The 547,310-nt window shown below is 45.6% G+C and overlaps 1 protein-coding gene across 1 annotated transcript; it reads left to right on the top strand.

Moving 5' to 3' along the window:
- Window positions 1-123,124: 123,124 nt before the first annotated feature.
- Window positions 123,125-528,879, top strand: SAE1 (SUMO1 activating enzyme subunit 1). The gene is made up of 9 exons (XM_069207582.1): window positions 123,125-123,358; window positions 145,339-145,450; window positions 178,606-178,779; window positions 194,785-194,927; window positions 229,017-229,116; window positions 293,495-293,600; window positions 456,596-456,740; window positions 481,280-481,349; window positions 526,640-528,879. The coding sequence occupies exons 1-9, from the start codon at window positions 123,273-123,275 to the stop codon at window positions 526,730-526,732; spliced, it is 1,029 nt and encodes a 342-aa protein (XP_069063683.1). The 5' UTR covers window positions 123,125-123,272; the 3' UTR covers window positions 526,733-528,879.
- Window positions 528,880-547,310: the final 18,431 nt, after the last annotated feature.

Genomic DNA, 547,310 nt, shown 5'->3' with positions numbered 1-547,310 from the left:
TTTGTGATCCCAGAAAATTTCATGGAATTATAACAGCAGCCCTGCCTAGTTTCCCAGTTCCATACTGATGTGCAGCTCTAGCCCGGGATTTTTATTGGAATTCTGGGACTTGTAGTCTTCTGTATTCCATTATAAAACATTACTTCAAGTCATGTAATTCACAGGAAAAAACCTGGACTGAAGCAGCACATCACATATGGACCTTGGGAACTTAGCAGCTATGTAATGCTAAGATAACTCTGGTGGATAATGCAGTTCCAGGAGAGTTCTGTGTTTTGTCAAGTCCCAGGTTTGACTCGTAAAGTAGCGTATGTAGCTTCTTCCCCAGCTCTGGAGCTTGCAACTAGATTACATCAAACACAGGAGCAGGTGCTGAGCATGTCTTTAATTCTCCAACATCCAGCCACACACTGCAATTTACATCATTCTTCCAAGGACAACACCCTGACACTTCCCCACTAACCACATGGTTCCTGTTCAGAGACCTCCCAGGGTTTTTGTGCCCAAAGCATCAATATGCTACATCTACCCCTTTGTTAAATAAAAAGGTGTCAGGTATCATTTGAGATCACTTCTCCTTAATCAGTCTGCGAGGAGCTCGCACTTGTATGCCAGCTCAGATGATTGAGGTTGAGCAGGTAGCTTGCTTCCTCGCTCCCTCGCTGCTGCCAGCTGCCACCAGTCTCCTGCTTGGATTGTGCTCGTTTTCCTTAGCTTCGGTATATTTCCTTTTTCCTTTCCCTCCCCGGAGCTGCTGCGTCCCCACGGCCCTGCCCCCTCCTGCCTCGAGTCTCATTTCTTCCCGCCTGGAACCCCCCGCCCTGCCATTGGCTCCCGCCACCCCTCCTCCCAGCTGACACACCCTCCCTCCTCCCCTCTTATGCCGGCCGCAGCGCGGCGAGGACAGCGACCTCTGACCCTGCTTTTAAGCAGGTAGGTTGCTTTCTCGCTCCCTCGCTGCTGCCAGCTGCCACCAGTCTCCTGCTTTGATTTAGCTTGTTTTCCTTATCTTTGGTATATTTCATTTTACCTTTCCCTCCCCGTAGCCGCTTTTTTCCCCCGGCCCCACCCCCTCCCTCCTCGAGTCTCATTTCTTCCCGCCTAAAACCCAGCTGCCCTGCCCTGCCATTGGCTCCCGCCACCCCTCCTCCCAGCTAACACACCCTCCCTCCTCCCCATCTTATGCCGGCCGCAGCGCAGACGCAAAGAGGGCGCACCAGTCCGCGCCAAGACCGCACCCAGCGCCAGACCCCCTGGCCAACACGCCCGCACTACCTTTCACCATTACACCGCCGACAAACTCCACGCCTTAAACCCAGGTCGTTCCTCCATTTGCTGCCAGTCCACACCAGCGCGCACCAGAGGACCTGCAATGCCTGCAACTTCACCTGCAAGCTAATCCCCAAGCACCATACCAAAACAACAGACTGCCGCCTCGGATGCATCCTGCTGAACACCCGCTCCGTCCACAAACATGCAATTGAACTCTGGGACTTACTGACCACACACTCGCCGGCCATCGCATTCCTCACCGAAACATGGATGAACGCTGCCTTGGAACCTGACATAGCAATAGCTATACCAGATAATTACAAAATCACCAGAAGAGACCGCAACAACAAATCAGGAGGAGGAATCGCCATAGTCCACAGAAACACCATAAGAGTCTCCACCAACTCCGACGACATCATCAAGTCTGCAGAGCACCTCCAATTCACATTCTACGTAAATCCCAACAACACACTCCGAGGAATACTGGTCTACAGACTCCCTGGCCCGGGACCACAGTTCTGCGACAACATCGCCAACACCATCAGCTCCCAAGCCCTCGCCTCAACAGACTACATCCTCCTAGGTGACCTGAACTTCCACCTGGAGAATAACAACGATACCAACACCACCAACCTAATCGACAACCTCGGCCTCAAGCAACTCGTCCCTTCACCGACCCACTTCGCAGGCCACACACTTGATCCCATCTTCTCAACCAGCAACCACGTCTCCTTCAGCCACACCACCAAACTCTACTGGACAGACCACCGATGCATCCATTTCTCCTACCAGAAACCAGTCACTCACCACCACCACACACAACCCCCCCGACGCAACTGGAGCAAAATATCCACGGACCAACTGATTTCCACTCTTGCCCAGACCCCCCCGGGACCTCAGACACCAACACAGCCGCCACCAACCTGCACCACTGGATAGAAGACTGCGCCAACACCCTCGCACCACTCAAAAAACACCCAAACACCCCACACATAATCAAGGCCAGCTGGTTCACCCCAGATCTACAGGAATCCAAACAACGATGCAGCAGAATGGAAAAAAGCTGGCGCCGTGACCCTACCATCTCCAATTGCATCGCCTTCAAGGAGGCCCTACTCAGACATCACCAAATGATCCGCACCGCCAAAAGGACCCACTTAAAAAACCTCATCGACACCAATGCTCACAACAGCAAAAAACCCTTTGGCATCATCAAAGAGCTATCCACCCCCAGGGCCTGCTCCAACGAACCCCCGCCATCACAGGAGCTCTGCAACTCGCTCGCATCCCACTTCCGTTGAAAGCTAGAAGAAATCTACAACAGCTTCAACTCCCAGTCCCACCAGCTAACTACCAACACCCTCGAACCCTATGCTCCAAGCAACACCCACCTCCTCCACACCTAGACCCCTGTCAACACAGAAGACACCGCGAGCACCATCGCCACCATCCACTCCGGATCACCATCGGACCCCTGCCCACACCACATCTTCAACAAAGCTAACACCATCATCGCCCCCATCTCTGCCACACCATCAACAGTTCCTTCAAATCAGCCACCTTCCCAGAGAGATGGAAGCATGCAGAAATCTAAAGAAACCAAAGGCAGACCCCGACGACCCCAAGAACTACCGACCAATCTCCCTCCTCCCCTTCCCAGCCAAGGTCATCAAAAAAATCGTGAACAATCAACTATCCCGGTTCCTAGAAGACAACAAGGCACTCAACACCTCCCAATCCGGATTCCGCAAAAACCACAGCACCGAGACCGCACCCATTGCTGCCACAGATGACATCAGGACCATGCTCGACAATGGAGAAACAGCAGCACTCATCCTCCTGGACCTCTCCGCAGCTATCGACACGGTATGTCATCACACTATCCGCACACGCCTCCACAACGCTGGAATCCGCGACAAAGCACTGGACTGAATCTCATCTTTTCTCACGGACAGGACCCAGAGAGTCTGCCTCCCGCCGTTACTATCAGAAACCTCCAAAATCACCTATGGCGTCCCTCAAGGATCTTTGCTCAGCCCCACACTTTTCAACATGTACATGGCCCCCCTCGGCAACATCGCACGAACACACCACATCAACATAGTCTCCTACGCTGACGACACTCAGCTCATCATCTCCCTCACGAAAGACCTGACTAATGCAAAGGACAACCTCCACAACGGACTCCACGCCATCGCCAGCTGGATGGAATCAAGCCACCTCAGGTTAAACACAGACAAGACAGAATTACTCATCTTCGGCACCAACCCCTCAGCTTGGAGTGACTCCTGGTGGCCCACCTCCCTAGGATCCGCACCCACGCACGCAACTTGGGCTTCATCTTGGATTCCACACTCAGCATGACTCAACAGGTCAATGCCATCTCCTCTTACTGCTACAACACCCTCCGCCTGCTCCGAAAAATCTTCAAATGGATTCCCACCAAAACCAGGAAAACCGTCACCCACGCCTTGGTCAGTAGCCGATTGGATTACGAAAACGCCCTATATACAGGAATAACAAACAAACTCCAAACAAAGCTGCAAAGAATCCAGAACGCATCTACCCACCTCATTCTGGACATCCGACGCTGCAACCACATCTTACCCCACTTCAGAGACCTACACCGGCTACCAGTATCAAAGAGGATCGACTTCAAAATCCTCATCCACGCATACAAGGCCCTCCACAACACGGTCCCGCCTACCTCAATGACAGGCTCACCTTTCACACCCCCACCCGCAACCTTTGCTCCGCCAACCGCGACCTCGCCTACGTTCCTCGCGTCCGTCGCATGACCGCCAGAGGAAGATCATTCTCTCACCTTGCCGCAAAGACCTGGAACTCCCTACCGCTCCACCTCCGCCTGACCCAAGACCTATCATTCAGGAAACACCTAAAGACTTGGCTTTTCGACCAGTAGCTCTCCCCCCTCCCACCCCCAGCGCCTTGAGACCTTACTGGGTGAGTAGTGCGCTCTAAAAATCCCTGATTGATTGACCTGTATCAGGCAGCGATGGCACAGGCTCAGGAGTTGGACCTGCAGATGTGGTTGCCTCCACCGTAGTTGTAGGATCTGGTGAGCATTGAGGTAGGTGTTTAAAATGTGATGTGTCTAGAGTGATGGACTTTCCAGGACAATTTGCTGTCACCATGTGTCCCTTGCACCCCACCACCTGTAAAAAATCAGTGACAAAATGGGTGTCCATCCTTTGTTTCTGTCTCTGCTTTACTAGTATCCAGTCTCCTTTGTCGAAGAGTATTTCCTGGGCTTGTATTCGCTAATCAGCATACACTTTCATTTAGCTTTTATGAGTAGCGTCAGTGTCACGTTTGTCAGCATTCACTGATTGATCTGATGTCCATTGAGGTAGTTTTGTACTGATGGCTCTCCCAAACAACAAGGTAGCTAGCCTCTCACCCGTTGTGGAGTGAGGAGTTGATCGATCAGCCTGGAGTGCCTGGCTGACATAGCTTGGCTTAAATCAGTTCCTTCCATGGACGCTCATTGAATTACCCTCTTGAGGATGCCCATAAATCTTTCAACTACACAATTGGTTTGGACCAGAGGGGTGCACTCTTTTGGTTTTTGACGTTGAGTCGTACTAGAAACTCTTTGAACTCTTTGCTGTGGAAGGGTGAGCTATTATAGGATTTGAAGATCTTGGGGATACCCCAAGTTTCAAAGATGTCATCAAGCTTTTCTATGATTTTATCATGAGTTGTCATGGACAGTGTTTCCACCAAAGGAAAACAGGAATATTCATCTATGATTACCATGAGATAATGTCCATCTCCTCTTGGTCTGACAAATTTGACTGCAACTCTCTCCCAGGCATGGGTAGTAAGGTCAGACATAGTTAATGGGTGCTTCATCACCTTGGAGGACAGGCAATTGCAGATATGGCATGCTTTCAATTCCCGTTCTATTCGCACATCTCTTCAACGGAACCACACTCTGGGCCTGATTAAGACCTTAGCGGGTGGGATACTCCGGCACAAACTTGATGGATATCCCCCTGCCGTTTTACAAGTTCCCTAGGATATAATGGAATTTGTAATACAGCTGACAGGATATCCATCACGTTTGTGGCGGAGTATCCAATCCGTCAAGGTTGTAATCAGGCCCTTTGTCTTTCAATGCTCTTTTGATGGCTGCAATGCCACAATGTCCTTAATGGGCCAACTCGATGACCCGTTGCCTGAGGCTCTCAGGCATGACGATTCTCAAGCTTCTCAGTATTATAACTTCTTGTGTGACTTACTCATCCTGTGCTGCTATTGAAATTTTAGAATTTAGTGTCATCAGCCAAATGCAGTGCACATCGTATCCATGATTGTGTTTCAATGAGTTCTTTAACAATGGTCATGTTGTGATCAGTGTTGGTGGCAGGAATTATTTAATCCACAGACAGAGCCACTGGTGTGCTGGACTTAACAATAACATTGAGATATTCTCAGACCATCCTTAATGTTGAACTAGGGTGATGTGGCAGCGCTCGTGAAAAGTAATAAGCTGGGTTTTGATCCTTCCCCGTTTTGTGTTGCATCTCATAGTTGTATTCATGCATCCTCAACCCCGACCTTTCGATGCAAGGAAGAAGCTTAGCCCTTGGGTTTACAAAATAGTGAGCAATGCCTTGTGGTCTGTGATGACAGCATGTCGTTTCTCACAGAGGAATAAGTGAAAATGTTTGCAGACCCACTGCCAGACTCTCCTCCTGGTGAGATTAGGCACATTCTGTTTTAGGCAGGCTTCGACTGGCATACGCCAAAATGTGTCTCTAAGCATTTGGATAGCTGTTGTGTTGAGCGAGGACTGCCCTCAGCTACACCAGGCTTGCATCTACAGTATGCAGCTTGGGGTTGAAGTAAGCCATTTCAGTTGCATTCTTAATTGCATGTTTTATTTCTTTGAAACTGATTGCAACCAGGAGACAACTGAAAAGGAACATTCGGCCTTGGAAAGTTTCTCAATGGGGAACTGTACTGATATCTGGGTTTTGACCAATCTCCTCTAGGGCTTGTTTAAGGTATATAAGAGACCAAAGATTGACAGTGAAGTGATTCTGAGACCTCTGGCATGGTCGGGACGCCGATGCCTGTCATCCTCCACATGAGGGTAGATCTCTTTCTCTTCACAGTCGATCTGGGGTCAACGACTGTGTGTTGGTGGGAGAAAGATGAAGCAAATGTGCCCCATTTTGATGAATTTTTCATTCCTATTATCTGCTTTGCATTGTGTATATTTATTTATATATATATATATATATATCTGTATTTGTATATATATTTGCTGTTTATAGATTGAAGATTCTTTGTACATTTTTTCATTTCATAATTGCGCACATTTTAAACGTGCACTTTTAGTTGTACTGACCTTCCTTTACAAACCTTGCAGAGTGATTTAATAAATGTATTTCCTAGACTAAGAGTTGCATACCAAAGATTCTTTTTAGTGTGTGTGTATTTCAGGTCGGTCAGCAGTGAAGCAAAACAGGAGCTCACTATAGCAAAATTGCAAATGTTTCTTGAGCAGTAACTGGCCGTGTCTAGAAAGGATTGCAGCATGATAATATCTTAGCAGCCAAAGATACTCCAAAACTCAGGACCTCATTATGACTTACCGCCGAAGCCATGGCAGGCAAAAGATCGCCAGTAGTAGAGGTCTTTTGCCTGCCATATTATGAGTTTTCTGCTAGTCCAGAGGGCAAAAACAGCATTTCCGCCTGCTGTCCCAGCGAAAGACTCACTACAACATTGATGCCGTCTCATAATCGAGCCGTCACAATGATGTGGTGCGTCGGGTGCGATAGCACCCATTGCACATTTCACTGCCTATAATTCGGCCATGACAATTGGCTTGTTATCTCAGGCTGAGCACAGAGGTTGTAGTTGAGAGATATTAACTCCATATCAGCCACTGTGGCAAAACTGAGCAAAAATGCATTAGACGAGGTTCCTTGTAGAACATGAGTGGTGGCATACTGACATAATTCTGTGTTGCATTACTGCTTTGAATGTCCCTTGGCTTTATAGCAGTTTAGGAACTGTTCAGGTGTATACCTTCACGTCTGAAGGAGTAAGGTGTGGCACAGGCTAGATATTGCTGAATTTTCCCACTGACATATTAATCAATGCCCCACTGTCAATAATGAAGTATATGGGGTGAACATTTACCTTTCAAGTAATTGTGGGACAGTGTCCGAAAGACATTCAGTGCTCTGTTTGGCGAGTTATTTTTGAACTTTGGTCTGCTTCACAGGCAGCTAACCTCACATGTGCACACTGTCTTTTGATGAACATCATCAGCACGCACCCATCAACTTCGCTGGTACTCAATAACGATGTTGAAGAATCTTTGCACAACAAACTTGACGATTGATTTTGCTTCGTCTCTACATGTAATATCTGATGTCACTTTTTGGTTTTGTGGGTGTGGTGATAGTGCTTTTAGTAAGTTCTTGTGCCATTTTTTTTCCAATGTGATGCACTGGATTTTTCCTAGCTCAAAACATAGTTATGAAGTGGTTCTCTTTCCTACAACCCCTACAAATTTGTCCTAGCGTGGGACATTTGCTTACCTGGGGAAACGACAATCCATATCTGAAGCATAATTTTGTTATCTTCAACAATGTCAGCTTACGTGCATCTGTTTGTGCTTGTGCTTGCTTTTCATGGTCATTCATTGTGTGCTGTCCCTGCTTCAATGTCAACAGCTTGTTGTTCTGCTCGTTCCTTTGCTCTCGTGTCCATCTGCATTTTTTCTAGACTGAGGCCCTCCTTACGAGTTTGGAAGTCAGTGGACTGCCGTGGTGGAAATGGCGGTTGCACCGCCGCATGACTGGCGGTATAGACTGCCATTTTACGAGTACTGGGAAGGCACCTGCAGAACACAGTCAAGCTTCCATCCGGACTGCCAGTGTGGGCACACCGCTGTTGCCGGTGGAAGGCCCCTTCAGTCCGGCCGTCAGACAGTTTCCACCCACCGTATTATGAGGTTGCACACCGCCAGGACTTCCGTGGCGGTCTAACCGCTGCGAAAACCATGGCGGAAACAAACAACATAAAAGGAAGCACTCATCCTCTAGAACACAGGCACGTTCGTAGGCGCCATGGCACGTGAATTGCAAGTCTTTCCAATGCTCCTGCTGGCCATTGACACCCAGGACCAGCTACGCCGACATAGACACCAGCCGTAAGTACCCCATCCTAGCACACACAGGAGGGAAGGACATGTGTACACACACACACACACACACACACGCACAAATGCACAGTCATCATACATACATGCGCAAGGAAAGCCAGGACAAGCTATGTAGCATCGACACCAACGGTGACGTTGTAGAGAAATATTATTTGAAATATCAAAAGTTCAATAAAATAACCATATACAAGATGCCACAAGGGCCAGTGTCTCATAGTTAAAATGTCCCGGGCACACTGGGCATGTGAGGACTGCCCAACTTGACTCCTGACTGCAATGTGCAGACCTCCACAGGGCAGGGGCGTCAATGGGCATGCAGGCACATCAGGGATGGGGGAGTGGGGGGGGTGATCAGGGTTTTGATGGGGGGTCCTTCCTCTTCTTATTATGCTTCCCCCCTTTACTGTCTTGCTGTTGGGGGGATGCCTTGGCCTTGCCCCTCTTTCCTACCTTCTTAGGTGTGACGGCGGTTGAGGCCACCACAGCAGGGGACCCAGATGGAGTGCCACCAGGGCTGGAGGTGTGGGGGGCAGGTGTACCTGTTGTGGCAGCACTGCCGACTGCTGACTGCGGGGCATGGCTCAGCCCAGAGAAGGACAGGGAGGTGGAAGGCAGGGGTCTGGGAAGGGTAGCAGGGCGATGGTGGGAACAGGGATTGGACCAGGAGAGTAGAACAGGGAAGACTCATGCAGGAATCTCTTTTTAGGGGCAGCGGGTAGGTCATGGATTAGGTGTTTGGGAGTGGAGGGAGAGAGGATGGTTGATAGGTGTGTATGTGGGTTTGGTTTGGGTGCTGGTGCATGGGTGTGTGTTGGGTGAATGAGTGTGGGCATAAACATATACTGGGAGGAGGAGCGGAGAAGACACAGGGAGATGGCAGGGGGGATGTGTGAGTGAATGTTGGGGTGGTGTGTGCAGGTGGGATGGATGTGCTGCACGTGGTTGTGTTGACTGTTGTGGTGCGTGAGGTTGTGGTGTATGGGGTGCATGCATGGGGGTCAGCTGTTGTGGTGACGGTGACACAAAAGGTGGAATGTTGTGAAGTGGCTCACTTGCTGGCGGTGGTCTTGGCATCATTGGAGGCTTTATGTCTGGTTGGACGTCCTCGCTTGCCTCAGCTACAGGGTAAGGGTCACTGGTATCCTGCTTGTCCTGTGGCAGGGCCTCCATTCCACTGGTTACGGCTGACGTGGAGGGGTCACATGTGATCCGGAGTATGGTAGGGACCCTGCTGTTGGGAGATGGACTGATGCTGGATGGTGGCAAGTTCCGTCAGAACCCTTACTATGGTAGCCATGGTGGCATTGTGGTTCTGCCACTGCTGCATGGCCTCCTGATGGTTCTCCCTCTGTAGTCTCTGGGTCTTCTATAGTGTAGTGAGAATCTGGGCCATGGTGTCCTGGGTTTGGTGGTATGCACCCAGGACCTGGTTGAGGGCCTCCTGGCCAGTTTGATGTTGTTGCTGCCCTCTCCCTTGGACCACAGATCCCCTCCCACTAGCCCTGGCCCCCAGTGCCTGTGCCGCTGGCACAGTGTACCCACTCCCAGTAGCACGAAGGCCTTCATTGTCTGTGGTGGCTGCCCTTGACTTAGGCCCCTGTAGTGTGGGGCACACATCTAATTGAATGGTCCCTGAGGCACAGGTTTGGGGACGCGGTGCTAGGTGTGGTGTAGGAGCCACACGGGAGGGTGAGTCCAGGGTGTCTAGGTTGGGGCTGCTGGAGTTGGACTGGCTAGTCACCCCAGATGGCCCAGGCATTTTGTCGTCCTCCAGACATCCACTGGGGCCTTCATCCTTGGGAGGGTTGTCTGACCCTGGCATCCTCTGCTGGTTGGTAGCAGCAGGGTTCCCTGTGGATGGAAAGGGTGAAGGTTATTACGTGGACATTCCATTGTAGTATAATGGTGTGCCTCTTGCAGTGGGTGGATTTGTTACCCAGGGATGGCAATGACATTTTCAGCAGTGCTGACACTGCATGGTGAATGGCCTTTGGGCCATGCTTGCCATGTCAATTGTAGTTGTGGGTTTGCTGTTTTACATTGCTGTAATTGGCATTGGTAGTGAGGTTGTGTTGGCTAGCAGTCTGGGTGGGCTGTGGGATGCATGTCCATGCAGGTCACCATTGTCAGTGTGACTCGGATCCGACATGCCTAGTGATGAATTGTCTGAGTGGTAGTTGAGGAGATAGTGAAGGTTTAGCATGCATTGTGTGGAGTGGGTGTGTGGATGGTGGGAGAGGGGTGGTGTGGCATGCAGAGTAGGTAGGTGGGGTGATAGTGGGGGGTGCATTCTTGTGGTTTGTGATATGATGGGGCATGGTAGGTGCTTGGGAGGCATGCAGGACTGGTGTGGTTAGTGCTCAGGGAGGTGTAGGTTCCTTACCAGTAGCAATCCCTCCAATGATTCCTGTCAGGTCCTCTGGATGCTTGATTTCCAAGACCTTCTCCTCCCAGGTTGTCAGGTCAAGGGGAGGAGGTGGGAGTCCAATGCCAGTCTTGTTGAGGGCGATGTTGAGCCTGGACGCCATGGAACGTACCTTCCCCCTGAGGTCGTTCCACCTCTTTCTGATGTCCTCCCTTGTGCGTGGGTAGCTGCTGACTGTGTTCACCCTGTCGACGATCCTCTGCCATAGCTCGGTTTTCCTGGCCATTGATGTTTGCTGTACTTGTGCTTCCATCAGTTGTGGCTCAACTCTGACGATCTCGTCCACCATGACCCGCAATTTGTTGTCGGTGAAACGTGGGTGCTTGTGGGTTGACATGTTGTGGGGCTGCGTGCAATGTGTTGATTCTTGCTCTATGTGCAGTGCTTCGTGGGTCGTATATCTCTAGCTGTGTTTCATCAGCTTGGTGTCTCGTAATATTGCGGACACTGTACTGCCAAAATTGGCGGGATGGTGGCGGGATTTTGCATGGCGGTCTTGCCCAGAGACTGCCAAACTCGTAATGACTCTTTTAACATGCACCTTCTAAAAGAATCTGAAAAGCAGCCATCAGTGATTCTGAGGAACATGGCTTCTACATCGGTCACAGAACTTGCAATGTTTAGTAAGTGCGTGAAGCGTTTCAACAAGCTCATCCATTATTTCACCAGTCTATTTTTGTGCTTTGTTGAAGATATACCTTTCATAATCAACATTCGTCATTGGATTAAACTTGGCTTCCAATGCTTCTTTCACGTTTTTGTGCGATGTTGCTTCAGTCTGTGAACCTTTCTCTAGCACTTCTTTTACTCCATCACCTGCAAGATCTTTCAACTATTTAATGATTTTCTTGTCATCTTCATCCGTTAGCACATCTATGAAGTCATCAACTGTTTCAATGTACGCAGTCTATCTATCACCAATGTTCTGTTTCTTGGATTTGTCGAACGGTGGTGGTGGTGTCAAGAACACAGCCACATTGTATTTTACGCTCCCATCTGCAGTCATTGTGTGAGCAAATGACATTCAACTGTGCCGGGTGACTCCGGACAACCTTGCAAGCGTCCGCTACATGTAGAGACCTGTTTGCAGAATTCTTTGGTCGCCCCTGAATGTGAGTATGCTCTTTGTTTCGCGTACCTTGTTGGCGTTAGCGTTGTTTTCTTGCTCCATCTGAATAGTTGCTGTATGTACAGGCAGCAGCACAGCATCTCTGCTGACAACTTCACCAGTGATATTGGTGGGCATTTTGAATACACTCTTCTGCAGGGCTTTTGATTGCTTCCGCAGCTGTGTATGGGCTAGAGCAGGGCTTTGACTTCTCTTGTATCAGCTGCAAACTGCTTTTCATCAATTCTGGGTACACAGGGCATACACAAGCATTTTGCCGTACTGTTGCAAACTCCCAGGGGGAGCAGTCTTCTTTTCCATGGACTTGTTATCCCCCTACTCGTCGCCAGTTGTAACGTTTTCCCCAGCCTTGGAGCATTCAAACAGATTATGCCACACACAGGAGCTGTGGTTGAGCATGTCTTTATTTTCAACATCAGTTCCCACACTTCTCTTGACGCCATATTTCCCACAACCACACCCTGACACCTCCCTGCATAGCACATGGTTCCTATTCACAATCTACCCAGAACCACAATGCTCCTAGTGGACATAGCATCAATATGCTACATCATAGAGTGCTGATGTGCCTGCTCGAAAGCACATTGTGTATCATACAGAACAGATATTTGTATTTAATATAGTTAGGTAAGTAGGTTACTGTTTTCGACACAGAGCCTTTTGTTCATTCCAGTTCATAAATTGAAATCCTAATTAGCATAGTGAGCTTTGAAATGGCATCAAAGGCGCTGCATACAAACTGCAAGTCGATAAGTCTTTTTTTTTCACTTCTTTTTCAAAACGCAAAAGATAACACTTCATCAATATATTTCTCACAGTAACACATGACTGTACAAATCAGCATAAACTCCTTTAAAAAGTAATAATAATACTCATCGGGCCCGATTCACAAAAGTAAATTAGACTTTTGAGTACATTTGTACTTTTCAGTAAGCTTACTAATTTTCTGTGTACGCAGACTGCACTTTTGTAGTAACATACTTTTGTAGTCATTTACACAGGACACAAGTCACAGGTGGACGCCATCCTCTCACTGCCAAGAAGTTGGGCCCAGTAAAATATGTTGAAATTGTCCCATTGTAATTTTCTGACATTGGGACACATTCAGCCGTGCCTGCAAGTTGTCTGCTTTAGTTCAGAGCAGCAATATGCAGGTGAGAGAGCGTAGCTTTTATAATCAATATTAACATGAAATGATTATGAACTAATATGTAATAATGCCACATAGTAAATGTATTAATATATTTTGCTAAAACGTGCGCTTGAAATGTGCCCACGGGGAGTGGCCGCCAATATACACGGGGACTAATGAAACTGACTAATAATTATGAAATGTTTTATTAAAATGTGATTTTGCATTAATATTGAAAACCTATATGCCAAAGTTTTGCTAATAAAACATTTGACCTTAGTTAGCATGAGTCGAGGCCTAGCTGCCTGACTCTCATATTAAATGTGGTTTTCTAATGTACAGTGTGCTGACTTGCTGAAGGACATGAACTCTTGTTTTTCTCCAAACTAGAAGCTGCATGTAACTGTAGTAGATCCGTTCTCATGAAATTCAACTTGCTTGTAGAAACATTTTAGCTGAATGCAACACTGTAGACCACTAGCAGGTACAAGGTCGCCTGAACCGATACAGACAATGGAGTCACTGACTGAAGATGTGCAAAGGCCCACGAGAGTATGAAATCATACCGGACATTCCACCCGCTAAAGACGTCAATCATAAGGACCAATCAAATACGTGAGAACTGTTATGGGGTGACAAATTCGATGAGCTAATTTGAAGACAATTGGATTAAGATAGTGGGGTGCAACCCCTTGTCCAACCAAATTTTAGGGGAATGTACAACGAAAATGGGATAAAAACCCTTGAAACCAGACAGTAAATTATACTGGAGACTAGAGAACAGGAGAGAGAGAGTTAGGGAGATGCTGAAGCGATTTGCTATGATCCAGACACTTTGTCACTCTGCATTGAGACTTTGCTGTTTGGTTCTTAAAACCATTCTTGCCTTTATATTGCCCGTTTACACTTCACCTCCTTATGAGGGAAGTGCCCCCTTTTACCTGATTGCTGAGTTCCTGGCTGATGGCGAATCAACTGATGTCCTGAGGATGAAGACCGAACCTGAGTGCTGACCCAATACGGAGGGTAACTATATGACAATGATATTGTGATTGTCTGTTTTCTTTTCCTTTCTAGGTACCAACTGCTTCTTCTGACAGAGACCATAGCTAGATGTTTTTCCAAATTGGTGTTACTAAATTGTTTTGCATGAAGCCCAACATGCCAATGCTAATTCGAGGTTAGGACAGGGATTCACTAAACTGACGCAAATAGACAAATGACTGAATCTATGCTTTGTTGAATAATGTGCTAATGTTACTCTGCTAAGAATAACCTATGCTAACTCCGTGTTATGTTCTACTATTTGTGATTCTTGCTTTGATGAAATCTTATCAGAGTTGCCATATTGTGACTATGCTATTGTGTTTCTTGGTTTTGAGACAAATAAACTTGCTAGTAGAATTGTAATCAATAGGGAATAAACTTCATATAATACCAATAAACTGGTGTGGTTATTCATGACTGCAAGGTCATGGTGGTTTCTGAGTTTTATTAAATGTCTTTGACTAATTTGAATTGTCGTATTACTTTGAACTTTGATGACATTATTGACTTATTGATTGCCATGTTGATTAGCTATCTCGTCCTAAGGTGTCTTCAATCAGGGTCAAAAGATTCATTGACCTAAAACGAGTCCCAAAGTGAGTAAATTAGTCGCGTTAACACAAGCATAAGGGGTCTTTATTAATTTCACCTCCAGCTGGGCTCAAGACAAAAGCATGATTTAGAGAGCCATCAGCCCTCCTTTTTTCGAGTAGATATCCTGGCTAGGAGCTGTTAGAAGCCTCATACCTAGATGCTAGAGCAATGGGGAGGAAACTAAAGACAGAGTCAGAATATATGTTTTCCTGAAGTAAGGGACAGGCAGTTTGATGGTCTTGCAAGTAGATTATTAGAAATAATTATGAGTAGTATACAGGGAAGGTGGTAATATGTCTCTGTGTGTGACTCTTCTTTCTTCTTTTTCAGGCAAGGGCATCAATTGGTGAGACAGCAAGCGAAGTACCTCAAAAGGAAACAGGAGAAGCACAGGTAAGTGGCTATTATACTTTCTTCTATTTTGTTCCTCCACCAAACATCTGGTTCTTTTTGTGCATGTGCTTCCAGACCATACAGCTGTATACTACATGGATATCAGGTTTAAACAGGGATACGTCTTCTTTGTGGGTGTTACTGAAATAAGCACCTTTTTGTTAATGTTACAGACTTTTATGTTTAAAGATAGTGAGAGTAGAGGGTGACAGAAGAGTGTAAGTGGACCCAACAGAGAAAGAACACCTCCCCAAACCTTATGTTTTTGCTTTCTATGAATACTTGTGCCCAGCCCTCCCTGACTTACAATTAGGCAACCAAGCACGCACCTGACAAAGCCACTTTCCTCCTGGTACGTGGCTGGGTTCTCAGAGTCCTCGGTTGGCCTCACTTGGGGTGGTCCCTGTTTGTCTGGTAACAGACCATCCTTCTGAGTCCCTTGGGCCAAAGGGAAAGCTGCAGGTCCTTGTTGTGCGGGTGCTTATTCCACATTCGTCCTGTTGGTGTCTTTCATCCGCTGTTCCTTTGATATGCTGTGACCTTCCTTCTTCAGCGTTCCTTTCACCATGTAAGCTGCGCACTCTTCCGGATCATTCTCGCCCCTTTCTTCTTGTACACCTGGGTTATGGGCATAGAGATCCCAATGATACTCCGCCTCTCCTGCCCCTTTGCTCTCTTCCATAAAGGGCCCATTGTCTTTCTCCTGGGGAATAAAACAGGCGGTATCCTGGTTGTCGTGAGGCGGAGGAGACACTGGTGTTCTTCCTGACACACACCGCCTCACCACAGACAGCTTGTTATTACTTCACAAGTACTTAAGAGTAACTATGATCTGGAAGCAAGCTTTTGACTATGTTCAATCCCTGTAAACATATCAGATTCATTAGTCTGTATGAGTATGTACACAAATAACACTTTAAATACCATAACTGTTTTCTTTTGTAGCACTACTCATCCCAGTGTAGGGTGTCGGACAGTTTTACATCAGTGGTTCTTAACCTTTTGACTTCTGAGGACCCCCAGTATATTACTACTGGAAGCAAGGAACCCCCAAGCAATTCGTACTATGTGATCTTCATAACAATAATGTTAGAAAGGTGGTCATCTTGCCAGTATCCCGTTTCCATTTCTTTCACCTGCAGCCTGTCGGTAAGGCAGTTTCAGCCTTTGTCTCTCCACACCATTCTGAAATCCTCTATTTGAATGTTTCTCACCTCACCAATTTCATCTTCTGCACCTTTTTTTCACTCTCTTCTTCTGCATATACTTCCTTCCATCTCATTGACTTCACCAACATCAGCCCCACACACAACAGAACACATCCGTTCAAATATAAACCTCTTTGTCTCTGTCAATACTTCAGCGGCTTTGTACTCCTTCACAATCTTTTACATATAATCACAATTACAAGTGGCACATACTACCACTGTTCTGTGCATTCTGCAGAGAGAGGCTTAGGATTGGATGTTTGAGTAGTCTAAACACCTCAATGACAGAGGGCACCATGAGAAACTTGCACTGCCTTCAGCCTTAACTCTAAACCTTTCAAATCACCCACCCACAATCTCAGCTCACAGAGACACCTACCATTAAGGCATGTCATAGCCTGCACAATACAAGATTAATATGTAGTATCTGAAAAACGACATCAAAATAAAATGCTGTAAACATCAAGTAAATTAAGTAAAACTTAAGAAATTTAAACATGAGCTTTCTCACTGTCATGTCATTACTTCATTTTGATGAATTTCTGCTGACGTCTGACCCTAGTTTCGCCAGATTTCAAACTTACTTTTTATTATGACAGGATGAGACCATGGGCCATGTGTACAAAAAATTTGAGATTTCCGAAATGTCATTTTTACCAAATTGCGATTAGGAAATTGCAGGTCCTCATGTAAAAAAACGTTCTGCGAATCGGGCTGTTTGTGACTGCAAAAATGCTTTTGTACATATGGTCTGAGCCCACAGAGGAGGACAGGGAGTCACTTCAGGATACAGTTCTGTGAATTACAAAAGTACCTGCCGACTTGGGCCCTGAGCAGCTGTGCTGGTGTTTCTCTGGCTCAAAACAGTAAGAGGCACAGCTGTAAAGTATGTGGGCAAGGCATGACTGGTCCTAGGAGAGAGAACAAGTGGTTCTTTGCCTTCCTGGCTAAAAGACAGCTGCACAACCTTCAACCAGTGAAATAGGGCCCCACAGCTCGCTTCATACCTCACTTTCGGAACATCAAACTAGGGCAGAACACCCTGCGGTTTTCATAAAGCTGCCTGATGACGGCCTTAAGGTTTTCAGTCCCACCTCCCCTGCAGTGTCATTCACAGCCTTTGTGTGACGTGAATGTGCACAGGGATGCCTCAGACGATTAAAGCTTACCCTTCTAACCCCTGGGGATAGTACTGTGGAACCCTGTGGGTCTGCAACCCACAGGTTAACAACCAAAGTTTTACATTACATTATAGATTGACAATAAACCATACAAGTGTCGTAGTTGGATTCTTGCTCTAGGCAAGGCTGCTGGTTTAGGGATGACAGCTCTTTTCTTTGTAGGCGACTAGGCCAATACTACAACAAGTTGCATCTGTCAGCCAACCCTCCTGGCTCACAAGCAGTACCTCACCAAAAATTCAAATAGTAAAAGAACGATTTGTGGCAGCCTTTACACATGGGCTCAAGAGTGCAACATTACAGGGGAGTCGTGGTTAAACGGAGATTACCCTTTTCTCACATGAGCAACAAGTTTCACTCACACACAGGCAATGAAGGAGATGCAGTAAAGTTTTCAATAGGTTTTATTACCAAGTCTCCAATCTACTGTACATTGCATGGGCTGCAATGATTAGGATAATGAACAATGCAAGAAACAGAATTGTAAAAACAAGAGCCATGAATATAAAGACCTCCGTCATCTTGCAATAACATGAGATGTGAAATAGGCTCTGACACCCTAGCATGATGAACCTAATATGTAACCTAAAGAGAGCTAGGTGTGTTAAACCTAATCTGCCAGTACCATGTCCATGAGAAGAGCCCCCAACCCTCGTTACCTTGGAATGAGGTCTCTAGATCAGACTCCGTGGGGACACGAAGGCTGGGTCTGCATCAAGGCGACGTGTAGCATAGATAGCATTGATGGCATTTGGTAGGAATCCCTCTGATATCCCTGTCTGCATGATATGTATTGATACAGATCTTGTAGGACCCCTGATACAAGTATGTTCCCAAACAATAGATAAGAAGGCATGCTTGGGGCAGTACTTATTTAAACAATTCCCTGAAAAGGTACATTATGTTACTGTTGCATGTACGTGGGAAAGTACATGATGTGTATACCTACGTATCTCATTTGTCTTTGACGCTGATAGTGACTCCTTCACAGAGTGGCACCGATAATGTGAAATCAAACATCTTCCTAACTATAAACATAGCAGCCATTTTGAAAGAAATAATGAAATAAATGTGCTAAAATGGAGCAGGGTAAGTAGGTTAAAAGTCACTAGGTGACGAGGCACAGACCTGCAAGCCAGAAGGCTAAGCTAAACTCCTAATTCCCATCGAAACTAAATAGGATCCACTACACCCTCCCCATTTCCGGAACAAGTATGATGCCACACTGTTGATGCCTGAGAAAATGAAGGAATCCAATGTAAAATGCTCTTGACTAAAACAAGCTAAAATCATATTAAGACATAGCTAAAATGTAATTAAAAACTTGCTAAAATAGCTAAAGCATACAAAGAGACAAAGGCCCTCTTTACAACCCTGGCGGTCGGTGATAATGCGGCAGTAACACCGCCAACAGGCTGGCGGTGAAAAAAATGGAATCATGACCACGGTGGAAACCACCAACACAGACAGCCACTTTAACACACCGACCCCCATGGCGGTAGCAACAAACACCGTGGTGGTAACCCCCAACAGCCAGGCGGAAGACAATGTACTGCCCACAGCATTACAACACGCCTATCTGCCAGCTTTTCCGGGGCAGTACCAACGCCATCAAAAGCACGGCGGAAACAGTACTCTGAAGGGAAATGACTCTCCTCTTGACACTCAAGGAAGAACTACGATGCCATAGAGCCTGAGATGCACTTTTTCCCAATGCTGGTGTACCTTCTCACACACCAGGAACATGAACACCGGCGCAGACGACAACGGTGAGTACTGTACCTAGCACACAAGGGGGGGGGAGGAAAACAAGAGTGACACACACACTCAACACCCCCACCCCCAACACCATACACACAAGCAGATGCAACAACATTACATATACACCCCGTAACCCTCAGGAATAACGCAAGGACAAAAGGAATTGAGTAAAGTGGGTGTAATAGTACAGTTTTAGATATATACACCCTTAAACAATAAACAGTATGTACAATATATACAATATATACAAAATGAGGGACAATGCCCACTCCAAAATGTCTGTGGCCCACGGGGCCATAACACATAGGCCAAGGCCACACTTGCCTCCTGCCTCAATACGGAGAGAACACTGCAGGGGCATTAGGAAAAAAACACACATGCACCTCCCTTGGGACGGGGAATGGGGGGGCACCTCAGCCGGAAGATGGTACAACGCCACTGGCCTGGAGGGGGCTCCATGCCCTCTGCTTGGTCCTGGGGAGTGCAAGGCCACAGTCTCTCAAGTGGGTGGTTTGCCCCCATTGCTTGGTCCTGGGGAGCGCAAAGCCACAGTCTCTCTAGTGGGTGGTTTGCCTACTGCTTGGTCCTGGGGAGCGCAAGGCCACAGTCTCTCTAGTGGGTGGTTTGCCCACTGCTTGGTCCTGGGGAGTGCAAGGCAGCAGTCTCTCAAGTGGGTGGTTTGCCCACTGCTTGGTCCTAGGGAGTGCAAAGCCGCAGTCTCTAAAGTTGGTGGTTTCCCACTGCTTGGTCCTGGGAAGTGCAAGGCCACAGTATCTCAAATGGGTGGTTTGCCCACTGCTTGCTCCTGGGGAGTGCAAAGCCACAGTCTCTCAAGTGGGTGGTTTGCCCACTGCTTTGTCCTGGGGAGTGCAAGGCCACAGTCTCTCAAGTGGGTGGTTTGCGCACTGCTTGGTCCTGGGGAGTGCAAGGCCACAGTCTCTCAAGTGGGTGGTTTGCCCACTGCTTGGTCCTGGGGAGTGCAAAGCCACAGTCTCTCTAGTGGATGGTTTGCCCACTGCTTGGTCCTGGGGAGTGCAAAGCCACAGTCTCTCTAGTGGGTAGTGTGCCCACTGCTTGGTCCTGGGGAGTGCAAGGCCACAGTTTCTCAAGTGGATGCCTTCTTCCACTGGTTCTGGAGGGGGCTTTGTGCCCAGTGTGCTTCATCCTGCCAAGGAGGGGGTGAGTGGATGCCTTCTTCCACTGGTTCTGGAGGGGGCTTTGTGCCCAGTGTGCTTCATCCTGGATTGGGCAAGGTCACAGTCTCTCACCTGGCTGTCACACTGACAGGTGTTGCAGGGGCCAGGACGTACTGCAGCCCATGTAGTCACTACTACACACTGCTCGCCGGTGGTGATGGCTGCTCAGTGGATGGCAGTTGCGCTGCAGTTGGCGGTGCTGTCAGTGGTGGTGGTATCCTCCAGGCCTTCACCTGCAGCCTCGGACGGCTGCCCACTGGGGCTGCTGCTGCTGGCAGTGGTGCTGCTGGCGGCGGGGCAGGTGGCGGTGCTGTCAGTGGTGGTGGTATCCTCCAGGCCTTCACCTGCAGCCTCGGACGGCTGACCACTGGGGCTGCTGCTGCTGGCAGTGGTGCTGCTGGTGGTGGTGCTGCCCGGGTGCAGGTGGCGGTGCTGTCACTGGTGGTGGTATCCTCCAGGCCTTCACCTGCAGCCTCTGACAGCTGCCCATTGGGGCTGCTGCTGCTGGCAGTGGTGCTGCTGGCGGTGGAGCAGGTGGCGGTGCTGGCCGCAGTGGTGGTGGCGGTGCTGGCCGCGGTGGTAGGAGTGGGGCTGGCCGTGCTGGTGATAGCCTCCAGGCCTTCATCTGCAGCCTCGGACGGCTGAAGTGCCATGGCTGGTGTTGTGTGTCCATTCCTGCCCTTGACAGATGGTGGTGCCTCCTTGATTCTGCCAGCTGGTGTCTTTTTCTTGCCCTTGCTGGCTGGTGATGCCTTCTTCCCCTTGCTGGCTGGTGTCCCCTTCTTGCCCTTGCTAGGTGGCGAACGCTTCTTGGCCATGGCAGGTGGTGCTGGCACACTGGCTGGGCTGACGGGTGCCTCCTTGGAGCGTCTCACACCTACAGTAGCTGCAGAAACCACAGTGGCCATGGGCTGGGTGGCTGAGGTGCAGGGCTGGGTTCTGGCCACCCTTGCCCAAAGTGAAGGACGGGGGGTGGAGAATAGGTCAACGTTGGCGAGGAAAAGCTTCTTAGGGACACTGGGGCGGGAAGACAGTGAAGGTTTGGGTGTGGAGGAAGAGGGAGTGGTTGTAGGAGGTGTCAGTCTGCTGTGTTTGGGTGAAGGTGCATGGGCTGGATGCTGTTGTGAGGTGTATGGCTGTTGGGTGTCTGAGCGCTTGCGTTTATGTACTTTGGGAGGAGGTGGCACAGACACAGTGGGAGAGGACACAGGGGATGTGTGCATGGGTGTGGGGGTGTCACAACGCCCTTTCCTCTGGATCTGCATGCTGCTGAACAAGGGGGCCCACCTCCCGGCACTACCAACTCAGAAAAGCTACTTGAGTGCTGAGTCTTGGAGTTGCCAGGTGAGGGGATGGGGAATTCGGATGTGGACTGCAAGGAAGGAGTTCTGAAAAACAAGATGGTTAAAACAACACATATATAACTAACTAGAATAACATTTATCAACCCCCTAAATGAAACGTGTGTGGATCAGCAAAGATTAAACCTTTATGTGCTGATCATAACTACAAGGTTTTAATTCTGTAAAGATGCGATAATGCTAGGAAAACATGATATCACACTACCTAAAAAATGATAGACACAAGACTTTGATTGCACCAATAACAATTCACTCGATATCAACACTGAGCGAATAATGAAGAACTTGATTGCACCAATAACGATTCACTCGATATCAACACTGAGCGAATAATGTGGCTTCCAAAAATAAGAGCTACCAGGCACAAGATTCTGTAAACTCAGCCGTCCCTCACTCAAGTACGTAATGGTTTGTTCCTGCCTTCAAATATAGTTTTCCTTCAGATTTTATCAAAATATACAACGCGTTCTCCCTTACATGCAACAATGTCTAGAGTGAACAACAGAAAACGATTAGAGTTACAATGTTCAAAGATTAAACATTAATCTTTTACACTCCTTACTGCCACAATACCTGAACTCACAACTGTATCCTATGCTTTATACAATTCCATGTCTGGGCATAAAGCAAAGACACAATTGTATCCAATTCTAATTGCTGCTCTTGCAAACAGAATTCTGAAATCTGGATACACAAAACCTCCATAAATACCCTTACCCTTACGAGTATGACCTACTCATTATCTCTTGCACCTGCAAGAAAAGAAGCGCTGAGGAGTTCTGAACAAGGACGACTCAGATCCTTTTCTCCTGAAGTCTTCAGAATAGGGAGCACGCTTGACAGGGTGTGGCTGCTATTTATAGAGCTGCCACACCCCCAGATGGCCGCCGCTCATGAGAGGGTGGGGCTATTGATAGGGCTGCCACACCCCAAGATGGCCACCGCTCATGAGATACTGGAGTTTGTAATTCCTCAGAGAGCAGGACAATAATGAGTACAGCGTGTCCACCAATGGCCGGACCCTGCAGCTACATGAGTCTTGCCACAAGGGCGATGTCGAGGACGAGTCCTAGGGCATGAGGGGACAAATAAAGGCATCAAAAAGGCACTGCAAACACGTGACGTAATGGTGGAGGCGGGCCCTAGACTGCGCAATGACCTCATCCTGACAGGGTGTGGTGACTGCCAGTTAGGGGCGTGTAGTGATATGCGTGCTGGTGATAGAGGTAGTGGATGAGGATGTAGTGCATGCAGGTGTGAGTGGAGACGCTACTGGGAAGGAGGTGGACGAGGAGGAGGAGGGAGACACAGTGGAGGCAGTGGATGTTGGTGTGTCTGCATGTGGATGGTGCTTGTGTGAGTGCCTGTGAGATTAAGTGTGTTGCTTGTGTTTGCCTGAGCCACTTCTGTGTGTTGATTTGGGTGATTGCTGGTCTGAGGGTGTGCTTGGGATAGGCTGGGGTTGAGGGGATTGGGACTGGGTAGTGGAAGTTGGAGGGGGAGGCTGGAGACAGGGACAACGGCTGTCATCAGTGAGTTGGCCAGAGCCTGGAATGGTCTCTGTTGGGCCGCCATGCCAGAGTGAATGCCTTCCAGGTATGCATTTGTTTGTTGCAAATGCCCTGCTACACCATAGATGGCATTCAGTATGGTTGACTGCCCAACAGAGAGGGATCTCAGGAGGTCAATAGCCTCCTCACTGAGGGCAGCAGGGCTGACTGGGGCAGGGCCTGAGGTGCCTGGGGCGAAGGAGATTCCCACCCTCCTGGGTGAGTGGGCACGGGAAACACGCTGAGTGGCTGTTGGGAGGGGGGTGCTGGTACGGGGTGGCGGCTGTACCTGTAGTTGGGGTGGGCACAGAGGTGTCCGCCACGGCCAGGGAGCTTCCATCAGAGGAGGAGTCTCTATCGGTAGTATCCCCTCCTGTCTCAGTCGTGGTGCTCCCCTCGCCCTCCATCCCACTGGTGCTCTCACCATCGGTGGACTCTGCCTCCAGGCCCCTGTGGGATGCAGCTCCCTCTGTCACCGGTGCCTCTGCTCCACCGCCAGATGATGCTAATGCACACAAGGACAAGGTGACCTAACAAAATGGTGGGGGAGAGACAGAGGATACACTTGGTCAATGCCAGAAACAAAACTACTGTTGGCGTACACAACTCACAGAGAACAGCCCTATGCTCTAGGCCATGCACTACCAGTTACAATGCTAGTCACCAGGCCATGGGGTACAATGCCTAATGCCATTAGCTGCACACCTGAAACCCACAGGACCCTGCCCAGTAGTAGATGCCCACTAACATTATTGGGGTTGGAGTGCATCTGAGCTTGCCCATCATTGAACCTACCCTGCCATGTCTGTCCTGGCCTAGGGGCACCCACAGCCCACATCCCCCACCCAAGGAAACCCTTAACACATGCAAAGTCATGAATCTGAATCTGTACTCACCCCCTTGTGGCTGCTGTGATGCCTTGAAGTGCCCATCCAACTCCGGATAGGCCACCGCCAGGATGCGGAACATCAGGGGGGTCAAAGTACAACGGGCACCCCTTCCTCGTTGGGAGGCCAGCCTCAGCTAGGCCTCCGCCGTCTTCCTTGTCCAGCGGCGCAGGTCCTCCCACCGTTTGCGGCAGTGGGTGCTCCGCCTGTCAAAGACCCCCAGGGTCCGCACCTCCTTGGCGATGGCACGCCAAATACCCTTTTTCTGATGTGCGCTGACCAGCAAAAATAAATACAGCAGAAAAGGCATTAGTCATACCGTCCTGAGTGTTATACTCATGGCCCACCTTATCCCCCATCCCCTTACACACATACATTGACCACCATACATGCAACACTCTGCCCAGGACCCCTCAGACCCCCCCCACACGAGGCTTACACAAACAGCAATCCATACAATCATGCTCCAAGCATCATGCTCACAGTGTACTCACCTGTTTGTCTGGAGGACCATAGAGTAAAGGGTACACGGGTAGGACTCCATCCACCAGTCTCTCCAACTCCTCCAAAGTGAAGGCAGGGGCCCTTTCCCCGGACACTTGAGCCATTTTCGCTTCCAGACACAGGTCACAGCAGCACTTGCAGTGTGGGTCCTCTCCCGTTGAAGGTTAGGTAGCAAGTGAGTGAACAGATAGATAATGGTGGTCATGTCTACAGCAGTGCGTACCGTCACAGCCGGCATACATCGCCATTGGCTCCCGGAATCCATAGGCCCCAATGATAGCCAATGCGGTGTCGCACGGCGATCGTTGAGCGCCGACCGCAACAGCGCACAACGCCAGCGGAATTACCTAATTTCCACTTGTACCTCTTCACAGGTCAGGCAGCCGTCATTTCAGGGGGGCACGGGCAATGGCACCTAACTGCGTCACAGCAGACATTGGCACATCAACTGACTTACAAGTTCACATACTGTTTCTATAAAGCAAAAGTTGCAAATTAATCTGAGAAAGTTTTTGAATATGACCTTCTGCTCACCGTTTTTCACCCTAGAGTTGAACCACTGAGGATGAATAGGAGATGGAGACATCCCCCCGTGTACAGACCCCCGGGGGACCTGGCGTCAATGGCGGGCAGGCACATCATCCTAACCTACAGACTTGATAGGGCCACAATCCAAGAGATGTGTGCCCAATTGGAGCCAGGCCTGATTTCAGCTATCCACCACCTCATAGGTATCCCCCTGTAGCGCAAGTCCTGTCAGTGCTCCATTTCCTGGCAAGTGGTTCCTTCCAAGCGACAGTGGTCATGGCATCAGGGACGTCTCAGCCCATGTTCTCAAACGTGCTGACCAGAATGTTGTCTGCCCTGATAAAACACATGCGCAGCTACAGTGTATTCCCCCAGGTGGAGAATTTGGCCACAGTGAAGGCTGACTTCTATGCATTGGGACATATCCCCAACATCATTGGTGCCATTGATGGTACACATATTGCATTTGTCACCCCCCGCCCCCTCCCCGGAGAAATGAACAAGTGTTCAGAAATAGAAAAACCTTTCTCTCTCTGAATGTGCAGATGGTGGACCAGTACATCTCCCATGTCAATGCAAAGTATCCTGGCTCTGTGCATGATGCCTTTATCTTGAGGAATAGCAGCATCCCATATGTGATGTCTCAACTCCAGAGGCACAGGGTGTGGCTAATAGGTGAGCCCATGGTCCCCACCCAGTTGATGTAGGTATACAGGTGTGGGTTTGGCCCTAAGGGTGAGTGTGTGGCTAACAGGTATCCCTCGATATTTGCAGGTGACTCTGGTTACCCCAGCCTCTCATGGCTTCTGACCCCAGTGAGGAATGCCAGGACAAGGGCAGAGGAACGTTACAATAAGGCACATGGGCGAACAAGGAAGATCAATGAACGAACCTTTGGCCTCCTGAAGGCCAGATTCCGGTGTCTCCATCTGACAGGTGAATCCCTGTACTACTCACCCAAGAAGGTATGCCAGATCATCGTTGCATGTTGCATGTTGCACAACCTGGCCTTGAGACGCCAGGTGCCTTTTCTGCAGGAAGATGAGCCTGGGGCTGGTCGTGTGGCAGCGGTGGAGCCTGTTGACAGTGACGAAGAGGAGGCAGAGGAAGAGGATGTGGACAACAGAACTACGCTAATTCAACAGTACTTCAAGTGACACACAGGTAAGACACTGTAACTTCACCTTTCATTGCAGTTTGTTGTTTGACATTGAACATGGCAGCCTGATTTCCCTATTTCTATGGCCACTTACTTTACCCTTTGGCAGTTCCATTTTCATATTTCTGTGCCCCACTCTGGCTCCTGGTGTGTTTACTGCTGCCCACTATAGGTCATACCTATGTAAATATTACAGTACATTTGAATTTCAATGTTTACCGTTTGTTAAACTAATACATATGTGTCAGGAAGACCAGATCCCCGGGGCCTGTGCACATTCCCAACATGTCCACCACTAGACGGCTCCAAAGCTCCGATAGATATATCATAGAGCCTGAGAGAGTCCAAGTGGGGGAAAAGGGGATAAGGTAGGGAACAGCTGGGAAGGCGACATGTGGGGAGCAAGAGGTTAAACAACACAATATCAAGATATAATCACATTGACTTTCAATGGACTATGGTTCTAAGAGTTCTTAAACTGTAATCATGGATAACCTAAGAAATGACTATAAATAGACCTCAAGAAATTTAGGGGCCTGGAAAAAAATCAAGAATGGGTTAATACAATGTTTCATATGAGCTTTTCATAAAATACCACATACTGTCTAGAATACAAGAACCTTCTTGAATAATGTTTCAGAATAAACATTGTATTTTTACCTGAGGACACAGGCTATCTGAACATTCCCTGAAAACAACAGGAACTGTACTAGGAACTTAATATGCACAAAGAATGTCGCACTTTGAATTAAGTATTTTCAAAAGAAATCCAAAAGCTCGGGATAAATGTGTGCACCTCAACAAACACGACACACCAAAGTTTTCAATGCCATGAAATGATCGCGCACACTGACGATCTAAGAGCCAAGGGTTGAATCGCGCACACTGTTGCCAATTTGAACAAAAATATGCAAATGCCATGAAATGATCGCGCACACTGTTGCTCATCTGAATGCCAAGGTTTACATGACAGGAATGAATCACGCACACTGCCGATTCGAGCAAGAATATGCAAATGCCATGAAATGATTGCACACACTGTTGCCGATCTGAATGCCAAGGTTTACATGCTAGGAATGAATCGCGCACACTGCTGATTCAAACAAGAAAATGCAAATGCCATGAAATGATCGCGCACACTGAAAGTTTCACAACTAGGCCCAAAACTCGAAAGTCTTTGAGAACGGGGGGCGGGGGCCCAGCCCAACCTCCGCCTTACCGCCCTGCTCAAGGATCACCAATATAATGAGGGCAGGCCTGGAACATCAAGGTAGGCCTCCGGAACAGGAGCTCAGGAAGTCGCTGCTGCTCTGCACCGGGACCTCTGAATAGTGAGCTGGGCTGGCTCCCTTATATAGAGTCTGGCCCAGCCCACAAACCACATATAGAGTCTGGTCCAGCCCACAAACCACACCCAGTCATGCTGCAGGGAAAGCTTCTAGAAGGTCCTAGAAAGGGACCACACCCTAACACACTCAGTAAGCCTGCAGTAATACCTTGCAAATGAACAGTTATTGCAAAATTCATTAATAATGTTTTTCAAGGTTAAACTCTGCAATGCAAAAGGTTAACATACTGCATATATACACAATGCATAAATTATGCTCTTGCATAAAGACTGGGTTTTTGCATTTTTGTCGCCCGTAGAACGTGCACTGTCCTGATGTTGACAATATGTCAAACAATTGACAGACTCCATCCTTGAATTTGTTCCAACGGTGTTTATTTAGGTGCTAATAAGTGGAGGAGGTATTGTAATGGGCTGGGTTGCTTATGGAGGAAAGTCCAGGGTAGAGTCCAGTCAATTTGTATCACATGTGCATTGTTTAAGGGGGCATAGGAAGTGGAGCAATGGCAGTTCAAGGTGGACAGGGTGACAGAGTGGGACAGAAGGGTGACATTCAGGAGAGTCTTATTTCCTGGCAGGGGTCTTGGCAAGTTCTCTGGCTTCTGCCTCGATCGCAGGGACCGTTTCCAAGGTGGTTCTCCTTCTGCAGGGGGTAAGGTGCTGGTGGCCTGTTGCTCCTGTGGCGGAGCCTCCTGTCCACTAGAGTCGGCGGAGGTGGAGGGCTGTTCTTCGGTGTGTCTAATGTCAGGGGCCTGTTGGTGTGGCACTGTCTCCCTCATGGTGTTGGCCATGCCTGCCAGCACCCCTGCAATGGTGACCAGAGTGGTGTGGCTGTCCCTCAGGTCCTCCCTGATCCCCAGGGACTGTCCCTCCTGCAGCTGCTGGGTCTCCTGCAGCTTGGCCAGTATCTGGCCCATGGTCTCCTGGGAATTCAGTTATGCTCCCAGGATGTTGGTGAGTGCCTTGTGGAGAGTCGTTTCCCTGGGCCTGTCCTCCCCCTGTTGCACAGCAGTCCTCCCAGCTTCCCTCTTATCCTATGCCTCTGTCCCCTGAACAGTGTGCCCACTGACACTGACCCCAGGTCCCTGATTGTCCTGTGTTTGTGGGGTTGCCTTGGTTCCCTGTAGTCGTGGACACACTGCTGATTGACAAGTCCTGGGGACAGAAGGATGGGCCCACTGGGTGGGTGCTGTGGTGGTATTTCCTGAGGTGGGAGGCTCTGTGGTGGGTTGGGACTGTGCCTGGGTAACCGACTGTCCAGAGGTCCCTGATGGGCCAGGTTGGTCATCGGGATCCAGGCGTGCAGAGCTGCTGTCATCACTGTGGGCCTCTTCTGGGGGGACTAGATGTGGCTAGCACCTCCTCTCCGGTGACGTTGACTGGGGGATGTGGGGATGTAAATGCAATGTTATTGTTTCTGCGTGTGCCATCTTGTACATGGGTATGTTTCCCTCTATGGTTGGTATTAGCAAGGCAGCTTTGGCTTGTGTGAGTTGTGATTTGTTTGGCTAAGTGATTGTCACTAGTGTGCATGCTGTGGTGATGGGTATCCATGCAGGTCTGTGATGGGGGTCCATGCATTGGTGTTGCATGCAGGGCTTGGTATTGGGATGGGTGGGTTGTGATGGTGGAGTATATGTGAGGTGGTGGGGTGATGGGGGTGAGGGTAGGGGTTGTTGTTTGTAATGGCATGCAGGTAGGGTGGGGGATAATGTAGTAAAGATTTGACTGCCCAGAGTCCAGTCCTCCTGCTCAGGATGCATGATCGCCAAGACTTGCTCCTCCCATGTTGTTAGTTGTTGGGGAGGAGTTGGTGGTCCACCGCCAGTCCTCTGTACAGCTATCTGGTGTCTTGCAACCACGGAACGTACCTTCCCCCGTAGGTTGTTCCAACTCTTTCTGATGTCAGCGCTTGTTCTTGGGTGCTGTCCCATGGCATTGACCCTGTCCACGACTCTCCGCCATAGCTACATCTTCCTTGCAATAGATGTCTGCTGCACCTGTGATTCGAATAGCAGTGGCTCTACCCTGATGATTTCCTCCACCATGACCCTTAGCTCCTACTCTGAGAACCTGGGGTGTCTTTGTGGTGCCATGGTGTAGTGTGAGTGGTGTGTGTGAGGGTGTGTGGGGTGATGTGTTAGGGTGTGTGCTGTGAGGTGTATGGATGGTGTATGGGTGATGGTGTTTTGTGGCTCAGATTCAGTGGGTGCTCCTGGCTTGTCTCTCTCTCACTTGCCAAAACCTTTGGGTCGTAAAGGGTTGTGGGTAGTGTGTGTTTGTGTTTTATATTGGTGTGGGTGTGGTGTGTGTATGTGTGTCAGGTGTGTGTAATTTGATTTGTCCAATGTGGTGTAGTTTTGTATGTGTGTGTGTATTTTGAGCGCGGCGGTGTGTACCACCAATGGTTTACCGCGGTTGAAGGACTGCCGCGGTGGTTCGTGGGTCATGTTGCTGTGGGTGTATTTCTGTTGGCGTAACGGTGTGGGTTTTGGTACCGCCATTTTATCACTGACCTTTGGGCTGGCGGACTTGTGTGTGTGTCTGTATAGTGGTGGGTTTCTATATGTGTGTCATAATACGGGTAGCAGTATACCACTGCGGTCGCGGTATGTTGGTGGCAGTCAGCATTGCGGCAGGCAGCACTTACCGCCATTGTTGTAATGAGGGCCAAAATGTCGACCTACGACAAGCACAGCAGGCCAAAGTTAAAGGCAATGTTGGCAACTTTAGAAGAAGTCAATGGTCACATTTATTTAACAGTAGTCATGATTTTGAATGTCTTCGAAGCCATCAAAAGGAAGGGCATTCTGAAAAGAAAGTACATTGTCAGATGTTAGATGGATGACAGGATTGGCAGACGGATCCACAGAGCAGTAGTGACCAGCAGCCTCAGGCGCAGGATCATCCGCGAATGCAGAACCATCAAAAGTGCCCAAAGGAGCCAGATATCCCACCGAGGGTAGCTCGCAAGTGGCCTCGCGAATCAGCCACAGTCTCATGGGGCACGACTGTGAATGAACCCTCATCGGGAGCATCAGCAGTTCTTTGTCCATTAGAGGCACTGGTGGAATTTATGCTACTCTTATCTCTTTTGTGGGGAGGAATCAAACATGTCTGCAACATGTTACAATCTTAGAGACTGAAATTGCATAGGCAATTCCTGGTCTCATACTGCAACAGCTTTGTTCATTCAGGACCACATAACTTCCATTCAAAAGTATATGAAATGCGGGACAAGTCAAAGGGACGGGAGTACCCTTCACAAAACAGGCCAGGTTTGCGACCCCCCTCATTGAAAAGGCCATGAAGGGACAGCTGTTTTCAAATTATTGAATGACTTACAGTAGTCTCACATTCACTTCTGCTGAGAAAGACCTCTGTTTCACCCTTTTCAGACATTTATATTCAAAGGGCAACTCCCACTCTTCTTTAACATAGCTATCACCTAGCCATTCGTATCTGCCCACAGAAAGATGTTTCAAGGATTTTGAATAACAAAAGGTAGAAATGGCAGATTTATAATGCCATGCACGAGCCACACTGTCAATGGACTTTCTGCAGCTGTGAAAGGCAACTTTTCTAACTTTTCTATGTGAAACATGGTGAAACTTGCTTCCCCTTCAGCCATTATCTGTTGTTCCCTTGATAAATTAAAAGCAGCAAACAGGTCACTACTGTTAATGTATGTCCATGGAACGCAGCCATTTTTCAAAATCTGTAGTGTCTAACCCAACTGCATTATGTAACGCAGCTGACTTTGTCCATGGTGTAAAAAGGACATGTCATTCTGAATGATATCTATCGCAGACCACACTATGTTATTAAGAAGTATATCCTGTTGGACAGTGTTCATGCCATTATTGACAACAGCTAAAGCCTTTTCCAAATTTTCCTTATCTACCTGCCTTAAACGCACAGCTGCTTCCTTTTGAGAAAGCTTCCAGATCTCATTGTATATGGCGAAGATTAATCTTTTAGAGCATGGCTTTCTTGGACCTAACAAGAAGTCCTGCAAGTTTACATCTTCAGAAAGAGTATTAAGATGTTCTTTAACTGCCGCTACAGTGTTAGTCTGTAACCACTGTTGGCACAGTTTACCCACACCGTATGTAGTAACTATATATACGATTGTTGACCCGAGACAAAGCAAGGGTCCGGCCGGCTAATTTTGAAACCCCCTGAGGAATTAACAAAACGTGTCTGACACCAATTTGTGTCTATTGGCCACAATTACCACCCGCTGGGACTGGAGAGTGAAACATTATAGGTACCTGCCTGAACCTGTGCATCTAATTCTTCCTTGGTGATGTTTAGGAAGGACTGCCATTTGGTGTGCTTTTTCCAGTGTGTGGATACTGAGCGCATTCATTTCTTTTATTTTTGCTGACCCTAGACAGGATGTCTGTTGAATTGTGTTATTTAAAAAGATCTTTTGAACAGGAATAAGGCATGCTCTAAATAAAGCTTCTCTATCCTGAATTTGCCAACTTGTGTTCCCCATACATTATTTACATCAATCAATCAATCAATCAGGGATTTGTAAAGCGCACTACTCACCCGGAAGGTCTCAAGGCGCTGGGGGGGGGAGCTATTGGTCGAAAAGCCAGGTCTTAAGGTGTTTCCTGAAAGATAGAAGGTCATCGGTCAGGCGGAGGTGGAGTGGTAGGGAGTTCCAGGTCTTTGCAGCGAGGTGTTCTTCCAATATTCGTATCCTTCAACTGCAAGTCTGGAAACAAAGGAATCTAAATAAATTAACTTTGTGTTTGTTAGCAAAATGTTCCTCATTTTAAAAGGTGGTAACTTGAAATAGTATGATTCTGCGTTCTTAATGTCATGCCCAGAAAAATATGTGAGTTTATCTGTTTTGGGCACCCCACAGGCGGAGTTGAACAGTGTTCCCCCCGTATGTAACTACTGATCTGTGTCTAGATGCTTGGTGCAGGCAGTAATGTCCCCAATTATTATAACAGAACATTGCCCCATAATTCTTTGTCTTAGTGTACACATCATCACTCTCAAATACTGTATAACCCTTCAATTCAGCTAGCATGGAATCAATTCTTTGAACATCTCAGTCATCAGAAACAACACCAGGTGTAAATACATCACTCAATGAAATCTTGAAAACATGTGGAATTTAAATGACCTCAGTTGGCCGTATATGTCAAATGGAACTTTATCCCACACCATCTCATCAAAATTTGGTACTGCTGAAAAGTTCACAAGGGACAAGTCTCTTCTGACCTTATATGAGGAAAGATATGGAGTTAGAACTTCACCCACAGGTTCAACAGAAGATCGTTCAGGAAGATAATGACGATTTATAAGGAGAAAGAAAACAGTCACAAAACCAATCCATAATAGAAATGCAAGCAATGTGAGAAATATACACAGATAATTCCATGGATAAATTAAATTGTTATTTTTAAGCCATATGTACAGCTTACGTGTCTTTGAAATAGTTTCAATTGCAGGTGCAAATGAAGTTGAAGAAAAGTCATCAAGGTCGATGAAATAACCAGAAGCAGTCTCCGCAAACACAGGAGCCGGTGCATTACTGGTGGATGGATTCACTTTGCGTGGAGGCTCATGGCAGACCATGTCATCAGTTTGTGTTGAGTTGGAGTAGAAGACAGCCACATCTTGTACAGGTGTTGTCGTTGAAGTGGTAATAGGGATCAGCAAAAGCTTGTTTTCTGCCCTCCCCTTGCTTGAGGAGGCATTCGTAACGTCCTTGTACATGCTGTTGTAGTCCTGTTGGTTAGTAAGAGTTGACCCGGAGCTACCCAAGGGACCTCTGGGTCTACTTTGCAGGATCGGCCCCATGGTGTAATTTGACTTTGTCAATTAAGACAAATCTATTTGCTTTGGAACCATGCAACGGTGATAGGATGACTGTTTCGGTACCTTGTATTCCCTGGACTTGGACTGGTGCTCTGTAGGATGGGCCAAATTCCTTCTTCACAGCAATCTTCTCACGAACCAGACCCCCAACTCTAGGAATCCAGCCAGTAGAAGTCATTTCCAAATCCTTTATTCTAAGGTGGCAGCACTGGTTGATGATTTATCATCACAAAATTGCTGAAGCTCCTGTAAAGCAGTGAGATGTTCACTTATGTCAAAAGACGTATCTGCTGCCACCAAACCAGGGCCATCTAGATCTGGGACATACATAGGTGTCCCAAAGAGAACCTCATAAGGAGTGCGTCCTCCCAATGACCGTCTTGGCAGATTATTCAGTGCTCTATGTACCCCATATAGGTGATGAAGCCAACTGTTGCCAAAACCTAGTACTCTAGCTGTTAAGTACTGCTTTAGATCTCGATTCCTCCTCTCCAAAACCAAATTTCCTTAGGGTTGGTAGGGTGAGGAGTAATGGAGTTCAACACCCATTGTCCTCATGGTGTCCCTGAATGCCTTAGCGGCAAAGGCAGGGCCTTGGCCCGAATGGAATGCTGCAACCACATATGTACCGATAAAGGTCAGCAAGTCTTTTCTTTTATAACAATTAGAGCGTCAGCTGACCGCTGTGGCCATACCCACAGGAATCTAGAACAAGAACCTACAGCGACTACGATGTATTTGTATGCACCATCAGGTAGTAAGGGACCACAATGGTCCATGTACACACATTGTAGTGGCCTATTGGACACGAAGAGGGATGTCTGCGGTTGGAGTTTGATGTTTGAGCCCTTTATCAGCTGGCAAATGTCACAACAAAGGACATATTGCTTGGTCTGTTTGTATAGACTTGGTTTGGCTGATTTGGTCACTCCATCGGCCAAAATGTTGCCAGTAACATGTACACCTACACGTTGGTGGCCCAATGTATGGACTACGTGAGCACCCTGTAGCTTATCCTTAAGATCAGCCACCCTCCCCCACAGAGTTCTGTGTTTTATGGTGTTATCCTTTGAGTCTCTGAACCAGTTTAATTGTCAATGATTAAGATAATCATTGTAGGACTGGGCAAAGTAATACGAATCACAGACAATCAGAGTGGGCTGTCGTGGATCCGTATGTTCCAGCGCTAGGTTAATGGCTTTAAGTTCAGCCAGCTGACCTGTGCAGTCCCCCAGGTCTGCGTGTAGGTATTGTGAGGGTGGAATATACCATTTGTCATCACTCACCTCACAGCTGCACAAGTGGCTGAGTATTGATGTTTATTACCTTCAGCTAATTGTGCTGAACAGTCAGTGTAAATGACAATGTGATATCTGTGAAGCAGCAAGATGTCTAGAGGTGCGGGTACTCCTGTTCACATTGGAAAATTCTTGTGTTGGAAGTTTTGGATAAAAAATGTATTCAACATCAGTGGCAGTCAGGGAGGTTGCCTATTGAATCCAGCGTGGATGTAATGCTTTAGCATTAGGAACACTAGCTTTGATGACAGCCTCTAAGGCTGGCACCGGGGTAACGACAATAACGAGCTTCCCTTGGGCACGTGGCATCTCTTTAACGACAGCCATCTGTAGTGCAGTTTGATTTTTTTTCTGTGGGTGCAAAGCGTTGTTCTGCATTGGAATATAAATGTGATTTATATGCTATGGGCACCGTGTCCTCTTCGTTAAAGGTGAAGTGAGTGAACCCAATGGCACCAGCAATTACTCTGATGTCCAAATTTGTTTTGTTGTCACAGGTGTGTAAGTGTTTTGCTTCTAGCATGTTGTTGTGCTTTCCTACATATCTCCTATCGGAGCTTACAGAACCTCTCTGGAATGCACTTCTGAGTTCAAAGAAGACCTTTATTGTTGTTAATTCTTCCCTACCCACAAGTTCCTGAGAGACGAAATTAGTAGATTTCAAGCACACGTTTAAAAGAGTAGTCGCAGCAATGAAAGCAAAATATATCACAGTACTTCTCAGTTGCAATGTACACAGCAAATATATAATATAATTGCAAAGCAAAGCATAAAAAAAGTCAAAATTCATCACCGTATGGGCAAGTAGGGCCTATATTCAGCTTCATCTTTCTGGGGTCTGCAAGTTGATGACTCCGGTCAACTGCGAGAAAGAGATTATCTACCCAAACGGGAGACTGGCAACTGACGTCTAGCTCCAGCCTGAAGTCAAGCAGATTCAAATCTAACTCACTGGAGCTCAGAGTCATCCTTAAAAGCAAACTCAGTGTGAGATCTGAACGACCTTGGAGAATGGCCAGTTCTCTTGAGCCATTCAGCTCTCAGACTGGATTGCGAGGTAAACACAAAATCTACGTGCTCTTATCAGCTAAGGTCTGGTGTGAAGAAAACAGCTTGGTTCATCTTGTGGAAAAACATAGCTTGGAAAAAACACAGACATCTCTGCAATGTCTCAACTACAATGTCTAACTCCACGTTGAAGCCAATAGGCAGCTAACCTAAACATCAAATGTAATGTCTAATGTCATGTCAAAGCCAATAGGCAGCTAACCTAAATATCAAATGTAATGTCTAATATCATGTCAAAGCCAATAGGCAGCTAAACTGAATACAGAATGTAATGGCTAATGCCGTGTAAAAGCCAATAGGCATCTGAACTGAATACAGAATGTAATGGCTAACTCCATGTTAAAGCCAATAGGCAGAACTTGCTACTGGTGAACATTGAGCAACTAATATGCGGAGTGGTGAAACACAAAGTCATTGGTCAAACACAATTAATAGCATCACACATGTCCTGTTGCAATCCTCTAAGGATGCATGTATGCTCTATTGTCCAGTGTCTGCTAGAAAAATCAGGGTGTATTAAGTCACAAAGTGGCTTGATGCTTTGTGCATAGTCAAGAATGTATGTTCTGCCAAAATTGAAGCAACCAAGTGAAGACTGTAGTTTCTTAATAGTATTTGGAAGCTGAAGTTAAGCACACTTTTCTAAAAACGGCGGGGCCAGGCTCTTGTGATAGCTCATATCCCAGGAACAATACACTGAGAAATGCTATTTTAGTTTTCCTAAAATTACATTTGTAGCCAAGGGCTGCGAATCCCAGAATGATCCAATCGACCCTGGCAAGATGAAAGGTGAGGTCTTCAACTGTGAGATGGATGTCATCCACATAAGACAACGCCTCAGGATCAATATCATGCAATATTGATGTTACATGGCTGAGAACAGCCCTGGGCTGTTATAGCGGTGGGGAAAAAGACAGAAGCGTTTTTGTGAGCCAAATGAGAATGCACTCAGTTCCCGGCTTACGCACTATGTTATTAATCAGTGCTGTGATGTGTGAATTTTGTATTGCGTATGTGCTAGTATGACTGTTCAGTGTCTGTAATCTATGACTATTCTATACGAATGGTTGGGTTTTGCAACGGGGAATAACGGGTTATTCATTGCTGCGACACAGAGCTCAATTACTCCCTGGTACTCGAGCTGAGTGAGGATCTCCTTCACTGGAGCTTTGGCTTCATGTTTAACAGGATATTGGGGCTGAAGCTGAGGTGTAGACCTAATCGGTATTACATGGTAAAGAGAATCAACCTACATGGTTGCAGTATAGCGCAGATGCCTGTGCTAAAGCCCAGTTGACAGCGAAGGTCTGTTTTACCACTTCTGGAACAAGATCAGAGAAAGAAGGTAAAATGACATTTTTCCCATGTGGGAACTTACAAATGTGCTCAGGTGGCCAGTCCCTTTCGGCCAGTAGGATATCACAACTAAGTTCATCCCAGAAAATCACACTAATAGTGTGCTGTATGTCTCCCTCAATTTGGATGTTAAAATCATAAAACCTGTTGGGTGGGAGAACGCGCCTAATCCACAGTCTCGACTGCAATAAAGTCGCTGTTAGAAATGAGGTCTCTAGTTGGCAGTCGGTTCACACCCTGTCCAAGTAGGGACCCTCACTCTAGTCAGGGTAAGGGAGATACCCAGCTCCGATAACCCCTGCTCACCCCCTTGGTAGCTTGGCACGAGCAGTCAGGCTTATCGCAGAAACAATATGTAAAGCATTTGCACATAACACACAGTAATAAGTGAAAACACTACAAAAGGACACCACACCCGTTTTAGAACAATAGCCAATATTTACCTGTTTAAAACAAGACCAAAATGAGATAAATCCAACATACTATGCTAAAGATATGAATTTTGTAAGATTTATCTTAAAAATACAGTTCCTTGAAGTGGATAGTTCTGCCTGGGGCTATCACAGCGTCGTGATTAACAAAAGCAACAGTTGAGGCTGGCTGCAGCATTGCGGGCCAGCTACAGTGTTGGGAAGACCTGCAAACAGTACCTTTGGATTTGCAGGGCGTCGTGATCCTCGCGGTGAACTCCGGAGAGCGGCATCACTGGAGTCGCGGTATCAGTTCCGGAGTCAGTGTGGGGGTCGTCAGACCCTTGAAGTCACACGTGTTGCGGATCGAACTCCGGGCTGAAGAAGTCAGGGGCACTGGCGTGGATGGCATCGGGGCTGCAGTGTGAAGCGGGACGATGCGACGTGCAGTGCCCACAGGTCATGGTGCAGGCAGCGGCTCTGTGACGGCATCCAGCGGTGTCGGTGAGACCAGGGCTGCGGTGTGAAGTTTCGGTGCGATGTCACCAGGTCACCGTGCAGGCAGCATCGTCATCATTGCTGAAGCACTATCATCAGTAGGCTCAAGTTGGCGGTGTGGCTCAGGACGGGCTCCGTGTGGCATCCACGGGTCGTGGTGCAGACAGGGACGTCTGTTGGTGAGGCTGTAGTTGATGGTGCTGGTGTCGGTGGACCGGTACTGCGGTGTGGGATGGGACAGTGCTTTATGCTTCTCACGAGTGGTGTCCTGAGGCCACGGTGCAGGTAGCAGCGCCGGTGTCAGCAGGAGTGGTGGCGTCAGGGATGCACAGGTTGCGGTGTGAGCAGGAGATGCCGGAGTGTGGGGCCCACAGGTCGCAGTGCGAGCAGCGGCTTAATGAAGTCATCCTGTAATGGCATCGGTGAGACCAGGGTCGCGCTGCAAAGCAGAGCAGTGCGGCTCCATGCAGCAGTGGCAGGTAGCGGTGCAGGCCAGCAGATTCGTTGACGGCGTTGCAGTGTTTTTTCTTCTTTTACAGCACCGAACACACAGTTCCCAGTGCTGGATGTCGAGGAAACTGAAGTCTTTGGTGTCCCTGAGGCTTCCAACAGGAAGCAAGCCCTTGGAGAATTTTCTCAAGTAGAATCCACAGCAGAGTTCACCCTTTGCTCTCTTTTAAGGTAGAAGCATCAACTGCAGGCCAATCCAGCAAAGCAACACAGCAAAGGGACAGTACTCCTCCTCCAGCTCTTCAGCACTTCTCCTTGGCAGAGGTTCCTCTTGATTCCTGAAAGATTCTAAAAGTCTGGGGTTTTGGGTCCAATATTTATACCCCTCTCTGCCTTTGAAGTTGGCAAACTTCAAAGCAAAGTCGCAAGTGTTTGTAAGATCCTTCCTTGTCCAGGCCAGACCCCAGACACACACCAGGGGATTGGAGACTGAATTGTGCATCAGTATATGTCTCACCTTTAACATACACTGCACCTTGCTCATGGGGATACCTAGGGCCTACCTTAGGGGTGCCTTACATGTAGTAAAAGGGAAGGTTTAGGTCTGGCCAGTAGGTACACTTGCCAGGTTGAATTGACAGTTAAAAACTGCACACACAAACACTGCAGTGGCAGGTCTGAGACATATTCACAAGGCTACTTATGTGGGTGGCACAATCAGTGCTGCAGGCACACTAGTAGCATTTGATTTACAGGCCCTGGGCACCAGTAGTGCACTTTACTAGGGACGTACTGGTAAATCAAATATGCCATTCATGGATAACCCAATCAACAGTGCTATTTGTATAGGGAGCACTTGCACTTTAGCACTGATTAGTAGTGGTGAAATGCCTGGGACAATAAACCTGCAAAAACAGAGTCCAGTATACCATAAAAACAGGAGGTCAGAAGGCAAAAAGACACGCCAAAAAGATGCCAGGTCTAACAGTCGCTAATTGCTGTTGCATCCAGATGATCTTTCAGACTCTGGCGACATATTGTGACTTCTGCCGTGCTGTCCAGCAGTGTCACTGCCCACGTCTTGTTCTTCAGCAATGTTCTCAAGTTTACTGGCATTTTTAATTAACAGTACTGCCACCTTTTTCTCCTTAAAGTGTGGCTTTTATTGTGGGGACTTGTCTTCTTTTTTGTCTGAAGACCGTGGTGAATCTTTCTTCTGTTTCACGTATTCAGGACATTGATCACCCGGCCTACTCTCGCGCTACTTCAATCCGGTGCTTCCTGAAAGGAACGAGAGGGACGTGAATCAGTATATCTCTGTCAGGAGCTTTTATATTCTCTCTTTTTCTGAGTCTATGGCCCTCATTACGGCTTTGGTGGTCTTTTAACAAGATCGTTGAAGCCCCAGGCGCCTAAAGACCGCCAGTGCTGGCGGTCTAAAGGCGGCTGCATTATGACTGCTGTCAAATTTCTGCCTGAAATCGGGCAGAAATCCGACAGCAGTCGTGCTGGCGGTTGGTGGTTGCACTGCCGACACCGCCACGCCAAAATAACACCACATGCTGCATTACGACCCAAAATACAGTGTGCAGTGGAAGCGTCGGGACCCGTCCCCTCCCAGACGACCTCCTCCACAGGCGACATAAGTGATCGTCTGACAGGGGAGGGGATGGGGGTGTATGTGTGCGTGTGCGTGTGCGAGTGCGTGTGTGAATGTGGGAGGAGGTGGATGCGTGTATGTTGGTGAATGTGGATGGCTAGGGTGAGTGCGTGTGTGCGGTATGGAAGGGGAGAGTGAATGGGTCTATGCGGTGTGGAGGAGGTGTGAATGGATGCATGTGGGTGAGAGGGGTGTGTGTGAATGTGGGTATGCACTGGAGGGGGGAGTGAATGCATCTGTGTCAGCGGTGTGTATGTATGTCAGTGTGAATGGATGTGTATATCACGTTTGCGTGGGTGAGTGGGGGTGTGTTTGGTTTTGTGTATAAGTGTGTGAGTGCATGTGTGCAGGTATGTGGAAGTGTGTGTGAGTGTATCCTGTTGCCAGGAGGCAAGACCCCAGCTTTTTCTGGCAGTGCAACCGCCAGCAAAATGCTGGCAGTCATCCACGTCGTAATACAGCTAGCGGTATTACGGCATCAGCCGTGCTGGAGGTGCTCACCTCCAGCCCGGCAGACAGCATAAAAGCAGCGGCACAGGAGTATCAGCGGTTTGGCTTCAGCCACCAAACTCGTCATTTGGCGGTTTTCACCACAGAAACCGCAAATGCGGCCCTGGTGGTCTTTGGACCGACATGGTCGTAATGAAGGCCTATATCTCCTTTTGGAGTTCTCCGGGTGTGGAGAGTCCACTCTCTGACTTCATCTGTCTTTAATTTGCTTTTATTTATCCCGTATTTATACTGGTATAGGTATCGGAAATTATTTTCGGTAGCTGTTTCTCCTGTTCCAGGTTTGGAATCTCTCAGAGCTCCTGACGTATAGCCAACGCTACTGTTTCCCTTTAATGTTACTAAGTATTATTGAGTAGACTGGTGCAGCCCCGTGTTTGTTCTGAATTTGTTTTAACTCTTCCGGTAAATTGGTAAGTGTCAAGGTACCATGTGTGGTAGTATACAGGCCTAAAAAAATCATAAAATGTTACTGGACCTACAGGTCTAGTAACTTAATCTACTCGACCTAACTGTAATGTACTTGACCTTCAAATTGTGTGATCCTAGGCAAATAGTTTACAGAGTCGCCTTTTTCTTTATTTTCACAAACGACTGCACCTTCAAATATGTGAGCTCAGCATTTCTGCAGTACAAAACGCTCACTTTTAATAAATATATTACTAAACCATGATGTGGTAGTATATTGTCATCTACACACAGTAAATGTATAAGAAATGTCCAAAAAGCTTTCCACTAACATGCAGCTTTACTGATAAAACTATATAGTGTATTAACAGTCTGTGAAAATTGGGTTTCAGAAAATATAACCTTTGCTAGGATTTGTTTTCATCCTATTAAAATGTGTTTTTCATCACACAGAAATACAAAAAATGGGCTTTCACAACTACTGAAATATATTTTGAAATGTTTGTATAGTTGACTTAGTCATTTAAATGTTGTGTTTTAAGAAAAGCCTGACACCCTTTATCCTTTCATTTTACACTTAAAACAGCAGGTCACACAGTTCACCTTACAAAGTCCTGGAACTCTGCAGTTAGTAGGAAATTTAATTGTAAGATAAACTGACTTTTGACCTCTGTCTGTGAACACAGAGCAAATGTGACATAAGAACAAGATTTAAAGGGATCTTTTAATGCCCTTCCACTTTCTGACTGAACAGAATACCTGTTCTTTGTCAACCCGCCAGAAGGGACGAGTAAGTCCTAAAAAAAAGCTCGACCTGATCAATTATGACTCGCCATAGGGAGTGGTCGAGCAGATCTTTCGAGCCCTGATATATATTGCTGCGAAGACTATACCCCATGTGACGCAGTCATCCACTGAGGGAAACATCCCGAATGGCAAGCACATTGTGAGAATTCTGTTTTTCCTGTGGTCCCGTATGGGGAAACACAGCTTCCAGCTGATTACTTTTTTGGGCTATCCAGAATGGGATTTTCTGTCATTCCGTGGACACTTTGCCCATGATAGAATGTACTGTTTGTGGATTAATCCCGGTAGTAGCCAATTGGTATCCAACAGGTGCTGTTGATGCTCAGATGCAGTGGTGTTGTGTTCAGAGTTCGCATTCCGAACTTAACAAGTTGTCTGTATAGTGTTACTAGCTCATTGTAAGGATTGCGCAGATCAGCTGCCTGCATATTTTGTACAAAGGGGTGTTGCGTATATATGGCAAACATAGGCCATGTTTGGCCGTTATTACCTAAGGGACCTAGGGCCAGATGTAGCAAACTGTTTGCTACTCGCAAACGGCGAAAATCGCCGTTTGCGACTCGCAAATGCGTGTTTGCTATGCAGAAATGCATTTTGCGAGTTGGAACCGACTCGCAAAATGCATTTCCGAGTCGCAAATAGGAAGGGGTGTTCCCTTCCTATTTGCGAGTCGCAGTGGTATGCAACTCCATTTGCGACCGCATACGCGGTCGCAAATGGAGTCGCAGTTACCATCCACTTGAAGTGGATGGTAACCCACTCGCAAACGGGAAGGGGTCCCCATGGGACGCCTTCCCCTTTGTGACTAGACCCAAAATTATTTTTTCAGAGCAGGCAGTGGTCCAAGGGACCACTACCTGCCCTGAAAAAATCTGAAACAAAAGGTTTCGTTTTTTTTTCCTAAGTGCAGCTCGTTTTCCTTTAAGGAAAACGGGCTACACTTGGAAAAAAAAAAACTGCTTTAGTTAAAAGCAGTCACGGACATGGAGGTCTGCTGTTCCCAGCAGGCCTCCATCCCCGTGAGTGCCCAGAGTCGCTATGGGGGCGCAAATTGCGACCCACCTCATTAATATTAATGAGGTGGGTCTTTGCGACCCCATAGCGACTCGCAGAAGGTGTCTGAGACACCTTTCTGCATAGCAAATTGCGACTTGCAATTGGCGAGTCACACGGACTTGCAAATTGCAAGTCGCAATTTCCTACATTCCTACATCTGGCCCCTAATCTCACAGGTTGTATTACGTGTGACGGGTCAGCATTAAACCAGTTGTGATGTTCTTTATAAGTGATCATAATTTCAAGATACTGGTATACGTGGTACTGTTGTACCTTTGCAACTCTGTATGTGTGGAATGTGAATGATCTAGGGTCTTCCTCAGTAAAGGTGACCCACGAGTAAAATGTTATTGTTTGGTAAGCTTCACTAGCTTCTGCAATGAATGTGACATCCTTGCCGTCTTCTGTTAAGCCATGCACTACTAGGTGTAGAGTTAATGCTTGTCTGGCATTCTCAGGAATGTCTGTGGTGTTAGCCATATTGTGAAATGGATAAAGAGATGGAACATCAAATGGGGAGAAAGTCCTTTTAAGAGTTCGAGCTCGAAATACCTACAGCCTAGTTAGGTGCTCCCTGTTCAGCTGAGGAGGATCTTCCCCAGGACCACGGACATCTTAGAATAATGGTACTTAGGGTACCTGTTGTGTGTGAGACAGAGATACTCAGGGCACCCGTAAATTAGTTCCTAAACACCATTGTTGGTGGCGCCATGTCGTGGTTGGACTCTTGCTCTAGACAAGACTGCGGGTTTAGGTATGACAGCACTTTTGTTTGTAGGCGACTAGTCCAATCCTACAACAAGTTGCGACTGTCGGCCCACCCCTCCTGGCTCCCAAGCAGTACCTCACTAAAAACCCAAATAGTAAAAGCTGATTTGTGGCAGCTTTTATGCATGGTCTCAAGAGTGCGACATCTTAGGGGAGTCGTGGTTAAAAGGAGATTACCCTTTTCTCACATGAGCAACAAGCATCAGTCACACACAGGCAATGAAGTAGATGCAGTAAGGTTTTCAATAGGTTTTATTAACAAGACTGCAATCTACTGTAAATTGCATGAGCTGCAATGATTAGGATAATAAACAATGCAAGAAACAGAATTGTAAACACAAGAGTCATGAATATAAAAACCCCCACCATCTTTCAATAACAGGAGATGTGAAATAGGCCCTAATATCCTAGCATGATGAACCTAATCTCTAACCTAAAGAGAGCTAGGTGTGTTAAACCTAATCTGCCAGTACCATATCCATGAGAAGAGCCCCCCAACCCTTGTTACCTTGGAATGAGGTCTCTAGGTCATACTCCGTGGGTCACGAAGGCTGGGTCTGCATCAAGGTGATGTGTAGCATAGATAGCGTTGATGGCATCTGGTAGGAATCCCTCTAATAACCCTGTCTTGTGAGATGTATTTATACAGATCATGTAGGACCTCTGACGCAGGTATGTTCCCAAACAATAGATAAGAAGGCATGCTTTGGGCGGCAATTATATAAACAATTTCCTTAAAAGGTACATTATGTTACTGTCACACGTAAGTGGAAAAGTGCATGATGTGAATGCCTACGTATCTAATTTATCTTTGACACTGATAATGATACCTTCACAGAGTAGCACTGATAATGTGAAATCAAAACATCTTCCTAACTATAAACTTAGCAGCCATCTTGGAAGAAATTATTAAATAAATGTGCTAAAACCGAGCAGGCTAAGTAGGTTAAGAGTCAGTAGGTAATGGGGACATAGGCCTGCAAGCCAGAAGGCTAAGCTAAACTCCTGGTTCCCATTAAAACAAAATAGGATCCACTACACATGTGTATAAATCAATGTACAGGATGTCTTACTTAAGGCAATGAAGATTACAAGGTGCAGGAGTTGCACATCATCCTTCATAGCTCACTGTGTTAGATTATAAGGACTGTAATTTATGAAATTCTCACTTACCGTGGTGTAACGTAAAATGATGGGACTCGACTGCAGAATGTGTAGAGGGGGCCCCTAGGTCTCTCATATCTCCCAGATACTCAGTGACCTTGAGCGGAAATAGGCCCTTCTAAATGATCTGGGGGGCCCTAAAGGGTTGCCCCCCCTGCGCTGCAGAGGCCTTTTTTACAGCCCTGCTCATTTACCTATCTACATAAAATAAAAACTCTCATCTACATGTTACAGAATGTATGTTGCAGGAGCCAAATTAACCCTATGCTACTTTGAGTTTAAACTGTGACTAGATAAAATAGAGATCTCTCCAGCAAATACATTAACCACAATAGGTATTTTACCTTAATTTTTATTATTCCCTGAGATTACTAGGCACACAAATATCATGTTTCTCCTTGTTGCAAGTTTCTTTGTGGCAGAGTTTTTTTTGTTAACAATAAATGTATAAGTTGACTGTCAGAGTACTTGCCTTGGCTCCCTTGTCATTGCCACACCTTTACCCCCAATTTATGTATTCCCGGAATAACTATTTTCCAATTTCAACATTGCTGTAAGGCTCTTTCATATGGTAGTACCAACAATGAGTGTGAAGTCATTGGAGCCGCGCTGGGATAGGTCAGCTTGTAAGAAGGGTCGCGCACGGATTGGCAGCCGTCCGTGAGAGGCAATTGGTTGGGAAGGTAGGCGAAGAGTGTTCTGGAAATTAAAGTCACTTCCTGATTAGATTCTAAACGAAATAAAAGACGCAAAAATGAAGTTTTTTAAGGCTTTAAAGAGTGCTTTGAGGGGAGATGTGTACATTACAGCGAGTGTGGGGGAGCCTACACCGCCAGAGGATACTCCGGCTTATGCCTTAATGGAAGAGAAGGGAGTCGCGCCATGTCTTTGGCTAAAGCAATGGTGCAAATTGACAGAGGAAGATGGGTATTTGGCGTTTCCAGAGAATGGAACCTTTAACATAGGTGTTTTAGAAACTTTGCGGAAAGCGTTAAATGAGCAAAACCCACCTCCTAGACCAGCTCAGTTTGAGGCGCTAGCGATTTGGGAATTAATGGCCATACGACAGAGGCAACAAAAATTTGAGAGGAGAATGAGCAAAGCAGAAAAGACTCTAGCAGAAGCTAGATGGGATAGTGAGACCAGGATGTGGAGAAGGGAAATAATAGACGGAGTTAGGATGTTTCCGGCAATAACTCAAGAGGCCGAAACACAGGGAAGAAAGGCCACTTGCAAAACAGACAAGAGCTCTAGTAGGCAAAAGGAGACTCAGAAGTCCTGGGTAGATACAGAGAATTCAGATGATGATGAGTTTCTTAATCAGTTGTTACATGATCGACTGCCACCATATGCCATAAATGACAATAGACCAAGCACTAGTGCAGGTCCTGTAAATTCGGCACAAAATCAGGGGACCTCGAATGCAGTACAGGCAAATAATGGTACCACATCAGCTCAGATACAGACTGGTGCTAGTGTATCCACTGCACCCGAGACGCAGATACAGTTGCAGCCACCACCAGTTCAGAGAATCTACCCTGATGTCCCAGTATTAGAGACGACTACTAATTTGATGGTGCCGCCTGATCCAGTATACACGGGATCAAAGTTAGTGCAGTTTGAAGCAACTCCCCATTTGCTGCCGCAGCCACAGATGCTTCCGAATTACACTTCGGTCACAGGACCGCAGTCAGTTACAGCACCTGTAATGAATCCGGCTATGGGAGTCAATGCTCCACCGGGATTGGGAAATGGACAGGCACCAGCCGCTATATCTTTGCCGATTACCGTTGGTCCGCCAGTACCGCTGTATGCGCAGGCAAAGTCTAGTGTATGTGACCAAGGGGTAACGACTCAAGAGGTGATAAGAGGAGGATTCACAGGAAGCTCCCAGGGGATGACACCGGGAGAACAGACAGCAGAGAGATCTAGATTCTTTTTGGATTTCAGTCCGATTGGGGTTCCTTTAGAAACCATGAGACAAGCAGGTTTGGGTCTACTGACTCCACAGGTACTGAGTGCAACTACGTCACAAACACCGATGGTGCAAGCTGGAAATATCTAGTTGCAAGGTTTGACTGTGCAACAGTTGAAGGAATGGTTAGAGAAGCTTAACACTCCACAGACTACTCCTGCAACAGCAGAGCGGTCAGAGAGAGAGGAATACCTGAATTTTGTGAGGTTGGGTGTGGAAGCAGCTGGGTTAGTTGAAGGAAGCATGGGAGTGAACAGATTAGAATCATACACAGAAGCAGAACTGAGGCATCTGTGCCCGGAAATAACCAAAGAGGTGAGTAAGGTGCACCAGAGGTTAGCGAACTTGGCAGACAAATATGGCATACACTTAGATAATACTAAGCATCTGAAGAGGCGTTATAGGTTAGACTTCGAGCCTAAAGATTTTAATCACATGAGATCTACTGGAATGGAGGCACATCTTAAAGAGATATTAGAAAGTGCTCAAGTTTGGGGAGCATTAGAGAAGTGGGAAGGCAGATGGGCGAAGAAGAGAGATAAGAGGAAAAGTGACTGTTTGGAACAGCAGCAGACGGGAACTATAAAGATGTTACCAATGAGAGAAACAGCTGGAGGGGTTCTAGTTCATGTACCGTGGTCTAGAGGTGACATTTTGTCATTCACAAATGACTACCCCAGGTTGAGGGAAAAGACAATAGAATGGTATCAGCAGACAGACAGGGTTGTGAAGCTTGCGAAATGTCTTTGGGAAGACTTGAATACGCTGTTTGAGATTATAGTTCCAGCTGACTTATGGCTTGAGTGCAAGAGGAGTGTTTTACTGGCCAACCACAGAACCGGCAAGGGATAGGACTACCGAAGCACTGTCTCCGGAAGTAATGAAGTATTACTGTAAGGTGATTGACTTTTTGAAGCAGAAAGTGTCGCAGAAAGTTACTGATTGGCAGAAAATTGAAAGAACTGCACAAGAAGGCAAAGAGTCAATACATGCCTACTATGAGAGGTTGTTAAAGGTGTTCAAGCATTACAGTGGCACAGAGGTCATAGAACCAAAAGACATGAATCACCTTATGTTCAGGTTTGTTGAAGGATTGAGGCCAGAGATTAGCCAGATGATTAAAAATCATTTGATCTGTTGGCAAGCAAAGCCGATTGATGAGGTGTTGCAGTATACGAAATACTGTAGTGATAAGATTGAATTGAAACAGAGAAAGCTGAAAGAGAAGGTGATGCAATTTAAGGCAGCTCAAGCGGGGATGCAGGGAAATGGAGTGCAGCAGATGGTGCAGCAACCACAAGGGAACAGGATGTTTTAAATGCAACCGAGAGGCAGAGGTCGAGGAGGCTTTGTGAACCGTGGTCCAGATTTGAATACTGTTGTGGTTCAAAATGATATGCAAGGGATGAAAAAGATGTCACATTGCCATGCGTGCGGGGGCGTGGGGCATTGGAAGCGGGAATGTCCGATGATAGTGCAGGATGGTGTTGTTCAACAAAGCACTGATGTTGGTGCCTTTCAAAATGCGAGGGGTCCAAGAATGAGGGGTGCAAATCCGAACTTTCAGCATAACATGGTTCAGATGCAGGGTCTCCAGCCAATGCAACAAATGCAGATGCCACGTGTACAACCAGTGCAGGTGCAGCAAGTACAACAGCAGATTCCCATGGTACCTAGACAGCAAATGCAGTTGCCTTTAGCTCCGATGGGACAGCAACAGGTGATGCTTCCTCAACAGGTCACAGACCAAACAATGAGTCAAAATAATGCAGTACAACAGTTCCGATTGCGTGGTGAGAATGGAATAAACGATGAATGGTTGGATGATTGTTCAGATAGTGAGGAGTGCAGGCTTGCAGCGTCCCTAGAAGTAGATCAGAGGGGACCTTATGTGCAATAGAAGGTGATGGGTCACAAGGTGTCATTCCTGGTTGATACGGGAGCTACACACTCTACAGTCAGAAATGCAGAGGTTCCGAAATTGCCGCTTTCAGGGCATACTATAAAGGTGGTAGGAGTAGCAAATCAGCTCCTGACAAATCTGATTACAGATCCAGTCCAGATTGAGATTGGTACCTTTCAGGGATTGCACAGGTTTGTAGTCTGTGATTCGAGTCCCGTGTCCCTACTGGGAAGAGACTTATTGTGCAAGACGAGGTGTTCAATCATCTGTTCCAATGAAGGAATTGAGGTGCAAACAAAAAGTGTTGATGAAGGAGACTATGGTCAGATCTCAGAGCCAAAAACAGAGACCAGAGATGAGGAGTACCCTTTGATAAGCTTTTTCCCAACGTTCACAGTGACCGATTTGCCAACAGAATTACAGGGAACAGTGACAGAGAAGGTGTGGGATTTGACAGGAAAGGAGGTAGGATTGATAAAAGGAGTAGAACCAGTTAAAGTGGATGTGAAACCAAATGCCGTGTTTCCCCAGGAACCGCAGTACCACATGGCACAAGATGTCCTTATACAGGTGACGCAGATAATTGCGGACCTTGTGAAGCAAAGGGTCCTAAAACAAGTGATGAGCAGTCCATGTAATTCACCCATAATGGGTCTGAGAAAGCCTTGTGGGAAAGTTCGAATTGTCCAAGATCTGAGGAAAATTAATGAGATAGTGGTAAAATGTTGCCCTATAATGCCAAATCCAGCCGTGATCATGTTTCATGTTCCATGTGATGCTGTGTGGTTCACAGTCGTGGACTTGTCTCAAGCGTTCTTTTTGGTGCCTCTTCATGAGGACAGCCAATTTCTCTTCAGTTTCAAATTCTTGGACAAGGTTTACAGCTGGTGTTGAATTCCTCAAGGGTTCTCAGAATCGCCTTCCATCTTCAATCAGATATTGAAGAAGGATTTGGAATCATTAAAACTGCCTTTTAATTCGACTCTAGTGCAGTACATTGATGACTTGTTGACTGCATCTAAAACGAAACATGACTGCAGTTACGATACTATTGCCCTACTGATTCACTTGGGAAAGAACGGACATAAAGTATCCCCAAAGAAGCTGCAGTACTGCCAGAAGGAGGTGAAGTACTTAAGTCATCTGATTGAGAAGGGGTCAAGGAGAATATCTAAAGAAAGAGTGACAGCCATACGACAGATGAATCCCCGACATCCACAAGAGACGTTAGGATATTTTGGGGAATGGTGGGCTACTGTCGCCAGTGGATTTCAAACTTCTCAATTATCTCTAAGCCATTGGTGAGGTTGACTGTCAAGGAGGTTAAGGATGGCCCGGATACCATTACTATGTCCGAGAAAGAGATGAGGGCATTCATTGAGCTGAGGGAGTGTATGTGCAGGGCTCCAGCTTTAGGTATGCCTGACTACACAAAGCATTTTGTCCTGTTTTGTCATGAACGTGATGCTTGTTCTTTGTCTGTCCTGACACAGGTCCATGGAGGTGCAAACCGCCCAGTAGCATATTTTTCAGCTACTTTTGACACAGTTGCAGCAGCCTTACCGGGTTGTCTGCGTGCAGTTGCAGCAGTTGGTCAAAGCCTTACTCAGTGTGAAGGCATAGTGATGAGACATCCCTTAACAGTAATGGTCCCACACTCAGTCGAGATACTACTCACCCAAACAAGGACGCAGCATATGACAAATGCCCGTTTAACAAAATACGAGACGATTATATTAGGGTCACCTAATGTGTCATTGAAACGCTGTACTGTGTTAAACCCGGAAACTTTGCTTCCTAATGAGAATACAGATGTTGATGATGCTGAGGAAGTAGAACATGATTGTCTTGAGGTAACAGAACTGTGCACCAAACTGAGACCTGACATTAAAGACACTCAATTGGAAGAAAATGATTACATTATCTTTGTTGATGGTTCTTGTCTGAGGGATTCAGTGGGAGTACTGAGAGCCGGATATGCTGTGTGTACAGTCACTGGTATCTTAGAAGCATCTTGGCTTGAAAGAGTGTACTCTCCTCAAGTGGCTGAATTGGTTGCTCTTACTAGGGCATGCCATGCCGCTGACCAATTGAAAGTCACTATCTATACTGACAGCAGATATGGATTTGGAATTGTCCATGACTTTGGCCAGCTATGGTCACAGAGGGGTTTCATGACCTCTTCTGGTTCTCCAGTGAAAAATGGCGAAAGGATTAAGGAATTGTTGCACGCGATTCAGTTACCTCTTGAAATTGCTGTGGTGAAGTGCAGCGTTCATGTGAAATCACAAGACTTTGGACCTCATTACAACATTGGCAGTAAAAGCCGCTTACCACCATGCAGAAGACCGCCAACACACCGCCGCGGCTGCGGAATTCTGCCACAGCTATTATAACCCACAGCACGGAATACGCCAATATTCAGACACCCACACAAGTCCGCCATACCAAAGTTCAGTGATAAACTGGCAAAAACAAAACCTCCACCGTCACGGCAACAGAAATACGCCCACACTATCACGACACACAAATCCATGCGGCGCTCTTTCAACCACGGTATTCCATTGGCGGTACACACCGACGCGCTCAAAATACACACACTCTTACAAAACACAGCCACATTCGACAAGTCGAAATACACACACCTGATACACATACACACACCACTCCCACACACCCATTACTATATAAAACACACACCCACATCAACCACAAACCCCTACGACAAAAAATTCAGAAAGAAGGCCAGAGAGAGACACCACCAGCAAGTACAACAGCATCCACAGGCACACAACACCATCACCCACAGAACTTCCACACACCTCACACAACACCCCACTGCATATCAGCACACTTATCACCACACACTCCACCCCACACATCACCTACACCACCCCATGGCACGGCAAAGACACCCCAGGTTCTCGGAGGAGGAGCTCAGGGTCATGGTGGAGGAAATATTCCGGGTAGAGCCACAGCTATTCGGATCACAGGTGCAGCACACCTCAATAGCAAGGAAGATGGAGCTATGGCGAAGAACAGTGGACAGGGTCAACGCAGTGGGACAGCACCCAAGAAATCGAGAGGACATCAGGAAGAGGTGGAACGACCTACGGGGGAAGGTGCATTTCGTGGTCTCAAGACACCACCAGGCGGTTCAGCGGACTGGCGGCAGACCCCCACCTACTCCCCCACAACTAACAACATGGGAGGAGCAGGTCTGAGTGATTCTGCATCCTGAGGGCCTCGCAGGAGTAGGTGGAGGAATGGACTCTGGTAAGACAAATCTTAATCATTACATCCCCCACCCTACCTGCATGCCAGCACATACCCCCACCCTCACCCCCAGCACCCCAACTCCTCACATATGTCCCAACATCACAAACCACCCATCCCAACACCAAGCGCTGCATGCAACAACAAAGCATGGACACCCATCACTAAAGCCTGCCCACTGCACATACCCATACAACCCCCTAAACCATCATCACACAAGGTCCCACACAGGAATGCAAGCACTGGGGTACACGGTCACCCACCCATTGCACACCATGCCACACACAGATGTAATAACCATCCTTTTATACCCCTGCAGGACCCCTACCCAACGTCACCGTGCAGGAGGATCCACACATGTCCACACCACCAACAGAAGAGGCCCACAGTGATGACAGAGGCTCTGTCCAACTGGATCAAGATGACCAGCCTGGCCCATCGGGGACCTCTGGACAGTCGGTTCCCCTCACCCAGTCACAGGCCACCACAGACCTTCCCCCCTCTGGAAACACCAGCACAGCACCCACCCAGCGGGCCCACACCTCCGTCCCCAGGACACGTCAATCAGCTGTGTGTCCACCACTACAGGGAACCCAGGCTAACCCACCACCCCAACAACAACAGGGACCTGTGGGCAGTGGCAGTGGGCACACGGTCCAGGGGACTGTCAGGATACTTCAATTCGATTTCCTCAGAAGCAGAAGATAACTCCTCAGTCCCGACCCGAGCTACTCACAACGAATATTAATCCTTCGTGCTGAGTACCCCGGAGGGGGAAAGGGGAATGGGATGGTAGAGAGACTGCCACAGAGATGATGAACGCCAGTACTCAGTCTGCCTCTTCACATCTAAGATTGGATACAGCACCTGCAAGAGTCACAGTCGCAATTACTAGGGACATACAACATCAGTTTTTTCACTTTCTACTCTGAACACTTAATTCTCTTTAATTCTATTATTTCTTCACTCACCCTGAGTTCTCTGTAGCCTTGCTTCTCTCTATAAATGATAGCTCTTCTTAAAAAAATGCTTATTACTGATTCTGGAAGAAACTTCTCAACCTTTGTTAGAGATTGGTTTTATGTTGCTATATATATATTTAGTTGGTGATAATGCGTTCTTCAAATCAGCTGATGTTATGTAATTTCTCCTGTCTTATTGTGACTTCTGTCAATACTTGTATTTGTAAATGCTTGTTTATTAAAGTTTGTTTCTCCTTTCTTACTTTGACATTTGTTGATAACTTGTATTTGTAAATGCTTGTTTATTACAGTTAGTTTCTCCTTCCTTACTTCGACATCTGTCGATAACTTGTAGCTGTAAATGCTTGTTTATTTAAGTTTGTTTCTCTTTTAAACTCTATTTTGGTTTATTACCATTGAATTTGCAAATGCTTATTTGTTAACAGTTCTTTTCTCCTTTAAACTTGGCCTTCGTTTATCACCTTGACATTTGTAAATACTTTCTCTTTTAAAGTTCGTTTTTTCTTTGACTTTAATATCTTAAACAAGAACCTTGTAAACATAAGGTTAATTCATACATTAACTCTGTAGCCTTGCCGACTCCCACGGGAACGGTCTACTATCAAACTCTTCGAATAAACCTCGACAATATTTATCTGTTTTCTGTAATATAATCTTCAAATGTAATTTTACCTCACAGGAGTTTCTGTTCTGAAGCGCGCTCTCTCACCACACAGCTGATTCCTGTCAGACCTCAGTTGAAGTGCAAGGCTTCCAGCTGGAGAGCTCGTAACCTAGCAACCAACCGATTGCAAGACTAGAACTGTAACTAACCTTCAGGACTCACAGCGGCCATCTTGGATCTTCTCTTCTTGATTCTTCCTTTGAAATAAGCGCAAGATTACTCTGCAAACCTTCTTCCAGTTTGGGCTTTGCTGTCTCCACTGAGGATATCTCTTTGCTTTTCTCATGCACTTCTTTGATTTGACTTGGCAAGTTTGTGTGGTCATGACAGGGACAGAGGCCCAGGAACACAGGGGAACTGGGAGGGCTGCTGTGCGACAGGGGGCGGACAGGCCATGGGAACCCACTCTCCACGAGGCCCTCTCCTCCATCATGGGAACATACCACCACTCCCAGGAGACGATGGCAAAGGTACTGGCCAAGTTTCAGGAGACCCACAGCCTGCAGGAGGAACAGTATAAGGGCTTCAGAGAGGAACTCAGAACCATCAGATCCACCCTGGGCACCATCGTAGGGGTGCTGAAGGAAGTACTCATCACCAGGAGGGACACTGTGGCACTACAAGGGGCCCCTGGCACTAGCATGGACGATGAACTGCCCACCACCTCCGCTGGCGCTAGTGGGCAGGACGCCCCGCCACAGGACCACCACACCAGCACCCCACCCCCTGCAGGAGGAGAACCACCCTGCAAACGGTCCCTGAGATCCAGGAACAAGACAGAGCACGATGCCAAGACCCCGCCAAGAAATGAGACCACCCTGATTGTCATCCCACTGTCCCACTTTGTCACTCTGTCCATACTTGAACTGCCCCAGCTCCACTTCCTATGCCCATATGGGCAATGCACCTGTGAGACTAATAGACTGGACTCTGCCATGGACAGTCCTCCGCCATCACCCTCACCATTTCACTACCCCCTCCAATATTGAGCACTTAAATAAACACACTTAAAGCACAAAACAATCTGGAGTCTGTCTGTGATTTCAAAGTAGTGTATCAGCAATTACAGTGGCAAAATGCTCTTTCAATTGTAATGTCAACATATCTATGTCACACAGCTCTAGTCCATGAGGAATCTAAGCAGATGTCCCACAGTGGGACCCACATCTGTGAAATCGTAAGGGAAAGTGACAACTCAGTGACCATACACTGGGTGAAAACGACAGACAGTAGAGAGGTAGTAGTGTCAAAGTACATGTAGTAGGCAGGTCTGTACTCTTACCTGTGTCTCACTGGAAATATTGCTGGATCACTGAGTCCCTGTTGTTCATGTCTTCTTCCTCTGCTTCCTCATCTTCACTGTCCACAGACTCCACAGCTGCCACAACACCGCCATCTGGACCATCCTCCTGCAGAAAAGGCACCTGTTGTTGCAAATCCAAGTTGTGAAGCATACAGCAGGCCATGATGATCTGGCACACCTTCTTTGGTGAGTAGAATAGGGATCCACCTGTCATATGGGGGCACCGGAACCTGGCCTTCAGGAGGCCGAAGGTCCGCTCGATCACCCTCCTAGTTCACCCATGGGCCTCATTGTAGCGTTCCTCTGCCCTTGGGATTCCTCACTGGGGTCAGTAGCCATGACAGGTTGGGGTAACCAGAGTCACCTGCAAATGGCGAGGGACAACTGTTAGACACGCACTAACCTGGAGGGATATCCCCAGACAACCATTCCCACTGACTTGCTTCCAGGTGCCTCTGGAGTTGACCCATCACATAAGGGATGCTGCTATTCTGCAGGATGTAGGCGTCATGCACTGAGCCAGGGAACATGGCATTCACATGGGAGACGTACTGGTCTGCCAAACATACCATCTGTACATTCATAGAATGATAACTCTTCCGGTTTCTGTACACCTGTTCACTCCTGTGGGGGGGGAACCAAAGCCACACGGGTCCCGTCAATGGCACCTATGATGCTGGGGATGTGTCCCAGGGCATAGAAATCACCTTTCACTGTAGGCAAATCCTCCACCTAAGGAAAAACGATGTAACTCCGCATGTGTTTCAGAAGGGCAGATAACACTCTGGACAATACATTGGAAAACATAGGCTGGGACATCCCTGATGCTATGGCCACTGTTGTTTGAAAAGACCCACTTGCAAGGAAATGGAGCACAGACTGCACCTGCACTTGAGGGGGAATTCCTGTGGGATGGCGGATTGCAGACATCAGGTCTGGCTCCAACTGGGTACACAGTTCCTGGATTGTGGCACGGTCAAGCCTGTTTGTGATAATCACATGTCGCTCCTCCATTGTCAACAGGTCCACCAACGGTCGGTACACCGGAGGATGCCGCCATCTCCTCACATGTCCCAGCGGACGGTGCCTATGAAGGACAACAGCGAGCACAGAGTCAAACAACTCAGAAGTACGTACCCACAGTTTACACAGAACACCATTCATACACAAAAGATGGACTGTATGTGTGTGGAGTGTAGGCGTAGGTATGTGTGACGCAGTTGAAAATGAAGCCATGTGGGCCCCTGAAATGGCGGCTGCCTGACCTGTAAAGTGGGACAATGGGATGTGAGGTAACTGCGCTGGCGTTGAACACCGTCGCGGTAGGCGGTCAAAGACCGCAGCGCAATGCTGCATTGGTTAACATTGGACCCTGTGGGTCCCAGGAGCCAATGACGATGTACCCCGGCGGTGAGGGTACGCACCGCCATGGACGTGACCGCCATTTTCTATCTGTTCAATCACTCTATACCTGATCTTCGACAGGAGAGGACCTACACTGCAAGTGCTGCTGTGACCTCGGTCTGGAAGAGACAATGGCTCGAGTGTCTGGGGAAAGGGCCCCTGTCTTCACATCGGAGGAGTTGGAGAAGCTCGTGGATGGGGTCCTCCCCCAGTACACGCTACTCTGCGGTCCTCCAGACAAACAGGTAAGTACACAGGGAGCATGTTGTATGGGCTGTGCCTGTGTGGAGAGGGCTGGATGTAAGAAGGAAGGGGGGAGAGTGCTGCGTGCATGAAAGACGGTGAATGCGTGTGCCACATGGCAAGGGTAGGGATGGGGGCCAATCACTTTGACGGTGCAGTTGGTAATAACCTCTCTTTTTCCCCTGTATATTTCATGTAGGTCAGGGCCTACCAGAAAAAAGATATTTGGCGTGCCATCGCCAAGGACGTCCGGACCATGGGGGTCTACTACAGACAGAGCACCCATTGCCGGAAAAGATGGGAGGACATTCGCCGCTGGAGCAAGAAGACAGCGGAGGGTCAGCTGGGGATGGCCTCCCAACGTGGGAGGGGTGCCCGTCGCACCATGAGCCCCCTGATGTTCAGGATCCTGGCGGTGGCCTACCCGGAGTTGGATGGGCGTTTGAGGGCATCACAGCAGCCAAAAGGGGGTGAGTACACTCTCATTCTGCTGACTTTGCGCGCAGTGGAGGTGTCCGGGTGAGGAAGGTGGACTGTGGGTTTCCCTAGGCCAGGGCGAGTTCCGTAGGCAAGGCCCCTCCGTAAGTCAGGCCATGTGGCACCCCACCCCACCTCTGTAGAGTGCCAAGTACACCTAGTCATGCCCCTGTGTCATCTATGTGTGCAGATGTCGTCCATAGCCTTGTAGGCCATTTCCCAGGAATTGAACAGTGGAGCCCAAGAGCGCGGCGTAGTGCAGGGGGCTTCTGTGTCTGTCGTGTCTGCCAACGGTAGCGGTAATGCATGCTCTCAACATGTCTTTCTTCTGTCGTCCCCCCCCCTTTTTGTGGCCTCCCTGTTCTTGTGTGCATTAGCATCATCAGGCGGAGGAGCAGTGGCACCGGAGCACGAGGGAGCTGCATCCCACATGGCCCTGGAGGGCGAGACTACGGACTCAGAGTTCACCAGTGGGACGGAGGGCTAGGGGAGCTCCACGGCAGGGACAGGAGCTGACACCAGCGACACGGACTCGTCCTCTGATGGGAGCTTCCTTGTGGTGGCGGCAACATATGTGCCCCCCTCATCTACAGGTACAGCCGCCACCCCCCTACCAGCACCGCCCTCCCAGCAGCCCCTCAGCCTTTGCCCTGTGCCCGCTCACCCAGGAGGGTGGGCATCACCTTCGCCCCAGGCACCTCAGGCCCTGCCCCAGTCACCCCTGCTGACCTCGTCAGGTCCCTCACTGTTGGGCAGTCTACCATTTTGAATGCCATCCAGGGTGTAGAGAGGCAGTTGCAACAAACAAATGCATTCCTGGAGGGCATTCATTCTGGTCAGGCGGCCCTTCAGCGAGCTTTTTAGACTCTGGCCTCAGCACTGATGGCAGCCTTTGTCCCCGTCTCTAGCCTCCCCCCTCCAACTTCCTCCACCCAGACCCAATCCCCTCTACCTCAGCCTATCCCAAGCACACCTACAGACCAGCATGCACACACCTCAACACACAAGGGAAGCTCTGGCAAACATAAGCACCACACATCCCACAGGCACTCATGCAAGCATCATGCAGACACACCAACACCCACTGCCTCCACTGTGTCCCCCTCCTCCTCGTCTCCCTACACCCTCCCAGTCTCGTCTACAATCACACCTGCATGCACTACCTCTACAGCCACTATGTCCCTCTCCAGCACACCCACCACCACACCCCGCTCACGTGCAGTCACCATCCCCACTACCATTCACACGTCCCCTGTGTCCTCGCCCAGTGTGTCTGTGACGCCCCCTACCAAGATACACAAACGCAGGCACACACCCACCCAACAGCCATCCACCTCACGACAGCCTCCAGCGCATGCACCTTCACCCAAAGTCACCAAAAGTACACCTCCTACAACCACCACCTCTTCCTCCACTCCCAAACCCCCTCCAGCTACCCGTCTCAGTGTGTCCAAAAAACTTTTCCTGTCCACCCTTGACCTCTTTCCCACACCTCCCCCACCCCGTCCGTCTCCTAGGTCCTGAACTAGCACCTCAGCCACAACATCTCCGGGACCAGTGGTGCCTGTAGTCACCGGAATCTGGAGTGCACCGGCCACCAGGGCAGCCAGTGTGGCAAGGAGCCACAGCACAGAAAGTCCCTCACCTGTGAAGCATCAGAAGTTGGCCAGTGCCCGGCGGGAGAGGGGGAAGTCAGCTGTGACACCTTCCAAAGTGGGGAAAGGCCACAAGAAACCCGGCAAGTCTGGGAAGAGCAGCACAGTGGAGAAGACCACCATCATCCCAGCTGCCAAGGAGGCCAGCACCAGCCCTGCTGCCCAGGAGGCCACTGCCAGCACCAGCCCAGCTGCCCAGGAGGCCACCACCAGCACCAGCCCAGCTGCCCAGGAGGCCACCGCCAGCACCAGCCCAGCTGCCCAGGAGGCCACCGCCAGCACTAGCTCCGCTGGGCCATGAAGGACCGGCAGCACTTGCCCCGCTGGGCCATGAAGGACCGCCAGCAAAAGCCCCGCTGGGCCATGAAGGACCGCCAGCAAAAACCCCGCTGGGCCATGAAGGACCACCAGCTGCTGATACCCTGCAATGGAGACCGCCATCTCAAGCACCGCTGAACATGGCACCGCCGTCTCAAGCACCGCTGAACAGGGCACCGCCATCTCAAGCACCGCTGAACAGGGCACCGCCATCTCAAGCACCGCTGAACAGGGCATCGCTGTCTCACCGCCATCTCAAGCACCGCTGAACAGGGCACCGCCAACTCAAGCACCGCTGAACAGGGCCCTGCCGTCTCAAGCACTGCTGAACAGGGCACCGCCATCTCAAGCACCGCTGAACAGGGCACCGCCTTCTCAAGCAACGCAGGCCCATGAGCAGCAAGGGCACTGATGCAACTGAGTCCGTCACGGGGTGAATGATGCACTCTGGGCACCATGCCCCCTCCAGAACCAGTTGAGACTGTCATCCACTACCTCTGTCCTTAGAAGGATGAAGCACTCTGGGCACCATGCCCCCTCCAGAACCAGTGGAGAGATACATCCACTACCTCTGTCCTTAGCAGGATGAAGCACTCTGGGCACCAGGCCCCCTCCAGAACCAGTGGAGACTGTCATCCACTACCTCTGTCCTTAGCAGGATGAAGCACTCTGGGCACCAGGCCCCCTCCAGAACCAGTGGAGACTGTCATCCACTACCTCTGTCCTTAGCAGGATGAAACACTATGGGCACCATGCCCCCCTCCAGAACCAGTGGAGACTGTCATCCACTACCTCTGTCCTTAGCAGGATGAAGCACTCTGGGCACCATGCACCCTCCAGAACCAATGGAGATTGTAATCCACTACCTCTGTCCTTAGCAGGATGAAGCACTCTGGGCACAAGGTGTTAGGGTTTGTACACAGCAAAGAGCATGTCCCCTCTCACTGCACTAGTGGGTTCTGTAATAGCTCCCTTTTAAACTTACTATTGAAAGCCTTTCTTGTTATCTCACCTTCCCCCCCCCTAGGCTTCTGTGTATGTTGTTTAATGTGCTGTTTTGTTTACACATTGGGCCTTGCTTTTACTAAGGCTTCTTTAAAACACTCCTCTCTAGGCCATGTGTTAATCCAACTCATTTGCATAATAACTGAAACTCTGCACACCTTTCAAGAACATGTGCAGCATGTGAGGACCACACCCAGCTCTTCAAACCACACCCAGCTCTGCACACCTTCCAAGAACATGTGCAGCATGTGAGGACCACACCCAGCCCTTCAAACCACACCCAGCTCTTCGAACCACACCCAGCCCTGTCTATAAAAGGCATCCCCCGAGCCTCACCCAGTGCTTGTGCTCGTCTACCTCCCGCTTACCTGAGAACAGATCCCTCGGCGCTGGCACTCCTGCTCTTTACAGACTTTCATTGCCTTCAATGGGCGCAGCTGCTGGCTCTTCCTTCTTCCGGTTTCCGGTTCCTCCTTGCTTCAGCCTCTCTCCTATGAGTAACCTACAAAAGAGAAAGAAGACAAGGTTAGACTGATCAGTATCTCTTGCCAGCAACAAGTAAGTGCAAAACTTCTTATTACCTGAGGGAGCTTTGACGGCAATTTCTGGATTCGTGTATAGACAGTTTGAGGCGAAGTGCCTTCCACGAGCATTGTGATTCAGGCTCTTTGTTGCAGGAGTATTTTGCGGAACTTTGTGAAGTGGACATTGTTTTTTTTTATGGATCTTTTGGGAATCGAACAGTGGAAACCATTGACAGCAAGGCAAACAGTAAATCAAGGACTTGCACAAATTACATGCTGTATTTTGATGTAAAAGTACAGTATTTGTTTTATAAAAGATTCTGGAAATATGGGAACAGTGAGTCAGCTATTGGGAATTTAGGCTTTAGTTATATTATGTTGAATGTTTGATATTGGTAATTCTGATAACGGTATTTGTTTAATGTTTTAGAAGCTTTACAGTAATAGAAAACACATCCCAGAGCAGTAACACATTCCAAACCTGGAAACTAGAGACCAGGATCCAAGAGGTACTTTTAGAAGAGAATTTCTAATAAATAAAGGGATAGTCAGGAACCCATTTAGGAATAGGTTTCACTTATCTGTTCTTTGTTTATGTTTCATTAGGCACCAGTTTCTACAGAAGTCAGAAAGGGCCGCAGATTTGTGCAGCACTTCAACAGTGGAAACGCAAGAACGGTGTTGTCTCTCTTTTTTTTATTTTATCCACTTCCCCCTTCCCTTGAGCTTCTGTTCTTAATGCACTGTTTTAAAAACTAGTGTGCTGGAACAAGCAGTTTCAGGGTGGGGTCGGATTGTCTTCAACCTCCATCAGAACTGAACAAGAACTCAGGTGAGCTGGGCTTTGACACAAGGCCCCCTCCAGAACCAGTGGAGACTGTTATCCATTTGAGAGACTGTGGCTTTGCACTCCCCAGGACTGAACAGTGGGCAACCCACCCACTTGTGAGACTTGAGAGACTATGGCTTTGCACTCCCCAGGATTGAACAGTGGGCAAACCACCCACTGTAGAGACTTGTGAGACTGTGGCTTTGCACTCCCCAGGATATGGCAGTGGGCAACCCACCCACTGTAGAGACTTGAGAGACTGTGGCTTTGCACTCCCCAGGATGTAACAGTGGGCATGTGGCCCCCTTGTGGATTTGGCGTTGTGCACTCAAGCGGCTGAGGTGCCCCCCTTTCCCTCCCCCTGAGGTGCCTGTTTAGTTGCTTTCTGATGCCCCTGCAGTGTTCTCTCCGTCATGGTCGGGTATCTTGTGTGGGCCTCGCCCATACCGTGTGGTCCCAGTGTCCCACGGACTTTCTTAGAGCACTACCTGGACTACTATGCTTGGTCTATATTTTGTACATGGTGTATATATATATATATATATATTTCTGCCTACTTGCTTTTAATATATTACAATGATTGCGCTCATTTTCTATTGTCTTTGCATTCTTCCGGGGGGGTTCGGGGGGTGTAACTGTGATGTATTGATTTGCATTAGTGTGTGTGTTGTAATGGGGTGAGAGTGGGGGTGTTGCGTGTGTGTGTCCCTGTTTTTTCCCTCCTCCCTCCCCTGTGTCATAGGTGCAGTACTCACTGTGGTCTTTGCTGACGGCGTTCGTGCTCCTGGTAGAGGAGCAGGAAGACTATTGCAGGGAGAATTTGGAGTTCCGGATCCATGGTGTCCTCGTTCCTCGTGGGGTGTGTAGAGGTGAGCGTTTTCCTTTCGAGATTCCTGTTTCCGCCGTGTTTTTATCCGCGGTGAATCTCCCCCGGAAAAGGTGGCGGATTGGCCTGTCATAAAAGTGTGGGCGGTACATTGTCTCCCGCCTGTTGGCGGTGACCGCAGCCCTGTTTGTCGGAGTCTTAAATTGGCTGTCTTTGTTGGCGGTTTCCGCCACAGTCGTAATTGCAATTTTTTTACCGCCGGCCTGTTGGCGGTCTTACCGCTGCTTTAACACCGACCGCCAGGGTTGTAATGACCACCTTTGTGTCTATGGGAAACGGATGTGCAGATCAAGTCGCAAGGTTTTGTGCATTGAACTGTATATTGTTTAAAGATCAGTGGGAATTGTTACCTGAAACCGAAAATGAGACATGCACAGGTTACGCATTGAGGGTGGTTGACACAATGGAAGAACTAAGATTGTTGCAGTGACGTGCCAGCAGAGAAGAGAAACGCTCTTGGCTTAAAATGCAGTGTGTACAAAGACCTGATGATTTGTGGGTTTCAGATAAGGGGAAAATGGTTTTGCCAAACAGTCTTTTGTCACATTTTGCAAGGTTTTACCATGGTCAAGCACATATTGGGAGAGAGGCCATGATCAGGTTGTTCAAAATCGATTGTTTTAATCCAAAATTCAGACAAGCTGCAGAAGTAATCTGTCACAGGTGCATCATCTGTCAGCAGATGAATGCGGGGAAAGGGACTGTGGTGAATTTGAGCCACATTGGGAGAGCAGGAGGTCCTTTTAGTAGAATGCAATTGGATTTTATTGAGATGCCTGTGTGTGGAGGTCTGAGATACGTGTTGGTGATTGTGTGCATCTTTAGTCACTGGATTGAAGCTTACACTACACGTAGGAATGACAGTCTCACAGTAGCGAAGTTGCTGCTTAGGGTGTTGATACCACGTTTCGGGTTCCCGATCTCTTTAGAATCAGATAGAGGAAGTCACTTCAACAATGTGGTGGTTAAGCTCTTGTGTGTAGCATTGAATATTGAGCAGAAGTTGCATTGTAGTTACCGTCCTGAAGCCTCAGGACTAGTGGAACAGATGAATAGTACCATGAAGTCGAGAATGCCGAAAATGTGCGCAGCTACGAATATGAAATGGCCAGATGCATTGCCCTTAGTGCTGATGTCAATGAGAAAAACGCTCAATAAGAAAACAGGACTGTCTCCTCATGAAATACTTATGGGTCGAGCTATGAGACTGCCCGCAGTGCCTGCAAATGCTCTTGTGAATATCACGGATGATATGGTGTTGGACTACTGCAAGGGTCTGGCTGACGTGGTCCGCTCTTTCTCTCACTAGGTGGAAGCAGCAACACTGCCACCGATTAATGAGCCAGCTCACAATCTGAAAGATGGTGACTGGGTTGTTGTCAAGAAACACGTGAGGAAGTCGTGTTTGGTGCCACGTTGGAAGGGGCCGTGTCAAGTGATACTGACAACCACTAATGCTGTGAAATGTGTGGGAATTCCAAACTGGATTCATGCCAGTCACACAAAGAAGGTGACGTGTCCAACTGATGAGGAACTTGAGTTGTCGAAAATAACAGCTACAGAAAAGGAAGTCTCAGGGCCGGAGAGTAATCAAAGGGGAACTGAGACTGGAGGAGAGCCTGTTGAGGACGGCTTGGTCACTCAAACAGCAAACAAAATCCAGAAGAGTGACGGTGAGCCTATCTCAACTGAGGCACCAGGAGCACCGACCCAAAGAGAGGTTCTCCCAGAAGCAGACGGATATGGGTTTGAAGTTGAACCCCTGACAGACCCAGAAGGTGGAGGAGTTGAGGCGAAGGAAGTCAAAGTGTTCAGACTCTTCCTGAGCCACTTGCAGAGCCAGCAAAAGAAAACACCATAGCACAAGAGGAGGGCAGTGAACAGCAACCTGAAAAGCCAAACAGTAAAAGGACACTGATGGGAGATAAGTGGCCAGAGTAGCAAACTGCAAAAGGTAAAGTGGTCATCAATGAAATAATAGAGGAAGAGGTCGATACCACAAGGAAGGAAGATCTGAGTGAAGGAGAATTGCAGGGTGACCGCAAATTGAAAAGAAAGAGAATAGCAAACAGAAGATACGCAGGTCCTGAATGGGCTTATGCAACGTCAGCTGAGTGGCAGCAAGAGTTCTTGGCATTCTCTTTTGATCGCGAAGTTCCAGGTCAATATTATGGTACTTGAAGTTGATTACAAATAAAAAGAGACTGTGTTAAGCTGAAATTGAATAAAGGGAAACTTGAGAAAAGAGACTAATGCAAAAAATTTACCAGATGTGACACTGTTAACCTGAATTGACTTTGAAAGCTGATTGTGACAAGCTGCTAACCCGATTTGACAAAGACCCTGGAGTGAATGAGAAAGCTGTAAATACTTTCTGAAGAAAGACTTTGCTTAGCTTTGCGGAGGAAAAGAGAATTATTAACCATCCTCAAATTAGTTGTTTACTTATAGTACTTTACTTTCTGATTCTTTACAGATCATGCCTAGGTCAGGAGATGAGGTTGAGGGAAATAAGCGTTGTAAATATTTGGGTGTTGCTTTGGGTGTTGTATGCATGATATTCATTATAGCTATATTTGTGGAAATGTGTTTGGTGGATGAGAATGAAGCTAACAATGCTACAGTTTCTGAGACTGCAACACTAACACCGTGGGATAGGTTTGAGAAGGATACAAAGTATTTGCACGTAGAAACTAATACAAAAGGGGAGCTGTCTACTAACGTTTTCTATCGCTTGCTGAGTGAGTATGTTGACACCATGGATGCGAAGGCTTGTTATGTGTGTACACAAATTCCTCTTTCAGTCCAAGAGGAAGTTACCTATCACAGCTTGCCATTAACATACGGGATTAGTTGTAGTCTGCTACTAATGCGTTTTTATAATCAAGAAATGCAATATTTTTACTCAAACTATGATTTAGTGTTCTCTTATGTGCCTATCATAGAAGATTTGATTAGTGTAGCTAAATATTATGCCATAAAGCTGGTTAAGGGTTTGTTCAAGCCTAGAATGACAATTAGTACATAATATGCGCACTGCAATAATTTGACATGCTTGCTTACACCTGGAGTAAAGAGCTTTCTAGATCACACTGAAGATAGAAGGAGGGTTTTAAAGGGAAAATTAGAAAAGGGCTTGCAGCAACGAGCATTCCTTAGTAATAGCAATAATGGGGTTAGGGAACAAGGGAAGCTAGCTTTAGATGCGAAACATGTAGGTAAGCTTTGCATTACACGACCAAAGTCATATTATGACAATGTGTTTGTGGGAACGAGTGAGTGTAAGAATGTGTTTTTGTTTCAGAATAAATGGACTTTTATGCTAAATGGAATGGATCAAGCGATCCCAGGGGTCTATTATATTTGTGGACTTTGGGCCATATGTACAAACACTTTTTTCCATAGACACAGAATGGGTAAAAACCTTTGCTACATCTGGCCCTTAGTGCTTATTACCGTCTTCCAAAGGGATGGTATGGGACATGTTATTTGGGAATAGTTTTCCCAAAGATCTATCAACTAGATGACTTAAAGAAATCTCCGAAAGTGACAGAATTACTTTGTGCTAGACAAAAGAGAGAAACTGCTGCTGGTGTAGTGGGAGACATATTTGGAGCAATAATTCCTTCAGTGGGAGTTGTTTTGAACTCCATAAAGATTCGAAAGTTGTCTACTATTGTGGATAACATGCAGACAAACTTCACAGGGGCTATACTCCTGATGGATACTGAACTTGCTGCGGAGAGGGCTATGACTCTTCAAAATAGGCTTGCTTTAGACATTCTTTTAGCGAAAAGTGACGGAGTCTGTAAGATGCTTAATGAGCGTCACTGTTGTGCCTACATACCGGATAATAGTAATGAGATTTGAAGTATGCGTACTAAACTAACAAGAGATAGTGAAGACTTGAAGATACTGAAGGAACCAGGAGTCTGGGAAAAGGTTGGAGAGGGATTTGTGCATGTGGGAAGCTGGTTAAGTGGTCTTTGGAATGGGTTTTTAGGACAATTAATACAGGGAATAGTAATTGTTTTGACCTGCTTATTTGGACTATGGTTATTGAGTAAATGTAGTAAAAGAGTTAAAACAAAATGGGCAAAACATAAAGCGAGGAGGGAAGAAAAGAAAAGGGAGAAAATGTTCAGAGCAAAATATGAAAAGGCGAAGCAAAAAGAGGAAATTGAAATGAGGGAAATGAACAAATGAAAGAATTGTTAAAGACTGGATTTTTGTGATGACAAGTGTCAACAGAGGAGGGATTGTTGGAGTGTAGTTTTATATTCAAAATTAACATGAAATTTTTGCAAATTAATGTGTGATGATGCCGCATAGAAAATTTATTAATATGCTTTTACTAAACGTGTGTTTGAAATGTGCCCAAGGGGAGTGGCCACCAATGTATACGATGATAAATAATTTTTTTAACTAATAATGAATTGTTAACGTACTAATGTATGATTCTGTATTAGCATTAAGAGTTATATGTTAAGGTTTTGCTCAAGTAATCACTAGGCCTTAGTTAGCAAGAGTCAGGGCCTAGCTGCCTGGCCTCATATTAAATGTGTTTTTCTAATGTGCAATGTGCTGACCTGCTGAAGGCCATGTAGCAATACTTTTCCAGAGGCTAGAAGATGTATTTAACCATAGTAAATTCTTTCTCATGAAACTCAACTTGCTCAAGGAGACATTCTTGCCAAATGCAACAGTGTAAACTTGCAACAGGTACAAGGTCACCTGAACTGGTATAGACAATGGGACTACAGACTAGGACCGCAAGAATAAAAAGTTTGTACCTGACATTCTACCCGTTAGAGACGTCAATCACAGGAGCCAGTGAACTACGTGAGAACTGTTCTAAAGTGACAATCCTAGTGAGGTGACGAGTAAATTATTGGATGGAGATAATGATGCACCAAAATGTACCCAATTGGAAATCAGGGGACTGTACAACAAGATTGATATAACCCTTTGATACAAGGAGAAATCAGCCATTACATGCTATTCTTTGCGATTATCTAGCCACTTTATCGCTCTGTCTTAAAGACTTTGCTGTTTGACTCTCCAAACCATCCTTACCTTTGTCCTGCCTGACTCGTACTTTTCCTCCTTATGAGGGAAGTGTCCCTTATTACCTATCTCGCTGAACTTTGTTGCATTTCCTGGCCGATGGCAAATCAACTGATGTCCTGAGTACGAAGACTGTCTCTGTATGCTGACCCTTTACGGAGGGTAACTATATGATAATGAAATTGTAATTGTTTGTTTGCCTTTTCTTTCTAGGTACCAACTGCTCTTTTGATAGAGACCATAGTTAGATGTTTTCTAAATTTGTGTTGCTAAATTGTTTTGCATGAAGCCCAACATGCTAATGCCAATTCGAAGTTAGTTAAGGAGTTCACTGAACGGACGCAAATAGACAAATGACTGAATCTATGCTTTGTTGAATAATGCGCTAATGATACTCTACATTAATTCATGTTGACGTTGTGCTTTGTTCTAATGTTTATGATCTTTGCTTTGATGAAATCTTATTTGAGTTGCCATATTGTGACATTGTTGATGTGTTTTCTGGTATTGAGACTAATAAACTTACTAGTAGAAGTGTAATCAATAGAGAATAAATATCATAATCTTACTAAACCTTGTGTGGTTATTCGTGACTAAAAGGTCATGGTGTGTTCTGATTCTTATTGATGACCTTAACTACTTTGATTGATTTGCTTTTGTGATTATTGATGAGGTTATTGATCTATTGATTGAGATGTTGATTAGTTATCTCGTCTTAAGGTGTCTTCAATCAGGGTCAAAAGATTCATTGGCCTAAAACGAGTCCCAGAGTGAATAAATTATCTAGATTGGGACGCGTTAACAGTTCGTCTTGTTCTTTGCCCTTCTTGCTCCTACCCACTACAGCAATGCTGCAGAATTTGTGATGTGCTTTATTATATCACAAAAATACAGGGTAGCTTTCCTGTTATAATTCTCTTATGTCTGGCAGGCTGATGTAATTTAGCCTTATGCTATGTATAAGATGAAAGATCAGGTGTGCTTACATAGAACTGTCTCTTTCAGGATGAGCTTACAGTAAACAGGCAAGCCCACAGGTCACTGTTACTAAGTTTGTCTCTAGTTAATGTACCTACCGCATAACTTACGATGTTCCTAATTCAATTCTAACTACCCCAATGTTCCACACAGGTGAAAGTTTAAGGTGGCGTTGTTATGATTTATACATGTGCATGCTATGCACAGGTCTCTGCAGCAGTAGACATTTAACACTAACAGCTAAATGATCAGTTCACCACTCTGTTCAGTATTTTACTTTGTATATTTAATCATTTTAGGCATTTAAAATCCCCCCACAGGTTTACATATATTTTTTCTTTACTGATGTCGACAATTTGATTCTTGAATGCAAAAGTGTTCTTCCTGTATTCTTTTAATAATACTCTTTCTTATGACATTGTAAGGTGTGGGGTTAAAGCAGGAGTGGTACCCACAGAGCATGCACGGGCAACTTACATATATATGACAAGCAAGTTCTGGCTGTTCATGTACTTACAAGCCCTGGCTACACTTTTAGCAGCCTCTTCAAACTAATACACAAGAGAGTAACTTTGAGAGTGTGTAGTTTATGTTAGTGTACAGTTCTTTGAAGGAGTTCTCTCTTAATTAAAAACTCATATTAGAAGATGTCAGAGTCTATATTGAAAATTGTGTGAACGGGTTTACATGACAACTGTAACTTGTATTGAGGCCAGTAAGCATACTACCAGTGACTTAAAGTGACTACAAAACATGTTTCCTTAAATAAGTATGAACCATGAAACCGAAATGAAGGAACATTTCTTTCTTTTATGATGAAGTAAGAACATCAAGGAGGGAGGTCGGATGACAGACATATACTCCTCAGTAATGTTTATGCTCCCGATACTAACCAAACTCCTTTTCTACATACACTTACCATGATACTCTCCCACTAAACGGCCTTTCCTGTCTCCCGGGGGAGATTTTAACTGTGTATTAGACACGCACTTAGACCGACCCTGCCGCATAATGCCACCACCTCCAACGGCCTCTCCCTGACAAATTAGTTGTGCCATTGGCACCTAATGGACATAGGGCGACACCGTAATGACACTTTAAGGGTTTATTCCTTTTACTCAGCCCCACATGAACTCCATATCCGACTTAATAGATTGGTTTGCACATCTGACCTGATTCCTGTGATCATACATACCGACTATCTAGGTCAGACGGATTCAGACCACAACCCTCAATATCTTTGTCTGAATTGGGACGCAAGCCTTCCTCCCCCTGCTCCTACATGGACTCTCCAACCCATAGCACTTGAGGATCCCGTGTTCCCTAGCTCTATAGGCCAAATGATTACAGATTATTTTGAAATAAATAAAGACTCAGCCGCTTCACGCTCCATAGAGTGGGAAGCCTTCAAGGCAATTCTCTGTGACCACTGCCTGGGACTCACCTGGAGTAAACAACTAGATAGAGAGGTCCTCACAGTGGAAAATCAGTTGTTACAATACGAAACTGCAGTGATTGTTGACCCAACCACTCTACTGTGGTTAACTGCGAAATGCCAAGAACATTCTGAATTCGAAAGGCTGCAATGTCTAAACTACACAGCCCACTTCACTAATGCACAAATGCAAAAGCAGACAGAGCAGGATCCCTTCTTGCATGTAATTCGCAGAGAGCTCCCCCAGCATCCCATTACGACACTACACTCAACCACTGGCTCCTTACTCTACATGCAGCACGAGATACATGAGGAATTCCATTTGCATTACAGCACTGTATCGTTCTACTGCAACCTCTTCTACAACTGCCATTGACTTGTTCCTCTTAGTCACCCCACTCCCTCATATCACACCTGACCAGAGGATGGAACTAGAGAAGCACATCATGTTATTTGAGATTCAAGATGCAATTTTCTCCTTAGCTAGTGGTAAAACCCCTGGTCCAGATGGCCTACTGGCCACATTTGATAAAGCCTATATCCTATAACTTGTGCCCCAACTCCACAAAGTAAAGGAGGAAGCACTCACAGCAGCTCAGTTCCCTGACACACTCGGGGACACTACATCAATAACACTTCTCAATCCACAATGACCCGACCAGCTTACACTCATATTGACCATTGGTGCTTCTAAACGCAGACTATAAAATATTAGCTAAAATCATAAGGAACCGGCTGGCTCACTTAGTTCCTCTGTTGGTTCACGTTTATCAGAAGGGTTTTGTACCAGCCCAACCAAATCCCTCAATATAAGTCGCTGAAATATGTGCCACTCCACTGGCCTCAGGCAGGATGCCTTGTCCTTGATTTGGAGTAGGCGTTTGATTCCCTAGAATGGCCCTTCCCCTTTGCATCCTATCACGTTACAAACTGGGACCCCATTTCATCCATCTGATAAAACTACTATACACGTCCCCGATGGTCTGAACAAGAATTAGCCCTACCTCTCCAGTTCAGTTTGCATAGAAAGGGGCACGAGACAGGGCTGCCTTTCTCTCCCCTCCTCTTTGCTCCTGCTGTGGAGCCCCTAGCAGTTGCACTACACCTGCAGAGTCACAATTGGGGTATACCTCTGGGCAGTGATACCCATGCAGTATCTCTCTACGCGGATGATCTCATTGTTTACTTGAAGGACGTATCTCATTTCCCTACGTCCACTGTAACCATCTTCACTATGTTCGTGAACAAATCAGGATTACAAGTGAACTGGACCAAGTCTTGCATCTTCCCACTGTCCTCCACCATGCCAGACCCTGGACCACCCTGCTCTCCCCACACTACCCTGGCAGCCAATCATGTTTAGGTATTTCGGTATCCAAGTATATCACACAGAAACAGATCTATTTGATGGTAACCTGTTGCACAGAATTGCCTCTCTTAAATCCAGATGACGTTCTGGAAAATTGCCCCTGTTCGTAATGGGGAGGATAGCGCTTGTTAAGATAGTTATCTTACCCCGTCTTTTATATTACTTCACTAATCTTCCAGTTAACATTCCTGCTTCCTTTTTTATGGATCAAATCTGTTTATTGATATTTTGGTTTAAAGAAAGAAAAAGTACACAGCTATATGCCTATAACCTTACCGGCTGGCAGCGTTAATAGCACATCCTTAATGTGTAATCTGATGAAGGTTTCTTTAGTGGGTCTAGTTATAACCATTGTCATGTGTGCATTTTAGATACAAAACAGTCAACAAGAACAACTGGTGAAAATTGAGCAACTCCTCCCTACAGTTATTTCAAGAATCTCCCCAAATCCTACCCCCACAAGGATGTAAGCTATTGTGTCCAGTCCCCCTCACAACCCAGAAGGTAGGCAGGTAGCTCTAGCTGTAATCGAGGGCATCACTTGTCCCTCAGCAGACGCAGGGTCTTAAAGTATGCAGGGCAAGTGATTTCATTGAATTCAGTAGCCAAGATTTGTATAAAGGGTTCCCATAATGTGGAAACTTTTGCTGCTAGCTGTTCTGCTGCCAGAGAAAGTTTCTCCATCCCCAGAATGAACAATAATTTGTGCAGCCACAATGTGTGGCTTGGAATCATGTCCGTGCCCCATAGGGCTAATATCGTCTGGTGGGCTGCATTGAGGGCAAGGGCAATCTGCCGTCCTCTTGATGATCGGAGAGGGAAGGTGAGAGGGTTGGGTAGGCCAAGGATGGTGTATGCTGGGAGTCCGGGAATCTCTGTGTGGAATACTGTGTCGATTTCATCTAGGATGCTACTCCAGTATCTTTTCAGCTTGTGACAGTGCCATAACAGGTATATGAGTACGCCCGTGCTTCCGCACCCTCTCCAGCAAAGTTCAGATTTAGTGGGATTCCATGAATGGATTCTCGCAGGGGTGTAGTACCAACATGTTGCTTTTTTATAGGCTGTTTCAGCCCCTGCCATGTTGTGAGCTGTGTGATGTGCCCTGTAGTATATTTCTTCCCATTCCTCTTCTGTTAGATCCCTCTCCACTCCAGCCTCCCATCTTTTTTATCCCCTGGTTTTAGGTATTGAGGTGGTGGTTGTAAGGTGTTTATAGAGCTCGGAAATCAGCTGCTTATCATCTTTTTTAATCATTAGCCACTCCTCGAATGCTTTGAGTGGTCTCGCTATTAGGGGCTTAACCGTTGATTGAAGCACCCAGTGTCTAACATGGTAGTATTTCATTCTATCTGCCTCCATGAGCCCATAAGCACCTTTTAGGCGGTCAAAGGGTATGATGCCGTCTGGGTCAAATAGGCTCCCCACTCTCTTGCATTCCCCGTCATGCCATCGTTGAAAGCCCTCTGTCTTCAGGCCGGGGCCAAAGTCTGGGTTAACGCAAATCGGTGTCATGGGGGAGGGAAAGGATGTCAAACCATTCCTAGTCGCCACTGAGTCCCAGACCCGGCAAGTTGTGCTAGTGATAGGGGAGGCGTACAGCCCTACAGCTCTGTGTTGGTGCTGCAGCCAGGACTCCTTCCATATATGTGACCCTGCAACTGCTTGGTCCATGAAACACCAGTGTTTCTCGGTGAGTGAGCGGCTTCATTCCAGCAGGAACCGCAGTTGGGCCGCTTGGTAGTATTTCAAAAGGCAAGGGACCGCCAGCCCCCCTTCTGTCTTAGAAAGATACAAGGTTTGGCGCGAGATGCGTGCAGGTTTCCGGTCCCATATGAATTTGAGTATCGCCGACTGTAGTGTAGGTAGGGTTTTAGGTGGTGGGGCAAGGGGGATTGTTTAAAATAAGTAGAGAATGAGTAGTAGGATTGTCATTTTTATTGCTGCTATCTGCCTAACCATGAGAGTTTGTGTTTACTCCAGACCTCTAAGTCCTTCAATACGGCATTGGAGAGGGCAGCATAGTTTCTGTGAGCTGTTTTTGTGGTCGTATTTGCTATCTCAGTGCCAAGGTACTGGACATGCAATGAAGTCCAAACGTAGGAGAGTTTTGAGCGTAATTCCACTTCGTGGGTGGGGGGGACTGAAAGATTCAGAATTTGCGATTTTTGTGCAGTCACTTTGAAGCCCGATGTGGATCCGAATTCATGTATTGCATTGTATTGTATTGCAATTGTATTTATTTAGCGCTTACTACCACTGACGAGGTGTCAAAGCGCTTTTTGGCGAGTAGCACGCTACTCCGGAACCCAAAAGGAATTATTGGTGGATTAGTATAGGGAATTATGAGTACAGTTTTAGTATTATTATGAGCTAATTTGAGCCGCAGATATGTGAGTTTGTTAGCTGTATTGAAGGAGTAATGGAGGGGTGGAGGAGGGAAGAATCCAGGAGTGTTAATTGGGAGTTTATGGAAATAGGATTTAGGCTTGGGATGAGTAAAGGAGGGATGGAGGAGGGAAGTGTCTGTGGAAAGGGTTAGGGAGATCATAAGAGCAGGAGGGGTCTTGGATGAGTTAAAGGTGAGATAAATGAGGGAGAATTTAGTAGGGCTGTTTGGGAGATCATGGTAGTAAAGTGACGTTTGAGTGAGTTAGGCGTGGAAGAGGAGGGAAGAGCTTAGGCAGGGTTATTTAGGAGAAGAAAGTAGTAGAATGGATTTGGGATGAGTCAGAGTGGGAATGGAGGATAGATTGATAGAGACATGACATATGGTGATGGGTAGACAAAGTGTGATATAAAATGAGAGCAGGGATTCATAAGTATCTAATATAACGGCTTATCTAGGACCTATGCAATGACCTATGAACATGTTAAGCATAGAATAACACACACACATATATATATATATATATATATATATATATATATATATATATATATGCGCACACACACATACACACTTGAATACACACACATATATGTACATACAAATACATTAGTTAAACAGGTTTAAAGAGTATGTGTGTAGTATTGTTATGGCATAGTAGTGATACATATTTTCTGAAGAACTATATAGAACTAGAATTTACACATAATCAGATCAGGTAAAAAATATTTATTAACATAGACATATGCAGTCCATAGCTGTTTGAATATGGTGGCCTTGATAAAAAAGAATTCTAAATAATGAAGAGTGTTCCCTGTTCTGCATGTTGGCTGCAATGGTGACTAAATTATGTCGTATGGAAGTGTAAGCCAGACTGGACTTCGGCAGGTGAAGGAGGTAACGGGCATCCTGGACTGCAGGTTTGAAAGGATGCGGGTATTTTGTAATGCAGTAGTGCACAAACATTTTGCACATGGTAGTGCAACAGGCCCACGTAGTTGGTCTGCGGGCTTTTTTTGAGAACGTCAAAATGTTTTCTTACCTGTAGAAGCAGTCCTGCAACCTGAAAAATCTTCTGGACTCACAGGCTGTGCATTATTCTGCCGTTTAGTGGTTGGGTACAGAAAGTTGTGTTCTAGTCTTTTCCTTTTTTTTGCGGCATCGACCACCATTGGTGCTTAGTATGTCCTCTGTGTGACGTCAGACGGGGCCCCGGACATTAATGTGCGTGGCTTCCATCTTCAGATTCTCCCCCCCCCTCTTTTCCTCCTTTTGTTCTTCCTGTTCCCTTTTTCTTCTCCCTCCACCTGTTTGCTTCTTATCCCGTTTTAGGGGAGGGCGTGGATCGCACGTGAATCCAGAAAACTCCCCAAGCTGCAAAACTACTTCCGCAGGCAAGAAACCATTTTGTTTTGCAGCATGAATACTTTTCTGGATTTACATGCTGTGCATTAGATTATACAGAGGTATCCGCTCCTCTGGGCTGGCTGTGGTGAAATATGGATGTGTTACCAAATGGGTGGCGTAGTACCTTCTGTACTTTTTGTGCTTCCTTATTCTTTTAAATGTCCACACAGTAATGTTTTGCAAAGGAGTGTGGCGATGCCCAGGTTGAGGTCTCCTCCATAGGTACGTTTGCCAGGTACATCATTGTGGCGCCTTTCTTTCTGGTTGTGTGCACTCTGGGTAGTTAGCTGTTCCCCCACTTTTGCGTTATCAGATTCAGATGGTTTCAACAATCCATCTGGCAGTAGTTGCTTTAGATACTGATGATCGCTTGTCTGTTTTGGCAAACGACACAAAAAGCTGGTTTCTCCTGTAAATACTACATTAGGGCCCTTCAAACGTTCAAAGTGTTTTCTGCTTGTGTTCTTGGCTCCTGGAAGAACTGAGGGTTAGTTCTGAGGACCACCTTGTCCTTATGTATCTGTTAGTAAGTTTCCTGTACCGTCAGAGCTTGCAGTTCGCTGACTCTGCGTAGCAATATATTTGCTATTAGGAAGGCTGTCGTTAGGAAGAATTACTTTAGATCTGATTTGTGCATAGGTTCAAATGGTTCTACCATCTATTGCCTTAACACCGCAAGTATGCCCCTATTGCTGCCAGATGCACCCATATTGAAGCAGAGGTGAGGCCACTGTCTAGCAAGTGGGTGAGGTATAGTAGCACTGTGTTCTGATGTGTCCTTGAGTCCATATTATTGTTGTGTGTGCACACCAACGGATTTATATCTTCCACTTGTGTGTAGCATTTCCATGTGCTTGGTTTCCTTGCTTCCCTCAGGATTTTCATTGCCCTTGATGGGAGTTGTAGGTTTGTAGGAGGCTGGCCCTCTATGTAGTGCACAAACCCAGGTACACTGTGTAGGAAAGTTCCACCACTGGCATGGTTACACCCCACCACACTTTTTGCCTAGTGTTGATACCAACTTTGAAAGCATGCTGGGATCCTGCCAGTGCTCCCCCAAAAACTGCAACCCTGTTTTCACAATTGGCACAACCCTGTTACACAGTCAAGTCCCCTTAAAAGGTCACCAAGGGCCTTGCAGCCAGGGAAGGCCCCCAAGGGCCGCAGCACGCACTATGCCACTCCAGGGGTCCCCCACCCAGCACACGCACACTGTCCCATAGCCCGTGTGTACTGATGGTGAGAAAAAGACAAAGGCCCTCATTGTCTTTTGAAAAGACCGCCGAGGCTGCGGGAGCCAGAGTACCGCCAGTGCTGGCGGTATTTCTGGCTCCCTATTATGACTTTGCCGCTGAGCCAGTGAACAGTAACAGTGTTACCGTCCTCTGGCCCAGCGGAAAAGTCACATCAGCATTGCCGCCAGCTCGTAATAGAGCCGGCGGCAATGCTGATGTGCAGCGGGTGCAGTAGCACCCGTAGTGCATTTCACTGCCCTAAATTCGGGCAGTGAAATGCGTGACGGGGCTATGCCTGGGGGCCCCTGCACAGCACATGCCAAGTGCATGGGCAGTGCAGGGGCCCCCAGGGGCACCCCAAGGCCCCCTTACTGCCAGCCTTTCCATGTCAATGTTTACCGCCATAACCAGGCTGGCGGTCGGGGAATCATAATCCCCAGGGCAGCAGCGCTTGCACCGCTGCCCTGGGGCGGTATAGTGGAGGGGCCGGCAGTATGGCCGTGGTTATTGCACCACGGTCATAATAGCTGGCGGAACACCGCCAGCCTGTTGGCGGTGTTACCGCCAGCTTACCGCCGGCCGCCAGGGTCATAATGAGGCTCAAAGTCTCTCAGGGTGCCATGCCCACAAACCACCGCCCGCGGAACAGGCAAGCCACCCCCCAGGAGGCCCCACAGCCCCAAGGAAGGGTGCACCACACCACAGATGAGGGCATAGCCGCACAAGCACCACTCGTGTAGAGCATCAGTTAGTGCCGGTAGTGAGACCATAGGTTCTGACAGCGTGAGGATCACATCGTCTGCATAGAGGCTAATGAGGTGGTAATTGCCCCCAAATGTAATGCCAGTCACAAGGGGATTGGCCCGTAGTCTCTGTGCCAGGGGCTCCATATAAAGAGCAAATAGAAGCAAGGAGAGTGGGCAGCCCTGTCTCATTCCTCACTGAATCGGGAATGGCGAAGACAATGTGCCATTGACCCGGATAGCTGCATTGGGTTCTTTATATACGCATTTTATCCATTTCAGGAGTGTCGGTCCAACATCGAAGCGCTCCAACTCCTGAAAGAGGTAGGGCCAGTGCACTCTGTCAAACGCCTTCTCCTCATCAATAGTGAGGAATAGGGACTCTCTGTGCGACCTATGTGTTTTGTCTGTAAGGTGTAGGGGTCACTTTGGTTTATCCCCGTATTGTTGGTGTGGTATGAAACCCACTTGGTCAGGGTCCACTAACCCGGGCTTGTAGGGGTTGAGGCGTTGTTCCAAGATGCCAGTGGACAGCTTGGCATCTATGTTTAAGAGTGAGATGGGCCGGTAGCAGCCACACTCCTCCGGATCCTTGCCTGGCTTGGGAATTACAGTGATAGTCACGTCCAGCATACTGGGGGTGAGGGCGTTGGTCTCTGAGAAGGAATTAAAGAGCCTAGTGAGTATTGGGGCCAGCTCAGAGGAGAATGTTTTGTAAAAAAGGGGGGTATAGCCATCAGGGCCTGGTGATTTCCCTGTCTTGAGGCAGGAAATGGCTGATATCTTTTCCTCTGTCCGGATTGGTTTGTTGAGAAGAGTTGCGTTTCTCTGTGAAAGTGGGGTGAATGTGCAATTATTGAGGTATGTGGAGGGATCTGTGATGATGGAGGTGTCTGCTGTGTATAGCGCTTGGTAAAATTCGAAGAACAACTCTGCGATTTGTGAATCTGTACGCGCTTCTCCCTGAGAGGAGGAGCGTACCATCTTGATGGTGTTGGCATGGAGTTGTGCTCTTAGTTTGTGGACAAGAATCTTTCCAAAGCGGTTACCCCCAACATAATATTTATATTTGAGCCACTCAATGGCATAATCGGCTCAATTCCAATCTAATCATCTCAGTTGGAGGCAGGCTTTCTCCAGTTCTCTCCAGACTCTTGGGGCTCCTGTGTGTTTGTGGGAACGTTCCAGTTCCGCTCCCTTCTGCTCTAGCAGCGCCCTCTGTTCTTTCCGGGCTTTGTTTTCCATTGCAGAGAGAGAGATCAACTCTCCGCGCACCACTGTTTTGAGAGCTTCCCATAGTGTCTTTAAGGAGGTGTGCCCATCATCTTTTCGGCTAAGGTAGTCTGTGATTGTGTCAACATCAGGACAGTGCGCGCTCTACGGGCGACGTAATGCATAAAGCCAATTCTTATGTAATGTAATAATTCATGCATTAAGTGTTAATGCAGTATGTTAACCTTTTGCATTGCAGAGATTCATAGTGAAAGGTCATTACTGCTGTTTGCAATGTCTTGCTCATTTTCAAGACTTTGCTGCAGGATTACAGGGTGTGGTTAGGGTGTGGTCCCTATTCTAAGCCTTTCTAGAATCCTTTCCTTCAGCCTGGCTTGGTGTGGCACATGGGCGGGCCTGGGTCTATTTAACCCCTTCGCTGCCAGGCCTTTTCCCCCTCCTGTGCCAGGCCTTTTTTTGCCTATTTGGAATAGTTCTTGTTTAGGCCCTCATAACTTTTTGTCCACATAAGATACCCACACCAAATTTGCGTACCTTTTTCCCAACATCCTAGGGATTCTAGAGGTACCCAGACTTTGTGGGTTCCCCTGAAGGAGGTCAAGAAATTAGCCAAAATACAGTGAAAGTTTCGTTTTTAAAAAAAAAATGCGAAAAAGGGGCTGCAGAAGAAGGCTTGTGGTTTTTTCCCTGAAAATGGCATCATCAAAGGGTTTGTGGTGCTAAAATCACCAGCTTCCCAGCTTTCAGGAACAGGCAGACCTGAATCAGAAAACCCAATTTCTCAACACAATTTTGGCATTTTACTGGGACATACCCCATTTTTACGATTTTTTGTGCTTTCAGCCTCCTTCCAGTCAGTGACAGAAATGGGCATGAAACCAATGCTGGATCCCAGACATCTAAACATTTCTGAAAAGTAGACACAATTCTGAATTCAGCAAGGGGTAATTTGTGTAGATCCTACAAGGGTTTCCTACAGAAAATAACAACTGAAAAAAACAAATATTGAAATTGAGGTAAAAAAACAGCAATTTTTCTCTCTGTTTTACTCTGTAACTTTTTCCTACAATGTCAGATTTTTGGAAGCAATATACCGTTACGTCTGCTGGACTCTTCTGGTTGCGGGGATATATAGGGCTTGTAGGTTCATCAAGAACCCTAGGTACCCAGAGCCAATAAATGAGCTGCACCTTGCAGTGGGTTTTCATTCTATACCGGGTATACAGCAATTCATTTTCTGAAATATAAAGAGTGAAAAATAGCTATCAAGAAAACCTTTGTATTTCCAAAATGGGCACAAGATAAGGTGTTGAGGAGCAGTGGTTATTTGCACATCTCTGAATTCCGGGGTGCCCATACTAGCTTGTGAATTACAGGGCATTTCTCAAATAGACGTCTTTTTTACACACTCTCTTATATTTTGAAGGAAAAAATGTAGAGAAAGACAAGGAGCAATAGCACTTGTTTTGCTATTCTATGTTCCCCCAAGTCTCCCGATAAAAATGGTACCTCACTTGTGTGGGTAGGCCTAGCGCCTGCGACAGGAAATGCCCCAAAACACAACGTGGACACATCCCATTTTTCTACAGAAAACAGAGGTGTTTTTTGCAAAGTGCCTATCTGTAGATTTTGCCCTCTAGCTCAGCCGACACGTAGGGAAACCTACCAAACCTGTGCATTTTTGAAAATTAGAGACCTAAGGGAATTCAAGATGGGGTGACTTGTGGGGCTCTGATCAGGTTCTGTAACCCAGAATCCTTTGCAAACCTCAAAATTTGGCTAAAAAAACACATTTTCCTCACATTTCGGTGACAGAAAGTTCTGGAATCTGAGAGGAGCCACAAATTTCCTTCCACCCAGCGTTCCCCCAAGTCTCCCGATAAAAATGATACCTCACTTGTGTGGGTAGGCCTAGCGCCCGTGACAGGAAATGCCCCAAAACCCAACGTGGACACATCCCATTTTTCTACAGAAAACAGAGGTGTTTTTTGCAAAGTGCCTACCTGTAGATTTTGGCCTCTAGCTCAGCTGGCACCTAAGGAAACCTATCAAACCTGTGCATTTTTTAAAACTAGAGACCTAGGGGAATCCAAGATGGGGTGACTTGTGGGGCTCTGACCAGGTACTGTTACCAAGAATCCTCTGCAAACCTCAAAATTTGGCTAAAGAAACACGTTTTCCTCATATTTCGGTGACAGAAAGTTCTGGAATCTGAGAGGAGCCACAAATTTCCTTCCACCCAGCGTTTGCCCAAGTCTCCCGATAAAAATGATACCTCACTTGTGGGTGTGGGCCAGGTTCGTGCAACAGAAAAAGGCCACAAACTTGTAGAGATTATGAGGAAAGCACAGCGAGTTGATAAGCACATATTCTTCTTTTCTACATCTTTAGGCTGACTCTGCTTTGGGGACCCACACAAATGAGGTGTCATTTTACTTGGGAGACTGAGGGGAACACTGGTGAGTAGGAATGTTGTGCTGGAGCGGTGATCGTACAAACAAAAGTCAGGAAAATATGCTTTTTTAAGCAAATTTTGAGGTTTGCAGAGGAGTCTGTGTAAGAAAATGTTGGGGTATCCACGCAAGCCACACCTCCCTGGACTCCTTGGGGTGTCTAGTTTAAACAAATGTCTGGGTTTGGTAGGTTTCCCTAGATGAAAGCCGCATACAGGACCAAAAACATAGGTGCCCCCTCCCCCCCAAACACAGGTAGTTTTGTAATATATAATTTTGATGTGTCCACATACGTCTGTGATGTGCCAAACACTAAAATTGTGAAAAGAAACGCACTTAGGTTATGTGAAAAAGACCCCTCACCCACCAACCAAGTTGGTGGCATGCTTCATCATCGGTGTCACACCTGAGACACCTAGCGTGTCACAAGTGTGCTGCGACGCCTGATTACAGCGGAGCAGGTTTTTTAATTTTTACCACACATACTGGTTGGATTTGGCGCAAGTGATGGTTCAGTAGATCAAATTTTATTAACAAGAGATATCACAAAAGTGAAATGCACTGGTAATAACTGAAAGGCCAAAAAACTGAACCAAGGACCGCACAGCTCGTGAGCTGTAAAGCCACAGCAAGTCCATTCACACACCTTTCATACATGACATGCACAAGACCATTCACGCCGCCAGCCACGGCCCCAGCACATTACAACACTTGCATCGACAGCATCGACAGACAGCGCCAGTCAAGGGCCCATCGCTTTCATACACCCACATGCCTGATACAGCAATCACACCAGCTGATGAGTGTGTGGACTAGCGTTTGGCTGACACCACTAGCCAAGCGCCACCCCACCCATACTGCCAGCCAAGCGCCACCCCACGCACACCGCCAGCCAAGTGCCACCCCACGCACATCGCCAGCCAAGTGCCACCCCAAGCACACCACCAGCCAAGCGCCACACCACCCATCCCGCCAGCCAAGCGCCACCCCAAGCACACCGCCAGCCAAGCGCCACCCCAAGCACACCGCCAGCCAAGCGCCACCCCAAGCACACCACCAGCCAAGCGCCACCCCACGCACACTGCCAGCCAAGCGCCACCCCACGCACACCGCCATCACTTTTTTTTTGTTTATAAACAACAAAGAAACCACTAACTAATTATAAAATAAGTACAAAACTACAAACACAAAAGCTCTAACTAAATACATGACAGTAATGCCAACCGTGAAACGGGGCATATGAAAATATAAAACAGTCAGTTTAGGCTCACCGTATTTCCCCCCAAAAAATCCTAGTGTGGTAACTTCTAAAACAGCCGGGCACACACAGCCCAGGCTTTGAAGGGCATTCGGGGCAGTACATCCGGCTTTCCTTCCGGATTGCTCTCCGGGCACATACTCTACATTTCTTTGTGGGCAAGTCTTTTTTGGGAGGAATGTGGAAAGTGGCGATCTTTCAATCTAGCCACTTCCTCCACCACTTCTACTCTAGGAACTCTTGCCCGTTCCACCACAATAAGGCTCTCTATCACTGACTCCTGAAATTTAACAAATGTCATCCTTGACTCAGGTGAACAATCCTTGAACACAATAAAAGCATTAAAAGTTGCCAAATTAAATAAATGTAGGGCCAACTTTTTATACCACACGTAAGACTTACAAAGAGCAGTGTAAGGTTCCAACCTCTGATCTACTCTATCAACACCACCCATGTGCCTATTGTAGTCCAAAATGCATGCAGGTTTGCGCACTTCCGCAACCTGACCCCAAACAGTCACAGGGGAAGTACTCTCATCATGGATGGTAGATAGCATGTACACATCCCTCCTGTCTGAAAATTTCAGAGCTAGCAGCTCATTATTCAGCAAGGCACTGCACTGTCCCCTCTCAAGTTTTTTACAGACAAGCTCCCTTGGATAGCCTTTCCGGTTAAAACGGATTGTGCCACAAGCAACAGTGTCCACTCTAAACAACTCCTTGAACAACTGCACTCCAGTGTAGAAATTATCTACGTACAAATGGTGGCCTTTGTTAAACAGTTGTCTACCAAGTTCCCACACACTTTTTTCGCTAACTCCAAAAGTGGCTGGGCAACCAGGAGGGTCAATACTGGAATCCCTACCAGTGTAGACCCGGAAATTATACACATATCCTGTACTGCTTTCTGACAGCATATACAATTTAATCCCATACCGTGCCCTCTTACTAGGAATGTACTGCTTAAAAACGAAACGCCCCTTGAAAAGGACCAAAGACTCGTCCACATTTATCTCTTTGCCTGGAACATAGACCCCTGAAAACCGATCTACAAAATGATCAAGGACAGGCCTAATCTTAAAAAGACGGTCACAATCAGGGAGATCTCGTGGCAAGGCTAAAGCATTGTCTACAAAATACAGCATACGAAGAAGAAGCAAATAGCGATTACGTGTCATAGTTGCAGGAAATATAGCCATTGCCATCAAGGGACTAGTAGACCAATAAGAAGCCAGTGACGGCTTCCTGATCAACCCCATCAAAAAAGTCAAACCTAAAAACATTTTCATCTCTTCCAGATATGTGGGAACCCACTGAGTAGCTCTAGACTGAGGCCTAAGTCTGGCAGCGTTGTCCCTTAAATATTGCTCTGCATACAAATTAGTCTGTTCTACAATCTCTTCCAAAAACACATCGTCCATAAACAAGTGAAAGAAATGGACAGGCAAAAAGTTTTCTGTATTGACTCTACACCCTGGGAGACCAGTAAATGCAGGTAACTGTGGCTGCTCCATGTTTGGGGCAATCCAGGTGTCAGGTCTTCTAATGGGAAACCCTTCAGCCCCAGGCTGCTGCACTCTTGGCACATCAATGTCCTCCTCTAACACAGACCCTTCATCTGCACTGAGAGTAGCTTCCTCATCAGAAGAACACTCTCGGACAGAAAACTCACTGCCAGAATCTCTCACTTCCTCCTCTGCCTCAGATGCAGAGTCAGTCTTGTAATCGTGGTCTGAAGACGACTCAAAGAGCATGCCAACAACCTGCTGAACAGTCACTCTGCGGCTAGCCATGATCCTCACTAACAACAAATTGATTGCCAACAACAACTAGCACTAAAATAAGTAATAAACAAAGTGTAGCTTTATCACAAAGAGTTATGTACTAAAAAACGATACCACTCACTTGCCTGAAAAAGCTACTCACCAGCAACTACTCTGCACAGACACAGCAATCACCAATGATATCCCACTAAAACGAAAAAAGAAAAAAAGAAAATTAGACATATGACAACACAAAGATCATTGTGCTCAAATCTAAGGACAATTTCACACACAATACTGCATTAGTACACCACCTACAAACATGTCATTCATGCATGTCAACAATACTCCTTTGGAGTAAATTTCTTTCACTTACCTAAAACATGCAACTATGCAAACCGCAGGACAACTACTGCCAAAACCGCGAGGATCCACAGCAAAGGAAACAAAAGCTTTGAACTAGAACAAAAAGAAGAAATAAACTGTTAAAATCACAAACACAGTACTTCGCCAGTTGACAAACACCCCGCCACCAAGAACTTAGAAATTGTCCCTGGTGCCTAAGTGGCTTCTGCCCCACTAGGAGGGAGATGGGCCTAAAAAAATAGGCTGATCTGCCCCCAATTGGGGCAGAAATGGCCAACAGCTCTGTACCCTGTTTGGGGGGGCGGCCCTTGCCAATGGGGCAAATGGGGGTGCCCCCAGCACAAAAATAAAAAGGGAACCAAAAAAAAAAATCTCTGACATCTTGGTGCCTTATGGGCCTAACAAAAATAGGCTGATCTGCCTCCAAGGTGGGCAGAAATGGCCATCACTAATGTGCCACCTTTTGGGGGGGGCGACCCTTGCCAAAGGTGCTGCCCCCCCCACACAAAACACACACACGATCCCTGGTGCCTAAGTGGATTCTGCCCCCCTTGGGGGCAGATGGGTGTAAAACAAATTGGCCGATCTTCCCCCAAGGGGGGTTGAAATGGCCAACAGCTCTGTGCCCCCTTTAGGGGTCGGCCCTTGCCAAAGGGGGCACCCCCAGCACAAAACAAACAAGCATTTGCAATGCAACGGGTCTTGCGTTTGCTCATGTTAGAGCTGATCGCGTTGTAAACTCCTAACTCGACTTTTCACCTATCAGGCAAAAGTGCATTTATGTACATAACCCGAAAAAGTGAAATTAACTATGTAAAGCGCTCAACTTCTGCCAAGCGAGATCGCGCTCGTAAATTAGGGAAAAAGAAGTCCACGAGCCTGATGGAAAACTGCGAGCCTCGCATGTTTTCTGTACTTGGTCACTGCGCTCGAGGAGGGCTAGCCACTGGAAAAGGCATGACGTATGCGTGCCTTCGACTAATGAAAGCAAGCAGATTTTATTGGCAAGCCCACGAACCAATAAAAAACACTGACGTGACGTCGACAGGGCTCCGAGCCCTTTTCTAAACACTAAAGCGTCTCGCTGCGATACGCATGCGCGAGCGCATGCAACACAGGCTCGACCCTAAAAAAGGGGAAAAAAAAATCCCTGGCGTATTAGTGGTTTCTGCCCTCCTTGGGGGCAGATAAGCCTACAAAAATAGGCCCATCTGCCCCCAAGGGGGGCAGAGATAGCCAATATGAAATTTCCCCACTTTGGGGGGGCGACCCTTGCCCAAGGGGTGCCCCCAAACACACAAAACACACACACACACCACACAATCCCTGGCGCCTAGTGGGTTTCGACCCCCCAGGGGCCAGATCATCCAAAAACATGGCCGATCTAGCCCCAGTGGGGGCCGAAACATCTAAACAATTATTGCCCCCAGGGCAACGACCCTTGCCTAAGGGGTCGCTGCCCGAAAACATAAAGAAAAGAAAATCCCTGGTGTCTCGTGGTTTTCGCCCCCACCCGTGGGCAGATCGGCCGAAAAATCGGCTGATCTGCCCCCAGGGGAAGCCGAAATAGGATAAAAAAAAAAATAGCCCCAAATGGGAGCGACCCTTGCCCAAGGGGTCGCTCCCAAAATACATTACAAAAATCAAATCCCTGGTGTCTAGTGGTTCCCCCCCCCCCCCCTGGGGGGCAGATCGGCAGGAAAATCGGCCAATCTGCTCTCAGGGGCGGCTGAAATAAAAAAAAAAAATAGCCCTCCATGGGAGCGATCCTTGCCCAAGGGGTCGCTCCCTAAATACATATTTAAAATCAAATCCCTGGTGTCTACTGGTATTCGCCCCCCCCGGGGGCAGATCGGCCGAAAAATCAGCCGATCAGCCCCCAGAGGGGTGCGAAATAGGAAATAAAATAGCCCCCAAAACTAAAGATAAAAACAAATCCCTGGTGCCTAGTGAGGATTCCTGTTCCACGATCGCGGGCCCTGCTTGCGATCGTGGATCAGGAATCCACTGAAAACAGACACAGGGGGAAAGGAAAAACACTTTCCTTTCCCCTCGTGTCTGTTTTCCCCCCAAACCCCCAAAAAGGGAAGGACTCACCTCTTCTGAGTCCTCTTCCCTCGACATGCTGGAAGCAAATGGCTTCCAGCGCGTCCCGGCAATACTTGATTATGTCGTGCGCTGTGAGCGCGCTGACGTCATCAGATTGACGAGGGGGGGGGGGTCGGGGTGGAAGGGGAAGGGATTCCTCTTCCATCCACGACCGGGGTGTGTGGGTAGGGGTCCCACGGGGGGAACACTAGCGCTCCCGTGGTCCGGGTGCAGAACGAGGTGATCTTGTCCAAGGTACCCGGGAACCAGTGCCTTGGACGAGATCACCTCATCCAAGGCACCCTACGGGTTAAGGGACCCAGCCCAGCTCCACGTGCTCACTATTCAGAGGTCCCAGTGCAGAGCAGCAGCATTTTCCTGAGCTCCTGTTCCGGAGGCCCACCTAGGATTTCCAGGCCCTGTCCTCATTTCCTTGGTGATCTTCAAGTAGAGCGGTAAGGCGGAGATCGGGTTTCAGAAATACTTGAGTTTTGGGCCTTTTGGTTAAATCGCATGTGCAATGTTTTTTCTTGACATATAACTCTTGAAGTTCAGATCGGCAGTGTGCGCGATCGTACCTTGGCATTTAGACCATGATGGTTGAATCGGCAGCAGTGTGCAAGATTCATTCTTGGCACAGATCGGCAGAGTGCGCGATCTTTTCATGTCATTTAACTCTTGCAGTACAGATCGGCAGAGTGCGCGATCATTTCATGACATTAGAATCTTGATGTATGAATTAGCAACAGAGTGTTATTCAATGTTCTTGATATTCTTGAAACCCAGACTCAACAGAGTGTTATTCAATTATAATAGTATTCTTGAAACCCAGATTCAACAGAGTGTTATTCAATGTTCATGGTATTCTTGAAACCCAGATTCAACAGAGTGTTATTCAATGTTCATGGTATTCTTAAAACCCACATTCAACAGAGTGTTATTCAATTATAATAGTATTCTTGAAACCCAGATTCAACAGAGTGTTATTCAATGTTCATGGTATTCTTGAAACCCAGATTCAACAGAGTGTTATTCAATTATAATAGTATTCTTAAAACCCAGATTCAACAGAGTGTTATTCAATGATCATAGTATTCTTGAAACCCAGATTCAACAGAGTGTTATTCAATTATAATAGTATTCTTGGATTCCAGATTCAGCCGAGTGTTATTCAATGTTCCGAACATAAGAGGTTATTCTAAAAACGATCATATAGAAGTTTGCATAATCCTTCTTTATTTTCCAAGTACCCAGAGCTAAGAGGTCATGTTATAGAGAAGCTCTTGATCATTCATGTTATCAGTATATAAATATTAGGAACAAAGTTTATGAAAGTCAATGTGCATAATCTTGTTTTTGTGTTCTTAACTCTTGCTTCCACAGGTCTCCTTCCCTGCTGTTCCCAACCTAAAACCCCCTCCCCCGCTTGGCCATTCTTGAACTCTGTGCTATAATAGCAAGTAGAGTTTGGAGTTGCCAGGAGGTGGACATATTGGGAACAGGCGCAAACCCCAAGGATCCGGACTCTCTGACAGATTGTGCGTCTCTAAGAGTCCCCCGTACCCTGTGTCTGTAGGATCGTGTCCCGTAACCTCCATCCGGGGCCCCAGGTGCGATTCATATCGATTTGGGTTATAGGGGCATAATCTGACAAAGCGCGTGGCTCTATTATAGTCACCTGGACGCGGGCTTGGAACGCTGAAGAGGCTAGGAAGTAGTCTATGCGCGTATAGATTTTTGTGGCTGCTGAGTAAAAGGTACAGTCTCGGAGGTTTGGGTGTACATTACTCCATATATCCACTAAGTCACAGTCTGTGAGCCAGTGAAGTCCTGTTGGGGAGAGAGCGCCCGTCTCCCCATGTCGGTGCCCTGACCGGTCTAGGTTGTTGTCCATAACGAGGATGAAGTCCCCTCCTACGAGTATTGCTGCGTCAGGGGTGGTCAACGTTGGAGAGAGAGCCTGTGTCATGAATGCTTCTTGATGTGTGTTAGGCGCATAAATATAAGCTGTTGTGAAATGGAATGATTCTATCCGCACCCTGTAGGCTAAATATCTACCTTTTATCTCATGAACTTTGGTGACAAATTCCCCAGGGAACGTTTTAGAAACCAAAATCGCTACCCCCCGTGTTTCATGGAAGCTGAGAACCAGCATTGTTGAGGGAACCATTTCGAGCGCATTCGATAGGTGTCTTTGGATAGCAAATGTGTGTCTTGTAGTAGGCATATGTGGCTCTCTGACTGCTCGAGGAAGGAAAGGATTGCTAGCCTGCTTTGAGGGATTGTTGAGGCCTCGGACGTTGAGGCTCAAGCACTTAAGTGTCAAGTGTGTGAGTGTTAGGGGGAAGCTATGACATCTGTGTGTTCTGGGTAGCCAGGATCTGGGGGTAATATTGTATTGAGTGCCTATCTGGGAGTCTGCAGGTAGTTGTGTCTTATGGCATCTCATGCGGGAGGAGAACACTATTATTAAGAGGGTGGCACAACAGGTGCTTCGAGCAAAGGTCAGGGGTGTCTCGTGAGGTCTGGGTAAGCATTCCAGAGGCTCCGCTGCCCAGGCCCCATGTCAGTGCCTTTTGGGCCGGGCCCTCGGTGCAGCCCATGGATCCCTCCTGCCAGTGGTCGACAGCAGTTGATGGCTATGTGTTGGCGCCAGCAACGATGCTGTTCAGGACAGATTGTCTCTCTTGTGCTCTCTCTGCTGATGATGGTCGCGGCTGTCTCAGTCTCCATTCCTTTCATCTCCATCCGGTGCGGCTCTCAGGGGGCTCCCCAAACTGGCCCCTCACCCTGGTACCGTCCTCCTCCATGTTTAAAAATTGTCGGGCCTCATGAAGTGATTTCACTTGTCGTGTCTGGTCACCCCACCGATATATGAGTCGGAAGGGGTGTTCCCAGGTGTAAGATGTGGAGTGAGACCGGAGGTAGTCTGTGATGGGCTTAAACTCCCTACGCCTCTGTAGTGTAAGCAGAGAGAGGTCCCGGTATAACAGCAAGGTGTGACCCCTGAATTGGATCTGTGGTTGGTACAGCACTTTTTGGAGGATGTCTTCTTTGGTCAGGAAGTTGTGGATACATGCTAGAATGTCTGGAGGACGTGGCCCAATCACCCTTGGTCGGCCTACTCTATGGATCCAGTCCAGTAAGATCTCTTCTTTACTCTCTGGACCCAGGAGCGAGCGAAACGGGGCTGTAGTGTACTCTGTGATATCGTCACCTCCAGCCCCATTAGGAGCTCCTCTAATTCGTATGTTGTGGCGGCGGGAGTGATTTTCCAGGTCCTCAGTCATGATCTACAGTTGCTCCTGCTGTTCCGGCAAGCAAAGGATATCTTGTTGTATTTGTTCGACTTCTTCTCCTCTGATTACCTCGTTGTCTTCTATGCCTGACACTCGCTCCACCAACTAGGTAAGATTGGCATGCAGCTTGGAGGAGGCCATTGTCTGCTTCTGCTTGCAGGAGGTCTCTGCGCAAGCTCTCTGGGGGAGGCAGCCCCACTACACCGCGCCCCACGGGCTGGACACCACCGCGGCCTGGTCGCTGCCGCCGATCGACCGCTCTCTGTCGCACCTTACTCCGGGTCACCTCGTTCGTGGTCAAAAAGTATGCTCAGGAGGGGCGCGCTCTGGTCCCGGTCCGCACCACTCCCCTCCGTCTGTGGCGCATGTCTGCTGCAGGGTTCTCTGGTGGTCCTTATTCAGGATCTCCTTCCCAGCTGGTATGACTCAGGGGCTGGGGGCTGAGGTCCCGGTGCCTGCGTCGCAGCAGTCAGGCCCAGACCAGGGCTCCACGTCCCGCTCCCCTTGCAGCCCGATCCGTGCTGCCGATCAAGTGTCCTGGTTCAGGGCCCGCTCACCTCACACTGGTGCTGCAGGGCCTGTGTGCCCTCGCTCCTCCGTCCGGGCACTCCAGTGCCCCTCCTCCTCACGTCGACCGTCCGTCCGGGTACGCCCAGGACCAGGCCCTCGCTGCCCAGCGCAGCCTGCGTTTCCCGGGCATCCTCACCGGCCGGCCTGAATCAGCTCCTCTGCTGGCACCGCTCCAGAGCTGTATTGCTCTCTCCTGGCACCCCCCTATGTGATAGTGCTCTGATGCGCCTGGGGGCGGCCGGGGAGGGGGTCTCTGGGCTGCTATGCCGCTTGTTTGGCCTGGGCGGCGGCGCACTCAGCAAAGCGTCCGTTCACGCCGCCATCTTGGCCATGCCTCCTGCTTCCTTTTTTAGATCCCCTGAACGTGAAATCCGCGGATTTATCTAGGACACCTCTCACTTCAGGGTAGCCCTCTCAAAACTTTATAGACCAATGAATCACGGCAGTCTGGCACTCCTGCACTTCGAACACTTCTACCTGGCAGCACAGTTGCAGAGTTGCAGTGGGTAGCATGTTGGCTATCCTCTAGCTATCTTTCTGACAACGCTACAACGACCTGCGTTTGGGCACACTTCCAACTTCTGCGACTATTTCATCCTTGTGCCAAACCTTCCGTTCCACAACCCTTATGATTATGCGTCGCATATCGCTGCTACCACCGATGTTTGAATCTCACCAAAACCCCTATGCACCAGCCATTCCCCACCTTGGAACGAAATAGGGCGTGCACTCTACCACGGCTGCAGAATTAACATCCTGGCATGCGGTGGGAATTCACCCTATAGGTGACCTCTATGTCGACGGCACGCTCCTTCAATACACCACTTGCCTACCCCTGGCACTTTTTTATTTTACTGTTCCCTTAAGAATACATTATAGCAAACATCAGGAGACCTAATTAACGAATTCCCAAGGCACCTTACCATGCAACACCTGCACGTCTTTGGCAACGGTCACCTCATGATCCACAGGTTAGCGGATTCCTTGCAGCAACAGACCGCCAACCCGCTCACAGCCCTCTGGAATTGCAGGGAGGTGGATAGGGGAAACCCTTCACAGATGAAAAATGGTCAGCGCTCTTAGAACATATCCCTCGCAATGCGCGATTCCACTTAATACAATTCTATGTCATGCAAAGAGCCTATCTCAAGCCTGACAAAATTAATAGATACTACAACCGAAATGATGCTGCATGTCCACGCTGCCATCTGACGGGTGCAGACCTACTTCATATATTGTGGAGGTGTCCATGTCTACGTCACTTCTTGAGCTCTCTAATACGCTGGTTATCGCATTGCAGAAACTCGCCGTACCGCAGACCTGGGAAGCCTGTTTGTTAGGACTTTTCCGCAGAGACAAAAGACACAGCGCTCCATCCTGTTTCCTTGTCTTGAGCCTGCTCTAGGCCAAAAGTCTTATTACTCTTAGATGGTGTTCACCCGACCTACCAACCTATGCGGCGTGGATATAAATATAATCACTAGATATTTGGGCAGAGGCGACGTCTCTCCGGCGCCAAGACAATTTGCGAGCGTAAACATCCACTTGCAGCTCAGTGGGACTTAGTCCTAACTGACCTCCACACACACATCTCCACCCCTTCCGATCGCCAAATCACATCACATTCAGGCAACACTATTGGTATGACAGACCCCCCCATTAATTAGTATGTCAGACACGCCACACAGGCCTCACTGGACGTTTTCCCTGCTCCACCATCTGATATGATTTTCATCACATTGCTGAAATAATACTGTTGAGTCCTCTCCTCGGTTTTGACAAATCTGCCTCTGGATCTAGTGCCTATGACCCTCTCCCTCCCCCTTCTTCTCACCTTTCCTCTCCTTGGGTTACCGTGTCCCCTCCCCCCCCCCCCCCCCCCGTTTCCCCCCCCTCCTCTTCCCTTGTCCCCATCAGTCCCAGCCCATAGCAGCTTTCTATTCAATGTTATTGTTAACGCCAGGTTTTTTTAAAGGTTGTTTATATTACCTTACACCTACACTGGGACAGTGCAAATGCAACAGTGGAAATATGGACTCTACTGCTACTATTATGTGATGTATAAGTTATTCACCTGAGTGACTACTTTGTTTATTATCTCTCCCTGTTTATACAATTCATATACGTTTTCACCTTGTCACGTTTCGGAGATTGTATAGTACACTATATATGTTCAAACAAATTATAAAACCAATAAAATAAATGTAAAACAATTAAACATCAAGGATCTGGTAGTCTATTACAACACTGAGAAAAGAAAAGAATCCATCACATAGTGTAAAATGACAGGCCTTTCACCAATCACAGAACACCATAAATACAGGAATTGCTTAGTTTCCCAAAAAACAATCGAGATTACAGACACTGAATGTAATCAACACAAAATCGGAAAGTTGGTGTTCAAAAATTGCATACCAAAGTTGTGGTGTACTTTATCAAATGCCCTGTAATCTGGCACATGTTGGGAAAACCACATAAAATGTGAATAAACGTATAATCCAGGAAACATCTTGCATACGTCATAAAATGCTTACTACCCCATTAGTACAACAATATATGACAAATCATCATACAGAAAGTGAAATGTCACGGAGCTCTCTGAAGCATGTTATGACAAGGAGCCATGACATGGAGACAGCTGAAGCAACGATGGTACTTAAACTGTGAACAGTGGAGTATGGCCTCCATTTATTATCCGAGAATTATAATATATAACTCTTGAAGGACTTTTTCCTTAACCAGTATGAGTTTGGGATGAAGGTGGTGTTATCAACCACGAAAGTGTACAAAATTATCTGGAAAGGCTGGTAATAGTGTATTCGACAGTAAATATCATACAAGCTTTGTATAAGGCGTATGATAATTCCAATATCAAAAAAGTGTCATAATTATGAGGCACCCGGGCCTTAATGGATGCCTCCAATCAAAGGGGCAAGAAATAACAACTGCCAGGGCTTTGCTAATACGAGGTAATTGGAGAACAAAGCAATCACATACATACATTGCACTCTAATTTACGAGTTACTGTGATAATTTTCTCCAAGTCATTAGGAATTGATACAAAATACTTAATAAGCAACAAACAAGTGTCATAACTATGATGAACATGGGCTATGATGGACCAAAAATCGGAGGTTTTTGTGAACAGAACGTACCGGGAGTAAAAATAGTAAACAGCAATGCCTTAATGATAATGAAAACCATAAGTACCAGAATACCACATCCTTAAGTAACGGGAAAACCGGTGTATATCACATGTTCTAAGGAAATTGACCTTATCCCATATATGACTGTAAAAACTACTGACAACCGCCAATCAGCATACGAATGAAAATTAAACTTTGGTGGAACTAAACATTGTGTGGTTTTCAAAGGAAAAGGACTACATTTCACATGAGTCCAAGGAAAGATGTGATCAAAATAACTGCAGCCAACAGCAAGCGTTCATGTTGAATATTTTGAAGGAGATGAAAAATACACACTGGGTGAAAATCACAATGCACAGCACCAACGAATGTGAGAAGACCGTGTATTGCGGTGAGCACAGCAGGAACTGGTGAATGAAACGTGGTTCCCTGCTTTGGTACCACTGAGAAATAGCAGTACGACCAGTTAGATGACATTTGCTGAATTGCGGTACTAATAACTAGGGTTAACTAAAGAGGAACCAGTGTGTAAATCCACATGAGAAAAAGTAAGAAGTCAACAGTATGAGCAAATAAGCACTCTGCAGTCACACGGTTAAATCTAGGTGAACTGATTGGTATATATCTCTCGTTTTTTAGATTCCTCAAACACCTTAAATACATATGTCTCTCAGCAGGTGAGTGTAGGAAAGTACTCTCTTTCTTGGTATGGTTACCCCCTTTTTCTGCCTAACATCAGTGTATGTGACTGTGTTCTCTGGGATCCTGCTAACCAGGACCCCAGTAATTATGGTTTCTCTCCCAAAACTCTGTATCTCATCCACATTTGGCACACTGGTGCCCAACTGTAAGTCTCTAATATATGATACCTAGATACCCATGGCATTGGAGTTCCAGGGGATCCCTATGGGCTGCAGCATATATTTTGCCACCCATAGGGAGCCCAAGCAAAGGGTTCTGCAGGACAGCCATTGGAGCCTGTGTGAAAAGGTGCACGCACCCTTTCACTGCCACTTATCACTGCCCCAGGTCATTTATAAGTCATCCCTATGGCAGGCCTTCTAGCCCAAAGGGCAGGGTGCAAAGTACCTGTGTTTGAAGGTGCCCCTGAACTAGCAGAGGTGTCCCCATGAACTCTAGGCCCATTTGCCCAGACTTCGTGAGTGCGAACACAATTTTATGCATGTACTGGACATAGGTCAATACCTATGTCCAGCTACATAATGGTAACTCCGAACATGGGCATGTTTGGTATCAAACATGTTGGAATCATACCCCAATGCTTTTGCAAGCGTTGGTTGTATGATTCCATGAACTCTGGGGGCTCCTTAGAAGACCACTAATATTGCTATTACAGCCTTCTGCGGTTTTTCAGGCAGCTGCTGCCACCGCAGACAGGCTTCTGCCCTCCTGTTGCTTGAGCAGCTCAAGCCCAGGAAGGCAAAACAAAGGATTTCCTTTGGGAGAGGGGTGTTACACCCTCTTCCTTTGGAAATAGGTGTTACAGGCTTGGGATGGGTAGCCTCCCCAAGCTACTGGCTACACTTTGAAGGGCATATTTGGTGCCCTCCTTGCATAATCCAGTCTACACTGGTTCAGGGACCCCCAGTTCCTGCTCTGGCATGAAACTGGACAAAGGAAAGGGGAGTGACCAGTTCCCTGTCCATCACCACCCCAGGGGTGGTACTCAGAGCTCCTCCAGAGGGTCCTTGGGTTTTGCCATCTTGGATTCAAGCTTGGCAGGGAACTCTGGGAGCATCTGAGTGGCCAGTGCAGGCAGGTGACGTCAGAGCCCCCTCCTGATAGGTGGTCACCCAGCTAGGTGACTAATCCCCCCTCCAGGGCTATTTAGGGTCTCTCTTTTGGGTGGTTCCTCTGCTTCGGTTTGCAAGGCTCCAGCACGATTCCTCTGCAACCTCCACTTCGACTTGTGACGGAAGACACTGCATCTGGACACTCCAGGACCCGACAAGCTGCAACAAAGAAGCAAGACACCTCCTGCAACATTGTATCCACGTCTCTTTCCAGCAACCGAAACATTTACCCAGTCGTGCATCCTCTGAGGACAGCCCGTCTTCAGCCTGCACCAGAAAGAAGAAGGAATCCCCCTTGGGGAGAAGGAGTCACTCCCCTGCATCTGCAGGCACCAACTGCAATGATGACCAGCTGCATGGATCCCCTCTCCTGAACTGAGTGGATCCTGCATCACTGGTGGTGGACTGAAGTGGTCCCAACTGTCCTCTCTTCCAGCTGTCCAACTTGGGTGGAGGTTAGCCCTTGCCTGCCCACGGAGGACAGTACCCCCTTGCACCTCGTCCTTTGCAGTTGCCAAGGCTTGTTGTCATCTTTTCCACGGGATCTTCAGGCATCTTGAAGCTCCCACCCCCAGCACTCTATCTTGTGATGCACAGCTCACTGAGTGGTTCCCCGGCGGCGTGGGATCCCTTTTCATAGTGGTGTGTGGGCTCCTTCTACGAGCTTCGTGTCCCCATCCTGTGGGACTCCTGTGGGTGGTGTCTGTGCTTCTGTGGGCTCTCTGTGTTGTTGAGGGCCCCCTCTGACCCCCCTCCTGAGTAGAGTTCACCTGGTCCTTCCTGGTCCCAGGCAGCTCCACTTTCCACTAACCATGAGTTTTGCTTCTGCCAAGGCTTCTTGGTGGAATCCGAAGACGCAAACCCGACTGCAGTCCTCCTTCTGGCGTGGGACATCACCTGCATTCTCCAGGAACTCAACTTCGTCTTCTTGGGTGCAGTGCTGGCTCTCCTTCATCACCGTCAAGCATCTCTTGCACCTTCAGTCTGGTGGTTAGGGGCTCCTGCCCTTCCTGGACTCTGCTGTGCTTGTCAGACTTGGTCCCCTTCTTCCACAGGTCCTCTTGTCCAGGAATCCACTGTTGGTGTCTTGCAGTCTCTTCTGGGCTTTGCATTATTCTTCTTTTCTTCCAAGTGGGTGTTCTGGGGAAGTTACAGTGATTTACCCCGCTTTCCTGGTCGCTGGGGGTGTTGTGGTACTTACCTGTGGGCTTTTCTAGTACTCCCATCTTCCCTCTACACACTCCACTTACCTAGGTGGGGGACCGACTCTCGCATTCCATTTTTTTAGTATATGGTTTGTGCCCCCCCTAGGACAATTTTTCTCTATTGTGATTTTCACTAATTTCACAGTTTTCTAATTGTTTTTATGCCTATTTCTGCATACAAGTGTATATAATTTGTGTATTACTTTCCTCCTAAGGCTGAATAGCCTCTATGGTATTTTTGGTATTTGTGGCATCAAAATAAAGTACCTTTCATGTGTGTACGTACTGTGTGTGACTACAGTGGTATTTCACAAGCTTTGCATATCTCCCAGATAAACCTTGGCTGCCTATCCACAGCTAACCCTAGAGAGCCTGGCTTCAAGACACTGACTATACTACACTATACTATATAAGTGATACCTGGACCTGGTATAAGGTGTAAGTACCATAGAACCCACCACACACCAGGCCAGCCTCCAACAGTGAGATCACAAAAAGTCACCAAAAAAGTGTTAGGTGAAGGCCCAAATCACTGATTTTAATATTTATGTGCCCCCGACTTACAGACTTTTTAGTACACAAAGACAAGTATTCACAAACTTGACGTCGGAGCTTAGGTTCACGCCTTTAGGAGCGGCCTCATGCTATATTCCCTCCCCTTTTTTCAAACATCACTAAATTTTAACTGGCTCGCCTCCTCACAGGGAGGGGCCTGCTTCCTCATTTTTTCATTTAGTTTCCATTATCTCCTCAATAGCCATATTTTTATCCTTTAGCCAGCAACAAAAGCTTTACTCTAGTTCCCTGTTTTCTCTCATGGATTTGGGCAACTGATCTGTATTGTATGACGAATATGATAAAGATGGGATGAAATTTACAATTATTTGAATGGATTTATTCAGTCATCAGTAGAACAGGCTGTAAACTCATCTTTTCATTTAGTTTTCATTAACCCCTTAATTACCATATTTTTTATCGTTTAGCCAGCAACAAAACCCTTACTCCAGTTCCCTGGTTTCTTTCTTTCTTTTACTGATGATGAATTGGGAGGAATTTTGCAATAATTTGAATGGATTTATTCAGTCATCAGTAGAACAGGCCGTATCCTCATCAATGTAAAAAAGTACAATAAATATATTGAAAATACTGTTACAAATATTATGTCAAAAATTATTTTGGCCCAGTCTGCGGGGTAAAGCAGAAAGCACACAACTATGACAGTTAAGCATCTACTATTACAAATGACTCCTCATCTTCCAAGGTGGAAGATATGCCTGTAAAAAAACAAATGCGCAACTGGTCAGTGAGGCTTCCTCACACAAGGTAGAGGGTGACGCTCCTCCAAGGCCTCCTATCAAAGAGGGGGCTATGTCCAATAAACATAAAAATACAAAAAGTTATAATTTCTAATATACAGGATACTGATGACAGCTTTTACCCTGATTCTGATGATGGCAACGATAATGTATAGGATTCAGGATTCTGGTTGGGTCCTAATGAAAAGAAGAGAAGACTTCTTGTTCCACAGGTGGCCCATTTAATTTAAAACCAGTTGCAGATTCAGACAATCCTCCTATGTTTGATCCTAAACTGATTTACCATCCTAATTCTACGGAATGGGTTCTGTCTGATCATGTTGGGGAATACATTTCCAGCAGGCTATGTTTACCCTCAGACAAACCAGGGCCAACTTGAAATGTGAATGTCCCAGGCCCTCTTTCCCATCCAGCATTACTTTGACTCCTTCTATCAACCCCAACATGCCAACTTTTTTTTTGAAGTTCAGTAAAGATCAAAGGAGGAGTGGATAAGACATGGTCTACTTGCCAGGACAGGTTGTTGGACATGGTTGGCCCCATGGTTATCATATTATATTCGGCAGAGGCAGCCATATTAGTAAATACATGTATTGATGCAGAGGAGTATCCGTCCATGTGGACTCAGAGAACTTTTATGCTTATCAGGGAACACCAATTTGGATATTACTCACGAAAGTAGAAAATGGGCGTCTTTTAAATTTAGATCCTAAACTGGCAAATTGGCATCTCTGGAGCCCGGAGTTAAGGCGGACGTCTCACTGTTTGATGATTCGTCTATCAAAGCGCTAAGCATATATGTCACCATGTTTGCCTCTTTAGAAACAGTCTAATGATCTCTAAAAATATTTTTGCACAACAGGTTTTTGCCAGGGCTGACAAAGGCAGGAGTCGCCTTGTCAGCTGCAACATCAGGTGCCAGAATTTTAGAGGCTCTGCCAACCATATTTTCCAGGACTCCAGACTATAACTTTACCAACAAAGAGGCAGAGGTTTCCTCAGTTGTATACCTAGAGCTCACAGAGGTGCAAACCAAACTGGTAAGTCAACTTTTTGGCCCTCATATTGTAGGGGGTTGTTTAAGGTTATTTCTCAATAAATGTCAATCCATCACAACAGATCCTTGGGTGCTGAACAAGGTTATTCCATAGAACTTTATACAATTCATTTTCAGACTCATCTTCCTGCTCCTTGAAAGTTTTTAAATGAAGTGACTTCCTTGGTAACCAAAGGGATTATTTCCTTCCTACAAAACAGGCAATACAAGAGAGTCTTGTTCATCCCACTGGTTTCTGAAGCTCCATTTTCTTGGTGCAGAAGAACAAAAATGAGACATGTTATAAATCTCAGGGATTTCAGTCAGTTTGTGGTTTGCTGTCATTTTAAGATAGAAACTATTAAAACCATCTAAGAAACTCGTTATTACAAAATGATTGGCTAGTTGGGCTAAATTTGCAGTATGTGTACTTCATGATTCCAATCCATCAAAGCTTCAGGAAATATTTTCAATTTCATTGGCAAGGGACAACTTATAAGTTTTCTTCGTTCCCAGTCGACCTATCGTTAGCACCTTGGTGCTCTACAAACATTATGAAACCAGTTGTGGCCCACTTCAGATTTCAAGGTTATCAGGTTAATAATCTATCTGGATGACATTCTCTTAATGGATAAAATATTCTCTCCCTTCAGTCTCACATTTGGATTAACAGTTCTCTCGTACAGGACCTAGGTTTCCATATCAACAAAGAGAAATCAATTCTGTTCCCCTCCAGGCAAATGGATTTTTCTGGGATTCTTTATAAATTCAGAGAGTGCAACTCTTAATTTACCCGAATCCAAAGCCAAATCAATAAAATCAGAAATTGCTCAAATGCTACAGATTTCCTCCATATCTCTCAGGTCTCTTGCAAGGATTGTAAGTCTTCTATCCTCATCGATACATGCCATTTTTCCAGGACCTCTTCATTATCGAGGTCCCCAGAGGTTAAAAATTTGCCATCTTTGGAAAGGCTTAGCTCATTCCGACATCATAAGTTTAGATAACAACTCCAGTATGGAATTCCAATGGTGGGGTGGATAAACCATTTAGATGCCTGAAATGGCAGAACGAGTTTCGCTTCGGCCCCAGATCTTGTCTTAAAATCAGATGCAAGCCTGACAAGGAGGGGAGCCCAGTGTGGTCAGATCTTGACTGGAGGTACATGGTCTCTTCTGGAGTCAAAATTGCAGATAAACTGTTTTAAAATGCTTGCAGGTTCCTTTGCAATCCAGAGCTTTGAAAAACACAAAGTATGATGTTCCAGTCTTCTTAGAGTGGACACTATCACAACTGTGAGGTATATCAACCATCTCAGAAGTACAGAGTCCAAACCTCTCACGGAATTGGCAAAAAGTTTCTAGGAGTTTTACCTCGCTCACAAAATTTCTATTTGAGCAGAATATCTTTTGGGTACTGTCAATTCAGTCATCAACTGGCACTCTCGATATCTACACAATTCAAGTGATTGAAGACTTCATCCCTCTGTTCTCAACACTCTTTATCACAAATGGGGGCCTTTCCAAATAGATTTCTTTGCTTCCAGACTCAACTCTCATTTTCCTCAGTTTTTCAGCTGGTGACCTGATCTGCTATCCCTAGCAACAGATGCATTTCTACATGTTTGGTCTCAAGGAATCAATTATGCACTCTCTCCTTTTCTTATGATCAGTCGAGTACTATCTCAGGTAAGGCAACAGAAAGCCATTTTAGTCCTAATCATCACTTTTTGGCAGTCACAGGTATGGTATTTTCACTTCCTGGAACTCACAGTGTATTATCCAATGTTGTTACCATTCTTTTTCAATCTCGTCTTAGATCGAGAAGGATACATGCGCAATATAATTCAGGACGATATTCTCACTCTTTCAGCCTGGAAAGGATAAGATCTTCCCAACCTAGACATTTTGTCAGATGTTTCAGAATATATCAGCAAAGGCTATTAATCAGTGTAGGAGTCTGGACTGGCTTGTAGTGAGTACCAAGGGGTACTTGCACCTTGCACCAGGCCCAGTTATCCCTTATTAGTGTATAGGGTGTCTAGCAGCTTAGGCTGATAGATAATGGTAGCTTAGCAGAGCAGCTTAGGCTGAACTAGGAGACGTGTGAAGCTACTACAGTACCACCTAGTGTCATATGCACAATATCATAAGAAAACACAATACACAGTTATACTAAAAATAAAGGTACTTTATTTTTATGACAATATGCCAAAGTATCTTAGAGTGTACCCTCAGTGAGAGGATAGGAAATATACACAAGATATATATACACAATAGCAAAAATATGCAGTATAGTCTTAGAAAACAGTGCAAACAATGTATAGTTACAATAGGATGCAATGGGGAAACATAGGGATAGGGGCAACACAAACCATATACTCCAAAAGTGGAATGCGAACCACGAATGGACCCCAAACCTATGTGACCTTGTAGAGGGTAGCTGGGACTATTAGAAAATAGTGAGAGTTAGAAAAATAACCCTCCCCAAGACCCTGAAAAGTGAGTGCAAAGTGCACTAAAGTTCCCCTAAGGACAAAATAGTCGTGTTAGAGGAATAATGCAGGAAAGACACAAACCAGCAATGCAACAACTGTGGATTTCCAATCTAGGGTACCTGTGGAACAAGGGGACCAAGTCCAAAAGTCACAAGCAAGTCGGAGATGGGCAGATGCCCAGGAAATGCCAGCTGCGGGTGCAAAGAAGCTTCTACTGGACAGAAGAAGCTGAGGTTTCTGCAGGAACGAAAAGGGCTAGAGACTTCACCTTTGGTGGACGGATCCCTCTCGCCTTGGAGAGTCGAGCAGAAGGGTTTTCCCGCAGAAAGGACGTCAACAAGCCTTGCTAGTCGCAAATCGTGCGTTTGGCGTTTTTGGACACTGCTGGGGCCCAGGAGGGACCAGAAGGTCGCAAATTGGACCTGAAGAGAGAGGGGACGTCGAGCAAGACAAAGAGCCCTCACTGAAGCAGGTAGCACCCGGAGAAGTGCCAGAAACAGGCACTACAAGGATGCGTGAAATGGTGCTCGCCGAAGTTGCACAAAGGAGTCCCACGTCGCCGGAGACCAAGTTAGAAAGTCGTGCAATGCAGGTTAGAGTGCCGTGGACCCAGGCTTGGCTGTGCACAAAGAATTTCCGCCGGAAGTGCACAGGGGCCGGAGTAGCTGCAAAGTCGCTGTTCCCAGCAATGCAGCCCAGCGAGGTGAGGCAAGGACTTACCTCCACCAAACTTGGGCTGAAGAGTCACTGGACTGTGGGGGTCACTTGGACAGAGTCGCTAGATTCGAGGGACCTCGCTCGTCGTGCTGAGAGGAGACCCAAGGGACCGGTAATGCAGCTTTTTGGTGCCTGCGGTTGCAGGGGGAAGATTCCGTCAACCCACAGGAGATTTCTTTGGAGCTTCTGGTGCAGAGAGGAGGCAGGCTACCCCCACAGCATGCACAAGCAGGAAAACAGTCGAGAAGGCGGCAGGATCAGCGTTACAGAGTTGCAGTAGTCGTCTTTGCTACTATGTTGCAGGTTTGCAGGCTTCCAGCGCGGTCAGCAGTCGATTCCTTATCAGAAGGTGAAGAGAGAGATGCAGAGGAACTCGGATGAGCTCTGGCATTCGTTATCTAAAGTTTCCCCAGAGACAGAGACCCTAAATAGCCAGAAAAGAGGGTTTGGCTACCTAGGAGAGAGGATAGGCTACTAACACCTGAAGGAGCCTATCAGCAGGAGTCTCTGACGTCACCTGGTGGCACTGGCCACTCAGAGCAGTCCAGTGTGCCAGCAGCACCTCTGTTTCCAAGATGGCAGAGGTCTGGAGCACACTGGAGGAGCTCTGGACACCTCCCAGGGGAGGTGCAGGTCAGGGGAGTGGTCACTCCCCTTTCCTTTGTCCAGTTTCGCGCCAGAGCAGGGGCTAAGGGGTCCCTGAACCGGTGTAGACTGGCTTATGCAGAATTGGGCACATCTGTGCCCAAGAAAGCATTTCCAGAGGCTGGGGGAGGCTACTCCTCCCCTGCCTTCACACCATTTTCCAAAGGGAGAGGGTGTCACACCCTCTCTCAGAGGAAGTTCTTTGTTCTGCCATCCTGGGCCAGGCCTGGCTGGACCCCAGGAGGGCAGCTGCCTGTCTGAGGGGTTGGCAGCAGCAGCAGCTGCAGTGAAACCCCAGGAAGGGCAGTTTGGCAGTACCAGGGTCTGTGCTACAGACCACTGGGATCATGGGATTGTGCCAACTATGCCTGGATGGCATAGAGGGGGCAATTCCATGATCATAGACATGTTACATGGCCATATTCGGAGTTACCATTGTGAAGCTACATATAGGTAGTGACCTATATGTAGTGCACGCGTGTAATGGTGTCCCCGCACTCACAAAGTTCAGGGAATTGGCTCTGAACAATGTGGGGGCACCTTGGCTAGTGCCAGGGTGCCCTCACACTAAGTAACTTTGCACCTAACCTTTACCAGGTAAAGGTTAGACATATAGGTGACTTATAAGTTACTTAAGTGCAGTGTAAAATGGCTGTGAAATAACGTGGACGTTATTTCACTCAGGCTGCAGTGGCAGGCCTGTGTAAGAATTGTCAGAGCTCCCTATGGGTGGCAAAAGAAATGCTGCAGCCCATAGGGATCTCCTGGAACCCCAATACCCTGGGTACCTCAGTACCATATACTAGGGAATTATAAGGGTGTTCCAGTAAGCCAATGTAAATTGGTAAAAATGGTCACTAGCCTATTAGTGACAATTTGGAAAGAAATGAGAGAGCATAACCACTGAGGTTCTGATTAGCAGAGCCTCAGTGAGACAGTTAGTCACTACACAGGTAACACATTCAGGCACACTTATGAGCACTGGGGCCCTGGGTTACCAGGGTCCCAGTGACACATACAACTAAAACAACATATATACAGCGAAAAATGGGGGTAACATGCCAGGCAAGATGGTACTTTCCTACACAACCCCCCCCCAAACGAAGGACAATAAGACTAGCCATGACCTGATGAGTCTTCATTGTCTAAGTGGAAATATCTGGAGAGTCCATCTGCATTGGAGTGGCTACTCCCAGGTCTATGTTCCACTGTATAGTCCATTCCCTGTAGGGATATGGACCACCTCAACAGTTTAGGATTTTCACCTTTCATTTGTTTTAGCCAAAGTAGAGGTTTGTGGTCTGTCTGAACAATGAAGTGAGTGCCAAACAGGTATGGCCTCAACTTCTTCAGAGCCCAGACCACAGCAAAGGCCTCCCTCTCAATGGCAGACCAACGCTTTTCTCTAGGGGTCAACCTCCTACTAATAAAAGCAACAGGTTGATCCTGGCCCTCAGAATTAAGTTGTGATAGGACTGCCCCTACTCCTAATTCAGATGCATCAGTTTGGACATAGAATTTTTTAGAGTAACAAGGGCTTTTCAGGACAGGTGCAGAGCACATGGCCTGCTTCAGCTCCTCAAAAGCTTTCTGACAGTTTGCTGTCCATAATACCTTTTTAGGCATTTTCATGGATGTGAGGTCATTAAGAGGGGCTGCAATGGAGCCATAGTTCTTAATGAACCTCCTGTAATACCCAGTGAGGCCTAGGAAGGCTCTCACCTGAGTCTGAGTGGTAGGGGGAACCCAATCAATAATTGTTTGGATTTTCCCCTGAAGTGGTGCAATCTGTTCCCCACCAACAAGGTGTCCCAGATAAACCACCTTACCCTGCCCTATCTGGCACTTTGAAGCCTTGATAGTGAGGCCTGCCTTTTGCAGGGCCTCCAAAACTTTCCATAGGTGGACCAGGTGATCATCCCAGCTGGAGCTAAAGACAGCTATATCGTCCAAATATGCTGCACTGAAAGCTTCCAGCCCTTGCAGGACTGTGTTCACCAACCTCTGAAAAGTGGCAGGTGCATTTTTCAAACCAAAAGGCATTACAGTAAACTGGTAATGTCCTCCAATGGTAGAAAATGCAGTCTTAGGTTTAGCATCTTCTGACAATTTGATCTGCCAATACCCTGCAGTCAAATCAAAAGTGCTTAGATACTTGGCAGATGCCAGTGTATCTATGAGCTCATCTGCCCTGGGTATAGGGTGAGCATCAGTTTTGGTTACCAAGTTGAGACCTCTATAGTCTACACAAAACCGCATTTCCTTCTTTCCATCTTTAGAATTGGGTTTTGGTACCAGTACCACAGGAGAAGCCCATGGACTGTCAGAGTGCTCAACCACTCCTAGTTCCAACATTTTCTGAACTTCTTGCTTTATGCAGTCCCTGACATGGTCAGGCTGCCTATAGATCTTACTTTTGACAGGTAAACTGTCTCCAGTATCTATAGTGTGCTCACACCAAGAAGTGGTGCCTGGCACAGTAGAGAAGAGTTCTGAAAATTGTCCTAGGAGATTTATGCAATTATCTTTCTGCTCAGCAGTAAGACAATCAGCCAAAACTACACCTTCCACAAGAGCATCTTGTTCTGTGGAAGAGAAGAGATCAGGTAGAGGATCACTGTCTTCTTCCTGTCCCTCATCAGTTGCCATGAGCAGGGTGAGATCAGCCCTGTCATAGTAGGGTTTCAGGCGGTTGACATGGAGCACCCTAAGGGGACTCCTGGCAGTGCCTAAGTCAACTAAATAGGTGACTTCTCCCTTCTTTTCAACAATTGTGTGGGGACCACTCCATTTATCTTGGAGTGCTCTTGGGGCCACAGGCTCCAAGACCCACACTTTCTGCCCTGGTTGGTACTGAACCAAAACAGCCTTCTGATCATGCCATTGCTTCTGGAGCTCTTGGCTGGCCTGAAGGTTTTTACTGGCCTTTTTCATGTACTCAGCCATCCTTGATCTGAGGCCAAGTACATAATCCACAATATCCTGCTTAGGAGCTTTTAAAGGTTGTTCCCAACCCTCCTTTACAAGTGTGAGTGGACCCCTAACAGGGTGTCCAAAAAGAAGTTCAAAGGGGCTGAAGCCCACTCCTTTCTGGGGTACCTCCCTGTAGGCAAAAAGGAGGCATGGTAGAAGGATATCCCATCTCCTGCGGAGTTTTTCAGGGAGACCCATAATCATGCCTTTGAGAGTTTTATTAAATCTCTCAACCAGTCCATTTGTTTGTGGATGATAGGGTGTTGTGAACTTGTACGTTACACCACACTCCTTCCACATGGCCTTTAAGTATGCAGACATGAAATTGCTTCCTCTGTCTGATACTACTTCCTTTGGGAAGCCCACCCTGGAAAATATTCCCAGGAGGGCCTTTGCCACTGCAGATGCTGTAGTGGTCCTTAAAGGAATAGCTTCAGGATATCTTGTGGCATGGTCCACTACCACTAAGATAAACCTATTGCCTGAAACAGTAGGAGGGTCAAGGGGGCCAACTATGTCAACCCCTACCCTTTCAAAGGGAACCCCAACCACAGGCAGTGGGATAAGGGGTGCCTTTGGGGTGCCACCTGTCTTGCCACTGGCTTGACAGGTTTCACAGGACTTACAAAATTATTTTGTGTCCTCAGACATCCTAGGCCAATGAAACAGGGGAACAAGCCTGTCCCAAGTTTTCATTTGTCCTAGATGCCCAGCTAAGGGAATGTCATGTGCCAGTGTTAGGAGGAACTTTCTGTACTCCTGAGGAATCACTAATCTCCTGGCAGCTCCAGGTTTAGGATCCCTATGCTCAGTGTACAAGAGGTTGTCCTCCCAGTAAACTCTGTGAGAGTCACTGACATCCCCATTAGCCTGTTTGACAGCTTGCTGTCTGAGACCCTCTAATGTGGGACAGGTTTGCTGTGCCACACTCAGCTCCTCTCTGGCAGGCCCCCCTTCACCCAAAAGCTCAGCAGTGTCTGCTTCCAGCTCCTCTGGTGTAGGTTCTGCACAGGGAGGGAATTCTTCTTCCTCAGAAGTTGAATCCACTGTAGAGGGAGGGATAGTAGGAAGTGGTTTGCTTCTACTAGCCCTAGCTTTAGGGAGCACTTGGTCCATTGTTCCAGGATCCAAGCTTCCCTGTCCTTTTTGCTTTTTGGCCTGAGCCCTTGTCAAAGCAAAAATATGCCCTGGGATGCCCAGCATTGCTGCATGGGCCTCCAACTCCACATCTGACCAAGCTGATGTCTCCAAATCATTCCCTAATAGACAGTCTACAGGTAAATCTGAAGCTACCACAACTTTCTTTGGACCAGTTACCCCCCCCAGTTGAGATTTACAACAGCCATGGGGTGGCTTTGTGTTATGTTTGTGAGCATTGGTTACTTGGTACTGGTGTCCAAGTATGTGTTGTTCAGGGTGCACCAGTTTCTCAGTCACCATTGTGACACTGGCACCTGTGTCCCTGTAGGCCTGGACCTCAACACCATTTATTAGGGTTAGTTGCTTGTACTTCTCCAAGTTATGGGGGCAAGCAACCAAAGTGGCTAAATCAATAGCCCCTTCAGAGACTAAAGTAGCCTCTGTGGTCTCCCTAATCAGACCAACCCCAACTAAATTACCAAAAGTGAGCCCAGCTACTCCCTTGGATTGGCTATTAGTAGGTTTGCTCCCACCACTACTGCTATTAGTAGGGACACTAGGTGTAGCAGTAGGGGTTGTAGTGGTAGGAGCTGTGGTGCCTTTCTTTGGACAACTGGGATCTGTTGTCCAATGGCCTTTTATTTTACATAAATAGCACCATGGTTTCTTTTCCTTGTTCTGATTAAAGGAGGATTTGGACCCACCACCCCCACCAGAGTGTTTTTGTGGGCCTGATGAAGACTCATTTTTAGATTTGTCCCCACCCTTGTCAGAAGACTTACCATCCTTCTTTTTGTTGCCATCTTTGTCACCCCCTGTATGAACTTTTCTGTTCACTCTTGTTCTGACCCATTTGTCTGCCTTCTTTCCCAATTCTTGGGAGAGGTCAGATCAGAGTCCACCAAGTACTGGTGCAACAAATCAGACACACAATTATTAAGAATATGCTCTCTCAGGATCAAGTTATACAGGCTGTCATAATCAGTAACTTTACTGCCATGTAACCACCCCTCCAAGGCCTTCACTGAATGGTCAATAAAATCAACCCAGTCTTGTGAAGACTCCTTTTTGGTCTCTCTGAACTTTATCCTGTACTGTTCAGTGGTTAAGCCATAACCATCCAGGAGTGCATTCTTAAGAACTTGGAAATTATTAGCATCATTTTCTTTCACAGTAAGGAGCCTATCCCTACCTTTTCCACTAAATGATAGCCATAGGATAGCAGCCCACTGCCTTTGAGGGACATCCTGTACAACACAGGCCCTCTCAAGTGCAGCAAACCACTTGTTAATGTCATCCCCCTCCTTATAAGGGGGAACTATCTTGTGCAGATTCCTTGAATCATGCTCTTTTGCAGGATGACTATGGGGAATACTGCTGCTGCCACCATGGGTATCTAAACCCAACTTCTGTCTTTCCTTCTCTAATTCAAAAGACTGTCTATCCAAATCCAGCTGTTGCTTTTTAAGCTTCAGTCTGGTTTGTTCCACCCTCAACTTATTGAGTTCCCTCTCTAACATTCTGTCATCAGGGTTGGTGGGAGGGACATTTCTAGAAACAGACCTATGATGGGAATGAACAGAAGGAGACCTGTCCCTTACAGAAGCCACCCTAACAGCTTGGTTTACAGAAACATTACTACCAGTATGGTGAGAATAAATGCTTTTGCTATGATGTGAGAAAACACTATTTATTTGGTGTGGCTCATCACCATTACCATCTATGCTAGATTGTCTAGTAATGGGCAGGCTAGGAAGTTTCTTTCCTGAATCTTTTCCTGAGGGAGTCCCTGAATCAGATTGGGAACTATTAGGTACTTTTTCAACAGATGGGGCACCTATGGCCTTATCCTGTTCTCTAAGCATGTTAAGTAACAGTTCCAAGGAAGGATTCTTCCCTACACTCAAACCTCTCTCTATACAGAGACTCCTTCCTCTTTTCCAGCTAAGGTTGTCATATGCAAGTTTGGACAGATCAACACTTTGGCCTGTGCCAGACATTTTTAGAGAGAGTTAAAGTGATAGAAAAAGAGAAAAAAGTTTTCAGAACTTTTTGGAAAGACAGAAAAAAACTTTTTAAACTTTTAAGAACTTTTTGAAAGTTTAGAGGTACTTTTCAGCACTTAGAAAAGAGTGAAAAGAGGAAATGCAAAACTTTTTGGCTATGTGTACACTGTATACACTGACCTTGTTTTGTATATTTTTCTCTTATGAAAAGTACAATGACAAGAGTGGTAAGTAGTCTCAAGCACTTATCCCACCACTGCACAACCAATGTAGGAGGCTGGACTGGCTTGTAGTGAGTACCAAGGGGTACTTGCACCTTGCACCAGGCCCAGTTATCCCTTATTAGTGTATAGGGTGTCTAGCAGCTTAGGCTGATAGATAATGGTAGCTTAGCAGAGCAGCTTAGGCTGAACTAGGAGACGTGTGAAGCTACTACAGTACCACTTAGTGTCATATGCACAATATCATAAGAAAACACAATACACAGTTATACTAAAAATAAAGGTACTTTATTTTTATGACAATATGCCAAAGTATCTTAGAGTGTACCCTCAGTGAGAGGATAGGAAATATACACAATATATATATACACAATAGCAAAAATATGCAGTATAGTCTTAGAAAACAGTGCAAACAATGTATAGTTACAATAGGATGCAATGGGGAAACATAGGGATAGGGGCAACACAAACCATATACTCCAAAAGTGGAATGCGAACCACGAATGGACCCCAAACCTATGTGACCTTGTAGAGGGTCGCTGGGACTATTAGAAAATAGTGAGAGTTAGAAAAATAACCCTCCCCAAGACCCTGAAAAGTGAGTGCAAAGTGCACTAAAGTTCCCCTAAGGACAAAATAGTCGTGTTAGAGGAATAATGCAGGAAAGACACAAACCAGCAATGCAACAACTGTGGATTTCCAATCTAGGGTACCTGTGGAACAAGGGGACCAAGTCCAAAAGTCACAAGCAAGTCGGAGATGGGCAGATGCCCAGGAAATGCCAGCTGCGGGTGCAAAGAAGCTTCTACTGGACAGAAGAAGCTGAGGTTTCTGCAAGAACGAAAAGGGCTAGAGACTTCACCTTTGGTGGACGGATCCCTCTCGCCTTGGAGAGTCGTGCAGAAGTGTTTTCCCACGGAAAGGACGCCAACAAGCCTTGCTAGTTGCAAATTGTGCGTTTGGCGTTTTTGGACGCTGCTGGGGCCCAGGAGGGACCAGGAGGTCGCAAATTGGACCTGAAGAGAGAGGGGACGTCGAGCAAGACAAAGAGCCCTCACTGAAGCAGGTAGCACCCGGAGAAGTGCCAGAAACAGGCACTACGAGGATGCGTGAAACGGTGCTCGCCGAAGTTGCACAAAGGAGTCCCACGTCGCCGGAGACCAACTTAGAAAGTCGTGCAATGCAGGTTAGAGTGCCGTGGACCCAGGCTTGGCTGTGCACAAAGGATTTCCGCCGGAAGTGCACAGGGGCACAGGTGCACAGTAGCTGCAAAGTCGCGGTTCCCAGCAATGCAGCCCAGCGAGGTGAGGCAAGGACTTACCTTCACCAAACTTGGGCTGAAGAGTCACTGGACTATGGGGATCACTTGGACAGAGTCGCTGGATTCGAGGGACCTCGCTCGTCGTGCTGAGAGGAGACCCAAGGGACCGGTAATGCAGCTTTTTGGTGCCTGCGGTTGCAGGGGGAAGATTCCGTCGACCCACGGGAGATTTCTTCGGAGCTTCTGGTGCAGAGAGGAGGCAGGCTACCCCCACAGCATGCACAAGCAGGAAAACAGTCGAGAAGGCGGCAGGATCAGCGTTACAGAGTTGCAGTAGTCGTCTTTGCTACTATGTTGCAGGTTTGCAGGCTTCCAGCGCGGTCAGCAGTCGATTCCTTATCAGAAGGTGAAGAGAGAGATGCAGAGGAACTCGGATGAGCTCTTGCATTCGTTATCTAAAGTTTCCCCAGAGACAGAGACCCTAAATAGCCAGAAAAGAGGGTTTGGCTACCTAGGAGAGAGGATAGGCTACTAACACCTGAAGGAGCCTATCAGCAGGAGTCTCTGACGTCACCTGGTGGCACTGGCCACTCAGAGCAGTCCAGTGTGCCAGCAGCACCTCTGTTTCCAAGATGGCAGAGGTCTGGAGCACACTGGAGGAGCTCTGGACACCTCCCAGGGGAGGTGCAGGTCAGGGGAGTGGTCACTCCCCTTTCCTTTGTCCAGTTTCGCGCCAGAGCAGGGGCTAAGGGGTCCCTGAACCGGTGTAGACTGGCTTATGCAGAATTGGGCACATCTGTGCCCAAGAAAGCATTTCCAGAGGCTGGGGGAGGCTACTCCTCCCCTGCCTTCACACCATTTTCCAAAGGGAGAGGGTGTCACACCCTCTCTCAGAGGAAGTTCTTTGTTCTGCCATCCTGGGCCAGGCCTGGCTGGACCCCAGGAGGGCAGCTGCCTGTCTGAGGGGTTGGCAGCAGCAGCAGCTGCAGTGAAACCCCAGGAAGGGCAGTTTGGCAGTACCAGGGTCTGTGCTACAGACCACTGGGATCATGGGATTGTGCCAACTATGCCTGGATGGCATAGAGGGGGCAATTCCATGATCATAGACATGTTACATGGCCATATTCGGAGTTACCATTGTGAAGCTACATATAGGTAGTGACCTATATGTAGTGCACGCGTGTAATGGTGTCCCCGCACTCACAAAGTTCAGGGAATTGGCTCTGAACAATGTGGGGGCACCTTGGCTAGTGCCAGGGTGCCCTCACACTAAGTAACTTTGCACCTAACCTTTACCAGGTAAAGGTTAGACATATAGGTGACTTATAAGTTACTTAAGTGCAGTGTAAAATGGCTGTGAAATAACGTGGACGTTATTTCACTCAGGCTGCAGTGGCAGGCCTGTGTAAGAATTGTCAGAGCTCCCTATGGGTGGCAAAAGAAATGCTGCAGCCCATAGGGATCTCCTGGAACCCCAATACCCTGGGTACCTCAGTACCATATACTAGGGAATTATAAGGGTGTTCCAGTAAGCCAATGTAAATTGGTAAAAATGGTCACTAGCCTGTTAGTGACAATTTGGAAAGAAATGAGAGAGCATAACCACTGAGGTTCTGATTAGCAGAGCCTCAGTGAGACAGTTAGTCACTACACAGGTAACACATTCAGGCACACTTATGAGCACTGGGGCCCTGGGTTACCAGGGTCCCAGTGACACATACAACTAAAACAACATATATACAGTGAAAAATGGGGGAACATGCCAGGCAAGATGGTACTTTCCTACAATCAGCATGCTCTGTTTGGGCAAGCTGGTGTATGGGATAAATCCATTGATTCCTTTTCAGCTGATGTCACCCTCATAGTAATTTTTTAGCTTCACGAGCTAGTTGAGGTAAGACCTATCACACAGTCAACCTATACCAATTAGCAGTTTCGGCAAATCATCCCCATATCAACGGGAAACCAGTGGTAGAACATCCTCTTGTTTGCCGTCTTTGAAAGAGAGTAAGATTTTGTAATACTTCGCTTCCAAAGTACAGTCAGTTCTATCAAACGCCTTTCTAATGTGAGACCTTTGGATATTTCCTCATGCCAATTTAATCTCACAGATGTTGTCTTTAACGTAAGGAAGCACACAAAGACAAATTTAATTTCTGTTTTATCCTTACTTCCCAAATCAGCCTCAATTGTGAACATATGAATAGGTGACCACCCATCTCAGAACGTCTTCTGGCACCCAACTACTTATATCTATACAAAAACCTTACAAACCTGTTTTTTCTCCAAATCTTGCCCATTGGGTTAGATGGATTATTACAGATACTTCCATCGTTAGTGCTCACTCTTCCGGGGAGCCATGACATTGAAAGCCTTTTGTGGGGGTTCACACCTAGAGGACATTTTGAGATCGGCTCATAGGTCAAATTATAACAATTTTCATACCTTTTATTGCAAACATGTGCATACTGCTTCCTTTGTGGTGATACATATGCACTGAACAAGCATAATAGGAGCCTCTAGGACTTGCCATAAAATGATTTTCCTAGTATTCATGAAGGAAATGCTTAATTTTATTAAAGACATGAAGGCGAGTAGTATCCCACCGCAACATTAGTATTAACTATGTATTTTCTCTATCCTTGCCAGCACGATTGAGAACATTGGCTGTGACATTCCTGCTGCCAAGCCCACTGTCACTTGGAAAGAACCTGTTGCCAGGAAATGGAGCCCTGATAGCACTTGCACACGAGGGGATCCCAGTCGGTTGATGGATAGATGAGATCAAGTCAGGCTCCAACTGGGCACACATCTCTGTGATTGTGGCCATGTCCAGTCTATAGGTGAGTATAATGTGCCTGTCCTCCAGTGTTGCTAAGTCCACCAGAAGTCTGTACATGGGGGTATGTCCCCATCTCCTATTCATCCGCAGAAGTAGGAATCTAAGGGACACAAGAGTGAGTAGGATGTCACAATTTGAACAACAATACCACAACAGCAGTCCACATCGTGCAATCATGTTTTGGGACAGTGTAATTCAAAAGTATGTGCCTATTTATCCTGTGATGCAGCAATCATTGATAGGCCTCTTCACCCCCCCACCCGAAATGGTAACCGTCTGTCCTGTGTGAGTGAGGTAATTCCGCTGATGTTGTGCGCCATGGTGGTAGGCGGTCGTGAACCGCTGTGCAATTCCTCATTGGATTATATTGGGCCCTATGGGGTACAGTGGCTAATGGGGATCTACGCCGGCGGTGACGGTGTACACCGCCACAGACGTGACCGCCATTTTCTATCTTAATCCTCACTTGTTTCCTGACTTTCCACAGGAGAAGACCTACACTGCATGTGCTGCTGTGACCTGTGCCTGGAACCTACCATGGGGAAAGGGCCCCAGCCTTCACTTCTGTGTGGGTCTCCAGACCAACAGGTGAGTACACTGTGGGCACGATGCATGTTGCATGAATGCATGGAGATGTGTGTGAAGGCATCATGTAAGGGTGGGTGAGGGGTGGGGGGATTGTCTGTTGGCGGTGTACATGTTGTGAGCTGGCCTATGTGTGTTGCCTTGGTGATGGAATGGGGTATGGTGGGCCATGTGTGTGACAGGCTGGACTGTTTGTTTAATGGAGTCCTCCTGTATGTATTACCTCTGCAGGTCCGTGCTCATTAAAAGAAGGGATTATGGCGTGCCATCACCAAGGATGTGCGGACCCTGGGGGGTCTATGGAAGATGGAGCACCCACTGTCAGAAACAGTGTGAGAACCTAAGACGCTGGGCAGAGAAGACTGCGGAGGCCCAGCTGGGGATGGCCTCCCAACGAGGAAGGGATGCCCGTCGGACCCTGACCCCCCTGATGGCCCACCTACTGGCAGTGGTGTGCCCTGAGCTGGATGGGCGCTTGAGGGAATCACAGCAGCCGCAAGGGGGTGAGTACAGTGGGTATCATTACAACTTATGGCTGGTGAAGTGGTATCCGGGTGTTGGTTGTGTGTTAGTGGGTGCCCCTAAGGCCAGGCCAGACAAAGCAGCATAGGTCCTCAGAAGGGTAATGGTTGCATGGCAAATACAGGTAACCTAGCTTGTTAGTATTCACTTCTAGGCAGGGCTCCGTGGGTCCCAGGTGTGCTGCAGTTGGCGGTGTGTGCTCCTCATCATGCCTTGGTAGCTAGCCATTTCACTGGCAGTGCAATGCATAGTGCGTAGGCCTGTACCCTGTGTTTGAGGGTACTGTGTAAGCCAATGGTGGTGTTGGTGCAGTCATTGACCCAGTGTATCCTTTGTCTCTCTCCCCCCTTTCTTGTTTTGTCATCCTGTCCATGTGGGCATTAGAATCATCTGGCGGAGGAGCAGAGGCACCGGCGACAGAGAGAGCTGCATCCCACAGGACCCTGGAGGCAGAGTCCACCGACGCCGAGGGAACAAGTGGGACGGAGGGTGAGGGGAGCACCATGGCGGAGACTGGAAGGGACAACACAGACTCTGATACCTCCTCTGATGGGAGCTCCCTGGTGGTGGTGGACACCTCAATGACCACCCCAGCTGCAGGTACAGCCACCACCCCCGTACCAGCACCGCCCTCCCAGTAGCCCCTCAGTGAGTTGCCCGTACCCGCTCACCCAGGAGGGTGGACATCTCCCTCACCTCAGGCACCTCAGGCCCTGTCCCAGTGAGCCCTGCTGCCCTGAGTGAGGAGGCTTTTGACCTCCTGAGATCCATCTCTGTAGGGCAGTCAACCATTGAGAATGCCATCCAGGGGCTGGCATCCCAGATGCAGCAATGCAATGCATTCCTGGAGGGCATTCATGGTGATTTGGCAGCCTAACAGAGTATCGATTCAGGCTCTGGCTTCCTCTCTGATGACAGCCATTATCCCTGTTTCTACTGTCCCTCCCTCCAACTTCCACTTCCCAGTCCCATTCTCCTCAACCCCAACCCATCCCAAGCACACAGACAGACGAGCATGCACACAAGGCAACCCACAACAGAGGCACAGGCAAACACAAGCACCATACTTCATTCTACAGGCACTCACACAAACACCATACTGTTGCAGACACAACGACATCCACAGCCTCCACTGTCTCCCCCTCCTCCTCCTCCACCTCCCTCCCAGTTACGTCCACACTCACACCTGCATGCACTACATCTACATCCACTATCAGGATCACCACATCAAGCAGAACACACACCACTCTGGCAGACACCTCCACAACATCCATGCACACCTCTCCTGTGTCTTCTCCCATTGTGTCTGTCCCCCCCTCCTAAAGGACACAAATGCAAGCACTCAGACACCCAGCAGCCATCCACCTCACATCAGCATACAGCCCATGCACCTGCATCCAAATCCAGCAGACATACACCTCCAACATCCACTCCCTCATCCTCCACTCCTATTACTCCTCCCTCCTCCCACTCCAATGCCCCTAAAAAGCTTTTCCTTTCCCAACTTGACCTCTTCCCTACCCCTCGCCCCGTTCCCCCGTCCTGCACATATGGGCAGGGTACCAAGGACACAGCCCAGCACCTCAGCCAAGCAGTTCACAGTGACAGTGGTAGCACCACCTACTCGTGCTGGTAAGGATACTAAACCCACGACACTGAAGGGGAAGGATCCAGCACCACCAGGGATGAAAGGGAAGAGTCCTGCACCAGCTGAGAGGAAGGGGAAGAGGCCTGCTTCAGCTGTGAGGAAAGTGAAGGAGCCTGCACCAGCTGTAGGAAGAGGAAGGAGCCTGCACCAGCTGTGAAGAAGTGGAAGAAGCCTGCACCAGTTGTGAAGAAGGGGAAGGAGCCTGCACCACCAGGCAGAGAGGGGAAGAGCCCATCCACCCCTGCCAGGAAGGGTAAGGGATCCCCGACCCTTGAACAGGAGTAGACGAGGTACTCTACGCCAGCGGAAGCTGTCAGACAAACACCACCACCACCACCACCAGCTATCACTGGGCCCCCACCACCAGCTGTGGGTGTGCAGCCATCAGTGAGTGCAGGAGCTGCCCAGGAGCCTCCTCCCACAACCACCACCATGCAGCCATCAGTGAGCTACTGTGCGGGCTGCCCCCTCCAGAACCAGTGGGCAAGTCACCCACTTGAGAGACTGTGGCCTTGCACTCCCTAGGACAAACCAATGGGCATGTTGCTCCCTTCAGAACCAGTGGGCAAGTCACCCACTCAGAGACTGTGGCCTTGAACTCCCCAGGACAAAGCAATTGACATGTTGCCCCCTCTAGAACCAGTGGGCAAGTCACCCACTTAAGAGACTGTGGTCTTGCACTCCCCATGACAAAGCAATGGGCATGTTGCCCCCTCCAGAACCAGTAGGCAAGTCACCCACTCCAGAGACTGTGGCCTTCCACTTCCCAGGACAAATCAATGGGCATGTTGCCCTCTCCAGAACCAGTGGACAAGTCACCCACTCCAGAGACTGTGGCCTTGCACTCCCCAGGACAAAGCAATGGGCATGTTGTCCCCTCTAGAACCAATGGGCAAGTCACCCACTCCAAAGACAGTGATCTTGCACTCCCCAGGACAAAGCAATGGGCATGTTTCCCCCTCCAGAACCAATGGACAAGTCACCCACTACAGAGACAGTGGCCTTGCACCCCCCAGGACAAAGCAATGAGCATGTTGCCCCCTCTAGAACTAGTGAGCAAGGCACCCACTACAGAGACTGTTGCCTTGCACTCCCCAGGACAAAGCAATGGGCATGTTGCCCCCTCCAGAACCAGTGGGCTTATTCCTGCATCCGGCTGAGGTGCCCCCACCTCCCCCTGAGGTGCCTGCCTATTTGCAAGCTGATGCCCCTGCAGTGTACTATCCGGATGTGATCAGGATTCGAGTTGGGCTTAGACTGTGCCCTGTGGCCATGTGGGCCCTTTAAACATTGGTCTGGGCAGTGTCCCTTTGTGTACATGTGTACATATCTGTTTCATTGACTAATCGAATTATTAATTTTGATGTTGATCTGATTGCAATCACTTTAGTCAGTTCCTGTTGTCCTTGCATTATGCTGTCATTTTTCGGGGACAAATTGTTTTTCGTGTGCAGCTGGTTGTGTGTATGGTGTGTGTGTGTTTCGGGTGTGCATGTCTGTGTCACTCTCATTTTGCTCCCACCCTCCCTTGTGTGCTAGGCGGCTGTACTCACTGTCGTCTTCATCGGCGTTGGTGTTTCAGGTGGAGCATAACGCAGAAGACCATCTGGAAAACCTGCAGTTCGGGTTCCATGGCGGAGTGGTTCTTCCCTGTGTCTCCAATGGTGAGTCTTTTCACTTCTGAGCTCTGTTTCTGCCAGGCTTTTGTTGGCATTGGTACCGCCCCGGATAAGGTGGCAGATTGCAGGGTCAAAATATGGTGGGCGGTACTTTGTCTTCCGCCTGGCTGTTGGCGGCTACCGCAGTGGTGGCTGTTGTTTCCTCCATGCCGGTTAGTTTGGTACATTGGCTGTCTATGGGACTTATCACCACCATGGTCTTAATTTGCAGTACTTACCACCAGCCTGTTGGCGGTATTACCGCCACTTTATCACCCGCCGCCAGGGTCGTAATGAGGCCCATAGTGTAGGGAAATTATGCCAGCAATGGTTAAAAAGTTCCTGACTTGATGCTGTTAAAAAACATCTTAGTCTCCAGTCTAATGATACAGATTTGTAGAATTTCTTGTTAGGCCCCAAAAGACAGTGCAAAAAGTGCTTTGTATATGCAGTATATAATTAAATTTGGAAACTTTCCCAACAAGAAGCTGCTGCCCGGTTAGGGCAACTAGATCAGGAAAAGTTACAGAAAGCATTAGCCATTATAGATAATGGGATTAAAACCTTGTCCAACCAGATATACACTTTGAACAACATTGTCTCTTCTGCAATATACATAGTGCAGAGAGACATGGCATCTTTACACAATGGACAGAGTCAAATAAAGTCCACTATACAGTTAGGTTGGACACTACAAACATTGAAAGTAGGCCGCGTTCCCTGGCAACATGTTAGCTCAAGGGACATATTTTCAACATTTAATTTAATGTAACAACAATGAATAACTGCTAAAAAGGAAGCAACCTTTGTCATGCTAAACATTGAGAAAGCAGAAAAGTTGCCTTTTACTGTGGCTGAAATACCATCTGCTGAATGGTTAATACACGGGGTTATTAATCTGCTTATTTCAGCACTTCAATTCACATCCTGCTTGACACACATTCCAGTAGGCAGATATGAAAGGCTGGGAGATAGTTACATACACGAGGTTTGAGACCTCACCTTTTCGTGCAATTGTTTCAATGGCATGAAATAGATCTTTGTTAGCGTCAGTGAATGCAAGTCTTTTGTCAGCCATTCGATGGTTCATAAGCAGCTGTCTTTGCACAGGGCATGTAATGCTTCAGCGGCAAACTTGGCTTGCTATCTGAAATGAGTTCCAGTTCCCTTGATTAGACCTGCGTTCCAGGTGCTCTCAAATGGGAGCTATGTACTCCTTAACAGTGAGAGTTGTTGTGGAATGCGAGCCGGAATAGCTTATGTCATTTCGGTCTCCCAAATTTTCACCTGTTGCAGGAATGTCCTCTTTCCCCTACACAACAAAGGGAAGTAGAAGAGATTTGGCCTCATATCGCTACTTCAGATGTGAACTTTGACAAGTTGAGCAGACTCAAGACTTTATTGTTTCAAAAACATGTGGTGCTTACATTTGCGTGCAAGACCTATGCGCTTCAAGCTGCAAGGTCATCTGCAGAGATTCAGTCCCTTGTAAGTACAAACTTTCCGAGACACTTTGGTGAACTTGTGAGACAAATATTTAACACATCCAGTACTACTGAGGTCATGCCTTTCTTTAAGGTTGTTGGTTCTGGTTTCATTCACACCTTTTCCTCTATAGTTGGCTTAATACCTTCAGCCATCCACTTGATATTTTTGAGTGTTTTGGGGGGATTTCCTATTACTTTGGCTATAATAAGTGGCATTCTGCTGTTGCTATTTTTTCTGCCAATGGCTGTTCCTTCACAACAAGGAGGACTGAAAGCGCTTCCACCAGCACAACTGTGTTGTGAATGCATGATGTAGTATTTTGGAGCACCACTCCTGGAACAACTGGAATGTGACTGGTCTCTGTCATTTAGACCGGTTTTGGATTGTGTGCAGCCCGTATTTCGATGCCTTTGGTGCCTTTACTAATGTGCACTGAAAGTTTGTCTTTCTGTGCGGCGCTTACTTTCATTGGATCCTGATCTGTTGATGTTCTCGCTGAGAGCTCATTACCAGACATGTGTGTTGAGGGTGCATTTGCTACGGGAAGCTGTCTATGAGTTGCCCTTCATGGATTATGTAGCTCTGAACTCAACATTGGGCACAGCACAGAATAATACTGCCTCAGCTGGAGCTCAGGCTTTGGATCATGAGTCCTTAGTCCTTAGTTTTCCTTTGAAACGATCTTGCCATTTTACCACTTGCCAAAGTGGAATATTTCCTGGCTTAAATTGTCCCAGATATAATTGGCAATTTTAAAAATTACATTGACTTTTGAATTCAGTTTTATTGACGCCACTGCTGATGTTTTAAATTGCCTCTTTTACCACATGCTCGAGTGTCTTTTAACTTGTCATTATTGACATTTATGTTTATATGCTTTTATGAATAGGTTTTAGTATTTTTCATATTTCATTTTAGGCTTTTAACCACCTTTGAACCGGCAAGGGGAAAGTGTTGTATAGCTATTTTGGCCATGTTTCAGGCACGTTAATTTAGCAAACTGGGCCTGCTGTTGTGCACTTCAGCCCAGCTACCTTTTATTCAGCATTGCTTTGTTTTTCTAGCATTAGCCACATTTGCAGTGTTGTTTTATTTTCTCTATCTGGTTATTCTTTCACTTAGGAAAGCACTGCATTTTTACACAACATTCATTTCACTTTGTGCTTTCCTCAAGGCTGCAATCTGATAGGGTTGCCGGCAAAAGTGGTACGGTGTGTCTCTGACATTCACAGAAACATACATATACTTACGTGGGGACGTTTTCTTAGAACATCAACTGTTTTATTATAAGAAAACTTCTCTGACCCACACCTGTTAGAGGGAGATTCCAGCCAGATGACCACGACTGCATGCTGAATGCTGAATGTCTTTGCTACAGCTGCTAGCTTAGGCTACCGAATCCCTGGCCTATGTGGGGAAGGTGTCTTTTTAGACAACAGGCTTCCTTGCTCAGGTACCGGGGATGATGTCTTCCCAGGGGGGAAACCTGAAGGGCGGATTATGGCTTTTCACTCTGTGCTCTAACATAGCTTAGGTAGGAAAAAAAATATATATATATATATTTATATGTATAAATATATATATATATCATACTCTCACTAATATATATATCTATATATATATATATATATATATATATATATATATATATATATATATATATATATATAAATCCTAGTGAGAGTATGATGGGACTGTTTTTGTGTCTCACTCTTCTTGTTACAATTTTGCTTCCAGTGTGTTTTAGCATCCTAGTTATCGCAACACATGTCATTTTATAAAAGATGCAGTTACTTCAATAAACCTTAATGAACTATACTCTGCTTCTGTTTGTCTTTGCCTGTGTGCGACTAATGTAACTGAGAGAAAGGGATGAGATCTGATTGACCACTATTCCCCTGAGGAGTCCTCTCTGTCATGTGCCCAGTTGCCACAATCATCCCCACTCTTGGGTGGAGATGAGGCACTGCTAGTTGGCCAGAAAACCTGGATTGGGCCGACAGGTATGACATGGTGTGGGATTTTACTCAGTTGATTATTGAGATTTTATTCAAATCTCCTCTGTGACTTCATTGTAAAGATGTGTTAAAGTATACAAACATAGATATATAGTATAATTGTACGTTTATGTAGATCATGCCATGGTCTAACAGCAGATTTTGAAACTGGTGAATAAAGTTTGAATCCAGCACAATTAACCTCCTACGGTCCTGGGAAAATCACTCAATCAACCCTAGTCTAAAAACCACAAGCAATATCAAAGCCAATAGGTCGTACTTATGCAAGATCATTTAGCTTTGTCTATGCTATTTCTTAGCCATGTACAGCAGCGTAGTCGCTATGCAACATGGCAGAATGTTTTTTAAAAAGTGTTATGATGTGGTCAACGCTTGCTCCATCGTAGCGCTTTCTTATTTTATTTTATTTTGAACCATGCTGCACATCAGCCGCGCAGCTGTACAACATTGCAAATAAGATTGACAAAGCCAATAGGTCTCGCATAGGGGAGACCTATTGGCTTTATCAATGCTTTGGGAAAATTTTGATATGATGAGGCTAGCGCTGGACGTGCCTAACTTATTCATTAGGTTGAGCGCGCAAGCACTTTGACCTGTTGTAATATATCTGTGGGCTTTTAATCGCGCCCACCACACGCCCATCGCTATCACTCGTTCATGGGCTTGCCTCTCAAAATCCTTTGTTATCATTGGTAAATGCTTTACGTTTGCCTCTCCTTGGGGTGGTTTTGTTACCGTCTTGGACACCGACCCTGTCACATGGATAATTGTCAGTTTGCCAATATGTTTGACTGCGAGTAAACTTCTTTTTCCTTTTGTGTCTCTCCTTTGCGCTCATGCTCATGGCGGTTGTGGCGCATTGACTCGGCTCGCTTATGTCAACTGTTTTACTTTTCATTTTCTATTTATGTGGCAAGAAAAGTCCTTTTAGGAATTTACAAAGCTAAGCAAACACGAGACCCATTGCATTGCAAACGCTTGTTTAAGCTTTTTCAGGGCTGGAGCTTTCGCATTATGGCTGGGAGCAGCTTACGTTCTAAGGGCCTTGTTTGTAATACTATTTTAGCAGGCCTGGTAGGTCTGAAAATGTGTAACACAATATGCCCTCTAGAGACTGAATATATGTTATGCTGCAATGTTATCTGCCCTTCTCTTTCATGTGTTTATTCCCTCTAGGGGCTGACTGTATGGTTATATGACCATGTTTCTTCTTTGTGACTTTTTTTTAACAGAAATAGGAAGAGGTTTTTAATGGTTTTCAAATGCTTTTAAATTTTGAGTATGTGTTTATTTTATTAAAAACCATTGTTCTTATGTCTTCTGTATGTTTCTTTTATGGATATCTTTAAAAAAATCTGAATAAAGATTATGACTGAGTGACTGACCATGTTTCTTCCAAATGCCATTTTTATTGTGGTGTTCTCTAGGAAATGTTCTGATCATTACAGTCTAAGGCCAAGTGTATGAAGGTATGCACAAACACAATTTATTTCTGATAAAGGGAGACCTATTGGCTATGGTAATGCTTGTTCTATCTTTAAGAAAGCATACCTTTAATTCTAGACTTCTGGCTGTAATATGTCTAAAGTGGGGAAACAAATAGGGAGAAATTAAAAAAAGACATGTGGAAAATGTAATGTCCAATTAAAATTAATTGGGGTGGACGGAATTTTGAGGAAAAGAAACAAAACTACATTTCTGTCTTAAAAATCGCCCAAATCTAGAAAGTTGCCACGCAAAGGGAAATCAATATTGTAACACCCATTCATTACTATAATTTAAATAAAACATTGAATGAGCATCGTGCATAAATACAGTCAGTTGAATGGGATCGGTTTAACATGAAGCAAATTGGTACTGTGTTGTGTTTGGCGGGTTAACGTTCTAGCTTTTTATTCAGAAGTACAGCTGTGGGCGGGCAGGGGGAGATTTTGGAAAGCTAGATTATACACCATTGGTTGCGTTACTGAGGCAGGTTGGGTTTAGTGGAACGTATTATTGTCCCATGAAAGGGGTAATATGTATCGACAGAGTACAGCCCCTTTTTGTACTCCCATTCAGTGTTTATCTACTTCCAATATGGCCGCCTCCTGGTTTATTATTTAATTCACGCAGTCTAGTCTTTTTTTGAAGTCTTTCTTTCCATGCTCGGTTCAGTCAGTGAGCGCGGGCCAGTTACTAGGTTTTGGAACGCTGATCAACTCAAGTAGTCAGGCGTTGGATTTGGTTAATCCGGGGCGCAGTTTTCGAAAATGGTGGAGGAAACTGTGATTAGCGAAGAAGAAGCAGCCCAGTACGATCGACAGATCCGTCTCTGGGGACTAGAAGCGCAAAAGCGGTGAGCACCGTTGAACGGATACAAAGAAGGCTGTAGCATTTTGAAATGATGGTGCCAGTCATCGTTTGATCACATGGGTAGCGGTGTGACAATATGGGACGTTTTAGGAATGCTTGGTTTGTGAAGCTGGGGCACTTTAACTTCGGGATGGGCTGCGTTGACCCTAGGTTCGTACTCTTAACAATGGGTGTTCATAAGATGACCTGATGTCACTGGGACACTACTGTTCCATTCCTGGACCATGTTTTTACATATCATTCTAACACGCCAAAACGAACATAAGCAACAACTTCAAGAATACACTAATATGTAAAAGTAAACCGAAGTAATAGCTGGCATAGTGAGATTTCCACGCGACACTTGTGCTACTGAAAGAACGCATATGAAAAATCCTTTCCTTTTAGACAATTGCTTTTTCTCCCTTACATCGCACCGCGTCATTTTATGCAATATTCTACACTTTGCGGTAGTAATGCTGCAGTTCTCTGACAAATTTGGGTCCTTCCAGTCCTTTGTATCTGTCCAGACTGAAACTGAAGTGGTCATGACTTGAAACTCCGTTGGAGAGCGTTTGCAGATGTTGAACACAGTTGATCATAGTGTGCTACTTAGATGTCTTTAGGCACTTGTAGCTGTCCAAGGATTGTGTTATAGGAGGGATTCGTGTTTCTTAAAGAGATAAAGCCTTTGGATTGTCCTTGGGCTCCTATGTGTCGCTCAAGTGACCTTTTCTTTTTGGCTGCCGCCATAGTGATTCCTATTATTGTTTTGCTTTTTGTATTTGTAGTTCCTAAAGGGTGTAATTCCCTAGGAGTGACAGGAAATGTCACCCAGTTTGTTGCACTGCTCTTTCAGTAACACATCTGGACTACATTCTTAGCTAGAATTGATCTGGGATACTATTAATTTTCACAATACTGAAATTAATTGTGGTGTGGAGGACGTTGGAGCTTTAATTTTGTCCGTTGTGTGTTTAATTTTTAAAATAAAATCAGAATGTGCACTCCGATTTTTTGGGTCACTGAGCTGGGTTACTACAGTTTCCAGTGCACCAAACTTTTACTGGGGCCGGGATCACCTGTCCCCATTTTTTACATTAATTATTTAATTTAAAGGACAGCTGTATATGCATACGTGCCTGTTGGATATACATGAACTCCCTAGCTTGTGCACTGGTTCTCCTGAGGTTGGTCAACCTATTTTTTGCAGGCCAAGTCAAGAATACTTTATTCGATTAAAAGTATAATCATAAAAGTAAAACATACGTAGGAAGCTAGTAAGCTATGGAGAGATTTCCATCAGTGGTGAGAGTCCTGGCTATAATCACCTCTGAAACAGTGAACTGACTGATTTGTTGCCCTTAAAGAGTGTGGTGACAAGATGAATGAAAAAACACATTTAGATTTGTTACCAAAAGTGGGACCTAAAAGAAGGTGCGGTTGCTTCATACTGCTGACAGTTCAGTGAAGCAGAGAGAGAAGATTCTTAGAGAGTGGGTCTGAAAAACGGAGGTGTTGATGGAGAACTAGCTTCCCCTGATTTGCACTCTGCTACATTTGTGAGCAAGAAATCTTTGCTGGGAGTCAAGCAGGAGATGATGGCAGAGGTACCTGTAATGTCCTTGGGTTCCTCTTAAGATTGATGGTGGGGCACAGGAACAAGAAGCTTGTTTTCGTGAGTGAGGAAGTGCTTTCTTGGACTGATTTGTCTCCAGACTAGGTTGGACACGAGTTTGTGGACTTGTGGGGAAATGTTTGGAATACTCTTCCAAGAGGGGTGGGCAAGGCAGAAAGGGTATAGTTGTTTAGTATCATGTAATTATTTTCTTTTTTATGCTTTCTCCCTAATCCTTAGGGCTCTGTGGAGTCACAGAGCTATTCAAGGGGATTTCATTGATGCAGAAGTGGTTATCAAAGTGGGAGAGCTTACTCCCATTTATGGGGTTGTACCTCAGTCTAGCCCAGAAGGGCTGCATTTGTTTATACTCATTACATATAGGTAAACTATAAACTTAATATTTAATAGGTTAAACTATTCAATAAATTGGATGGGCAGTTGGCCCATACGCCTTGCCAAACCTACCTCAATTGACAGAAAGCTCCATAGAGCTATAGGAGTTATCAGTGCTGAAATAGCCCTCACAGAGAGGCGACTGTCATTGCATGCCGAGGTTACATCGGAGGATAGAGTTGATCATGACGTTCTCTACACGATTGATGTGGCTTGTCCCCACCCCCCCACTCCGTGGGCCTAGGTGAACTAGATCCTAGCGGCACCAGTGACACTTGCTCAGATAGCTTTGAGCAACCAAAAAAGAGAGCAAGAAAGTGTAAGCAACCTACCGTGGGCACAAGAACAGTTGGGTTGTTCTCATCAGCTGTTTTTCCATCCCAGTTGAACTGGAAGGTGCCAAGTGTTTTATCCCAGCCCATGCCCCCAGATGGGGGCACACCTGATATGTACAGGTCTATCTTTGTTGAATTTACCTCTAGAGTCAAGGACTTATTGGTAGAGCAGTGAATTCCAATTTGCGCTCGCCTTGCAACTATTGAGAATAAGCTGACAGAAATCAATGGATTACTGTCCCAGACAAAGCCTATACTTGATAAACCTGTAACATGCCTGGGTAGTAGTGGGGCCCCATCTCTGGGGTTGGGGGGTGAGGGGTTAGGGGTTAGGGGTTAGGGCCAATCGCTCATTTGTGACTAAAGATCACCCTTCATTCATCTAATCCAAGAACGGCCATTCCAGTGGGGTCATCTGTTCGTGGTCTAAGTAAGAACGTTTTGTCCCCAAACACTTCTGCCCTCCAGGCTCATCCTGGAAATGCCAGCCCAATTAAGGCAGACTTAGTACCTGACAAAGGTTGCTCCTACTCAAACCCAAACATCCACCCACTTTCCAGCAAAATTCAGAGGAGAGCAAAGTTGATGGTAATTAATTTTTCACCAGCTTCATGTCCCTATGTAGTGTCTCTTGTAGGTGTCCTGTCCATTTCAGGTGATAGTGTCGAAACAAATGAAGCATTGTTAAATAAGACCATGGGGTGGTTAGTGCAACACAGAGGCTTTCCTCTTGCCCTTTCTAGAGAGCTGCTCTATGTGAGGAGAGTGGCCTGGATTGGATCAGGCAGGGCGGATTGAGATGGTGTCTGTGTCATCATCAGCTTTAGATTAATTTCCCTGGCTAAACACGTCTTATTTCGTGAGCACCTAGATAGGTCTTGTATAGGGGCTGTTTTCTTAGGCTACTTTTATTGATCCTTGGCCACTGAGAACCCCACAGCTCCCCATTTGGCTTTTGCTGAGAACACAGGGAGGTAATTCCACCGCGTCCAGATTGCCCTGTGGGCCGCGCGGTGCCCTATTTTCAGTTCCAACACAGAATTACTTTGACATATTAGACGGGGTCGATTGACTCTTTATTGTAGGAAATCAAGACCCTATTGGCTCAATGATGGTGGGGCAGTGGGGTCTGATTCCGTCTCATTGAGTTTGGAGGCTGGTGCTAGTAGTAGCCCAATAATTAATATGGGCAATTCCAGTCAAAAGATTGAACTGATAGTTCCATCTTCAAGGTTGATCCTTGTCCATCAAGCTAGGAGACGCAGATACAGGTTGATAGCTCTAGTGCTGGTATTGAAGCGCTTGTTAATCACCAAGCGATCTTTAGCCAGGGTAAAGTCCTCCAAGATGAAGTTGGGACAAAAGAGAAGCCTCATGGTCCCACAATACTGATTGAATTTATCTGTGGTTAGGTATTGGTTGAAGCATCAAAGTCTGTCAAAGTTTTGTCATGGAATGTAGCTGATCTAAAGGGAAATTAGATAACCCTGACTGGGCTGCATTTGCAACCCAGTATGACATTTGCATGTTCCAAGAGACGTGGTTGACAACTGAAATAGAGTTTCACAGGTATGCCACCTATTCTAAAGTTGCTAAGAGTGGTGTTGGGGGAAGGGGAAGACCCTCTGGTGGCCTCTCATCATGGGTGGCTTCACACCTGGGCAGTCTGGTTAGGCATGTGGAGACAACAAGTGATGACGTTCTATGCCTCTCTCTCCTATTCCCTGATGCCAGTGAATTTTACTTGGTCAATGTGGACTCTAGACCTGTTAGTACAGGTTGTGTGTCTTTGGTGATAGGCTATCTTGCTGACTTCCTCTCTACTCTTTGGGGAGGGGGAGGGCTTATAAAGTACTTGGTGGGGATTTTAATTGCTTTTTCGAACCGTTGAGCATTTTCCCTGATAGTTTTGTGTCTGAGGAAGATAGGTTATGGGGAATTCCTGCATTGACGATCGATCTGCTCAAGAAATGGACTATGGGTGAACTAATTCAGATAAGTGTGGGTCTCATACATTCAATCGTCTAGGGCGGTCTTCTACTATTGATTATATCTGTGTTGATGTCAGGTTATGGCCTGATGTCATCGACATGGAAGTCATAGCAAGGCACGATAGTGGATATAATGCATTGTTGTTTGAATTGGGGAACTCGCACATTTGAGCAAATGGGGGGGTAGGGAGGTGGGACATTTTGGATTGGATCGGAGGATAACCCTGGTGCCTAATAGGTGCTGAGTCAAATGGGAGGAGTTTACTCTGTCCCCTGAATCTGTCCAGCAGTTGTATAGGGTTATTTGCCTAGCTCAAGAAATATGGAGAAGTGTTTAGACCTGGCAGAGAAATCGAAACTTTGGTGTGGGATCATAGCCACGCACCAAGAACTAGTGGAGGAATTAAAAAATCAATTCCAAAAGGTCGCTACTTGGGGGAGCCCAAGGAAAATGTCCGCTGGGTGGTACAACAAACAGTGCCATGTGGCCAAAACTGAACTTTTAAAGGCCATTAAATCCAAGAACACAGTGTGGGTTCAGTCTGCCAGAAATGATTACAAAATGTGCCTAGCTTCCACCAAGAAAGAGTGGGAAACACAAAAGTGGGAGGCCTTGAATGGGGCACTCAAACAGAAGGATTTTAGGCTATTCTGGCAAGTGGTTGCCATGGGGTCCTCTGGAGCAATAGATAACGTTTCGGCCAAACAGAGATTATACAGTGAATTCATTTAAGTTCACTGTATAATCTACATGCAGGGGACGATGCTTTGGTGGGTCCTAGTTTCTGAGTGTCTCTCAGCCCCATGTCAGTGAAGTATACCCCAAAATCACTATGGATGAGATGGCTAGTGCAGTCAGACAGCTCATAGGAAGGTGCCAGGACTTGACAGAATCCCAGAAGACTTATTTTGTTAGGTGCCAAAATTTGGAACCCCTACCTCACAGGTTTTTTTCAGTGCTATTTTGGAGGGAATGCCCTCTCCTGCGTCCTGGGCAGGTGCTGAAATAATACCCATCTACAAGAAAGGTTCCCCCTACTCCCAGCAAACTACAGGCCGATTAGTCTGATCGACACGGTGCAAACATTGTTTGCACATGTGATCTTGGAAAGATCACACGGATGAATGGAGGATAGTAGTGTCCTTCGTCCCCTACAGGCGGGCTTCAGGAAGTCTACTTCCACTGTAGACTGTATTCCACCTTCAGCTCCTATGTTGGAAGACAGTAGTTCTGGAGGGCTCTAGCCTTTATTTAATATTAATTGACTTACTGGCAGCCTTTGATTTGGTTCCTAGAGAATTCTTGTGGCAGGTTCTGGCAGACATGGGGGCTCCTGTATATCACTCTACTATCATCCAGAGATTGCTTGAGGAGAACTTTGCACAAGTCCAATTTGGCACGTTAGGGAAACTCACAGACACTTTCCCTGTAAGAAAAGGTGTGAGGCAGGGTTGGGTCTTGGTCCCACAGTATTTCTATTGTATATTAATGATCTTATCGATTCACTTAATAACGTCAGTAATGATGCACCACGACTAGCTCTGGATAAGGTTCCCGCTTTAATGTTTTCAGATTACACCCTCCTTTTGTCCAGGACAGTGATGGGCCTTCAAAGGATCCTTGACTGCTTTATCAATTTTTGTAGATTTAGGGGATTGTAAATCAACCTGAGCAAAACCAAATATATGTTTTTCAGTCCTACTCCAATCACTCGCCCCGGCCCGAAGCTGTATGGGTTTTTGTTTTGGAGAGGGTGAAGGCATTTGAATACTTAGGGGTGATACTTGGGGAGCGCATGGATTGGTCTCTACATATTGACAGGCAAAAGTTTAGATCAGCAGAGTTCACTGGCGGCTTAGTAAGGGCCTTAAATGATTCCTTTTTCAAACCAGTCAGCCCTGTGGTGGAATATTCAGGTCGCAAGTGATTGTGGCGGTTCTGAATGAGGCTGAACTTTGGGGGGACACAAAGCGGGGACTGGGATGCAAAAGCTTGAGAATGGTTTTCTGAGGCAGCTATTAAGCCTTCCATCAAGCACACCCTTAATTCCGTTGAGGTTTGATCTGGGAATAAGATCAATGACTGAAAATCTGGGGCTCAGACCTCTTCTATTCCGGAGGAGACTTTGGGCCACCCCGGAATTAAAATCTTATAGGAGAGTATTAAGAAAGTATGGGCTTGCCGGAGGCAGGAAACCTGCCCTGGTTGTGTTACATTAGGAATACCTTGGCTAAGTTGGGCAAATCCAGGTTGTGGGAGGATCCTGTAGTGGGCTGTCAGTTACTGCCTAAGAGACCTTGCGGTTTCATATAAGCGCTGTAGATTGTCCATGATTTTAGAGAATGGTTCATTGGGCCCATTGATCTAAAGATCCTTAGAGTTGATGGTTCACTACGGACATGAATCCTTATTAGGCGAATTTCCCTCGCTGTTGGCACGTAAACTGTTTGAACAGCTCAGGCATAGTTCATTGCTGGTACTTGTGTTTACAAGTAAGTGGACGAGTGGCAATAATTCCTCTGAATTTGACCTACCCTGTTTGAGGGAAAGGTAAGGAGTCTGAGGCCCATGTTTTTTTCTTCTGTAAAATGTATGCCCACCTGAGAAATAAGTGGTTGCTTCCGATTTGTAGGCTTTTTAGTATTAGGCAATATATAGAGGCACTCAAAATTTTAAAAACCAATGCTTGGCAGCCAGTCATTTTCTCAGTTGCGAGATTCGTATTCACGTCCTGGTGTATTCATGAAAGGTATTTGCATTCGGCCAGCCCTGACTATGCCCTGAGACTTGATGAGTGTTACATTTCTTACCCCAAAGAGTGCATTATCCACCAATTTTATCTCCGTTTTGTTTTATATGTATGTGTACAGTATTGCACTTTGTAGCTAATGGAGATGTATCGCCGAACAATGTTAATCTAATTATGTTTTCTATGTACATATTAAGTATATATATTCTTTTTTATGATGTGCTTTTATGGCTGCTAGCCGCAATAAAGCATTTTTGACTGATTGACTATTAAATATACTTTTTGGTATTGTGGTCTCATCCTCGCACTCTATTCCTTCTGCTGCATCACCCTTAGCAAAAACACCTGAGTACTGGTGACACTACTTCAAGCAGCAAACACAGTTTGCAAAATGTCTGTCTCAGTTGGGGTATGTATATTTTCCACAACAGGGTTTTCAGAACATCCATATTTTATGTCCAGCCTGCTGTGAAAGATCTGCATTTTATGGCAAGGCATGGAGGTTAACATTATACTAGTTGAAAGCCTTAAGTGAAATACTCCACAGCACTTCCCTCTGGTTTAAAATAGAAGCACTTAAACACTGAATCTCCGGACCAATCTGTCAACTTTAAAGTATTCTGCAAGCTATCACTAAACATAAATGCCCATGAAGCCAAAGTCCCAACCACTCCCGTACCCCCAGATGTGCCCAAAAACAGAAAATTCAATACCAGCTTTTTTCATAACTTCTTTCGCCAACATGGACCTGATTGGCAAAGACACATTTGTGTGGGGTAGTTAAACAAAACTAACAACTTATGACTCCCTTGTCGTTCTCACTTATGGTTCTCATACTCCTTAACACCTAGTACCACACACAGATATTATTCACCAGTAAAAGCTGGATTAAAAAAGTATTTAATGACGTAGTCTTAGTCCTCATTGTCAAATAAAAATACACCCCTTCTATTTGGGGAACACTGGTATTAACGTTTATTGTTAACATTGGTGTTTTTTTAGAACGGTTTCAATCATAACAGTCAACTTCAACATCTAACACGTCAATGCCAGAAACTCGTTGTGACCCCCTCCCCCCCCCCCCCACCCCCCCAATTGTTCAGAAGAATGGAATACCTAATTCACATTCCGCACTTATGCGTAGCAGGACGTTGGCTGCTTACCAATCTTAAATCTTATAAGACTCCTAATTAACACATTTTGATTCATTGTCAAACCATTCATCAGGTGACCAGCTGTAGTCCCTAAGTTATGCAGATAAACAGACCTATCGGATAAGACCCCCCTCAAACAACTCCGCATAATATTTATTCGAAACCATTCTATATGCTCTCTCATTGTCTGGCGTCAAGTAATCTGAAATCTCCCATGCTACCAAAATTAAATGATTCTGGATTGCTAGATGGTGCAGCTGCCCTGTGAGACACAACAATAGCTCTGTAAACCACAGAAGCAAAAACATATAATCCATCAACATGTCTGTTACTCTTACTTTCTATACCTGAAAGCTCCATTACCACCACCACTTGTTCTTTTACAAAATGTATTCTTACTACTCTCAAAATTATTGACTAATGGGGAAATCTATTTTGGAGACAAACAATGTTTGATGAAACATAGCCTGCCCCCACCCTCTCACCAACACCCCAAAGGGGATCAATTAAATGGACCCCCTCCGAAGGGGTCTAAAAACAGGATAGGAGATGAACCCTTCAGGACCTTGAAGCACTCCAGCTCCTAGGCCTCAAATGTGCTCCAGTTTGCATCACCACTCCCGTCATGGACATCATACACCTGGACGCTACATTAGCGTTCAGCTTACAGACAGTTGCTTCCACTGGTCCTAGGTCTCCCCGAATCGGCCATGGATTTGTTCCTAGATCAGCAATGGCTAAGCATGCTCCATCCAGGCTTCAAAAGAAATATTGGCCTTCGGGTCAAGATCCATTATTTCTTTGCAGTGATCTTCTGGCCTGCTCTGCCCTTTTCGATTCTGAAAAAGTCCATTCCACCTCTCCATCATCCTCTTCACCTCCAGTTATGGAGAGTGGAAAAATTGGACTCCGCAGGCTGCAAAGTCTGCAATACAGCGGCCACGTCAATGAAGGCAGCCAGTGCTAGGCCCTCTTGGGCAGGTATGACTGAGCTCTTTGGGATTCAATCCAACTGTTTGCCGACCACCTGCCTAAGGACAAAAGGGAAGTCTTCTTAGAGATTGTCCACGAAGGGCCAATGGTCTTTAATCAGATTATAAGCGCAGCAGCGGATTTTTCCCTCCTTGCCGCACATGGCTCTACTGTCACGGAGTCACCTTGCAGAGGCATGCTTGGCCCCGGCTAACATCTTTAAAACCGGAAGCACAACAACGCATCCAAAATTATCCATTCTCAGGTTCCACACTATTTGGCAGCCATGCGGACGACGAGATGGCAAGAATGAAGACTGAGATGGACACATTAAAAGCTGTGGGTCTGGAGAAATCCAGAGAACATTGCAAATCGTTCCGAACCTACCAATGTTGGTTTTACTCACAGGGGGTTCAAACCTTTCAGTGACTTCTGAGTAGATCTCAACAACAACACCAGAGATCCTACCAACCACAGCTCAAGCAGACAAGAGGTCACTCTGCCCACAACCCACTCAAGGTGGTAAACAAGCATCAGTCACAAAACCTTGAGTCTTCCCTTCCCCCTCTTCCATTATTCACTTCGGTTGAGGGAAGCATTACACATTATCTGGAAGAGTGGCAATATATCACAACAGACACCTGGGTATTAAATATTGTGCAGCAGGGATACTGTCTCAGGTTTACCACTTAACCACCGTTCCACCAAAGCCATCCACTTCCCATCTTGACTTACTCAGGGAAGAAATCAACATCTTGTTACAAAACAGGGGGGTGGAATCCGTTTCCAACAGTCAACGTGAGAAGGGCATTTACTCCAGGTATTTCCTTATACTAAAGAAAGACCAGCACAAATTCAGACCCATCCTCGATCTAAAAGTCTCCAACAAGTGGATTCAAAAGGAGAAGTTCATGATTATGGCTTTACATAAAAAATAACCCTAACTTCATCAAGGGGATTGGCTTTGCTCCATCGACCTTCAGGATGCATATTTCCACATTCCCATTGCCAGGAAGCATTGGAAACGTCTCAGATTTCTTGTGGGGCGTGACCATTACAAGTACTTAGTTCTACCATTTGACCTCAAGTCAGTGCCCAGAACATTCTCTAAGTGCATGGCTGTTGTGGTAGCCCATCCAAGCATCTTCATCTATCCTATCTAGACGACTGGCTCATAAAGGCGTCCACTTCTCACGAAGCCCAACTGCATTTTAATTGGACTTGGGAGCTCCTTCATAGGTTGGGTCTTCACGTCAACTTCAGCAAGTCCACGTCATCACCTTTCCAGACGTTAGATTACTTAGGACCTTCCATTGACACCATCCACGCAAATGTGTGTCCTTCAGAGGAGCGACGCTTATTGATCCTTTAGAAATGTCAAACTCTCAGGAGGGCGCCTCATCCATCAGCAAAAGCAATCTCATCTCTTCCTCAGCTCAATTGCCTCCTATATCTTTCTCACTTCCAGTGCTTGCCTCCACATGCAACCTCTCCGGGAGTATCTAGAGGACCAGTGGGAGCAGCTGACGGGCAACTGGGAGAGCAGGATCACACCCTCCCTACATGCAATATGATCCCTCAAGTGGTGGTGCTCTCCAAGCACTCTCCTCCAAGAGATGCCATTTTACCAACAGATCCCTTCTCAAACCATAGTGACGGATGCATCATTGCTCAGATGGGAAGCCCACATGGATCACCTCCAGATTCAAGACTCATAGAGAGGTGACTTACCATATCAATCTCCTCAAGCTCTGCGCAGTTCATCTAGCGTTCAATGCCTTTTACCCATCATTCACCATCAACACCATGCTTGTTCAGACAGGCAATACAACCACCATGTGTTACCTGAACAAGCAAGGGGGCACCAGGGCCAGAGCCTTCCCACTAGAGGCCGAGACAATTTGGAAATGGCTTTTAGCCAGGAAGCTGACGGTACAGCAACTCACCCTTCCAGGTGTACAGAATGTGCAAGTAGGCGCTCCCAGCAGAGCTCTCGATGAAAACCAAGAGTGGGTCTTGCACAAAGAAGTGGTACAAAGTATCTTCTACTTGTGGGGTGCCCCTTCTATCGACGTCTTCACCACAGCAGAAAAAAACAAAATGCAGCAACTCTGCCTCCAGGTATTACCATCCAGAGTCACAGGGGAATGCCCTGTGGATCAACTGGTCAGGCAAATTTCTTTACACCTTTCCATCAGTTCCCCTGATCCCAACAGTCCTGATCAAGCTGTTCCACTCCAGAGCCAAGATGATCCTAATTGCTCCAGAGTGGCCATGGCAATGGTGATTCCCGGACCTTCTTCACCGTTCACAGCGTCCACATCTCAAGCTGCCATGCAGGTCAGACCTACTGACGAAATTCGAAGGACAGGTGGTACACCCCAATCTCTCCTCCTTGAATTTGATGGCATGCCTCCTGAGGTAGTGCAGTGTGGACATTTGAACTTACCCCAAGACTGCATACAGATCATCAAGGAGGCTGAGTGGACTCCTGCTCTCTCTGCTTAAGCCTTCAAATGGAAGAGATTTTGCATCTGATGTTCCTCTAAGAACGTAGACCGGACTACTTGCAAAGAAGATGTGATTCTGATATACCGTTCACATTTGGCTAAATCTGGCTTGCAATTCTCTTGCATAAAGGTTCATCTGGCAGCACTTACTGCCTACAGGAAATGCCCTTCACAAACCTCTCTTTTTCGAATCCCTGTTACAAAGGACTTCTTAGAGGGGTTGAAGAAGGTTTTCCCTCTCATTAGGTGTCCCTCGCCTCCCTGGCAACTCAGTATGGTGCTTTCTCGCCTTGTGGACGATCCCTTTGAAATTATCCACAAAGCATCCTTACAACCTCTTACGTGGAAAACCGCTTTCCTGGTAGCGATCACGTCCGCACGCTGGGGGAGCGAGATGCAAGCACTCTGATCTAAGGAACCATACACTGACTTTCATTCTAGCAAAGTGGTTATGAGAACTCACCCAGAATGCCTTTCTAAAATATATCCGACTTACATGTCAACCAGACTATCTCATTGTCTACATTCTTTCAGAATCCCTCTACTCCAGTAGAAAGGTCTCTTCATTCACTGGATGTTAGGAGGGTTCTGAAGTTTTATCTCGATAAGACAAGGGATATCCAGTGAACGGACCCAATGTTTATTATCTATGCTCCGGTCCGCACGGGATTAGCCATCTCCAAACAGTCCGTCTCCCGAAGGATAGTTTCATGTATTTTGTTGTGCTACCCAAAAGTTTGTAAATCTCTGCCAGCTTAACCAAAAGCACACTACTAGGGGGATAGCTGTTATTGCTGCTTTACTATGCAATATCCTGTTTCCAGAATTTTGCAAAGCAGCTACCTAGAAATCATTACCTACTTTTACCAAGCACTGCTGCCTAGACTCTGATGCTAGAGAAAATGCTCAACTAGAGTCTCTCAGAAATCTGTTTGCTTAAACTGTCTAAGTGACAATATTTTTTCTTCAGCGCAATATGTGGGGATGGGCCTGCTACTCTATTCAGTGCTTATCACTATACATGGAAATCCCCTATGAGAGAAGGAATAGTTTTGTACCTGTAACTCCTGCTCTCTCTTAGGGGAATATCCATGAGCAACTCTTCCTCCTTCCCAGTGGAATGGGCAAAGGTATCCTTACAATCTTTTTATGTCCATGATCGCCTTCAAAAAGAACTGAAGCAACTGCCACCAGATTGGCATGATGGAATACTGGTGGTCCCTGGGTTCTTAAAGGTACAGCCGCTATTCTAGACATATAATAGCAGCCTATGAGGCTACTCTGCCCTGCTCTCCCTCATCTCCATCATAAAAAAGGGGTTTTGGGAAGGAGATTTATACTGTTTCAAAACATCTTAAATTATACTTGAGTAATGTACTGGCCTTTTTTGATTTCATGATGAAGAATTGGGCCATTGTAGCCTAGATATATAGGCTCCATGGTCTGTCTTTTTCTTAAGTGTCTTTACAGGAGGTGGCCAAGATGGTGACGTGCGAGGATGCTCAGAAGAGAGCTCCGCTTACGGCCCACAAAGATCCTGAAAATACTCGGTCCCAGGACATCCCAACTCAAACTACGGAATGACCGAAGCACCGTGACCCGCTATGCACCTGCGGAATTGTCAGCAGCAACGCCCGTTATCGATAGCGCAGTCCTGCACTAACTAGGGCCGGCAGCAGAATAGAGGCCGAGACCCGGTGGAAAACTAAGTGCACCGGCACTCGGAGTTGGAAGCAGCGACACCAGTCATCAGGGGGCACCGGAGGTGAGAGATCGACGAGGCGGCAATGCAGACAGGCATCGCCGCTCCTCCTCGGTGAAAAAACGAAGCGGGCCGCCGGGCCTGGTGAGACCACAGAGCCGCGTATTAATGGATGCCACGAGCGGCAGGCTGGGGCATAACTCGACAATGCCGATCCTAACGGGGGCATAACTTAACAACACCACAGCCCGTCGAACTGCAGAGACTGGGCGGTGTGCACACCAATGATCATTTAAATACAGAGTCTGGGTACTGTCAACAACAACGTCGAGACCCATCTGCTACACGGTTTAACCAACATGCGATAAGAATCACCTAGGCACCTTGCCACGGCATGGGGGGCAGAAGAGAGCACGGGGCAACGAATTTGGAGGGCAGCCACCTGGCCTAGGGGCCTTGATGAGATTTCCTTAAGCACCACAAATCGGGGAACCCAAGCAGAATCAGCAACCCCGACCTACCCGGCCAAACAACCAGTCGGACCCTCCTCTCCGCGACCGCCCACCCTCCAAAACACAGCTCACGTCCCTGAGCAGGCCCCCCTACTTGAAGACTCTTCGAGAACGCCCAGAGACAGGTGCCCACCCGCATGAACTAGCGTAACAGGGGCCAACATAAACTGCCACGCCTGTATCGACCCGAACGGTCCACTTTTGGACCCGGATCCGAGTCACAGGACACACATGCCATAGCGTAAGCCACCCAGCTAGCAAGACAACTAATGAACGAGATTAAAACGTGCACAGTCATGGTGAACCCGAAACCCCGAGGGGCCAACTCAAGACTAGAATTACAGCCTCTTCACTGGAACCAGATACAGACTCAAACGCTTTGCGCAAAGTAACAGAGACACTGGCCGTCCACTCCACACAAATAGGCAAAGTGCTACAGGCGGTACTTGACACCAGAACATCACTAGAGGGCAAGATAGATACGGTGGTAGCGGAAGCTAATATCCTCCGAATGGAACATTGGAAATTAGCAGACAGGGTCACCACAGCAGAAACCACTCTTGAAACGACCCATCCAGATATGGAAGACATAAAACTCCGCCTCCAGTACCAAGAAACTGAAATAATGCAGCTGCAAAGGCGTGCGGATGAAGCAGAAGGCTGCTCATGATAAAATAGTGTGAGGTTCCTTGGGTTTCCGGAACGGATCGAACTTCCAAATGCGGAAACATTCCTAGAACGCTGGCTCAAAGAAACAATATTAACACAAGACAACTCACCTTCTTTGACGGTCGAACGGGCACATCGAATTCCGGGGGCCCCCCCCTCGCCTGGAGCCCCCCCTCACCCATTAATAGCGAGATTCTTAATCTACAGAGACAGAGATCAGGTCTTTCACACATCTGGTCCAATAGACATTGAGAACACAAAGATCACGGCCTACCCGGACTACAAAGCTGAAGACCAGCGTAAACGTGCCACCTTTTACACAGCCAAACAGGTACTGCAAGATAAAACCTACTCATACTCCCTTATGTACCCGGCCAGATTACGTGTGGTGGACGGAGACAGAACTCATATATTCCCGACCTCGGAAGACGCATGGACTTGGATACACGCAAAGGGACTAGCAGACCCCACCGTGTAAACTCAAGGACAGAAAGAATGGTTAACCCAGCAGCCACGTCGAAAGAAAAGCTCAATACCCAGAACCAAGTGGCACCCAACTAAGACACAAGCAGCGGACGAACAAGCTCAAACTCTAATGGTGGTAAACAGATTCTCGTGCATACGGACACAGCCCAACCAGGACAACAGCATCACAGACTCAGACTCAGCAAGTAGCCAGCTCGGTCCACCCATATCACCTCTAATTTTCGGCCCAACATTTACCCCACGATCGGCAGATGATCTCTAAAATAGAACATGATGGCTACAACCACATCAACTTGCGCGGTCTCGCCAACGCAAACTACATTAAGTAATACACACGTCCAGCCAGCCCTAGCAACAAGTGCGAGCGTGAAGACTCAGCTGCTCACTGACAAACGCAGACTCCCACGGAAAGCAAACAAGGGACATATTACCACATGACTTTCTTCAACATGCGCGTACAGGCTTCAGTATGTGTAACACAGAGTCCAAGATGGGGAAGGACCACTTCCGCACGGGCCGGAACTCAGGAGCTGTCTTGGACTACTCTTCAAACCCCCCCCTCGCCCTGAACCCAATAGGGTTACTGTATGGACCTAGTTGGGACCAGTGTTCCTAGTTGCACCAGTTGTGCCTGCCAGCTCACTTTTAGATTAACCAATGTAAGTTGTAATATGTCTTCTTCTTTCACTCTTTCTCCAACATGCTCTATATACTTCGGCGCTGGGGGAGTGGGGCTGGCTGGAGGGGAGCGAGAGGGGCCCCGGGTTGGGGCGTGCTCACTCCGGGGACGGACAACACATTGTACCACAAACCCTAAACATAATGATGGCATATAATATAGTAACCTGGTATGTCAGGGGACTGGTCAACACCACTAAAAGGCATAGACTACACACCTGTCTCAAACGCCATAAAGTACATATCGCAATCCTCCAGGAGACACATGCAACCTTACACGAATTGCACGAAATTGGTAAAAACTGTTCAGGCGTGATATATGGTACTAAAACCTCCACATACGCAAAGGGTGTACTGATCTGGATTGCTACGGGTGTACCCTATGCAGTCCAAGACATTCATATAGTCAGCAATGGCAGATACGTCTACCTGCTCGGAGAGCTAGATGGCAAACAATTAGCAATAGCCGGGATATGCGTGCCAAACACGGGTCAAGGGGAGTTCTTACAGACTATGTCCACACAAATCTCACATGATCCGTCTATACCTATCATCTGGGGGGGGAGACTTCAACAGTGTCGTAGACGTGTCAATGGATAGATCCCATCCCCCAGTGAAAGGTGCACAGAGCAGAAAGTTGTCTCGAATATTGGGTACCTGGATCCAAGAAAGGAGGTTACAAGATGTTTGGAGATGTCTACACCCCAATGATAAAGAAAACTCCTTCTACTCACTGGTACACAAGCTCCACACACGGATAGACCTGCTATTATGCTCAGCCACACTAACACATAGGGATTTGGCCATGTAGTATGCACTGTGTATCCTATCAGACCATAGCCTTCTAATCGCCCCGTTAAAATGGAGCAAACAGGCAACACGTATTCTCACATGGCGCCAGCAACCCACACTATTGCGAGACCCCCCTTTCCGAGATAAACTAGCAGAGGAAATAAAGTCCTACTTTGCAATAAACGCTAAGTCGACCGCATCACGTGCGTTAGAATGGGACAGGCACAAAGTTGTCATGAGAGGCATGTGCATGTTAATGTCGGGAGGGGTCCGGCGGTCATTGACCCTAGAACTACAAGATATCGAAGGGACACTACGGAATATGGAATGCGAAATGGCCTCGGGCAGTGTCGACAGATGAAATTAATAAACTTAAAAAACAATGGGGTGAATCTGAAATTCGCCTGCGAAAATGTGATTACCGACATTACACAGCGCGCTTACATGCCGAGGGAGACTGTTCCAGCAAAATGCTGGCTTGGTTAGCAAAAGGGCCGCAATGATACACCCCCATAAACGCTATTCGACACGGGTACGTTAGTAAATACGCAATCCGAGATAAACAATGCCTTTAAGCAATACTACAGCACACTCTACAAGGCTGAACTCCCCCACACCTGTTAAAATTAACAGAGTTTCTCCAAGGTGCCCCGCTGACACGTCTACACACAGAACAACAGGTGGACCTAGATAAACTCATAGAAAGGGAGGAGATATTACAGGCATTGAAACAACTAGCCCATAATAAAGCCCCGGGAATAGACGGACTACCCATTGAATATTACCAGACTTTCCCATCACAAACACTCGTGCCATATTTAACAATGTTACAGGAGGCATACGAATTGGGGCGACTCACAGACTTGCAACGCGAAGCGCCAATCGTAGCACTACATAAAAAAGGCCTTGACCCTCTGGACGTCCGTTCTTACTGACTCTTATCACTATTAAACTCAGACTTTAAGATACTGGGAAAGGTGCTGGCGAACCGCCTCCTACCACTAATGACCACCCTGATACATCCGGACCAATCCGGTTTTATACCCGGACGCAACACCTTTGTTAACATTAGGAATTTACAATGACTAGAGGCCGAGACCCCCGAAACGGATCACTCCCGTGTGGCGGTCTCACTAGATTTAGAGAAAGCCTTCGACACACTGGGTTGGCCCTTTCTGATGGCAACCCTACAGAAAATGGGATTCGGCGCAGTGTTGCGCTGGATATCCATACTATACACTTGCCCCAAGGCACGAGTCAAAACCGGTGCCACCATTTCGGAGGAATTCGAAATAGGCAGAGGAACACGCCAGGGCTGCCCATTATCACCATTATTATTTGCGTTAGCAATCGAACCCCTTGCAGAGAGATTGCCCAGCGAAGCGACAAGATGGGGCATTCCAGATGGAGAGGAATTCCGCATCTTCTCCTTATTTGGAGACGACGCATTAATGCGTCTACGCAATAGCGCCGAATACCTACCGAACGTACTACAAGTACTCAATCTCTATGGCGCCTTATCTGGCCTACGCGTCAACTGGGCCAAATCATGTATATTCCCCATGCAGCCACTCCTAGATCCACGTGACCACGCTGTTACTGGCAATGATTTAAAATGGGAACATACAACTTTTAAATATTTAGGAGTACATATTTACCACAACACCTCCGATTTAAGAGAAGGCAACCTAGACAGAGCGATTAGGTCAATAAAGGGCTCTATACCCTTCTGGTGCTCACTGCCTCTCTCGCCCATGGGCAGGGTAGCCTTGGCTAAAATGATTGTGCTTCCTCGACTACTGTACTACTTCACTGCACTACCACATATACTGCCAAAAACCTTCTTCAAACAATTAACCAAATTGCTGACTGAACTGATATGGGTTAACTGACGTAGGAGAGGGACATGACCAAGATCTGTCTCGCAATGGAGAAGGGCGGGATGGGTGCCCCACAACCCGAACTCTACTACGCAGCAGCACAACTGCACTGGATTCTGACCTGGTTGCAAGACCTCCCCTGGACCGGAGGGTCGCAAAGTGAAAATACAGCTAGGGCGCTCTGACGTACTGAGCTGGCTCATCGGACGAGAGGCTCCTTCGCCTCATAGCAACGTCCTGATAACAGTAGCTGACCGCATCTGGAGCCGTTATGTATCAAGGGGTGACCACACGCCACCATATTCACCCAAGATCCCACTACTAGCTATCCCAGGAGTGGATAAACTACAGGGTAGATCGGGCCTCACTTTATGGGCTGAAAAAGGCATACAATTAGTTGGTGACCTGTTCATAGATGGCCACTTTCCCACCTACGCCTCACTAGCGGAAACATACACCCTGGGTCCGGGCGAGTTTATTATGCATGGGGCACTTAAGAGCCTAATACGCAAAACATGGGGCAGCGGTAGCTCAGAACCACAAACATCACTTATATTACACAAATTGCTGACGGGCGCTGAGATGCAAGCATCTCCTGGATCTATAACACACTACAGGCATGTCCGGAAGCGGTACAATCGCAAGCCAAGTCCAGATGGGACAAGGCCTTACCAACACCACTCACAACACAAGCATGGTCCATGGCCCTCACAACCACATGGGAGATATCACTCAATGCCCGCTTTAGATACACACAACTCAATTACTTAAAACCAGACATATTTAACCCCAATTCCATAAAACGCATGTTCCCACAGTCCACCTCCGAGTGCCCAAGGTGCGGAGTTGCGGAGGCAGACTTCTACCATATGACCTGGAACTGCCCACCGCTTCTCCGTGTGTGGCACAACGCCACAAAACAGATCGCCACATGGTCGGGATTATCTCTGACCCCCACACCCGAGTCCTGCCTGTTAGGGATACGCCATAGGCGAAATAAAGACAGACAAAAACACAGATGCGCAGATTTAGAGCTAATTATGCTTAAGCAGCTCATCGCAACACAATGGAAATCACCCAGCACCCCAGACATGCAAAGATGGACCAACGACCTGACACACTGGACTAATGCAGAGATACAAGTACTGTGTACACTCCGGGACATCGGGGTCGAGGTTAAAGGTGCAGAAATATGGGACACCTTCCTGGATCAGTTACAGGGAAAGGACGACACACGCCCACCTTAGACTGCTAACACAACAGTCACTCAAAGGGAGAGGAAAACATTTTTAAAAAAATGCCACACCAAAAGAACGCAGGAAATGACCAGTCACAAAGAACAACAAACCGCACAGAATGCAGGCAACAATTGAGAAAATGCAAAACCAAGACAGGTGTAATAGACATTACGACTAAGATACAGCTCCCTCGCCACTCAGCGTCCTCCCCAAGGAAAACAGCGATACCCAGCATCTATGCCCGCCACTCCCTTCCCCGTGTGCCCTGCGCGACTCCTCCCTCCACTGGCAGACAACAACGAGACCTTCAGATATATTATTATAGAGCAAACGCCCATTCACATCAATTCCCTCCTATCATCCAGTGCACTCCCCCCCCCCCCCCCCCCCCAATACCATATCTCCCCCTTCTCTGCTATCTCTTTTCCTCTCTCTTGATGGAAATTATGTCAAATTTTGATGATTGCCTCAAAACAAGAAAACGGACAAGATAATGTATCGTAAAATGAAAAGCAATGTAATCTACAGGTGAAGCAACCTGCAACACAAATCCGACAAAATGTTGAGATAATTATAAATAACCGAAAATCTCAATAAACAGATTAAAGAAAAAAAAAAGTGTCTTTAGAGGCCTTCAGGAAAAAAGGCAAAAATTTCCAATGAAGAACTACTCTGGGTTCCTTGCACCTGGGCGGGACAAGTCAGTGCTTATGATTTACCATGGAAATTCTCCTACGAGAGAACAGAAGTTACAGGTAAGAAACTATTCCTTCTAATTTTGTACGCATTCCACCAACTTGCATCTGCTCTACAAACATGTATCATTAATCAGCTAGCAGCAGCAACAAAAGAAGAAAGAAGGTAGGATGTTCTCTATTTTCAAGTTTTACTATAATGATTGCATAGTTCCACATTGGTTATTTTGTTGCCTTTGTGAATGGAGATGTAGAAGACGGAAAGCGCGAGGAAAAGGAGAAATCATTGTATAGCCCTCCCTTCCAATACAATATAGCATAATGAACACAACAGTTGATAGCAGTGACCATTTAAGGAATTGCAAGAAGCAACAGGCTTTTTAGGATAAGGAAACCCACTTGTTCTTGGTATGCTTTTTCATCAGTAGCCTTACCCGTCCTGCTGAGATAGTACTGACAGGACGTGTGCTACTCCTTTCTCTCTTTTTTTTTTTTTTTTTTGAGTGAGTTCTTTATTACAGCCGCCTACTGGACATGTCGAAGGGATCCCAACTATTAAATTCACCTAAATTAAAATTAAAATTAAAAAACAAAAAAGGGATTTGTAATGTGTGCTTTTGACTCATACTTCATCAAAGACGTCAGCATGTTTCAGGCTTTATTAATGCCCAAGCTGGTCAAAGGCTTTCATCTGGACTAATAAAGACCTCTAACTAAATACTACACGTAAACGTTCATACATATCACTTATCCAGAAACCATTGTTTCATAACTTATTAGGTTGGCTCCAGTCCTCATGGTTGTAATGGGAAAGATACCTTCTGTAGTCACACATTTGTCAAAAGGTTGTGGCTATGTTAAATACTTACTGGTGGGCCTAATAGGTATTTAACATGGCCACATTCTCTTGACGAATGTGTGACCACAGAGGGTGTCTCCCTTGTTATGACCATGAGGGCTTTATGTACCCTAGTTAGGGCTTTTGGATCAAACCTAATAACTTATCAAACCATAGTTTCTCATAAGTTCTTTGTTTTTTTAAATCTTACCCACCCTACCCTTAAAAAAAGGAATGTCTTTGGGTTTACCTTGAGGTAATTTTAAAAGAAGTGGCGAGGCCTCCTTCTGTAGATAAACCATTTTCTTCTGGAAATTCCTTAGCGGTTACTGCTATTAATTGTCACATTCATTGTGGTACATAGCCTCTCTTCTTTGACACAAAATACATTATTTTGTGATTACTTGGCCTGATAGGTAGACAGTCAACACAATCCTGTTTAACAATCTGTGGAGTTAAAACCAATATATTTCATGTTAATTACATTTGTCCCTTTTAAGTTTGTGCCATTTTATTTCTTTGTTTGTTATAAGGGGACACAATTACCAAATGTTTCAGTTTGTTTTAAGAGTTGATTGTAATTGATGGTACTTTAAAGTGAATGTTTCTGTATTTGATTAGAACACTACTGCACTAACTCAGAAGCAAGCTTCCCAGTCTCTGAAGAATGGGACTTTCAGGAAGAAATTTTGACGTTTCAGAGTACTTCTGATTTTGCTTTTCTTAACTGAATATGCTACTGATCTGTTTATTCTTATTTTTCCCTAGGTTGCGTGCATCACAAGTCCTCCTAGTAGGAATGAAAGGTCTTGGAGCTGAAGTGGCCAAGAACCTTATTTTGGCTGGAGTCAAAGGGCTGACGATGTTAGATCACCAGGAGGTAGGAATGGGGTAACATAAACACATTTCAATTATAATAAAAAGTGAGTCAGTTAAAGTGAAATTATTCTGGTATCTGTTTGTAGTTGATTTGTCACACAAAGCTTACTTAAAGTATCTGCTGTGCCCGCAAGCTGCGTGATTACTAATATAGAAATGCAAAACGTATGTTTCAAGAAAAAGAATCGGCAATGCCATTTGTGCTTACATGTAGCTACTTGCTCCCAGTAGTGATCAATAGTTAACACTTTTAACTTTTATGAACAAAAGATAGGAGAGGTTTAAAACAAAGCTCAAAGCGCACATGAATTGGGTGTAGATGTCATGTGAAATAGTAGGTTTTTAGCTTCTGTGTTGTATATCTACCCTAGTGCACCTAAGATTTGCTAAAGTTCCTTTGCTGTTTTTTTCACGACCAGGTCGATTTCATGCTACAGATTGTGTGGGCTCAAAAGCAGTGTCACTGGCTGGGAAGTTCCCTTTCTCTTAACATTTCATACACACTTGAGAAGGTGACAGGGAAGGGCCCAGGACCCTGTCACTGGCATAAGTTGTCAATAGATAGATTGTACCCACCCACTTAGAGTCTCTGGCTTCCCCCCTCTGGCAGTTTGTGGTGAGCCTGCATGCATAAGACACAGTGTTTTGGTTTTTCTCGTATGCATGCTCTTCTTTGTGGGGTGGTGCTGTTGGGGGGGTGGGGGGGGCAAGGGTAGAGGGTATGGAAGGTGGTTGGGGTCCCCAGGAAGGTGGAAGTAGTGTGTCCCTATGTAAACGCAAGTGTTAGGATCGGGTACTGCAGAGTAACATGGAGTTGTGGTTTGAACACTTTTCCTGTGTTTTCTGGCTGCAGTCTCTCCAGCACATACTTGGGGAATGTGTACATGCTGTAAAGAGCACACCATATTTTCCATTTTTTTCAGCTGTTACTTATGTTTGTTTACTAATTGGGCTCACGACCCCCAGGGGTGAATAAAGGTGCAAACTGGCCATACCCCTTTACTGTTCATCTTGGTCCAGGTCTCCTACTTAGTATTGCAGCCACCCATACATTTGTATGATCACCTGATGGCAACTTCTGTGTGATTTACTACTCTGTCAAAACTCCACAGCCTACCTTCTTTCTACACTATCTTTAAAGGTGCCTCGCCGACACCCCATTGAGCTGCTATGTAATTTATTTGCCATTGGCAAAGTTCTCGTCCAAACAATTCAGTTCTGGTATAGAGCCTGGTGAATGTTTAAAGCAGCAGGACTTAAATAGCTGACCTGAATATCCTTGAGCCTGACGTGTCCCACAGTGCTTGGGCTCCTCTATCCCCTAGAACATATTTTGAAAACATGGGCCAAAATTGTGCATTTTAGAGCAGTTTTAAAATATATTTGCTATATAATAACAACAACATAAAAGGAATAACATAGAGAGCCATGAATTTTGTAAGCAGTTCTGAAGGGCCACTCATGAAACATTCCATTACTTTTATGGTGTGTCAAGTCTGAATCTCCCCATAGATGCTAGAGAAGGAGGGTCGAGGTGGTTTACTGTAGGAAAGTACCATCTTGCCTGGCATGTTACCCCCATTTTTCACTGTATATATGTTGTTTTAGTTGTATGTGTCACTGGGACCCTGCCAGCCAGGGCCCCAGTGCTCATAAGTGTGCCTGAATGTGTTACCTGTGTAGTGACTAACTGTCTCACTGAGGCTCTGCTAACCAGAACCTCAGTGGTTATGCTCTCTCATTTCTTTCAAATTGTCACTAACAGGCTAGTGACCAATTTTACCAATTTACATTGGATTACTGGAACACCCTTATAATTCCCTAGTATATGGTACTAAGGTACCCAGGGTATTGGGGTTCCAGGAGATCCCTGTGGGCTGCAGCATTTATTTTGCCACCCATAGGGAGCTCTGACAATTCTTACACAGGCCTGCCACTGCAGCCTGAGTGAAATAACGTCCACGTTATTTCACAGCCATTTTACACTGCACTTAAGTAACTTATAAGTCACCTATATGTCTAACCTTTACCTGGTAAAGGTTAGGTGCAAAGTTACTTACTGTGAGGGCACCCTGGCACTAGCCAAGGTGCCCCCACATTGTTCAGGGCCAATTCCCCGGACTTTGTGAGTGCGGGGACACCATTACACGCGTGCACTACAGATAGGTCACTACCTATATGTAGCTTCACAATGGTAACTCCGAATATGGCCATGTAACATGTCTATTATCATGGAATTGCCCCCCTCTATGCCATCCTGGCATAGTTGGCACAATCCCATGATCCCAGTGGTCTGTAGCACAGACCCTGGTACTGCCAAACTGCCTTTCCTGGGGTTTCACTGCAGCTGCTGCTGCTGCCAACCCCTCAGACAGGTTTCTGCCCTCCTGGGGTCCAGCCAGGCTTGGCCCAGGATGGCAGAACAAAGGACTTCCTCTGAGAGAGGGTGTTACACCCTCTCCCTTTGGAAAATGGTGTGAAGGCAGGGGAGGAGTAGCCTCCCCCAGCCTCTGGAAATGCTTTCATGGGCACACATGGTGCCCATTTCTGCATAAGCCAGTCTACACCGGTTCAGGGACCCCTTAGCCCTGCTCTGGCGCGAAACTGGACAAAGGAAAGGGGAGTGACCACTCCCCTGACCTGCACCTCCCCTGGGAGGTGTCCAGAGCTCCTCCAGTGTGCTCCAGACCTCTGCCATCTTGGAAACAGAGGTGCTGCTGGCACACTGGACTGCTCTGAGTGGCCAGTGCCACCAGGTGACGTCAGAGACTCCTTCTGATAGGCTCCTTCAGGTGTTGCTAGCCTATCCTCTCTCCTAGGTAGCCAAACCCTCTTTTCTGGCTATTTAGGGTCTCTGTCTCTGGGGATTCCTTAGATAACGAATGCAAGAGCTCATCAGAGTTCCTCTGCATCTCTCTCTTCACCTTCTGCCAAGGAATCGACTGCTGACCGCGCTGGAAGCCTGCAAAACTGCAACAAAGTAGCAAAGACGACTACTGCAACTCTGTAACGCTGATCCTGCCGCCTTCTCGACTGTTTTCCTGGTGGTGCATGCTGTGGGGGTAGTCTGCCTCCTCTCTGCACTAGAAGCTCAGAAGAAATCTCCCGTGGGCCGACGGAATCGTCCCCCTGCAACCGCAGGCACCAAAGAACTGCATTACCGGTACCCTGGGGCTCCTCTCAGCACGACGAGCGAGGTCCCTTGAATCCAGCAACTCTGTCCAAGTGACTCCCACAGTCCAGTGACTCTTCAGTCCAAGTTTGGTGGAGGTAAGTCCTTGCCTCCCCACGCCAGACTGCATTGCTGGGAACCGCGTCTTTTGCAGCTACTCCGGCTTCCGTGCACTTCCGGCAGAAATCCTTTGTGCACAGCCAAGCCTGGGTCCACGGCACTCTAACCTGCATTGCACGACTTTCTAAGTTGGTCTCCGGCGACGTGGGACTCCTTTGTGCGACTTCGGGTGAGCACCGTTTCACGCATCCTCGTAGTGCCTGTTTCTGGCACTTCTGCGGGTGCTGCCTGCTGCTGAGAGGGCTCTTGTCTTGCTCGACGCCCCCTCTGTCCCCAGACGCAATTGGCGACATCCTGGTCCCTCCTGGGCCACAGCAGCATCCAAAAACCCTTACCGCACGATTTGCAGCTAGCAAGGCTTGTTGCCGGTCTTTCGGCGGGAAAACACTTCTGCACGACTCTCCACGGCGTGGGGAATCCATCCTCCAAAGGGGAAGTCTCTAGCCCTTGTCGTTCATGCAGAACCTTCAGCTTCTACTGTCCAGTAGCAGCTTCTTTGCACCCACAGCTGGCATTTCCTGGGCATCTGCCCATCTCTGACTTGCTTGTGACTTTTGGACTTGGTCCCCTTGTTCCACAGGTACCCTCGACTGGAAATCCATTGTTGTTGCTTTGCTGGTTTGTGTCTTTCCTGCAGAATTCCCCTATCACAACTTCTATGTCCTTTGGGGAACTTTAGTGCACTTTGCACTCACTTTTCAGGGTCTTGGGGTGGGCTATTTTTCTAACCCTTACTATTTTCTTATAGTCCCAGCGACCCTCTACAAGGTCACATAGGTTTGGGGTCCATTTCTGGTTCGCATTCCACTTTTGGAGTATATGGTTTGTGTTGCCCCTATCCCTATGTGTCCCCATTGCATCCTATTGTAACTATACATTGTTTGCACTGTTTTCTAATACTATTACTGCATATTTTGGTATTGTGTACATATATCTTGTGTATATTTGCTATCCTCATACTGAGGGTACACTCTGAGATACTTTGGCATATTGTCATAAAAATAAAGTACCTTTATTTTTTGTATATCTGTGTATTGTGTTTTCTTATTATATTGTGCATATGACACTAGTGGTACCGTAGGAGCTTCACTCGTCTCCTAGTTCAGCCTAAGCTGCTCTGCTAAGCTACCATTATCTATCAGCCTATGCTGCTAGACACCCTATACACTAATAAGGGATAACTGGGCCTGGTGCAAGGTGCAAGTACCCCTTGGTACTCACTACAAGCCAGTCCAGCCTCCTACATTTACCTGCAACACAATTTGGTAGAAATCAGTGGTTTCTAATTGTAGTTTTCATTCCAATTTTCCTAATAACCTGAAAAAAAGTCATAGGTTGTATAACAGTTCTAAAAACCTGGGCATGCAGTACAACCAGAGCTCATCCGATTTATGTCTTTCTTCCAGTAATTCCCTCAGTTTAACCTTCCAGCTCCCTTCAAATACATTTTCAGTTCTATATTATTACTTGTAATCTACTTGGAGTTAGGGGCATGGTGGGAAAATTAAAAGTTCCACTGATCTAAACTTTAGGCGGACAGTGTAGCTATTATGCAGGTTAGACAGATCTCATAGCCATAGACATTAGAGCTTCCATCCCAGTCGCACACTCCTTAGATATTCGGACGGCAGACTTATCGATAAGGCTGCACCTATCTTTAGTGGTCTGTCTCCAGACAGCTATTGCGTTGATAGTGATGCAAAAAGGAGGGTCAGAGGCTTGTGGTATCCCTCTCAACTCTTTGACAGCCTTGAGTACTTTTCTTCTCAGTCCCTAAGGGCCTTAATAGTGCATGAGAGATGGGCTGCACAGTGCATTTTAACTTGCTGTTTGCTTTTGCTGTTGATCTCTTAGGTACAGAATCTGTGTTTTGTAGCCTTCCACGAAAACAACAAGGTGATGGATGGAATGCGTGAATTAATGTTGGCCACGGGCCATGCTCAGGCCGCATCCCAATCCATTGTGTTTTTGCCCACCATGCCACCCTAGTTAGGACCCAGCCACATACCAATCAGTCTTGACCCTGCTACCCACGGGAACAGTCCAGCCCGAACTGCCAGGCCGGGTCCTCCCTGGAGTGGAAACAAGCATCTTGGGACCAGTTTCAATGTATCACCACTCATTAGCCAGGCTAGCTCGAATCCAGGGGCACAGTGAGCCTCTGACCTGCGTCTTGGCATACCTGGCACACTTACGGCAGCAAATACAAAAAACAACAAGGTGATGGATGGAATGCTTGAATTAATCACAGCTACTGGCAATCTCCTGGGCTGCATCCCAATCCATTTTTTTTTTGCCCACAATGCCACCAGAGTTTGGACCCAGTCACTTACAAATCAGTCGTGATCCAGCTCCGTATGGAAACAGTCCAGTTCAAACTGCCAGGCCAGGTCCTCCGGGGCCGGAAACAAGCATCCTGGGATCGGTTTCAGGGTGAACCTGATCAGCCAGGCTAGCTTGAATCCAGTGGCATAGATGTAGTAACTGGGCCATCCTTTAATAACATTCCTGCTTTTACTTTCTTATCTCTGCCTTTTCAAACCTAAAGTATTTGGCCCTTTGGAGCACCTCATCCGCAGGGAGCTCCAATACTAATTTATTTCTTTGCTTAAACTGTGCCTCAGTTCACAGCCAATACTGTAGCTACAGACTTCTTTACAGTTTAAAATGAATGTGTTCGTTTTAGAAATGCAGTCCAGCAACAGCATGTTTACCTACTGAATTAATTGAGGTTTCAAATCACTTTTTTAATTTTTCTAAATGAAATAAAGGCAAGCACTTCTGTGACCTGCTTCAGGCTGGTGCAATTAAGCAACATTACGTTTTTTGCCTTTTCAAACATAAAATATAAGGAAATGCCTAGTTTTGCATGTTCACCCCCACATTGCTGGGCTGATGGTGCTAGTTTTTTTTTATCTGATAATGCACTGGTGCTGCTAACTACACCTCAGTGCCAGTGTTCTGACCAAATGCAAAGTATATGTTCAATTGGATGCACCCAATTGGCAAGGCCTTACTTATAAGTCCCTAGTAAATGGTAGCCAGGGCATATAAGGTAGTGTCCACTCAGGGCTGCATCCCTATGTGTGCCACCCTTCATGTGACAAAACAAAAAGTGTCTTCCAGTCTGCCACTGCAATTCTACATTGCCACTGAAACCCATGCCAAAGCTACCATGCCTCTTAACACTATATATGTCTCCCATAGCAAAGGCCTATGGATTCCTCTGTCAGGGTGGTGTTTTTTGCTAACTGAGACATACATATTTCGATATGTCTTGACAGCAACACTTAGAAATTGTTGTTTTGCTGTGGGTAAAGCTGGTAGTCGCACTGAATAACTCAGAGTTACTGGGTGGCATCCCAACCCAGCTAACTTTTGACAGGGTCTGCCAAACTGGGTTGTAAGGAAATGCCTCCTTGGCATGGTTGCCCCCTGACTTTTTGCCTTTGCTGATGCTATGTTTACAATTGAAAGTGTGCTGAGGCCTGCTAACCAGGCCCCAGCACCAGTGTTCTTTCCCTAACCTGTACTTTTGTATCCACAATTGGCAGACCCTGGCATCCAGATAAGTCCCTTGTAACTGGTACTTCTAGTACCAAGGGCCCTGATGCCAAGGAAGTTCTCTAAGGGCTGCAGCATGTCTTATGCCACCCTGGAGACCTCTCACTCAGCACAGACACCCTGCTTGCCAGCTTGTGTGTGCTAGTGAGGACAAAACGAGTAAGTCGACATGGCACTCCCCTCAGGGTGCCATGCCAGCCTCTCACTGCCTATGCAGTATAGGTAAGACACCCCTCTAGCAGGCCTTACAGCCCTAAGGCAGGGTGCACTATACCATAGGTGAGGGTACCAGTGCATGAGCATGGTACCCCTACAGTGTCTAAACAAAACCTTAGACATTGTAAGTGCAGGGTAGCCATAAGAGTATATGGTCTGGGAGTTTGTCAAACACGAACTCCACAGCACCATAATGGCTACACTGAAAACTGGGAAGTTTGGTATCAAACTTCTCAGCACAATAAATGCACACTGATGCCAGTGTACATTTTATTGTAAAATACACCCCAGAGGGCACCTTAGAGGTGCCCCCTGAAACTTAACCGACTATCTGTGTAGGCTGACTAGTTTTAGCAGCCTGCCACAAACCGAGACATGTTGCTGGCCCCATGGGGAGAGTGCCTTAGCATCTCCACCCAGTGCAGGCTTTGTTACTGGCCTCAGAGTGACAAACACCTCCCCCAGGCAGGAATTGTCACACCTGGCGGTGAGCCTCAAAGGCTCACCTCCTTTGTGCCAACCCAGCAGGACACTCCAGCTAGTGGAGTTGCCCGCCCCCTCCGGCCAGGCCCCACTTTTGGCGGCAAGGCCGGAGAAAATAATGAGAAAAACAAGGAGGAGTCACTGGCCAGTCAGGACAGCCCCTAAGGTGTCCTGAGCTGAAGTGACTCTAACTTTTAGAAATCCTCCATCTTGCAGATGGAGGATTCCCCCAATAGGGTTAGGATTGTGACCCCCTCCCCTTGGGAGGAGGCACAAAGAGGGTGTACCCACCCTCAGGGCTAGTAGCCATTGGCTACTAACCCCCCAGACCTAAACACGCCCTTAAATTTAGTATTTAAGGGCTACCCTGAACCCTAGAAAATTAGATTCCTGCAACTACAAGAAGAAGGACTGCCCAGCTGAAACCCCTGCAGCGGAAGACCAGAAGACAACAACTGCCTTGGCTCCAGAAACTCACCGGCCTGTCTCCTGCCTTCCAAAGATCCTGCTCCAGCGACGCCTTCCAAAGGGACCAGCGACCTCGACATCCTCTGAGGACTGCCCCTGCTTCGAAAAGACAAGAAACTCCCGAGGACAGCGGACCTGCTCCAAGAAAAGCTGCAACTTTGTTTCCAGCAGCTTTAAAGAACCCTGCAAGCTCCCCGCAAGAAGCGTGAGACTTGCAACACTGCACCCGGCGACCCCGACTCGGCTGGTGGAGATCCGACACCTCAGGCGGGACCCCAGGACTACTCTGATACTGTGAGTACCAAAACCTGTCCCCCCTGAGCCCCCACAGCGCCGCCTGCAGAGGGAATCCCGAGGCTTCCCCTGACCGCGACTCTTTGAACCTAAAGTCCCGACGCCTGGGAGAGACCCTGCACCCGCAGCCCCCAGGACCTGAAGGACCGGACTTTCACTGGAGAAGTGACCCCCAGGAGTCCCTCTCCCTTGTCCAAGTGGAGGTTTCCCCGAGGAATCCCCCCCTTGCCTGCCTGCAGCGCTGAAGAGATCCCGAGATCTCTCATAGACTAACATTGCGAACCCGACGCTTGTTTCTACACTGCACCCGGCCGCCCCCGCGCCGCTGAGGGTGAAATTTCTGTGTGGACTTGTGTCCCCCCCGGTGCCCTACAAAACCCCCCTGGTCTGCCCTCCGAAGACGCGGGTACTTACCTGCAAGCAGACCGGAACCGGGGCACCCCCTTCTCTCCATTCTAGCCTAGGCGTTTTGGGCACCACTTTGAACTCTGCACCTGACCGGCCCTGGGCTGCTGGTGTGGTGACTTTGGGGTTGCTCTGAACCCCCAACGGTGGGCTACCTTGGACCAAGAACTAAGCCCTGTAAGTGTCTTACTTACCTGGTTAACCTAAAAAATACTTACCTCCCCTAGGAACTGTGAAAATTGCACTAAGTGTCCACTTTTAAAACAGCTACTTGTGAATAACTTGAAAAGTATACATGCAATTTTGATGATTTGAAGTTCCTAAAGTACTTACCTGCAATACCTTTCGAATGAGATATTACATGTAGAATTTGAACCTGTGGTTCTTAAAATAAACTAAGAAAAGATATTTTTCTATACAAAAACCTATTGGCTGGATTTGTCTCTGAGTGTGTGTACCTCATTTATTGTCTATGTGTATGTACAACAAATGCTTAACACTACTCCTTGGATAAGCCTACTGCTCGACCACACTACCACAAAATAGAGCATTAGTATTATCTCTTTTTGCCACTATCTTACCTCTAAGGGGAACCCTTGGACTCTGTGCATGCTATTCCTTACTTTGAAATAGCACATACAGAGCCAACTTCCTACATTGGTGGCAGCGGTGGGATACAAGACTTTGCATTTGCTGGACTACTCAGCCAATACCTGATCACACGACAAATTCCAAAATTGTCATTAGAAATTCATTTTTGCAATTTAAAATTTTTCTAAATTCTTAAAAGTCCTGCTAGGGCCTTGTGTGTTAAGTCCCTGTTTAGCATTGTCTTTTAGAGTTTAAAAGTTTGTTAAAGGTTTGAAATTAGATTCTAGAAACAGTTTTAGATTCTTTAAAAAGTCTTCCAACTTTTAGCAAAATAATGTCTGATACAGAGATGAATGTGGTGGAACTCGACACCACACCTTACCTCCATCTTAAGATGAGGGAGCTAAGGTCTCTCTGTAATATCAAAAAAATAACCATTGGCTCCAGACCTACCAAAATTCAGCTCCAGGAGCTGTTGGCAGAGTTTGAAAAAGCCAACCCCTCTGATGATGACATCACAGAGGAAGAAATTAGTGACTTGGAGGCCAATGTCCCTCCTCCAGTCCTAAATAGGGAGAACAGGACCCCTCAAGTCCTGTCTCCAACTGTGTTAGTCAGAAATAGTGAGTCCCTCACAGGAGGGTCCCACATTTCTGAAATCACTGAGGATGCTCTCAGTGAAGATGACCTCCTGTTAGCCAGGATGGCCAAAAGATTGGCTTTAGAGAGACAGCTCCTAGCCATAGAAAGGGAAAGACAAGAGATGGGCCTAGGACCCATCAATGGTGGCAGCAATATAAATAGGGTCAGAGATTCTCCTGACATGTTAAAAATCCCCAAAGGGATTGTGACAAAATTTGAAGATGGTGATGACATCACCAAGTGGTTCACAGCTTTTGAGAGGGCTTGTGTAACCAGAAAAGTGAACAGATCTCACTGGGGTGCTCTCCTTTGGGAAATGTTCACTGGAAAGTGTAGGGATAGACTCCTCACACTCTCTGGAAAAGATGCAGAATCTTATGACCTCATGAAGGGTACCCTGATTGAGGGCTTTGGATTCTCCACTGAGGAGTACAGGATTAGATTCAGGGGGGCTCAAAAATCCTCGAGCCAGACCTGGGTTGACTTTGTTGACTACTCAGTGAAAACACTAGATGGTTGGATTCAAGGCAGTGGTGTAAGTAATTATGATGGGCTGTACAATTTATTTGTGAAAGAACACCTGTTAAGTAATTGTTTCAATGATAAACTGCATCAGCATCTGGTAGACCTAGGACCAATTTCTCCCCAAGAATTGGGAAAGAAGGCGGACCATTGGGTCAAGACAAGGGTGTCCAAGACTTCAACAGGGGGTGACCAAAAGAAAGGGGTCACAAAGACTCCCCAGGGGAAGGGTGATGAGACAGCCAAAACTAAAAATAGTAAAGAGTCTTCTACAGGCCCCCAAAAACCTGCACAGGAGGGTGGGCCCAGAGCCTCTTCACAAAACAATGGGTACAAGGGTAAAAACTTTGATCCCCAAAAGGCCTGGTGTCATAGCTGTAAACAGCATGGACACCAAACTGGAGACAAGGCCTGTCCCAAGAAAGGTTCCACTCCAAACTCCCATCCAGGTAACACTGGTATGGCTAGTCTCCAAGTGGGATCAACAGTGTGCCCAGAGCAAATCAGGGTCCACACTGAAGCTATTCTAGTTTCTGAGGGTGGGGTGGATTTAGCCACACTAGCTGTCTGGCCGCCTAACATGCAAAAATACAGACAGCAACTCTTAATTAATGGGACTAGAATAGAGGGCCTGAGGGATACAGGTGCCAGTGTCACCATGGTGACAGAGAAACTGGTTTCCCCTGGCCAATACCTGACTGGAAAAACTTACACAGTCACCAACGCTGACAATCAGAGAAAAGTACATCCCATGGCAATGGTTACTTTAGAATGGGGAGGGGTCAATGGCCTGAAACAGGTGGTGGTCTCCTCAAATATCCCAGTGGACTGTCTGCTTGGAAATGACCTGGAGTCCTCAGCATGGGCTGAGGTAGAACTAAAAACCCATGCAGCAATGCTGGGTATCCCTGAACTGGTGTGTGTGAAAACAAGAGCACAATGCAAGGCACAGGGTGAACAAGTAGAGCTGGAGTCTGGAAGAATGGCCCAGCCTACCAAGAGAACAGGAAAGTCAGTTGGGAAACCAACTACAACACAGCAAAAGAAAGGGAACCTCTCTTCTCAGGAAGAAGTTCTGCCCTCTGAGGGAACTGAGCCTTTGGAGCTTGAACCTTATCAGGTTGAGCTCTTAGGCCCAGGGGGACCCTCAAGGGAGGAGCTGTGTAAGGGACAAGAAACCTGTCCCTCTCTTGAAGGCCTTAGGCAGCAAGCTGCTGAAGAGTCCAAAGGCAAGAAAAATGGAACGCATAGGGTCTATTGGGAAGATGGACTCCTGTACACTGAGGCCAGAGACCCCAAACCTGGTGCCACTAGGAGAGTGGTAGTGCCTCAGCTGTTCAGGAAGTTCATCCTAACATTGGCCCATGACATTCCCCTTGCTGGACATTTGGGACAAACCAAGACGTGGGAGAGGTTAGTCAACCACTTCTACTGGCCCAATATGTCCAACATGGTTAAGGAGTTTTGCCTCTCCTGCCCCACCTGTCAAGCCAGTGGTAAGACAGGTGGACATCCAAAGGCCCCCCTCATTCCACTTCCAGTGGTGGGGGTTCCCTTTGAAAGAGTGGGTGTGGACATAGTTGGTCCACTGGAACCTCCCACAGCCTCAGGAAATATGTATATCCTGGTAGTAGTGGATCATGCTACCAGGTATCCTGAAGCTATTCCCCTTAGGTCGACTACTGCCCCTGCAGTAGCCAAGGCCCTCATTGGTATCTTTACCAGAGTGGGTTTCCCTAAGGAGGTGGTGTCTGACAGAGGTACCAACTTCATGTCAGCATACCTAAAGCACATGTGGAATGAGTGTGGGGTGACTTATAAATTCACTACACCATACCATCCACAAACTAATGGCTTAGTTGAGAGATTCAACAAGACATTAAAGGGCATGATCATGGGGCTCCCAGAAAAACTCAAAAGGAGATGGGATGTCCTCTTGCCATGCCTGCTTTTCGCTTACAGAGAGGTGCCACAGAAGGGAGTAGGATTCTCACCCTTTGAACTTCTGTTTGGTCATCCTGTAAGGGGACCACTTGCCCTTGTTAAAGAAGGCTGGGAGAGACCTCTCCATGAGCCTAAACAGGACATAGTGGACTATGTACTTGGCCTTCGCTCTAGAATGGCAGAGTACATGGAAAAGGCAACCAAAAACCTTGAGGCCAGCCAACAGCTCCAGAAGTTTTGGTATGACCAAAAGGCTGCACTGGTTGAGTTCCAACCAGGGCAGAAAGTCTGGGTTCTGGAGCCTGTGGCTCCCAGGGCACTCCAGGACAAATGGAGTGGCCCTTACCCAGTACTAGAAAGGAAGAGTCAGGTCACCTACCTGGTGGACCTGGGCACAAGCAGGAGCCCCAAGAGGGTGATCCATGTGAACCGCCTTAAGCTCTTCCATGACCGGGCTGATGTCAATCTGTTGATGGTAACAGATGAGGATCAGGAGGCAGAGAGTGAACCTCTCCCTGATCTTCTGTCATCAGACCCAAAAGATGGCACAGTAGATGGAGTGATCTACTCAGACACCCTCTCTGGCCAACAGCAAGCTGATTGTAGGAGAGTCCTACAACAGTTTCCTGAACTCTTCTCCCTAACCCCTGGTCAGACACACCTGTGTACCCATGATGTGGACACAGGAGACAGCATGCCTGTCAAGAACAAAATCTTTAGACAATCTGACCATGTTAAAGAAAGCATCAAGGTGGAAGTCCACAAAATGCTGGAATTGGGAGTAATTGAGCGCTCTGACAGCCCCTGGGCTAGCCCAGTGGTCTTAGTCCCCAAACCTCACACCAAAGATGGAAAGAAAGAGATGAGGTTTTGTGTGGACTACAGAGGGCTCAATTCTGTCACCAAGACAGATGCTCATCCAATTCCAAGAGCTGATGAGCTCATAGACAAATTAGGTGCTGCCAAATTCTTAAGTACCTTTGACTTGACAGCAGGGTACTGGCAAATAAAAATGGCACCTGGAGCAAAAGAGAAAACAGCATTCTCCACACCTGATGGGCATTATCAGTTTACTGTTATGCCCTTTGGTTTAAAGAATGCCCCTGCCACCTTCCAAAGGTTGGTGAATCAAGTCCTTGCTGGCTTGGAGTCCTTTAGCACAGCTTATCTTGATGATATTGCTGTCTTTAGCTCCACCTGGCAGGATCACCTGGTCCACCTGAAGAAGGTTTTGAAGGCTCTGCAATCTGCAGGCCTCTCTATCAAGGCATCCAAATGCCAGATAGGGCAGGGAACTGTGGTTTACTTGGGCCACCTTGTAGGTGGAGGCCAAGTTCAGCCACTCCAACCCAAGATCCAGACTATTCTGGACTGGGTAGCTCCAAAAACCCAGACTCAAGTCAGGGCATTCCTTGGCTTGACTGGGTATTACAGGAGGTTTGTGAAGGGATATGGATCCATTGTGACAGCCCTCACTGAACTCACCTCCAAGAAAATGCCCAAGAAAGTGAACTGGACTGTGGAATGCCAACAGGCCTTTGACACCCTGAAACAAGCAATGTGCTCAGCACCAGTTCTAAAAGCTCCAGATTATTCTAAGCAGTTCATTGTGCAGACTGATGCCTCTGAACATGGGATAGGGGCAGTTTTGTCCCAAACAAATGATGATGGCCTTGACCAGCCTGTTGCTTTCATTAGCAGGAGGTTACTCCCCAGGGAGCAGCGTTGGAGTGCCATTGAGAGGGAGGCCTTTGCTGTGGTTTGGTCCCTGAAGAAGCTGAGACCATACCTCTTTGGGACTCACTTCCTAGTTCAAACTGACCACAGACCTCTCAAATGGCTGATGCAAATGAAAGGTGAAAATCCTAAACTGTTGAGGTGGTCCATCTCCCTACAGGGAATGGACTTTATAGTGGAACACAGACCTGGGACTGCCCATGCCAATGCAGATGGCCTTTCCAGGTTCTTCCACTTAGAAAATGAAGACTCTCTTGGGAAAGGTTAGTCTCATCCTCTTTCGTTTGGGGGGGGGGTTGTGTAAGGAAATGCCTCCTTGGCATGGTTGCCCCCTGACTTTTTGCCTTTGCTGATGCTATGTTTACAATTGAAAGTGTGCTGAGGCCTGCTAACCAGGCCCCAGCACCAGTGTTCTTTCCCTAACCTGTACTTTTGTATCCACAATTGGCAGACCCTGGCATCCAGATAAGTCCCTTGTAACTGGTACTTCTAGTACCAAGGGCCCTGATGCCAAGGAAGGTCTCTAAGGGCTGCAGCATGTCTTATGCCACCCTGGAGACCTCTCACTCAGCACAGACACCCTGCTTGCCAGCTTGTGTGTGCTAGTGAGGACAAAACGAGTAAGTCGACATGGCACTCCCCTCAGGGTGCCATGCCAGCCTCTCACTAACAGCGAGGTGTCACCTCTGCCTGGATGGCCTCTTAAGGGATTTACCTGGGGGCATGCTTCAAAGGGGAATCCACCTTTAATGGACCACCTGACCCAACACCCCAGAGCACAATCCCATTTGTCCCTGTAGATAGCGTGGAGACCGGGCCAGAGAGGGGAAACTTGTTTTTACCATGGGCATGTTGTCCTCGGGTTGCCACACCTCTAAGGTGGGCTACCTTGCTCCTCACTACCCGGGAAGGGTCGTGCCATTTTAAACGGGTTGTGTCATCTTAAAGGAGGCAAGATTATGGTATTCTGGGGTAGCTAGATGCCACACATTCGAGGGACGTTATCACTAGGTAGGAGGGTACCTAGTAGCCTATTGGCTTGTGATTGCATGGTCCCCTCAGTGCACTTTCCTGGGTTGAGTTTAGCACGTTGACCCTCAGTAGTCGCTGGACTTACAGAGAGGGCAACAAGACAACTCCGTTATTGTCTATGTCAGTCATTCTGTAAAGTTTGGATCTTGCTCTGAAAATGCTTTTGTGGCCAGGTGACTGTCCGTAGTCTCCTCTATGGCCCTCTGTCCTGTCGGACTTGTAACCCAATTTGGGTTGGAGCTGCAGAACTAACTTTTCTAAACTGTTCAAAACTTTCTAAAGTTTTTGTTGACCAATGCTTGTTGGCAGTTGATACTAAAGTTATTATTCCTTTAAAATCTATATCTCTGGAACACTCTAGTGGATTTTGATGATCAAGGTCTCTAAAGAATCCTAAAATTCGAATCTATTATTCTCACCCGGTGTCTGTTTCTTTTGTGTTTGTGAGATTCTTATTCTTTTGTTTGGTGGTGTTAATGCTTTACATTTTGTTCCTTTGCTAAGCCTTAATGCTTGCAGCCAGAGCTACCCAGGGTTGATGTTAAGGTTGAGTAAACGTTCATGACTGGACCGAAGACGGTATCTGTGAGAGTACTGCACGGTAAGGCTACAGCCATACCATGTAGTACACCCCAAATCCTCACATAAAGTTTGCTACTTTTTGGAGCACCCCACCACGTGGAACACAAAAATTAATTTATTTCTCTTCTTAATATGTGCCCCACTTTGTATTTTAATCTCCATTCCATAAAAAGTGTCTTAAGCACCCTTTGAGTACTACAGCTACTACAATGCCACAATACCACAGTTTTTCCTCCCAATCTGTTCTAAGATGGCCTCTGCCTACATATACTCCTCCTGCACAGAATTTGTTTCATTTAAGGTCCTGGAAAGCAGCTGCCAGCATCAGTGGTTACTACTTCGGGAGCGTTCTTTTTAAACTACGATGTAATGTATTGCTTCTCGCATGCACAATGCACTTTTAACAATATTAACATGCACGTGCTTTAAAATAAAAAAGAGACACATTCAGTTTAATGAACTGTCAAGTTCCCCATTTTTTTTTTATGTGAGTAACAGCCTCACATTATTTTGGATGTAAGCAGTTTTAGGCTCATCTAACATTCTTTAAACAAGGCTTGCCCCCAAAACATAGCTGCATTCTCCTTTCGTGTACTGCACTCTGCCTCATTCAAGACGGAGAAGATACGGTGTCACAGACCGAGCTGCCGACTTTGGAACTGGGGAACAACGTTCAAGTCTTGCCTTACAATTTTGTGATTATGTAAAAATAACTTAATTATCCTGTGAATAACACAAAAAAATATGACCTTGTGCAGTGTACCTGGTGCACATGTAAAGCTGTTCAATATCTTTGGTTTGAGTTTGTGCTTTATAAAACTGTGGAAAAATGATGTAGTGCCTACCACACCAGTTGAGTCAAGTCTGCAGCCATTAGCGCAGAGTTGTTGGGCAGTGGAAGATGGTATGCCACACTATCAAACAAATAACACAGTTTCTACTGTTTGATATCCTCACATTCTCAGGTGCACCGATGCTGCAATACACGGTGTGCAACAATTATTATATTTCTCCTTGCCAACTGCTTTACCAAAAATTTGTTATCACAAATCACACTTTTCTTAAACCAAATTTAAACGCTCAAGGTATGGGTCACTCTTTTAAGATCTGGGTGCTCATTAGGCCTGTATGCCCATTTGCACTTTATATCATGCGTCACTTTTATGCACCCATCTTTCATGTTGCTTTCTTCATCCCTACTCTTTTTGAAACGTTTTTGGTGTTTCCTGATTATACTTTTTTTTCTTTGCAACACTGTTAGTACTGTACTTTTACCTTTTCCATTTGTTTCCTTTGTACTCTGTAATGGGCTAGTTTTTCTTGCTCTCTATATAATACTTAGGCCTTTGTGTTAAACAATACAAAACACATTCCATTTGCCTATAATACAGCATTATATGAGAAAATAGCAACAAACCTTAAATTCAGTTAGGATTTTTTTTTTTTTTTTTTTTTTTTTTTTACATTTCTAGTCACTCTTAAAAGCCCCTGGGGCAACTTCAACAACTTTGAAGCCGATAATAACATCTTTTCCTACTAAAGAACACGCCAGACATTAACCACTGTCAAGGAAGGACGAAGTGTTGAACACGCCAGACATTAACCACTGTCAAGGAAGGACGAAGTGTTGACGCATGTGTTCTTTGATATGGAAGCAATATGCTACAGGGTTCACACACATATGCCAACCACTGTAAACTGTCTTTTGTTATTATTGTGACTCTTAGGTCGCCCACATTCAATGTCTCCCTGTATTCACTTATATTCAGTTGCTTCTTTATTTTTCAAAACGATTACTTTTTGGGACAAGGTTCAATGTTCTTTATTTCATATCTTTTCCATTTGCACTATTGTAGGACACACAACTCCAAAATACATTTTGTTTACACACCTTGACTTCTGTTTTCTGTGGAATTTTTGCTTTGATTACAACTCATACATTCCTTTTGATGTCTATTCCTCCCAGGCCCCGTGTTGACAATGCTTGCGCAGGGCTCATTGATTTGTTACACTTCAGTCATGCTTTGATGCACATGACTCATGTTTTCCCACACATATCTGTAAATTCCAAACAAACAAAGGTGTAACGAAAGCATATTATTTTAGATGAAATCAGCTTTGGTCGTATTTAACATACCTTGCTAAGGCAAGACTCACCCCAGATCACATCTGCATTCTCCTGTTTCCCTACTGCACCAAGTACCTTATACAAATAAAAGTCAATGTGATATTATGGCCTGAGCTGCCAACTTTGTAACTGTGGAACCACCTTCTAGTATCAGCCTTGACTAAACATTTACTGATTAAGTAATTTGTCCGGAATCTTCCAGTCCATCACAGCATACCAAAAATATATATAGTTCAGGTACACTAATTTAAGGCCTTTCTGGTTTTCTTTTTGCTTTCTCTAAATATTATTTACACCCTTTCTTTAAAAATAAAAGCCACACACCCTTTCCCTTTAATACAGCATTACATTAAGAACAGCAGCTGATTAGCTTCGAGCATTTTTTCTTACAGGCTGATCCTGCAACCACAGACTTATTGAATGTTTGAAATTACTTAGTTCATTTTCAAAATGCATTCTGTTTGATGGCATGTTTCATCTGTGCCTCTACAACACACTAACATGGTTTACAATAGCTCTACATTTTCCAGACAATATAGTATCTAGAGATTTGTTTACTGGTGTTTTTTTTTCTCTGTTTTATTTTTGCATGCTTTAGGTGTTTCCTATTTGCAAATTATTTTCTTGGCAACATTGTTACTACTGCACTTTGTGCATTACGTTTTTAGGTTTCACCTGCACAGCGCTTTGCAGTGTGCTTGCGAAATCTCTTGCAATTTAAAAAAAATAAATAAAAGTAAAAGAAGCTTACAGCCCACCCAATACTTAACTTTCCTTACCATTTGTTGATTCTAACATCGCTCTAATTCACATGCTTTTGATTGATTTTTTTACGTTGCACTTCTTCCTGCTCTGCTTTGTGTGTCCGTGCCATGACAAGGAGGCCCAAGTGCACCTTCTGGTCACTACTACTACTTCTTTCTTCTTTCTTCTTCCTCTTCTTTGTTCTTCTTCCTCTTCTTCGTTCTTCCTCTTCTTCTTTCTTCTTTCTTTTTTCTTCTTCTTCTTCTTTCTTCTTCTTTCTTCTTCTTTCTTCTTCTTTCTTCTTTCTTCTTCCTCTTCCTCTTCCTTCTTCTTCTTTCTTCTTTCTTCTTCCTCTTCCTCTTCCTCTTCTTCTTTCTTCCCCTTCTTCTTTCTTCTTCCCCTTCTTCTTTCTTTCTTCTTTCTTCCTCTTCTTTCTTCTTTTTCTTTCTTCTTCTTCTTCTTCTTTCTTTCTTCCTCTTCTTCTTTCTTTCTTCCTCTTCTTCTTCTTTCTTCCTCTTCTTCTTCTTTCTTTCTTCCTCTTCTTCTTCTTTCTTTCTTCCTCTTCTTCTTCTTTCTTTCTTCCTCTTCTTCTTCCTCTTCTTTTTCTTCTTCCTCTTCTCCTCTAATGGGCTGTGGCTGTTTGCGCAGGCTGCCGGCTCTGAGTCTTCCACAGCTCGAAAGCCATCTGCAAATGTTACAGTTTATTTCACCAAAGGATATTAATATTGCATTAACTGTATTTAACTTTTTCCTAAGCACCAATGTTGGCCACCAGTGCTTGAGCTGATTGTGTGCATGTTTTAAAGAAAGGAGAAAGGGTTTCTTTTTTTGTTTGTTTCTGATCTGTTTGTTCTAATGTGGCACTGCTGGGAGAGGTCTTTGAAGGGGAACTTGGGCCCAGGGTCTGTTCAAAGCTTCCTGGCTCTGTCTGAAGACGCGCAAGGAGCTTGCTCCATTAAAAGTTTATTGTCAAAAAACTTAAGTTAATGAGAAAGAAGTCTCTGTAAGTGAATTCCCCTATTTGTATCCCCAAAGATATGGGAGTGCTTTGCATGAGCACCATTTATATTACACAGATACTTTCATTTTGTTTTTTTCCTATTGCACTCAGGGGGACTCAGTGATTTGCTCAGGATCACAGGATGTTGAGCGATGCTGAGACTCACCTGGTTTCACAGTTCCAAATTTGGCAGCTCTGCCTTCGACATACATTAGTTGTTAACCCACCACTCCCCACCTGCAGCCATTATATCTAACAACACCTCCTCCCCCGCTTTTAAACCACCACCACCACCTCCTCCTCCCGCTGTCTGTTGCTTTACCCATGCCCCTGTACTAGGAAGAACAAAGCACTGTTCATTTCAATGCATAAATACTCTAAAACGATAGTAATGCAAGCATTGACAATTCTGATAGATCTTGTATAGGCAAAACCTATTGGATTTGCCAATGCTTATTTTCTTTTTGTGTTCTGTCAGTGGGCTTGCTAGTCCTGCTCTCACTACATAATATTTAGGCCCTTCCTAAAAGAAAAAGAAAAAAATGAAAAAGACAAGAGGTTTTGCCTGTGCAAGAGCTATTGATTTTGTCAGTTTGTTCTAGTCATGTTGTACAGCAGTGTGACTGCTGTGCAGCATGGCTGAGAATAGAGCAAAAAACAAGCTATGATTCAGTTAGCGCTGACTACGTCATAGTGCTTTTTTTCGTTACTTTCAGCCATGCTGTTGTACAATATGAATAAGCAAAACATTGACACAGCCAGTAGATCTTGTGTAGGCGAGACCGATTGACTCAGTCAGTTCTTGTTCTGTAGCTGTGAAACATTTTTGCCTGAAATTCAGAGTTTGATCTCGAAATTTCCTCTTTGCAGACTTTAGATGGCAGTGTTGCATCATCTTGATTACATGCACATTTTTGTAGTTATAAAAAAGAAGATCCCCAAGCTTCTGTCCCTTACTTTCCCTCAGTCCCTTGCTCTTTCTCGTTTCCTTTAAACATTTTTAACTATAGGCATACTCTTTATTTTCTTTTTTTTTCTTTTTTTCTTTCTATACCTACCTTATGGCAATTGATTTAATTTATGGGTGATCCCCCTCATTCTCCTATTTTATTTGTGCTTTTACTGATCACTTCTTCATTTGTGTACTTGCTAAGTTAATTAGCTTTATTTTCCTAACTCTGACCTTTGTCTTCCCGGGGGTTTTGTTTCCATTGTTTTTGGTTTGCCAGTTTGATTACAACCAATATTTTGTATAGTATGATAATTAAATGGCAAATGATATGGCTTCTCTAGGGCCATTAACCCCTTGGGTGCCCTGGACGTAACCGTTACATCCAGCTAGGGCTCCCCCCGGTGGCCTGGCACCCTCCCTCCCCTGGCAGGGATGGAATGGGAATCGCTTCCCTTTCCGCCCCCCAACTACTCTTAGCGTCTGATGACGTCAGCGTGCGATCGCATGCTGACCTCATCAGATGCCTACCCCTGAGCTTCCAGCGCAGATTGGAGGAGAAATGCTTTTGCATTTCTCCTCCTATCACGTGGAGGGGCAGAGAAAGGCATCAAATCGGGCAACAGAAATGCCCACTAGACACCAGGGGTATGTTTTTGTTGTTGTTATTGACATGAGGGGAGCAGCCCCTTGGGCAAGGGTCGTGCCCCAGGGGACCAAATTATTTTTAGGGCAGAAACCTCCTAGACACCAGGGATGATTTTTTTTTTTCTTTTTTCATATGTGGGGAGCGACCCCTTCGGCAAGGGTCTCTACTGGGGGAGGGGGGAGGCCAAAATTAATTTTAGGCCATTTCTGCCTATTTTTATTAGGCCAGTCTGCCCCCAAGGGGCCAGAAACCACTGGACACCAGGGAATTATTGTTTTAAAAAATATATATTATTGAATGAGGGGAGCGGCCCCTTATTTTTAGGCCTTTTCTGCCCCGACAGATTGGCCTATTATAATTAGGCTGATCTGCCCCCGGGGGGGGGCAGAAATCCCTAGACACCAGGGATATATATATATTTTTGTTTACCTTATTTTTTTATATATGGGGAGCGCCCCTTTAGGCAAGGGTCGCTCCCCTGGTGAGCAAATTGTATTTAGGCCATTTCTGATCCCCTTAAGGGCAGATTGGCCTATTTTTATTAGACCAATCTGCCCCCGAGGAGGGGGGGCAGAGACCACTAGACAACAGGGATTTTGATTTTTTTGCATCAGTTTCACACAAGGGGAGCAACCCCTTATGCCAGGGTCATTCCCCTGGGGGGGGGGGGGATTATTTTAGCCCTTTTCTTCCCCTTCCCATTTTTATTAGGCCGATCTGCCCCCGAGCGGGGGGGGGAGGAGCGGAAACCACTTAGGCATCAGGAATTGGTGTGTGTGTATGTGTGTGTTTTGTTTGGGGGGTGGGGGGCAGCCCCTTGGGCCGTACCCCCACCCCAAATAAATGGGGCCAAAGTCGTTCTGCCCACCAGTGGGCAGATAGGGCAATTACCCCCGACCCACACCCCCGGAAGGGGGGGGAGCAGAAAGTCTACTAGATGCCAGGGAATTTAAAAAAAAATGTGGGGTGGTAGCTACCAACCAGTATGGGCCTGGTTATGCCCCCACCCCAGATGAAGGGGGTAACAGTCTTTTAGCTCTCCCACCGCACACTATAACATCTTATCCCACAGCAAGCAAGAAGACATTTGAGTATTTTCGGTTTTGGTTTTACATTTGGGCAATGAGAGCTTGGCTAACTCTCAAAATCGTCCCACTTGGAATCGTGAGGGCTGCACCTTTTAGACTTTGAGACGCTGCCATGTAGAAAAATCCACAAGACCTAGACACAACTGAAAACTAAACATCTGGGTGAGTCCAGGGTGGTGTGCGTCACTTACACCCAGCACTATTTTCTTAACCACAATGCCCTGCAAACCTCCAACTTAGCTGGAAATCACACATTTTTTCCCCATTTTTGTGATTGAACCTTCAGAATCTGCAGGATTCCACAAAATTCCTACCACCAAGCACTGTCTCATCTATACCGATAAAAATTCTGCCACACTTGTCAGCCTAAAACTTTTTTTTTTTTTTTTTTTTTTTAACCAACTGCCCTTTTAGACCCGCTTTGGTTCCCCCTCAGTTTCGACATGTTTTTGGCTCTTTCCTGTCACAGGCACTTGGCCCACCTACACAAGTTAAGGTATCATTTTTACCGGGAGACTGAGGGGAACGTTAGGTGGTGGGAAATTTGTCGCAGTGCGGTGATCCCACACACAAATGTGCGAAAAACTTGATTTTTTAAAACTTTTTGTTTTTAGCTAAATTTGAGCTTTGCTGAGGATTCTGGGTAAGAAAACACCGGGGGAATCCACACAAGTCACACCTTTCTGGACTCCCTCAGGTGTCTAGTTTTCAGAAGTGTCTGGGTTTGATAGGTTTCCCTGTATGGCTGCTGAGCCCAGGACCAAAAACGCAGGTGGCCCCCTCACCAACCCCCAGCAAAAACAGGTAGTTTTGTATTTGATCATTTTGATGTGTCCAGATAGTGTTTTAGGGCATTTCCTTTTGTGGTCACTAGGCCTACCCACACAAATGAGGTGCCATTTTTATCGGGAAACTAGGGGGTACGCTGGATGGAAGGAAATTTGTGGCTCCTCTCAGATTCCAGAGCTTTCTATCACCAAAATGTGAGGAAAAAGCTTTTTTTTTTTTTGGGCCAAATTTTGAGGTTTGCAAAGGATTCTGGGTACCAGAACCTGGTCAGAGCCCCATAAGTCACACCATCTTGGATTCCTCTGGGTGTCTAGTTTTCACAAATGCCCAGGTTTGGTAGGTTTCCTTAGTTGCCGGCTCAGCTAGGTGCCTAAATCCACAGCTAGGCACTTTACAAAAAAACAGCTGTTTTTATGAAAATGTGATGTGTCCATGTTGTGTTTTGGGGCATTTCCTGTCGCGGGTGCTAGGCCTACCCACACAAGTGAGGTGCCATTTTTATCGGGAGACTTGGGGGAACGCTGGGTGGAAGGAAGTAGGTGGCTCCTCTCAGATTCCAGAACTTTCTGTCGCCAAAATGTGAGGGAAAAGTTTTTTTTTTTTTTTTTGTTTTGTTTTGCCAAATTTTGAGGTTCGCAAAGGATTCTGGGTAACCGAACCTGGTGAGAGCCCCAAAGTCACCCCATCTTGGATTTCCCTAGGTGTCTAGTTTTAAAAAATGCGCAGGTTTGGTAGGTTTCCCTAGGTGCGGGCTGAGCTAGAGGCCAAAATCTACAGCTAGGCACTTTGCAAAAAAAGTCAGATTTCAATGTTAAAATGTGAAGTGTCCATGTTGTGTTTCCTGTCACGAGCATTAGGCCTACCCACTCACGTGAGGTACCATTTTTATTGGGAGACTTAGGCGATCACAAAATAGCAAAACAAGTGTTATTGCCCCCTGTCTTTCTCTACATTTTTCCTTCCAGATGTAAGGCAGTGTGTAAAAGAGACGTCTATTTGAGAAATTCCCCGTAATTCTCATGCTAGTATGGGCACCCCTGAATTCACAGATGTGCAGATAACCACTGTTTCTCAACACCTTATTTTGTGCTCCTTTTGGAAATACAAAGGTTTTCTTGATACCGGTTTTTCACTTTTTATATTTCAACAAATGAATTGCTGTATATCCGGTATAGAATGAAAACCCATTGCAAGGTGCAACTCATTTATTGTCTCTGGGTACCTAGGGTTCTCGATGAACCTAAAAGCCCTATATATCCCCGCTACCAGAAAAGTCCAGCAGACGTAACGGTATATTGCTTTAAAAAATCTGACATTGCAGGAAAAAGTTAGAGAGTAAAACGTTAAGTAAAATGGCTGTTTTTTTTCACCAGAATTTCAATATGTTTTTTATTTCAGCTGTTATTTTCTGTAAGAAAACCTTGTAGGATCTACACAAATTACCTCTTGCTGAATTCAGGATTTTATCTACTTTTCAGAAATGTTTAGCTTTCTAGGACCCAGCATTGGTTTCACACCCATTTCTGTCACTAAGTGGAAGGAGGCTGAAAGCACAAAAAAATAGTAAAAATGGGGTATGTCCCAGTAAAATGCCAAAATTGTGTTGAAAAATTGGGTTTTCTGATTCAAGTCTGCCTGTTCCTGTAAGCTGGGAAGCTGGTGATTTAGCACCGCAAACCCTTTGTTGATGCCATTTTCAGGGAAAAACCAAAAGCCGCCTTCTGCAGCCCTTTTTTCCCAATTAAAAAAAAAACAAAAAAAGAATTGGCTGTATTTTGGCTAATGTCTTGGTCTCCTTCAGGGGAACCCACAAAGTCTGGTTACCTCTAGAATCCCTAGGATGTTGGGGAAAAAAGGACACAAATTTGGCATGGGTAGCTTATGTGGACAAAAAGTTATGAGGGTCTAAGCGCGAACTGCCTCAAATAGCCAAATAAAGGCATGGCACCTGAGGGGAAAAGGCCTGGCAGCAAAGGGGTTAGTCTTTTTCTCAGTTTAACTCATCAGTGCTGTTATCTGGCTTGCTGTAGGTGTATGTGCTCCTTTAGCCATGAAGTCCTTTCTGGATTGCATATGCAGATTGTCTATGCCTGCCTGAGATCTTAGGGGTTTCCTCAGTACATCAGTAGATCATCTACATGCAATGATAGCTTATCTTCTATTCCCAGGATCATGAACTTCTTTCAGGATGTGCTTCCTCTGCATCCACTCAGCAAGTGGTTCTATCATTTGGGCAATTAAGTGTATGGATAAATTTTTCGGAAATACATCTATTTACTTATGAATCCACATTCGTTCAATTATGCTATACAATTCACATGAAGCTGGCTAAACACGTTTTGTAATCTATTCCAGGATAGCCTCCTTGAGACTTCACTTGTGCCTCTGCCATGCACAGTTCTCATCAATAATTTTACTGCAAATGTTACAGTAACATTATCAATGGTGTTATGAAAGATGTCATGAGTGCTGTAATATCTAGGGTAATTAGCAGTGCTTGGAGAGAGAGTGAGTTATAGTTACCTTAAAAGGCCTCGAAAAATTATACAAATGTTACTAAACCTGCAGGTCAAGTAGCTTGAATAATCTATTCAACCTAGCTATAATGTAGTTGATTCAGAAATAGCTCTTAAATTGTGTGATCCGAGGCAAATATTGTATTTTACAGTATCTTTTTCTTCATTCTCGCCTGAGTGCACCTTCAAATATGTGAGTTCTGAATTTCTACTGTAAACAAATCCTCTTTTGTTTGATTAAATACACTAAACGTTTGCTCCATGTATAATATATCTTGCGCACACATAGGGTACAAATTATTTGTGTATGACTTGCCTCTTAGTTTACTACTAACTGTACCATCAGGGCAGGAATGTTTCTCAGTTTATGTTTAAGCACTCACTTTAAATACATTTATTACTAAAGCATGATGTGGTATCGCACTGTCATTTACAGACAGTAATTTTCCAAGAAAAGTCCAAAAACATTCCCACTAACTTGCAGCTTTACTGATAAAACTATATAGTGTATTAAATCATTTGCACATCATCCTATTAAAATATTTTTTTCATCACACAGAAGTACAAAAAATGGTCTTTAAGAGCTACTGAAATATATTTTTAAATCTTTGTAAAGTTGACATAGTTATATAAATGTTGTATGTTGGGAAAAACCTGATACCATAAGCCTTTCACTTCACATAGGTCAGACAGTTCACCTTACAAAATCCTGGAACACTGCAGTCACAAAGAAAAGTAGTTGTGTTGCAGGAAGACAAACTGACTTTTGACCTCTGTCTGAACGCAAAGCAAATGTGACAAGAATAAGATTTAAAGGCATCTTAATTGCTAATTCAGTTTCTGACTGAACAGAGCACCTCTTCTTTACCCACTCCCCAGAAGGGTCCAGTGGGATCTAAAAATGATTCGACCTCATAAAATAAAACTGCAGGGCACGAGTTATAGTTACTTGAGATAACTCAAACTATAACAGGTGATTTCTATGGGTTTATACGTTTAAAATGTGTACCTAACTATAACGTCCCTGTGACCGTTGGTTTTTAAGTGATTTATATATATATAAAACCTGGGAAAAAAATAAACCTCATAAATTACTTTTCTGAATTTCACCCCAAAATTCATGGGTATGATAATATCCCTGTAACCTTTTGTTAAGTGAATTAGTTTTTTTTTATATATAATTTTTCCCAACTATATGCCCCTGTAACTTTTGTTTTTCTTCAGTCAATTTCCATGTTTTTTAATGTAAAATAATTTTAATTACTATACCTCAATCCAACGACCTCCCATACCCACCCTAAAATTACCCTTGCCACCCAGAAACCCATACCTACCCTAAACCCCGAAATTATCCTTGCCACTCAAAAACTCCTACCCATCCTAAACCCTAAAATTACCCCTGCCACCCAAAAAGGTATCCCCACCCTAAAATCACCCTTGTCACCTAAAAACCCACCCTAAACCCTACAAATGACCTTTCCCTAATTAATTAAAATATATATATATATATATATATATATAAACACACACACACAGTAATACCCGCAAAACCTTTACAGCAAATACGTCTTTACCATTCATTCCTTTAGATGGAAATTTGTTGCAAAGGCAAGTGTGGTAAATGCATGCATGGTAATGTTGGATGTGTGGTTAGACATGCAGGGTTCAGCCTTCGTTGTAGAGACTGTTTCCCCTACAGCACTAACCATCATTTCTATGACATATTGAACCCCCCTCATTTTGTTCCTTTAAGTTAATTGTTTTAAGTTTCACCAGTTTGACTCTATTAAGATGACTTCAGGTGTGCCACATCTTTTTGATACGCAAGACTGTTAGCCCTCTAGTTCTTTAGAACACTCTGTGAGACTGCAGTAGAACACAAGGGAATCAACTGATATGCTGCTCCTGTTGAAAGTACATGTTTTACTGAGAATGTCAGAATTCATTCTCATATGGCTGAGAAAGATAGTGTGAATTTACAGAAACTATGCTCTTGTTTTAGCTTTTAGAGCACCTACCATCACTTCTATGAGAATATCATGAGAAAAAAGTTTTCTCTCCAACATGATTCATGAAATCCCAGCAGGGTAATATCACCTTGGAACACACCACATTTCCTAAAATTAGTATGGTAATATCAACAAATGAGTTATATTGTAAGTAAAGTTTGTTTTTTCCTGTTATACGTTCTCTTTTTTGCGACCATCAAAACCTGCCATTCACTACAATACATTTCAACGGGGTGCTGTCATATATATTGGTCCCAAGATGACTGCCAGCACTTCCTGGTTAGAGTGCAGACAGCCAATCAGAGCTCACCAGGAGATCTGTGCTTAGGCTCCGCCCAGATATACAAATTTGGATTTCCTTTAATTTGTCCTAAACTGCTGAATGGATTTACACCAAATAATCTGGGGACTGGAAGCTACCTTCCTGCCAAATTTAATTTAATTCCACCCAGCGGTTCAGCTTGCAGGCGTGTCTGAAGAGTCTATAGAAATTAACATGGGAAACACACTTTTGTGGACTCTTTTTCTTGCCCCCCTGCTTGACGGATCATACAGAAAATTTCCATGCACAACATGACCCTAGAGAGTACTTTTTGGGAAATTTTCATGAAGATTCGTCAAGTGGTGCCAAAGATATAGTCAAAGAAACACGTATTCTATTGAAACTAGGTCCTAACCATAACTACCTATTGTCGCTCACCAGTAGGTAATATATATGCATACATAGTTATATGAAGCCTAAATGTTGCATTATTTGTTTTTTATCTGTGTGCGAATAAGCCAACTTTTATTTCTACAGGAAGAACATTGGTGTTTATTTGAAATTGAATGAACTAACCTCTGTTTTTGTGGGAGGTAACAAAGCAGGTACATAAAAAAAAAACACCAAGTTTTTGTACAATGTAAAATCCTTTCTTGGTTGTGCCACACTTTTGGCTCTTAGTCTTGTACCGTATTTAGCCCTAGATGGAACTTTCAACCCACTCTGGGCTGCATTCCCAAGCAATCTGACTCTGGGAAGGCCTAATTCTAGTGTGCTGAGAGCCTCTTCAGGTCTAATACTGTGCATTGTGAGCCTCCAGCAGAAAGAATTGGGGTCGCATGAGTGATGCAGGGAGTCAGCCTTCTTTATGTCACATTTCTTGTACCGGCATCTGGGCATGTATTCGGTGATGGGCTCTTCCCATTTCACTTGCAGTTTCTGAGGGAATTCTGAGTATTTTCTTTTTCTCCTCTGATTCATATGCTTAAATTCATCAGGGTGCTTTGTCTGAGCTAAGATAATAAACTCTCAGTGGTTTCACACCTTCTTGAAAACTCTAGTCAAAGTTCTGTTCAACTTTCCCAGTGGTGCCACTCTAAATTTTGAAATTGCCAAGTTTTTTTTAAAGATGTCACTGCTTGTAATAATATGCCCCACCTCTGATATTTGCTAGCATTATCTCCTTTTTTTTCATTACATGGAAATCGTCAACAGTAGCCCAAAGTACAGAAATGAAGACATCTATTAACTGCATTAAAATATCTTCCTTACACATCCTGGAAGAAAAACGATATGCTGAGTGAAATAGATATATAGCTCTAAGAGCAGCAGTATGTCAGTTGATTCCAGTGTTCAGCTGCAGCTTTGATATAGGTATTTAGTGTACAACTAGGGAGTGGAATTATGTATTCTTGACATAAGCAAAGGGAGTACACTCAAATGCAAAGTTGGAATAGGAGCTGTTTAATTTGTGAACAAATCCTAGTAAAGGGACTGTAGGAAACAAGCAAAATAATTGGTTTAAGCATCATGTAAATGCCTATGTGAGTCTACTGTTTCAGAAATGAGATTGGCATATTTTGTTAATAATTCGTGGCATTATACGGATTAAAGGTGGCAAATGGTTGAAAGATTGAGATCCTTATCTATGTTTCCTCAGGCTGCCGGTCATCTTGCTTAATTTCACCTACAGTTAAAAACTAGCAAGTTGAGCCTGAGCTGCAATGCTCTAATCATAATGTCCATTGCTTGTTTATGCTGGCCGTTGCACTACTTTCATTTGATATTTTTCATCTACTGTCAGTTTTTTAAAATACTGGAATAAAAATAAGTAGACACATAGTTAGTGCTTTTTGAGGCACATAATTGCTTTTTTTTGTTACTAATTTTGCAGTCAACCCTTCCTCTGAGGGCCTATCTGTTGTCCGGTCTTTTTTAAGAGTCTTCATGAGAGTGTATTTTGCTACAACATATGGTCCTATTGCTCCCTTTGTGTATAATGGAGATTTGGGTGCAGAACAATGTTATCTGAGGTTTTTTATGTCTTTTGAAGCTACTTAGAATTGATATTTTTGTTTTGAGTACCTTAATTTTCAACTCTTGTAGTTAGAGCACCAACGTCCTGTAGGTAACTGTCTGCATTAGCTACACTAAGAATCTGTGTGCGATGACCACATTCTTGGTCTGTGCCTGTGTAGAAATTGATGCAGCAAGTGAAATGTTTTACATCCCCAAAAGGGTAATGAGTTGTTGCATTTGTTCTGCCTTAATACATGTGGTGAGAAGCTGCTACATCTCTGGGAAGGCACACACTTCTTTCTTGTAAGTTAAGTTCATCAGTGAGCTCCAGTAGTTTTCTTCCACTTTGTTCCTTGATAAAATTACTGAACATGGGCTCTGTTCGTGTCAGAGGATTTGTAACATTAAAATCTTACATCTGCTCAGGGTTCTTCTTAGAGTACAGAATAGTTTATTTTGAATTTCAGTATGTGCTTAAAATCTGGTCACTAGCCTCCCTGGGGTGAAATAAACATTGACAAAATTGTAGATAAGAATTCTTGTTAGACCATTATGTACAGATAGAAACATTCCAATTTCGGAACATATAGTTCTTATACTGCTAAAGGTCCCAAATGTTGTTCTGAAACATATAGGTAATCCTCTGAATGGTCGTCCCCACAAGCCCTACGCAGCTTGCATATTAAGCAAAACAGAATAAGTGGGTATTTAATGCATACTTGGCTTTTAAGAGCAACCAAAAGTCTCCACTGTGCTGTTCTCCTCTGGATAGCTTGGACCATGGATCAATAAATCTCCCTAGTCAAGGGACAAAAAACATAAAGGCTGAGTTTGTGGTGGATATACAAACCTATGCTCTCCTCTCCACCTTCAGTCCACCCTCTACACCCTACGGGTGTTTGGTGAATGAGCAGAATGTTGCTCACTACTGAAACAGAACGTTTGTGCGAGAGATGAACTAACTTGATAAATGTAATCAACAGATGCTTAAAAGAGAATACAACTTCTGGTATGGTCCAGCCATTTTGTAAAATCTGGCTGGTGAACAAACCGTGTAGGACAAACCAGTTGGGGAAAGCAAGCATGGGAATGAAGGCATGCAGTAAATGCTGGACAAGCCCACCATTGTCTGTCAAGAATTAAGTTGCCTTCCGAGCGGTGCTTTTACCAGTGTTCAGGTATGGTGGTGATCAGCCTGGGCCCCTGACTGCTGAGTAAAAAACCTAGCATCACTTGTAACAATGTTTTTTTTTAAAATCTTCAGCAGTAAAGCAGTTTTAGAACCACTTGCAGGCACAGTTTAATATTTTAACCTTTTAAGCCTACCACCCATGATGATGATAAATCTCTGTTTTACCAAACTGATTTTTAGGTCGTGCCTCCTAGACAGAGCGTACTTTGCTTCAAAGCATATAGTGGCTTGCCAAGAAAATCTAGGAGCTTGACGCCTGCCTATTGCTTAGCATTGGTTGGCTTTCCTTGTTACTGTCATTTGCTTGTTTCTTAATCTTGTCCCAACTTGTCGATCTTGTATCTGTCCCTCCTAATGAGTATTGCCTCTTAACAATCTCTTAGACTGGCTGGCATTGCTGCTTCCACATCTTGTGTTTAAACACCACTTTTTTCTTTTGTCTGTAGCACTCATTTAAAGAGCATGTGTTTTTGTCTTCCCCTTGCTATACTTTCCTCCCTCTGCACTTGGGTTTGCTCTCTGTTGCCACACTGTTTCTGCCCGTCGTCCTCCCTTTTGTGCTCGCCGGTGTGCTTCTGTCCATTGCTTCCCCACCTGGGACCTCTGTCTTGCATTCCCCCAACCCCTGTTTTGCTTTTCCTCCTGGTCTACCTCCTATTGCTTTTTTATGCACTCCAGCCTTCACGCTCCTGGTGCTTATGCTCCCCCATCTGTGTTACTTCTGCATCCCCCCTGCCCCCCTCCCCTGCTTAGCTGCTCGCCTCCCACACTCTCCTGTGTTGCTTTGCCTTCCTTCTGTCCTCCCATTTGTTGCTTTGCTTTCCCCCACCCACTTAAAAAAAAATCTTGTGCTTTTTATTTTCTTTTTAGTTAATGATTCAAGTTGGATAAGTAACTAAAAACAACAACAAAAAACCTGTGTGGTTTTGTATACTCAAGCACTTACGCATTAAACCAGCCATGTCAAAGGTGTTTTTTTTTTTTTTTAAACCTTTAGCCACGCTACATAGCATTGCAGGCACTATATACCGTGGCTAAAAACCATTAATAAAGCACATGGCCTCAAAGTCGAGACCTATAGGCTTAGGAAATACTTGTTTTAGATGTTTGTGGAGGTTGCCTAGAACAATTTGAAACTGTAAAGCATGCATTTGCTAAATTCTGTTTACTTAATTTTATCTAGTTACTTTTTTTAAGGCCACCAGAATGTTTGGTAACATTTTTCACATTTGAATGTTTTAAAATTAGCAGTAGACAGCAATGTCCCAATAAAACATGAATGGGACTTGTGGAACTAACATTTGTAATAACATACCATGGTCTATTTTTGCCTACATTTCTGTTTCTTCCACTTGGTGGCACTGAAATATTTGGGATGGCTCAGTATCACAAGGTTTCAAATTTTTGTGACCTGGCTTGACAGCATAGCTGTCGTCAGACAATTATGTGTGAACTACCAAGAGAGGGCCTTTGGCTCCTACCCGGAATGCATGTTTTGATTGGGTAGAATTTGTGAGCTTCCCCAAAAAAGCACTTACCCGCCTCACACATTTGATCATTCAGTTTATTTATCCGTCTGCCTGAGCTTTATGCCACTGTAATGCTGTTAAAGTGTGTGAGATAACTAGGTAGTTTGGTGTTTTTCTCTGGCAGCAGCACAAATAGTAGGTGGTAGTCATTAACGTATTAACAAATGTTTAGGTCTGGCTTGACAGTGTGTTCATAGGACTGTCCTGTTGCCAATGCTTGTACTTGTATAAAGCCTAAACAGCAATATGATGTCTTGGATCACAAATGAAGTTGTTTTTAAGTAACTGATTTACCTTAATATTTAGTTAATATTATTTTAACTGTCACTGTCCACAACTAAATTGTAGTGTTCTACACCACTGTTTAGTGTGTGCATGAATCCACTTTTTTGATTGTTACTATAGAAGAAAATGCCCCCCTTAAACATACCTGCACATTGTCTTACGTAGGGTGGTAACACGTGTCAGCCATTTAAACTGGGTAAACCTGTTAATTTTGTTTTTCTTCAGTTAACTCTGGAAGATACCCGAGCACAGTTCCTTATTCCTAAGGGACCCTTGGATCGTAACCGGGCTGAAGCCTCCCAGGAGCGTGCTCAGAATTTAAACCCCATGGTTGATGTGAAAGTGGACACTGATAATATCGAAAGCAAGGAAGAAGGCTTTTTTACGCAATTTGATGCTGTAAGTAACGACTAAAACTTCACGAAAGTTGTTGATCAGGCACATAGGATTTGGAACAACGTGATAAGAGCAAATGTTCTGGAGAATCGCTGATCTTTGTCAGGCTAATATTTACAGTATTGTAAGTAACCAGGGGAGCTTTTTGAAGTGTTTTTCTCTTGTGTAACTTGTTAAGGAAAAGCTAATACTTAATATACTTTTGTGACATCTATACTCCACAGTGCAATTTCCCTTATGCATGCTGTATGTTGTCATGAGGTAACATAAAGGCTGGTGATTTTACAAATCTCACTGAATGTGTTAATATTCTGAACATTGATGCAAAAAACAATCATGTTTGGCCTAAACTCTGCCCTGGGATCTAGACGTATACCAAGACCATAGATTACCTATAGTTATCATGCCTGTTTTTATTAGTAGCAGGGCCATCAGAATTGTGCTATTCTAAGGCCGTGGTCCATAATTATGGAGTAGCTGCATTTGTAACGTATCCATCACCTGCTGCATAATCTGCAGATTTAAAGCACAATGTTGTTTCTAACTCAAGAGGATTAAAAGTTACTAAAGAGGCAGCAACGCATGTTGCCTCACAATAGAAAATTCTTCTCCAATATTGACTGGTCAGTTTTAAGTTGCTGTGTTTGGATGTTAATCTGGAACCAATGATGTTGTAATACTAGATAGATAGAATAGATAGCTATAGAATGTAGAATGTAGAATAGAATGTAGAATGTAGAATTCTGTGTGGGGAGATCAGAGTCAGTTGGGAGAGGAGGCTTTGCTGATCAGACGCTGTCGGTGAGCCTTTATTATTGATGCTTCTTGAAATAAAAGAAACACAAAGAACATTTGCAAGTGTGTACATCTTTGATTACAACAATTTGGCTACGAGTGTTGTTTAGGCTCATCGAATATTCTATATTGTGGATCCGGTGGAGGAAAGTTTTGGTGTTTTTATCTTCAAAGTACTCACCGCTTTTCAAAAAGGTACTGTAGCCGTGGGATTTGGAAATTTCCTCTTTCCTTATTAATTTTATTTTATTTATTTATTTTATTTTATTAATTTATCGCCGCTTCAAGCACTCATTAACGAAGTGTACTAGTTTCCTAGCAACGGTTGCTAGTCATGCTGGAGTACTGTTTGTGTAATTGTATTGTGCCCAATCTCCAATGAAAACAAATATAACGCGGTGACATAAACAACAGCCATTTTGGATTGGGCAAATTGAGTGAAACAAGGGCAAATTCCTAATAAAAGTACTCATCAACGGCGGCCATTTTGTATGTCGATTTGGATATACATTGCTTTCAATTGACCAAGGAGTATACAGTAGCCATTTTAAGTTTGCAGGAGAGTTTCAGATTCTTGAAGAACGTTTTGGACACTGTGGAATACATAAAAAAAAAAAAAAAAATATATATATATATATATATATATATATATATATAAATAAATAAATAAACTATGGCTCGTAATAATTTTATTAACCAACCTGCGTTGTTTATAAATAATCCTGGCAAACCTGTAATGAAATGGAGAAATTGGCATAGAGCATTTGAAAATTACTTGGTGGCTATTGATGGAATTTTTTTTGATCCAGAACGGAAAAAAGCATTGATGTTTGGCCTATTAGGCAATACAGGTCAAGAAATCTTTGACAATCTACTGGAGTATGAATCGCCTCCTGGACAATTTATTCCATTGAACGAGTATGAGGAAGCAGTTAAACGTATGGAAAAACAATTCACAGAGGAGCCCAATGTAATGGTGGAGCGGCACAGTTTCTTCAAATGGAAGCAAATGGAGAATGAAAGCGTAGAGGAGTACATCGCTTCTTTGAGAGTCTTAGCTTCTTCATGCGAATTTAATGAGATGACTGATACCCATATTCGAGATCAATTTGTATTTCAATGTTATTCAAAAAAAATACAAGAAAGGTTGTTGGCATGCAGAAATCCAACATTACAAGAGGTTGTTGACATAGCCAAAGGAATTGAGAGATCGCTACTGTCCACTAAAGCTTTAACATCTGTAGATGTTTCTAATACAGATGTATATATGGTACAGGATCAAAAAACTAAAGACACTAAAGACAAAGATAGCAAGTACTACGGAAGGAAAAGTATACAATGTTACAGATGTGGGTCAAAATCACATTTGGGTAATAATCCCAAATGTCCAGCGTTAGGAAAAAAATGTATTAAATGTAAAAAAGTCGGTCATTTTGCTGTTGTATGTAGAAGTACAAAAGAGGGCAATCAAATTAGAATTAATACAGTTGATAATTTTGATGAAGAAATGTGTGCAAATATTGTCCTAACTGTAGAAGATGACGGTTGTAGGAAAATGATGAACAGATATAAAGCACCACTTGGTTGTGTTAGTATTGGAGGGAAAGAATTGGAGGTCATGGCAGATTCTGGTTCTCCTATTACTATATTAGATAAGGACAAATTTGAGAAAGTTTGGAAAAACTTGAAATTAGAAAAGAGTGATGTAAACCCAAAGGCGTTTGGAGAGTTTGATATTAACATGGTGGGATATTTTTGTGACACTTTGAAATTTAAAAGTCGCAACATCGATACTAAGATATATGTTGCTGAAAATGGCAGGAACATCGTTGGTTGGCAGGATTTGGGTAGACTGGGAATAATTTTGAAACCAGGATCAACTAATCCAATCATTCTAGGTGATATACCATGTTCAGATGTCAATAGCATTGGGGATGCTGATATGTATTTGACTCTTAAAAAGGTGTTGACTGATAATCAGGATGTTTTTGCGAATCATATTGGATGTGTGAAGGGATTTGAACACAAAATTAAGTTGAAAGCAACAGCTACACCTGTCATTCATAAAGTGTGTCCTGTTCCACTGTCTGTTAGAAAGGAGTTAAAAGATTTATTAAAGAAATTGTGTGATGAAGGTGTGATTGAACGCACAGATTCTTCCGAGTGGGTGTCGGCTATTGTAGTTACAAAAAAGAAAACTGGTGATATACGGTTATGTGCTGACTTGAGATCCTTGAACGGGAATATTGTAGTAGATTGTCACCCATTGCCCAGGATACAAGAAATTCTAGCAGCTACTAATGGTTCAAGATATTTTTCGTTGATTGACCTTAAGTCAGCATATCATCAAGTCAAATTGTGTGAATCATCAAAAGATTATACCACTTTCGTAACACCATTTGGAGCGTACAGATATGTACGCTTACCTTTTGGACTTGCTTCAGCCGCTAGTGTATTTCAAAAGCTGATGGATTTTCTTTTTCAAGATATGGATGGTATTGAGAAATTTCAGGATGATATTTTGGTGCATGCGAAAACATCTTCTGAACACAATGTCATTTTGAATAAAGTGTTAAGTATTTTAAGAGAAAGAGGGATGACAGTGAGTAGATCGAAATGTAAGTTCTTTTGTACAGAAATAGAGTATTTGGGACACACTTTATCGGCTGATGGTATAAAACCAAAGGAGGATTTACTTAAAGCAATTTGTGAAGTTCCCAGACCTAGGGATAAGGAAACTCTAAAATCTTTTCTTGGGTTAAGTGAGTACTATTCTAGGTTCATTATGGATTATGTTGGCATAGTTGAACCTCTTAGAAAACTGCTAAGAAAGAAAGTAAAATTTGAATGGTCACATGAGCAAGAAACTGCATTTATAAATGTAACAAATGCCATATTGAAAGCACCAGCTTTGCAACCTTATGATATGAAAGGACGCAACAGAATCACTGTTGATGCTAGTGCAACAGGTATAGGAGCTGTGTTTACTCGGATAGTGTCTGGAAAGGAAGTTACAGTAGCTTTTGTTTCTAGAATGCTTCGGAAATCAGAATGTTTTTACAGTACCATCGAAAGAGAGGCATTGGCTTGCGTTTGGGCCGTGGAGAAATTGAAGACATATCTTTGGGGCAATGAGTTTGAGTTAGTAACTGATCATAAACCATTGGTATACATGATGGATGGGAGGAGTAATACGAAGGCATCTTCTAGGTTGATCAGATTATTATCTAAGTTACAAGAATATAACTTTGTGATAAAACACATTTCTGGTGGTCTGAATAGACGTGCTGATTGTCTATCCAGGTTACCTTTGGAAGATGATGATCACAGAAAAATTTTGGATGATGAATGTATAGTGGCATATATGGATGTTGTAGAACATTGTGATGGTGTGATTTCTGCTGAGGAGTGGTGCAAAGCTTCTGAAAGTGATTCAGTATTACAACAAGTAATGAAATATGTCACTGAAGGGTGGCCTTCTAGCAGAAATGTAGGTAACGTATTAAAGAATTTTTCACAAGTAGCTGATGAATTGAGTATTGAATGTGGAATTTTAATGAGACATGATTTGTATGTTCCACCACAAGCTTTAAAGAAAAGGTTGATTGAATTGGCCCATAAAGGACATCCTGGCACTAGTCTTACAAAGAAAGCTTTAAGATCATATTATTGGTGGCCTGGGCTCGACAATGACGTTAATATGTATCTAGATAACTGTGTGGAGTGTATTAGATCTGACAAACATTGGAAACTGAGCAAAAAGGAATTACAACCTGTTTTGATACCTGATGCACCATGGGAGAAAATAGCTATAGATATTTCAGGACCATTTACTTTACTTGAATCAGATATGCGTTACTTAATTGTCATCACAGATTATTACTCTAAATGGATTCACTGGGAATTTTTAAGTAATGTTAGTACTGAAACGGTTGTTGAATTTTTAAGAAAAATATTTGCAATTGAAGGTTTACCCAGAATTTTAGTATCTGACAATGGTACACAATTAACTTCACAGAAAATGTGTGAATTTTTGGAATGTCATGGTATTCAACAAGAAAAAAGTCCTCTTTACAATCCTTCATCGAATGGTCAAGTAGAACGCATGAATAGATTTATGAAAGAAGGTATTCAATTAGCATTAGCATCTAAATTAGATGTATATGAATTTTTACGAGAGAAAGTGTATGGGTATAATTGTACTACGAATTCTACAACTGGATTTTCACCTTTCCTTTTGATGAGAGGTAGGAAGGAGAAAACTTTACTCACTCCTAAATTTGGCAAGGTTGTGAATAATGGTAATATGGTCAAAATTGTGGATGATAATGAACTTCAAGTTAAACAAAAAATTATCGACAAACAAGTAAAAACTAAACATTATTATGATAAAATAAATAGAGTGAGATCTGGAGTATTCAACGTAGGTGATTGGGTTCTTGTAAGAAAACCCTATAAAGTACAAAAAGGGGAGTCGGTATACTCTGCTCCAGTGCAAGTTTTGAAAGTATCTAATGGTTCTGTTCTTTTGAAAGATAAGGGTTGGTGGAGTAAAAATGCAGTGATCTTGTTAAAACCACATCAAGAGAGCATTTTGAAAAATGTAGGAAACAGAGTTGATGTTCATTTGGAAAATAGGGATTATTATGATTTTGGAGATTTAACTAGTGATGGAATGGAGGTAAAATCCAATTGCAGAACTGATGGAAACAATAGTAGGAGTAATAGTAGTATTTGTGACAATGAAATGCATAATTTAGAAATGGCACAGAGAGTTACAGAGAATGAATTAACTGATGTTAATTTGAGAACTAAAAGGAAAAGACAAGTTCCAAATAAGTATTCTGAATTTGAAATGTATTAATGTTTATATGATGTAGTAATGTATTATCATTACTTATCTATTATTATTATTATTTTTTGTTGTTGTTGTTGTTGTTGTTTTTTGTTTTGTTTGGGGAAAAAAAGAGATGTTGTAATACTAGATAGATAGAATAGATAGCTATAGAATGTAGAATAGAATGTAGAATGTAGAATTCTGTGTGGGGAGATCAGAGTCAGTTGGGAGAGGAGGCTTTGCTGATCAGACGCTGTCGGTGAGCCTTTATTATTGATGCTTCTTGAAATAAAAGAAACACAAAGAACATCTGCAAGTGTGTACATCTTTGATTACAACAAATGAGTTGGCACTTTTACCCAGACAATGTGTACAGAGGGCAAAATTATGAAGTAAAAAAATGTGCTGTATCATGCCGCATAATTTTGATGGGTCGTTGACACATAATTTACTCAATCCTGCTGCATAATTCGGTCCTCCCCTGCAGCATAAATCCAGTGGCTCTGATTATGGGCCATTACAAGCTGGATATGTTTGTTGTGATTTAAACATGACTCAGTGAGGTAGTCCGTCATCCTCTAGGTCTGACCCATAACCGTTCCTTCTTGGAGGTTGAATTGTCAGGATTAAGGAGTTGCAATAATTCATGCTGAAAATGAGACTATAGGAGGCTGGCCTGGCTTATATTGGGTACCAATGGTACTTACACCTTGTGTCAGGTCCAGTTATCCCTTATTAGTAGAGTAGTGGTGTTCTAGCAGCTTAGGCTGATAGAGGTAGCTATAGCAGAGCAGCCAAGGCTGAACTAGGATACATGCAAAGCTCATGCAATACCACTTATACCATATAGGTACTATATCATAAGAAAGACAATAGTCAGTGTTATAAAAAATAAAGGTACTTTACTTTAGTGGCAATGTGCCAAAAATATCTCGGAGGATATACTCCCTTAGGAGGTAAGTAAAATACACAAAATATACACAACAAAAAAAATCAGGTAAATAAAACAGTCAGAAAGGAGTGCAAACACTGTAGAATACAATAGGCCTAGGGGCAACACAAACCATATACTAAGAAAGTGGAATGCGAACCACGAATGGACCCCTAGGCTAGTGTAGTGTGTAGAGGGTCGCTGGGAGTTTAAGGAAACAGTAAGGGTGTCCAAGATACCCCAACCCAAGACCCTGGAAAGTAGGAGTAAAGTACTACTGCTACTTTACCCCAGAAACACACTAATGTTGTGCTAAGGGACTTTGCAAAGACCACAACAGACTGCAAAGCACTGAAGACGGATTCCTGGACCTGAGGGCCTGCAAAGGAAGGGGACCAAGTCCAAGAGTTGCAAAAGTGTCTTGGGGGGGGGGGGGGGGGGGGGGGTAGGGAGAATGCAGAAGTGTTTCCTTGCCAAAATACCGCAAACAGGCCTTGCTAGCTGCAAGAGTCGTGGTTGGAGAAAAAGGGTGCTGCCCTGGCCCAGGAAGTACCAGGATGTCGCCACTAGGGAGAGGAGACAGAGGGGGCCCTCAGCAATGTAGAGAACCCACGCACAAGCAGGAAGCACCCGCAGAAGTCATTGAACACAGTTTCAAGAAGACTGAACATGACGGTCGTCTCAACACTGCAAAAGTAGGTCCCACAACACCAGAGATCAACTCAGGGAGCTGAGCATCGCAGGGCAGAGTGCTGGGGACCTAGGTTCGGCTGTGCATGCAGGATTTCTTGGAAATGTGCACAGAAGCCCTTGTAGCTGCAGTTCATGCGGTGTACAGGATTACTGTCTGGAGAGGGGAGGCAAGAACTTACCTCCTCCAAATTTGGACAGTTGGACCACTGGACAGTCTGGGTCACTTGGGTCCACCACCTCTGTTCCGGGGGCCACGCTCGTCAGGAGGAGTGGGGTCCCAGAGTACTGGTGAAGCTGAAGTTTGGCGCCTGCTGAAGCAGGGGGAAGATTCCGTCGACCCACGGGAGATTTCTTCGTGGCTTCGAGTGTAGGGTGAAGTCAGGCAGTCCCCAGAGCATGCACCACCAGGAAACAGTTGAGAAAGGCGGAAGGATTAGGTGCTACAATGTCGCTAGTAGTCTTCCGACTACTTTGTTGCAGTTTTGCAGGCGTCCTGGAGCAGTCCGCGGTTGATCCTTGGCAGAAGTCGAAGAGAGAAGTGCAGGAGTCCTGCTGGATTCTTGCAAGTCGTTATCTGAGGAAAAGCCCACTGTAGAGACCCTAACTAGCCCTCGGAGGAGGATTGGCCACCTAGTCAGGTAAGCACCTATCAGGAGGGGTCTCTGACGTCACCTGCTGGCACTGGCCACTCAGTGGCCTCCATTGTGCCCTCACACCTCTGGAAACAAGATGGCAAAGATCTGAGACACACTGGAGGAGCTCTGGGCACCACCTCTGGGGTGGTGATGGACAGGGGAGTGGTCACTCCCCTTTCCTTTTGTCCAGTTTCGCGCCAGAGCAGGGACTGGGGGTTCCCTAAACCGGTGTAGACTGGCTTATGCAAGGAGGGCACCATCTGTGCCCTTCAGAGCATTTCCAGAGGCTGGGAGAGGCTACCCCTCCCCAGCATTTAACACCTGTTTCCAAAGCGAGAGGGTGTTGCACCCTGCTCTCAGAGGAAATGCTTTGTTCTGCCTTCCTGGGACTGGGCTGCCCAGACCCCAGGAAAGCAGAACCCTGTCTGTGGGGTGGCAGCAGCGGTAGCTGCAGATAAAACCCCAGAGAGCAGGTTTGGCAGTACCCGGGGTCCAGAGTGGAGCCCCAGGGATGCATGGAATTGGCCCCCAATACCAGATTTGGAATGGGGGGACAATTCCATGATCTTATACATGTTACATGACCATATTCGGAGTTACCATTGTGAAGCTACATATAGGTATTGACCTATATGTAATGCAAGCGTGCAATGGTGTCCCCGCACTCACAGAGTTCGGGGAAATGGCCCTGAATGATGTGGGGGCACCTTTGCTAGTGCAAGGGTGCCCTCACACTTAGTAACTTTGCACCTAACCTTCAGCAAGTGAAGGTTAGAAATATAGGTGACTTATAGGTTACTTAAGTGCAGTGAAAATGGCTTTGAAATAACGTGTGCGTTATTGCACTCAGGCTGCAGTGGCAGTCCTGTGTAAAGGTTTGTCTGAGCTCCCTGTGGGTGGGAAAAGAAATGTTGCAGCCCATAGGGATCACTTGGAACCCCAATACCCTCGGTACCTAGGTACCATATACTAGGGAATTAGAAGGGTGTTCCAGTATACCAATTGAAATTGGTAAAAGTGGTCACTAGCCTAAAATGTGACAGATTTAAATGCAGAGAGAGCATAAGCACTGAGGTTCTGATTAGCAGAGCCTCAGTGACAGTTAGTCACTACACAGGTATACACATTCAGGCCACAAACTATGAGCACTGGGGTCCTGGCTAGCATGATCCCAGTGAGACAGGCAAAAACAAAGTGACATACATGTAAAAATGGGGTAACATGCCAGGCAAGATGGTACTTTCCTACCGAGATGAGCAGACAACAACCGTGGTTCACACTGAGCTCATTTCATATAAGAATATTGGATACACACATCAAAAATTACTGTAGTCGTTTTACACTATTGTCATAACAAAAAATGGGTAGCAGATTTCCAGTTCAATGATGAAAATGTATTCCCTTCATAGGTTGCCTTCTCATTTTATGCAAACATTATATAAAAATAGAAAGTGTGCAAAGTAACCCCCATGTGAACAATAGCCACAACCCAAAAAAAGTGAAACCAGTAGTGAAAACATTCGTGGGTATGTTGGCCTGCAAACAACCATGAAGAGAGCTCATACTAGATAAGGCACTTAGTTGCCTAGCTATACATTGTTATGAGATAACAAAAACATTGTTTGCCAATATTGTTGATTACATTTTGACTCAACAAACGTACAGGGGTCTCATCAGGACAGACTGATGGCTTGGGGGACTGAACCTATAGTAGGGTTTAACCGCAAGCAGTCATGGAAATACTGTATGTGACAAGTGAACAGTCACCGTTTGAACTGAACATAGGGATACTCACAGGTGTTATACCTGTGAGGGAATTTTCTAGGTGGAGAAATTTCTCATACATAGAACATAGAAATTAGTTCCCTGTAAAATCCTCCATCGGAGATGATGTGGAAAGCGGTTTTGTTGGTCCACATCACTGTGGTATTGAAATCAGTTCTTGGCTTTGAGTAGAAGAAAGACCAGCCTTCAAAACTTTGTCTGGTACATTCAGTACATTGTGGTCCTTCACCCATCTAATTCAAACAATATATTCCCCTTACCTACCAACCGAAGGCTCAGGTCTGCAACAGACATTTTTTAACCACCTGACTTACTTGGTAGAAGACATTTGATAGTCAAACATTCCATATCCAGGACTGAACTTTGTGAGCTCCCTACAAGTACATTTGAGATTGGAAATGCTCCAGAAGATCTTTAGAAATTCTTTTTCCCAAGCATTTGTATAATCGTGTTGTTCTTTCTTGGTTGCTTCTCAAAACTCTGGCTGGTCAGTCACATCAGTCCAGTGCCATGTCATGACTGCAGGACTACAGGTAATGATCACAAGGTTCCTACAGGGTGATATCCTTCAACCTATTCAGTTCTGACTAAAGCCAACATAAAACACGATTGGCAGTGTATACAAAGCCATACATAAAAATAAGCAAATAAAAGTTTTAAGGTTGTAGGGAACTCCTTGGAGTACACCTTCTACTTATTTCTGCCACTGGATTGTATCCAACAAAGTATGATTAGATCCACTTGTTGAGTGGTGTAATGGGGTGAATGATTACATTTTTAGATGAGATAAGAAAAATCTGAAAAAATAGCCCAAAGTCCTTAAATTCCAGTGCTGTGTGTCAATCCTTTTACTGTGCAGAACTGATGTGCTGTGTAGCCTAAATAATAGCAACAATAAGGGACTTAGATTCTTGGTAAAGAAATCATTGCCTATTAGGCCTGGTCCATCATTAAAATCAATTACTTTTCACGGTGTTCGCACAGAACCTTTACTTTCCATCATCAGTGATGAATACCCTTGAGAGTTTCTACCACTTTGACTTGCTTATAGGCTGTGTTTGACACCTTAAAGTAAGCTTGACTCCCTTAATTGATGAGGGCAGCCTACATTATATTTTCTGGCAACCTTCCACATTCTCTGGTAGCCATCACCCCTGCCACCATATATGCCCCCAGCTAAAATTATACCACTTTCTCTTCTACAGTCGGAGCTCATCGCCCAGTGGCTTTTGTTCTGGTTTATCTCCACACACAAATTATATATTTCAGCCCTTCGCCAGAACAGGTTCTTGGGCAGTCTCACTTTTTGCAAGCTAGGACTCTCCCTCATACAAGACAAAGTATGTGTGAGGGAAAGAAAAAGCAGTACCAAAAGGAGTATAAGACAGGCCAGGGTCAGCTATTTCAGCACCAAAGTTGAAATGGCCAGTAACTCCTCAAAAGAGTTATATAGGCTAGTAAACACTCTTATGATTACAACTACCCAGCTGGTAACTCCTCTACCTTCCACTCAGCAGTTCCATATGTTCGCTACTGCTTTTATAGGCAAAGTAAAACATATTCTAGACTCCCTTCCAAAGGGATTAGCTCCATGTCCAAACTCCACAGATGACATAGCCACTACAGCCCACCTCACCTCCCTTCCATCTTTGATAGATAGTACCATCTCAAAATCTATAAAATCTGGCTCCTCATTAGATCAAGCGCTACCAGATGTTCTATTGATGGCTGGTGATATTATGTTGCCTAACTTATTGAAGATTTTAAATAAGTCTTTTGTTTGCAGTAGTGTTAGTGGGGTGAAATCATGCTATAGTCAAGCCTTGGCTTACGAAACCACAAGCAGATCCGTTGAAGGTTGAGTATTATAGACCAATTTCATTACTTCCAATTGCCAGTAAAATTTTAGAGAAGCATGTCCACATTTATTTTTCTAACTTCCTTAAAAATCATTCTATCCTTAACCTCACTCAGATGGGTTTTAGACCGGAGAATAACTCGAGATTGCATTGTTAATGGTCACTGAGAAGCTCCAGGGTATGTTGGACCGGGGTGGTTCAGTGGCAATTATCACGCTTGATCTCAGTGCAGCTTTCAACACTGTTTCTCACTGTATCTTAATCAAGAAATAGGAGAATGCGGGTATCACAGGTCCTGCAGCCAAATTGATCAAGGCCTTTCTAAATAATAGGAGTCCCAAAGGGCTCCTCGTTGAGGCCAATGCTTTTTAATTTATATGTTCTTCTGCTGGCAAAAATTGTACAGGAGCATGGCATTGATCTTGTTTCATATGCAGATGATGCTCAGTTGATTCCAGCACTTACACCTGAAACCCATCATTTATCAACAAGCCTGCAAATTTGTCTGAAATAAATCACTGAGTGGATGTCGGCTTTTAATCTTAAACTCAATGGGGAGAAGACAGAAATGCTCCTTGTTGTTAATGATATATCTTGCTGCAAACAACTGGCATGGCCCCAGTGTCTTGGAGAGAGACCAGTTCCATCCATGGCTTTAAAAAGCCTGGGATTTTGGTTGAACAGCAAACTCACTATGGAGACCCAGGCAAAAAAGCTGTCCGTAACTGATTTGGGCTGCTACGCATTTTAAAGAAGACAAACAATGACCACCTCCCTCATCAAGGAGGATTGTTATACAAGGACTGGTTAACTCCAGACTTGGTTAGGGGAATTTCTTGTTTCTAGGAAGTCCTCAAAATGTCCTAAAGCAGCTGCAGGTTATTCAAAATGACACAGCACGGACACTGTTTAAGATCCAGAAATTTCAATCTGCAGCTCCAGCATTGATAGGCTCACATTGGCAACCTGTGCGGAAAAGGATCCATTTTAAAGCTTTATGCATGACCCACCTAGCCATGCAGGGAAAAGGCTCCCTTCTGATCCGGAAAATGCTGCATCCCTGTGTGTCCCTAGGAGACCACTGCGATCTGGGAATTCCTCTCTGCTGAGCGTTCCTAAAATAAGGAAAGCTAGGTGCATGGTTGGTCGTTTGCCTTCCTCACTGCTAAGCTGTGGATTAGTCTTCCTCTCAAACTAAGACAAATACAGCAAGAAACTTCTTTTAGGAAACAATTAAAAACCCATTTGTTTTAGGCCGAGGATAAATCCGTGCTGATTTCACAGGTGTTTGTCTTTCGGGGTAGCTGTGCGCTATATAATACACCATGAATAAAATAGAGGAAGTTATTTATGGTGAACTTATTGGACATGCTTTAGTAGCTGGCATTCCCCCGTACGCCGCACTCCTCTTCCAGTTTCAGAGAGTGCAGCTTATGGACATCATGATCATATTATTAATTATAAACTCTGTCCAGCAAGTTTGGTTATGTTGAGAGCATTAGGCCTGTGATTGGTTGTTGCTTATTTCTAGTTTTGCTAGCACATGTATGCATGAGACTTATGTACTGATATCTGTGGACAGACTGCCAGACAAGACTAACCACTCAACAAAGCATCTACGATGGTCGAGCGTCGCAGGCACTACTTTTGATGAATCTGGTCAGCACACCATTTGTTGTCCAGTGACAGAATGCATATCTGCTGTGCAGGATAGCCCGTTTGGGCAAAAGATCGAAAATCCCCTCTGAAGTCTTCCAGAGAGAGTGACTTGGATGATACGTTTTAACATGGTACAGTCATAAATCACAAAACATCACAGTAGTGTAAGATAGACCACATATAATTCCAGTTTCTTACCTTTACTAAAATGTAGGTTTCCTTGTTACAAGCTAGGAGTACTCCAATTTATTGACAAAGACAAGAGGGTGTCATTACATGGTGTGTTTAAAGCAAGTGCAGTGCAGAGTTTGCCACATACTCAATTGGTTTGACATAGAAGGTCTGCAAACAGGATGCAGTTGACCACTCAGCAGTCTTTAGGATATTGTCAAGACTGGGAGCCTTGGAGACCTTGGCTCCAAAAGTTTGGTGGGCACCGAAATGGAACAGTTGATTTCAGAGAGTAGCTTACAAAACCATCTGGCCAGAATAAGGGTACTAACTGCAAGGTGGAGTTTCCTGAAGGAAATGAGGAGTTGAACAGTGAAGGTGAGTCTAAGGGAATTTTATGTCTATCACACTCCTTAAGGCAGCTAGCCATGCAGAGTTGTAGGTGCTTAGGGAAATAGGGGTGTTGGACTGACAAAGAGTTGATCTTGGCCCTTTCGGAGGTGAGGAAAGACTCCTGGAGTGAAAGAGCACTAGTGTGCAGTTAAGTCCTTAATGTCTGATACTTTGAAATCAGAAAGAGAAGGACAGTTAATTTGGCAGAGAGTTGCTTCAGATACAAGTCTGAATTGGAAAGTCAGGCTGAGATACCCATAAGAACTCAGTTGACATCCCACATGTACGAGTAGCTGGGGCTGTTGTTTGAGGCAGATTTCACTCATAAGTCTACAAACCAGAGCCTTTTTACCCAAGGGAAGTTAGTAGATACGAGTGTGACCCGCAGAGATTGCACTGCGAAAAAATATTGATTGTCTTGTTGTAAAGGCCTTTTTCAAACAAGCATTTGCAATGCAGTGCATCTCTGGTTTGCTCTAGTTAAATCTATTAGCGTTGTAAATTCCTAACTGGACTTTTCTTGCCATACAAACGGAAAATAAAAAGTAAAACAGTTGACATAAGTGAGCCGATTCAAAGTGCCACAGCCGCCGTGAGTGTGAATAAGAGACACAAAAGGTAAAAGAAGTTTGCTCGTAGTCAAAGTTATCAGCAAAAGTGCAATCATCCATGTAACAGGGTCCATGGCCAAGGCAGTAGCAAACCTACCCCAAGGAGGCACACACTTGTGCTGCTATGCTTAACCTTAAAAGGAGGCACAGAAATTAGTTAAGACAAGTGAAATGGCATGAAGGGGGGATACATGTTCCCATCCATGGACCCCCAGGTGGACAAGTAAACCTTTTTGGTACCCAGAGTACATGGGTCTTCCAGAAGGCAGGAAGCCTCGCTTGAAAGGTGGATCGCTGATCCAATATCCCTGAGTCAGGGAGGGTCTGTGGTGCACCTTAGGACAGGAGGTAACCATGCTTTGGAGGACCAAAAAACGTTACAAGGACAAGTGGTACCTGGCAACTGCAAAGGTGAAGGAGAACATGATAACTCGGGGAAAAGCGAGGAAAGGCATAACTCAGAAGAGGGTTCCAGTTTTGGAGTAAGGCATTTACTGACAAGGCATCCAAATCAGGATGACCGGTCACAAACCTGAGGCAATATGTTGTTAGTAGGTGAATCATTGGGACTTTAATTTGCCCAAGATAGAAAAGATTTTTGAGAAGATTTGAGGAGCCAGCTACAGTATTCGAAGTCGTGAAGGTGACAGGAACAGCAGTCGGCTACAGAATGGGAGCTTTCAAGGTCAAATTAAAGTGTCAAACAGGTTCAGTAGCCTGAGGTGATAAGATCTATACTGAGTCTTTGAAAAGAGTTGCTTAAGATGGGATAGTAAAATAAGAAGCCTTGTTGTGGAGAAAAAATAAAGGCACAAAGATTAGTAAGATACCTCAAAACCCCTCCTATGTAAAGGCCATTTGAGCCAGAGAGATGGCAAATTGCATGTGTGAAGCAATGTTGCCCAATAGTGGATCAATATTTTGTGTTCTCACACTTATTAGTAAAGAATTTGCATCCTCATGGCATAGTCTACCATTGTATTTTTGCGAAAGCTATCGAACGTTATAAGGCCACACTGAAAACCACCATCTAGATTGCAAGCCTTGTCTTCACAGTTAGTATTGCAAACACCTACGGACTTGGCAGTGTACAGACAAGATCGGAATGCCTGTTATATTCTTTAATGAATTCTAAAAGTAGTAGACGTGTACTTGAAAGGTTAAGTCTGTTATTACCCGATTATTTACTTGTGGGGTGATTTTGGGAGGACACTGTCCTCTTCAGTGTCCTAGTTTCAGAAGATTCAGTGCTACTGCTCTGGGCTTGGGAAGATGTACTTATGACCGAAAAGAAACGTTGCAAAGCAAAAACATCCAATTTTCTCATGCCAGATGTGGGGTTTCTTAAGATATAGAATTGACTTTTGAAAGCGAAACCACTTGGCAATGCATGTAAGCAATAAATAACATCTTAACATAAGTATTGTCTGGTGTTTACAGTTAATGGCTTTGACTCAGTGTTATGCAAAAGAGTGTACTCAGTACAATATATTTGATTTCCGGATGGTTAAAGTTTTAAAGTTTCTGCAAACAATTTTTGAGACCATTGTCAGAGTATGCAACAACATATTGAAAGTAGAAATCCTACAGTATTGACATGGCTACTGTAGCTGACCTGTGTATTATTCATTCCTCCTAGGTGTGCCTGACCTGCTGTTCCCGAGACGTAATGGTGAAGATTAATCAGATTTGCCACAAACACAACATAAAGTTCTTCGCCGGAGATGTGTTTGGCTACCATGGATTTATGTTTGCAGATCTAGTGGAACACGAGTTTGTGGAGTAAGTAGTTTCTGAAATTGTGGCACACACTATCGGCCAAAAAAGAGTTCCGTGTACAAAAATGTAATTTTATCAGAAACGGGAATAGCGTTTAATAAGCATTAGTGACGTAGGTTGATGGATATATATATATATATATATATATTATATATATATATATATTTGCAAGCCAGTGCCACATAAATATAAAGGAAGGGGGAAAAGAAAGCAAGACGGCCGTACACCTTAAAAAAACAAGCATTGGCAAAGCCAATAGGTCTCGCCTGTGCAAACGTTGTTGGCTTTGGCAGTGTATTTTAGCCATGTTGCACACCAGTGTTGCTGCTGTTCAGCATGGCTAAAAGTCTGTGGGGTGGTGTGGATTTGAGTGAGGTGCAGTGGGGTAGATTGTGGTATTGTAGAGTGGAGGGGTGTAGAGTGGATTGGAATGGAGTGGCGTAGAGTGTCTTGGAGTGGAGTGGCATGCCATAGAGTGGAGTGGCGTGTTGTGGAATGACATGGAGTGTTGTAGAGCAAAGTGGCATACGGTTGGGTAGAGTTGCATTGTAGAGAGGTGTTGAGTGGCGTAGTATGCATGATGTTTTAGTGCACTGCTTTGCAGACACCATATTTCCAATTGAAATGACCATTATATTTGCACAGTTTTACTGCGCACAAACGATAATGTGTGGAAATGTCATCACTTAGGGGGTTATTCCAACTTTGGAGGAAGTGGTAATCCGTCCCAAAAGTGACGGATATACCACCAGCCGTATTACGAGTCCATTATATCCTATGGAACTCGTAATACGGCTGGTGGTAAATCCGTCACATTTAGGACGGATTACCACCTCCTCCAAAGTTGGAATAACCCCCTTAGTGTATTGATGTGTTTTGATCGTATTCAAAGATTTGTTTCCACCACACTTCAAAATTACAAAAATATAAACTTAGTTTGTACTTTTTCTTATTCTGATAAATTCTGAAATATGAACACAGTTCATTTTTGTTTGCGTGCTGGATAGAAACTTTTCCTTACCCAGCAAGATTGTCAAGTAAATTCTCTCACTTTGACGTCAGAGAAAGAAAAGAAAACAGCAAGCTCCTTCTGAAGACAGAGCTGACATTTGACTGTGTTTGAATGCAAGCAAATATGACAAGAAAAGAGAAAGATTTAAAGACCTGTTAAGAGGAAATGAGCACTCTGGAGGATAGAGCGGTAAACAAGCAATGCTCCACCGGACAGACTAACTCATGCAGGACAGCCTAAAACACATAAAGCCAACAAATAAAAAGCAAGCAAATGTGAGTTACAGATCGCAAACTCAATAGTTATCAATGGGCAGAATGTACTCCCAGGGAAGCTTTCGGAATGCCTAGTAGAAGTTGCTAGCAAACTAGACAACTGCATTGTCTGGTAGGTTTCGACCTAAAAAAAAATTAACCATTGTATATAACTTTAATAGAGCAATACGCGTTGTCCCTAGCAGGCTGATGTACACTGAACAGATATAGAAACCCTTTTCAGTTTTAATGAATTCAAATTAATAAAATGTGGGTTTGTTTAAAAAAAAAAAAAAAAAAAAAAAAAGGAAGGAAAATAAAAAGTGTTTTTTTCCCCCCCAACTTTAGTTGTTTTTTTTGTCAGGGGCATTATATTTTTTATCAGAACATAGCCGTTTCTACATCCACAGACTAAATGAGAAAAAACATTTTGTTCTATACAACCATTCTGCATATTGGAGTTCATGTTTCACATGTTATCTAACTGGTTTGTTCAGTCTTAACCTCTTGAGCAAGGTGCTCTTCGCTAGGTGCTGTTGACTTGAAAGACACATCAAAGCACCAAGTGACTACATTTTACTTCAGCACTCCATAAGTGTGCATATATTTTCCTTCTGTCTCTCCTGTGTGCTTCTTCCCGCCACATTGCTCCCTCTTGTCAATGTGTTTCTCTTCCACCACCCACACTTGTGTTGCGCTGTCTTGCCTCTGTGCTTTAACCCCATGCTCGCACCCCCTAGGATTGCTGTCTTTCCCTTATGGTGCTTCTCCTCCCACCTGCTGTTTTCTTCCCCAGCCCGCTACCTCAACCTGGTCATTCCTTATAATTTCTTTAAAAACATTTGTAAGTGGTTATGCTTTGCATTTTAAAGCAACACTTTCTTGCTTTTTTTTTTTAACTTACCTATTCATCTCAGATTGGTAAATAAGATAAAAAAACTCTAATAAAATGCCCATGTCGTTTTGTAGGCACATGCATGCGTGCTGAACACGTGTGACTACAAAATGACACGGCGTTCGCGTCATTATTATTATTTTTTTTAAATAGCCAAGCTCTACTGTATGGCTGAAAAAGGCTGCCAAAGGGGAGATCTCGTGGCTTCACATGAATGCGTTTTTTTTTTCCATTTCATTTCGGGCTGCTGCAGAAGAGCTTCCCAAGCAGGTTGTGGCTGTTTTTTGTTTTTTTCCCCCGCTCCAGCAGCGATCGGTGTGCATGGCACGACGTCATTAGGCTGAATGTGAAATGAGCTGATCCGCTCATTTTATTTTTATTTGAATCAGTGGTTGGTGACCCTCAATCACTGATTTCAGTGGGAGACGTGCTGTTGGCAGTGGGAGACTCTCCCCCTTCCAGTGGTATCTCTCCATAGTGAATCCTTGCTTGGGGTCCAACCCTGAGACACACCAGGGATTTCTTTTGAGGGGGAGTGACCCACCTGACAATGTGCTAGTGCTCCCCCACCCTTCAAGACACAAGTCTTTCTGCTCCATGTTCCGGATGGGGTAGATGGGGTCTTTACCCCAAGATTCCCCTCTTCCCTTTCAGAAAGTCCACTAGACACCAGGAAAATATTTAGGCACCATTACAGAAAGGTGTGGGGTGTGCCTCCTAGTTGTTACTCAAAGCTCCCATCCCAAAATGGACTTCATAGTCTTTCTCTGTCACATGCTCCACACCCAAACACCTGTTTCTGTAGGTTGTACTGGGGGGTTTAAAGTAAATCTGCCTCCCCACCCTGTATCTCCCCCGCCCCCAGAGCAGAAAGCCTCCTGGACAAAGGGGAATTTTGTTTTGTGGGTGGGTGCATGGGCCTGTGCTTTCCCGCCCCCACACCTAGGCATAAGTCTTTCTGCAAAAAACTGCAGGTGGAAACGTTGTAGGCAATAGCTCCGTTTCCCTACTTATTTGCATTTTTTTAAATTTCTCGAATACGTTTCCTTTGTAAAACCATGAGCAATCTACACAAATAAGTTGTTACTGAATTCAGAACGTTGTCTAGTTTTCAGAAATGTGTATCTTACCTATTTCTCACCACTGATTTCACCACAAACTGTAAGTCATTTGAAACTGCAAATTATAGGAATAATGGACAATCAGTTTTGGAAAAAATTTAGATGCTGTGGTAAAAAATTAAATGCTGTCTTTTACAACTCTACTTGTTAAATGAAGCTGGGAAGATGATGCAAACCTTTTGTTAATTTCACTTTTAGGCAAAAGTACACTTTCTTGCAGAGCACGTTTTTCCCCATTGCCCCAACAAAAAACAAAACATTGAATATTTTACCTATTTTCTTGGCTCCCTTCAGGGGAATCCACAACCTATGGGTACCTTTAAAATCAAGCAGTCAAGTCGTTAAAAGTAACATCATACTTATACATTTGTCCTATTAATAGGTATTCTCAATCATTCATGTATTTCGTAATGTATATCCTGAACATCTTCAGCTTTCATTTATGTGTTTCCTTGCCTTCTTATTATTCTGAAAATACCCTCTGGGTATGGTATTAGATCTGCCTTGCAGAGCAGAACTGAGAGGAGCTGTGAGCATGACACAAGTTGATTGCCTCCCTACGTACGTGTGGAATGGCTTCCAGGTTCTTTCGCGCCTTGCCAGCATATCTTTTACTGTTGTTGTTAATTGTGCCGTGGCATATACGTTCCAGATGTTACTCCATTACGTATTAGTAGTGGGTGGATCAGGGACTTTCTATTTGGGCAACCGTGAATCTGCTAACAAATTGTAGGAAATAAGTTTACCCATGTCTGGCGCAAGTAATCTGCCTTCCCGAGTAGGACCATTAAGGCGTCCATTGGCACTTGTATATTAGTAATCTCTTTTATGTGGCATATAACGTCTACCCAGAACTTCCTAATCAGCCCATATGTTCCTTAGCAAGCAAATCCTCTTCAACAGCTGGCCACTCTCCCCTACATTGCTTTCATCCAAATATGAGTCAGTTATCACTCTAGCATTACTTTGCATGCTTTCCCTATACTATGTACATTTGGATATGTTCGCTGCTCTTCGCCGAACTACAATTCATGGTCGTTTAGGTATCTTGACTGCTAGATCTTCAGTAGATTTAGAGGTATATGATAAACTCCTGAGGGTGGCACTGTGTTCTTAAGTTTCATAAATGCATGCTATAACTCGCTTTGTCTCTGCATCCGGAAAAAGTTCCTCCATTTTCATCGTATTTCTACTACCACCTGCTTTAATTGGGGTCTATTGTGCCCAGTGCAGGAGTTGAGTTATCCCAAACATGTCCTTCCTGTTTAGCTGAAAATCTGTAGCGCGTTGCTCTCTCCGCTTGAGATCCCTGCTCTCATAAGGTGAACCAAAAATGGGGGAGTTTCCTTCCATCCAATTGGAATAGCCAGTATGGATCATTCCCTGCTCAAAATACAGATTTCCCTTTGAGTCAAGGTGATGGTTAAGTCCTATTGGGTTTCATATACACAGCTATGTTCCAGTGCTTTAATATGATATTAGTGAACTTTAACATGGAGCCCAGTATTTTGTGAGTGAAAGGGGGTAGCCACAGAATATTTTTCAAATTGCGTATTCTTTCTGCTCTAACTCGCACCATAATTAGTTGCTTAAGGATGTAAGTGCTAGAGTGAGCTGTGCTGCTGTACTGTACCTCTCTATTTCAGGGGCTCCATATTCCCCTCATTACATTGTGTTTCTTAATAACTAGAGAAATGTACTATTGAATTTGAATTACTGTAACCTAAAGAAATAGTTTAAGTACACAAGGAGAAATTAAAAAAACAATAAAGAACTGAAAGAAGAAAGCATTGGTAAGTATTGGTTCATTCCACCGAAGAGCACTTCTTTGTAGGTGGCAGGAAAAACATGCCTTGTTTCACAGGGCTAAACAGTTGGTTGCTAAAGTGGGCTGACCCATTGCTCCACGCTGTATGTTGTCTTGTGAAAAATAAAAATGTGAATGAGAGTTTAACATAAAGTTTTTTTTTTTTTTAAAACGTATCTCAACCTGGATCCCAAATCGATCCACCATTGCCTACAGCGTCTTTCAAAGCTAGTTTAATATGCCTTGAAAAAAGTAGGATCTAAACCTGGATAACAAGTTGGCTCTGTTGCTATTGTTATAATAATATGTGGACAGAATTGGATAGGACCATTTGCAGAAGTAGCTACTAAGCTACTAATTTTGTATCTGATTGAATAATGCATCCCAGTGAAATGTATTTGTTGACCAACAACCAATCAAAATCAAAGGATTTCTTAAACTCATAATTTCAAGTCTGAGTTAATCTTCTAACAAGAAATGTAAATGTTGGTACATATTAAATACTCATGAGGTAGGAGTTTTTGTTTTATTATTCAATGTATCACACTAGTGGGTAGCTTGCGTCTCAGAGTTGCACTCTATACCTATGGCCAAATTACCTATCAGCTCCACTTAAGGTGACAGTTGAACAGACCAGAGGACGATGAGGGCTTTCTCACAGCCCTCTGTGTGCACATGTTATTTATTTGTATATGATTTGTTTTAATTACATGAGGTGGACGGGACAGCTAAACCTGCCTTTAGGCCAAACCTAAAAATGATTAGTTTACTTATCTTAGTAGTTGCGACCCAGGGACTTTTGTGCTCTTTCTCAAGAAGACCTTGGGGATCCATGGCTTGAAATTGACATTCTGTTTTACGCTTCCTGTACCTTAACTAAAAAATGCTTTCTTCTCCTTAAAACATAAGCCATGCCGGTTAATATGTAGGACTTGTGCGTTTGTAAAGTAGTCATTGCACTATGATGAGAGCTACTGGAATTATGCGATTGCGCTACTGCAACGATTTTCGCATCATTGTAGATTTGCTGCATTTGCCACATAATCCATTATCCGCTGCCCTACTCAACAAATTTTACAAAAAAAATTGGTTTCTAGCTCAAACAGTTCTAAAGTTAGTAAAAATGCAGCAACACATGTTTCCGCTCAGTGGAGAGCCCTTTGTAAAGGTTGACTGATCACCTTTCTGTAACTTACTGATATAATTGGGTGTTGGTGTGAACTGATACTAATGAGGTAGAACTAATACCCAGACAGTGTTAACAAGCTTAAAACTGAGGGTGTGTGGCCTGACCGGGGATGGAGTAGGATGCTGATTGTCCGAGCTTTGTGTTCCCGTGGGCTCTAAAACTTACTTCTGCCCTACTTTAAGGCCCTGTTGGCACACCATCGTGCCTTGACAGACTTCGCATTGGGCCGGAACCCGTTGTGACCAGCCGATTGTCCTCGGACCCACTTGCTGAGAGTGACAGTGCAGTACCAGTCTCTGACTCTGAGAGAAAGCAACTTTTTGCCTCGCCGCCGCAGGGAGCTTGAAGAACTGCCCCGCCAGGCCTTGCACGTACTGAGAAGCACTGATGCCTTGCGAGGTTGGAACGGCATAACCTCTATTGCCGCAGTTTGGGGTGGCGGTCTCTGGTCCCTAGGAAGAAATACACTGGCCCTCAGGTGGTGCACTGCCTGTTACCACCACCGTCACGAGGCCCCTGCCGACAACCTAGCCTAGTGGCATCCCTGCAACAACCTGTGGAGAGAGGCGTCTGAAAACCTCCCCCTCCTCCCTCCCATCACCCACTACAAGACATACGACGACGATACTTGTTCCCTGCAAGGCCTAACTTACAACCCCAGGTAGAGGTGTCCCTAACGGCTGGGGCAGGATGAGAACCTGCAGGAGTGGCGACGTATGAGGTGAGTGAGCTCCTTCCCTGCTGTGCATAAACCAGAATGTTCTGAGGCCTCAAGTACTGAGTGAAGCCAGTGCAAGCCACAGATGCTGAAGGGCCCCCTCCCTACCTATGACTGGCATCGCCTCTGCAACTCTGCTTTCCAGACCGTGAAAGAGATTAATCGATCTCCTTGGACTTGCTTTGGGTGGGGTCCCCACCCCACACCACATCCCCACACCACACCACATCCCCACACCACCTCCCCACATAATGATAGACATTGCTTATACTGCGGGCTGAGGGACCCGCCACAGCGGCCGCCCAAATGTGACCCTGGATCTATATGCTGCGTGCCTGAGACCACTCCACAGCTTTCTCCTGGACTGACCCCTCCTGTAGCAATCAGGGTGACAGTCCTGAACAGGGCATGCAGAGGGGAGAGACATTTTGGCATTTAGAAACTTGACTGTGGGATCCCCTGCAAGCCCTCTCAGCCCTTGGACCAAGCTGTGCGGCCCTGCCTGGGGACACAACTGTATCCACATTCTTCGGACTTTGGGGATGCTGGAGGATCTGTCTCTTTACATTACATGGCCTAACCTCTTCTTTGGGCCTGCTTCACCCGCTGTGTGTGACCAGTCGGCGCAACAATATACGCATTAGAAGAGTCCCTCGCAGAGCCGACGGAGATGATATGTTGTTCACTGGAGACTTGCTTGGGTCGATTTAGGGGGCACAGAGGATCAATCCATACTTCTTGACAGGGAGCATTGCGTCGCAGACCTGGAAGGCAGACATTGTATTCCCAGAGACACAGTGCAAATCTTCAAGGTCTCGCCCAACTAATGCTTACGAAGAGGCGGGACTTCAAAGCATTCATGGAGATGCTGCAAGACCAGGGAATCCAGTACCAATGGGACCATCCCTTTGGTCTGCTGTTCCAGTGGAATGGCAAGCAGAGAATGGTACAATCTCTTGTAGAAGTCAAACACATACTTGGAATGCCTGGGTGCTCACCAGGCAGACAACCCTTGTTCTCCCTGTCTGAGAGACCTGAGGACTGGCATTCCGCCTGGCAAACTGCCCGAGGACAGAGATCAGACGCAGCAACACAGCAAAAGTGAACATTATTGTGCACCTCCTCATTTTGAAGCAGGGATCTTTGCAATCTGCCTCCAGTGACACATGATCTGCATTAGGCATCTACTGTGCCAAGACACATTCCATTGGTGGGCCCAGTGACTCATCCACTCCTCAGCAGGGTCCCCGGCCCAGGACTCAGACTGTTGTGTATCAATTGTCGTTTGTTATATTTGTGTGCGCTGTTTCCTACAGGTTGTAACCCTGCTGTAGTTCTTCCCCGTCCCGCTCCTGGGTTTTCCTCCCTCGAGGGCGATACCTTGGTAGAGACTAATGGACCTTTCCACTCGTCTGCTGATGGAGATGTTAACCAGGTTAGGCTCTGTTGGCCCCTTCACTCCCCTCACACTTTCATCCTTTTCGACTCGTCTCCATGCTGCTCACACTACCAATAGTGAGGTTTGAGGCTGGAGGCCTAACTCCAGTACCCATACTACCTTCTCTTAGAGGGTGGAAATTCCTACCATGACACGCTACACACCTCCGCTTCCCCATGGGTCCCATGAACAACACCAAACTTCTATCTCTTAGTGTCTGAGGGCTCAACTCCCCCAGCAAACATCAACAGGTTTGGCGATACCCCCTACAGCAAGACCCTGATGTAATCTTTTGGAAAGAGGCGCAAACCAAAGAATTTTATGTTTTCATAGGTGTTTCGTTTAGTGCAAGACAGTATATGTTGGACAATTGCATCTCTCTTATCCATTTGTTTCAGTGCTCTCAAGTGTTCACCAATTCTTACTCTCAAGGGATGTATCGTACTGCCAACATATATGCGTTTGCTTTTACATTTAATAATATATATTACATATTTTGTGTTACAAGTCATGTGTGATCTTAATTGGTAGATATTTCCGCTAAAATCAACGTGTTCCTTTATGCCATGACAAGCCCATTTACAAAATCCACAATGACCACATTTATAAAAACCGTAAATCTTTTCTGTAAGCCAATTTTCCTTTATCTTTGGTCTTGGGTAGGTTCGACACAGCAAGTTCTTCAATGATCTTCCTCTTCCATATGTGATTAGTGGACCTGAGGAGGTAAAGGTATTCAAAATATTGTCTTGTTTAAGAATATTCCAGTGTTGTTTCATCATCTTCCTCATGATATGTGCACAATCAGTGTAGTCCGTGATCAGTCGTATCTTATTAGTATCCTCCTCTCGAGATTTCATGCGTGGTAACAAGATCTCCGTTCTCTTGATCCTTTCTTGTGCAACCTTAATAATATTCCCATTATATCCTCTTTGTTCGAAGCGTAATGTCATATCTTTTTTTATACATTTTTCAAAATCTATATCCCTACTACAGTTGCATCTCGCCCTCATTAGCTCCCCAAATGGAATTGCTTGTATCTGGTGCTTTGGGTGTGCGCTAGAGGTATGTTATATTGCATTGCACAAAGTGGGTTTTCTGAGCAATCTGCTGTGAATTTCATCCTCACTGATAGTTCTACATCTAGAAATTCTATTTTATGTTTACTGTATTGATAGGTAAATCTTATATTCACATCATTATTATTTAGATATTCACAAAATTCAATGAGTTGTTCTGTATTGCCTGTCCATATCATGAAACAATCATCAGTGAATCGTCCCCAGTATTGTATATAGTCTTGCCAATCTCTGGCACCAGGTCCCCAGACCCACCTCTCCTCAAACCATCCCATAAAGCGATTGACATAAGAAGGGGAGAATCTGGCTCCCATCGCCACTCTTTGTTTTTGTCTATACCATTGGTTATTGAAAAGAAATACATTGTGATTCAAAATTAAATCTACCATATTCAGAATCATTTCTGTGTTTAAGCAAGCTTACTGATCTACGACTTAACATATACCTCAGTGCCTCAAGACCTACTTCATGTTTAATACTCGTATATAATGCTACCACATCCAAAATTACTAACATCTTGTCTGTCTCCCACTGTATGTCCCCCCCCCCAAAAAAAATCCTAATATGTGTTTGGCATCCCTAATGTAGGATGGTAAGTTTACTACCAGTGGTTGTAAAAATATATCAACAAATTCTGAAAGTTTCTCAGTGGGTTCCCCAATACCTGAATCGATTGGTCCCCCAGGGGGAAATGGGAGATTCTTGTGTATTTTCGGTAGAGTGTAGAAGCATGGATATCTAGGTTGGTCTACTTTCAAGTACATATACTCTTCTTCATCCAATAACCCTTGCTGATGCCATGTCCCTAATAAATTATTGATTAGACTAGTAAGACTTTGTATCGGATTAGAGGGGAGAGCTTCAAAGCAATCTTCATCATTTAACTGATTATACATTTCCTCACCATAATCTCTCTTGTTCATAACAACAATATTGCCACCTTTGTCGGCTTGTCTAATTATTATGTCCTCATCTTCTTGTAACGATTTCAAGGCCTGCCACTCCTTCCTAGTGAGATTAGTCCTCGTTCTTCTGTTTTTTGTTCTAAACGTGTTCTCTATATACCTACTTACTAATTTATAGAACACCTCAATGTTGCTCTCATTACCCATTCTTGGTGTCCAACTGGATTTTTTCTTCAAACCACTAGTTTCATGTAGATATGAAAAGATACATTCAACAATTTGTGGATCATGGTACGTACTTACTCATAGTCCGTAATGGACATTATGGTTGCTGTATCATTAATATCTTGTATCGTCAGTTCACTGTATTTCATCTCCTTTCTTATAGGATCAGAGTTCTGTCCCAATTGTCTCTTAATTTAAAAAAAAATATCTTAAGTTTCAAATGTCTCACATATTTAATAAAATCAATTTGCTGTTTACAGAATTCTCCCTTGTTGGTAGGGCAAAACCCTAATCCTTTGCAAAGCAAGGAGATCATGTCTGTCTTTAATGTTTATCCGACAAATTAATCACATTCATTTGCTGCCCTGTCATGGGCCTTGTACCTTCCTGTCCCAATATCTCATCTTCATTCTTCTCCTCTGTGTGACGTTTCCTACCTCTGTGTCCCCTCCTTGTTTTCCTGTTGTTTCTCTTTTTTGTTGTCGGTTCCCTTGTTTTATTCTCAACATATCCTGTAAAAAAGAGCTCCCATTTGTGGGATCTGCACTTGTGCTTGCTTCTCTCCTAGCATTGTCTCTCTCTTGTGTATTGGCCCACTGCCAACTGAAGATGAGTCAGAACTTAAAGAGGATATTGAAGAGGTTTTAGTTTTAGTAATGCTCTCCTTAGCTAAATGATCGTATTTCCTAGCAAAAGTAAAAACTCTAGCATTCAAGTAATCCCATTCATCTCTGTTTAGCTTCCTCGCTTTCCTTTGTTTAATTTCTTCCTGATGTTGAGTTAAAATAACAATTATTTTTGTATAAATCTTACCTATTGCTTCCAGTAGACCAGTATCTTTAATTTCTTGTTCTAATATTGCTATCTCTGCTTGTAATTTGGAAACCTTCCTGTCAGCATTTTCAATGAGAATATCCATTAATCTCATGGAACTTGATGTTTGTGGCAAGCTGGCCCTAACCGATTGGCGATGCTGGAGGGAGCATCTTTGCTCCCAGAGATGCCTCCCTCGTTCCCCTTCCACTCTTTGCCACACATTAGTACTGCTTCTTCCATGTCATGGTTGGAGACTTTACTGCCAAGTTTTGTTTCCTTACTCTACCTTTCGTGTTCGTTTCCCCAACACTGCATAACAGCATAGGGTACCTCTACCCCCTTTCATGGAGTCCCTTGCATACAACTCGGGTACAGGGTGGAACAGGTTGCCCTTCACCCCCAGCTATTTGTAAGGAGTTGCATCAGCCGGATAGCTCTCTACACCTTCTTGTGACATGTCATGATATCCATTGCCACGCTTTGACCTTGACAGTGGTTGCGCCGCCCTTTGCTTGTTATATAGCGATTACTGTCATGTATTCTTCATGACATGTCAATCCTGGCCCCAACATCAGTATCTAGTACAAGTTTGTTATGTTGTTGTACTATCTTGTAAAAACTCAATAAAACAGATATTGAGCAAAAAAAAGACAAAATAATAAAGTAATACCATCACAAAATGTGCTGCATAATGTACTATTTCTTATTGCATAATTTACTCAACCCTACCACGTAATTTGACAGTCTCATAATTCCAGTTGCCCTGATTATGATAGAGCCACATTGAGCACTGTTATATCTGGCTCCCAGAGCTGTCCACTAGCATGAACCAGATTTTCAAAATCCAGTATTCAAAGCAATGACTTCAAGGCAGTCAAAACAAAACCTATTTTTCACGCTGTAACGTCACAATGTTCACCTATCAGGCTCCTTTTAGCGGCCACGAAAGGATAAGAAAGGAAAACTAAAGACCTTTCTTAATTTTATGTGGCACACAATTTATTAAAAGAAAGTAATCCTGTGTGTGTTTCCAAATAAACGTATTTCTCTCACAACCATTGTTCTCTTTCAGTTGTATCTTTAAAAGTATTGCATAGCAGATGCAATGTGCACTTATAAAACTCTTAAGGCGATCAAATGATATTGTACGTGTATAGGACCTGTATAACAAAGTTTTAGATATGAATCTGCTACTAAAGGAGATGCTTTTCACCATGGGATTCTGAGCAACAGAATTGAAAACCCTGGCTATGTTTTGATGTCTGGAAAAAAACCCTCTGGAGAAGCATCCTACTTTATTCACTGACACACATCTACAATTCTTAAACTTTATCGAACAGCTCCTGGGGAACGAGTGCTTCCTGCAGTCCTCAGCAGTTTACCTTGAATGTTTTTAAGTCTTTTCCTTCCACGTTTGGAGGCATATGTCCAACCGTGGTAATTTTCACTGTAGAAAGAGTTGAGAAAACAGTCCTCTGATGGTACATCTTCTGGCAGATTCTTCAGCTTATGAATACTCCTTCCAGGCTTAAGACAGTTATGGAATTTTGTTTCCTGGCCTTGGCTCACCTGTGCTACCTAGAGTCACCATCTAGCTCCAGCCATGACTCCGCCTCCAGGCATGATGTCATTGAGGTATATGAGGTGCAAACTCTGTTTGCTGTGTGGTTAGAACATGATGCCATGACCTGTGGTTTCACCTCTATGCACCCAAGGCTATCTGAGAGCGGGAGGCCAAGCTCAGAGTCTCAACGTTGTTCTCCTGACACCAGACTCTTCAGCCTTGTTAGGTGTAACTCCGGCACCAGAGAAGCAGAGACCAGAGTTTCTCGGTTCTTTTGCCTACTCCACGCAAGTCAAGAGATTCCAGCTAGTTATGCTGGATCTGTTTAAGCCAGCTTGGCAAAACTGGGCTACTCGCAAAATGGATGGTACATTCCTGCAGGCCTGGTAGCTACAGTGGCTCTTAAAATGACCCCTCTTGATGCTGCACCAAATTAAAAAAAAACAATCAGGGCACTGCCTACCCCAACCAACTCCCACCGACCATATTTATTAGGAGTCATTAGATGATAGTATCAGCCATGGCAGCAGTAGAGGAGGGTATACTCCAGGTGGTGAAGGAGAAGATCAAGGCAAATTTCAACGATGAGCCATGTTCTCAGCATCTCCCCAGGGACCAAGTTTCACCCACTTTTTTCAGTTCAGGTTCAGATGCTTCAGTTATAAGGGAAAAGGACTACAGCTGCAAGGAGAAAATTGACTCAGAAACTGATCATCTCCTGTCACTTTACAGTATTTATGCCAGCATTTGCTTGGGCATGCCAAATGCCAGTGCCAAAATAATTCACTAGAAGAGGACTTTGCTTACCCCTTTTTATTGCTTCATAGTTGCCCAGAAAACGACTGAGATCTTGAAACTGAATTTGTCTTCTGCGGAAGTGAAATCTAATGTACTAGAAGAAATATTGCAAACTTCCACAGGTTCTAAAGAGCCCTTCCTCTGTTTAGGGATGCTCTCCTGGACCCTAGAACAAATGCAGAGGAGAAACTAACTGTTTTCAGTCTAAGCAATCCACAGGCAAAACTGGGCATAGAAGCGGTGCCTCTAGAAGGAAAGGGTCTCTAGAAGAAAAGGGTTTGGAATTTCGACCCTTACGAAGCCTGCAACCTGTCTTGGATAGCTATCTTCTAAACAAATTCATCCTCCAGGACAAGTTTGAGATAATGTCCCTGAGCCAGATCCTATTGCCTTGTACTCTGGGGAAATTAGTTGTTATCCTAACCTCAAGGATGTTTACTGCTATATTCTGCTTTTTCCCACCCACAGGTGTTAACTTTAGTTTTGTGCTTAGTTCCCAAAACTGTCAGTTTGTGGCCCTGCCATTTGTACTGACAACAGCACCAAGCATCTTTACAAAGGGGTTTGCATTTCTGGCAGCTTCACAGTGGAGGTTCAGAATTCAGTTCAGAATCCATGTATATCTGTATTTTGATGACTGCTTGGTGAGGGCTGAGTCTCTGTCCCAGTCAAAGAACATCTCCAGTGGAAGATGTTGCTCCTTCGTGATGTGTGCTTCACTTCACCATTAACGTTCAGAAGTGCCACCAAACTCCTGCACAGATGCTGACTTTTATTAGTTCACTGTTTGACTAAATCTTTACTACAGTCGCCCCCTTTAGAGGATTGTGGGAATTTGGGTTATGATTATGCTTTTTGAGACTCATGTTTGGTTCTTGGTACTGCGGGTCTTGTGCTTCTTAGGCCTCATGCATCCTGATAGTACCTCATACTAGATGGTGGATGAAAGCCCTCCAACTTCCTAAGTGGTTGCCCATTCAGCCTTCCACAAGATTTGGATCCTGTCACTAAAGATGTCTCCTCACTGGTCTTAGGATACTCATCTAAGCAACCTGATGCATGGCAGCTTGCACCTTCAGATAAATGTGCTCACCTGCAGAGATCTGCCTTGCTCAAAAGGCACCTCTCCTTTCCATCTTGGGAGAAGCCTCTAAAATCTGTCTAGATTCTGTCTGACAGCACCACTACCAACCAGTTTATCAACAGACGGGGCGGTGTGGGGTTGTGTACCCTATTCTGAGAAGCGATTCACCTGTGGAAATGAGCGCAATGACTAGGAATCTCCCTGTGGTGGCTAACCTCATAAGCTTATTCAGTGTGGGTGCAGATGCTCTCGTTCGCCTTTTTCATGGAGTGGGAACTACAGTCTAAAGTAACAGAGGTGATTTTCTCCAGCTTGTAGTTTTCATTGTAGATCTCTTCAACAAAGTCAAAAACAGGAAGTGTCCTCTGTTTTGTCAAACACTCCTCTTTCAGTGGTTACCTGAGGATTCCTTCAGGTTGACTGATTTCTGGTCTCGCTATACTCCATTATCTTGAGCCCATTTTTGCCTCAAGGCCTGCAAAAGGTGCAGGAGGGTCAGGCACGGCTTGTTCGGGACACCACAGAACGGGTTGAGGGAGATCTGGTATGCTGCTTTGTTGGCACTCATCATTCGGCCACCCCCCCTTCTGTACAAGGCAGACATGCTATTGCAGCATGAAGGTGAGGTCCTCTGCCCCAATCCCAAGACACTATGTTAGGACCTGTGGCAGTTGAGTGTGCCAGTTAAAGTCCTTCCTTACTAGCTGTGGCTGTAGATCTACTCTTGGCGTCAAGTACACCTGCTACTAAATCTATTTATGAAAGCCCCTGGACTGTTTGTTCAGTGGTGTGAGTTGTAAGTATACATCAATCCCTTTTAAGTTCCTCTTGCTGCAATATTTTAGGATTTACGTAGTACCTTACTCAGCAAGACTTCCTAATGGCCACAGGTAAGTGTTATCTGACAACCCTGTCTGCTTTCATGTGCATGCCTGATCAATCTCCCTGTTATATATCGCCACTAGTTGTGCATTTTCTAGAAGGTTTGCTTTACTTGTTTCTTTCTACTGCACTTATTATTCCTCAGTGGGATTTGAACCTGATTCTGACATTCCTGATGGCATCCACATTCCATCTGATGCCTGGTTCAACTCATTAATCTGGAAACAGTTTTGTTGGTGGTGACTATCCTTTTTATCGGAAGTGATATATGCATTTCACGTAGCTCAGACTACTAGATCAGAGGCTAATGGTGGCTATGCTTTTGTTGTTTGGACAACCCAAGACCAATATTAGGGGTACTGTTACACATGAAACACACTTTGCAGATGGTGCCTTCCTGGTATACGCACCCAGCCACCTAAGATGTAGATGCCAGAGTGGAAAGGCCCCCAGATAGGCTGATAAATCAATCAAAATAACCAAGGCACACACTGAATGTCCAGGGACCACACGTCTCTTCCTACAGTCCCAGTGCTTTTTAGTGTCATCCAAACCATTGTGACACTTGTTTTTCTGGAATACAACCATCTGAGCTTTTTTTGGGTTGGAATTTTCAGATCACAGCTGTTAATCCTTTTTTTCCTTCAGTAGTTGTTTTTGTCCTTTCAAAGCTGAAAATATACCAACAAGTGTTACTATATATAGAAAGTTTTACTTACAAGGAAGAGTACTCTAGAAAATATAAAAAGTGTATGATTCTGGTATCATTGGTAGTTTCTTCAGAGGCAATTTTTTTCTGTCATGCTCAAATGATCCTTAGCAATACCATTTATGATGGGCTTCATTTTGGGTCTCAAATACCTAAATCAACATTTCATAAAAGCGAATAGGGGCTGTTCTTTTTGTTCCTTTTAAGGGGTGAGCGCAAAGCGCTCCGTCCCCTTTGTAATCTCTCTTTGGGCTTCTAACCACGCCCATGTCACGTCAGTCCCTTACATTGGTTTGTCTTTCAAAATCCGCTTGCTTTCATTTGTGAAAGGCATTAATAGGTCATGCCTTTTCCGGTGTTTAGCCTGCCTCGAGTGCACCGACCAACTACTGGAGACATACAAGGCTCCATGTTTTCCGTATGGTTTCTGGACTATTTTTTCCTCTTTATTTAGCAGTGTGATCGCGTTCAAGGCAGCATACATGCAGTGGTAACACTCACAGGGGTGTGGAATTTTAGAAAATATCTACTTGTCCGTGGGACAGGTTGGTTCATAAATCTGCTAGTCCTGTAAATAAATTCACGTGTCCATTTGGTGCCACATAGTGCAGCGACAAATAATGGCAGCATTTATAGGAGCTCTGATAATAGCCTCTAATTATGCCAGGACTCATACTATAGTAGGGTTTTAATACTAGTAGTTCCCTTATTTTGCCACCTTTCCACAGATCTACATGCTTCGACTGGAGGTAGCGGTAATCAATAGTTCTAGGGTTGAAAATACCTTTTGAATCTGTGCAAACCTACTAACTTGCAAGCTTTTAAGGTTTTAACCAGCTCTTCTCTGATCTTTTTCCATACTAAGAAAGGGTGGAAATTTACTCTTGACAAGCACAGAAGTAAAACTTCATCCAGGGTTGGAAAAAAGTGTTTGGAGGGAAAGTTAACTTATAAACGCTCAACAGATTTTTGCTTGAGAAAATCTACACATGCATATTTGCTCCTGCTAAATACAGTTCACAAATACTTTCTAGATGTCTGATTCATGTCCTACTTGTGTAAATTCTTGTGGCTTCGTGAAAGCCGCCAGTGTGCACTAATGCAATGATATATACCATGGGTGCACCGTTGTGACTTTCTTTAAGAATTGGGGGCCATATGTACAAACACATTTTCCCATAGACACAGATTGGGCAAAACTGCTTGCTACATCTGGCCCCAAGTCCCTAATTTCTTTTTCTCTCTCTCGGCTTCACTGTGAGTGACGGCATTCTCCTATTTCACAAGACGTTTATCAGCACATAAAGTAGTTTTGTTCAGTGCCACTACTGTGGGCAATGGGTGCTTTTTGAGACCAAAACTTATTTTTGATATTGGACAATGTTTGTTATATTGGTGAGGGCCCTGCACCTCCCACAACAATACATTTGTACAAAAACCATGTCAAAACAAGACCTGCGGAGAGACAACCAAAAAGTTGGCTAGCAATGCGGTACCTGTTGGCTTTGCCAGTGCTTTTTTATTTTCATGTTTTCCATAATCTTGTTGAAACTGGTTACACTGATTATTTCTTCTTTTTTTTTTCTTTCTTTTTTTTCTTTCCAATATGAATATTTTTTGGGGAAAACTAGCTGGCTAGCATCAGCATATTTTATTAAATGATGTTTCAAAGAAATTGTACCTAACATTTCACAGTAGTTTAGCAAAACATTTTTTTTTTCCTAGTTGCATTTTTTTTGTGAACATTTTATTTTGAAAGCAACTTGCTTTGAGGCCTCTGCAATTAATTGCATATAGTCGGAGAGCATTTTGAGAGCATTACACTTAGCCTCATATTGTTAAACTTTGTAATTGTATATACATATTTTTATACTTGAACTATTGTCAGTAATACAGTCCAAGCTTATAAAGTTTACTTAAAGCCCTCACCCTAATAAAAAAAAAAGGCTGTGCCTTAGTTAACCACTTATACAAGTTTGACGCACTTGAGAGACTCTGCTGGAGTGGGACTTCATCCCCAGCAAGCTTTGCATCATCCCTGGTGTAGGGGGCTGCCACTCTGATGCTCTGCAATACGAAAAGCGCTACTGGTACCAGCGGTGCGAGACACACCTGAGAGATACTGCTAGGGTGGGACTTCATCTACCAGCAGGCCTTGCATAATCCCTGGTGGAGGGGGCTGTGGCTCTAACACTCTGTGGTAGAAAAAGCACTACTAGGAACTGCGGTGCGGGACACGCCCTGGTGAAGATCAGGCCCATCATCGACCAGAAGAGAGTGGGTTGGGCCTCTCATCTTTCGTTTTCGTTAGCTGCAAGGGGATAAGGACCCTGTTAACAAGCCAACTCAGGACACCTCCCTTGACTCTTTCTTAGCTTGTGTAATGGGGGTGATTGCCAAGGAGATCTTGCTTTGCGGCGATTATCATTGGATGGAAGGCAAGGCACGAGCCGCCTTTTAACATCACAGCAAGATTTGCAAGCTAGTAAGGACCTTACTGACCCTGCTGTTCTGCCTGCTCCCACCAACATGGTGCCAGCTACCTGTTGACCCCCTGCAGAGACTATCATCCAGACCGTCTTAAATAATAATGACTGCACCCCCTCAGCTAAGAGAAAGTGCCTAACAAAGCGAACTGTGAACTGTGAACCGCAGAACCCCGGCCCATACCACAAGTGAAATTTGTATACATTGGGTGCCTGGGAAGCACGTATTCCAAACTGGGACCTTATCTTAAATGGATTTAAATCTGTGATTGTTCAGTGTGTGTGGCTCCTCTGATAGAGATTACATAGTCTAGAATCTGCTGTTTTAGCTTTGTAGAAGTCGGCTGCTAATATTAACACTCTTTCTTGCATAAGTACTATCCACCCTGTTACCCCAGTTCCATCAGGGGTCACTTGTAGGCCCCAAGATGTTGTGCCTTTGATTCTACAGCTGCTGTTACTCTCACTATGCCTCCATCCTCTGTATCCATTGGTGATACGGTGCCCTCCCAGTACAGCAGAGGGCCGCCTCAGAAGGTCCTGACTAATCAGCCTGTGGCTGGGCCTGTTCAGGGCATAGGGGGCAACTTCTGCCTCAGTCAGACAAAGGCCTACTGCACCTTAACCCGCCACCAGAATGCTGTCCATGTGTTGCAGTCATGACAGGAGTGCCCCATCTCAGTTCAGCAAGTGAGGAATCTACTATTAACCTAAAAAATAAAGTGCCACTGGCTGTGCTGCATTGCATACTTTAGCATCAAGGAGTACAGGGATATACTATTTGTGAGAAGGATGGGTTGGGTTGGCCCGGCGGCTAAAAGGATGGAAGGGGATTGTGTAGCGAACATTTGTAGATCACCCAGCCTGGCGAGGTGTCTGACTTACAGGTGTAGGCAGCTATATCCATTGAATGTGGGTATTAAATTTCTGCAGCTGGGCTTTTTCCATAAGCATTTACAACCTCGATATAGTGCAGGGTCTCCCCTGCTGATTAGGAACACAGAGGAAATACATATCTCCACTTCCAATATGTTCCTTACCCTGTCAGATATTGATAATAATAATTGATTTTTCAATATCGCTACACCCAGTTCCAACATTGGCAGATAGATGATTACCCCTATGAAAGAGATATTGAGTAACTGGGTTTGGCACTGAGGTTCTTATGTTGGAACTGTGTGGGCCTCAGGACTAACCTCTCCGACGCAGAGTGGCCAACATTTATTTCCCAGTCAATGTGATTATGCTTCTAGAAACTTGGGCTCAGGTGCCACTTACTGTGGATGGTTTTGAGTGTCATAACCCCCGCTATCCCTTTGCCTGGACATAGAGCACGAGGTGGTATAGCCACTCTTTTGCATTTCAAAATACATCCGGGTCATACCATTTCCTTTCAGACATAGTGGGACTGCGCTCCTGTGGGTCGTTTTTTCTCAAGAGTTCCACTTTTTTAAAGTCAATTTTTATAATCTGGTACGTGACTCAAGATGTCAAATTGAGACTTTGTTTCCAGTACTGTCCGTCTCGGAGGCCAGATCTTTTTCAAAACTTGGTTGTTAATTTTTTGTTTTTTAAGGAGGAGATTTTAACCCCAAACTGGGTTTGAATCCTATCACCTTAAACCCTTTTTCAGTTGGTGATGTTGCTTTTTGTCCAGAGGCTTCTGATGCCAGAAGGAGGCAGTTGCTCAATGCCCTTGTGCAGGTGGGCCTTTGTAACATGTTGGATATGGTGGGGAATTCCTCCCATTGTCAGCCCACCTTTGTAGGATGGGGCAAGGGACAATCCATGATTATGTATTTTCCTCAAGAGCTCTTGAGCATCGTATTAGCTTTGGGAAGGTGCACAAATCGTGCTACAGTGACCATAACCCTATGAAGGGTAGGATGGTAATACTAACCAGTGTCCCCACAATCGTTGCTTCGGGGTCCAGTTGGTCTGATTACTAAAGAACGGGACCGTATGCTTAAATGGCAAAACATCCCCATCCCAACTTTGCAGAAAACTTTAATTAGATCAAATCCAAATATGCTTCTAAACTCCGTGTTAGCTTTTGAGGGCCCTTCTGCTCATGTTTTGGTTGACTTCCGGTGCTTAAATTACACTACAAGAACTATTATGCTTGAATTATCAGAGCCTTGTAAAGCCCTCCAGTTGGTTGGTGTGATAAAATCTGTAGGGTGGCCAACAAGCATCTACGCAAAGCCTTTAGTGTTAGGCCTAGGAATCAGCAACTTATCAGGACCGCTAGAGCTGCCTATAAGGAAGTAATTGGTAACAGGAAGCAAATCTTTAAGGAGGAGATTAGGTAAAGGTTACTTACTGCCTGTAAATTGGGTGATGTAAGGGGCTTCTGGTATATAGTTAATGGAAAACCATCTTACCTCACTTCACCCTATGGTAAAGGAACTAATATTATTGCTCCATAATGAGTGGACCATTTCAGTAAGGTGTATGCCTTAGGTGCATGTAGGAAAGTACCATCTCAGAGCTCCTCCAGTGTGTCCCAGACCTCGGCCATCTTGTTTCCAGAGGTGTGAGGGCACTCTGGAGGCCCCTGAGTGGCCAGTGCCAGCAGGTGACATCAGAGACCCCTCCTGATAGGTGCTTACCTGACTAGGTGGCCAATCCTCCTCTGAGGGCTATTTAGGGTCTCTCCAGTGTGCTTTTCCTCAGATAACCACTTGCAAGAATCCAGCAGGACTCCTCTGCACTTCTCTCTTCGACTTCTGCCAAGGATCGACCGCTGACTGCTCCAGGACGCCTGCAAAACTGCAGTAACGTAGCCAGAAGACTACCAGTGACATTGTAGTGCCTAATCCTGCTGGCTTTCTCAACTGTTTCCTGGTGGTACATGCTCTGGGGGCTGTCTGCCTTCACCCTGCACTGGAAGCCATGAAGAAATCTCCTGTGGGCCGACGGAATCTTCCTCCCTTCTACAGCCGGCACCAAACTTCAGCTTCACCGGTACTCTGGGTCCCCTTTCATCCTGACAAGCGTGGCCCCTGGAACACAGGTGGAGGACCCAAGTGACCCAGACTGTCCAGTGGTCCAACTGTCCAAATTTGGAGGAGGTAAGTCCTTGCCTCCCCTCTCCAGACAGGATATGCCTCCCCTCTCCAGACAGTAATCCTGTGCACCGCGTGATCTGCAGCTACAAGGGCTTCTGTGCACATTTCCAAGAAATCCTGCATGCACAGCTGAGCCTAGGCCTCCAGCACTCCGTCCTGCGATGCTCGGCTCCCTAAGTTGATCTCAGATGTCATGGGACCTCTCTTTGCAATGTTGAGACGACTGCCGTGTTCAGACTTCTTGAACCCGTGTTAAAGGACTTCTGCGGGTGCTTCCTACCTGTCCGAGAGCTCTCTACGTTGCTGAGGGCCCCCTCTGTCTCCTCTCCCAAGTGGCAACATCCTGGTCCTTCCTGGGCCCGGGCAGCACCCTTTTTCTCCAACCGCGACTCTTGCAACTAGCAAAGCTTGTTTGCGGTATTTTGCCAAGGAAACAACTCTGCATCCTCCAACACGCCGTGGGACATCTTCTACCTGGAAGAAGAACTTCCTACCTCCTTCCGTTGTTGCAAAACCTGCAGCTTCTTCCAACAGGAGGCAGCCATTTTGCACCTTCATCCGGGGTTTAGTGGGCTCCTGCCTCCCCTGGACACTTTAGCGACTCTTGGACTTTGTCCCCTTCCTTTGCAGGTGTTCAGGTCCAGGAATCCGTCTTCAGTGCTTTGCAGTCTGTTGTGGTCCTTGCAAAATCCTCTATCACACGTTTAGCGTGTTTCTGGGGAAATAATAGTATTTTACTCCTACTTTCCGGGGTCTTGGGGTGGGGTATCTTCTACACCATTAGTGTTTTCTTACGCTCACAGCGACCCTCTACACACTACACTAGCCTAGGGGTCCATTCGTGGTTCACGTTACACTTTATTAGTATATGGTTTGTGTTGCCCCTAGACCTATTGCATCCTATAGTATTCTACAGTATTTGCACTACTTTCTGACTGTTTTACTTACCTGATTTGGTTTGTTGTGTATATTTTGTGTATGTTACTTACCTCCTAAGGGAGTATATCCTCCAAGATATTTTTGGCACATTGTCACTAAAATAAAGTACCTTTATTTTTAGTAACTTTGAATATTGTCTTTCTTATGATATAGTACCTATATGGTATAAGTGGTATTGCATGAGCTTTGCATGTCTCCTAGTTCAGCCTTGGCTGCTCTGCTATAGATACCTCTATCAGCCTAAGCTGCTAGAACACTACTACACTCTACTAATAAGGGATAACTGGACCTGGCACAAGGTGCAAGTACCATTGGTACCCAGCCTCCTACAGTGCAGATGGTCTTCTGACAGATGCTGAAGGGCCTCCTTTATCCGACTGGGCATCTCCTTTGAAATTGAGGACGTTTGCTCAGCTCTATTTAGCCATTCCCTCAAATAAAGCACCCGGCCCTATTGGGATCCCTATGAACCTTTATAAGGGAAACATTTCCCTTTGGGTAATCAGCAGTCCAAGTCCTTGTCTTTAACAAGCATTTGCAAAGCAAAAGGTCTTGCATTTGTGAGAGTTAGAACTATTGGTGTTGTAAATACATAATATGACTTTTCTTGCCACATAAATTGGTCAACACTGCCTCACAATTTGGTCCTTTCCTGCCAAATAATTCCAGTGGCCCTTCATATAACGAAAGCACTTACATTTACCTTCTTCCTCTATATGCAGCAAAAAATGAAATTGTTGCCATTTTACTTCCTAATTTAATTCTGCCATGCTAATGCCGACAGAATACCACTTTCACCACCCCACCATCATAGATGCTGGCTTGATAATATCAGACTACTAGTGCATGCATCGAAGTGGAAACATTTTCCAAATTACTACATTACAATACGTTACAATATGTCTGATTACTTCAGGCATCAGTACAATAGCAACATCTATGCAAGTCCATTTGGCAGCTGTTATAACTAACCTCTTTATAAAACAGATAAGCATCGGTTTTGAGGACACATGTCAACGCCATTCATGGAAGGTCTAAAAAGAATCAACCATCCTAGAGAACTTAGAACAGTAACTTGAGGCTTGAACATTGTTTTTATTTGACTTTTTAGGTCACCACTTGGATCCCGCAACTACAACAGTTGTCTTCGAAGATGATGATATTCTTAGGAGACAATTTCACGCACTGTGTCAGAATGTTACAGGCATCAGTGACAAAACAATATTTGCAATTACTTCAAAACAGGTTATTTTTTGCATACACACATAGGATTTCTACCTAAGGTTTTATCTCCATTCCCTAAGAATCAATTCCTGCATGTTCTTACATGTTTTACTAAATGAAAAAAATGGGCTTAAAAGATGATAAATAATTTGGTCCTGGAAGAGGACTCTAAAGACACTGACTGTACTGAACATATCAATGGCAATTGCTTTTTGTTGCTTCTCTGCAACTTTGTTAGCAGCTGATTGCCTGGTTGTAAGGCCAATAGGTTGTACTTTGATAGACAAGGAAAGGACCAGACTGACAAAGATTTTGCATTGAACAACTATGCTGGCGCCTACATGAAGATTAGAGCAGGTATTTTCGAGTAGCCAATCGCTAATATCAGAAAGAAGTTCCCTGTCCGTGCACTCTTCCTTCCTCAAGAGAATCCTGCTGGCACACAGTTATCATCTAGTCCCAAAACAGACACATTATAGTTGATACTACCACAAAAACCATGCTGTTATACCCCCTAAGATCTCGTATAAATCCCAACTCACATCTTCGTGCTGCATGTTGGTGACGGTGGCTGGCTGACCCTATCTCAAGTTTTCAATGCAAGTCTTCCCTTGTGCAAAGCATCAGACACTGCCAAAACCAGAAAAGCTTTTGCCATCTTTGAATGTACAATGCCATTATTCACCTCAAGGAGATTACCCAACACTCGAAGGAAATAATGCTACATTTTCCATTAGAGAAGGAAAAACATGGTCGAAGATTTCTGAAGCGACGCCATACGGCGTGTAGCCCACAGTATTTTGTAAAACATAAAAAAAACAACTATGTCCTATAAGGAAGTAAGAGTATGTCATTGTGTGGAAGAAACTTGAAGAAATATGAAAATATTGTATTCGTGAATAATGACGTTCTCTATTTTGCACTTGGTACCTTTAGTAAGTGCCCTAGCAATGCAATCCAAGATAACCACTATTTCCATCTAAAGTACGCTACTCAGAAGCAGTATCCTTTTCTTTTCTTGTCCTCTTTCTATTTCCTTGAGCTATGACAACACTTCGCTAACGTGCTCACAAAAAATGACAAGCAGCGATGAGGGCGTTTGTTTTATGATCTTGGAGTTTGAATGTTTAGCAAATGTGACTAAGATAACAGGCTGTTTTACAGTCCTTTTTCCTGAAACAGCGTGGCAGCTAAGCTGGGAGCAGGACGGCTCTGTAAATGAAAAGGAAAGCTTTGCCAAACACAAGCAGGAAACAAAGAAAACAAAAAAGGTCCACCAAAGAACAGATAAACAGGACAAAGTCTAATTATACAGCAGTTGGTCACTGCTCCCAAAGAGAAAAAGGAGGAACAAGGAGGCATGACTGACCTCTTGCAAGCAAAGATTTTTAAATGACATGAAAATGAACAAATTAAATGGCTTTAAGCCCACAGAAGAAGTATACTTAAAAGTATACAATCCTTCCTATGCTTAATCTCAACCTAAAAAGGGCTGTAGGCAGGACCCAGGTTATTACCGACCAATTTCCCTACTTGATTCTGCTGTCAAAATTATGGGGCATATTATTCTGCAACGCATTGAAGAATGGGTTTGAGCTCACAACATTCTTTGTTCGGCCCAATATGGCTTCAGAGAGGGCAGGGGGACTATGGAGCAATGTTTGAATTTAAACTTGCTAATGGCCAAATATGTGGTAGCTAAGAAGGGAGCCATTTATCTTGCATTTATGGACCTGAGTTGTGCTTTCGACTGAGTTAACTTCTCGAAGCTTTGGAATACTTTAGCAGGTCTTCGGTGGCCCCAGCCACTGATTGACCTCTTATGTGCTTTACATGCAGATGTCAATGCTGCAGTTATGTATGGCACTGAGGGGAGTGCTCTGAGTCCTTTAGCTTGTCACAGGGGGTCAGGCAAGGCTGTGTTTTGGCACAGACCTTTTTCCTGTAATATAAAAATGGTTTGAATTATTTTTTGGCAATTCATAGGAAATATATGCCTAGGGTTAAATCCACTTTTGTGCCCTCCCTATTGTATGCAGATGATGCTGTGTTAATCTCTCGCATGTAAATGGTTTAAAAGGTTCGGTGGACCTGTTCGTAAAATTGATGGATAAGCTGGAGTTGGACATTAATATTTAAAAGACACATATGTTTTGCGCGAGATGGTCCTCTAGGGGAAAAAGATGAATTTCTACTTTTTCACTTTTTGAATGAAAAAATTACTATCAAGGGGTGGATTATCACACTTGGGGCCACATTTCTCTATCTACGGATTACTTTTGAACAGCAGAATAACTGGATTCTATGCCTCGCAAACCGTTATTCATGATTTAACCAAGCATGTGGATCTCTTTATAGGTTTGCAGCAGTGGTGGGCAGTAAACCTATCCAACCGCTGCTCTGGATTTACAGAATGAAATGCCTTCTAGTTTTCATATATGGTGCTGCTATTTGGGGTACTGTCACTACCAGGCCATCCAACGTGAACAGAATTGATTTTGCAGAAGGTTGCTGGACTTTGGCCCCACAAGCTCCAGCTTCATTCTACATGATGAATTGCACCTTGATTATGTTGAAGATTCTGCTCAAATTGCTCTGCTGCTTTTGTGCATTGCGGTGTGGAGTGGTGAGCACACGTCATTTAACAGGGAGGTGATCGAAGACTGTCTTCGGTGTGAGCAAGGGCTCAAAGTCCCGTGGTTATATTATATTATTATAACTATTGCTCTTTCCCTAGGGCACCCGAGTTGTTTCACAGTCCCCAGTTGGCTGCCAAAGGAGACAGAAAGTTAGTTCAGGAGCTGTCATTAAAGCAGTCCAGAGAGCATAGAGAGAACATGGATATAGGAAAACCAACTTTGAGAGCTTTGCTGATTTTGAAAATTAGTGCTGGCCCAGAACCATATCTCTCCTTTGTTACAAATCCATGGGAGAGATCGCTCCTTATGGTGTTTCGGCTGGGTACAATTCGATCTAACCTCTGCTTTCCTCCAGAGCAATATGAGTTGAGTTCCATTAAGATCTGCCCCTGTGATGATTACTCACCCTAAAGCACTTGGTGTTTTGTGGGCATTACGACCCCCCCCCTAGAAAGAGATATTTGTTGCCTGACCTCAGAGCAAGCGGTATATCAAATTTGTCCTGCCTTCCTCTAACTGTACTTGTTAAATGATCACGGGTTTCTTTTACGGTCTGTTCCTTTCTGAAGAGTGCCCTCTATTGGAACAAAGTGAAGCATTTTGGTATCTTATCATGAAGGCCAAGGTGATTTCTTGAGTAACACTGTGTATTTTATTCCTATTTATTATGATGAACTTTTTAGAATATTTTGATGATGTACTCTGTTTTTAACTTGATAGTGATATACTTAAATTGTTTATTATTTTATGATTATTTTTATAATCAAAATAAATATTTATTCAATACAAGTTCGAACAGCATTAACATATTGAAACTAATATTACCTTAACTGCAGACAATTCTTTTCCTTGATCCATAACGTGGTACTGTAACTGGCAACCAAAGGGATTGTGCTGCAGAGGTTGGGCTTCTGCTCTGCAGAGACTCCTATCATCCTTACTTCGAAAAACCATAGCACATGTCCTTGGATTTTTACCGCCTGTTAGGTTCTCTGCCACCCATTTCAATCTGGTTTGCAAAACTGCTGATCTCTGTTCTGTTTCCATATGCTACTAAAGGGGCAAATGATTGTAGCAGGCCACTGTTGCAGTCTCCAAGTTGGAAACACGGGATTGCTAAGCTTAATGTAAATTGAACTAACAAACTGAAGCTTCAGTTCCAGTGGTATCTAGGCACTTGCAATGTATTCTTAGAGCACAAAAATGTCCCCCAAGCACCCCAGCATGCTTTATTAATACTTTTTCCAGATGTTCAATGCCAACTTACTTTTCCTTCCTATGTTTCCATTTCTTGCTGCTTCCACATTTGGGGACTGACGAGCTTGCTATTATGATCACCGTTTGTGAATTTTGATTAAGATTCCAGGTTGTTAAACAATGATAATCCACTCTAACTCCACATAGGGAATATTTAATAAATTCCTTATACAAAATGCCCTTGCTCCAGAGCTGTGCTGCTGCATACAAAGGCACTGGAGATCCATGTATTCCCTTCAATTAACAGTGGCATGTTCTTCTCTGAGACTTTATTTTTAATTATTGGAACAGTTTCCTTTTTTTGTCTTGCCAACAACAGCTTTTAGCTATCTGTTATCTATAAACCTATTGAGGACCATATCAAAACTTACTTGGCTTGGTGCCAGCCCATTGTCTACCACTGGTTTGCAATTTTCTGTTGCTCTCATTTGTTTGCTTCTTAGTGGTTTTCCTTACTCATTTTGTTTGTTCCTTTCCTACAGCATAGTTTTTTTTCCTTTCTCTCTCATCATTACATGGGAGTGTCTGTATTTTCTTTCACTCTCCCTTGTGTTCTACCTACCACCCGCCTTACCCAAATACTTAACCCCCAAGTGCTCTGGGATGCTCTCTCCTTACCCTCCTCTGGTCTGTTGCTTTCCATATCTTCTTGTTGTTCCATACCTACCTCTTCTAGCTCCTGCTTTGATCCCTGACCCCCACCCCCCCAATGATATAATGCTACCTCTCACCTAACCCTATGTTGCTCCCCTCACATCTAGTTAATTAAAACAGTGTTTTTAACAGTTTTCCGAGGACCTGGCAGTGGCACTTTTGCTGCTACTCCCTCTTCTTTTTATAGGTTGCAGCCTACCAGACATCACAGCTGTCTGGTTTGCTAAAGAGATCTTGGGGACATTCAGAAAGCTGACCTAAGGATGCATTTTCACCCGTTGCTTACTGTTGGCTTTGAGGTTTGTAACTCACCTGTGCTGGTTTTCTATGTGCTGGCTTTACTTTATTTAGGCTGTCTAGCCTGAGTTCATCCCTTCTCCTGCCCAAATATAATTCACAGTATCCTTCCAACCACTACCTTTCTGTAAACAGGACTTTAAATCCTGTTCTTTTTCTTGTCACATTTGCTGTAGGTTCAAAGACAGAGGTCAAATGTCAGACTTTCTCTTCCAGGGAGTTTGGTGTTTATTTTTCTTTCTGACTTTTAAGTGAGGGATTTAATGCAACATTACAAAATTTTCTAGCTTTGTGATAAGAATTTCAGATTCTATCAAGGACATGGAGGTGAGGAATATGCTTCTCAATCATTATTACTCATTAACAGCAACCAATAAGAAACTAGTAAAAACCGTAAACACACTATAAACCATGAGGCTTTGAACCACACCTCTATCATATTAACCCACCAATGGTAGTCCAGTATTTCATGCAAAATAGAGAGGCACCATCTTGACCTCCTCTTTCTTTGCAAAGGCAGTCCATAACATCAGACCTCAAGAAGAACAATGAATGTCCAACAGGAACTTCAAAAAGGCTTCAAGTCCAACCAAACCAAGAACAAAACTCGGGCTTTTAAACTCTGGCATCATAAGACCCATGAGGCTTCATGTCTGTTTTGAATTTGTTCCTGAAAAGAAAGAAAGAATGAATCCCATCCATGAGGAGCCATACCATACGATACCGTACTATACAATACCATAACTTACCAGACAGTGACAGGCCCAACAACACAATACCTTTATATACAGTGCCATACCATAGTATATAATATCAGTCTCTACCATATATGTTTATAAAATTAGGATGTTTTATAATATTTTATTGCAGCATTTATATGGTGCTTACTTACCCTATGTGGGACATTGAACTGCTTACCTACATGTGTAGCAAGCTACGCCATGTGCGGTGTGTGGATGGAAGGTTGTTGACTTTATTTTGTGATACTATGTGGGAAATGTTTCCATGTAGCGAATGAGGACCACTGTGGTGAGGTTTTCATGTTATGGTACGTAGTGCGTAGCAGAGTGGTGGATGATGAGATGTGAGAGACAGATTTGCAGATTTATGTTTTTCATTGTGCTAGCATCTTTAAACTGATCTGCAGGTTATTTGTGATATTTCTTAGGGTTATAGTCTGTACAACCCAGTGCAGTAAGCAATCAGTATAATAATTATTTTGTACAAAAGTTGTACAATGTGGCTAAAAAAACATCACTTGTCCAAGTATGCATTTTCACATACAGTTTACTTTTTATTTGCTGATGCAATACGAGCATCTGCTGTCTACAAAAAAATAGAATAAAGCAAAACAAAATAGCGGCCGCATCATGCCGCTCACGTATGCATGTATGATGATGCATGCACATACACTTCATTGCACCTTTTTTGTCTTTTTTTTCCTTTTTAGCCTCTTTTTGCCATTCTGAACAGCATTGGCAAAAAACATTGGCTACGTCAATAGGTCTGCTGAAGCTGATATCTATTAGTTTTGCCTGTACTTTTAAAAGGGAGCCAAATAAGGGCTTTTGACAGGAGTGCTGCTTTACAAAAATACTTAAAACCATTTTTAACTTTCTAATGAGTTTTCCTTTATTGACACATACTTTTCTTTTTCAAAAAGAAAAAAAAAACTAGAAAGAGATTCTTGCCTCGTCATGGAAATTATGATTTTATGATATTTTTATCTTTAGCTGCTAAAAAAAAGAAGTGGTCAGGTATCGGTAACATGCACATATGTTTATAATTTGAAGACCTAATGAGGATTTCAGTGATGGAAATTTACCATTACAATCTGCTGTTACAAGTAATCAACTTTTTCCTTTTGGACACGTGTTTTGGCATATGTCCTGGAGAATGAATAGACATAAGTGTTGGTTCATTGTTGAGCCTGTTTGTGGCACGCTTGGATTCAGTCACTGACATCGTTTTGCATAACGCTTTTACAAAGTATTCCATGACTCTCTCTTTTGAAAGCAAGAATGATGTAAGTGACTGATGAAGGAAAGTACCCTCTTTTTTGGTATGTTACCCCCAATTTCTGCCTGATGTCAGTGTGTTTTGACTGTGTCACTGGGATCCTGCAAGCCAGGACCCCAGTGCTTATGGTTTATGGCCTGCTTGTCAGTGTGTTTCACTGTTTTCTAAATTGCCACAGGAGTCCTGCTAATCAGATCTCCAGTGCTTATGCTCTCTCTCTCTTTCTAAATTTGTCACTACAGTTTAGTGACTCCATATTTCACTCCAAATTGGCACACTGGATCTCCCTTCTAAGTCCCTAGAAAATAGTACATAGGCACCCAGGGCATTGGGATTCCAGGGAATCCTTATGGGCTGCAGCATTACTTTTGCCACCCATATGGAGACCATACAAACACCATTTCATGAATGTAATTGCAGCCTGTGAGAAATCATGCATGCACGATTTCACAGCACCAGTTCACTTATAAGTCACCTATATATCAGGTCTTCCAACTTCCAACCCTGAAAGCTGGGCGCAAAGTGCCTGTGTGTGTGAGGGCACCGCTGCACTAACAGAAGTGCCCCCACGTCGTCCAGGCCCATTTTCCCATACTTCATGAGTACGGGGATGCCATAATAAGTGTGCACTACATATAGGTCAATACATATATGTAGCTTCACAATGGCAACTCCGAATATCGCCATGTAAGGTGTCTCATAACCGGAAAATGTACCCCAATACTGATATCAGTATTGGTTGCACAATCCCATGCACACTGGGGGCTCCACCATGGCCCCCCAGTACTGCCATACCAGTCTTCTGAGGTTTTCACTGCAGCCCCAGCTGATGCCACCTCACAGAGAGGATTCAGCCCTCCTGCGGCTTGAGCAGCTCAATCCCAGTAAGGCAGAACAATGCACTTCCTTTAGGAGAGGGGTGTTACACCCTCTCCCTTTGGAAATGGGTATTACAGGCATGGGAGGGGTATCCATCCAGAGCCTCTGGAAATGCTTTGAAAGGCACAGATGGTCCCCTCTTTGCATAATCCAGTCAACAACGGTTCAGGGGACCCCCCTGCCCCTACTCTGGAGCGAAACTGGACAAACAAAAGGGGAGTGACCACTCCCCTGTCCATCACCACCCTAGGGGTGGTGCCCAGAGTTTCTCCAGAGTGTCCCTGGGTTCTGTCATCTTGTTTTCAGGATGGTCAGGGAACTCTGGGAGCATCTGAAGGGCCAGTGCCAGCAGGTGACGTCAGAGACCCCTCCTGATAGGTGCTTACCTGGTTAGGTGACCAGTCCCCCTCTCAGGGCTATTTAGTGTCTCTCCTGGGTGTTTCTTCAGATTTGGATTGTAAGACTCCAGCAGGAATCCTCTGCATCCTTTACTTCATCTTCTACCAACAGATCAATTGCTGACTGCTCCCGGAACTCTACAAAACTGCAACAAAGAAGCTGCAACATTGTAACTTCAGCTCCTGTCAGCAACTGCAGCAGTTTCCAGGTCGTACATCCTCCCTGCACCAAAAGAACCAAAGGAATCTCCCGTGGAGTGACGGGGCCACTTCCCTGCTTCAGCAGGCACCTCTCTGCAGCGAAGACTGGTGGCTTGGACCCCCCTTCTCCAGATGACAGGCGTGGATCCAGCAACACGGCTGGTGGACTAAAGTGACTCCGGCAGTCCCAACGTCCAGCTATCCAACTATGGTGGAGGTAAGAGCTTGCCTCCCCACACAAGACAGTACCCCAGTGCACCATGTGACTTGCAGTTGCTAAGGCTTGTGTGTGATCTTCCAAGAAGTTCTTCGTGCACAGCACACCTTATACGCCCAGCATTCCATCCTGCCACGCAGTCTCCTGAGTAGTTCTCTGATGGCATGGGAATCCTTTGTGTTGTGCTGCGTGAGCCTCCCATTTGCTCCTTCTTTGTCCCCTGTGCTGTGGGACTCCTGTGCGCGCTGCCTGGTCTTGTGAGGGCTCTCTGAGTTGCTGAGAGCCCCTCTGTCTCCCTCTCCTGGGTAGAGGTCACCCGGTCCCTCCTGGTCCCCGGCAATGCCATTTTCCGCTAACCGCGAGCTTTGCTTTTACCAAGGCTTGTTGGCGAAATCCAGCAACACAAACCGGACTGCATTCATCCATCCGACGTGGGACATCTTCTGCACCAACCAGGAACCAGCATCTGTCTTCTTTGTTGCAATACTGACTTTGTCTTCTCACCGGTGGTTCCACTTTTGCACCTTCATCTGTCTGCGTTAGCAGGGGCTCCTGTTCTCCCTGGACTCTGCAGTGCTTCTTGGACTTGGTCCCCTTCTTCCACAGGTCTTCAGCTCCAGGAATCCATTGTTGGTGTCTTGCAGTCTCTTCTGGTTCTTTCATTATTTTCTATCACGACTTGTAGTGTGTTTTAGGAAACTTGCTGTATTTTACTCCTGCTTTCCTGGGCTTTTGGGTGGGGTACATTACTTACCTGTGGTGTTTTCTTACACTCCCAGTGCCCCTCTACACACTACACTTGCCTAGGCGGGGAACCAACTTTAGTATTCCACTATTTTAGTATGTGGTTTGTGTTCCCCCTTGACCCATTGCAACCTATGGTGTTTTTCACTATTTTCCTACTGTGTACTTACCTGTTTCTGGTTACTTGCGTATATATTGCGTAATTTACTTACCTCCAAAGGGAGTATAGCATACAAAGTTTTTTGGCATTTTGTGACTAAAATAAAGTACCTTTATTTTTGTAACACTGAGTGAATTGTTTTTCATGTGTGTAAGTTCTGTGTGACTACAGTGGTATTGCAAGAGCTTTGCATGTCTCCTAGTTCAGCCTTGGCTGCTCTGCCTATAGCTACCTCTAGACAGCCTGGCTTCTAGACACTGACTACATTTCACTGATAAGGGATAACTTGACCTGGTATAAGGTGTACCTTTGGTACCCACTACAAACCAGGCGAGCATCCTACAATTGTCTATTGAAACTAAGGACTTGCTTTACCACTGGCACAAATGTATAATCCTTCCTATGTTTCAGGGAAAAGACTAAGGTTGCTAAAGCTAGCCAAGGTGTTGAAGACGGACCTGAAGGCAAGAAAGCAAAACTTGATGCAAATGAGACTACAATGGTCAAAAAGGTACACAAGTAATTTGTCTATTTGCTAAGTGCTAAATAGTTGCAGCTTTTAATGTATATCATCAACCTTTATGCTTTGTTCAAAATAATTTAGAAGACCTATTTATTTCTTCAATGGCCCATTAGAGAGGCATATTTCTACACATTGTTTTTATATAATTATTACAGGAGTTATTGTAACCCACTAATATATATTTACCCAAATAAATTTTAACAAGGTGCTTTAAGCCAAAATACTCAGCTTTGTTGCGACTATCCTCTGTGGGTCATGGTCCTCATGGGGCTTACTCTGTAGTTGAATTTTGTTGCTGCCATAGGTGACTAAGCTGCGTGTAAAATCATTTTTATTTCATATGCAGGTGCTTTTTTATACTAGAGACAGTTAGGACTTTTGTGTGGAAGTCAAGCTGTGTTTTCCTTTAACCTAATATATTAAATTTGTAATACCTTGGTTTTTTCCCCATCACCTGAACAAAGTGCTTCATATTTGTAGAAACGTTTGCTAAGCCTTTCAAATGCTTCTTTGTACCAGAGCAGATTGTTACAATGCTCACTCCACTTAAAGCTCGTATTTTTTTTTTGTTGTTGTGGATTTTATTTGATAATCTTTGAAAACCTTTTCCTGACTTATTCAGTTTTGTTTCCTAGTGTTTACTATATTTTCTCTTTCCAGTTTTTAGAGCCTGATTTAGATTCTGGCGGAGGGGGTTATTCAGTCACAAACATGATAGCTCTCCCGTCCGCCATATTACAATCACATTATTTCCTATGGGGATCGAAATACGGCAGATGAGATATCCGCCACGGTTGTGACAGAGTATTCCCTCCATCAGGATCTAAATCAAGTCAGCAATACTTTTTAGAGGAGACAAGTCCTGCATAAAATATCTCACTGCTTCTGATGGATACAACTACCTGTGGATTCCTCACCTAATGAATACTCCCATGGCGCCAGCATTCGACAGAAATCTTCTTCCTAGCTTCTGCACGTCGACGAGGACGTCACACTAGCCCACGTGACGCCGTCAGACGTCATACAGGCAATAAGAGGTCCTCGCCGACGTGCCGACGTCAATTCCCTTTTTTCCGTGCATTCGAAACGGTTATCTTTGAGAGAGCTACTGTTACTTTCATAGTTACAGTGTATTTTCTGCTGCGTGGATTTTCTCTGCGGTTAGTATGTCTCAGAGGAAGTCGGGTTTCAAGCCCTGTCGGGAGTGTGGGGGCAAGATGTCCGTTACTGACCCTCACTCTGACTGTTTATGGTGCTTAAGCTCCGACCACGACGTCGCAACATGTGATTCATGTCAACACATGAATCCGAAGGCCCTAAAAGAACGAGAGGCTAAACTCTTCATGGCGAAGTCGAAAAGGAAGGAGAAAAAGCATCATAGGAAGTCTTCTTCGCCGAGGTCTCATCGGCGTCATCGAGACTCCCGGCGCCGTAGGGATTCACGCAGCAAGGAGTCTCGTTCGAGGTCGCCTTCGGCTCGGTGTCGAAAGACTTGGGAGGTCAGTCCCATGGTCACGCCACATCCGTCGACGCCGTTGCCTTCTCCGGCGTAACCGACTTCGCCTGGACAGACTTCAGTGATTGAGGTGACGCAGCCTCAGGTGTTTTCTCCGGCGTCGCAGACGTCGAGGCTGGCGTCGGGGTCGCCTTCGATCCAGGCACCCCAGTATCCGGCTTTTCCTGCCCCTGGAGCCGATAATACCGCATTTTTTAATGCGATGTATACCATCTTTCAGCAGATGGCTCCAGGCGGTGCTCCAGCTGGTCCTTCGGGCCGTTGGCTTTTTCATTGGGTGCTCCGGCGCCTTTACGGCCGGCACCCTTTATGCCCTTTCTCCCTTTAGGGAATGTGGGCTCGGCGCCGGTGTCGGCGCCGGTGGCTCCAGAGGTTTTGGCCCCAGAGGTTTCCATCCCGTCGACTTCGGGATTTCGACCTGTGACTCCGGCGGGAACATCGGAGACTCCAAGACGTGACTCTCTTCGTCCGGCTCCTACCTCGGCGCCGAAGCTGCCTGTGGCGCCGGACATGGCGTCGGATGGATCCGGAGATCGGCGCCGATCCTCGACTTCGGCGGAGGCCATGTCGACTCCGCGTATCGGAGAAAGACTGCACTCTAGAAGGTGTGCTCTCCGTCTTTTGGAAGAGCAGGAATACCAACGAGTCTTGGAGGAAGGAGAGATTGAGGACTCTGGTGATGGACTTCATGGTCTGGATACAGCCAATGGGCTGGATACTTCCCCTGAGTGGGACCTATCATCTCCAGCTTCTGGAAAGGACAAGCCACCCTGGCACTTGGGCTTGGCAAGGATGAAGCACGGCTGTGCGCTCAGAGATCCCATAGCAGAGGAAGATCTGGAGTCCTTCCTGGAGGTGAACTGATGGTGTGCTGGAGCGTGGTCTGTGTCTGACTGTGACGCGCGGGTTCTGTCTTCCTCTCCGGGAGACACAGAGTAGAAGGTTCTCCCTTCGTGGAGCACCTGTAAGCTCCGCCCGCTGAGCCACGCCCCGTCCACCCTCGAAGTAGGTAGGGGAATTCCCGCCTCTTGCCAGGATGATGGACAGCTTTCCAAGGCGACCCCACTACGTTTGCCGCCGACTCGCGTGGTGCGTTGTTGATGCGCAGGGGCGCGAGGACATCTCCGCGGGGACGCACTAGTGGCAATGACATTGCCGGGGGCACACAAGGTTGCTGAAGACGTTTTGCCCCCGTGGCCCATCACGTACCCTAGTGTACAATGTGGACGCGGCAGATGCCGCGGTTGAAGCTCACCTTCTGGAAAGGACGGCCCACCCTGGCTCTTGGGCTTAGCAGGGATGGGGCGGGGCGGGGCGGGGCTGTGCGCTCAGAGATCCCATGGCGGAGGGGATCTGGAATCCTTCCTGGAGGTGAGCTGATGATGTGCTGGAGCGTGGTCTGTGTCTGACTGGGACGCGCGGGTTCTGTCTTCCTCTGCTGGAGACAGAGTGGAGGGTTTCTCCCTTTGTGGAGCACCTGTGGGCTCCGCCCGCTGGGCCACGCCCCGTCCACCCTCGAGGTAGGTGGGGGAGTTCCCGCCTTTTACCAGGATGATGGATGGACGACTAAGTATTTTTTACCCATGATTCTAATTATGTATTGTATGTGCAGATGTGTGTGTATAGTCGTGTGTGTGTGTATAAATATATATATATATGTGTATGTATGTGTATATGTTGTTTCTGTGCCTGGCATGTTTCTATGAATTTCTGCTCTCTTTTTATCACACTTATCTACTCATCACTCTTATGTCATGTCTCTATCAAACTATCCTCCATTCTCACTCGGACTCATCCCAAATCCCTTCAACCACTTTCATCTCCTAAATATCTCTGCCTAAGCTCATCCCTCCACCCCCACATCTAACTCACCAAACCTCACTCTACCTCTGTGACCTCCCACACAACCCTACTAAATTCTCCTGCATTCATCTCACCCTGCTACTATGCTCTCCCTAACCCTTCCACATCCTCTTTCCCCTCCGCCCCCCTTTTATTCATCTCAAGCCTTTGGATTGAGTAAATGAAGGATAAACTCCCAATTAACACTTCTGGATTTCTTTCCTCCTCCACCCCTCCATTACTCCAGTCAATCTAACTAACAAACTCTCATATCCGCAACTCAAATTAACTCATAATAATACTAAAACTGTACTCCTTATTAAATTATACTAATCCATCACTAATTCTTGTTGGGTACCGGAGTAGCGTGCTACTCATCGAAAAGCGCTTCGACGCCTCGTCAGGGGTAGTAAGCGCTATATAAATACAATTACAATTACAATCTCCAGGGGAGTATACAGAGGAGGCTGCTACCTTTCACGCTGTGGTAACAAAGGCAGCTAACTTTCTGGAACTGCCTTTGCCGGTGGCAGAGGCGAAACAGAATTTGCTGACTGAGGTGCTACATCCGGCCTCTACTGCAGCGGAGCCTCTTTTGCCATTCAATGAGGCTTTGCTTGATCCGGTGTTAGAGGTGTGGAAGAAGCCGGTATCTTCCTCGGCTGTTCATAGGGCTGTGGCCAGGAGATATCGGGCTGCGCCATCTGACCCTGGCTTTCTGTCTAGACACCCTACGCCGGAGAGCTTGGTGGTGCAAGCCTCCTGTTCTTCTAGATCAGCGCCTGGTTCTTTCCCGACGGTACCAGGGGACAGGGACTCCAAAAAGTAGGACGCACAATCCAAGAAGATATTTTCGTCTTGTAGTATGGCGTTGAAGGCCACCAACGCGACTTGCATTTTGGGGAGATACATCCATGCTCTTATGGATGACATATCATCTTCGTATACGGAGCTTCCCCAAGGACTTTTGAGCATTGTTTCGGATGCCCAGGCTGCCGCAACCAAGATTATTCAGTCTGGGTTGGATACGACCGACTCGGTAGATAGGGCGATGGGCACGGCTGTGGTGGCGAGGAGACAGGCCTGGCTCCGCAACTCAGGGTTCTCTGCGGACGTGCAGTCGACCCTGTTGGACCTCCCGTTTGATGGGGACAAACTGTTTGGAGCCAAAGCGGATTCGGCCTTGGAAAGGTTTAAAGAAAGCAGGGCCACAGCCAGGTCACTAGGACTGCAAGCCCCTTCTTCTGCCTCCTCCAGATTTTTGAGGAGGTTTAGTGGATTTGGACGTGGCTCTTCCTCCTCTTCATTTCGGGGGGGATTCCAGAAACCTGCCTCTTCTCTCACCTTTAGATCAATTAGAGGGAGGGGTAGGGTCCGCACCAGAGGAGCCTCTCAGCAGCACTCTGACTCTTCCTCATCCTCTGGAGGGGTGCAGCAGGGGAAGCAACCTTAGGCTTCCACCAATCCCCACTCACTCCTCTCCTGTAGGGGGAAGGTTACGACACTTTCTTCACAAGTGGCAGACTATTACATCGGACACTTGGGTTATCAGCGTTGTGGGGAAAGGCTACACCCTTCCCTTTCGGGAGTTTCCGCCCCCCATCCCACCCCGCACATCGTATTGTTCAAAAGAACATCTCCTGTTGCTAGAACAGGAAGTTCAAGTCCTCCTATTAAAGGGCGCGGTGGAGTTGGTCCCAGAGCAGGAAAGGGGTTGAGGTTGTTACTCGAGATACTTCCTGATTCCCAAGAAGGATGGTCGGTTGAGACCAATCCTGGACCTGAGGATCTTGAATTGGTTCCTCAAGCAGGAAAAGTTCAAGATGCTGACCCTAGCTCAGGTGCTTTTGGCGTTGAACAATGGAGACTGGATGGTGTCTGTCGACTTGCAGGATGCTTATTTTCATATCCCGATACTCAAGTCGCACAGGAGGTATCTCCGGTTTGTGGTGGGGTCGCAGCACTATCAGTTTGCGGTCCTTCCATTCGGTCTTACTTCAGCACCCCGAGTCTTCACAAAGGTGATGTCGGTGGTTGCGGCAGAGCTCAGAAGGAAGGGGATAGCAGTATTCCCTTACTTGGACTACTGGTTGATCAAAGCCAAGTCCCCGGAGCTTGTGTTGCATCATCTGCAGTCAACAACCCAATTGTTGTTCGACCTGGGCTTTTCAGTGAACGTTCCCAAATCTCACCTAAAGCCCTCTCAGCGCCTCCTGTTCATAGGGGCAGTACTGGATACAACATTGAATCGAGCCTTTCCTCCGCCTCAGCGGATGCAAGACATTCAGGCGTTGGTTCCAATGTTTCGAAATGGAGCGGTCATTCCAGTCCTCAAGGTCCTTCGTCTGCTCGGTCTGTTTGCCTCTTGCATACTGTTGGTCACGCATGCTCGCTGGCACATGAGGGCTCTTCAGTGGTGCCTCCGAAGGCAGTGGTCTCAACACAAAGGAGATCTCGAAGGTTCTGTCAAAATCTCCAGAGATGCTGCTACGGACTTGAGGTGGTGAATTGCGGGCAACAATCTTTCACAAGGGAAGCCGTTCGCGCAGTCACCACCAGTGACCACGGTAATAACGGATGCTTCCACTCTAGGGTGGGGAGCTCATCTGGGGGATCTGGAGATCAAAGGGCTTTGGTCTCCAGAGGAACAGATTTTTAATATCAATCTGTTGGAGTTGCGGGCTGTACATCTGGCTCTCAAGGCCTTCCTCCCATCCCTTCGCGGTCAGTCTGTTCAGGTCCTAACGCACAATACTACCGCGATGTGGTATATAAACAAACAGGGTGGAGTAGGGTCGTACCTTCTCTGCAGAGGAGCTCTTCGACTATGGTCCTGGGCAAAGGACCATCAGATTTGCTTGGTAGCGAATCATCTGGCCGGAGTCTTGAATGTACGTGCGGACAGTCTCAGTCGCCATTTCTCGGCCGACCATGAGTGGCGTCTCCATCCAGATCAAGTTCGGTTGATCTTCCAGATGTGGGGGTTTCCTCGAATAGATCTGTTTGCCACTCGGGAGAACGCGCATTGTCCGTTATACTGCAGTCTCCAGTATCCGGTGCAGGGGGCTTTGGGGGATGCGTTTCAGAGAAGCTGGTGCGACCAGTTGCTTTACGCGTTTCCCCCCATACCCTTGATTCCTCGAGTATTGTGGAAGATTCGCCAAGACCGGGCCCTAGTAATTTTAATAGCTCCAGATTGGCCAAGGAGGGTGTGGTATTCCGATCTTCTCCAACTCTCAATGTGCCCTCCGCTCCGTCTCCCTCTCAGGGCAGACCTCCTCTCGCAGTCGCAGGGGCAGGTTTTACACCCCAACCTCCAGAGCCTGCACCTTCATGCCTGTAGATTGAACGGGGCAACCTGAGTTCCTTCTCTCTCCCACCTGATGTAGTGGATGTTATCTTAGCGGCCAGGCGACACTCCACTAAAACTATTTACGCTAATAGGTGGTCTAAATTTGTGGTATGGTGTGGAGAGAGACAGATTGATCCTTTACGTGCTCAATTGTCAGATGTTTTATCTTTTGCTTTGTCTCTAGCGCAGAAAGGTTGTGCATTGGCTGCTATTAAAGGTTACTTGTCTGCCTTGTCAGCCTTCATTTGTCTGCCAGACCAACCATTGCTGTTTAAATCCCCTATTGTTCTTAGATTCTTGAAGGGTCTTCTAAATAAATATCCTCCAAAACCATTCGTTATGCCTCAATGGGATTTATCCTTGGTCCTGACTTTCCTTATGGGGTCCCCTTTTGAACCTATGCATTCTTGCCCCTTAAGGTACTTAGTTATTAAAACAGTTTTCCTGGTGGCCATAACATCTGCAAGGAGAGTGAGTGAGTTGCAGGCTTTATCAGTAAAACCCCCTTATACAACTTTTTATGCGGATAAGGTGGTGTTGAGGACCAAGGCTGCTTTCCTTCTGAAGGTTGTTTCACCCTTCCATTTGGCTCAGACAATCACTTTGTCCACGTTCTATCCTCCGCCTCATCCTTCAAAGGAGGAAGAGAGACTACATCGCCTGGACCCAAAGAGGGCGTTAAGCTTCTACATTGACAGAATGAAGGATTTCAGGCTGGAGGATCAGCTGTTTATCGGATACGTGGGCAAGAGGAGAGGAAAGGCAGTCCACAAGAGAACACTCTCCAGGTGGGTTGTTCTTTGCATTAAAATCTGTTACTCTTTAGCAAAGAAGGATCCTCCTGATGGTATTAGAGCTCATTCCACCAGGGCTAAGTCGGCCACTTCGGCTTTGGCTAGGGGTGTTCCTGTGGTCGACATCTGTAAGGCCGCAACTTGGTCGTCCCTTCACACTTTTGTGAAGCACTACTGCTTGGACTCTGAGGTCAGAAGGGACGGCCATTTTGCACGGTCAGTGCTGCAGGATTTCTTGGTTTGACCATACAAGCACCCACCACCGAATGCGGTACTGCTTTGGGACTCTATTCATTAGGTGAGGAATCCATAGGTAGTTGTATCCATCAGAAGAACGAGTTACTTACTTTCGGTAACGACTTTTCTGGTGGATACATTAGCTACCTGTGGATTCCTCACGGTCCCACCCGCCTCCCCGTTGCCTTTTTGGTCTCACCAAGTAATCCTTGGGTGTGCCCCTCTTGGTTTTTAGGACTGCAATAGATTTTGTATATATGGATACTTGTATATGTATATATATTTCTTTGTGTATATGCATATTTGGTGTATATATAAATGTTTTGTTTAAAAAAAAAAAAAAAAAAATGTTATATTAAACCTATAGCCATTTTATTGAAATGTTGGGTACTTTGCAATGTTATGAGATGTTGCCTGGATCTTTCATTGCATAAGGTTATTGTTCTCCTGCATGTAAAAAATGTTGGTACGGACGTCGGCACGTCGGCGAGGACCTCTTATTGCCTGTATGACGTCTGACGGCGTCGCGTGGGCTAGTGTGACGTCCTCGTCGACGTGCAGAAGCTAGGAAGAAGATTTCCGTTGAATGCTGGCGCCATGGGAGTATTCATTAGGCGAGGAATCCACAGGTAGCTAATGTATCCACCAGAAAAGTCGTTACCGAAGGTAAGTAACTCGTTCTTTTTCATTATTTGTTTTTATAAACAGATTTTATTGGTTTTATCAACACTGTTGGCTGTGTAAGGGCATTTAACGTTCATTCCGAAGTCTACAATATGTTAATACATATTGCTTCTCAACAATGCCTTCTCACACCACGCCTGACTGCCCTGTATTTCCTCCCTCCTCCCCTAATCACGCTCTCGGGGTATTGCTTATGATGCTTCGTGGATCATAATTGTGTAATTATGGACTGCTACTTCTCTGTTCTGTGAGTGTAATTAAAAGTGAGTGGAGGGTACCTGGTCCATAGTGTTGTGTGTCTAATAATACTTTCCCAGGACAGGGCTTTACGGCATAATGAGCAGGGATTCAGTTTGTGGAGTATCCGGGTGTTTCAAGTACTCCAGTAACCCCCCTCCCATTCCCTGGCTATCTCTTTGGGGTGCTGTCCTTGGTGGGCTTCGCAGAGCAGCACTTCTCCCTTATAGCTTGCCCACCAGTCTAGCTCCTGCCTCCATGTGGGTAGTTGTGGTACCCTCCCTGACTTACAATTGCGGGTTATTTCCCTCCTGCCTTAGGAGGAACCCAAGGTCCTGGAATCAACTTGAGATTTTTGTTTTAGCCGTGTGTGGGAAGCTGCTCAGTAGGCCGGTTTGCATGGGATTTGTTTATCGATTATTCTCACTAGGATTTCTGTGACCCCCCGTCCAGTATGTCTCTAGGACCAGACAGGTCCACATCATTTGGAAAAAGTCAGCACTGACCGTACCACAGCGTGGGCATTTTGCATCTGTCATATTGAAAATTATGTTGAAGCACCCCGGGGTGTGTTAAGCCCTGTGTACTATGTATTCTTTATTAACTTGAATTTAGTGTTCCTAGAGATTTTAGGTATCCTTACAAGTTCTACCATCCAGCTCATGTTGTATATAGGGTTCCTATGTCTTACTCCCGTCTAGCTCGGCTAGTTACCAGGGGATATCAATATCCCCTCTTATTGCCCTGTATAAGCAGGCAAATGCTCTAAACGTACCCACCATTGATGCAACATAAGTTCAAGGGGGTTCTATCAGTCCCATCCCCAGGTGTTTTTGCATAGCATTTGTGATCACCCTGTGAAAGAGGAAGTGTTTGAGGTTTAAGTCGAATTCGTCCTAAATTCTTCAAAGAATAGAAGCGTTCCATCTCTGTGGAGGCACCCTAACGTGGTGGCCCCTGACTCCTGCCAGTCAGCTATTGCCCTCTTAATTTACTCCATGTGGGAGGCCTTTCAGTGTGCCTGTGTGGAGGTCCAGGGAATATGGTATTTTTGTCTGCGTCTTTTGTAGCCATCTACGTCAACAATGTGCAGCCGCCTCAAATTCAGCAGACAATTCTGCCTCTAGGTCCTTTTAAAGTTAGTAAGAGCTTTAGTAAAGGGATCTTTTACCGGAGTAGTTTAGTTTATGGGATTTTTAAAGCGCATGGCTACCAGAAGGCCTCCCAGCGCAGATGAGGGATTGCTAGACGGATGAATCAAGACTATACTGAGAACAGTGCAGTTTTCCATTTCCTACGAAAGGAAAGTTTGGATATATCTTGGCGAAGCTCTAAGGGGAGGGAGTTCCAGAGGTTAGCTGCTCTACAGGCAAAGGATCTACCTCCCCACCTGGATTTCTTGGCACAAAAAGAATTGATTAGAAAAGCTGATGAAGATCTAAATGTTCTCTGAGGGATGTAGGATGTAGCAATTCGTTGAGAAAAACCGGACCCTTGTTTCGAAGGGCTCAGTGCACAAAACACATAGCTTTAAAGATGGTATGCTGTTCAATAGGGAACCAGTGAAGAGAAGCCAAGGCCGGTTTAGCAGACAGATGTCTAGGGGTGTCCGTAAGTAGGCGAGCAGCAGCATTCTGCACCACTTGCAGTCTCTTTAGGACATAAGAGGGGGAACTCAGGAACAAAACATTCCCATAGTCAAGACGTGACAACATGAGGGCCTGAATAAGGAGTCTATTGGCAGAAAAATGAAGAACCTTAAAAATCTTTCTAACAGTTCTTAGAAGACTAAAGCAGGTGGCTGCAGGTTTTTTGGAATGACATTCCATTGTGAGATGTGAGTCTAACCAAAAGCCCAAGCTCTTTATAGTATCTTTTGGCGGGGGAAGTTCTTTAAACCAATCCTAACTGTGGGAGAAGACTTGAGTAAGGAGGGGTTCCCAACCATCATAACCTCTGTCTTTCCATTGTTGAGCTTAAGTTTGCTATCTGCCATCCATCTGGCAACATCGTATAGACAAGAGGAAAGAGTGGCTTGTTCTAAACTAGCCTTGGTAGAAAAAGAGAAGACCAGCTTAGTGTCATCAGCGTAGGATACCAAGGATAGTCCATAGGGCTCAACTATTTTTGCCAAAGGAGACATATAGATGTTAAAAAGAGTGGGGCTTAAGGAGGAGCCATGTGGCACCCCACAGCTAAGGGGCAAAGAATTAAAGAAAGACCGATCTAAGACTTGAAAGGTCCTATCCTTCAGGAAGGAGGAAAGCCACTTGAAGGAGGTCCCTACATATTCCATCTGGGATACTCTATGTAGCAGTATCTTGTGATCTACGTGTCAAATGCGTCACTCAGATCTAATAGAATGATAACTGCATATCCGCCTGAATCTAGTCGTTGGCGGGTATCTTCTTTAACTGCCAAAAGTGCAGGTTCAGTGCTGTGTAAAGGTCTAAAGCCCATCGGGGTATGGTCCAGAAGATTATAATCCTCGAAAAAACCTGTAGTTTATTATTTACATATTTTTCAATGATTTTAGTGACTATTGGAAGGAGAGCAACTGGTCTATAATTACGGATCAAGCCTAGGCTTCTTGAGTAGGGGTTTAATGACAGCATGTTTCTAACACTTTGGAAGCTGACCAGAAGTAAGAGAGTTGTTAAGAGCCTTGGTTAGGACCAGCTCTATAACATTGGAGGCTAAAGCCAGTATAGACGGTGGAGGAGGATCAAGAGGAGAGCCTGATTTTATAGTACACAGATGGTTCATTACTAGATCCTCAGTCAGGGGCTGAGAGACTAAAAAAGTGGTTCTCAGAGGGTGGAAAGCATCTAGGTGAATAAATTAGGCCTCTTGGGGAAAAGTTCATTGAATATCAGGAATTTTCTCTTGAAAGTAGCCTGCTAAGTTGTTGCTGTGCTCTATAGAGGCTTGAACTGAGATGCTTGGAGAGGGGGTCCTGAGTCAATTCTTTAGAGATTGAAAAGATCTCTTTAGGGGAGTTGGAAGATTGTTCTATTCTAGCAGAATGGAACGTTCCCTGTGCAGCTTTGATTTCCGCATGATAGGATCTGATTGCTTCTCTATATTCGCGTTTAGAGACATTGTCATAGGTTTTTCTCCACATCCTTTCTAGCTGCTCACACTGAGTACCTAGTCTCAGTTCCCTGTCGGGTTGATGGTGTCTCACAATCCTTTCTGTGAAACACTGTTGCTGAGCTGCATTTCAATAAAATTCAAAATCAGGGACCGCTGGGCCCCTCTCCATTGTAAAGTCGATAATACCATGCGTTTGTGGCTGGATCCCCATATAAGTGTAGTAGTCCTAGATTTGAGCACTCTAAATACTTCCTTCAGTATCTTTATCAGCAGGAGAGTAAAATGGTAAAGCAATCGGGGCAAGGTGATATTTTTTTTAAGTGCTATTCTGCCTACAGCTGAAAGTGGAAGCGTACTCCAATAATCGATGGACTGTTGTATGGTACTAATCGCCTCCCTAGCATTCCCTTCCAGCAGGGCTGCAGCAGTGTGGTAAATCCTAGCACCCAGGTAGGTTACGCAAACAGTTTCCCACTGCAGGGTGCCCAAATCTGTCGGGTTTCCCCCTCAGGTCAAGCAAGGAACTGGCCAGACTTCTCCCAGTTCACCTTTAGGCCCAATATGCTTCTGAGCTGGTCCAGTAGGCACTTGGGCCCTGTGAAGTCACTGGTGCCATTATGTAGGAATAATATCAGGTCATTGGCATAGAGCGCTATATATTGTCAGATCCTTCACCGCTGGGACCCTGTAATCCTTCCCACTTTAGGCCTGGGCTGCTAGGGGCTCCATCGCCAATGCAAATAGTAGTGGCGATGAGGAGCAGCCCAGTCTGTTTCCACGTTCAACCATGCAGTGCTTAGAAATGTGTTTACCAGTCTTACCTCTGGCTCTAGGGACCAAGTAAAGCCACTTGGTATAGGCCAAGAATCCCTCGCTCAAGAGGAAGCTTTCAATGACCCTATACAGATAGTATCATTCTAGGCTATTGAATGGATTTTGTATATCCACATCAAAAATCACTAGAGCGTGTTTCTGGCTTCTGGAACAGAGTCCAAGACTGACAAAAGCTGGCGGATATCCAGGGCCATGTTACTCCCCGGGATAAATCCCACTTGGTCTTTGTGGATCATCTTGGGCATATAAGGGAGGAGTCTAGTGGACAGAATTTTTCTCCGAATTTTATAGGTCACGTCCCTGGTTCCATAAGAGGTACCATACGAGCTACTCTTGTAGTTTCCGGTTACACACCCAAGGTTTTAGCCTCTCTATACACAGCCACCAGCTTCGGGGCTAAGAAGTAGATAGTATAAAATTCCACTGGTAAACCATCCATATGCAGTGTTTTCCCCCTTATGAGGTGTGTGATTGCTGCTTAAACTTTCTGTAATCTAATATCGCTCCCCAGTTGATCAGCTTCGTCAGGGGTAATGGGCTTGAAGTTCAACAGTGCAAGGTAGCCCTTCACATGTCCTGCTGCAGTCACCGTCCTTCTCTCATAGAGCACCGAATAGTAGGTGTAGAATTCCCTGTTAATGTCAGCTTGTCTATATACTGTCGTGCCTAGGTCAGTGTCCAGCTAAGCTATTGAATAACCTTGTCTAGTAGGAATGACCATTCGTGCCAAGCGCCTCCCCGATTTGTCACGCTAAGCATGGACCTTGACCATATAAGCTCTGCAATTGAAGCCAGCAGAGGTGATCAATCTGCTCCGCTCCTTTCTGTTTTGCTGCCAGTAGCACTGGTTGGAGGTCAGGGGCTCTTGCTCTATCTTGTTCTAGTCATCATTCTTCAGTTTCAGTTGTTGAGACTTTGTTTAGTGCAGTGCATCTAATGCCCAGTGTTTCTGCGATGCAGCGTCCTCGCAACACAAACTTGAAGGCATCCCACTCCCTCCCCTCTGTGGATGCCTCCCCCGCATTCTCCTTGAAATAACGCCTGATATTCTGATCCATCTGGTCCTTGTATACATGGTCTTCAAGGGCTCTGGCCTATGTTTCCTGGTTGGTTTAGGTGTCGTAGGACTGGATTATGGTCTGATAGGGTCCTAGCAAGGTATTCTAAGTCGTGTATTTTATTATGTACCTCTGGCATACATAGATAACTAGGTATATGTGGAGGTTGTGTAGGAAGCGCTGTTTGCTGCCGGGAGGAGTGTCACGGGGCAGGAGCCCTTTAAATTAACTTCGCGCTCCCGCCGTCGCGGGAAGCGCTGTTTGCTGCCGGGAGGAGTGTCACGGGGCAGGAGCCCTTTAAATTAACTTCGCGCTCCCGCCGTCGCGGGAAGCGCTGTTTGCTGCCGGGAGGAGTGTCACGGGGCAGGAGCCCTTTAAATTAACTTCGCGCTCCCGCCGTCGCGGGAAGCGCGGTTTGCTGCCGGGAGGAGTGTCACGGGGCAGAAGCCCTTTAAATTACCTTCGCGCTCCCGCCGTCGCGGGAAGCGCTGTTTGCTGCCGGGAGGAGTGTCACGGGGCAGGAGCCCTTTAAATTAACTTTGCGCTCCCGCCGCGCGGGACGCGCCCGGACAAAGCCCGGGCCAAGGGCGGGCCCGTCCTTGCCCGTCCTTGCCAGGGCAGGGCCACCCCCCTGACATCTACCCAAAGACGTGGACCAGACAGCCAACTTGTCCATGGCTGCCTGAAGGAGATCTTAAGTTCCTTTGCTCGGTGCGTGGGCAGCCCTCCCATAGAGCCCCAGGCCCCATCAAGCACTATCTGGAAAACTATCAACCTAAACCGGATACTCGCAGGTTTTTCTGTGTACTCAGTTGAATTTACTTCAGTTCATCATATAACTGCTTATTGAATTACGCTTCTTGGAGGGCGGAAGGAGGCAGCACCATTCTTCTTCTCTCAAGGGCAGGAGCCCAAAATTCATTACCCGTTTTGCACCTGTCTGCGCCCGATAAGTGGTTGGGCCAGGCTATATATATACGCTTTGGGCATCTCACTGTGGTCTTGTCTTTGGGATTTGTGAACAGTAGGGTCTGAGAAGCTCATTAATCACGCTATAGTGACAGAGGCTGGGTCCCAAAGGCCTACACACCCCTATAAGCCGGGGGCTCACTAAAGGCCCCTGATTTAAAGAATAATGGGCCGACGACGTGGGGGTGGGTTGGAAGGAAAGCAGCACTCTAACAAAACCCTAGATGGTTTTCTGCAAAAGGCTGTTGGGGAACTTGAAAAAGAAATAGAGTTAGTGCAGCGATGCTTAGCTGCCCCCCCTTCTTCAACCAACAGCCTAGTTCATGATAGCTCAGCCCCACAGCCCCCCCCGCGAACAGAATTACAGTCTGTACTGAATACCCCTTTCCCCTCCCCCTCTACAATCTCCCAGGAGAATCAGGATGAAACCCCAATCGTAATCACCACCCGTGCTGCACCAATTCTGCTGGCTCAGAGTCCCTCAAATGAAGGCCCCCTTACCTTAGCAGATTCTAATACCAAAGGAAAAAGGAAACAAAGGGAACCCGCTTTTAAAAACAAACGATCCAGGACTTTGAGCCCCTCTAACTTGGCCCAATCTTCTAATAAGGATACGGTATTAATCCCCTTACACAACACAAATGAGTGTCATGCTAATGAGTACACCAGAGATTTCATAAGAGATGAGCTTTCAAAACTATTTCTTCCTATTTTAACCCGCCTCCAATCAATTGAGGACAAATTGGAAAGCCTTATTAATAGCCAGCCACCAAAAATTGCTCCACCCGTAGAAACTCAATCCCATCCCCTTGCCAACCATGACCTCATCACTGCCAACAGACCCACTGGCCAAATACCCAAAATCCCTTTTTCCTCTTTAAACCAAGATTGGCCCAGCTCCGTCAGAACAGCTAGTATTTTAACGAATAAGCCCCATATGGTCTCAGTTCCCCTTTCAAAAGGAACCGCCCCATGGAATAACTCAGTAACTAATCCGGGAGATGGCAACCCCACTTGGGAGCACCCGCAAACAGAACACCAGAAGAGTGACAAGATCAGGGGTCTGCTAGATCCAAAAGTGCTCCATTTACCACCAGAATCATGTCATTATGTTCTCATTATATCGAATGTTCCTGAACTCAAACCTCATTCCACTGAATCTTTTACCGAACTTAAAAACAAGGTCATCCATTGGTTGCACGCGAATGCGGGTTTGCTTTTTCCATGACACCCTCAATACTGATGGTGAGAAGGGTAGGGTGGGTGGGTTCCCTAGCGAAGATCGGTTCAGGGGACTGCATAGTTATCAACTTCAATTCTCCTGACCTTGTCCAACGGCTCTTTTTAAATGCTAATAGACCTTATCCTATAATTGAAAAAGCCTCTCTTTGCAGGTTACAAGTGTTTTATCCACCTCCCATGCCAGCTTGGAGTAGACAATTGCCAACGTTATACGCGGCTCCCCCGGCCATCCACACACAGTCTATCCCTGCACTTGGCCCTAGGTGCCCTTCGTCATCTCTTTCTGAGACAGACTGACTAGGAGATGACCTTTCGGAAGTGGCTCCGAGCAATAGTGAAGCTGAGGACATTCACCCTACTGCCCTCAGCGTCTCTAACTCTGTTGCCCCTTCGACCTTGGCAGATCCTGTTAATCAGGGATCACCCACAAGCACCACGAGCCAAGCAGGCGAGGAATGTATTCCGTACCTGTCAATTGTTCCACACATTCTGGGGTCCACCCGTATGGCCAACCTACCAAATTTAAATATAGTTGGGGTCACATCCAGCGAGGTTTACAAGGCACATAGCGAGAAAGCTACTGGTCCTAATATACCTGAGGGAAATAGCATGGTTCCTAGCAGTTCCTCCCCCTGTTGGAAATATCCTCAGAATAAAGCAGGGTCCATAAAATCAGAGGATCTCGATAAGGTACTCAGCTGGAATATAGCAGGGTTGGAAAGCAAATTACAAAGCCCAGGATGGGGCAATTTCATTGATGATCACCTGATCTGCCTCTTCCAAGAAACGTGGGCATTAGAACCCAAATATAGACTAGGCTTTAAAAGCTATTGGGTTCCAGCACGCAAGTCATCTTCTGGGAGACCATCGGGAGGGCTGCTTGTGTGGATCAATACTTCTCTTAGGTGCAAGATAGAAGAAATAGATACGGGTTGCCCTGATTTGCAAGTCCTATTAATAATGATTTCTGAAGAGAGACCTTTACTTTTAATGAATATCTATAACAGGAATGTGAGCTCCCACCCTGATTCTGATGTCCTGTCCATTTTGGACAGTTTTCCTAAAAACAATCCCTCCTTCTTTGTTTTGATTGGAGGGGATTTTAATGTCACTTTCGAACCTAATCCTCTAGTCCAAGGAATATGTAAAGAAGAGGATGCCCATTGGGGCATCCCTCAGCTAGTCTCCAACAAAAGACCAAGGCTGAATAAATCTGCGCGCTTACTGGCCGATATCACACTAGCCCATGGCCTCCGAGCCTGCAACGGTCGCTCGCGCTCGGATGTAAATTTGCAAGCTACCTTTAGGCGCGGAGGGCACAGCAGTCGTATTGATTATATATTTCTTGACATCCGACTGTGGAGCCACATGTTCGATATCAGGGTCCAAAAGCAAATTGAGAGCGATCATGACCCGTTGATCTTATCGACCAGAGGACTTTTTCCTTCGTTTAATGTGCCCTACTCTAAGATCCATGCCTCCCAGCTGGCCCTAACTAATAACAGACGCAACCTAAAATGGGAATCTGTTATTTCTTCCCCTAAACACCTGGCATCTATTTACAACCTGCTTGCCAACCAGATGGAGTGTATGATCCGGCTAAACGAGAATGGGGAGGGTGACAGACTCTTAGCAGCCCACACTGATTTGTTCCAATCTTTAAAGCATCTTTTTACAAAAAAGATTCTTAATAATCCTAACAAAAAGCACTGCGCTCCCTGGTTTGACAATTGTTGCAGAGAAGCACAACTATCTTTCCTGGAAGCAATAAAAGAAGGCCATGTTGGGCTGTTAAGAACAGCCAGAAAGGTTTATAAGAAGGAATGTTCCAAGGCACGAAGAAGCTGGGAAGAGGCCAGATGGGTTATTATTCTGGAGACTGCTAAATCCAACAACACATCTAGGTTCTGGAAACTAATAACTGATGACTGTAGTAATTCCCCTGCCGCACCTGGCTCCTCAATTCTCTCAGCATCATGGGTAAAGCACTTTGGGCAACTATACGAAGGGCCATCTGAAGCATCTCTGTGGGCCCCTGATGCCTCAATAAACCAAGAGACCACCCCGATCACATTCTCTCTAACCGAAACAAGAGCAGCAATTGACTCATTGAAATGGGGAAAGGCCCCTGGCCCAGATAAGATTCCAGGCGATCTATACAAATCAAGACCAGATATATGGGCACCATATCTCAACCTTATCTGCAATGCAATTGCAGCAGGGGCCCCCGCTCCACCCACTTGGAAAGGGACTGAAATAGTACCCATTTTAAAAAAAGGAAAGCTGAATATCCCTGCCAATTATCGTCCGATTAGTCTCCTTGATAACTCCCAAAAAATCTATGCAAAACATCTTCTGCTCCATCTTGAGGAATGGATTATGGAGTCTGAAGCTCTTTCTGACCTACAAGCAGGATTCAGACCTGCAGTGAGTACAGTTGACCAAGCCCTAAGATTCATGTCAATAAAATGGAAGAATGTTGACCTGGGGAGGGGTAATCTCTATGTGGTCTTCATAGACCTCAGAGACGCATTTGACTTGAGCCCCAGGAACCTGCTGTGGTCAACATTATCAAATATGGGAGTGCCATCTGGTCTCCTGAAACTCATTGCTCAACTGCATGAAAATACTTTCGCTCAAATTAGATGTGGCCAGGGGGGCGAGTTGACTGACCCCGTCGTATTAAAAAAGGAGTTAGACAGGGATGTGTCCTGGCACCCACTCTTTTTTTGCTATATATCAATAATTGCATCCACTACTTACAGAACTGTACAAATGATTCACCTAAATTGGTTGAGAAAAGAAATCCCGTGTCTGCTATATGCAGATGATACAATTTTGATATCAAAATCGCCAATGGGAATCCAAAACTTGATCAACCAATTCTGTGTTTTTTGTAGTGACTATGGTCTGGACGTAAACATTAAGAAAACAAAACTTATGATATATAGTACCTCCAAGAAACGATCGCGCGTTAGTATAGAAATGAACTTGATTCCATTGGAGAAAGTAGAAGAGTTCGACTATTTGGGTTTCAGACTATCGACCACAGGCAAATGGAAGGCAGCCATTGACAAAGGGGCTCTCATTATAAGCCAAAGAGGCGGGGCCCTTGTCCGTAGATCGAGAAAGGCTCCGAGTCCCCCCTTGAACATACTTGCGGAGATTTACAATGTCCAAATCAGAGCAGCGGCCCTTTATGGAGCGGAACTTTGGGGGTCCCACAAAAACCTGGATACTCTGCAAACCAAGGAAAATCATTTCCTTAGACAGAGTTCCCGGTTAGGTATGGGCTCACCAATGACCCCTCTAAGGCTTGACCTAGGTTTAAACAGTATTAAAACCACAGCGGCCCTAAGGCCTCTCTCCTATTGGATTAGTTTATGGAAATCTGTTGAACTCGAACCATATAGGCTGGCTGTAAGAGCTCATAGCCGCCCCCCAGGCACTGGAGAAAATTCCATGGCTGAAGGAGATGAAATCTGCCTGGGTCAAAATAGGTTTTCCTTGCTACTGGAAATATCCGGATCAAATCCCCGATAATGCAAGGAAACTTGTCACAAAAAGATATTGGGAGAAAGTTAATGAAGACTCCTTGCACCAAAAGGGGGCGGGCAGGCTAACAATGGAATTTCTCCAACTGAAGCACGAGCCCTGGGATGAGAACTTCTTGAACCTTCCCATGCCTCCGTACGCCCGTGCTTTATATCTCCAGCTAAGATATGGTACACTGCCTATTAATGGTTTTACGGCACACTGGTCATCTACCATCGTTTCAAATGATAGATGTATCTCTTGCCAAAATTGCAAAGAAACAATAGAGCATATACTATTTTTCTGCCCTTTGTATAAGAGTCCCAGAGGGAGGTGGATCATTCCCCTCTGCAAAAACATGTCATTACAGGTTAGAGCAAACGCCACCAGAATTTGTACATATGACTCATCCTCCGTGGTAGCTATTACAGTTACCAAATATTTATCGGAGGCCTGGTACATCCGGCGTAGGTTTATTGTATCAAAGGGCATGTGAGCCATCCTGACATTAGTCCGCAGAAGGAGTCTCAACTGTTATTTTCTAGTAGTATTAGTAGGAATTTTTAGCAGGAACTTGTTGCCCTCTATATGAACAATAGAGATTGTATAAGCTTATAGAGCCTTTTTTTTAGCTGAAATCTGATAGGCTTCTTGTTAAAGTATCCTATATCTAAATGGGAACTCTATTTGTTTTTTGGATTGACGAGGGCCAGGTCTTACGGGAAAATAACTGCACACAATGGTATGTTAGACAAAATTTTATATCATAGCTTTTATCTTTTTTCTCTTACCATTTTTAGCCATGTCTTATTTATTGTACTTTTTATCTATGATCAAAAACTTAGTCCTGTTGATTTTATTGTTATACTGTCCTGGTTATTATTGTTTTTTATATTGCTATTACGTTTTTTTTAACAAATATTATTTATCATGTATGATTGTTATCTTTGTTACTCTAAATGGTATAGATTTCTAGACCGAATGAACTCAAATAAAAAATAAAAAAAATAGTGAAGAAAAAAAGGAATAATCCCTGTCCTGTGGGTGGAGTGTCTGCCAAGAGTCCATCAACCCACAATCCGTGTCCCATGTGGTGAACAAGCGAGCAGTCCTAAAGACCGGGGGGAGTCTGCCTACGGGGGGTGGCAATGGTCTTCAATAGGGGGCCCCTGTGCAATTAGTCGTCCCCCCCCCCCCACTCAAATCAACTTGTCCCGCCTCATGTGGCCTCCTTCCCAGGGGTCACTACACTCGCCCTGCGCTGTTCCGTCCACGAAGTGATCGTTCAGGGTTTTGAAACCCCTCTCCTAGCGTGGGCTTCTTGTGCTCTGGGCAGTAAGGCCAGGCGGGGGTGGCATGGAGGCCCGAGCCCCTGGTTCCAGGTGTGTTTATTAAGGAGAAGACTGCATTGGGCTGGCCTTGCAACCACTGGCCTCTATTTAGGCTTTGTGTCCCCCAGGGCTTGCAGCAAGGCGAGCCAGAAAAGGGGAGGTAGCATGTGACGACTCCCTCATTGCCAGGTCAATGGATGTAACACTATCATCGAGAGTACCAGGGGCAAGGCTAATGAATATCCATGAGGGGTGTGGCCCTAGTACTTCAGTGAAGGGCCTGCTTCGCAGCCAGGCTGGCGATCCTGTCTGTCCCTGGCCTGTATACAGCCTGGCTCGGGTAATGGCCTTTGGCTCAGTTCTAGAGGACGTCCATGTCAGTAGACCATTTGTATCTATTAGCCAATCTAGAAAAAGCCACAGCCATCCTTCTCTGTTCACCCACGTCTTTAGGTGATAACTAACTTTTTTGGGCCCTTCATGAACCCAGGGCCTGTCTTAGGACTTTAAATGAATGAGAGCTGTACCTGATTCCAATGGATTTGTATACGGTACAGTAGCCAGACTCCTCAGCCCATCTTGGCTCTGCTTTGACACGGAACTCTTGAGGCACCATTGTCTTGTGCAGAAACAGGCCAGGGTGGCTATCTCCTTGTGAAGGGATTCAGTCCATAGATGCTACAGGTGAGGTAGTCAACTTGTGGGTACCTATGATCTCCTTTAAAAGAAAACCTAAATCCATTTTTGTTAAAAGGGTACCCCTCCTTACCCTTTTACCACTGACCTGGACCTGCTCTCCTTACTAGTGGATTCTTCCATGTTGTGTGAAATACATGCTCTTAATGAGCACGTATTCATGTAGCAAAATGTAAAGTCACTTTTTTCCGAACAGAACGTCTTGCCATTGTCCATCATCAGTGCACTCTCTGGAGATACTCTTAACCATACTTACAATTGTCAGTGTCTCTCTCTCTCTCAGTGCATCGTCCCAGAAGCTCTATAGAAAGGTCAGATACTCCCACTCCTAAAGAAACATGCACAAGACCCTGATAACTGCGCCAACTACCAGGCCATCACTCGCCTACCATTCATCAAAAACGCAGTACGTGTTGGGCCTCAAAACCACATCGGTGCTAACGATCTCCTGCACAACTACCAGTCTGGCTTCAGATCCCGTTGCAGGATGTACACCGCTACCTCCCACATCGTAGATGATGCCCTCTTGATATGAAAGAATGTTGCACAATACATGTATGCAAAATTATTAAAGATGTGTAAATGAAAGCAATTTATGAATAACAGACCAAATATTTAAAGATTTTTTGGGTCAGTGACTGTGTTGGATTAATTCTATTTATTAATATAGATAGGCTAAGCTGGACTGTTGATCTATAACTGAGGTCCAGCGCTACCATCCAGATTCTGGGTTGCAGGACAGACAGAGACAATGTGAGCATCTTGAATTTCTCTTTCCTCAGGAAGAGGTTGAGAGGAAGCAAATCTATTATAGGACAAAGGCATCCTTCAGTGTTCGGCACCAGGAATAACAGCCGCCCCCTTCTTCTGTTGTGGACACACTCTTCATGGCTCCTTTGGTTAATAAGAGCCTGCACTTCCTGATAGAGTATGGAGAAATCGTCCTCCGTCAGCTGTTCTTGGGATGTTGGATGAGGCTGAGGTGTTTCACAGATGGAAGGAAGCTGAGATGTTTCACAAATGGAAGGGCGTACCTCTTCCACGTGATCTAAAGCACCTACTTATCGGACATAATTCTTGACCATTGGGACAGGTGGTGTCTGATTATGCCGCCAGTGGGATGGATGTGCTGAATGTAAACACGCTAAAGGGGCTTAGAGGCTCCAGATGTTAAGAGCTCGGAAAACTGGACAGTACGCTAGGACTATCTCTTGTGTCCTTTTTGTGGGTTTTGCGGCCCCTTCCCGGAAGGGACTGGGTAGGCTGTTGGACTGGGTATGGCTGGTACTGTGGCTGCTCAAAGTTTCCCCTTCCAAGACCGTGCCGGGGGTGGAAGCACTGCTGTGTTGCCTGGGTCAAACGGGAAATCCCAGGGGATCTGCCAGTGATCCTGCTCTCGGGGAATTGCTCGAATCTTGTGTCGGCCTTTTTTCTAGCAAGTGGGAGCCTTGGAAGGGCTTGTCGATCAGTGATGACGGACATCCCCAGAGATTGTAGTGGATCATATAAGCCATGGCCTTACCCAGGGAGTCTACATTGTCCAGTCCACACTGTATGACAAACTTTGCCACATCCCTGCCTTCCATCAAAGCTTGGTTGAGGATGGGGCAGCTCTCCGCAGGCAGCAGGGGAAGCAGCTGCACAACAGAAGTTCACAGTGCATGGGAATATCTGCTCAAGATGCATGCAGTATTCAAAGGCTACAAGGCAGGGCTGGTAGAGGAGAATATGTGCTTCTCAAAGGTGTCTAGCTTCTTTGATTCCCTATCTGGTGGAGTGGTAAGAAAGGGCTTTGGTTCATCTTTGCTTGAGAAGCCTGTACCAGTAGGCTTTCAGTGGAGGGGTGCTGGGAGTGGAAGGCTCGGGTGGGACGATGCTAAGTGTCAGTCATTCGGTGCACAAGGAGCCCCAAGCAGGGAAGAACATTCTAAGGTGCGGAATCTGTGTTTAGAAGTCTCTATCAGGAATAGTGTTTAAGCTCTGTCTGAATGTGGAGAACTAGTGGTACTGTAGCAGAAAAGCATATTAACAGACTGCAGAAGGGGGAATTTTTGTCTTTTATGCACAGTTTAGCTACTTCCAAGATGTGTTCTATGTTTTTTAATGTTTGTGTAAGCTGTAGAGCAGAGGTCTTCAAACTGGGGGGCCTCAAGTGATCCCAGGGGGGGCGCCAAACTCTGGCCAAAAGAAATATTATACAGATAACATGCCTTTGTTTTAAGCAGAAGCATGTTATTGCAGTTTAAAAAAGGTAACAGTACTTAACTGCAATGTTTAAATAGGTTTAGACATATTTAAACATTGCCATCTTTCTAAAATAATTGTGAAAAATTCTGAGGGGGGGCCCAGTGATTTTTATTTTTCAACTGGGGGGGCGCGGCATTAAAAAGTTTGAAGACCACTGCTGTAGAGACTTGTAGCAGCAGATTTCTTATCTTTGAATAGATAGTCAAGCAGCACCAACCCCGGATCATTTTCTTAATTTATCCAGCTGCCCGAGCTTGAACTTTCAGCGGCACACAAATGATATTGTAAAGCTGATTAAGTATCTTCGACAACTAGATAGTTTATAGTGTTTTTTTTTCCTGCCAGAAGCACAGATAAGTAAGACAGTCATTAACCTATTTGAACTTGTATGGCTGGCTTGTCATACAGCTGTCTCTCCGCCTTTTAAACCACACCAAACGTATTCTAGTTATTTGCTTGCACACAAATGCATATTCATTATCGTGCTGTCTGCTTATAATGCTTCACATTACCATAAAACATTCCTTTAAAGCCAGACCTATTGGCATTGCCAATGCGCACTTCTTTTTTTGTAAAATCTCTTGCATTAACGGTTGACGAGCCGTTGTATAGGTCCCTAAAGATTGGCATTCAGGCTGCTGCCATTTGGCTTGTGTTTTTTTTTTTATTGCTTTGTTGCATTTTCTCAGTCGGCTGGTAAAGACGTTTACTTTATTATGAGAAACATTACTAAAGTAGCAGAACATGTTTGTTTATTACTTACGGGTCTTTTATTTGGAAACAGTGCTCCTCCATAATCAAAATGTATTTAGGTCAGTTGGGATTCAGTAATTAAGTAAGGGTATCCAGTGTTAGACTGGTTCAAGAAGATGCTCTTGTATGTTAGTAAAGCTGGTTGCGTTTTCCAAATTAATATACGGTGAAGGAGGGGACGACTTTTAAGAGTATTTTGTATTTCGTGTTGTGGGATTGGCCAATACTGCTCAAATGTCTTGTTAAACCATCAACTATCATGAAAGCCTCTTTCGTAACAAGCGAAAAGACTGACTTTGTGAGGGGGGTGGGAGGATCTAGTCCAGGCCTCTCTTTTAGCTTCCAAGAAAATTGCCGAGCATGAGCAGCAGCATGAAAGTCACAACAAGGCTGTGCGGCCTCTTAAACACACAGTTGGAATGCTTTTGCTTTGTAACTTGAATTTTCCAAGTTTACAAAACCTGCTGTGGGAACTGTAGTGTCAATGAATGTTCTGCACATTCTCAGTCCGGTATACATTTCACTTGGTATCTAGACTGCACGCTGTTTTCACTGGAAACGCACGATGGCAGTGTTGCGTCGTTCATCTTAACGTGAACGAAATAGTCTCTTAGCAAGCTTTAAATTATCGTTCAAAGACATTGTATTGAAAATCGGGCGTTTTTCCGGGAGTCTAGAAGGGCAGAGGGCTGTTTTTGCTACGGAGGGACGATTTTGTTGCAGTGCAGCAGTTTTAAAACCACTGAAAAGTTCCTTGTATAGCCGAAAGTTTTCAGGCAACAATAAAAGTTCCAAGATAACTCTGGTGATTAATGCACCTGTTGGCCATAGATTGTGGTGTTGTGTCTAGTGGCAGTTTTGTAAGGTAGCGCCGAAGGTTAATATGCTGATGCAAAGAGAGTGTATTAAGCTTGATCACAGAACTGTATTTTATGTGCATATTTCACTGGGATAATGCTTTTGTCACATAGATCCTTTTGTTACTGTGTAGTTCATAAGCTACATTCATAATCTTACAAAGTGAGCTGTGAACTGCCATCTAAGAGCTACATGCAAACAGCATGGTACAGGTTAGAACGTTGTCTTTTTCCCCATTCTTTGATAATTATAATTTTGCTAAAAAAAGGGTTTGTTTTGATAGAAATAATTAGTAAAGCCAACCCTTAACTACAGTGTTGAGTTTTGAAGCCTGAGTTTATGCTTCCCCAAACCAAGCATTCGTAAAAATGCCTATCAATGGAGTGCATGTGTGTGAATCCTACACTTTGAATTCCACTTTGTCAACATTTTCTATGCATTGATTTACACACGTATGATTTATTGCCTCTGTATTTGTGTGTGATATAAATTGCTCCAAAACCCTATGCTTGTAAGAGAGGCACTATAAAACAAATGAAAAACATGTGAGAGAGGGGCTGTGGGGAAATGAGGCACTTTTAGAGGGTGATGGTGAGGGGTAAAGATTGCAGTTTTACTGTGCTCCAAAAATTAATACAATTGAACATATAATGAAAAATGTGTTGTAAAATGCACTGTTTTTTCCATTTTTCCCCACAAAGTTCTTGGGGTTTAGGGGAGGACATACCCCCCCCCCCCATCCTCCACCCTCTCCCCCAAGCTCCCTTGTCATGGTAAGGCTCACTCGCTATGCATCCTTAGGGACTGGACTGAAAACATTTGCCAGGGCTGCTTTGCGGTCCCAGTCCAGCCCGATTGTTCTAAATAATTGGATTTACTGATTATCACATTATTAGGTTTCATCTAATTAAAAAAGCTGTTATTCATAACTAAGGCTTAGAAGACCTAGGGAACACATTGGTAGGAGACTTTGCAAATTGAAAAGGTCTCTTAATTTGAAGCTATCAAAAAGAAAGCTATGAAACACAAAAAAGGTCTTACTAACTCTTTGAAACAAGAAGGTTAAACAAACATTGGCATAACCAGTAGTTCTCGACTATGGCTTTACCAATATGTTTTAGCTATGTTGTATACTAGTGTGGCTGCTGTTCAGTATGGGTAAACGTTATTGGTGTAATGGGGTGTGAAGTGTTCTAGAGTAGAGTGTAGTTTTATGTAGTGGTGTGGCACAGAGTGGTGTAGAGTTGAGTGGTATGGCATGTTATGAAGTGGCATGGAGTGTTGTAGAGTGTAATACAGGGAGTTTAGTGTTATATAGTGAAAAGGTGTTGAGTTGAGTGTTGTCTCGGGGATCAAAAGTGGAGTCTCAAAATGGCTGCTGACACCTCCTGGTTGAAGTGTTGGCCGCCAATCAAATCTGTGCACAAGCTCGTCAGTATTCACAAAGTCATTGTGACCATAGATATACTCAATTGGATTTCCATAAATTTCTCCTAAACTACTGAATGGATTTACACCAAATAGCAAAAAAGCTCATCTGCGGACCAAGAGCTAACTTTCTGCCAAATTTGTGTAATTCCGTCTAATGGTTCGGGCTGCAGACATGTCTAAAGAGTCTATGGGAATTAACATGGGAAACACACTTTTTTGCCCCCTCTTTTTTTTTTTCCCTCTGCCCCGCTTCACGGTTTGTCCCGGAACTTTCCATGCACACGAAGACCCTATGAGACCCTTTTTTTTTAGAATTTCTTGAAGATTCGTCAAATGGTGCCAAAGATATAGGCAAGTAATTTTCTTATTTTTTAAAAACACTTTTTTTCTATGGAAACTAGGTCATAACTATAACTACTGTGGTTCAGCTTAGTCCCCCCCCCCCCAAAAAAAAACGCCAAAAGAAAGAAAATGAGGCCGTGTAGAAATTCCCTAATTCCTATGCCTGCCAAGGCAAAAAACATATATATGTTTTATTTTAGACAAAAACAGTTGATTATTTTTATTTTTTTTAATTTTTTTTTTAATGCGGTCTTCTGTGCTTCTATTTAATTTTGCCCCTGTGTGGGCATGGTCAAAATAATTTTAAAAAAAGGAGGAGGGTGTGCTGGGCCTTGCTCCTAGGGATTTCAAAAGCCCCGGGGACCACCACCTCTGCGGGGCTATATTCAATAAATAAATCGGGGGCGTGGGGACTCCACTCAACTGTGACAGCTCCCGCAAATTGAAAGCAAACACTGATTACAGCTAGAGGATGCTGTAAAAATGCTCCCGCTTGCTGGAAGCATGGCCCTCTTGTATATTTATTAAAAGTAGCCCCGGGGAGGAGGTGGTTCCCGGGGCTTTTGAAAGTCCTAAGAGTGAGGCCCCCTCATTTATTATATTGGCCATGCCTATGGAACCTGGCCCAACCGCGGCAAAACCCACCTCGCCATACACTGCTAATTACCCCACATATTGCAATACTCATGACATCTTTGATAACACCATTAATAGTATTGATAGTAATAATTTGCAGTAAAATTATTGAGGAGAAAACTGAGCCTTGCGGTGGCGAAAGTTATAGTTACATTATGGTACGAGTTATAGTTATTTCAGATATCCATAACTAGAACTGTTGAATGGTTTTGTTTGAGTAAATTCAGAACCTAACTATAATGTCCCTCTAACTTTTGTTTTTTTCAGTGAATATATAACAAACTGGTGGTCGCCAGTAGGTAGTTATAGTTAGGACAATTTTTCCATGGAAAAAGCGTTTTTGACTTGCCTATATCTTTGGCACCGTTTGACGAATCTTCACAAAATTCTCTGACAAAAGTGTCCCATGGGGTCTTCTTGCGCATAGAAAGTTTTGAGACAATCTGTGAAGCGGGGGCAGAGAAAAAGGGGGGGGGGGGGGGGTCAAAAAAGTATGTTTCCTTTGTTAATTCCCATAGACTCTTTAGACGTGCTTACAGCCCGAACTGTTAGACAAATTACACAAATTTGACAGAAAGGTAGCTCTTGGTCTGCAGATTAGTCTTTTTCTTATTTGGTGTAAATCCGTTCAGTAGTTTAGGATAAATTAACGTAAACCCCATTTAGTATATCTAGTGTCACACTGTCTTTGTGAATACTGATGAGCTTGTGCAGAGATCTGATTGGCTGCCAACAGTTTAACCAGAAGGTGTTGTCAGCCATTTTGAGACTCTGCTTTTGATGCCTGAGAATTAGTTTCAAAATATATATAATTTTTTTCCCAGTTCTTCATGCTTCACTTCTGCTGTTTCAAAGTGCTACAACTATCAGGTGTCATTGTTATCCAATCTAAATAGTCCCAGTTAACCCACCGTGTAAGGATGGAAGGTTGTGGCCGCCTTGCATAGATTCAAGTTCATGACCTGCAGATCACTGTATACTTAAGCTGCAAATGTTGAACTCACTGATCTGTCTCTGGCTAAAGGAGCTGTGATAGACTTGTGCTTTTCCACTCCTTCAGTCTCCTGTGTGGAGTGCTGCAGGGCTCCTCAATTAACCCAACCCTTTTCAATATGTACGTCTACTCCCTGGCAATACTGATTAGATCTTTTGGTTTTCAGGTGTTGCCCTGTGCGGACGACACCCAAGTAATTGTATCCATCACAGGTAATATCCTTGCTGTGACAGCTAATTTTAAGGAATGTATGTCCAGAATTTACAGCTGGGAGAGAGAAAACTACCTTAAACTTAATACGGAAAAAACAGAGACACTGATGTTTGGAGCACAGCATTCCTTTTGATCAGCGACCTGGTGGTCTGATTCCTCTGCCCTCCTTCCTGCGCTTGTGGGTTCATCGAAGAACCTTATGGTGTTTTTTTTTTTTTTACAACACACTAAATTTAGATAAGCACGTCAGTCACACGACTAGTACTTGTTTTCATATCACCAGAACTCTGAAGATTACCTGACCCTTCATTCCTCTAGAGCTACTCAAAACAGTTTGTATGGCGTTGTTGTCTTCCCTCCTACATTACGTTAATGCACTCTATCTGAACATTAGTCTGGTGTCACTCAATGAACGTAAGGTGACCCACAATGCAGTGGCTCATCTTATCCTGGACATTTCAAAACATCTATCGATTTCCAAGGGCTTGCAGACTCTATACTGATTAGGAAACACATTATGTTCAAAGTCCTGTGTATGGTTATAAGTCACTACACAACACTGGTCTACGTTTCCTTAGAGCTACTTTTCAGTGACATGTCCCTAAAAGGCTGCAGTGCTCTGCGTTCAGGATACAGCTAGTGAGTCCTAAATTGCGCAGAGCCAGATGGGGTGGTCTATCTTTTGACCTTGTAGTAACTAAACTTGGGAGCACCTTACCTCCTCAAATCTCAAGTATGGAAAATGTCCTCTTCTTTGGTAAGCATCCTAATACATGGCTTTCCTCTTCCTTAACCCTCAGTATCTTTTCGTCTCTTGCTTCTTCCTGGTACTTTGATGTTTCCTGTCTGATAAGTGCCTTGATTCTCCAGGTTAAATGTTGCGCTTTTGAAATGGATTTTCTTTTCAGAGAGGATAATCTCTATAAGTTGGACAGAAGAGCATTTTTCCAGAGATTCTGTATCTCTGATGTAGTTTTCTGATATTATTGGGTCTGATTTCTTCTCGCATTGATGTGGGCGCCTCTATACGAGTTTTAAAGACCCATTTGATTCTGAATTGGACTATCCCCTGAGTAAAGCATATGATTAACAAGTTTTAACCTAAAATATTATGAAACATGTCTCACTCACTATTGTAACACTGTCTGTGGTTAAGTCACATCAAGAGCCATAAGAAAATATGGGTTTCTACATTACCTGCTTATTGGATAAAATACGTTATATAGTTTGAAGAACTATGGCAGTCTGAAGAACAACCACCTTTGTGGAACCACCACCTCCTTTCCCTAAATGTCAATTCTATCTTAACCTTTGTGAGCAGCTCACCTTTTCCTCTAAGGCTAGGAATTACGTTTCTTACTAACACTTCTCTCGGCTACAATCTCCAGAAAACATCTTAATACGATGATAGCACATTACAGATTCTGTGTTACATTATTAATAAAGACAATCCCGGCTTTGTGATATATTTTGCAGTAAAACCCGTACAACAGTATGCGTGTGCAGGTTATGTTGAAAGCTGTGATTCATCTCTGCTGCATCCTGACTAACTTGTCTTAAAGGCTTTTGCCACGCATTATAGAAGAGCGTATACTATCTTAAATCCATCTCTGTGTAATCCCACATTATCGTATTGCAAAATCATGCACTCTAGCAAATTCCCCAGCATAAAAAAACTATAACACTGCTAATATGGTACTGAAATGTGAAGAGGCCTTATATAACACATTCCAGCCATTTTATTAAGGACTGTGCTTTGCCACTGTTCTCATTGGTTAAGGTACTGATTTATTATATAGGATAGACTCCACCAAGCTCGGTTTCAGAGTTTGGTTTTGCAAAATTTAACCTTACTCAAAATATGAAGTATTGTAGGCCAGGAGGTGGCAGGTAAGGCGACTTTGGTTGTGGTCGCCTAAAAAATGAGTGGAAAGAACCAGAAATCATCATGCACATTCTTGTCAGGGGCACATAATGGTTCGGTGACTGAAAGGCCCAGCAGCGGATGGTCTGTTGGGTCAGGGATTTCGACAGCGGAGCCAGTTGATTCTCTGCCGTAGGAAACTGTTTTCCCAAGATCTAAAAGAAGCGAGTCTGTTCGGGGGAAGGGGCATCCACGTTGTTTTGGCACACACCCTCCATCAGCCATACTCTAGGATCACGACCACAGTGACTGCTAGTCAATGTATAGAATGCCGGTTTGCTAAGATCTTCGGACAGGTTGTACCTGGAGTTAGGGGGTCTGGTTGGTAAGTAATATTGTAGTTCTAAAGAGTGGCATTTTAATGATTTATTTGATTTATTAATTTTATTGTATTTTATTTATTTATTTGTGTTTTAAAATAACACAGCTTCGCCAATTGGTACTAGTGCACTTTACAGGGAATTTAATTGGGCAACCCCTAGGCATAATATAATCAATCACGAGGCAGCCCGTAGAATTCTGCTTTTTCTGATCTATCATGTATAACCTGCTTTAGGTGGATACGTTCATTATGTTATTAAAGCGGTCAGCTAACTTAACAAACCTGTAATGGGAACAGTTTTTGTATACGTGAAAGAAACCAAAGTGGGTGAAATAAAGCGTTCTTTTGATTTTATTTATGTGGATGCTTATTTTAATGATCTACAAATATTTCCAGTGTTTTATTTAATTGCTCATAAATAAGAATTCAATTATTTTTATTAAGAATTGTTGCCATTGTCTCACACTCACTGGATCAAACACCCCTTGCTCTTCATGGTCTGGTCAGAGCATCTAAAGGTTCAAATAATAGCAATGATGATAATCTGTGACTTGCAACCGATTGTTCAATCAATCCCTAAAAACACCTCTATTTGCACTGATTTAAGTATTCGCAGAATGGTGTACTACCTCTTGGTATATTGTTTAACGCTCAGATGCGTATGATTGATAAAGAGCGCTATAGGTACCAATGAATACAAACATAATAATGTAATAACGCAGTGCTGGTGTCTGCCTTTCTGTTTCTTTCGTCTGTACAAACGATGATTGATGTGTCTGAGACTTCAGCCAGTTCATTGAATCATCCTATTGTAATAAATGGTTTCTAGTAAAAACGTGTAATGTGTCTGGCTGAGAGGTGAACCGTCACTGCTAGAAGGGCAGTCATTCCTTTGGTCGTGAGTTCATTCCTCCTAATACGGGTGGATGGCATCCAGTAAGTGTCCCTGAGTTGGCTCTTTCTTTTGATTATTTTGTTAACCAAAGTTGAAGGGAAGAGCAATTATGGGTCGAGAGATTACATTCCTTCAACCACTTTCAGCTCTTGTGCAGCAAGATGGAACAGGCCTCTGTTACGGCCCCTCTTGTGGAGATAAATGGTGTGCGGTATTTATTAATAGGAAAAGAAAGGACTTGTGTTTCATCCGCGCCACCTCCCTTCCTTGCAGCTGGGCCTGGTAGTTCATTAATGCTCTCGTCTGACAACCCCCAAGAGCTTTGTTTTAACGGAGATAATTTTGTGGAGCTGCTGTGTTCGGAGACACGGTAGCTGCCTCCTCTTCCCTCCCTACGATGAACCAGAGTTGGCAAAGCCAACAGGTCTGGGAGTATTATGTTGAACTCACCGGACGACAACACCGCAGGCAGATAGCAGCAAACACAGTATGCATAAAAGTGTTGACACTGGCTATGCAAGCAAACTAGAAGGCCCAGTGAAATATACGTATAATTTCAGAATACGTATATATGGCAACACACATATATAGGCGTGTACACACACTATACAGCTGCCATAGCCCGACAATCCCGGAATATGGCACGTACTAGAAACTAAAAAACTGAAATATGGTAGAGAATGGCCTCCAGTGCTGGGACCAGTGGACGGATGTCAGTTCCTCATGAGAGGACCAAATATTATCAGTGATGGGTCAGAAAGGGCATATGTGATGCACCTTTCTTCTTTATGGCTGCCTGATCACCTGTGTTGAGAGGTCTTGCTTTTTGAGAAAGCTAATGGCCTGGGTAAAGTGTTCTTAAGTCCAGCATGCACAACAAAACATCATAATGGCTACTGGTATCTGTTATGATAGATTTATTGTTTCAGAAGGACTTTACATTTTTTGCCTGCTTGCTCCCTATTGCATATCAAAGACTGCCTGCAACTCTACTCCTGCTGCTGGACACTGCCATCTGTGAGTCCTACATTTGCCTGAGGTGTAATCTGGTCCTGGGCCTTATAAGTGGGTTTTGCAGCTGTTTGTTGCAAGCATCGCCACTGTTGCGCTGGTCAGAACTGAATCAACGTCTACATCCACCGGCTCGATGGCAACGTATCGCCTTCATTGCAAGAGGTCTGCTCGGCTTGATGCCACGTTGCCTCCTTCTTGCAGAGACTGCGGTTGACGATCGCACGACTCGGAACTGACACGTCGGCTTGACACTGATGCATCGCCTTCGTCACAGAGGGATCTGCGCGGCTTAAAGATGATAAATCCTTTTGAATGCCCAGGTCATAACCAACGCATCTCCAGCACATCGTCAACGCATCCCTCCATTCAGGGTACTGTTCAGCAGGCTTTGCATGAGTCCCATAGCTGGCTTGCACTCCATTGTGGTCTGTCCCAAATTTGGTTTACCCTGGTTTAGCGCAACCTCAAGTAACCTTTCAGCACTGTTAACTTTTAAGCACTACGTTGCAGATATTCTTTAAAAATTCATAGTTTGAGTTCTGCTTATTGGATTATTGCCGTTTTGGTCTTGTTTTACTCAGATAAATATTCCCTATATTTTCAAAACTGGTATGGCGTCTTTTATGGTGTCTTTGACTGTGTTACTGTTATTTACGTATTGCAAAAATGCTTTACACATTGCCACTTAAGTTAAGCCTGACTGCTCTGTGTCAAGCTACCAGAAGGGGAGCACAGGTTAATTTAGAGTGTGTAACTGACTTTTCCTGACTCGTATTGTGGTCCCTACTTGGACAGGGGCAATACCTCTGCCAACTACAGACCCAATTTCATTGATACAGTTGCTGTTCAGTCCTCTCACCCTCAAATAGGTTGCATAAAAAGTGGCATACCCTTCCTCTTATCTTTCATCCCTGTTCCTTGGAGCTATTGCTAGTACCGCTAGCTCTGTGGCAAGTGTCATCCAACATGGATACAACTACTCCCCTTAGTGCTCTAAAGATGAATATGTCTAGTGTCTCTGACTTTCAGTCTCCTAACGCTCACTCTTATCCTAAGCAACCAACCCCAATCACCCATCCACGCACACCCCCCCCACGCTCACTCCACGTTATTGGTTTTGCATACCCTGCTCACTGCCTGCAACCCCTCCCGCATGCATTTTTTCTATGAGGACGGTCCGCATGTCAAACTCCTACTGTTGCTTCTTGTCTCATCGGTTGAGTCTTCAGCTATGGCCCACTCATCCATATCCTTGCACCACAGTATGAGCGAGAGGGAGCCCTCGTCCCCAACCACCTCATTGCCACCCTCCTCTTGGCCAGTACTAAAGCCAACTATAAGACCCTCCAATGCATTTTACCCCCTCTGGGTTGTTTACCAAGGCCCGACCGGGCACACCCGGGAAGTGTCCTCTACTGCCAGAGCAGTTACCTCTCTCAGCCTTGCAACCACCTGCTGCCAATAAACAAAAAGGAAGCACCATCTCTACCATGTCTGGGACAGTCGTCTCCTCATCCTACATACATCCTACTAAGTTTGACCAGTGGTAAGTGTGATATACGAAGTTTAAATATTGTAGTTTAAATCTGGCATTACATGCAACACGTTTCACCAAGTTGCAGGCCATGCCGCATTCCAAATCAGTGAGGGGTACCGCCATGTCCTCCCCAACGCTCTCTGCCATCATGAGTGTTTTCTAAAGGTGTGTCACCCTTATCTCGTCAGCCCAGCTGTCAGCATCAGCTGCAGAGTTTCTGTCTGCCAGGGAGTGTTCGGGAATTCTGTTCTATTTCCCAAAAAGTGGTCGCCAGTTTGGCCCACTGCAAAGGCTTTCCTTGCCTCGCCAAACATAAGGAATGTCACCCCTGGATAGAAGTCACCTAGCGCTAGCATCTTGACGCCCGTCCATCCCCTCCCAATTCTCATCACGGACATGCATTTGCTTACTTATGGCTAAATGTGACCAGGGCGCAGACCACCAATTCCCTAGCAAAGAGAGGCCACTAGAATACTCAGGTGATCACTCGCTCCCACCCCCGCCACCTTTCGAATCACATAGGACATGTGGGCAGTGTGCGTGCACCATGCATGAGTAGCGCCAGCATGGAGTGGGCTCCATACGCGCCTCTCAGCAGTCATATCTCCCAATTGTCCTCCCCTGCTGCACACCTAGGTGCATGTTGTAACTTGGTGGCATAGCAGTACAGCTCCAAGCCTGGGAGGCCCATGCCTCCCTCTGACTGGTCTAGCTTAATCAGCAACATCGCCTCCGACTCCTCTTCTCGGCCCACACTAGGGAGATCATTTTCTAGCCAGGGTCTTAAACAGACTACACTGCAGTGTAAAAAGGGAATTTTTTATTATATACAGGCACTGGGGAAAAACAAAATTTTTGCCACCACCACTTTCCCTGCCATAGGAAGTGGCAGCGTATTCCAGAATTTAACAGATTTAGTCAATCCATTCACAAGAGATTCAGTATGGTATTATTGCTGACTCTCCAGTGCCTTCCCCACCATAATGCTTAAATAAATGCAGGAAAGGATCTCACATCGCAGCCTCAGGGGCACCAGATCCCTCTCCGGGACCTCTCTCAGGGACCCCAGTGGAAAGAGCAACAACTTTTGCCAGTTAATACGCATACCTGCCACCGCTCCAAAGTCTTCCATCTGTGCCAAAAGCAGCGGTACCGACTCTGCTGGGTGCTGCAAGTAAAGTAGAACATCATACGCATAAAGAGATACAGGATGTGTGGGTCCCCTACCGCAGTACCGAAGTCCCCCATTTCACTTCTAAGCATCACCACCAGTGGCTCCATTGCCAGCGTGAAGAGGAAATGGGAAAGAGGGCAACCCTGCCGCGTGCCCCTCCGCACATTCCACCCATCTCATACCAGTCCCCCACTACACACCCTTGTATGAGGTGCCGTGTTCATGTACAAAATTGGGGACCAAAACTCATCTTCCAGAGCAGTAGTAGCAAGTAGTTCCTCTCCACTGTGTCCAAAGCCTTGCCCTATGGCAGGGTGCATTATATTACATGTGAGGGCACAACTGCGCAAACAGATATGCCCCTGCTTCGTCTTTGTAGATTCTCAGACAAAGCAAGTGACATGAGAAGCCATTTTAAATGCATGTGCTGGATACTGGTCACTACGAGTTTCTCAGCTATCTGAAGGCTTCTCTGAATATAGGGATGTTTGGTATCAAACATCTCGAATTAATAAACACTCACTGATGCCAGTGAGGGATTTATTAATAACCGCACCCAGACAGCACCTTAGAGATGCCCCCTGAAAACCTACCAGCTACTAGTGTGTTGACTGACTGGTACTGACCAGTTCAGCTACCTTAGACATGTTTCTGGAACCCCAACAATGTGAGAGCCAGCATTTTTGAGGGCCAGAGACCAAAGCCTGCACTGGGCAGAGGTTTTAGTAACTCACCCAAGCAGAACAGACATTCCAGGACAGGGAGCTTCAAAGGCCTAGCTGTCTTTGTTGTGTGACCCAGATCTCTCCAGATGGCGGAGATGACCGGCCTCCAGGTCATGACTCGACTTTTGGCAGTAGCACAGGTGGGAAAATGAGTCTGATTAGGAGGTGTGTCCACTTCATGCCAGTCCCACTGCTAAGGATGACGAGCTGAAGTGGACACTACGTTTTAAATTCCTCCATCTTGTTTGAAAGGAATTAGGCCACTAGGGTTAGGGTTACGCCCACTTACCAGCGGAAGTGGTCACAAAAAGGGTGTAGTCACCCTAAAGGTAGTTACCCCATAGGCTACCACATGACACTCCCTATAACGCCCCTAAATTTAGTATTTAGGTGGCACCCCTGAACCCTAGAACTTAGATCCTGATGACGTAAGAAGTAAAGAACACGGAGGAGCCACACATTCAGAAGAAGAAAAGAAGCAGCAGCTGACTTGGTACCAGCCCCACCGGCCTGCCTGCTGACTTCAATAGACTCTGCTGAGAAAGATGACTCATCCTCCAGCTGAGCCTCAGAGAAATCCAGGAGGACTGCCTGCCTTCCATGTAGACTCCGACTTCTGTGAGCAGCGGATCTGATCTGCAACAAAGTCCCAAACATAGAAACTGCAGCCTCTGGAACAGCAAAGACCCAGCACCCGGTGTCCTCTGCACCTGACATCCACCACTTGAGGTAAAGCCAACCAACGGCACCAGCAAGGTTCCACAGCTGTCCAGAGTCCAAGTCCACTCAGGTTTCACCCCTCTTGGACATTCCCAAGTTGCCTACAGCCTCTGTACACAGGCTCCCTCTCTTGCGGCTTTATGGTGAGAGAAAACCTGACACCTCCAGCAACTACTGCACCCGTCATTCACAACCCAATCTGAAGTTGGTCGCTGGTGCCAACGACTTACCCTCGGCCCACCTGAGCTCGAATTCACCCTGGTTTCACCCCTGCTGGACTCCCTGATGACACCTGCAGCTTCAACACACAGGACACCCAGTCCATGAGTGCTCCCAAACAGAGAAATCTGACACCTAAGGACATCCCTACATCCATCACTCCTGGGCCCTGAAGAAAAGGACCAAAGTTGCACCTACGACCTGAGCACCCCAAGTATAAAACCTACCTGTTTGTTGTTTCCGACTGGCTTCCTAGCCAGAGCCTGCAGCCTATCACGAGTACCAATTCCCATAGAAAAGCATTGGGCACCCAACACCTTGCTGCACCCCTGCACCAAGCCACTCCAGTGCTGCCCGGAGCGACCTGCTGGTGTGGTTCTGCTCAGTGCCTAGTACTTACCGTAACTCTCTGAGATTGGCCCATAAGTTGTGTTAACCTTGTGCTTTCTGAACATTGTTTTTCTCCATAGGTTAACATTGGAGCGCCAGCTTCCTACATTTGTCAAACAGCGGTGGGGTCTGGGACTTTGCATTTTGCTGACGCCACTTAGTCAATAAATGACAGCCAGCTGCTTACACTACACCTGTCAATCTCTCCACCAGGTCCTTGCCCAGCACCTTGGTGTCCACATTGAGCATAGTGAGAGGACTATAGGAGGGCGGATTCAGCGCGACACACCCAGGTTTTCTAACCATACATACCACTCCCTCCTTAAAGGAGTAGGGCCGCACACCCCTGTCTTGTACCTCCCGGAACACCTCAAGGAGCGTTTCCTGCCAATTGTGCAGCAGATGCCTGGCAAAAAGCCTCTGGGAAGACATTCCCTCCCACTGTTTCCCCTTTCATTTTGCCAGTCGCTCCTCTGACCTCTTCCAAGGTAATGTCTGCTTCAAGCTTGTCCCCCAACAGTGGGGGCAAACCAGACAGCTCCACAGTCATCAAATATCTGTCCACCCAGACAGTGTTGGCTGAACTCCCCCCCCCAACGCCATATAGTGCACAAAAATGTTACCCTAGGGTGTCATTGATGTTCGGCTGGGATGTGGCCATTGGCCCATCCCGTTTCCATAGTGCCAATATAGGGGTTCTATCTGTCTCGTGTTTAAGGAGCCAGGTCATACATCCTCACATTCCAGATTATGCATAGTCTTAGCTAACGTTTCAGTCATGCCAAGCTTAGTCATGCTCACTGGGGCTGCCTGTCCATTTTTGCATCCAGGACGCAGTTGAAATCTCCCACCCACAGCAAGTGCTCGGCCATAGCATCAGTCACAAGAGACTGCATTCTTGGGGAGAACTCCTTAGCAACTATGTTGCGGGGGTAGGGATAAACATTCACAGAATAGTAGGCTTCACAGGTCTGACTCAGAGTGAAATAATCTGAAAGGGACCCTGGTTGCCACCCAGACTGCCACCCCGAGCATAGGAAGAAAGGAGGATGCAACTAGCTGACCCCCTCCATTTTCTCTTCAGTTTGTCCACCTCTTCCTCCATGAGGTGCGTTTCCTGCAAACATGCTATACTTATTCCAGTGCCCTTTGCCTCTTCACATAGCTAGTCAGGTCTCTGACGTTCCATGTGAGAATCTGATAGGTCTGTGTCTCTGACGTTCCATGTGAGAATCTGATAGGTCTGTGTCATACATTCTATAAGAACCCAGCTGTCACCAGCCCCTCGAGGCTAGGCCTTGCTACAGAACTGGCATTTTTCCCTTACTGCTCAGTTTCTTTCTGTGTACCATTTGGGTGTCCCACATCTTGACATGCACCATAACATAAACACACACCCCTCTGCCCCGTCAATAATTTGACAACAAAAAACATAGCTGTTATGATTGCCCACCATCCTTTATCAAACCAACACACTCCACCCTACTGTGAACAAACTGGTGGTACCTCTGTCTAAAAGACTAGTGCCCACCTTTTGCACAGATAACTAAGCTACCTCATCTCCCCTCCGAAGTGCAGGAATGAGTCAAGCCATTGCTTTCCAACTCCAACATAGGACAGAGGTCCACACCAAGTCTCACTCCAGCTGCCCTAGGAAAGCCCTAAGGCTGTTCTCAGTAGGAGTCTAAAAGAGTAACACAGTTCGGAGAGTCTCATGCCACTACTGCCTGAGGCATAACATCCCAGTACTATGTGTCTCATAGTCTTATGCAGTGCCTTCATTCCAGGTCATTCCCTGTCGCACATCGTACTTACATACTATGACCATGGCTAAGTGGCCTTCCAAGAATTAACCATCAAGTTCATTCAGAGTGGCGTTCTGCAGTCCCAGTTGGTGTCAGTGCCACGCCCCCTCTCTGCCATTCTGAGTACAGGATAGGTTGAGACCATCCACACGCACATCTGCAAGTGCGCCATCCTCCTGTACAACAAATACTTATTCTGTGATTCTTCTTGCTGACCCTGAGCGACCTTCACGGTTACAGTCCCCAGCCTCCCTCTCATTGGCCTCGATCAGTCCTCAATGAGCCTCGTCCTCTGTCTGGCACTTTATCCCATTGTTTATCCCAGGACCAAAGATCCTATGGTGTTTCAGAGAAATTGGTTGTGCCCTGTGCAATGACTTGCAGCAGTGCCGGGAAGAGCAACATAGAGGACAACCCCATATTCCTGAGTTTTGCTTGACCTCCACAGACTTGAGAGTGTTAAGGAACCAATCCTCTAAGAAGTGCTTGGCTGACCCTCCCTCTGCCCACCCCAGGAACACCACCAGGTGCAGATTACTGCAGCGGTACTGGCCCTCGGTTTTCTCCACTCTGCCTTCTAGCATCCTTGTAGTAGCTGTTAAGCCTTGCCACTTGTTTCCTGAGTGTGGCAACATCCTGGCATAGGTCTGCTCTACCACTGTCACCTTCTCCAAGACCTTGCGTAGGTCTGTGCATAGGAGACCCACCTCAATTGCCACCATCATGTCTGTTTTGCCTTTTAGGGTGGTGCTGGACGACAATAGCTTCCAGCAATGCCGTTCTCAACGGCTACTCCCCTACTGTTCCGACACCAGGCCCTTCGTCTGTTGTATGCTCTGTGGAGGCATGCCCTACAGTATCACATGTTGACTGATTGTGTTTTTCTGCTGGCCTCAGGCTATTTTACCTTTCCCCATGGTCAGACCTGGAGGATCTCAGCACTACAACTTGACTGCACACGCCCTGCTATCCCCAGTGTCTGCTCGGGCATCGACCTTAAGCCCCTCTTACTTGTATTCAGGCAATAGTCAATGTGTCAAGCTGTGGATCATCTCCTGCCCGCCTCGCTCCTCAAGCTGTGCTAGTTCCTGGGGGGTGGGGGGGACTCAGTGTGTCCAGGCAGTCCTCATTCATGCCCAGTCAGAATCTTCATAGGGCTGCGTGGTGAACCCTATTCGTTGCCTTCCCAGTTCACCCCCGCTGCCGTATCTACTCATCCCGTAGATCTAATGTCCAGCATCACTCTGAGATTCCAAAAGCCAATTCCGGTCATACTCTCGCCCACATCAGCCCCTCCACTGGACCTTGTCCGCATTGATGTCTTTGTGCATGGGTAGACATCCCCCTGCCCCACCCCCCTTCAAAATCTCCCCCCAGCGGCAGCTCCCTGAGCACAACGCCATAAGACCAATAGGCCCAGAGGTCCATCTCGTCCTCTGGGTGTGTTCAGTCCACAAACATCTCTCAGACCAGAGAGCACACCAATGTTACCCACTGTCTCCCGGTGTTCCTGTCGTCCAGGATCTCAGGGCCACTGATTGTGGGCCCCCAGTGTTCCCTAGTATTGCCCTGCAGTTTCGTCCTCCTCCTGGACCCAACAGCAGGCCCACTGACACCCCCTTATCCCCTTCTGAGGTGGGATCAGCCACTCGACAGTCTTTCTCCACCGGCTGCTCTCACCTCCTTGAAAGCTCCAGGATCTCTCTCTTTCAGGGACTCGAGTGCCCCAGGTGCTCCAGTGCAGTGTTCCCGTCTCTGCAGCTCCTTTGGCCTCTGTGTCCAGGGACGCGGTCCGGGATGAAAAGGGGGATAAAATCCTCTGCTGCTTCGCTTGAATGAGCACCAATGGCTGTCACCTCTAATGCGTTGGCCCAGTCAGGCCCTGCCCAGTCATTCGTGCGGCCATCGCTGCATGTCTTTGGCTCCCCTAACTGCTCTGACCGCAGCCTCCGGGTTCCTCGGCTCCAGTGCCACACCTGGATGCCGCAGTAGATCCCCATAAAACCCAGGCCTTCAGTACAGGCTCTCTGGCTCCCCAAGTCGGCTTTACGGCCCCATCGATGTCTGCATGCACACTGCAGCTACATGCCGGGGTCTGTGTAGGATCCGCTGGTATGACCATCAAGGGAGCGTTCAACCCTTCTAGGCAGGCAAGTCTCAAACCAGGGGTATCAAATGGTAGAGCTTCATCTCAGGATTCCATAAGACTCGCTGTGCAAGGCTTCAGCTACTCCTACAAGGAGGATGTTACAGGATCATTAACTGGGGCTATGGAGCTCAGGCTTAAAGCCTCCGAGCGGCCATCTTGCCGGGCCATGTCCCAATAATGCACAAAAGTTCGAAATGTGCTAAATTTGAAAAGAGGTACTCTAACTAGGGCAAGAATGGATAAGAAAAAGACCAGCTTAATACTGCAGTGGTGCATGGAAAATGCTTACAGAATTCAAAGATCTGTATTTTTTTAAATTTTTTATATTGTTTGAGTTTGTTTTTTCTTCGTTGAGGTGGATGGAAAGCTTATTTCTTGGGGTCAAAGTATCAAAATGCCTTTGGCTTGGTGAGCAAAAAAACTGATGGATTAAACCCAAATCTGTGCCTGGGGGTGAATGTTTGATTTGTTTTGCATTTCGTCCATCAACTGTTCTTTTTGCATTTGTCGCCCCAAGTGGGAAAGGTATGCCCAGACGTGGGTCCCGTGCTCACTATGCCACCAGATTCAAGCTAGCCTGGCTGAAGAGGGGTTATACCCCAAAACTGGTCCCAGGATGCTTGTTTCTGGTCCAGGGAAGACCTGGTCTGGCAGTTCGGGCTGGACTGTTCCCATGGGGAACAGGGTCAAGACTGATTTGCATATGCATGGGTCCAAAATGGAATGGCATGGTGAGCAAAAAACCTGATGGATTAAACCCATATCTGTGACTGGGGGTGAATGTTTTATTTGTTCTGCATTCCGTATATCAACTGTTCTTTTTACAAAATGCCTTTCCTCCAGCCTGAGAAATTGAAAGACAGAGCAAGAAATTAAAACGTGTGCAAAGCAATAATAGTAAGATGTTACATGATCAACCGATTAAAAAGAGCTGGTTAATTTGTTGTTTTTTAAATAAAAATGGGCCAACTGCATTTAAAGTAACGTAGAGCAAATTTACCTTACCTACCATTGGGAAAACAAACTTCTAAAAAGAAAACACTTAAGTTACCTTGGAGTAGTGGCTTTCAACAATTAGAAACAAACATTTGTTTGGATAAGATCAAGAAAAGTATGTAAACACACTGTAATATTTGTCAGGTGTCATTTTTCAACAGAAACATTTGTTTTGTATTTTGCATTTAGCTTACTTTTACCCACACACCCATAATGATACTCTTGAAAAATATGTGCATGCTTCATAAGTATGGTACTGTAATGTGACATCTGATGGACACCTCTAACCACAGATTCCTCACCTTAGAGGCCTGGCCGTGGCGTCCTGTATTCTCTGAAATCTAGTTTGCAGTTTCCTGTTGATTCCCGCATAGAGAGCATAGCCATAGTCGAGTTTACTCCTGACAAGTGTGGGTGACTGTCCTTTTTGCGTCAATGGCTATCTACTAGAAGATCTTCCGGTGTAGGCGGAGAGTGTGGAATCATGCGGATGAGATGGTGTTGACTTGGCGGGTCATGGAAAGTGACGAGTCGAGGATGATGCTGAGGTTGCATGCGTGGTTGGTAGGTGAGGGAGCAGTTCCGAGGGCGCTAGGCCACGAGGAGTCATCCCATGCAGTGGAGGATCTCGGTCTTGTCTGAGTTGAGCTTGAGGCATCTGTTTCTCATCCAGTCGGCAACTGCCTTCATTCCAATGTTGAAAGTTCTCTGGCTGTTGATGGTTTGTGGGTGAGGAAGAGAATGAGCTGTGTGTTGTGAGACGATGTTGAGCCTGTGGTGTCTGACGATTTAGGCGAGCGGGGTCATGTAGAAGTTGAGCTCGGGGAGGATGCTGCATCTGGTTTCTGTCGCATTGAGGTGAAGGGTGGGAGTCTGACTCTTTGGGTTCGGCCCGTGAGGAATGATCGGATCCACTCTGCGCTTTGTGTTTTAGGTGCTTCGAACTTGAAGTTGTGTGAGGAACGTGCTGTCATGCATCCAAAAGCAGTCCAGGAGCAGAAGGTGAAACTCTACATCACTGAACATAAGGAGAGGTTACAGCTGAAACAATAAGGTGGTCATTATGAGTTTGGCAATCTTGCTCAACCATACCGGCGGTGGCGGTAACAATGCCGTCAGCGTGGGAGAGCAGGACCGCCAAATTATGACCACTGCGGTGAATTGGCTGCAAAGCAGCCAGTTCACCGCCTGTACCTCCAGGGCAGAGGCACCACCGGCCGAAGGTGTGCCACCTTCAACCCGGCGGTCCACCTTATACCGCCAACGGTATTATGAGTCTCCTTTCCGCCAGGGATTTCCTGGCAGCAACCCCACCAGGAAATCCCTGGCAGAAAGGATGCTGAAGACATGAATTAACATTCCTGTTGCCAGTATGTGGCCTCCCTCCCCCTTGAACCCTGTAGACACCACCCTCCCCCAACCCCGTACATACCCCCACCCACACATGCACACACACATCCACACACACACATTCACACACAAATACCCATCCATGACACCTTCCACCCCACCGATGACACACATTCACACAGATACATGCTGACACATACACACAAACACCCACCCCTCCATTCACACACACTCACACCCCCATTCATGCACACAACACTCTACACCCCCACTTTCCCCCCTTCCCTGTCAGACGATCACCTTACCTGCTCGCGGGGAGGAAACAGGGTCCATAGGGCCTGCTCCGCTGGCACCGCCCTGTCACCACAATACCACCACGCCCATTACAAACCTGTAATATGGCGGGCGGTGTTGTGATGACGTGGTGGTGCCAGCGGAGCAACCTCCACTATATCGCAGACCGCCAGTATGGCTGCTGGCAGCTCTTCGCCCAATTTATGGCAGAGAACTGTCAGCAGTCATAATATGGCGGTCTCAAGACCACCATCACTGGTGGTCTCTTGGCAGGCGTGACTTCAGCGGTCAACTGTTTTAACCGCTGAAGTCATAATGAGGGCCTTAGTCTTGGTCCAAATCCTGGGGCCACTTGCCATCGCATTCAAGAAGCCATTCCAACATGAAGTCCCATTAGTGATTTGAGTCCTGTTACCACTCAGTCTTCCAGTGAGCGAAAGTTTAAATAACCACAAGACACGAAAGTGGGACTTACCCTCATCCCACCACCCTAAATCAGGTGAGAAGGCATGAGACTGTCCATAGAAAGATCATACCGCTCAAGTCCTCACGCCACCTGAAATTTTAAGGAAGCAGGCAAACTACTTTCCACTAACTATACTGATGAATGGCTATATCTGGACTTCAAGAAAAGGAATGCCAGCAGATCTCCAGAGACTGAGCTGCTTTCACCACCTGGTCCAGCAGTGGACAAAAATGACTCTTTTGCACTAGTAGTATGACGGGCAGTGTAAGTGCTGGGGTTACAGTTATTTTGCTATTGAAACTGATCCAAATTTATTATCTGAGATTCTTCCATCTGGTCCAACCTCATCGAAGCCTCTGTTGCCAATCACAGTGGCTTTCCCAGACATTTTCATGGCCACTTGGTCTAAGCCCCTCTGATAGTTGACTGTGGCCAAACGTCATAGCCCACTCCCTGGTGAACACAATTTTCTGATAAAGCACAAAACACCTGAATGCCTGGTAGTACAGGCATTGACGAGAAAGCCACTGTTAATGCCTTTCCAACCCATCCTCCTGCTAGAGATTGGAAACTAATGATGCCTTCAGAAAGCAAGTGTTCTCTTCAGCTAGTTTACTGTTAATATCCTTGTATGCAATTGGACATGGCTATCAAGACCTCCTTGCTAGCTGTCTCAGAAGACCTCCAAGCTTGGTTAGCTCAAATGATACTTGATGGACAGTAGGTGATATGTCTTGCGTTCTTGCTTGAACACCACAGGCTGTATAAGCTCAGCTCTTCATACCATATCCATAATGAGTTGCACAGAGGATTTTTTTATTGGAATCATGTATGTGTGTAGCACAAAAAAGTGACAAAGATATATTTTTTATGTAGTGATTAATAAAAGAATACAATAAAACATGCTGAATATTATCATTATGATCTTGAGAATTGTACAAGAGTTTATATGTTGCTCTCCACGACTCTGTATTTTTCATCAAAATAATAGTTGAGATCTTCAAGCGTCTTTGATGGTTCCAGATTGTTTGGAGAGAAGGCTGATTAGGCACACAAATGATTTAAGGATGTTTGAGGCCCAGAATGATCCTTAGGGCTCTTGTCACCCTTAAGGAGCTCCACCAACCCTCCAGAAAATGTTGTTGCTGTTCCATGGGGATTGTGTATAGACAGTGCTAGCCACCTAACAGATGTGGCATGAGCAGACCCAGTCCTTTCTGATCAGAGGGCATGTCGGGGAGGGGGACAAAGGCTATTTTGTACCAGCAGGGACAGCTTTCTTCTCTCTTCTTTCCAAGCTGCACTGAAGGTCAAGCTGCTTTAGTTGCCCTCATAGGCCCAAACCTTCCCAAATGAACTTCTGTCACGTTGGGCCAATGGGTCCTGCAATTTGTTCAAAGGGGCTACGCTGTGCCTTTCGTTTCCTCCCCACCACATTTTCCGTCCACATCAGATGGATTTATTTTTAATAAAAAACTTTATTGGTTTTACAGAACGAATTGAAAGGTAAATTATAATAAAAAAACAAACATCATATGGCACCAACTTTGCACCTGGAGACGGACACCTCACCAGCCCCGAGCAAAGCCTCTTAGACAATTGTTATGGACAGAATACATTATGCACTTGTACAAATTCGTGGAGGGGGGGGAAGAGGGGAAGGAAGAAAGCGAGGGAGAAAGGAGAGAGACAGGCGGAAGGTAAGAGGGGAAGAGGGAAATGGGGAGGAGGAGAGGGAGGCCCTCCCCAGAAGTGGGTGTCAGAGGACGTCCCCCAGTAGTTCGTGCAGTTCTCAGACAGTTCAGGTGCACCACAAGGCCTCCCATTTCCCCCACACTTTATAGTACTTATTTGGGCAACCCCTGGTTTCGTACACAAGGTGCCACTCCGGCCTTCCATTTCGCCATTATGTCCCTTTTTGCCTCCAAGCATGCCATTCCTAAAAAGATTCGGTCTGCTCTCCTCAATCCCATCTCTCCCATGACCCCCAGCAAAAGTGGCAATGGAGCGATTTCCACCTCGGCCCCCAGGGCCCCGGAAATGTCCCCCAGAACCACCCTCCAGTAAGTCGCTTTGGATGGACAGGACCACACCATATGGAAGAGGTCGGCGTCAGGGCCCGAGCATCGGGGACAGTCAACCAGGGGCCGGAGGCCTGCTCTGTGTAATCTAACGTGCGTAAGGTTAGCTGTGTGGAGATAGAGGGACTGTAGTAGATGAAATCGGGTGGCCATGGCCAGGATACGAGGGCCCATTAGTGCTTCCCTCCAGTCCTCCTCCTCTATGTGGCCGACCCAGTCCTCCCATCTCTGGTGAGGCCCGTCAAGAGGACTAGTCGTGTTAGCGATCAGGGAACGGTAAATTTGTGAGACTCCCGGTCAGCACCTTCGCCTCCATGGGACTGGATTCAGGTATAGTCTCACCCACCTGAATGTGTATCAGTAGTGCGTGGCGGAGTTGTAGATATCCGTAAAATTGTGTTTTATTCAGGGAGAAGTGTCGCTGGAGTTCCTCAAAGGATCGCATGTGTGACCCTCCTCAGACGTCCCCAATCAGGGATATTCCTGTGTTGTCCCAGTTTTGAAATCCCTCCAGCGCCGATGTCTCCACCAGCGAATCTCCCCCGCCACAGTGGGGTCTGTTGAGTGAGACGGCCCCACCAACCCGACGCCTTTTGGCCCTCATGCCACCCCAGTAAAACCACCCTAGTCACCTTGGGCATTGCTAGGGGGATTGGGCAGCCATATAGTGCGTTGAGGATCCAAGGGTAGCCCATCGTTTAGAGCTCCAATCGTAAGCTGGGTCTGACCAACCTCACCCCAACCAGTCATTTATCACAAGTAGGTGCATTGCAAGGTGATAGTATTGAATATTGGAAATTCCCAGGCCTCCATCATAGACGTTTCTTTGGCAGGTAGCAAGGGCCAGCCGGGGATGGGTATTGCCCCACAGGAAGTGACGTGCAACCGTGTCCATTTCCCTGAACCACCTCCGAGGGATTGGGTATGGAAAGTTTTGCAGTAAATAAAGGAGCCTGGGGAGGATCATCATTTTGTAGAGTGCTTTTCTACTAAGCAGGTTAAGGGGCAGCGCCCGCCAACGGTGGAGGTCATCTTTAATTCACCGGGTGAACGGAGCGTCATTGAGCGCCCACGCCATTTCCGGTAGTAAGGACACCTGGACACCCAAGTACGTAAAACTGTTGCGTCTAATCTGGATATTTTGTTGCCACTCAGTGTAGTCCCTATAGGGATGCAGGGGGGCCAGCAGGGACTTGTTGGGATTCAGCGTCAAGCCCGAGGCCTCGGAGAAGAGACTCAGGAGTTGCAGGATTCGGGGACCACTCTTGGCGGGGTTAGATAGGTATTTGAGCACATCATCAGCATATAGGGCTACGGGGTCCTCTGGCCCAGCGGGCCATGACCATCCCTCGACCAAGGGGTCCTCTCTCAGTAGTTTTGCCTAGGGCTCTATCGCGAGTGCGAATAGCAATGGGGACAACGGGCAACCCTGGCGGGTGCCCCGAGAAATGGGGAACTGATCCGAAATCACCCCGTTCACTAAGACTCGAGCGGTCTGGTTGAAGTAAAGGAGCCTCACAAGGCACAAAACGTAGGCCCGAATCCGTTGCTTTGCAGAACGTGTTCAAGGTAGGACCAATCTACGGTGTCAAAGGCCTTCTCGAAGTCCAGCAATAGGAGAGCTAAGCAGGACTGGGCCAGGACTTCCCGGTGGGCCAGGGCCACGTGCAGGCGCCTAATGCAGTGTCTTGTACTTCGCGTGGGCATAAATCTGCATTGGTCGGGGTGTACCAGTGAGGGAAGCACCTCCTTCAGCCTGGTTGCAAGAATTGTGGACAGCACCTTCATCTCGGTGTTTAAAAGAGAAATGGGGCGGTACGCCGAGCAGTGTTGCGACGGAGGTTGAGTCTTCGGGATCACCACGATTGTTGCCTGGTTAATCCCAGAGGGGAAGCAGACATTTTTTGGGCTTCCTCATACATGTTTAACAAGTGGGGGCCCAGGATAGCTCCGCATCTACAATACAGTTCTGCAGGAAACCCATCAGGGCCGGGTGTTTTGCCTGATGACAATTTAGCTATCGCCTCCTTGATTTCTTTGAGGCTTAAGGTCTCGTCTAGGTTCTCCCTGGTCGCTTGTGAAATCCTGGGGAGGGTAATATCATCCAGGAGAGGGGACTCCCTATCGGCCATTGGCCGGTGGCGCTCTGCATAGAGTTGAGCATAGTAGGAGGCAAAGCATTGCACAATATCACCCGGTGTCTTAGTCAGGGTTCCCGACTTGTCGCTTGTTTCAGAAATAATTCTATTTGCTAGCGGCCGGTTGACCAGCCAGTGTAGGAGTTTCCCATTCTTGTCACCCCAGCCATACACACGGGCTGCTGATGCTCTCCAGAGATGCTTCGCAGTTTGCAGCAGTAAGTGTCTAATCTCATCCTTGACCGTGATGAGTTGCCTCAGGGTGGAGACTGAGGCGGAGGTTGCATGTCGTTGCTCAAGTCGCAACGCCCTAGCTTCAACCTCCAGGGTATACTCATTGTCCTGCAAGTGCCAAGCGTTCAGGCGCCATATCAGACGCTGTGTGGAGTCCACACCTCCCAACCGAATTTGTAGTGGAGCGTGGTCAGAGACCCCATGTAGTAATATCTCAGCCCCGGTAACCCCAGCAATGTCCAACGCACGCATGAACACAAGGTCAATCCTGGCATGTGTTTGGTGTGCTGCTGAAGTGTGCGTGTATTGTCTCGTCCTGGGGTGTAAGATTATCCAGACCTCGCACATGCCAAGACTCTCAGCCCAGTCAGTCAGGCTCGCAGCCCGGGAAGAGCGGCTGGCAGATACGGAACCCGATACATCTAGTCTGGGGTCTAAGACCGAGTTGAAGTCCCACCTATTAGGGTGGTTCCCTGGGGGAGTCCTGACAGTACCCCGCGGAACGAGAGTAAGAAGTTATCGAAGGCTGCTGGGGGGGCGTGAGCGCTTACGAAGTTAATCGGCCTCCTGTGGAGGGAACCAGTCACGACTACGAATCGTCCTTGTGGATCAGATTGGGTGGCAGTAACCACCATGGGCAGTGTGCGATGGAGTAGGATAGCCGACCCCCTGGAGCTCCTCGAAAAGCCTGAATGATAAACCCTATCATATCCTCCTCGTGCAAGCATGGGGCATTTAGTGCCAAGCAAATGGGTCTCTTGTAACAAAGCTACTGAGGGGGGCATGCCTGCGAAGCATATTGAACACAGCGGATCTTTTAATTTTGTCTAGGAGTCCATTCACGTTCCATGAAAGGACTTGTCAGTGAGGGGGATGCGTGGAGCACTGCGGTGTAGTAGTAGAGTATCGAAAGCCTGTCAGTGGGCCTAGGAGCGACCGTCTCAAACAAAGGACTAAAATGAAGGAGGAAGCATAAAGAAAACCTATAGAAACAATGTTACTTAACCTCTTGGTGAACTTCCCCCCCTCCCCAACTGCCTCCCACCCCATACTTCTACCCAGGAAGCATCTGTCTCCCAGTAACCCAAACAGAACAACACAGCCAGAAAGACTGCCATTGGTGTGGAGTGGTGGACCCCTCCATTCAGGCGGATCTTCTGCAATCAGTAAGTGACTGCCAAGGTCCGGTGATAGTAAGCAATAGGCCAAGAGCCCCAGGTGATGGGGAGGATCCCGCCCAGGACCAGGCGCGGCCACACCCCGCTGTACCAGTCGTCCCTGAGGTACATCAGAGAAGAGCTATGTCCCGGCAGTCAGCCAAGTGTAGGGGTTTGATTCGGGCGATCCCCCTCCATCGCACACTCCGAGTCTCTGATCTCTGAGATATCTGCAGGATCCCGGTCCGTTCGATGGTCGAGCCCCAGTGTTTTGATCTCGCCCTGTGGGCCATCGGGGTCCCCCTGCCTCCTGCTTCGAGACCTGGTACGCCTTTGTCCTCTTCGTGTGTCTGTTCGAGGCGCAAAGCCTCGCCCAGGGGAGCCCCCCACCGGCCCGGAAGGGCCCCTCCAGGACCCGACACCATCCTCTGTCAGCCAGTCCCATGCCTCCTCCGGTGACTCGAAGAAGTAGGCTTTCTCATACATAACGACTTTCAGGCGCGCAGGGAAGAGGAGCATGTACGAGAGTTGCATTGCTCTAAGTTTTTGTTTGACATGTTCATATGACTGGGGCCGTGTTTGGACCTCTCGGGTGTAATCTGGGAATATCAGAATTTTGTGGTGGTTCCAGTGGAGGTCGGTGCAACGCCTGGCTTCGTTAAGGATATTGTCACGGTCTTTGAATTTCAGGATACGTGCAATCATTGGCCTTCTAGGACCACCCGGAGGGGCCCGTGGGGCTAGGGCCCTATGTGCGCGTTCAATAGCAAACCAGGGCGAGAGAGTTTGTTCTGGCATCCAGGATTTGATCCACTGTTCCAGGAATTCAGAGGCCCTGTTTTCTTCTGCTCCCTCCGGAAACCCAACAAGGCACAGATGGTTGCGTCTGGAGATGTTTTCCTCGTCCTTGGCGCGGCGGTGCAATTCGCTTGTTCGAGTTTGTAGTTGGGCCACTTTGGTCCTAAGGTCCACTATATCGTCTTCTGTTTGGGATACCTGACTCTCAACTTCCGTGATTCGGCCCACCGCATTCCTGAGATCTTGTCTTATGAGGCCCATGTCCTCGCGCACCTCCCCGATCTTAGTTTCTAAGGCTAGTTGCGATGACTGGATAGCTTGAAGGATTGCATGCACCCCATCCGGGGCGGGTGTAATGGGGGGGGGCTGATGCCATGTCCCTATCACTCCAGAAGGTCGTCGGCACAGTGAACTGGTCGATCCTCTGCTGGGAGGCCGGGGGCTGTCTGGCGGATCTGTCCTTGCCCATGGTGACACGAGGAATCAGGCAGGGGTCCTCCAGTGCCGCGCACAAATCACACCCGGGCCTTCGATCATGCAGTTCCTCCCTGGTGTTCACTGTGTCACCGAAGGGGAGTCTCCCTGGGGGGGGGGGGGGGGGGGGGGGGGGGGGGGGGAGGGACTCTCCACTCAGTCTGACAGTCCTTGTCGAAGACCGCTGGGCCACTGGACCCTGTGGCAAGGCCCTACCCATGAGGGTGCACCTTTGTGCTCCAGGGCGGCACCTCCTTATGAAACGGCAGTCACTCGGGCAGGCCCTAAGCGACCAAGGGGGCAGTCAACCCTTCTCTGCCTTACTTGATTCCAGTCGCTGCCGGCCGGCCTTGTCAATGGGCTCCCATTCTGAAGGACCGTTGTGGTTGTATAACTCTCCTTCTTGAGGAGGGGTCATCCCTGGGGGGGGGGGGGGGGGGACAGGGCAGGGCACACATCACAAATGGTGTCTGCGGTCCGGCTCCAAGCGTCTGGGCCGAAGAACACGCGACCTGTGTATTGCCTCAGAGCCCCTGATTTCCTCTTTAGCTCCTCCGGGGCCCGGCCGCGCCCCAGTCCCGAGGGATTTCAGACAAACGTCTCCCCACTCACCTCCCTGGGCGAGATTGCTGTAGGACTTTTAAAGGGTTGGGGGACTCCCACAGCACATTCAGTTCTCGCCCCTGCTGGGGCCTGGTCTCGTAAAAGGCCTCAGCCGCTCCTCTGGCACTTCCACCGCCGCGCGGGTCCGGGATGGAGCACGTGCCGAGGCAGAGTGTTGCTGCTAGCCGCTCCGCTCCCCGCCGGCTCAACCGCCTCAGCACCGCTCACAGGTGAGTACTGCAGCTCCTGCCTCGCGGCCCGGGCCCAGCCCTCACGTTCCGAGAAGCCGCTCACGCCGCACGCCAGGCAGCCAAGGCCCGGATCAGCCCTCAAAGCCCGAGGGGGTGGCCCGCGATCGTTGGTGCCGCGCATCCCCGTGGCGCCACCGCCCCAGACCACCCGGGGGGTACGAATTCCTCTTCCTCGATCGATGCAATCAGTTCAGGCAGTGGCGCTGCGCTGATCAGGGGCACCACGGGCGTCCGCAGCTCCCGGCCTCCATGTTCAGGCCAGCTTGGATCCAACCATTTATGGGTGTGCAGGCTCCGAGTCCTCTCCCCACCATCAGCGCCCCCGGGTTCTCTGCCGGTCGGAGGATCTTGCCGGGACAGCTTGGGTTGAATATTGAAGCAGGATGATAGAGGCTTCAGCAGGCGGATGACGGAGGGGTCCGGAGCACTCTTAGAGTGCGACTGCCATCTTGATGCCCGAAGCCAGGCCCCCCTCTCAGATGGATTTTTAGTAGAACATTCTGCAATCTTGCTGCAAGAATTTAGTCTTCTAGTGGCCAAAGATGCCATTCAGCGGGCTGCGGGATTCAGAGTGAGGAGAGGATTCCTATTGCACTACTTCCAAAGAAGGATGGAGTCCTCAGTCCTATACTGAACCACCATCCACTGCCTTTCTGAGGAAAAACGAATTCAATATTCTCAACTTGTCTAAGATTGTTTCTGCTCTGGACCCTGGAGACTGAGTGGTGTCCCTGGATTTGTAATCACATATTTTCATACATCCTTCCTGCAGTCCCACAGGTGTTGTCTGCCTTTCACAATGGGTTGGGAACACTTATAATTTGCTGCGCTCACCATCAGTCTTACCTTGTTCCCTTGGGTGTTCAAGAAATGGATGATCTCATAGAGACTTCTAGCTGCAGATTCCTTACCTTTGATTTTTTCAGGCATCAGACTGGATCTGGAAACTTTTGCGTGAGCAGTACCCCTGCGTGCCATCAGGTGACTTCGTTTGGTTCTGCGCTTCGTCAGCAGTGGCGCCAGAAGTGACATCAGGGTCCCATATATAGGCACCACACAGGCGTGCAAGTGTCAGTTCTTATCTTTCCGTGCCAGTTAGATCTGATCCAGCGAAGAGTTACCCCATTGTCTCTTTTGAAAGACTTTTAAAAACATTTTGTCAAACTTTTTTGTGTAGTGTGTCGATAAATGTCATCAAGGAAGGTAGGGTTTAAGCCGCGTGGCGCAGTCGCTGTGCTATGCCGGTAATGGGCTTGCACTTGGTGTGCTTATGGTGTCTTGAGCGTGACCACGACTTGAAGTCGTACTTGGACTGACGGGCCTTTGCGCCGAAAGCTTTGAGGCAGAGTTCTGTGAAGCTGGTTACTGCCCAGTGGTCGACGCCAGTTAGCGCGACACCTAGGAGGTTTCGATGCAGTTTGATAAGAAGGTCGCGGACTGCTCCAGAAGCCCCAAGTCGTCTTCATCAAACTTGCGGTCCTTGGGACACTCAGGGAAGAAGTGCAAGAAGAAGTAGTAGTCTAAACGGGCTTCAACTTTACCTCGTGCATCGGCTGATGCAACCAGTGAGGAACATCAGCGTTTCAGACACACATATGCAGAGTCGGTGCCAGTTCAGACTCTTCACCTCCCCCCTTCTCCCCTTTTCAGTAGGTTAAGAGGCCCCTGCTCAAATAGAAGATTTTTACGAGGCCATGTGCTGTGTTTTCATGCGGGCTGACTGCTCCGGAGTGCCTTCGAAACACGCAGTGTTGGAGGAAGCCCCATCAGGTTCCACGCCGACGGCTCTGGCTTGGTCTCGCTGATCCAATCTCGGATCCAGATCGGCCCCAGTCGTGCCAAAGCGGCCTTCTCCAGTGTCTATCCCAACTCTAATGCTCCGGTCGCTGCCGGAGCCAGCCCCATTCTCATACCGATGACTCTGAGCCAGAACGGTGTTGATCGACACAGATTCCGGCACCGACAGGGCCCAGTGGCTCTAAGTCATTGCCTGAGTATTTTGTGGAGCAGCCAGGCATGGGGTAAGAGAGAGAGGGATCACCAGACTCTTTAGAATACCAGTTAGACACCTCTAGTTTAAGTTTGGACTGGTATGAGGGACTAGGAGATGCCACTGAACTGGACACATCTCCTTATCAGTATAAGCTATGGCCACCGTGGTTATGGAGAAGGGAGCATCTTACCCAGTAATAGTGAAGAGGACAGCGGAGGTCCTTGACCTCAAGCTTCACTCAGTGGCAGTCAAGAATAACTTCTTGACTAAAGTGCTTGAGCCTGGGGCTTCCTCATCTGCACCTCTGTTGCCCTTTAATGAAGCACTGACTGATGTCCTGCAGGGAACATGGTTCAAGCCCAGCACAGGGGCTCCTGTAAATAGGACAATTTCCCGCCGCCATAGTCCTGCCCTGGGTGATCTGAGTTTCGTTACCCAACACCCCATACTTGAGAGCTTGATAGTCCAAGCCTCAACTTCCCATTGTGCATTCTCTACCGTTCCCACAGACATTGAATCCAAGCGGCTGGATAGCTTAGGCAAGAAAATGTTTTTCCCCACCAGCCTAGCATTGCAGTCTGTGAACACTACAAGCCTTTTGGGCAGTTATTCCCACACACTGTGGGATACAGTTGTGCAAGTGCTGACACAAGTCCCGGAGGAGGCCGGGGGCCATCCTCTCCCAAGCAGTGAAAGATGGGAGAGATGCAGCAAAGTTTAACATCAGGTGTGGATTGGATATGACTGACTCGCTGGGCAGAGCAGTTTTGTCAACAGTGGCCTTGAGTGCCACACCTTGCTGAGAACATTTGGATTTTTAAGGAGATGTCCAGGCCAACATAATGGACATGCCCTTTGACGGAACTAGTCTCTTCAGAGAGAAGGCAGACTTGACACTGGAGTACTTCAGGGACTCACGGGCTATGGCCAAGTCCTTGGGCTTCTCAGGGACACCTCTGCCCCCCAGTCTGCCTTTCGTGGCTCCAGGAAGGGCATGCCACTGTGCCAAGCCTATGCTAGCCAACGTCCTGCACAAGCTGTGTGAGGACATAGCCACTGTACATTCTGACCCCGTGGGTCTGGTTGCCAGAAGTTGCAACCCCCCCCCCCCCCCCCCCCCCCCCCACCCCAGCAGCTGCAGCCTTTAAGCCTTCCTAGTACGATTCTGCAAGAACATGTGTGTCCAGCAAGAGGGAGAATCCATCATCATCTCTATTGGAAATCCATTACATCGGACAAATGGGTCTTGCAGATCATTCAGAGGGGGTATCCTTCCCTTTCCAATCGTTTCCCTTCCCCAATACTGCCAACACAAGAATGGCTTGTGGAGGATCATCTGTTTTTCCTCCGAGAGGAAGTTACAGCTCTCTTGGCCAAGGGAGCTATAGAGAGGGTTCCAATATCAGAAGAAGGCAGTGGTTGTTATTCCCGCTACTTTCTGATTTCCAAGAAGAACAAATTCTAGACCCCTCCTAGCCCCCAATCTCTTCCTCAAGAAAGAGAAATTCAAAACATTCAGTTTGGCTCAGGTCTGGTCTTCCCTAGACCAAAGAGATTAGTTGGTAGTGTTGACTTGCAGTATGCGTATTTCCACGTCCCCATCCTGCCTGCCCAAAGGCGTTTCCTATGGTTCAAGGTAGGCCACAAGCACTTTCAGTTCACAGTGCTCCCCTTTGGCCTTACCGGGTGTTCACCAAGGTGATGGTGGTTGTTGAAGTTCATCTGTGCAGGTCAGGGGTTCCCATACCTTGACGACTGGCTGTTGAAGGCGTGCTCGCCCCAGGCTGTGGTCACCCACCTTCAGACTACCGCAGACCTCCTGCATTTGCCAGGGTTCTCTATAAACGTGTCTAAGCCCCCCTCTCAGGCACTCCCTTTCATTGGAGCTGTTCGGGACGTAGTGCAGTTTAATGCTTATCCTAGATGCAGTGAGTCCAGGATATTCAGTCTATGGTACCGATATTTCAGCCTGTATCCTGGATTTCAGTGAGGCTGACTCCGAGGCTGCTGGGCCTTATGACCTTCTGTATCCTGCTGATGAATCCTGCCAGAGGGCATATGCGGGCTCTTCAGTGGGACCTAAAGTTCAAGTGGACGCAGCATCCGGGGAATCTCTCCAACATGGTCAGGATCTTGGTGGGAACTGCAAAAGACCTGCAGTGGTGGCTGATGAACAGTGATTGGGTCAAAGGCAGTCTCCTCTCCCTTCCTCAACAGATGTGTGACTCCTGGGATGGTGTGGCTGACTGTGAGACAGGGAGTTAGGAGGACACTGGTCTCCTGCGGAATCTGGGCTCCACATCAACTTGCTTGAGCTCCGCACAATCCAGTTAGCATTGAAAGCATTTCTTCTCTCTGTCAAGGGAGATTTAGTGGACGTGTTCACGGACAACACCACCGCCATGTGGTACTGCAACACAAGCAAGGCGGGATGTTGTTGTGGACTCTACGTCAAGAGACCCTACCTTTCTGGACATGGCTGGGACACAGAACATAACCCTGGCGGTTCAACACCTGGCAGGTTCTCTGAATGCCAGGGCAGACTTACTCAGTGGCGGCTCCATTTGAAGGTGGCACAAGGGCTTTTTCAGGAGTGGGGAGAGCCTTGGTTAGATCTGTTTGCCTCCGAAGAGAACACTCAATATGTAGCAGTTTTGCGCGTTGGAGTTTCCAAGGCAGGTATCGCTCAGAGAAGCTTTTCGTCTTGAGCAGAGTTCAGGCCTCCTTTCTTCCATACTACTTACGCCCAGAGTTCTAAAGAAGATCAGGAACGATAGGGCACAAGTTATCCTTGTGGCTTCGGACTGGGCATGGAGTCTGATATCCCGAACTTCTGAAAATGAGCATCGATCCTCCGATCAGGCTGCCCCTTTGGGAGAATCTTCTGTTGCAGCAACAGGGAAGGGTCCTTTATTTGAATCTGTGAACTCTCTGCCTCCTTGCGTGGAGATTGAGCAGCAACAGTTGATAGCTTGTGGCCTTTCTCCTGAAATCTTCAACGTTATCTAGGAAGCCAGGTGCTCCTTCACTAAAACGGTATAGTCCTGCTGAAGGCAAAAATGTGTAAAATAGTGTAAAGAAAAGTCTATCAACTCTTTGTGTCTATCTCTCAGATATTATTCTCTTCATTCTTACCCTTGCTCAGCAGGGCTCTACTTTGGGCACTCTGAAGGGTTACCTTTCTGATCTGTCTGCTTTCTTGCGGCTGCCTGACCAACCCTCTTTATTTAAGTACCATGTTGTAAGTAGATCACTCAAAGGGCTTCTACATATGTTTCCCCATTTGGCCCTTTATCATGCCTCTGTGAGACCCGAACCTGATTCTCACTTACCTCATTTGTGCTCCCTTTGAGACGCTACACAATTTTCCCCTACGGCTGTTTACCATCAAGACAGCCTTTTTAGTGGCGATAACATCTGCCCGGAGGGTATGTGAGCTGCAGGCTTTATCATCCAAGCCTCCCTATGTTAATGTGTTTCAGGACAAAGTGGTGCTTTGCACTCGAGCCTCTTTATTCCTGAAAGTGTTGACCCCATTCAGTTTTGGACAGTATATCACCTTGCCCACCTTTTGTGCTCCTCCACATCCTGCTAAAGAAGGACCCAAAAAGAGGGTTGTTGTTCTACCTTGATCGCACAAAAGAGTTCTGGGTGGACTACCAACTCTTTGTGAGCTATGTAGAAGCTAATAAAGGTTGGGCAGTACAGAAACAAGCCTTTTCGTGCTGGGTTACTCTCTGTATCAAGGTCTGCTACACCCTGGCTAATAAGCTGCCTTCTGAGGGCTTGGGGGCCCTTTCCACCCGAGGAAAAGCGAAGACCATGGCATTAGCTCATGGAGTCCCAGTGCTGGATGTCTGCCAGGCAGCAATGTGGGCATCCCTGCACATGTTTGCCAAACGCTACTGCCTGAACCGTCAGGTCCATAGGGATGCGTATTTCACCCATTTGGTCCTGCAGGACTTTCTAGTTTAGGAAAATTTGTCCACAGCCCACCGCCAGGAGGATTTGGCTAAGGTATCTATTCAGAGGTAAAGAATCTGCAGCTAGAAGTCTCTATAAAATGAACAAGTTACTTACCTTCTGTAACGCATTATTTGGTAGAGAGAATGTCTAGCTGCAGATTCCTTACAGATCCACCCATGCTTCCATGCCCTGTAGACAGATATCAAGGGCTAGGTTTGTTCCCCTTTCATGGTCCTAGTTTGGACACACATTCGTCAGTTCACTTCATGACTATGTGCTTCTGCAGTGGAAAGCTGTGAAAAGTAACTGATGTTTGTGTGCCTGGGTGGCGCCTATTTAGGTGACCGCGACTTCACTTCCGACTATGACACGCGGAACTGATTGAAGCCACTTGACGGCATGTAGGGGTACGGCTCACACAAAAGTTTCTGTATCCAGTCTGACACTTGTGAAATTCAAAGGTAAGGAAGCTGCTACTATATATTGTCTCTACTATATAATGCGTTACCGAAGGTAAGTAACTTGTTCTTTATGACCTCACAATATTTATGCCAGTAAAAACTAGGATGTAATGACACAACATCATTAAGTAACAACACCTATTAGAACAAGGAATTATATTGTATCAACAGTGATGTCATTAATAATGTCAATGTGATATGTAATGTCGCCAGTGATGTGATCTGTTATATCATCAACTGGGTCATGAGTACTGCTTTTGGAGTGTGAGGAATGTTTTGCACTTAGACAAAGACAATGTCCTGCTTTGCTGACATCACATTTGCCAACTAAAAGTCATTTTGCATGAATCACTATCTCTCATGAAAGGCCTGCAGACGTTCCACTACATCACTCCAATTTTAATGTAACCACACTTGCTTCATCTTGCCTAACCGAGAACAGCTGTGTCACTTACAAGACTACCAGAATCCGAATCCTGCATCCCTGGCTAAGCGGTCATGTTGCACCAGAAGACTGAACTTTGCTGGATTGGAAAATATGAAAAAGGGGAGAAGTGGGCTACATCCCTGTCAAATGTCAGTGCCTGGAGCCAAAGCAACATCTCTTTTGTAGTAACAGTTCTGAAGTTAAAAGAAAAATCTGAAAACCCACCTGTTCAGTGAACAGTACATCACCACAATTTAGTACTTTCCATCAGTAACAACCATGTTCACTGTAAACAAGCACCTATCATTTTATCATCAGTGTCTTTTTTGTAAACGATCCTGCATCTTATGCCAGGGCACCCCACACTTGTGCACTGCTCTGTTGCTTCTTAGCAGGATCCTTGCTCAACATACCTACATACAAATATTTTAATGATTTATCTTTAGTTTATCCCAGACATATGAACATACTTCTGGGCGGACCAGCTAGTTTCTATAAATGACTGGGTGTCTGTAGATGTTGAATAGCCACCTTATAGAGTGGACAGAGTGGCAGTGGGGGACTGTGGATACTCTTCTGTTTTGTATATTAGAAAGCAGGAAGACAAGCTCCAAATCCACACACATCCAACAGTAAGGGCATAGAGGGAAGCCAGAAAATTCTTGGGGTGGGAGGGAAACTTACAAAAGTGACCCCACTCTGGACTAGCGACCAGCTAAGTGCCTCTGCAGTCTGAAGGGCTTCTATTATGGGGGCTAATCGATATTGATTGCCTGGGGTATATCTGGAGGGTTGGACCAGTTCTATCCTTGCGGGATCTACAGAGAAAGATTGCAATGGGAGACTCAGAACCGTGCAAGTATCTTCAATTTGGACACGCACTCAGATGCCACATAAGAGAAGGAGACCAATTTCCAGAATCAACCCCATTGGAGGACAGGCTATTGCTAGATCCTATGCCCCGAAAAGACAATTTCCCTGACCTACCAAAAACTAATGAATAATTTCCCTGATCCTGGGCACCTTCTCTGCGAGGCATGGGAGGAAGATATGGCCCTCATAAAAGACGACTGGCAGGAGGCCCTTCAGACCCCCAGAGAGGTGGTAAATTGGGCCCGTTCCTCCTAATACAACTTAGAATCCTACATAGATCATGTTACTCTAGATCCCTCCTACGTCACATGGGACAATGCGACACAAACCTATGTAAAAGGGGGGGTGGTATTGTGGAGTTCTTTTTTCCATATTCTCTGGAGCTGCCCTATAATCCAACAATTTTGGAAGCAGGCGGTGCAAATATTGGCCCAGGTGACAGGCCTGAACATACTACTAGATGCCAGATGGCTTGTGTTACACATAACAGGGGAGGAAACATGGTCTCAGCATCAGAAGATATGGTTGATGCTAGCAGCAGGAGTAGCTAAAAGGAACATCGCTAGGGTTTGGGGAGAGACCAGACCCCCGGAAATTCGGGACTGGAAAAACAACATGGATTGGTGTCAACAGGCAGAACAAGTGTTGTATCAGAGTTGGAGTTCTTCAAAAAAAAAAGGCAAAATCTGGATCCCATGGAGTGTGTCCAGAAACTTGTGAACGATTGACAATAGTGTGCAGAAGAACTGGGTGGACCCTGGCATATGTCTATGATGGGGAACAAATGTGTAAAAAGGACAGTACTAAATGGCAACATGTAATGTTGTTCTTGCAATTTTGCATGTGTAACAGACTGGCATATGGTATCTGTTCTCCTACTCTCTATTCCGCGTTTCTCATTTTGACCAAAGATTACAGTTTGTATCTTAAATATGTCAAATTGTCTGTACTGAGCAACTGTTTATTCAAATAAAAAGAATAATTGAAAAAAATCTTTAGTTTGAGATGTCTGTGAGTTCAAGGTTTTCTTTTATTTAAGCTGGAGAAGGAGTTAGGTAGATTTCAACATGGAGGAGGGGGTTACCTGAGAAAGTAGCACTTTTGCTATCATGAGATGAGGAGGACAGGAAAAGCGATATAGGTCAGACTGTAGATTTAATTCTTGCAAAGTCTCCCAGTGGTATGAAGCAAGAAGAGAAAATAGGTGGAAAGATCGGAGTCTGCTGGATATGAATCCATCCCGTTTATTTTCAAAGAGGATGAATTGACAAACCAGATACATTTTTCTTGGGTTCAGTTTTAAGTTGATGGTGGACATACAGTTCAGAATGGGTCTGAAATGGTCTTGAGCTGGTAAATGTCTGGAGGGGTGGAGATTTTTTTAATAGCCTTCCGCCATCTTCCATGCTGAGTTTAAAAATGTTTGGGACACAAAATGAATCCTGGGAATACTCTGGAGGAGATGGGTAGTTTTTGGCATGCACTCTGATGTTCTCATCAGGGCTCAATGTTGGCAGTTGGAGAGATATCGAATGAGCTATAGCATTTTGGTGTCTGGGAAATTTAGGTATGCCTCCAGTTGGTGGCTGAATGTTTGACCCCTTTTAAAAACAAAAACAAAAAAGTTATTATGAAGCCAATGGCCACCTAGCTTCAAAATTGCATCAATGAACAAAATCTCTATTGATGCTTCCATCATCGACTTGTAGTAAGGCCTCTTTGCTACACAAGGTATAGCCATCCTGTACACGGTGACTGATGCTTTCAACAAATTTGATATAGGATTATAGTCGTTTGATGCCTCTTGATCTCTTGCCAGCACTTGTTTTTGTTTTTTATTCTGGACACTACTCTTCACGAGAGAAACGATGGGAACGTCCTGGAGGTACTCTCCTCTTTCGTCTGGAAAATGTCACTTTGTCGAGATGACGGCCTACTCTGCCCTTTGAAATTAATTCTACTTTTTTGAGTGGCTCTTGCTGTTCAACCTTCATATGGAACCAGCGGAGTAAGAGCAAAACATTCCCCTCAATTCTACTATTGGGTGTTGTCCTGTGACGACATTCATCAACACAAGTCGTTCATTCAATTGGAAACTGAATGCCCTTCTTCTGTCTCAAGCTCAATCCCTCAAAGACCTTACCTAGTAAAATCTGGAGTCTATAGCTGACTCAACTCTTGCAGTTTAAAACTTGTTTCACAAAAGGCGTTCCTAGGGGTGTCTTCTCTACTTTAATGTACATAAACATACCCATGGGTTTTAATGGACACACCCATGCGATTCAAAATGCTCATACAAAACCACAGGTCCTGCTACCAATCACACATTTCACATGATCACATCCTTCAGTGCTCTGCTAATTATTCTTGTCCTTTGATGGTGGTGGCAAAGCCCACTTTGTTGGATACCCATATCTATCCTTGACCCTCTGAAAGCAATCTTTCATTCCTTGTACTGTCACAACTGAAAATAAATCATGTCCCTCTCATCAAATAATTGTCTTTTCTCTACTGTCTTCACCTTGATATGTGAATCTCCTTTAATATTTGCAGAAAAATTGACATAGCGCCCTATTTACAGCAGCACTTCTGTAACAAGAAACACTTCAACTTAGTTGATGTCTTGAACTCCTGATCAAACCTCTCCACTTTAAAGACACAGAGACTGCAACAATCAGGCAAGTCTTCTCTTTGGTCCAAGGTTGGGGAATTTTTCCCTATGGCTTCCACGTAATCTCTAACCTGTTAAACATCTGCCAAGCCACAAATCATTCATGGCCCTAAATCCCTCACTGACAAGATTGCCTTCTGAGCAGCTTCTTGCTCCTCTTTTCCGTCCTCCATTATTCTGTACAAGTCTCTGTTTTTAACGCCAGGTTTAAGTGTTATAAGTGTTATAATTAATTAAAACAGCTTTAAATTTTGGGCTGACTGTTGATATTGGCAATCCACCAGTTAAGTAAAACATTTGGTACTTACTACATGGTTAAATTGATAATCCGGTACAAATGACCCAGGTGTGGATTTTGTGCTGTGTGAGAAGAGCTGGTTAGGTGCCTGCAGTCAGAGAGGAACTGAGAGTTTAGCATCTTAAGCACAGGTAAATAAGCTCAGGAGTAGGCATTATGTCACATATTCTATTGCATGGAAGGAATTGAGCTTTTAGTTTAAGTGGCTTGAACCATAGTGTGGGACGGCAGTACGGCTAGGAGGACCTAGAACAGGCAGCTCGGGTTGTGCAGATGTTAACAGATTTTGATTAGATAAATATCAAAAACCTACATCCAGGTTTTGACAATCTATCAGAATAATACTTGACTGTACTACCTTTGTATTAACCTACATGTTGCTGCTCATCAAGGATATAAGCAGCTATTATGATTTGGGGACAACAACAGAATTGTAAAATGCGTTAAGAGATTTGACGGATAGAGCTACTAATGTTATAATGCCGCATTGGAAAGCAGCATAACGTCACGTTTAAAATACCATGATCACTTTTGGTCACCATAAAACAAAAAGTGCTTATAGGCTTGATATAATAAATGTAACAATCCTATGGTAAATCAGTATGTTACAGAATATTGCCAAACCATGGTTATGGTCTATAAAAAAAAGGTGGAAATTTATTCCAGTAGCTTTTTATGAAAGGTTCAGAGCAAATTAACAAACCAGAACAAAACCCTTATGGCAACAAACATAATACATTCTGTAAAAAAAAACAACAAAAAAAATGTCTGAAGTAGGAAGAATCTCAAGGGGATTTGAATGACATCAGTGAAGTTTCATGCATGCTATTCATAATTGAGTGAGTGTATTAGTGCCAGTTCACACATTGTCGCTGGTAGTGGGATGTGAAGTTCTCAATGCCCCTTCTGTGTTTTTTACTTATAGGATTTTTTCCATTGAGAAGAATATGGCCGTTGCCTGGGTTTATTTCTAATAGTTGTAGTTTAATTGTTGTACTACACGTTTTGCGATGTTTCCAATGCTTTTAGTTACTGATGATTGTGGGTAATCTGGTTGTTCTTCAGACTGTAACTTTCTGCCAGTTAAAAGAAGCTCTCGAGGTTGACTGGAGCAGTGACAAGTCGAAAGCGTCTCTGAAGAGAACACCTGCCGACTACTTCCTGCTTCAAGGTAAAAACAATCCTGTCAGCAATGCACAGAATCTATTTTCAATAAAATAAAGTGTCGTGGTTGAAATCTTCTGTGAGCCGCTAACTGAAACTCATACTTCCAGCAATAGTGACGTGCACTTAGATCTGGAAACATCTGAAGCAACATTACCACCACAAAAGCTATTAAGTAAACCAAGCCACTTATTCTGTGGTTCTTTGTACAGCGATTATCCTAACCCTCTATACACCTGGACCTCGCATTGTGAAAGTGATGGTTGTCCTCAGGCATGTCGGTGTTTTGTTTTTAGAATATTTTTATGACGGTGATATAGTCACATAAATATCGCGAATCATCTCTCTGTCTTTTGTTGTTTTGTGCTAGTCTTTTTAATCGCCATTAGCTGTTTTTTTTTCCTTGTAATGTCCTGTACAGTTAAGAAACTCAGACTATTCAGTATGCTACTTCTGATTCATTGACTTTGCTGTTCTTGTGTTTGTTTCACCTGGAGTATTTAGGTTTTATCCTTGTTTTTGATTGGTTCAGTGTATGTACCCTTTCACGGCTGCCATCAGGGGCATTTTTGTGTGTTTTTTTTCAACCCAGTCATTTTTTATTTAGTACTGCATGGGAGTGCGTGTCCTACTCCTTTCTGTCAATTTCTCCTCCCCAATCATCTCAACACCTTAAGTTCATCATTTTAATATCCGTCCAACAGTAAGCCCTGTGCACGCTGCGTTGCGCTTACTATTTGCCCACCCCCACCTTTCTCTCCATTCTTGCTGCCCCTCTCCCGCCATTAATCACTATTGGCTTTGCCAAGACCAGTTGCTTTTAAAATTGCACCAAGTGTAATGCACAAACAGGGGGCAGCACTGCATATCAAACGTGCAATGATTAAATAACTGGTTACCCGAAAGCGGGTTATATGACTCCCTTTGAATTACTACACTAATTTGGAATACATGAACATTAGCTGAAGTGAGTTAATCATAACAACAGCACTCACACTTATGAGTCACACGTAAAGTTTTTTATGTAGAGCCTGTTTGGCGAAAAACATTAAGGCATGTAACTGAAAACTGGCCCAGTGCAAGTGAGTTGCCACCTTAGAGACTAAAGTGTGAACCAACTCAGAAAATAAAAATATTTGCTGTAACAGCTTTGCATTAGTCACAGTATTTCATTGGCCATACAAGCTATTTATAAAGCATTTTATGTACAACTTATATCTGTGCGTTCCTGTAGGAAAGTACCATCTTGCCTGGGATGTTACCCCCATATTTCACTGTATATATGTTGTTTTAGTTGTATGTGTCACTAGGACCCTGCCAGCCAGAGCCCCAGTGCTCATAAGTGTGCCCTGTATGTGTTAACTGTATTATGACTAACTGTCTCACTGAGGCTCTGCTAAGCAGAACCTCAGTGGTTATGCTCTCTCATTTCTTTCCAAATTGTCACTAACAGGCTAGTGACCAATTTTACCAATTTACATTGGCATACTGGAACACCCTTATAATTCCCTAGTATATGGTACTGAGGTACCCAGGGTATTGGGGTTCCAGGAGATCCCTATGGGCTGCAGCATTTCTTTTGCCACCCATAGGGAGCTCTGACAATTCTTACACAGGCCTGCCACTGCAGCCTGAGTGAAATAACGTTCACGTTATTTCACAGCCATTTTACACTGCACTTAAGTAACTTATAAGTCACCTATATGTCTAACCTTTACCTGGTAAAGGTTGGGTGCTAAGTTACTTAGTGTGTGGGCACCCTGGCACTAGCCAAGGTGCCCCCACATTGTTCAGGGCCAATGCCCCGGACTTTGTGAGTGCGGGGACACCATTGCATGCGTGCACTACATATAGGTCACTACCTATGTGTAGCTTCACAATGGTAACTCCGAATATGGCCATGTAACATGTCTATGATCATGGAATTGCCCCCTCAATGCCATCCTGGCATTGTTGGCACAATCCCATGATCCCACTGGCCTCTAGCACAGACCCGGGTACTGCCAAACTGCCTATTCAGGGGTTTCACTGCAGCTGCTGCTGCTGCCAACCCCTCAGACAGGTTTCTGCCCTCCTGGGGTCCAGCCAGGCTTGGCCCAGGAAGACAGAACAAAGGACTTCCTCAGAGAGAGGGTGTTACACCCTCTCCCTTTGGAATAAGGTGTCAGGGCTGGGGAGGAGTAGCCTCCCCAACCTCTGGAAATGCTTTGATGGGCACAGATGGTGCCCATCTCTGCATAAGCCAGTTTGCACCTGTTCAGGGATCCCCCAGCCCTGCTCTGGTGCGAAACTGGACAAAGGAAAGGGGAGTGACCACTCCCCTGACCTGCACCTCCCCTGGGAGGTGCCCAGAGCTCCTCCAGTGTGCTCCAGACCTCTGCCATCTTGGAAACAGAGGTGCTGCTGGCACACTGGACTGCTCTGAGTGGCCAGGGCCAGCAGGTGACGTCAGAGACTCCTTCTGATAGGCTCCTTCAGGTGTTGCTAGCCTATCCTCTCTCCTAAGTAGCCAAACCCTCTTTTCTGGCTATTTAGGGTCTCTGCTTTGGGGAATTCTTTAGATAACGAATGCAAGAGCTCATCCGAGTTCCTCTGCATCTCTCTCTTCACCTTCTGCCAAGGAATCGACTGCTGACCGCGCTGGAAGCCTGCAAAACTGCAACAAAGTAGCAACGACGACTACTGCGACACTGTAACGCTGATCCAGCCGTCTTCTCGACTGTTTTCCTGGTGGTGCATGCTGTGGGGGTAGTCTGCCTCCTCTCTGCACTAGAAGCTCTGAAGAAATCTCCTGTGGGTCGACTGAATCGTCCCCCTGCAACCGCAAGCACCAAAGAACTGCATCACCGGTCCTCTGGGTCTCCTCTCAGCACAACGAGCGAGGTCCCTTGAACTCAGCAACTCTGTCCAAGTGACTCCCACAGTCCAGTGACTCTTTAGTCCAAGTTTGGGGAAGGTAAGTCCTTGCCTCCCCACGCCAGACTGCATTGCTGGGAACCGCGTGTTTTGCAGCTACTCCGGCTCCTGTGCACTCCACGAAGAATTTCCTTTGTGCACAGCCAAGCCTGGGTCCACGGCACTCTAACCTGCATTGCACGACCTCCTGAGTTGTCCTCCGGCGGCGTGGGACTCTCTTGTGCAACTTCGGGTGAGCACCGTTTCACTCCACTTTGTAGTGCCTATTCTGGCACTTCTGCGGGTGCTGCCTGCTTCTGAGAGGGCTCCTTGTCTTGCTGGGCGCCCCCTCTGTCCCCTGATGCAATTGGCGACATCCTGGTCCCTCCTGGACCACAGCAGCATCCAAAAACCCTAACCGTAAGCTTTGCAGCTAGCATGGCTTGTTTGCGGTCTTTCTGCGGGAAAACACTTCTGCACGACTCTTCACGACGTGGGACATCTATCCTCCAAAGGGGAAGTTTCTAGCCCTTGTCGTTCTTGCAGAATCCTCAGCTTCTACTGTCCAGTAGCAGCTTTTTTGCACCCACAGCTGGCATTTCTTGGGCATCTGCCCACTCTCGACTTGATCGTGACTTTTGGACTTGGTCCCCTTGTTCCACAGGTACCCTCGTCTGGAAATCCATCATTGTTGCATTGCTGGTTTTGGTCTTTCCTGCAGAATTCCCCTATCACAACTTCTGTGCTCTTTGGGGAACTTTAGTGCACTTTGCACTCACTTTTCAGGGTCTTGGGGTGGGCTATTTTTTTAACCCTCACTGTTTTCTTACAGTCCCAGCGACCCTCTACAAGGTCACATAGGTTTGGGGTCCATTCGTGGTTCGCATTCCACTTTTGGAGTATATGGTTTGTGTTGCCCCTATCCCTATGTGTCCCCATTGCATCCTATTGTAACTATACATTGCTTGCACTGTTTTCTATTACTATACTGCTTATTTTTGGTATTGTGTACATATATCTTGTGTATATTTGCTATCCTCATACTGAGGCTACTCACTGAGATACTTTGGCATATTGTCATAAAAATAAAGTACCTTTATTTTTAGTATATCTGTGTATTGTGTTTTCTTATGATATTGTGCATATGACACTAGTGGTACTGTAGGAGCTTCACTCGTCTCCTAGTTCAGCCTAAGCTGCTCTGCTAAGCTACCATTATCTATCAGCCTAAGCTGCTAGACACCCTATACACTAATAAGGGATACCTGGGCCTGGTGCAAGGTGTAAGTACCCCTTGGTACTCACTACAAGCCAGTCCAGCCTCCTACAGTTCCTTATTGTGATTAAATAATTTGAGCTAAAAGTCCTGTATTTTTAAAATTGCTCTGGCATTTTCAAAGTGAATAGCTGTGAATAACCATAATGGAATTTTGTTTTATTTTTTCCCAAGATGACTGCTATGTTGTCTGACCTGTGTGACACAACATGACTAGTCGCAAAGCAGAAGCTATGTCATAAGTGTATTTTTGTACCACCAAGATGGTGCCATGCTGTGTGATGCAATGTGATGTGACTCAATGTGGCAGTCGTCTTGGAAGTGTTTTGTTATACTGCTGAGATGGCTGTTATGTTGCATGGCACAATGAGGTACGAAACAACATGACAGCCATATTGGATGTACAAAAATAACAAACCAAAATGGTTGATTCTGATGGATACAACTACCTGTGGATTCCTCACCTAATGAATTCTCCCATGGCGCCAGCATTCGACGGAAATCTTCTTCCTAGTCTCTGCACGTCGACGAGGACGTCACTCTAGCCCACGCGACGCCGTCTGACGTCATACAGGCAATAAGAGGTCCTCGACGACGTGCCGACGTCAGTTCCCTTTTTTCCGTGCATTCGAAACGGTTATCTTCGAGGGAGCAACTGTTACTTTTGTGGTTACAGTGTATTTTTGCTGCGTAGTCTTTCGCTGTGGTAATAATGTTGCAGAGAAAGTCTGGATTCAAGCCTTGTCGTGAGTGTGGAGGCAAGATGTCAGTGACGGATCCTCATTCCGACTGCCTTTGGTGTTTGAGCTCCGACCACGACGTCTCGACTTGTGATTCATGCCAGCACATGAATCCAATGGCCCTCAAGGAACGTGAGGCGAAGCTGTTTATGGCGAAATCGAAAAAAGAAAAGCATCACAAGAAGTCTTCTTCGCCAAGACATCGGCGTCATCGAGACTCCCGGCGCCGTAGAGAATCTTGGCGTCATTCAAGCAAGGAGACTCGTTCCAGGTCTTCGGATCGGCGCCGAAGGACATGGGAGATCAGTCCCACGGTTACGCCGCATCCTTCGAGGCCGTTGCCCTCCCCGGCGTCTCCGACTTCAGCTGGACAGGCGTCGGTGATTGAGGTATTGGAGCCTCAGGTGTTATCTCCGGCGTCGCAGACGTCGAGGCCGGCGTCGGGGTCGCCTCCGAGACAGGCACCCCAGTATCCGGCTTTTCCCACCCCTGGAGCCGATAGTTCCGCATTCTTGAATGCGATGTATGCCATCTTCCAACAGATGGCTCCAGGGGGTGCTCCGGCTGGGCCTTTGGCCTTTTCTTTGGGTGATCCTGCGCCTCTTCGGCCGGCACCCTTTATGCCCTTTCTCCCTTTTGGGAACGTGGGCTCGGCGCCGGTGGCCGCTCCGGTGGCTTCAGAGGGATTGGCCCCGGGGATTTCCATCCCGTCGACGTCGGGATTTCGGCCTGTGACTCCGGTGGGTCCATCTGCTTCGACTGCTCTTTCGTCGGCGCCAAAGTTACCTGTGGCGCCGGACGCGGCGTCGGTGGCTTCTGAAGATCGGCGCCGATCTTCGACTTCGGCGGAGGCATTGTCGACTCCACGTATTGAGCAACGGCTTCATTCGAGGAGACGTGCTCTACGTGTATTAGAGGAGCAGGAGTACCAACGAGCCCTGGAGGAAGGAGAGCTAGAGGACTCGGGTGATGGGCTGCGTGGTCTGGAGTCGGCCAGTGGGCTGGACACTTCCCCTGAGTGGGATCTTTCGTCCCCGGGAGAATATACTGAGGAGGCTGCTTCCTTTCACGCAGTGGTACGGAAGGCAGCTAGTTTTTTGGACCTGCCTTTGCCGGTGGTGGAGGCAAAACAAAACCTTCTAACAGAGGTGCTACATCCGGCCTCAGCTGCGGCGGAGCCTCTTTTGCCATTTAATGACGCTCTGCTGGATCCGGTGTTAGAGGTGTGGAAGAGGCCGGCATCTTCCCCAGCAGTTCACAGAGCTGTGGCCAGGAGGTATTGGGCGGCTCCAACTGACCCTGGTTTTCTGTCCAGGCACCCTACGCCAGAGAGCTTGGTGGTGCAGGCCTCCTGTTCATCCAAGTCAGCGCCTGGTTCTTTCCCGACGGTGCCTGGGGACAGAGATTCAAAGAAACTGGAGGCGCAGTCCAAGAAGATTTTTTCGTCCTGCAGTCTGGCGTTGAAGGCCACCAACGCAACCTGTATCCTTGGGAGGTATATTCATGCTCTGATGGATGACATTTCCTCATCATTTACAGAGCTTCCCCAGGGTCTTTTGGATGTTGTTTCAAATGCCCAGGCTGCTGCGACCCAGATTATCCAGACTGGACTGGATACGACCGACTCGGTGGCCAGAGCAATGGGCACAACTGTGGTGGCAAGGAGGCAGGCCTGGCTCCGTAACTCGGGCTTTTCTGCGGATGTACAGTCCACATTGTTGGATCTCCCGTTTGATGGGGACAAACTGTTTGGAGCCAAGGCTGATTCGGCCTTGGAACGTTTTAAGGAGAGCAGGGCCACGGCTAAGTCGTTAGGGCTCCAAGCTCCTTCTTCCACGGCCTCTTCCAGATTTTTCAGGAGGTTTCGTGGATTTGGGCGTGGCTCTTCCTCCTCTTCCTTTCGGGGAAGATATCAGCAACCTGCCTCTTCCCATCCCTATAGATCTTTTAGAGGGAGAGGTAGGGTCCGCACCAGAGGAGCCTCTCAGCAGCACTCTGCCTCTTCCTCATCCTCTGGCGGGGTGCAGCAGGGGAAGCAGCCTTAGGCTTCCACCATTTCCCACTCACTCCTCTCCTGTAGGGGGAAGATTACAGCATTTTCTCAACAAATGGAAGACTGTTACAACGGACACTTGGGTTCTCAGTATTGTGGGAAAAGGCTACACCCTTCCCTTTCGGGAGTTCCCGCCCCTCATTCCGCCCCGCCCTTCTTATTGTTCAGAAGAACACCTCCTGTTGCTAGAACAGGAGGTACAAGCCCTCCTTTCAAAGGGCGCGGTGGAGTTGGTCCCAGAGCAGGAAAGGGGTCGAGGATGTTACTCAAGGTATTTCCTGATTCCCAAGAAGGATGGTCGTTTGAGACCAATCCTGGACCTGAGGATCTTGAATTGGTTCCTCAAGCAGGAAAAGTTCAAGATGCTGACCCTAGCACAGGTGCTTTTGGCGTTGAACAAGGAAGACTGGATGGTGTCTGTCGACTTGCAGGATGCTTACTTTCATATCCCGATACTCAAGTCACACAGGAAGTATCTCCGGTTTGTGGTGGGATCGCAGCACTATCAGTTTGCGGTCCTTCCGTTCGGTCTTACTTCAGCACCTCGAGTCTTCACGAAGGTGATGTCGGTGGTTGCGGCAGAACTCAGAAGGAAGGGGATAGCAGTATTCCCTTACTTGGACGACTGGTTGATCAAAGCCAAGTCCCCGGAGCTTGTGTCGCATCATCTGCAGTCAACAACCCAGTTGTTGTTCGACCTGGGTTTTTCGGTGAACGAGCCCAAATCTCACCTAGAGCCCTCTCAGCGCCTCCTGTTCATAGGGGCAGTACTGGATACAACATTGGGTCGGGCCTTTCCTCCTCCTCAGCGGATTCAAGATATTCAGGATTTGGTTCCAATGTTTCGAAATGGAGCGGTAGTTCCAGTCCTCAAGGTCCTTCGTCTGCTCGGTCTGTTTGCCTCCTGCATTCTGTTGGTCACGCATGCTCGCTGGCACATGAGGGCTCTTCAGTGGTGCCTCCGAAGGCAGTGGTCTCAACACAAAGGGGATCTAGAGAGTACTGTCAAGATCTCCAGAGATGCTGCTGTGGATTTGAAGTGGTGGATTGCAAGCAACAATCTTTCACAAGGAAAGCCGTTCGAGCAGTCGCCACCAGTGGCCACAGTCATAACGGATGCTTCCACTCTAGGGTGGGGAGCTCATCTGGGGGATCTGGAGATCAAAGGCCTTTGGTCTCCAGAGGAACAGATGTTTCACATCAATCTGTTAGAGTTACGGGCTGTACGTCTGGCTCTCAAGGCCTTCCTCCCTTCCCTTCGTGGTCAGTCGGTACAGGTCCTAACGGACAATACTACCACGATGTGGTACATAAACAAGCAGGGAGGAGTGGGGTCGTACCTTCTCTGCAGAGAAGCTCTTCGACTATGGTCCTGGGCAAAGGACCATCAGATTTGCTTGATAGCAAACCATCTGGCCGGAGTCTTAAACGTGCGTGCGGACAGTCTCAGTCGCCAATTCTCGGCAGACCACGAGTGGCGTCTCCATCCCGATCAAGTCTGTTTAATCTTCCAGAGGTGGGGGTTTCCTCGGGTAGATCTGTTTGCCACTCGAGAGAACGCGCATTGTCCGTTATTCTGCAGCCTCCAGTATCCGATGCAGGGAGCGTTGGGGGACGCGTTTCAAATAACCTGGTGCGGCCAGTTGCTTTACGCGTTTCCTCCCATACCCTTGATTCCTCGAGTATTGAGGAAGATTTGCCAGGACCGGGCTCTAGTCATCCTAATAGCTCCGGATTGGCCAAGGAGGGTATGGTACTCCGACCTTCTCCAACTCTCAATGTGCCCTCCGCTCCGTCTCCCTCTCAGGGCAGACCTCCTCTCGCTGTTGCAGGGGCAGGTTTTACACCCCAACCTCCAGAGTCTGCACCTACATGCCTGGAGATTGAACGGGCAACCTGAGTTCTTTCTCTCTCCCGCCTGAGGTAGTGGATGTTATATTAGCGGCCAGGCGACACTCCACTAAATCTATCTACGCTAATAGATGGTCTAAATTTGTTGCGTGGTGTGGAGAGAGGCAGATTGATCCCTTACATGCTCATCTATCGGACGTTTTGTCTTTTGCTCTGTCTCTAGCGCAGAAAGGTTGTGCAGTGGCTACCATTAAGGGTTATTTATCAGCCTTGTCAGCCTTCATATGTCTTCCAGACCAACCATCTTTATTTAAATCCCCTATTGTTATCAGATTCTTGAAAGGTCTCCTAAATAAATATCCTCCAAAACCATTCGTTATGCCGCAATGGGATTTGTCCTTGGTCCTGACTTTCCTTATGGGGTCCCCTTTTGAACCTATGCATTCTTGCCCCTTAAGGTATTTGTTTTTAAAAACAGTCTTCCTGATAGCTATAACATCAGCAAGGAGAGTGAGTGAGTTGCAGGCCTTATCAGTAAAGCCCCCTTATACAACTTTTTATGGGGATAAGGTGGTGTTGAGGACCAAGGCTGCTTTCCTCCCGAAGGTTGTTTCACCTTTCCATTTGGCTCAGGCAATTACTTTGTCCACGTTCTATCCTCCGCCTCATCCTTCCAAAGAGGAAGAAAGACTGCACCGTCTGGACCCAAAGAGGGCGTTGAGCTTCTTTATTGATAGAACAAAGGATTTCAGGCTGGAGGATCAGCTGTTTATTGGATACGTGGGCAAGAGGAGAGGAAAGGCAGTCCACAAGAGAACACTATCCAGGTGGGTTGTTCTTTGCATTAAAATCTGTTACTCTTTGGCAAAGAAGGATCCTCCTGAGGGCATTAGAGCTCATTCCACCAGAGCTAAGTCGGCCACTTCGGCCTTGGCCAGAGGTGTTCCTGTGGTCGACATCTGCAAGGCCGCAACTTGGTCGTCCCTTCACACTTTTGCAAAACATTACTGTTTGGATTCTGAGGTTAGAAGGGACGGCCATTTTGCACGGTCAGTGCTGCAGGATTTCTTGGTTTGACCACTTAGGCACCCACCGCCAGGCGTGGTACTGCTTTGGGACTCTATTCATTAGGTGAGGAATCCACAGGTAGTTGTATCCATCAGAAGAACGAGTTACTTACCTTCGGTAACGACTTTTCTGGTGGATACATTAGCTACCTGTGGATTCCTCACGGTCCCACCCGCCTCCCCGTTGCCTTTCTGGTCTTACCAAGTAATCCTTGAGTGCGCTCCTCTTGGTCTTCGAGGGTGCAATAGATGTTGTGTATAATATATTTATATATGTATATATGTATATATCTTTGTGTATATACTTGATGTGTATATATATTTTTTTTAAAAGAGAGTTATATATATATATATATAAAAGTTTTACAGCTATTCATGCAATGTTGTGTATTTTACAATGTTATGGGATGTTGCCTTGCTCTTTCATTGCATTGCCTGGTTGTTCTCATGCACGTAAAAAATGATTGGTACTGACGTCGGCACGTCGTCGAGGACCTCTTATTGCCTGTATGACGTCAGACGGCGTCGCGTGGGCTAGAGTGACGTCCTCGTCGACGTGCAGAGACTAGGAAGAAGATTTCCGTCGCATGCTGGCGCCATGGGAGAATTCATTAGGTGAGGAATCCACAGGTAGCTAATGTATCCACCAGAAAAGTCGTTACCGAAGGTAAGTAACTCCTTCTTTTGTTCTATTCTTTCAAGTCAACCACAGTGTTGTGTTAACAGGAGAGTAATGGTGATCTTGGAAGTGTAGAAAATACACTTCCAAGATGGTCAGCTTCCTCTGTTGACTGCTACTGTCGGCATAATTGAACAACCACTGACAAAGCCTATAGCAGCAAATAACAAGCATTGGCAGAGCAAAACAGATTGGCTTTGCCATTGCTTGTATTTTTGTATTTGCTGTAGGTGCAACAGACAGACATTTATCAGCACAGCATAGGTTATATCCCCGAATGTGCTACACAATTTTCCCCTGCAGGTAGTTGAATGCAACACTTTTGATAAACTGGTAGTGAGTTTTGAGTCTTTTTGATGAATTTTGCTCAGTAAGATTGGAATTCTAAGCCGGTTTAATGCTGCTGTGATCCTTTTTATGGTCTGACTTGAGAGTGCAGCTGTCACCAGACAATTATGTGAGGAACACTATAGAGGGTCTTTGGCTCCACCCACATGTTAGAAGTAAGCAATAAATGTTTTGATTGTGAAGAAGTTGTGCATATGCTTCCTCAAAAAATTGCTTGTCCTCCGTGTAGCTGTGATCACTTTGTTTATTTATCCAGCTGCCAAAGCTTAAACTTTTAGGGGTGCGCACATGACACTAAAGCAAAGCTATTAAAGTGTCTTAGATAACTAGAAAATGTATGGTGTTTTTCTCTGGCAGCAGCGCAGATGGGAGTTGGGCAGTTATTAACCTACATTGATGTTTAGATCTGGCAAAGACTCCTCTGATTGTTTAGAGTTACTGATGAAGCTTATATATTTAAATGCATCTCTTCACGTAGAGTCTAATATATGAATTTCAAATCCTTCATTCATAAGTTACTTGGTATCAGTGCTGAATGAATCTTGACTCAGAGCTCAGTTCATACGATATCAGCGACTGCCATTGCAAGCATATACATATATAAGCTTTATCAATAACTCTAGAAAATCAGTGAGGTCTTTGTCTTGATAGGATTCTGATTTGTTTTATCCAGCCTTAAATTTCGGACTTAAGTGCAGTAGAGGGGCTGTTTTATTTTTATTTTTTATAACCCTATCCTGAAGATGGTCTCATGAATGAAGACTCTTAGAGACTGAAATATTGACGCACTATCAATGATTCTGTGAAATTTCTTCGAAATAGTGATTCTTTGTTATGTGAATTTGACATTCTACCTGTAAAATTTCAGAAAGTTGGGTACTCAGCATATTGACATATGTTGGAAAACATTGTAAATCGGACCTGACATTGTTGATGTACTTTAAACTTTTTCTCTTAACTTTATGATCTCTGTACTTATTTTTGTCAAACGTTTGGTTTTCACTGAAAGAATGCTGGACTTGTTTCAAATATAATTTCTGAATATTAATATCTGAAGTCTTGATTTGTTCTTTTTGATTAAGGATTTTGCATATCTACTTATGAATTCTATTCAGATGCCAGTAAATTGCATAATTATTTGTAACTCATTGAAACTTTATTACAATCAAATCCTTTGTAGACACTCTTACCTGTTTATTTTAAGTACCCAAGCCCACAAGGGTATATTGGGTTGTCCTTTTCTAGCATTCATGTTTTATTTTTTAAGTAGAGGTACTTTGGTGGCTGTTTTTTTTCCTCCTGGGGTCTTTGTGGTTGCTGGGGCCTTGTGGATACTGTGGATGAGTTGGTATTTGCTGGTTGAGTCCTCATGACTAAACAAGGTTTTAAACAAACCCACTGCTCCAACATGCTGGATGTTAAGATTCAGGCCCTTCTCTGCGGCTAGCCCGCGCATGTCTTTTTTTGGGTGAGCCAAGTGCTTGTACAAGTCAAACATTGCTCCTTTTTGAAGATACGCTTATGTTCAGTCCGCTGTGGTCTGTGATGATGTTGCAAAACAAGCACAAGGGGGATAAGTGCTTCCCAGACCCATGCCTTGTGTGCCAAATGAGCAACATGACTCTTTGAGCCTCCCCAAATATCCCCTGCCCGCCAATGCTCTAACAATTATGCCGTTCCCATTGGTGTTCTCTTGGTAATATGTGTTTTGTAAATGTCCCTGGATTATCTGTAATTGCCTACAGTGATCTGATTTAAAGCTATGAACAGGGTACTCTTTGTTCAACTGTTTTTTCGTTGTCTTTCTGTGAAGGACATATTTATTTATCTCTTATTTGAATACATTTGCCGTGCTATGCTTTGGGTGATTCTGCCGTTAGAGAACTCCTATAGAGAAGGTGTATTGGCTAGAAAAAGGAGGATAGGTCACAGAAGTAATGAGGGATAGGCACACATACTGAAGCAGAACGTATAATTCTTTTTTTCTTCAGTTTGTACTCTGCATGCCTTATATTCATTGCTATTTGTTCAAGGGAAAGATCCATATAAAATTGTGGAAGTAATTTGACTATGTAGGTCTCGACCTTCATACAATTCTAGCCATGTTCTACTCTTAAAATCGGTGGTGTATTCTCAGTGGTATGCCAACTCGACCGTGCTTACTGCAAATGCACAATTGGGGTATAGCCCCTCTCCTGTAAGCTGTTTGCAAAGGCAAGGGTGGCAACACTTTTAAAGGAAGGTTAAAAAAAACTCTGTCAATAAGACGCTTGAATGCAGTGACATATCCTCGAGTTGCACTTTAAATCACTCCTAAAATAGCACACTGTTAGGTATGTGTGCCTAGGGAATAACCCCGAATATTTGCGCATTACAGCTGACAGAACTGAAAGCTCATAAGATACGTTTTTGCTCTACCAAAGGGCGTGCGTAATGGAGGTGGCAGTTATTCCAAAAAGTGTACTTCCAGTAATTGCACTGTTATGCTGCTTGTTGAAGACTGTTGAATATGTCACAGCGTGTCAAAAAGGAATTTCGAAATTTAAGGGTGGCACATGCATGCAGCTATAATCCACAGTGCATGTTGTACAAAGCCCTCATCCTTGATCCACAGGAGTTTCTTGTTGTGAACCTGGGACCTTTTCTAAGGGTGTTCTCAATTGTTCTACTGGTCGGTTTGAACTGTTGGTTCGCACATGTTAAAAATCTCCCACTCTGATGGAATTTTTTTATTATTTTTTTTTTTGCAGTTTGATACCACTGAGAATAGCAGGTGTGTTCAGATCCTGCGGTGCCATGTGGTTCTATAAACACAGGGTCAGGCAGGGAAAGAAATTAGGCCCGGGCTCCAAAATTAAAGTGCCCCGCACTCACATTAGCAAATCAGGTAGCTAAAAATGAGGCCCACGTTTGCCAATCGGGACAGTTTTGAACATTTAAAGACTCGCAAGTTATGAGAGACAACATCCGTTTGTGCTTGCTGCAGGCATTGATTGTGGTAATATCAGGGAAATCAATAATAAAAGCCTGTCCACCACACCATAAAACAGACCACAAACAGACCGAAAACAGTCCACCCTTTAACCTAGACCTTCGGCACTACAAGATTGCCCTATGGTCCAGTCCTACCTTGTCTAAACCCTAGCCCATTTTAACAGTGGTTAGGAACAGCACTTGCAAAGTCAACCGGCTTGGGTTTAATGTGCTTTCAGATACGATCACAAGCATGTACAAGTGTGCATTTGAACATGCTAGTATTTGCATGTGGTAGCAAATTAAAGCCACAAGTGTTGACACTCCCACTTTTTGTTCATTTTTTTCAACCTGTCTGCTGCAAGCATGAACTCTACCGCCATGTGAACACACTGACATGTGTAGCTCCTTCGGTTAGTTCTGGCATTAGCCAACAGGACTTCACATTCTGTGAGCTGCAGCTTTGCTTTCCAAATCCCCCCAATCTACGCTATGCATTAACTGTGACTGTTCAATTTATTAATACACAATGATGACCAGCACTAAAGTTACCTCTCTGTAGTGTGTGTGTGGTGCTACACAAAAGCACCTTGATATAAAGGGACTTTATACTCTGGCATTTTTTATGGTGGTAGGCTTTAAAGACGAGGATGAAACTGGAGACAAATCTTTGACAAATCCTAATACACAAGTTCAGGAGATAGCTTAGAGATGCATTTCATAGAGATTGTATTTTTACAGAGAGGAGTTGAAGAGACCGCTCCTAATGCTCAACCAAGCCCCGTGCAACAAGGGAGGAGACCTAAGATGGCAGAGAGACATCTTTCTAGCCTACAAGCAAGGGAAATACTTATGAAGGCATTTACTCACCTGTAATCTTCGATCTGGTCAAGGGAAAGCCTCATCGGTGGTTAGCACTGAATTATCCTGCAGGCGTGTGCATCCTGGGGAACTGTAGAAAACTATGTATACAACATGTATAAATGTATATATGTACTTATGTGCAAGAATTTTTAGTAGAAAAGTGTGCTTAATTTGAGCAAACTATTTGCAGCGTATTAAAAGGCTGAAAGCGTCAAATTTTGTTAATTTTTTATTTTACAAAAAGCATTTACTTAAAGCAAATTGCACAAATTAATCAAAAATATCTCCCACACACCTCTATTTAAACGGGAAAAGAAATAAAACGAAGAGCAGTGTTATCATGTTAACAGGAAAGTTATCAACATGAAATTAAAAGCTGGCTATGTACCATTAAAGGAGTCCGTCTTCGTCCTGTGTCCAGTCATTCCCCTCAGGTGACAGGTTAATTTGTACAGAACTAAGAGGATCCTGAGTGCCAAAATTATATATAAAAAAATGCTATACTCTTTCTTGTCTGGGGATGTAGGAGTGTTGCTTGTGACTTTGATGAAGATTCCTCTAGAGGAAAAGTAGGATTACAGGTAAGTATCCTTTCCTACTCTTCCAGGGGATTCTGGTCAACAGTCCTAAACACAGAATAGAGTAGGAAGCTATCCCTGCAAAAAAGGTGGACAAAAAACGGAAACACAGCATTCACCTCATCAAAACGGATTCCTCAGAGGCCTGACAAACTTGGGCATTCATCTTGGAGTCTGAATCTATGGATGTCCAGATAGCAGCTTTACATATTTCTGAACTAGGAACATTTCTTAAGATTTGCTGTAGCATCTGTTTCCCTGTTCGAATGCGCCCCAGACCTACCAGGAAGTATTTTATTTGCTAACTGGTGGTAAAGTTTAATGGAAGAAACTATCAGTCTTGAAATGGGTTGCTTCATTGTAGGCAAGCCAATTCATTCATAACCATAGTTAATAATTAAGCAATTAGATTGGCTTGATTCTTTTGTCCTGTCACAACTGAATTTCATTACTTTTTTCCACATCTAACGTTTGAAAAGATATTTTTGATGGCGTTGAAGGGAGCGGAAATAAGTTTGGTTAGGAAATTGGTTGATTCACATAAAACTCCAATATTACTTAAGGGAGAAAATTTAGAGGAGGTCTTTTCACCACCCTATATTTGTGGAAAACTGCAAGGTTCATGTGAACACACCACCATATGAACAGATAGTAAAATTCAGGCTCTATGTTCAAAGGAACCATACAGACTGCGTAGATAGAGGTAAAGACAGCAGCTTTCGAGGATAAATATAATCTAGCCTTATCTTTTGGCCCAATATTTTCAAATCTCAAGGTGGGGGTGGAGATCAAGTAGGAGTTAATACATTTTTAGTGCCTATCAGGAAATATTTTACTACACACATTTTAAAAAAAGTAGTTTGTGAAGGAGATTTCCTGTGTGCAGTGATTGGCACACAGTTAAATTTTTTATGCATATAGAAAGCCATACCTTGCTTGGTGGAGGGAAGGTGTTACCTCTTCTTGGCATCTGGATAGATCAGGGTTGTTTTGAATACAGTCTCTTCCACTTAAATGCGTATGATGTTCTGGTGGAAAAATGCGGCCCCTCATGTATAATTCATAGATTCTTATGACAAATTTAGGTGCATACATTGTAGGAACTTGGGAGCCAGACCAGTAACTCGATGATGGAAGATTAAGGTGCAGGATATTGTCCTCTAACGTGTACAGGAGTTCCAGGCTGCACAGCAGCTGGCTATGGGGACTCTCGAAAAGATTCAGGAGATTTGTGAACCACCACAGGTGTGGCCATTCCGTGGCTACCAGTATCATCCTGGCCTTGCTGTGGTGGAGTTTGATCAGTAAAGTTGGGATTTACAAAACTGGGAAAAGCATAATGAAATTTCCCTGACCAACCTTTTAAAAGAGCATATCTTTTCAACCCTGGTAGGTGGTGCTTAGAATAAAAATTGGGGATTTCTTGTTTTCTGCTTCTGCTAACAAGTCTATTGCGGATATCCCCACAAAGACACTTTGAAGCACTTTGTCATTGAGAACCCACTTGTGGATTTCCTGAAAACACTGTGTGAGTGAGTCTGCATCTGTTTCTGTATCCCTGGCAAGCTGACCCTTCTGATGCTCAGGTCTCTCACTGTCTGCCATCTCCAAATTTTTGAGCTTCAAGAGGTAGTGGTCTGGAGTAAATCCGTCCTTGCTTTTCAGATATTATGTTGTTTTGTTCAGACTTCATGTCTGAACAGGGAATTATCTCATCCTGAATGATGAAAGGAATGCCTTTAGAGCCATATCGACATCTCTGAGCTCTTAACAGATTGACATGGTGTGAATTCTCTTTTCTTAATCATCTCCCTTCGACTTAGAGATAATTCACGGGGGTACCCTAAACCCAGTGGGAAGCGTTTCTGATTAGAATCTGCATTGGAATGCATTGATGGAAAGTAACTTCCTTCAGTAGATTGCTTGTTTGTCATTATCACAGGAACAATTCGATTGGTGCCTGGATCACTGTTAACTTGTTATCCCTGCTGGTTGATTCCTTTGGTATTCTGGACACTGTTTCATTCGTCTCCCTTAGAATCCTGGCCTGGGGGACTACGGAGAAGCATAAGGTCAACAGTCCTAGAAGAGCAGGAATCTGTCATCTGATGGACACTTCTAAATGCGGATTCTTCACCCTTAGCATATCCACCAGGTTCCAGACTGGATCCTGACACAGAAGTGCTTCTGCGCACCACTAGAAGGCGTGGTGTCACCCTGCATTAATCTCATTCCGCCCCAGAAGTGACAGAGCACAGGCGCAAATCAGTATCACACCTTCATTCCGACTTCGGGTCCGATATATTTCTGCACCTTCAAAGGTAGATCCCAAGTACTGCTCCCTTTTTTCGTTAGTTTGACAAGTTTTTTCAAACTGAATTCCAGTTTGCAAGGCAACAATGTCCCCCCAGAAGACTACTAGGTTCAAGCCATGCCATGACAATTGTGAACAAATGTTGATTCTGGAGTTTGGGCTCAGGACACAAATCCAAGTCATTTATCAATGTGCCCTCGTACACTCAAAGGGGATTAGTGTAGGAGGCTGGACTGGCTTGTAGTGAGTACCAAGGGGTACTTGCACCTTGCACCAGGCCAGTTATCCCTTATTAGTGTATAGGGTGTTTAGCAGCTTAGGCTGATAGATAATGGTAGCTTAGCAGAGCAGCTTAGGCTGAACTAGGAGACGTGTGAAGCTACTACAGTATCACTTAGTGTCATATACACAATATCATAAGAAAACACAATACACAGTTATACTAAAAATAAAGGTACTTTATTTTTATGACAATATGCCAAAGTATCTCAGAGTGTACCCTCAGTGAGAGGATAGGAAATATACACAAGATATATGTACACAATACCAAAAATATGCAGTATAGTCTTAGAAAACAGTGCAAACAATGTATAGTTACAATAGGATGCAATGGGGAAACATAGGGATAGGGGCAACACAAACCATATACTCCAAAAGTGGAATGCGAACCACGAATGGACCCCAAACCTATGTGACCTTGTAGAGGGTCGCTGGGACTATTAGAAAATAGTGAGAGTTAGAAAAATAGCCCTCCCCCAGACCCTGAAAAGTGAGTGCAAAGTGCACTAAAGTTCCCCTAAGGACAAAGAAGTCGTGTTAGAGGAATAATGCAGGAAAGACACAAACCAACAATGCAACAACGATGGATTTCCAATCTAGGGTACCTGCGGAACAAGGGGACCAAGTCTAAAAGTCACAAGCAAGTCGGAGATGGGCAGATGCCCAGGAAATGCCAGCTGTGGGTGCAAAGAAGCTTCTACTCGACAGAAGAAGCTGAGGTTTCTGCAAGAACGAAAAGGGCTAGAGACTTCCCCTTTGGTGGACGGATCCCTCTCGCCGTGGAGAGTCGTGCAGAAGTGTTTTCCCGCCGAAAGAACGCCAACAAGCCTTGCTAGCTGCAAATCGTGCGGTTAGCGTTTTTGGACGCTGCTGCGGCCCAGGAGGGACCAGGAGGTCGCAAATTGGACCAGGAGGTAGAGGGGACGTCGAGCAAGACAAGGAGCCCTCTTAGCAGCAGGTAGCACCCGGAGAAGTGCCAGAAACAGGCACTACGAGGATGCGTGAAACGGTGCTCACCCGAAGTTACACAAAGGAGTCCCACGTCGCCGGAGACCAACTTAGAAAGTCGTGCAATGCAGGTTAGAGTGCCGTGGACCCAGGCTTGGCTGTGCACAAAGGATTTCCGCCGGAAGTGCACAGGGGCCGGAGTAGCTGCAAAAGTCGCGGTTCCCAGCAATGCAGTCTAGCGAGGTGAGGCAAGGACTTACCTCCACCAAACTTGGACTGAAGAGTCACTGGACTGTGGGGGTCACTTGGACAGAGTTGCTGGATTCGAGGGACCTCGTGCTGAGAGGAGACCCAAGGGACCGGCAATGCAGCTTTTTGGTGCCTGCGGTTGCAGGGGGAAGATTCTGTCGACCCACGGGAGATTTCTTCGGAGCTTCTAGTGCAGAGAGGAGGCAGACTACCCCCACAGCATGCACCACCAGGAAAACAGTCGAGAAGGCGGCAGGATCAGCGTTACAGAGTTGCAGTAGTCGTCTTTGCTACTATGTTGCAGTTTTGCAGGCTTCAAGCGCGGTCAGCAGTCGATTCCTTGGTAGAAGGTGAAGAGAGAGATGCAGAGGAACTCGGCTGAGCTCTTGCATTCGTTATCTAAAGTTTCCCCAGAGACAGAGACCCTAAATAGCCAGAAAATAGGGGTTGGCTACCTAGGAGAGAGGATAGGCTACTAACACCTGAAGGAGCCTATCAGAAGGAGTCTCTGACGTCACCTGGTGGCACTGGCCACTCAGAGCAGTCCAGTGTGCCATCAGCACCTCTGTTTCCAAGATGGCAGAGGTCTGGAGCACACTGGAGGAGCTCTGGACACCTCCCAGGGGAGGTGCAGGTCAGGGGAGTGGTCACTCCCCTTTCCTTTGTCCAGTTTCGCGCCAGAGCAGGGCTAAGGGGTCCCTGAACCGGTGTAGACTGGCTTATGCAGAAATGGGCACATCTGTGCCCAAGAAAGCATTTCCAGAGGCTGGGGGAGGCTACTCCTCCCCTGCCTTCACACCATTTTCCAAAGGGAGAGGGTGTAACACCCTCTCTCAGAGGAAGTCCTTTGTTCTGCCATCCTGGGCCAGGCCTGCCTGGACCCCAGGAGGGCAGATGCCTGTCTGAGGGGTTGGCAGCAGCAGCAGCTGCAGTGAAACCCCAGGAAGGGCAGTTTGGCAGTACCAGGGTCTGTGCTACAGACCACTGGGATCATGGGATTGTGCCAACTATGCCAGGATGGTATAGAGGGGGCAATTCCATGATCTTAGACATGTTACATGGCCATATTCGGAGTTCCCATTGTGAAGCTACATATAGGTATTGACCTATATGTAGTGCACGCGTGTAATGGTGTCCCCGCACTCACAAAGTTCAGGGAATTGGCTCTGAACAATGTGGGGGCACCTTGGCTAGTGCCAGGGTGCCCTCACACTAAGTAACTTTGCACCTAACCTTTACCAGGTAAAGGTTAGACATATAGGTGACTTATAAGTTACTTAAGTGCAGTGTAAAATGGCTGTGAAATAACGTGGACGTTATTTCACTCAGGCTGCAGTGGCAGGCCTGTGTAAGAATTGTCAGAGCTCCCTATGGGTGGCAAAATAAATGCTGCAGCCCATATGGATCTCCTGGAACCCCAATACCCTGGGTACCTCAGTACCATATACTAGGGAATTATAAGGGTGTTCCAGTAAGCCAATGTAAATTGGTAAAAATGGTCACTAGCCTGTTTGGAAAGAAATGAGAGAGCATAACCACTGAGGTTCTGATTAGCAGAGCCTCAGTGAGACAGTTAGTCACTACACAGGTAACACATTCAGGCACACTTATGAGCACTGGGGCCCTGGGTTACCAGGGTCCCAGTGACACATACAACTAAAACAACATATATACAGTGAAAAATGGGGGTAACATGCCAGGCAAGATGGTACTTTCCTACACAACCCCCCCCCCCCCCCCAAACGAAGGACAATAAGACTAGCCATGACCTGATGAGTCTTCATTGTCTAAGTGGAAATATCTGGAGAGTCCATCTGCATTGGAGTGGCTACTCCCAGGTCTATGTTCCACTGTATAGTCCATTCCCTGTAGGGATATGGACCACCTCAACAATTTAGGATTTTCACCTTTCATTTGTTTTAGCCAAAGTAGAGGTTTGTGGTCTGTCTGAACAATGACGTGAGTGCCAAACAGGTATGGCCTCAACTTCTTCAGAGCCCAGACCACAGCAAAGGCCGGCCTCCCTCTCTATGGCAGACCAACGCTTTTCTCTAGGGGTCAACCTCCTACTAATAAACGCAACAGGTTGATCCTGGCCCTCAGAATTAAGTTGTGATAGGACTGCCCCTACTCCTAATTCAGATGCATCAGTTTGGACATAGAATTTTTTAGAGTAACAAGGGCTTTTCAGGACAGGTGCAGAGCACATGGCCTGCTTCAGCTCCTCAAAAGCTTTCTGACAGTTTGCTGTCCATAATACCTTTTTAGGCATTTTCTTGGATGTGAGGTCATTAAGAGGGGCTGCAATGGAGCCATAGTTCTTAATGAACCTCCTGTAATACCCAGTGAGGCCTAGGAAGGCTCTCACCTGAGTCTGAGTGGTAGGGGGAACCCAATCAATAATTGTTTGGATTTTCCCCTGAAGTGGTGCAATCTGTTCCCCACCAACAAGGTGTCCCAGATAAACCACCTTACCCTGCCCTATCTGGCACTTTGAAGCCTTGATAGTGAGGCCTGCCTTTTGCAGGGCCTCCAAAACTTTCCATAGGTGGACCAGGTGATCATCCCAGCTGGAGCTAAAGACAGCTATATCGTCCAAATATGCTGCACTGAAAGCTTCCAGCCCTTGCAGGACTGTGTTCACCAACCTCTGAAAAGTGTCAGGTGCATTTTTCAAACCAAAAGGCATTACAGTAAACTGGTAATGTCCTCCAATGGTTGAAAATGCTGTTTTAGGTTTAGCATCTTCTGACAATTTGATCTGCCAATACCCTGCAGTCAAGTCAAAAGTGCTTAGATACTTGGCAGATGCCAGTGTATCTATGAGCTCATCTGCCCTGGGTATAGGGTGAGCATCAGTTTTGGTTACCAAGTTGAGACCTCTATAGTCTACACAAAACCGCATTTCCTTCTTTCCATCTTTGGAATGGGGTTTTGGTACAAGTACCACAGGAGAAGCCCATGGACTGTCAGAGTGCTCAACCACTCCTAGTTCTAACATTTTCTGGACCTCTTGCTTTATGCAGTCCCTGACATGGTCAGGCTGCCTATAGATCTTACTTTTGACAGGCAAGCTGTCTCCAGTATCTATAGTGTGCTCACACTAAGAAGTGGTACCTGGCACAGTAGAGAAGAGTTCAGAGAATTGATCTAGGAGATTTATGCAATTGTCTTTCTGCTCAGCAGTAAGACAATCAGCCAAAACTACACCTTCCACCAGAGCATCTTGTTCTGTGGAAGAGAAGAGATCAGGTAGAGGATCACTGTCTTCTTCCTGTCCCTCATCTGTTGCCATGAGCAGGGTGAGATCAGCCCTGTCATAGTAGGGTTTCAGGCGGTTTACATGGAGTACCCTAAGGGGACTCCTTGCAGTGCCTAAGTCAACTAAATAGGTGACTTCTCCCTTTTTTTCAACAATTGTGTGGGGTCCACTCCATTTATCTTGGAGTGCTCTTGGGGCCACAGGCTCCAAGACCCACACTTTCTGCCCTGGTTGGTACTGAACCAAAACAGCCTTCTGATCATGCCATTGCTTCTGGAGCTCTTGGCTGGCCTGAAGGTTTTTACTGGCCTTTTTCATGTACTCAGCCATTCTTGATCTGAGGCCAAGTACATAATCCACAATATCCTGCTTAGGAGCTTTTAAAGGTTGTTCCCAACCCTCCTTTACAAGTGTGAGTGGACCCCTAACAGGGTGTCCAAAAAGTAGTTCAAAGGGGCTGAAGCCCACTCCTTTCTGGGGAACCTCCCTGTAGGCAAAAAGGAGGCATGGTAGAAGGATATCCCATCTCCTGTGGAGTTTTTCAAGGAGACCCATAATCATGCCTTTGAGAGTTTTATTAAATCTCTCAACCAGTCCATTTGTTTGTGGATGATAGGGTGTTGTGAACCTGTACGTTACACCACACTCCTTCCACATGGCCTTTAAGTATGCAGACATGAAATTGCTTCCCCTGTCTGATACCACTTCCTTTGGGAAGCCCACCCTGGAAAATATTCCCAGGAGGGCCTTTGCCACTGCAGGTGCTGTAGTGGTCCTTAAAGGAATAGCTTCAGGATATCTTGTGGCATGGTCCACTACCACCAAGATAAATCTATTGCCTGAAGCAGTAGGAGGGTCAAGGGGGCCAACTATGTCAACCCCTACCCTTTCAAAGGGAACCCCAACCACAGGCAGTGGGGATAAGGGGTGCCTTTGGGGTGCCACCTGTCTTGCCACTGGCTTGACAGGCTTCACATGACTTACAAAATTCCTTTGTGTCCTCAGACATCCTAGGCCAATGAAACAGGGGAACAAGCCTGTCCCAAGTTTTCATTTGTCCTAGATGCCCAGCTAGGGGAATGTCATGTGCCAGGGTTAGGAGGAACTTTCTGTACTCCTGAGGAATCACTAATCTCCTGGCAGCTCCAGGTTTAGGATCCCTATGCTCAGTGTACAAGAGGTTGTCCTCCCAGTAAACTCTGTGAGAGTCACTGACATCCCCATTAGCCTGTTTGACAGCTTGCTGTCTTAGACCCTCTAATGTGGGACAGGTTTGCTGTGCCACACTCAGCTCCTCTCTGGCAGGCCCCCCTTCACCCAAAAGCTCAGCAGTGTCTGCTTCCAGCTCCTCTGGTGTAGGTTCTGCACAGGGAGGGAATTCTTCTTCCTCAGAAGTAGAATCCACTGTAGATGGAGGGATAGTAGGAAGTGGTTTGCTTCTACTAGCCCTAGCTTTAGGGAGCACTTGGTCCATTGTTCCAGGATCCAAGCTTCCCTGTCCTTTTTGCTTTTTGGCCTGAGCCCTTGTCAAAGCAAAAATATGCCCTGGGATGCCCAGCATTGCTGCATGGGCCTCCAACTCCACATCTGACCAAGCTGATGTCTCCAAATCATTTCCTAGTAGACAGTCTACAGGTAAATCTGTGGCTACCACAACTTTCTTTGGACCAGTAACCCCCCCCCCCCCCCCCCCCCCCCCCAGTTGAGATTAACAACAGCCATGGGGTGGCTAAGTGTGTTGTTGTGAGCATCGGTTACTTGGTACTGGTGACCAAGTAGGTGTTGTTCAGGGTGGACCAGTTTCTCTATGACCATAGTCACACTGGCACCAGTGTCCCTGTAGGCCTGAACCTCAACACCATTTATTAGGGGTAGCTGCTTGTACTTATCCATATTAAGGGGACAAGCAACTAAGGTGGCTAAATCAATAGCCCCCTCAGAGACTAACACAGCCTCTGTGGCCTCCCTAACAAGGCCAACCCCAACTAAGTTACCAATAGTGAGCCCAGCTACTCCCTTGGATTGGCTATTAGTAGGTTTGCTCCCACCACCACTGCTATTAGTAGGGACACTAGGGGTAGCAGTAGGGGTTGTAGTGGTAGGAGCATTGGTGCTTTTCTTTGGACAACTGGGATCTGTTGTCCAATGGCCTTTTATTTTACATAAATAGCACCATGGTTTCTTTTCCTTGTTCTGATTAAAAGAGGATTTGGGCCCACCACCCCCACCAGAGTGTTTGTGTGGGCCTGATGAAGACTCATTTTTAGATTTGTCCCCACCCTTGTCAGAAGACTTACCATCCTTCTTTTTGTTGCCATCTTTGTCACCCCCTGTATGAACTTTTCTGTTCACCCTTGTTCTGACCCATTTGTCTGCCTTCTTTCCCAATTCTTGGGGAGAGGTCAGATCAGAGTCCACCAAGTACTGGTGCAACATATCAGACACACAATTATTAAGAATATGCTCTCTCAGGATTAAGTTATACAGGCTGTCATAATCAGTAACTTTACTGCCATGTAACCACCCCTCCAAGGCCTTCACTGAATGGTCAATGAAATCAACCCAGTCTTGTGAAGACTCCTTTTTGGTCTCTCTGAACTTTATCCTGTATTGTTCAGTGGTTAAGCCATAACCATCCAGGAGTGCATTCTTAAGAACTTGGAAATTATTGGCATCATTTTCTTTCACAGTAAGGAGCCTATCCCTACCTTTTCCACTAAATGATAGCCATAGGATAGCAGCCCACTGCCTTTGAGGGACATCCTGTACAACACAGGCCCTCTCAAGTGCAGCAAACCACTTGTTAATGTCATCCCCCTCCTTATAAGGGGGAACTATCTTGTGCAGATTCCTGGAATCATGCTCTTTTACAGGATGACTATGGGGAATACTGCTGCTGCCACCATGGGTTTCTAAACCCAACTTCTGTCTTTCCTTCTCTAGTTCAAAAGACTGTCTATCCAAATCCAGCTGTTGCTTTTTAAGCTTCAGTCTGGTTTGTTCCACTCTCAACTTATTGAGTTCCCTCTCTAACATTCTGTCATCAGGGTTGGTGGGAGGGACATTCCTAGATACAGAGGTATGATGGGAATGAACAGAAGGAGACCTGTCACTTACAGAAGCCACCCTAACAGCTTGGCTAACAGAAACATCACTACCAGTATGGTGAGAATAAATGCTTTTGCTATGATGTGAGACAACACTATTTGTATGGTGTGGCTCTCCATCATTACCAACTATGCTAGACTGTCTAGTAATGGGCAGGCTAGGAAGTTTCTTTCCTGAATCTTTTCCTGGGGGAGTCCCTGAATCAGATTGGGAACTATTAGGTACTTTTTCAACAGATGGGGCACTTATAGCCTTATCTTGTTCTCTAAGCATGTTAAGTAACAGTTCCAAGGAAGGATTCTTCCCTACACTCAAACCTCTCTCTATGCAGAGACTCCTTGCTCCTTTCCAGCTAAGGTGATCATATGCAAGTTTGGACAGATCAACATTTTGGCCTGTGCCAGACATTTTTAGAGAGAGTTAAAGTGATAGAAAAAGAGAAAAAAGTTTTCAGAACTTTTTAGAAAGACAGAAAAAAAACTTTTTAAACTTTTAAGAACTTTTTAAAAGTTTAGAAGTACTTTTCAGCACTTTAGAAAAGAGTGAAAAGAGGAAATGCAAAACTTTTTAGCACTGTGTACACACACTGACCTTGTTTTGTATATTTTTCTCTTATGAAAAGTACAATGACAAGAGTGGTAAGTAGTCGCAAAGCACTTATCCCACCACTGCACAACCAATGTAGGAGGCTGGACTGGCTTGTAGTGAGTACCAAGGGGTACTTGCACCTTGCACCAGGCCCAGTTATCCCTTATTAGTGTATAGGGTGTCTAGCAGCTTAGGCTGATAGATAATGGTAGCTTAGCAGAGCAGCTTAGGCTGAACTAGGAGACGTGTGAAGCTACTACAGTACCACTTAGTGTCATATGCACAATATCATAAGAAAACACAATACACAGTTATACTAAAAATAAAGGTACTTTATTTTTATGACAATATGCCAAAGTATCTCAGAGTGTACCCTCAGTGAGAGGATAGGAAATATACACAAGATATATGTACACAATACCAAAAATATGCAGTATAGTCTTAGAAAACAGTGCAAACAATGTATAGTTACAATAGGATGCAATGGGGAAACATAGGGATAGGGGCAACACAAACCATATACTCCAAAAGTGGAATGCGAACCACGAATGGACCCCAAACCTATGTGACCTTGTAGAGGGTCGCTGGGACTATTAGAAAATAGTGAGAGTTAGAAAAATAGCCCTCCCCCCAGACCCTGAAAGGTGAGTGCAAAGTGCACTAAAGTTCCCCTAAGGACAAAGAAGTCGTGTTAGAGGAATAATGCAGGAAAGACACAAACCAACAATGCAACAACGATGGATTTCCAATCTAGGGTACCTGTGGAACAAGGGGACCAAGTCCAAAAGTCACAAGTAAGTCGGAGATGGGCAGATGCCCAGGAAATGCCAGCTGTGGGTGGAAAGAAGCTTCTACTGGACAGAAGAAGCTGAGGTTTCTGCAAGAACGAAAAGGGCTAGAGACTTCCCCTTTGGTGGACGGATCCCTCTCGCCGTGGAGAGTCGTGCAGATGTGTTTTCCCGCCGAAAGAACGCCAACAAGCCTTGCTAGCTGCAAATCGTGCGGTTAGCGTTTTTGGACGCTGCTGCGGCCCAGGAGGGACCAGGAGGTCGCAAATTGGACCAGGAGGTAGAGGGGACGTCGAGCAAGACAAGGAGCCCTCTTAGCAGCAGGTAGCACCCGGAGAAGTGCCAGAAACAGGCACTACGAGGATGCGTGAAACGGTGCTCACCCGAAGTTACACAAAGGAGTCCCACGTCGCCGGAGACCAACTTAGAAAGTCGTGCAATGCAGGTTAGAGTGCCGTGGACCCAGGCTTGGCTGTGCACAAAGGATTTCCGCCGGAAGTGCACAGGGGCCGGAGTAGCTGCAAAAGTCGCGTTTCCCAGCAATGCAGTCTAGCGAGGTGAGGCAAGGACTTACCTCCACCAAACTTGGACTGAAGAGTCACTGGACTGTGGGGGTCACTTGGACAGAGTTGCTGGATTCGAGGGACCTCGCTCGTCGTGCTGAGAGGAGACCCAAGGGACCGGCAATGCAGCTTTTTGGTGCCTGCGGTTGCAGGGGGAAGATTCCGTCGACCCACGGGCGATTTCTACGGAGCTTCTAGTGCAGAGAGGAGGCAGACTACCCCCACAGCATGCACCACCAGGAAAACAGTCGAGAAGGCGGCAGGATCAGCGTTACAGAGTTGCAGTAGTCGTCTTTGCTACTATGTTGCAGTTTTGCAGGCTTCCAGCGCGGTCAGCAGTCGATTCCTTGGTAGAAGGTGAAGAGAGAGATGCAGAGGAACTCGGCTGAGCTCTTGCATTCGTTATCTAAAGTTTCCCCAGAGACAGAGACCCTAAATAGCCAGAAAAGAGGGTTTGGCTACCTAGGAGAGAGGATAGGCTACTAACACCTGAAGGAGCCTATCAGAAGGAGTCTCTGACGTCACCTGGTGGCACTGGCCACTCAGAGCAGTCCAGTGTGCCAGCAGCACCTCTGTTTCCAAGATGGCAGAGGTCTGGAGCACACTGGAGGAGCTCTGGACACCTCCCAGGGGAGGTGCAGGTCAGGGGAGTGGTCACTCCCCTTTCCTTTGTCCAGTTTCGCGCCAGAGCAGGGCTAAGGGGTCCCCTGAACCGGTGTAGACTGGCTTATGCAGAATTGGGCACATCTGTGCCCAAGAAAGCATTTCCAGAGGCTGGGGGAGGCTACTCCTCCCCTGCCTTCACACCATTTTCCAAAGGGAGAGGGTGTAACACCCTCTCTCAGAGGAAGTCCTTTGTTCTGCCATCCTGGGCCAGGCCTGGCTGGACCCCAGGAGGGCAGATGCCTGTCTGAGGGGTTGGCAGCAGCAGCAGCTGCAGTGAAACCCCAGGAAGGGCAGTTTGGCAGTACCAGGGTCTGTGCTACAGACCACTGGGATCATGGGATTGTGCCAACTATGCCAGGATGGTATAGAGGGGGCAATTCCATGATCTTAGACATGTTACATGGCCATATTCGGAGTTCCCATTGTGAAGCTACATATAGGTATTGACCTATATGTATTGCACGCGTGTAATGGTGTCCCCGCACTCACAAAGTTCAGGGAATTGGCTCTGAACAATGTGGGGGCACCTTGGCTAGTGCCAGGGTGCCCTCACACTAAGTAACTTTGCACCTAACCTTTACCAGGTAAAGGTTAGACATATAGGTGACTTATAAGTTACTTAAGTGCAGTGTAAAATGGCTGTGAAATAACGTGGACGTTATTTCACTCAGGCTGCAGTGGCAGGCCTGTGTAAGAATTGTCAGAGCTCCCTATGGGTGGCAAAAGAAATGCTGCAGCCCATATGGATCTCCTGGAACCCCAATACCCTGGGTACCTCAGTACCATATACTAGGGAATTATAAGGGTGTTCCAGTAAGCCAATGTAAATTGGTAAAAATGGTCACTAGCCTGTTAGTGACAATTTGGAAAGAAATGAGAGAGCATAACCACTGAGGTTCTGATTAGCAGAGCCTCAGTGAGACAGTTAGTCACTACACAGGTAACACATTCAGGCACACTTATGAGCACTGGGGCCCTGGGTTACCAGGGTCCCAGTGACACATACAACTAAAACAACATATATACAGTGAAAAATGGGGGTAACATGCCAGGCAAGATGGTACTTTCCTACAATTAGGGACTGTGAAGCAAAGTTTTATGTTGTTGAACATGAAAAGCAGCCTCACACATACTGCTGTAAGTCGAGGGTGTAGACTTATTCTCGATCTCAAGACTGATTCCATGACAAGTACTGTTCATGGTCAAGGTCATCCAGTAAGTTGAAGTCCAAGTCCAAGCAGAAACACAAAACTGCTAAGCAGGACTTAACCCCGACCCTGCCACTCACTAGAAAAAGAAAAGTTTTGAGTATGTGAAAGTGCCACTTGATCTTGCTTTTGTTCTCCTAATGAGGAGCCGTTTCTACAGTTGATTCCTCTGTGCCTGAGTTCCCCGGGCCATCGGCGATGCTGCAGCCAGTCAAGGCCTTGAAGGAGGCATGCTTTGTATTTTGTTGGCTTCCTTTAGGCTCTCTCTGGTGCATCTTTGGGACCCAAGGATCTGCAGGTGCCTCCAGTTGGGTTACCACTGGTGGATCACATCTGTGCTCTTAGGGTGTACCGTGGGGTTCCGCACTGACTCCCATACTGACTTCTGTTCTGGCTTTAAGACCCATGCCTGTTCTTTTCTAGTTGACGCCAGTTCTAACATCACCAACACCAGAGGTGGATGCTTTGAGTAACCGGGGTCTGACCATGAGCCTAATCTGTCTCGACCCGACCGAGGTCATTGTCTGACTCCTCTTCAGTGAACCCGGGTTCCGTACAGTCTCATTCAAACAAAGCCCTCCCTCTACCTTTGAGCTATTCTCAGTTTCTCCACCAGATTTTCGGTTAGGACTCCGTCCAGATTTTGCAGCCACTTGGAGATGACAGAGATGATCTAATCTCACATAATGATGATGACAATTTATATATGGATTTCGAAGGGGACAGTGGGTTTGATATTTCCCTTGATACAGGGGTGATTTCCTTCCACCTCTTGTTCCACCAATAAAAGAAAGTGCTTCCTTTGCAGTAGTCGTATAATGTCCCGCTATGGTCCTGGATCTACACTCCATTGTTGAGGTTACAGAAAATGTGCTTACTGAAGTTCTTCAGCCTGGACGGACTATTCTGAGCCCTGCTGCCATTCAATGAAGCTCCCACTAGCACCTTTATGGGCACTTAGTCTAAACCTTGTTCTTGCCTGCTAGTTAATAGGCAGGTAGCCAGACTTCATAGATTGGCACCTGGTGGCCCTGATTTTCTTGCTCTGCATTCTGTTCCTGAGAGTTTGTCCTGTGGGACATGGTCAGCAGGATGTTGCTCGTGGTCTCGGAAGAGTTTAAGGCCCCTTGGCTCACACCGCTCAAGATGGTCAGAATGGAGCTGACCTCGGCCTGGTCTTGACATTACTGATTGCTAGGTGGGAGCAGTTGGCACTAGTGTTGTGCTCTGTTGCCACTAATTGGTGGGATCCACAGGCTTTTGTGGAGACGTATGGACATTACTCATGGAGATGTTTTTGATGAATACCACTTCTTTTGGGGGGAAGAAAAGCTGAATCCCCTCTTCAAGGCTCTTTAAGCACTTCAAACGAATAGGCTACGATGCAGACTATGAGCCTTTTGACCCCTTCCAGGCAACTTACTCATCGGCTTCGATCCTTCTTTTACTACTCAAGAGGCTTGGGGGCATATATAAATATAAGCCCCATGGCACAGGACAGCTCAGCAAGTGACCTTCCTGCGCTGCCCTGTGCCACTCGGAAAGGGCAGAATTGCACCATGGTGCAAGGGTGTCTACGTTGGTAGCAGGGGCACCTTACTGCACAAAAACAATCCAGAGAGGCATTTTCCTCTTTCTATAATAATGCAGTATACATGGAAAGAAGAAACTATAAGGAGAAATAAAGTTTTCTCCTCACTACGCCTGCCCTGGGGAGGCATTCAGTTTTGATTCATTCCCAGGTTTACAGATTCTTGGAAATCTGGAAATGCGTGAAATCCCATGGGGTGCTGCGTGGGATCACCCACTGAAACGCCCATGGTATGCCTCCCTGACGCATTGTAAGGCAATGCAGTGACTTGTGCTGCGTTGCCTTACACCATGTCTACAAGGCCATGGGAATCCACGCAAAGTGGCTTTCTGTGGCCTTGTAGATATGGGTATGCACTATGCACCGCCAGTGCATCACAACACATGCCTTGGGGCATGGGGCTTGTAAATGAGCCCCTCGGTGTATAGACAACACCAGACCCCTCAACTTCCTGCACACTCACCTCAACCCTTCCATAGCTGGGAATAAATCAAGCAGCATACAGGTCACCAGTGGCACTGATCTTTACAGCCCCCCTCCAAAGCACCATCAGCCACCAAGCTGCTTTAGGTTGCCTTCAGCAGCGCACATCCACTCTGTGGAAGGCAGGATTCATCATTTCCTTCCAGGGAGGGAGTCCACAACATCCGGCAGATCGTTCCTCCAGTTTGTCCTGCGGGGTTATGCCCTTCAGTTTCTTTCCAGTCTTCCACAGCTTTCGCCCACATCAGAGCAGCTCTCAGTGGAGCACCTATCAATCTTACTACAAAAGGTGCAATTTCTACTGTCCATTAGGGCAATCAAGAGGATGCCAGCCCCCAAAATGGGGATATGTTGTTATTACAGCTGTTTCCTAATGCTGCAGCAGGACAGAGTCCTTTGTCGTCTGAATGCTTTCCCAAGAAAAGCCAAGTTCAAAATGTTCACAGTTGCCCAGGTTCTGGCCTAAATCTCGGCACTTGGATTGTAGGCCTGGAGCTGTAGAACGTACACTTGCATGTGCCCGTCCTGCAGTATTAGAGACTGTACCTGCAGTTCAAGATTAACCAGGAAAATATTCAGTTTACCATGCTCCCCTTCAACATTAGCAGTGCCCCTAGGATATTCACGAAAGTGATGTCTGTGGTCGCTGCATTCCTCAGAGGTTGACGATAACAGTTTTCGCCTGCTCAGATCACGGGTTGTTAAAGGTGGGCTTTCCACAGTCATTCATACACCACCTCTAGACAACGGAAAACCTAACCTCCTTGGGGTTCTCGATCAACAAGCCAAAGTCTCACCTGACTCCTTCAGAGTCTTCCTTTTATTGGGAGTGTTTTGGACATTGTTGTGAGAAAGTAGCCTCTTTCTAGCCTTGTTACCCCCACTTTTGGCCTGTTTGTGAGTATATGTCAGAGTGTTCAACTGTCTCACTGGGATCCTGCTAGCCAGGGCCCAGTGCTCATAGTGAAAACCCTATGTTGTCAGTATGTTTGTTATGTGTCACTGGGATCCTGCTAGCCAGGACCCCAGTGCTCATAGGTTTGTGGCCTATATGTGTTCCCTGTGTGATGCCTAACTGTCTCACTGAGGCTCTGCTAACCAGAACCTCAGTGGTTATGCTCTCTCTGCTTTCCAAATTTGTCACTAACAGGCTAGTGACTAAATTTACCAATTCACATTGGCATACTGGTACACCCATATAATTCCCTTGTATATGGTACTCAGGTACCCAGGGTATTGGGGTTCCAGGAGATCCCTATGGGCTGCAGCATTTCTTTTGCCACCCATAGGGAGTTCTGACAATTCTTACACAGGCCTGCCACTGCAGCCTGAGTGAAATAATGCCCACATTATTTCACAGCCATTTTTCACTGCACATAAGTAACTTATAAGTCACCTATATGTCTAACCTTCACTTAGTGAAGGTTGGGTGCCAAGTTACTTAGTGTGTGGGCACCCTGGCACTAGCCAAGGTGCCCCCACATCGTTCAGGGCAAATTCCCCGGACTTTGTGAGCGCGGGGACACCATTACACGAGTGCACTATACATAGGTCACTACCTATGTATAGCGTCACAATGGTAACTCCGAACATGGCCATGTAACATGTCTAAGATCATGGTATTGTCACCCCAATACCATTCTGGTATTGGGGGGACAATTCCATGATCCCCTGGGTCTCTAGCACAGAACCTGGGTACTGCCAAACTGCCTTTCCGGGGTCTCCACTGCAGCTGCTGCTGCTGCCAACCCCTCAGACAGGTTTCTGCCCTCCTGGGGTCCAGGCAGCCCTGGACCAGGAAGACAGAACAAAGGATTTCCTCTGAGAGAGGGTGTTACACCCTCTCCCTTTGGAAATAGGTGTGATGGGCGGGGGAGGAGTAGCCTCCCCCAGCCTCTGGAAATGCTTTGATGGGCACAGATGGTGCCCATCTCTGCATAAGCCAGTCTACACCAGTTCAGGGATCACCCAGCCCTGCTCTAGCGCGAAACTGGACAAAGGAAAGGGGAGTGACCACAGTCAGTCAGAACTTGTTTTCCACACACCCACAAGGTATTTTTCTACATAGAGTCGCATTCTTCTTCTGTCTCACCAAATTATTTTAGAAATATCGCAGGTTCAGCAGTTAAAGCTCCAAGCTTTGTTCCAATTTTGCTTTTAGTGTCATCACTCGTAAGAATATGTGCCTTCATAACAATATTGGGCATCTCTGGGTCAAGTTTTGTTGTACAGAATATGAAGTAGGATTAAAGCCCTCATCATAACATTGGCGGTGAGTGATAAAGTGGCGGAAATACCACCAACAGGCCGGAGGTAATTAGCGCCAAATTATGACCCTGTCGGTGAGAACTCCCATGTGCCACACTGTCCGCCAGGGCGTTAACACCACGCATGCCCACGATTTCCGGGGCGGAACCAACGCCATCAAAAGCCTTTCGGAAACAGAAGACAAAAGACTCGCCTACAGAGCAACGCCACCTTGGAACTGGAACTGCAAGTCTTCCCTATGCTCTTCTACGCCATGCTCCACCTGGAACACCAACGCCGACGAAGACGACGACGGTGAGTACAGCTGCCTAGCACACAAGGGTGGGAGGGAGGAAACGGAGAGTGATACACACGCACGACACACACCAGACACACACGCACCATACACACAACCAGCTGCAGACGAAAAACAGTGCTACACAACACACGCCATAATAATGCTAGGACAACAAGAAGGCAGTAATGAGAATGTATTGAATGGGAAGAGCCACCAAATGAAGGAACTGGATAAAAAATATATGTCAAATGTCCTTAAAGGGCCAATACCCAGTCCAAAGTACAAAGGGCCCACATGGCCACAGGGCAGAGTCCAAGGCCCAACTTGTCTCCTGACATAATCCGCACAGAACTCTGCAGGGGCATCATTTTGCAAGTTGGCAGGCACCTCAGGGGGGTGGTGGGTGTGGGGCACCTCAGCCGAAGTCAGGAACATGCCCACTGGTTCTGGAGGGGGGGTCCATGCCCATTTCTCTGTGCTGGGGAGTGCAAGGTCACAGTCCATCAAGTGGTTGACTTGCCCACTGGTTCTGGAGGGGGCTCCTTGTACAGTAGTCACAGGAGGGTTGTCTACGTGCCCTCTGCTAGAGGTGAGGGCTGCTCTGTGTCAGCAGGTGAAGGTGCCTCCTGGGCAGCCTCTGCTGGAGGTGAGGGATGCACTGTCTCACCAGGTGAAGGTGCAGCCTCTGCATGAGAAGTAGGCTGCACTGCCTCAGCTGGAGGTGAGGGCTCTGTGACCACTGGTTGTGGTGTCACCCTGCCAGCCTCTGCTGGAGGTGAGGGCTGCACTGTCACCAGGTGAAGGTGCCTCCTGGGCAGCCTTTGCTGGAGGTGAGGGCTGCACTGTCTCTGCAGGTGAAGGTGCAGCCTCTGCAGGAGGAGTGGGCTTTCCCTGCCTCGGCTGGAGGTGAGGGCTCCGTGACCACTGGTGGTGGTGATGGTGGTGTCACCCTGCCAGCCTCTGCTGGAGTTGCAGCCTCCTTCCCCTTAATCGCAAGAGTTGCGGCCTCCTTCCCCTTAATCGCAGGAGTCGAGGGCTTCTTCCCCTTCATGGCAGGAGTTGAGGGCTTATTCCCCTTAATGGCAGAGGGTGTAGGACACTTACCCTTCCTGGCTGGTGGGGTGAGATCCATCACTGTCATGCCTCCACGACTAGGAGGTGCCTTCACTGTCCGTGTGGACTGTTTGGCTGAGGTGCTGGGCTGGGTCCTTGGGACCCTGCCCTTACGGGCAGGACGGGGGGAGAGGGGGAGGGAAGAGGTCAAGTTGGGCAAGGAAAAGCTTCTTAGGGACGATGGGGCAGGAAGAGGGAGGAGGGATGGGAGTGGAGGTTGAGGGTGTGGTTGTTGGATGTGTATGTCTGCTGGATTTGGGTGCAGGTGCATGGGCAGTTTGCTGATGTGACGTGGATGGCTGTTGGGTGTCTGAGTGCTTGCGTTTGTGATCTTTAGGACGGGGGACAGACAGGGTGGGAGAGGACACAGGACGCATGCATGGATGTTGTGGAGGTGTCTGCTAGTGAGGTGTGTGTGCTGCTTGGTGTGATGCTGGTGGTGGATGTTGATGCAGTGCATGCAGATGTTAGTGTGGACGTGACTGTGAGGGAGGTGGAGAAGGAGGGTGAAACAGTGGAGGCAGTGGATGTGGTTGTGTGCGCTACAGTCTGGTGTTTGCGTGAGTGCTTGTGGGCCGAAGTGTGGTGTCTTTGTTTGACTGTGCTACTCTTGTGTGCATGCTCGTCTGCATGTGTGCATGGGATGGGTTAGGGTTGAGGAGACTGGGACTGTGAAGTGGTAGTTGGAGGGGGGACCTTAGGAACAGGGACAATGGCTGCCATCAGAGAGGAGGCCAGAGCCTGAATCGATCTCTGTTGGGCCGCCAATCCACTGTGGATGCCCTCCAGGAATGCATTGTATTGCTGCATCTGGGATGCCAGCCCCTGGATGGCATTCACAATGGTTGACTGTCCTACAGAGATGGGTCTCAGGAGGTCAGTAGCCTCCTCACTCAGGGCAGCAGGGCCCACTGGGGCAGGGCCTGAAGTGCCTGGGGTGAAGGAGATTCCCACACTCCTGGGTGAGCGGGCATGGGCAACTTTCTGAGGGGCTACTGGGAGGGCGGTGCTGGTACGTGGCGGCTGTACCTGCAGCTGGGGTGGTCACAGAGATGTCCGCCACCACCAGGGAGCTTCCATCGGAGGAGGTATCTGAGTCTTTGTTGTCACCTCCTGTCTCCGCAGGGGTGCTCCCCTTGCCCTCTGTCCCACTGGTTCCCTCTGCGTCGGTGGACTCTGCCTCCTGCATCCTGTGGGATGCAGCTCCCTCTGTCTCCGGTGCCCCTGCTCCTTCGCCAGATGATGCTAATGATAATTACTAAATTGGCAAGAGATATAAAGAGAGATAAAGAATTTTGACATCTAACAACATACCCGTATTTAAGAGAGGATTTTTATAAGAACAACAATCCCAACATGCTAAATTTGCAGTACCAAACAAGGTCCTGCAGGATGTTTATCACTTTTTCTGATACATCCTCAGACTCTGACCCAGAAGCACAGGGGGCATATCCTTCGGCTTAACCTTTTTTAGGCAGAGGCAGCCGGAGAGGAGCAAGAGGGGGCGGTACACCAAGAGGACAGTTCCAGGAACAGGGCTTCTTCCGTACCCAGAGGAGAGCATACAAGAGATAGAAAAGGCTAACAAATCCATCCCCATATATAATTTATCAACATACGCCCTCCTCCCGGTAGAGAAAAAATTTTGAGCAAAGGGCTGTCGTTTGTTCCTATGTTCCTATTAGAAACCAAGACCCCCTGGAGAGTAAAATTGAAGTTCGGAGGTTCCTCCATTAAGTAAGGCTGAATGCTTTGTTCAACAAACCTACCAGACAAGAAGAGCCTAACGACAGTGGGCTTTGCCCAAAATCTTCGTTTCTCCCTGAGAGAAACAATATGCCCCTCAAAATCAAGGTCTTCGAGGACATTGTACTTAGAGAACTTGACTTGCTCAACTCCAAGAAGTTTTTCTTTTAGGAGAATTGTACTAAAAAGGAAAAAGAAGCAATTGCCCATTTGGCTCATAAAACTGAAATTAAGCCAGCTGATAAAGGTGGAGGTATAGTGATCTGGGACATAGACCAATACGACCAAGAAGTCATGAGACAGCTAAGCAACAGCTCACATTACCGAGCTATAGAAGTAGTTACTTTAAGACAAGTTAGCTCCCAAATTGACACTGTAACACGAGAGGCGAGGGACAATCAGTGGATATGTAGAAAAGAATTTGAGTTTCTCAACCAAAACGATGGGAGAATCCTGTGTTTCTACATTTTACCCAAGATCCACAAAGATACAGAAAAGTCACCAGGTAGACCAATAGTGTCGGCCTGTGGCTCTATTCTAGAACCCCTGGCGCAATTTGTGGACGTCTTCTTGAAACCCTTTGTAGCCCTGACTCAGGCATACGTCCGTGATTCTATGGACATTATCAATAAGTTAGAAGCTTGTCCTTTTAACGAGAATACACAACTGTTGGTTACGCTCGACATAGAATCACTATATACTAATATCCGCTAAGATGAGGCCTTAGAGGTGATCAGGAAGTTGCTAGATACTAACGACGGGGCTAGAAACACCCCAGCTGAATTCCTAGTCTCTTTAGCTACCCTTTGTCTTAAACAGAACTTCTTCAAATACAAAGAAAACCTGTACCGACAAATTAAAGGTGTAGCCATGGGCTGCAGCTTTGCACCTGAAATAGCTAACCTAGTGCTGGACTGTTTTGAACAGAAGTGGGTTTACCCACACTCTAACCCTTTTAAAAAACACATCGCCAAGTGGTATAGATATATTGATGATGTAGTAATGATCTGGGAGGGAAGCGAGGAAGCACTCATCTTGTTCCATGATTGGCTTAACCAAAGTACAGCTGATTTCAAGTTTACCATGAGTAAGGATAATAAACAAATTAGCTTTCTGGATCTGTGGATCTAGTGACAAAAACGATTATTTCGACAATGCGATGGAACTTAGACAAGCTGATCAATAGGGGCTACCCCATAAAACTAGTTATAGCAGCTTCTAAGCGAGCCTGGTACACGCCCAGAGAGACCCTTCTAGTGCCTGAAGAAAAGACAAAAGAAACCCGACTCGTGTTATCACATAGAGCCGCAAGGTTATTAAAATCAGGTCTATCATAGAGAGGAACTGGAAAATAGTCAAAGATCTAGGCATAATGAAACCTCTGTTTGCATTCAAAAAAGCTTGTAGCTTGCGAGACCAATGGGTTAGAGCAGCCAATACACAGACACAAAAAAGAAGGCTCAGAGCAATGCTACAGTTACCAGCTATACAGGGCCATTACAGATGCTCTAAATGTTTGGCATGTAAATACACACAAGACTCTAAAGAGCAGATGAAAAACAGAAAAGTTCATGTGCAAAGGAATTTTTCAAACTACAACACAAGAAATGTTGTACACTGTATTTTGTGCCCATGTGATAAAGCATATATTGGGCAAACTACCCAAGTGGTCAAAACGCGCATTTTGCAGCATAGATCGAGGATAAAATGCTTGACCAGGGGTGCACCGCTGGTGGAACATCTGTGGGACTGTGTTGGCAGTTATACAAATCAAGCCAGACGGACAGCCCGTAATGGAAAAACTGACCAGATTAGAAGCAAGATTCATCGAAAAATATCAAACAGCCCGAAAAGGGCTCAATGACTTGGATGAACTTTGGGCACTTATCTAACAAACCGCAATTCTGTTTTGTTTAATTTTAAATTGTATCTGTGCATGTGTCCAGGAGACGTTCTGTATTGTATTTGAAATGTTGATCTGCCTATGCGGGTAAATTGGCTACTGTGCTCAAGAATCAGGTCCGCACCTCCTACCCCACCCTTGCACACCTTTATTAGATAAGGACACCTTTTGTCCACCAGCCGTCTTAGACATGATGAACTTTTTGCCACACAATTGTTGGGTATATAAAGGGACCTTTTTTCCTTTGGGACTGAGCGCCTTTGACATGGTCAAACTTCCAAGGGTCTCACTGAGGCTGCACAGTGGTACACCTTGGTGGCCTTCTGTTTTGAAAGAAATATAGAGCTATACTGTTTACCTTTTTACCCACTCCAAGATCGGCGAACTTTCGACCGTGTTCACTTCCTGACTTAGACACGCCCACAAGACGCAGTATTTTGATTTAAACGTGTGCGCCTTCTCGCATGTCATTTACAAACATTGGAGTTGCCGGTGAACATTTCCCCGGCGTTGACTAATTTCAAGTCATTCTGACTTCCGGTTTGCTTCGCGACCGTAATTTTGACTGCACCCGCGACCCCTGTCAGCAAACCAGAACTAGAGGACGCCTTTTGAATTTTGCCTTTGGGTGTCCAGGGATCCTCACTTAACAAGGCAGCATTGTCCCTGTTAGTCCTGATGAGCGTCAACACTCTTTGGATCTTTGCGAGGTTGGGTATAAAGCATAGTTGACCCTCCAGAGCATAGGTACTCACAAACATTATCCCTGGGGCCACAAATGATGGTCTGAAGTAAGCCAGAGGGCCGCATTGATGCTATCAGGATGGGAGTGCGGCTTTATGGGTGGTTAAATAGTGCAGGATACTTTATTTTCTTCTTTTCCTTTACTCGAGTTAGCTTGTAAATTAAAGCCTCCTCCTTTATTTAACATAGAGTCTAAGTGTTAGTGCTCTCTGAAGTAAACAGCAGCCCAGTGCTGCCTCAATCCGGGGGCCGCATGTGAAGGTTAGGAGGGCCGCAGGTGGCCCCAAGGCCGTACTTTGAGTATCACTGCTCCAGAGCCATACCATGGATTGCAAAGAGCCCTGAGAAGTAATTGGCAGGGTCTTTGCAAGTGCTTGTTCGTAATTCCACAACCATCGCAGTCAAGTGGATTATGACTATAAGTGTTCATAGTAACCACTTCAACCTCCTTCAGAGGAGAATAACACGGGACAATTTGTGTACAATGAATTTCCTATTTTTATGTTTTGTGATTTTTCCGATGTTTTGTAATGTTTGTACTTTGTTTTTGAACGATGTAGATATTTCCTTCTCTTGTCCCTTTGTCCAGCTTCAAAACGCTTGAATAAATGCTGTAAAGAAATAAGACTTCCAAAGGAGTACTGATAACTTCTTTTGACGTTAATAGGAATAAGAATCAGTCCCAACCTATTGACCATTTTCTTTGATGTTCTGCTAATGCACACATGGACAGGTGACAGAAGAAAAAAGGGGGAGAGAGAGAAAGGGAGCACTAGGTCAATTACTGCACCAACACCACAGAAGGCATACACAGTATAGTCACAAACAGGGATCAGGATTTAGCACTATGAATTGCACTGCCAAACAATAGGCTATATTCCACGGCAAGATGAGGGCCAACCACCGCCACCTGCACCCCTTCGGGGACCCACTAAGCCCTGTCTGACATGGAATGCAACCTAGCTAGGTTACCTTCTTTTCCTTTTCAACCATTACCCTGGAGCTGGATCACGTTGCAATTTCTAGCCTGGCATTAAGGGGCACTCACTAACTTACACCCACCACCCGGATCCCATGCCACTTACAAATTATTGTTGTAACGGCCACTGTACTCAACCCCTTGTGGCTGCTGTGATGCCCTCAAGCGCCCATCCAGCTCTGGGTAGGTCACCGCCGGTATGCGGGCCATCAAGGGGGTCAGGTTCCAACGGGCATCCCTTCCTCATTGGGAGGCCATCACTAGCTGGGCCTCCGTGGTCTTCCATGCCCAGCGTCTCAGGTCCTCCCACCGTTTTCGACATTGGGTGCTCTTCCTGCCATAGACCCCCAAGGTCCGCATGTCCTTGGCAGTGGCGCACCATAATCCCTTTTTTTGATGGGCGCTGACCTGTAGAGACAATACAGACGGGAGGACACCATTACACATACATTCCAGCCTGCCACAAATATGGTCCACCAATCCCGTTTCCATCACCATTGACACACACATCGTCCGGCGTACACCATGTACACCACCACATGACATCCCCCCCTGAACTCACCCCGCCCTCACCCCGCCCCTGATGACGCGATGCTTGCAAACATATCTCCATGCATCCTTCCCACATGCATCGTGCCCAACGTGTACGCACCTGTTGGTCTAGAGGCCCATACAGCAGTCCATACTGGGGTAGGACCCCATCCATCAATCGCTCCAACTCCTTTGCAGTGAAGACTGGGGCCCTTTCCCCGGTCATATGGGCCATGGTAGGTTCCAGACACAGGTCACAGCAGCACACACAGTGTAGGTGTTCTCCTGTTGAAGGTCAGGAACCAAGTGAGGAATCTGATAGAAAATGGCGGTCACGTCTGCGGCGGTGTATACCGTCACTGCCGGCGCAGATCCCCAATGGCCACTGTATCCCATAGAGGCCCATATTATCCAATGAGGAATTGCATGGCGGTGCAAGACTGCCTTCCGCCTCAATGCCCAACGTCAGCGGAGTTACCTTACTTCTACCTGTCCCTACATACAAGACAGGCCGTCGCCATTTAATGGTGGTGGACAGCGATCAGATTAACCTTGACTGCGTCACTGCCTAGATTTGCACCTACCTTGCCATTCTCACTGTTCCATCACATAAATGCACTATGTACACTAAGGTGTTGGTTCCATTGTTCAAATTGTGACAGCCTACTCACTCTTGTGTCCCTTAGATGCCTACCGCTGCAGATGAATGGGAGGAGAGGACTAACCCCCTTGTACAGACCCCTTGTGGACTTGGCTACACTGTAGGACAGGCACATTATACTGACTTATAGACTGGACAGGGCCACAATCACAGAGCGTTGTGCCCAATTGGAGCCTGACCTGATATATGCTATCCGTCATCCCACTGGGATCCCCCCTCTTGTTCAAGTGCTATCAGTGCTCCTTTTCCTGGCTCTTTCCAAGTGACAGTGGGCTTGGCAGCTGGAATGTCACAGCCATTGTTTTCAATCGTGCTAGCAAGGGTTTTGTCTGCCCTGGTGAACCAAATGTGCAGCTTCATTGCTTTCCCCCGGGTGGAAGATTTGGCCACTGTGAAGGCAGGATTCTATGCAGTGGGTCATATCCCCAATATTATTGGGGCGATTGGCGGTAGACATATTGCGTTTGTCATTATCCCCCACCCCACCCGCCAGAATGAGCAGGTTTTTAGGAACTGTAAGAGTTTCCACTCACTGAATGTGCAAATGGTGTGCCTGGTGGACCAGTACATCTCCCATGTCACTGCCAAATATCCTGGGTCGGTGCATGACGCCTTCATCCTGAGGAATAGCAGCATCCCAAATGTGATGTCCCAACTACAGAGGCACAGGGTGTGGCTAATAGGTGAACCAGAGCCCCCACCCACTGTATGTTAGTGTATGCCTTCAAGTGTTATCCCTATAGGATTGTTTAAGGCTAACTGTTGTCCCTCAATACTTGCAGGTGACTCTGGCTACCCAAACCTATTGTGGCTCCTGACCTCTTTGAGGATTGCCAGAATAGGGGCTGAGGATCGTTATAATGAGGCACATAGGCGAACCAGTAGAATAATCGAGCGGAGCTTCGGCCTCCTGAAGGCCAGGTTCAGGTGCATCCATCTGACAGGTGGATCCCTGTGCTACTCATCTGCAAAGGTCTGCCAGATAGTAGAGGCATGCTGCATGGTGCACAACCTGGCCCTCAGACGACAGGTGCCTTTCTGTGACTGTTCCCACAAATGCACATTTTCAAAACGTAAAATACTAGTAAAGTTGTGTTCAAGGGTGTTTATTGTAGTGCTATGAAATTGAGGGAAAAGTGGAATGGAATGGGGTGATGGTGTAGGAAAGTCCAGGGTATTGTTCCAGTCTGTTTGTAGCACAGGTCCAGTGTCCAAGGGGCCATAGGAAGGGGAGCAAATGCAATTCAAAGTGGACAAGGTGACAGGGTGGGACACAAGGGGGACAATCGGGAGAGTCATTTCCTGGCGGTGGTCTTGGTCTTGTCAAGTGTCTCTGGCTTCTGTCTGGTTCGCAGGGAACGTTTGCGGGGTGGTTCACCTTCTGCAGGGAGAGGGGTGCTGGTGGCCTGTGGGTCCTCCTGTCCACTAGCTGCAGCAGATGTGGTAGACTGGTCAATAGACTGGCTAGTAGTAGGGGCCCGCTGCTGTGCAGTCCGTTCCCTCATGATGTTGGCCATGTCTGCCAGCACGCCTGCTATGAAGATCATGGTGGTGTTAATGGCCTGCAAGTCCTCCCTGATCTCCTGATGGTGTTCCTCCTTCAGCCGCTTGTTCTCCTGCATGTTGTTCAGGATCTGGCCCATCGTGTCGTGGGATTGTTGGTAGGCCCCCAGGACATTAGTGAGTGCCTTCTGGAGAGTCTGTTCCCTGGGCCTGTCCTCCCCTGGCACACGGCGGTCCTCCCAGTGTCCCTGTTGCCCTGTGCCCCTGTCCCTTGAACGGTGTGCCCACTGCCACTGACCCCATGTCCCTGATTGTCTTGGGGGCGAGGTTTGGACTGGGGTCCCTGTACAGGTGGGCACACTGCTGATTGACGTGTCCTGGGACAGAGGTGTGGTGATGCTGGGTGGGTGCTGTGGTGTTGGATACTGATGGGGGAGGCTCAGTGGTGGACTGTGTGGGCTGGGGTGACCGACTGACCAGTGGTCCCTGATGGGCCAGGTGTTGATCCAGATCCTGAAGTCCAGAGTTACTGTCATCACTTGGGGCATCTTGTGTTGGGGGACTGGATAGTCGTGGCACCTCCTCTCCGCTGAGATTGGCTGGGGCACCTGTGGAGATGTAAGTGATGTATTATGCTTCATGCCTGTGACATTGTACAACCCTATCTTCCCCTTTATTGTTGCTGTTGTCCTACCACCTGTGAATGTGCATGGTAATGTATTGTGTGATTGTTAGTTCTCCATGCTGTGCATGCTTTGGTGATGGGTGTCCATGCAGGGCTGGGAGGGCTGTCCATGCATTGATATGGCATGCAGGGCTTGGCATTGGAGTTAGTAATCAGTGTAGGTGCAGTGTGTGGGATGGATTGGATTGATGGTAGTGAGGGTGAGGGTTTGAGATGTAATGCAGGTATGGGGGGGGGGTGATAAGTGGTAAATGTTGACTTACCAGTGTCCTGTCCTCCGGCTACTCCAGTGAGTCCCTCAGGATGCAGTAATGCCAAGACTTGCTCCTCCCATGCTGTGAGCTGTGGGGGAGGAGGTGGGGGTACACCGCCAGTCCTCTGTATGGCGAGCTGGTGCCTTGCTGCCACGGAACGTACCTTCCCCCATAAGTCGTTACACCTCTTCCTGATGTTGTCTCTTGTTCTTGGATGTTGTCCCACGGCGTTCACCCTTTCCACGATTCTCCACCAAAGCTCCATTTCCTTGCAATGGATATCTGCTGTACCTGTGCTCCAAACAGCTATGGCTCTACCCTGACTATTTCATCCACCATGAACTGCAACTCCTTATCTGTGAAACGGGGGTGCCTTTGTGGGGCCATGGGTGTTGTGTGTGTAAGTGTGTGGTTGTTGGTTGGTGTGCGTAGTGGAGTGCATGAGGGATGTATGGGTGTGTGTGTAGTTGTTGCAGTGGTTTTGATGTCTGTCTGGTGGCAATGATCTGTATTCGTAAAGGGTTGTGGGTAATGTGGGGGTGTGTTTTATAGTGGTGTGAGTGGGTGGGTGTGGTGTGTGTATGGGTGTCAGGTGTGTGTTGTTTGAATTGGCCAATATTGTGTAGTTTAGTATTTGGTGTCCATTCTGAGCACGGCAGTGTTTACCGCCATTGAATGTCCGCCATGGTGATTCGTGGGTCATGATGTGGTGGGCGTTGTTTTGTTGGCGTAACGGTATGGGTGTTGGTACCGACAGTTTACCACTGACCTTTGAGCTGACGGATTTGTGTATGTGGCTGTATTCTGTGGGTTTGGTGTGTGTGTGTCATAATATGCAAATGGATATCTGCCACCACGGCGGTATGTTGGCGACCGTCAGCCTGGCGGTAAGCGGGATGTAAAGCCAATGTATTAATGAGGGCCTAAGTGTCTTTTCTCGCCTGTTCCATAACGTATCCATAACTCTGACAATCCTTGACTTATGAACATTGCAACAAATCTAAGTAGCACAATAATAACATCTGTGTCATTTGACAGTATATTGGTTTGATTGGAACCATTTCGGACAACTCGCTCAACATGTGGCACAACAGGAAGGTCAGTTTCCTCCAATTTGCGTTAAGTTCTTAAACAATATGTCCCGTACCTCTTAAATATCTCTGCAAGCACCATCTCCTCATTACAATCATTCCACTTATTTGGAAATTCAGTGCTTGTTGAAGCATCAGCAGTGTTTTGGCAACTTAACATCTCCAAGTTCATCTTGCTCGATTTTGATGACTAGAAATTATCAAGTTGCACAGGTATAGGTGTCAAATCTTTGGTGCAGGCAAGGTCAGTTGTTCCATTTGTAGACATTCGTCTGATTCTTTCACATTCTTTGACAGATAGTTCAAGATAAGTGCAACTGTCAAAGACAATATGCTGTTCTTGCAAGGTGCACCCTGACTCTGATATCCGTAGAACAGTCTGAACGACCTCTCTGACATTTTACATGGATGAAATCTTGACCATTCGCAATTGTGACATATAGTTCGCAACACCAACTTCAATTAGTACACCTTTTCGAATTGAATTTCTTCACATGGAAGATTTTGTTCGAGCTCTTGTACGAGTTTGTGCTTCACTGGTTTGGTTGCAGCATCTCCCATCAAATAATGCATTTGTTGGAAGAAGATTGTGTGACAGAATGTCATTGATAAATTTGCCCCTTTCTTTTGCTACATCCGTCTCTATATGTGCTTGCAAAAGTTGTTTTTCGTAACCTGTTGTGTAGTGGCTGGTTGGACGAAACTCTTACTATGGCAATTAAAGTGTAGAAGTTTAACTTTAGCGATTATGCGAAACAGCCTTTTCTCTTGCAATACAAATCTCTCCTCCTTCAGTTATGCATATAGTTTCGATCCATGTTCCAGGGCATCTAGTCGATGTGTCTTTAAACCGTTAACATATTCTTTGGTCACAAAGTTGTGTACTTGCACAGGCCTAGTCATGTCAAAGGCTTTCCTTGCTGCTGCATGAAATGAAGAAGACTGGCAACATGTTTATTATAATGTTCCTCTCTCTTTCCTGCAAGTGTGTGGTGATAAACAGTTTCACAATGGTCCATTAATTTTGAATTTATCATCTCTCTGAAAACATTGCAAATAGAAAGGGCTTCATGGTAAACTAGCGGCCATTGAGTTCCATATTCACTTTCATGTTTGACTAGCAATTCCCTTGGAGCTTTTCTGTGATCTCTGGATCAGCTGTTCCAGTTTCATATCTGGAGCCACAGCATTGAACCTTCCCTCTCTTTCTTTCACCACAAAATGTCTTTCGATGAATTTTCTGTAGAGGTATGGTTTTTCCACCTCCAGCTTCTTCACTCATTCCAAATACCAGGACCCCTAATCTCAGGTAGTTTATGCAATCGAATTCACGAAACACAGTAATCAGTTACTCCATAGTCTTCACGTGCAGCTCCCAGTCACCTTCCTGATCAGCGTGTCCCAAGTTTTTCACTAGAGCTATCATGTTTAAAACATTTCCCCAGAATTTTCAACGTTCTGAGTTTTCTTCTCATTCTTTGACAAACTCTACAAACTTGTTTTTCTTATTTTGAACTATGTATTGAAAATTGCCTGGCTTTGCCTTATGTCCTTTGAATGAAGTGCACCCTGTGCCTTGTTTGCTTCTGAAATAAGATATGCAAAACCTAATTTGTCATTAATATTCCAGAAAGCACTCCACTGCAGTGTTTCTATAGCCTCAGATATGATGAAAATACCTTGCAACAAACAAACATAATGAGTCCCACTTGATACTGACTGGACAGTTTTGCTTCCAAAGATTTCAGCCTCAATGAGCATAGTTTATTTCACATCCACTGAGATAACGTCCTGTAGACCACAACACTACTTTTGTCATGTGGAAAATGCCCATCATAGGATAAAGATCATTCAATTTTACTGGATTTCTCATAAGAATGCCAGCTACAATATTGAAAACACCTTCCTCTCCGAAAATTAGCAGGATAGGCTAATCTTCAAGCTAAGCATGCACATGTTGGAAATGTTTTAGAGGGGTTTTTGTTTGGAGATGGTATTACAATCCAACCTTCTTCAGTGGGTCGGTATTCTGGGAGATAAGAGCATGTATTCCAATCCACGGAAGAAGTGGCTTTTCTTCATCGTTCAGTCCGCACTAAATAAGTGATATGATAAATTCAGTTAAATCATCTTTGCGGACCACAGCATCAGGTGGAAGAAGATCCATGTCCTGAGCTACTTTGAAACTTTCTGGTAGACTGTGACGTGTTAATGGCTTGTAGTGATTTTGCACATGTTGGCAAGGCAGTTGGGTTATAAGTTTACAGCTTTGTTTGTTTATGCCTACAGCTGACAAAGCTTGTTTTCCAGCAGCTACTTCATTGGTACGGTCTTTAAAAAGCACCATGGCGGTGTCATGAGTGCTGGATCTTCCAGACAAAGAAGAGGTGTCGTCAAAATCAAAATTATCAAGAGCAGCAATTGTAAATCCTTTCGTGGCATAGTGACTTGGAAGTGGTGTGCTGTCGGATTCACAAGATTTTACAGCATGAGCTGCTAACAAGTTCCTGCTCCGTACTATGTCATAACTTGTTGATTCACCAGTCCTATTAATTGAAGTGACTAGCTCTCTACTTTGGGACTCGTCATAGATTGCGTGGGCAGTCATCATAGTTCATAAAACATGATTTGGAAAAGACAATACATTTGCACAGAATAAGCCTGTCTGTTCATGGGATTGTCTTCCACTTCTTCGCTTATATCTTCAAAGCCATCATCAATGTTGTCAGCTTCTGTTCCGAACTCAAGAACTTTAGTTTTGCTCTGCTGATACTAAACAATGATGTAAAAAAATGTTAAGGCAACATAGGCATTCTTGTTGACTCTCTCATGATTTGCGGATCTCTGGGGCATCACAAAAGTTGTCATGAAATCCAAAATCTAAGACGTTTTTCCAAATTGTTCCTACTGATTTTACTGTGATCTTATTTTGGCAGCAAGAACTTCAGTAGACAAATGAAGCTGAGAACACAATAAATGGCTAATTGTTTTTTGTTAGACTGACAAAAATGAATTGTCATTGTACATTCTCACTAAAAAACCTTTAATTATTATGTATCAGTACAGTTTCTTCAGTGTTGACCATTATTTCTCTGATATCACTTTTGTGAACCTGTAGCCAGCACTCAAGAGTGGCTTTAAAACTTAATTTGCTTTTTTAAAGAGGGCAAGCTTAACTGTAGTCTAGCAGTTACATTGCTGCTGGGAGCTCATTGTACGTTCATATTTTCGAATGCATGCAAGCATGCAGTTCAGGTGGGCATACAAATCCGCTGCAAATACATTCACCTTGTTGTTTAGATCAGCTACTCAGGTGAAAACGTCATCTTTGACAAAACTATCTACAGATAAAAATATGTTTGCGCTTTGAGACTCACATACTCTGTACTTTGTTCTTTTGTCAATCCTTTTGGCACTTGTTCTGCTTTCTGTTGAGTTGTTTTCTGTTGAGTTGTTGGAGGTGGATGAGGGGTAGACATTGATCTTCTAAATGGATGTGCATTGGGTTTTGTTGTCATCTCTTTCTCAGACTCGGATTCTTGTTGTGATTCACTGGTTTCTGCTATTTTTTGACTAATGGTTTTCATGTTTTTTTACATTGTTTAGGATTTGTAGCAGTTTAGCACAATGATAAAATATGTGATCCTCTTCACCCATCCGTTTCAATCTTTTGTGAACTTTGTCTTGCCATATTTCTGCAGCATATCAAACTCTCTTCTGTCCAGCTGCTGTTGATATTAGCTTTTCTTTTGAATACGTTTGGCATATGACACATTTTTCTTTGTTGAAGGAGTCCTCAGATTTTGTAGTTAGCATCACTCTGTCAGGAGGTCAAGATCCTCGACTACCACCTGCTCTGCTGATGTGTACAAATTTGAATCGACGGAAAACCAGAAACAAAAACAATATTAAAATAAATTGCCAATATGATGGCTAAAACACATCATCGTAGAGCTGCCATTTTGGAAAATAGAAGAAGTGTTGCTGTGAGTAGTTATTTTCTGTCTCTTTAAAACTACTTGACCCTCAAAACCTAAGCATATAGGGCTCATGGTTGCTGAAATATTACAACACATCCGCCATTTTTACAAATGTCGTCCAGAAAAAATCTGCCCTGATTAGCAATGTGTAGTACCCAAGCTAAATTACTTCTCTAATGATATAAAACCACAAATCAAAAATGAAAATCGCTGGACAGCAATTTTTTTTTTTTACCAATGTATACAAATCGGCCAGGACTATTACATAGAGTCTAAAAACACTGACCTAACTGTCATCTGTGGGATATTAGGGGACACAGGAGAAAAGATGAGGTTCTTAAATCCAGGGAGCCAGCTTTCACTTCCTTTTTTGTTGCAGGCTATCTTCTAATATTGCTTTTCATTTTGTTTCGTTTCCCTTTTGAAAACGGTTTGTGAAAGCTGTTGCTGGTCACTTTTTGCTAGTGTAGTGATTATTTGGTTGTATTTTTTTTAAAATTAAAAATAAATTGTTTGAATGTTTTAGCCTTTGTGTGGGCTCTATTTAAGCACGCTTTTCTACTAAACGTCTTGCCCAGATGCACTAATACATACTTTTTGTATTTATTTTTGTAAAGTTCTCTGGAATACAACGCATGGGCAATACAATTCAGTGCTTATGACTAGTGGTGAGGATCCACTGGAAGAGAAACAGCTGCAGCAGAGGGGAAGAGGCAGGCACGCTATCGACTTTTGCAACAGCTGGGTGACTGTTACACAGACGCTAATGAGAGAAAATGAGGCAATACACTTTGCCACAAATCAGATATATATGTCTGGAAGGGAAGGCATCACATGACCCTACGCAAGAGACAGTCTGCGCCCAACTCAAATTCAGTTCCTTTGCTAATGCAGGAAATGGAAATATGGCCTGCACTTGTCAGATGAGAGGATCTCAGAGAAGCCAACAGACCGACAAACATTTTTCAGTTCGTAAACCAGATAAGAAGACAGGCAGAAGGAAATGCTAGGAGATAGGTATACATTTGGGCAAGCAAGCATAGAATTTAGGCATGCAAGCAGCTGTTCTGCTACACCGAGGCTCCCTAGTAGAAAGGGATTCCTTGCTCTTCTGAGCATAGAGATTGCAGCTTCCCTGACACACAACGAGACGGACAAGCAGACTCAAGTGGGACAACAGGTAAGTATGCAGCTAGTTGACAAGAGGAAGGAAGGCGTGAAGACTAGGAGGCGGGTATAGGACAGGAACACAGGCTGGAAAATGTAAATGCAGGGGGCAAGTATGCCAAAACCCCATGACAAAAAAAAAATGTGTGTTGACCACAAGGAATTCAAGTCACCTTTATCCCAGGAAGGTAAATGGTTAGGTTATCTCAAACAGACCCACAACCCTTAGCAATTAAAAGCACTAAAAAGCCAGTGGCATTTGTAGAAGCAGACCTATTGGAACATGTAGCAGCAAATGCAGAGAGTTGAAATTAAAGCAGATACACCATTAAAGGCTTGTGAGAATCTGGTTTGGGTGCAGATGAGGACCTTATACATTGACTTAAGACAGAGTGATAGCACAGGGAGGGATACCCGGAAATGCACCAGAGAATTACACCTGCCGTGAACTAGAGAGTAAGACACTGAGAGGTGAGCATATGCATACTGACAGCAGGGCAGTTGGCACCGTGAGAAGTGCAGATGCACAAGAGGCAGGGACATATCTCTCATTGAGTCCATGGGCATGAGCGGCCCACTGTAGCACAGTTATCACTTATCTTGAAGTATTAAATAGAGGGCAAGGAAGCCATTTCCTTTCTCCCATAACCGCCCTTGACACCCTTGCCATGTTCCTGGCATGAGACCCTAGCCTAGGGGTCCCTGGTTTCCACTAATGACTCATTGGGGACCTCAGATTCCAGAAATGCTTCAGTGGGTGGTGGGGGCCCCACAAAAGTCAAAAGGTCAAGACGCGCTGCCGTAGAGCAAATGAGACACAGCAAGGTAAACAATAGTTTTTGTTTTTTTTCTTATGAAGACCAAATAAGAGCTTTCTTTTGTTTGCTAAGATAGGACCCTAAACACATTGATCTTTCTGTTGTACTCTGGAGTAAATCCAAAAAATTGTAAGGTATGGCCTCACACCCCCCCCCCCGATGTCATATTTCATCAACTGCTGTCCTTGCTCACCAGAGAATTTTTCTAGTGGTGGGCCGGCTCACCTATGGGACTTTTAGAAGGATGAGGGTTGTGATCTAGGATTAAAAGAGCTAAAAATCTTGGTGACCTTCAGTCAGGAGCTACCTTTATTCTGTTCTGGAGGAATCAAGATGGTTAAAAGCTACAGTGATGTCTAGGAGTCGTAATTACTTCTGCATCCGTAGGTTAACATGTTTCAGCCTTTGGCCCCACATAGGATCCCTGGCATTCAGCAGGACCACAGAACCCTCTTTCACTAGGTCACTAGTATGAACTAATTACACATGCATACTCACACAGTACCCTCTAGTATGTTTCTTTTTTTCTGCTAAATGGAAGAACGCTTTGTGAGTCTAGCCACACCTTTGGCCTAGTGAGACTTCTCAAAAAGCCTGGTCTTCAGCTTCTTGTAGTGATGTGCAGGCTCTTGTCTGTAGCAGGCAAGAACATGGACAGAGGAAGGGATAGAGTTATTATTTCTCTCTTGTATTAACTGAGGCAGGACTGACCCAGGTTTTGTCAGAGTGGTTGTCTGAAATGCACGCTTAAGGCAATTCATGTGTCCTGCTATTTGTGGAAAAAAAAATACATACAAATAAAAAATACAATATAAATATTTTAAATGGATGTAATATGTGCAGAGTTTACTATGCAGTACTTGAGTATGGTGATGGCTCATGACTCAAAAGATTGGGTCATGGCGCCCCTCCACACCCTCCCCAAAGTTTAGGATAAAGATATTACTCAGTGGACATCAGCATATATGGCTTATGTCATACCGTTGTTTAGTGTGCATTAGTTGCAAACATAGGTATTTCAGAAGAAACAGAACATGATCTTCTTGCATAGGCCATAATGTGAGCAGTGAAGATCCAGAGGATAATCAGTTTCAGAAGATGAACCAATGCTAGAGTGATAACGTGTGACTGAACCTTTACACTTTAATGTTAGGTGTATGAATTTGTAGTTATGGTTTCTCTGTTATTGCCTATGCAGATGATACACAGATCGTTATATCGCTATCATCTAAGACTGAAGAAGTAGCCACGCATTTTAATGAATGTATGTAACAGATAGTTGGATACAGAAAAACTGTTTGAAATTAAACAGTGATAAAACCGAAGTACTACTCTTTAGCAAGGAATCAGCTTTTTGGAACACTACTTTGTTGCCATCCAAGCTGAGCACTCTGCCCACCCCAGTACCAAAAGTGAAAATTCTGGAAGTTATCTTTGATGAAAAATCAGTTTACTTCTTGTTTTTATCTCTTTAGAATTCTAAAAAAGATTTTTCCTTCCATTCCCCAACAGCTACAAAAAACAGTAATTGTGGCACTGGTTACCTGGAAAATAGATTAATGTAATGCCCTTTATTTGGGCATTCATAAGCGTTTGCTAAACAAAACTTCAACTGCTTCAAAATGCAGCCACTAGGACATTTGAAAATCCTAAAGTTCTTATCAGTCTCGCAGGCCATTAGCAGCCTCCATTGGCTACCAGTTAGGGAAAGGATCAAATCAAATTCAAGGTGTTATTCCTTGTATTCTACATCACTCTCCTTTATGCCACTCTACTCTACGCTACTCTGCGCCGCTGCACTCTATGCCACTACACTCTGACACTCTGCTCCACTCAACACCACTGTGCTCTATGCCATTGCACTGTACATCACTGCACTTTATGCCACTCAGTGCCACTCTTTGCCACTCAACTCTACTCCACACAGTGCCAGTCTACCCCATTCCACTCTACAGTACCTCTCTGCTCCACTCTACGCCACTGCATTGTATGCCAGATCACTCTACGTACTGCACTCAACACCAATGCACTTGACACCACTCTGTGCCACTCTAATCTGCACCACTCTATTGTGTGCCACTGCACTCTACGCCGCTACACTCTACTCTGCACCACTCTACCCCATTGCACTGTATATGCACTCTACGCCACTCTACATCATTGCACTCTAGGTCACCCTGTTCTGCACCACTACACTCTACGCCACTCTACTCTGCACCACTCAGCCCCACTGGACTATATCCCACTGCGCTTTACCCCACTGCACTCTACTCTGCACCACTCTACACTCTAGTCGACCCCGCTCGACTCAACTTTATTCCAATCCACTCTGTCACTGTTCTCTGTGCCACCCTACTCTACACCACTATTCTACTCTGCTACTCCACGCCACACTTTTCTGCTCTACGCTACTGCATTTAGCGCCACTCTGCTCAGAACCACTCTGCTCTAAGCCAGTCAACGCCACTCTATTTCACTTTGCACCACTTTACTCTACTGCACTTTGTGCCACTCCACTCCACTCTCTTCCACTTCACCCTATTCCACTCCACTCCACTTTGCCACTCCATGCCACTCCGCTCTACACCGCTTCACTCTGCACAGTGCCACTCTACCCCACTCAGGACTACTCTATTCTGCACCACTCTGCACTATTGTACTCTATGGCACTCCACGCTAGTCTACCCCACTCCACTGTACTCAGTTGTACTCTATGCCAATCTGCTCTATGCCACTGCTCTCTACACCACCCTACTCTTAGCCAGTCCACTCCAGTGTACGCCACTCCACTCTATTCCACCCCTCGCTACTCTGCGCCACTCCAAGACATTTTACTGCACACCACTCTGTGCCGTGCCACCCCACTCTTATCCAAATGTCTGTACAACATGGCTAAAAGATATTGGCATTGCACTTTACGCCACTGCACTCTATACCACTCTGCTCTGCACCATTACTCCACTCTGTGAGTACACTGTATGCCACTCTACTCTAATCAATGCCACTACCCTCTACCCCACTACAATCTACTCTGTGCCATTCTACTTTAGTGCATGTCTACTCTATTCTCTGCCTCTCTATGCCGCGCCACTCCACTCAGTGCCACTCTGTTGGACGCCACACAATTCCTTTCTACTCTGACCCACTCTGCTCTTCCCCACTCTATGCCACTCTAGTCTACCTGTCTCCACTCAAACCCTACTGTATGCCAGTCCACTCTGCGCCACTGCGCTCTACTCTAGACCACTCTACTTTGCCACTTACCTCTGCACTACTACAGTGTACGAAACTCTACCCTTCTCTACGCCACTCCAAGCCACTTTACTCCACACCACTCTATGCCATGACACTCCATTCTACTCTCTGCTGCTGTACAACATGAATAAAAGATATTGACAAAGCCAATAGCTCTAGCGTAGGTGCAACCTATTGACTTTGCCAGTGCTTGTTTTGTTTTTTCTTCTCACTGTACCATGCATATGTTGTTGAGTACAATGTCCTCCCAAAGAAGATACAACTGTATCATTGAGAAAACCATTCCTCGTGTACGCATTGGTCAAGCAGCCACGTTGGGAGAACCACACAGATTCTTAACTCATTATTCTTATAATGTTACTTTTAGAGTATCTTTTAGCATTTTTTGTTGTTTGCTAACTTAGCCTGAGTCCAACTGTCCAAAAACTGTATCAAGCAGACTTTGAGACAAGAACAGTGCTAAAATCACTTCCTCACAGTATGCTGGATTAGTCTGCCTCCTGGTCTTTCTCGTTCCAAATCCACCCTTGCTTTTCTTTGCTACAGCTGTGTTTTGTAGCTAACTGACCTACTATCTCAACTACCCACTGCACTCTGTCACTCTGCTTGTCTCTGCACCACTCTACACTAACACCACTGCTGCACTCTAATCTATGCCACTCTATACCTCTGAACTATTCACCACTGTGCTCTAGGACACTTCACCACTCTATGCTACTGCTCTCTACACAACTGCACTCTACTGTAGGCCACTGCACTCTGCCACTCTACTCTGCACCACTGCACTCCGTCCCTGCACTCTATTCTGCACTGTTCTACACCATTGCACTCTACTACGCACCACTCTACTCTACATCATCGCACTCTGCCACTCTATTCTGCGCCACTGCACTGTAGATCTCTACTCTAAACCACTCTACGCCACTGCACCACCATAGCTCATTCTACACCACTCTACTTAGTACCCTTGCACTCTACACCACTGCACTACCTTCCACTTTCTGCCACTCCACTCCTCACAATGCCACCCTACCCCACTCCACCCAGTGCCTCTAATCTACCACTGTACGCCACTCCATTCTAGTCTACCCCACTCCACTGTACTACAGTATGCCAATCTACTTAACGCCACTGTAATCTACACTACTCTACTCTAAGCCAGTCTACTCTAGTCTACTCTATGCCACTCTACTCTAACTCAGTCCATTCCACTCTACACCACTGTATGCCACTCCACTGTACCCCACCCTTCTCTACGCTACTCCACTCTATTCCTCTCTATGCCACTCCAAGGCATTCTACTGCTCACCACTCCAAGCATGCCACTCCACTATACTCTACATTGCTGTACAACATGGCTAAGACATTGGTATTGCACTCTGCTCCACTTCGCTCTAAGCCACTCTACTCTGCACCACTCTACTCTGCACCACTCTATACCACTCTATTCTACTCTTCACTACTCTACCTCAGTACATTACATGCCACTCTACTTTATGCCACTGCATTGTACTCTGCTGCACTGTACATCACTCGACTGCACTGCACACTGTCACTCCACTCTATTCTGTGCCACTGTATACCACGCCACTCCACACAGTGCCACTATACCCCACTCCACACATTTCCTTTCAGCTCCACTCTGCTCTACTCTACGCCACTCTGCTCCATGCCACTATACTCAGCGCCACTCTGGTCTACGCCAGTTGATGCCACTTCACTCTGCCACTCCACGCTGCTCCAATCTACACCACTCCATGCCACTCTAGTCCATATACACCACTCCACTCTATGCCTGTCTGCTCTACACCATTGCCCTCTACACCACTCAACCCCACTATACTCTATGCCCTTCCATGCTATGCCACTCTACGCTCCTGTATGCCGCTCTTCACCACTCCATTCTACCCCACTTCAAGCCATGCCACTCCACTCTAACTGCACTCCAAGCTGCTGTACAACATGGCTAAAAGACATTGACAAAACCAATAGCTCTGGCTTAGGTGAAACCTATTGGCTTTAATAATGCTTGTTTCTGCTTCTCACTGTTCCATGCATATGTTATTGCGTACATGGTCCTCCCACAAGTTATACAGCTGTATCATACTTTGTTAGAAAACCGTCCCTTGCTTTGCGTTGGTCAAGCAGCCACGGGAGAGCCACTCAGATTCTGTACTCATTATTCTTACAATATTACCTCCAGAGTTGATTAATAGTTCAGAAAAATCTATTTAGGACTTTATTTTCCAATCTCCTTTTTTTTATTTTTTATTGCTTCCTGACTTGGCAAAAGCTCAACTTTCCAAAGGTTGTCCCCCCAGTAACGTCTCACTGGATTCAGTTTGTGAATTTGATTTTTGGTGAGCCACTAGGTGGCAGAAGAGTTCCACAACTTGGCAATTGACAGACCTCGCCATCAGGGAGATAGATGGAAGCTCCGAGTTTCTCCAGACAGCAGGCCTCCGAGATCCCCTTTTGCGTTCAGCTAATATCGTCATGTTTTGCTATCGTGTTACAGTGCGCTACTCTTCTGTCTGAACAGACAGAATACGAATGTTATTGAAGTGCTGTGGTTGTAGTTTTATGACGTTCCTGTAGTGCTGTAGTGTGCTGCAGTCCTCACATGGAAACCTGTCCTACAAGTCACTGAGACTTGTGGAGGTTTGTGAGCTTCAAGCTCTTTCTTCAAAATATCCGTATTTTAATTTCCATAAAATCGAGTTGGTCATTTATTCATAAGGTTTTAGTTCAATGTAGTCTTTGCACCAAGATTACGTGTTCTGCGGCCAAAGAGAAGCTACATAATGTGGGTTCCACGACCCTTCAGTTTTTTTCTGAGAAGAATAATTACATTTGGTAAATCTGACCACCTTTACATGTTATTTATGATGGCCCCATCCCAGCCAACAACTTTCGGCAGCTTCTGTTTGTCAGATGCATAACTTTGTGCATTTGTAAGGCCTCTAGCGCGAGGGGTTAACCCTCCTCTTAATCACGGTCATTCCTCCAGAGCTGAGGTGCTTAAGTGGATTTGTAGAGGCATGTGTCCATTGCGGAAATTTGTCAGCAGCTGTTTGGCTTCCTCCCCACCTCTAGTAATCATCACCTACTGCATGCCTGATTCTGTAATGGTGGAGCTTTGTCCAAAAAAGTCTGCACATCTTCTTGCCTGAAGCCTGGTTTAGCATGTGTTGTCTTCCTGTCCGAGCCTTGTTGGTGCTGTGGAATAAACTTCCTACAGAGTTTGGAAGTAAGGAAAGCCAGAGCAATAAGTTACCACTATGACAATTCCAGTGCACTTCCATTGCTCGCTTTTCTTTAAAATAATAATAACAATCCCACCATTTTATTCTGACTTAAATATGGCGCACAGCAGCTTTACAAGGTAGATAACATAGCCGGGAACTAACCTGTGTACAGACCTGCCAACTTTTAACACAAATTTCCCTGTGAGAGGAAAGTTGGGGCACTGGAGGAGGTAGGGCCTTTGAAGATGGGTGGGTCTTTCTCCACTTCACTGCCTGTCCAGTCATGGTGTGGTGTTGAATAGGCAGCACCATGGTGAGAAGAGAGGCAGAAAGCCTATCTTTGCCTCAGCAGCTCTCCTGTCCTCCCCTACGAAACCCTCTCTTTTGTCCTGGGGAGGTTATAAAACTTTTACTGTACTTCAGTGGTGCAGAACCTCCACACACAAACTAGAAACCACCTCTTTGATGGAGTTGTAAGCTCACTTTGTGATCACTGTGTCAGCAGCTCTTTACAAATTAACCATGTGATGAGTGCAAATATCATGTGATGCGTGGTGACGCTTGTCAATTGGCAGGAATCTGGGTAGGCTGACAGTGATTAGCTTGTTTAAAAATAATAAATAAAAAAAATAAAGAAGTGCCAGGGCCCTTGTCGGAGGCCACTGCAGCTCGCACCACCCATTGCTCCTACTAATGCTGCCAATGACAATACTATCACTTCTAGCCATCACACTCACACAAGTGTGACAATTCATACTTTAAATACTCATTAAAATGTCTAATCCATGCCACCAAATCTATTCTTATAGCTTTGGGTGGCAGGTATTTGTGATTTTAATGTATATTTAATGATTAAACAACAGCAGTTGTGCTCCTCAAAAAATAAAAAAACTCCACCATGTGGCAGGTGGTTATAGAGCCGGTGTTGACAGTAAAGTGCCAGCGTTGAGCAACAGAAACCACCAGCTCGAGTTAAGCAATGTAAGTTGGTGACATATTGGTAGTAGATGGTGCTTGTGTACCAGGCAGGGATGCTTATTCTGAGAGCTCTGTTGAAAATAAAAATGCACATGCCCATGAAAGAAGCTTTTTTTGCTCCTGGCTGTAATGCAGACATTCCCCATCGAGTGTGGCAGAAATGGAGAACAAGACCTAGTACTGGAATCGCCTTTTAAGCAATTATCCCAAGACCTTTATTTTCATTGTACTTAAATGTATCATTGGGTTCCGTATTTCGGATGTGTGTTGACTTCTCCCACTGTATCCATACATTTCAGTAAAGTATAATAATTCTTATCAGCTTCTCTAGATATCCTAAATCTGAAGCAGTTATTTAAATGTTTGATATGCTTGACACGTACTGGGATCACTAGAGCTTATTACAAGATACTGGTACCCCATAAAGTAATGGTGGTTGTAGAAAGGAGGTACAAGAACTTGTCTTAATTATTAAGTTATTTATGTCAAATACAAGGACACACAGCACAGCACCAACACCGACTGGTGCAGGGACATTTCATGCAACTCTTGATGTATAATAGAACGTCCATAACATTCTACTTAAAGCCACATTCTAATAACTTACCCATTACTACACCATCCATGTTCCTTAAAATAAAAAAAACGAATGCAAACTTTATACACCCATTTTCCCCTTTCCAGTATTATACTTTTATTCCAAAATGCATTTACTTAGTATAAAATACTCTAATGTTCTGAGTTTTCTTAAAACTCTTCCGAAAGTACTCATTCTTCCATCACCTTCTCTCACATTCTCTCTCCCCTCTTCAGGGCAAATTCTTACAGTCTTCTTCCTCTCATTTTCATCCATGTCCCAACTCTTCCCTACCAAGTCCGGTGTCACAAGACTTTCCTCGCTAATCTTGCTGTTCTCCTCCCTGAGACACACCCAACCACCAATACTTGTTACATTTTTACATTCTGCAACTCATCTTCTATCTTCATTTCATTGGTAGTACCATTTTTAGCAATAGCAATATGACCCATATGACAAATACTGCCGTCATCTAGTTCAACAGTGTCTTCATAATCCTTCTGACCCTTCACGGACTACAGAATTTGCTTTCTCCTTTAGTCACTCTTCTGACTGACTTTACACAAACCCATTGCCCAACCTTTACATACACTTCTTTCACCCCATGTTTATTGTCAAGTTACTTCTTATTCTTTTCTTGTGAGTCAAGAACACATCTTTCTCACATCCTTTGCCTCCCAATTCAAGGTCTTACTCCTGCTCATTCACCCAAGATTCACTCGAGTAAGGCAGTCTGCCTCTCATTAACCCAAAAGGATTTTACCTACAGTTTAGTGAAGTGTCGTTCTGGTATGCCCATACCGGTTTTGAGTTAATAGTCCCAGTTTTTCTCTTTTGTTTGCCTACTGAACAGTATCCTTAATCACACTATTCATTCTCTTTACCACAGAATTACTCTTGGGATGATACCATGCAGTAAATTTCTGTTCTATGCCAGTCAACTTTACAAATATTCTCATCTCTTCTGATTTGAATTGTACACTATTTTCAGGTAAAATAATTGCTGGGAATCCTTCCCTTAGAAATACTTCTTCCAGATATTCAATCACAATATTGTTGTTTATTTTTTGAACCAATGTCAACTCAATCCACCTGGAGAATTTGTCCACCAGATCTACTATGTATTTCCATGTGCCATTACACATGTAATAGGACCCATGATGTCCAAAGCTATTTCATCCCACAGCATTTTAGGACATCCCAACGAGGGCATGAGTGGCTTCAACGTTTTCTGAGCTTTGTCACTAGTTTCACAATCAATACTCTCTCGTACATATCTCTCAATTTCTAGATCCACTTTAGGCCCCCCCCATGCAGCATTTTGTATACCTCTTTGTGCATGTGTGATACCAGAATGTCCTTCATGTCCAGTGGATATATTCCTCTGCCTGATGCCACATGGGGGATGATCTTTCCACCCCTATACAAAAACACATCATCTACGCTTAACCCATCTCTCACCTCCCAGAAGGATCTCGATTTCTCTTTCATTTTGTTTTTTGCAGAATTACCCCAACCATTCACACTTTATCCCTAACTTCTTTCAAAATTTCATCCTTGAGGTAGTCATCCACCCACTTCTCTTTTTGTATAATTTCCACAATACCTCCTGTAACAAATTCCTGCAACACACCACTCATTCCAGGTATCCTGGTTCAGTTCTTGCCAAGTTTTTGACATTGTGCTTAAAAAATCAGCAGGAAGATGTTTAACTCCGGGTACATATTGTACATCATATAGGAAGTCTGGAAGTCTCATAGATAATCTAGCAATCCTTACTGATGCCCTACTTCTGTGGTCAGTAATTTGGCTGGAGGTTTGCGGTCAGACCTCAAAATGAATTTTCTTCTGCAAATAAACTTCTGAAAGTGCTCTAAAGCTCAAACACATACCAGGGTTTCTCTCTGTCATGAAGTACTTCTCCGTGGATGATAAAGAACGAGACGCAAATGCAATTGCACATTCTTTACCCCATTCCTTCTTTTGAGTCAATACAGCACTTGGGGCCTGATTACAACTTTGGCAGATGGGATACTTCATTACAAATCCTATGGAACTTGTAAAACAGGGGGCGGGATATCAGTCACGTTTGTGACGGAGTAGCCTATCTGCCAACGTCCTAATCAAGCCCTTAGTCCTTTACCACTTGCGTCAGTGGCTAACGTGAGTATTAGCAGTAGCTTGCTTGAAATCTAGAAATGCTTGTTAACAGCTGTCATTTTACTCCTACTTGGTTTATTCTTCGATAACAGTCTCATTTCATGAGTTTTGTTTGAGAATTTTTCTACAAATTTTGAATAGAAATCGGCTAATCCTAGAACAGATCTCAGTTTAAGAATTCAGCTAATCCTAGAAAAGATCTCAGCTCATCCTTGGATGTCGAGGGTTGAGCACTTACAATAGCCTCCATAATCCTCTTTTTGGTTTAATTCCTTCATGGCTGATTTCATGACCCAAGTATGTGACCTTCTTACGAGCTAATCTGCATTTACTGATTTCGGCTAACAATCCTCTTTCTTCCAGGATGCGTAAAACTTTTCTCAATACCTCATCATGATGTTCTCTATCTTTACCCATCACTAAAATGTCATCCTGGAAAAAAGTAACTTCAGGAATTTGTCCCAAGATTTGTTTCCGTCAACCTGTGAAACACTGCCTCGGCCGATGCCAATCCAAACCGCATGTGCTTGAATTGATAACAACCAAACGGTGTACAGAATGCAGTGAGATGTCTGCTGCTGTGATCTAATACTACCTAGATATATGCTGCACACAAGTCCAGTGTAGAAAACTACTTAGCTTTTCTCGTCAGTGATAATTTTATCTATACGAAGTGGTAGGAATTGATCCAACGTCATATTTTTATTCAACCCTCTCATGTCCACATACAAACATAGTTTGTAATTGGCCTTGCATGCTACTAATAACATCGAATGCAAGTATTATTAAAATATTTTGCTTGCTCTACATTGCCCTCTTTCTTCTTATCCTTTATTTGTTCAGCATAACATCCACCAGTCTGTCCATTCTGTTTTCCCTCTGATACTTTGTTCATTGCATCTGCCACTTTCTTTTCAGTGTAGCCAGTGTAGCTTTTTAGTGTTAAGCGTTGTTTTTGATAGGCAATTGGGCTTGATTTACAGACGTAACATGCGTTGTTGTATCGTCTGAGGTAAGTTCCTCTTACTACGCGCAGGCAAATGGGGAATTCTAATAATGCGTTGCAGTCTTTGCGCGCTAATCAATGGTATTCGAACTGTAACTGTCATCGGCCTCGCTAGTTAAGCATAAAAGTGCTACCACCGTCCCCCAAAAAATACCTGCAAGTAGCTTTCTATCGCTAGGTTTGATGAGGAAACATTTCTGTTTAAAAACTGCTCCTAGCCTTTTGGGTGAGTCCAAATTTGAATGAGTCATGGTTTATGCCAGCAATGCCTGAATAAGGCCCAGCTTCACAAGCTTGTTCACCAAAATATTGTAATAATGAAGTACAGGAATGTGTCTTAATTTTTTAAGTTCTTTGTTTCAAATACAAGGACGTACGCAGCACAAGGTCACCTCAGCAAAGCACCGACACCTACTGACGCAGGACATTCCAGGCAACTTTTTATGTACAATAGAACATCCATAACATTCTACCTAAACCCATATTCTAATAGGTTACCCATTACTACAATGGTCACACATTTTTGGGAAATGCTTTTCTTGCTTCAACAAAATTAATCTGTTAGACCTTGCAGCTTTTTGGCATGTCTCACCTGTCTTTTTGCCTTCTGACCTCCTGTTTTTATGGTTTACTGGACTCTGTTTTTGCTGGTTTATTGTCTCTGCGCACTTTACCACTGCTGATCAGTGCTAAAGTGCAAGTGATCCCTGTGTAAATGGCACTGTTGATTGGTTTATTTAAGATTGGCATATTTAATTTACTGGTAAGTCCCTAGTAAAGTGCACTAAAGGTGCCATGGGCCTGTAAATCAAATGCTACTAGTAGTCCTGTAAACATGGCTCAGACCTGCTACTGCAGTGTCTGTGTGTGCAGTTGTAAAGCTACCAATTCGACTTGGCAAGTGTACCCATTTTCCAGGCCTAAACTTTACCTTTTGGTACATGTAAGACATCCCTAAGGTAGGCCCTGGGTAGCCTCATGGCCAGGGTGCAGGGTATTTAAAAGGTAGGACAAGTACTGGTGTGTTTTACATGTCCTAACAGTGAAATACTGCCAAATCCGGGCTTCACTGTGCAAGGCCTATCTCTCTCATAGGTTAAATTGGGGGCTGCCTTTAAATATTATTAAAGTGCAGATTCCCTTTGAGAGCAGATGCAAATTTGGTGTTTAGGGTCTTTGAACTCACAATTTAAAAGTACATATTTTGGTAAGGGTTGTTTTTCAATTGTTTGTTTGAAAATGCCACTTTTAGAAAGTAGGCATTTTCTTGCTTAAACAATTGTGACTTTGCCTGTTTGTGGATTCCCTGTCTGGGTTAGTTTGACAGTTGGGCTGTGTACACCTCTCCTCTAGACAGTGACACAAAGGGAGCTGGGGTGTAGCCTGCATATCCTGATGAGCCATCTGAGCTAGAATGGAGGGAGGAGTGGTCACTTACACCTGAAGGACTGTGCCTGCCCTCACACAATGCACTCTCCAACCCCCTGGTGTGTGTCTGGGGCCTGGCCTGAACAAGGAAGGATATTGTAAACACTTGGGACTTTGCTTTGAAGTTTGCCAGCTTCAAAAGCAGAATGGGGTATAAGCATTGGACCCAAAACCCCAGACTTTTGGAACTTTTTTGGAATCAAGAGGAACCTCCCCCAGGAGAAGAGCTGTAGGAGGAGTTCTGTCCTTCTGCTGTGTGACTTTGCTGGACTGGCCTGCAGTTGCTGCTTCTGCTTGACAAGAGTGCAAAGGGTAAACTTTGCTGTGTGTCCTGCTTGAGAAAGTTCTCCAAGGGCTTGGAGTAGAGCTCAGGGACACCAAAGACTTCAGTTTGTGTTGTTCAAGAGGAGAAACCACCGCGAGGGTGCCAGCGACACCGCTGGCCTGAACCGTGACCTGCAGACATTGGACGGAGCCACACTGCCCCACTTTGCACTGCGACACTGGTCTCACCAACGCCATCATTGGACGACTTCGCTGAGCACCTGCTCGCAGCAAGACCTGTGGGCCCCACACTCTGGCATCGCCTTGCTCACCCGACAGCCTGGGCATCCCCCCCGCCGTGTAGGGCATTGTATGTGTGTTTGAATTGGCTGCGCTTGTGAATGGGAAGGCAGTGAAGCTTCATGAGGTGCAGTATGATGTGGGTGAGTGGGACGTTTGGAATTAGTCTTGCAGTGGTGTTATGGATGGTCTAGAGTATGTGTAGGGGCTCTTTTGAGGTTCCAGCATAGAAATGTTGCAGTAGTCCAGCCTGCTGTTGATGAGCGCTTGCATGATGGTCGTCTGGTGTTCTGAGGCAACCACTGAAGATCTTTGATGATGCAGAGATGAAACTCTACATCGCCAAGCACCGTAAGAATCTGTGATGAGAGAGGTCCAAGTCGAAGGTTCATTAACTGTCCCGTTCTTGCTCAAGGAGTCACCAAAGCCACTGTAGATGCCGGTCTTCATCTTTGATTACTGGGCAATGTAAATTGCCCAGTAAGTCTAAAAGTATGCACAAGAAAATGAAGTGGGATTCTGCTCTTTCTGCCAAATTCGCCTTCACCTGTACAGGTGCTGGGGCATTGACATGACTCTTGATCTCGCTCCTGGAGTTACTTGATTTCTGAGCCGATTTCCCTCAACTGGTTCTGGCACAACATGAGTTTCCAAAAGCCATCTGCCACTCCACAACATATTGAAGAGTTACGCACAGCCATGCTCCATCTCTTTGGCTCCTTGACGACTCTCTCTGGCATGCTGTCAGGTCCCAAATAGCTCTGAGGCCTTTCATCTTGAGTACAGCCAGTGTGTTCGGCCTAATCACCAGCTGGACCCTCCAACCCTGTCATGACACCTGTGGCTCTGATTCAGTCCCCATCTCTGGCACTGGGGCCTGCACCGGTTCCTGGGACTTCAACACCAGTACTGAATCCATCGACAAGAATGAGGAGGTACCTACAGTACTCTCTGACTGTGAGTAGGCAGTAGTCCGACCCCAACCAAAGCCATACCTGACAGTTAAATCGCAGCTTCCTCCACATGATATCTGCCTTCGCAAGAGAGTCAACACACTCTAAATTCCCTTTTCAGTACAGATTTGGGGAATGATTACGATGCAGATGATACGTTTGCTCAGCCCTAGAAAGATGGTAGTTGGGCTAATGACTTGCAGAAGGCTAGTCTCCAGATCTCCCTAGAAATGGCCCTTGAACACCCCGACCCACCCAGTTCAGCCACCTAGGAATTCACTTCCTACGCTATTGTAATGTGTAGAGCAGTCAAAGTCCTTGACCTCCAGCTCCCCACATTGGAGGTAAAGACAAATGTATTGACAGTGGTCCTCCAGCCCTTCTCTCAGCCATTTTTACCTTTTAATGAGGTGCTAGCTGATACCTTATCAGGGGCCTAGGCCACACTATGCTCTGGCCCTCCATTAAAGAGGCAATAGCAAGATGCCATCGGCCTGCGTTCTTTTGTGATAGAGACTTCTAGCCACAAGTGCCTCACCTTTTGGATATTTTCAGACTTTCATCTCAGCACCCCTCCCCCAAGAGCTGGGTGGCATCAGTGTCAATGAGTATATCTAAACCCAGCACTTTTCCAACTTCCAGGTGGAAACGTTTGGCAAATGAGTTTTCTCTTCCACCAGCCTGGTTAACCTTTCAGTTAATGCCATGTGTCTTCTGGGACGCTACTCCCATTCTCTTTGGGACTCAGTGGCTCGAGTTCTTCCTGATGTCAACAAAGATTTATGCCCTGTCCTTGCCCAGGCTAACTAAGACACCACAGATTCTATCAGGCGCGCCATTGACATCAGTGTTGCCATTCACCCTCATGCGTGACTGTAATCAACTGGGTACTCTGGTGATGGCCAGTTCTCCCTTATAGACCTGCCCTTCAACATGGCTCGCCTATTTGAGGTCAAGGCTGATTTTGCTTTGGAGCGATTTATAGAGAACAGAGCTACTGCAAGCTATCTGGGCGTATCTGCTCTGATTTGTGGTGATTTAGTCAAGCTGTCCCCTACCACCAGCCTCATCAAGGAACCCAACAGTTTTGTGCTTGAAGCCCTGCTGCCCACTGCCTGCATGGGCGCAAGGTCTGTGGGCCAACCAGACCACTGCTCCCCGTGCAGCCCCTGCTGATACACCCCTTTACCATGCCCTCAGGGGAGCACAGCCACTCATTGGCAAGCTATAACATCAGACAGGTGGTTCCTGCAGATTGTTCGCAGGGGCAGGGGTGTGGAATTCCTATAGCCTGACACCTAGGAAATATTGTGGTCAAGGACAACACGTTTTCATGTTTATTTTGTCATTGGGACAGATAGGCCTAACCCCCTACAGCACAACCCCTTTGGCTGCTGGTTTACAGGAAAGAGAACTCTCTGCAGTTGAGGTAATATTTGTGTCCACATGATAATGCTGCTCGAACTTGTACTTGAAGTTCAGGCCTGGAAAATCATAAAAAATATATTAAACCTGCAGGTTGAGTAACTTAAATGATATACTCGACCCGTCTCAAATTGTGGGATCCTAGGCAAAGATCATAGTTTACAGAGTCAACTTTTTCTTCGTTCTCACACGAGTCTACCTTCAAATATGTGAACTCAGCATTTCTGCTGTACAAAATAAACTTCTTTGTTTGATTAAACAGACTAAAGGTTTGCTGCATGTGTAAAAATAAATCTAGCCCACATATATGGGACACATGATCCATTACTTGCCTCTTAGTCTACTAATTTAGTGTTTAAAAATAAACCTAGATACACTGCTCTTTTAAAAAATATATCACTAAAGCATGATGTGGTGGCGCAGTCATTTAGTCAGAACATTTCTAAGTAATGTCCAAAAACCTTCCCACTAACTTGCAGCTTTGCTAATAAAATTATATAATGTATTAGCAATCTGTGAAAATTGGGTTTCAGAAAATATATTTATTCTTTGCAAATCACCAAGTAAAGTGTTCTGATTTGTTTTTATCCTATTAAATATTTTCTTTCATCACACAGAAGTACAAACAATGGGCTTTCACAACTACTGAACTATATTTTGAAATGTTTCTACAGTTGATATAGCTGTTTAAATGTTCTGTGATAGAAAAAAACTAACAAAATCCTGGAAGTCTGTAGTCCAAAAGAAAATTAATTGTAAGATAAACTGACTTTTGACCTCTGTCTCTGAACACAGAGCTTGTGTGACCACAACAAGATTTAAAGGCCTCCTTCACTTTCTGACTAAACAGAACATATGTTCTTTGTTAACTCACTAGAAGGGGCGAGTAGGTCCTAAAAATTGCTCGACCTGATCAAATGTGACCCGCCATAGCGAGCGGGCTAGTAGAATTTTTGAGGCCTGGTGGTTCATTAATGCAAAGCCTTTATTATTAGGGTGAAAGCTATAAATAAACATTGTAAGGTCACACTGCACTACTGACAGTGGTTCGAGTAAAAGAAAAGGGGACGCACCCACATGTTTGTAAAGTTGAACAATTTGAGGCTACGTATAATGCTTCCAGAATGCTCTCTGATTAGAAGCAAATGCTTACAAAAGCTTGTAAGCAAAATTAATGATTCTTTGCTTTCAAAATTAAATGTTCAGAAAAAATGCAAGTAGGAAAAAAAAATGTTTTTGTAAATGACTGTGAAATTGTAGGTGCTTTTTCTTTGAAGAAGGATTTAGTAAAATGTGTTGATGCATGCTAGTATTTCCAAAAACTGTTCTTAATGGAAAATCAGTGTAGCTGTTTTCATCAAGATTATGAAAAACATGAAAATAAACAAGCACAGGCAAAGCCAACCAATCTGACATTGGTGTTCAGTCGTTTGGTTTTGTCAATGCGCGTCTTGTTCTGACATTGCTTTTGTAACACTTTATTATTGTGGGAGCTGCAAGACCCTCACCACTGTAACAAACATTGGCAGAAATATAAATTTGGTCTCAAAAAGCACACATTGCCACGGTTCCTGGCATTGAACAAAACTACTTTGTGTGCCAAAAAGCTCCTTGTGGAAGAGCAGAGTGCTATCACTCACAATAAAGTCAGTCGAAGGATACAGAAATAGAATTTTAATAAAAACAAAATGTCTTTGTTAACTCCAGACCTAATTAGGGCCCCAGTTCTTTAAAAAAGTCGCAAATATGTACCCATAGTATATGTCTTTGCATTAATGGCTTTAATTCACAAGAATTTACAGAAGTAGACCAGTACCCCTAGAAAATATTTGGGAACTGTATTTGAGCTTGAGCAGTTATGCATGTGTAGATTTGCTCATGCGAAAGTCTATTGAGTGTTTACAAGCTCATTTTCCCTCCAACCACTTTTTTCCCCGACCCTAGAGGAACTTCCAATTCTGCCTTTGTCAGGAGTTCAGCCTTTCTCAGTGTCGGAAAGTTTATAGAAGAGCTGGTGAAACTTCTTAAAACTGCAAGTTTGTAGGTTTGCACAGACTGAATGCATTCCAGTCCTGGAATTTTTGCTTACTACCTGTCCCAGTCTTGGTGTGTAGATCTGTGGAAAGGTAGCAAAATAAGGAAATTGCTATGGTAGGGCTTGACATTACTAGTACTTGAACCCTACTATAGTATTGGCCCTGGCATAATCAGTGAGGCGATTATCAGAGCTCTTATATAATGAGATTGCTGCCTTAATTTGTCATGACAGTACATGGCAACAATGGGACAAGTGGATTTTTTTGCAGAAGAGGATTTAAGAAGCAACCTGTCTAATGGGCAAGTAGATAAATCACACCCCCCTGTCAGGGGATATGCCTTATGCTTCCTGTAGGAAGTTGGCTCTGTATGTGCTATTTCAAAGTAAGGAATAGCATGCACAAAGTCCAAGGGTTCCCCTTAGAGGTAAGATAGTGGCAAAAAGAGATAATACTAATGCTCTATTTTGTGGTAGTGTGGTCGAGCAGTAGGCTTATCAAAGGAGTAGTGTTAAGCATTTGTTGTACATACACACAGGCAATAAATGAGGAACACACACTCAGAGACAAATCCAGCCAATAGGTTTTGTTATAGACAAATATATTTTCTTAGTTTATTTTAAGAACCACAGGTTCAAATTCTACATGTAATATCTCATTTAAAAGGTATTGCAGGTAAGTACTTTAGGAACTTTGAATCATTACATTAGCATGTATACTTTTTACATAAAACACAAATAGCTGTTTTAAAAGTGGACACTTAGTGCAATTTTCACAGTTCCTGGGGGAGGTAAAGTATTGTTAGGTTTTGCAGGTAAGTAAACCACCTACGCGGTTAAGATTGGGGTCCAAGGTAGCCCACCGTTGGGGGTTCAGAGCAACCCCAAAGTTACCACACCAGCAGCTCAGGGCCGGTCAGGTGCAGAGTTCAAAGCGGTGCCCAAAACGCATAGGCTTCAATGGAGAGAAGGGGGTGCCCCGGTTCCAGTCTGCCAGCAGGTAAGTACCCGCGTCTTCGGAGGGCAGACCAGGGGTTTTTTTTAGGGCACCGGGGGGGACACAAGTCAGCACAAAAAGTACACCCTCAGCAGCGCGGGGGCGACCGGGTGCAGTGTGTAAACAAGTGTTGGGTTCTCTGTAGGTTTCAATGGGAGACCAAGGGGTCTCTTCAGCGGTGCAGGCAGGCAAGGGGGGGGCTCCTCGGGGTAGCCACCACCTGGGCAAGGGAGAGAACCTCCTGGGGGTCACTCCTGCACAGAAGTTCCGTTCCTTCAGGTGCTGGGGGCTGCGGGTGCAGGGTCTTTTCCAGCCGTCGGGACTTTAGGTTCAGGCAGTCGCGGTCAGGGGGAGCCTCGGGATTCCCTCTGCAGGCGTCGCTGTGGGGGCTCAGGGGGGACAGCTTTGGTTACTCACGGTCTCGGAGTCGCCGGAGGGTCCTCCCTGAGGTGTTGGTTCTCCACCAGTCGAGTCGGGGTCGCCGGGTGCAGTGTTGCAAGTCTCACGCTTCTTGCGGGGATTTGCAGGGGTCTTTAAATCGGCTCCTCTGTAACAAAGTTGCAGTTCTTTTGGAGCAGTGCCGCTGTCCTCTGGAGTTTCTTCTCTTTCTTGAAGCAGGGCAGTCCTCTGAGGATTCAGAGGTCGCTGGTCCTTTTGAAAGCGTCGCTGGAGCAGGTTTCTTTGGAAGGCAGGAGACAGGCCGGTAAGACTGGGGCCAAAGCAGTTGGTGTCTTCTGTTCCTCTTCTGCAGGGGTTTTTCAGCTCAGCAGTCCTCCTCTTCTTGTAGTTTCAGGAATCTAAATTCTTAGTTTCAGGGGAGCCCTTAAATACTAAATTTAAGGGCGTGTTTAGGTCTGGGGGGGTTAGTAGCCAATGGCTACTAGCCCTGAGGGTGGGTACACCCTCTTTGTGCCTCCTCCCAAGGCGAGGGGGTCACATTCCTATCCCTATTGGGGGAATCCTCCATCTGCAAGATGGAGGATTTCTAAAAGTCAGAGTCACCTCAGCTCAGGACACCTTAGGGGCTGTCCTGACTGGCCAGTGACTCCTCCTTGTTTTTCTCATTATCACCTACTGGACTTGCCGCCAAAAGTGGGGGCTGTGTCCAGGAGGCGGGCATCTCCACTAGCTGGGGTGCCCTGGGGCATTGTAACACGAAGCTTGAGCCTTTGAAGCTCACTGCTAGGTGTTACAGTTCCTGCAGGGGGAGGTGTGAAGCACCTCCACCCAGAGCAGGCTTTGTTTCTGTCCTCAGAGAGCACAAAGGCTCTCACTGCATGGGGTCAGAAACTCGTCTCTCAGCAGCAGGCTGGCACAGACCAGTCAGTCCTGAACTGAACAATTGGGTAAAATACAGGGGGTATCTCTAAGATGCCCTCTGTGTGCATTTTTTAATAAATCCAACACTGGCATCAGTGTGGGTTTATTATTCTGAGAAGTTTGATACTAAACTTCCCAGTAATCAGTGTAGCCATTATGGAGCTGTGGAGTTCGTTTTTGACAGACTCCCAGCCCATATACTCTTATGGCTACCCTGCACTTACATTGTCTAAGGTTTTGCTTAGACACTGTAGGGGCATAGTGCTCATGCACATATGCCCTCACCTGTGGTATAGTGCACCCTGCCTTAGGGCTGTAAGGCCTACTAGAGGGGTGACTTACCTATGCCACAGGCAGTGGGAGGTTGGCATGGCACCCTGAGGGGAGTGCCATGTCGACTTAGTCATTTTCTCCCCACCAGCACACACAAGCTGGCAAGCAGTGTGTCTGTGCTGAGTGAGGGGTCCCTAGGGTGGCATAAGACATGCTGCAGCCCTTAGAGACCTTCCCTGGCATCAGGGCCCTTGGTACCAGGGGTACCAGTTACAAGGGACTTACCTAGGTGCCAGGGTTGTGCCAATTGTGGAAACAATGGTACATTTTAGGTGAAAGAACACTGGTGCTGGGGCCTGGTTAGCAGGGTCCCAGCACACTTCTCAGTCAAGTCAGCATCAGTATCAGGCAAAAAGTGGGGGGTAACTGCAACAGGGAGCCATTTCTTTACACTTCCTCTCTTCTCTGCTGCACCTTAAACTGTCTCCCCAGCGACTGATGGAGGACCATCTCTCTATTTTGTGGCAGGACGTGCAAGCCCTTTTTGCTAAAGGGGCTGTAAAGAGGGTGCCAGTACCAGAAGTAGAACGCAGTTGTTATTCCCTCCACTCTCTGGTGCCCAAGAAGGATGGGGGCCTTCAATCTATTTTAGACCTGCGTCCTATCAAAGCCTTCCTCCAGAACGAGAAACTCAAGATGCTCACCCTGGTCCAGGTATTGTCTGCCCTTGACCCTGGAGACTGGATGATGGCTTTGGGCCTGCATAACGCCTGTTTCCACATACCAGTATTACCATTGGCGTTACCTGCAGTTTATAGGGTAACAGGAGCATTTTCAGTTTGCTGTGCTCCCCTTTGGTTTCACTAGTGCACCTTGATGTTCACGAAAGCAATGGTGGTGGTGGGAGCACACCTTGGAAGGTCAGGGGCGCCAGTCTTCACCTACCTCGATAATTGGCTGTTGAAGGTGTGCTCATCCCAGACAGTCATTAACCACCTCCAGACTACAGCGAGCCTCCTGTTATCTTTGGGGTTCACTATCTGTGCGCCATAGTCACACCTGACTCCTTCTCAGACATTCCCCTTTATCGGAGGCATTCTGGACACGTTTTGGTTTCTTGTCTTTCTCCAATATTGGATCTTTCATAGATTCACATGCTTGAATCATCCCTGTTGTCGAAGTGGGAGTCCCACAGTATATTAACATAGCAGTAAATATGATTGCCATAGGCCCTAATGGCAATGAAAAGTCTCTTTAATAACATATCCATGTCCTTTTTAAAAAGGACCAAACTTGACTTATAACCAATCAGGCGGCAGCACTGTGTAAAACACTCCCAAGAGAGGCTGATTCCCCCAGATTTTTTTACCACACATCATGTGAGAGGAAGTCTCCCTGGGCATTGTCGAGTTTTTTTCTTCAGATTTCAGGTACTAAAGATTGGATAAGGCTGGCACACCTAAAAAAAGGATCATTTTGTTCATGCTACATGCGGTAAAAAGGGATTACATATTGATGATCCTCATAAGGATTGTCTATACTGCCTACATCCTTACCACAAGATTTGCTGCAAATTTTGATTGAAAGGTCTTAAAGATCGAGAAGGCAAACTCTTATGGCTACAAAAATCTCAGGCCTCAATATCACTCGGTTCGGAAGAGGACTCTGACTCTTCTACTATTCCTCACAAAAAACATCAAAAAGGAAAATATTCTTTGAGGAACAACCCGAGTCTTTAAAGAAAGCCTTAAAGTCTCATCATCTGGGCCAACGTAAACGTCGACGATGACACAATCAAAACCATGAGCACTATCCACTCTGGATCTCCGTCAGACGCATGCCCACACCACATATTTAACAAAGCAAGCACCACCATCACACCCCATCTCCGCAAAATCATCAACATCTCCTTCGAGACCGGGACCTACCCCGAGAGCTGGAAGCATGCTGAAATCAAACCCCTACTCAAGAAACCCATGGCAGACCCGAGAGACCTCAAGAATTTCCATCCCATCTCCCTGCTCCCATTCCCGGCAAAGGGCATCGAGAAGATAGTCACTACATTATTCAACATCTACATTGCCCCTCTCGCCCACGTCGCCCGGCTACACAACCTCAACATCATATTCTACGCAGACAACATCCAACTGATCCTTTCTCTCACCAAGGACCCCCTCACCGCCAAATCCAACGTCCATGAAGGAATGAAGGCCGTCGCAGAATGGATGAGAAACAGCAGACTGAAGTTGAACTCAGACAAGACGGAGGTCCTCATCCTCGGCGCCAACCCCACAGACCACGCATGCAACCTGGGCGTCATCCTCGACTCAACACTCTCCATGTCCAAGCAAGTCAACGCTGTCTCCTCATCCTGCTTCAACACCCACCGCATGCTCCGCAAGATCTACAGATGGACCCCCATAGATACAAAAAAAAAAACAGTCACCCAAGCCCTCGTTAGCAGCAGACTTGACTACGGAAACACCCTCTACGCAGGAGCCCCGGACAAACTCCTCAAACGACTGCAACGCATATAAAACGCCTCCGCACGCCTGATCCTTGATGCCCACAGCCACATCACCCCCCTCCTGAGAGACCTACACTGGCTCCCCGTCAGCAAAAGGATATCCTTCAAACTCCTCACCCACACACACAAGGCGCTCCACAACACCAGTCCTGTCTACCTCAACAGACGAATCACCTTCTACTCCCCATCCCGCCAACTCGGCTCCGCTGACCTCGCTCTCACCATCGCCCCCCACATCCAAAGAGCGACAACCAGAGGCAGATCCTTCTCCCACCTCGCCGCCAAGACCTAGAACACCCTTCATCTGCCCCTACGTCAGACCGAAGACCTGCTGACCTTCAGGAAGCGGCTCAAAACCTGACTATTCGAGCAGTAGCAGCACATCTCCTCCCCCCTCCCCCCCCCCACCAGTGCCTTGAGACCCTAACGGGTGGTTGTGCGCTCTACAAATACTTGATTGATTGATTGATTGATCATTATGATCCCAATCTTTAAGCTTTAGTCCTGGATTTCAGTGAGCTCTGCTCTAAGGCTGCTGGTACTGATGGCTTCTTGCATTCCTCTGATCGAACATGCCAGCTGGTATATGCGGGCTGTGCAGTGGAGTCTGAAGTCTCAGTTGGCTCAACATCAATAGGACCTCTTGAGCCATGTCCAGATTCCATAGGAGACTGCAAAAGATCTGAAGCAGTGGTTCCCAGGTTTGGGGATAGGCTCTGTAGCAGACCCCTCTTCCTTGGGTACCCAGAGCGACATTGCTTACTGATGCATCTCTTTCACTTCTGGGCAGAAGTGACCATCAGGGAGATGTGAAGATCAGAGGCCTCAAGTATTAGGCAAAGTCCATGCTTCATATTAACCTTCTGGAGCTGAGGGCCATCTACTTTGTGCCTTCCATCCATCAAAGGGAGGCTGATACAAGTGCTCATGGAGAATACCACAGCCATGTGGTGCGGCAATAAACACAGACCCTGTGGCAGGAGTATCTGTGCCTCTGGAAATGGTCCACCGCCATGGTGAACCACCTGGCAGTCTTTTTAATTGCCATAGTGGATGGACTCAGCTGTCGACACCTGGATGAACACAAGTGGAAACTGCATCCAGAGGTGATGCAAAGTATCTTCCGCAAATTGAGAACCTTGGTTTGATCTCTTTGCCACCGCAGAGAAAGTGCAGTGTTAGCACTTCTGCGCATTGGAGTTCCCGAGGCATCTCTAGCTCGGAGACGTATTTGCTTTCAGTAGAATTCAGGGCTCCTATATGCCTTCGGCCAGTACCACTTCTACCTTGAGTTCTCAAGAAAATCAGTACAAACCGGGCCCAAGTCGTCCTAGTGGCTCTAGATTGGGCGCAGGGAGTGTGGTATCCAGAACGCTTGGGCTTTGGCATCTGTTCTCTGATAAGGGTGCCCCTGCGAGAGAAACTGTTGTCACAGCAGCAGTCCGGGCTCTGCACCTCTGCCGTCAGTCTCCACCTTCGTGATCAGAGATTGAGGGCAACAACTGAAGACCTTTAACCTTCCCCCAGTAGTGGTTGATGTCATCTTGGCAGCCAGGCATCCTTCAGCGAAAATTGTATACACCTGTTGTTGGGACAAATTTGTGGTGTGATGTGGCACTCACCTGAGAGAGTCAGTCTCCTCTTCCTCTTCCTCCTCCTTCTCCTTCTCCTTCTCCTTCTCCTTCTCCTTCTCCTTCTCCTTCTCCTTCTCCTTCTCCTTCTTCTCCTTCTTCTTCTCCTTCTCCTTCTCCTTCTTCTCCTCCTTCTCCTTCTTCTCCTCCTTCTCCTTCTCCTTCTTCTCCTCCTTCTCCTTCTCCTTCTCCTCCTCCTTCTTCTCCTCCTTCTTCTCCTCCTTCTTCTCCTCCTCCTCCTTCTCCTTCTTCTTCTCCTTCTTCTTCTTCTTCTTCTTCTTCTTCTTCTCCTTCCCTCCCTCCCTCTCCCCATGTGTCAGTCGTCCCTGTACCACCTTCTTTTCAGACAAACTGGTTCTGCGGATGCAGGCATCCTTCTTACCAAAACTTGTTACACATCAGTCAGACAATCACATTGCTGTCATTCTGTGCTCTACTTCATCCCTTTGTGATTGGACTCTATACATTAGTAAGATCCCAAGTCTAAGAATCTACACATTGCTCACACCAATTTGTTATTAAGCTCTTTCTTGGGGCACAACAGTCTCAAAAGCAACTGACATCAACAAAATAGACTCTGCATGTTATTTCTGGAGCGGAATGTCCTTAGTGTAGTGCCACACGGTGCCACCTAGCTGCACACAGAGGTACTGCTGAAAAGTTTCTGGATCCAGTCTGACAACTGGGCAATATTCAAAAGGTAGAGAATCTGTGGCAAGGTAGACTCTACCAGAAAGAGCGTTACATAAGGTAAGGAATTTGTTCCTTAAAAAAGTCTTTGCCCCATGGGATCCCTTTAGAAGGGCAGGGCGAATGTTGTGGTCAGACCTTTCTTGAGGTGATGCCGAGGTTTTCCAAGAGGTTCTATGAAATGTGTTTGCCATGCCCAAACTGTGCAATGCTATTTTAGCTTACCCCTCACTGTTTTGTAAGCAGTGGAATCTACACTCAGGAAAGAGAGAGACATAGAAGTAGGATGAAGTTACTTTTTTGGTTAGTCCTTAACATTATTTTTTTTAAATCATTCTCATTTTGTAAAAAATGCTACCAACACCCATGTCAGCACAATGTATCACGCAGGATACCACAACAATATATTGGTTAAGCTCCCTGGATTAGCCACTCTAATCTTAAACTTCACCCCCCCCCCCCCCTCCTCACACACATACGTGCAGACAAAGGGTATGCATTTCTTAGCATTCGTCACATTATTTTGCATTTTCAGTACCCTTGGGCAACCACCCAGCAATTGCCTAAATCTAGTACCAATTAACTTCTTTTTAGTTCCAGCACAGGCTATCTGGTTGCAAAAAGTTGATTGTGGGCTTACTCAAAACATACAGGTGCATACAACACACCCATTGCTCACCATTGATTGGCTTTACATTCTCATTTGCTTGCTTCTTATTCAGTTGTTTTCTTTGTTCGAGTTTGTCCATCTTGTGCTTGTCCCTGCCCTGAAACCTCTTTATCTTCTCCATAATTGGCTGGCCTCTATCCTTCCACTACTCACTTTTAGGGAACTTTTTCTTTTTGGTTTAGTACTGCATGAGAGTGCTTATGTTCGCCAACTCTTTCCTCTCCCCTTAGTTAACCCCCAAATTCCCCCGTCCTCTGTGTTTCTTTATTGTTTATTTCTCCCTCTAACCTCTCTTATTCCATGTTTTTCTAACCCTTGTTTGCTTTCCCCCACGCTGCTGTCACTTTTGGATGTGTCTCGCTCTCTGGTGTACTTCACTCTCCTTACCTCCCAACCCCAGTTTGCTCCTTCCGTCGTGCAGTGCTTTTCCTCTCCTTGCCCCCTCCCACTCCCGCATCTGCTGTCGTTACCCCCGACTCCTTTTTCCTTTTATTTTTTTAATTTGCTCTTTTGCATTATAAAATAGTTGTTTTTTTTTTTTTTTGTGATACAGTGGCATGTGCCATCTTCGTTTGGGACATGCCATCTTCGTTTTTGGAGGGGGGGGGAATGAAAGCAAATGGCGCCTACATGCCCTCTGACGCATTGGGCTTGTAAATGTCATCATGAATGGTCATGCCAGTGGAATGACACGACCGCCAGCAGCGGTCTCGTCATTGTCCTTTGTTTTCTAGTTTCTAAACTATGCTGTAAGCTTCTGGGAAAAGCCTTATGCTGTGGAACCTCTCAAAATGGCATTGCCAATACCACTAGGTCTTAAAGGTACACATATTGGCTTTGCCAGCGCATGTTTAATGAAAGAAGCCTGTGAGTGCACATATATGCAGAGATGGAATTTGCATTGCACATAGTTGACTGTTTACCATGGATGCAAAAGTACTACTGGGCATCTATTCAATCCGTTTTCACCCCCAACCTCAGGGGTCTGGTACTAACAAGTTGATAATGTGAGAGTACTTATGAACTGAGTGTGACAGCTAGGCAGGTGGCCCTATCCTTCCTAATGTATAACCTGGTGTCCTCCCTCTTTCTCCTCACCTCTTCCTTCCCTTCCCTCCCCAATTCGCTGATCCTGCTCTCTTGTGCAAAGTTTAAACAGAACAGACATTGTGCTGTGGCTGCGACTGAGAGAGACTGCTGAACTTGCTAGTGGTCTTTAGTTTTCTAAGGATCTGCACTGACCCACACGAGGCAGAGATGATAGCGGAATCACGTCTTCACTGCCCTTTTCACTACTTCATACCCGTTCCACGGCTGTACTTTCCGTTCAGATGTTCCCTCGTGCTTCTTTTGCAGTCCCCTTGTCTCTCTTTTGCAGTCCCCTTGTCTCTCTTTTGCAGTCCCCTTGTCTCTCTTTTGCAGTCTCCTTGTGTGTTTGTCTTGAGGGGGCTGTTACAATAATTCTAAGCTAATAAGTACCTTTTCTGTGCGCAAATTCTTCTCATATTTTCCTGTGATGTGTGTTAAAACTAAAAAGTGTTTCCACATATGTTCTAAGTACGCTTGCCTGATAGGAAGCACCCATCTTATTCTCTTAACACCATATGCAATGGTGAATTTAGTTTTTTGATTTGACATTTTATTTGCAAGGATGAAACTCCCACGTTTAGGCTGCAGCATTTTCTTTTTGCCCCTTTACTCCCTTTATTTTGGTATCAGTCATGAAAAGGCATGATTACAAGATTGTTACTGCTTTTTAGAGACGTGAAATGAGACAATTTATGCTCCTATGTTTAGCTTCTCGTACCTAGCCGACTGGGCTCCTTCAGCCAGGCAATAGCACTGCACATTTGATTAAACGCTTTAGAACGAGAAGTCATTGGCACCGTTCACGTCTCTGTCTTCATTGTTTTTGCTGTTTCCAATTCTGTTAAAATCTATTGTTCCATGGAAAGATTGTTGCCTTCTACTTTTTGGACAGCCTTCACGGAGGACCAGGCCTATAACTTCTCTGTTCATTCAATAGGACACCTTTAAATTAAAATCATAGTGGTGTCTATATAATCCTGTAAACGTTTTATGCTGTTTCTGCAAGGGAAACTCTCTTGAATAAATTGCGTGTGAGTAGGCTGTAGTTTCAGTGGCTAAAATGTTTTGCATCGATAACATCTTCCTCCTTCTTGCTGACTTGAAAAAAAAAAACAGGTCTACAAAACAAGTCACAATTTGAGACTGTTGTGGTATGAGAAACACATATACTAGAAGACATGTAAAAAATAGAAGTGGGCAGGAGGCTTGTTTTGTAGTAATTTGTTTAGGGCTAACACTATTGTGTAGGTGGGTAGTTAGTTATTTTAGTTGTGTATCTGACCCATTCGAAAGCTGAACTCTGTGGATCCCACCACAAAACAAATCTGATTAGAGTTTGAGGAAGTGGTCAAATGTTTTTCTGAGTTGTCAGTGTTTACTATGGGTGCTGGGACAGATTTAAGAGTGGGGGTGCTGCCTTCGGTGGTACATTACAGAAGGCAGGGAGTTTTAATAATCCAAGTGTTACACAGAGAGCAGGTGTGGCAGATGTATTCAGCAGGAGAGTGGCAAGGGTGTATGTCGCCGGTGGTGCTTTTAAGAGAACATTGTTACATATGTATTACTAAAGCATAATTTGGTAGTGCAGTGCCACTTTCAGACCGCACATTTCCCATTGAAATGGCCACAAAATTTGCTGAGACATAAAGATGTACTGGAAAAAAAACCGATAATCTCTGCAAATCGGATCTTTGGAAATAAATATGTCTTGATTTGTTTTGATCCTGTTAAAACCTTTGTTTCCATCACACTTTAGAATTACAAAAAATGTGCTTTGTGTACTTTCGAACTGCTGATGTATTTTGAAATATTTATACAGTTCATTTCGGGATATTTAAATTTTAGGATGTGCGAGAAAAAAGTTACATCTTATAGCCTCACTCCCTGTAACCCTGTAAGATTGCCACATAGTTCACTTTACAACATAATTTCACTCTGCAGTCACAAAAAGTAAACGACAATCTCCATAAACAGCGAGTCAGAAGAAATTGCATGGCCTCTGTCTTCGAAGCACAATACATGTTAGCATATAGAAACAAATGTAAAGGCATCTGTATTGCTCATTCGCCTTCTGAAATCCGACATAGTGTTTTCTGGGGGTGCTGCAGTACCTCTACTGGGACTGTCTTTGGTATTTATCATGTACGTTCTTGACTAATGGTCTCATGCACCTTTTCTGTTGGAATAAATGTGTTGCGGTATTGGCCTCGTCAGTAAGCTTTTTTTTCTCGTATTTTCTCGCATCCCAAGAAAAGCAGCATTGAGCTGGCCCTTTCCCCTTCCAATATCAGATTAGCATAGTTGAGCAACTGAGCATGAGGTATCGGACCTTCTTCTGGTTACTTGACTCTGCCTCCGAATTTGCTCACTTAAGTACAGAGCGGCATGTGAACGTGGGATTGCCAACCCCAAAACGTTTCCTGCGACGCCAATCAATTATCTGGTGTTCTACCTAAAATTTGTCATACAGCGCAGTAGTAATGTCTCACCCGCATTTAATACACAAGCAGCAGCGAGTCCCTTCTGAAACTGTGGAGAAGTAGAGCCTTTCTTCTTACAAGCCACATTGCACTCAGTTATTTGGCAACCACACAAGAATGTACTGGACGACTCTCTGTTCCTGATATTCTAAGGGTGGTACAGTGGCCACGTGTGTCCAATTGTCTACAAATAGGCGATAGCCAGGTGACTTGTGGGCGAGCACAAGCTGGACAAACAGAAACAACATGAGGAAGCGTGTCCTTCAGAGAGTAGCAAGTTAGGCATGCTGGGGATTCCAGGGCCACCCATTTGCAAGTAAAATATTTCGGAGATGACAAACCAATTCTACATTGGGAGTATAACTTCCTGTCCAGCGGGACAGTAATAAAATCCCCAAATTGCTTGAATATGCCAGTGGACTTGAAATAAAGGAATTCCCCTGATAAGGTAGCTCTTGCTGTATTTTTGGGCGTCATTGAACATTATCAGTGACCACTATTCTTTTTTAAGGAACTCCTTGGACGGGATGTGCATTGACGGGGACTCTCAAAGCTTGGTCATGTCCAAAGAAATCAACAGCTTTTTGATACTTGAGAGCCAAACAATTTTGTTAGATCTGTCCGCCTTAATGATGACCTGCAAGGCTGCAGAATAAGGAGCAAGCTCGGGGGTAGACCAAAATTCTCCACCAGAACAATAAAGGGTGTAGCCTAGCGTTACTGTCAGTTGCTCTCATGCCCAGATCGAATGACAGATGATGAAGTAGTGTACCGAGTGGTAAGAGGGCTAAGGTTCTAATAAATGTGTTCTTAATTCTCCTCAGTTCATTATATTAGTAAAGCCCCAGAGTTTGGCTCTGTAAAGAGAGGATCCCAGAGCCTTGGTTTCATAGATCTGAAGCAAAGGCATAATGGATTTACTAAATACTGTGCAATGCTTTTTGACACCGAGGCCTATAATCTCTCTGTGTTTTACAATCGCCTTACTGACGTGTAACTTCCATGTCATGTTATAGGACATTTTTATACCTTGGTAGTCAAATGAGTCCACCCTCTCAAGTGGTGTCCCTCCAAATACCAGTCTCCCTTTCTTATAATTTGTGATGAATAAGTACATACACTTGTTTTTTGTTGTGTTGATCTCCAACCCTCAATTATGACAAAACTCATCAAAACAATTCAGGAGTTTTTGTAAGCCGCTAATCGTTTTGGAATCAATAAAATGTCATCAGCAAAAAGAAGAAAAGTTGGTTGACTTTGGCTAAGGAAGGGGCATCAGTGGGATTCTAAGAAAGCAAGTGCACAATGCCATTAAAATACCATGAGAACATTGTGGGGGCCAGGACATAGCCATGGAGGACTTCTTTAGAGACTGGGATCCTCTCAGTCAGCTGTTCCTGTGCTCCCCAGTGAATTCGGTTGTAGTTATCATCATGCAAGTTTAAACCACCACATCTTTCCAGTGACACAATAAAGTCAATGCTTAGCCAATGCTACAACCATATGAAAGAATAGTATTGTCATTTGTATGCATCCGGCATTGGCAAAGCCAGTACACATTAGATGCAGATCTACTGGCTTTGTCAGTACTTTTTTGCCCAGATGGCTGAATTTGATGGGGCACATGTGGTGGGTATTTTGGGATGGGTTTTCATGTAAGAACATCTATTCCAAGTTGGCTGCTGTGTAGAAGACAGAGAAAAAGAAGAAAAAAAACTTGTGCACTGCATTGCAAAGCCTCAACGTCAGCATTGAAAGGATTTAGTTCATCCAATCAAAATAGTTGGAATAAAGACCAGTTGAGGTCACAACTGATGTGCAAGTCTTTACAAGTATTTCAATGTGGGCAGATGTTTATGTATCAGGGCCTACTGTTTACGGGACGGTAATCTCAAAGCAGATTAGTTGTACTAAACATTTTCTAAGAGGGAGCCTTCTTCCCGTCTTGAGGCATTCGCTGAGCCCAGGAGCTTGAGCAGTTCCAACTTTTAACTGTGACTTTACTGTTAGGGTTCAGCCACAACTGAAATGCAATATCTCTGCAACTGTAAAAGCTAGAGCAGCGATAGAGTGTACTCCCAATCATGGTGATGAAGAGATAACAACTGTGTCTTCATCTGGGGCTGAAATGGGGAAAATGTGTACTCTGAGACTACCTAACGGGTCTGGGATGGCGTTGGCTGCTCTCAACTCTAGGCAGGAATACTTTTGTAAAGTCAGTGAGCCCCAGTGATGATCTTGAGTTCCATAAAAACTCCGATAGAGACTTCTAGCTGCAGGTTCCTTACTTTTAAATTCCCTGGCATCAGCTTCGAATCCGGATTTTTTCTGCTGAGCAGTACCCTACTGTGTCAGTTGGCGTTGTCTGGCTCCTCGTGCGTCGTCCGGCTCCACGTGGCGTCGACAGCATCGTTGGAGCCGTCTGTGACATCACGGTCTTCTATATAGGCACCACCCTTGGTGCGCGTATGTCAGTTATTTTCATCCGCGCAGGTCCGGATAGAGCTACCATTTTTTAGACAGTTTGTCAAAGATTTTTTCGATTGTCTGTGCGAATGACTTCAAGGAAGACTGGATTGAAACCATGTGGCACATGTCATCGCGCCATGTCGGTCACTGATCCACACCAAGTTTGTCTCTGGTGCCTTGACAAGGACCACAACGCGAAGTCGTGCTCTAACTGTCGGCCCATGGCTCCGAAGGCCTTGCGAAAGAGATCTCTCAAACTTCTACCATTCCGGCAGTTGTCTTCGGACAGCGCGACCCCGAGGAGGTCATGGAGCCCCAAGTCGTCATCTTCAGGGCATTCAGGTAAAAGGCTCAAAAAGAAAAAGAAGAAGTCCAAGCGGACTTTGACTTTGCCATGCCAGTCGGCTGACGAGGCATCTAGGGAACGTCGACGTTCCATCGGATTTGACTTAAGCGGCTTTGGCCTCAGCGCCGTTGGGGACCCCAGGATCCGATATCGGATCCGACCCGACGCTGGTTCCACACTGTAGGCCTCCTCTGGCACGGCTCTGACGTCGATGACCCTTCCAGCACCCACTGGCAGTGGTAGCCCCATCCTTATTCCAAATGATCCGGAGCTGGAACAACTTTGTTTGATGCTGATTCCGACTTCAACGGCGCTGACACAGCCCAGCTTATTTTCATCAGCCAGGCACAGGAGAGGAATGGGAGGGGTCTCAGGATCCCTAAGAGTATGGCTTTATGGAGCAGGACTGGTGTGAGGAAGTAGGGGAAGCCAGCGAACTGGATACTTCTCCAGATACTGGCATGCTCTCACCTCCTACTGTGGCTACGGAGGAGGGAGCTTCATATACCATGGTGGTGCGTAGAGCAGCTGAGGTCTTGGACCTCGAGTTGCCTACGGTGCCGGTCAGGTCTAATATCCTGACAGAGGTGCTTCAGCTGGGGTGACTACATCGGAACCAATGTTACCCTTCAAAGAAGCCCTTACCAATGTCCTGCTGGGGACGTGGTCCAAACCCAGCACAGGGGCTCCTCTGAAAAAGACAATTGTCTGCCGCCATCGACCAGCTCCTACAGACCCTAGTTTCCTCACCCAACTCCAAACCCTGGAGAGCTTGGTGGTCCAAGCCTCTACTTCCCGTGGTGCCTTCCCTTCCGTTCCCCCAGATAGGGAATCCAAGAATCTGGTTCATCTTGGGAAGAAGAAGTTTTCTTCCTCCAGCTTGGCATTGAGGACTGTAAACACCTCATGCTTATTGGGCCGTTTCTCCCATGCTTTATGGGATACGATGGCACAGGTGCTGCCACAGGTCCCGGAGGGTGTACGGGACACTCTCACCCAAGCTGTCAGAGATGGGAGAGATACAGCTAATTTTACAATTCGTGTGGATTGCACACAATCGACTCGCTGGGCAGAGCGATTTCCTCGACAGTGGCTCTTCGTCGCCACGCCTGGCTTACGTACCACTGGCTTTACAGGGGATATACAAGCAAATCTTATGGAAATGCCCTTTTGATGGCTCACGCCTTTTTGGTGAGAAAACTGATTCGGCGCTTGAGCGGTTCAAGGACTCTCGAGCTACGGCCAGATCCTTGGGTCTCTTGGGGCCACCTCGCCAATAGTCTGCTTTTTGCCCCTTTCAAGGCTTCGGAAGAGGCGGGGTACCACGCCAGCCACAAGTCAGCCACCGTCCTCCAGTTTCACAGCATTCAGTGCGAGGACGAGGTCGTGGTAACTTTAGACCCGGAGGGTCTAGCCAGAGGTCTGCCACCACCCAGCCCCCCTCCTCCACAGCACCCAAGCCCTCCTAGCATGGTTCTGCAAGACCGTGCTTGTCCAGTTGGAGGGAGGATTCGATTTCATCGCCCTCACTGGTGGTCAGTATCATCAGACAAGTGGTTCTTACAGATCATATAGAAGGGGCTACTCTCTCCCCTTCCAGTCTTTCCCTACCGCTATCCCTCCATTAAAAGATCGGCTGATGGAGGATCATTTACTTTTGCTCCGCAAGGAGGTTACAGCTCTTTTGGCCAAGAGAGCCATAGAGAGGGTCCCGATGTCAGAAGTAGGCAGTGGTTGTTATTCCCACTACTTTCTGATTCAAAAGAAGAACAAGGGATGTCAATCTCTTCCACAAGAAGGAGAAATTCAAGATGCTCACTCTAGCTCAGGTCTTGTCTGCCCTAGACCAAGGAGACTAGATGGTAGCATTGCACTTGCAGGATGCGTATTTTCACATCCCCATCCGGCCGGCCCACAGGAGTTACTTGCGTTTCAAGGTGGGCGATGAGCACTTTCAGTTTCCCGTGCTCCCCTTTGGTCTCACCAGTACCCCTCGGGTGTTCACCAAAGTGATGGTGGTGGTAGGAGCTCATCTGTGCAGGTTAGGGATTTTATTCTTCCCCTACCTCGACGACTGGCTGTTGAAGGCTTTGACGCCCCAGGCTCTTGTCACCCACCTTCAGACTACGGCAGATCTCCTGCATTCGCTGAGGTCACTATAAATGTGTCAAAGTCACACCTGACTCCCTCTCAGAAACTCCCTTTCATTGGAGCCGTTCTGGATACAGTGCAGTTTTTGGTTTATCCTCCCGAACAGCAAGTCCAGGATAATCAGGTTATGATACCGATGTTTCGGTGAGACAGACTCTGAGGCTGTTGGGACTCATGGCTTTTTGCATCCTATTAGTAAACATGCCAGATGGCATATGAGGGCTCTGCAGTGTGATCTGAAGTTCAATGGGCACAGCTTCAGGGAAATCTTACCGACACGGTTCAGATCGCAGAGGGAACTGCAAATGATCTGCAGTGGTGGGTAATGAACTGCGACTGGGTCAGAGGCAGACTCCTCTCCCTTCCCCAGCCAGATCTTACAGTAGTGACAGATGCGTCACTTCTGGGATGGGGCGGCCATCTGGGAGAGGCGGAGATCAGAGGTCTATGGTGTCCGGCGAAAGCAGGTCTCCATATAAACTTATTGGAGCTCCGAGCGATCTGGCTGGCAATGAAGAAATGTCTTCCTGTTGTGAAAGGGAAGATAATGCAGGTGTTCACGGACAACACTACCACAATGTGGTACTGCAACAAGCAGGGCGGTGTGGGGTCGTGGACCCTTTGTCAAGAGGCTCTGCGTCTGGACATGGCTGGAACTGCAGGGCATAACCCTGGTGGTTCAACACATGGCAGGTTCTCTGAACGCCAGGGCAGACAAACTCAGTCGGCGATGCCTAGCGGATCAAGGGTGGTGTCTCCATTCGGAGGTGGTGCAAGGACTCTTTTAGCAGTGGGGAGAGCCTTGGTTAGATCTGTTCGCCTTCGAAAGAGAACGCGCCATGTCCGAAGTATTGCGTGGTGGAGTTTCCAAGGCGGCTATCGCTAGGTGATGCTTTTCGGCACGAGTGGGGTTCAGGCATCCCGTAGGTGTTTCCGCCCATATCACTTCTGCCCAGAGTGCTGAAGAAAATCAAAAATGACCAGGCCCAAGTAATCCTAGTGGCTCTGGATTTGGCACAGAGAGTCTAGTATCCAGAGCTTCTAAAAATGAGCATCAATCCTCCAATTAGGTTGCCTCTTTGGGAGGATCTTCTGTTGCAGCAGCAGGGGAAGGTTCTCCAACAGAACCTGTCAACTCTGCGCCTTCATGCGTGGAGATTGAGCGGCAGCAGTTGATGGTTGTAATATCATTCTGGCAGCCAGGCATCCCTCTACCTGGACAGTTTATGCCTGCCGTTGTAAGCTTTTTGTATTATATTTTACAGACTGGTCTATTGATCCTCTTTCTTCTTCTCTCTCTAATATCCTTCTTTTCATTCTGTCACTCGTCCAACAGGGTTCCACCTTGGGGACTCTTAAGGGCTATTTTTCTGCCTTATCGGTTTTTCTTCAGTTGCCTGATCAACAATCTGTTTAAATCTCCTATTGTACATAGATTCCTAAAAGGGCTTTTACATATGTTTCCACCTACACCCTTTGTTATGGCCCAGTGGGACCTTCATCTGGTGCTCACATTTCTCATGTGTGCTCCTTTTGAGCCTTTATATAATTGTCCTCTCTGGCTGCTCACCATCAAAACAGCCTTCTTAGTGGCGAGCACATCTGCCAGGAGGGTAAGTGAGATGCAGGCTTTATCATAAAAACCGCCATATCTCACGGTATATCCTGATAAGGTAGTTCCCAGAACGCGTGCCTCTTTCCTCCCCAAGGTGGTGACCCCTTTCCATCTGGGTCAGAACATCACCCTGCCCACCTTCTTTGCACCACCGCATCCCTCTAAGGAAGAGGAGCGATTCCACCGTCTAGACCCAAAAAGAGCATTGTCGTTCTACCTTGACTGCACAAAAGAGTTCCGGGTGCATGAACAACTCTTTGTGGGGTACGGTGGTGCAAAGAAGGGTCAGGCAGTTCAGAAACAAACCATTTCACACTGGGTCATTCTCCGCATCAAGATCTTCTACGCATTGGCTAAGAAGCAGCCCCCTGAGGGCTTAAGAGCTCACTCTACAAGAGGAAAAGTTGCTACCATGGCGTTAGCTCGAGGCATACCAGTCCTAGACATCTGTCAGGTGTTAACGTGGGCCTCCTTGCACAAGTTTGCAAAACACTACTGCTTGGATAGCCAAGTCTTATATAAGGTATATTTCCACAGCCCACGGCCAGGAGGTTATGGCTTGGGTATCTATTCAAAGGTAAGGAATCTGCAGCTAGAAGTCTCTATCAGATGAACAAGTTACTTAGCTTTGGTAACAAATTATCTGGTAGAGACTCTATCTAGCTGCAGATTCCTTACACCCACCCACGCCTCCCCGCTCTGCGGATATATTATGTAGTTTCAGATCTTTACCCTTTTTCAGGGCGTGTCATTTCTCACAAACAAACAGAGAAAGTTGGTTCTTCCATGACTCTGCACTTCTGGCATGGGAAGTTGTGGAAAAGAACTGACGTACATGTGTCAGGGTAGTGCCTATATAGAAGACCGTGACGTCACAGACTGCTCCAACGACACTGTTGATACCACGCGGAGCCGAACGATGTCACCTGATGGAGCGCACAGGGTTCTGCTCAGCAGAACAAAGCCAGATTCGAAGCTGATGCCAGGGAATTCAAAGGTAAAGAATCTGCAGCTAGATAGAGTCTCTACCAGATAATTTGTTACCGAAGGTAAGTAACTTGTTCATCATGTCAGTTAATTAAAGACATATCAATATCGTTATTCAAACCATGAGAGGATTACAAATATCACACATCATAAATAAGTGGCAGAAAAGTACATTCTGAACATAGAACTATTTCTTCTTCACTAAAATTGCCTTTAAAACCATACTTAAAGTTATAAAACTAGTGGTGATCTTTGTTTGTGTAAACATTCGTCATCTAAGGCACCAGTTACAGAAAAGGGCAGTCGTGCCTTCTGAGCATTGTTCAATTCATTTTTCTATAAACATAGCCTTTAAAACCAAACTTAATAATTGCAGAACAAGAGCACATATGTACTTGTGCAAGTCTGTGCGATTCATCTCCGGCAGTCAGGTCCTTTTACTGTTATCTTGCCGTCCACCCTGTGGCTCCAATTACATTGGTGAGAACTTGAGCTGGGATTACTCCGTTAGAGACCTAGTCAAAAATCTCCCAAGTTTATAGTTTAACTGTGGGTTCCCCAGGCCAAGACGTGCAATCATTGCTTTCATGAATATTCAAATGCCTCTCCCAATGAAGCTTCTGTTTAATATTAATGAACAAAGCTTAGGCAGGTTGGGACAGATGCAGATCAAATGGATAAGGCTTTCCCTTTGTGCCATGTACTGACTACATTCTGTGGGACTAGTGTATTCCTAAGTTGGCTGATTTGCCAGTTCTGTTTTTTTACCAGGGCACAGGATCATAAATCTGTGCTTTGTGTTCCGGAAAAGGAATGGTTAGGTATGATGCTGGAGCTAACTCATCATAGTGATTACTCATCATCAATGCATGATCGAGAGATTAATTTATCTTCATGGAATGATTGAAGTTTATCTGCCTTGTTTGTCACCCTTTTGAAGACATCAGATAATACACACATGCCCCATAGCTCAGTTAGGTGCAGCTGTTTAATAGAATAATTCAAGTATTTGTAGTATCCTGAATGCTGGTTCCCTTGCAAAGCCATCCATAATGCATTGTTGAGTTTGGTGTCTTGTGCATCCTTATCTTGAACCAGCTTTTTATTGTTGTTGACCTTCTAGCTAAGTCTTGTTTTATAAGTCCGAACTCAAGGCGGATTTGGGCTGGTGATGAACATTGACGAAGGAAAAATACACACATGAAGGCGTTGATCTGTATTTTGTCCAGTAACGCCGCATCCTGTCCATTCATTGCCACACTTGCTTATTTGATGGTTGGAGTAGCTTGGCTGAAATAACTTAACAACAGCTGAAATTAAAGTCTATTCATTTTTCTGACTAAGGTATTAAAGGTGTGTATTAAAGCATTTGCTTTCTTCACAATTTATTGCTTTGATAGATAAAGTTTCCTCCTGAGTCAAGGTACAACCCCAAGTTTTTCTAGTGACATGCTACATCCAAATAGTTGTCATTTAGGAGAATCATGGCAGCCCGCCCCTGGGAGTTCCTGACAGACATGGTTTTTGTTACATTTACCTCAAGGTTATTAGCTCTGGCTTAACATGACAAAACGTTGACTAATCTTTGTAGATCCACTTTCGGAGAGCTGAAAAGTTGTATTGGTTTGGCATCGTGGGTTATTAAGGAGTCAATAGTAGTCTGCTTGGCATCGTGCATTATTGAAGAGTTAATAGTAATTTGCACCATGACCTTCTGCTGACTTTCACAGTTTTCAGGGCTGGGAGGATGTTTGCTTATAGCGAAGAAGTTAGTAAAGATGGACTGCCCATGATGGCTCTGAGATATTAAAGTTGTGTATCGCCTTTTGTTGGCTGTTATGGCTGTTTATTGTCTCCCAGAATTTCCTTGTGTTAGTCTGTCTAGCATTGATTATTAATCTAGTCCAAAAAGAATACCGAATGACTTTCTTATCTTCCCAAAGTTGCTTTTTGTAGCCTTTACCTGCTGTAGATGCTCGCCGGGGGTGGGGGATTGTTTCCGATGGGCTATTTTTAACTGCCTGGCAGTTTTCCTTTGCTGCTTTCTTAGTATGAGGCATGGAGCCAAGATACATGGCTTCTGTCTTCTCAAGGCTGAGGATCCTGATATCACTGGGGGTGGTTGTGTGAACAAGTCGCCACTAAAGCTTATCCATGCATCTATTCGATTCTTTCTAGTATTGGTGCTATGTATTATTAGATCTTTGGCCAGGGATGTGAGATATGCTCGGGATTCGTTTTTCTGTCACAGCGCCTTAGATTAGACATGTTTAGTTAACCAATTTTTACTGGAACCAATATGTGTGTTTGTGTGCGCAGGCCTAACAATAAAGTCTGGTATGAGTGATCACTGTCCGTTTTATATTTAATGGAAAAGTGATGAATCAGTGGAATTAGTTGCAGAAACACAATAGTGTAATCAGTAATTGACAAGGAATGTGGACCAAAGTAAGCATGATTCATAGGAGTGTCGTCTACGAGTCTCCCGTTCAAGACCCTCATACCAAGAAATTCCACGGTTGTGACAAATTTTTCCCCATTGAGGTCTCAAGGTTTGTCTACTGAGGTTGATTGAGATGGGACATTCCAGAATGTGTTGTCGCCATTTAGCATGTCATCATCGTCTAGAGTGTAGAGTAAATCTGCATTAAAATCACCAGTCAGAATTATGTCCCATGTGGGGTTGACTTGTTTCTTGCTTGGTATTGAAGATGTGATTGTTTGGACAATTGTTTTTTCTTAATGGCAGAGTTTGGGTTAACATAGATGTTAAATTGAAGGACTGGAGATCTTATTTTTGGGGCACAGTTGTTGAGTTTAATAATTTGGAGACCTGCGTCAACTTGCTGTAGTTCTTCTATGATAATGTCCAGTCTCAGTGATATAGATACTGCTAGTCCCCCTTTTGGTCTCCCATATTTTTGTGTTTTTATGGCCTTGACGTGATAATGTGGAAAAACCTCCAACTGGGAGATCTATCATAGGCGAGGTTTCTTGATGGGCAATAATATCATTTTTTTTCTAGTTCTGCAGGGGAGCGCTATCTTGAAGCAGGTTTTTAGCCCCATCTATGTTCTGTGATAGAAGGTGCAGGTCTGCATGGTCCAATCCAGCTTTCTTTCAAGTGGTGAGTTCATGGCCTCCTGAAGCATTTAAAACTGAGGGGATCCAATCCTACTGGGAGCATGTTGACTTGCTTAACTGATTCTTTTGAGATAGCCCCTTGGTACCGCCCATGGTGTTACTTCTCGCTCCCCGTAGGACTGATTGAATGAGGGTTACTCAGGAGGCCAAGCTCCCTCTCTCTGTGATGGGGGAGAAGGATATCCAGACATCTGGTAGCTCTTTAGTGTTATTACCAGGTTTTAAAGATGTTAGGATTTATGACATTACATCATCTGAGCCCCAAGTTGTTAGTGTGAGTTCTTAACGTGAGGAGTTGTCATTTGCCAGAAATTACACAGATTTCAAGTCTGCCAATATTACGTCTTTCAGGTCGGGGATTTTGGCTAATAGCCTCTTTTTGTTTCCTCTATTAAGGATGCCCTGTTGTCCTTGTGTAATGTATTCTGGTCTAAATAAGAGTTTGTTACACATGCTCTCCTTCCAAGAGATTGTTTTTGAAAGACTAGAGAATTTTAGAACTCTTGTTTCAGAAATGTTTAATTATGTTTTTGATTACCCTGTAGCAACTGATAGTTGTGCTAACCCACTCTGGTTTTCTGCAGTGCCTCCCTTTTTTGTAGTATATCTGAGTTTGTTCAACTTTCAACTTCATGTCCAGCTTTTGAAGGTGTTGGCTTTCTCCTTGGCAGCTAAATGTATTTTAGTGAGACCCTTCATTCATGCCCATTGGTTTCAATAGACATAGTTTGTTGCTTCAAGGTACGTGGGTTGGTGTGTCCTTTAGCGCTAAGTTTACAATACCCCTTTTTTGAGGTGAGGCTTTGACGTTACTACTTGTTTGAGATCAGGTTTTTGGCAGAGTGAGCCAGTTGGTTTGGAGGCTTACTTGGCACTGAGTCCAGGTAAAGGATATTGTCAGATATATGTAAGTTGGATACCTGGTCTGATCTATCATCCTGGTTAACGTGTTTTCCGACTTATTTGTCCCTGTTATTTTGTTACTGTGTGAGATAGAACGTTTACCGGGGGATGTATACAGTGTGTTTCATTTACTTGTTTCGTTTTATGTCTGTGGGTATTAGCCTCTAGTCGCTGAACTTCTTGCCTTTCATTTACTTGGCTAGTGGTGGTTTCTTTCAGCAAAGAGGTTGTGTCTTGGGAGGCTTGTGAGGCGGTGTCGGAATTTGATGTTACAACAAGAAGTCTGAGGTATTAGTGGTAGTCCTTCCTCCACCTCTGATTTCTCTTCTAGCAAATATTGAATAGTCTCTCATGTGCAGGCGTATTTGTCCACAGCATCTTGTTTCTCGCATTTCTCGCTGTCTTTTAGTTCTGTTAGTCTGGCATATTGGAGTGCTGGATCCTGAGGCTCTTAGGTGACTGTTTACGCTGCCTCCATCCAGATTTTTGAACAGTGGGGCCCTGTGCAAGACTAGGAGACGATCTGGTATTTGCTTCTTTCCACACTTGGCAGTTCAGCTGTCTGACTTCTAGTTAGTCACAGCAGCAAGGGTCCTTCCAAAGCCCAAGGCCTGTTTTCCATCTTAAGAAGAAATTACACCAACATAGGTTCTGTCACTGGCAAATGTCTGCCATAGCGTTAGTGTAAGGGATTAATTTGAGGCCCAGCTGAATTGAAAATTACTGTTTCAAGATGTGGGAGTATTTCTCTCGATTTTGGGAACAGGGAGGAAGTTTCAGCCAGGCCAATTGTGTTTTATTTAAAATTTGAATAAATCTTCCAATCAAAGGCCTGTTCTCTTTGGTCTTCGTCCTTGGCATGTCTGGCTTTTCTAGGGAAGCAGTGTCAGATCAGCTAAGTAAGACCTGGTTAGGGTCATTTTATTAATTTGAGCCACAACTGTTACGCTACAAATAATGGCCACTGGGTGACAACCAGGAACATAGAAAAAGGGGCTGATAACAGTTGCTGAGGACCTGCACTCCAGGAATCAGTATATTTTGACAGGGCAATATGGGTGTTGCATAATGTAGGGCATATTTCTAAGGCAATAGTTCCTTCTCAGGGCATGCATTATCAACTTTGTTTGTATTTTTTGGAGAAGGTTAATCAGTTTTGCTTCTTGATGCCCTGCTGCCTGGGCATGCGTTTATCAGATTTGAACCTCTTAGTAGTCGCCAGATTCAGGCAGCCGGCCTAGCCTTAAATGTGGCTTTGTTATGGACACCTGTGCTGCTCAGGTGGTATTGGGCCTAAGAGGAATCCAGTATTTTATGATATTCTGACCCAGTCTCCTCTGAGAAGAGTCTGGCAGCCTTTACTCATGATAAAATTGGAAGGCTGATAAAAATTATGAATTTGGATTGGTCTGTTCCCTCACACTGTTGTCCCATCTGCCCCTTTCTTTATCCTCAAAAGTCTTTGAGCACCATATTGCTGTGAAGCTCCATACTCATCTATTGCCCGTGGTTATCTGGATGGAAATCCATTGGGTGTTAGGCCCTAGGACCTCGTCGTTTATTGTTGCTTTCTTGGATAATCTTTCTCTCTCCTCTTGTGTCCGTTCCCTTGTCCATGTGGACCTTTCAGCTTTATAAGTCGTCACCCGTATATACTTTTTAAAAAAATTAACTTTGCTGTCCACACCATATGTGAGGCCAAAGTTATGGTGTTATTCTATATGTATTCGTGATGTGCATTATGGCATTGGGTTGGATTTGGGCGCCCTTTTAGGTTGCTACCTTCATGCTTGGTTTCCAGGATTCCATCACAGACCTCTCCGATTTAAGAATTCTGGTAAGCAGGGGACCGTTTCTAGATAACAGATGTTTTGCTGTTTATATTTAGAAGCATTTGTTGTTTGTTGGGTTTGGCAAGAAATGTTGCCATAATTTTTTGGCTTGTACATTGCCCTGTGCGTGACTGGAAACAGTGCTGCAAGGTCCATATGCTAGCTTATCTTGCTTCTTTGTGGTGGGTTTTATTATTTATATTTAGACGTGTACTGTTATCTAGTGGTGAGTGTTGATGGCTTCTCTAAAAGCTGTTGAGGCCCATTAATAGCCATCTAAGTGCAATATCTATGCAGTGTTGGATGTATAAGGTGCTTTGTCTTATAGGTTTTGTTTGAAGTTCGTGCGCCTTGTCATTTTGAGGACAGTGGCTTTGGCAGCATGTTGATACACAAATACAGAGCGTGTCCATACCTTGTGTCAGTGTTCTGTCCAATGTGTTCTTTAGAACATATATAATCAATGCGCGATCCACACACCCTGTGCTTCCTGGGCTTCTTATAATACAGATGGATATTATGTTATTTTATCAGTGTTTGAATTGGGCCATTAACAATTGATATGGGTCTGATACACTTTATTAATCTGAACACAGTCCAGGTATAGTAGGCAGTGTCCAAACAGCAATAATGAGAGAGAAAAAGCGGAACAGAAAGAAAAGTAGTGACAGTGAGAGAAAGATGGATATTGGCATGCGTGTGCATATACACAGGAGGGAGTCTGTGCATGTGGTGGCAACATTGGGAATTTCTAGGGATTACAATTAAATGTCTGTCTGAGGGACATGCGACCCAGAAAGAGCCCAGAGCAATGAAAAGCTGACACCCCTCACGTCCCATCCCAGACGCCACCAGGAAATGTAGGCACTCAGATCACAGCCAACTGCCTCTGTCTGATCAAAAATGTACCTGTAGGCTTATAACCTGAAGAAGGGGGTAGTTGGAGCTGACAAGAACACTGTTTCATTTTCCTTGTTGCAGTGTCTTCTCAATGTAACAGACAACAGCTGCTGACAGGGTGAATTGTTAAAAACGCTATTAAACCATGCTTTATGATACAATTGGGGAAACCAGCTAGTACTGAAAAAATGCTTACAGCCGTCATAGAAAAGCTCAGTACATATTTTTAATCATCTGTTGTGGGTCTTCAAGTGATGACACGGTGAAAAGATGCTGACGGTGAAACAGTGTATAAATTCTAAAGTAAAAGTCGACATTGGATCCTGAAATAATATTTTTGAAGGATCTGATACATCGTTGCTAATCACAGGCCTTTTGTTATTGGCACCAATTACTAATGATCTTGGTGCCCCTTAGTGTTGATGGTATTTCAGCCATTATCAAAATTTGTGCGGTCAGGTCATGGGGTAATTTGAGCCCGAGCACCTCCGCACTGATGCTATAAGAGATAGTAGATCTGCATGTACAAACAGTGTGCTAGCCAGTGACTTTAGGCCAGTAAATGCTTGACTGCGACTTAAAAGGAACAAGGCCTGGGAACCTCAGGCTGAAGAAAGGCCACTGTCGCCCTCGGTGTCTAGTGGCCAAAGTAGGTAGTGCACCCTTAATTCTGTTTTTAACAGGGAAACAAGCTGTGTTGAAGGCAAACAGCAACACCCCAGAGAGTGACTGCAAGACCAGCAGCGCGCGCTTGGACGAAAACGGCACAGAAGACAGAAAGGTGCAGATTATGGAAACGACACGTACAATGCTGCACAGCGGAGAAGACTGCAGCTGTCCCAGCCAAGCTGCAACGGTGAGAAATGGTCTTAAGTGCCACGCGAGGCACTAGGAGAGTGCGCATGGCCTGCGCAGCTCCTGGTGGCCACCCACCGCCACCGAAAGAACGCCACATGTCTCAGCAGTGATGGACATCACCGCAAGACAAGAAAGGGGCATGCCAGGCGTCAACAAAAGACGCCCAGAAGTGAAAAAGACACTGTCACGGGTGCGCAGATAGCTACACCAGAGAACGTGACGACACAGGCAGAAGCCCGAGAAGATGGAGAGAGCACCCGAGAGCGTGATGTAATGCACGGGACAAGAGGCCATGCCAGCCGGCCACACAGCAACAGAAGATGGCCACTGTTGGCCCATCATTGAGCAGGTCATCAGAACTGACCAACCTTGCCAAGCAGATGGAGGCAGAAGTGAGCGCCGCAACAGCACAGTCTTGAGGCGCAAGAGTGGCGCCCACGAGTGAAGAGACGGAGGAATAGAACAGTGACCCTCCTGCCAAGGAGCGGTCCACCAAGAGGATCTGGGAACTGACCAGACCTGCAGGAGGTCAGATGGGTGAGTGGATCAAGTCCTACCCGCAGGACTCAGCCTGCGACAGGCTGCGACCGAGCAAGATGCACCGGTTGAGGTGCAGTGATAGGCCCATGTGAGGAAGTATGCGACCTGTGGCACGACGCCACATCGAGGACGAAGAGCAAGATGTACCAGCAGTGGTGCAGTGGAAGGTCCATGTGACGCAACATGCGACCTGTGGCACGACGCCACACCAAGGAGGAAGAAAAAGAAGAGCGTGGCATGATGCCACAACAAGAAAGAATGAGAAGGAGAGAGGAGTGTGACTGACCGGTCACAACACAGATCAACTCCATTACAGGTGTGCAAGCGGAAGGAAGAAGAGCGACACAACTGAGGACTCGTGAGAGCAGATGAGAAAGTATCCATCAGCACAAGACAGCCAGCGGGGTGAGCAAACATCTCTAAAGACAGCTACGCGGGTGGACCCCCACGCTTCTCAGTGCAACCGTCCTGCCACTTGTTACCGGCTGCTTGGCCCCAATGGCATCCCTGTCGCCAACCGCACAGGCCGCGCAAGACCCGACAGTGGCCATGACGTCCATCGAGTGATCCTTGCGCTGACAAAGACGCCGCCACCTGTTTGATCTGCTGAAGGATGAAAACAAATCATCGTCATGATGAGGTGCATCACCCAACCACCAAAGGAGCACAGCACCACCTGATTGAAGCCAGTCAGCAACAAGAACCAACGCTGACAAGGCATATCTGGCAACATGGAAACTTACCACCTGAACGCCTGCCATGAGCCCCATGAACCAGACATCTGCCAGTGAGAGCAGACCAGATCATTTGGAACATCCACCCTTGGGGTTGCACAAGACTTGGACGTGGCCCTGTTGGGAGTTCAGAGCGACTCCTTTGGCGCAGCCTACGTTGGCCTGCACAGCCCACGCAGTCCCGTGGCAATACAGGGGTAAGGGCCTCCAACGAATTCCGGTGAGAGAGCAATCCCGCTGCGAGAGAGTGCCTCTGAGACAGCTCCACGATAGGCATCAGGAAGCACGGAGGTCTCATACAGAAACTGGTCATCCAAAGACTTGCACTATGGCCAGAGCACCTGAATCCTGATGGCTCGAGCAAGCTGACCCTGCATCAACCACCCTTGTGGCTCCATGCGAGACTAGGATGTAGTCCTGTAGGCAGTTCCTCTGCAATGCCTTTGCTGGGACTGCGATAGGCCGGCACAGTCCAAGCAGTCCTGTGGCAGCCCGCCAAAGGGCCTTGAGGAGTCTCCTGTTCGATGGAGTTCTGGCACAAGAGGGAAGACTGCCGCTGGACTCCCAGGTGCACCAGGCTGTCACATCATCTGCAGTCTTAGGAGGTGTGACAATCTCCAGAGCCGGAATGCCTCCAGAACTGAGTACAGTGGAGTCCCCACTGCTCCAGATGCACCCGCATCAGACAGAAGTTGTACATAGACTTTGGCAATGTGAGCCCAGGTGGGACCGGACCGACAAACCCCAGCGAACTGTGAGGTCGTAGATAAGCGACTGAAGTATCCGGATGTCATCTGTTCGCTGTTTGTGTCCAGCGCAGTCTGGTTGAACAACGGAGGCGTGTGGTGATGCCGAGTGCTCAGCTGCACCTGTTCCATGCCGCTGGTCAGGCGGACCGCCTGAAGTGACTCTGTATATATATTTTGTGTCTTTGTTTCTCTCCCACAGGTTGGACTTTGTTTCGTTCCTCAATAAAGTTTGGGAGGGATGTAGTGTACTGCTGGACACATTCTAGTGTTTCACCAGCCACTCGGCTGAGGGCTGGACTTATACTCACACCCCACACCCACCCAACACAGGCATGACCAGTCAGGTGACCCTGCCAATAAAAAAGGCTGGGTGCACGTGCCCATGGCCACTTCAAACAGCTATGCTACTGTGTCTGCATCTCTTTATTTAGTAGCACGAGGGCCTAGCCACAACACCACAGTCTGCATAGCATCCTTTTGCCCATGTCTTGCTGAATGTAGGCCGGCTAGGGCCGGCTGATTATAATACGGCCTCAGAGGCATCATGCTCCACGAGGAGCGCACTGAAGTAAGTACACTGGCTCTTCTTATTCTTTCCTTAAAAGTTTATTTCCAGTTATAATGTACAGACAGAGATACATGAGCTTGCCATCCCCAAACCGGCACAACTCTGACCTTTCATATGAAAACATTCCAATCCCCAGTCACAGCCTGCCCCAACATTCCACTGCCACTGATGTCATAGCATTCTTCTTTTACATACAAACCAATACATCACTACACATCCCCTTCCCTTAAAAAAGAAAACCAAAAAACAAGAAAAAAATAAAATAATATGTATATAAATAAATATATATATTTTTATTTAATCACACACAAAATTTTCTAATACCTTAGGTTTTCTCAAAACCCTGCCGAAACAACTTTTCTTCACTTCACCACAAACTACATTTTTATTCTGTTCACGCTCATTCACATTACATTCAAATTCTCCCATATTAATACAAGTCTGGACACCTTCCTGACAGCCCCTAGCTCCCAATTCCCCAATAACTCTAGAATCTTTGTTACCATCAATATCACACTCCAACCACCAATATTTGTTATTATTACCTTCCAGCAAATCATACTGCACAAATTGTTGTTTGCAAGGCTTAGCAATAGCAACGCGACTCATGTGACATACACTGCCATCATCCAAAATGACAGTATTTCTCATCACTTTCTTAATTCTTATAGGCTCGCCAAACTTGCTCTCACCTTTAGCCACTTTCCTTACGGATTTCACTCTCACCCAATCTCCCACATTCAAATGTGCTTCTTTAGTGCCATATTTATTATTAAAATATTCCTTGTTCTTTTCTTGTGAATTCTTTATGCACTTTCTTACATGTTCCTTGCTCCAAAGTACTTGTCTGCTTCTTTGCATCCAACCAGGGTTAATCTTCGAAAATGGAATTCTACCTCGCATTATATCAAACGGACTTTGACCTATTGTCTCATGAGGTGTCACTCTATAAGCCCATAACATTTTCCTTAACTCAGAATCTATATTACTTTTGTTTCCATGCTTTGCAATTTGAATGATGCCCTTGAAAATCCTATTTATACGTTCCACTACAGCATTCCCCCTGGGATGATATAAAGCTGTAAACCTTTGTTCAATACCAGTCATTTTAGCAAAAGTTTTCATTTCCTCAGATTTAAATTGAACACCATTGTCCGTCAATAAAATTCTGGGAAATCCTTCCCTCAAAAATATTTCCTCCAAAAAATTAATCACTGCCTTGGTATCAATTTTTTGTAACACAGAAAATTCAATCCACCTTGAAAACAAATCCACTAAAACCACAATAAACTTTGAAGTCCCATCATGCCACGTAATAGGACCCATAATGTCTAAAGCAACTTCTTCCCATGGTATATTAGGACAACTTGAAGAAGAAATTGGCGGGTTAAGTGTCTTTTGAGATTTGTCACTATTCTCACACTCCATGCAGTCACATACATATCTCTCAATTTCTACATACATTTTTGGCCACCAATAAAGTACTTTAATTCCTCTTTTGGTGCGAGATATTCCTGAATGACCTTCATGTCCAATAGCAATAAGTTTATTTCTAATACCACAGGGGGGAATAATCTTCCCACCTCTACACACAAAATCACCTTCAATGCTCAATTCATCTCTCACTTCCCAAAAAGCTCTTAACATATCACTGCTTTTGACTTTCTTGTCATTATACCAGCCGAACATCACTTTGTTTTTAACTTCTTTCAACACTTCGTCTTTCTCATACTCCATGATCCATTCTTCTTTTTGCAATGAGCTTAAAGTATTCTCATCAAACACACCAGCTACACACCAGTCATTCCATGGATGTTGATCCAACTCTCTTACAGGTAAGGACATTCTACTTAAAAAATCTGCAGTAACATTTTTTACCCCAGGAACATACTGCACTTCATATAAGAAATCTTGTAGTCTCATAGATAGTCTAGCTATTCTCGCAGATGCTCTACATAAACCTTCTGTAGTTAACAGTTTAGTAAGAGGCTTATGGTCAGTCCGTATGATGCATTTTTGCCCCCAAACAAATTTCCGAAAGTGTTCTAATGCCCATACACATGCCAAAGTTTCTCTCTCTATTACAGAGTATTTTTCCTCTGTGGGAGACAAAGAACGGGATGCAAATGCAACCACATATTCTTTACCCCCATTGTCACTTTGTGTTAATACACTACCAAGGCCCTTACCACTCGCATCCGTAGTGATAATAGAACAAGCTTTTGGATCGTACCCATGCAACATTGGAGCACTCACAATTGCATTCTTAATTTCCTGAAAAGCCTTCTGACAACTTACATTCCATTCAAATTTCACTTTGTTTTTTAGTAATAGTCTCATTTGGTAGGTTTTAGCTGAAAAATGTTCTACAAATTTCGAATAAAACTCGGCTAGACCTAAAAAGGATCTCAAATCATCTTTAGATGTGGGGCATGGGGCATTCTTAATAGCTTCTACCAACTTTTTTTTAGGTCTTATGCCTTCATGATCAATCTCATGTCCTAAATACGTTACTTTTCTCTGTGCAAATCTACATTTACTGATCTCTGCGGTCAAACCTTTTTCTTGTAAGATGTTCAAAACATTCCTCAATTCCTTATCATGATGTTTCTTGCTACTTCCCATAACTAAAATATCATCCTGAAAGAATGTAACATTAGGCAAATGTCCAAATAACTGCGCCATCAACCTTTGAAAGACGGCAGCCGCTGACGCCAAACCAAATGGCATACGTTTGAAACGAAAACAACCCCATGGTGTACAAAAAGTTGTAAGATGTCTGCTATGATAGTCCAACCTAACCTGGTGGTAAGCAGACGACAAGTCCAAAGTGGAAAACCATTTAGCATCTCTCGTGGCAGACAACATCTCATCAATACGAGGCAAAGGAAACTGATCTACTATGATATTATTGTTCAAACCTCTCAAATCCACACACAAACGCACTTTGCCATTAGCTTTACGCGCAACAACCAAAGGTGAAACCCACTCAGAAGCTTCAACTGGTTCTATAATCTGTGAATTTCGTAACCTGTCCAACTCTTTTTTTACCTCTTCCCTGACAATAAACGGAATATTCCGTACCTTATGAATTTTTGGTTTGGCATCCTTTTTGAGTCTAATCTGATGTATAAAGCCTTTCAGTTGACCTACTTGCCCATTGAACACTCCTGGAAACTCTTGTGTGACCCATTTCTTTGTGTCTTCTTCTTCACACATTACTAAGACTTGCTCTACACTGTTAGGATCAAGCACAATATGCAGTTTCTTTTGGTCTTTCCAGCCTAATACCGACGGACCATCCTTAGCCACATATAATTTACATACGGCTTGTCTTTGCTTAAATTTGAATACCAGCAATCTAAAACCAATAATATCTATTCTATCACCAGTGTAACTTTCAGGCGAAATGTCAGAGGTTTCTAAATGTTCCCCTAAACTATGTACAAAATGCTTTTGCCATGTGCATTCTGAAACAATACTGTATGGGGAACCAGAGTCTGCTGCCACCTGCAACATAACTCCCCCAAATGATATCCAACACAAGGGTTTGTTTGACGTTTGTCCTGAAATGTTCAAAACCACAGTTTTGTGACCCCTCAGTTTATAATTTACGTCTTCATCACTGTCATCAGAACAGTCTTCCACCACTTCCTTAATGCAGGCCACTTTACTGTTCACCTTCTTCAGTTGTTTCTTCCTGCACACCCTAGCAAAATGGCCTACAATTCCACATTCCAAACACTTAGCATTTTTAGCTGGACACCCATCAAATTTTGCAGAATGAAAGGAACTCCCGCAACGGAAACACTCATTTCTGGATCGATCAGGCATGTTAGATTTTTGATTTTTTGCAAAAGTTTGATTTTTCTCTTTTTTAAAGTCATTATCCCGCTTATCCATGGACCATTTGTTGTGCTTGCGATCACTAACTTTGGCAACGACTTCTTCAAAGTTCTTATCCTGTGCCAAAGTGATTTTCGCACATCTTTCGGATAATTCTGCTTTCTTTACTAAAGCAATAATATCCTTTAGACTGGATTCGCCTTCAATCCACAACCTCTCTTGAATAGATTTGTTTTTAGTATACATTACAATCTGGTCCCGTACCAGATCATCATGTAGACCAGCAAACCTACATGAGCTAGCTAAATGTTTTAAAGCAGAAACGTAGCTCTCTATGTCCTCGTGTTTCTCTTGTTTCCTGTGGAAAAATGCGTGACGAGTAACCGCAATGCAAACAGCAGGAGAAAAATGATCATTTAAATCCAAAATAGCACTTTGAAACACATCTTCATCGCCTCTATCGTGTTTTTGTAGTTGATTGTAAATACGAAGACCTTCAGGGCCTAAACAGTGCATTAAGATCCTTTTTTTTCTTTCAGCAGAGATTAAACCATTGCAATCTTCTAAGTTTGCGATGTAATTCAAAAAATATTTGTAGGAAGTTGGCTCTGTATGTGCTATTTCAAAGTAAGGAATAGCATGCACAGAGTCCAAGGGTTCCCCTTAGAGGTAAAATAGTGGTAAAAAAATAGATAATACTAATGCTCTATTTTGTGGTAGTGTGGTCGAGCAGTAGGCTTATCCAAGGAGTAGTGTTAAGCATTTGTTGTACATACACATAGACAATAAGTGAGGTACACACACTCAGAGACAAATCCAGCCAATAGGTTTTTATATAGAAAAATATCTTTTCTTAGTTTATTTTAAGAACCACAGGTTCAAATTCTACATGTAATATCTCATTCGAAAGGTATTGCAGGTAAGTACTTTAGGAACTTCAAATCATCAAAATTGCATGTATACTTTTCAAGTTATTCACAAATAGCTGTTTTAAAAGTGGACACTTAGTGCAATTTTCACAGTTCCTAGGGGAGGTAAGTATTTGTTAGGTTAACCAGGTAAGTAAGACACTTACAGGGCTTAGTTCTTGGTCCAAGGTAGCCCACCGTTGGGGGTTCAGAGCAACCCCAAAGTCACCACACCAGCAGCTCAGGGCCGGTCAGGTGCAGAGTTCAAAGTGGTGCCCAAAACGCATAGGCTAGAATGGAGAGAAGGGGGTGCTCCGGTTCCGGTCTGCTTGCAGGTAAGTACCCGCGTCTTCGGAGGGCAGACCAGGGGGGTTTTGTAGGGCACCGGGGGGGACACAAATCCACACAGAAATTTCACCCTCAGCAGCGCGGGGGCGGCCGGGTGCAGTGTAGAAACAAGCGTCGGGCTCGCAATGTTAGTCTATGAGAGATCTCGGGATCTCTTCAGCGCTGCAGGCAGGCAAGGGGGGGATTCCTCGGGGAAACCTCCACTTGGGCAAGGGAGAGGGACTCCTGGGGGTCACTTCTCCAGTGAAAGTCCGGTCCTTCAGGTCCTGGGGGCTGCGGGTGCAGGGTCTCTCCCAGGCGTCGGGACTTTAGGTTCAAAGAGTCGCGGTCAGGGGAAGCCTCGGGATTCCCTCTGCAGGCGGCGCTGTGGGGGCTCAGGGGGGACAGGTTTTTGTACTCACAGTCTTAGAGTAGTCCTGGGGTCCCTCCTGAGGTGTTGGATCGCCACCAGCCGAGTCGGGGTCGCCGGGTGCAGTGTTGCAAGTCTCACGCTTCTTGCGGGGAGCTTGCAGGGTTCTTTAAAGTTGCTGGAAACAAAGTTGCAGCTTTTCTTGGAGCAGGTCCGCTGTCCTCGGGAGTTTCTTGTCTTTTTCGAAGCAGGGGCAGTCCTCAGAGGATGTCGAGGTCGCTGGTCCCTTTGGAAGGCGTCGCTGGAGCAGGATCTTTGGAAGGCAGGAGACAGGCCGGTGAGTTTCTGGAGCCAAGGCAGTTGTCGTCTTCTGGTCTTCCGCTGCAGGGGTTTTCAGCTGGGCAGTCCTTCTTCTTGTAGTTGCAGGAATCTAATTTTCTAGGGTTCAGGGTAGCCCTTAAATACTAAATTTAAGGGCGTGTTTAGGTCTGGGGGGTTAGTAGCCAATGGCTACTAGCCCTGAGGGTGGGTACACCCTCTTTGTGCCTCCTCCCAAGGGGAGGGGGTCACAAGCCTAACCCTATTGGGGGAATCCTCCATCTGCAAGATGGAGGATTTCTAAAAGTTAGAGTCACTTCAGCTCAGGACACCTTAGGGGCTGTCCTGACTGGCCAGTGACTCCTCCTTGTGGCTTTCTTTGTTCCCTCCAGCCTTGCCGCCAAAAGTGGGGGCCGTGGCCGGAGGGGGCGGGCAACTCCACTAAGCTGGAGTGCCCTGCTGGGCTGTGACAAAGGGGTGAGCCTTTGAGGCTCACCGCCAGGTGTTACAGCTCCTGCCTGGGGGAGGTGTTAGCATCTCCACCCAGTGCAGGCTTTGTTACTGGCCTCAGAGTGACAAAGGCACTCTCCCCATGGGGCCAGCAACATGTCTCTGGTGTGGCAGGCTGCTGGAACTAGTCAGCCTACACAGACAGTCGGTTAAGTTTCAGGGGGCACCTCTAAGGTGCCCTCTGGGGTGTATTTTACAATAAAATGTACCCTGGCATCAGTGTGCATTTATTGTGCTGAGAAGTTTGATACCAAACTTCACAGTTTTCAGTGTAGCCATTATGGTGCTGTGGAGTTCGTGTTTGACAAACTCCCAGACCATATACTCTTATGGCTACCCTGCACTTACAATGTCTAAGGTTTGGCTTAGACACTGTAGGGGTGCCATGCTCATGCACTGGTACCCTCACCTATGGTATAGTGCACCCTGCCTTAGGGCTGTAAGGCCTGCTAGAGGGGTGACTGATCTATACATGCATAGGCAGTGAGAGGCTGGCATGGCACCCTGAGGGGAGTGCCATGTCGACTTACTCATTTTGTTCTCACCAGCACACACAAGCTGGCAAGCAGTGTGTCTGTGCTGAGTGAGGGGTCTCTAGGGTGGCATAAGACATGCTGCAGCCCTTAGAGACCTTCCTTGGCATCAGGGCCCTTGGTACTAGAAGTACCAGTTACAAGGGACTTATCTGAATGCCAGGGTGTGCCAATTGTGGATACAATGGTACATTTTAGGTGAAGGAACACTGGTGCTGGGGCCTGGTTAGCAGGGTCCCAGCACACTTCTCAGTCAAGTCAGCATCAGTATCAGGCAAAAAGTGGGGGGTAACTGCAACAGGGAGCCATTTCTTTACACAAGCCCCCCCCAGCCCACAGGCCAGGAGACTCAGCCCAAGCTGGGAGAGTCTTCCTAGTCTGTCAGGCGAGGAAGAGTAGGAGAAATAGGCTGGTTAGTTGCAGGGCCTACTCTGCCTTACATCCTTCTGTTCAGGTCATTCCCTTTGGGGAACTGACCCACTTCCACAGTGATAGGACCTAGTCTGAATTGCCTCTTGTCTGCTTCTTCAATGTCTCCACCCATTCTTTTTATTTTGGGTTTAGAGGTATCCACCTCTGCTAATCTTATCTTAGCCAGGGTCATCCCTAGCTTACCCAAAGAGGTTACCCAGAGCTGGAGTAACCCCACCATGACCAACAGGGTCAGGGGGCCTAACTTGCTATTTGGCATGGGGTCTGACCACCATGCCAAGGATAGTGCAGCCACAAAGGCTAACACCCAGCAGAGGCCACTGACAGCTGTCAGTGCCCAGAACCACACCTTTAGCTCTTCACCTAAAAGGGAAGGGGCTAAGTTACAGGCTTCTTTGGGTTCAGGTTGCCTGTCTGCTGTATTGGAGTGGGGGGTTACCACATCTTGTAGTAAACACCCTTCTTCCACTCTTTCTTCTGTTAGCTGAGGAGCCACCCACTCAGGTTTAACAGTTGCCTGACTAGCCAGGACTTCTTGTGGGTCAGGTTGGACTTTATCAGGGCCATTTTTGGAGTTCTCCCCTACTGGAGCAGAATCTCCTTGGCTTGCTGTAACCTTGGCTAAAGGTTGTCCACCCTTCCTACTCTGTTTTCTTTTCTTCTTCTTCTGGGGCCTGCTTGCATTTACTGCAGAGGCAGGACTTCCAGAATCCTTGGGAGAGGACTGGCACTGGACCAGTTCCTCTCTTGAGCTCTGACTAACCTCTGGGTAGTCATTTCCAAGGAGACAATCAAGGGGGAGGTCTGTACTGACTACTACCCTTCTCCAGCTAAGAGTGCCACCCACTTCTATGGGCACTAAAGCCACAGGCCTCTTAGTGACCCTGTCTAGGCTAACTCTTACCCTGGCAGTCTCACCTGGGATGTACTGGTTTGAGAGCACCAGCCTGTCATGCACAATAGTGTGACTGGCACAAGTGTCTCTCAGGGCGGTGGTTGGGATTCCATTCACCAGTAGGTGGTGGAAGTGTCTGCTTCCCTCTGGAATCTCCAACTCACCTGTTGGGCCCTGTTTCCAGTTGAAGGCTAGGAAGACCTCCTCATCTGAGGAGTCATCTCCCATGGCTACACTGGTTACCCCAGGAATTTTGTTCTGGGGTTTGTTTTTGGGACAAGAAGTGTCCTTGGTGTGGTGCCCAGACTGTTTACAGTTGTGGCACCATGCCTTAGTGGCATCCCAGTTCTTACCCTGGTACCCACCTTTGTTTTGGGTTGTGTCCTGGGGCCCACCCACCTGTTCTGGTTTTTGGGGGCCTACAGAGGACTCTTTTTCTTGGTTTCTAGTGTTACCCACTTTCTCTTGGGGAGTTTTTGTAACCCCTTTCTTTTGGTCACCCCCAGTGGAAGTTTTGGTTACCCTAGTCTTGACCCAGTGGTCTGCCTTCTTTCCCAATTCTTGGGGAGAAATTGGACCTAGGTCTACCAGATACTGATGCAACTTTTCATTGAAGCAGTTACTTAAAATGTGTTCTTTCATAAACAAATTATAAAGCCCAACATAGTCACACACTTCATGTCCAGTTAACCAACCATCTAGTGTTTTTACTGAGTAGTCTACAAAATCAACCCAGGTCTGGCTCGAGGATTTTTGAGCCCCCCTGAACCTAATTCTATACTCCTCAGTGGAGAATCCAAAGCCCTCAATCAGGGTACCCTTCATGAGGTCATAAGATTCTGCATCTTTTCCAGAGAGTGTGAGGAGTCTATCCCTACACTTTCCAGTGAACATTTCCCAAAGGAGAGCACCCCAGTGAGATCTGTTTACTTTTCTGGTTACACAAGCCCTCTCAAAAGCTGTGAACCATTTGGTGATGTCATCACCATCTTCATATTTTGTTACAATCCCCTTGGGGATTTTTAGGATGTCAGGAGAATCTCTGACCCTATTTAAGTTGCTGCCACCATCGATGGGACCTAGGCCCATCTCTTTTCTTTCCCTTTCTATGGCTAGGAGCTGCTTTTCCAAAGCCAATCTTTTGGCCATCCTGGCTAACTGGATGTCCTCTTCACTGGAGTTATCCTCAGTGATTTCAGAGGTGTTGGTCTCTCCTGTGAGGGAGCCAGCATCTCTGACTATTATTTTTGGAGTCAGGGTTTGAGAGACCCTGTTCTCCCTAGATAGGACTGGTAGGGGGGAATTTTCCTCCAAGTCACTATCCTCTTCCTCTGAGTTGCCACCCTCAGAGGGGTTGGCCTTTTCAAACTCTGCCAAAAGCTCCTGGAGCTGTATTTTGGTAGGTTTGGGGCCCATTGTTATTTTCTTTATTTTACAGAGTGACCTTAGCTCCCTCATCTTAAGATGGAGGTAAGGTGTGGTGTCGAGTTCCACCACAGTCACATCTGTGCTAGACATTTTGCTTCTAAAAGTTGGAATACTTTTTAAGAATCTACAACTGGTTCTAGAATCTAATTCAAACTTTTACAAACTTTTAAACTCTAAAAGAAATGCTAAACAGGATCTAACACAAGGCCCTAGCAGGTCTTTTAAGAATTTAGAAAACTTTTTCAAATTGCAAAAATCAATTTCTAATGACAATTTTGGAATTTGTCGTGTGATCAGGTATTGGCTGAGTAGTCCAGCAAATGCAAAGTCTTGTACCCCACCGCTGATCCACCAATGTAGGAAGTTGGCTCTGTATGTGCTATTTCAAAGTAAGGAATAGCATGCACAGAGTCCAAGGGTTCCCCTTAGAGGTAAAATAGTGGTAAAAAAATAGATAATACTAATGCTCTATTTTGTGGTAGTGTGGTCGAGCAGTAGGCTTATCCAAGGAGTAGTGTTAAGCATTTGTTGTACATACACATAGACAATAAGTGAGGTACACACACTCAGAGACAAATCCAGCCAATAGGTTTTTATATAGAAAAATATCTTTTCTTAGTTTATTTTAAGAACCACAGGTTCAAATTCTACATGTAATATCTCATTCGAAAGGTATTGCAGGTAAGTACTTTAGGAACTTCAAATCATCAAAATTGCATGTATACTTTTCAAGTTATTCACAAATAGCTGTTTTAAAAGTGGACACTTAGTGCAATTTTCACAGTTCCTAGGGGAGGTAAGTATTTGTTAGGTTAACCAGGTAAGTAAGACACTTACAGGCCTTAGTTCTTGGTCCAAGGTAGCCCACCGTTGGGGGTTCAGAGCAACCCCAAAGTCACCACACCAGCAGCTCAGGGCCGGTCAGGTGCAGAGTTCAAAGTGGTGCCCAAAACGCATAGGCTAGAATGGAGAGAAGGGGGTGCTCCGGTTCCGGTCTGCTTGCAGGTAAGTACCCGCGTCTTCGGAGGGCAGACCAGGGGGGTTTTGTAGGGCACCGGGGGGGACACAAATCCACACAGAAATTTCACCCTCAGCGGCGCGGGGGCGGCCGGGTGCAGTGTAGAAACAAGCGTCGGGCTCGCAATGTTAGTCTATGAGAGATCTCGGGATCTCTTCAGCGCTGCAGGCAGGCAAGGGGGGGATTCCTCGGGGAAACCTCCACTTGGGCAAGGGAGAGGGACTCCTGGGGGTCACTTCTCCAGTGAAAGTCCGGTCCTTCAGGTCCTGGGGGCTGTGGGTGCAGGGTCTCTCCCAGGCGTCGGGACTTTAGGTTCAAAGAGTCGCGGTCAGGGGAAGCCTCGGGATTCCCTCTGCAGGCGGCGCTGTGGGGGCTCAGGGGGGGACAGGTTTTTGTACTCACAGTCTTAGAGTAGTCCTGGGGTCCCTCCTGAGGTGTTGGATCGCCACCAGCAGAGTCGGGGTCGCCGGGTGCAGTGTTGCAAGTCTCACGCTTCTTGCGGGGAGCTTGCAGGGTTCTTTAAAGTTGCTGGAAACAAAGTTGCAGCTTTTCTTGGAGCAGGTCCGCTGTCCTCGGGAGTTTCTTGTCTTTTTCGAAGCAGGGGCAGTCCTCAGAGGATGTCGAGGTCGCTGGTCCCTTTGGAAGGCGTCGCTGGAGCAGGATCTTTGGAAGGCAGGAGACAGGCCGGTGAGTTTCTGGAGCCAAGGCAGTTGTCGTCTTCTGGTCTTCCGCTGCAGGGGTTTTCAGCTGGGCAGTCCTTCTTCTTGTAGTTGCAGGAATCTAATTTTCTAGGGTTCAGGGTAGCCCTTAAATACTAAATTTAAGGGCGTGTTTAGGTCTGGGGGGTTAGTAGCCAATGGCTACTAGCCCTGAGGGTGGGTACACCCTCTTTGTGCCTCCTCCCAAGGGGAGGGGGTCACAAGCCTAACCCTATTGGGGGAATCCTCCATCTGCAAGATGGAGGATTTCTAAAAGTTAGAGTCACTTCAGCTCAGGACACCTTAGGGGCTGTCCTGACTGGCCAGTGACTCCTCCTTGTGGCTTTCTTTGTTCCCTCCAGCCTTGCCGCCAAAAGTGGGGGCCGTGGCCGGAGGGGGCGGGCAACTCCACTAAGCTGGAGTGCCCTGCTGGGCTGTGACAAAGGGGTGAGCCTTTGAGGCTCACCGCCAGGTGTTACAGCTCCTGCCTGGGGGAGGTGTTAGCATCTCCACCCAGTGCAGGCTTTGTTACTGGCCTCAGAGTGACAAAGGCACTCTCCCCATGGGGCCAGCAACATGTCTCTGGTGTGGCAGGCTGCTGGAACTAGTCAGCCTACACAGACAGTCGGTTAAGTTTCAGGGGGCACCTCTAAGGTGCCCTCTGGGGTGTATTTTACAATAAAATGTACCCTGGCATCAGTGTGCATTTATTGTGCTGAGAAGTTTGATACCAAACTTCACAGTTTTCAGTGTAGCCATTATGGTGCTGTGGAGTTCGTGTTTGACAAACTCCCAGACCATATACTCTTATGGCTACCCTGCACTTACAATGTCTAAGGTTTGGCTTAGACACTGTAGGGGTGCCATGCTCATGCACTGGTACCCTCACCTATGGTATAGTGCACCCTGCCTTAGGGCTGTAAGGCCTGCTAGAGGGGTGACTGATCTATACATGCATAGGCAGTGAGAGGCTGGCATGGCACCCTGAGGGGAGTGCCATGTCGACTTACTCATTTTGTTCTCACCAGCACACACAAGCTGGCAAGCAGTGTGTCTGTGCTGAGTGAGGGGTCTCTAGGGTGGCATAAGACATGCTGCAGCCCTTAGAGACCTTCCTTGGCATCAGGGCCCTTGGTACTAGAAGTACCAGTTACAAGGGACTTATCTGAATGCCAGGGTGTGCCAATTGTGGATACAATGGTACATTTTAGGTGAAGGAACACTGGTGCTGGGGCCTGGTTAGCAGGGTCCCAGCACACTTCTCAGTCAAGTCAGCATCAGTATCAGGCAAAAAGTGGGGGGTAACTGCAACAGGGAGCCATTTCTTTACAATATTCCTTCCACTCCTTCCATTGTACAGCTGGTTCACCAGGAGACGCTAAAAATTCCTTTGGTGTACTCAACTGCAAAGAAAGCGACGTCCCTGTACCAGAAGAATCTCCACACGAAGACATGGTGTACTAAAAATTATAGCTGTAAAATATAACTCTTTAGCTTACTTCTTCAGCAAGACATGTATCTCTGTTATAATAATTTCTGTTAGTATTCCTTTGTGCCAGATAAACTTCAGCAATGAAGTTGCTAAAAAAATTAAGAATAGTAAAAATAATACCATGTACTTGGTACTAATTAACATTAAAAGGGTCGCTGTTCCTGCTCCCATGTAACTTCCAGCGCAAGAACCAGCACGTTCACAAGACATTGTTATTAAGCATTATGTTGTCCAGGCAACCAGTAACCAAGCGGGGGTGCACGCGAGGACCGAGGCGATGAAAAATCTAAAGTTTGAGCAGTACACGCGCGCCTCAAACAAAGTAAACAAACGGCAACTGTATTAGAGAAAGAGAAAAATAAATAAATAATAATAAAAAAATAAAAAAACTTCCCTCACTTGCTTAAAATAAGTTGCCTTTAAAAAAGCCGGTCCGAAAATAGCTGCTCTCCAATCCTCAGTCTGATGTCTGTAGCGTTGCCTTCCAATAATTGCAGTTTTCTCAGTCCAATGCTTGCTGCTTTACGATCCTGCTCGTCGCCATGTGAAGTAAGTACACTGGCTCTTCTTGTTCTTTCCTTAAAAGTTTATTTCCAGTTATAATGTACAGACAGAGATACATGAGCTTGCCATCCCCATACCGGCACAACTCTGACCTTTCATATGAAAACATTCCAATCCCCAGTCACAGCCTGCCCCAACATTCCACTGCCCCAACATTCCACTGCCCCTGATGTCATAGCATTCTTCTTTTACATACAAACCAATACATCACTACACGCACTTCACAATGCCGAATGTCCGGCCAAGTAAGCTGTTCTGTGCTAGGCTCACAGAGTCTGGAGGCTTGCCCTACTTGCTCCTCTTCTCCTGGCCGATTGGGACGTGGTTGTACTTTTGGGATGCAGGGCATAGTCCTCTCCCTGCCTGTTTGACTCTCTAATTTCCTGATCTTGGACTGCCAAGGGAGCGTGGCTGGGCAGATGCGTGTGTGATGCTGAGCGTTTGGGCGTAGAAGAATTAAGAGCACTGATTTTTTTCCCGTTTCACTAGTATTTCCGCATCGGAGACTTACAGAGGAAAGTGGCTAAATGAGAGAGTGGGTGCTGTGCAGCACGATGCAGTGGTGTGTGATCTGCCTGCGTCTGATGAAGGAAACTGAGCAGGGCTTTAAGTGGGCCGGATCCCACTGCTTTTGGCAGTTCTAAAAAGCAGGTGCCGAGACGGGTCCCTTTCAGGCTCTCCATTTTTGCCCTCACCCTCGGGATGGAATTTTATCTTACGTGATGAGTCGCCCTAATTACATCGGCCACGCCCCTTTGAGGACACCCCTACCCCCCCACCAACACACACACACACACTTTTGTCATCTCAGTTAAAGCCCTTGCATTGGGTCATGACCCGTGCCTATTTTATCTCAGATTTCAGGATCTTAAGCTGCTAGGAATGACTGAGCGAGAGTGGGTGAAGTTATATGAAGAGTGGTGTTCTGCGGTGCAGTGTGCTTTAGGGAGAGGGAGACGCATGGCACGGACCCATGATTAATTAAAGTAAGATCGACGCATTTTAGCTCTTTACAAGATTTAGGATAACTGAAAGGCTATTCATGTGATGTTATTTAGCGCAGACACTACCCAGAGGTATCAGAGTGCTTTACAATAGAGCGAGGAACGTTACATGAGAAATTCAGTGCAACAGGGTAGCTGGAGACAATATGCATAGCTACTAAGGCTACACATGGTGAGAGTTACGTATTTACAAATAATATTCAATACAGATTACATATTTAGAAAAGTCCAAGCAGTTAAGGTTACACATATACATATTTACAGAGTTAAATCGGATAGATAACAGTCGGGGCCACGCCATTGAATGTGAGGGCGTATGCTATTGTGAAAAATGACTTTTGAAGAGAAGAGTTTAAAGGTACTGCTCTGCTTCTGAATGTCCTTATTTCTAAACGCCAGTGCGAACTCTGGCTCTCTGCAGCTTGTTAAAACTAGGCTGTTTTTCGCAGTTCTCTAACTATGTGAGTTGATCGCTTGCCCACCATTTTTTAAAAGTCGTTTCAGATGTGGTTGCAGGGGTAGCTGAACGGTGCCAGTCTGCCTAGCCTCTAGTGCGCAACCTGCATGGCCTGTAAGCAGGCACGCGGCCCAGATAAACATTACAAGCAGCTGGTTATAGCCGTTCTTTCATTCCATTCTTGTCCACCAAAGCCGGAAACGTCTACCAAAAATTAATTAAGGTACCCGGTAGTCTTTCCTATGCCACTCACTGGCTTTTTTTTTTTTGTTGTGCAAATTTTAAAAACGAAAAACATGTTTTATGAATTAAAAAGCAAAATATATCCTCAGCACTCTGGTCGCAAGTCACTTTGGCATGTGACAGTCGTTTAGGATCCGTGAAGCCAAGAATGACTATCCTAGGCTTCGTAGAACACGAAGTACCCATAATCCCCTCTGTTTCCTCTCGCTCTCAACCTTGAGAGGCAGCAGTGTGAGACGACCTAGAGCCCCAGAGACCGCTTGCCAAAGGGTACCAGCCGATTAATACCGTTTGCCAACGGCTGAAGCGTGACCTACAAAGTGAGGGCATGTCGACTTTTCAGCAGACTGGGGATCTGGTTAAGGGTGACGCCTATTATTATTGTAGTGGAAAATCATTTCATTGCTCAGAGGACATGAAGGTTGCGGATATATTTATTACCTTTTTAAGTAGAACACTGTATTTTTTGTCAATTGAAAAAGTACAACCCCCCCTCCACCACCACCCACCCACACCCACCCACCCACACACACACACACACCCCGGTGATTGCCTTTACTGCATTCTCCGGCAGAACATTTGTGTAAGATGCGTCCCTCGGAGCTCGTGACATATTTCCCTGTTTTTACAAAAGCACAGGAAACGTTAACTTTGTGAAATGGTTGTTCTAAAAGACTTCTAGATGTTTTTATAACCGGTGTATAAGAAATAAGCTAGGACTGTTTTCCAAATTAATTTGACCCCAGTTTTGTTTTCTTTATCCATTTATTGCGTTATGAGTTTTTAGCAAGTTTGTCATCTTTTGAAGTTTTTACTGGGGATAGACCTAATTTTGGACAGTTTCCAGTCATCGTAAACACATTACCATAACTAATCTGCAGCTGTTTACTTTTTGAGGAAACGTTTTTCTATTTTTCCCAGCAAACATGTTGTCATATATTTCCACAGAGGCCAGTCTTAGCACACATTCCACTTTTAAGTAGATCTTCCAGGCCAGTCAGTAGCTTGTCTGGAACTGTAACACCTCAAATTCACACACACCTCCCGTGTTGCTATCTTCCCTGGCCTCCCTTACCATTTAATGATGACGTATTGCGGTTGCGGAGTGGATTCAATGTCGGACGCTGTCTCTCAAACAACAGTGCCAGTCTCTGTAGAGGCACTCACATTTAGATTCTGCCGCCAAGTGAATAGTTTAGAAACTCTGCTAGAACTCTTTTCTCAAACTCTCCACTTCTGACTTTGAAACTAAAGTGGCTGCAGTCCCTTGAGAGTTGCCATTTCAGATGCGCTGTCTTGCCTCTTATTGCCTGCAGTCACCGTGAGTAACATTATGCCTCGTTATTTCGTCATGATGTCTGTGATGGGAGCTATTTTGGACGTGCTGTGAGATGCTTCTTCTGACACAGCTCTTGGCTTGCCAAAGTTATGATGTGTACTTTAGTTTGAAACTGCCAGCTTAAAGTTTCTGTTGAAAGGGAAAGAGAAAACATACGGCTGGTGTTTTGCAAATGGTGAATGGAGGCTTTTTCAATTAACCTAAGTTTAAATTTACTTACTTATTTTCAATTTGTAGAGCGTTTGGCTACGGGATACATCTATTGCTGGGTAGAATCAGCCTAAGAAGTCACATGTGGGGGATGTTGGTGAGGAAGAGGGGGGCGGAGCACAGGTGTCTGGGTGGGAGGGGAAAATTAATTTGATGGTTGATGTACTCTGGTCCTTGTTTGTGGAGGGCTTTGAAGGTGTGGATCAGTATCTTAAATTGGCATCTATTCTTTACGGAAAGCCAGTGGAACTTTCCGCGGTGGGGGATGATGTGGGACCACTTGGGGAGGTCGAGGATGAGTCTGACTGCTGAGTTCTGTATGGTCTGAAATCGCTTGAGGAGTCATGTGGTGATCTCTGCATAGAGAGTGGTGCCGTAGTCCAGATTTCTGGTGATCAGGGCTTGTGTGAAGGTGCACCTACAGTCTACAGGGAGCCATTTGAAAATCTTGCGAAGCATGCTGCGTGTGAGGAAGCAGGAGGAGGAGACTGCATTGATCTGTTTCCTCATGTTGAGACTGCAATCCAGGATGATCCCAAGGCTAAAGACGTGGCTGGTTGGTGTTGTTGGAGTTCCTAGTTTTGAGGGCCACCACGTGGAGGTATTTCTGAAGATAAGCAGCTCTACCTTGTCAGTGTTAAGTTGTAGGCAATTGGCTCTCATCCAGTCTGCGATGTTCTTCATTCACCTGTGAAAGTTTGTTAGAGTGCTGTCTGGGTCTTCAGATAGGGAGAGGATGATTTGGATGTCGTCAGTGTAGGAAATGATGTTCAGTCCATGAGATCTCACAATGTTGGCCAATGGGGTCTTGTAGATGTTGAACAAGGTGGGGCTGAGGGAGGGTCTTGAGGGATGGCGCAGAGGATGTTATTTGGTTCCGAGGTGAAAGACTGGAGGTGTATTTTCTGTTCTTCCTGTGAGGAAAGAAAAGCTGTTCACTTGAGGACATTTTCTTGATTCTGATGTGGTGCAGTCTTTTGATCAGCATGTTGTGGGAAACTGCGTGCATGCTGCTGTCAGGTCGAGCAGGACCAGCGCTGCTGTTTTTCTTTGATCTAGATGAGCTATGATGTCCGTGGTGGTTTCGGTTCTGTGGTTTGTGTGAAATCCTGATTGGGAGGTGTGCAGAAAATTGTTCTTGAGGTGCTCTGTGAGTTGGCGGTTGATGGCTTTCTCGAGGATCTTGGTGAGGAGGGGCAGTAGAGAAATTGTGTGGTATTTCTTGAGTTCGCTGGGGTCTACGCATGGTTTTTTGAGTAGGGGCTTGACTTCTGCATGCTTCAATTCATTCGGGAAGGGGACTGATGTGTTGAGGATGGAGGTAAGCTCTCTGCTGACCGTTTTCCTCCCCAGGTTGAAGATTTGGGGGCATGGGGTCCATGGGTGCTTCTGAGTGGATGGAGCTCATGATGTACATTGTGGCTTGTGTGAGCTGGTCCCAGAAGGTAAGTAGTCTTGTTCTTCATCTGTGGGGTCAAGGTGATTGGGGAAAAGGGGGATTGGTGGGTTGGGCTGCGAAGTTCCTGTAGATGATGGTGATCTTGTTGTGGAAGAAGTCGGCCAGGTAGTCGCAGAGTTCTTGTGAGAGGGTGATGTCATTTCGGTGGCTGATGGACTGGCAAACTGTCTGACGATATTGATGAGTTCATTGCTGTGGTTGAAGCCAGCCCATCTTTTAGTCATTTTCAGCATTTGATGGTATTGGTTGAGGGCAGTTTTGAAGGTGGTTTGGTCTGCGGGATCTTTGCTGCTGCGCCATTTTCTTTTGAATTGTTTGCAGGTGTGCTTTGAGGTTCTTAGCTCTGTCATGTACCAGCTGACCTGTTTAGAGGATCTTTTAGTTTTGGTGGGTGTTAGGGGGTCGACTGTATTGGCACATTTGGTGATCCAAGTGGAGAAGTTCTTGACTGCTTGTTCAAGGCTGGCTGCGGTGTGTGGGCAGGAGGTGTTGAGAGCGCCGGTCAATTGGTCCTCTGAGATCTTGTTCCAGCTGCAGTGTGACGCGGTGGATGGTTTGGGGTGACACACTGGCATCCGGCAATGATGAATTGAACAATGGCATGGTCAGTCCAGGTATATGGCTGTATTTGATCCTTTTGCTAACCGAGTGTGTTTGAGTGCGTGTCCTGCGATGTGGCAGTGGGTCAGTGGCCAGTTGTGTGAGGCTGATGTTGTTCATGCTTTAGAGGAGGTTGACAGACTTGGTTGTTTTGTGGTCGTTGAGGTTGGAAGTTTAGGTCTCTGAGGAAGATGTAGTTATCGGACTCTATAGCGAGCGGGGTGATGAAGTCAGGGATAGTGTTGCAGTAGCTGGGGCGAGGTCCTGGAGGTCTGTAAGCAAGAATGCCTGTGACAGTGGTATTGTCTTTTTTTTTAGTTGGAAGTTGAGGTATTCCATTATTGAGGTGGTGGTGTCTGTGGTGGTGGTGCAGCGGATGTTTTCCTTATGGATGATGACGATACCACGTCCATGCTTGTTGATGCGGTCTTGGTGAATTATCTTGTAGCCATCCGGTGTGACGGTGGTTATGTCGTGTGTGGTGACTGGGTTGAGCCAGGTTTTGTTGAGAAAAATGACATTAGAGTGAGGCTGGTGATGGTGTCCAAGATTACGGTGGCATGTTTGCATAGCGGTCATACGCTGAGATGGAGGCAGTGGAGCAGTGCTGTACAGGATGGGGTCGGCGTGGAAGTGGTACTAGTGTGTTGTGGGTCTTTGGTGTTGCAGGAGAAGCAGCAGTGCCAGCAGGTGAAGGATCCAGCCGTGGACTGGGGGGTGGTGCTGGGTTGAGGTCTTTGAGCTTGGTGTCTGAGTATCATCATGGGTGGTGTTGCACTTGTTGCGTAGTCCTGTTTGGGGTTTCGTGCTCAGCAGTGGTGTGTCGTCAGGGGTGGTAGATCCAGGGGTCCTGGCCCTGGGAACGGTCCAGATGCGGCCAGGCACATAGGGACTTGCCTTTGGCGCGCCGGCAGCGAGCGCTCTGTTTGGGTATGTGCTGCGGCCTCCATAAGTAGTCCTTGGTGGTGGGAGGGTCTAGCAGGAGGCGTGGGGGAAGGATGACAGGAGTGGGAGCAGGTAACTGGGCAGACACACAGGAATGCCCAGCAACAACCAAGAAATGCCCAGGGAGCAAGAGGCAGAGAAGTGAAGAAAGTGCAGAAGTCACCAGTACACTGACATCTGTGGGAGCGCTAGGGCAGCAGCAGTGCTGGGGGAGGGCAAGCACTCATTGACTGGAGGGTCAAGAGCTGCTTAGTGAAACCAAGATTTTTGGCTGGGATGTAACACCTCCCCCCCCCCTTTTTTTTGTCTGGATACATAATTAAGTTGATTTATAAGGTTTTTAGGGATGCCTACATATAGTGAATTTCCGGAGTCTATACTCAGAACTATCAGAGCCTGAACAATTATTTCTTGAAAAGGTACATAAATGACAGGTCATATTTTATACACTGCTTTGAGAGTGGTAAAGAAAGTACAAATAATACTGTTAATTTGTTTAGTGAAGGTCAGCTGGGTATCGATGATGACTCCTCCAAGATTTTTGGCGTGTGTGAGGGTGCTCCAATTTATCCAGCCACCATTCTGGAGACTATTACCAGGAATAACTTGCGAAAACTAAAATCTCATTTTTGTCAACTTTCAATTGCAGGCAGTCCACACTTCTCCATAGTGTCTCTGTGTTCATACAAATGACAAAGTTGGCTCGGTGTCATCAGTACAGTTCCTTGTGTATCGTCGGCTCCAATGCAAGATAAGATATCAGTTTTTACCACTGTAGGCAATGATGTCATATAGATATTGAGTAGTGTGGGGCTCAGAGAGTAACCTTGAGGCACTCCACATTTGAAGGAGAATGTGGGCACGAATAGGGCAATGGCAACAGATTCTAATCTGTTAGAAAGGAATGATTGAAACCAGCGATGGGCATTTTTGCAAATTCCAAGTGTAGAAAGACAGGTAATCAACACTGGTTGGGATCTGGTGTTGAAGACTTCTGAGAGGTTTAAGAAGACCCAGGCAGCGGAGCCTCCCTCATCCAGAATCACGTGTCATCTGAAGTGGCCAATAGAGCTGTCTCTGTCCAGGTCTGAAGCCAGACTGACTGTGGTCATGAGCCTCTGTGTTGGTGTAAATTTGTTTACTAGGTGGAGCAAGTTCAAAACGTGATCCTGATTTGGTAGATGAAAGGAGCGTCTGTATCTCAGATTGTGTAGGAGAGTTGAATGTCCTCAAAATGACACCAGAGGCAGTATAGAATGCAACATTTCCATAAGAAACTAGAGGAATATCTTATTGGGGGTTAGAATTAGAGTACATTTGTCTACATTTTCTTTAAAAACGTATTTTAAAAAGTAATTGCATAGTTTTTGTAATTATGGTATTTTAGAGCTACATCACTCTGGGTTCTTAAGGGTTTTTATGATCTTAAGTAGCTCTCTACTAGGAATTGTGGCTGAAATAACGGCTGAGGAATAATAGCCTGCTTTGTCTGTCTCTATATCTGTGTACATCTGGCTATCTCAGGGTAATGTAACTTTTTCCTCCAGAATCTTACTAGAATTTTAACTCTTTCCTATCGTTCCTGTGTGCTTCATTAAACCAAGATGCAAGCCTGGCATTGTGATTACATTTGATGCTTTAAATGTATTGCTGCAATAAATGAACGCTTAATCCTTCACACTGTGGCCTATTTAGAGCTCTTTTATTTATTATCTTTAAGCCTCTTAGTCCTAGTTAGCCAGCGCTTTTAAACCGCTGGGCAGGGTCATACCCTTTGACCAAGTTTTAAACTAAGCCAGGACCCGTTCCTGTGCTGCAGTACTTAGATACCTGGATATGAGCATGGTAAATCCCTGTGATGGGACCTTTTCTGGGTGTTGCCCACCTTCCCAGTACTGATCTAAAGGTATACACAATTTGGTTACATAATCACATTCCCTGTGGTACAAGAGCTGAAGTGTTTTGGGTTACTGAACTCCCATTAATGAGGTTGCCTTCTCCTCACGTGTGGTCTTGGGCTTGAGCCGTCTAATCATGACATCGTGAGGGCTGACCCTTACTTCTGCCTTCCTTTTAAAAATTAATGTAAGGCTTATTCTTCAGTACTGTTCTTGCCTGACTGTTGGTTGAGCCTACCTCCCCACTATTGAACCATCATTCAGACAGCTGGATCAGTTTACCTAAATTGGAGAATTAGTCACGTTGGAGTCTGTTCAGAGAGCAGTTTATTTTTTTTTATATTTTCAAAGTGGACTCCTGAGATGAAGTGCCAAGGCTTAGTACAATTAGATTGACTACAACAGGTTTACTTTTATAAAGATTTATTTCCTCCTGCTGCTTCTTCGTTAGAGCAAAAGAACATGTATTTGGGTTTTAGTGCTGGCAGTTCTAGACAAGAATGTTTTTTTTCTTTAACTTAACTCTGAATCTAATGTGTTTCCTTGTATCATTTATAGGGTAGCTCGCTACTTTGCATCTAACTATCCTAGTTTTTTCCTACACAAGGGTAAAAATCCTGTCTTGGTAGCTAAACTAAATTGCTGTACATATGAATACCTACCTACATATGAAAGATTCAGTCTTCATCATACTGGTCCAAAATAACTAATGGCGACAAAACTTGTTATTGTAGGAGTTTCAGTATTAAACTTTGACGCCACATCGTTTTCCACTTTTCCAGAAAATGCCAATGCCCGAACCTGCGGCACAGTAAAATATACTACGGCTGTTACCAGATGCATAGGCATTCCACTAAACTAATAGATCACCTGGACCTATTTTTGTTTGTGAAGTTCTTCCACACAGTGAATCCAGCACTGGTTTTGGAGGCGAATGAAGTGGAGATTGGATGAGCTCAGTGGCCATTCTGTATGCTACTCTTAAATCACAATTAAGAAAAAGCAGATTTAGTATTTGAAGGTGGGGAGTGGGGGGGGGGGGGGGCAAATACTCCATACACTGATGTTGACCTTAGTTATTCCTCTACAATGTTCACCAAAGTTCACTATTGTAACATTCCGTCTTTGTCTACAGCAGAGGTCTTCAAACTTTTTGATGCCTGGACCCGCTCTCAAAACATTTTGGGTATAAGGACCCTCCTCCTGACAAAAAGTTCTATAACCTGGTACTCCTCATCATCGACAATCATAAAGATCCCCAATTCCCACTACAAATCATTTTTAAGTTGGGGAAATAATATGAAACAGTTTTTAGCAAACCAGAGGTCAGTCAGTGTTGGGACGTGGTCAAGGGTGTGGCTAAAAACGAAGGTCCTCATTTATGAGGAATTGGCGTGGGGCAGCGCCGCAAGTCTTCTTGCTACACTGCCCTATCTAAATATAAAAGGGTAAGAATGCATTGTATTTATGAAATACAGTGCATTCCTGTCCGTACCCCCTGCGCTGGTGCACAAATTGCGACCTTGAGCCAACATAGGCAGGATTGTTTTTGTGCAGGAAGGGGCACCTTCCTGTACAAAAACATCCTGAGAGGTGTTTTCCTCTTTCCATGTGTGCAACAGAGTGCAACACACATGGAAAGAGGAAAAAAGTAGCAGAAAGGAAGACATTTCTAACCCTTATGTCTGTGTAAGGTTTTGGCACTGCTCCAGTTTACTTTGTTTTGTAAAACCTGGACAGCGTCAAAATCCATGGGTGTTGCATAGGAACTCCCACTGCAGCGCCCATGGAACGCCTCCTTGACACAGAGTAATACAACGTAGCGGCTTGCGCTGCTTTGACATACTCCATATCTGAGGCCATGCAAAGCCACTCAGGGTGGCTGTGCGTCGCATCATAGGTATGACTGAGAGGCTTGTTCTAACGGAGCGCCAATAAAAGTAATGCTCGGGTGGCGCAAGCCTCTCATAAATATGTCCCAAAATATTCTGTAAGTTTTTTTTTTTTATTTTATTTTTTTGTAATTTTTTTTTTAGGTCTTTCACTGTCCGGTACCTACATATAAAATAACAGACAGCTTAAAAGAAAAATAAATAAAATAAAGTGGTTACTCATTGGGAAATGCACTGTAGTGCATTATGAAACCTCAGTTAGTTAATGCACTGCAGAGGTCTGTGTGTAACTAGAGAGCCACAGAATTAAATCTTGGTTGGTGCAGTGGAGAATAGTGGCTTGTGCATTTTTAGTGCCACAAGGTCACAGCCTGTGACAGAAAGCACTGTGAAAATGTAAGTTATTATTTTATATTTGCATTACACACTGTATGAGATAGGCCACTACAAAATGCACAAAAAAGGTTTAAGATAAAATGGTGTTTCGAAAATGTAGATTTAAGTAATACCAGACCATATGTAATACATTGTTTTAATAGCTGTCCCGTCAACACCCACTCAGGGGTATTAAGCAATATATATATACAATTACAATTAAAAGCACACACTTCACAGCCCAGTTGTTAACTCTTTGCCCTATCACTCAAAAATAACAAATCTTTGTCATCACATAGTTTTGAGTGATTGAATCATTTTGTATATTTTGCCATGTGCAGATCAACTCGTAGCTCACATTCGCATTTCATTCAGGAAGCAGGCGCCCTGGCAGAAAGGATTCTTTAGCTATCTGCGCAGCTTCATATCACAGCACAGGAGACTCAATCAATAAAAGTTCAGCTGAAGCATTTTACGATCGGCTGGGGGGAATGCGCGACCCCCCTTTCCAGGACTCCACAGCCTCTCTGGGGGTCCAGATCCACAGATTGAAGACCTCTGCTCTACAGGGACAACACTTTTATTGTATCCGTTCTCAGACAACAGGCTAGTAATAGTCTCTGACCCCAGATTCTGGCGAGTGCTAACCTAGTATGCACAGCCTGAGGTTTTCAGTCAAACTGAAAAGATTCCACAAGACACCATTGCAGGAGGCACCCTTGATAGATTCATGCAAAGGTCTGGCACTTTTATCCCCCAAAAGCCCCAAAAATCCAACTATATGCACCACATAAAGTGGTGGTGGTACTATGGTGATTAGAAAGCCTCATGTCCACCTGCACTCATGTTGATCAATTTGCAAGTTATTTCGGTCAGCAACAACTGCATTCACCCGTCCTGCATTGAGTGCCTCCTGTGGTGGCTTCATGAGGCTTCTTACAATTATTTTTGTCAGACTTCTGTCCCTGAAATAACCTTGATAATATATTTGCCTCAGTGTAACAGGGTGGGCTCAGTTCCTCATGCGTCAAACACACACAGCCTTTTATCTAATAAGATAAGTCTTTCCATTAAACACCTGGACCTCAAGGCATTTTTTCTGTCTAAATGTATTGCTTCCACTTGTGCATGTTTGTTAAAACCCGAAAGGCCATGTTCTACACCAGTAGAGCATCTGTTTAATGTTGCTGCTCCACTTTGGCAGTGGTCTATCTAGATCAGTTTTCTATTTCATCCCAAGTAGATGGTGAGAAGAATATGCAAGCCAATAGTCTAAGGAAACTACATCTGGTCTTCAGAAGTTGGAGATAAAGCACAATAATATTTGAGGTGGGAATTGCAAAGCTGGGCTTTTTCTTGGATGTACCGTTTTCCCACTGAGAATTCCTCATGCAAGGGGCTGATTGACAAAGGGCCTCCGCACTTGTGGTGGGCATTCCACAGTCAGGGGAGGGGGTCTTCACACTTGGGGCGAAATCTCCACAATGAAAATTCTCATTGCAGAGATTTCGCCCTGAGAGCGGAGACTCCCCTACAATTGCGGGCCCTCCGCCGCTAGTGCAGAGACCCTTTGTGAATCAGGTCCCCCAGTCTTTTCCGTAAGTCATGTAGTGAGAAAGAGATCTCTAATGGACGCTTTTCTAATATATAGGTTGTGTAAGTTTTTTAATTCCCTCTCGCTCTCTCCTAGTCCTCCGATAAACTGGTCCTCTGTAAAATTCAAAAGCCGGAACTACTTCGATAAAATAGAATAAATGTTCTCAGGTTCCCTTCTAAGTAACATTGTGCTGCTCCTCAGTTCCGGATGTCCTAGTCTGGAGTTGGTAGGTGGGGGGTGTCTTTAGCCCTCCCCCCACAGCTGTGCTTCAGAGCTAGAAGCTAGGTGCCATTTGTATAAGTGTCTGCGCATTTGGAGTTAGAAAACTGTCCCTAATAGGGAGCATTACAGCATGTTTTGTTCCTGGGATCTGAAGATAGGTTTGGAACTATTCAAGCTCCGTAAACGATGATCGTTAATTTTATTGCCCTCCTGGCCAGTGAAAAAATCGTGATGCATTTATGGATGCATTATCATGTGGTCTTTTTGCCTAATGAGATCCCACCCCACAATGGAATTCGAACCTTCTTTGTCTAGCTTTTGTCTTGCACAAAATTATTTTAGTAATGTGGAGAAATCATAGAAACTCTATTGTAGTATAAATCAACGTGAATGTTAACATTGTAGTTCAACTAGGTTACCCATCTCTGAGGAATATTTTTCATCTTTGAAATTTAATGGAATCTGGTCATTTTTTGCTAGTTTCGCTCTTGACTGATTAGTAGTCTTCTTGCTGCATTTCCTTACCTAAACAAGCATTGGAAATGCCAGTATGTCTATCTTGAAAGGAATGTTGGATGATAAAGTGAAGCATTACATATAAATACCATGGGAATATATATATGTAATTGTGTGGAAATAAATGAACTGTAGAATAATATAGGTGCGAGTTAAAAGGTCAGGCGAAAGTTGAGTTGAGTTGTCAAGCCAGACCTAAAAGTCCATTAGGTTAAGGACTACCCTCCTCCCAGAGAAAAACAGCACAAATTATCTAGTTTCCCAAGGCACTTTAATAGCCTTCCTATGTCATGTGTGTGTGTGCCCCTGACAGCTGAAGCTTAGGCAGTTGGACAACCAAAATTATCACAATTACAAGGGAGGGCAAGCACTATTTGTGTGGAAGCATACAACATCTTGTTTCAGTAACGTTAATGGATTTATCCAATAGCGTGCCATGTTGGTGGTACTAAGATTCTAGAACTTACATTGTATACGTATTTTTTCTCTGTCATTTATGCTGATCTTCAAGGCTGGTTGTTTCCTGGATATAGTTCTCCGTTTTTTCTCCTAGCTAAAGACCAGGAGACACCCCGTTATTACTTGTTTTGCCTTAATAAGCTCCTCTTGTGGTTTAGCGCATTCAATTATCCTGTTAATTAACCGATATTTGCTTTCACTGATAGATCTTTTATCAGGTATCCTTCCCCCCACTCTTCAGGTATAAGAGAAATGCAACGGTTAATCAAGGCATGATAAGCTTTTCCTGCCAATGCTGCTTCAAACATAGAAAAGTGGTCATCCTTTGCAGGTCCCCTGATTTAGCTAAGGCAAGACGACGAAATATGAACATACCGCCATCCAAGTGGAAGTTCTGCCTTGGCAAGCTTTACTGCCTTTCTTATGAAATCATCATACAACTCCATGCGAACTGTATTTTTAGGCATAAAGGGAAGTATTTGTCAATTGTTAATTCGACCATCCTCACGCCCTCACCGATCCCATAGTCTCCTTTCTGGCTTGCTCAGTTAGAATTTGCTTTCAAAGGAGAACTTATATGCAGCAGGCCTGCCACTCAGCAGTTTTGTTCTCCTAAGGTAAAGAGCTACAGAGGAAATTACTTCCTTTTAAGCAATACGGATCCTTTTTCAACAGATGAGTTTGTTTATGCGAACTAACATCCACCATGCTGTCAGGCGTTTATTAGTACATTTTCTGTGCATTCAAACACCTAACATAAAGTTTTTCATGATGGCAAACGAATGGATAGTAAAATATTGGCCCAGGATCTCTAGAGGAAAAATATTTCAAGGTGAGCACAACTGAAATGTTATTGAGAGAATTATATAAATATGAGACTTTTAAAAATGATTACTCCTGTGCACTCTTCAGATTTACACACGGAACCACGTCCTTGTGACCCTTTTCCGCATAGTGGATGAAGATTTAGCTTTAGCCCGTTCGCTATCGGAGGTTTGCACTCCATTGTTCCTGAGCTCGTTACAAAAAAATCAGGAATAGGTTGTTCAAGAACATATACCCTTTTCGTCTCTTTGAACACCCATGCAAGCTGTTTTTTGGCACATGTAGCACAAAGTATTAGTGCGAACCCTCCATCACTATCTCATTGCAGCCTGTGCATATTAAAAAATCACATTGTTTTGTAGCTTTTTTCAAATGGACAAACAAACCCTAGAATGGTAACTTAGGGAATGTTGTCCCAGATGTCAGGACATCTGTTTATGCCTCGTGTGAATTTTCCAACAGAATGTTGTCTGCACAGTCAAATACGTGACAGCACAGATCTTCAACATTTGCCAGAATCACTGTATATGTTGGACATTCATTTGATAAGACATCGAGCTGAGACCTATATCGGATGTATACAATTGATATATTCTGTAGTTCTGAGCAATCTCAGGATTCTATTGGTGCAAGGCAGACTTCTTTTGTCTTTACTGGGTAGCCCGCAGAACACGCTGCATCCTATTACCTCAGAGTTTTTGCACTTTTCTCCAAAGAAATGGTTAATTCCTTTCAATCTCCCCACACAGGAATATATCCAGTCCAAGTCTTGAACCACAGCTTTGTTCCTCTGGGTCTCGAGTTTGGTGGGTACTGAATATACATTGCTTTTCTGTGAGTTTATGGTGTCCAAGGGCAATAAACTAGGTGTAGAACATTTTGAACATTTGGAAAGGAGCTGCAAGTGAAATCCCAGTTTAGGAGCCCTGAAGTTTAGTCACAAGTATCACCAATAGGCTATATCAAAGTGCTGGAAATGAACTTCGTCATGGAAGAAGTTTTAGTAAATGTCAAACCTTTCTTGGTATGGTAAAAGATAGAGAGCTAGTGATAACCCCTAAAACATGCAAGTTACTATGTTTGCACACATTCAAAAGGGCATTGCAGCCCTGGAACTATTGCTTACTGCTTCCACCAGCTCCACTATGTAGGTCTGCAGAAAGGTGGCAAAATAAGGGAATTGTTAGTATTCAAACCCTACTATAATATGACACCTGTCAAAATCAGAGAAGCTATTATCAAAGTTCTTATATAAAGCGATTGCTGCCATAATTTATTGCCATACCATGTGACACCAAAGGGATCAATGGCTTTTTTTAACAGGACGGGTAGATTTTTATTACATCACACACAGCTGCTCCTCGGAACACTCCTGGACCTGAGGAGATTGTGAAGAACTGCTCTGCTTTCTGAAGAACCTAAAGGAAGACTAGATCTGCCTCTTTTGAACCCAGGACCCCAGAAATGACTCCAAAGGCCAGTTTGATGAACTATTTGAGCCACAGCAAGATTCCAGAGGTCTTTTCCATCTGACCAGTCCCAGTTGGACCTGACCTAGTCCCCTTTGCTGGCCTCTGTGGGCGTGAGTCTTGAATCCCACATACTTTTCCAAGGTCCTGGACCGTTGATTGTGGACAAAGTGTACTGTTCCCTGCGTAACAACAAGCTTCACCAGACTTAGCAACGAGCATAGACGCCGCCAACTATCGTTTACAGCTTTACCGGATTCAGTGCTTGACAGCACCAGATCAATGACTTCAGTGGACTCAAGACAGAGCAGCACTTCAACAATTCTGACAACCTTTGTTGACACTATCACCGAGCAGCCTCTGTTTGATTCCGAGACCTCTCACACCAGCTCCTTGTCATCGTCAGGCTATTAATAGGATCCAACTTGTGCTAAGTTTTCCTTAACTTTGAATTTGACCCGGTCTAGTGCAACTAGATAACCACGGTTGCCACTTTGTGCTATTTGGCACTTTTTTTTATATTCAAACTTTAAAAATGTCTGTCTCTGGTTCTACGTAGTGGACTTTTGTTTTTATGCTGTCATTTCATTCCTTAAAATAGTATTTATTTTTCTAAATTGGTTTGGGATTTCTGTTGTGTTGCGTTGTCACTTTATCACTGTTTGAGTAAAGCATAAATACTTTACACGTGAAGTGACAAGCTACCAGAGGGATGAGCACAGATTTAATTAGTGACTGTAATGGGTTACTGTGGAAATGGCCCTTTTTGCTGGGTTATACCCAAACTTTTTGCTTCTGACCTTATGTTTTTGATCTTAGGCTAAATTTCATTTTTGCTGGCTTTAGGGCTCTTGTTGACCTGGCCGTTTTTGCAGGGTCTCCCCCAAGCATTTTGCCTTCCTCCTCTTTTTTTTTCTGGCCTCTTGTTGTTGGCTCTAGGACTTTGGGCATTTTAGCACCTCTGATCAGTGCTAATGTGCATTTGCTCTCCCTTCTAAACTTGGTATAATTGGCTTACACCTAATCGGCACATTTAATTTATCTGTAAGTCCCTTGTACAGTGGTATCCCTTATACTCTGAGCCTGTAAATCAAATGCTACTAGTGGACCTGCAGTGCAGCATGTGTCGCCCACAAAAGTAGCCTTTCAAACCTGTCTCAGGCATGCCACCGCAGGGCCTGTGTGCACAATTTACTTCTACAGTGGCTTGGCATCTAAATTTACTTGCCAAGCCTAGAACTCCCCCTTTACTACATGTAGGTCACATCTGAGGTAGGCCTTAGGTAGCCCTAGGGGCAGGGTGCTGTGAAAGTACAAGGTAGGACAGGTGCCTTATTATATGGCCTGTCCTGGTAGTGCCAAACAGCCTATTTGGTTTCTCACTGCTGTGAGTGCTTTCTCTCTCGTAGTTTTGTATTAGGAATGACCTTGCATATGTCTAAGTGATATTTTCTGATCTATGAGAAGCAGCGTGGGCATGTTTGGTATGGTTGGAATGGTAGTAATACATGCTGCATATTGGTGTTGGTGGAATTTTTATAACCATTGCAGAAATGCATCTTTTAGAAAGTGGGCATTTTTCTGTGATTTGTTTACCCCCTGCTGACGTCTGGAGCCAGGGCTAGGGTTAAAGAGGAGTGTTGTGCACTTCTAAAGTTTCTTTGAAGTGCCTCCTGAGATCAAAGAGAAAATGAGCAGAAGTACAGGGGTTGTTCCCCAGGTTATAGACACTGCTTGGACCTGAAACCAGATGCTGCTGGAGGGGGCTGTTATGCTGCAAGGAATCGCCATTGGACTGACTTGTGCTGATCTGTGGCCTGCTGAGCCACAAGAAGGACTGCCACTTTGCCTGCAAGGACCTCTATGTGCTAGCCTGTTGCTTGCCCTCTACCCTGTGTTCACAGTTGTTCTCCAGGAGCTGGGTGGTGTCCTCCTTTCCCCCCTGTTTCTACCTTTGAGCACAAGATGAGCAGTATAATCTTTTGCTGTGAGACCCACAGTGAGCTGAAGGTGAGTGCTATAATCTTTGGCTAGGAGTTGTGCCACCGATGCATGGGGAACACTGCTCCCTTAAATCTCTGCTGAGTGCGTGGAGGGGCGCTCTACCCTCTGTGACCCCAGGGACGGTGCCATGTTGGTTTCCCGAACATGGAAGAGGACTGCTCCATCCAGTGCCCCCGGGGCACAAGCAGTCACCTACTTGGGGAAATTGAAGAGAAGCTGGCTCGTGGCCAACAACGCCAGGAGGTTTCCACGGGCCATCTCACCAGGAGGATGTCGCTTCTAGTCGGAAAAGAACCCGAGACACCCACCTACAATGTATTAAGACAGGCAGCTGCACCGTGTGGACGCAAGCAGCTGTTGTGTGGAGTTGAGCACGGGGACTGCCAAAGATCTCCCACTGGAAAGAGGGAAGTGAACTTTTAAGTGGCTTACATTGCTTAGGCTGGGTACACAGGAGTAAGGAGCCAGGGATCTGCTCTCCCCGCTGCGCTCTCTCGACCGCAGCGCTTCTCAGGACAGCCTTACCTGGGATGCCCTATTGGAACAATGCTGGGACTCCCAGTAGCTGCGCTGCGCCACTGGGGAGATAGGGGGCCAGGAAGCTCACTCCTTTAGTGTTATTGCACTGCTGCTGGTAGGAGAGCCCGCAGAGACCACAACTGTCTCGGGAATCGGCGTGCAGGGAACCTAACAAGGTTCCCCCACCAAGTGGAGAAATGTGTGGGCCACTCCCCTCGACTCTGTGACAAGCCTTTTGGGGGGCACTCACCAGTGGATAGCAGGACGGTGTAGCAACCCTTGACGGAGGTCCCCGATCCTGTTAGCATTATTGGGAAAAGTACAACCGAGATGTAATAGGAGCAGTTGGTGGACTGAGGGCCTTCCTAATTACTGTATCTGCCTTAATAGGAGCACAGGGACTCTTACACTGACCGGGAGAGATCTGCCTCTACCGTATATATTGTGAGTGAAGCTCAGGTGTGCGATGGCCTTTGTTGAAAGGGCTTTGTTGGTGATTACCCTGTAGCCTACATTTCATCCGTGTGTTCCTTTTCACCCTCAGTCTTTCCTCTGGATTTTAGACCTGACTCTGGTTATATGTTGTGCTACTGTGTTGGGGTGACATGCATATTTGTAGGATCTTCCTTGTATACATGGGGAGGTTGGGTAATGTTTTTCGTGACATGTGCAATGTGGGAATGGTTCTTATATTGGCATTCATGATGCTATGGTTTGACAGTTGCCTGTGTGGCACAATATTACTGATTCATGTCATTTTGGTTTATATGTTTTATGCAGTACAGTTTATTTTCATATAATGTGTTGTGGAGTCTCTTTTGTGGTGTATTTATTGCGTCGCTAGGTTCTGTGTGTTGTGCAAATGATTTAAACATTGCCTCTGGGATAAGACTGATTTCTCTCGCCAAAGCTACCAAGGTGGTGAGCAGTGGTTGTCTTGGGTGTGTAGCTTCCTTGCCCTGACTAAAGTGGTGGTTACTGTCTGGCTGAGGTGCCTACCGTAGCCAACCAGAAACCCCATTTCTAACAACTCTGGACACTTTACCACTGCTGACCAGTGCTAAAGTGCAAATGCTCTCTGTGAAAAATTGTATTGGCGATTGGTTTATCCATGATTGACATATTTAATTTACTAGTAAGTCCCAAATAAAGTGCACAATGTATGCCCAGGGCCTGTACATCAAATTCTACTAGTGGGCCTGCAGCACCGATTGTGCCACCCACATGAGTAGCCTTCAAAACATGTCCCAGACTTGCCACTATTGTGTCTGTGTGGGCAGTTTTAAACTGCCATTTCAACCTGGCAAGTGCATCCACTTACCAGGCCCAGACCTTCCCTTTTACTTCATGTAAGTTACCCCTAACATAAGCCCAAGGCAGCCCCATGGACTGGGTGCACTGTATTTAAAAGGTAGGGCATGTGCTGGTGTGTTTTACACGTCCTGATAGTGAAATACTGCTAAAAAAAAAAATCACTATTGCAAGGACTTACTATCTCTCCTATAGGGTAATGGGGATTTCCTTGAAATATCTTTTAATATCTTTTAAGTGCTAATTCACATTGGGAACATTTAAAGATATGGAGTTTGGGGTCAATTTAAAAATACATCTTTTGGCGAAGTTAGATTTTAAATTGTAAGCTTGAGAATGCCACTTTTAGTAAGAGGGGATTTTCTTGCTGAACCTTCTGTGCCTGGCTGTGGAATACACGTCTGGGTCAGGATGACAGTTGGACTGCTTGTGAATTCACTCTAGTCACAAAAAGGAAGCTGAGGTGTGCCCTGCAAATTACAGTGGTGGGAGAGGAACTGACATTTGCACCTGAATAGGGCTGTGCCTGTCCTTATACAAAGCAGTCTCCAAACCCCTGGAGTGCATCTGGGGCCAGGGCAGGAAAGGCACGGTCTAATGCACTACTCTTTGAAGTTGGCCTACTTCAAAGGCAGAAATGGGTATAAGTACTGGACCTCTGACACCACAAAGTTAGAAAACTTTTGGACTGAGGACATTCTGCCAGGAAGAAGAGTTGGATGCCGTAGGAAGGACTGCCACTGTCTTGCTTTGTTGTGTTGACCTGCTGCTTCTGTCCTGTGAGTGAAAGGACTGGGCTTTGTTTTCTACATCCTGCTTTCCACGGTTCTCCAAGGGCTTGAACTGAGCTTGCCTCCTGTTAATAGTCTCAGGGACATCAAAGACTTCCTCTGCCAGTGTCTGAGCTCTTCTGCTGAGAGTCCTTACTTGGCAGATGGTGCCAACACCAGTCCCTGGCCACTTTGAAATTTAAGCTGGTGATCTGAAGGAGAATATCCAGGCTCTGCAGCAGAAAAATCAACCCAGTGCCTGTCCTGCGGCTTGAGAATCGACACAGCACCTCTCTTGCAGCTACAAAATCAACGCAGCACCTGTTTCCCTGTGGCCCCATCAACACAGCGCATCTAGAATTTCCAAACTTCGTCCCCGGGTGTAATTTTTCAGTCGACCCCCACACCACAGTACGGAACAGAGGCTGCATGTCCATAATACAGCGCATCTCTATTCCTGCAAGGTAAGAATTGTTGTATCACTCTCCTGCCAGTAAGGAACAGCCGCATCGCCTCTCCTGTGAGGAAAGCACCGACACATCACTTTGCTTTTTGGCACCTCACCTCTCCAGGCGGCCCACATTGCTTTTGATCACATCCCAGGTATGTTGTGCTAGAAAGATATAATTATTTATTCTATGGCTTAAGACTCATTAAAACCTTTAAAAAGTGATATCTTTACTTGTGTGTGTTGTTTTTTTGTCGTTTTGGTCTTGTTTAATTCAGATATATATTGGTTATTTTTCTAAACGGGTGTAAGGAACTTTTGTCGTGTTTTCACTGTGTGTGTGTACATACACACACTTTATACATTGCCTCTGAGAGCTATGTGGCTCCCTTACCCATGAGAGTGAGGGTACAAACCACTGCCAACTAGTGACCCCATTTCTAACAGTTACCCTGACAAGAATTGTGATTGTTAAATCTGATAGAAGCTTCTAGTTGCAGATTCCTTACCTTAGGATTTCACCCAGGCATCAGACTGAATCTGTAGATTTTTCTTTGAGCAGTACCCCTGTGCACCTTCTGGGGGCATCGGTCGACTCCGCAGGTGTCATTAGTGCTGTGGTCACTGTGATGATGTCGTATATAGGCGCCACCCCAGCACTCTGACATCAGTTCCTTTCTTCCCGCGCCAGTCTATGCTCAAATTTCGAGAAGAGCTACCCCTAGTTATTTTGTGACTAACTGCAACACTTTTGTCTAAAATGTTTCGACAAGTTTTGGATGTGTCGAGGGATGTCCTGGAAGAACGATTTTTAAACCCTGTGACTCCTGTCACCGAATGATGTTGGTGAAGGATCCCCATCTCGTCTGCCTTTGGTGTCTGGAGCACGACCATGACCTGAAGTTGTGATCCAAGTATCGGGCCTTGAACAAGAAGGCTTTGAGGAAGCAGCCCCCGAAGCTCACGTCTCTTCCGGTCTCGTTTGAGAAGAGGATCACAAGCCCGCTCGCAGAGTCATCACCACTCCTCTTAGTCGAAGTCATGGGGTCACAAGAAAATGAAGTTGAAGAAGGCAAAACGTTCTTCGACTACACTCTGTTGCTCTGACAACACGACGCAGGAAGAATGTGGACCCTCTGGACCTCCTCCTTCGGAGCCTGCGTCTGGGTCAGCTCTGTGCGCCTTTCCGGGAGCCAGTGTCACCCCTGCCCAGTTGAAAGAGTTCTGTGAGGCCTCATCGTTGGGCAGACCGACCCGTCCTCAGCGCTTTCGGGTGAAGGAGAGTCAGTGAGGGCCTCCTCGGGTTCCACACTGGCGGCTTCTGCAGGCACTACCAGGTCCGCCAACGCGACCTTCCCCAGCGTCTGGACAGACGACGACACTCCTGATGTTGGTTGGGCCAGCAATCGACGTCAATCCTAATACATATCCTCGACAACCCAGAGCCGGAACGGCATCACTCAATGCCAGTTCTGTTTTCCTTGGGCTCTCCTGGGCCCAGGGTGGATCGCGACACTTCAACCTATGGGTATAGATATGGGGATAGTGTAGAGGGGTCGTTGGACCCTTTAGAATACCAGCTTGAACCCGAGATGGACTGGGTTCAGGATTTGGGCGACACTAGCGGACTAGATACCTCTCCTGAAGCTGGCATGCTTTCTCCCTCTACAGTTGCTATGGAGGAGGTAGCTTCATACACCATGGTGGTAAGAAGGGCTGCTGAGGTTTTGGATCTCAAGCTTCCTTCTATGGAGGTCAGGACTAACCTCCTGACCAAGGTGCTTCAGCATGGGGCTTCCAGTTCAGAACCCCTCCTTCCCTTTAATGAAGCCCTTACGGACGTCCTACTTGGGTACCTAGTCCAAACCCAGCCCAGGGGCTCCTGTGACTAGGACGGTTGCCTGCCTCCTTTAGCCTACACCAACCGACCCATAATTCCTGACCCAACATCCTGCTTCTAAGAGCCTTGTAATTCAGGCTTCTTCATCATCTGGCGCATTCCCTTCTGTTCCCCCTGTTAGGGAATCAAAAAGACTGGATAACCTTGGGAAGAAAATGTTTTCTTCTGCCAGTCTAGTGCTGCGGTCCGGGAACACTGCATGCCTTTTGGGCTCATACTCCCATACTGTCTGGGATACGGTCTCACAGGTACTGCCTCGAGTCCTGGAGGAGTCCTGGGTGGTTCTCTCCCAAGCTGTTACTGACAGGAGAGATGCAGCAATGTTCATGTTTTGTTGTGAACTAGATACAACCGACTCACTAGTTAGATTGGTTGTATTGACAGTGGCCTTAAGGCGCCACGCCTGGTTTGAGGACGTTTGGCTTTTCAGGGGATGTCTAGAAATCTCTGATCGACATGCCCTTTGATGGCACCCGTGTCTTCGGAGACAAAGCAGATTCCGTGCTCAAGCACTTTAAGGACTCCCGGGGTCCATCTCAGTCCCTTGGCCTTGTAGCTGCTCCTCACCCCCCACAGTTCGCTTTTCGCCCATTTCGTGGTTACGGAAGGGGCACCCAGCCACGTTCATTTGCACCCGGCCACCGACCCACGCATGCTTCACAGCCTCTGCTCGGACGCAGGATCCCACGTGCTCGTGGATCAGGGAGCCAGCCGTACACCCAGTCACCCCGCCGCGTCCACTGCCTCCAAGCCTTCCTAGTCTGTTGAAATACCCTGGACCAGTTGGCGGCAGGATTTGCCATCACCTGCCCCACTGGGAATCCATCACCAAGGACAGGTGGGTGTTGCAAATTGTCCGAAGGGGCTACTCCCTCCCTTTCGAGACTTCCCCTCCAACCATGCCACCATCAATTGACGATATGTCGGAGGATCATTTGGCACTCATCCGCGAGGAGGTCAAGGCTCTCTTGGCCAGGGGTGTCATAGAGAGGGTCCCTGTGCCAGACGTAGGTCATGGTTGTTATTACCGCTACTTTCTGGTGCCCAAAAAGAACAAGGGCCTTCACCCTATCCTAGATCTCCAGTCCCTCAATCTCTTCCTCAAGAAGTAGAAGTTCAAAATGCTAACTCTAGCTCAGGTCCTGTCTGCCCTGGAGACTGGATGGTAGTGTTGGACTTGCAGGACACCTATTTCCACATTCCCGTCCTTCCAGCCCACAGGCGTTCCTTGCGATTTGTGGTAGGTCATGACCATTCTCAGTGTTATTCGTGGCTCCATGCTACTGGCATGGGAAGTCGTGAAAAGAAACTTACGTCAGGGCGCGGGGGTGGTGCCTATATACGACCGCAACATCATCATGGCAAACCATGATGCCAACTACACCAACGGAGTTGACTAACGCCACCTGACAGAGGGCAGGGGTACTGCTTGAAGAATAATCTCTTTATCCAGTCTGACGCCTGGGGGAAATTCTAAGGTAAGGAATCTGCAACTAGAATATGTCTCTACCAGATATATTGTTACTGATGGTAAGTAACTTGTTCTTCAGGAGGGTCACCCCCAACCCCCCCCCTCTATCCCCTGCCCCATTCAACTTCTAATCGAATTTCTTACCGGAAGCATACCTAATAAAAAAATGTTTTACATTCATCACATCCTAAGCTTTCTATTGCTGGTTGCCCAACAGCTCTCACCCCTGATAACAAGTTTGATCTCTGGGTATCAGACATTTATGGGTTTTCTATGGGTTCGGGGTGCCTACAAGTAATGTTGGTGGAGTGCACTTTGGAAAATTGGAACCCAGTTGCAAGCAAAACGCTGGTGTGGGGTACCTGTCTATTGGTTGCAAGTATCACTACTTGACTGTATGCAAATTACTGCAGCCATTAAAATGTAATAGCTGCATACATCATTAGGCTTCGATCGCTGGGTGCTAGACTGCTTTAGCCCTGATTGGCTAGCCGGGATATTACAATGAATAAAACATTTGTTATATTTTCAACATTTGCCCAAAACGTGTTGGTTTCCTGTAGGGTTCCTCGTACAGGAATACATGGCTCCTAAGGCTTGACCCAAACCTGTGCTGCCCTAGATCTTCTGGGTGTGGAATTATTACCCCTGATTTCTGAGAGACTGCCGTCTTTGTCATCTTAACCTCACTGTTCCAACTGTTGACCTTTCTTTGCTTTAACCTTACTTTTCTTCCTTTTCCCAATTCCAAATTGCACATAGGTGTGATCTTTACGAGGGACAGTCCGTTTTTTACTAGGGTGTCCTGAGATAGGAAGGATTGGTTTGTAAACAGCTGACTTATTGGATAATTAGAGGGACCCAGCAACTCTAAAAAACCCTTACAGGTCTGCTGTTACCGAATATCATTTGACTTCAAAAGTGTAATGCAGCAAATGTAATGCAGCCTCCAGTTGGGTTGCCATCAGCAGGCCATTCTCCATCCCCGACTGACCCTGTTCAACCTCAGACTGGGCCAAGCCGTACCACAACATCTCTGCCACAGGCCCTATTAGTAGTGCGTAGCACAGTACAAGTCTTGGCTCCAGAATAACGGTTTTGGAGTCTCTGCAAATTTTGCATTGGGATCGGAGAACATCTGTGGCCAGATCTCTACCTGTATCTTGCTACCAAATTATGAAAGCGTAGCTTTTAGTTTGGGTGGGCTCCTATACTGGTACCTTGCCTCAACATGAGTACTGTTGGAGTTTACAATCCATTTTAGTTATGGCTCTGATGTGGTTCATGGGCTCCATCAGGTTTCCTACAATTAAAATTATAGGCAGATAATTTACTCCCCACTTATTACACTGATGCTGACCATTACATTGTCCTCCAGAATGCTAATTGTCTGTGTGCTTCATCTGAAATGGAACTTGATTTGCCCTTTGGTCCTCCTACCTTTGGTCCTCCTACTGAAAAGTGCAGTTATTGTTCTCAGGGCTACAGAGGTTTTAGATTTACAGTTGCCCACGGTGGTGACCAAGGCAAATGCAAGGACTAAAATCCTGTAACCTGTGCCATCAGTGACTGAGCCATTGCTACCAATTAATGAGGCTCTTCCTGTGGCTCTCACAGCTGCCTGGTCTAAACTGTGTTCAGCACCACATGTGAGCCTTGTATTGCTCAGTCTTGCAGGTGTGCTCCTGAGGACCAATCCTTTAAGAGTCAGCATCCGACTCCGGATAGCCTGGTTGTTCAGGCTTCGACAAGCAAAGTGAACCCTAATACTTTTGTTACTGCTCCTCTGAATAGGGAATCCAAAAACTTAGATGGTCCTGGAAAAAGATTTTTTCTCCTGCCAGCTTGGCCTTAGTTTTATTGAATGCTGTATGACTCTTGGCACGTTAATACACACACACTTTGGGAAATGCTAAGTGAGATCGAACCTGGTTTTCCTGAGGTATTTTGGGCTTTATACACTCAAACCTTGCAAGACTGTCAGGATGTGCAGCCAAATTAAATCCGTAGGCCTGGGTGGGATGCTGCAGACTGTCTTGGTCTCTGTTGTTGGTGTCAGACCACAAGCATGGATGTGTGAGACCGGCTTCTCCTGAGAAGAACAGGTGTGATAGGTGGATATGCCATTTGACCGAGAGAGGCTGTCTGGAGCAAAGGTCAATTCACCGTTGGAGCGCTTTAAGGATGGCCCGATAAGGCCATCTTCTAGAAACTACTTAAACCCGCTCACCAGTTCCACCAACATTTCCTGATTTTCTGGGGGTACTCCTGGGGCCTTGCCTACCGACAAGCAGCCTTCACAGCCTATCCAGCTGTTTCGTGGCTTCAGAGATAGAGGTGATGGCAGAGGCCATGGTCTTCAGTAGATACAACAGTCAGCTTCTTCATCTTCTGTAGCAGCCGTCATCAAACCTCTTTAGTTCCCTGCTTTAAGAGTCCTATGTTTGCTTACCTGGCCGGTGTGCAGTTACTTAGTTACGGACTCCCATTCTTGTCCACTATGCCTCAGGTTCCTCCTGTTTGTAGTCAGACATTGGTGGATTATAGGACCATCCTAGCCAGCTAAATCCAGACACTTCTTGCCCTGGGTGCAACCAAATTGGTGCCCTAGGCGTGCTACTCCTACTGGTACTTAGTTCCTAAGAAGGATAGGGGTTTGAGAAAGATATTAAGTTTTAGGCTTCTGAACACCTGTTCAGGAAGGACAAATTCAATCTGCTGATGTTTGCCTGGGTCCAGAGACTGGGCGGTGTCCTTCTAGGATGCCTACTTTCATGTACCGCTCTTGCAGTCCAAAGATGTTTGCTCTGGCCCATCATAGGGTCAGAGTTATTCAGTTCACGATCCTACCACGGTCTTCGAAATTAACTTCCCCAGGTGTTGAGGAATGTGATGTTGGTGGTTGTGGTTCATCTTGGCGATTCACTGATAAATGTTTTCCCTTATCTTGACAACTGCCTGCTAAAGGCATGCTCACTCCCTTCATTCTGTCTTGGACCACTTGGAATCAGTGGCTGTCCATCCTAGGGGTTTCCATCAATATGCCAAAATCCCATGTTCAGAATGTGCAGAGGATTCCCTTTAAAGTGACCTTTCTGGACCTGGTAGTTTTGAAGGCCTTTGCATACCTGAAATGAGTCTGGGACATTCAAGCTATGATCCTGATGTTACATGCCTGTGCCTTGGTTCCAGCATGGATAGTTCTAAGGCTCCTTGGTCTCCTGGCCCTGTGCATATTGATGGTGCCTCTTGCCTGTTGGTGGATTTGTTGTGGAACCTTTGCCTGCAGTGGGCCCAACGGGGGGGGGGTGATTCTTGAACAAAATAAGCGATTTTTGGAAGACTCAGCCTGAGACCTTCAGCAGTGGATGGCGGATGCCAGCTTGACTTGCAGCAGATCAGGTGGATGCAGTGACTGCTCCTGCCTGCAAGAGAATGTCTGGGGGGGTCCTTAAGATTCCCTTTCCCACCTCCAGAGGGCTGCCATCGGGAGGCGCACTGACAGTGCAGCACCTTTTACGTGGCACACTTTTAATGCGCCTCTTCCCAGCTTTTTTGCCTTTGCTTTTCACCCAGCTCCATAATATGGCGTGGGTGCAGAGGTAAAGAGATTCCCTCACGCCTCATGCAAATGAGGAAATGCCCTCTTGAGATAGCACTATCTGTATTAAAAATGTGCCTTTCTGCCCCGAGGGTGCACAGAGCTGTGCATGTGCTTGTTGTGCTTTCTGCCCCTGGTAGTTTGAAGTTCCAAGGCAAAGATAGCACACTTTTGACATCTTAACTTGTCAGTTACTCTGCGTCTGATGGCATGGAAGTAATTTATTAATAAACTGACATCAGCATGCATAGGTGGCACCTCTATGGGGCCCTGTGTCCTCACTTTTGGAGACTGGACGGAGCAGGCACCAAACCCAATGTTGCCTTCTGCTGGCAGGTATGAGGTACGCAGAAAGTTTTCAAGATTAAGCCCGGAGCCTTGGAATATTGCAAAGGAAAGGAATCTTCTTTTAGATACAATATCCACGAGAAAGAGCGTTACTGAAGGTAAATCGTTTTTCCTTTCTCAATGTTACGTATATACATTCGTAGTTTTTCATGTTTAACATAGTTATCTTGCCCCACTTACAGTTTTAAACTGAATTACAGTCGAGGTGTTAGGGTCGTAGCTACTACCTTTGCTGGCGACATTATTCCAGACTGCGCATGGATTATTCGGCGTAGAGACGATTAGTGTTCATTTGCTTTAATCGACTCATCCTCATCTACAGACAAAAATGCTAATTTGCTCTGACATATTGCAACTTTAGGGAGATGGCTCCACTTTTTTTTAGCTGTTTTCAGTTGCTAGACCGTAAACGAAAGTTCTGCCTCTTTAAGAGCCCGGCGAGCTCTTTGTTATGGTAACAGGCAAAGCAGGGATGTTACTGGTTTGTAGAATGATTCTGTTCACGCCAGACTTCATTGTGGAACCGCTTTGCCTCACTCCCGCGCTCTGTCTGTTGCTGCTAACGGCAGATTCCTTTTCACTTGGAGATTGCAATGAAAATATCAGCCAATCCTGGGCCGTGCTGCCACAGAGCATCAACCTCTTACTTCTGCAGCTGGGTCGGTTAGGGACTTCGCTCAAGGACACCAGATTTATTTATTTTGAACGCGTTGTTTCTAGGTCTTGTGTCAGTAAGGAGTATCTGCTTTACTGATGTATTTTGGTACCTATTTTATTATTTAGTCAAAGTTACATATGTTTGCCCTTTTGCGAAATAATCAAACTGCCCCTCTCTAGAGAAACTCGGGACTAAGTGGGAACACGCTCCCTTTGAGCAGATAACGTTTTTCATTTCAGCTGCATTGAATTCAGGGCAGCAATGAAATCACTGTGCCTCAGCCTTTTTTGAGTTTTATGCGGACGCCGCAGTTTTGTAATTCTAGGCTAAAAATAGCGAATCTCGAAGGAAAGTGAGGCAAGTTTTTCAGACGTGCTCCCTTGTAGAGATGTGTTTGATGTTTAAGGTTGTTACTAGGATGTCTGTTTATTTTGCCTCCGCCACAAACAGTGTTAAAATGGAATTATTTATGTGGCATTAAAATTGAAGATGTGGTCTACTGGCATGGTTACCGATTGAAGACCTTGGTTATACTTCCTGCTCATACTCCTGGCTGTGAGATTCGACCGAAATATCGCGATATTGGCAAATGAACTGTACTTGTGCGTCAAAATCTAGGCCATATAAAGCACCTGAAACAAAAACACAGCTTTGTGAAATCCATATGGTTGGTTCGACTGAATCTGTTTTTAGAATGTGAAAAATACTTTGCCGCCAGACTTCTGACTGCAAGTGAACTGGCAGGATAGCGCAGGTTATGAATGGTTACATTTCTAGAGAACTTTATGAAAATCATCCATTTTAATCGGCACCTGTTATTTGGTGAACATGTTTAAACGTGTATACCCAACTCTTCTTGTACCCGCTTCCTTACGTTAGAGTATTGGGTACAGAAAATCATGGTTTGTTTTATTCCTTACCATGAATTCTTGAATATTAGCCTTTTTTGTACCTTCTCAGTGAGGTACAGCTTAAATTCAAAGACTAAGTGAGGAAGGGGCCCTCATCTGGGAACAGCCTTTCTACGACTTTGGGTCGTCTCTCTGAGGTAGACAAAGTAATGGATAGAATGCTTGAATTTCTCTGTGCAGCAGCTTAGAAGCATAAAAACAATCACAGCAATGCTGTTTGTTGGAGCATCTATGAAATAACGGGGTCCGCAGTCCCAACCACAATGTTTTTAAAAAGCTGGTATTTTGTTTATATAAAAGAAGGCCGGAAGATAGCTGGGTCTGTTTGCAACTCTGAAGAACAGAATTCCGCAAACTAGTTGGTATAGTAGAGATGTGATGGGGACATTCGTTTACATAAAATGATTAAAATATTGTCACCGGAAAATATTTTCCATGATGGAACCCAGTACTTTGTATTGGAATTTAGTATATTTTTAGTGACTCCAACGAAAAATATGGGATGTTCAACTTCATTGGAACTTCCTTAGAAATCATTTCCACAGGTGCTTGACTCTGGTCACGATCGGTCTTTGATCTGGGTCCAGGAGTCTGGTTCTTTCAGAGGTCTGATCATGTGCAGTATGCCATTAGTGGGCTTTTATAGCGCTGGTATGACGGTGCCACGGCACACAATTCTGGCACTTCCTATTTCAGACTGGACGATGAGGCATCCTGTGATATGTTCCGGGTACTGTGCTCTGGTCCACTTCTGATTGCTTGGCAGTCATGTTGAGTGCGCTGCGGGTGTGCTGGGAGGCTTTCACCAATTTCTTGCACAATTCTTAGGACTGTTGCATGTTAGTTGCTGGCTATGAGAGAAAATCTATCCATTTTCTTACTGCTCGTCACTGCCTTGGTGTAATTGAGATATTTTCTCCGATTTTCTCTTGGGTGTTTGTGCGTTTTGTGTCTTGCTAGCAATTAATGTTAGGAACATTGTGTTGACAGTCGTGATATAATTCTTCTTGAATATTGTAATTTCTTTATTATATGTTGGGTACAGTACATTCACTGAGCTGTGGCATAATTAAAATGTATCATTTAATTTAATTAGGTTCAGGGCAAAGTGTGCTCCACTGCAAGGCTAGGAGGAGGCTGGATGCCTCAAGGAAACAGGTTTCCACTAACATAACATTACCAGCACCTGCGTGGTCAGTGTCAGTGAAAGAGGAGGGCGCTTGTGAGCATCGAAAATCTGTTGGAGATCGGCCCTTCCTGCACCACCAACCTTTGCAACTAGGCCCACTGTTTCACAAACAAACTTGACAGGTGCTAAAAGCAATTATGTATCCAATAGGAGGTCTACCCTGCATTAAACACCCATAATAAAGATTCCTTTGTGCTGTACATAGCCAACGTTCCGACTTTGAAAAATGGCAGTAATAGAAACCCACATACAATTCAAGAACAAGGTTACACATTGGCGCAGTAAATATTTGCAGTATAGCCTATACTATCAAATCACCTTTTTTTTTTTTTGTTATTTATTTATTTATACAAATTTGCATAATACCAACAACAACAGCCCCAAGAACTCCAGGTAGACCACAAGGAGTCCATAAGCGTGTGCACAAGACAAGCCGGGATAACAAGGCGAAGACCAAGAGAACAATGTACTCAGCAGCGTCGAAGCCCTAGATTCAAATACTATCCCATATACATGCCGATAAGAGCTGCAGGAAGCACACCCCCAGGGGAAATCTAAATACAGAAGTACTTGGGGTATAAACCAATAACAATCATAACATCAGAGGGACGGAGGCAGCCGAACAGACCCATACAGCAGGAACATCCAACAAACATCATTTTCCACACATGCAGGCGCAATAGTCAGTCCAAACAATCCTGCACGTAACCTCGCACACATCGCAAAGATTCTCTCAATTTTAACCAGTGGATTCCATAAAGTCAAATCACCGAAGTCACTATGGAGACTTGCACAGTCAGTACTGTACACCGTGCCCTTCAGCATCTAGTAAAACATTATAAAAGACAAATGCCTCCGAACAAGAGGCCTTCAGATCATCACTGCCTGTAGGCCATGGTCGGCACAGAGAGTCAAGTTTGCACGCCCCCACCCTCTGGCTCAGTGCGGAGACACCACCTGAAGCTGAAAACTTTGGCATCGTCAACCTCTACCCCTAACCAGGCTTCGGTGCCAAGCCGACCAGCATTATCCACGGCCTTGGTGTCGAGTGGGTCTTTGGCTCCGAAACACAAACTCGGCTTGTAGCCGAAACCTTCGAGGATAAGACCATCAAGACACCAGTGGAGTCCAGTCTCATAAACGTCAGGTGAAAGTGGACTCTTGGCAGTAGCAAATACAAATTTACCCCAAAACCCGACTGATTCTAGCCAAGCCTTCACCTACTTTCCCACCATTTTCAAAGAGACAGTTATATTTTTAAGAGGCTTTGGATGCCCCTGCTCAACCAAAGCGCAAAAAAAGGACACAGCCACCAGTCATTTGCCTCGCCTACCACCCTCACCACCCCGCTGCCCCCTACACTTCATCACCTCCACCACCAGACTTGCCATCTTCACCACAGTCTGATGTAGATTCCTTAGACCCCTCCTCTCAGGGATACCCTGGTGATGGTACAGTTTCCCCGGATATTTGGGATGACTCTTTTCATGTACCATCAGACACTGACTCCTGGGACTCTTAACGATGTGGACTGTCCAGGGGACACTGACCCTGATTTGTACCCCGCACAACCGTCACCGCCTGAGTATTCCACCACATAGCTCATAGGTAGGGCAGCTACATTTCATGGCGCTCAGCTACATAGGGAACCTCTGGAAGAGGATTTCCTATTTGAAACACTATTCTCAACACAGGTGCACCAAGTTCCACCTGATTCCCTAGTAGTCACTAGTGCTGGAAAAACGGCCAACTCTCAAGCATCTGGCGATGCCGGACAAAGAAAGCGAGAGAATTGACTCAGTGGGTTAAAGGGTTGCGGCCCAATCTGCAAACCAATAGTGCATCATCAATTCTATGGGTCTGTTAGCCAAATATGACCATGCTCACTGGGATGAGACGGAGGAGCTGCTCCAACACTTCTCAGATGAGCACAGAAAAAGGGGACAGGAACTTGTGTGAGAGGGCACACTCATATCCAGTACATCTATACGATATGCCCTTGATTCTGCCGACATTGCAGCCAGTAACAGGCGTCACCCTTGGCTGGATATTTCAGGCTTCAAGCCTGACGTCCAGCAAACTATTTTAAATGTTCCCTTGGATAAAGAACATCTTTTTGGCCCCCAAGACAATGAGCCCCAATTAAAAAAAAAAAAAAAAGAAAGAAAAGATACTGAAATGAAAAAATCCTAAGGGGCCTTACAAACTCCTACACGTAGGGGCTCCATTTGCAGTTCCAGCTATCGCAGAGGTTCAAAAACAACCACTCCAAAAGCCTCCTCCTCCTAACAGTGTGGTCAGAGCCAATACTCCCCCAACAAATCCTACTATAGAGGAAACACTACAAAGGGTAGAAGCAAAAGTGCTTCTCCATGTGGTACCACCAACTAGCAGTGACTTCCTTCACTTTATCCCCACACCTGTCGGAGGTCGCATATACAGTTTATACCCAACTGGCAAGCAATAAAAGACGAGTGGGTGTTGGATATTATCCAACATGTTATTGTCTGGAGCTCATTACCACGCCTCCCAACATTCCACCTCACACTCATCGGCTCTCAATAGAACATCAAACATTACTCAAACAGGAGGTCCAAGTTCTCCTTCTCAAAGGAGCAATAGAACCCATCCCTCTTCAACACAAAGGTTCAGGAGTATAATCTATACGTACATCGCAAGTATTTACGACATTTGTTTGCTTTTCTTTCTGTTTTAGTGCACTTTATTGCACCCCTGTTGTTATATGCGTTAGCATCTTTTTATATTGAGTGACAATCTGAAAACAGTTTTTATTTTGGGGCTGTATTTTTAGGTCACGCATTTAGATTTTGATCTTAGACTTTGTTCTTAATTTGGGTCCTGTTACAACTGTTATTACTGCTGTGTGACTGCCAGTTGACTTTCTGTGGTGAAGGGCCTGTGAGAGCCCTCCCCGGTCGGTAGCATTGGCGGCCATGTTGGGGGTAGAGGTTGGGGGAGTGGTCTAGTTGCTCGCGCGGATTTTGCGGTCGGATCACGGACCGGCATTTAAGCTGACGGGGATGCGGCAGCGCCGATGACGCGCCTAAGGCAAGCCCGCCTGCGCCCGACAGGACCCGGGCCCAGGCTCCTTGATGCTGCCTTCCCAGCCCTCGCAGTACAAAATTATACCAGACAGGAACTTTTGCACATTCATGCTAGGAAATATCACAAGTTCTGTGACCAGGCTGACTCTAATCAGATTAAGGGATGGAAGTGTGCGCTATGTAACAAGGAACCTAACACTATGGGAAACAAAGATTATCCGGTGGTGAAGCTAAAAGCTTCTATTCAGTCAGCTAATTTAGAAAATAAGACTCTACAATTTATAAAATGTGGCCTGATTAATGTGCGCTCATTGAGCAAACATTGTGTGGAAATAAGAGAGATGATTGAAGTGTATAACTTGGATTGCCTCTTCATCACTGAAACACGGGCCAGAGAGGATTCTAACCCCGATTTTCTGGTTGCCTCTCCCCCTGAGTATTTGTTTGCCAGGATTGATAGGGCTGGGAAGAAGGGAGGAGGTTTGGCAATAATTTTTAGGAACAACTTGCATTGTACACTGGAACCTTTAAAGGTCAATGCTGCCCTTTGTAAGGGGGCTATTTTAAGATAAGACGACAACACTTGTTACCTTTTGAGGGTTTGTTAATTTAACGTCCCCCAGGCCCTAAAAATGTCTTTTTATCCTCCTGGCTAGCTCTGTTTGAACCCATTGCCATGGCCAGAAGGCCTTAATACTGGGGTATTTCAACATTCATTTAGAACACACAAAGGACTCAGCAATAAATGAGTTTCTTGATTAAATGGCAAGCCTGGATTGGGATAGCCCAAACACATTTCCCACACATCTTGCAGGACACACATTAGATGCTATTTTTGTGCGTCAGGATAATTTTTGTAGACTAGACAAGTCTCCCATGGACTGGACAGACCACCATCTGCTTACTATAAAAGCTGCATGCTTCTTAGCCCCTTCTAAAGTATTTCCTGCCTTTACATTTTCTAGACACTGGCACAAGATTGGGGAGAAGAACTTGACATGTGCCCTCAAGGCCGGGTGGAACCAGGCTAGAGAAACCTCCATGTCAGTGTGGGAGGGTTTTAAACAAGGACTTAGAGGGGCCATCAATAGGTTGGCCCCCCTGGTTAAATTGGACCTTAAGCCTGAGAGGACTATAGCCTGCCCTTGGTATACGGGGAACTAAAAAAAATTCAGAGACTCTATAGACGTCAGGAAAGGAGGTGCAGGTTCTGCCAGAACCCGGAGGAGAGAGACAAGCTTAGGGCTCAGCTAGAGAACTATAAATCAGCAATCAAAAAAGATAAAACAGAATTCTATACCCGTAAAATTATAGAAGCCGATAGTGGGCCCAGAGAACATTTTAAGGTGGTCCGGACTCTCACTTCTCCCCCCTCTGCCCTGGCAGTGGAGAACTCCTTGGAGTTTTGCCAAAGGGTTGCTGATTTAAAAAAAAAAAAAAAAAAAAAATCTTCTACTTCATGCCAATTTTAAGCAGCCGCTTATGGAGATGAGAGGGGATGATCCTGGAGCAGTTCCGGTTCAAGATCTTGGCCCTGAGCTCACTTGTTTTTCAATGTTACAGGCACCTAAAATCAAAGAACTTCGATGAGGATTGAAATTAGGTTCTCCTTTAGACCCATGTCCTCCTAAGATTTTAACTCTAGTTCCTGATTTGATTTTGACCGCCTTTGAACCAGTTTATCAAGAAATCTTGACGGAAGGATGCTTTCCTCCTGCTTGGAAGGAATCCATTGTTATTCCTCTCCCTAAGAAACCAGGCGGGGAGTCCAATGATTTAAAATTTTTACATCCCATCTCCTTGCTGCAGGCTGCAGCTAAAATACTGGAGAAACATCTCAATACTGAGCTGGCTAGCTTTTTTCAGACAAGTGGGGTCCTGGATCAGTCACAACATGGGTTCCGTAAAGATCACAGCACTGAATCTGCCCTGGTCTCCTCTGCGGACATGATCCGAAGGAAAGTTGATCAGGGGAAAGGTGCTATTTTGGTACTCTTAGATCTCTCTGCGGTATTTGATACTATATCTCCCCATCTGCTGCTACAACGTCTTTATCGGCTGGCGTTAAAGATAAGACACTTGATATTTTAGAGTGTTTCCTGACGGATAGATTTATTACGGTTAGCTGCGGAGTGTTCAGAGCTCTTCCAATTCAACTTCCTTGTGAGGTTCCACAAGGATCATCACTCAGCCCCACCTTGTTTAATTTATTTGTGGCTCCTCTTGGCAGACTGATCCGCTCCTTTGGATTTCAAGTGGCTTCCTATGCCGATGACACCCAGTTGATTATACCGGTTAATCAGAACTGGGAGGAGATGGCAGATAGATTTCACATATGTATGAATGAAATTAATGATTGGATGAGTAACAACTGGCTGAAATTGAATGGAGAAAAGACGGAAATTGTCCTTTTTGGACTGGATACCAATATATGGGGCGCTCACTGGTGGCCTAAGTCCTGCAATGAATGCCCTGCTCCTAGCACCTCAGTTAGAAACCTCGGTGTCTCGTTTGATAGGACTCTCTCCTTCGAGCATCAAATAAATAGACCCGTAAAAGTTGCTATTGGTGCCTGAAAATGTTAAAGAACATTTTTCCCTTTCTTCAAAGAACTTAAAATTCGGGTGACCTTAGCATTAGTAATTTCTAGACTAGACTACTGTAATGTGCTGATTCTTAACATCAAGAAGGTCTCTCTTAAGCGATTACAATTAATTCAGAATGCGGCGACTCGATTAATTCTGGAACTACCGAGTTCCTCATCATCCTGAAGTAGTTTAAGACAGTTGCACTGGCTACCGGTGGATAAACGGATTACATTTAAAGCACTCTGTCTTGCCTGTAAGGCTTTTCATCAGGAAGGCTGTAACTATTCAAGTTCAACTTTACGGCCCTACCAGCCAGGACGTCAGCTTAGATCGTTGGCACTGGAAATGATATGTATTCCTCGTTGCCGAATGGACAGATGGGGGGGATAAACCCTTCTCAGTTACAGCGGCTAGAACCTGGAACTCTCTCCCCCTTCCCATCAAGATGGAGGAGACGTACTTCCATTTCCAAAAGCGGCTCAAAACTTGGTTATTCTCAGACCAGATTAGGCATCTTTGACTCTTGCAGCCCTCTTTCCCCTTTTGCTGTTATTCTACTCTGCTGATATCCTAGCTTTTGGCGTATCATTTTCTTTTACCATTCCTTTCAGGTTCCTTTTGTGATGTTATGTTAGCGCTTCGATGCTACTGCCGGAATGCACTCTACAAATAACTTACAATAACTTAAAATACAATATTATCCTGAAAGGTCAACTCTCTGTGGCCAATCCTAGATCTAAGGCCACTGAACAAATATATTTTATAAGAGCCTTTTCACATGGTCACTTTGCAAGATGTGATACCACTGCTTCAACTGGGAAACTATATGTTTACATTAGATCTAAAAGACCCATTTTTTTCACATTTCAATACACCCAGCACATTGCACATATCTCAGTTTTGAGGTGATTGGGAAACACTACCAGTTCAAAGTCCCTCTGTTCGGAGTCACAACTGCACCAAGAGTACTCACCATGTGTCTAGCGGTGTTGGCGTCCTATCTCAGCAGACAAAAAAATACACTTGTTTCCCTATCTGGACGATTGGCTTATCAAGTCACAACCGATCAACAGTGTCAACAGCATACTCAAATAACAATAGACCTGCTTCACAGCTTAGGCTTCACGATTACTGTTTCCCAAGTCCAATCTACAACCTCCTCTGATGCAACTATATCTAGAAGCAATTCTAAACACAGAAATCAGGCTTGTGTACCCCAGTTGTGCAAGAGTTCAAAATTTCCAGACACTGTTACCTCAGCTTCAACCAAATCAGCAGATAACCGTGAAGGCAGTCTTGCGTCTTCTATGGATGATTGCATTTTGTATCGCTATAGTACCCCATTCCCGTCTACACATCTGTCCATTACAGGGTTATCTAGCTCATCAGTTGTCTCAGTCACAGAGTCAGCTACGGGATCTAGTGTTGGTAGACCGCCAGACCTATCACTCTCTGCAATGGTGGAATATCAACATGTTGAGGGTGGGCTCTTCCGGACCCTGTTCCCCGCATAGCTCACAGTGGATGCCTCGCTCACAGGTTGGGGCACCAATCTGAAAGATCTCACGATACAGGGTGTATGGGACTCCAAACACTGAGGTTGCCATATCAACTTCCTTGCGCTTCAAGTTATTCACCTGCCCTTGAAAGCATTCCTTTCACACGTCATTTACAAGGTAGTCCTAGTCCAGATGGACAAAATGACAGCCATGTATTACCTACAAAGTGAGGGTTCCCTCAAATAGACCTTTTTGCAACCGCAGAAAACGCAAAAAAGCCCAGACTTTGCCTCTAGGTTACCATACCCACTCTCAAAGGGCACAGCACAATAAATGAGTTGGTCCTCTCCTTCCATTTCTAGTTCGGAAGCTCAGACAGCCTTCTCTTAAAATGATCCTAGTACCTCCCACCTGAGCCTGTCAACCCTGGTTCACAAAACTACTACACCTCTCCATAGTTCCCCACAAGAAGCTCCCAAAGCCAGACCTTCTCGCTCAGAACAATGGAAAAATCAGGCACATAGATCCCAAAACTCTCAACCTAGCAATTTGGCTTCTGAGGTCATAGTTTGTTACTTGAATTTGCCACCAGAATGTATGGGCATTCTTTAAGAAACCCTGTATACCTACCGCTTGCTATGCGGCAAAATTGAAAAGTTTTTTGTTTTTTTTGGTTTGCTACTGTCACTCAAACAACCTTTCAAAGCTACAGTACAAGAACTTGTCTGCTACTTGCTTCACTTACAAAAAGGCTGGGTTGGCGTTCACATCTGTAAGATTACATCTCGATGCCGTGGCTTACTATCTACAAAACAGGCAACACTCTACTTTGTTTAAGATAGCAGTCATTAAAGCCTTCATGGGGGGGCTCAAAAGAGTTATTCCGCCATGGGTTCCACTAGCACCTTCACAGAATCTTAATGTCGTTCTCTTGAGACTCATAGACCCACCAATTGAACCCCTACACTCTCCTTCAATTCCTTTCGTAGAAAGTGGCATTTCTGGTCACCATCACTTCACTTAGATGTGTTAGTGAGCTCCAGGCTTTAAACTTGGAGGACCTTTCTTCCAACTACACAGAGACAGACTGGTTCTCTGCACCAACCCTAAATTTCTCCCTAAAGTGGATTCTCATTTTCACCTCAACCAATCGATTGCTACTGTTATTTTTCCCACAATCTGATTATGTTGTGGAAAGAGCTCTACATACAATTGATATTAAAATAGCCCTTTTGTTCTATATTGATAGAACTAAAACTTTCGGAAGAACAAACTAAAACTTTCAGAAAAACTAAATAACATTTTGTTGCTTTTTCAACTCCACATAAAGGCAGCCCTATATCCAAACCAGTCATAGCCAGATGGGTAGTAAAAAGGGTTTGTTTCAAACTTGATATGCTAAAGCCAAAATAACTTTGGCTACTCCTCTTAGAGCACACTCTACTAGGAAAAAAGGTGTTTCTATGGCTTTTCTAGGGAACATTTCCATACCTGTCATATGTAAAGCAGCTACATGGGCCACAACAGATACCTTCTCTAAACATTGTGTGGATGTTTTAGCATGCCAACAAGATAATGTAGGTCAGGCAGTGCTACATGCTCATTTCAAACAGCTGCGTCACGCACAGGTTTGTCACCTCTTAAATGGGGGACTGCTTCACAGTCTATGCAGAGCATGTGAATCTACAGCCGCACATGCCTTGAAAGGAAGATGTTACTTGCCCTATAAGCATCTGTTCGTGGCATGTAATGTTGTAAATTCATATGCACCCACACTCATCCCCAGACACCTGTGGCCGTTGCAGTCTTTTCTACTCTTTTTCACATGGATATGCCATTACTTACTTACTCTACAATCCATTCCCACTCAGCCGTGGGAAAACAGTCTAACAATGGAGTTGATGCCCATGTGCAGTATCACCGAGAAGGAGGAGTCACTGTACCACGTGACTCGAAATACTTTTTTATTTTTTTTTAGAAGAAAAACAACCTGCGCGCATACGGACCCAACATTAGATGGCATGAGTGTGCAGAGTATATGTGAATTTACAGCACTATGTGCCATACGAAGATGATTACAGGGTAACATATTCCTCTCGTGAGGGGATTTCAATACAGTACTGAATGTTTGCACTTATTCCCAGGATGTCATAACCGACAATGTTTTGAATAATAACCTGTTGTGCTCAAATCAAGGGGGTATTGAGTTAGGTAAGCTGATATAAGAAAAAAGACCAGTTATGCACACACAACCTACGGTCTGATTAAGTCTCTGGTATGCCCACTGTTGTTGGCCATGTAAATTTCTCTATTATGGACTGTTTTTGTTTCCAGGTCTCTAGTTACCTGTGTAACACATCATGATACAATCAATCTGGGTATTGTAGACCACAATGCTCTCACACTGAGCCTTGATCTCCCTACTGTACACTTTGCACCTTTTTCTGGCCCCAGCATTTGCTTGCGTCCCAAAGGAAATTGCCTACACTGGGCATGGAAATTACCAAATCCCTCACTCCTTTTGTAAGGGTTAAAGACATTTATTGAGCATCTCTCTTTTGTCCTACAAGCGAGGGAGGGAGTGATGCAAAAATAGTCTTTTATTAAAATGTGTAGGAAGAAGAGAGAATTGCTTTTGAAACTGGTTTCTAGTTTTGAGTTCCAGAATCTGAAATAGTTTTACTCCACCTCTTGGTTAGGGAAATGTAACTTGAGGTTAGCCTTGGGTATTAGACAGAGAAACACTGAGCTCTTTAGCAGATTTAAGTTGCATTACAAACACACCCTAATGAAAAGAAAGGAGGACATTAGAAAAGGGAACCTCAAGATTATAATGGAAGATAGTAGAAAGAAAGACCACAGATCATTTTGGCTAATGATCAGTCACTTAAGAAATTGAAGTAGTAAATTGATGCTACTTTGTACACTTATTACAGCAGGCGATTGGGTTAAGCATTTTTCTGGTGTATATCAGTTTAGCAGCAGTGAGGTTACCTCTGTATCTCAGGAGGCTGACGGAGGTTTCGAAAGTAGTCCGCAGATTGATCTAAATGAAGTGGTGGCTGCCTTTAGGAAGTGTCCCCCACCCCCCAGGAATCACCTGAAACAGATGGGGTACCTAAAGATTTATTAAAGTGCAATATAGGTAAGTGGGCTCCAATATTAACTGATATTTCTAACCAATTGAATTGTACATCCCACCAGCCCCAAAGCCTTCCTTCCTAATTTTGCCCATTTTTAAGAAGGGAGATTAATCTGACTTGTAAAGCTACCGACCAATCTCCCTTATCGATTCTACTACCAATGTTCTTGGGAGAGTGGTCTTTAATCGGATTAGAGGTTGGGTCAGTGAATAGAATGTACTAAGCTTTTGTCAGTATAGGTTCAGGGAATGCCTTGGTACATGGGAGCAGTGCCTAAACTTTGAATTAATTATTGTTAAATATGTTGTGGCTAAACAGTACTCACTGTTTCTGATGGATACAACTACCTGTGGATTCCTCACCTAATGAATACTCCCATGGCGCCAGCATTCGACGGAAATCTTCTTCCTAGTCTCTGCACGTCGACGAGGACGTCACTCTAGCCCACGTGACGCCGTCTGATGTCATACAGGCAATAAGAGGTCCTCGACGACGTGCCGACGTCAGTTCCCTTTTTTCCGTGCATTCGAAACGGTTATCTTCGAGGGAGCAACTGTTACTTTCGTGGTTACAGTGTATTTTTTGCTGCGTAGTCCTTCGCTGTAGTAATAATGTCACAGAGAAAGTCGGGTTTTAAGCCTTGTCGTGAGTGTGGGGGCAAGATGTCAGTTACGGATCCTCACTCCGACTGTCTTTGGTGTTTAAGCTCCGACCACGACGTTTCGACTTGCGATTCATGCCAGCACATGAATCCAAAGGCCCTCAAGGAACGTGAGGCGAAGTTGTTTATGGCGAAGTCGAAGAAAGAAAAACATCATAAGAAGTCTTCTTCGCCAAGGCATCAACGTCATCGAGAGTCCCGGCGCCGTAGAGAATCACGGCGCCATTCAAGCAAGGAGACTCGTTCCAGGTCTTCGGATCGGCGCCGGAGGACTTGGGAGGTCAGTCCCACGGTCACGCCGCATCCATTGACGCCGTTGCCCTCTCCGGCGTCACCGACTTCACCTGGACAGGCGTCGGTGATTGAAGTGGTGCAGCCTCTGGTGTTGTCTCCGGCGTCGCAGACGTCGAGGCCGGCGTCGGGGTCGCCTTCGATACAGGCACCCCAGTATCCGGCTTTTCCCACCCCTGGAGCCGATAGTACCGCATTCCTAAATGCAATGTATACCATCTTCCAACAGATGGCTCCAGGGAGTGCTCCAGCTGGCCCTTTGGCCATTTCATTGGGTGATCCTGCGCCTCTACGGCCGGCACCCTTTATGCCCTTTCTCCCTTTTGGGAACATGGGCTCGGCGCCGGTGTCGGCGCCGGTGGCCACTCCGGTGACTTCGGAGGGATTGGTCCCGGAGATTTCCATTCCGTCGTCGGGATTTCGTCCTGTGACTCCGGTGGGTCCATCCGCTCCGAGTGCTCTTTCATCGGCGCCGAAGTTACCTGTGGCGCCGGACGCGGCGTCGGTGGCTTCTGAAGATCGGCGCCGATCTTCGGCTTCGGCGGAGGCATTGTCGACTCCGCGTATTGAGCAGAGGCTTCATTCGAGGAGACGTGCTCTCCGTTTATTAGAGGAGCAGAAGTACCAACGAGTCCTGGAAGAAGGAGAACTAGAGGACTCGGGTGATGGACTGCATGGTCTAGATACAGCCAGTGGGCTGGACACTTCCCCTGAGTGGGATCTTTCATCTCCAGGGGAATACACGGAGGAGGCTGCTTCCTTTCACGCAGTGGTACGGAAGGCAGCTAGTTTTCTGGACCTGCCTTTGCCGGTGGCAGAGACAAAACAGAACCTTCTGACAGAGGTGCTTCATCCGGCCTCAGCTGCGGCAGAGCCTCTATTGCCGTTTAATAACGCTTTGCTGGATCCGGTGCTAGAGGTGTGGAAGAGACCAGTATCTTCCCCAGCGGTTCATAGAGCCGTAGCCAGGAGATATCGAGCTGCACCAACTGACCCTGGCTTTCTTTCTAGGCACCCTACACCGGAGAGCTTGGTGGTGCAGGCCTCCTGTTCATCCAAATCAGCGCCTGGTTCTTTCCCGACGGTACCTGGGGACAGGGACTCGAAGAAACTGGATGCGCAGTCCAAGAAAATCTTTTCGTCCTGCAGTCTGGCGTTGAAGGCCACCAACGCAACTTGTATCCTGGGGAGATATATTCATGCTCTTATGGATGACATTTCCTCATCATTTACGAAGCTTCCCCAGGGTCTTTTGGATGTTGTTGCAGATGCCCAGGCTGCCGAGACCCAGATTATTCAGTCTGGGCTGGACACGACCGACTCGGTGGCCAGAGCAATGGGCACGACTGTGGTGGCAAGGAGACAGGCCTGGCTCCGTAATTCGGGGTTTTCTGCGTATGTGCAGTCAACCCTTTTGGATCTTCCTTTTGATGGGGACAAGCTGTTTGGCGCCAAGGCAGATTCGGCCTTGGAACATTTTAAGGAGAGCAGGGCCACAGCCAAATCGTTAGGACTCCAAGCTCCTTCTTCCTCTGCCTCTTCCAGGATTTTCAGGAGGTTTCGGGGATTTGGGCGTGGCTCTTCCTCCTCTTCCTCTCGGGGGAGATTCCAGCAACCTGCCTCTTCCCATCCCTATAGATCTTTTAGAGGGAGAAGGAGGGCCCGCACCAGAGGAGCCTCTCAGCAGCACTCTGCCTCTTCCTCGTCCTCTCGAGGGGTGCAGCAGGGAAAGCAGCCTTAGGCTTCCACCATTTCCCACTCACTCCTCTCCTGTAGGGGGAAGATTACAGCATTTTCTCCGCAAGTGGAAGACTATTACAACGGACACTTGGGTTCTCAGTATTGTGGGAAAAGGCTACACCCTTCCCTTTCGGGAGTTCCCGCCCCTCATCCCGCCCCGCCCATCTTATTGTTCAGAAGAACACCTCCTGTTGCTAGAACAGGAGGTACAAGTCCTCCTTTCAAAGGGCGCGGTAGAGTTGGTCCCAGAGCAGGAAAGGGGTCGAGGTTGTTACTCAAGGTATTTCCTGATTCCCAAGAAGGATGGTCGGTTGAGACCAATCCTGGACCTGAGGATCTTGAATTGGTTCCTCAAACAGGAAAAGTTCAAGATGCTGACCCTAGCTCAGGTGCTTTTGGCGTTGAACAAGGAAGATTGGATGGTGTCTGTCGACTTGCAGGATGCTTACTTTCATATCCCGATACTCAAGTCACACAGGAAGTATCTCCGGTTTATGGTGGGATCGCAGCACTATCAGTTTGCGGTCCTTCCGTTTGGTCTTACTTCAGCACCTCGAGTCTTCACGAAGGTGATGTTGGTGGTTGCGGCAGAGCTCAGAAGGAAGGGGATAGCAGTATTCCCTTACTTGGACGACTGGTTGATCAAAGCCAAGTCGCCGGAGCTTGTGTCGCATCATCTGCAGTCAACGACTCAGTTGTTGTTCGACCTGGGTTTTTCGGTGAACGAGCCCAAATCTCACCTGGAGCCCTCTCAGCGCCTCCTGTTCATAGGGGCAGTACTGGATACAACATTGAGTCGAGCCTTTCCTCCGCCTCAGCGGATTCAAGATATTCAGGAATTGGTTCCAATGTTTCGAAATGGAGCGGTAGTTCCAGTCCTCAAGGTCCTTCTTCTGCCCGGTCTGTTTGCCTCCTGCATTCTGTTGGTCACGCATGCTCGCTGGCACATGAGGGCTCTTCAGTGGTGCCTCCGAAGGCAGTGGTCTCAACACAAAGGAGATCTAGAAGGTGCTGTCAAGATCTCCAGAGATGCTGCTGTGGACTTGAAGTGGTGGATTGCGAGCAACAATCTTTCACAAGGAAAGCCGTTCGCGCAGTCGCCACCAGTGGCCACGGTCATAACGGATGCTTCCACTCTAGGGTGGGGAGCTCATCTGGGGGATCTGGAGATCAAAGGCCTTTGGTCTCCAGAGGAGCAGATGTTTCATATCAATCTGTGGAGTTACGGGCTGTACGTCTGGCTCTCAAGGCCTTCCTCCCTTCCCTTCGTGGTCAGTCGGTACAGGTCCTGACGGACAATACTACCACGATGTGGTACATAAACAAACAGGGAGGAGTAGGGTCGTACCTTCTCTGCAGAGAAGCTCTTCGACTATGGTCCTGGGCAAAGGACCATCAGATTTGCTTGGTAGCGAATCATCTGGCCGGGGTCTTGAATGTACGTGCGGACGGTCTCAGTCGCCAATTCTCGGCAGACCACGAGTGGCGTCTCCATCCAGATCAAGCCCGTTTGATCTTCCAAAGGTGGGGGTTTCCTCGGGTAGATCTGTTTGCCACTCGGGAGAACGCGCATTGTCCGTTATTCTGCAGCCTCCAGTATCCGATGCAGGGAGCGTTGGGGGACGCGTTTCAAATAACCTGGTGCGGCCAGTTGCTTTACGCGTTTCCTCCCATACCCTTGATTCCTCGAGTATTGAGGAAGATTCGCCAAGACCGGGCGCTAGTCATCTTAATAGCTCCGGATTGGCCAAGGAGGGTGTGGTACTCCGACCTTCTCCAACTCTCAATGTGCCCTCCGCTCCGTCTCCCTTTCAGGGCAGACCTCCTCTCGCAGTCGCAGGGGCAGGTTTTACACCCCAACCTCCAGAGTCTGCACCTACATGTCTGGAGATTGAACGGGGCAACCTGAGTTCCTTCTCTCTCCCGCCTGATGTAGTGGATGTTATATTAGCGGCCAGGCGACACTCCACTAAATCTATCTACGCTAATAGGTGGTCTAAATTTGTTGCGTGGTGTGGAGAGAGGCAGATTGATCCCTTACATGCTCATCTATCGGACGTTTTGTCTTTTGCTCTGTCTCTAGCGCAGAAAGGTTGTGCAGTGGCTACCATTAAGGGTTATTTGTCGGCCTTGTCAGCCTTCATTTGTCTTCCAGACCAACCATCGTTATTTAAATCCCCTATTGTTATCAGATTCTTGAAAGGTCTTCTAAATAAATATCCTCCAAAACCATTTGTTATGCCGCAATGGGATTTGTCCTTGGTCCTGACTTTCCTTATGGGGTCCCCTTTCGAGCCTATGCATTCTTGCCCCTTAAGGTATTTGGTTATAAAAACAGTTTTTCTGGTAGCTATAACATCTGCAAGGAGAGTGAGTGAGTTGCAGGCCTTATCGGTAAAGCCCCCTTATACAACTTTTTATGGGGATAAGGTGGTGTTGAGGACCAAGGCTGCTTTCCTCCCGAAGGTTGTTTCACCCTTCCATTTGGCTCAGACAATCACTTTGTCCACGTTCTATCCTCCGCCTCATCCTTCTAAAGAGGAAGAAAGACTGCACCGTCTGGACCCAAAGAGGGCGTTGAGCTTCTTTATTGATAGAACAAAGGATTTCAGGCTGGAGGATCAGCTGTTCATCGGGTACGTGGGCAAGAGGAGAGGAAAGGCAGTCCACAAGAGAACACTTTCCAGGTGGGTGGTTCTTTGCATTAAAATCTGTTACTCTTTGGCAAAGAAGGACCCTCCTGAGGGCATTAGAGCTCATTCCACCAGAGCTAAGTCGGCCACTTCGGCCTTGGCCAGAGGTGTTCCTGTGGTTGACATCTGCAAGGCCGCAACTTGGTCGTCCCTTCACACTTTTGCAAAACATTACTGTTTGGACTCTGAGGTTAGAAGGGACGGCCATTTTGCACGGTCAGTGCTGCAGGATTTCTTGGTTTGACCATTTAGGCACCCGCCACCGGGCGTGGTACTGCTTTGGAACTCTATTCATTAGGTGAGGAATCCACAGGTAGTTGTATCCATCAGAAGAACGAGTTACTTACCTTCGGTAACGACTTTTCTGGTGGATACATTAGCTACCTGTGGATTCCTCACAGTCCCACCCGCCTCCCCGTTGCCTTTCTGGTCTTACCAAGTAATCCTTGAGGGCGCTCCTCTTGGTCTTCAAGGTTGCAATCGATGTTGTATATATGGATACTTGTGTATATTTATCTGTATATGTATATATATATATATATATATATCTTTGTGTACATGCATGATTTGCATATATTTGTTCGTTATATTAAATTTACAGCTATTCATTGCGATATTGTGTATTTTACAAGAGTATGGGATGTTGCCTTGCTCTTTCATTGCATTGGGTGGTTGTTCCCATGCACGTAAAAAATGTTGGTACTGACGTCGGCACGTCGTCGAGGACCTCTTATTGCCTGTATGACGTCAGACGGCGTCGCGTGGGCTAGAGTGACGTCCTCGTCGACGTGCAGAGACTAGGAAGAAGATTTCCGTCGAATGCTGGCACCATGGGAGTATTCATTAGGTGAGGAATCCACAGGTAGCTAATGTTTCCACCAGAAAAGTCGTTACCGAAGGTAAGTAACTCGTTCATTAGGCGGCCTTTATGGACCTGTCTAGTGCCTTCAGCTTTAAGAGATCTAAGCTATGGTTGATACTGTATGGACCAGTCCTTGTTAACTTTCTAGCTAACGTTCACCAAAATCTAACTGCCAGGGTCAGATCTGAACCTGATCTTGAATGTACAAAACCATTTTACCCCAGTTCTATTTATCTTCTACATTAATGATTTGGGCCAATATTTAAATTCCTGTGAACGAGATGTGCAGTAAATTAATCTACAGATTTACTTGTGATAACGCGGTTATACACCAATACCCGTATGCCAAAGTGTATGTAGCGTTTACTCCAAGAAATAGCAAAATTTAATGAAGGACCTAGATATGGATAAAACTATGCTAAATCTCATGTAATGGTGTGTGGCTCAAAGAATGGACAGAGCACCCTAGATGTTAATTCTGTAAACTGTAAACTTCATACTTGTATAGCGCACTACTCACCCGTTAGGGTCTCAAGGCGCTGTACGCATACCGCTGTGGAACCCTTCCTGGCTTTTCCCTGGTAGGTGCCCACTCCTGGGCAACCTCCAAGGTGAAGCCAGGCTTCCCAGCGCTGTTGGGGCCGTTGTGGAGATTAAGCAAGCTATTGCCCAGAGTTACAGAGTGGGACCCATGAATTAGATTAGGCACAGATGCGAGAATGATCAGGTCCGAGGAAATTGAGCCCAAGACCCGCCAAGGCGGGAATTGAACCCTGGTCCCGGGCCAGATTTCTGCATCAGGGTCTGCCGCTCTAACCATTGAGCCACACTTCTCCATATTCTAATATTCCACTATGGCAAGTTTTGTATATTTGGGAGGTAGAGTCAAGTCATCTGGCCAATGGCACTTGAGTATATCCTCTAGGTAGAAAACTGGTGGCTGTGTTTTTTTATTTTTTTATTTCTTTGTTTTTTTAAACAAGTAACAATGAACAGGGCGAGTACCAGTACCAGTGGATGCTTCTTTTATATATCTGTAAAACACAATGCATACCAGTATCTACACGTGTCACGTGTTTGGGGTTACACTGAATACTGCCCAGATTAAAGAAAAACACTTCTATAGTAGACCTCTGTCACAACCCCCAAGGTACCCCCATATTGTCCACCACGTGGAACTCGGTCTTGCCTATATCGAAGATGCCATTAAAATTACACAGCTATTGCTTTGGCTGTCAGTATGGAGTCAACCCCGAGCCTCATTTAATCAACAGGTGATTAAAGATTGTCCTAGCATGGATCGAGGATGGGCCTACCAATGCCAGACATCGCCAAATAAACTTCAGGGAAGGCTCAAAGGTAACTAAGAAATAGTGCCTTCTTTGCAGACTACTTTAGGCACAGAACCATATTTTTTGCATATCCCAAGCCAGTGGGAGAGCTATTTATTGTTGAGATTCAGAACACATTCTTTCTGTACTTTGCTATGTTTCCAATTGGTCTGTTTTGGGAGTGTATGCCACCCACCTTGCCCTTGTGATAAGTATCACACCAAACTCTAACACACTTTACATTTTTCAGCATATTTTATGAAAAATACACCAGGTCGTTTTTATAAACAATTGTAAATTCTTAGGTTATGTAGACCAGAGCTTATTTTCTTACAGACTTTTAAGGATCAAAAAACATGTTTTGCTGTTTCAAGCTTTTTAAAAAGTACTGTATGTTGTCATAAATCTATGCACTTAACAATTTTTAGATCTGTATGATTCTTTTTATTGTAATAATGGAATTAGTGTAATTTTGATTCTCTCTTAATGGATTAAAGCTTCTTAAATTTAATTGACTGGAGTTCTGCTGCAAAACGATGTACCAATTGTTGTTTCCTCTGCTCCAGTATTTTATGTAAACACCGCTATGGGCTATGTCTTTTGCAAAAAGGTTTGCCCACTATAAGGCCTCTATTCTTCTCCTAGACCGTGTTCAGCAGGGTTATACATTTATGCTTGTTTGCCAAGTAGTATCTGAGTAGAAAGTGAGTGCTATTATCCCAAGACCTTGTTAACAAGATCCCAGGACCATGTACAAAGATAATTCTATGCACAGATAGCCGCAGCTAAAGTTTTTCAACATCAGACCCTGTCTGGATGATTGCTTCATCAAGGCCTAAGCAAGGTGGTTGGTGTTACCTAGCGTAGATCTAAGGTTCAAAGCTTGTGGCAGTCTGGTGGTCCTCCATAACCAGTTGGTCTTGTGCTCCTTTCTTCTTAATCTTGTAGAGGAGTGGGACTAGCTACTGGATTGTCACACCAAGCCTGTGCCACAGATCTGTGGATCCAGCCTGGCTCTTTAGATGGGTCTGGTTGCTCTTTGAGGACAAACAACACTACAACCATTTTGTCTGTCTCAAAAGAATCTATTAATTTCCTGCAACTACAAGTCTAGCTGTGAAAGTAAACCATTGCTCAGGCATGCCCCTGCTGTTCTCACAAACCAAGAGGATTGGTATTGGTATCCAACAGATGAAAGGCCTGAGCAGACTTCTCCATTCCTCTCTATTCAGTATCTGAGTACTGCAAATATCCAGCCACGGACTCCTTTGCAGTATAACAAATCACCAAGTCTAAATAGTTTGCTTCCTGAATGAGTGAGGTCTGGCTGCTTTGGGACAATCTGATGTTGGAGTGATGAGGAACATTCTACTTTTCCTTTCCTCTGATTCTTCTGACACTATAGGTTCTGAAGCAGTCAAAGACAGCTACAGGCGATGAGTTCAATATTTGGACAGTCTATATCATCAGGTGAAGCATATATGCTTGCCCTAGAAAAAGATCATCCACATCTTGAAGAAGCCAGGTAATCTAGACCCTTCCCTACCCTCACTAAACAAAGATGCTTGGTTCCTGAAGACCTAGCCTAGACCTGGCCTATACCCAACTTTTCCTATTTGTTTAGAGAATTTGGACTCCTTGATGTTTGCTAGGAAGTCTGCCTCCAGAGCTTAGTGCAAGAGTAACTGTTAACTGTGTGTGCGCCCTGCCAAGAAATAGCACCCTATTTGCTGTTTGGTTGATATTTCTTTTTCAGATGGCAACAAAATAAGGCATGCTGGTTGACGTCTGTAAGACTAAACTATAGCAGCACTGGGTTTACTTAAATGGAGAGTTGTTCTGCATCACTGTTAATAATCCAGTATTATTTGATGAGATTAACTTGTTCCCTTGGGTCGGGTGCTGCATGCTCTCATGGATATTATCCTGGTTATCCCTAGTTTCATGCTCAAACACTTTGAGCCTATGACCACTTTTGATATGAAGTTCCTTTCTTTGAATATGTCTGTTCAGGTGGGCATAAATTAGGCCAAGCATATAAATGAGCATCAGGCATTTTGTGCTTCGGAACTGTCAAGTGCCTATTTAAGTCAAAGTTGTTCTAAAGCCCCAAGGTACTGATGGAGCTAAACTTGAAATCGGAGCTCCTTCTCTCCACTGTGTTTCATACATGCTACTGTCTCTGCTAACCACACACTGTTCAGCCTGGCTATCATCCCTGCTTTTGCATTATTTGTATAGAAACTGTTCTCTGCTTTCTACTTGACAAGCTATTGGTGACTTGGTTCATTGATGATAGTCAAGTTGCAGTTAAGGCCACCATTGTCAGATGGATCAGTTTCTGCATTTCCCTGTGCTTAACCTTAGCATGGGGCAGATCCTTCATCCACTGGCCAAGCCCTCCACAACACAGCTAAGGGGTTCTGCTGTGGCTATGTATCTGTCAGCGAAATAAACCAAGCTGCATTGCTCTAAAGGCTTTCATGAATAGTAAGACATTCTTGGCCAGTTTGCTTTCTTGTACAATGAAACATCTTTCAGTCAGGAGCTTCCTAAAAGGTGGGTTGTCTAACCTGTTCTGTGATGTGAAATCCTCCTTGCTGTTTGTTGTCAATTCTGTAGATCCAACTGAGCTGGTGAGAATGGGGGAAAGCCAGCACATATGAGTAGGATAAAGTTATCTTAATGACTATTAACCCTAGCATTGGCTCTCTTACATTATGAGCACCCTCCATTTAAGCCCTCGGCTGTCACCCAATGAAATGCTGCTTTTAAAAGAATATAACTGGCTAGGCCGCACCTACTCAGAAGAAGAGGGTGTGTCAACTTTTGATACTGTGATTTGGATGAAAAGCAGTTGAGGCAAGTTCATGTTGCACCACTAGGTTCAGGTTACAAATTAAAACTAAAGTCTGTGAATTCCTATTTATAATATGACTGTTCAATTTTCTCCCTAGTTCTCATGAAATTCCGCACTGATAAAGGAAGAGATCCCCACCCTGACAGTTATGGGGAGGATTCTGAGTTGCTGCTTCAGATTCGAAATGATGTGATGGATACTCTTGGTGTCAGTCCAGATCTCATCCCTGAGGGCTTTGCTGAGTAAGTGCTTTGCAAATCATTGTCATTCTCTTATTTAACTTGTGTAATGCATTTTTATAGATATAGATTAATTCAGCATTCATATGTAGATAAACATTTATAAAAATAAATTAAAAGGGCTGTGTTCGTTCGGACCAAGTTATTGCTGTTGGGGACCTCAGCGACTTCCGTTAAGCAGTGACCCTTTAAAAGTAGTCTGTTTATCTTTGTGCAAAGTGATGTCAACTTAAAAAGTAATTGTAGGAAGAACGGAGCTTCTGTTCTGTAGAGCCTACTGGACTGCCTGAGAAGACTACATTGCATCTCTTATGAGATTAATGTATGGGCACCCTGCAATTTAAAAACATTTTTTTTAGTTGTTACCATGATTGGCTGTGCTGCTTGTGTTTGGACCACACCCTCTCTACTCACCAACATTTCATCCATGTTCGGAAGGCACTTTGAAATCTTAACCGAATGCTGTTGATGCTGACACTAAAATGGAATTCCCTATCTGTGTTGACAAGAACCAGTTGTAAGCCATCTGGTTGAATTCAGTTAGTTTGCATACCATTAAATTGGGTACTTTACTTCGGATGGCATTTAATTCTGATTAATTGACCATTTCAATTACTTTATATTACTTTAGTTAGGTTTTTTTAACGTACAGATCACGTGTGTCTGTGTGTATATATATGTGTGTTCCACTGAAAAAACAAAAGCTACAGGGACGTTATAGTTAGGTTCTGAATTTACTCGTACAAAACCATAGAAATTCAGCAGTTATAGTTAGAGTTCTTTCAAGTAACTATAACTCATGCCCTACTCGCTCCCTCGCCACGCACAATTGTCTCATCAATAAGTTTATTGCAAATGTTACAATGAGAATATGCAATATGGCATACAAGATGTCATCAATGATATACTAATATGTGGAGTAATTAGCCGTACATGGCGAAGGCTTGAGTTATAGTCCAGTAGAAGGCGTTTTTGCCGAAACGCGTTGACATTCCATTGCAGGACTCTGTGTAACCATTATAAGGAATAAATCTGAACTAATTCAATTCAACATTGCTGTATCTGACCTCGTCTCAATGGTTAGGATCTAACCAAGGGATTGGTGCAGCCGTCGGATGGTTAGCGTTCCATCTGTTAAGGATTAATTATATGTATATATATATATATATATATATATATATATATATATGTTCGATGGCATGTGTAGCTGCAGATACACATGCTGTGCACATCCCGCCATCTGGTGTTGGGCTCGGAGTGTTACAGGTTGTTTTTCTTCGAAGAAGTCTTTTCGAGTCACGAGACCGAGGGACTCCTCCCATTTCGGCTCCATTGCGCATGGGCGTCGACTCCATCTTAGATTGTTTTTTTTCCGCCATCGGGTTCGGACGTGTTCCTTTTCGCTCCGTGTTTCGGGTCGGAAAATTAGTTAGAATCTCGGAAAAATCGTTGGTATTGTTTGCGTTCGGTCGGGTTAGTTACAACAGATCGACACCGACTTTTGAAGAGCTCCGGTGGCCCTTTGGGGTTTTTTCGATCCCCCGTCGGGGCCTGGTCGGCCCGGCCACGTGTCTCTTCAAGGCTGATGGAACAGACCCCATTCCGCTTCTGCCCAAAATGCCATAACAAGTATCCATATACAGATCAGCATCTGGTCTGTAACTTGTGTTTGTCGCCAGAACACAAGGAAGATACTTGTGAAGCCTGTCGAGCGTTTCGGTCCAGGAAGACACTAAGAGACCGAAGAGCAAGGAGACTGCAAATGGCGTCGGCGCCGACAGGACAAGAGCGTTTCGAGGAGGAGGAAGAAACATTCTCCATCCAGGAATCGGACTCGGATGAGATCGATCCCGAAGAAACGCCGAAAACCGTGAGTAAGACGTCGAAACACAAAACTCACGAAAAAACTACTAAAGCCCAGGGGATGCCACCGCCAACAGGCCATGGCTTAACCCGAAAAATAGGTGACCGATCATCGGCACCGAAAAAGGGCATGCTGGTGGCGAAGTCATCCTACTCCGGTCGAGATACCGCCACACAGCAATCTCGGGCCCAAGATAGTGGCTCCGAGCAGGTTCGGCACCGAGATAGCGGCACCGAAATGGGTCGGCACCGAGAGACCACGACGCCGAAAGTAAAGAAGGTTTCGTCGGAACCGAAAAAAGCAGCCGAAAAGGTTTCGATACCGAAACATCCGGCCTCGGAACCGAAAACAAGTTCCTACACTGAGGAACAAGGACTGTCCACACAAATGAAGACACATAGATTTGGACAGGAATTGGAAACAATAGAGCCAGACTATACACAAAGAAGGCTCCATATCCAAAAAGAAACAGGGAAGATCAGTACTCTCCCTCCGATTAAAATGAAACGCAAACTTGCCTTTCAATAAAAAGACAAGCAGCCACAGGCAAAGGTGGCTAAACAAGTAACCCCGCCACCATCTCCACAATGCTCTCCGCAACCATCACCGGTAGCCACTCCACCAATGATGCAATCCCCAATTCATACAGGAATGAGTCAAGATGACCCTGACGCATGGGACCTTTATGACGCACCAGTGTCAGATAATAGTCCTGAATGTTATCCAGCTAGACCGTCGCCACCAGAGGATAGTACAGCCTACGCACAGGTGGTGTCGAGAGCAGCGGCATTTCATAATGTCAGCCTGCATGCTGAGCCCATTGAAGACGACTTTCTTTTTAACACACTGTCGTCCACACACAGCCAGTATCAGTCTTCCTATGCTACCCGGAATGCTAAAACACTCCAAACAAATGTTTGAAGAGCCTGTAAAAGGAAGGGCCATTACTCCAAGAGTGGAGAAAAAATATAAACCGCCACTAACAGACCCCGTGTACATCACACAACAGCTAACACCGGACTCAGTTGTAGTAGGGGCAGTGCGCAAAAGTGCGAACTCACATACTTCAGGTGATGCACCACCTCCAGATAAAGAAAGTCGAAAATTCGACGCAGCAGGCAAGAGGGTGGCGGCACAGGCAGCAAACCAGTGGCGTATTGCCAATTCACAGGCTTTGTTGGCCAGATACGATAGGGCCCATTGGGACGAAATGCAACACTTTATAGAACATTTGCCCAAGGAGTTCCAAAAGAGAGCGCAGCAGGTAGTAGAAGAAGGACAGAGTATCTCCAACAATCAGATACGGTCAGCAATGGATGCTGCAGACACAGCTGCAAGAACTGTCAACACAGCAGTAACAATAAGGAGACATGCATGGCTTCGTACATCAGGATTTAAACCAGAAATACAGCAACTGTGCTGAATATGCCATTCAACGGACAACAGTTGTTTGGGCCGGAGGTGGACACTGCGATCGAAAAACTTAAGAAAGACACTGACACGGCCAAAGCCATGGGCGCACTCTACTCCCCACAGAGCAGAGGCACATTTAGAAAAACACAGTTTAGAGGGGGGTTTCGAGGACAAAACACAGAACCCACAACCTCACAAACAAGACCCACTTACCAGAGCCAGTATCAGCGGGGACGTTTTCGGGGGCAATATAAAGGGGGACAATTCCAAAAGAATAGAGGAAAGTTCCAAAGTCCCAAAACTCCTCAAAACAAACCGTGACTTCCAAGTCACACATCCCCAACACATAACATCTGTGGTGGGGAGACTAACCAAGTTTTAGAAACATTGGGAGGAAATAACAACAGACACTTGGGTCCTAGCAATTATCCAGCATAGTTATTGCATAGAATTTCTCAAATTCCCTCCAAACGTCCCACCGAAAACACACAATATGTCAAAACAACATATAGATCTAGGACTAGAAGTTCAGGCATTGCTACAAAAAGAAGCAATAGAATTAGTACCAAGGCAACAGAAAGGGACAGGAGTTTACTCTCTGTACTTTCTCATACCCAAAAAAGACAAAAGTCTGAGACCTATACTAGATCTCAGAACATTAAATACATACATCAAATCAGATCACTTTCACATGGTGACATTACAGGACGTAATCCCACTGCTCAAAAAACAAGACTACATGACAACACTAGACCTAAAGGATACATATTTCCATATACCGATACATCCTTCGCACAGAAAGTACCTAAGGTTTGTATTCCAAGGGGTACATTACCAGTTCAAGGTGTTGCCATTCGGAATAACAACTGCGCCAAGAGTTTTTACAAAATGCCTAGCAGTAGTAGCTGCACATATCAGAAGGCAGCAAATACATGTGTTCCCGTACCTAGACGATTGGTTAATCAAAACCAACACGCTAAAACGGTGTTCACAACACACGAGGTACGTCATAGAAATCCTCCACAATCTAGGTTTCTCAATCAACTACACAAAGTCACACCTTCTGCCGTGTCAAACACAGCAATACTTAGGGGCAACAATCAACACAGCAAAAGGGATTGCCACTCCAAGCCCACAAAGGGTTCAAGCATTTCACAATGTAATAAAAACCATGTATCCAAAACAAAAGATAAAAGTCAAAATGGTGATGAAACTACTAGGCATGATGTCCTCGTGCATAGCCATTGTCCCGAACGCAAGGTTGCACATGCGGCCCTTACAACAGTGCCTAGCATCACAATGGTCACAAGCACAGGGTCAACTTCTAGATCTGGTGTTAATAGACCGCCAAACATACACCTCGCTTCAATGGTGGAACAGTATAAATTTAAACCAAGGGCGGCCTTTCCAAGACCCAGTGCCACAATATGTAATAACAACAGATGCCTCCATGATAGGGTGGGGAGCACACCTCAATCAACACAGCATCCAAGGACAATGGGACACTCAGCAAAAACAGTTTCACATAAATCACTTAGAACTATTGGCAGTATTTCTAGCGCTAAAAGCATTTCAACCCATAATAAGCCACAAACACATTCTTGTCAAAACAGACAACATGACAACAATGTATTACCTAAAAAAACAGGGAGGGACACACTCAACACAGTTGTGTCTCCTGGCACAAAAAATATGGCATTGGGCTATTCACAACCACATTCGCCTAATAGCACAATTTATTCCAGGAATTCAGAACCAGTTAGCAGACAATCTCTCGCGGGATCACCAACAGATCCACGAATGGGAGATTCACCCCCAAATACTAAACAAATACTTCCAGAATTGGGGAACACCACAAATAGATCTATTTGCAACAAAGGAAAACGCAAAATGCCAAAACTTCGCATCCAGGTACCCACAAGATCAGTCTCAGGGCAATGCGTTATGGATGAGCTGGTCAGGGATATTTGCTTACTCTTTTCCCCCTCTCCCACTCCTTCCATATCTGGTAAACAAATTGAGTCAAAACAAACTCAAACTCATACTGATAGCGCCAACACGGGCAAGACAACCTTTGTACACAACACTACTAGACCTCTCTGTAGTGCCTCATGTCAAACTACCAAACAGACCAGATCTGTTAACACAACACAAACAACAGATCAGACATCCAAATCCAGCATCACTGAATCTGGCAATTTGGCTCCTGAAGTCCTAGAATTCGGACACTTAGACCTTACACAGGAATGTATGGAAGTCATAAAACAAGCTAGAAAACCTACCACTAGACATTGCTATGCAAATAAGTGGAAAAGATTTGTTTATTACTGCCATAATAATCAAATTCAACCCTTACACGCATCTGCCAAAGACATCGTAAGTTACTTACTACATTTGCAAAAGTCAAATCTAGCTTTCTCTTCCATAAAGATACATCTTACCGCAATTTCAGCTTACCTGCAAATTACGCACTCAACCTCACTATTTAGGATACCAGTCATAAAAGCGTTTATGGAAGGACTAAAGAGAATTATACCACCAAGAACACCACCAGTTCCTTCATGGAACCTCAACATTGTCTTAACACGACTCATGGGCCCACCTTTTGAGCCCATGCATTCTTGTGAAATGCAATACTTAACATGGAAAGTTGCATTTTTAATTGCCATCACATCTCTAAGAAGAGTGAGTGAAATTCAAGCATTTACCATACAAGAACCATTTATTCCAATACACAAGCATAAAGTAGTTCTACGGACAAATCCACAATTTTTACCAAAAGTTATATCACCGTTCCACTTGAATCAAACAGTAGAATTACCAGTGTTCTTCCCACAGCCAGACTCTGTAGCTGAAAGAGCACTACATACATTAGACATCAAAAGAGCGTTAATGTACTACATTGACAGAACAAAACTAATTCGAAAAACAAAACAATTATTTGTTGCTTTCCAAAAACCTCATACAGGTAATCCAATTTCTAAACCAGGCATTGCTAGATGGATAGTTAAGTGTATTCAAACCTGCTATCTTAAAGCAAAGAGAGAACTGCCTATTACACCAAAGGCACACTCAACCAGTAAGAAAGGTGCTACCATGGCCTTTCTAGGAAACATTCCAATGACCGAAATATGTAAGGCAGCTACATGGTCTACGCCTCATACATTTACCAAACACTACTGTGTAGATGTGTTAATGGCACAACAAGCCACAGTAGGTCAAGCAGTACTACGAACATTGTTTCAAACAACTTCAACTCCTACAGGCTGAACCACCGCTTTTGGGGAGATAACTGCTTACTAGTCTATGCACAGCATGTGTATCTGCAGCTACACATGCCATTGAACGGAAAATGTCACTTACCCAGTGTACATTTGTTCGTGGCATTAGTCGCTGCAGATTCACATGCGCCCACCCGCCTCCCCGGAAGCCTGTAGCCGTTAAGAAGTTGATCTTGAACATTTGTAAATTTGAAAATATATTACTTTAAACTACATTATGTACATTACTCAATTACATGGGCACTATTACTAGCATACTCAACTCCTACCTCACCCTCTGCGGGGGAAAACAATGTAAGATGGAGTCGACGCCCATGCGCAATGGAGCCGAAATGGGAGGAGTCCCTCGGTCTTGTGACTCGAAAAGACTTCTTTGAAGAAAAACAACCTGTAACACTCCGAGCCCAACACCAGATGGCGGGATGTGCACAGCATGTGAATCTGCAGCGACTAATGCCACGAACAGATGTACACTGGGTAAGTGACATTTTCCATATATATACATACACATACACACCTAGGAGCGCGGTCGCTAGTAGGTAGTTAAAGTTAGGACCTAGTTTCCATTGAAAAAGCATTTTTTGACTTGCCTATATCTTTGGCACAGTTTGACGAATCTTCACAACATTTTCCAAAGAAGTGTGCCAGAGAATCTTGTTGTGCATGGGAAGTTTTAGGATGATCTGTCAGGCGAGGGCCAAGAAAAGAGGGAGGGGGGGTCACAAAAAGTTAATTTCCCAGTTAATTCCCATAGGAGCTTTGAACACGACTACAGCCTGAACCACTGGATGGAATTACACCTAATTTGGTAGAAAGGTAGATTCTGATGAATACAACTACCTGTGGATTCCTCATCTAATGAATTTTCCCCATGCACCAGCATCCAACGCTAATTTTCTTCTAGCTCTGCACGTCGACGATGACGTCACAATTGCCTGACTCCCACGCGACGCCGGATGACGTCATCCAGGCAATAAGAGGTCCTCGTCAGCGTGCAGACGTCAGTTCCCTTTTTCCGTGCCTTCAAAACGGTTATTTCTTCTCAGCCAAGTAAATCGGGGTTTTAAACCCTGTAGGGAGTGCGGTGGCCGAATGTCAGTGACAGACCCACGCGAAAATTGCTTGTGGTGTTTGAGTTCGGACCATGAAGTTGAGGCGTGCGGTTCATGCCAGCGTATGAATCCGAAAGCACTCGAGGAGCGGGAGGCCAAGTTATTCTTGGCGAAATCAAAGAAGGAGGAGAGACATTACCAGCGGCTGATTTTCTTGACCTTCCTCTTCCAGCTGCTGAAATAAAAACTAACATTCTCACTGAAGTGTTGAACCCTTCTTCAGCTGTGGCAGAGCCACTTCTTCCATTTAATGAGGCACTCATAGACCTGATAATAGAGGTGTGGAAGAAGCCTGTGACTTTGACAGAAGTGAATAGGTCGGTTGCAAGGAGGTATCGGGTAGCTCCTGGAGATCCAGCTTTCTGTCAAAACATGTTCCTCCCGCACAGCTTCAGGATCTTTTCCAGGGGTTCCTTTGGACAGGGAATCTAAGAGAATGGACCAATCTGCAAAAAAGGCATTCTCTTCATGCAGCATGGCCCTGAAATCAACGAAGGCAACTTGTATCTTGGGCAGGTACATCAGTGCCCTGATGGACGAGGCCAAGACGACACATCCTGGATTGCCTCAGGAGGTTCTGAACCTTTTGACGGACACTCAGGCAGCGGCAACTCAGGTTATCCAATCTGGACTTGACACGTCTGATTCAGTGGCCAGAGCAACGGGCACGTCCGAAGCAACAAGAAGGCATGCCTGGCTACGATCTTCAGGATTCTCTTCCGATGAGCAGTCATCCTTACTTGACTTACCCTTTGATGGGGATAAACTCTTTGTGACAAAGGCTGACTCTGCCTTGGAGCGATTCAAGGAAGTAGGGCCACGGCAAAGTCATTAGGCTTGCAGGCCTCCATCTCCACTCCTTCATGAGCATTCAGGAGGTTCAGGGGGTTTGAGCGTGCCTCTTCCTTTCAAGGGAGATTTCAGCAGACAGGCCAGCAGGCTGCCTCTACTCACTCCTATAGATCATATAGCGGAAGGGGTAGGGTTCGTACCAGAGGGGCCACCCAGCAGCACTATGCCTCTTCCTCCGGAGGGGTGCAGCAGGGAAAGCAGCCTTAGTCCTCCATCAATTCCTTTGCATGCATCTCCTTGAGGGGGGAGATTGTCTCCGTTTCTCCACATGTGGGAGTCAATAACATCGGACTCCTGGGTCACCGATATTGTGGGGAAATGCTATACTCTTCCCTTTCGGGAGTTTCGCCCTCCCATCCCTCCCCGCCCATCCTTCTGTTCGGAAGACCATCTCCTTTTATTACAACAGGAAGTTCGAGTCCTTTTGTCGAAACGTGCAGTAGAGTTGGTTCCTGAGCAAGAGATCGGTCAGGGATGTTATTTAAGGTATTTCCTGATCCCCAAAAAGAATGGTCGGTGGAGGCCAATCCTGGACCTGAGGATTTTGAATTGGTTCCTCAAGCAGGAAAAGTTAAAAATGCTGACCCTAGCACAGGTGCTTTTGGCGTTGAACGAAGGGGATTGGACGGTGTCTGTCGACTTGCAGGATGCTTACTTTCATATCCCGATTCTCAAGTCGCACAGGAAGTATCTCCGGTTTGTGGTGGGATTGCAAAACTATCAGTTTGCGGCCCTTCCGTTTGGTCTTACTTCAGCACCTCGAGTCTTCACGATGGTGATGGCGGTGGTTGCAGCAGGGCTCAGAAGGAGGGGGATAGCAGTATTCCCTTACCTGGACGATTGGTTGATCAAAGCCAAGTGTCCGGAGCTCCTGCTGCGTCACCTGCAGTCGACAACCCAGTTGTTGTTCGATCTGGGTTTTTCAGTGAACGTGCCCAAATCTCACCTGGAGCCCTCTCAACGCCTCCTGTTCATAGGGGCAGTACTAGACACAACATTGAATCGGGCCTTTCCTCCGTCGCAGCGGGTTCAGGACATTCAGCCGGTGATTTCAATGTTCCAGAATGGAGCGGTCGTTCCAGTCCTCAAGGTCTTTCGTCTGCTCGGTCTGTTCGCTTCTTGCATTCTCTTGGTCACTCATGCACGCTGGCACACGAGGGCTCTTCAGTGGTGCCTCAGCAGGCAGTGGTTTCAGCACAAAGGGGATCTCGAGGAATCGATAAGGATCTCTAGAGACACTGCAGCGGATCTTCAATGGTGGGCTGCGGCCGGCAACCTTTCTCAAGGAAGGCCATTCTCGCTGCCACCTCCAGTGGCCAGTGATAACGGATGTTTCCACTCTCGGGTGGGGAGCTCATCTGGGGGACCTGGAGGTCAAGGGTCGTTGGTCTCCAGTGGAAAGAGGTTTCACATAAATCTGTTGGAATTGCAGGCGATACGGCTGTCTCTCAAGGCCTCCCTCCCTTCCCTTCGCAGTCAGTCTATTCAGGTCCTGACGGACAACACTACCGCAATGTGGTATATAAACAAACAGGGAGGAGTGGGGTCGTACCTTCTCTGCAGAGAAGCTCTGCGACTCTGGTCCTGGGCACAGGACCATCGGATTTGCTTGGTAGCAAACCATCTGGCTGGAGTTTTGAACGTACGTGCGGACAGTCCCAGTCGGCACATCTTGACCGATCACAAGTGGCATCTTCATCGAGACCTGGTCCTTGACATCTTTCAAACAGACCTGTTTGCCACTCTGGAGAATGCGCACTGCCTGTCTTTCTGCAGCCCCCAGTATCCGGTGCAAGGAGCGTTGGGGGACGCGTTTCAGATGTCCTGGTACGGCCAGCTGCTTTATGCTTTTCCCCCCATACCTTTGATTTCTCAGGTTCTGAGGAAGATTCGCCAAGATTTGTCAAGTCATCTTGATAGCTCCGGATTGGCCACGAAGGGAGTGGTATTCAAACCTTCTCCAACTCTCTCTGTTCCCTCCACTCCGTCTCCCTCACAGGGCAGACCTCCTCTCGCAGTCGCAGGGGCAGGTTCTACACCCCCACCTCCAGAGCCTGCACCTACATGCCTGGAGATTGAACGGGGCAATCTGAGTACTTTTTCTCTCCCACCTGAAGTGGTGGACGTTATATTATCGGCCAGGCGCCACTCCACCAAATCTATCTATGCAATCAGGTGGGCTAAATTTGTGACTTGGTGTGGAGAGAATCAAATTGATCATTTACATGCCCACTTACCGGACATTTTGTCATTTGTGCTGTCCTTAGCGCAGAGGGCTTGTGCGGTTGACACTGTTAAAGGGTTACTTGTCCCCTCTGTCAGCCTTTCTGTGTCTACCAGACCAACCCTCCTTGTTTAAGTCCCCAATAGTTTTGAGGTTCATTAAGGGTCTCACTAACAAGTTTCCGACCACTCCATTTGTTTTGCCGCAGTGGGATTTGAACTTAGTGTTAGCATTTCTAATGGGTTCACCGTTTGAACCAATGCATTCATGTTCCTTAAGGTTTTTAGTTTTAAAAACGTTTTTCCTGGTTGCCATTACGTAAGCTAGAAGGGTGAGTGAGCTTCAGGCTGTTAGTGTAGAACCCCCATACACTTCCTTTTATAGGGACAAGGTGGTGTTAAGGACCAAGGTGTCTTTTTTTTTTTACCGAAGGTTGTTACACCCTTTCATTTAGGACAGTCCATCACACTTTCCTCCTTATATCCTCCACCTCATCCATCAAAGGAGGAAGAGAGGCTACACCGACTAGATCCAAGAAGAGCATTGTTCTTCTCCGTCAACAGGACAAGGTGTGTTCCAGTCCTGGATATCTGTCGGACAGTAACATGGGCATCATTGCACACGTTTGCAAGACATACTGCCTGGACAATCAGGTCTGTAGAGACGGGCATTTTGCCCGTTCGATTCTACAGGACTTTCTAATATAAGGAGAATTGTCCGCAGCCCACCACCAGGAGGTTATGGCTTTGGTATCTATTCTAAAGTAAGGAATCTGCAGCTAGAAGTCTCTATCAGATGAACAAGTTACTTACCTTCCATAACACATAGTCTGGTAGAGATTCTATCTAGCTGCAGATTCCTTACATCCACCCATGCCTCCCCGCTTTGCGGAGACGTCTAATAGGGTCAGGGCTTGTCCCATTCAGGGCCCTAGTTTTTGCACAGACAAACTGTTAGTTATTTCCATGGCGCTGCGATTCTGGCGTGAAAGTTAGTGGAAAAGGAACTGACGTACACGCGCCTTGGTGGTGCCTTTATAGGCGACTGTGATGTCACAGACTGCTCCAGCAAAGATGTCACGCGGATCCAAACGACGCCACCTGACAGCGTGCACAAGTGTATTGCTTAGCAAAACGTCTGGATTCCAAGCTGACTCCAGGAAATTCTAAGGTAAGGTATCTGCAGCTAGATAATCTCTACCAGATAATGTTTTACCAAAAGTAAGTAATTTGTTCTTCTCAGTTATAGGAATTCCTTAGATTTTTGCCCCAATCTTAGGGGGTCATTCCGACCTTGGCGGGCGGCTACTGCTGCCCGCCAGGCGGAAACCGCCATGCGGCCGCACTCACGCAGCCCCCATTCCGACATTCCTGCTGGGCCGGCGGGCGCAAACCAAGTTTGCGCCCGCCGGCCCAGCGGGAATGAGGCCGCAACACAGGAGCCGGCTCCTAATGGAGCCGGCGGTGTTGCGGCCGTGCAATGGGTGCAGTTGCACCCGTCGCGCTTTTCACTGTCTGCTATGCAGACAGTGAAAAGCTGGCCGGGGCCCCAGGACACCCCTTACTTCCTGGGAACGCCTCTTCCTGGCGGTGCAAACCACCAGAAACAGGCTGGCGGTAAGGGGGTCATAATCCCCAGGGCAGTGCTGCTTGCAGCGCTGCCCTGGCGGATTATCACCGCCGGGGCATAAACGGCGGGAAACCGCCGGCCCCGGCGGTACCGCCACGGTCAGAATAGGGAAGAAAGCACCGCCAGCCTGTTGGCGGTGCTTTCGTCATTTTTGCCCTGGCGGTCTCGGACCGCCAGGGTCAGAATGACCCCCTTAGTGTTCTTAGCGGTTCAGCGCTTTGGCATGGAAAGTCATTAAAAGAAACGGACATAACTGCGCTGAGGCGGCGTCTATGTACTACTCCTGACGTCATCACGACAACTACGATGCCAACGACTCCCGTGGAGTGGACCGACCCCACCGACCGATGCGCAAGGGTGTTGCTCGAAGAAAAATCCCCAGATCCAGTCTGACGCCTGGAGGAAATTCAAAGGTAAGTAATCTGCAACTAGAATGTCTCTACCAGATATTTTGTTACCAAAGGTAAGCAACTTGTACACTTGTCCTTATCTATTACCACTTTAGAAAAGTGGTTGTTACTAGGGAAAATAATTATACGTTTCTATATAACTAACCCAACTTTTATGGAGTACTGCTTTACTACCTAGGAAATACCGTGGTACTTAAAAATAATAAATACAATGGTAAAAAAGAAAAATCTTTAACATTTAAAAAAAAAAACATTGTAATACAATATACAACTTGCCGCTCCACTCCACTATATGTGACACCATGCACACTCTACTCTGACAGTTTATAACACCCTACTGTACTGTATGACACGACAGTCCTATGTAAAACACGCCACTCCACTCTCCGATACTTGACTCTAGTATATGAGACATCACGCCACTAGCCTATATAACACTTTCCTATAGAGTACCATTAGCCACTCCACTCTACAGTACCCCACTCTGTGACAATAGACTTTACAACTCTTTCTTCCACTGCACTGTTCAGCAGTCCATATAGCAACACTTTGTTCAACGAAATTGGACTCTGATTTGAAAGATATTTTTATTGAATTAAAAAAAAAATTGAAATTCAATGAAAAAAAACAATGCTTAAAGCTTAGTTATAGTTAGTAAAACTAAACTTTTTTTCTCTGTACAAACCAACTTTAAGCTTCCCAATCTTTAGAAATTATAAAGTGATAGTTTTAACTTCTATTTAGAATTTATCCACCACCTTCGAATTATTATAAGTAGTTCACCTTCATGCACACACTTTTCAGCTCACAGGCTAGTCAAAATCTATGTTCCAACTTCAAACCATGCTGATTTCTTCCTTACCTTTCTCAGTCAGCTGAGTGGTTTTGCAGAAGGGGAGAAAGTGCTATGGGGGGACTTTCATCTCACTTGGGACCCAGAATGGATTGTACTCATCCCCAGAAGTTACACACAGGCACCTTCTCTCATCCTATGAAACATAAACTGACACAACTTGGTGTTAATTCCACCCCACCACTGAAAACTATACCTTCTTTCACACCAAGTATATTCGCAACTCAACCATATCTTTGTGAGCCAAACACTAGTACAGGCTCTTGTATCCGCTGCCATTCACCCCGTAACGATTTCCAATCATGCTCTGGTGGAAGTCACCTTAGGCTGGCCTGCATGAAATCATCCTTTCGTAGATGGTTCTTCCCGAGTCCCCTTACCCATGACCGCCTGTTCAGGGATGAGCTTCGTAACACCATCAGAGAGTACTTTCAAACGAACCCCGAGACACTACTTATTCTATGACATGGGATGCCTTTAAAGCTGTTCTGTGGGGAAAATGTATTTCACTCATTACTTTCTCATACCCCAGAAGACCAATGAACATTTAACATTAGAGGAAGAGCTCCTCTATAGGATTAGCCCTCAAGAATCCCCCAGTCTCACTCTCCAAAGGGAAGTGACTGCACTGAGGAGTAAACTTATAGCTATGTACTCCAGTAGGGCAGAACTCACTCTCTTGCGTCTCAGACAAACTACGTATGAAAGGGGTAATAAGGTGGGCACTCATTTAGCCCGGCAGCTGTGAGTGAAACAGGTCAAAGACTACATAGGCCAGATTCAGGCAGCAGATGGGACTTTGACTTATGTGGAAGGGATTTTCAGAACCTTTTCTAGGACTCTCTATTCAAAAGATCCAGCAAATCACCACAGATAAATGGCATATTTGGCTGATAGGCTCCCCACAATTCTGCCAGCCCAGCAGAAACTATTAGAAGAACCCGTTAATGCTGAGGAGGTCCAATTGGCGATAGATTCTCTAATGCTACACAAATCCACGTGGCCAGACAGGCTCACTGCTCAGTTTTATAAGACCTTCAGCTCTGACCTGTTCCTCCACCTCACCGCTCTTTTTAACTCCTTTCTGATTCATGAGCTGTGACCCCTTCTACCGGGGAAGCCCTTCTTACAGTAATCCCACAACCTGGGAAAGATCCGAGTAAGTGTCCATCCTACCGGCCGATTGTACTGCAAAATGCAGATGCAAAACTGTACACTAAAATCCTAGCTAATCGATTGGAGGACATCATGCCGGATCTGATATACTTAGATCAGTCGCGCTTTATGAAAGAGCAACCTACATATAATATATATATATATATATATATATATATATATATATATATATATATATATATATATATATATATATATACACACACACACAATCTCCGATGGGTGATCCACCTAGTGGAAAAAGTGACTAAGAAACTGATTCCTGCAGTGCTGTTGGCACTGTACGGTGAGAAAGCTGTTGACCGGGTGGACTGGACCTTTCTCTTTGCCACACTGCGTTAGTTCGATGTTGGGGAAAATGTATTACACTAATTCAAGCCAACTATGCACAACTCTGCTCTAGAGTCTTAATTATTGGGAAGATCTCTGAGTACTTTTCTTTGGAGCGTGGTGCACAGGAGGGGTGCCCCTTCCCTCCTTTTATTTGCCCTAAGCATCGAACTCCTGGCAGCTAGGATAAGGGCCGCTCCCCTTATTCAGGGAATATTTTTTGCGTCTGTCCATTATAAACTTTCACTTTTTGCAGGCGACGTCCTCATGACTCTAACCTCCCCCCAAACATCACTCACAGCTTTGTAGATGGAACTATGGGCTTTTGACCAGTGGCAGAATTCAGGATCAATCTTCCTAAATCTTTTATGCTCAGTCTGACCGTTCCGATGGGGAGATGGAGCGACTGGCTTCCTCTACAGCTTTTAGTTGGGCGAGGAGTTTGATCACATACCTCGGTATCAAAATCACTCCACAGGTAGAAGACTGTAGAAAGATAACTAACCCCCACTTCTGTGTTAACAATAGCAAGATCTTAAGAAATGAACCTAGGGAGCTATCTCACTATGCCTGAGGGACATCCTCACATTCGACAACTACTGCTGTGATTTCAAGCTACCATCTACTGAACTGTATCATTACACTCAATTAAAACACTGGGTAATGCAACATGAGGTTCGGAAAGCCGCCACAAGAGACTTGCTCCCTATAGAGAAATTTGTACATAGCTAGGGGACTGGATCTTGTTTCCCTATTTTCTCCTGAGCTCCTCGGTAGACGCCCCTGTTCCTCAACATAAAAACCTCTGAGACCAGATCCTAGGGATGGCCATTACTTTAGAGCAATGGCAGAAACTGTGGAGTGACATCCTGAGGTTTAACCGATCTATGGGCATTAGAGAAGCCCCTTACAAAATACGTTGATTGGTATTTACATCCCACCAAACTACATAAAATATATCCTGGAACCTCTGATAGATTTTGGAGGGGTTGTTGACTCTTGGGTGATTTCGGTCACATATGATGGGAATGCCCCTCAGTAAGGCCATGTTGGAATGGAATTTTAGCTCAGAAGAAAGACATCCTGGGATATCCCAGGCCTCAAACGTCAGGGTTTACCCTTTTGGGGCTATGTGACCCCTCCCTTAAACATCAAACGGTTGGCATTATATGGCTTTGTCTAAGCACAGCTAAGATGGCTCTGGCAGCAGCTTGGAAGAAACCTACAGCCTCCTCCATGTCCCAATGGCACACCCTCCTTTGGCAGAGCCTCACCACGGAACGCATGACATATAAACCCATGGACTTCCATAAGGGCTTTGTCAACATAAGGAACCACTAGTGTGGTATTCGTCTGTGGGCCTTCCTCTATTCTACTGCCCCTTATGCATGAGGGCACTCTATCTCTTCCAGACTTAAGTCCTCTCACTCCATACAGCAAACTATTCAAGATCCTCCAGCCTCACAGTGGTGATAATGCACAGTATCTGCTCCTTCCTACCACGTATTAGTTGAACATTTTGCCACTGCACATGCAAGGTTTCAAGTTATAAGTTTTTCCTCATCTAGGGATGTTGGGGGGAAGGGGTTATATTGGGCTTCTATGTAGTTCTTTGTTATAAGCCAAATAACTTCATTGTATGGAAAAAATCATGATTGTTCTAATCTATGTAGGTAACCACTATGAATGGAACAGTATGGACTTCGGGCAGAATGTGGCCTCCTGATATGTCTGGTTGTAATCCTAACTTTCTATCCCCTAGTACAGTGGTTCCCAACCTTTTGACTTCTGTGGACCCCCTCTTTATCATTACTGGAACCCGGGGACCACCACTGTATCATTATTGGAATCGGAGGACCCCCCCCCCCCACTGAGTCATTACTAAAAGCTGGGGACCTAATCTGCTAATATTATTTAATTTTCTAAGGCATCGCGGACCCCCTGAGGAGGCTTTGCGAACCCCCATGGTTCCCCAGATCACAGGTTTGGAACCACTGCCCTAGAAACTAATAAAGGCAGTTTGAGAAAAAAAATTAAAGTTATATTTATAATTTCAATTTATAATTTACACACCACCTTTAAATGACTGCAGGTTTCGCACCTCAGTCTTGTCACCTCACTCGCCACACTACTTTAACTATAATCCACGCATTTTACATGCTTTGGTTATACCCTTGCATACTTCATCACTTATAGCATGTGAAATTATAGCATTCCTGATAACATATTAAATTAAATCAATTGTCACAACTCAGTGCATGGTAAAGTAAGCGAGTTATGGAGGTGTGCTCTTATAAAAATTTTAAGATGGTGGATAAATTGTGAAGGAAAGTTGTAACTATAACTTTAGAATTTTTAAAGTTTGTGTAGTATACGTTTGGTTTGTATAGGGGAAATAAAGTGAATGCGTAAATTATAAATTCAACGTATACGTTTAGAATTTGTAATGTTAAGCAAATGCTCTGCATATTCCTACCATTTAGTGTTGGGTCCAGACGTGTGCAAGGTGTGATTTGTTTTTTCTTTCAAAGACTTCTCCAGTCACAGGTCTGTGGCACTCCATTTCTTGATAGTAATGCGCATGGGAACCAGCTTCATTGATAGATTGTTTTCCTTCCACCGTCTGCTTCTGACAGACACAGTTGTTCCTTTCGGTTTCCGCAGTTCCTCTCTGTCAGTATTGTCTGCGAGCACATTTTCTCTCCATATTGGGGCAACGCCAACCTCAACCCTGGTGAGGTCTCGCCCTTTGGGCTTTCCCCCTGTTTCCTTGCCCACTCTCACTGTGCGCCGTCTGTGATGGAATGGACACCCTTTCATTACTGCCCAGGCATTGTGCGAAATAACCTTGACCCCACTTACACCAAGTCTGCAATCATTGCCTCTTGCCCAAGCACAGTGAGGTGTCCTGCGAAGTCTGACGCTCCCTTCAGTTAATGAAGACTCTTCGATACCACCGGGCCCTTCAACTTGAAATATCGCACAGGACTGAAGACGACACTCCAGACCTTTTTGACACCCACTTGCTCATTGCCAGTTCTGGCTCTGGCCTTGAGATCAAAGAACGAACGTCTGCTCTTCTGGTTTATAGTACACTCCCCACTCTCCCATTCCCCCTTGACACCACTTCCACCTTGAGCTGATCCTCCGTAAGGGGTGTACAGCTGTTCTCGACCCACAGAGACAGGTTTCTTGGCCACCAGTGCCTTCAGTCCATAGTCTGCACCGACTGACCACTTGAAACTACATGCAGGCGTCAGCTCTTCGTCAAAGAAGATATTGGAGCAAACCCTTTCCACACTGACTGCTCATGGCTAGACGCTGTCCTGACTGTCGGATCCCAAGCTGTCGTTGTTGAGACCGGAATCAGCAGTGGTGCCCAAATCTGCTCTGGCAGAGAAGTCAGCTGTCGGGTCAATCACCCTTGTTCCATAGAAACTGCAGGATGAACTTGACGCCTGCCAGCAGCAAATTATCATCCACCCCTGCACAGGCTGGATCGCCATGCAGCAACCGGTGCCTGCCACTCAGCCTTCCAAGTGACAACTGAACTTTGAGGATGCCTTCGGAAACACCCCCATCTCCCCCACCACCAGTACCGGCCAAGCAGAGGAAGAGATGCAACAAGGCCATTAGTCCTCTTCCTGAGTCTCAACTGCCTGTCCCCTCCACCACACCTCCAAGGCTCCTAGTCTCAGCATCTCTTCCCACTTGCGTACTCACTACAGGGGTTTCCACACTCTTGAGTTTGAGAGACATGATGGCTAGGACTCGAATGACATACCCATTCAGGAAGACTCTTGGTATTCTTCACATGGATTCTCCAGAAGACACAGAGCCTGACCTCTACCCCAACCCTCCAAACAGCACCACCTCTTACCACAAGGTCCTAGATAGTGTTGTCTCTTAACACAAAGTGGACATGAACCGCGAACCTATTGAAGAGGACTTCCTCTATGAAATTCCCTCACCAGCCCACCGTTCCTTGCATGCTTAACCCATCTGGAAGGGCATACTCAAACCAGCCCCTGACATTTTCAAGGAGCCGGTAAAAAGAAATGGGTAATCACCCGAGTTGCAAGAAATAAAAGGCTTCCCCATCTGACCCTCTCTACAGTAGGGGTCAACTCCTTCCCGATTCCCTAGTGGTGAATAACGCCCACAAAGAGACCAATCCACAGGATACTGGTGATGCCCCACTGCAGGACAAAAAAGGCAAGTGTATTGACACAGGCAAGCACGTCGCAGCGCAAGTGGCCAATCATTGCCACGTTGCCAACTCCACCAGCATGCTTTTCAGGTATGAATGGGCATCTAAGACGAGATGGAGGAGCTCCTCGAACATCTCCCAGAGGAGCTTCTTAAGAGAGGGCATGACATAGTCTCAGAAGGCAAGCTCATTTCGAATACCACTATTCGCATTACCCTCGATACTGCTGACACTGCGTCCCTGAGCATCCTCTCCAGCATGCTTCTCTGCAGACACATTTGGTTTTGTATCTCCGGCTTCAGGCCAGATGTGCAACATCTCACCCCATTCTTTAATGGGGAGCATCACTTTGGGCCATAGGTTGATAGGATGTGGGAAAAGAATAAAAAGGCCACAGAGACAGTAAAAGCCATGTATGCCCTACAAACACCCGCCCCACGTGGATCCTGCTGCTGATCACCTTTATAGTGACGGCTCCAAGACCCTCTTCCCCCAACGCCTCCACATCTGACCAGTGACAGAAGGTCCACCAAACATTTTCTAGAAGCTACTTCACAGGGGTCTACCCCAATAACAGCACCAAGGGTAGAGGCAAAAGCAGCTTTCTCAAAGGAGCTGTCGCAGACAAGCATTGACTTGCCACTCTTCTCTACCCTCTGACCACACAACACCTGCTGAGGGTAGACTCCAGAGGTTCTTCCTCACATGGCACGATAGCACCTTGCACCAGTGGGTATTGGACATCATCCAGAAAGGATACTGTCTGTAGCTCACTTCCACGCCTCCCAACATACCACCCTGCAGGCACATCCCCTTCTAAAAACACCAATGCCTACTTTGGGGACGAGGTCAAAGCATTCCTTCTCAAAGTTGCGATTGAGCCTATGCCATATCACCTAAAGAGGTGTATTCCTTCTACTTCCTCAGTTCCAAGAATGACCGGTCCTCCTGACCTATCCCGGACCACATGTCCCCTCAACTAATACATCCTCTCCAAACAGTCCCAAATGGCCACCCTTCAGGATCTCGTTCCACTGTTACAGTGAGTTGACTTAATGGCCACTCTTGACCTCAAATGTTAATGCTTCCACATCCTGATCCATCCTGGACATTGCTGCCATCTCATGTTTGTGGTAACTGGCAAATACTATCAGTTCATGGTCCAGCCCTTTGGGGTCAATACCACACCACAAGTGTTTACTAAATGCCTCCCATTGGGAACCACACACCTGTGGATAAAGATCATCCATGTCTTCCCCTAGCTAGATGACTGGCTTATACAGAGCGCCACTTGACACAGTGCTGCACACACACCCAGGGCTCCATCAGCCTTCTATATGACATGGAGTTTACAGTCAATGCTGTCAAATTTTACCTCCAAACAACCTTCCCGTAGTCATATCTCTGTCCTTCTCTATCTCTCTTTCTCTCTTGCTCTCCATCTCATCCTCACCTGCTGTGCGGGAAGGCACTCTAACAATGAAGAAATGTCCTTTACTAACAAGAGGTGAAGCCACACTGCCTTGTGACTCGAAAAGACTTCTTCAAAGAAAAAAAACTTTGTTGCATCAAAACCCAACACTAGATGGCAGTAATATGCACACCATGTGAATCTTCACCCCTCATGGCACGAACAGATACTTACAGGGTAAGTAACATTCTCCATCTACAAGAAATTGAGAATAAGCACATTTATTGTAGAGGAAGACTCCAGCTGGGAGTATTTCTAGAGCAGTGCAGTTCCTCAGTAGAATGTCTGAACAATGCGTTCTTTCTTTGCACAAATGGTACATCACTTGTGTGGTTGGTTGGTCCTATCACCCAGAAACCACAGACCCCAAAGGGCAACACAACTATATATTTTTGCTGTGCAAATGGACCCATTTTTGCGATGTCGATAGTTGCAGTATTTGGGCCCAGGGTCGGCTGCCAGCCAGAGAAGCCTACCAAACCTAGGCATTTCTGAAAAATAGACAAGAAAAGTCTAGAGTACTGTAATGTGTGTTGATACCACAACCATTATCTTACCTAGCATGCCCTACAGAACTCTCTGTGACTTAACACATGCATTTTCCTCACATTTTTACGATGGGAAGTTCCAAAATCTTCAGAGATCCATAAAAAACCTACCGAAATGCCTATGTGAATGTCTTGTCCAAGGCACAGCAGAAGAACATGCTTCTGGTACAATCACCAGAAGCATTTTCTTTTTAAAAAAACAAATTTTAGAAGCAAGGCTGGAGCTTCCAAGCACCAAGCATTTCTACAGTTCTCCCACTTGTGTGGCTCAACCTGGCGCCCGTGACTTAAACCGATCAAACTAGGGACCCTGTGCGATCATTCATTCCTGTTTTTGGTGATAGGCCCATCCACACAAGTTACATACAGTTTTTATCAGGAGAATTGTGAGAAAGCTGGATAAGAGACCCTTTCTTTAGGTCCCAACCTTCTTTTCTTAAAAGAAAATGCTTTTGGTGCATGCACCAGAAACCTTTTCTGCCACTGTGCCTTGAATAAGTTGTTCACATCCTCTTCACTTTGGAGGTAGTACAGTTCCATGAACGTATTGTCCATCTAAGTGAAGCAGTTAAGGCACCCGAAGGCCGCCATATTCCACTGATCATGAGTACAGATGATTCCTCTTATATTTTTTTCTGCATTCTGTAGTGAATATTCTAGAGCATGAGTTCTACCCTTTTCAGATGTATTTCTGTGTTTAAAAAAACTTTTTTTGCTGAACTGAAAACTCACACTGATGCTCCCCAAACAGGAATAATTTCTGTGTCAACTTTCATTGCTGTATTAAATCAAACAATCAACAGATATCAGCTCATTCTCTCAATATCATAACCTAATAAAACCGCTATTAACCTCGAAGAAAGGTAGACCTTTTTGTGGCCACGTAGTTTGTTGACTCCATCTGGGGCACCAAACCACAACATAATTTGTGCTGTCTCCACCCTGGTAATATGCCCTGAAGCATTTGTACTGACACACTGTGCATTCAAAACACTTAAGTTTAGATTCATGACAGTGGTAGAACAGAGTAACACGCAAACTGCAGCAAAGTGTTGTCTATTGTTGACTTGCCTGTGTAATTTGAAATAGCTAAGCATGACAATCAGAAAAGTAAGTACCAGAATTTTAGAGCCTAAATGAAGTGTCAAATGTGCCAAATTGCCAACCAAATTAGCCAGTTCTCAGAAATAGATTATAGTGCCAGTGATTTCCATTGGACAATAACTGGGACATAGAATTTTGTAGGCAATGATCAAAACATGACAGAACCTTCCATATAAAGGATAGATTTTCAAATTGTATACAGACAAATGTTGTTTAATCGAAGACTCTGCTTTAGTACTGACAAATGGATTACATGGTAATGGAAATATAACTGGGGAGGGTCTGATCCAAGAATTAATTAAGCTTAAACTCTATATGGTTTAATTACACACATTTATTAGCGTACTACTACACTACTCATGATGGAATGTACCTCTTTCTCCACTATACATTCCTAATGTAGGTAATTATACATTCTTCAGCTGCCCCATATTACAATTGGTGGGTGCTTTACAGTACATTTCCGACTTGTGTATAAATCATACCCAGACTGGGCAAAAAATATAAAGCTCCAGATTACGCCTCAGCATGCCTAGTGGATGATCCCAGGCCAAACTCTGTTATCAGTCAAGCAGCTCAAAGGTGCTCAAAAAACCCTTTCTCACCTGTCACTACACAAACGAATAGAGACGAGTGCCACCTTCACTCCATTGGGAAGCCGTTTTCAAGTATGGCATTATTCACAGTGCAGGCAGCTAATTCCCTAGAAATACTAGGAAGATTTGACAGGCAAATTTGGTAAGATATGTTCCAATTTATAATTCTTCTGCCAAATTAATCTAAGGAAGAAGCCAGAAAGATTCTTCAGAAGGGAGAACAAGCTTCTGCTGAGATAATAGACCGTGCCATCGATATCTCCTCAACAGGATTTCAGCAGTTAGCTGGTGGAGCTGTCCTTTGAAGACAAGCCTGGTTGAAAGCAACATACCTTAGACCAGAAGTACAGAGCAAAATTTTAGGCATGCCCTACAATGGCGAATAATTGTTGATCAAGCCACATCGATGACTCTGTTCAAGCCGTCAAGACCGATAAGGATACTGCTAGATTCTTGGGAACATTGTAAATGAGGAGACAGCCCTTTTGAGGAGCCAGGAGCAGGAGTGCTTTTTCTGTCGAGGAGGATTTCAACCCTGTAGGCAGCAATATCAGCCTTATCAAGGGCAATATCATTCACAGTTGGGCAGCAGTACAGACACCCGCCTTCAGCAGCTTACAAACAGCCAGCAAAAGAGAAACAGCCCACTAGAGGCCAAGCCACTCCAAGGAAACAGGGACCTTGCACAGGTACTGGCGACCCGTTCACTCACTTAGATTATCTTGGGGGGTCATATTTCTCACTTCCTACATCAATGGTTGGGTATAACGATGGGCAAATGGGTTCTGAGGCCATTGCCCGGGGACATACCCTTGAATTCCTCATCAAACCACCAAATGTCCCATCCAAAGGACCACCACCTCCACGTCTAAAATGGAGAGCTATAGTTACAGGTAAATAACTTATTTTCTTCCCTAGCTTGCAGGTTGATCTAATTATTACCACTAAATAACCCCACACACAGCGGACAATAAGAGGTTTCCAGGACTTAATGTCCCTCTGGTCCTGAAGAATGCCCCAAGACCGTGGGACTATTGCATTTAGGGCATAAACATGTTGACCATAAGTTTATTAGTGAGGAATGTTTTAAAACAAAAGAAAACAGATACCCCTTCCTATTTTTTTTTTTTTACCTTATATAAGTGAGGTAGAGACTAATAAAGTAAAACCTTCTCCCACATATTACAGTTTTATTGTTTAGGCCTCCCTTAGGTAGCACAGTCTCAAATTGCTCACCACAAGAGCTCTGGATGAGACTGCCTGCAAAAATGTTGGTGGCAAACAAGGAGTAACTCTAGTAATGAAGAATTGCACAAAACAGTCAGAATGTGTTTCAGTATGACTCTCTCGCAAAATTGGTCAAAGTCATACCATGCACAACAGTCATACAGTATTTGTTATGAGATATATATATATATGTGCCTGAAGTATAATATTTAGATTCATCAAATTATTATTTTGTTTTTTAGCTACTGCTTCTCTGAAATGGCTCCGGTATGTGCAGTTGTTGGAGGTGTCCTAAGTCAGGAAGTTGTGAAGGTACAGTTCATTTGTGCTTAAAATGGTTTCCTCCATTGTTTCAAAACGCTGTTTAATTAATGAACACCCAAATCTGGAAAGGTTTTAACAGGTTCATTTTCTGGTTCCTGATAAGGAGTGATTTAAAATTACTTGCCTAATGACAGATGAATATTGTAAACCAGATCATTTTTGGGATGAGATGGAAGTAGAACATGTGCTTTGCCATATAAATCACTAATACGTTACTAGCATGTGGTGTTCACTCGTCACATTCATGGAGAGTAAGCTACACCAATATGCTAGAAGTGTAGAAGTTTTTAAGGGTGTTTTTGGAGTTGGTCCTTTCATTTTGTTTCTCTACAATGTGGATTATGTATTAACCCTGTCCATGTATATGAATGACTTAAAGTTTGCATTGAGTCAGGAGAACGTACTCAGAAAGGATTTTTCTTCATTTGTTTATTTTATGTTTTCTCATACTTGAGCCTGTACAATTTCTGAAATGAGTTTGGTCTATCTTTGCCTTGCAGATGTTTTTCTTCTCACTGCATTTTATGTTTATTTTTGTCAGTATTTCCTGTATTTTGGTATCTGGTTTTCTTTGCTATGTTTTCGGTATTCTTATGCCCTGGTTTTGTCTTTTTTCTCAGCTTTGTGGGTATCATGCCACATAGTGGCCAAACTGGAAGCTGCCTCTATTGATTCTATGAGCATTTTGTCTTCTTTGTGGTTCATGTATCACAGGTAGTACACCCACTTCCTTATGTGTATGCACACTCTGCTGGTGCCCTTCTTTCCAATTAATGGTGGTGTTCAGAATCTCCTCCCAGAAAAATAGTGAGGCTACCCCCTTCAAGGAAATCATTCATGCGGAGGTCAGCCTCACAAGCTTTGTGCAGGTAACACAATTTACTCTAGGAAAGGGGTAAATATGTAGTCATAAGACTTCTTTCTCTTGGTGCCCAACATCTTAATCCAGCAAGATCCCTTTGTCACGCCAGATTCGGGGGTTGTTTCTAGATGGTCCTGCTGAGCCATCTGGGATGGATGCTTGCTTGTGGACCCATCTCCTAGGCTGCTTTCTGGTGAGAGCTTGTTTGAGTGAACCAAACATACAACCAAGACACTCAAGTGACCATGAGGACCTGCATCTCACCAGGTGCTACCACACTGACCTGCCTGAAGAAGCGAGGTCTATTGAGATGATGAAGTATCCACTGGTGAATGAGAGAATCTCTGCCACCTAAGGCTATCTTAGTTATTGAGACACATGTTCTCAAGCAAGCTCATAGATTTTGAAGAGTGTTTTCTTTGAGCCTGCCATCACAAACTCCATGGGCAAGTATCAGACACTCAAGGTCAGTCAAGGCTTAATGCACCATAATTTCGAAACTCAAACCGAGGCACCAATATCAGTTTCTCTTAAGGGTGAAGCCATCAGTTTTTATATGGACAAGAATGTTTAATGTCTGAAGTCATACACTAAACAAATTACCAGTCTAATGGTCTTTTACTGAGATAGGAGAATGCTGTCATCATTATGATTATCTATGGACTTCGCCACTGCTAACCTCCTTAATTTGGACTGTGGATAGGAAGAACAGAAGCCCGTGCTCAGCCAGGGCAAATACGCTGCAGAATAAAAGCAGCTCAAGTTCCAGGGTACTGCCACTAGGACCTTGAACTTTGACCAGGGCGTGTGGGGCAGCAGTGTGACAGCATCCCAACCTGAAGCCAGAGGCCCAGTAAAAAAGTAATTTATCACCCCTTAAGGATTAAAAACTTGTTCAGCCTCTCAACAGGCAGGGTCCATGTAATTAGTATAACACTGTAATGACTAATGTGAAATAATGGAGTGCAGTCTAAGTTGTGCAACCAAGCCCTTTAAAAGCCAGTCACTCTTGGAATGCCATGAATTCCTTTCGCACAGAGAGCCCATCTAGAACCACAGCCTTTTCTGCAAATAGACATTAAAACATGTGGCATTTCAGAGTGAAGAACAAGTACCCTATAACTTTGGCTCAAATCGTCTGCATTCCTCTGCACCATCTTAAGAGGCAGTTTCTAGTGGGGAGAAGAGACTTTTGGTTTACCTCTACCGCAGGACTTTTAACCACTGTGGTATGTATCCTCTCAAAGTTGAATAACGGCTACCCTGTACAGTTTTCTTGACCACTGACACCCAGTCCAACTTAGCTCCAGTGGGCACTCTTAGAAATTCTTTAGATAGATGTTCCTCTTTTTAGGAGCAATTGTACAGCTCTAGCTCCACATATAGGAATAAGGGATTTTACTGCCAGTATTTTCTTGTAAGCAGAAGGGGAGAACAGCTCTGCCACATCTTAGTCCTTAGCAATGTAAATCAGTCCTCACCTGTTCTCCAGACTCTTGCCCGCCACATTGCCTATACTGTTGTCTCATACAACCACTGTCAATAGAGTAAGCTAATCCCAATCCAACCCGGATACCTAGAAGCTATTTAGCCATGCTTCCTTAATAAAGTAACCCACAACATGTTTGGTATCACCTAGAGGATTCTGTGCTTAAAGGTTATTTTGATCTTGAGCCTTCAAAAGCCTTTCCTTCTGTTGAGAGGGTAGCAGCAGTGGATTCCGTCTTGACCAACAAGTCCATGACAACTTAGTGGTTCTAGGTGGTGTTTTGGGACTAGGGGCATACTACATAAGACTGGTACCCCATGATGGTTCTACATACTCTACCAGCAAATTCATTTTGCAGAACATTGAGACCACCTGTTTGGTGACCAATCCAAGCTCATCCATTCTGGCCATCCCTAGTTCTGACATTATGATGGTAGGGACATTCACCCACATTTCTGAAGGATGCCCTTTGTGCTGCTTCCATCTGCAGGTTGCAATCACCAATTACTCTTGAGAATACATGAGCATGGCATATTTCAGAGAACCTTCCCTCACTGTCTTAGGAAACAGGTAATAGTGGCCTCTGGACATACATTTGTTGAAGTTTTAGCCCATCCTCATATCTCTGAAAGCCTACCTGCAATATGGGAGTTCTGGATTGGAGGTGGTGATGTACTAGAAAACATGTTCAGTTTATGTCTCTCCTTCAAGACGTTTGAGGTTCTAATGGTTGTCCTGAAATTCTGCACTACGGCCCAATAAAACAGCATATGGATACGATTCTTGTCTCCTTTTTATGTTACCTGGTTGTGAGGAGGGTGCACGTGGACATCCACAAGACCTCCTTTTAGATGTCTGCATCTCTTGGAATGTGCCTTGGAAGTGTTTCACAGCCAACAAGCCTTTTGAGATGTCTCGGACATGTCTTTTGTGCTTTTACTGCAGCTTACATTTTTTGCATTCTAGGATTCTCACAGATAGTTGCGAGTCTAGAATAATCCCAGACTGCATGCATGGACCCTGGAAGAGGTAAGGTAACAGGGTCCCAGCATGCAGTTTAGGACTATACCTACGCTTACGACTGTCAGTGAGAATCCTAGGATACAGAACATTTAAGTTGTAGAATAACTACAAAAGGTCAGGTATATTTATTATCCTGTGGTTGTCTCCATTGGGTAGTTATAGTTAGGTCAGCTGTTCATAGGGAAAGCGTTTTTTGTGCTGCTAATGATGTTGGCCCTGTTTGACGAATCTCCACAAAACTTTGAAAAAGGTGCTGCTTTCTGATGCACTTTGGCTGGGGCCCCATCCCCCAGAGGGCTTTGTGTCTCGTCTCCCACCAGGAGGCCGCCACCACAATGGGACTGATCCATCCAGGGATATAAAAGTAGATGTATCTCCTGCAGTGCAGGGCATGCTTCAGCTGGCGACTCCGTCGAACAGAGGGCTTTGTGTTTCTTCTCCCGCCAGGAGGCGGCCACCACACTGCATCTGGCCCATCAATGGCTATAAAGGGAGACAACTATCCCATAGTGCGAGCGCACTTCATCTGGAGACTCTATTCCTCAGAGGGTTTTGTGTTTCTTGTCCCACCAGGAGGCGGCCACCACACTGGTCTGGCCCATTCAGGGCTATAAAAGGAGACAAATCACCCACAGCTCAGTGCATGCTTCTGCTGGGGACTTCATCCCCTAGAGGGCTGTGTTTTTCTTCTCCCGGCAGGAGGCGGCCACCATAACTGTAGTGGCCCGTTCAGGGCTATAAAAAGAGGTGAATCCCTGGCAGCAAGGAATGTCCCGGGGCGAAACCTGGGCTAAGAGTGGACCTGTCCACGTCTGTTGGAGCCTGAAAGAGGCTTAGCTGGGCCAGCCGTCTGACACCCACTCAAAAGTATTGTTAGTAGCGTGAATGTTTTTTGTTTCCGAGCTCCCTTTATTGCATTCTTTTCAAATTAGCTGCTAAATTGTTGTGTTATTATTAAGGGGGGTGGGGTTTGCTGCTGCTACTATCTAATCTGGTGACAGCAGTGACCTATCACTAATGGGTAAGAGGAAGGCCTCGGATGTGACTGTTGGCCTGCCTACAGCAAAGAAAGGCCCCACATCAGCAGGAGAGACCTGTCAAACAGAATTGGTGAACTCTTGGAGGAAGTAGAGGAGATATTAAACCCTACTATCGTACCCATAACTACTACTCCTCCAAGTGAAGCTCCTCGCCCCATCCAGAATGAAAGGTTAATGAAGCTGGTCCTGGACATGTTCATGAAGTCAAAGAACTCTATCTCTGTCCCACTTGTAGACCTGGGTATTGGGGATAAACAATGGTTGTTGTTTATCCAGAGGTCACCTGTCAAAACAAGTGTTCTGTACTCTACACACGAGGAGTTGGTGAAATTGGTGGGGAGGAGGGGGCAATTAGTGCTCATGCTAAGCAGCCCAGTGCAAGCCCGGATGTTAAAAAGCTGGTGGAGTTGATTATGGGTTTAAGGGAAGAAGTCAGAAATCTGAAGCTGGTCATAAAAGCTCTGACAGGTAAATTTATGAGGCATTGTTATCAAAGAATCCTTCTCAGATTGTGCAGGCGAATGGGGACAATTGGTGGGGTTGATACCAGGATCCCATAGTGGTCTTTTGAGACAAGATCCTGTGCAGCCAGAATGTGATTTTCTTGATACAAGAACCTGTGTCTCTGGCTGAACCTCTAACCTTAAAAGTTGCATAGAGGCAGCTTACTTGCAACCGGTCTGTTTACGAGGTAGGGGGGGAGTTTGCCGATTCTGACTAGACGTGGCTCCAGAGGTGGAAGTCCATGGGGGCCCGTCATCCATAATGAGGCACCAATTGAGGAACAAAACGATCCAGAAAAGCTTTTACATCTTTCTCCCACTCTCGCCCACTAGGAGGGATAGTGCATAATGAGAGCCAGCTATTGATGCTACCTCCCCTGAATCAGGGTCAAATTTTTCTAATGCAAGTCCCTAAAACCACGCAGGGGTTTAGGGTAGGACATGATTCCTCAGACACCAAAGTTATCTATTGGCTTTGGTATGGTAGAAAGTGCTATTTGATAATTAGGGATGACATCACAAGAGTTGAGCAAATTGTGACTCCCGGTGAACCCTGTGATCAAGTAAGTGGTTTTAAAGTATCAAGCCTTGGTGCACGGTCTCCTGTCCATGGATGATTGTAGAATCTGTAATATCAATACCCAAATCCAGATAAAATATAGGGAAGATTTGGAAGCACCCTGTCAAGAGAAAGTGCGGCATGCTTCAATATTGGCTGCTCAGAGCCCTCATTGGTCTAAAGGATTGGGTGAAATTGATTGACTGGGTGTAAGTGCTAAACACATGATATCATGTGCTAATAGGAACAGATTCAGGAAATTGAGCCCGTGGTTAGGCTTAGACATTTGGCGGTGTGTAACAGAAGTGAGCTTCTCTCCAGTGAAATAAAAATGGGTGGGATTAGTTCTTTGTTGGCTAGCGGTGGGGAAATGTCCCAAGATAGAAATAGGACGGATGACTACAAATTTCATGTCGGTATGGGCCTTTGCTCCATGTGACCGGGTGGCACCCAAAAATTGTATGGGCAATTTGATTCAAGTCCTTTCCTTGAACGTGGCTAGGATTAGTTTCAAGTTGATGGATACATACTGGGGGCAGGTTATAGACCTGCACAATGTTTGTCTACCTCAGGACACATGAAGTACAAGCCCAGTCTTTTGAAATGGGTATACAACATTTTGTACTAATGCAACACAGCTACTGAGGGGCGACCTTCGGGTGGCATAGCAATCTGGGTGGACACAGAATTGAAATGTTCTTTTAGGGTTTTAACAATCAAATCTATGGATATGTTAGCAGTTAGGGTGGATTTAAAAATGTCATCTCGGAGCAGCAAATGGGAGAAAAGTACCCTACACTGAGGACATACGCACGTTTACTAGACCAGGCCACTCGGGTCAGATGATTTTTAATTTGACTTGAATCTCTGGTCATTTGTGCATGATATGGTTGTTAATGATAGGGTCGATGGCGCCACAATGCCCTTAGCCTGATGATGCAGAGTATCTTATCAGACAGTCCCTGAATTTGAAGGAATACAAAAGTCGGGGATGTTGTACTCACTAACAGTTGGAAAGCCATTAAGTGGGAATGGGCTGAGAAGCACCCAGAGATCCTGGGATTGTCTGTTAGTAAAGGCAAGGAGCAGTTAGGGAGGGGTACTGGATGGCTTAAGTCATGTGGGTGAGCACTAGCCCTGGCAGAAAACCATGAAGCCCTTTTGCCAGTATTAGAGATTTTCTGGTGCAGGATAACAAGTGTGTCATAAACAATCGGAAAGAAACTCCTTGTTTTACTAAAGCTTGTAGGTTGGCCAATACAGGATTGTAACTGCAGCTAAAACTAAGAATAAGCAGGAACTTGTCCTCTGTAGAGCAAGCTACAAAAGGGAACTTGCAAAAGCCAAGGAGAGCTGGGAGAATGCTGTCTGGGAAGACTTGTTCCTTTCTATGAGCACTAAAGATAATGGAGGATTTTGGAAAACCCTGGGGTTTAGAGAAAGTGGCTGTAGGAAGGAAGTGGAATACATTGTGCAGCCCCAGGATTGGATATCCCATTCCAGTATTTTGTATTCCTGTACAGAGGACCCATCTTGGGTTGGTATTGATCATTTGCTGGCAGCCAAGTTAAAGGACCATAATACCTTGAAATTTGAGATGAGCGAATTTGTGTTAGGCTATCGATACTAGCTTGACAGCAAAATCTCCAAGCTCCAATAGGATCCCTAATCAGGCGTGGCTCCTCTGCTTGGGCGGAGGACTGTCGTCCCACCAGCAGCAGTAGCTGCACACCTTTTACCAAAAAACAATAATAAACTATGTTTATTATCGGTTTTAGGTTAAAGGGGCGGGGCCACAGATTGTGACGAGCACTATGCGGGAGTGCACAGCACTCCCCCTCACTGCGCATGTATGTTTGGCCAGCCTTCTCCGGCTGGCCAAACACACATGCACAGTAGGCTCTCTCCAGCCCGGCACTGTGTTGGCGGGCTGAACAGAGCAGGCACAAGCTCGCAGTGTGCCTGGGAGCCCCCTAGATGGGCGCTCACAGCAAATCCTAACGCTGCTCTGAGCAGCCTCCGAATTGGCCACAGGGTGGCTGGGAGCCTGTACCTGCCGCTTGTCGGTAGCCGAGGAGGGGAGCAGCGCTGTAGTGGTGGTGGTGGTGCGGTGGCACACGTAAGATTATTTTTTCTTTCTTTCTTTTTTTTCAAATTATTTTTTTATTATTATCATTATTAATCCTCCCAAATGCACCTCCCACCCCTATTTACCACCGTGAGCTGCTCCTATCCCTAATGAGTATTTTTCGGACACATCCGGATGTCTGGGATCCTTACATCAACCATCTTTCGAATTCTGGACTAAAGGGTTTGAAGATCTATGCTTCTCGGTATACCGCAGAGACCATACCAATCCGAAAGAAGGGTCAGCATAACGTGCTGAGCAATTATCCGACGCTTAGTCTTATAGATGCCTTGCAGACGATTTTCTATAAGCAGATATTCGTGCACGTGCAGGATTGAATTAAAGACAACGATGTACTATCTGACTTACAGGTGGGGTTCAGAAGTGGCATTAGCTAGTTGACCAGATACTTCGATGTAATTGCATTTTCTAGACGGTCGTACCAAACAATCAATCAATCAATCAATTAATATGTAAAGCGCGCTACATACCCGTGAGAGTTTCAAGGCGCTGGGGTGGGGGGGGTGCTGCTACTGCTCGAAGAGCTAAGTCTTGAGTGGTTTTCGGAAGGAAAGAAGGTCCTGGGTCTTTCGTAGATCCGGCGGGAGGGTGTTCCAGGTCTTGGCGGCGAGGTACGAGAATGATCTGCCGCCGGAAGAGTTGCGTTGGATTCGGGGGCGAGGGCGAGGTTAGCGGAGCGGAGATGCCGGGTGGGGGTGTAGAAGCTGAGTCTGTTGTTCAGGTATGATGGTCCGGTGTTGTGGAGTGCCTTGTGTGCGTTGGTGAGGAGCTTGAAGGTGATCCTCTTGTTGACGGGGAGCCAGTGAAGGTCTCTTAGGTGGGGGGTGATGTGGCGAGGGATGTTGAGGATGAGTCGGGCGGAGGCGTTTTGGATGCGTTGGAGGAGTTTGGATGAGATACCGGTGTAGAGGGCGTTGCCGTAGTCGAGTCTGCTGCTGACGAGGGCCTGAGTTACTGTTTTTCTTGTTTCTGTTGGGATCCATTTGTAAATTCTGCGAAGCATGCAGAGGGTGTTGTAGCAGGAGGAGGAGATGGCGCTGACCTGCTTTGACATGGAGAGTGAGGAGTCGAGGGTGAAGCCGAGGTTTTGTGCTCTGTCGGTGGGCGTCTGTGGGGGACCCAGCGTGGACTGCCACCATGAGTTGTCCCAGGCGGAGGGGGTGCGCCCAAGGATGAGGACCTCTGTTTCGTCCGAGTTCAGTTTTAGCCGGCTGTCTCTCATCCAGTCAGGGATGGTTCTTAGTCCCTCGTGGAGGTTAGTTTTGGCGGTGTGCGGGTCCTTGGTGAGGGAGAGGATGAGTTGGGTGTCGGCGTAGGAGATGATGTTGAGGTTGTGCTGACTTGCCACTTGTGCGAGGGGGGCCATGTAGATGTTGAACAGCGTCGGGCTGAGGGATGCGCCCTGGGGTACGCCGCAGATGATGTTGAAGGCTTTGGATTGGTACGGGGGAAGCAGACTCTTTGGGTTCTGCCGGCGAGGAAGGATGCGGTCCATTTGAGGGCCTGGTCCTGGATTCCTGCTGCGTGGAGGCGGGATTTTAGGGTGTGGTGACATACGGTGTCAAAGGCGGCTGATAGGTCTAGGAAGATGAGGGCTGATGTTTCTCCATTGTCGAGGTGGCTTCTGATGTCATCTGTGGTGGCAAGGAGGGTGGTTTCGGTGCTGTGGTTGCATCTGAAGCCGGACTGGGAGAGGTCGAGGAGCTGAGTGTTGACGATTTTCTCGATGACCTTCGCCGGGAGCAGAGATGGGCCGGAAGTTTTTCAGGTCCTTGGGGTCCGCCTTTGGTTTCTTGAGAAGGGCGTTGATTTCGGCGTGTTTCCAGCTGTCCGGGAATCTTTCAGTTTCGAAGGAGATGTTGATGGCTTTCCGTAGGTGTGGTGCGATGGCCGTGTCTGCTTTGTTGAAGATGTGGTGTGGGCAGGGGTCTGATGGTGATCCGGAGTGGATGGAGTTCATGGTCTTGCGGGTTTCGTCATCGCTGATGTTGGTCCAGGAGGTCAGTCGTCTGGAGCGGGTGGAGTACGTGGTGGGTGGGGTAGAAGCGTCTGGAGTGTGAGGGGAGTTGAAGCTGTTGTGGATGTCCGTGATTTTTCAATGGAAGGCGGTTGCTAGGGCGGCGCATAGTTCTTGGGAGGGGGTGATGTTGTTGACGGTGGCGTTCGGGTTGGAGAGTTCTTTTGCGATGCTGAAAAGTTCTTTGCAGTCGTGGGTGTTGTTTTCTAGCCGGGTTTTAAAGGAGGATCTTTTTGCTAGCCTGATGAGTTGGTGGTGTTTGCGTGTGGCATCCTTAAGGGCTGTGTGGTTGTCTGGAGTGCGTTCGAGTAGCCATATTTGCTTGAGTTTTCGGCAGTGGCGTTTGGAGGCTTGGAGGTCGTCAGTGAACCAGGTGGCTTTTTTGTTGATGTGGTTGTTGGAGGGTTTTCTGAGTGGAGCAAGGCGGTCGGCGCAGTCGGTGATCCATAGCTGGAGGTTGTGTGCCGCGATGTCAGGGTCGGTGGGGTTGACGGGCGGTTTCTGGGCTAGGACGTTGATTAGATGAAGTTCGGTGACTTTGCCCCATCGGCGGCGTGGTGGTTGTTCGGTGAGGTGGTGTTCTGTCTGTTTTTTGAAGGTGAAGTGGATGCAGTGGTGGTCGGTCCAGTAGAAGTTTGGTGGTATGGTTGAAGGTGACGTGGTTGCTTTTGGAGAAGATGGGGTCAAGGGTGTGACCGACTGTGTGGGTGGGTGTGTTGACGAGCTGGGTGAAGCTGAGGTTGGCGAGGTTTTCGGTCAGGGTGGTTGAGTTGGTGTCATTGTTGTTTTCGAGGTGAAAGTTCAGGTCCCCGAGGAGGATGTAGTCCGTGAAGGCGAGTGCGTGGGTGCTGGCCAGGTTGGCGATGGCTTTGCTGAAGGGTGCCCTGGGTCCTGGGGGTCTATAGATGAGTGTTCCTCTGAGCGTGGTGTTGGGGTCGGTGCGGATTTGGAAGTGAAGGACTTCGGCGGCGCTGAAGGAGTCGTCCGGGGTGGTTTTGACTTCGAGGGTGGCTTTGTGGACGATGGCTATGCCTCCTCCGGTTCTGTTGGTGCGGTCTCGGCGAGCGACTTTGTATCCGTTCAGGATGGCTATGGCGATGTCGGGTGCTGAGGAGTTGTTCCACCAGGTTTCGGTTAGGAAGGCCACGTCCAGGGAGGTGGAGTCGAGCAGGTCCCAGACTTCGATGGCGTGCTTGTGTGCTGAGCGGGTGTTGAGGAGTATGCAATGGAGGTGGTTGGTCTTGATCCTTGGAGGTATGTGGGCTCTGTTGCAGGTGAAGCTGCAGTTGTGGCAGGAGAAGGGTCCGTGCGTGCTCTTTCGAGAGGCCTGGAAGCAGGTGGTGTCTCGGCTGGTGTTGAGTGCGCAGAGGGTGTCGGTCTTGTAGCAAATACTGGCTGGGTGGCTGTTGCCGGCGAATGAGAGGGCTGGGGGGAGGGGCCGCAGGGGACACAGCGGCGGGAAAAAGAAAGGCAACAAGGAAAACGGTGAGAAGGAGGGGGGAGGCGGGAGGGGCCGCAGGGGATGCAGCGGCGGGTAAAAGAAAGGCAACAAGGAAAACGGTGAGAAGGAGGAGGGGGGAGACGGGAGGGGACGCAGCAGCGGGGAAACGAAGGCAACAAGTAAACGGGAAGGAGGTGGCGCGGGAGGCAGAGCGGGGAGCGACCTGCCTGTAGAAGCAGGTTCAATGGTTGCTCCCTGCTACCGCGCCGCGGCTGCCATAAGAGGAGGGACGGGTGGGAGTGGCAGCTGGGAGGTGGGAGGGCCTGGCGAATGAGAGGGTTGGTGGAGGGGGACGCAGCGGCGGGAAAAAGAAAGGCAACAAGGAAAACAGTGAGAAGAAGGAGGGGGGAGGCGGGAGGGGCAGCAGGGGATGCAGCGGCGGGAAAAAGAAAGGCAACAAGGAAAACAGTGAGGAGGAGGGGGGAGGCGGGAGGGGCCGCAGGGGATGCAGCGGCGGGAAAACGAAGGCAACAAGGAAACGGGAAGGAGGTGGCGCGGAAGGCGGAGCGGGGAGCGACCTGCCCGCAGAAGCAGGGTCAAATGTTGCTCCTATAACAACAACGGCTGACTTATTGTCACCTTCGTTGATTTGTATGTAGTTTTTAATTTAGTCATGAATGCTAAACTTTGGACAGTTTTAGATTAGATGGGAATCCCTTCGAATCTACTGGCAATTCGTGTTTGGCTGCATGAACAAAATTGTTAGATTCGTGTGGGGGGGGGGGGGAAATCAGGGCCAACTCAGCAGTCCTATAAGGATTATGCATATGGTGAGGCAGGGTTACGTCCTGGCCCTGTTTTCACCACATGTAAATGATGTAGTGGAGTGGCTGGTTACGGATGGTTGTGACTCCCCAAAAGTAGTAGGAAGAAGAGTATCCTCTTTGCTTTTCGCGAATATCTTGTTTATTTCGAAATCCCTTAAAGGTTTACAACAGCTCTTAAATAACTTCAATAGCTTCTGCGAAGAACTTGGGTAAGAGCATAACAGCTCCAAAACTAAATTTATGACGTTCCACTCTTTGAAGACCCAAAACGACAAATGTAAGCAATATGTAGGCGATGATCCCATGGAACAGGTCTTCATTTTTTATTATCTGGAGCCAAGATTAACACCCCACTTGGATTGCTCCAAGCAGGTATAAAAACTGCATGCTTCCTTGTTGCATTATATAACTAAATTATTCAAGATCCATAGGAAAACAAATTCCTGGAGATCTATAATCTGGGAGCTGTTGTGTTCAGCTCAGAGATTTGGGGACACACAAATTGTAGCATTCTTACCCTGGCAGAAAATAGATTATTTAGATCCCGCTTTGCCCTCCCAGTGAGTAAGCCCTTCATTGTTCTGCAGCTAGACATAGCACTCAAAAGAATCGTCTTGAAAGCTAAGTATAGGTTCTTGCTATTCTAGCATAGACTTCGGACCTCAACTGCTCTACGTGCTTATGGTGTTTTTAATTAGTCTATTGTGACAGACATATGGTAATGATATGCTAAAAATATTCCTAAAAAGGCTTTCATGTAAACTATGGAGGGTAGCTTTTAGACCATTAAATCGTATGTTATCTTGTGGCCGATTTTATATCTTTTACCTATATCTTCTTTTATGTGGCCGATCTCATGTGTTTTGGAGATCTATTTATTGTTTAATACATGTTGGAAATGTTTTTTGCGAAATTTGCACTGAACCAATTGGGCGTGGAAAGTGGGATCCCACACTTGCTATTATTTTGTTCTGACACGTTTGGTGCTATCTTTTTTAAATGATTTGTGTTTTATGGTTCACAAAGTGAGTGTTGTTGATTTTATGGCTGTGTGTAATTTTATGATCTATTGATCGAAATAAAGTTGTTATGACTGGCTACTTTTTGACTAGTTTGTGCATGGAAAGTTTCAGGGTGATTCATCAAGTGAGGGCCAAGAAAAAAATCCCAAACATAAAATCCATAAAACATAAAATCCCCATGCCTTTTCCATAAACTTCTTTTGGAAGCACTACAGCAAAATTTGGTGAATGGAATTATTTTTTTTAAAAAATTAAGGGTAAAAAATATTTGTATATTTGGATGATTGGGTTCGTGAGCGGTTCAAGAGACTCTTCAGGTAGGGTCAGTTTAAAAATGGTGCGTTCTGATTGGGCCAGGGAGCTTTTTTCCCTTTGGGCTAATTTGCTCCTGCGGGAGTCATACTCCAGTGGGAAAGAGCACTCCGATTAGCTTGCAGCAACATCAAAAAATGTTGCTGGCAGCCATTGCTAGACTCTGGAACTTGTCCCCCTATGCTGAAGTAGTAAATTTAAAATAAATAACAAGTGTAAGGATATGCTGCCCCCCAACTCCCAAAGCCACAAGCCCTGTGGGAATCCAGTGGGATCTAAATTAAAAAAACACAAGATGGTGGCCCATGGTCAGTTTTGTTAAGTGGAGGAGGGCGCACCGCCCCCCTTTCCGAGCCATGATTAATCACGGGCTGAATATGGCTTGGGGGGGAGCGGGGGCGACACACCGCCTCCCCTAAATAAGTGAATTGGGCCCCAGACATGTGGGTCCCTGGGGCAAAAAAAGACTTTGGTAGAGTGGGCCACATGCCCCTCTTTCATTTATAATGTAACTTGGCCCCAGGGGATAGGGTCTCAAAATGTCTGACCGCACTTCCTGGTTGATGTGTTGGCAGCCAATCAGATCTCTGCACAAGATTGTCAGTATTTGTCACAACCCTAGATATCCAAACTTGGATTTTCTTTAATTTCTCTTAAATTACTGAATTGATTTACACCAAATTAGAAAAAGACTCATTTGTGGACCAAGAACTACCTTTCTGACAAATTTGGTGTAATTCCGTCCAGCGTTTTGGGCTACAGGGATGTCTATAGAGTCTATGGGAATCACACGTTTTTTGACCCCTTACCCTCCTGTTTTTCTCAATGGATCACACCAAAACTTTCCACGCCCAACACGATTCTAAGGAGCACTCTTTTTGGAAAATTTTGTGAAGATTTTTCAGGGGTGCCAAAAATATAGGCAAGTCAAAAAATGCGTTTTCAATGGAAACTAGGTCCTAATAAATAACTACCTAATTGTGACCGTCAGTAGGTAATTTATATAAATATGTATATGTATATATGTGTGTGTGTATTAAATACTGGCAGTCGCCACTATGTATTTCTAGTTAGGACCTATTTTCCATAGAAAAATATTTGTTTCATTTTGCTAATAACTTAGGCACCGTTAGATGAATCGTCACAAAATTCTCCCTAGAAAATACGATTCTCCCTTCAGCACCTGTCTGGAAAGTTTCAAGGTGATCCGCCAAGCGGGGCCCAGAAAAATGGGGGTGGGGGGGCAAAATGCTTTTTCTCCATGCATTTTTCCACTGCACAGAAATATACCAAATTTGGCAGAAAGGCAGCTCTTGATCCTGAAAGGGACCTTTTTTGTTATTTGGTGTTAATCCGTTCGAGAGTTTTGGAAATATTAAAGAAAAAAACAAATTTGTAGATATAGGAACACGTGTATATGTAGGAAATGTTGGCAGCCATCTTGGCTTCAGCCAAGTCCCACAACAAAGAAAAAAAAAAAGAGAAAAGGGTCCAGGAAAGGTAACCCTGATCCCTCTGCTCTGGTGCTGGGGTCCCAGAGGGATCCCCTAGTGGAAAAAAGCATTTTTAAAAACCTTCGGCAGGAGACGTGGCGGATCCGCTGATCGACCAAAACGTTTTTTTAAAAAGCCTCTATAGAGGAAAACAAACGTCCAGGGGAAAAAATCTGGATGCTAAAGGATACGATGAGTCACAATGAAATTAAATATCCAAGAAAGAAGTGACTCAAACAGATGGACTCACCAGAGAACAAAAATGTGTTTCCACTACAACTTTTCAGCTTCCGCCTTCATCAGGTAGTACAAGATTGTTTGCTCAGTGGCTGCACAGCTGACATCGCTGGATTTTCAAAAAGCATTATCAGTGACGATTCCATTTGGCTCATGGAATCAACGCAGTCCTGGAATCTCTTGACGTATGCAGTTATCAGGTGGTTGGTCAGTGATGTTCAGCCCATCTGGATGCAGTAATTTCTAAAAGTATATCACAAGTTTTCTCTTCAGTCCATTAGTTCTTCCTTTTAAAACATGTTTGACAGGGAAAAACATCAAACCTGATAATAGATGGTACACAAGGTTAAAACCATAGGCCACAGGCTTGTCAAGCTTCTTGTTAATTATTGCTGATTTGTGATTCCTGAATCGTCTATGAAGGTCATTCCCTGTTTGACCTACATATTGTTTTTTGTTTTTTTTGTTTTTGTTTTGCAACTTTGGCACTGGATAGCGTAAATAATACATGTTGAGCGACATATATTATTTGTTATGCCATAGGTTCTTCTTGTAACAGAACTTGTTACTGATGGGGTTTGTAAAAGGTATTCACATGTGGTGCACCTTTTAGCACCACTGCAGTTGTTATAGCTTGCTTGAGCTTAGCTCTTCCAGTAAGATATTGTACATTTGGGATCTGTGTAATAACCAATGGTGCTAGTGAATTTGGTTGTTGAATGGGTAGTGTCTATATAAGCTGTAAATGCTTCTAATTGTCTACGTCCTGCATTCCATACTGTAAATGTTGTCAACATCTCTTAGTCATACCAGTGGTTTTATGCTAGAAATAGCAAGCATATAGTCCTCTAGTTTGCTCTATTATTAGATAGTCGCATGGTAGGGAGCCATCCCAGTGCAAAGGAGGTTTCTTGTATATGCAGATAGTGTTTACCATTTAATGTAAAATTGTTGAATTTGAGGATAGCGCTTGCAAAGCTGGTGAGCACTCCAGTTGATGACTTTCACAGTTCCAGTTCTTTTATTAAGAGCTTCAGATGTTGTCAGAAGATCATCCTCCTGTGGTATGTTGGTGTATTAAGATGTAGTATCAAATGTAGCCAGTAAAGTGTTATTATCAAATGTGTAGGTTTGGTTTAGTTTTTTATTAATCTGAAGGAAGTAACTTATATCCTTAACAAACGATGGAAGTTCCTGGACAGTTGCCTGGAGGTGTAGGTCAACATATAAAGATGGCCTCTCAGTGGCTGTATCATTGCCAGAGATAGTGGGTCTGCAAGGATTGTTCATTTTGCTAATGTTTGGAAGCATATAAAATCTCCCAGCTGTTACGTAAATTTGACACTAGGGATTGTAGAGCACTCTTTACGATTACGTGATCCACAGTGAATGATAGAGCTAGAGGAGATTCATGCAACGGTCTGGAGTCACATTCAAGTCCTCCTTCTCGAGTGCAGTGACTCTGATCATGTGGACAGGAGGGTGGTTCGAACACTTTTACGTTTTTGCCCACAGTGCAAATTCAGGTACCCTCGGACTGATCACAAAGGTGTTAGCAACCTTTACCTCTTGCCCGAGCACAACAAGGCGTCTTGTGAGTACTGCTTCACCTTTAGGTGCCAAAAAATGCTAAGGTTCAGAAGTGGAAGGCCTCAGGATTCATCCGCTGAGTCGCTGAATGTTTTCAGTGAACAAGTCTCCCTCATAAAAAGCAAGGCTCTCAGGAGTGTCAGTGCATCAGCAGTCGCCCCACTCACAACCCGCTTTTTCATATTTCGCTGAGGGGGTAGCAGCTCAAAAAACATCTCTGATGTTGGTGGGGCTCAAAACAAGTCAGTGACTACGGTGGCTGTGAGTACCACCATGCCACAGACCATCCCTGCAAAGCCCCACCCACACAAGTGCCTTTTTGCCGAGGCAGACCACAGCTCTGTTTGGCATCCAGCCCCAAATTGTTAATGGAAAAACCTCCATGTCTGGTGTACTGCCACTTTCGGGCTCAGATAAACACCAGGACAAGGCCTCAGAGTTCAGCAGGCTCCCAAGGAACGGAATTGAACACTACCACACCTCAATGCCCTTGCTCATGAAAGCTCACAACACTCCCCCTTCCACGTCGAAGTCGGAACTGAAACAGTACTCAAGGCGCAGTACCAGTCCCTCGACACCAAGATCAAAGGGTTCCGTGACACCTGACATGGAAAGATTAGCAGAGGAACTAGTTGTGTGCCACAAAAATGCTTTTTTTCCACACAGATAGTGTGAAGGTTTCAGCAAGGCACCCTCAAGGGAAAATCTCTAGTACTTTGCTTCCAGTACTCCAGAAGTACAGATTGTCTGATTCCAAGAGGAACAGGTCTTCAAGGAACCTCTGGGGCCAGCTCCAGAAAAGTACAAGGACAAGTTCCCAAGACAACTTCGATTGTCTTCTTTACCCAAGCATTACCTCCACTTCCCACACACTCCTATTCGCCACCACCTCCACTAGGGTCTCCAGAGGGATCAGTCCGTTCTTACTTTGGTACAAGCAACCATTCTAGGGAGGGAGACCCATAACGTAAATCTTCAGGGGCAGCAGCTGGGGATGATCCATGGAGTGATTATAATGGCAACCCCCCAGATGACCCAGATCTTGAGCCATATTACTCCAAGCCATCACTTCCTGCTGATACTACTGCATATTATGCAGTTGTTCCAAGGGCAGTGCATCACCATAAGGTGAAGATAAACACAATTGGAGAGGAGAAAAGTCAAAGACAATGCTCCTGGAAAAGGTTGCCATACAGCGACAATTCTGTGCTGATGCTTCACTCATAGGGCGGGGTGCACGTTTATTTAATATTACTGTACGTGGCACTCCCCTTTCACCGGGGAGGCACATCAATTACCTGGCCCTCAAGACTTTTTACTCCATGTTCTGACACAAGGTACTACTTGTACGCACTAACAAGATGAGTACCAGGTGCTACATTCCGAAGCATGCAGAACACACTGCCCCTTCTTTTCAACATTCACTCAATAGATTTGGCATTGGGAGATATGCCACGATGTGTACCTCCTGGCAGAACAGCTTCCTGTCTGGACATGATTTTGCAGCCATCTTAAGCAGGACGCATCAACATCTCCACCAGGGGGAACTCCATACTCAAATCTCTGCATGTACTTATTTGTCACACCACAAAATACAAAATGTCAAACCTTTTATCCAGGTACCAACAGTCGATGGGAAATGCACTTTGGATGAATTGATCAGGCATACTTAACTATGCTTTTCCACCTCTCCTACTCATTCCAACATGGTCAGAAAGATGAGGTAGGCCCTTATGACTCTCATTCTTGTCCCCCCCAACTTGGGCCAGACAACCATGGTACTTAATGCTCCTAGATATGTCCATCAGCCCACACAAGACACCCCTAATGATGCTGACCCTTCTCACTCAGAAACAGGGCCAGACACCCAGACCCCAGGTAACTCAGCCTTCCTGTATGACACCTGTGGTCTTAGAACTTGGATATTTTCACCTCCCTGACAAATCTATGGCCACCATACAGGAAGCCTGCTACTTCGGCTTGTTATACTGCTAAGTGGCAAAGACTAACCCATTTCTCCATGCCTAAGCAATTAGAGTTTCCAGTTTTTCATGTATGTGGCTATAACAGCAAAGTAAAGGTGTGTATATATATATATATATATATATGTTTCCACATACATGAAAAACTGGAAACACAAATGTTGTTTTCAGATTCCTGTAGCAAAGATCTTCATGGAGGACGTGAGAGAGTTATGCCCCCAAGAACATCATCTGCACCTACTTTAATCAATGTGCTTCTGACACGACTTATGGGGCCCCTTTTGAACCACTTCATTTATATTCCTTGATGTTCCTTTCATGGAAAGTGTCCTTTCTTATATCAATAACTTCCCTAGAGCGCATTAGTGAACTGCAAGCTCTTACTATTGTAGATCCATATACATAAGGTCACAAAGCTAGTCGTCCCTGGAACAAATCCCAAGTTCTTACCTATGGTAGTGTCACCTTTTCACATGAATCAGACAATGAGCTGCCTGTTTCCTTTCCTTAGCCCGGCATGCTAATGAAAAGAGCATTAGGCACCTATATAGAACTGGTGATCATGTACTATATAGATGGGACAAGAACTTTTCGAAAGACCACCAACTTTTTATGGCCTTTGCTAAACCTTGTAAAAGCTAATCTATTTCAAAAGTAGACATTGCAAGGTCGATTGTTAACTGCATCCAAACTTTTACAAATCAAGAGAGCGCTACCCTTTAGGCACTTTTTGACTAACCTATTTCAACTAGTCGAGGACTTTTTGAGAGCATCTTCTCCTGGGGTGGTCGGGATGTCATCTCGGAGGGCCGGCTTTAAAACCTTTGGCACATGTCACCTCTCAATGTCAGTGAGGGACCCACACCTTGTTTGCTTCTGGTGCCTTGAATGCGACCACAACATGAAGACCTGCTTCGACTGTCGTGCAGTGATTCTTAAGGCCATGAGGGAATGGTCCCTCAAGCTCCTGGCGGCTCAGCATGCAACACCATGATGGTCATCTCAGTCGAGAGGAAGGTCCCGGGATCCGAACACTGAGCCAAAGATCTTCGTAGCACTTGGTTGTCAAGTCACTCAATTATGTCCTATCGCTAAAAGAAGAGCAAGAAGTCGAAGAGGTCTTTAACTTCACCTCACCCAGCAGCCAATGAGACAAGGGAGCATCAACATTCGAGGCCTGGCTCTACTGTTGAGCCAATGCTTTGGCCATCTCTGCGCCTCCCTGAATTTCCAGAAGCCAGAGCGACCCCCGCTCAACTTCAAGAGTTTTATGAGGCCATGGGCCTCATATTTGTGCTGCCCACTCCTGCCTTTGTGCCTTAGGGCCCTGTGGGTTCAGGAGGGGCCCCTACTGGACCCATGCTGGTGGCCTTGGGCCCCCTGCATCCATGGGTAGATCTGGACCAGCGCAGGATGTACCACCTCCACCTTTCATAGCCCTGTCCCAGTGCCAAAGCTCCCGGCGGCACTGTCCCCATTCTTATCCCTGATTCTGATACAGAGCTGGATGGGCGTTGCTAGATGCTGATTCCAGCACCCCCTGGAGCTATGCCTTCAAAGCTGGAGCCTGAGCCCTGTTCGAGCTAGGACTCACAGAATTGGTGGGAGTCGCTGGACCCACAAGAATACCAGCCTTTTTACCCAAACGTGGACTGATGTGAGGATTTAGCAGAAGCTAGCATGTTGGACACCTCTCCAGATAGTTATGCTTTCACCTCCTACAGCGGCTACAGAGGAGGGAGCGTCATTTAGTGGTGATACTGGCGGCTGAGGTCCCGGACCTTAGCTTGCCCTTTTTGGCAGTCAAGATGTGACCCCATCAGAGCTGCTTCTCCCATGTAATGAAGCCCTTACAGATGTCTAGCTTGGGACTTGGTCCAAGTCCACCATAGGGGTTCATGTGAACAGGATGATTGCCCACCACCCCACTCCAGAGGACCCCAACTTCCTCTCACATCACCCTACCCTAGAGACCTTACCGGTGTAAGCCTCCACTTCCCAAGTAAATCCTGGTGCACTGCACCACCATGTAAAGAATCCAAGAGGTTGAACACCTTAGGGAAGAAGAAGTTTTCTTCTACCAGCCTGGCATTGCTGTCCATAAAAACCATGTGCCTTTTTGGCCGTTACTTCCCTAATGTATGAGATTTAGTTGCGCAGCCGCTGTCCATGGTCCCAGAGGAAGCCCAGACCATACTTTTCCAGGCTGTTGCTGATGGGAGAGACACAGCTAAATTCACCATCAGATGTGGACTGGATACCGTCGACTCGCTGTGCAATCAATGTTGGCCTTACGCTGCCACCCCTGACTGAGGACAACTGGCTTTTTTGGAGATGTCCAAGCATTGCTTATGAACATGTCCTTTGATGGCTCCTGTCTCTTCATAGACACAAAGGATTCAGAACTGGAGCGCTTTAAGAACAGCAGTGCTATGGTCAGCTCCTTTGGCCTTTCCAGGGCCCCTCACCAACCCCAATCCACTTTTCACTCCTTTTGTAGCTACAAAGGGGCTTCAAATTGCGTATATAGACTCCTAGCCACCGCAATGCACAAGCTTCCCAACCTCTGCATGGCTGAGGATGCTATACCCACAGACCCCATGGATAGGACGGCCAAAGGTCTGGCCAGTCCAGATCCACCACCCCACCCTCAGTCCTCCAACAGCCGCAGTCCCCAAACACTGACTGATGGGCTTCCCAAATTGTCTGGAGGGGATACTCCCTCCCCTTCATGTCTGCCCTCAGACCATGCCACCTGCTTGTGATGGGCTGACGGAGGACCATCTCTCCTTGTTCTGCCAGAAAGGGACATCTCTTTGGCCAAGAGAGCCACCAAGAGGGTGCCATCGGCAGAAGTAGGTCATGGTTGCTACTCCTGCTACTCTCTAGTGTCCAAGAAGGACAGAGGCCTACATCCTATTCTAGACCTATGCCCTCTCAATTTCTTCTTCGAGTAGGAGAAGTTTAAAATGCTCATGTTCACTCAAATGCTGTCTGCCCTAGACTCAGGAGACTGGATGGTAGAGTTGGCCTTGCAGGACGCATATTTCCTCATCTCGTTCTGCCTGCCCACAGTTGTTACCTATGGTTCACAGTCGGCAATGATTACTTTAAGTTTGCCATGCTCTTTTGCCTTGCCAGTGCCCATCGGGTGATCAACAAGGTGATGGCAGTGGTTGCAGCTCATCTGCTTAGATCGGGGGTGCCAGTCTTCCCTTATCTCGACCACTGATTGTTGAAGGATTGCCCCAGGCTATTGTGTTCCACACCCAGACTATGGTGTACCTCTTTCATTCGTTGGGGTTCATCGTCAATATGCCAAAGTCACATCTGACTCCCTCTTAGGGGTTCCCTTTCATCGGCGCTATTCTGGACATGGTGCAATTTCGGGCCTATCCTCCCCAACGATAAATCCAGGATTTTCAGGCTATGATACAAATGATTCAACTTCTATCCTGGATTTTCGTGACACCGACTCCGAGGATGCTGGGCATTATGGCCTCCTGCATTCTGCTTGTGAGACATTCCTGCTGGCATATGAGGGCTCTGCAGTGGGACTTCACTTTCCAGTGGGCACCTCATCAGGGGAATCTCTCTGACATGGTCTAGATCTCTGAGGGAATTGCTAAAGACCTGCAGTGGTGGCTCACAAACCGCAGTTTGGTCAGCGTCAGACCCCTTTCCCTTCCCCCCATGAGCTCTGATAATAGTGATGCGTCACCCCTGGGACGGAGCAGTGGAAATCAGAGGCCTCTGGTAGAATCCAGACTCCACATCAACCTTCCGGAGCTCAGAGTGAGACAGCTGGCTTTAAAAGCCTTTCCACCCTCCATCAAGGGAAGGCTGTTGCAGGTAATCACAGACAGCACCAGTGCCATATGGTACTGCAATACACAGGGCGGGTGGGGTCATGGACCCTTTAAGAGGTCTCTGGACATGGCGGGAACGTGTTTCAACACCTGGAGGGCTCTCTGAACACCAGGGCGAACAAACTCAGCCAAAGATGCCTAGCAGATCACAAATGGCATCTCCATCGGGAGATGGTGCAAGGTCTCTTTTAGCAGTGGGGAGAGCCTTGGGTAGATCTGTTTGCACCTGCCAACAATGCACAATGTCAGCAGCTCTGCTCGCTGGAATTTCTAAGGCGGCTCACCATCTGAGACACTTTTTGCCTTGATAGGAGCTCAGGCCTCCTGTATGTCTTCACTTCCAGACCTCTCCTCCCCAGAACTGTCAAGAAGTTCAGTAATGACTTGGCCAAAGTCATCCTTGTGTCTCCAGACTGGGCTCTGAGAGTTTGGTATCCCGAGCTCTTGAGCATGGCCATCAGTCCTCCTAACAGACTGCCTCTTCAGGAGGATATTCTGTCACAGCAGCAAGGGACTGTTCTATAACCATACCTGTCAACGCTTCACCTTTTTGCATGAAGTTTGAGCGGTGACAGTTTACAGATTTCGACCTTCAGTCCAAAATCTGCGATGTTATTCTGACAGCCAGTCGTCCCTCCACCAAAACAATATAAACCTGCCGTTGCAGAAAGTTTGTGGCATGGTGTGCAGACAGATAGGTTGACCCTCTTTTTGCTCCCCTTTTCAGGGTCTTTTATTTGTTCTTTCCCTTTCCCAGCAGGGCTGTGCTTGGGGCACCTTATAGGGCTACCTTTCTGCTATTTCTGCTTTTTAGGGTTGAGCCTGCATGTGCGTGCGCTAGCTCATGCGTCTCGCATGCAAGACACTGTTGTGTTAAGTAAAGAGCTTGGAGCGCGCCTGTCACTCACCATTTGTTGGTTTGCGTGGCATTCTTCTTTACAGCCTTGTAATTCGTCAAGCCATGTCTGGTATAATTTTCATTCCCCTGTGAGAAGCAGGGATCGAGTACTAGTTGATTTAACTTAATTAGCGCCCGTTTGCTGCTCCCGATGTGATTGAGGTACTATTTTGTTCATTCTACCTTCCAGTGCTCCGCAAACAGAAGGCTTGTGACTGGCAAAAACTTGCCCAGCAGGACAAACAAAATTGCAAACTTTTTTATTTTTTAATGCTAACTTTCTTTTATTTTGTTAAGTCATCTTTCTCAGTTTCCACTCATGTTTTCTTTTGTTTTTGCTAGTGATCGCTGTTGTCAAAAGATGACAACTAACTTGTTCTAAAAATGCAAGACCTATTCCATGGTGTCCAGAAACTTTCAAATCCCATGTTACATCAGTACGCATCCTCAGTGAATCTCGGCATGGGCAGAAGCTGGCCACGAGCACCAGCTGATCAGCATTAGTACTACATTCCACTGCACCAACACAATGTGCGCATGCAGCTCAATCAGAATAGAGCTGGGAGACAAGAGATACATACAGAGGCGGGAGGCAGCAACAGGACGTCAGGCAACCACAGGCTTACAGGGCAAGGCCTGTCCACCATACCGTACAAGTGAGGTCAGGGGCCACTCATGCTTCACATGTGAGCTGGGGGCAATATAGGGGTGTGCGATAGTCCTACCTAAAAAATGCACACATTTCCATACATACTACTAAAAATAAAAGCGGTTCACATACATATACCAAGTATTTTTCCCTGAAAATGTCAAAACTGAAGTATTAAGGGGAAGTGGAAATTTGGAAATTGTGTGCACAAAGTATTTTTGGGGGCTAAATAAGCCTTTTTGGGACTATTTCATGTAAACCAAATTAATTGTTTTCTGATCCTCTGTAATGTCAACCTTTCTTCTCATTCCAAACATAGGGCTCTCTTATATCAAGGCGACTTGGCCCTCGAAAATTTCAATGACGCTACCGTAATTTCAAGAATTTCTCGTTATGGTTGTTGTACAGAGTGTCCAGTGGAATGCCATTCTGCCAAGTCACGTATTTTCAGTTTTTGCAGTAGAATTACATTTCAATTGCGACCGGAACACCAGCGGCTATTGGTCACAGCAATTGTGTTTTTGTTACTATTTCTTTTACCATGCCCTCCGTCCAAAATAGTCAAGAGGACACATTTTGCGCTAAAGTGTAGCGCTAACAGACGGGTTTGCATTTTGCATAATTGTTATGTACGTTTTTTTTTTTCCTGAATTTTACTTCATTACGTGATCGCAAGTGACTATAATTTCGCAAACCCTGGTGCCAGAAACTCTCACTCTCCGTCAGTGCATCAGATTAACCTGGGATCTTTCAAACGATGAAACATGAGGGCAGTTTGAGGTGTACAAGGACTGTGACTCTGGTCTATCTCTTGGCCCAGACACAACTACACGATGTTCGGGAAACGCCTGTAACTGAACTTTGCAGGGACACCTTCACCCGCTAATATCTTGGACAGGGGGTGATGATGAATACAGTTGTATGTTTTCTTTCCCAGCATATTGGACACTCACTTCCTTTTTTTCAGTCAAACAGTATCCCCGATCTACCAAGGGCTCTGAAGTTACCGAACGCAACAGGCAGCGCTGTACAGCGCTGCACAATACATAAATAACAAATACAAGTGGATCACATGGGATCATGTATATTCAATTTATTTTCCATCTTCCATGCCTTGCAGCTTGCTGGATACAGAGGCTTCTAGGCGCATCAATCTGTATCAAATATCTCACAAGTGGGAGGAAAGTGGTACATTAAAATGGTCATTCATAGGAGGCTTTTTGCTCCACTGATACTGGTGGTTGCCTAATGGTTCAGTTCCTTTCTGACTGCACGGAATAAATGACACTGACAATAACTCATGCAGGACTACTTTTTCAAAAGTTGAAGTTTGAGACAGCTCCTCACCAAACATCTACCAATCTACAACTCTCAGTTTTTTTAAAACAAATTCTGTAATAGGTTCTTACCCTCTATCATTAATGTTTGCATCTGGGGTTTCTTCATAAGATTTTTATTTTCTGGAAGACTCCAAAGTTAATGTACCTACAATGAATGTAACCAGAAATAAAACAGAAACCAAAGAAACAAATGTGAGTATCGTCAAACACCCCCCACACACTCTCCATGTATCTTCAAACCATTCCCTTGCAGTCTGTTTCCAAAGCAGTGACTGGCTCCATGTGGTTATCCCTTATATCTGCTTATCTCAGCATTGAGAGATTCAGCCCTATCAATTCCAGAAGTGATCATGATCCCTCTGTTTTGCGAACAAGATCCCTATACACCCAAATGGATCTTGACAGTCAAAGGGTACCAAAGCAGCCATAGTCTACATACCATGTCATTTGCTCACAGCCAGGGGCGGCCCCTTTGCAATGGCGAAGGAAAGTCGCTCCCCTGGCTAAGCCAGCAGGTGCAGGGATGGCCAGTGGAGTCAGTGCACTTGAGTATGCATGTGTGTTTGGCCGGCCATCTTAGTTTGGCCAAACACACAAGCGCACTTAGGTCTCTGTGTGTTATACAGCCGGGTTGGGGAAACTGCACAGACTCCTGTGCAGTGGTCAGACCAATCCTGGCACTGCTCTCATGCTAGGTTTAGCATAAATGTGGTGCCAAGATTGCATGGAGAGCTTGTGCTGGTGTCCCACGGAATGCTGGGACACCATTAGAAGAGGAGTGAGGCAGCCGGCGGCTGCGTGGTGATAGGTAAGAGGCAAGTTTATTTATTTATTTAATGTCACTCCCTCTCCCCCCCCCCCCTCCCCCCCCCCCCCTGACCCTCCTCCTGAGATTTGTGGCGGCGGCTGCTCACAGCCATGGATGTAGGCTCTGAATCAGTCTTCATCATGTTGGTTAATTCAGTGGAATGCTTACTCCCACTGTTTGCTCCCATAGTGACTACTAGGTACTGGTGTAATGGTTCTGAAATGCCCTGGGTCCTGCTAAACAGGACCAGGGATGTGCAATTCCTAACCCCTGATGCTCAGGACATATTGTTTGGGGACAAGGCAACAAGTGTTCATGTTTATTTTGTCCTTGGGACAAGTAGGCTTAATTCTCTGCAGCACAAACCTTTTGGCTGCCAGTTTACAGAGAAGGGAACTGTCTGCAGTTGAGGTAAAATGTGTGCCTATATGTTACTGCTGTTCAAACTAGTATTTATGGTTCATTCATAAAAAGCGTTCATTATTAGGGTGAGCGCTGTAAATAAACATTTTAAGGTCACACTGCACTACTGCCAGTGGTTCCAGTAAAAAAAAAAAAAGTGTACACATGTTTTACTATATGAAGCTAAGTAGAATGCTCTCAGATTAGATGCAGAAGCTTCTAAGGGTGCTCTCAAAATAAAATGTTCAGGCAAAAAAAATGCAAGTAGGAAAAAAACGGTTTTGCTACTATAAACTTTTAGATACTATTTCTTTGATTCATACTAGTATTTCCCAAAAATATTCCTAATGAAAAATCAGTGTAATCATTTTCAACAAGGTTATGGGAAGCATGACAATAAACAAGCAACGACAAAGCCAACCGATTAGACATTTTTTTTGTGAGTCTTTTGGTTCTGTCATTGTGTGTCTTGTTTTGACATGGCTTTTGTAACACTTTCTTTTTCCTGGCACTTTGACAAAACTACTGTGTGTGCCAATAAGCTCCTTGTGGAAGAGCAGAATTTGATCCCTCACAGTAAGGCCAGCCGATAGGGAGAGAAATAGAAGTTTAATAAAAAACAATATGTCTTTGTTAACACCAGACCTAATTAGGGACCAATTCTTAAAGAAAGTCACAAAAGTGCACAACTGGTATAAGTATTTGAATTAGTGGATTTCATGAATTCACAACAACTTACAGAAGTAGGGCAGGTAATCATACTCCTAGAAAATATTTTTGAACTGTATTTTAGCATGAGCAAATATGTATGTGTAGATTTGCTCGTGAAAATCTATTGAGCGTTTACAAGTTCACTTTCCCTCCAACCACTTTTTTCCCCAACCCTGGAAGAACTTCAACTTCTACCAATATCAGGAGTAAATGTTTCATTATGGGAAAAGATTAGAGAAGAGCTGATGAAAATCCTTAAAAGATGTAAGTTAGTAGGTTTGCAGACTCAAAGGCATTCCAGCCCTGGAACTATTGATTACTGCTTCCTCCAGCCGCAGTATGTAGATCTGCGGAAAGGTGGCAAAATAAGGAAATTGCTATAGTAGGGATTGAAATGGTAAGTATTCAAGACCTTCAATAGTAGTAGCCCTGGCATAATCAGAGAGACTTTTATCAGAGCTCTTACATAATGAGATTGTGGGCATAATTTGTCGCAGCACTGCATGGCACCAAAGGGACAAGTATTTGTTTTTTTTTACAGGACAAGTAGATTTAAGAAGCAACCTGTCACATGGATAAGTATATATTTTATTCCACACCCCCGAGGACTCAGTGCATATGCTCTGACTCTTAACGTAGTGCATGTTTAATTGGCTGGCCCCTGGTTGGCATAGCCTACATTACTTATAAGACCCTAGTAGTATATGCTTTGCAAGGCATTCTTTTCCAAAACATTTTTTACCATAAGTTAGCTCGTGTTGGTCCTAGGTCGATGGGACTGTCTTCAAAACGTTCACCACAACCCGCTCTTTCTGTCTAGATCATCTTGGGCCCCCAGACTATGTTAGTGGGGATCCCGAAATAATAACCCCTTCTACTATTTATTCAGTGTCGTTTTAAGTTCTCTCATGGCTGGAACTTTTGTTTTACAGCTGAGAGTAGTTTGTGTTTAAAGGGTGTTGTTTGCAGTGGGTCTGCTAGTCCTGGAAATGAGCAATGCACTATGCTCTATAGTGGCTAAATATAGGGTTACTCTGCATTATTTTCAGTCATGTTTTTATGTGACTATGTTCTCTAGGGGCTAAATATATGGTTACATGTCCATGTTTCTTACAAATGCTATATTCATTGTGGTGTCCTCTAGGGGCTGTTCTGAGCATTACAGTTTAATGGCAAAAGTTTATTTCTGATAAAGGTTTTTATTGGGTTTATAGGATAATTGTATATGATTTATTACTCTCTATTTATTGCAGTTATGACCATGATTCAGGCCAACGTAACATCCTTATTATACGGTGACTGTTTGCACACTCTTGATATGTTTGGGTGACCCTTCTAGTTTATTTCTCTTGTTACTCCTCTGTTACTGTCTTGTGTTTTTTGGGGGGAATTTTGTTAGCCAACCAGCAACTCTGATGGTTGGGTGGTGAAAGTGGTATTCTATTGGAATTATCATGGCAGATTTAAATTGGGATGCTAAATGGCAACATTTTCATTTTTGGCTGCAGATAGAGGAAGAAGATAAATGAAGGTAAATGGAAGTGCTTTAGTTATATGCTGGCCCACTGGAATTATGTGGCAGGAAAAGATCAAATTATGAGGCAGGGTTGGCCAATTTATGTGGCAAGAAAAGTCCAGTTATGAATTTACAATGCCAATAGCTCTAACTCAAGCAAATGCGAGACCCATTGCATTGCATATGCATGTTTTCTGTTGTTACCTGACCAGCCATCCCTTTTTAAATCCCTTAGTGTACATAGGTTACTGAAAGGTTTGCACCACTTTTCCTCCTTCTCCTTTTATCGTGCCTCAGTTATACCTTAATATAGTCCTTATGTTCCAAATGTGGGCTCCTTTTGACTTTGACTCCTTTTTCTCTCAGGCTCCTTACCATCAAGACTGCCTTTCTGGTGGCCGGAACATCTGCTTTGAGGATCAATGAGCTGCAGGCTTTGTCATCCAAGCCGCCATTCCTGAATATCTACCCAGACAAGCTGGTTCTGCAAACTAGACCTTCCTTGCTACCGAAAGTCTTCACTCCTTTTCATGCAGGCCCGTCCATCACCCTGCCTATTTTATATGCGCTCCGCCACATCCCTCCAAAGAAGAGGAGCGACTCCACTGTCTGGACCCAAAAAGAGTATTGTCGTTCTACCTTGGCTGAATAAAAGAGTTCTGGGTGGGTGATTAGCTGTTCATAGGGTATGTTGGAGTGAAGAAGGGAAAGGCTGTGCAGAAGCAGACCATCTCCTACTAGCTCATTCTGTGCATTAAAATCTGCTACGCATTGGCCAAGAAGCAACCCCCACAGGGGGGACACCACTGCATTAATATGAGGAGTTACGGTCCTTGACATCTCCCAGGCAAAAACGTGGACATCCCTGCACAGTTTTAAGAAGCAGTACTGCCTGGACAGTCAAGTCTGTAAGGATGGGCATTTTGCACGTTCTGTCCTAAAGGACTTTTTGGTTTGGAATTGTTTTACAGACCCACTTCAGTGGAGGTATTGCTTGGGTAAGTGTTCTAAGGTCAGGAATCTGCAGCCAGATGTCTTTATCGGATCAACAAGCCGCTTACCTTCTATAACACCTTATGGTATAACTAGCCGCCGATTCCTTACTGACTCACCTATCCTCCCCGCTGTGCGAATGATTTTCTAGGGACCGGGTTTTTCCCTTCCAGGGCCCTAGTTTTCTACCCCAGTGGTTAGTGTTCTTGGCTCCATGCCCCTGGCATGGAAAGTCGTGGGTGTGCTGAGGTGGTGCCTATATAGGTACCGCACACATCACTTCCAGCACTACCCACACCATGCAAAGCGGATCTCCACCACTTACAGGTGCACAGGGATGCTGCTCATGACATTTTTCAATATCCATTCGGACGCCTTGGGATAATTCCAAGATATGGGATTTGTAGCTAGATATAGTCGCTACCAGATAAAGAGTTACTAAAGGTAAGTAACTTGTTCTTCCTTTATCGTGCGCTGCTTGTCGGAATCTTTAATGCCAGGGTAAGCAAACTCAGCTGGCAATGCCTACCGGATTACAAATGGCAGTAACACCCAGAAGTGGCTCACGGTGTCTTCCAACAATGGGCAGATCTCATGCTCAATCTCTTCACCACTGCCACAAATGTGCAAGGTTAGAACTTTTGTGCACTGGAGTTTCCCAGAGCACAATCTCTTGGAGACACATTCTGCCTAGAGCAGACCACAAAACTCCTGTAGGCTTTCCTGTGATTACCTATCCTAACTTGAATTCTGAAGAAGATCTGGAACGACCTGGCCCAAGCCATCCTAGTAACTCTTGATTGGACCAAAAGAGTGTGGTACCCGAGACGTTTGTGCAAAAGCATCTGTCCTCTGGCCTGTCCTCAGGCTGTTGTTTTGGAGGTTATTCTGTCACAGCATAAAGACAGGCTCTTGCAACTATGCCTGTGCAATGTTCATCTACATGCATGGAGAGCAAGTGGCTGCAGTTGACTACATTTGATTGAAGCAGTTTGTCATCTTTGAGGTCAGGCATCCCTCTATAAACGCTGTGTATGCTGGCAGCTTGGGCAAGTTTGTGACCTGATGTGGAACATTTAATAGGGACCCATGGCAGGCCAAACTTCTGGATTTCTTGTTCGTTTTATCTTTGGCCCAGCAACAACTTGCAGTTCCAAGGTTAAAGGTTATCTTTTGGTATTTTCAAGTTTACCGGACTAACCATCCTTGACCAAATCACTTGTAATGTGATTTCTCAAAGGTTTAATCCAATTTTCCTCCCAAACCCTTTGTGATGCCACAGTAGGAACTCAATTTGGTATTTTTATTTCTTACGTGTACCTCTTCTGAACCGTTGCACAGCTGTCCTCTGTCCCCTGAAACTTCAGCTTGTCCATAAAGAAATTATGTCAGCGTGCTTGGGTGTCACCTACGTGCAGGCCCAACTGTTAATTAACAGGCAAAGGGGTGTAGACTGAGACACACGACAGCACCTACTGGCACACAAAGGCTATGCTGAAAAATCTTCCGGATCGAGTCTAGGTCGTGGGGATATTCTAAACATCAGAAATCTATGGTCAGTTAAGACATTAATCAGAAAGAGTGTTACCGAAGGTAAGTAACTTGTTCATTATAATTAAAAGCAAACCACATTGCAGCATCTACTTGTAGAAATGTGCTGTACAGTTAAAATAACCTGAAACCTTGATCTAGCTGCAGAGGAAAAGAATGGAAAAGTGCCTGTCAGGTGAAAAGTACACTAGCTATAATTCAGCGTACACTGTAGCTTTAAGGAAACCAGCAGCTTCCATTACCCTGCAGGCAGAGTACTGGCGATTGCCTCAAAGGCTCAAGTTCCTTTTTTCCAATAGTGCTGATTGTATCTCTGAGTACTTCAGGGTTTCTTAAGAATTGTATTTTTTCAACTTTATTAGGTATCTTACAGAGACTTCAGCAGTTTCCTTGTGTTTTGACTCATTCGGGAAATATTACTTCTTCAAAATGCCTTCAGGTTTTTAGGAAGTGTCTCTCCTGTGGGAGTTTGAAGGCTGCTTCTGACCCTCATAACCTGTGTGTATTTTGTTTACCTGCCTCTCACTCTGTCAAGGACTGTTTCTTCTGTTAGAAAATGAAAAAAGGAATTTTAAAGACAGAGAAGGTAGTTTCCCAAGAGGAAAGTTAGTAGACCCCGGGGCTTAGGAGGCAAGGAAGAAGCAGAGGTGAGTAGCAAGAGATGGGCTCCCTCTTCTACACCAGGTTTCTTTCCTGAAAATGACCCCCTAGAGGAACCAGTTCCAAACCAGCAACTAGGGGCAAGCTACCTGAAATGGTGATGATGAATAATCCTGCGAACAAATGTTTGTAGGCACCACCAACGATGCTTTATTCTAAATAGGATTGAAGACGCAGGGCTTTGCAGTTTGAGATTGCACCTAATTTACAAGTTTGTGGTGCGCTCACAGAAATGGAGATACAGATGGGATGTTTAGTAAATAAGATGTACTCAGTCTGACAAGTGAAAAGCCGCTGTATATAATAGTGTTTTATTTTTAGATTGAGGTTTTCTGAATTAGCAGATTCTGTTGTTTAGGGGAGTCTCCTATTTTCTACTGACTTTAACAGTGGTAAAGCTAGCCCTAGAACCAAACTAAGAGGTTGCCATTATAATATGTTGCTACTTTTCTGTTAGTCTCAAAGTCGTCAGGTGATGACACTACATTTATGCACACATCAGTGGCCACTTAACCAATTGCAAATGTTTGATTTGGGTAACCAGTGCCTTTGTACTGTAAGCTTTGGCCGTTCATTGTTTTTTTTTTAAACAACCCAGTTTAGTAGCATGCCAAATGGCTTTAGCACATGACATACTGCCTAATTTAAAATAATATGCATAGCTTTCAATTTCCCAGGTACTTAATGTAGGACTTTTTATGATGCAAGGCATATTTATTATCATAGATATGAATGTATTGGTTTATTAAATCCCTAATGTGTGCTTTAATAACAAAATGCTTTATTTGAATTTATGTGTTACGGTTTTTAAACCCACACACCATTTACACATAAATGTAACTCAAACCAAAACAATGATGTTGAATTAAAAACGAAATCTCGATTTTAGTCACCTGGCACGTTAGCTCCGAAGTAATTGAAAATATCTGCTCATTTGAAAGTTTACTATGATCTGCCCCCAAACTTAAATGGGTTATGCATGTCGCTGTATATGGTTATTTCCATCAAAACATTAATGTGAAAATTTGACAGAACGTTTGGTGGGTGTTAATTAGGAGTTACGTGCAAGTTAAATATTGGTTTGAAGTGTTCCAGTTGGTACTAGATGCTACACCTTGCAGGTTTTTTTATGGTGGAGGGTTGAATGATATTTGTACCTGAAATTGACAACCCAAGATCTTGTCTGTAGTTCGAATGTGTCAGACCACGGTCGGGAGGCACAGGGCAGACAGTGATTATAGGACATATTGTACCACCATGAGTTGGCTTCTCCTGTATTGTATGTAACACGTTATTACGCAAATAAAAAACTTAAAGTTGGTTATCAATTTTTTTGTTTGTTTTCTAGTTTTTTTTTTTTTTTAACCTAAAAGGGGGGGCGGAGGTGTGTGTGTGTGTGTGTGTGTGTGTGTGTATGTGTGTGTGCATTACACTTTTGAATTTAATTATTTCACCAGTTGTAAAGAGTAAAGTCCCAGTGGGTGTGGACATGCAAAAAGTAAACCAAGCTTATCAAGACACTGTTCACTGTCTGTTTTTGCAGTGACGGCTGGTGATCTTTAACAGAGGCGGGGCTTTAATACTAGCCCTGAATAGTACCGAGGGGAACCTGACCCCTTCTAGGACGGAATGGGGGGAAGCGGTTAGTTATGGGACATTTCCCCTGCCTGAACGTTTAGGAATAAATGGGGTTTGATTAAAAAGAAGCCATAAGCTCTGAAAGTGGTGGAGGGCTTGTGGCACGGTCTTTAGCCCTGTTGGGCCAAAGAGGGGTAAAGGCTCAATATATAACCACACCAAAAGTCAACTTCAGTTGCTTAGGGATAAGGATGAGTATGTTGGGGGGTGAAGGGTGGGGGTTTGGGAGCAGGGAGTTGGACACAGGAGGAGGCTTGTCGAGAATCGTCCTATAGAGCAGTCAATTTATATCTTCTTTCTTGTGAGGAGGACCAGCTGCAGCTGGATCTATCCCTCAGTGATATATGATCTACGTCAAGGGTTCTGTCAGTGCTGTTTCAAGATCCATCTAGGCTTTCATTTCGGGGGTATCTTGCTCTGAAGCTAATTGTTCTGTTGGTGTCAATTCAGGCTTGATTAGGGGCTTGATGCCAGACTCCTTAAGGAGTGCTTTGGAGGTTCAGATGGCTGCTGTGTCTGAGGCAGGACTGGGGCCCTGTGTGTCGACCTGGTCTGTGGTCAGGAGTGCTGCGAGGACAAGTGCTTGGCCCTTTCTTGCTCACTGTTCGAGGCGTCCGACATCACCACCTCTGGGCTCTTGCCTCTTTGGGTGAGTGTATGGCCAGAAGGGCCTTCATCCTCTTGGCCATCGAACAGAACTTCTGGCCCAAAGCTGTGAGGGGGTCTCGGCAGATGTTTTGTGTTTTATTCTGTGATATGCTCAGCAGTTATTTCTTTGATGCCAGAGAGTTTTCTTACAGCGTAATGTCCTGCAGGTTCTGTAGGAAGCATCTTCATGTTTCTGTAACAGACACAGGTTACATATGCTCTTTTGGTCTGACCAGGGCTTTTTGGTGTTGTACGTTGCACAGAATTGAAAAGATTCATGTAGTGACCACGGACTCTGGTAAGCTGTGTAAATTCTTCTTCATTGAACAACCTCGTAGAACACGTGCACACACAAGTACTGCGCAGCTCACTCCCCCTAACATTCCAAACATCTACCTAATACCTAGAACATGCTAACTATTGTAACACTAAATTATGCGTTCTGCATGCCACATTTGCATCCTACCCTATTACTATACATCCCTTCCTTTTAATAAAAAACCTAAAAATCCTAAAATATACAGTAGCGATAGCCTCATGAACGGCAAATACACACAGTTCTGCACTAATCTTATAAATAATTATGTACAACTTCATATTATAAACAATATGCACTTAAAGATCACTGGTTACATTGCCTACTACACACATAATCCTCTAAAATTCTAGGTTTCTTAATACTGCTACCAAAACCGCTCGTTCGCATGCCCTCAATATGACAACTCTGACTACCATCATAAGTCACATTCTTCCCACTCTGACTCTTGTCCTTGCTCACAAGAATGTCACTATCACCTTGTGCTTCTCTGTTCACAGCCTCCTTCCTCTGTTGCACTTGTTGAATCCACATTCATCCACCAGTATTTGTCAATCTAGTCATTTTCAACATACCTCCCTTCTTCCATACTATCGCAAATCCATCTAAATACTGCCAAATGATTCATATCACAAATACTGCTATCATCCAGTTCTACAGGTTTGCTTATTACCTACACAATTTCCTTAGGAGTACTAAACTTGCTTTCCCCCTTAGCAACTTTCTTAATAGACTTCACTGTGACCATTGACCTACCACCAAATTCACTTCACATACTCAATGCTTGCATTCAAAATGAGACTTATTCATCTTTTGGGACGCTAAAATGCATTTTTTATTTTACTTCCTCTACATTCCAAATGGCCCTGTTTCTCTCATCATCCAACCAGGATCAGCTTTGAAATGTTGTACTCGTCCTTTTATTCGCCCAGACAGACTCTCCCCTACAGAATCATGAGAAGTCACCCTATATTTCCAGACCATCTTTTGCAATTCCATTTCCAGTCTTTCCTTCCTTTATTGGCCAGTTGCAAAATGCCTTTAATCAATCTGTTCGCTCTTTTAAAAACACCATTTTCTCTAGGATGATAAATTGCTGTGAATTTGTGCACAATACTTGCCAATACAATAACATTTCTAATTTCCTGTTATTTGAACTGACCTCCATTGTCTCTTAATAAGGATGCTGTAAAAACTCATCTCAAATATATATTGTCCAAAAACCTGATCACTGTTTTAGTGTCCACTTTTTCAGCCACATCTACCTCCAGCCACTTAGAAAACGAATCTATCAATACTAAAACGTTCCTCTAGGACCCATCACTCCACATAACAGGTTCCATGATGTCCAGCACCACATCTTCCTGTGCTAACTTGGGACACCCCTGAGAGCTTAAAGGCGGATTCAGAGTTTTCTGGGATTTGTCAGCCGTTTCACAATCTATACATTACCTCACAAACCTCAGCTTTTGTGTCTACTTTGGACCATGAATAAAATGCCTTCACATTATGTTTGGTACTTGTTATGCCAGCATGCCCCTCGTCGTGACCAGGTGATACATTTTTATTTCTTATATCACATGGCGGTATCGCTTTACCACCTCTCATCACAAACATGTCTTCTTCTCCTAATTCATCTCTAACTTCCTATTATGCCGTCAAATAACCTAGTAGTTCCACCTTCACACAATTTTCCCAACCATTCACAACTGTTTATCTAACCCTTTATAAGGTGTCATCCTTGTCATACACCTTCATCCTCTCCTCCCTTAGCAGGCTTTTGACTTCATTATTCATAAAGATTCTTGCAACACACACCATCATTCTAGGGATTCATATCAACCTTTCTGAGAGGTAACAACATTCTGCTCAGAAAATCTGCTGTTACATTTTCCGTTTCATGTACATAGTGGACTTCATAAAGAAAATCCTGTAAGCATATGGACAATCTTGCAATTCTTGCCAAGGCTCTAGATAATCCTTCAGTTGTTAAAAGCTTTGTCAAAGGCTTATGATCTGATCTTGAAATAATCTTTCTTCCCACAAAAGAACATACAAAAATGCTCCAGTGCCCACACACATGCAAAGGTCTCTCTCTCTCTTTTAGAGTTCCTTTGTAGGAAAAAGCGATTGGGAAGCAAAAGCTATAACAACCTCATTTGCTTGATCACCCCTCTGAGTACGCTCCCCAAGCCTTTCCCACTGGCATCTGTGAGGACAAAAGTTTCAGCCTTGGGCTCAAAACCTTGTCGAGTGGGTGCTGACGAAGCCATGCGGAGCCGGACAACGCACGTGGACCCAAACAGCGCCACCCGACAGTGCGCACAGGGTATTGCTCAGCAAAAACATTCCGGATTCGAAGCTGACGCCAGGGAATTCAAAGATAAGGAATCTGCAGGTAGATAGAGTCTCTACCAGATAATGCGTTACCGAAGATAAGTAACTTGTTCTTTCATGCATGTTCTCATAAACTTTTTTTTAATAAACTTTCAATAAAACTCAACTAAATCCGAAAAAGAACAAAGTTCGTCCTTATTTTTACGTGACAAAACATTATTTAATAGCCTCCACAAGTTTCTCATTGGGCTTAATCCTCTTGTCACTAATCCCATGTCTAAGATGTTCGACTTTTCTTTCACCAAACCTGCATTTGTTAATTTCGACAGTTAAACCATTTTTACTGAGAATGCTCAACATATTTCTTAATATTTCATCATGGTGCTTTCCCATCTTCCCCATAATCAAGATGTCGTCCTGGAAGAATGTTACTTCCTGAATACCCCCTATTAGATGTGTCAATAGTCTTTAAAAAAAACTGTCACCACTTATGTTAGGCCAAATGGCATGCATAGAAATTGGTAGCAGCTAAATGGCGTACAAAAGGCAGTTAGCCATCTGCCACCAGGATCCAGGACTGCTTGATGATATGCGCTGGATAGATCTACTTAGAAAACCATTTAGCATTTCTCGTTAATAAAATTTGGTCTATCTGTGGCAAGGGGAATTGATCCACAATTATGTTGTTATTAAGCCCCCTCAAATCAACACCCAAAAGCACTTTTCAGTTTGCACTTCTGGCATCTACCAGTGGAGAAACCCATTTTGATGCCTCTACTGGCTCAATAATGGAAGCCTCTTTAAGTTTCTCCAAATCCATTATCAGCTCTTCCCTGACAACGAAAGGAATATTAGGTGCTTAGTGAGTTTTTATATTTGCACTGTCTTTTAACCCAATTTGATGAATAAAACCATTCATTTTACCAATGTTCGCACTAGAAATTGACAGGAATTCATCCACTTTCCGATGTCTTCTCCCTCACAAATAACAAGTAGTTACTCAGGACTATTTGGATCTAAAATTATGTTTAACTTTCTTTGATCTGGGCGCGGATGGTCCCTCCTTGGCAACATATAATTTGCATAGTACATGTTTGTTCTTGAACCTAAATACCAGTTGCCGCAACACCACCATATCAGTCTTTTCTCCTGCATAGCTTTCAGTGTTGACTTCTGATGTCACCAGATGACCTCCAATTACTGCTACAAAGTATTTCTGCCAAACACACTCAGCAACAGTTGTGTATGGTAAACCAGAATCTGCTGCTACCTGTAATGATATTCCCCCAAACGAGACCCCACAAAGCAGGCTGTTATTATCAACAGAAACTTTAAGAACCATTTTTTTTTTTGTCATCACATTTGGCATTCACGTCATCCGCACTCCAATTTGATGAAGAATCCTCTCCATTACTCTCCCTCACACAAGCTACTTTACTATTTGTTATTGTCTTTACATTTGCACACTCTTGCAAATTGACCCAGCAAACACTGCTACTGCAACAATAGCACATAAAATTAGGGTTTTTCATTGGAACGGTACTGTCAGCACTTATCCTGCTTCAAGTTGCACTGTCCCGGATGCTGCATATATTTTGGTTTACCATCCTAAATTTTGTTTACAATATCACTGCTTTCTTTCTTCTCCTGTGTTAGGGTAACTTCCGCGCACTGTTCTGATAGCTCAGCTTTTTTACAATTGCCGTGATGTCCTGGAGACATTACTCTCGCTCAGCACATAACCTTGCCTGTATTTTTTTGTTCTATGCATACATGACTATTTGATCCAACACCAACTCATTATGCGGATTCCCAAACCTACATGTAATTGCTAGTTTTTTTTGTTTAAAGCAGAGACGTAATCCTCAATAGATTCATGCTTTTCTTGCTTGTTTTGGGGAAAAAACATGGCTTATGACAGCTGTTCATACTCAGGGTGAAAAATGCTCATCTAATTCCACTAGAGCTGTCTTTAAAACATCCAAATCTCCAGCACTTGTCTCATGGTTCTGAAACTGGTTATATGTTCACAATCCTTCTCAATCCAAACAATACATCAATATACTTTTCTTTCTCTCTGGTGAAAATGTTGCATTGCAATCTTCCAAATTGGCTATGTAGTTAAGAAAGTACTCCTTCCACTCACCCCATTGTATAGCAGATTCACCGGAATTTGCTAAAAATTCATTAGGTGAGCTAAGGTGCACCGCTGAATCAGCAACCGCTGGGGTAGCTTCACTTGTGGACATATCAACATTTTTCCTTTAATCTTTTCTTTTCTTTATAGTTTATAATCATGAAAAAGAAGAAAAAACTATTTAAGACAACACACATACTTTCAAGAAGAAAACTGCATTTACTTATGTCCAATTCCTGTCATAGGTCTGCCACAAGGGAATACAATCAAGCGCTAAAGAAAGCAGTTAGGGTGCCTTTGTGCTTTAAATTTAAGCAGTGTGCATACATTTCCTTAAACTGGTTACAATCAGCTCCATACCACTCAATTGTTATCGCGCTGACGCTGGACTGAACAGTAAGGCTTCAGATCGGTTCACCTCCTCTCAGCGTCCTCCACTCGTTCTGTGTATGTAACAATCTGATGGAGACTTCTAGCTGCAGATTCCTTACCTTAGAATTTCCTGGAGTCAGCTTGGAATCCGGAAGGTAAGGAATCTGCAGCTGGATAGTCTCTTCAAGATAAGGCGTTACCTAAGGTAAGTAACTTGTTCAATATGACTGAATGTCAGGATCATCACTCTGCGTGATGACGTGCAGGTTGTTGCTCCATTCGCCGTTGCTCAGAACATGGTGACGCTCCTGATGGCGTGTTGAAGCCTCACCCAATCTGTAGAGAAGTTCTTGGTTGACATGTATTCTACGCCCTCCTGGTGCTACGTTCTTCCAGGTTGCATTCCTCCCTATGCAACACACTTGACTTTTGAATGCTCCCCGCATTTCTCATTCAAGCGTGCTCGTTTTCACACAGTTTACTTCAACCACCACCAGCATCCACTGCCAAGCTTGGCAAAAGGCCCAGAATCACACAAAAAATTGAGCTGTCGATAGCCTTACCACAGTGTGGGCTGTAGCTTCATGCAGGTTAACTTTCAGAAGGACCGCCAAGCGTAAATAAAGGTTCACCAACAAGAAGTACCACGATCACGCCTACAGCAAGCAATGACCACCCCTTTAACATTTATATACAGTATAAATCTGTGGTTTCTTGAGGGTGCTCAGCTCGTTGCCAAAATCTGTAGTCACCATGGACTTGTGTAAGCTGTGAAAATTCTTCTTTATTGAACAACCTCGTACGTCACAGAAGAATCCGTACATTAACAAGTACTGCACAATTGCCGCCCCCCCCCTCCAACATTCCAAACATCTACCCAAATACCTAGGACATTCTAAGCATTCTAACTCTAAATTCTACATGGAATAAATACATTCTGCATGCCACATCTTCATTCTTCATCCTACCCCATAACTACAGATCTATAACAACACCTCACAGCTAGTCATTATCTGTAATACGGCTAAGGCGATACCAGGTTCTGGTAGGAGTATCTGGCCACCATGTGTCAAGACATTGAGTGCAGTGCATCCAAAGGGGATAGGCCATGATATTGAGTTGTCCAACTGGGTGCTAGGTAGGCAGACTGTTTACAAATTCGCTGAGTTAAAAGAATCAAGGATGGTCCATATTTGGCACTCGTGTATCCAAACAGATGCCAGAAGAAAACAATCTGACTGTGCCCTGGTGCTTTATGGACTATGGGAAAAGTCACAACTGAAGAAACAAGTGCAAACTTTCGGGCCCAACACTATATGCCAGGATTATGCAGCTCTTGGTAACCTACATCACAGTATCCTAGGAATAGATTACAAATAAGTAACCTTTTCCTTATGTACTTTGCACATTCAGTAGATTTCACACATAAGCTTTATTCGGCCACAGACCATCAAAGCAATATAATACAGTACAATATAAATATAAATAAACATCATAATATCATAGCAGAGTTTAAAAAAAAGAAGTAGAGTCCATGTTTGCCCGACTTGGAACAATTTCAAATCATTGTAAATAAAAAATGCGTATGCGCCATGCCATTACTAAAAACTTACTTACTGCATAAATTGTCACATTTGAATTATGGCTTTTTAAAATCCTCAAAGCTAAAAGACATTTCCTTAAGTTCAATTCCCGACATATTTTGTGAATCCATTTGAACCTTGGGATTGAGTAAGCGGGACAAAAAACATAAAATGTTCTACTGTTTCGGAAGAAGTGCCACATACAGGACAGATATCAGAGCTTAACTTGGGTCCCCATCTGCTCGTCAAGGCCTTCAAAGGTAATGTTCCAAATCGAAATCTGGCATACAAACTTTTGCCTAGTAGATGAGGTATTATATCTAAATATAGTTCGAACTCTGGATACCATTTAAAGTCAATAAACAAATTAGTTAAATGACCATTCGATTTTTGAGAAATGTAATTATTACGTATGTGGGACCAGTAAGCTCCTTTCAGTACTTTTACATGGGACTTCACGAGTTGCTGGGGATTCTCCCAAAAGTTCCTCAATCCCAGCGTGCAAAACCAACAGGATACGTATTTGATCCATGGAATGGACGTCGAGTTAGGGCATTTTAACAATTCTAATAGAGAAAACTTATATATGGCCAGTTCGGGAACTACCCAAAGCCTCACCCAATATAATAGAGGCCGTAAGATAATTAAATCAGCTATTCGTTTAAACCCTAGGTCTAAAAATAGGGGGATTAATGGGGTGCTAATAGGGCAAGCACATAAAGCCCGTGCAAAGCTATTCTCAATTTTTGTTATCCTACTACTATCTGATGTGCCCCAGATCTCTGCGCCGTAAACAGCAGCACCCTGTGCCTTAGCCACATAAATCTTTACTGCTGGAGACACAACTTTAGTGATCGTATTCCTATAGAGGTGCAATATGGATGCTGCCCGGTGTTGCAAGAGCCCAGCACTCTTGCCAACTTGTTCCTCCCAAAGGGGTGAATCTGTAAGTCTCACACCCAAGTAGTCAATGGAGCTAACCTGGTCCAAAATAGCTCCATCTAACCTAATAGTACATTTCTTACGAGGGCCAGAGCGAAGCACCATCAATTTCGTTTTCTTCGTGTTCAGCTCCAAACCAAAGTTCCAGCAAAATGATTTAAATCTGTCCACAAGAATTTGCAACCCCATAGGGGTTTTTGAAATCAATAGAGAGTCATCCGCAAAAAGGAGAATTGGGATTTTCTGATTGACTAGGGTGGGGGCATCGTTCTGGCATGTCAATAGTTCTTGGACCACCTCATTGATGAATAAAGAAAACAGAAGTGGTGCAAGCACACATCTCTGACGGACACCTCTTTTAATGGGAAATTTGTTAGTCAATTCGCCTTGATTGCCCCATCTTACTTGCGTATATGTACCTTCATGCATGCGTATTAATAGATGGATAATATCGGGTGGTGCCCCTATTTTGTGTAACACTCCCCAAAGCTGATCTCTTGGGACCAAATCAAAAGCAGAACGCAGATCAACAAAAATGACATATAAAGTTTGCTTTGCCAAGACTACATATTTCCAGTGTAGCACGGTCAACCTAAAAGCCTGGTCAACCGTGCTAACTCTGGAGCGGAACCCTGCCTGAAGCGGTGAAAGGATCTGCTGCTCCGTCACCCAGCTCGATAGTCTGACTAGCAACTGTTTGGCAAAGATTTATTGTAAATTATCGAATAAACTGACCGGTCTGTAATTGATTGGAAGATTTGCATTACCCTTTTTGTAAATTGGGATAATTTCTGCACCCTTCCACGTCTCAGGGATCTGTCCTCCTTTTGTGATTTTATTTGACAGTAGGTTAATGTACCAGGTCCATATAGATAACTCTGATTTATAAAGGTCGCCTGGAATTTTATCGAGACGTGGGGCTTTACCTGACTTTAAAGAGTTGATAGCCTCTGCAGTTTCTTCTAAGGAGAAACAAATATAACTCTCAGAGTTATATAGATTACCATCAAGTGGAGAAGTGGCAAGGTTAGTGTTTTGTAGAATTAGGGGGTCTAATCCCACTTTATCACAGTCAACAGCCCCAGTGGAGATAGTTCCTTCATACAAGAGAGAGAAGTGCTCCACCCAGGTTCTGGGTTGAATATGGTTCCTTAGATTAGACCTACCCCCTCTCTCATGCTTAGTCAGCAATTCCCAGAAAAGCGTATTGTTGTTTGCTTTTGTAGCATCTAACAAATCCTGCCAAATAACATCTTCCCAAGTTTTCTTTGATTGTAAAATTGCCTTTTTGTACATACATCTTGCTTGTTTGATCGCCCCCGTGGACCCGGCCTTTATGGCCTTTCTTAGCTCGATCTTAGCCCTCATACATGCATCATTAAACCATCTACTGTTAGATAAACCCCCGTGTTGCCGGCTTACCATGGCTGCCTTTTTATAAAAAACACTTTGAAGTTTGACCATCATATCTTCGTGGATATCAAGAAGTGGGATGGCTTCGGGCTCGAGGTCTTCGTAAGCTGACAAATTATCTAAAAACACTTGATAAATCTTACGTAGAAAATAGGGGTTTGACATGGCTTTAGGCCATCTCACCTTTGTATTAGCGTTATTTAAAATAGGGGGAGGGACCATTGATGGTTGCGTATTCGAGGTTCTGCTAAAGATATTCCCAGAAAGGGTAAGCAGCAGTGGGAAGTGATCACTCTTGCATCTTGAATCTACCCTCCTGTCTAGCAGCAGTGGCCAAAGACGAACATCCACCAAAAAATAATCAATTACACTGGCCACAGAGCCTCGTAGGAATGTCGGTGCGAGGTTTAAATCAGAAGGGGTTCGACCATTGCAGGCCCTTAGGCCAAACTTTAAGCATAATGTAGCGAGCTGTGCTGCGACACGAGAGCGTGGAGGATATCTATCACCATCCAATTGTGCAATCCCCCATAATTCTTCCTCTTCCACAGTTAAATCACTAAGAAATGCAGAGGGTTCAAAAGTGCAATTAACATCCCCTGCGATAATTAAATAGGAATTAGTTTGTATCGTGTCTAAAAAGTCAGAGAGTAAAGTTAAAATATGTGATTCTGTACCACGGGCAACAGAGCGGGCATAAACATTGATAAGAGTTATGTTAAAATTTTGATAAAAGAAATTTTTAAGCCCATCAAGTCGGGACAATCAAATTCTAAAACCTTATAATCACATTGGAGCTTTGAATTTAAAAGAATTAAAAGTCCCCCTTTTGCACGACCAGTTGCTTTCTCTGATGGCTGTGCAGGGATATTAAAAGAGAGAAACCCATCCATACTTGATTGGCCCTCGACCCAGGTTTCTTGAAACAGACACACGTCTTGTGACTTGATGTAGGCAACCCAGTCCACATCATCCAGTTTCCTAGCAAGGCCAGCAAGATTCCAAGTCATAATGGATAACCCATTGGTTCCCGTTACAGTCCCATGTTTATAATTCGGCTCATTAACAAGGGTCTTGTCTGATTTGTCTATTGAGGATGCCACTAAATTTTCCTGAATGACGGCTTTCTGGGCGGAAGACAGTCATACAGAACCATGATGCAAAAATACGCCTTCCTCCCTAGAGCCTCTCTCAATAACATTGGCAGTAGGACCAGACACAGGAACCTGTTTGGAGTCAGTTAGATTAGAAACTAGCCTGATGCCTCCTCCTTTTAGCTCCTTGTGCTGCCCCTTGCGTGCAACAGAGTCAATAAGTTGGTCTGCCAAGAATTTATCCAAAAACACAATCATAATTACATCAAGATTTGACCCAGAGGGGCTCCATCTTTCAGTTTTTAGAATGTCACATTCAGTAGTTTCTGTTCTCTTTTTTTCCTTGCTTATTTTCTATGAGTGTGTTGAAAAATCTGATTATTAAAGTACTATTGCCTTAATGAAGCAAGGCAGGCTTGCAAAATACATGTTGTCTTGGGCATAACATTGTAATATAAACATGGCTACAATACTCAAGTTTGAACCATGAAAAGTATGTAATTAAATGAGACAATAGAGGAGAACTGATATTATGGAGACTTGAAATATTTTGTGTAATATGTCAAAACTAACTTTTGATAACTTTTTTGTTGTTGGTTGGCATGGTGCCTAAACAGGCATACTTTTGCTTGTGATCATAAATGATACATGTGAAAAATAAAATGCCATTGTTCAGGAATATGGAACACTTGTTAGTAACTAAATTGAAACTGCATAAACCAAATATAATGCTAATGTGTTTGCTTCTCATGGTTTCTGAACAAATTGAGAAAACAATATCCAAATCTTTTTTTTTTTAAGGAATTGATGTGGTGTGATTACACTTGCAAGAAATACATTTCTTTTTTCTTCCAGGCTTTATCACACAGAGATCCACCTCACAACAATTTCTTCTTCTTCGATGGATTACAAGGCACCGGAATTGTTGATTGCTTGGGCACCAAATAGAAGACTGATGTTGCCGTAATTTGAAAACAATTGGTGTGGAAACGGACTAACACATGTTTTAATCCTAATATTCTGGTTTAGAGGGTAGCAGTTGCTCTGTTGCCTGCAACTGAATTCCATTAGACACTGGGGCACTCTCACGTAACCCCTTAAATTCCTCACCAGCATGGAAGGGGAGCATTGCTTTATTTTGTGAGCTCATTCATTTAGCGTTAGTGATGATTAATGATTGGTGTGTGTGTATTTTTTAAGCTGCCTTCTTGTGTCAGTCCAGAAGTGGCACGGTTAGTAATATGGTCTTGCTTAAGGTTTGGTCACTAACATGTCTTTCCTTATCTGTAGATTGCAATCTGTGCGAAATTCTGAAACATTTTGATGTTTTTCAGTGACTTGTTGGGTACTTGTTTGGTTATTGTAGTGTCTGATTATACCCCTTATTGCTGATACCCAATGGATGGTAGATCTACAGTTGCTGTACCCTTCTTCTGAATCTCTGTCGCAGATTAAGTTGGCACGCAAAACAAAATGTTCCCGCATTTGAAGAGTCAATTGTCATATAATTAATCCTTTGCCTTAATCCTTCAATTATCTTGTTGCAGCTACATTGTCTTTGTACCTCATTGACTGCCAGTATAATCTTCTAGGCATTCCATAGTTATTCTGGTCCCCACGCACTGTCGCTGCGTGGATCTTTACCTGCTGAGGGTATTAGGCATAGAATTTAAAAACGGGCAAATAGTAATTTTGTTCATTTTTGCCTACGAGTTGCTGAGTGATCTGAGCGCTGTTTGTTTTTTCTGCATTGGTTTAGCAAGTGGCACACACCCTTTTGTGGAAGGACTGTTTAGCGGCTTTTCTGATCTGCAAACTAGTAAGTTTTACTTTTAGAGTACAAATGACATTCGTTACCTGAAACTAGTTTAATTTCACACCGAGTTACCTGATCAAACTGACTTTGTTCCATGTCTTCTTGAGTTTAACTTCACTGTTGTGGTGAGTGCCTCATTGACACTTTGCATAATCTCTTAAGTAAACGTTACAAGGAAAGATTTTTACTTTAGTTTAAAGCATAGTCATTTTCTTGTCATTAAAGCCCTTTTTCGATTTTTTGTCTTAAAGTTGCCTCTAGGCCAAAAAAGTGCCTCACATGCTTTGATATTTTTGTTGCAATCCTTGTAAAATACATGTATGGTTCACCACTTGCTCACCTATTAACCAATATGTAGACTTAACAATCATTAAAATGCTTCTTTCACTAAAGTAAGCTACCTTTTCTGCGGAGAACATGGAAATCCAAGCACTATACTTCGAAGTTTAAAGGTAATCTTCTATCCTGCCTTCCTAGATGTAAGATCTAAGTTTGCGTAAAGCTTTTTTTAATTATAAAAAATCACAGTGACTGCAGAACCAGTATTGGCATTTACAACTGCATTTACTAAAATGGAAGGAAATTAATGATCTCTTTTAAAGTCCAGAGTGAAGAACCAAATGGTCCCTTGTAGAAGCAGTAATGAGATGTACTGCATAAACAAATTCTGTGGCCTCTTGTTAGTTTTCTGACCTCTTTACACTTTACCTGGTTGTCTGCAAACAACAATGCCATTCATGGACGCAGTTTCACCTTAGTTTGTCGCCCAAGGCAGGCTGCAACAAAAACAGGAGCCTTTTCCTCTAAACCAAAAAAAAAAAAAAAAAAATGTTTCAGCCCAGGAGCGTGTTCAAAGCCACAGTGATGTTACCGAGAGATAAAACTGTCATTCTGTTCCAGTGGTGAGTCTCATAATAAAAATGTGGATGTTACGTGAAATTGAAACATTCTGTTCCTTGCTTTTGTGGGGATTAACTAAACAAAATGATCTTGACTTAGTTAAAAATGTTCATGAGCGATGAAATGTACTTAGTTTCACCAACATTATTTTCTCTTCACCACATGTCTGTGCCATTAATTAATCGTAGTAGAAGGTTGCGCCGTGTAAGTGGCTGTGGTGGAAATCAACGTCCTCGTAGATCATTACTCGATGTTTTGGTTGTTAATTACTTAGAGTACAGCTTATGTAATTTTTTATCTGCCAGTTGAAACAGTTGTACTCTTGTGTATTTTGACATGCATTCTAAAGTAGTTTTTCTAAAATAAATGATAAAAGTTATTTGTTTTGTTATGTTTTCTTTGAGAGCAAACTAATCCGTTCTAGCCAGAACATCAGATAGGCCACAAAAACATGGCATGCAATTCTCAGTCATACAACCTTACCTAATATTTCCGAATAATCAAAATCTTGGTACACTTTTCACAGTAAGAAACAATTTTACCAGTCACAGCAATTGTACTTTTTTTTAAAGACAACTTTTCTGTTTGTCTGTCTCTGTACGTCTATCTATCCATCCTTTGAACAGGTAAAGTGCATTTGCGGTTGACAAATAAAACCGAACCCCCTGAAATGCCTCAGTTATGGTTAGCGCTGAAAACCATATCTCGCATACTTTCCATGAAAATTATAACCCTCCCACCAGATGCTATGCTCACGACCCTACCTTTGATGCGACAAGTGTCTTAACAAATGATCTCACAAGTGACATGGCATTACATTACCATTAACATAATGAGTGACACCGTGGTTGGGTCTTATTCCCAATAGCATTTTGGAGTATGTAATGTAGCACTCCTGTAATCCTTTTTTTTTTTTCTTCAAAACATATTCTTAATTGTCTTTGTGAAATGGCTCTCAAAACATATAAAAAGGGAATATTCAGAGCTGTTTGTACTTTTACTAATGGTGTGGTTGGACGTTTCTGGGTTGAATCACTAAGCATGTAAGAGTGTGTAGGAGGCTGGCCTGATTTGTAGTGGGTACAGTGGGTAATTACACCTTATAACAGATCCAGTTATCCCTTATTAGTGAAGTAGTAGTGTTCTAGCAGCTTAGGCTAATAGAGGTAGCTATAGCAGAGCCACTTAGGCTGAACTAGGAGACATGCAAAGCTCCTGCAATACCACTTACAGTTACACAGTACTTAAACACAAGTAAAGACAATACTCAGTGTTACCAAAAATAAAGGTACTTATTTGGGTGACACAGTACCAAAAATATCTTAGAGGCACTACTCCTTCTGGAGGTAAGTATTATACACAATATATACACTAGACACCAAAATTAGACAAGTAAATAGTCATAGAACAATGCAAACAGTAGGAAATCCTATAGAATGCAATGGGAGAAAATAGGTCTAGGGGCAACACAAACCATATACTAAAAAAGTGGAATGTGAATCACAAATTTCCCCCCCCCCCCCTAGACAAGTGTAGTGTGTGCAGAATCGCTGGGAGAGTAAGAATACAGTAAAGGTAAGTATATTACCCCACCCCAGAGCCCAGAAAAGCAGGAGTAAAGTACTGCAAGTTTCCTTAGGACACACTACACCTGTTTTGGGGGATTTTGCAGCAGCCAACCAAGTTTGCAAAGAACAACTGCTGGATTATTGGACCTGAAGACCTGCAAAGGAAGCGGACCAAGTCCAGAAGTTGAAAGAAGTTCCAGGAAGGACAGGAGCCCCTGCCAACCTATAAGAGGGTGCAAAAGAAGAGTCCCCGGTTAGTCGAAGACTGCAGAAATGCACCCTAGGAAGATGCACTTTGTTGCAGTTACAGCGTTTCATGGAGCAGGCTGTGGTTGATCCGACATCAGAAGAGTCTGAAGTTGTTGCAGATGATTCCTGAAGGGTACTCGCAAGCAGAATCTGAAGAGAACCCACAGGAGAGAGCCTAAATAGCCGTGAGAGTGGGATTGGGTACCTTATCAGGTATGGACCTATCAGGAGGGGTCTCTGACGTCACCTGCTGGCACTGGCCACTCAGAGCCCTCCAGAGTGTCCCCACACCTTGCACACTGGAGGGGCTCTGGGCACCACCCCTGGGGTGGTGATGGACAGGGGAGTGGTCACTCCCCTTTCCTTTGTTCAGTTTCCCGCCAGAGCAGGGAAGAAGGGGTCCCTGAACCGGTGTAGACTGATTTATGCAAGGAGGGCACCATCTGTGCCCTTCAGAGCATTCACAGAGGCTACCCCTCCCAAGCCTGTAACACCTATTTGCAAAGGGAGAGGGTGTAGCACCCTGCTCTCAGAGGAAATGCTTTGTTCTGCCTTCCTGGGACTGGGCTGCCCCCAGGAGGGCAGAACCCTGTCTGTGAGGTGGCAGCAGCTGTAGCTGCTGTGCAAGTCTCAGAGAGCTGGTTTGGCAGTACTGAAGGTCCATGGTGGAGCCCCCAGGATGCATGGAATTGGCTCCCCAATACCATATTTGGAATGGGGGGGGGGGACAATTCCATGATCTTAGACATGTTACATGGCCATATTCAGAGTTACGATTGTGAAGCTATATAGGTATTGGACCTATATGTAGTGCACACATGTAATGGTGTCCCCACACTCACAAAGTCTGGGGAAATGGCCCTGAACCATGTGGGGGCACCTTTGCTAGTGCAAGGATGCCCTCACACTTAGTAACTTTGCACCTAACCTTCAGCAAGTGTAGGTTAGACATATAGGTGACTTATAAGTTACTTAAGTGCAGTGAAAATGGCTGTGAAATAGTGTGTGCACTATTTCACACAGGCTGCAATGGCAGTCCTGTGTAAGGGTTTGTCTGAGCTCCCTATGGGTGGCAAAAGAAATGCTGCAGCCCATATGGATCTCCTGGAACCCCAATGCCCTGGGTACCTAGGTACCATGTACTAGGGACTTATAAGGGGGGGGTCCAGTGTGCCAATTGAAATTGGTAAATTAAGTCACTGGGCTACAGTGACAAATGCAAAAGTAGAGAGAGCATAAGCACTGAGGTTCTGATTAGCGGAATCTCAGTGACACAGTTAGGCACTACACAGGCATACACATTAGGCCACAAACTATGAGCACTGGGGTCCTAGCAGGATCCTAGTGAGACAGGCAAAACATACTGACATATCGTTTTTTTATCTATGAGCACTGGGGTCCTGGCAAGCAGGATCCCAGTGACACAGTAAAAACACACTGACACACACTCACAAACAGGCCAAAAGTGGGGCTAACCATGCTAGAAAGAGGCTACTTTCCTACACCATGGTACTACGTTTCATCCTCCTAAATGATTTTGTGAATCATCGATACAGTATGATCTATTTCATAGTTCATGTTGCAGCACTCAGCCTCAACTGTGTACAGTAGGGTTTGAAAGCAGTAGTTATTGCAAACCTATTTTGTAACTAACCATTGCTGCAACTAGCCTGCTGTACATACTCTTAGGTTGTGAGCAATAGTAGTTTGCAGCGGGTAATTGCTGATTATGCTGCCACAACTGTCTTTATTGGTCTCAGAGTAATTATGGTGGGGATAATTTTGCACTTTTAATTTGTTTATGATAGAGAGCTGGCACATTTTAAGGTTGCTACTTATGTAAGGAAGTTGTGCAACATTTAGTATCTCTCTGCTAGCATTTCTATGCTAGATCTTTTCTTTCTTGACTTGGGCTGGGTTCTTTTCTTGCCCTAAATGTAGCTTGGTAACTGTAAGCAGAGGTCCTGCTGGTTATCCTTTCTCCACTGATCTTGTGGTATTTTGTGTCCATGCCTTCTATCTTGGTCTATACTTACTCTATTTGCCTTGTTCGATTCGAGTAGCCTGCTTTCTGATAGTCTTCTAGATTCATCATCTTTTGAACACTCCCCAGGTATCCGATTGGGTCTGGAAACTTTTCAGTAGTACCTCTGAGCTCCGGAAAGTGGTGCCTTGCGGCCCAGCACAGACTGTTCCTCTCCGCAAATGACATGCGTGGCCTATATGGGTACTTCTCCAGTACGCTGACGTTCATTCCTTTGTTTCTGTGCCACCAGACGCAGATCCAGAGCTTCCTTTGTGTGTCTCATTTACATTTCACCTCTGAATTTTTCTTCAGTGTGCAAAGGATGCCACAACACAAAACAACAGGTTTTAAGCCCTGTGGTGACTGTTGCAAACATATGCCTGTGAGAGATCCCCACCAGGTATGCCTTTGGTGCCTGAGGCCGAGCCATAACTCCAAGACCAACCGCAACTGTGCGTTGATGATCCTAAAGTCATCAGGGAATGCCAGGTTTAGCTTTACCTCGGCGCACATGAAAAGACTCCTTGACGGGACCAGTCTTTGTCAGACTCCAAGTCCTCAGGTAAATCTAAAAAGAAACTCAAGAAATCAAGCAGGACACTGCTCCTTAGCGCCACTTGCATTTGCCTGAACAGGCACAGCAGTGGCTCCATTCTTCTCAATCTCACTCCCGAAGTGGGTCCACTACAGAGCAGATCCCGCAACTTGTGCAGACACAACCCAAATGTCGTGGGCAGAAAGCCACATCACTTCAGCTCGAGTCGTTCCAGGCAGCCATGCTTTGGCCCTTCGGATCCCTACCGACTCTAGACACCTTCCATCTGGGATACCGTTGGCAGGTTCGCCCTTGGTGCCAGTTGGACCTTCCAAGCCTATTCTGCCTTTGGCTCCACTTCTGACCCGGCTTCCAGCTGAAGGAAGAGGACCCAGTTGTTCTCTTAGACGTTGAGTCTGTGCAGTTCCAACCGCAACCGAAGTTGTGCCCAGTACCCCCCGAGGCGCCTCTTCCTGCACTAGATTTACCAGCCCTTTAAGGGAGGTATCCCACTATGTATTTCCTCTTGAGAACATATATTGACAAAAGTTTATGACCCGGGTGATGAGTTTGCTCAACCTTATCATGATGACAGTTGGTGCGAGGACTTATGGAGGTCTGTGGCCTCAATACCTCCCTGGAGATGGCTGCTTTTTCTCCTACTAGACCAGCCATAGAGCAGCCTGCATCTTATGCCATGATCTTGCATGGGAAGGCCAAAGTTCTTGACCCCTAACTTTCCACCTTGGAAGTCAAAACAATTGTCTGCACTGAAGTGCTTCAACAAGGACAGACTTCTTCTGAGCCCCTTGTTGCATTTAACGAGGCACTGATGGACACCTTTGTTCTGGCCCCGAGTCAATCGACAAATTGCTAGGTGCCATTGCCCTACTCCAGGCAAAACTGCTTTTCCTCTCTCAGCACCCTCTACCCAAGAGCCTTGTGGTACAAACTTCTGTGAGCCGATTAAACAAAATGTATTTCCTTCCACTCCCCCTGACAGGGAATCTAAGCAAATGGAAACTTCTGGCAAATGTGTATTCTCTTCCACCAGTCTTGACCCTCTGATCTGTTAACACCAGCTGCTTGTTGGGACACTACTCCAGCACCCTTTGGGATTTGATGGTGTAAGTCCTACTTGGTGTGCCTGAAGGCTTCAACGGCCCTAGCTCAAGCAATCCAAGGTGGTTGTGATGCAGCCAGTTGACAATTAGTTGTGTCTTGGACACCACTAATTTCTTCGGGTGGGCCATTTGCACCAGGGTTGGCATTTGCCATCATACGTGGCTGCAATCAACTGTATTCTCTAGTGAGGTCCATTCCTCCCTGATAGAGATGACCTTTGATGGGACAAGGCTTTTTCCGCACTCTAGTGTTTTAAGGAAAGACAGGGCTACTGCTCACTCTCTGGGCCTCTCCGCTCCCCCTCACCAACCGCAGAAGTTCCAACGCTCCTTGCAAGGTTTTGGCCTGAGTTGCTACAGAGGTGTCCACCATCCAGGCAGCCAAAATCAGCATGCCGCACAGTCCCCCTCTTCTGCCCTTGCAGGCCCACATAGCAAACATCTTTAGCATGCCCTAAATGGAGCACAGTCACTAGGTGGGAGGCAGAATCCAGCAATTCTTTTCGGTTTAGCAGGTGATCACTTCAGACAAGTGGGTCCTTCATATAGTTTGCAGGGGTGATGCCTTACCATTCCTTTCTTGCCCACCGCACCTTCCACTGTATCCCCAATGACTGACAGAGGACAACCTCTCCATTTCACAGCAGGAAGGCCAAGCCTTTGTGGCCAAGGGGCTGTTGAGAGGGTGCTAGACTCAGAAGTAGGGCGTGGGTCCTATTCCCTCTACTTTCTGGTGCCCAAGAAGGATGGAGCCCTGTGGCCTATTCTAGATCTGTGCCTTTCAACTCCTTAATCAGAGGGAGACATTTAAGATGCTTACCCTGGCCCAGGTCTTGCCTACCCTGGCCACTAGATGGTAGCGTTGGACCTGCAGGACACCTATTTTCATATTCCCAGAGAGCTGGCCCCTCAGCACTACCTGCAGTTCATAGTGGGACCAACAGCATTTCAGTTTACTGTGCTCCTTCTTGGCTCACCACAGTCCCTCAGGTGTTCCTGAAAGTAAAGGCAGCTCATCTTCGGAGGTCGGGATGCCAGTCTTCTCCTGCAGCGACAATGGCCGTTGAAGACTGGCTCGCCCAGGTAGTCGTCAGCCACCCCCAGACAGCGGCTAATCTCCTGTCGTCTTAGGGATTAATTATCAAAGTGCCAAAGGCATTCCTGACTCCTTCTCAGAAGCTCCCCTTCATCAGACCTACTTTGGACACGGTTGGGTTTTATGCCTTTCCTGCGCAAAGAGAATCTAGAACATTTAGGCTGTGATTCCGGTCTTTCAGCCTCAATCCTGGATTTAAGTAAGTCTGAGGCTGCTGGGACTGATGGCCTTCTGCATCCTACTAGTTGAGCATCCAAGGTGGTATATGCCGGCTTCTCAGTGGGATCTGAAGTCCCAGTGGGCCCAGTATCAAGGGGACCTCTCTGATCATTTTCAGATTTCAGATAAACTGTAAAAATATGCAGTGGTGGTTGCTGGACTGCGATTGTTTCAGTGCAGACCCCTCTCACTTCTCCCAGAGCTAGTACTGTAGACTGATGCATCACTTCTGGGTTGGGGTGACCATCTCAGAGAGGTAGAGATCAGAAGCCTCTGGTCTCCCTGGTGGAGTCCCGGCTCCACATCACCTTTCTTGAGATGAGGGCCATCTGCTTGGCATTGAAAGCCTTTCTGCCGTCCATCAAAGGGAGGCTGGTACAGGTGCTCACAGACAACACCAACGCCATTTGGTACTGCAACAAACAGGACATGGTGGAGTCGCAGACTCTGCCAGGAGGCCTTGCACCTCTGGAAACACCTGGATCACCAGGGAATTGTCCTGTTGGTGAACCACCTGGCAGGATAATTTAATGCCAGGACAGACAAGCTCAGCTGTTGGTGCCTATCGTATCATGATTGGCAGTTACAGCCGGAGATGGTATAAGATCTCTTCGGCGCATAGGGAAAACCTTGCCTTGATCTGTTCCCACCACCGACAACATGCATTGTCCGTACTTCTGTGCATCGGAATTTCCAAGGCATCTCTCTCGGAGGTGCTTTCTGTCTGAAGTGGAACCATACCTTTCTGCTGAAACCACTCCTGCCCCAATTTCTCACAATGACCAGCAGAGACCAGACCTTCGTCATTTTAGTGGCTCTGTATTGGGCACGGAGAGTGTGGTATCTAGAAATCCTGGGCTTTGAATGTATGTCCTCTGATCAGGGTGCCCCTCCGGGAGGACCTGCTGCCATAGCAACAGGGCAGGGTTCTGCACCCTGGCCTTCACACTATCCAGCATCATGCTTAGAGATTGAGCTACGACAGCTGAACACCTTCGACCTTCCTCCGGAGGTCGTAGATGTCATCTTGGCAGCCAGGCATGCCTCGACGAAAAAATGTATACACCTGTGGCTTGGTGGGACACAAACCGAATTGACAACTTTAAGGTCAAATTATCTGATGTTCTGTTGTTTGTTCTGTCTCTTGTCAGGCACGGCTTTGGGAACATTTAAGGGTTACCGTTCAGCCCTTTTGGCATCCTTGCGGGTGCCCGATCAGCCTTCATTGTTCAAGTCTCCAGTTGTGATCAGATGTTTGAAATGACTACAATATATATTTTTCCCTTCTCCCTTAGTCTTGATGCAGCGTGAGACCTTAACCTAGTCCTGACTTATGATGTGCACTCATTTCAAGCTCCTTCACAGCTGTCCCTTACAGCTCCTTACCATTAAAACTGTGTTGCTTGTTGCCATCACCTTGGCATGGAGAGTGAGTGAGCCTCAAGCTGTTTGTGTCAATCCACTATGCGCTACCTTCTTCTGACATCCTTGTTAGCAAAAGATGGAATACCATTCCACGATGGTCAAACCATCACCTTGCCAGTGTTCTGTATTTGGCCTCACCCCTATAAGGAGGAGGACAAGATCCATTGCTTGGACCCCAAGAGAACACTGAGCTTCTAAATATATGGTACCTCAGACCACAGAGGGTGCGATTATCTCTTTGTGGGATTCCCTGGAGCGAAAAAACAAAAAAGGCAAGGCAGTGCATAAGAGAACTAGCTTCCACTGGATTGTGTTCTGCATAAAGATCTGCTATGCACTGCCCAAAAAGCAGCCTGCAGAAGGACTGTGTGCTCATTCTACCAGGGCCAAAGCTGCTAGGACTGCATTGGCACACAGGGTACCTGTCCTAGACATTTGCCAGGCAGTTATGTGGACGTCCCTTCATACTTTCATAAAGCACTATTGTATGGACACTCAGGTTTGCCGAGAGTCATTTTGTCCACTTAGTCCTCCAAGACTTTCTGGTTTGAGTCCACTCACAGACCCACCTCCAAATAGGTGCTGCTTTGGTGTCTACTCAGAAGGTGAGGATTCTGCATCTAAAAGTCTCTATCAGAAAAAAAAGTTACTCACCTTCGGTAATGCTCTTCCTGGTAGAGACTGTCTAGCTGCGGATTAATCACTGACTCCCATCCTCCCAGTTCTGTGATTGGTCTCTATCCATTAATAATATCCCAAATCTAGGAATCTGCACACTGTCCTCTACCAACTTCCTTTAAAGGCTCTATGTCTGAGAACGTGGATAGTCTTGAAGGCAACTGATGTCTGCGTGCAGGAGAGGTGCCTGGTTGATCCCCACACGTCTTTTTGGAGTGGGGCGGCCTCTTTGCAGAGCCGTAAGCCACCACGTTCCTGCACACAGAGGTACAGCTGAAAAGTTTCCATATCCAGTATGACACCTGGGGAATAATCAAAAGGTAAGGAATCTGTGGATAGACTAACAAAAAGTGTGTCACCAAAGCTAAGTAACATGTTCTTCCAGTGATGCAGGTCAGGTCCTCTATCAATCTGCTGAGCACTATATAAATCAGCCTGATGTGTGTTGTGCACTGGCAGAAAGCAGAAGTCACACGAAAGGCAAGCCCTTCTGCGCCCATCCGCACACCATATTGACAGGGCAGACAGATGGCCATAGCCACTGGAATTAGAAGATTCTGCAGCCCCAGCATTTTTTGCTTAGTTATGGATTTGCTGCATTTGCCACATAATCCATCATCTGCTGCATAATTTGCAAATTAAAACAAAAAAATTCTAGCTCAAATAGATCAAAAATCGCAAACAAATGCAGCAACACTTGTGGCTGTACAGTGGAAGGCATTTGGTAAAGGTTGCCTGTTCACCTTTCAGTTGCATATTGTATTTGGCTGTTAAACTAGAACTAATAAATGAAACCTTTGTCCAGACAGTGTTAACATGCAAACATATGACAAAATAATGCACCAATACTATCACAAAATGTTGCATAATGCCACTTAATTTTCATTTTCTCGTACAGTTTATTAAACCCTGCCGTGTAAATTGGTCCTTCCCTGCACATAATTCCAGTGGCCCTGCTGATGGATTGGTGTCTTAGTCATTTCAGCTCACAAGAAATGTCATTCTCACACCCTTATGCAGATTCTTTGGACTTTCCTGATCAACAAAGTATTTTTTTACTTTAAAAGTTGTCCATACCTACAGGTTTATCGAAGGCAAGCAAGCCACTTTAGGCTGGGCTTATCTTAACCACACCTTAGTTATACTTCGTTCTCTACATCTCCCCAGCCTTTTTTGACAATGTCAAAACACCACTCACTAATTTATTAGTTAGGGTACATCAACTTTGGATGCAGTAAAACTCCTTGGAACATATGAACGATTGTTAATACTTCTCAGACAAGCATTGGTACACCACCACACTATTATCAAACAGCAGTGTGAGAAAGTAGAACATACTTTGAGCAAATCCTATTGTAATTCAGTCAAAAATAAACTATAAACTTAACATCATTGCTGCAAAAATTGATCAGGAAAAAATTGTGGAACCCTAAATAGACTTTCCAGCCCCAAGGCTAACCGTTCCTCAGTCAATCAATCAATCATTGGATTTGTAAGAGCGGCTAATCATCCAGGAGGGTATCCAGGTGCTGGGGAAGAAGGAGTCAATGAGAGATCAGTTAAACAGCCAGGTCTTGGGTGCCTTCCAAAATTCCAGAAGAGTAGTGGAGCTTCAGAGGTGCAGAGGGAGGTCGTACCAGGATTTCGCCGTGAGGTAGGAGAAGGAACGTCCACCACTGTTCCTCCCGCAATGTGTGAGAGTGAGGGACAGGGATGCGGAACGCAGGTGTCTAATGGGCTGGTGGAAGTTCATGCGTTGCTTGATGTAGGAAGGACCTTAGCTGGGCAGTGCCTTGTAGGAGTGGATCAACATCTTGAATTGGCATTTCTTCTGTATGGGAAGCCAGTAGAGTTTTCTGATTTGAGGGGAGATGTGAGCCCGTTTGGATAAGTCAAGGATGAGTCTGGCTACTGAGTTCTGAACAGTATGAAGTCTCTTCAGCATGCTGGTGATGATTCCTGCGTAGAATGCGTTGCTGTAATTCTGATGGATGGTGATTAGGGCCTGGGTCACTAGGTGTCTGGTGTTGATGGGGAGCAACCTGAAGAACTTCTGTAGCATACGGAATGTGAGAAAGCAGATGGAGAAGACTGCATTGATTTGGGATTTCATGGTAAGCTTGCTGTCCAGTATTATGCCGCAATTTCTTGCATGGTTGGTCGGTGTGGATGAGGGTCCTGGTTCAGCTGGCCACCACAAGTCGATCCATGGAGAAGGGTTTTTACTGAAGATCAGCACTTCCATTTTGTCCATGTTGAGTTTTAAACAGTTTTTAATCCAGTTTGCGACATTTGTCATACATCTGCTGAAATTGGCTCTTGTGGTGGTGTGGTCTTCTGAGAGCAAGAGTATAAGCTAGGCGTTGTCTGCGTAGGTCATGTAGGTGTTGAAGAGAGCAGGTGCTGAGGGACGAGACCTGAGGAATGCCGAACCTGATGTCTTTGGGCTCGGATGTAAAAGCTAGTAGACTGACTTTCTGGGTTCTTCCGGTAAGGAAGGAGGCGATCCACTTGAGGGAGTTTCCTTAAATTCCAATGTGATGTAGCGTCTTTATCAGGGTGTGGTTGGCTACGGTGTTGGAAACTGCTGAGAGGTCAAGGAGGATCAGAGCCACTGTTTCTCCTCGGTCAGAAGGGTCCTGCGTGCTGTGGTTGGATCAGAATCCAGTTTGGGAGGCGTCAAGAAGACTGTTGTTCTCCAGGTGTTGCGTGAGTTGGCTGTTAATGGCCTTTTCCAGGAAAGGGGAGCAGGGAGATGGGCCTCTAGTTTTTGGGGTCGCTGGGGTTGCCATTAGGTTTCTTGAGAAGGGGTTTTACTTCTGCATATTTCCATCCTTTGTGGAAAGTGTCTGAGATGAGAGGTGTTGAAGAGGATGGTGAGCTTGCGGCTGATCCTGCTGCCTCCGAGGTTGAAGATGTGGTGCGGGCAGGGGTTCATGGGGGCTCAGGAGTGGACTGAGTTCATGATGGCTGTGGTGTCTTGTGGGGTAAGCAGGTCCCAGTCGGTAAGCAGATGGTCCCGGATTTCTTCTGTGGATGCGTGGTGGAGGAAGTTGGACGGGGTGGGCTGGGGTTTGAAGTTTTTGTAGATGGGGATCTTGTTGTGGAAGAATTCTGCAAATTTGTCACACAATTCTTGAGTAGAGGTGATGCTGTTTTCCATGGCGATGGGTTTGAAGAAGTCTGACAATGTTGAAGAGTTTTTTGCTGTGGTTGGAGCTGGCTGCGATGCGATCCGCAAGAGTGAACTTTTTGGTTTCTCTCAGAAGCCGATGGTAGTGGTTGAGGGCTGTCTTGAAGGTGGTCTTGTCTGTGGAGTCCTTGCTGGTGCGGCATTTCCTTTTAGTTACTTACAATCACGTTTCATGGCTCTCAGATCTTTCTTGTACCATCTGGCCTGTTTGGAGGATCTCCTGTGAATGCTGGATCTGATGGGGGCGACGTTGACGCAGTTGGCGATCCAGGCGATGATCGTTGTAACAGCCTGGTCCACGTTGGAAGCCTTTTTTGGGTGGTAGGTGTTGAGGGCATCTGACCACAGGCTCTCTGATACTTTGCTCCAGCTGTGGTGGAGTGTGCTGGGGAGTTCGAGGGTGGCGGCGGGGGGCTGATGATGCTGAAGTGGATGATGGTGTGGTCTGTCCAAGTGAGCTCGAACACATGGCTGAACTTGACTCTGTTGCTTGAAGTGAAGTTGTTGTCATGCATGTGACTTACGTTGTGAGTAGGGCTGGTGACCAGTTGGCTGAGTCCAATGTTGTTCATGCTTTCAAGAAGGTTGGTGGTGCGGGAGTCGTTGAGATAATTGCAGTGGAAGTTGAGGACTTTGAGGAAGATGTAGACTTTGGAGTCTATGGTGAGCGGGACTTTGAAGTCCGGGATGGTGCTGCAAAAGCTGGGGCATGGGCCTGTAGGTCTCAACGTGAGCATGCCTCTGAGGGGGGGGGAGAGTCCGTCTGTTTGAAGTTGAGGTGTTTCATGATTGGAGTGGCGTTATCTGTTGTGATGGTGCAATGGATGGTCTCTCTGTAGATGATGGCAACTGCATGCCTTAATGTTTATTGATCTAATCCCTGTGTGTGATCTTGTAGCCATCGAGTGTCGCTGAGGCGATATCAGGAGTGGAAGTGTGGGTGAGCCAGGTTTCGGTAAGGCAGATGAAGTCAGGTTGAGGCTGGTGATGATATTCCAGATATTGGTGGCATGCTTGCAGAGTGATCGCATGTTGAGAAGGAGATAGTTGAGTTTTCCTGGTTTGGGAGTGCTGTGCAGTTTGGTCATTGGGGGTGGTTGCAGTGGAGGGGCTCCGGTAATGCAGGAGAAGAGGCAGTGTAGGCAGGAGAAAGGTCCTACCATGGAACACGGTGCTAGTGCAACAGCAGTTGTTGCTGTGACCGATGTTAAGGACTTGAAGTTAGGTGGTGATGGAGCTACAAGGGATAGGATATCCAGGGTTCCTAGTACTTGGCATTGTCTAGGTGCAGACAGGCTTGCCTTTGGTGCTGCGGCCTCCATTAAGTACGTCCTGGGAGGAGGCAGGGGTGCTGGGTGGCAGGATTAGCCGGAGGCAGGAAGCATGCAAAAAGGTGGCAAAACAGGGGAGATTGTGGGAAGGTGAGGATAATGAGGCAATGAAGAAATAAGCAAGCGGGCAGAAAATGGCAAGAAGGCAAAATAAGGCAGCAAAAGCAGCCAAGGGAGGTGCTAAGGTGAAAAAGGAAAATAGGGAAGAAAACGGAAAAGTCAGGCAAAAATGAAAGCAGGCAAAGCAAGGCTCAAGAGCGAGACAGAGTCCAGAACAAGAAGGTCAGCGTGGAATCCGCGAAGAAAGGGAGGTCAGCTGCTCGGAGGAGGAGAGGGGAACTGGTCAGGGACTAAGCTTACGATGTATTTGTGAATTTCTAAAGTAAGTTAGCCTCAGCTTCCTCTTTTAACTGTATCTCCCTTGATTCAGCAGCATTCATACTAATCCTCACTCCCTTCTCAATATGTTCTCTAATAAAGTTACACTCTACATCTTTTAGTTTGCACACATTCCTCCCATCACTATTAGCTTTGGAATTATAGAACATAATGGGTTCATTATGTTTACTAGTAACACATTTTCAAATGCAATTTATCCATAGAAAGATTATAATACACTTTAAAATCCTTTGAGATAATCCTGTACTAACAAAATATACATGCATCCCCTGCAGGACATTAATTAGGACAGTGGAAGATGTATATATGTAATACCTTCCGAAACAGAAGGAAGCAAGTAAGTACAAACATGACAGTTCGATAAAATAATTTGTATTCCTTTGGCAGATTTGCATAATTATTTACTTCAAGGTTTTCATGAGATCAATCCCTGTGATCCAACCTTCGATCTGAAGCATTATGCACAATATTTTGATGAATCAAAGCATCTCCAACAGTGCATGCATACTCACTAAAATATCGATCAATATTAAGATAAAAAACTTTAAAACTATTTTTAAATCTAAACAAAATCTGTCTTTATATATAGCCGCCTTTTTAAAAACTCCCAATAAAATCCCAGTCTCAAAAACGTGCAAAATTCCATAAGTTCTCCAAAAAAATATTAGATTAAAATGATTCTGGCCATCTAGTAAAACAGTCCTTCAGAAACGTTCTATATGGGGAAAAAAATATGCTTATGTTTAACAGTTCAAATTTTCCTATTAGGCGGGCTTGAGGGAACTGGTAGCGCATATAGCACTAAGTTCAATTCAAATGTTAATAGAAAATGTGCACTGTGTGTGAGATGTTCTGTCATTGCACTCATAATATATGGAATGTAAACCAATTGTATAATTTAAGGTGTTTTGCCCTGGTATGTTTTCTGTGAAACAAACACTGCAAAACAACAAAGAATAGCCAATTCCAGAATCTGCAATCAGTCACAGGAGACACTGTCAAAGGTACCATAAGGCTAGTAAAGTCCAAGCAAAAATAAACCAAAATACTCTTAATACTTTTTTCATGATCCTTTAAAGAAATCTTTAAAATTCTCCACTTCATGTGTAAATGCATCCATCTCATAAGCAATTTTACCAACAACTGTGCTTCTTTCTGTAGAAGCACTTCTCACGACAGCCCGTATATCGTCAGTCTAGAACAGTGGTTCCCAACCTTTTTGCTTCTGTGGAACCCCTATTTATCATTACTGGAACCTGGGGACCCCCACTGAATCATTATTGGAATCCAGGGACCCCCTCACTGAGTCATTACTGAAAGCTGGGGACATACTCTGATAATATTATTTAATTTTCTGAGCAGTCACGGACCCCCTGAGGAGGCTTCACGGACCCCCAGGGGTCCGTGGACCACAGGTTGGGAACAACTGGTCTAGAAGTTTCCTTTATCGGCTCAGCATGGCAACCAGTACTGTTAACAGTCTAGCGCCGGGATATCCCTCTGGGAAGGAGTTGCGCACTTTACAAATACCCAATACAAATAAACGTTCACTTGTACAGGGCACCAGTTGGATGCTAACCAAGAGGATGACTATGTGAGACTACTTCCATCAGGCGAACCTTGTACCCGGTCCTTATTTATTTTTACTGTTTCTTATATTTTCACCATTGAGATTCTTGAAAAGTGGCAACTGGTTTCACTCTACTTGTGGAATTGACAGTAGATTACTGTTGTGCTGGTTCACGTTTTATACAATCTGGTTTTGGTTAAGTGAATGCACATTTTGTTAAGCGTTCTAACTTAATGCTTGCTTTGGACGTTAGTACTCTGAGAAACCAGTTTCTGTCATGTCATAATCCATCTTGTACATAGTCCATTTTATCATTTTCACACTATTGGGTGACATTCTGGATTTACATTTACCATCCTGGCTGCATTTGGTGTTTTTATGGAGCTGAAGTAAAATGCATTTAGAGCCACCCTGTAGGGCACTGATTCCCAAACTGTGGTCCGGGGAACCCTGGGGGTCCGCGAAGCCTCCTCGGGGTTCGTGACTGCTTAGATAATTAAATAAAATTAACAGAAGTCCCCAGCTTTCAGTAATGACTCATTGGAGAGGTCCCTGGATTCCAAAAGTGATTCAGTGGGGGTCCCTGGGTTCTAGTAATGATAAAGTGGGGGTCAACAGAAGTCAAAAGGTTGGGAACCACTGAAGTGCACTGTTCGTCTGTTTCCCATGTTTCCCATGTGCCCTGTAGTTTGCAAGACAATTATTTGAATACAAGTGTATTTTAATTTGTTTCCTTGTAGCTTTTCCCTGACAAAGGGTCCAAGCTTTCCGAAATCCACTGGTGGGCATGATTTATGGACGTTCAATTGTGACAAAAAATATGCAAGCTTTCAAGAAACATGTCTGAACAAAAATAAACAATTGCCCATTAAATCATCCTCAAGACAAATTCACATACATATAAAGTGGAAAATACCAATGTTTTTTCTAAAGGATAAACATGCTGATAAATCTGTCTTCAACTGGATACCTAATTAAATACAAGACCAGCCTTATTGAGATGTGGGCTTTTAGTTACGGTCAGTATTCTTACTGTGGACATAAACAAAAACAATTCTAATTCCAACCTGATAAGAGTTATGCAGGCACACTAATGAATAATACAAAAATCAAAAATGTTTTATTCAAACATAGATATTCAGTTCCATCGTTCCATCACGAAAACATTCAGTGTCAGTCACCCTCACAGTTTATACCAATTAATGGGGGTCCTTCCAACAGAAAATCAATAGTCTCTCAGATCAATCTTTCTTCGCGAGTGACTCTGAATTAGTGATTTATCACTACTTCTTTATCTGCAGCCTTCACTCTCATTGTGTGAGATGCATGAATCTAATGTGGTAAACATTCACACTTGACAGCAGTGTCTTCCTAATATGTTTCTTCACCTCGACCCCGTCTCCATGTTCTAGCTTGTGGCAGAGCTCTTTTGTTGTTGTAGGTGTCAAATGTCACCTGGTGAGAGATCGAGCATACCAAAATCATCCAAACCTTTGCAGTAATCCAGAACCAGATCATCAGTAATATTCAGAAGAGCAGCTGAAGTAATGCCAGGAATCCTCACAGCCCTCCAGATTTGTACTTCATGGGGAGCTAATCCTGTGCCTTTTTCCGTGTGCTTCTCATACTTAGTAAAACCAGAGGAAGAGCATCTGGCCCTTTCATTGTTTCAGTCAGTTCAGACACAAATTTATGTTCATTTTGCTCTCATTGCACTATTGGCCATCTCCGCTACATTTGATGCTTCGGGATGGTAACTACCATGAAAGTTCTGTCAAATCTCAGTGCCATGCACTGGATTCTCATAACCTCGTTTTTTAAATGAGTTACCCTAACTGATTCCAGAAAAACTGACAGGCTAAATCTGATAGAGACTTCTAGTTGCAGATTCCTTACCTTTGAATTTCTCCTAGGTGTCAGACTGGATCCAGAGACTTTTGTGGGCAGTACTCCTACATGCTAACAGGTGGTGTTGATCGGCCCGCATCCGTTGTCAGCACCGGATATGACATCGCCACCCTGGCATGCTCATGTCAGTTCTTTTCTTTGTACACCAGCAAGAGCTGATCCGAAGAGAGCTACCCCTGAGTAATTTTTTGACTGGCTTTTTTCAACTCTTTGTCAAATATTTTTTGGGATGTTCTACTCTTGGTGCATCAAGGATGTCATCCAGAAAGACCAGCTTCAAGTCCTGTGGATCTTGTCATCTGGCGATGTCCATGATGGATCCGCACTTCATCTGTCTTTAGTGTCTGGAGTGCGACCACAAACCGAAGTCCTGCTTGGAGGGAGCGATTCCTAAAGCTGATGGCAGCCCGGCACTCAACTCCATGCAAGTTGAGATCTGTCGAGAGGAAGGACCAGGAATCGGTATATTTCAATTGTACCTTCGAACCCCTCGGTATTAGCAGAGAGGAGTGTGAGACCTGGGCAATTCCGGAGCTTACCCTCCAATTGATTAAAAAGTGGTCTACAGCAGCTTTGTAACTTTAAACCTTTATCCTCAACAATGGCCTGAAAGCGTGTAATTGGAGGACCCTGTCAGACAAAAAGGGGAAAGTCACCTTCAGTCGGCTGGGTGGGGCTAGTCGTATTGACTATATATTGATGGATGTAAGGCTATAGCCACTAGTAATTGACACCGAGGTGTGCCTAGGCAGAACAGTGACCGTATGCCTTGAATCTCTCCGTGAGCTCGTTGGGCCTTAGTGGATCCTCACGTAACCTAGAACCCCTTGAAAGGAGGCTTGTGCCGGCGCAGGCTGAGATGGAGCACTATTGTCTCTACTCCAACTATCTTGGCCCAGCTGTATGAGGCTCTTGCTACAGCTCTAGAAGCAGTTCTGGTCTTAGGAGTGAGTTTGCTTGTAGCATCATCATGGGAGGATCTCACTGATATTCACAATTCCCTGTTTTGCTCCATATAGGAGCTCCTTCTGGTAGAAGTTAGGACCCTTCCAAAACGGGCTCCTGTTGCCTAATGGTTCACGAAGGCATGTCGGCTAGCCAATTGGGCACTGATTGTTAGTATTAAGGGGGGAAATAGAGCTGCGATACAGCAAGCCAGAGCATCCTACAAGGCCACAGTGGGCAAGGCAAACGAGATTATGAGATTGCTAGTTAGGGAGCACTATTGGTCGTGTTTGAGGGGAGAGACCATCGCTTCTTCTGGAAAATTGTGGCTAACAAGGATTTAGCTCCTGAAACCTCGCTGTGTAGTAATATAATAGCTGCAGTTTGGGTCGAACACTTTTCAGGTCTGTATGCCCAAGAAGTGGGGATAAGTGAACTGGCTTTATTGCCAACCGCTGGCCCTATACTTATTCTAGTTCATAGGTAGCCTGAGGATGCATCCTCGGCTATGCGTGTGGCAGGCTTGGGTTCTCCTGGAGAGTGG

The sequence above is a fragment of the Pleurodeles waltl genome, chromosome 9 (assembly GCF_031143425.1).
Source record: "Pleurodeles waltl isolate 20211129_DDA chromosome 9, aPleWal1.hap1.20221129, whole genome shotgun sequence".
Taxonomy (NCBI): domain Eukaryota; kingdom Metazoa; phylum Chordata; class Amphibia; order Caudata; family Salamandridae; genus Pleurodeles; species Pleurodeles waltl.
Note: the sequence above shows the minus strand (reverse complement) of the source record. Positions and strands in the feature narration are given on the sequence as shown.

What these genes read in the sequence shown, in the direction of transcription:
- SAE1 (XM_069207582.1), top strand. Translation starts at nt 123,273, where the DNA reads ATGGTGGAGGAAACTGTGATTAGCGAAGAAGAAGCAGCCCAGTACGAT. An exon ending in GTGGAACACGAGTTTGTGGA is followed by an intron (nt 194,928 to 229,016) that starts GTAAGTAGTTTC and finishes CCTATGTTTCAG; the next exon opens with GGAAAAGACTAAGGTTGCTA. An exon ending in AGACTACAATGGTCAAAAAG is followed by an intron (nt 229,117 to 293,494) that starts GTACACAAGTAA and finishes GTTGTTCTTCAG; the next exon opens with ACTGTAACTTTCTGCCAGTT.